The sequence below is a fragment of the Abramis brama genome, assembly GCF_963993115.1.
Source record: "Abramis brama genome assembly, chromosome: 8".
Classification (NCBI taxonomy): Eukaryota; Metazoa; Chordata; class Actinopteri; order Cypriniformes; family Leuciscidae; genus Abramis; species Abramis brama.
In genome coordinates this window covers 30,740,421-31,303,543 of record NC_139970.1, presented here as the reverse complement: position 1 = coordinate 31,303,543, position 563,123 = coordinate 30,740,421, and the positions used below count along the sequence as shown (strand labels likewise).

Sequence of the window (563,123 nt, the reverse complement as noted above, 5' to 3'; positions counted from 1 at the left end):
AAGAAGTCTCTTATGCTCACCAATGCTAAATTTATTTGATCAAAAATATAGTAATATTGTAAAACTGTATTACAATTTAAAATAACAGGTTTGCATTTTTTTAAATGTAACTTATTCCTATGATGGCAAAGCTGAATTTTCAGCAGCCATTACTCCAGTCTTCAGTGTCACATGATCCTTCAGATATCATTTTAATATGGTGTTAAAATAGTGATGGTGAATAAATAAAATGGTGATAGTGAATAAAATGGTGTTGTGCTGCTGAATATTTTTTAGGAAATGTGATAACTTTTTTTTTTCCAGGATACCTCCGTGAATAGAAAGAATAGCATTTACAATAGAAATCTTTTGTAACATTGTAAATGCCTTTACGGTCACTTTTGATCAGTTTAATGCATCCTATCTGAATAAAAGTAGTAATAAAAAAAAAAAAAAAAAAATCATACTGTCCCAAAACTTTTGAACGATATTAGCAGTAAGAGTAAAGTTTATAAAGACAGACACTTTAGCATATCTTAAGATGTACTCTTATTTGGTTGTCATGACTTATGAGTTATTTTATTCATTCATTTATTTTAAACTCTCTTTCTGTCTCTTTCTCAGCTCTTGTGTGGACAGGAGGAATGTGTTCAGTCCCTGTTGGAGCTGGAGGCATCAGTGGTACTGGGGGACTCCAGGGGTCGGACAGCGATCCACATGGCTGCAGCGAGGGGTCACGCATCCTGGTTGAGCGAATTGCTCAATATCGCATGTTCTGAGCCCCCATTGCCCCCATTGCGAGACAACCAGGGATACACACCCTTGCACTGGGCCTGTTACTATGGTTAGTTTTAACAGTCTCCATTATGAGTTTAACAATATGCTTTTAATTATGAGTAAACAGAATTCAATTTTTGAAGTATGGTGGACTAGCATTGTCTGTGTTATAGGTCACGAAGGCTGTGTGGAGGTCATACTCGAACAAAAAGACTTTCGTCAGTTTGATGGGAACCTCTTCACTCCGCTGCATTGCGCTGTGTATGTCTGCTGTGAGATTGTCTTCATCTCTGTCATCTGTTGCACTTTTCTTCTCCGTTTCAACTTGTCTGTCTCTGAATCCTCTGCCTTACAGGGTCAATGACCATGAGACTTGTGCCACCCTTTTATTAGAAGCCTTGGGATCAAAGATTGTAACTTGCAAAGACTCCAAGGGCAGGTTAGTAACAGAGATAATAGAATATAATAGAATTGTACCTACAGTGGCTCCAAAATTTGAACAGATATAATAAACATGAGCCAGTGGAAATTATTTTAAAGAAGAACTGTTGTCTCGGTTTATCAGGACACCTCTCCATGCTGCTGCATTCGCTGGGCACATTGACTGTGTTCAGCTGCTCCTGGCTCATAATGCATCTGTGGATGATGTTGACCAATCAGGGCACAGTGCACTGATTATGGCAGCAGAGAAAGGAAGAGTTGAGGTTGTAGGTATGTATTCTTCACCATGTTTTTCTTCTCCTCTTTTGCATTATGCCTCTGTTCATTTGTATAAAAGGGTTATGAAAATGAGCTCACTTATGCAAAGTGTGGCATGTGTTTTAACAGAAGCTCTGCTTACTGATGCCAATGTGAATCTCAGTCTGACTGACCAGAAGGGCAATACAGCACTTCATCTAGCCTGCAGTAATGTAAGTAGTCCCTATAATTTTATAGTTTACCCTATAGTTTCAGCAGTGGTGCAGTGATCTTTCATAATAATGTCATAATATGACATAAATCAAAACCCAGGCCTGGCATTATTGGTTTCATTATATGGCTGTCATTCTCAGGAAATGGTCCCATTTGTGCAAATTTATCTTAAGCTTTATTTGATGTTAAAATATATTTTAATGCAACTTTTACTATAGATTTTTCATGGAAAAAAAATTGTATATACACATCAAACATAAAAAAAATAATATTTTCATATTATCTATTCACTCCAAAATCATATTTAATTTGTATTTAATAATTTGGCCTTCTTAAAAACAGGAAAAAATGTTGAAATTTGTAATGTATGTATGACTGTTCTCATGGGGTTTCCATTAATAATACTAATATTTATTATTACTATGAAACAAAAAAATGATGCCAGATATGAAAACAAACAGTGCAGACATTATTTTTGAATGTTTTTATTAATCCATTACCTGATGTCTTCTAAAGATGATTTTCCTGTTCTGTCTGCTTTTTTCCAGGGAATGGAGGAATGTGCATTGCTCATTCTTGGAAAAATTCCAGAATCTGCCCTCGTTGCTACAAACGCTGCACTGCAAACGTGAGTTCCCTTCCACATTATGTTACATATTGTGTTTACATTTATGCATTTGGTAGATGCTTTTATCCAAAGCGACTTCCATTGCGTTGAAGGAATACATTTGATCAGTTCATGGATTCCCAGGGAATCGAACCTGTGACCTTGACGTTGCTAGCACCATGCTCTTATATATTAATAAAGAAGCAATTGATCCTCACTTGTTTCTCATTCACTCTCTCAGACCTCTCCATTTGGCTGCTCGCAGCGGGATGAAGCAGACAGTGCAAGAGCTGCTCTCTCGTGGGGCCAGCGTTCAAGTACTAGATGAGAATGGTGCGTCTGAAATCTCAGCAGATTTTGTTCATGCGTAGATTGTCAGTGTATGTGCATCTGTCTATGCCAGTCTTCTTTTATTAGTGCCGTAGAAGCTTTTGCCAAAGCAGTGGCTGTGTTTCAAAGCTTTGACGGTGTCATGCGTGTCGTGTCCCCTTTTGCCCCCCAACCATGTGTTTGGCTTCCTGACTAGCGAGGCACTAATGGAATGCCGCTTTCGTCAATCACCTCCCCACCACTGTCCTTTTGTTCCACTGCTCCGTCCCTCCCTTCACCTCTTTCTGCTATCCTGTCTCTTTCGCTCTTTGGCTGTCTTTCCACGCAGGTCTCACCCCTGCTCTGGCTTGCGCTCCCAGCAGGGAAGTGGCTGACTGCCTGGCTCTCATTCTGGCTACCATGATGCCTTTCTGCTCCCCTTGCAGCTCTGGAACTCCTTCCCCAGGCGCCCTGCTGAAATCTCTGCCCCGCCAGGCCAAGAGTCCCCAAGGCCCCCGCAGTCCAAGGGACCCCTCCGGTCCCTCCAGCGAGGGCACGACCACTGAAAACGACTCGGACTCCGAGACATTTTGACCCCGGCTCCTTCTAGAGGCGCCCTTCATAGTTATCAAAGCACATATTGTCATGAACCTTACAGAAGTTGTACAGATTTTTGATTATAGAGCACAGCCTCTATAACAAGAGATTATGAAACATGACAGTACACTTGGTACGCTTTTGTTTTGCCACACTTGTTTGCACAGGAGATTTTTTTCGAAAGCCATTTTAATCACTTTAACACAGGATGATTGAGATCGCCAAATTTTGACCGACTTCTCACGCTTGAAGTACGGTAATGTATAGTGTGGCGTGGTCTGTCTTAATCTGTGGACTTTTGAAAGCACAAACCCTGCACAAGGTTAGGTCACAGTCATTTCACTCCTGTTGTCACTGTGGGACCAATCAAGAACCAAGAAATCACATTTTTGAAACAACAGGGGAATTGCCATCACTGCATCAATGTCACTTAGTATTTATTTGTAAGAGCAAAGGCTGGAATACACTACATGACTTTGGCACAGATTTTTGCTGATTTAAGTCTGGAGAATTTGTCAAAAGTCAGAGCCAGTGTGCAGATTTGACTTGACAAAAAATCACATTGTATATGATGGGCACAGACAACTGACTTTATTGAGACACAAACAGACACGCTAATAAACAATATAGTACTAGTGTTTTACTATGGTTGAGGCGCTGAGCAGCCATATTGGATTCTGAAGTCAGGGTTGTTGCGGTTTCCCAGAGTTTCCCATTTGCAACTCTGACTTGAGGGGGCATTCCACTTAAAAGTTCCTACTTGGAACTTCCCTCTTAAATGGAATGCACCATAAGATTCCATCCACATTGTTTTCATTTGTCATTCATCTCCCAACAAGGCGCATGTGTCTTTATGAGTTTGTGTTCGGAGTGACTTTAAAATCTAGTAAGTGTGTGTGATCCTCATTTTGTGTATAATGCCCAGTGTTTCTCTGTAACCATCTACAAAGTCTGCAAGCGTATGACGCCTATGTTTTAAAATCTGTTTAGATTTGAAAAGTTGTGTAGTGTATTCCAGCCTTTTGACTGTAAGTCCATAAAACCCATTGTAATGTGATGAAAATCCAATGCAAGTTTTCCATTGTCCAGATCGTACACCAGTTGTACTTTACACATTGAATTTGACACATTGTGAATAGAAGGCTCTTGAGATTTATATTGTAAAGAAGAGCATTTTTATGCTATAGATATAAGTAGATTTCTAGGCCTTGATGGTCTAATCTTAAGTCTGACGCTTTTGGAGAGTGACACTTTGTCACTCAGTTCCTTCTCAGACATAGAGACAGTGTTCAAATAATACTTCTATTCAGGTTGAATTTTAGATTCTAGTGAGAGGACATGGCATGTTATGTGAACCAGGATGTTTTCAAGCCTGTACCAATATTTATTTACATTTAGATAACAAAGGTACTACAATTGTATGCACTTATGTATAGCAGTAAATGGGTGTTTAAAGGAATAGTTCATCCCTAAATAAAAATTCTGTCATTATTTACTCATGTTGTTAAAAACCTAAATGTGTCTCTTTCCATACATCAGCTCTGTAAAGCTCCAAAAATGACAGAAATACCTCCAAAAAGAACTATGTACTGTATTCCAAGTCTTCTGAATTCAAATGAAAGCTTTGTCTGAGAAACAGCTCCTCTTCAGTGAGCTGTTGGTACTGGATCATTGCGTTAGTGAATTAAACTCAAGAACTGAATCATGAAAACAAATCATTTAGTTTGTTTTGTGAATCAAATCAACCAATTCATTGAAAATAACCAGTTCAAAAGAATGATTTGTTCACTAATTGAACTGATCCGGTGACCTCACTGACTCACTGATAAAGTCACAAAAGTTATCAGTGAATAATGACTTAAATTTCAGTCTCTTCCTCTCTCAAGAGTGGGAGTAAATAATGACAGAAATTGCATTTTGGGGTTAACTATTAATTTAACATTGAATCCAGAACTATGAGTAACCTACCCTTTTTTCTTTCCTTTCTTTTGCACTGGTTGAAAATTAATCCTTTTAAAACAGATTTCTAACATGCTTTTGGGGGATCTCAGCAAGAGTGTTTATTTGCTTTCAAATTTGAATCCATTTTGCTTCAAAAGATAAAGAGCGAAAATTATGTTTTAAAATCTTGCTGGTCAGAAACTTTCCAGAAAATTCTAAATGAAAATGTAAACCACTGTTTATCTGTTTGCCTTTGTCCACAATGTGCCAGTTTCTCGGTGTCCAGTGCCTTGTTCTGCATTTTCAGAATTTTGTTAGATTACATCAGTGTGCATTTGTGTGTATGTATTAGAGTGTAATGAAAGAGTCTGAAGATGTGAAGATAAGTCTGGGACACACCTGCCAATAGTAAGCCAATGTTTTTTTTTTTTTTTTTTTTTTTTACCAAGTCCTGATGTTTGTGCCTACGAGTGTGTGATTTACAGTAGGAAATAAGTCTTTGTACATATCAGCTCATGGACATTATCATCACCAGAGCAAAAATTGCACACGACTGTCTAATTACAAAAGCACGTGGTTGATTTTCTTTTAATAAATTAGATTGATTATGATTGGAAGGATGCAGAGGAATGGTGTCAAACAGTATTATAACAGAAAAAAAGCTTTGAAATGTATGACAATCTAGATCGTGGTTTCCTCCATTCTGATTTTGAAGGTTCTTTGTCAGCTCAAGTTTTTTTAATAAATATATAAATTGTATGACTATTATATAAAATGTTTTAACAGAGTTTTGTGTAGTCTTTTTTATTATTATTATTTATCCATGAATATTAATTTCATTCAGTGAATTAACTCATAAGTAGGGACTTTTCATGCTTAAGTGAAATGCATTGTATTTAACCAGTTTCATATTGTAGTTTTTCAGCATGAACACTAGTTTTTAATACATATTACAATTATTTTGTGGTTGCTCAAAATGTGTCCCACATATTCGTCACCACCGTCAGATATTTATCAAAAGCAATAAATTCAGGCAACTACAAGGTCAACTTAATTCCTGGGGACCCCATCTTCAAACCTTCAACTCTTCTGCATGCTTCAAGATCACTCAAGCTCCTGTAAGTTTGCTAATTTCTCTTAGACTTGTTCATATTTTTGGACACTGCTACTGTCACAACCATAATATGTCAACACCGTCTCTTTTGTATAAAAAAATATTAGATTAGATTATGACATAAATGTATACTTTTTAAGAAGAGGTCTGAAGTAGCTAGCAACAGAGGGAAAAAAAGATGGCTAATGTGAACAACTCATGCATATCATGTGAAAGAGTAGATTTTGTCACCACCGTCATACGTCACCACCGTCAGGTTTTCTGTCTGACGGTGGTGACGTACAGTCTCACGGTGGTGACAAAAACCTCCAAATGGTCCTCAACGAAGGCTAGAATATAATTGTTGATCACAATAAATACCAATATGGCCTGTAATGTTTCATTAACCTGTTTTATATTTGTATTTATGTAATTCTCCCTATATTTCTTTCATACAGGCCTACACCGCATGCTACTATTAAGCAATATAGCACGAGTGAGAGTGAGGATGTTCGTGGATATCCATGAACATCCTCACGAGCACGAGTTTCTCTGAAACGCCTTTGGAGACTGCTTATTGTAGAGAAATTAACATTAAATTCACGGGAAACAGCTCTGCTGGACATTCCTGCAGTCAGCATGCCAATTGCACGCTCCCTCAAAACTTGCGACATCTGTTGGAATGTGCTGTGTGATGAAACTGCACATTTAAGAGTGGCCTTTTATTGTGGCCAGCCTAAGGCACACCTGTGCAATAATCATGCTGTCTAATCAGCATCTTGATATGCCACATCTGTGAGGTGGATGGATTATCTCGGCAAAGGAGAAGTGCTCACTAACACAGATTTAGACAGATTTGTGAACAATACTTGAGAGAAATAGGCTTTTTGTGTACATAGAAAAAGTCTGAGATCTTTGAGTTCAGCTCATAAAAAATGGGGGCAAAAACAAAAGTGTTGTGTTTATAATTTTGTTCAGTGTAATTAGACCGGACCTAACTGCGGTATAACCATTGGTAACCTTCCCTCTCTCTCAATTCACTATTATGCAATGTTCATTTGGCTTACGTCATTTGGGATGCACATATGGCGCTTTTCCACTGCATGGTACGGTACGGCTCGGTTCGGTACGGCACGCTTTGGCGCTTTTCCACTGCATGGTACGGTACGGCTCGGTTCGGTACGGCACGCTTTGGCGCTTTTCCACTGCATGGTACGGTACGGCTCGGTTCAGTACGGCTCACTTTTGGCGCATTTCCACTGCATGGTACGGTACGGTACGGCTCGCTTCGGCTCGCTTTAAATGGTACCACCTCTGTTGAGGTTCCAAGCGTACCGTACCGATACTAAAATGTGACGTGAAAACACTGCAGATCACTGCTTGGTCAGACAGAATCATCACTACCAGCGTCATTGTATTTACGACACGAGACACTAAAAACCCGCTAGATTTAAATAGCCAGTAGACAACAGCCAGCGCTGTAGCGCCTGTTTTAAAAGTATTTGCTTTAAAAAAAAAAAGAGTAAAAAAAAAAGAGTATAAACTTCAAAAAAAGAAATGGCTGAATCGTGGTCAGTGGACGAGGTGCAGAAGTTCCTCTCGTTGGTTGCCGAGAAGTGGATGGGGAAACACGGAATGAAAAATTCGCATTTAATATGATGATATCATGGCAGTAGAGACGGCAACTAGTCCCACCCACTTTGAAGCGGTACTAACTGCAGTGGAAAAGCAACCGAGCTAAAGCGAACCGAACCGTGCCGTACTGAGTCGAGTCATTACTTTAGGTCAACTTTGGAGGAGGAGAAGAAACAGGGAATATCAAAAGAAGCGGAGAGAGATAATACACAGTGAGGCAGAGTTAAAGCAGAACTCGGCAACTCTAGTAATTTCTTCGCTGATCTTCACTTTTGTTGTCGCGTGTTTTCTCAAAGAGCTCCCCCTACAGCTGTGGGCCGTATATTTCACAACACAGTCGTAAAAAAAAACTCACTTGAGGCACCCTCCTCCCCCTTTCTACCACTGCTGCTCATGTGCATATGTTATATCGTAGCAGGCCAACGTGTGGAGCTATGTCATCCGAGGTGGGTAATACATCATACACAGTATCATATGGCGTGTGTTTATGTCGAATTGCCGTAAAGCAGTTCGTGTTTCTCGCTTCTCGTTCTCGCTTCTCACAAGACTTCCAATTTCTATCTTGCCGGGACGGTAGTCCCCAAGTTGTTTTCCGCATGTGAACGCTGGGGGGAGCGGGGAAAGTCACCAATATCACCAGAACAGGTTGTTTAACCATCCAAATTATTTCTAGACAGTTTTATTAAGTTAAAAAAGTTGCCAAGCTCTCCTTTAAAGGAGGAATACTTCAGAACGGAAAGGCAAAGATGGAAGAAGAGGGTGGAGGAAGGGAAGCTAAAAAAAATAGCAATGACTTGAATGAAAGGGAAAAGAGAAGTCAGAGAAAGGCTTGGAAACATAGACAACAAGTATCAAGAGAACGTAAGAGAAAGGGCTCAGATCACCTAGAAACTCCCCCAAACAGTCCGGTGGATCAGGCCATACACGATCCAGCTCGGAGTAGGCAGGCTAAATGTTTATCACAGTGCTCAGGATTGTTATTTTTTGGACCAAATAGTTAAATAAAGTTGTTAAGCAAGTAGCCATTGACTTGAGTTGTATAAATTTTGAAATTGTATGTTGTAATGAGGCCACTGTCACCACCGTCAGTTCTAAAGTCACCACCGTCAGAGGGAGTTTTATTTGTTTTAAATGAATATGCTTACAATATGTTTCTTCAGTGCTGTTGAGTTATTAAAGTACTGGTATCTTTTAATACAAAAAATATGTTTGTTAAATAAAAAAACATAACTTTTTCTATTTAGGCTGAAAGTAAACGTTGTATGATGTTAGATCTTTTAAAGGAGTACACGTGAAACAGTATAAAACATGAAAAAAAGTGAATATTTAACACTTAACAGCAAATATGTGTACTAAGAATGCCAGATAATGATTTAAAAACTCTAAATACATATTAGACCAAATAAATAAAAAATTATTTGCTTTTTATTGTGTCTGACGGTGTTGACAAAAACAAAGTAATAACTGGAAAAACGCCTTTTTTATGAAAAAAATACAAAATGAGGAGGTTGCACCGATATATTGCTGAACAGCCAAGACCTTGGTCTATAATAATATATCTTCAGATTTTGTAATTTTACTAACTTTTTATTTTCAAAATTAAAACTGTTTTATCCAAATTCCCAAGAATCAGTGTATTAATAGAATGCAAAGCGCTCCCTCGCAAACACAATTGTATTCTCTCGCAAAACTTCGGACAAACACTTAATGTTTAATGTCCCGCTGGCAGTGTTTCAGACAGCTCCATACGTGAACAATGGAGCGGGTCATAGAGTTTTATTTTGAACTTGGACTTAAAGAAATATGGTCACTGCTTAGTTAAAGGAGTTCATTAAAAATGGCAATACATTCACAGACTTTAAAATAATTGAGTTGGGCCAACTTAATTTTGGAAATTATAAATTCTAAATATTAATTATTGAGTTGGGCCAACTTAATTTCGAACAATTTAAATTGAGTTGGGTCAACTTAATTTTGGGAAATTTAAATTCCAAATATTAATTATTGATTTGGGCCAACTTAATTTCGAACAATGTAAATTGAGTAGGGCCAACTTAATTTTTAACTATTTAAATTCCAAATATTAATTATTGAGTTGGGCCAACTTAACTTCGAACAATGTAAATTAAGTTGGGCCAACTTAATTTTGGAAAATTTAAATTCAAAATATTAATTATTGTGTTGGGTCAACTTAATTTTAGAAATTTAAAATACTAAATATTAGTTATTGAGTTAGGCCAACTTAATTTTTAACTATTTAAATTGAGTTGGGTCAACTTAATTTTGGAAAATTTAAATTCTAAATATTAATTATTGAGTTGGGCCAACTTAATTTTTAACTGTTTAAATTCCAAGTATTAATTATTGAGTTGGGCCAACTTAATTTTTTAACTGTTTAAATTCCAAGTATTAATTATTGAGTTGGGCCAACTTAATTTCGAACAATGTAAATTGAGTTGGGTCAACTTAATTTTGAACATTTTAAATTCTAAATATTAATTATTGAGTTGGACCAACTTAATTTTGAACAATTTAAATTGAGTTGGGCCAACTTAATTTTGAACAATTTAAATTCTAAATATTAATTATTGAGTTGGGCCAACTTAATTTTTTAACTATTTAAATTGAGTTGGGCCAACTTAATTTTGGACATTTTAAATTCTAAATATTAATTATTGAGTTGGACCAACTTAATTTAGAACAATTTAAGTTGAGTTGGGTCAACTTAATTTTGGAAAATTTAAATTCCAAATATTAATTATTGAGTTGGACCAACTTAATTTAGAACAATTTAAATTGAGTTGGGCCAACTTTATTTTGAACAATTTAAATTCTAAATATTAATTATTGAGTTGGGTCAACTTAATTTTGAACAATTTAAATTCTAAATATTAATTATTGAGTTGGGCCAACTTAACTTCGAACAATGTAAATTAAGTTGGGCCAACTTAATTTTGGAAAATTTAAATTCAAAATATTAATTATTGTGTTGGGTCAACTTAATTTTAGAAATTTAAAATACTAAATATTAGTTATTGAGTTAGGCCAACTTAATTTTTAACTATTTAAATTGAGTTGGGTCAACTTAATTTTGGAAAATTTAAATTCTAAATATTAATTATTGAGTTGGGCCAACTTAATTTTTAACTGTTTAAATTCCAAGTATTAATTATTGAGTTGGGCCAACTTAATTTTTTAACTGTTTAAATTCCAAGTATTAATTATTGAGTTGGGCCAACTTAATTTCGAACAATGTAAACTGAGTTGGGTCAACTTAATTTTGAACATTTTAAATTCTAAATATTAATTATTGAGTTGGACCAACTTAATTTTGAACAATTTAAATTGAGTTGGGCCAACTTAATTTTGAACAAATTAAATTCTAAATATTAATTATTGAGTTGGGCCAACTTAATTTTTTAACTATTTAAATTGAGTTGGGCCAACTTAATTTTGAACAAATTAAATTCTAAATATTAATTATTGAGTTGGGCCAACTTAATTTTTTAACTATTTAAATTGAGTTGGGCCAACTTAATTTTGGACATTTTAAATTCTAAATATTAATTATTGAGTTGGACCAACTTAATTTAGAACAATTTAAGTTGAGTTGGGTCAACTTAATTTTGGAAAATTTAAATTCCAAATATTAATTATTGAGTTGGACCAACTTAATTTAGAACAATTTAAATTGAGTTGGGCCAACTTTATTTTGAACAATTTAAATTCTAAATATTAATTATTGAGTTGGGTCAACTTAATTTTTAACAATTTAAATTGAGTTGGGCCAACTTAATTTTGGAAAATTTCAATTCTAAATATGAATTGAGTTGGGTCAACTTAATTTTGAACAATTTAAATTGAGTTGGGTCAACTTAATTTTGGACATTTTAAATTCTAAATGTTAATTATTGAGTTGGGCCAACTTAATTTTTAACTATTTAAATTCCAAGCATTAATTATTGAGTTGGGCCAACTTAATTTCGAATTATGTAAATTGAGTGGGGGAACGGATTTCGACAGCTGAACTTTTTGCCGTCGAATTCTGTTCCCCCTATGTTTATTACACAATAAGGTTCCAAAATGTATCTAATTGCAACATATAACTGTCCTCAATAGCCTAGTGGTCAGTGCCCTGACAATATTTTTTTTTTAGCTTTGGGCGACCTCAGTTCAAGTCCTGGTTCATCAAACTTTCTTGATACTATACTGTCCTATCATAATAAAAGGCAAAAAATATATATTCTTTAAACTGATGCAAGTTAAGCTCCATCCACAAACAAAAATAAAATCAGCATTTTTAAGCCATTACATCAACAACTCTCATAATGGGAGTGGGGGAACGGATTCCGACAGCTGTTTTTTTGCCGTCGGATTCTGTTCCCCCTATGTTTCTTACATAATGAGGTTCTAATATTTATCAAATTGCAGCATGTAACTGTCCTCAATAGCCTGGTGGTCAGTCCCCTAACAATGTTTTTTTTTTAGCTTTGGGCGACCCGAGTTCAAGTCCCGGTCCGTCAAACTTTCTTGATACTATACTGTCCTATCATAATAAAAGGCAAAAAAAATATATTCTTTAAACTGATGCAAGTTAAGCTCCATCCACACACAAAAATAAAATCAGCATTTTTTCAAGCCATTACAGTCCATCAACACCTCTCAAAATGGGTGGGGGAACTGATTCCGACAGCTGTTTTTTTGCCGTCGGATTCTGTTCCCCCTATATTTCTGACAAACTGAGGTTCTAATATTTATCAAATTAAAGCAAATTACTAGCCTCAGTAGCCTAGTAGGCAGTTCCATGACAAATTGTTTTTTTAGCTTTGGGCGACCCGAGTTCAAGTCCCGGTTCGTCAAACTTTCTTGATACTCTACTGTCCTATCATAATAAAAGGCAAAAACATATATTCTTTAAACTGATGCAAGTTAAGCTCCATCCACACACAAAAATAAAATCAGCATTTTTTCAAGCCATTACATCAACACCTCTCATAATGCGAGTGGGGGAACGGATTCCGACAGCTGTTTTTTTTGCCGTCGGATTCTGTTCCCCCCATATTTCTGACAAACTGAGGTTCTAATATTTATCAAATTGATGCTGTTTAAGCTCCATCCACACACAGAATAGAATAAGCATATTTTAAGCCAATACATCAACATCTCTCATCATTGGGGTGGGGGAACGGATTTCGACAGCTGAACTATTTGCCGTCGGAATCTGTTTCTTACATAATGAGGTTCTAATATTTATCACATTGCAGCTAATTGCTGAACCCAATAGCCTAGTGTTCAGTACTCTCTGCACAGACATTCATTGTTTTTCAGCTTATTACGACCCGAGTTCAAGTCCCGGTTTGTCAAACTTTCTTTATACTATACTGTCCTATCATAATAAAAGGCAAAAAATATATTCTTTAAACTGATGCAAGTTAAGCTCCATCCACACACAAAAATAAAATCAGCATTTTTTTAAGCCATTACATCAAAACCTCTCATAATGGGAGTGGGGGAACGGATTCCGACAGCTGTTTTTTTGCCGTCGGATTCTGTTCCCCCCATATTTCTGACAAACTGAGGTTCTAATATTTATCAAATTGATGCTGTTTAAGCTCCATCCACACACAGAATAGAATAAGCATATTTTAAGCCAATACATCAACATCTCTCATCATTGGGGTGGGGGAATGGATTTCGACAGCTGAACTATTTGCCGTCGGAATCTGTTTCTTACATAATGAGGTTCTAATATTTATCACATTGCAGCTAATTGCTGAACCCAATAGCCTAGTGTTCAGTACTCTCTGCACAGACATTCATTGTTTTTCAGCTTATTACGACCCGAGTTCAAGTCCCGGTTTGTCAAACTTTCTTTATACTATACTGTCCTATCATAATAAAAGGCAAAAAATATATTCTTTAAACTGATGCAAGTTAAGCTCCATCCACACACAAAAATAAAATCAGCATTTTTTTAAGCCATTACATCAAAACCTCTCATAATGGGAGTGGGGGAACGGATTCCGACAGCTGTTTTTTTGCCGTCGGATTCTGTTCCCCCCATATTTCTGACAAACTGAGGTTCTAATATTTATCAAATTGAAGCATAGTATTACCCTCAATAGCCCAGTGGTCGGTTCCGTGACAAATTTTTTTTTAGCTTTGGGCGACCAGAGTTCAAGTCCCGGTTCGTCAAACTTTCTTGATACTCTACTGTCCTATCATAATAAAAGGCAAAAAATATATTCTTTGAACTGATGCAAGTTAAGCTCCATCCACACACAAAAATAAAATCAGCATTTTTTAAGCCCTTACAGTACATCAACACCTCTCATAATGGGAGTGGGGGAACGGATTCCGACAGCTGTTTTTTTTGCCGTCGGATTCTGTTCCCCCCATATTTCTGACAAACTGAGGTTCTAATATTTATCAAATTGATGCTGTTTAAGCTCCATCCACACACAGAATAGAATAAGCATATTTTAAGCCGATACATCAACATCTCTCATCATTGGGGTGGGGGAACGGATTTCGACAGCTGAACTATTTGCCGTCGGAATCTGTTTCCCCTATGTTTCTTACATAATGAGGTTCTAATATTTATCACATTGCAGCTAATTGCTGAACCCAATAGCCTAGTGTTCAGTACCCTCTGCACAGACATTCATTGTTTTTCAGCTTATTACGACCCGAGTTCAAGTCCCGGTTCGTCAAACTTTCTTGATATTCTACTGTCCTATCACAATAAAAGGCAAAAAAATATATTCTTTAAACTGATGCAAGTTAAGCTCCATTCACACACAAAAATAAAATCAGCATTTTTTTAAGCCATTACATCAACACCTCTCATAATGGGAGTGGGGGAACGGATTCCGACAGCTGTTTTTTTGCCGTCGGACTCTGTTCCCCCTATGTTTCTTACATAATGAGGTTCTATTATTTATCACATTGCAGCTAGTTGTTTAACCCAATAGCCTAGTGGTCAGTACCCTCTACACAGACATTCATTGTTTTTCAGCTTATTACGACCCGAGTTCAAGTCCCGGTTCGTCAAACTTTCTTGATACTATACTGTCCTATCATAATAAAAGGCAAAAAAATATATTCTTTAAACTGATGCAAGTTAAGCTCCATCCACACACAAAAATAAAATCAGCATTTTTTTTAAGCCATTACATCAACACCTCTCATAATGGGTGGGGGGGAACGGATTCCGACAGCTGTTTTTTTGCCGTCGGATTCTGTTCACCCCCATATTTCTGACAAACTGAGGTTCTAATATTTATCAAATTGATGCTGTTTAAGCTCCATCCACACACAGAATAGAATAAGCATATTTTAAGCCGATACATCAACATCTCTCATCATTGGGGTGGGGGAACGGATTTCGACAGCTGAACTATTTGCCGTCGGAATCTGTTTCCCTATGTTTCTTACATAATGATGTTCTAATATTTATCACATTGCAGCTAATTGCTGAACCCAATAGCCTAGTGTTCAGTACCCTCTGCACAGACATTCATTGTTTTTTAGCTTATTACGACCCAAGTTCAAGTCCCGGTTCGTCAAACTTTCTTGATACTCTACTGTCCTATGATAATAAAAGGCAAAAAAATATATTCTTTAAACTGATGCAAGTTAAGCTCCATCCACACACAAAAATAAAATCAGCATTTTTTTAAGCCATTACATCAACACCTCTCATAAGGCGAGTGGGGGAACGGATTCCGACAGCTGTGTTTTTGCCGTCGGATTCTGTTCCCCCTATGTTTCTTATATAATGAGGTTCTAATATTTATCAAATTGCAGCATGTAACTGTCCTCAATAGCCTGGTGGTCAGTCCCCTAACAATGTTTTTTTTTTAGCTTTGGGCGACCCGAGTTCAAGTCCCGGTTCGTCAAACTTTCTTGATACTCTACTGTCCTATGATAATAAAAGGCAAAAAAATATATTCTTTAAACTGATGCAAGTTAAGCTCCATCCACACACAAAAATAAAATCAGCATTTTTTTTAAGCCATTACATCAACACCTCTCATAAGGGGAGTGGGGGAACGGATTCCGACAGCTGTTTTTTTGCTGTCGGATTCTGTTCCCCCCATATTTCTGACAAACTGAGGTTCTAATATTCATCAAATTGAAGCAAATTACTAGTCTCAATAGCCTAGTGGTCAGTTCCCTGACAAATTGTTTTTCAGCTTATCACGACCCGAGTTCAAGTCCCGGTTCATCAAACTTTTTTGATACTCTACTGTCCTATCATAATAAAAGGCAAAAAATATATTCTTTAAACTGATGCAAGTTAAGCTCCATCCACACACAAAAATAAAATCAGCATTTTTTTAAGCCATTACATCAACACCTCTCATAATGGGTGGGGGAACGGATTCCGACAGCTGTTATTTTGCCGTCGGATTCTGTTCCCCCCATATTTCTGACAAACTGAGGTTCTAATATTTACCAAATTGAAGCAAAGTACAAGCCTCAATAGCCCAGTGGTCAGTTCCCTGATACATTTTTTTTTTAGCTTTGGGCGACCCAAGTTCAAGTCCCGGTTCGTCAAAATTTCTTGATACTGTACTGTCCTATCATAATAAAAGGCAAAAAATATATATTCTTTAAACTGATGCAAGTTAAGCTCCATCCACAAACAAAAATAAAATCAGCATTTTTAAGCCATTACATCAACAACTCTCATAATGGGAGTGGGGGAACGGATTCCAACAGCTGTTTTTTTTGCCGTCGGATTCTGTTCCCCCCATATTTCTGACAAACTGAGGTTCTAATATTTATCAAATTGATGCTGTTTAAGCTCCATCCACACACAGAATAGAATAAGCATATTTTAAGCCGATACATCAACATCTCTCATCATTGGGGTGGGGGAACGAATTTTGACAGCTGAACTATTTGCCGTCGGAATCTGTTCCCCCTATGTTTCTTACATAATGAGGTTCTAATATTTAGCACATTGCAGCTAATTGCTGAACCCAATAGCCTAGTGTTCAATACCCTCTGCATAGACATTCATTGTTTTTCAGCTTATTACGACCCGAGTTCAAGTCCCGGTTCGTCAAACTTTCTTGATACTATACTGTCCTATCATAATAAAAGGAAAAAAAATATATTCTTTAAACTGATGCAAGTTAAGCTCCATCCACACACAAAAATAAAATCAGCATTTTTTTAAGCCATTACATCAACACCTCTCATAAGGCGAGTGGGGGAACGGATTCCGACAGCTGTTTTTTTTTGCTGTCGGATTCTGTTCCCCCCATATTTCTGACAAACTAAGGTTCTAATATTTATCAAATTGAAGCAAATTACTAGCCTCAATAGCCTAGTGGTCAGTTCCCTGACAAATTTTCATTTTAGCTTTGGGCGACCCGAGTTCAAGTCCCGGTTTGTCAAACTTTCTTTATACTATACTGTCCTATCATAATAAAAGGCAAAAAAATATATTCGTTAAACTGATGCAAGTTAAGCTCCATCCACACACAAAAATAAAATCAGCATTTTTTTAAGCCATTACATCAAAACCTCTCATAATGGGAGTGGGGGAACGGATTCCGACAGCTGTTGTTTTTTTGCCGTCGGATTCTGTTCACCCCCATATTTCTGACAAACTGAGGATCTAATATTTATCACATTAAGAAAAATTACTAGCCTCAATAGCCTAGTGGTCAGTTCCATGACAAATTGATTTTTTAGCTTTGGGCGACCCGAGTTCAAGTCCCGGTTCGTCAAACTTTCTTGATATTCTACTGTCCTATCACAATAAAAGGCAAAAAAATATATTCTTTAAACTGATGCAAGTTAAGCTCCATCCACACACAAAAATAAAATCAGCATTTTTTTAAGCCATTACATCAACACCTCTCATAATGGGTGGGGGAACGGATTCCGACAGCTGTTTTTTTGCCATCGGATTCTGTTCCCCCCATATTTCTGACAAACTGAGGTTCAACTATTTATCAAATTCGAGCAAATTACTAGCCTCAATAGCCAAGTGTTCAGTTACCTGACAATTATTTTTTTTTTAGCTATGGACAACCCGAGTTGAAGTCCCGGTTCGTCAAACTTTCTTGATACTCTACTGTCCTATCATAATAAAAGGCAAAAAAATATATTCTTTAAACTGATGCAAGTTAAGCTCCATCCACACACAAAAATAAAATCAGCATTTTTTAAGCCATTACAGTACATCAACACCTCTCATAATGGGAGTGGGGGAACGGATTCCGACAGCTGTTTTTTTGCCGTCGGATTCTGTTCCCCCTATGTTTCTTACATAATGAGGTTCTAATATTTATCAAATTGCAGCATGTAACTGTCCTCAATAGCCTGGTGGTCAGTCCCCTAACAATGTTTTTTTTTTAGCTTTGGGCGACCCGAGTTCAAGTCCCGGTCCGTCAAACTTTCTTGATACTATACTGTCCTATCATAATAAAAGGCAAACAAATATATTCTTTAAACTGATGCAAGTTAAGCTCCATCCACAAACAAAAATAAAATCAGCATTTTTAAGCCATCAACATCTCTCATAATGGGAGTGGGGGAACGGATTTCGACAGCTGAACTTTTTGCCGTCGGATTCTGTTCCCCCCATATTTCTGACACACTGAGGTTGTAATATTTATCAAATTGATGCTGTTTAAGCTCCATCCATCCACACACAGAACAGAATAAGCATATTTTAAGCCGATACATCAACATCTCTCATCATTGGGGTGGGGGAACGGATTTCGACAGATGAACTATTGGCCGTCGGATTCTGTTCCCCCTATGTTTCTAACACAACGAGGTTGTAATATTTATCACATTGTAGATAATTGCAGAACCCAATAGCCTAGTGGTCAGTACACTCTGCACTGGCATTCATTGTCTTTCAGCTTATTACGACACGAGTTCAAGTCCAGGTTCATCAAACTTTCTCGATACTATACTATCCTATCATCATAAAAAGCAAAACTATATATTCTTTAAACTGATGCAAGTTAAGCTCCATCCACACACAAAAATAAAATCAGCATTTTTTAAGCCATTACATCAACACCTCTCATAATGGTAGTGGGGGAACGGATTCCGACAGCTGTTTTTTTTTTTTTTTTTTTTCGTGGATTCTGTTCCCCCCATATTTCTGACACACTGAGGTTCTAATATTTATCAAATTGATGCTGTTTAAGCTCCATCCACACACAGAATAGAATAAGCATATTTTAAGCCGATACATCAACATCTCTCATCATTGGGGTGGGGGAACGGATTTCAACAGCTGAACTTTTTGCCGTCGGATTCTGTTCCCCCTATGTTTATTACACAATAAGGTTCCAAAATGTATCAAAATACAGCAAATAACTTTCCTCAATAGCCTAGTGGTCAGTGCCCAGACAATACTTTTTTTTTAGCTTTGGGCGACCCAAGTTCAAGTTCCGGTTCGTCAAACTTTCTTGATACTATACTGTCCTATCATAATAAAAGGCAAAAAAAAAAAAAAAAAAATCTTTAAACTGATGCAAGTTAAGCTCCATCCACAAACAAAAATAAAATCAGCATTTTTAAGCCATTACATCAACAACTCTCATAATGGGAGTTAGGCCAACTTAATTTTGGAAATTTTAAATACCAAATATTAATTATTGTGTTGGGTCTACTTAATTTTAGAAATTTTAAATACTAAATATTAGTTATTGAGTTAGGCCAACTTAATTTAGAACAATTTAAATTGAGTTGGGCCAACTTAATTTTTAACAATTTAAATTCTAAATATTAATTATTGAGTTGGGCCAACTTAATTTTTAACTATTTAAATTGAGTTGGGTCAACTTAATTTCGGAAAATTTAAATTCTAAATATTAATTATTGAGTTGGGCCAACTTAATTTTTAACTATTTAAATTCCAAGTATTAATTATTGAGTTGGGCCAACTTAATTTCGAACAATGTAAATTGAGTTGGGTCAACTTAATTTTTAACATTTTAAATTCTAAATATTAATTATTGAGTTGGACCAACTTAATTTTGAACAATTTAAATTGAGTTGGGCCAACTTAATTTTGAAAAATTTAAATTCTAAATATTAATTATTGAGTTGGGTCAACTTAATTTTTAACAATTTAAATTGAGTTGGGCCAACTTAATTTTGGAAAATTTCAATTCTAAATATGAATTATTGAGTTGGGTCAACTTAATTTTGAACAATTTAAATTGAGTTGGGTTAACTTAATTTTGGACATTTTAAATTCTAAATATTAATTATTGAGTTGGGCCAACTTAATTTTTAACTATTTAAATTCCAAGTATTAATTATTGAGTTGAGCCAACTTAATTTCGAATTATGTAAATTGAGTGGGGGAACGGATTTCGACAGCTGAACTTTTTGCCGTCGAATTCTGTTCCCCCTATGTTTATTACACAATAAGGTTCCAAAATGTATCTAATTGCAGAATGTAACTGTCCTCAATAGCCTGGTGGTCAGTCCCCTAACAATGTTTTTTTTTTAGCTTTGGGCGACCCGAGTTCAAGTCCCGGTCCGTCAAACTTTCTTGATACTATACTGTCCTATCATAATAAAAGGCAAAAAAAATATATTCTTTAAACTGATGCAAGTTAAGCTCCATCCACACACAAAAATAAAATCAGCATTTTTTCAAGCCATTACAGTCCATCAACACCTCTCAAAATGGGTGGGGGAACTGATTCCGACAGCTGTTTTTTTTGCCGTCGGATTCTGTTCCCCCCATATTTCTGACAAACTGAGGTTCTAATATTTATCGAATTGAAGTAAAGTACTATCCTCAATAGCCCAGTGGTCAGTTCCCTGGCAAATTTTTTTTTTAGCTTTGGGCGACCCGAGTTCAAGTCCCGGTTCGTCAAACTTTCTTGATACTCTACTGTCCTATCATAATAAAAGGCAAAAACATATATTCTTTAAACTGATGCAAGTTAAGCTCCATCCACACACAAAAATAAAATCAGCATTTTTTCAAGCCATTACATCAACACCTCTCATAATGGGAGTGGGGGAACGGATTCCGACAGCTGTTTTTTTTTGCTGTCGGATTCTGTTCCCCCAATATATTCTGACAAACTAAGGTTTTAATATTTATCAAATTGAAGCAAATTACAAGCCTCAATAGCCTAGTGGTCAGTTCCCTGACAAATTTTCTTTTTAGCTTTGGGCGACCCGAGTTCAAGTCCCGGTTCGTCAAACTTTCTTTATACTATACTGTCCTATCATAATAAAAGGCAAAAAAATATATTCGTTAAACTGATGCAAGTTAAGCTCCATCCACACACAAAAATAAAATCAGCATTTTTTTAAGCCATTACATCAAAACCTCTCATAATGGGAGTGGGGGAACGGATTCCGACAGCTGTTGTTTTTTTGCCGTCGGATTCTGTTCACCCCCATATTTCTGACAAACTGAGGATCTAATATTTATCACATTAAGAAAAATTACTAGCCTCAATAGCCTAGTGGTCAGTTCCATGACAAATTGATTTTTTAGCTTTGGGCGACCCGAGTTCAAGTCCCGGTTCGTCAAACTTTCTTGATATTCTACTGTCCTATCACAATAAAAGGCAAAAAAATATATTCTTTAAACTGATGCAAGTTAAGCTCCATCCACACACAAAAATAAAATCAGCATTTTTTTAAGCCATTACATCAACACCTCTCATAATGGGTGGGGGAACGGATTCCGACAGCTGTTTTTTTGCCATCGGATTCTGTTCCCCCCATATTTCTGACAAACTGAGGTTCAACTATTTATCAAATTCGAGCAAATTACTAGCCTCAATAGCCAAGTGTTCAGTTACCTGACAATTATTTTTTTTTTAGCTATGGACAACCCGAGTTGAAGTCCCGGTTCGTCAAACTTTCTTGATACTCTACTGTCCTATCATAATAAAAGGCAAAAAAATATATTCTTTAAACTGATGCAAGTTAAGCTCCATCCACACACAAAAATAAAATCAGCATTTTTTAAGCCATTACAGTACATCAACACCTCTCATAATGGGAGTGGGGGAACGGATTCCGACAGCTGTTTTTTTGCCGTCGGATTCTGTTCCCCCTATGTTTCTTACATAATGAGGTTCTAATATTTATCAAATTGCAGCATGTAACTGTCCTCAATAGCCTGGTGGTCAGTCCCCTAACAATGTTTTTTTTTTAGCTTTGGGCGACCCGAGTTCAAGTCCCGGTCCGTCAAACTTTCTTGATACTATACTGTCCTATCATAATAAAAGGCAAACAAATATATTCTTTAAACTGATGCAAGTTAAGCTCCATCCACAAACAAAAATAAAATCAGCATTTTTAAGCCATCAACATCTCTCATAATGGGAGTGGGGGAACGGATTTCGACAGCTGAACTTTTTGCCGTCGGATTCTGTTCCCCCCATATTTCTGACACACTGAGGTTGTAATATTTATCAAATTGATGCTGTTTAAGCTCCATCCATCCACACACAGAACAGAATAAGCATATTTTAAGCCGATACATCAACATCTCTCATCATTGGGGTGGGGGAACGGATTTCGACAGATGAACTATTGGCCGTCGGATTCTGTTCCCCCTATGTTTCTAACACAACGAGGTTGTAATATTTATCACATTGTAGATAATTGCAGAACCCAATAGCCTAGTGGTCAGTACACTCTGCACTGGCATTCATTGTCTTTCAGCTTATTACGACACGAGTTCAAGTCCAGGTTCATCAAACTTTCTCGATACTATACTATCCTATCATCATAAAAAGCAAAACTATATATTCTTTAAACTGATGCAAGTTAAGCTCCATCCACACACAAAAATAAAATCAGCATTTTTTAAGCCATTACATCAACACCTCTCATAATGGTAGTGGGGGAACGGATTCCGACAGCTGTTTTTTTTTTTTTTTTTTTTCGTGGATTCTGTTCCCCCCATATTTCTGACACACTGAGGTTCTAATATTTATCAAATTGATGCTGTTTAAGCTCCATCCACACACAGAATAGAATAAGCATATTTTAAGCCGATACATCAACATCTCTCATCATTGGGGTGGGGGAACGGATTTCAACAGCTGAACTTTTTGCCGTCGGATTCTGTTCCCCCTATGTTTATTACACAATAAGGTTCCAAAATGTATCAAAATACAGCAAATAACTTTCCTCAATAGCCTAGTGGTCAGTGCCCAGACAATACTTTTTTTTTAGCTTTGGGCGACCCAAGTTCAAGTTCCGGTTCGTCAAACTTTCTTGATACTATACTGTCCTATCATAATAAAAGGCAAAAAAAAAAAAAAAAAAATCTTTAAACTGATGCAAGTTAAGCTCCATCCACAAACAAAAATAAAATCAGCATTTTTAAGCCATTACATCAACAACTCTCATAATGGGAGTTAGGCCAACTTAATTTTGGAAATTTTAAATACCAAATATTAATTATTGTGTTGGGTCTACTTAATTTTAGAAATTTTAAATACTAAATATTAGTTATTGAGTTAGGCCAACTTAATTTAGAACAATTTAAATTGAGTTGGGCCAACTTAATTTTTAACAATTTAAATTCTAAATATTAATTATTGAGTTGGGCCAACTTAATTTTTAACTATTTAAATTGAGTTGGGTCAACTTAATTTCGGAAAATTTAAATTCTAAATATTAATTATTGAGTTGGGCCAACTTAATTTTTAACTATTTAAATTCCAAGTATTAATTATTGAGTTGGGCCAACTTAATTTCGAACAATGTAAATTGAGTTGGGTCAACTTAATTTTTAACATTTTAAATTCTAAATATTAATTATTGAGTTGGACCAACTTAATTTTGAACAATTTAAATTGAGTTGGGCCAACTTAATTTTGAAAAATTTAAATTCTAAATATTAATTATTGAGTTGGGTCAACTTAATTTTTAACAATTTAAATTGAGTTGGGCCAACTTAATTTTGGAAAATTTCAATTCTAAATATGAATTATTGAGTTGGGTCAACTTAATTTTGAACAATTTAAATTGAGTTGGGTTAACTTAATTTTGGACATTTTAAATTCTAAATATTAATTATTGAGTTGGGCCAACTTAATTTTTAACTATTTAAATTCCAAGTATTAATTATTGAGTTGAGCCAACTTAATTTCGAATTATGTAAATTGAGTGGGGGAACGGATTTCGACAGCTGAACTTTTTGCCGTCGAATTCTGTTCCCCCTATGTTTATTACACAATAAGGTTCCAAAATGTATCTAATTGCAGAATGTAACTGTCCTCAATAGCCTGGTGGTCAGTCCCCTAACAATGTTTTTTTTTTAGCTTTGGGCGACCCGAGTTCAAGTCCCGGTCCGTCAAACTTTCTTGATACTATACTGTCCTATCATAATAAAAGGCAAAAAAAATATATTCTTTAAACTGATGCAAGTTAAGCTCCATCCACACACAAAAATAAAATCAGCATTTTTTCAAGCCATTACAGTCCATCAACACCTCTCAAAATGGGTGGGGGAACTGATTCCGACAGCTGTTTTTTTTGCCGTCGGATTCTGTTCCCCCCATATTTCTGACAAACTGAGGTTCTAATATTTATCGAATTGAAGTAAAGTACTATCCTCAATAGCCCAGTGGTCAGTTCCCTGGCAAATTTTTTTTTTAGCTTTGGGCGACCCGAGTTCAAGTCCCGGTTCGTCAAACTTTCTTGATACTCTACTGTCCTATCATAATAAAAGGCAAAAACATATATTCTTTAAACTGATGCAAGTTAAGCTCCATCCACACACAAAAATAAAATCAGCATTTTTTAAGCCATTACAGTACATCAACACCTCTCATAATGGGAGTGGGGGAACGGATTCCGACAGCTGTTTTTTTGCCGTCGGATTCTGTTCCCCCTATGTTTCTTACATAATGAGGTTCTAATATTTATCAAATTGCAGCATGTAACTGTCCTCAATAGCCTGGTGGTCAGTCCCCTAACAATGTTTTTTTTTTAGCTTTGGGCGACCCGAGTTCAAGTTCCGGTCCGTCAAACTTTCTTGATACTATACTGTCCTATCATAATAAAAGGCAAACAAATATATTCTTTAAACTGATGCAAGTTAAGCTCCATCCACAAACAAAAATAAAATCAGCATTTTTAAGCCATCAACATCTCTCATAATGGGAGTGGGGGAACGGATTTCGACAGCTGAACTTTTTGCCGTCGGATTCTGTTCCCCCCATATTTCTGACACACTGAGGTTGTAATATTTATCAAATTGATGCTGTTTAAGCTCCATCCATCCACACACAGAACAGAATAAGCATATTTTAAGCCGATACATCAACATCTCTCATCATTGGGGTGGGGGAACGGATTTCGACAGATGAACTATTGGCCGTCGGATTCTGTTCCCCCTATGTTTCTAACACAACGAGGTTGTAATATTTATCACATTGTAGATAATTGCAGAACCCAATAGCCTAGTGGTCAGTACACTCTGCACTGGCATTCATTGTCTTTCAGCTTATTACGACACGAGTTCAAGTCCAGGTTCATCAAACTTTCTCGATACTATACTATCCTATCATCATAAAAAGCAAAACTATATATTCTTTAAACTGAAGCAAGTTAAGCTCCATCCACACACAAAAATAAAATCAGCATTTTTTAAGCCATTACATCAACACCTCTCATAATGGTAGTGGGGGAACGGATTCCGACAGCTGTTTTTTTTTTTTTTTTTTTTCGTGGATTCTGTTCCCCCCATATTTCTGACACACTGAGGTTCTAATATTTATCAAATTGATGCTGTTTAAGCTCCATCCACACACAGAATAGAATAAGCATATTTTAAGCCGATACATCAACATCTCTCATCATTGGGGTGGGGGAACGGATTTCAACAGCTGAACTTTTTGCCGTCGGATTCTGTTCCCCCTATGTTTATTACACAATAAGGTTCCAAAATGTATCAAAATACAGCAAATAACTTTCCTCAATAGCCTAGTGGTCAGTGCCCAGACAATACTTTTTTTTTAGCTTTGGGCGACCCAAGTTCAAGTTCCGGTTCGTCAAACTTTCTTGATACTATACTGTCCTATCATAATAAAAGGCAAAAAAAAAAAAAAAAAATCTTTAAACTGATGCAAGTTAAGCTCCATCCACAAACAAAAATAAAATCAGCATTTTTAAGCCATTACATCAACAACTCTCATAATGGGAGTTAGGCCAACTTAATTTTGGAAATTTTAAATACCAAATATTAATTATTGTGTTGGGTCTACTTAATTTTAGAAATTTTAAATACTAAATATTAGTTATTGAGTTAGGCCAACTTAATTTAGAACAATTTAAATTGAGTTGGGCCAACTTAATTTTTAACAATTTAAATTCTAAATATTAATTATTGAGTTGGGCCAACTTAATTTTTAACTATTTAAATTGAGTTGGGTCAACTTAATTTCGGAAAATTTAAATTCTAAATATTAATTATTGAGTTGGGCCAACTTAATTTTTAACTATTTAAATTCCAAGTATTAATTATTGAGTTGGGCCAACTTAATTTCGAACAATGTAAATTGAGTTGGGTCAACTTAATTTTTAACATTTTCAATTCTAAATATTAATTATTGAGTTGGACCAACTTAATTTTGAACAATTTAAATTGAGTTGGGCCAACTTAATTTTGAAAAATTTAAATTCTAAATATTAATTATTGAGTTGGGTCAACTTAATTTTTAACAATTTAAATTGAGTTGGGCCAACTTAATTTTGGAAAATTTCAATTCTAAATATGAATTATTGAGTTGGGTCAACTTAATTTTGAACAATTTAAATTGAGTTGGGTTAACTTAATTTTGGACATTTTAAATTCCAAGTATTAATTATTGAGTTGGGCCAACTTAATTTCGAATTATGTAAATTGAGTGGGGGAACGGATTTCGACAGCTGAACTTTTTGCCGTCGAATTCTGTTCCCCCTATGTTTATTACACAATAAGGTTCCAAAATGTATCTAATTGCAGCATGTAACTGTCCTCAATAGCCTGGTGGTCAGTCCCCTAACAATGTTTTTTTTTTAGCTTTGGGCGACCCGAGTTCAAGTCCCGGTCCGTCAAACTTTCTTGATACTATACTGTCCTATCATAATAAAAGGCAAAAAAAAATATATTCTTTAAACTGATGCAAGTTAAGCTCCATCCACACACAAAAATAAAATCAGCATTTTTTCAAGCCATTACAGTCCATCAACACCTCTCAAAATGGGTGGGGGAACTGATTCCGACAGCTGTTTTTTTGCCGTCGGATTCTGTTCCCCCCATATTTCTGACAAACTGAGGTTCTAATATTTATCAAATTGAAGCATAGTACTAGCCTCAATAGCCCAGTGGTCAGTTCCGTGACAAATTTTTTTTTTAGCTTTGGGCGACCCGAGTTCAAGTCCCGGTTCGTCAAACTTTCTTGATACTCTACTGTCCTATCATAATAAAAGGCAAAAACATATATTCTTTAAACTGATGCAAGTTAAGCTCCATCCACACACAAAAATAAAATCAGCATTTTTTCAAGCCATTACATCAACACCTCTCATAATGGGAGTGGGGGAACGGATTCCGACAGCTGTTTCTTTTTTGCTGTCGGATTCTGTTCCCCCCATATTTCTGACAAACTAAGGTTTTAATATTTATCAAATTGAAGCAAATTACTAGCCTCAATAGCCTAGTGGTCAGTTCCCTGATAATTTTTCTTTTTAGCTTTGGGCGACCAGAGTTCAAGTCCCGGTTTGTCAAACTTTCTTTATACTATACTGTCCTATCATAATAAAAGGCAAAAAATATATTCTTTAAACTGATGCAAGTTAAGCTCCATCCACACACAAAAATAAAATCAGCATTTTTTTAAGCCATTACATCAACACCTCTCATAATGGGAGTGGGGGAACGGATTCCGACAGCTGTTTTTTTGCCGTCGGATTCTGTTCCCCCCATATTTCTGACAAACTGAGGTTCTAATATTTATCAAATTGAAGCATAGTACTAGCCTCAATAGCCCAGTGGTCAGTTCCGTGACAAATTTTTTTTTTAGCTTTGGGCGACCAGAGTTCAAGTCCCGGTTCGTCAAACTTTCTTGATACTCTACTGTCCTATCATAATAAAAGGCAAAAAATATATTCTTTGAACTGATGCAAGCTAAGCTCCATCCACACACAAAAATAAAATCAGCATTTTTTAAGCCCTTACAGTACATCAACACCTCTCATAATGGGAGTGGGGGAACGGATTCCGACAGCTGTTTTTTTGCCGTCGGATTCTGTTCCCCCCATATTTCTGACAAACTGAGGTTCTAATATTTGTCAAATTGAAGTAAATTACTAGTCTCAATAGCCTAGTGGTCAGTTCCCTGACAAAATGTTTTTCAGCTTATCACGACCCGAGTTCAAGTCCCGGTTCGTCAAACTTTCTTGATACTATACTGTCCTATCATAATAAAAGGCAAAAAAATATAGTCTTTAAACTGATGCAAGTTAAGCTCCATCCACACACAAAAATAAAATCAGCATTTTTTTAAGCCATTACATCAACACCTCTCATAATGGGTGGGGGAACGGATTCCGACAGCTGTTTTTTTGCAGTCGGATTCTGTTCCCTCCATATTTCTGACAAACTAAGGTTCTAATATTTATCACACCGAAGCAAATTATTAGCCTCAATAGCCTAGTGGTCAGTTCCCTGACAATTTTTTTTTTTTAGCTTTGGGCGACCCGAGTTCAAGTCCCGGTTCATCAAACTTTTTTGATACTCTACTATCCTATCATAATAAAAGGCAAAAAATATATTCTTTAAACTGATGCAAGTTAAGCTCCATCCACACACAAAAATAAAATCAGCATTTTTTTAAGCCATTACATCAACACCTCTCATAATGGGTGGGGGAACGGATTCCGACAGCTGTTATTTTGCCGTCGGATTCTGTTCCCCCCATATTTCTGACAAACTGAGGTTCTAATATTTATCGAATTGAAGCAAAGTACAAGCCTCAATAGCCCAGTGGTCAGTTCCCTGATAAATTTTTTTTTTAGCTTTGGGCGACCCAAGTTCAAGTCCCGGTTCGTCAAAATTTCTTGATACTGTACTGTCCTATCATAATAAAAGGCAAAAAAAATATATTCTTTAAACTGATGCAAGTTAAGCTCCATCCACAAACAAAAATAAAATCAGCATTTTTAAGCCATTACATCAACAACTCTCATAAGGGGAGTGGGGGAACGGATTTCGACAGCTGAACTTTTTGCCGTCGAATTCTGTTCCCCCTATGTTTATTACACAATAAGGTTCTAAGATTTATCAAATTGCTGCAATTAACTGTCCTCAATAGCCTAGTGGTCAGTGCCCTGACAATGTATTTTTTTTTTTTAGCTTCGGGCGATCTAAGTTCAAGTCCCGGTTCGTCAAACTTTCTTGATACTATACTGTCCTATCATAATAAAAGGCAAACAAATATATTCTTTAAACTGATGCAAGTTAAGCTCCATCCACAAACAAAAATAAAATCAGCATTTTTAAGCCATCAACATCTCTCATAAGGGGAGTGGGGGAACGGATTTCGACAGCTGAACTTTTTGCCGTCGGATTCTGTTCCCCCCATATTTCTGACACACTGAGGTTGTAATATTTATCAAATTGATGCTGTTTAAGCTCCATCCATCCACACACAGAACAGAATAAGCATATTTTAAGCCGATACATCAACATCTCTCATCATTGGGGTGGGGGAACGGATTTCGACAGATGAACTATTTGCCGTCGGATTCTGTTCCCCCTATGTTTCTAACACAACGAGGTTGTAATATTTATCACATTGTAGATAATTGCAGAACCCAATAGCCTAGTGGTCAGTACACTCTGCACTGGCATTCATTGTCTTTCAGCTTATTACGACACGAGTCCAGGTTCAGGTTCATCAAACTTTCTCGATACTATACTATCCTATCATCATAAAAAGCAAAACTATATATTCTTTAAACTGATGCAAGTTAAGCTCCATCCACACACAAAAATAAAATCAGCATTTTTTAAGCCATTACATCAACACCTCTCATAATGGTAGTGGGGGAACGGATTCCGACAGCTGTTTTTTTTTTTTTTTTTTTGCCGTGGATTCTGTTCCCCCCATATTTCTGACACACTGAGGTTCTAATATTTATCAAATTGATGCTGTTTAAGCTCCATCCACACACAGAATAGAATAAGCATATTTTAAGCCGATACATCAACATCTCTCATCATTGGGGTGGGGGAACGGATTTCAACAGCTGAACTTTTTGCCGTCGGATTCTGTTCCCCCTATGTTTATTACACAATAAGGTTCCAAAATGTATCAAAATACAGCAAATAACTTTCCTCAATAGCCTAGTGGTCAGTGTCCAGACAATACTTTTTTTTTAGCTTTGGGCGACCCAAGTTCAAGTTCTGGTTCGTCAAACTTTCTTGATACTATACTGTCCTATCATAATAAAAGGCAAAAAAATAAATAAAAATCTTTAAACTGATGCAAGTTAAGCTCCATCCACAAACAAAAATAAAATCAGCATTTTTAAGCCATTACATCAACAACTCTCATAAGGGGAGTGGGGGAACGGATTTCGACAGCTGAACTTTTTGCCGTCGAATTCTGTTCCCCCTATGTTTATTACACAATAAGGTTCTAAGATTTATCAAATTGCTGCAAATAACTGTCCTCAAAAGCCTAGTGGTCAGTGCCCTGACAATGTATTTTTTTTTTTTAGCTTTGGGCGATCTAAGTTTAAGTCCCGGTAGAGCCCTGCACGGGCCTCAAATCTAGGCCCGAGCCCGGCCCTGGCCCGAGACGCTCAGGCCCTAGCCCGACCCGTGTCCGACAGCTCATCAGAATTATCAGCCCGAGTCCGACCCGAGCCCGTTTTTTTTTGTTTTGTTTTTACAGCGGCAGACTGCCATTAAAATATGTCTGTTTTGTTAGTTATGTTTCTTTTCTTTTCATTTCATTTCTTTATTAAGCTAATTTAGACAAATGTTTGAAGCATTTAAAAAAAAAAAATGACGGCCAAGCAAGCCGAGCCAACAGCGAGTAAAACATGTTTGATCAATTTAGCCTCTCAAATCAACGCTAATACTTTACTTAGCTACAATAAAATCCATAGATATAAAACACTACAAGCATATCACACAGACAGTTAGTTTAATGTTTATTTATTAAACCACAGTGAGTCATTTTTTTTGAAATAGCCTACTGAGGCAGGCTCAGGCTGCTCGCAACAGCGCTCGCAAACGAAATGAGCAATAGTCAATCTAAACAAATTAAATTAAATAAATCAAAAACAAACTTGCAGGTTATCTTACCTCAAAAATGCACCACAGAACATGGCCATTCTTTTTTCCAGTAGTTTCCAACAGTTAAACGAAAATAAAGTCCAATCGAACGAAAAACGAAAAACATCAGTAGTTTCCAACAGTTAAACGAAAATAAAGTCCAATCAAACGAAAAGTTAGAACAGTCTCTTACAGAGCATCGTGGAGAAAAAGAATAGCATCCACAGTGGAAGAGTTTAACCCAGTCCTCTCTTCTATCACTTGCGATTTTTCTCTTAATATTCTCCATTATTTGCACATGAGGTGAATCGTTGGTTCCGCTGACGGGAAACCTTCTGTGTGTGTGTGTGTGCGTGCGTGCGTGCGACTGTCATGTCAATCATATGTCAGTGTGTGTAATTATAAGATTATGAAAGTTATGAGGTTATTAAATGTCTTTCTATGTTTGTTTTTCTATCGTCGACGTCAACTTCTCATATTTTTTTTATTAATGTCTAAAAATATAAAAAGAAGGATAACTCAAAAGAGGCCCGAGGCCCGGCCCGCATGTGAACTATGACGTGAAAATTGGCCCGAAGCCCGGCCCTAGGGGCGTAAAAAAGTCGGGGCCCGTCGGGCTCGGGCTGAAATGCAGGGCTCTAAGTCCCGGTTCGTCAAACTTTCTTGATACTATACTGTCCTATCATAATAAAAGGCAAACAAATATATTCTTTAAACTGATGCAAGTTAAGCTCCATCCACAAACAAAAATAAAATCAGCATTTTTAAGCCATTACATCAACAACTCTCATAAGGGGAGTGGGGGAACGGATTTCGACAGCTGAACTTTTTGCCGTCGGATTCTGTTCCCCCCATATTTCTGACACACTGAGGTTCTAATATTTATCACATTGTAGATAACTGCAGAACCCTATAGCCTAGTGGTCAGTACACTCTGTACTGGCATTCATTGTCTTTCAGCTTATTACGACACGAGTTCAAGTCCAGGTTCAGGTTCATCAAACTTTCTCGATACTATACTATCCTATCATCATAAAAAGCAAAAATATATATTCTTTAAACTGATGCAAGTTAAGCTCCATCCACACACAAAAATAAAATCAGCATTTTTTAAGCCATTACATCAACACCTCTCATAATGGTAGTGGGGGAATGGATTCCGACAGCTGTTTTTTTTTTTTTTTTCCGTGGATTCTGTTCCCCCCATATTTCTGACACACTGAGGTTCTAATATTTATCAAATTGATGCTGTTTAAGCTCCATCCACACACAGAATAGAATAAGCATATTTTAAGCCGATACATCAACATCTCTCATCATTGGGGTGGGGGAACGGATTTCAACAGCTGAACTTTTTGCCGTCGGATTCTGTTCCCCCTATGTTTATTACACAATAAGGTTCCAAAATGTATCAAAATACAGCAAATAACTTTCCTCAATAGCCTAGTGGTCAGTGCCCAGACAAAACTTTTTTTTTAGCTTTGGGTGACCCAAGTTCAAGTTCCGGTTCGTCAAACTTTCTTGATACTATACTGTCCTATCATAATAAAAGGCAAAAAAAAAAAAAAAAAAATCTTTAAACTGATGCAAGTTAAGCTCCATCCACAAACAAAAATAAAATCAGCATTTTAAGCCATTACATCAACAACTCTCATAATGGGAGTTAGGCCAACTTAATTTTGGAAATTTTAAATACCAAATATTAATTATTGTGTTGGGTCAACTTAATTTTAGAAATTTTAAATACTAAATATTAGTTATTGAGTTAGGCCAACTTAATTTAGAACAATTTAAATTGAGTTGGGCCAACTTAATTTTTAACAATTTAAATTCTAAATATTAATTATTGAGTTGGGCCAACTTAATTTTTAACTATTTAAATTGAGTTGGGTCAACTTAATTTTGGAAAATTTAAATTCTAAATATTAATTATTGAGTTGGGCCAACTTAATTTTTAACTATTTAAATTCCAAGTATTAATTATTGAGTTGGGCCAACTTAATTTCGAACAATGTAAATTGAGTTGGGTCAACTTAATTTTTAACATTTTAAATTCTAAATATTAATTATTGAGTTGGACCAAGTTAATTTTGAACAATTTAAATTGAGTTGGGCCAACTTAATTTTGAAAAATTTAAATTCTAAATATTAATTATTGAGTTGGGTCAACTTAATTTTTAACAATTTAAATTGAGTTGGGCCAACTTAATTTTGGAAAATTTCAATTCTAAATATGAATTATTGAGTTGGGTCAACTTAATTTTGAACAATTTAAATTGAGTTGGGTCAACTTAATTTTGGACATTTTAAATTCTAAATATTAATTATTGAGTTGGACCAACTTATTTTAGAACAATTTAAATTGAGTTGGGCCAAATTAATTTTGAACAATTTAAATTCAAAATATTAATTATTGAGTTGGACCAACTTAATTTCGAACAATTTAAATTGAGTTGGGTCAACTTAATTTTAGAAAATTTCAATTCTAAATATTAATTATTGAGTTGGGCCAACTTAATTTTTAACTATTTAAATTGAGTTGGGTCAACTTAATTTTGGAAAATTTAAATTCTAAATATTAATTATTGAGTTGGGCCAACTTAATTTTTAACTATTTAAATTCCAAGTATTAATTATTGAGTTGGGCCAACTTAATTTCGAACAATGTAAATTGAGTTGGGTCAACTTAATTTTTAACATTTTAAATTCTAAATATTAATTATTGAGTTGGACCAAGTTAATTTTGAACAATTTAAATTGAGTTGGGCCAACTTAATTTTGAAAAATTTAAATTCTAAATATTAATTATTGAGTTGGGTCAACTTAATTTTTAACAATTTAAATTGAGTTGGGCCAACTTAATTTTGGAAAATTTCAATTCTAAATATGAATTATTGAGTTGGGTCAACTTAATTTTGAACAATTTAAATTGAGTTGGGTCAACTTAATTTTGGACATTTTAAATTCTAAATATTAATTATTGAGTTGGACCAACTTATTTTAGAACAATTTAAATTGAGTTGGGCCAAATTAATTTTGAACAATTTAAATTCAAAATATTAATTATTGAGTTGGACCAACTTAATTTCGAACAATTTAAATTGAGTTGGGTCAACTTAATTTTAGAAAATTTCAATTCTAAATATTAATTATTGAATTGGGTCAGCATAATTTAGAACAATTTAAATTGTGTTAGGCCAACTTAATTTTGAACAATTTAAATTCCAAATATTAATTATTGAGTTGGGCCAACTTAATTTCGAACAATGTAAATTCCAAATATTAATTATTGAGTTGGGCCAACTTAATTTAGAACAATGTAAATCGAGTTGGGCCAACTTAATTTTGAACAATGTAAATTGAGTTGGGCCAACTTAATTTTGGAAAATTTCAGTTCTAAATATTAATTATTGAGTTGGGTCAACTTAATTTTTAACAATTTAAATTGAGTTGGGCCAACTTAATTTTGGAAAATTTCAATTCTAAATATTAATTATTGAGTTGGGTCAACTTAATTTAGAACAATTTAAATTGAGTTGGGTCAACTTAATTTTGGAAAATTTTTATTCTTAATATTAATTATTGAGTTGGGCCAACTTAATTTCGAACAATGTAAATTGAGTTGGGCCATCTTCATTTTGAACTATTTAAATTGAATTAAACATTTTAATTGTAAATATTAGTAATTGAGTTAGGCTAACTTAATTTAATTGAGTTTAAATTGAGAAGACTAGAGTAATGATGTTGAAAATTCAGCTTTGCCATTACAGGAATATTTTTTTTTTTCTAATCAAATAAATAGCCTTGGTGATGTGCATAAGAGACATCTTACAAACTTTTGAACTGTTGTTTTTCATGGTACAATAGTCAATGCAATGTCTGCTTTGGAGCAGAACATATGGTCAGAGAAAGAAAACTTACTCCATCTAGATGTATATTACTTTCAGTTTTTTACCTTAATTCTACGTGTTAAGAGCTTTCAAGAGTCAGCAAGATCCAAATTGGCACTGCAAACAAGGGGCTTTCCTAAACCAACTCGAACTTTCCCTCTAAAAAAAAACCTCCACATTTTTAACACCATCTACCTATGAAATTTGGGCTAAATGTCTAGAAACATAACTTTTTAAGTAGCACAAAGTCAAACTAAACAGGCTAGTACTTTGTAGTGTATGAAGAAAGTTTTCAAAAATTAACACTTGTTTGTCATTGTATAGATTAAGGCCCAAGATATAGGCAGCATTTGTTGACCCCTGGAAAAATAAGTCGGTGTTCACAGTTAGAAGGGAAAAGAGTCAGAGAGGAAATACACTACGGACACATACACTACAGGAAAGGAAAAGGCTGTAGATGCACATCATTAGGGAAGAGAATTGTATCATGTCCTTTATTCATATACCTTTCTTTTTTTTTTGGAACACATAAGTTTGACATTTGGCCTAGTTTTTGTTTTGTATTCTGAGTTTTGTATTCTGAATTGTAAATTTTTTTGAAAAATTACTGCAATTTTATAATATGAATATTTACAGCTAATTTTACCTGTAAAAAATCAGAACAAAAAACAAACCCGTTTGAAAAAAATATAAAATACAGCACAATTTTCTTTTCATCATTTCTCATCTCAGAAAACAGACAGTCAGAAAACACCCAGAATACATTAGCAGTGTCCAAGCAAGCACATTTTAGCATGTGCTAAAGCACTGCTCATGTTTAACAATATTATTTTCCATTTTTTTATCCGGTAGGTTTGGAAACACAGGACAAAGCCAGGATTAATGTGAAAAGGAAGGAGATGGATTTCTTGAGCAACACTATTGCTGCTTATGCTCACATTAAAGGTCTGTGCTTTTCCCATTTTTAATATTTTTAACATGCAACTCAGGTTTAAAGAACAGCAAAATGATATGAAGATGTTGCAATTACTAAACCTGACTTGTTTCCCTCTCTATCCAGCAAATCCAGAGAGTTTCGGCCTTTACTTCGTCATCGCCGTCTGTTTTGGCCTGGTGCTCACTCTCTGCCTCCTGGTCATCCGGATTTCCTGCAAGCCTCGTGCCACTACGGCACCCTCCACACCAGAGAAAAAACAGCTGAAAGACAGTGAGGAGAAAGAGGAAGACGAGGAGAGCGATGATGATGAGGAGGAGGAAGATGCAGGAGGCCTGGAGTCCTCGGTCCAGCACAGCACCACAGAGATCCCCATGAGCAACCACCTCATCACACCAGATGGGACTCTGAGCAGGGACATGTTCACCTCAGCCGAGGAGCTGGAGGGGGCACAGCGATTGGAGGAAAGGGAGAGGATCATCAGGGAAATCTGGAGAAATGGACAGCCGGATATCCTGGGAACAGGCACGGGCACTATTGGAAGAGTGCACTACTTTTAATGCTCCCAGAGACTCATGGACATAAACTCAAGCCATTTGACTGCTTGAGTGCAGTACTTGTAAAGACTATTAATGGATGGTGTTTCCATTATATATTTTTTATATGTTGGACTGATGTTATTGTAATCCTACAGACTATGGGTACAGCTGTTTTGTATGCAACATTTGGACTGGGAAAGTTGCTATCAGTCCCCAAGTCATGGTGCTTATTGAAAAGTCATTCCGACTTTATTGTCTTAATTGTCTGAGTTGATGTTTAAAAAATATTTGTGAATTGTAGGTGATAATTAGAAGCTCACAGAAAGCAAATTCACTTTTGCACTATGCCATTTTTTTCTGCTATTTTTTATCATTAAAAAAAAAAAATCCCCCACGTAAGTCACATCAAGCCTTAACTCAAAGATTATAAAGCCACATATAGCAAAAGAATGCACAGATATTAAAATTCAACATCGACAAGATGATTATTTTCATGATTTATACTATTTTGTCTAAATAAAAAATAAATAAAACATTGTTTTAAATGCTATTGTTTTAATTGTTTTATTGTTTCTAACTTTTTTGTTCAAAATGAACTACATTTAAATAATGAGTCAAAACTACATCAATCCTTCCTCCAAAGTGTGTTTTTGACTTATGGTAAGCCTTTTGTAAGTGTTCATATTTTAGACATGTAGGAATGGTTTTCACAGGAAATTGTGAACATTGTAGGCTACTTTACATCACTCACCTGTGCGTGTCTCATATCTGTATAGGTAAAAGTTTGCTCTGGGTACTTTGACGCATGTATGGTGTTGAAGTGGCATAGGTTAGCTGTCACAATGAGCTAGAAAGGTTGACATGGACACGCTAAATCTTGAATCTCTGGAGAGTCACCTGTTTTTAAAAAAATGCGAAAAAAGAACGCGACGGAGCTTGTAATAAAACAAGAATCAACATCGGCTTGACTTCGGAGCTGGAGAGAACTGAGGGATTTGAAATGTAAAAGCGATGTTGAGATGATGGAGTTTTTATTACTAAACAGGTAAGGTATTTTATTGAACAGGTAAATTACAATATGTCACTCTAATTAATTATTCATTGTGAAAGTAATTTCATTATGGTTGTTGTGCTGAGCTGGAATTTATTTTCAATAAAGTCGATTAAGTGTCTATTAATGGATATAGCTTCAGTAAAATCTTCAACTCAGCTTGAGATCCTTTCCATCTAAATTGATTATATCTCTTAAGCCTATTAGTGAATGTTTTATGAGCAGTAGGATAACCATATTCATCCGCACGGTCACACAGAGCCGAAGCACAACCAAAACAATGTTCTTCCGCAAAAAAAGCATGAATTTTAACTGCTAGAGGAACAAAAGATTCATAAGTGTACCTTCAATGTTTGTAAATGATTGGCAAATGAGAATAAACAAATGAAACATCCAATGCAGACCAATATCAATACATTTTAAAAAATAATTCTAATATCAACTTTGTGCATTCCTAAATATAGCCAAAAAACATCCTGCTCAACATGGGTCATGCTCTCAGGATCTCAAGAAACAGGGTTATAGCAATGAGAAGATGCAGTTTAAAACAATCAAGGGTTCATTTTCCAATCAGTCATTCATCAGACTCAGTCAGACTCTCATATAGGCCTATATGAGTATATATGGGTAATACATATCAAATTGAATAATTGCACACCTGATTATTCAGATCTTCATATGTAATTACAATAAATTTCAGGGCTTCATTACCATCAGTCATCTACAAATAGCGCTTTTTATGTCATAAAAAAGTGCTAAATAGGCCAAAATCAATGTTTTATGGACATTGTGTCTTTCACGTTCAAGTTATATATTTGCTCACCAAGTGGCTGTTATTGTATTATTGTTTAATTTCCACTTCCAGTTCATTTTGATTTAAATATTGAGTTTTACATGCATCGAAACAAAACCCAAACAATTAAACCAAAGCGTAACTCGAGTGCTTACGAAGAACCGGATTCTATAATATTTCTAATGAAACAACTTCTGTTATTGTTTACATTTATGAAGTACATTCTGATATAAAGATGTTAAGAAGATATTTAAACTTGTGAACTGCTAATATGACACATTATATGTATAGAACCCATATAACATTAAGGACAAGCCCAAAAATACTCCACAGAACGTGACATGACGATGATTGGACTATATCCAGAGGCAGAACATACAGTGACGGCTAGCGTAACTCTGTGGTTGAATGAGATTGTGAATGTGATTAAAAAGTCCCTTTCACACTTTGGTGGTGCGTCGCCCAATCGCCCTAATGAAGAAACCGCCCCTGTCACAGCAACTGAACCTACAAACATACAGTATTTCTATTTGGAATTAGTCTGTCTGTCATTAAAAAATAGTCCATTCCTAATGATTAGTCAAACTATGAAGATCTAATGTATTCCATATGGTTTCCAGATGCTGTTTTCTGCCTGAAGGGACACTAAACCAGCCTCAGTCACATGCTAATTCTCCACAAAGGGAAATGGACTTTCAGATTCTCAAGGTCTATTCATGCCATTCACAAAGCAACTTTTAAATAGCATTTGCAATGTTATAAAATGTCAAAATTGACCTAGAGCCAATTGAAAAAGTCTACCAATAAAGTTAGAGCGACAGCACTACCAACGCCCACAAGCGACTTCACAGTATAGAGACTAGCGACATACAACAGCAAAATTGTTGGCTGTGTGAACGGGGCTTATGGGGCCACGTGGGTCACTCAATCAGCAGATATGTAACGTGCGATTAGAGTGACTGACAGATTCCCTGACAAGTTACAAAACAATATGACCTTTTCAGCTCATCATGAACCTGAACATGGGAGGCCCCTGAACTTGGGAGGCCCCTGGGCTTCAGCCCAGGTAAGCCTGTGCATTGATGCGGCCTTGGTTGTAGTATAACCATCAGGACAGCAGTGATGTGTGAACTGAATTTGGCAACAATACAGTGAATTACAGTGAAGTTATTGCATTTTTTCATAAAAAATATAAATTTACAATTGTATATACAATTTAAAATAGATTTTCCCAAAATAAGTGTTGTAGTATATCAGGACAGCAATGATGTGTAAACTGAATTTGGCAACAATACAGTGAATTACAGTGAAGTTATTGAATATTTTTCATAATAAAAATCATCAACGTGATACAGTGAAGTTGACTGTTTTCGTAGAAATGCCTTTCGGGTTTTGCATTTTGCAGACGCGTCCTTTCGGATCTGTCTCTCTGCCGCCAGAGATCAACTTGTCCACTGCGAGGGAAAGCTCGTTTTGAGGAAAATTTGAGTGTTATTTGTGTAGTAACAACGTTTAGAACATGCAGTGTATTAAAAACGAAGTCAGAAAATTTGCCTGCGATTTATTCTTTTGCAGTTTCAAAAATATTTTATTCAGTTTCAATTTATATTTCCATTAGTTTCTTGAAAAGTTACGTTCATTATTATTGACACAAAATAAATTCCATACATCCGTCCCTTGCAGAAGCGCGTCGGCGATGCTCTCCTCATTAAACCGCGGAGACGTTGCCTAATGCCTCAGAAAATCCGATCTGCCTGTTTACATGACAGTCGCATTGGCACATATCTGATTTATTTCCACAAATGAACGAGGCCTGAAACCGATCTCGAAATATCCGAATGCATGCGTTTTCCTGTTTACACGGTCATAGAACACATCCGATCTGTGTCACATATAAGCAAAAAATCGGAATTGGATCACCTTTCACTGACAGTGTAAACGAGGCCGCGATTAGTGTGCTTAAGATGTGCTCCCAATGGGGGGTTCCTTATGTTTCGCGTTTAAAGTTTCCCTACTGTATTCAGTGTCTGTTTTAGGTTTTACCTTGTGTTAAATGTTTTTTTTTTTTTTTTCTATTTCATTGTGCTGGTAATGCATTTGGCATGCATTTATGTAAACAACAACATGACATCATTCCGGTGTGGGCGGTCCTGAGCACTGTGATGATTGAACAAATAAAAAGCCTGGTATCATCTAATTTGAACATGATTTTTCTAAAAATTATGTACAAATAATCAAGTAAACCTAAGTTGCTTCTACAGCTCCTTTGAACACATGAACAGTTCTAAAGTCTATTGAAGTTTTCACAGAAATTCAAGTGTGTTTGTAGCTCTTGACCCCCGTCTGAAGTGTCAGTGGAAGAGGGTCAAAGATGTTTAGGTTCAAGAACTGTTGATTACTGAAGCCTTCACAGTCATCTCAAACCCCATTAAGACCAATAATATCAATATATGTGTAGCATAGTGGTTAACAATGCACATGTAGTCAGCAACGTACAGATATGCTTTACTGAGAAAATAAATGTCATGTACCTATACCTAATTTCTTATATTTGAGAGAACTTGTACCTAAAAAAAATACTGTACCTCTAATATCTTTTTTTTTTTTTTCAGGTTTGAAGAAACATCTCAGAATCCTCATAGAGATATACACCTTGACAGTGACACAAGGCTGACACTTTCATCAGTATTAATAATCTTTAATTATACATCTCTGTACATTTATAAAATTTTACATCGTCCACAGTTAAGATTAATAGGTTATAAACAAACACTACTGCAAATCAGGGTTCAATAAGTTATGCCATTTCAGTTCAGTCTCTTCCGTGGATCTTCAGGAAATGGGTCTTGGCACGTCAGTTTTGGTCAAACTGTACACAGCATAAAAAGAGAGGTTCAGTTTCACCCAGCTTCAGACACCACTGCAGATAATGGAGGGTTCACCTTTCCAATGAATCACTGCGAAGTACATAAGAGAGCAGCATATCCATTTCCAGCTGTAACGTTCTCTTCTTGCCCCATCAGCAGTTGAGCCCAAGACCCGTCCAGTGATCAGGGACCATGAGGAAGTATTTGTCCATGGCCTCACAGAAACGTGATCGGTACAGCTCTGGTGACACCACCGTGGGCATTTTACCTGTCAGGATTGAAAGATGATAACACATGTAAGAGTTTTAGCTTCTTCTGAGATTATCAGAGATATCTTTTTTCTTTTTTTTTAAACAGCATAACTGTACCTTGACCTCCAAGAATCCCAGTAGATTTGACCACCATCTCCAGCTTTTTATCCCATGTGAAAGTCCGAATATAATCTTCAAATAAACAAGTGTTTTTAGTGTTTTAACAACCACAAAAAAAACAAAAAAAACACTTGGATTTTACAATAACAACATTTTCTCACCTATGATCCCCACGACTAGCTCATCCGTGGCATCATCACGGCCGACCAGTAAGGAATAATCAATGATGAGGTGGCTGGACAGGAAGTGGGCGTCGCTGAGGATGGCAGCACGCAGAATGGCCTTGCAGTGGGAGCGAATATAAAGGGGATTGTCATGCACCAGTTTCAAAAGATTCTCATCTAGGAGCACCACCTCACAGCTCTCCTTTCCCTGATCCGTCTTCACGTTCCTGTTCCTCAGGGATCCCTTCAGGTCAAACACCTCCACAAAAACAGTTAAGAGGACCGTAAATGTGAGCATAAAAATACCCAAATTGTCTGACACAGTTTTTCTGAAACACCAATGTCAAATCAGTTACAAGCTGCAGATTTAAAGGCTTTTTTCTTTAAATGAATATACCTGTGCCATCTTTCTCCCATAAAAAAGGTTTTCCATCACCAACAGGTCCAGTTTCTTCTCTGTGTTGTTCTGAGAATTCTTGTAGCCGATACGGTACACTCCCAGAATCTTAGCAAGTGCTGTGGGCCGCTGTAAAACAGATGCAAAAACAATGAGTTTAGAAAGAAAAATGCTGCCTCATACAGAGCTATGACAAGACCTATACTGTATATACAGGTACGTACAGTATATGCTTACCTTTTGCTGAACTGATCCTGTGATGTAAGTAAAGTAGTGGGGTGCAAAGTCTAAGAAAGACTGGACCTCTAATCTGGGCATCTGCTTCAAAATAAAACGATCATCTGAGGAGAAACAGCAACTTTAGCTAAATACATCCAACAAGTCTTCACTTACGACAACTGCCTTCATGAAAAAAAAAACATTCAGTAAAGAATCCACTGTAAATCAAGATCAAGTCGCACCTTCAGTGGCGTAGAAAACTGCACCGGACTTCCCGCCACGAGCCTGCCAGTTGACACAGTGGGAGAGCGACCGCACAAATTCATCCTGTGAGCTCTCCATAATCACTTCCCGCATCTTATGAAACTCTTCGGCGTAGTAGATCCGGCAGTAAAACTTGGCATTGGCATCTGAGAACTCTGCATCAAAAGTATCATTTTCAGATTTAATATTAATTATGTTCTTATTTATACCAATTATTATTATTATAATTAAACAGATCATTTATTTATAAATCAAATCTGTGAAAACATTAAAGTGTCCCTATTATGATATTTTAAAGTTTCCTAATTTAGTTTTGGAGGTCTCCTACAATGGGTTTACATGAATCCAAGGTAAAAAACAAACAAACACATTTTCTTATAATATACACTGTAGCATCACCTATTTTCTCACAGTGTCTGAAACCATTCAATCAAGGATCCGGTCTCTCTAAACCCCTCCTCTGATTGGTCAGATGGCCCAATTTGTTGTGATTGTTACAGCACATCAAAAAAATGAAACGCCCATAACCAAATCTGAATTTCAGTTAATTTCAGCCAATAAACACCATAGTCTGAACAGGCAGTTCACAATCGGTCTGAATAACTTTTTTCCGAGCACTTTGCAGACCTTTTACATTCACAAACAACTATATTACACACTTCATGAAACGTGAGATCCAAAAAAAAGCATAACTTTTTTTTAGTTTGTGTGACGCACAATTATTTACTGTCGGAGGGGTCAATAATATTGACCTAAATATAAGGAATGTTTTCACCTGCCATTTGAGACTGATACTTACGCAGCTCAATGTGTGGGTTTCCGGTCTGCTTCTTCAGTTTGTCTCCACTTTCAGGATCCTCTGCAAAAGAGATCCCATAAACATTTAGTCTCATAAGCAATTATACATTACATGCTATTTGTAAGTGGCTACAGAGCTCAACACTAAGGATTGTTTTCTACTGGCCCGGTTCGGCCACTGGTTAAAATGTTTACTTGCCTAGCCAAAATTACTATCCCAACCACAAAAAAGTAATGAAATAAAATAGACCTTAATAAATCATTAATAAATAAAGTTATGACACCACAAACTACTTGCCTAACTCATGTAAATTCCAAATATTGTTAAAGACAAGTAAACTATTAGTAATAAAATAAGAACAAATAATCAAATTATGCGCAATAGCAAAGATAAATACAATAGAACAAACATACAAATGAATTAAACAGTGCTGTTCATGTTTTTCAGGTTGGTCTAACAACAATTTTCCGGTACAGAAATTAAATAATCAAATATAAAATAATTGCAATTATTTCTGGGCACATGCTTCGGAATGTGGGCGCGCATAAAACTTTCACACAGCACGCAAGTATTAAATAGAGTTCTCTTTCACGTTATTCTTGCGCTTGAATACTTAAATTAACCAGGCTTAAAAATGCAGCATTGGTCCGATCCAGCAAGTGACAGTTCCGTCTACTGTCCAGAGCGTCTTCCACGCTGTCCATCAGACAGTCGTTATTGTCGAGCCCTGGGCTAGTATTTGTTAAACTGTGGTTTGTCTTACTGAGTGGGTCAGCATCAATGCTACTGCGGTTCAGCTGTGACATGCTGCTGTCGCTAGGTTTGGCTGGGCTGTTCTTTGCTCTACTCTCTCCAGCACTATAGATTGCAAAAAAAGAAGAAGAAATTAGCTTGCTGTTTAACCAATATACACTGAGAAAATACAGCAAATAAGGGGAATGAGTGATTGATGTACCTTATGGCCTGAGATGTGTCGTCACCTCCGCTTTTCGTTGTAGTCTTTGTAAGCTCTTCAAGGGCAGTTTTATATTCTTTACAACTGGATGATGGGAATAGAAGAATTAGGATAATGTTTAAGAAACACCAGGGTACAATCAGTGAAACAAAACTGCAGTGACATTTCAGCTATACAATGAATATTTACAAAGTATTTAATATTATTTGTTGACAAAATTAAAATGAATCAATATCATAAATATCACAATGGATTTAACATGACTTTACATCCATGCCAGTAGGCCAGCTTAAGAACATTAAGAACATTAACACAATATTTTAATAGTGTCTCATTTAAAATGCTGATACTACTGAGAAGTTTGATTCATTTTCAGAAATCTGGAAGCAAGTCTGCTTCACTGAGTTGGTTAACACCAATGATTTACAGGATCTACTTGGCAAAAATGGCTGTTAAGTTAAAACAAAAATATATCATACAAAATTTAAAGAAATAATTAAAAAAATATATATACAATATTAATTTAAGCCATTTCTGAGCAATTACATAAATATTGAGATGCATCAAAAGGCTTAAAAATATCCATATCTCATTTTTAGTTATTTAGATTTCCCATTTAACCATTTAGCAGATGCTTCTATCCAAAGCGACTTACAAATATGGAGAACAATACAAGAGATCAAACCAACAAAGGACAACAATATGCAAGTGCTGACTATTCCCAGTTAGTCTAGCACAGTACATGTAGCAAGGTTTTTTTTTTTTTGATATAAGAATAGTAAGTGTTAGTCAAGTGTTAATAGTTATAAGTGTACAAAAGCTGTACCTGAGTGCAAAAGCAATGATGGAGCTGGGTTCTCGCTCACACACTGCTATAGGAACTCTCTCATGCTCATACATCAAATAGTGCTTGTCTGGGTCACTAACATACCAAGAAAAAAAGAAAGACCTTTATTAGATTGAGAAGAGCATTGGTTTGCCTTTTAGCATCCATAATATCATAACAGCCTTACAAAGGGAAAGGGACGGGATTGTAGCTGTTGCCCGGTAACAGGTTGGCCAAGATGGTTTTCATGGTGGACTTTTCCTTTACTTGACTTTCACTGGATCCAAGTAAGTGTCCATCAAACATGTCTAAACAAAAAAAGAAGTAGAGAGATGAAAAGAGAGAGAAAATCAGGTGGGATGTTTGTGTGTGATTTCAAACACAAGGAAGTGTTCAAAGTAAGTTTACCCTCTGGAATGCTGACAGAGTCCTGATCAGGAAAAGATGGTCCGCTCGTAATGGCATCTGAAGCTTGATCAGCCGGAGACGGTAACTGTAGTAACGATGAAGACCCTGAACTTGACGGAAATGTGTTGAGATGACGGTCCTCTGTGAGAAAAGGCTGTGAGTCGACTGTGCGCAACAATCAAGAAGAACTATTTTAAGATGAATAAAGGACCAATGAACTCACCTTTCTCTCCATCCATTTGGGATGAGTTACGAGGAGAGGACTCCAAAGCACTAGTCTATGAATCAAAAACAACAAATAAATGATCAAAAGTATGTAGATGCTTTTATTTCAAGTCCAGGAGGTGGCTTACTTAAGCACAGGGTTCAAACCCACTACATTTTGGTTACCTGCCCTAGATCCACCCAGTACAAGTTAGTACAAGGCCACCCAGTTGCCAACTAGTGGTCCAATAACTGAGTAATTGGGTAATGGATTTATCTAAAAAAAATTATCTTTTTTTAGCTTTATTATTTTTAGTACAGAATGCAGATGCTTTAAAGCAGGGTTCCTCAAACTCGGTCCTGGAGGGCTGCTGTCCTGCAGAGTTTAGCTCCAACACTGATCAAACACACCTGAGCAAGCTAATCAATGTCTTCAGGATCACTAGAAACTCACAGCTAGGTGTGTTTGATCAGGGTTGGAGCTAAACAGTGCAGAACAGTGTTTGAGGAACCCTGCTTTAAAGGGGATACATTTAGAGAAGCAACTTCTCAGAGAGGGTTTTAACATGCTAAATTAAAAAATACTAATAAACTAACTGGTGATTAATACATTATTTGCTAAATAAATGACTGACCTTGCTCTCATCTGATGTAGCTTGTCTGTGTCTGCCAGGACTGGGAGGAACAGATAGACGCTTTCTGCCTTTCTCTTGCTGGAACAAGTCCTGAAGTCTGAAGATGAGATAAAACATCAGTTCTGTTTTTCTGATGGCGGATGTTTAGTCTCCATCTCAATGGCTGAATGACTGCAGTCCTCACCTGTTGTTCCAAGATTGCAAGGTCTCACACAAGCCCTGCTTTTTGACCACCACTGACTCCAGAACAGCTTGTAGTTGTTGTGGCGAGTCCTTTGCACTGGTCTGCAGACGCATTTGTAGCTTCTCTATCCAACCGCGAAGCTCGGATTCCTCCATCTAAGACAGAAGAATATTCATTTAAAGTAACTGGACATTGGTTAATACTTTGGATGAAATAAGTAAAGTCATGAAAAGAAATCTACGTCTTTCTGTGCAAACATGTCCTCCATTTTTTCCTCTCTGGTCTTGCTGAAAGTGTCAGTTTTTAAAGAGGTGAGACGGTCATCTATGGCCAGGTACACCTGAGCCACCCTACAAACGATGGAGAAACGATTCATTTAGCTGACATCCGGAGGAGGTTAATGAGGCTGGGTGAGAGATAGGGAATCTTACTTCTGGGAGAAGTCTTTGAGATCCTGCTGCAAGTTGGCTTTAGAGGGTCCCTGGTTCCTGATGATGATCTTTGGAGACGGCAGACAGATCTCTAGTAGTCTCACTGAGATGTAGCTACAGGAGACAGAAGAGTACAAACACATTTGGATTACAAAGTTCATAAAAATGTACTCAGGTAGTCATTCTGCATACTCAAAGATATGAGATCTATACTATGAAGATGCACACCTGAAGGAAGCCACCATCTGGTTGTAGGAAAAGTACTGGTGATAATCTTTATGGATGGAGTGGCCACAAGGCTCGGCGTTGGCCCGACGGGTGTACTGGTGACCATAAAAACGGAGCTCTAGATACTTGGCGAAGGACATGGACCAGGAGTCATTAGACAAAGGGACCACAGGAGTCACCTGAAACAAAATGGGTAACAATTCACGTGAAACATACTGAAGCACAAAATAGCTTACTTTAGTTCCGTTTAAAAAAACAATATAATTCAAAGTCTCCCATTTACCTGTTTACAGACACGGCACCAAGAGTAGTTGAGGATCGTGTGCTGATATCCGGGTACAGGCGAGTCTAGCTCTTTCAGAACAATCTGGACACAGCCGCTACCGTGCACAAAGCGCCGGATGTGGTGCACCATGGGGGTCTCACAGTACATGCTGGGGCACTGGTAAGAGGGTCTGAATTACACCCATATAAAAACAAAATCAGAAAAGAATACAAAAATATTACAAAGACACATTCATATAAATAAAGGTGTGTTCATTTTTTGTTGTAGTATCAGAACTTCTGCACTGACAAATTTTGTTATTGTGTGACAACTCTAGGAATGACAAAAATAAATATGTGAATTAATAAATTACCTAAAACAGTATCTCTCCAGAAATACACCAAGAGTCAAGTCATTCTTGCCATAAAACTCCATTGTTACAATCCTGTAAATACAGAGCAGATACATTAAAAAAAACCTAGACATTTAACTTTTACATATTCAGAACACTGTCAGTAACAACACTCCGTCATGTTAATGTTAATACATCTTGAATTAATATGATAATAATGTAAGTGTACTGAGAGTTTACCATGGACTGACGCAGGGGTTTGGGGCATTATTAGATTGTGCTGATGAGCTACTGAACAGCACACAGAGCCTTTGATGGTTGATTGGATTTAAACAGTCCAACTGAAACAATTAAAAACAATTAATTGTAGTAAAAAATCTTTTTTAATCATAAACTAATTTAAGCCCCACATTTCGCATGCAATGACATTACAGAATGATTTTCTCTCACTACAAAAAAGTAACAATTTATTTGTTTAAAAAAAAAAAAATTAGAAAACAAATATTTTTCTGCAATATATAGTGGATACCTAGCTGGCCCCTAATGAGTAGCTAATTAATTTTAGCTACACTTCCTGTTATTTGTATACAAGTATAAATAAATAAATTAATAAATCAGGGTTCTACACTGCATTAAAACTTTTGGAAACAAGTTACAAAAACATAAAAACTCATAAAATTAAGAGATAATACAGCTTATATAATAATTACTTTGACCTTGATTTTTTCCTACGGTTAAGCATCTCCTTTTACTGACCAAAAACAATAGTTTAAAATTTCAGGTTTTGGGCCCTAATCATGCAAAGTGCCTCACACTATTCAGAATGTGGAATAAAGTAAAAGAATAAACATAATAGCTGATGAGAAACCCACCTTTGTAGCCCATGTCATTTCACTCGGTCCTGCCCCTTTATCATCTTCACTATCTGCCTTTATTGGTGCCTTTGTGGGCGGGGCTTCACGAAATTGCATTCCTTCTCTTTGCCGAATGCGTCCTCCCTGGGCACGGTAGTCAGCCAGCATGCGTGCCAGATTCTGACTGCTGCCTAGCTGGTCTGCTATACGGGCACTCGTGAGTTTGTGACAGGGCAAAATCTGGATGGTCCGTTGATGCGACACAGTACCGTTTGTCAGGCTGCCAGAACTCGGGCTAGACTCTTTCAGCAGCTGCCGCTTGCGGCGTCCGTCCAGCTCTTTCGAGTCCTTATTTAATAGAGGTGAGAGGTAAACCTGTTCTGGAAAATAATCCCGGCTAGGACAACGCAGTCCAGCCCCTGTGAGCAAAAACGGCTCCCGAAATGTAATAAAAGGTGAAATGCACAGGATAATGTCTTTTAGCTCCTGTTTAAATAAAGCTGAGATGGACTTGAGGCGGTCATCTGAGGAAGCTACATGCTCGGTCACAAACAGGCCTGTGTCGTCCTGTAAGGGATCCCTGAAGAGCCGGGCTGGTGGAAGGGAGGTCTCAGAGCTTGTGCTGTCCTGATGGACCAGATGCTCCTCCAGCTCTTTGTTCTTCTCCTCCTCAACTGGCCCCTTGTCTACTTCCTGTGGCATCTCTTTCAGGTCTGAATTCAGGAAAGGTGGTGACACCAGCTGGGGAAAGCTGGAAGAGAAGGAGGAAAGGGGTGTGGAGGTCTTTATAATGTCTTCCTCTCCTCCAGAGAAGGAAGCAACTGAACCATTTTTATTTATTCTGGGGCTTTCTCCATCTTTATAGGAAGATTCTGAGATGGAAGTCTCTCTACTGTGGAGTTTGATAATCTCCTGAAGTCCTGGCTCAAAGTCTGATTCTGAAAGAAGCGTGAGGCTAACGTCCCCCAGCGTGGACCCATCATTATCTTGGCTCTCCTTTTCTCCACCAGTCTCCTCCTCTTCCTCCAAAGTGGTGCTTTCCAGCAGACATGGGAAGGAGGAACTCTCAGCCAGGCTGGGAGGCATTGCAAACTCATCCATGAGGAAAGAGATCTCTAGCTGTAAGTGGTACGCCACACACACCATAAAAATTATGATTTCTTTCACCCGTGCCAGTTCATACTCTGAGGCACCGCGGAGCTTAATAGTGCAGCCCAGCTGAGGAGGACAGCCCTCAAAAAACATCAGGGTCTTCAATTCATCTGTAAACAGAGAGAGCAAGTGAATTTTACAAAGCTTTTTGAAAATTACCAATAAAAAACCAAAATATGCCAGACCTGAAAAATATAAATAAAACTAATTTGGTGAAAATCATAATTCTGATCTGTCCTTATCAAGACTTGAATTTAAGCATCACAACATTATATTGTACAGTGTGAAAAAGGGATGTTCATTTTCAGATTTGTTAAATATTACACTGAACATTGTTATTAAATTATTAGCGTTTTTAAAGATTAGCTTTTAGTGAGTGTTAGATGATGTCAAAGGAACAGATACTGATAAATGAATAGCCAATATGGTACTTATTGCATCCCTAAAGGGAACAACTTTTAGTAAAATGAGAAGCGAGTTAAAGCTCAAATTTTTAAAAACTAAATTTACTTCACTATATTACTATTAAATCCTAATCTAGTCATGACAAACTATATATCGTTGGAAAGGTCTAAGGCTCCTTAATAGATATTTCAGCACTGTTTTTTTGTTACAATTTATGCAGGAACATTAATAGATGAATTTATGACAAGAGCGCACCTCAAAAAAACTACATCATAACAAGAGTTCTGACCTTTGTCACAAAAAGTCGACGCACACACTTTTAATAATCGAAACTTTGGTTTTCATACTAAAAGTTCATAATAAAACATTTAATCTAGTATTTGTCAATAAAAAAATATAAAATAATATTATCTTCTAAAAAGTATAATATATATATTATCCTCTAAAATATAATATTATCTTTTTTATCGCCTTTTTTTATTACATTACATATTTTAGTAGTTATCATAAATTAGGTATCATTTGAAAGCTTACGATCTCAGAATTCATCCTGTGAAAAGTGTTTCGAAATTGGACATTGTGTTACCATAGAAACGGTACTCTAAATTATTGTATTAGGCTCCTCCCCTTTTGGGAATCATTATGTTTCATAATTTATTATCAAAATATTTTCTAATCTTGACAAAACACATATTGTCAGAAAGGTCTGAGTCTCAAGGTTCCATATTTTGTGACAGAAGTGATATTTGGACAGAAATTTATTAATTTGTAATGGTAGAATGCATACAGTTAAATTCAATGGAATTCAATGACACCCGGTGGCTATTTTTGGTAATTCGCCTAAACAAAATCTCATGGGAACTTCAATTTTTGTGATATCAACTTCAAATTTGGAACACAACTTGGTTAGATATATGGCTTTGATTTGATAGTAATTTTTTTGTAAAACATATTTTGTAAAATATATATTTTATATAAAATAAAAATATGAAATAAATTATATTTGATTCAATGTAAATTTAAACTTCCATAACTTTTTCATACTTTCACTTCAGCAATAATCTGCTATTTTTTCCCTTTAAAACAAGACCAAACTTAGGTCTATACTCCAAAGCATTCTTGAATTACAACCATTTAAGCTTGAATACTGCATTTTAATGTCCATTCTCAAAAAGGGGGGTGACAGTTAAAGGGTTAATAACATAAACAGTGACATACATCATAAATAGAGATAGAGATAGAGACTCACCATTTGGCAGCTGGAAGGAATGCAGGTAAAACTTGTGGCAGGTACCCAGACGAGGTTTCGTAAGGAGTTGATCCATTGAAATGACTAAATCTCCCTGAGTCATTCGACTTACACGATCCAGGACTTGCTGTGGCGATTAAAGAGAGCTATTACTTCCCAAACTAGACCAAAATAACTCTTCACAACTAATTATTAATATTCAATGTGGAAATAATGTTTAAACAGTGCCTTAAAGACGGTACTAACAGGTTTGACATTAATCACAAGGCTAATGCCGTGCTCCAGTAGCATGTCCTGAGCGATACGGGACACAGTCTTCTCCACCAACACTAGGTTTGGTCGGACATCAGCAATCCTCTGAACATAGTTCTTCAGAAACTCATGCTCCTGTAAAAAAGCAAATTGTAAATGAAATGGTTTTTCAGATTCTTGTATTTTTAGCATATTGTCTGGAGATAAAAAGTCTTGAAATCACATTTCAAGCATCACCTGCAACACAATTGGGTCAATGCAGGTGAACTTGGTCTCTTCTCTGTACAGATACTCAATGGAGCATTTGAGGAGAAGTATCTTGGGGTTTTTGATGTAAGGGTTCATCTGTTGAGAAATTCCCGACACCGTTAGCGCAAATATCATATGGCCTCCTCTGTGGCATAATGTTGAATCAATACAAACCTTTTTGTGTGCAATATTCTTTGTGCAGACGAAGCCATTCACTACAGCAGAGTCAAACTTCTTTCCCCCTGGAATCTACAAAATATCTAGTATTAGACAAATTTAACTGGCAAAACTAGATTCATTGATTTTGCATCCACTTGCGTTCCTCACTTTTTTGATGTGGACAAACTGACGGATATCCATGTCATCATCACAGCTGCGCACATCCGGTCGCACCGTCTGCACCACCTGCCTCACCACAGGTACGATGATGTCACGCCAGGAGAGAGACAGTGATTCGCTGTAGAGCAGCTGCTGCAGAAGCGCCATCATGTGGCTGTGATTAGCAGACCTGAAGAGGAAGTATTAATCATGATGTGTGCTTTCAAAAGTCCCTGGACTCATTTACATGTGATTTTTATGTGATGCTTGTGTGACCACACATTAGACACTTGTTTATATTTAGTATTTACTATATATTAGTACTTTACATGTTGATAAAAGTACAGCAGTGAAGTATTTTGCTCCTAATTGTTTATGAATACAAGTTACCAACCTAAAAATAACATCTTATATGTTGGAAAAAATTTACATTATATATATATTTTTTAAATCTTACAGTAAACGCTCCATCGCTTTCTTTTCCCCATTCTCTTCCCGCAGCTGGTCCAAGGAGCTGTGATGCCAGCCGAGAGGAGTGAAGAGCATTTCTTTAGCTTTCTCCTCAACCCTCCGATTAAACAAAGACTCTACAGAGGAGAAACCCATCAGCATAGGCAAGACAAGAGTTCATGTACACTACACTGTTTTTGAAAGAAATTAAGGATGCATTAAATTGGTAAAAATGCAGTAAAGACATTCATAATAACAAATGGCTTTTTCTATCTAATGCTGTTCTTCAAACTCTCTGTTAAATGACATCTGTGCAAAACGTATGCCTTCTAAGCAGTCAGTTTAAGAAGAAAATTAGGTGCAGTTTCATCCTATACTTTCTGTTGCACTTCCCATAGCTGTTTTTATGATGGAACCTTATGATTCCCACAACAGCTCAAACTTTGATTCATCTACTCATAATACTCTTTTATTGGCGTTTAAATTAAACTTTAAGCTTTCAAAAACATGTCTTAGTGATTCTAAACTTTTGAATGGAAGTATTGTGACGCTGCAATAAAAGATGCAAGAAAAAATTACCTTTAATGAAGGCATCACTGATGGATATATGCTGACCTCCATCTTCAGAGAGCAGGACTTCCACTGGTGTAGAGAGAGAGAGTGCATGTGAGACAGGACAGTCAAGAGTGGACATCGGAAGACACGTTGAATTATATGGATTTAAATGTTGCAATAAGGCGATGCCTTAGTCTAGTACATGACAATGAATTAGTTTCAACAAGTCTTTTTGAGGAAGTGGAAGTCAGTGCTACTGCTTTGTAACTGTGAGGCATGCATGACATAAGCAGCAAGCCATGCTTTTGAGGTAGTGTGACAAACTGGAAACGCGTTAATTTTAAATGTTGGACTGGGAAGGGAAATAATGTGAGGCTGGGAAGGAAGAAATCAGTCATGCAGGACTGTATGCTATAGTTAGGGCTGTTACTTCAATTGTTAATTATATTTTGGAGGGTCGGACTAGTATTGAGTGGTGGGTCTCAGATCAGCAAGACATTGGTTCTGTTCCAAACCCTAGTGAGCTGCCCACCTAGATAGGATTTTCAGGCATCACCACAATGCTCCTGATGCAAAAGCCTGACACATACATAATGCAGTAAAATTATTCTGTTTCATAAGATGCCTAATTTTAGCTTAGGTCTGAGGCAGTAGCACATGGATTATTTTAGGATAAAGCAATCCCAGACTGCATTATGGAGATCTATGTGTTTTTGTTTTGTTTTGTTTTTTAAATCTGAGATAGCATTTGTTAAAAAAAAAACAATTAAAAATGAATTTATTAAAATAAATATAAAAATTATTATAATAATTAAAATGTGTTTTGTGCTTATACATTTTTTTTAAAATAATTTCTTAGTTTTTTTCCTAAGGGGCACTTGAATTGTTAGTCAAGACTTTACACCCACTCTTTGACCCAGAATATTAAACTGCTGTGCCTCTGACAATTCATCAATAAGGTTTCTATGCCGTTAGGTTGTAGCTTTACAAGGTTGCTGCCTATGTAGACAGTATATAGTGAGGCCGCTCACTAGGGTTTGGAACAAAGCCAGTGAGTTAGTGCTGCTTTTGAAGCAGACAGAGGCAAACCAGGATGGCCAATGGGCCTCTCCGCCTCTCCTCACTTGGTGCATGGATGTCGGTTTCTGGGGTGAACGGGTCATGGGGCTCCATACTTTTTTGCTCGGCTTGGTAAGGAGGCACATGGGGGTACTTGGCCTGCTTCTTGATGTGGAAATTGACATTGTCCTGCTCCATGTTTAGGTTGATGGAGGCGGCTGAGTCACTGTCCACTGCAGAATGGAAACTGCTGACGGATGTTCTTTTGCTGGGGCTGGCCGAGTCTGGAAAATTGTGAGAGGGAGCCAGCAAGCTGGTAAAGGAAAGACATAATGACTGCTATAGGATATCAGCAGTCAATGGGATACTTACTTGGTGTGACAAAGTCATTTTCATCTGCTAGCTGCTCAGTGTCACTGTCGTCAAACTTGATGTCTTTAAACCATGACGGTTCAGAGTGTCCCTCCAGAGAATTCACACTGTCACTGTCTGGAGAGGGGGTTTCTGAGAACTCTGTGCTCTGAAAGTCAACAAACGCATTACTAATATGATGACAGAAGGAATCAAACCAATTCCATTTTATTTGTATAGTGCTCATTACAATAAACAATCAGATTTACAAAAATTCAGTTTCAGTTTGCATGCAACTAGCCTGCTCAGTTATATTAGTCATGTAATTTCAACAGAAACTTATACTTATCTTAAATTTATAGGGACAGTATGTAAGTTTCTCTGCTAAAGGTCGCTTATTTAAAACTATAACAAAGGCGTAGCATGATGACACTGTGAATGAGCATGGAATCATGAGAGTTGTCATCTACACCTCCACAAAAAATACATGCATATTTTATCTCATTCTACTGAAATAGCCACGAGTGCTGAATTACTACTGATACAGGTTACTTTATTTGACGAATTAAAATTGTGGGGTAATGCAGCACTGCAAAACAATACATTCGAGTGTGTTGAAAGTTATGTTAAAACGTTACTGTGCGTTCGCTCGGTGACTGGTATGAGACACTTGTTGCACACTGCAATAAGCTAGATCGTTATTAGAATATTATATTATAAAAGCTGGATGACTTTTGTGTTGCTAAATGGCATGCAGTTAATTATAAAATATATTAGATGGTCGAGAAAATGCTGATTATGCTATGTTAGCCACTTGAACAAAATAGTGTTGTCTCTGAGGTATGGTACAAACATGTTTCTCGCTGTAAATCAAGAAAACGTGATTCAAACAATAAGACCATAACAATGATTAAGTTATCTGTCGATAAAGGTATTCAAACAGTTGCTCAAAAGTCTAATAAAACACATAATATACTAAAACATCTTTGGTGTTTCCATGGTTTTTACGGAACTAGGACCGGAAATCTAGGGTAACGTGGATATGATGTCATTGACAGGCGACGCAATGACACGGGCCATTACACTGGCTAAAATTGGATTTAACTGGATTTAAACATAGTTGAAAACATTTGGGATAATGCAAGTACACAACTGAACAAAATATATAACACTGTGCTAGTGTTTTTTGGGGATATTTTAAAGCAAATATATTTCATATTGTGCCTTTAACATTATTATGGCACATATTTATACTTATACTAACCTGAAGAGGGCGATAGAGGGCATATTCATCACGGAAGATCTGATCATGATGGGTTACACAGTCAAGCCAGCGACCATCTACCAAAGCCTGCCCAATAGCTATGGCCTGAGCCCTGTGTCGGAATAATTGAAAGTTTAACAACATTAACATGTTATACAAGTTATTTCACTGTTTATTAATGTGAAGCTGCTTTGAAACAATCTGTATTGTATAAAGCACTATATAAATAGAACGCAAAGGAAACAAAACACTGTTATAGCTTAAATTAATATTTTAATGTCTGACCACACTTGAAGATGTAATGAACTAAGTTCTTACCTAGTTGAAATAGTGCCGTTTCGTAAGAGCCAGTTGACCAACTCTTTACCGACAATGCAGTTGGGGTAAGTACGCAGCCAATACCGATGGTCCTGAAACTCCATCCCTGTACTGTTGTGGCAAATCTTCTTCCATAGATCTTTAAGTTGAGAAGAATCCTACAAGATAATCAGCCATTATAATTATATAACAACATATATAACACATAATATAACAATGCAAAAGTTAAGGAAAGTTGAGGAGGAATCTGTGAAAGACAAGTTCGTACCAGAAGGATCTTTCGCTCCTCTTCGTTGTGGTCGGTCTTGGATACGGCCCGGCTGTTCTGTGGACTAACTGAACTCTCGTAGGCAGGAACCATGGCTGAGCCAGAACGGTCCAAAGACAGGTTGGTCACACTAGCTGACCTTAACACAAGCAATAAATGGATAACATTGTATTATAGTCTGTAAACATAAGCATTGAAATAAGTAAAGAATCTTTGGCCAAAATACACCATAATCACCTCTTCCTGGCCGGTGACTTGCCCATATCCTCTTGGACTGCTGTAAGTCTGGAACTGAGACCACTGCTCTGAGATTCTTGATGACTAGAGTGATCACACACATACACGCAAATGAACGTCAGCAACATCTTAATCGTTTCCCTTTGAAATACTATGTAAATAAATGACAGTCAAGCTTTGCATGAAACAGAGTCACACTCAAGAGCAGCAGCATGTCTTCTCTAGGAGGTCATGCAAAACAAAAGTAACACTAAAACTCACTTCTTCCTCATCCCAATGGAATTTTTTCTATGCATGGAAAGAGAAAGGAGAAAAGATGAGCATTGAGACAGACACACAACACAGAAGGAGCCAGCTGACTAAAAGGCGAGCAGAGAGGGTTGAAGTTCATTTGCATCATAATAGTCCTGTGACTACGTTTTATGTCATTTGCTATGTCGGGGGGTGGGGGAACTCCTAGAAGCTTTCTAGGAGTAACATGGTTCATAAACATTGGTTACAGTAGGGGAAACAAACAGCAAGGAGGTGTGACTTTGCTCAGAACATTATTTTGAATAACAATGCACACTGTCTAAAAACTGACTGCAAGTCCAAATTATTTGAAGACGCTAGCAAATTTAATCCCACAAAACATGTCCAGTTCATATTTCACTCCAAAAATAAAAAATAAATTATATTTTGGATGAAGAAAATGAAGCCTTTTGGGACAGTTAGGTTTTTTGCATGGTAAAATTACTTTCATGACAATTACGCAATAAATAGTTTACTTTTTTTTTATTCCAATTATTCTCAATGACTTTCTCAATTATTAAATCAACTCAATCATAAATGAAAGACTAAAATACTTAACAATTTAATTAATATATCATTGTTTATTACATCACAGTAATGAAAATTGTTCGCTAGCTTAATTGATATGATTATAATGTCTCAATGCAAAATATCTTACTGGTCCTAAACAAAGGCTTTATTTTCCTTTAAGGGCAATACAATGTATTATTCTCTTTTTTTATTTTTTAATGTGAAACATAACCCCAGACATGTTCTTGACAGGTTTCATGAGATTTACCCAGAAACATGTTTTACTCCATTTAAAATGATTTCAACAGCAAACAATTTTTAATGAAGATAAACTTCAAAGAAACAACATCTTAAGGTTCACTTTTCTTTGTACATCCCATGTTATTTGTTAACTACCAATTTGCTTCTATGCTTTAGATGAATCATAAATCATCAGGCGGATACTTGATTAGATGGACCTGGGAGGGCCAATCCTCCTACAATCCTCATGTGAAAGAGATAAACAGCGAGAGCAATGAGTATGGTAAGAAAGCAGTGTTAAAACAGAGCAGAGAAACACCATAGGGATAAGGTAAAGTGAGCAGGAACAATGGAATAGATAGTGATATGTCTTTATGCCCAGTCCCTTTTCTGTAGTTCTCACCTTTGCCAGGCTAGGTCCTCTTCCAGGAAGATGTTCCGGCTAGCCTTGCGGCCCCCCACAGGTGTGCGTGGTTCGGTGGGTTCCAGCACACACACGGAGAGGGCCGAATCTGACAGGGCGCTGAGATCTTCTCCGATGGAACTTGAGTCAGCTGAGTGAGCGTAGCTCAACACTATCTTACGACAGTACGTACACGCCCGTAAATCACCTACAGTTGGGGTGGGGGATATGAAACCAAAAGAGAAGTTAAGAGAACCAACCAAGGTTATTATCGCTAAAACTAAAACTATTAAAACATTTCTGTTAATTAAAATAAGCTGAAATAAAATAAATTATAAAATATTTGTTGAAAAACATAAACTAAAGGTAAATTAGAAATGTTGCCCTGGCAATAACTGAAATAAGTTTAAGTTAAGGCACTGAAATTATTAACTGGAAATAAATAAACAGTAAAACTAACTAAAACCGAAATAAAAATAAATTAAACTTAAATTTAATATTATTAACCAATATTTTTTTTAAACTAATAAAATGTCAAAAGCACATAATGAAATGACAAAAAATTAACATGAAAATTTAAAAATGAAAGCTAATTCAAAATATTGTTAAAACATATTGTCTAGGACTCTAGGTTACTAATGTAATCCATGAGCCAATGGACATTGGCCACTGAGATTTGCATGCCGAGTCACACCTATCCGTATGTACAGGTATAAATTTGACCGGCATTACTCACTACATTTATGTTTTGCGGAGGAGCCGAGACAGAGATCTCGGCCATTCAGTGGTGGTTCAGGGCTGTGGCAGGAGGACGTAACGTCTCTGTTCCCTCTTTCAGGGACCGAGGGTTACACTAGTAACCCAAACGTTCCCATTCAGTCAGTCACGATCAACGTTACGTTGGATTGACTTCATGAGGTCCCTATGGAAATCGTCATAGCCACTGAACTGTGTTACGAGTGTTGGAGATGCAGATGCTAGCAAGCTGCCACGTGCCCTTTTAATAATGAGGCTTTTTAAGTAAGTACTGATTCCTCCTAAAAGGTCAAAGTGCACAGACAAATTCTTACCTTTTTCAGAATCACACCCCAGTTAGTCCACAAAGTTCAAAATTCACACTACAACCCATTTAAATCAAAGGCCCAAAAAACCACTGCAAACACACGCAGCATGCTAGAGGTGCTCTTACTCTTAATCTGACATAGCTGCTCGTCTCCTTGTCGAAAGCCTCTTTAAAGAGGCTACGTCCACAAACCAGCGGTCAGAACGAGACCCTCGCTCCCCAAAGCGAACACCCCAACAACACTCACCCGTGTAGCCCATGAACTTGCCAGGAATTTCCTGGTTGCAGCATCGGCTGCAGAAGATTTGGCCACAGAGTCGACAATGGTGACGCCGTCGGAAGGTTGTGAACTTCTCATTGCAGTCGTAGCACTCTTTACACTGGCTGTCCGGCATCCAGTACTGTTTCAGATCACTGTCCTGGAACATAAAGACATGATTCACATCTCTTACATCCAACTGCAACAACAACAAAACAATACTGTTGTACTCTGTAGTGGATTCCATTCACATCTGAATCTTTGCCTCTTTAGTCTATAAGCTTTGAGTCATTTGTATGGAAATTTTCCCACTTAGTTCACTGGAAATCAATACCTGACTTTTCCCCTCCATGATCTCCTTGAGTCTCTTGAGGGCTGTGCGTAACTGGACAGCAGTTCGGGGATCGTGGTTGCCCAGAGGGGCTTCTGATTTCCGTCGACCCTCTATAAATGCAAAGAAACACACAAGCACCAGTAATGTACAAATTAAGATGTTAAACCTACTCTAAAGTACAATATGCAGGTGAAAATACATGGCACACATGCTCATTCAAAGCCAAAGCTTGCAGTGAAATATCCACCAGCACTCTTGATCCCGTCAATGCTTATTGAAATGCAACTGCTTATGTAAGCCGGCATAGGCCAGAGAGTATTCTTTTTTGTGGGATTATGACTCTCATGAATAGACGCATGTGAAATTACTAAGATCAACCACTAAATGTTCAGTTCACAGCACCAAAGGTGTCGAGCAAGAACTTCAGGCAGTCCGTTCGGCACACATGCAACAAATGTGGTTCATTTAAAACTATACACTGCAAAAACTATTTTCTTAATCAGTATCTTTGTATTATTTTCCAGTAAGCATATCTAAATATCATTAAAACAAGATACATTTACTTGAGAGTAAGATAAGATTCTAAGACTTGTTTTCAGATAAAACAAGTTTACCTTGACTTAATTGGCCAGTAGTTTAGCTATTTTGGTATTTTTTACGATTTTTAAAAAAAAAGAAAAATACACCTAATTAAAGATATAGTCTCTAAAAACAAGCCTTAGTATATTTGATTCTCAAGGACATTTATCTTATTTTAAAGATTTAAAGATTTTTTTCTAAAAAACAAAACAAAACAAAAACAAATTACTGATAAAGAAAATCCTTTTTTTTTCTTTTCTTTTTTTTTACAGTATACACATATACTCCAAATCAGTGCTGATTAATTCAAACAGATAATAATTTCAGGGATTTATTTCAGGGAAATAAAATAAAGAATCCTCACCTTCCCACTCCACTGTGAACAGAAAGGAACATAAACACAACTTTAGCCTAAAGGATTTCTGCACATGTGATAAGTTTATCGTTGTTAAATGCAATCAACACTCCCAAAATCATCTTGTTTGAAGCTTCCAAATAAGTGATGGTTCACCATACTCATTTCCCACTCAAATTCTTGCCATAACTCCAGAATGTAGTTTTACAGGTTTAGCGTTAGGTAGATTTCATGGATTTCCTGAATTTTCACTTACAGTGAATGTCCAGTGGCCCTCCTGAGAGTGGTATGGATCATTTGAGGTCAGAGTCTAGCCTTTGAATCAACTGTTATCTTCAATGATAAACCCTGTGAGAACCAGGCTGCAGTGACTAGTCATCAATCAAAGAGACCAATGATAGGCTTGCCTTTTCTAACTCTAGAAAGAGCATGTTTTAAAGAATTCAGAACGAAAGTTTTATCTACAGTAAAACACATGATTTTAGCATGGACTTCTATAGAAGAATAGGGTTACTGAATGTGACCGGGTCAATATTTCACCCAAAAATCAAAAGATGCAACGTAAACAATTCTAAAACCTGGATGTTACTTGTGGACAGATTAAAAGACAAATGGGTGCAAGTATATGTAAAATTGTGTTTTTGTACCTGAGGCAGTGGATGTTCTTCGGAGAAGCTCCGGATGTTTCCTGTGGGTTTCAGAGCCATGTATGGAATGGGAAGGACTTGACCAGTTGTGCCGTGGCCCCTGCGGTGATGATGAAGCCGATTGACTTTTCTCCGTCACTGAAGGAGGCCGTCCTTCCTCTGAATGATTGAAACCAACAGAAAAGCTTGGTCAGAAGGTAGAGATTCATGAGGAAATGGTGGATTTGGGTAGACATTTTGTGGTGATTGTCTGATTTTAAGAAAGAATTTGCATTGTGTTGACATTTCTTCTTTTCATTTTCTTATTCCGAAAACATTTTTCCCATTGATTAATTCTATACTTTTATTTACTTGCTTTACTTTCATTTCTGTACAAAAGCTAGACTTACCAAGCTTAGTAAGCTTTTTTGCTGGTGCAATGTTTGCACCTGTTTTTTCTAAAAGGAATGAAAGGGAGAGGTTAGAGAGTTGATCACTATAAATGTAGTTTGAATTTAAGATTTTACAGATAATCACACTGATTAACTGTAAATCAAGACTAATATTAAAAGAAATGTCATTTGAATTCCAGAAACTTCTCTTTTGTAGTACATCAGACTTTTCTTCCGCTCCAATGACTTGATGATCGAATATATTACCTAAAAATAATCATTAAATAACAATGTCCAACACAAATGCAACTTCGTTATAACAGAGCAAAAGAGAATCTGTGTGTTCCATACTTATAAAGGCTGACATATTGCTAAACCTGTTCGATTTTCTTCCTTTTCTTAATTAAGTACACAGTATAAAGTTTCACTACTCTAAAGTGTTCTTTAGAGAACATCATCTTTTCATAGTGAGCTTTTGTTTTACCCCTCAATTTAGGGTGTACTACTTCTTTAATAGAGAGCATTTATTCAATCATCTATTCCTGTCAGTCCTATGAACAGTTTGGAGTAAATTTCCTATGCTTTTATAACTTAATTTTAATAATTCCCTTTTCAGTCGTGTACTGCAATGCTTCTTGTAGGAATTGATACTATACATAGGGACAAAAAACAACAACAACAACATGTGATTAAGAGAAGTCGTCGAGTGGATTGCACACTGTGTTCTTGGCACATCACGAGCACTGTCACATGACTCTTCAATACAATTCCCTGCTCTGCCATTCTGGAATTTCAAGCAGAATCCTGTACTCTCTAAAAACAGAATGACTACTACATAACCTTGTCAAATCAAAATTTACTCGAAAGATAAAAATGATTGCGGTTAAGGTTTGATGTGTACAGCCATCAGGAATACAAAACACTGAGCATCCAAATAAGTGCTATCGATCCATTAAAAGGGACTACATTCAGATAATTGCATAAAGCAATGCAATGGAGGGGGATATCCATGAATCAGTGTTTGATGACAGAAAACAAACAACTTTTCTGCACATGCGATAAGTTTATCGTTGTTAAATGCAATCAACACGCCCAAAATCATCTTGTTTGAAGCTTCCAAATAAGTGATGGTTCACAATACTCATTTCCCACTCAAAGTCTTGCCATACATCAGTGTTTGATGACAGAAAACAAACTGTGAAACTTTGAAAACAAATGAATGATTTATAGACTTTAAAAAAGAAAAGAAATGCAGGTGCAGATGTTGAGTACGGCATAATGGCGAGAAATAAATCCGTTTCACCTTTGTTGAAGCGGAACAGACTGACGAAGGAGCTGTAAGCGGAGCGCAGGGGCGGCTCGTCCTGCTCGGGGGTCAGGGGTTTGAAGTGCGTTAGATGGGAGGGACTGGTGGGCGAGAGTGGCGGCTCAGAGCTCCAGTCCATCGCAGCCTTGTCTTCGGCAGCCATGTCACTGCCCCTGCGGGACAATTCAAACCAAACCAATTCCAAATACATTTATTTTATGTACATTTGATTATATTTAAATGCTGAGGTGGACAAATAAAGTTCCCAAAAAGTTTATTTTTATTTTTATTTTTTTAATCTTTTCAAAATTGAAGTAAAGCATATTTTGATTCAGGAACAATGTGTTTAAACATGTTTCAAATAACATTTCAAAGTGTTTAAATAATTTTTTTTACTTTTTTTTTTTTTGGTCATGTGGTAGGCAAAAATATCATATCATGATATTTTTCAGGAAAATCACAATTCACGATTTTATCACGATTCTCTTTCATGTTGGTTTTACTATTTTGCAAGTGACTGAGCATTACAGCCAAACTAATGTCCCTATTTTAAAAACAAAGCCTTACAAGGTAACAAAATATAAAATAAAAAATAATGGGAGACATTAAGGCAGGGTATATGCAGGAATCATATAGATGAATTTACTACCTTTTTTACCACCTTCACAATATTTTTTACTACCAACACGACATCAAGCAGCAGCCCTTTTTGGGGTGGGGGTGGGGGGGGGGGGGGGGGGGTGAGGGGTATGCAAAGCACCACTTACTACTTACTATAAGGTATAAGTGTGACACTGTCACACCCATCATACATATTAGGTACACTAATGTTTAATTGTGATCATTAAGTATTGTCATTGTCAATTATGTTTTTTTTGTAGTGTCGAGTTGAGTTTCAGTTGTCCTTATCTTAACCCTAGCCCTTGAGTTATCCTAACCATAGCCCTTAGCCCTAATAAGGTGAATAATAACCTTGGCACTTTGTCATTGCTATCAACTCCGACTCACAGTTTTTCAGGGCTCGACATTAAGCCTTTTCATGTGCTTGTCCTTTGGACAAGTAAATCTGTCATTCACTTGTCCGAGTAAAAAAGTTGCTTGTCCGGAATTTTTTTGGTGTGTTTCATTTATTCTGAAGAAATATCCTCATCTGTGTTCAATCAGCTCTGATAGATTTAAATCTGCATATTGTCATATCTGCACCTTTAAAGGGCATGATGTCGAGCCCGTCAGGTCCTGTTGTTAGCACCGTATATATTTTTAAATTATGCTAGATAAAGTTAAAATATGGAGACACAAATATTAAGCAAAAAAATGGAACTCATATATTGCGGTGGTGATGAAAAATTTACTACCAAGTCAAATTGCGTTTGTTACCTTTTACTACCTTTCAAGGGCCTTAATTTTGGTAGATTCTTTTTACTACCGCGCGGACACCCTGTAAGGCCAAAGTGGCGAAGATAAAAATCTTTGTCATTATTTTCTTTACATATAATATACAAATGAAATAAACAGTGCTTTATTTTTTCTGCTACAGTAGGTGCATTTAACAGAAGCATTCAAGAAAGAAATTAAATGAAATATAAAAATAAAACACTACATAGACATACATTTACAACATAAATTATACATTTATGTATAAACTATACATTGATACTTATTAAAGCTAGCCTACTATTAAAGTTCTCAGAGCAGTGAGTGATTGATTTTCTCTTAGTTTATTGTTGTTTTTATTAACATTAAAGGGATAGTTCCCCCAAAAATGAAAATTGTCATCATTTAACTCTCTCAAGTTGTTTTAAACCCAAATAAGTTTCTTTTTTCAGTTGAAAATAAAAGTTATTTTGAATAATGTGGCTAACCAAACAGTTGCTGTTCCCCAGTGACTTCCATAGTAGCAACTGTTTGGTTAGCCACATTCTTCCAAATATCTTCTTTTGTGTTCAGCACAAGAAAGAACTTAAGGTTTGGAACAACATTAGAGTGAGTAAGTAAGGACAGAATTTTCATTTTTGGATGAACTATCCCCGGCAGCATGTTTACTATTAGGCTACCGTCACTTTACCGGCACGGACACCGAAACGGATATGGGCACCGGTGTCATGTCGTTGTCCGTGTCGGTTTCCATGCCGGTCTCCATGTGTAAGTATACCCTATCGATTGCCATTTATAAAAACAAAGTCATGTTTTATATTGATAAAAAACAGAACCATGAAGCTTAAGTCAAAAATGCATTTATGAAATATACTCCTCTTGCAGCCGGATCATTTTTAATGCGCTCCCTGTCGTGCTTCTCAATCCCACTTTATATTAAGTGCGCCTTTAACTTTATATTTTTCTTTACTTGATATGATAGTGGCACCTAAAATTATTACAAAAAAATGTATCATGAAAATATTTGAATGTGTAAAACATCTTTAACTTAGATCTTTAACTAACTTAGAACAATAATTTTAAAAAAATACAATAATAATAGATAACCTTAGCTTAAATGTATTATTTATTTAGCTTAAATGAAGTTTGTTTTTTGTTTTTTTCATATAGGCCTAGGGACATTGTTGACTTTTGCAACTAATTTTACATTAAACGGGTTTCTACTTGGATGCCTGTATGAACTTTTGCCTATGGCAAGTTTATACATAGAATTTTTAAATACAATAACAGGTTTCCTAGTTTTACATTGGTTGTATCTAACATGTAAAGACATGTACATGTGACATGTATCTTACAACCTACCCATACTTAAAAAGTAGCTACTTTTATCAGTATTTAAAAGAAATCTATAAACCTTTTATCTCTGCCACAAGGATCAATTGGGGTCCTCTGGATGCTGCATTATCACACTCAGTCGCTTGACTCGCTTACTGTTATTATTTTGTCAATTCATAATTAATAAAAGACCAGTTGCGCCACCCTGACATTTGACAAATTGTCGGACAAAAGTTGTTCAACTGTCTCAACAGCTTTAAAACTACTTATATATATACATTTTGTTTATATGAAAGGTTTCAAACATAAAATTATGCCATAGTATTTTATTTAGAATTTTTTCTTATTATTAGTATTACATTCTGAATATGTTGCAAAAATAATTAACAAATATCCTTAAATAACCCCACAGAAATAAATGATGCACAATTTTGATTAAGAGGTATGTGTACGTTTGATAAAATGCTGCTGTTTCATGCTATTGATGTCTTTATGAATGATGAATCCGCAATGCATTCTAGACAAAACCTCTCTGATATCAAAGCAACTCTAGGTTAAAGCACAAGATTATGGGGAAGTCAGTCATGTGAACTACATAATGTTAACCTCACTTTAAAACACTATACAGTAAATGAGGACATGTGATTACAAAGGATTGCTGACTACAGAACAAAACTTGACAAAAATAAATAAATTCACAATGAAGACTAAGAGAAGTTGACCTTATAACAATAGGACTTCAGGACAATGTGTTATCAGTTCAAACACTCAGTCAATTAAGATTTATAAAATGATTCCTCTAGGCATGTCAGTGAGAAAGTAATAGCTAATCATTACATCATTTATCATCTATTATCCACTAATTTTAAAAACAGGATCGCCACTTTAAAGTAACTGTATGTGACCAAGTGATGTGTATAGAGTAATGGCTCAAAAAGGCCGGAAAACGAAAACATGAGTTTTAATATGTCATGTGATTCCCTGAGAATTGTACTATGGCGAAGGCCTACTCATGAATACTAATTATTTCATATTGACGTTAGCGGTAACAACATTCAATCAATCAACATTCTGCCCACCTGACTAATGCCAACATACTAACGTCTGCCTTTCACGCAATCAGGTAAGTGTACCAATGCTACCTTCACGTGCTATCGGAATTATCGTAAATAGGCCTACTTGTTTCTTGTAAAAAAAAAAAAAAAAACATGGACATGAATAGCCTCTCAAGTCAAAATTTGAATACGATAAGCTCGTAACCAGGACTTCAGAAGTGGGAAGTAGGAAATTTCCGATAGCACGCGAAGGCGTCATTCAGGAGTCGAGCCTTCGCCATAGTAGGACAAGTTCGCATTTCGTGGCGTTTTTTTTATACTTTTATCATATACCTTGACTGAGCTAACTTTACGACTGCTGCAGAGCGTTAACCCTATATGTGCATTACTGTATTACAAACACGGCAGGAAGAGTTTGAAACTCAAACCAAAAATCATGTGTGAAGTGGACGAGAATAACTATATAAATAGGTTTAGAGCATTGGAAAATGCACATTAGCGAACATGCCGACACATAATAGAAAGCTACAGAGCGAATAAATACAGATGAATATTGAGATGTGTCACATTTAAGCTGTGATGCTGCTGTAGATGCTGTTATCGGATAGTATTTCATTCATTTAATTTGCCAGGCTTATAATTTACACACATCAGATTTGCTTATTTTACATAATATATACAAAATATATTTAACACACACAATTATTTTCTGACAACAACGTCAAATTTCCTGTTTACATTTATCAAAGGCCCCCGGTAAAGTTAGCAAAGCTAACGTTAACGTTAGCTGTCTGATAAACTAATAACAGCATAACTGTATCATAGCATAGCATAAATCTTAGACGTACCTGTGCCGTCGTTTTTTACACCATGTCAATATCAGCTGTTTAGAGATGTCATTAATCCTTAATGCATTTAACCAAAAGACATTTTCAGTTAATTCCACCCTTGTGATGTTCGGCGACTTGATCAGACCCGCTTAGTCGATTCAGAAAATTCGTGTGGTGTTATGATAGCGCCTCTCGTGATCAGGCATAGCTAATCGATTAAAAATAGGCCTGCCATTTTTATACATTTAATTAAGCTTCTAATCAAGAATTTAACAGTTCATATAAACATGTGTAGATAAAATGTCTGAATCTCATGTCATGTTTGTTTCATTTATAGGAGTCATCATAGCCCATGTTCATATCTGGTCATATGTCAGACACATGGTCAGCCATGATTGGCTTAATGCTTTTATTTAGATTTAGAACTTGTACAGGGAATGTGTATATCGCACAGAGACAGTAAAAAAAAAAAAAAAAAAGAAGAAAAAAAAAAAGAATTATTTATTTATTTTTTGTTAGCCAAATAATTTAATTATAATTGAATTTAATAATTTCTCCAAAGCAGTAGCAAAGAACGTTTAATTCTAGCCTTATAGACATAGAAAACATCTTTACGAATTAACTTAGATTTTAACATAGATTTGCACTCTGTCTTGCAGAATTACGCTTCGTCTTCAGATGTAACTTTGTGTTCAGATTTCGTCTTCTCATCACATCCCTTCCTTTCATTCCTTATATTAGGCTAGCAGACCGTTCATCCTCATTTCTTGCAGTTTTCTTGTTCTCTACCTTTCAGTGTCTGTCAGCTGAGATGGGTGGCAAGGAAGATCTCTTTAATAGCACAGAATATGGAAAACTCAAGTCAGAGTATGCATAATTATGTATGCACGAACACGAATATGCATAAATAAAAATGCATATTAAGTATGCCTACGTAAAGACAAAATGGGAAATATCTGTACATTTTAGTAATAATTTGCCGACCTGTGCGGTGTACAGACGCGGATATCTCCCTATATTCTCCATGAGCTCGAGGTTTTTGAGCCACTGCTCGCGCCACACTTGGACGCTGTGATGTGGCCTGCATGTGGACAAACGCTGGAGGATACGCTGATTCTCTTTGGTGATGTGAAACAGCTCCTGCAGTCTTTTTTCTGAGCCAAGACTGAAACAGAAGCCATGAAGTGCAATATATTAGATATGAATGAATATCATGTAAATGATTAAATATGCAATATTATATTGTTGGATATTGTATACCTTTTCTTTACATAGTCATTTCTGCAGTCAACTCCCCCGGTGGTCTGCTTTATGTGGGCCATTTTATCTAGAAGCATCTGATTTTCTCTTTCGATTCTCGAAACCCGTTCTTCTTCAAGCTGGATATGATAGATAAGAGAAGGATAGGCCTATCTGACATTGATTTACTTACAAAGTTAAAGCATGTGTTTCCATGCTTTCCTTTATTATTTTTTTGAGAATTTTCCTTTGTTAATTATCAAGGGAAATGTCGGCATCTGGTGGTCATGAAACGATGTAGTTCAGTCGTCCTACCTGACTTTTCTTAAACTTGACAAGTAGATGGTCATAGGTTTTCGGGGAAGTAGTGTTGATAGTTGATTTTGCGGATTTAACCTTGAAATAATATGCATATGCTAACATATGTTATACAAAGAAGCACTTGGTGTATCTCAATAATTAAACTTTACATGTATATTTTTTGGCCATGTCATAGGCTATCCCGTACAAAAATGAAGGCCTACCATTGTACTTTGACAGATAACATGGTATCAACATGGTTCTCTATGATATTTCAAATAATGCCATTGAATAACCAAAAACATGTTACCATGGTAGGCTACTGTGTCCAAAATAAACCAGCAATTTGCCATTTTACCTTGTTCCTGTGCATCTCATAGCAGTTTTTGTCCCATCTGTATTGCAGATATTTATTAACACAGGGCAAAACAGGTTGGTAAGCTTGATGTTGCATTATTTTGCTTCGCTGTAGCCTGAATGCAGCTGCACCAGAAACCACAATGAACAGAGATATGAGTTCAGCTTGAGTTTTGAGCTAGTCATGTGGTTGTTGCCATGGCACCCATTCAGAAAGAAACAGCAGCTTAGTCTATGTTTATGAAATGATACTCTCTGAGACACTGTAAATGGGTCCCATTCATTCAGTTTGATGAACACTTATTTTCCTAAATGCATCCTAAATAGCTTTCCCTTTTGCCTCTTATCCAAACTTTCTTAAGAAGTTTAACCCAGCAGCACCATTGAGAGGGCACCCTCACCCATTTAAAGGATGGCCTACATAGTGTCCTTGTCCGATATGAATATTCTGTGCCCTGCAGGGCTCTGTTGTTTTAGCAGAGCAGCATGCATGGAAAAGCTGGAAGCCCTCTAATATACTGTGACCCCAACAGAATTTAAGCAACCTTAATGTAACCTTTTAAGAGGAAGCACATATATATGCGTGCGTCCATATGCAAGTAAAGGCTAATGTTAGATATTTTGTGTTTTCTATCCCAAGGACATTGAGTGCGGAGATTGTAGCTTTCATTGCCTCTGTGATTCATTTGACACGTATAGCTCAACAACACCTGAACCTGAGAGTAAGATATGGGCAATCATTTTAAATTAAAGTATATTTAATATAATTTAAATTAGCAAGTACCTATTATATACAACAAAAAATAATATCAACATTGATAATAATAATAATATGTTATTATAATACACACACACACACACACACACACACACACACACACACACACACACACACACACACACACACACACACACACACACACACACACACAAATATATATCCCCAGTATTGTGTCCTTTTTAGATGAATTTTAATTATTTGATGTTCAGTTAGCTGATTTGTTTACCTTTAAATTAAAGTATATTTAATATAATTTAAATTAGCAAGTACCTATTATATACAACAAAAAATAATATCAACATTGATAATAATAATAATATGTTATTATAATACACACACACACACACACACACACACACACACACACACACACACACACACACACACACACACACACACACACAAATATATATCCCCAGTATTGTGTCCTTTTTAGATGAATTTTAATTATTTGATGTTCAGTTAGCTGATTTGTTTACCTTATATAGTTGTATAAAGAGCAAAGATATTAACCTTTATTTACCTTATGTTAATATAATGCCTTTATTGTTATAGAGTTTAAAACCTGACAACAGTTGCTTAGTTACTTTGATGTCTCTGTTGTTCCAGTGTGGTTCATGTAAACGTAACCTCTACTGAACTGTACGCAGTCACTCCAAACAGCAGTGATTATGTTCATATAATGGTTATATGACTGCAAATTATTCTCTTGACTTTTGGTTTGTATCAGTGAGTCATCTCTTGGCCTTTTCTTCAGAAATGTCTTATTTGTGCAGGTTTATGAACTGTTACAGTATTGAGAGTGGGTAACATGCAGGGTGTGATGGTCTGAAGAGTGCAATATCACTTGTAGATGAACAGGAATCTCCATGCTTGAAGAAAGAATTTAAATAGAATTCTGTGTTGTAAAGTTTCATCGCCTTATTATTTCTGCTCGATATTACAGCTTCTCTGTTTAATACAAAATTCATAATTCTAACAAACATTAGTTATCTGATGTATAGGTACAGGGCTACTGTAGTTGTCACACTTCTTATTCCAGTGAAATTGAATGCCTGCCTGGCAGAGTTGCCTCACTACATTGGTTGGTTTCTTTTTTAGTATATGATGACGTCCTTTATTATTAGCCCCTCATTCTCAACTGAGGTCTGAGTTTATTGCCTTGAAAATTGCTTCATGAATTAATCACTGGCAATAAAATATTACGTGTCTAATTTGTACCGTAGCTGAGTAATGACACAGACTACTGCTAGCAGGATTACAAGATGGCGACACTCTCAGGAGACAGTGACGCCTAGATAGTGCTCTTTCTATTTAGCATTTTGTTAATAGTTAGTTAAACAAGTAATAAAAACTCGTTGAGTGTTTTAGCGCAATTTTCTGACCTCATGGGATCACAACACTAAGAGATAGTAAATCTTTTCCTGGATTTTTTTTTGTGCGTTCCCGAGATTAGACCTTCCTTAACATAATGCCGAAAACCCGAAGTCTCTAGGTGGTCTGGTTGAGGAGTAGATAGAAGTGCAAGATTGGTGCGCACAGACAGAACAGAAATCATGAGTTAACAATCGCAATTTTGTCCGGTGGAAAATTGCGCTAAAAACAGTTTTCCGAAGGATGCATGTTGTTCACTCGTATGAAATTAAATTATATGAACTACTTTTATAGTGTTTTTCTGTTCCATGGAAGAAAGAATTTCATACAGATTAGGAAATGAGAACAGAATATTCATTTTTGATTGACCTTTTCCTTTAAGATGTTCTTCCTTCAGATATAATCTTAGTGTGCCAGTTTTGTTTTTGCCAGGACATATTTGAAAATGATCAATCTTTCCCTTTCTTACCCTTTATGACCAATACAGACAAACGTCTTGCTTTATTTTACTGCGTTACACATATTGTTACTATGACAGCTTATCACATCAGATATATGAGATATCAGAGATGAGATTTATCATGTTTTTTTTCAGGTTCCAAACAGGCAAATTGACCTGCATTGTAATGAGTAATAATTAAAGAAAAGATTAATGCAGGGTATACGGGACAGAAATATGCAAAATATGCATAGTTAACCCCAAAGCAGTCTCATAACGGCCTTGTGATTTATCAGACAGTAACAAAGTGTGTACACTTTGTACAATTTGGCAGCGGTTAGAAATTTTGTGCCTAATTTATTGTCTGCCAGGTGAAAACAGCAAGTTTCTCGAGGCTGCCCCGTTGACAAGAAAAATCTCAAATGAGTTCTAATTAATGTCTCAGTTGTTTCTCTTAGAAAGCAATGAGACTGAAAGTCAATGGAGACTTATGCTTAAGTTCTTTCTCCAGCGCAATAGATTTTAGTAATCTTATGCTCCATGAGGACAAAAATGTCTCAAATTGTGCTCATATTGGCCAAGAAACAAAAATCATCAATCAAAAGTCAGACATTTCAGTTTGAAATCAAACATTTCTCATTCAGCTCTTCCATGACCAAACTATATGAGCTACATGAGTTTTCTATCATTTTCTATAATTGGCTTGTTTTTGTTTGATTTCTTAGTAATTTCAGGAGAAAAATCTGAAACTAAGTTAAGTTAATGTTTAAATAAAATATGACTGAGAGCTCCTTTAAATCTCTGGAGCTATGACAGAGCAACATTTCAGCAACTGAATTTGCTCTTGGCCTGTTTTAGTGTAAGGCTGTTAAACATAAAAGCAAGCTTTCTCTGCATTCCGTCATTACCATTATGTCCTGATTTAATATTAATAATGAAGAACAATTTTAGCCTGCTGTAGGATAAATCAGATTAGGATGAATCATCTTTTCTGATGACGTGACCTGGAAAGGATGCAGTCTTTTTGCCTGACATGCATTAGTTGCTTCCCTTCGTTATCCATGTCTTGAGAATCTGTATCCAAAGGGACGAAAGCTTGAAAAAGTCTCAGCGGTGGCGATGTTCCAGTAAATTAGCTCCAGGGAAACTCAGAAGGGAGCGGGCAAAGCCAGGCATCATTAGCAGAAAGCGTGTTTGGTAAGCTCCTTTCCCTAAAGATGATGCCCATGTGCAAAAATTCTCTCTTGCGCAATTGGACCTGTTGGTGTCTAATTATCAAGCACTGGTGTATGATCTATTCCTAGTCTTCTGCGAACTTCAAGTACTGTACCAAATGAACATCGGGCTGCAGGAACATACGCTATAATGATGCCCGATAGTGGTGTGATACAGCAAATTGCCCTTTACTGTTACGCTGCTGTGTATATAGCCAGCACCGGAGGGAAATTTACAGTACATTCTTTTGTGAAGGACTTATTTCCACTCATGTCAACATATGTGAGGAAGTAAAGAAAAAACAGTCAATGCTTGTTATTTGATTTTTTGTTTATGTCTGAATTTGAATTAGTATCATCAGCTGTCAGCTTAATACAAATATCATGGAAGTTGGAAGTTGGACATTCTCAAGACATTTCAACTAGCAACGTTGGCTGATACATACCCGTTGTTCCCTGTTGTTTTGCTGGGGAGCACTATAGTCTCTACTGAGAACGAAGAGCCAGACGTGCTCCTTTAGGAGCCTGTGAGATCGGTGTTTTTCTCTCACTGTGATGGAAAGTGATCAAGGCAACAAGTCTCAGGAGGGGTAACGTCTAGTGATGGTCACATCCTCAACAGGGTCTCTCGCTGCTGAGGAGACATGTTTGGGAAGTGTGCTCTTATTAAGAGTGCAACTGAAAACTCTCTGTCGTCTGATGCCCAGTATTTGTGGGTGTTTATGCCTAAAGTATCTGTGCCAGTTTAGCTGTTTACATGCGCATATCAGTAATGCAGCAGAGGACACCTTGAATAATAAATGCTTTTTTATTTATCCTAATCTCTAGGGCAAGCATCTCTATTATTATTGCTTACTTACAGATAACGATTTTAACTGTAACATGTAACATATCTCTTACTTTTGTGCAACAAAAATGGGTGGAATCTATTATAATATCATCAAGACTTGGGAGTGGATTTTTCTTTTTCTTTTTAAATTTAGGCCAGGAACGACTATAATATAAATTGTGACAGCAACATTTTTTTTAAGTTACAAATTTTCATTTGTGGTGGACAAATTTAGAGGGACATAAGACATGATATTTCCAGTATATGACACATTTTTGGGAGGAGAAAGAGTGTTATGAGAAACAAATAGCGGGAGATTGTTTGCCAGGAGCAATGGTTAAAGCAGGCATTATACAAAAATAAAAATCAAATATTTAATAAATGTTCAAGATTATACAAAAATATATTGAAAAATAGTCAAAATTAAGTATTCCAGACAGCCATGCAACAGTACTTCAGTAGCCCAAATTATTGTAAAGACTACAGTAAAAATATCAAATTATTGCCCCTTTTTTTAAGATGGCAGAGATGGTCTTGAAGTGTTTGAGTTCAGATATATTTATTTGAATGATTACTCTCTTAAAAAATGCTGGGTTGTTCCAACCCATGTTTGGGTCGAATATGGACATACAAACCAAACCGTTGGTTTACATTTTTTAGTTAAACTTTTAAGCCCAACGGTTGGGTTTGTGCATATTGGACCCAAACATGCGTTAACACAACCCAGCATTTTAGTTTTTATAAGTGGGGTATATGGGTTTTCCCAGAGATTTTTACATATGCATCATAGTATGTTTGGCACACTGAAAACATCAGCAAAGCAGCATGAGTAGCTGAGTGATGGGACATGTTGCTGCTTTCAGTTTGTGCTGGTTAGGATACTCCCTGAGAGATGATTATCATGGAGCGTGAGACTGTCTTGTGTTTAGAACAGCGTCATAAAATGGGGAAATATCCATGGGCACAGTCAAAGAACTGCATATGTCAAGTCATCCGATGGAAGGGGAAAAAGTGCATCAGCAGCTCTGGGACAGTAAAGACGATGGGCAAATATGCCCACTATATCCATTTCGGCTCAATCACTACTGTGCTTTTAAAGCAACTCTGACAGTAAAAGGTCTAACTTGCCCTAGGCTCTACCAAGGGACAGTTTTTTTTTTTTAACGTTTTATGTTTCGCTTGCATTACGCTCTCACTCTTGGGGACTTTTGGATAAATCACATATTTCTATAATCCAACAATCCTTTGTCCCTCATGCTACGCAACCTTGATTTTCAGTTGACCTGGACCAAATGCATTGCCAAAAGTACAGGAATCTGATTTTGGATGGGCTGACTAATTCAATCAGGGTTTTGTACTGTAAAGTTACATTTCATTTTCCTTATGAAACATTGCGCTCATGCAGAATTGCTCCAGATAGAGACTTTTAACATGCATGAGAGTGGCACAAATTGATATGAGCACAGAACCAAACCCAAAGACTATAAAAGCAGGCAAATGCCAGCAGTGAAGCCAATATGTCATTCTGATAAAACATCTCTAATTGACTGTTTGAAGAGGTGCTGCTTCACATGTGTGTGGGTTTAGTCAGGTTCACTACCGTTAGTCATACTGTGGAGGCACTTGCACTTTATTTGCCTTTATGAAAATGAACAAAACAGCATTTAAGATCTTATTTTCACCTAGTATCAAGGTGATTTTGTAAACATGGTCAACAAACTTTTTTTATTCTCAGAAATGCCTGGGTCAACCTTTTCGTTATTTGTAGAAAAGCGTTTTTACATGCACAGTCACGTAGTACTGGATTTGTATTTTATTTTTTGCTGGGAAGGTGAAGCCCTGATAAATGCGGTCGCCTAGGGTCCCGACATGCCCAACATTCATTCAAGTGAATTGTGCTGTGGTGTCATCCAGTGGCTAGTCATTAGTAAATGTGGAAGGGACAGACTGGAGGGTTTTGTACACATGAACAGGCAAGAGAGAATATTCGGACACTGTGCTCATCACATGGGATTCATATTAAAGCTTCATTTGCTGCCCATGCGCCTTTTCCATTGAAGGGGGAAGTTTTGGTACAAGCTGTGGGAGTTTAAGTAAAAAAACAAAAAACAAAAATTATATCTCTTACATAACTCATAAAAGTATGGGGTTATGAGTTATGTAAGGGATAAAATGCATTCAGAAAAATATTTAAAAATATGATTTTAAAGGGGTTTCTGTATGATAATGAGCATCTAACTGTACACTATCCCTTTTATTACATGGATACTTAATAATTTAAACCAATAAAGCTTTAAATATTTTATTTCTTATGAGTAAAAAGATGTGAAACACCAAACTAACACCGTGTAATTGACTGATTGCCAGGGACAATAGTCATTAAATCACATTCAACCACAATATCCTTCAAATGATCAGATTGAAGTCTTTCAGAGATGCATGTAATAAATTGTTTTTAGACTTCCATTTATGCTTGTTGCATTTTTGTGGTCATTTTAGCACATAGCAGAGGTGGTCTTGAGAAGCCTTTACCAGTTTCATTGATTTACTTTTTTACATTTTAAATGATTGATGCATATTAGAGTACACCAATAATAACACATCTTAACCCCCCAGCATGAGCAATTTACAGCTTAATCAAAAAGAAGTATAATAATGATGCCTGACAAAATTGTCAGAGGATCTTCCCTCGGGTGCAATGATGTTTTACTTTACATGAAACAGATCAATACTAGGTCTGGCAGTAAGAGCAGAGTAAACCTCAGTGCTGCATTATCCCTTACACAGACAGTCTCTGCAGACACTTATCTGCAAAATCAGGTCATAATGTCGAATTTCGAAAGTGCTGTTACCAAATTCCCTGTGTCCCAAAGATGTCACGCATGGTTCAAACGGTGACAGAGTACTATTGTGTTCAAATTTGATGCACTTTGCTCATCTTTTAAGGATTTACGGCAATGTGTTGTTGCTTTAATCAGGGAAGTGCCCCTTGCTTGGATGACTCATAGATTCGGGTTTTGTGATCATCTTGTAGTGGGAATGATTGGGCCGTGTCAGACTTTCTGTGGGGAATTTAGTCAAGAAACATTGAGCCTCAAAGGAGCCCACTTCCCTGAAGACCTAGACATCACAGAAGAGTGGCAAGTCTTGGGCTGAACAAAAGTAGGTCGTTAAAGTAGATTAATGCAGTAAATCAAAGCGTGGAGCTTCCTGTTAATTGAACACTGCTCTTTTGTTTTTCTTCAAGGAAAACAATTATACGTAAGATAGCATTATCAAAATTATAAGGAACCTGTTATGTAAGCAGGTTATATAGGCCTATCTTGTAACATTTGTAATGCCTTTAGAAGATGCATTTATATCATCAATGGAAAGTTTACTAGATTTTTAATAGTTGGCTGTATTGGAATAGATTTTTGGTGTGTCCTATAATAAACCAATTTTGCTCGTCAGATGCAAGTGATATAGGCTACAAACAGTATGCACAGTTTTATTTCTGCCTATAATCTTTTCTTACTCATTTTTTATTTGCCAGTTTATAGGCTATACAACATTTTTTTTGATTAAAACTTTGATTGATTGATTTATTTCTACATTGTACAATTCTTTACAAATAGGGTGAGCGGGACACAACCTAACAAGGGGCTAGTTGTAACACACATGGTTTAAAAATGTATACACATGCCAGCATGATGAAACTTGGAGTTGACTAGTTGCCATACCAACAATATATATAGAGAAAAAATTGCACCAATTTAAAAAGTCTTTGGAAGATATCACTGACATTTATTTAACCATAGCAAAAGTACATTTCTTACTTAAGTTCATTTTTAATTTCTGTTTTTGTGTGTGTGTGTGTGTGTGTGTGTGTGTGTTTATTTAAAATTAGGACAAATCTAATATTATTTTAATCTTATATCTGTTATTTAACAGTTGAGATAGTTCTTTAATAGTTCCTGATCTAACCAGCAGAAGACAGGGTTTGAATCCCAGTTGCGCAGGTGGGGCACGTTGTAACACTGTGCCCCTATTTGAACTGCTATTCTTTTATGAATTCTATTGAGAAACCATGAGAAAAAGGCGAATAAAGACTGAGAGTCAATGTTCAGAAATGATTAATTATTATTATGTTTTGAACTATGCTGTATAGCTGGGTTTTTTTTGCTGTGCTTGTTGTCAAACTAAAAAAATACTTTATTTTTAATTATTAAAAAATGCCATTATTTTATATAAAAAAGTTAATAATTGTGTTTTATTTACAAAATATTTCAGTTTATCTTGTTTATTTATTATTTATTAGATCAGATAACATTTTAAGCTGTCATTTCATGTTACAATGCCCCTCACATGTTACAACGTGCCCCACCTATGGGGCATATTGTCACATTTCACTTCCATTCTTTCGGGGTAAATCAAGAAAAAAGTATACACTGTATTAATGAAACAAAACCACATAATTGTACTAGACATGTGTGATATCAATGTGGGAAAAAATAAATACTCTGAACCCCAAGTGAATTTACACAAACTGAGAAAGTCAAAAATTGTAATGTTGTGCCAAGCTGTACCCTATCTACTTAATCGAAAACATAATAGTAGTTTAGGCAATTATTAATTTTATTGCAAAAGAGTGAAAGGTAAAATGCCGTGCCGGCGCGTGAAACACTTTTGAGCAAAAACAAACACTCAAACAGGTCTACTGAAACAATTGCCGTTCAAAGAAACCGATTCAATTTGTAAATCCTTGTAGGCTAGTATAAGTAGCCTATTTTTTTTTTAAAGAAGGACCTTCTGTAAACTGTAAGATCAGTGTTTTTTTCTTTTTCATTTCATCAAGCAGATTTGAACGTGAGAAAATTGTGTCTGTGTCTTGAGTTTCTTTTATGGTAGAATTTGGTTAGCTTTACACACACTTTTAGGCTGTAGCCTACTAAATACAGCAAACACCGAATTTAAACACCGAAAACATACTGATAACAGCCAAATATTAACTGAACTTTAGAAGAATGAAACCTAAAACGAGGAAGACTTTCTGAGTGGTGATTCAAACGAACCGCTCCATCGAAACGAGTAGTTCGAACGAACCGATTCGCTTAAATGCATCGGATTTCCCAACGCTACTCTATGTCGAAATGCCGAAAGCGTCAGTGATATGCCAGAGTCCAAACCACGTGTTTTACGTAATGGAAAGGCAATCTTTCAATTCAACCCCTCCTCCCTCTCGTCTATATCCAACACAGATCCAAGGCAAAGAGGGATACGTGCGAGATACTTTTCAGGAGGCAACTGGATCTGTGATGCACAGGTGAAACATCAAGCCGCACTCCAACCGCATCCTCAGCATCAGGATCAGTGCAGTGCTTTCACATTGATGAAAGCTCATGGATATTACTGACCAGCAGCAGCAGCAGCAGCAACAGACACAGCAGCAGCAGCAGCAGCAGCAGGTTTTAGGAAGACTTCCCTGAGAAACACTGAGCTCATGCTGGAAATGTGCGCTTTGCTCGGAGGTATCGCTGCTTTTAAATGGGATGCATCCCCTCCAGGCTTCTGATGCCGTGCACATCCATCCACCCTTCATCTGAGTGATGAACTAATAGGGAACGCAAAGATCCGCCGTGTCTTTCACGTTAGTTTATAACGGGCTGCACGTTCCCCCTCTGCAGCACATGCAATTTATAGAGTATCTATTTTTATGACCGACAAACCTTTATTACTAAGAAGAATACCTTTGTTTTGCCTGCTCTAAAGAGAATATTTTACCTCGTGCATGAAGACGCTTGGATAGTAATACATATTTTTCTATGTTACTACTGGAAAACTGAGCATCCCATTGTGTTCTTATTATTATGCAACCGCAGGGATCTGTTCTTTATCAGGGTGTCTAAGCTGTTGGATCGCTCCTCGCCCAAATCAATGTGGTTTCTTTGGAACATTTTCAGCAAAGGAACGCATATGCTGCAGTGTCTTTGTGGCAAGAGTCTTAAGAAGAACAAGAACCCAAGTGGTAAGAGCCATTGCGTCTTCTTCTTTCCCTCTATGTGTGCTGATCTGCAGTCAAATTTGTGCAGCAAGTCAGTGAATGCAGGCAAAGCTGAGGATAACTTGAGCTCTAGTGGTGAGACCAATCACAGATATCACAGCCGAAGGCTTTAACATTCAACTTTTTTCAACTAAATCCCACAGGTATGTAGTGTTAAGACAGCTTGAACAGTCTTACTTGGGCCGTACGTGGGAAGCACATTTTTCGGGGGTTCATTTCAGGGATGCTGCAGCATCCTTCTCAGTCCTGCATCACTTAAAGTGATGCTGCTCTCTGGCATTCGTGTGCAGCATTTATTCTTACGTGATTATGTGCAGTGCAAAGACCTCGTGTCGTTTGTCTCTTTCTATTAATCTGTTCATTAAGAGATCATTAGCTTGCAGTTTATTCCGGTCAAAGCATGTACAGCTACCCTGTTGTTCCACACAAATTCCCCCAAAAACAAATCACAACAAGGCGGTCCGCAGGGCACACTTGCGCAGTTTTATTTTAACAAAGCTGTTGACAAATATGGACACAAAGGAAAACTGTACAGAGCGTGCAGTCCTAAGTTGATGTTGACACCTTCTTTCCTAGACGTTGACACTGCAGCGTAGTAGATCATAGCAGTTTTCCCATGCTGACACGACACATTTCTTCATTGTAGTTTAATGGACGGTCTGTCATTCTTGACACTGTATTTGCCTTTATTTTAATTCTGTACCACTACCACTTCATTTTATATTCCAGAAGCATTTATGTGCATTGATAATGCTTATCGGACCATATGCATGCATTTGATGTCGCTCTACAAACTTTAAAGAACAATTTTTTCTTTTTGACAGAAAGGACCTGTAACATGATACTTATCTAAGTATATATAATAATACAATAATATACAATATAAACCTATTAAAATATATAAAATCACAAATATCGCACTTAAATGATTAGATTAAATCCTATAGACATTTTATTTACTGTTAAGCAAGTAAATAAGCAAGTCAATTTATTGGCAAATCTCTTTTTAAATGTATAGTTGTAACTGTGAAATACGGTTTAGGACCAAAGTTTAATTATAGCCAGCAGTGATTGTCTCTGTCTAGCAGTAATGTCCAGTGTGATGCATTCATAGTTAAATGAAACCATCATTTGTTTTACTCCGTCAGTGATTAGAAGTAGCAAAGCGTGAGGTTTTTGATTAGTTTACCATGGCTATTACGGTCTTAGCTGCATAAGATTAATAAAGAGAGAAGAGTGCTGCTGGGGCCTGCTGGTTATAGTCTATGCTGGCACATAGGCTGTATTTTTAGAAACACAACATCCAGCAGGGGCCGCATGAAGTATAATCACTTTAGTTTAGTTCTATCACTTAACACCTTCTTATATGTAACACTCCCTTGGTCCTGGTTCTTTTTTATTTTTTTAGGGTGAAGTCACAGGCGACGTTTTTCCAGAGTTTTAGAGAGTCGTTTCAATGGCTGTTCCAACAGATGGCACTTTCTGATAGCCTTGTGTTGGCTAATGTTTTCCTGGCAGGGACAAAGTCTTGCACTTGGCAATGTGGATTGCAATGATGGTTTGTGTTTGCTGATGCTGTAGGACCGAGGTAAACACTGGTTGGTTGTCAACCTGCTGGAATCTGCGTGGCGTGACAGAACTTTCTCCCTCTGGATGCAAGTGAATAGGGGCACTTACAGTATAACCTTTCATTCATGAAGTATAACAATGCCTGTAATGGCTGTGGCTTATTTTTTTATTTTATGTGAGTGTAAAAGACTCATTGGACTCTTTTTCACATAGACAATCTGTTCTCAGATGGCATTTATTTATAGAATAGTTTGTCATAACACTGTTAGATCAGTCCTCTGTGCAGAATTGGCAGACTGGATCCTGCAGTAACTTCTGGTGGTGAAAAAAATATTAAATATTAAGAACGCACACACACACACACACACACACACACACACACACACACACACACACACACACACACACACACACACACACACACACACACACACACACACACACACACACACAATCCATTCAGGCTGTACCAACTAGACTGTTTAAAGCATATTTTTTAAAGAAGGAACTATTTTTGTCCACATCTGACTTTAACTGTATGAGCACTGACACATTTAGCAGAATATCTTCTTTTGTGTTCCACAGAAGAAAGTAAGTCATAAACGTTTGGAATGACATAAGGGGAAGTAAATGATGAGTAAATGTTCATTTTTGGGTGAACTATCCCCTTAAGGGCAGCCCATTAGCTAAATTTACTACATATACTGGATCTCAACAGTAATTTGAATCGGTGTTGACATTTTTCTGTGGACACATCTGTTGTTTGTTCACGTCACAATTAACCATATCAGAAGCAAGACTGTTTGAGTTGTCTTTGATTACGCAAGAATAACTTGCAGCAAAATTCCATCAAAGCTCCTTTTTTGTTAAAAGAATGTGACATCCAGTTCCTGAATTAAACGATATGATACATTAGTCCATTTATCTGGCTGTTCCTTTAGTTTATAACTAGTTTATTTTGGGATGAATTATGTCTCATTGACTATCAGTACAGTCTGAGATAGCAGACCAGTCTTGCTGTAAACCATCCTTTATTTCTTTTTTGTTCTTTTGATCAAGGATTCCTCAAACCCTGCTTAAAAGCCCAAATTGCCTGCTATCTACTTATCCACTGTGGTCAAAACAGTGCCAGTAATAGCTCATAATGGAAATTTCATGTTTGTCAGTGCTGTTTCTTTCTCCATTTAAAATTTAAAACATGTGATCCATAGGGGAAACACAGGAGTTTATTATAAGATAAAAAATATTATAAGCACTATCTCTTCCACATGGGAAATGAGTAAATATTTTGCTTTAAGGTAAACAGTTAGCTTATCTCGTGCTGTATAGGCCTGAAGGATTATAATGGAAAATGGTTCTTATCTGTGCAAAATTCGGCTTTATGATTTTTAAGGTGTTGTGTGTGGCTATGTAGTTGCTCTGGATGATTTTTAGTATGTTGCTATGTGGTTACTAGGGTATTATGGGTGGTTTCGATGGCGTTGCTGCATGGTACAATAGTTTCAATAGCATACACCCAAGTTTCAGTGATACTGTTTCTTTTTCTTTCCTCAATGCAAGCCTACAGGATTTGTTGTTCACCCAGTTTTTTTTTAATACCCCAGGCAACAACCCGATTTTAGGTACACCTTTCAAAAGTTTGGGATTGGTAAGATTTTTAAATGTTTTTGAAAGAAGTCTCTGCTCACCAAGGCTGCATTTATTTTATACTGTAAAAATACAGTCAAAACAGTAATATTGTTAAACATAATTACTTATTTATTCCTGTGATGGCAAAGACAGTTTTTAGCATCACATGATCCTTCAGAAATCATTCTTATTTGCTGATTTGGTGTTAAAAATATTTTATTTTGAGCAGTGTTGAAAATATTTATGTTGCTTAATATTTTTGTGGAATCTTTTTTTTCAGGATTCTTTGGTGTATAGAACTTTCAAAAGAGCTGTATTTATAAATGTATACGTTATAAATGTCTTCACAGTCACTTTTGATCAATTTAATGTATCCTTACTGAATAAAAGTATTCATTAAAAAAAAAATCAGAAATCTTTCTGACCCCAAACTATTTAATGGTAGTGTATGAGTAGTATCTAATAATGGCATTGTAAAACTCTGTTCTTTCATCAGGACTGATGCAACAAGTTTTCAGGAGACAGTAATTTGTCTGTATTTGTCTAAGTGCACTGCACTGGCAATGAAACAATCAAATGAATAAATATTACACCATTTTAACATTAATACTGAGTGACTGAAACAATCTTTGTCATAGAATACACTTGTATTACAAATTGCAGGTTGTACATTTCTCATTCTTGTTCAATCAAAGAATTCTATATATTTTTTGTGGTGTGTGTGTACTTGTTTTTTAGCTTCCTAATTTATTTCCTTTGTGCTTCCCTCTCAACAGACTAACTACCTAACTACCTCTTACCTGTTCAGACAAGATTAAACAGTCTGCCTGTTCAGGGCCATTCACACCAACAGTGATTTACAGCAACAAAGTGACTAGAAGTCATTCATTTTCAATGACAGTTGGCGATTTGAGGCAACATATGTGACCACTGGCGACGCACCAAAGTTGAGCAGAGTTCAACTTTATGCAAATGCACAGCAATATGATGTCATCTAGCGATGTGAGTGGACAATATGCAACAGTTTGATACTGCAGTCGTGCAGGAATACTCATTAACAAACAACCAGTACAGCGGCATGCTAACAATACTAACCTAACTACATTTTTCACTAGTGTGACAGTAACAGCTGATTTCAGAATAGTTTGGTTTTATGTAATGTAGATGCTTTTTTTCTGACTAGCATGACAAATTCCTGCAATCACGTTTCATCACTGTGTATTGTACACAAGTGAGCTGAGGAAATACTCCACAACTATCTAGAATGTTCTCTCTCAAGTGGTGTTTTGATGTCTGATTCAAGTTTTTAATGTTGTTTATATGACTTTGTGGTGTTTTTAATATGCTTTAAGACAAACCATGTGCAAATTCATTAGTCAACACCATTGCTGAGTATTTTTCTCCTTAAAACTGCAGTGAACCAAAGACAGTCTCAAAAACGCGGTTTGAAATCGCTGGTGTTTCTTACTGTACGTCACAAACTACCTTGTAACCAATCACATCAATGTGTGTGTGTGCGGGCTTTAGCATATCATTAACTATGCTGCGAAGCAGGGGAGTCTCAAGAGAAGCCAGGTTATCCTGGTATAATTTTCTGTTGATATGAAAAATCGTGTACATTTAGCAGTATAGTGGGTGTATGATGTATATGATATTACGTTGTTATGATGAACTATATGCTTTTCTCCACTGACGTTCTAAGTTGTTCAAAGCGTTTATAAGGATGCTAATTTTCAGAAGGCAGCTTTCTGACTCTGAGATGACAAACGGGAACATGGTTTGTGTAATATTAGCAACACATCAGCTGTTTGATGACGTAGTCAAGCAAAAGGCTAATCATATTAATTACCGTTATGTGTCTGACGTTGTAGAGAGCGGTACCATTGTGCAGCTTTTAGAGTAAAGTTGACCGAGTGGATCTCTGAGCTAGTGTGAGTGAGTGGAGGCGGAGCTAATTTGCATATTTATGGGCCTGCGTACACTAAATGAAGCAAGGTTGTAGAGTTACATTCAAGCTATTTTCAAGAAGTTTTTTTCACATTAAATTATTTTTAAATATGTAATTTGGATAATCAAAGACAAGTTTTAAGGGATAAAATTACTGACTACAAGGGGACTTTAAGTGAACTGATCCGTTCATTTCTACTAAATGATAAAATAAACTTTTTTGAGTCACCAATCGTAATGTTTTAGTAAAAAGATAAAAATAAATTATTGCACAATTAATAGTAGTAGCTGCTTTACATAATGAATAAACATGTAGCTTGCCAAGCTAAAGCTTTAAAGAAGTTCTCTATAAACTCAGATCAGTTCAGTGGAATATGATGTAATAGGGACAGATCATTTAGTCCAATGAGATTTATTCATTTATTTATTTTATTTTTTGGTGGCAATATGTTGAAGATTTTAGACATGGGGTACTTGAGAGTGACTGAAGTGTCGTTAAGCAGGTCATGATCCGATCATGAGATGGAGAACTTTCATTTTTCAAGATTTCAAGTAGTCAAGTGCCTCTAAATGAAGAATCACCCAGGAAACATTGCAGACAGTGAGAATGCCATACTTGGTAAAGCACAGCTGGGTTTCTAAGGGACACAACGAATCGTGTTCTCCATGTTCATCACTTTCCCAATTGGCTCCTCTGTTTAAACCGTGTCTTTTTCTATTGTTCTTAGCCATGCCAGCATTGCTTTTCCATTAGTAAACTAGTGGTTTCCGCTATTTCAAATGTTTCGAAACATTCATCAGCATTTCCTCTCTGTTAGTGAATGTCTATCTTGCGCACTTTGCACTAATGGGTGACAAAGATCCTGCTGGGTCGTGTAATATCTGAATATTGCTGAAGTATATCTGCTTCATGCAATTCTCATGTTTGTGCAAAAGACATTATTGCTGTCAGAGTAATATAGGAAATACACTATATTGCAAAACATTCTAATTAGAACAGAGCTGAAAGGAGATTTTTATACAATCTCTCGTGGGTTTTTTGTCACGTCGACAACAGCAGTTTAATTCCGCTGTGTCAATGTACTGAAACTTTAGCTGTGGTTGTTGTACAACTAAAAGTCCTACTTTTTTTGAGCTAAAATAGCCCACAGTGTCTCAGTTGATGTAACCGACTGCTGCATTTGCAGCATGCTGCAGGGATAAAGAGTTGTTCTTAGTCTTTGAAAGTGCTTCTTGCACTCAAAGCTGTGTTTGTGTGATGCCGATAATATTCATGGCTTGTCTCATGTGTCTTTCTGGTCTCATTAATGGAATAAACTTTACATATAGAGCAGTCCAATTAAAACAAGGAAGGTCCACAGCCCCTCTGCAACACATTAGACGCAGTAGACATTTACATAAAGCTGCCATCAAGTTGCTCCTGTGGCTCCATGCTGCAGCGCCACATGGCACAGTGAAGCAGGTAGAGTTTATAGCTCTTGGCCGGCTTCCCTGGAAGGTGGCATTAGCCTTGATACCCTCAGAGGACAAAGTAAGTGCTCTCTGTACTTGCATCCATCAGCGAGAGAATTGGTTTGTGTTTATCCGTGTGTGTGTGGGTCTGCCATTATAACGTAAATGCAACATGTGGGACCGTAACTTCTAATGTCTTGCTTTCATGTTGATTCAGATACCAAAGATAGTTTTTTTCTCTCTCTCTTCAAATCTCTGTATTCAAATAAATAAATAAAAATTCAGATTTTAATACTTTTTTGTACATTTTACTGTACTGTAAAATAATTTACACAAATTACCAGCAGGGTTATTATAGTTAACTAAAACTAAAACCATAAAAAAACATTTTTAATTTAAATAAAATGAAATATAAAACATATTTTATTTCAGCTAGTTGCTAACATTTCTATATTAAAAAAACTATATTGACATATTTAAGAAAAAAGTTCTAAAAATGGCAAAGACAACAAAATTACTATGATAAAATGGAATACTAAAATGGAAAAGGAAAATATAAAAATCGAATTCAAAATATATTATTAAAACTATAATAGTAACTCAATGATACTAAAGTAATGCTGATTAACAGTGGATTTCTAAAGATCTGAAGTCTGAAAAAAGAAAAAAAAGCTGTTCAGAAAAGGCTGTTTACTTTTTTATTGTTAGACAGCATACAAAAAACCCACACAAATTGTACTTTTACAAGTGTACTGTTCTTGTGTAGAGCTACATTACAAATAGCTCTCGAGTTAAATGGTGCTAAAAAGCAGTAATTTATGACAATATTTACTTTATAAAGACGTGATTTAGTAAGGCTGTAATTCATGTTTATACTGCAGTTCCAAGTATCATTAATGTTTCCAGAAGACATAAATCTGTGTTGTACTTTTATTGAATGCGTTCAATTTGCTGTTACTTATCAGTCATAATATTTTCCCTTTAACTTTTAAGCTATCAAATTTATTTCATCAGCAGGTATTGCTCTAAAGTACAGTATAATTTCAAGGATAAATGATCTGTGAAAGACGCTCCTTCATTCTCTCTGCTGAGATGTGATGATGCATTTGTATCATATGCAGTGGGAATAAATCATCAGCACTGCATGCACATATAACCATATATCGCAACTATGACAATAGCAAAGGTGTGCGCAAGCTTTTTTTTTTAATGTGTTTTTTTCCCATGTTGTCAGTGATCCCCTCTGATTAAAGTGGATCATTCTCACATGGCTTGTAACAGCATGTTTCAGACTGCCTCAATAAATCATGTAGCAATTTGGAGGGTCCCAGGTTCCCAGTACTAGTGTTTCCGCAGTCTCCCATGTTCTGGGCTACTGTAGTTGGATGGGGAATTATCTAGTTGAACCTGTCTCTGTTTTACTCGCAACACATCTCAGCACTATCTCACAAGCTCTGGAGTCCAGGTCACATGACCGAGCGCGAGCTACAGTCATTATCTGGTACAGCGAACTGATGTTTGTGCACACCAAGCTTCTTCATTCTCCAGGACATGGATTCATACATGACAATATAGGCTTTCGCTGAGAGGAACACAGATCACACTTTATGGTTGAGAATCAAATCAGAATGAATGATATGAGCAAGAAATGTTTTTGTCACAAAATGTTGTTGCTCCGGTTTGGATCAGAGATGCTGCAGTAAGCAGGATTGTGCACCATTCAGAAATGAATTGAATTAATAAAATGAAAAAGAAAGGAGAACTGTGATTCAAATTTAAAGAAAAATAAAATGGAATAAAAATGGATTATTTAACAAAATAATAATTTCATTTTCAGTATAAATTACCTAAAAAGATTTGATCACTTAGGGTATTTCCAGGAATATTAGATGATATTATTTAATTGATATAATGATATTGTATTGGCCAGGATTTCAGAATCTGTGCATCCCTTCTTTATTTCCCATATTTCTCTCATTTACCACATTTTAAAGTCAATATTTATTTTTATAAACTTATCTGAAAACAACGTTGTTGACATTGTGGAGGTATGGGACTAAATAAAAAGAAAACGGTGTTAATTGTTTTGGACTAATTATTTTGATTATTATTTTTGAAAAAAAAAGTTGAATTGTTCTACATTTCAGGGAATAAATAGACATAATTTGCAAAATGAACGAAACTAGACTAGACTAATGAAATTCCTTTTCTGTTGAATTTCATTAAATTGCAATTCAATAATTTTTTCATCCTTTCATTCAAGTTAAAATTTATTTTGGGGTTGAAAGAGATTAAAGGGAGCCATTTCTTACATCATGAATTTTGTTCAACCCTGACAGTAACATAGAAATTGTCAGTTTTGAATAATCTGTTTTCAGAAAGGCAAAGACTAACCCATTAATTTCATGTGTCAAGTAGGACAACGATCAAATAACGTATGGAGTAATGCATACGATATGGGTGCCAGATCTTTCCACACAAACACAATAAACTGCCTGTATATTTTTATTGACTTGGCCAAAAGCCTATCAGATGCCTCATTAGAGCCCCCCCCCTCCTTTTTTTGCCGTGTCCTCATGCTGATGGTTTGGTACATCATTTCCTTTGAAATGTAATTTGCAGGAATCACACTGACTGACTGAATAGGTCCTGTTTATTTGTTACATCAGGCTTGTGTCTATTCAGGCCACATGATAATGGAGTTATTTAATAGCACATGAAGCTTGCACTTACATAACCTTCTTGAATATAGCACCTTTTATATTTTCATATAATTGAGCAAAGATGAGCTGTAGTAGTGGTGATGTCAACAGTCATGTGTGGGATTGATTTTTTTTCTACCAACTAAAATGCTGGAAATTGTAGAACCCAAATTGTCACAGCGTAGACCTATCCTCCTGAGAACCAGGGGAAAAAGTGTTTTGAATTTAGTACATTGTTTAGAGCATAAAAAACAAATAGATTTTTCTGTTGTTGAAAAAAAATATTTTGTTCATATGTTACTCTATGTGCACTGTGACCAGGACTGTTTAAAAGTTTGTTTAAAAAAAATAAATTGACATGAAATGACATGTATAGGGGGAAAAAATGGGCTTTTCTTTTCATTCATAAATACATTTTTAAGTTTCAGGATTTTTTTTAACCAAACTTTGTATAAAGATGATTCTCAACTATGTAATGAAAGATATAATGGAATTAAATGATCTACCATTTTACTCTATGCGAAATGTGGGTAAAATGGCCATAAATGGGTAGTGCCATTCAATACAATGTATCTATACACTATCTCTAATTTGCATATTAATGTGTTCTTGGGGCAACATGTAATGAAAAAAGAAGTGTTATAATGGGAGTAATAATTGGCAACATTTTTATAATAATATCTAATATTTCATAGGAATATATTCACTTTGTCGTGTCTCCCAAAATGCCTGATAAACATGCTTTAAGTCCTGGTGTCCTCTACAGAAAGTAATTTTTTTAATTGGACACCCCATAACATTTTCCTGAGATGTTGATTCATGACAAACAATTTGAAAATTAGTCTGTTTTAATTGATAGTTAAAAAAAATATGATCATATTTCCATAAGAGTGCTAAATTTGTCAGTAATTTTTAAAGACTGTGTTCTCTTCTTTTTTCTTTTTTTTCTATTCTATATCTATTTAAAAAAAAATACGTATACTGCTTTAGACTAAACTGGGAAGGGTCACAGCCAGGGGCGTAATTTGTGGGGGGGTTGGGGGGGAGATAACCCCCCCAATATTTAAATCTATGCATTGCAACCCCCCCCAATATTTATACCATGATCGCATGAAAAGGAGGCATCAGGAGGCATACCCAAACTTCAACCCCCCCAATGTTCAAACCAAATCTACGCCCTTGGTCACAGCACTTGCATACTGTTAGTTTAATTGTTTCTATTGCTCTCCTCATTTGTAAGTCGCTTTGGATAAAAGCGTTTGCTAAATGATTAAATGTAAATGTAAATGTTGTTGTCATGGTGAAACCTCCAAACATTTGGTATCTCTAAAAAGCCCTGAATGTGCTCTTTACAGGACATCCAGAACTGTGTTGTGTATGGTCTCAGAGAAATTCACTAAAATATAAGGTCCACTACAGTGCACAAAAGTATATTCCTGGGTCCCAGGAGGCTATAACAATAACTGCGCAACGCCAACAAAAAATATCTGTAGGTTGTATGATATTTGTGTGTGTAAGAGACCTTTTTTCCTTTTGTTGAAATGGATGCTGCACCCTGTTGAAATCAAACAACTCCTCTGCACCAGCCAGATCTTTTCATCTGTCAGAACTGCTTACAGAGTTTCCTGCGTCTCGGCAACCCGTCTGGGTTTCCTTATGTAGTCTTCAATGTGAATCACCCGCAAGTTGCTTGATGGTGACTCCTAACCACCATACACAACTCCTCTCGTGAAACGGCATTGATTTTAAAGTGCCCCTCCCCCACACTTCATGTATTTGGTGAATTTGCTCTCATTCTTAGGCCAGACACTCAAACGCAGATGTGAATATTTGAAAAACTGCCCAAAATGTTGCTGTGACAGTAGTTGACCTAAAAAAGAGAAAACCGACCATAGTTGCCTGCTGTGGTGTCTTACTTGTTTTGCGTAACCTGTATTAGAAAAGTGTATTATCGTGTGAAATCACATACTTGTGTAAAGTATGTTTTAGGCATTAAATACTGATACACCTAAAATTTCTACTAACTCGAGCATAGATCATAAAGTGCATCATAAATAGGTGATGAGATATATCTCAGTTTCATTGTTGTTTTCATGGATTTCAGGTTAATGTGTGACTGTGCTGAGAAAGTGCCTTGTTTTACTATCCGTTCATGCAAACAGAAGCTTGAAATGATGCAATCTCATTTTACCACATATTATTTTACATTGTTGTTTTCTTTCGCTGTTTATTGGATCCAGATTGCACAGATTTCCTTGATTTCACCAGTTGGGTACAGTATGGTTTCCTTTCTGCTTGTTTTAACAAAGGCAGTTTGCAGAGTTAACATTTAGCCGGCACTTTAATCACTTATATATATTATTACACACACATATATTACAGGTTTTGATTTTCGGAAATGGATTTATTATTAAATGACACAATGGTGATAGCTAATGGATAAAACCCTTGTTGGTTTAAGTCAAGTCAAGTCAAGTTTATTTATATAGCGCTTTTCACAATACAGATTGTATCAAAGCAGCTTCACAGTATTAAATTAAAATAATACATCAATGCTTGTTTCTAGTGGAAAATGTCCACGTTTGGTAATACTGATCAATAGTATTGTTGATTGATTAATTAAATTAAATATCCCAAATATCCCCAACTGAGCAAGCCAAAGGCAACAGTGGCAAGGAACCGAAAAACTCCATCAGGTGACCTAATGAATGCATGAACTAATTTTTCTGTATCAGAAACTGATAGCATGTTACGTAGCTTAGCAATGTTTCTAACGTGGAAAAAGGCTGTTCTTGTAACATATGAAATATGATTTTCAAAAGACAGGTTGCAGTCTAGTATAACACCTAGGTCTTTTACTGTAGAGGATAAAGTAACAGGACATCCTACTATGTTAAAGTTGTAGTGTGAGAGGTTTTGTGGGCGGTTTTTTAAACCGATGATTAGTACCTTTGTCTTGTCTGGATTTAATAAAAGAAAATTGTGCGTCATCCAATCTTTTATATCTTTAACACACTCTGTCAAATTGGATAATTTAGCGTTTTCACCTGGCCGTGATGAAATATAGATTTGAGTGTCATCAGCATAACAATGGAAACTAATTCCATGTTTCCTTATAATATTTCCAAGTGGCAGCATATATATTGAGAATAACAGAGGGCCTAACACAGATCGCTGCGGCACTCCATAGTTTACTGGAGTTATGATCGATTTTTCTCCATTTAAATAGACAAAATGGTAGCGGTCAGATAAGTATGATCTGAACCAACTTAATGCTTGTCCTTGAACACCAGTATAATTTTGTAGTCGATCTAAGAGTATTGTGTGATCTATAGTATCGAACGCAGCACTAAGATCAAGTAAAACTAGTATTGAGATACAGCCTTGGTCAGATGCTAAAAGTAAGTCATTTGTAATTTTAACTAGCGCAGTTTCAGTGCTATGGTGCGGTCTGAATCCAGACCGAAACTTTTCATAGATGTCATTTTCTTGCAAGAAAGAGCCCAGTTGAGCGGACACCACTTTTTCTAGTATTTTAGACATAAAAGGAAGATTTGAAATGGGTCTATAATTTGCTAGATTATGCGGGTCTAATTGTGGTTTCTTAATGAGAGGTTTTATAACTGCCAGTTTAAATGTTCTTGGAACATGACCTAAAGATAAAGATGAGTTAATAATATTGAGGAGAGGCTCTTCCACTATAGGTAACACTTTCAGTAGTTTAGTTGGTATAGGATCTAATAAACATGTTGTTGTTTTAGATGAAATGATAAGTTTATTTAACTCTTTTTGTTCTATAGTTGTAAAGCACTGTAATTGTTCTTGCGTCGTGATAATTGAGGCTGAATTATAAGGCGCGATTGAGGATTGAACGTTTACAATTGTGGTTCTGATGTTTTCTATTTTCTCAGTGAAGAACTTCATGAAATCATTACTACTAAACTGTAACGGAATATTTTGTTCAGGTGACATCTGTTTATTTGTTAGTCTAGCCACGGTGCTAAATAAAAACCTAGGATTGTTTTGGTTGTTTTCTATTAGTTTGCGGAGGTGCTCAGCCCTGGCCGCTTTAAGGGCCTTTTTATAATGTGACATACTGTCTTTCCATGCGATTCTAAAGACATCTAAATTAGTTTGTTTCCATTTACGCTCTAAATTACGGGTTTCTCTCTTTAGAACATGCGTAGTATTGTTGTACCATGGTGCTTTACTTTTCTCTCTGACCTTTTTTAATCTAATGGGTGCAACAATATCCAATGTTCCAGAGAGAATGGTGCTCATAATGCTAGTTAATTCCTCTAGTTCATCTGTTTGTTTGGGTTCACTGAGCAGCTGAGACAGATCAGATAAGCAATTTGAAAAATTACCTAAGGTGGATGGAAGGATTGTTCTGCCTGATCGATAACGCGCCGCAGCATGATATATTACAGGAGTACGTAATATGCAAGTTACCATGTAATGGTCAGTGACATCATCACTTTGTGGAATGATATCTATATCGGTTGGATCGGTTCCATGTGATATAATTAAATCGAGTGTATGATTAAAACGATGAGTTGGTCCGGTAACGTTTTGCTTGACCCCAAAGGAGTTTAATAAATTTGTAAACGCAGCCCCTAACGCATCATTTGGATTATCTACGTGTATGTTAAAATCTCCAACAATTAATGCTTTATCGACATTGACTAATAGGTCTGAGAGAAAATCTGCAAACTCTTTTAGGAAATCAGCGTAAGGCCCAGGCGGTCTATATACGGTAGCCAAGGCGAGAGATAATAGGGAAGTTTTTCTAACATCTAAGAGCGTAACATTTAGTACAAGTACTTCAAACGAAATAAACTTATAACCCGTTTTCTGACTAACATTGAGAATATCTCTATAGATTGTTGCAACACCGCCGCCACGACCAATCAGACGGGGCTCATGCTTATAGGAGTATCCTGCTTGGGTAGACTCATTTAGGCCGAAGTAATCATTTGGTTTAAGCCATGTTTCAGTAAGGCAAAGTACATCGAAGCTATTATCTGTGACTATTTAATTTACAATAACTGCCTTAGGTGTGAGTGATCTAATGTTTAGAAGACCTAGCTTTAGAAATTGTTTTTGTTTACTAATAGCAACATTTTCTGTTTTAATAACAATTAGATTTTTCCTAGATCCTGCAGTAAATTTATTATTTGATCTCACTAAACGAGGAATAGACACAGTTTCTATGCCATGTTCTACACTAGAATTTATATCAGTTAAATTGGTGCAGCAAAGACTATGATTTGGACTTTTGGTTACTAGTCAAAAGGTATTTAACATTTTGGTTTAAAACCATCAGTTTTTAAGTTACTAGCCTAAATCTTTTAATCACTTGGACTATTGCATGTTACACGTGGGCTTTTTTGAGCCGCTTCTTAGTACTAGGTTATGGAGGACGTAGCAGACTACCATGACCTGACATACTTTGCAGGGACTCTACAGCATCGCTTCATCACTGCAATCCAGGTTCACAATTTGGCTTTTTAAAATACAGCAAGTGGCAACACCAGAAGTCTTAATATATATGGCCAGCTATAATACTTCTTTATCACTGGATTGGCACAATCAATAGAAAATGAACACAAACACTTTTTTAAATTAAATTCCGCTTACAGCGGTAATACCTTAATGATGTCAGTGAATACATTTTAGTGTTGAGATGTCCTACTGTTTTCATGAATTCACCACTGTGTCAAAGCATGTGTGCCAACCGATAGGCTAATGCAAATTTTTCTTCTTTATAGTATTGGTTTATTAGTTTCTGGTTGTCAAAGTGCCTGAGCAGAATGCTTTTTATGTATAAGCTAGCTCAGCCTGTAGCTTGTGCTAGCTGATGGGTTTACAATGTGGGTAACTGTTTGGATTGCAAACAGTATGAATAACCTGTGAAAGCGAACAGTTGTCTCTCAGCTTGACTCTGTGTGTGTGTGTGTGTGAGTAGAAAATTCTCTCTCTCTCTCTCTCTCTCTCTCTCTCTCTCTCTCTCTCTCTCTCTCTCTCTCTCTCTCTCTCTCTCTCTCTCTCTCTTCTCTCTCTCTCTCTCTTTCTCTTTTTCCAGCAGTCTACTCAGGGATCTGAGCTACTGGAGGTTGTGCTGTTTAATTTTTGCTGCAGTGCAGCTGACAGTATTGTAACACCGCCTCTCGCAGAATATGTCTGCCTTTTTGCAGCACTGCTTCCAAGCTGTGGAGCACCTCCAAACTGCTTTGTTTAAGAAAAATTGCATTAGTCTCGTATTCATCCATCATCATTGACATCCCCTGTGCTTTGTAAACGGTTTATGCTGACCTTAAGGAAGTTATTATTCCCGGAATTATTGGATGTTCAACTTATTCCGCAATTCTTTTGCAGTGTTGAACTTTTACTATAGTAAGTTCCCTTGGCATTTTTTCTTGCGGTAATTGGTAATGATACCATTGCGAATGGCGTCATGGCACAGCTAATTGTAGGTTTATGGATAATTGCTATTATTTAGAGGACTGTTAGTGTTTACTCATCTGCCCTAGGGCTAATTGAATACATTCGCTAATAATGATGCTTTCAAACAGAGAGGGGACAATAGAGAGGAGGAGGAGACTTCCGGAGAGACAGCTGGAAAATGATTGAAGGTGACATTGAGCTTTTAAAGAACACCAACTTGAATGTTTTTCCATGTCAGAAGGCAAAAGACCATAGTAATTGAATAAGAAGGTGCAATGACAATTTGCAAGCAACAGGCTCCTAAAAATAGTGTGTAATTAGTCTAAATAATAAATCTCCTTGGTTTAAAGTGCCCCAATTATGCTTTATTTGGATATTACCTTTCCTGCAGTGTGTGATATAGCTGTTTGTTCATGTAAAAGGTCTGCAAAGTTTCTAAGATCAAAATGCACATGGATTTATTGTCTCCAAAATGAAAGAACAAACTCTGAACCGCCTGAAACGAGTCGTCAGGAAATCCAGTCTTACTTCCTGCACGGACCTACGTAGATTTGTAACAAATTTGCATAATGCCTTGCCTATAGTTTTCATTGGCTGCCTGCAAACAACGTCTACTTTGACCCACCCGCAAACACTGGAGTTTTTGTGTGGTTCGTGTTGTCGACATGCCGAGAAGACGCTGTTTTCTGCATGCATTGATGTGGTAAAAGCAATGCTATTATTACTGTTCGTAGTGCATACAAGTGCTGAAGAAGCCTCCAGAGCTGAAATTCAATAATAGGCGTTTTGTTTCCGAAACTGTACTGTAAGTGGTGACCAATCACAACAGACTGGGCCATCTGACCAATCAGAGCAGAGTAGGCTCTTGGAAAGAAGGGGTTTAGAGAGAGCAAATCCTTTATCAAACAGTGTCAGACACCGTGAGAAAAGAGGTGATGCTGCAATGTATGTTATGAGAAAGTTAAAGTTTTTTTTTTTAACTTGCATGTAAACCTGTTATAGGAGACCTCCAAAACAAACTTTTAAAATAGCCTAATAGGAGCACTTTAACTTCTGGTACTATCAGGAATTTTGAAACCGTAGTAGTAGAAGTAAATTAAAATGATTAAGATATAGGTTATTTTCTTAAGTTGTAAAATGGAATTTCTAACAAAATAGACCCCTATTTTTTTAGATACAGGAACAGCACAGAACAATGTTTAATCAATATATAAAACAGTGTTTTTCTAAGTGTGGACATATTTCAAATCAGGATATTATTGTGAGAAATTAATTTCATAATGATGTACTTCCCTCTCTGTCAGTATATTGACACCAAATGTTTCTCATTAAAAGCCAAAGGGTTATCGACCACATCGCTATAAAGATTCAGGCCTCTTTGGTGTCTGCATAGTGACTTGTAGGACTCTTATTCAAGCGGTAGTATTTGACGCATTGGGATTGAGAACGGGTTGAAGAATATTGTACTCAGAAGGTACAAGCTGACCTTGTCAATAAGAGATCTGCTGGGAACATGAAGGCCTCCTTCTGAAGCCTGTAACTTTTTGTTGAAACAGAGTTTTGTTGTAACTACAACGTTTAGGGACTTCTCAAAACAACACTAACATTTGTATATACAGCTCTCGTGTTTTGCAGCACTGTACATGCGTTATGTTTCCATGGTGAGACTGCTATTACTGGAAATTGGCATCATGGTCTGTCCTGACCTGTAAGAACAATATCAGGCACAACATAATATCTAAGTGATAGAGATGTGCTGTACTGGTAACACTTGACATTTCTCAAAGGTTATCATTATTCAACAGCATATCAGTGCTTCTAGTGGTAACCAGTGCCACACAGCATCTGCTTACCTCTGAAGAGGCCATAAGAGCTTGGGTAGCATTCACAAGTTCACTGCTGGCTGTTCAGCTCAATGGTGAAGGTTGGTTGATGTTGAGAAGCTAGAAAATGGAAACCTCAGGTTTAATCGAGATTTTTGAGAGACGCATACGCAGTGCAATCAAACTTGATGTGAAGGGTAAGTGCAAGCTGAAGTGCCTGATATTTTGTGTTGCTATACTGACAGCTCTGCTTCGTCTTTTAGTGCCCTCACTGTTACAAGTCATAATGCAATTTAGACTAGTCAAAATTTCAGTCCGATATCTGTTATAGAATTTGACATTGATATCAGTTATTGGGTTAATTATTAGCTACCAATTACATCTTCAACAGTGTAATTAGATTACTGAACTGATTACCCTCTCTAAAAAGTATAAGTATTGCAGTATTGCATTACTTATTTCTAATTGCTTTCTAAGTCCCATGTCAACCTCGACCAGAACAATTCTATACAAATAATTTTTTTTTTCTACAGCAAATAAAGTATTTAGTGCAATTTACAGAAAAATTACAGAAAAAATAAGAGTAATCCATTACTTTTACTCTTTCAAGTGTAGGGAAATTAAATTACAGTTATTAATTACTTATTAATGCATTACACCCAAGGCTGTCTATAATGCAATTTTAATGCCATAATTCCAGGTCAACAGATGCATTATTACATTTTGACTAGTAACAATTCCAGGCTCACATATCCAGAATTCAACACTAAAAAAATACCTGTTTTTAAGGTTTACGAATTTCTGTTTTTTATGTATATATCGAAAAGTAAAAATCAATGGAACTCATATGTAGGCATATTATTTGGAAAAATTCACTGACAAATATTTATATAATGATCCTTACATATTATTCAAAACATTTTTTATAAATCAAGGGAATGAACAATTTCAGTTCATATGATTTGTATTAATAAATTTAAACTTAGATAAATTTAAAAATAGATAGATATATAGCCTATACATACACACTTTTTTGTACATGTTTTTAAAAATATGTTTTTATTTGTAAAAAAATTAATTATTTAACTCTACAGTTGCAATTTTATTAAAATTAGGATATCTGCTACTCATTATCTGGTATCATAACTAGTAAAATCATAATTATGATAAAAAATTAGTTGTTTTATTAGTTGTTGCTCTTAGTAGTTTTTATCGTATAATAGTTTCTATTAATTTTTTTGGGTCAAAATTACGTTTTTAGTAGTAATATTGTGTATAATATAATATAGTGTTATATTTTATTAGTACATATTAAAAAACGAAAAAGGAAATTATTATGAATTGGTTTTCTTAGTAAATCTTCTTAGTGAACTTGCATTTTTACTTGTTGAAATAACATTTGAATTACGACAGAATGTTTTTAAAAAACAAAACAAATAAAGGTACAATACTGGACTTTTAAGGGAATGAAAAAACAAACAATATATAGTCAAATGAGCAACAGCCTTCAAAATACTGTAAAACTAATGTGGTCTAACTCTGCTCTTGAGAACTGCTTTAAGTCAGAGAGACAGTGTAATGTCTGCCGAATATCACACACCACAGCAGATATGCTGATCTTGCACGATTAAAATTTCAGAATCCGCAAACAAAATCTGCCACCCCCTCCTCTCTCTCTCTCTCTCTCTCTCTCTCTCTCTCTCTCTCTCTCTCTCTCACACACACACAAGGGCCAGGGACTGCGTGCAAAGGCATGAGTGATTTGAGCAGAACTCTCTTCATTTTCCTCTTCCTCTCACTGCATGGTTGTAAATAAACATTGAATCAAAGTGTAAATCATGTGCAGTCAGTCACATAAAAATATCGGGGAAGACAGCTATCTATAGCTATTGCCAGACAGATAAAACTAATCGCTGCATTGCAGATAATAAAACTGGAAGGTCAAGTTTGTATCTTATCATTACTTTTTTTTTTTTTTAGTAGGGGAAATGATTTGATTATGCATTCACGACATCTGGCATCCCCTCACATCCCCCTCACCTGTCTGGAGTGTGAGATGAGTGAGTCTCATTAGAGGAGCTGGTGAGAGAAGGGCAGACCCCGGTGCTGCAGGGCTGCAAGGCTGCCAGCTCTCTGGACACTCTTATCTCTGAACCTACTGTTACTCAGTCTGATCCAGTCATTGGCCGGTTTGCTGCTCTTCAAGGCCCTATACTCTCTGCAAAGTTGATGTTTGTTCTTTGGTCAGTTAAACAATTTGAAATAGCAGAGCTTTGATTTCCCTTATAGAAATATAAGAGACTTTAGTTTGGTTAAGTTATAGAAAAATATTGGATCCTTTAGGTTTATACTGTCACTCTGCAGCCTATCTTATAGTTTCATTCACACACTCACACGTGTCCCACAAATAACTCTCTTTATCCACAAGCATACATGTACATGCTTGACATGGGAATGTTTTTATAATCAGGTGGCACTCAACAGACTCGAGTCTCTCTCGCTGGGCACTTACTGTAGATGGCCATTCCAGAGGTCTGGATCACAGCATTGCAGTAATTCATCCAACCATTTAAATTTCAGCTTTCTCCGAGTCCCTCACACAATGTTGTCGCTTTAGAAGTCATTGAATATAGTTCATGAGTCCAATGGACCACATTTATGATGCTTTTAATGTGTTTTTGTCATTTTTAGAGCTTATTGACTGATTGTTCAAGCTACAGCCCCAAGCCTAACTCGAAAATCTATAGTTGTTCCAAATGTTGATGCAGAAAATATCCTATATTTTGCTAAATCATGTCCATGATTTCATTTCACATATCAGTCAGTATGTCACATTAACATCAAACGAGGAGGTGTTCTTCTCTGTCTGGACTACAAGAGCCCATGTATGTATGTACTGTAGCCCATGCAAGAACAGCCATAGCACTTGCTTATTAGTCCTTCTCTATTTAAAGTACCTTATTAAAGGAGAACTCGGCAACTCTAGGGAACTCTAGTCACTTCTTCGCTGATTTTCCCTTTTGTTGTCGCATGTTTTATCCACGAGCTCCCCCTACAGCTGTGGGGGGGCGTATATGTCACAACACGGTCGTAAAAAACTCACTTGCGGCGGCCTCCTCCCCCTCTCTACCGCTGCTCATGTGCGTTTGTTTTGATCGGAGCAAGCCAACTGAATCGTGTGGAGCTTTGTCTACCGAGGTGGGTAATCTGGTAATACATCATACATGCGTGTGTGTTTATGTTGAATTGCCGTAAAGCGATTCGTGTTTCGCGCTCGTTCTCGTTCTCGTTCCCGCTTCTCACGAGACTTCCAATTTCTATTTTGCCGGGACGGTAGTCCCCAAGTTGCAAGGTTGGTTTTCCGCCTGGGAACGCTGGGGGGAGCGGGGAAAGTCACCAGTATCACCAGAACAGGTTGTTTAACCATCCAAATGATTTCTAGACAGTTTTATTAAGTTAAAAAAGTTACCAAGTTCTCCTTTAAAGTCAAATTTACCCTATTTACTTAATGCACATTCCTGGTCTAATTCTGAATTATTCATTGGTGCTTGTGCTGCCAAAGGAAAAAAAAAATGTTTGCAGCTTTTTTAATCAAAATGTAATAACTTGTTCTTCCCTTGAAATGATTTCCCTTTTCAGCTCATGTCACATATAGGCCATGTGAGGTAATGTTAACTAATTGCCAAATAGCTATTTAGCAACCATTCTAACAAACTTAGCATTTGGTCTGGCTCCATTGTGGTACCTGTATGTAACACCCACTTTTCATTATCCAATCATTTAAAGGCACAGTATGGGATTTTTTCTCCTCTAGGGGTCGCTAACCTATTTACAATAACAAAGGCATAGTTTGATGACGCAACATTTGCTAAGAATTATGGAACTTGTCGTCAACGCCAAGCCGACCGATCTAATAATGTTTATGGATGACTGAATACATCTATGTTTTTATCATGACTGTGATATGAAGCAGTTCGGGATTGCTAAGAGACAGCTATCAGCTCCACAATACAAGCGACGCGAGTCCCGCGGATATAAAAGGAATATGGGCATTTCATTCTACCGAACTACACGCAGAATTACAACTCACAGGTCAGTTTATTAGACAAATTAAACTTGTGAGGTAACGCAGCGCTGTTTCACTTGGTCTAACATTACACTAGCACACTAAACTGCATTTGAATGTGTTGAAATTTATGTGTTAGTTTGTCTGTTTAAGACTAGCAGTAAGCTAGATCAACATTAGAATAACATACAGATCATATTCTAACATTTTATCATTGTTGAACTATATAAAATTGATTAGTTTTATGTAAATGTGCTCACCTGTTTAATAAAGTACATGTAGGAGCGGTCGAAGTCTCGGACGTGGAGCTCTCATTTATATACTGTCTATGGGAACTCTCGGCATCTCGAAAACACCGCGCTGATATTGATTCTCGTTTTAGTTCTCCTTTTTTATCCAAAGTCTGCTTGCCATGGTCCATAATGTTTGAACAAAACAACAACAGCGTGCAGATAGACATTGCGAACTCCAGTTGTCTGCTTCTGTCGCTTTGGTTAATCAGAGGGCTCTGCTCATAGCTCTGGTTACCATGGCAGTACGAGCGGAAACCATAGGCGGAAACCAGGGACAACGCGGATATGACGCCATTGATTGCGACATAACGGAAATAAAGACACGGTCCGTGTCTTCGAATTAAAATATTAATTTCTCTGGATTTAGAAGTTAATTGGAACTGTCGGGATAATGTAAATACACAACTTTAAAAAATATATAACATAGATATAGTGATTTTTTATATTTTTAAAGCAAAAAAAATACATATTGTGCCTTTAACCAACTATTCACATACAATCTCACATGGTATTATGTCCAATTCAATGTATACATTATTTGTAAAAAAGTTGCTGCCTTAAATTTTTAAGTAGAATCCACTTAGATGTTTAAGTCATTTCAAATTAAATTACATTAAACTTACTTTAAAAAAATGAGTTGAATCTTGTATAACTTATATAAAAAAAATAGCTTAAAGTCCTCCTGTGGTGAAAATCAAGCTTTTCATTGCTGAGTATTTTCTCCTTAAAACTGCAGTGAACCAAAAATGCGTTTTGAAATCGCTGGTGTTTCTGATGTCACAAACTACCTTGTAACCAATCACGTCAACGTGTGATCGTCAACGAGTGGGTCTCTGAGCTGGTGCAAGTGAGTGAAGGGGGGGCTAATTTGCATATTTATAGAACTGGGTATACTTAATGAGGCAAGGGTGTAGAGTTACATTCAAGCTATTTTAAGGAAGAATTTTTTTTAAGGAAAAAACTTTTAAATATGTCATTTTGGTGATTAAAGATGAGTTTTAAGGGATACAATTATTGACTACAGGGGGACTTTAACTTATTTTGATGAGTTAAATCATTGTAATTTTTTTTACAATGTATCTACTTGGTTCAAACTCTAGTTCAAACTCTAAACAAGTGCTGATGTGCTGAATGATGCTTTATGATTTAGAGCATGAAGGTCTCCTTAAACAAACATTGTCCTTACAACTGGAAATAGTTTTTAGGATCATGTTTAGGAGCATGTTAGTCCTCTCCCAAGACAATGGCACACATGAAAAGGGAAGTTAGAAAGTCAGATTGGCATTGCGCTGCGTAACGCACGTTTAACAAACATAAGATAGGTCGTCACACCTACACCTCCTCCATCTATCTTGGTCGTGATGTGTGAAAAGCCTCATAATAATGGCCATCTAAATATAGTTATCTCTTTCAGAGGTGGCATAGCAACAGAGTTGGGATCCGTTGTCTAAAGAAACTGAACTTCAGTACTGCCTTTTGAAATCTGTTTGAATAGAGTGATCTTGACTCACCGTCTTTGTCTTGTTTAGATGTTATATTATAAGGAGTTATGTAAAACGCTGGGAAAGAATGGATGCGTCTTTGTTTCTGTAAAGTTGATTGGTATATTGATAAAAGAAGACTGAATTTTGGACCCTATACCTCTCTTAAAGTCAACATGAAGTGGTAATCACAACCCATTGTAGGCTACTACTTTTATGTGGTCTTATGTGGTGTAACTGGGTGTTGAGCAAAAGATTTTAAAATGTGAATTCTAATGAAAAAGTTATAGATACAGAGACAGAGAATATAGGTGAAAAATATATAGACTAAAACTAACAAAACAAAGTAAACAGCTGCAACAGGTAAACAAACTTCATACAGTACGTACATCCCCACTAATAGTTTTCAGTATAACATATACTGTACTGCTGCCATTAAACTTAGGAAAATAACAGTTTTAACATTGTTTCTGCACTCTCACGCCTATAGAAAGTTAATTGGATACTTTTGACTGTTTATTTGTGCTGAAATTTACTTTGCTTTTGGCTTCCAGTCAGCAGTATTGTCTCAGATCTTCACTTTATTTCCCTCTTATCCCAAGTCACAATTGCTGTCTTTCTCACAGAGGAATCTGTGCACAATTAGTCACAACATTATAAGTTTGAAACGTCTCACCTTTAGTGTCTCATTTATAATGATGTATTATTCTAAATCAAGTCGCAGCAGTTAATGACATGTCACACTAGCCTCATGAGAGGGTCTGCTTCTATGGCAGGTAAAGGCGTTGTGCTGTACAACACGAAATATATATATTTTGAACTTTCTCAAGGGCTTTTGTCTTCTGTTAAAGGTTGGAGCTTTAAAACAGAGTAATTATCATCTTTGACATTCTCTCGCACAGGCATTTAACCTGTTGCACTGACTGACTTTCCCACTGGGGAACTGATGTAGAAATTGTTTTAATGTCTTCCATGAGTGGGCTAAGCTTCTGCTACATGATTCATCATTCATTTTAGGAACGGCAAGAAAAAGGCAAAGAGGAGGATAGTGAGGAATAATGTGGAAAAGATCAGTTTTGAACACTGATTTGATGAGACTGTCTATTTGCCGGTGCTGTGAGTTACTTCCTAATATGGGGTCACAGCTGACAACTGTCAAAGGGTCATCTTTTCAATCTTAGAGTTGGATATCAAAACCTGGTTCTTATTAAGAGAATAATTTTTAATAATATATATATATATTTTTTTTTTCAAGTACTGGATCCATCCATTAAAGGAATAGTTCACTTAAAAATGAATGTTCTGTCATCATTTACTCACCCTCAGATTGTCTCAAACCTGTATGAATTCCTTTCTTCTGCTGAACACAAAAGAAGATGTTTTGAAGAATGTCAGTGACCAAACAGTTGATGGACCCCATTGACTTCCATAGTATTTTTTTTCCTACTATGTAAGTCAATGGGGTACATGAACTGTCTGGTTACCAGCATTCTTCAAAATATCTTCCTTTGTGTTCAGCAGAAAAAAGAAATTCATACAGGTTTACTTGAGGGTGAGTAAATGATGACAGAATTTTATTTTTGAAGTTAATTATTCCTTTACGTTACATTAATGGTTCTTCCAAAATCAGTGTGATCCAATTCATGAAAGCATGACTATGACTCTTATGGACCTGTTCTTGAATCAGTCCAAAAGACTCACAAATCAGTGTCAGACTTGAGTAATCAGTTTGAATTGATCTGTCTCACTCATTCACTGAATCTAAACTCCAAATGTTTCTTCAAGTCAAAACGAACCAAACAACATTTTAACAGGAAATGAATATAATTCTTTTTTTCCCCCTCAATTTTCAAACAATATGAAGCTGAGATGATGATTGCAGAATTGGGTTAACTATCCCTTTAAACATTTAACACCAGTCATTTCAGTGCCACTTTATGCCAAATTCTGTATCTCAAAGTAATGTGCACTATACATAGCTATCAGTTAGAGGGAGAGAGTGAGACAGACAGAGTGACGTTATGTCAACTGATGGGTCAGTGTTTGAAAGAGAAAGAGGTATCTAACAGATAAAAGAATGACATGAAAAAGAAGACAGAGGGGGGTTTTGTTCAAAGTTCCGGATCAATGAACCAGGCTGCAACATTTTCACCACTAATGTCTTTATAGCTCAGAGGACTGGTAGCCCTAAATGTGCAAAAACGTAAAATGTCACTGATATATCCAGGGTGAGATTCCTATAAAAAAGCCTGACTTAACCAAAGTCTTATGCAATATTCACATAACCCTGCGGGTAATGTGAAAGTAAGGAACCATTCATTTGTGAAATGACTGTAAAGGCTAATAAATTACCTCTATAAGTTATCCGCTATTATTACTGTAATTCACTGATTTCATTTATACAAAGGAAGCCAGCTGGTCTCACGGGACTGTGGGCAGTGCTTTAAGTTGCCGCATCCATTATTCCCCTCTGGAGATTCAAAAGTGACCGTTTTACCCAACGCAGCAGCATTTCCTATAGAAGTCTCAAGTAAGGGGTCTGAAAGTAATTAAGTTACCAGTCTGGACATTGTTAGGTTGACTAAGCACATGCTGAAACAGCAGCTCCCATTGCACCAAGATTTCCCACCAAAAAGTGGCATTACATTTCTTTAACTTTACATAGGCTGCACTTTTCGAAAGTTTAGTTCACAAGACTCATTAATTATTAGTTGTGCTCTGCTTTCTAGCAAGTGTCACCATCGTTCATACTTGGGGTTATGAGTTTATCGAATTGAGAATTGTTATTATGACCTCAAATTGATTCATGCTGTTTGTTTTCAGTTTTCACCTGGAGGACAACAAAAAAATACCTACACTGTAAAAAAGTATTGTTGGATTAACTTAAAAAGTTAGTAACCTGGTTGCCTTAAAATTTTGAGTTCATTGAAATTGAAGGAGATTGGTTTAATCAACATAAACTCAAAATATTATGTTATCTGAACCACATAAACTAAGTTGATTTAACAATTTTTTTTTTATAATAAATCAGGAAATAAAAAAATTCTTATATGTGACACCTTTAATATTCCCCCCAACAGGGTATAGCGTACAGGGTTTAGTTCATCACTGCCTCATAATTGTGCCTCAAAAACACTTTAGTAACCCCATAGCAATGCCCTGGCAACCAACTATCATCATGGAGCTTTGTAGTGATTTTCAAATATAATGGTCAGTTAACTGTGAAAAATAATATTTATATATGTATATTTTTTTAATCTGGAAAATATTTACTTTTTATTACAGTTTTTCTGAAGTGGGTTAGGGTTAGGGTTAGGGTCTGAATTGCTAAAACACGTTTCTTGAAACCATCACTCACTTTCTCAAAACCTTAAACACAAAACCAAATTTTCAAACCACATTCACAGAACCTCTGGCTCTTCTGGCAAAATCAAACTATTGCCTCAAAATCATTTTATCTGTGCTCAAATTCAAACAATGCCTTCAGATCATACACACAGCGAGTCAAAATTCTAAACACTACAGATCATTCATTAGACACTACATAAAAAAAATGGAGAACACAGAATCCAAAGCATGCAGTTACAGAAAAAAAGTATATTGTAACAAAGTAAACAAATTTTGCAATTACATTAAAAAGTATAGTAATGACAACTTACAGTAGTAAGGTGAATAAATTGTATACTGTATCCACTGAAAGGATAGTATTGTACTGAAAATTAAATAGTAGGCCTATCGAATGTCTGTATATTCACCACTTGCATACTGTGAAAATACAGTGATCCAACTGCAAAAGCCAAAAAGGTTACAGTAAAAAACTCTAAATGAAAAGCATGTTACAGTAAAGTACACTCAGAAGAGTTGTGCAACTGCAGAATCAAGGTCAATGAGAGAGATTGATTCTGCTTCAGCATCATGTCTTCATGTTGGTCCGGCCGGAGGAGTTTCTCCACATCACAGACAATGTCATCTCTGCAGGCAAAGGGAAAAACCCTAAAGCAGATCCAGCCTTGACAACATTCTCCACACCTGCTCTTCCTCACCCTCATCCTCTTCCTCCTTGTTCACCTCTTTACTCATCCTCTTCCTTCTCTCCCTCTTCCTTCTCTCCCTCTTATATTGTTTCCATTCATTGTTGGTATCAACATTCAGTGCAACATTTTAAGTAAATTTTGGGACTCTGAACTGACTTGTATTATGTACAGTTGGTTTGGTCACATCATTAGAAATAAGTGTGAACAATTTTGAGTCGTTGTGTGTAAACGATGACAACTGTGTTGCAGTTGTGTTTAACTTTCGTTAAGCATTTTGAAACATAAGTGCATCACAGTGCAAAATGTGTTTAAGTGAGTGAGAATGTGTTTAGAGTTTTGAAAAAAGAGTGCATGAGATTTGCAAACAGTGTTTTAACTACATGAACTTATTTAATGTTTTACAGAAAGAGTGATTTATTCAACATATCGGTTTAGACTATTGAGAATTTGGTTCAGAGAGTGGGGTTTAGTGTTTTAGCAATTCAGAAAAACTGTAAATTGACACTTAATCTATTCCTACCTGATTTACAATCAGTATTTAGAAAGCATAAATTTTAACTTTATTTATTGTTATTTTATACATTTTGTTTTCTCAGATTGAAACCCCCCTGCCCTACAGGATTTTTATATTTTTATATTAGCTCGCATTGTGTGTCTGGTGATTTACACTTACAGATCAGCGAAAACATTTTTCACGCATATGAAATGAAACCTGAGCTAAATGTGCTGTGGGATACTCCTCAGAAGAATGGTGATTCAGTGATACAGATTGAATTTATTTATTGAATGTGTCCATTACTTTAAACACTTTTATTTACATGTGGTAGCTGGTAAAGCCCACAAGCACACACAGCACTATTCACTGTGGTGTAATATTCCCGTGTCAAATGTCAGCGTATTTACAGAGGACTGCTCTAGTGGCTTTAAAAGAGGGGGAAATCTGTTTGTGGCTAGATGTGCTTCCTCTCAATCTATCGGCCTGTATCAATTTTCCCTGCCAGTGCAACATCTCAGCTCTGGACCGGCCCGGAAAGGCAGGTGTCAGTAGAACCCGATCCCCTCGGGGAGTATAGACCCGTGATTCTGCGTGCCAGTGTGTTGTTGAATCTCTTAAGATGACCTCTCTCTGTCCTTCAGCAGCTCTGAGTGGATAGAAAGTTGAGGGAATGAGACAAGAAGGGGGAAAAAAACTCTTATCGCTCAGAAACCGAATCCTTTGATGACACTGACAAATGGATGTTAGGGGTATGCATGGATCTCTGGCAAAGGGAAGAGGAAGGGAAAGTTTTGCAAAAAGGATGGACAAGTCAGACAGCGTTATTGATCGATCTTGAAGTCAAGTTAAGCTCAATGGACAGCATTTGTGATATAATTTCCGAAAAGTTTCAGAAAAAAAGTTAGAGGTTACAGCGCAAATTTTTGGACGATTTAACAGCAGAAATGTGAACCATGTAATTTTATTAAAGCACTTACATTAATTCTTCTGTTAAAATGTCTTCTGTGTTATTTGAGCTGTAATAACATTCTGTTCTTGTCATTTGATATATTTAGGTGCTACATTGTCATGGCAATAAAGTTGTACAATTAAATATAACTTTAAAAAGAAAATGTTAATTTAGTTAGCCTATTTAAATCATGTTAACACTGTACATGCTTTAATTATAAAATTGAAAATTTTAATGTTTATGAATTGACCTCATTCAGTTCCATTGAAAGTTCCTCACTGTAACCCAGAATTTTTTATTATTATTATTTTTGTTGTTGTTGTGGTAATTAACATTATACCACAAGTGCTGTTGATTGAGCTTAACATGTATAAACCATAAAAATGTATATAAAGGCACAGCATGCCCGTTAAAAAAAAACTGAATTATGAATATTTTGGCATAAGAATACCTGACTAACATAATAAGTATACCTCAATGGAAAACAAAACAAAGAAAAAAGTATATGATGTGACAAAAGTATTGTTCCGTGCATCTGTTTCAAAAATTGAAATCCTAAGATTTGCGTAATTGGAATGTGGGACTGCTATTAGAATGCTGTTTGTGTATGAACACTGTCTAATTATGGAGAAACTCCAGTGTGTCCTTGAAGTACATGACTGCTGAGGTGGCTGTAGTTTGCTGCAGTGGTGACTTAAGAGGAGATCAGGGGTCAGTTTTGTTGTTGGATTCCTTGATTCACGCAGCCTCTTATTTGATTACCCTCCTGAAGCCAGGCAGGAGTGTTGATGGTGCAAACAGGTAAGGGTAACAGGCAAGGACACTTACCTGGGGACTATGAAACAAATACTTATTTCAAATATTTTTTTCAAGATGCATTTTGTTCTACAGCTTTATTTAAAACATGTAGTCATAAAAGAAATAACCACCTTGGTTTCTTTTTTTCTTTTTTGAGTAATGTGATTGCTCATGTAGATTAATAAATATGATTCTAGGATTTGGCAAAGTTTGTGTTGGAAATTGAGAAACTAGGTCAACAGTATTTTAACAGTAGTAGGCCTAAGTAGTGTTCTATTTGCGGTTCTTTGAAAAATGTTTTAATGTTAGCAAGAGAAAGAGGACACAATCACCCTAATGGTTTTTTAGATACCTCTGTTGGTGCAACATCTTTTAAAAAAACATATCAACAATGAATAAGTCCCCAGTATGCAAACATGCGTTAGATGTCCCATCTGGAAAGCATTGAAAGTGTTTTTTTTGTGTACAACAATCTCATAAATATCTTAAAGTGCCCCTTTTTCAAATAGTATATTTAATGTAGTGTGTAATATAGCTGTTTGTGACTGCAAGATCTGCAAAGTTTTAAAGATCGAAGTGCACGACAAATTAAGTTATTGTATCCTAAAAGAAAAGAACTGCCTAAACGAGTTTTCAGCTCTTCCTGTTACTTCCTGGAGGAGTTTGGTCTGTGCTGTCGACATGTCAAGAAGACGCTGTTTTCAGCGCCACGAATCCACTTTGCATGCGTTTCAAAAGGATGAGGTCTCGCGCTGGAATTGAAACAAGAAAACAGACGCCATTGTTACCGTTCGTATCACTGTGTATCAAGCACTTATGAAGCCTCCGGAGCTGAAATTCAGATATAGTAAAGGGCGTTTGGTTGCTGACATGCCCTGTAAGCGGTAGACCAATCACAACAGACTGAGCCGTCTGACCAATCAGAGCAGAGTATGCTCTAGGGTAGAAAGGGTTTAGAGAGACTGAATCTTCGAACAAACTGTTTTCAGACTCTTTGAGAAATTAGGTGATGTGCAATGTATATTATGAGAAAATAATATTAATCTGTTGTAGGAGACTAAATTCAGGAGCCTTTAAAACAGCATAAATAATAGGAATTTAAAGAATACATTTTTAAATCATAAACATAAAAAAAAAAAAAAGATCTGGTGAATGTCAATCTTAACATCTTTCTGCACATTCTGTAGCAGATTTCTCTGCTATTAGGAGATATATACTGTATGAAAGCTAATAAACAAACCTCATTGGAAGATGTTATGGCACCTGTGTACGCAAGCATGATATACAGTGAGGAAAATAAGTATTTGAACACCCTGCTATTTTGCAAGTTCTCCCACTTAGAAATCATGGAGGGGTCTGAAATTGTCATCGTAGGTGCATGTCCACTGTGAGAGACATAATCTAAAAAAAAAAAATCCAGAAATCACAATGTATGATTTTTTAACTATTTATTTGTATGATACAGCTGCAAATAAGTATTTGAACACCTGAGAAAATCAATGTTAATATTTGGTACAGTAGCCTTTGTTTGCAATTACAGAGGTCAAACGTTTCCTGTAGTTTTTCACCAGGTTTGCACACACTGCAGGAGGGATTTTGGCCCACTCCTCCACACAGATCTTCTCTAGATCAGTCAGGTTTCTGGGCTGTCGCTGAGAAACACGGAGTTTGAGCTCCCTCCAAAGATTCTCTATTGGGTTTAGGTCTGGAGACTGGCTAGGCCACGCCAGAACCTTGATATGCTTCTTACAGAGACACTCCTTGGTTATCCTGGCTGTGTGCTTCGGGTCATTGTCATGTTGGAAGACCCAGCCTCGACCCATCTTCAATGCTCTAACTGAGGGAAGGAGGTTGTTCCCCAAAATCTCGCAATACATGGCCCCGGTCATCCTCTCCTTAATACAGTGCAGTCGCCCTGTCCCATGTGCAGAAAAACACCCCCAAAGCATGATGCTTCACAGTAGGGATGGTGTTCTTGGGATGGTACTCATCATTCTTCTTCCTCCAAACACATTTAGTGGAATTATGACCAAAAAGTTCTATTTTGGTCTCATCTGACCACATGACTTTCTCCCATGACTCCTCTGGATCATCCAAATGGTCATTGGCAAACTTAAGACGGGCCTTGACGTGCTGGTTTAAGCAGGGGAACCTTCCGTGCCATGCATGATTTCAAACCAATCTCAAATCTAAGTGTATTACCAACAGTAACCTTGGAAACGGTGGTCCCAGCTCTTTTCAGGTCATTGACCAGCTCCTCCCGTGTAGTTCTGGGCTGATTTCTCACCTTTCTTAGGATCATTGAGACCCCACGAGGTGAGATCTTGCATGGAGCCCCAGTCCGAGGGAGATTGACAGTCATGTTTAGCTTCTTCCATTTTCTAATGATTCCTCCAACAGTGGACCTTTTTTCACCAAGCTGCTTGGCAATTTCCCCGTAGCCCTTTCCAGCCTTGTGGAGGTGTACAATTTTGTCTCTAGTGTCTTTGGACAGCTCTTTGGTCTTGGCCATGTTAGTAGTTGGATTCTTACTGATTGTCTGGGGTGGACAGGTGTCTTTATGCAGCTAACGACCTCAAACAGGTGCATCTAATTTAGGATAATAAATGGAGTGGAGGTGGACATTTTAAAGGCAGACTAACAGGTCTTTGAGGGTCAGAATTCTAGCTGATAGACAGGTGTTCAAATACTTATTTGCAGCTGTATCATACAAATAAATAGTTAAAAAATCATATATTGTGATTTCTGGATTTTTTTTTAGATTATGTCTCTCACAGTGGACATGCACCTACGATGACAATTTCAGACCCCTCCATGATTTCCAAGTGGGAGAACTTGCAAAATAGCAGGGTGTTCAAATACTTATTTTCCTCACTGTATCCAAGCAAGGTCACATATGTCACATCGAGAGTTAATGATTGTAATGATGGGATTGCTACTCAGCCTTACTCATTTCAGTGAGTCAGTCACTTCTAGGTTCAGCCACGTGTGTGTGTGTGTGTCTGCAGAGCACTGGGACTGTGTTTTTGATTGTGCCTTAACTGCATTATGAATCCATAAATGTCATATCCCTCCAGCAGCATGGTCTGTGTTGGTTATTGAGAACTAGGTTCTTCCTTCTTTCATATCTGTAAGATTTTCATGGCCAGGAGATGTGTTCCTTCTGTATGGATAGATATTATAGCAAGAGAAATGGTTCTTTAAACTATAAATCATTTTATAATGCAGTAAGTTGGGTAAGAAGAATAAATGAGTTAGCAGTGCTCAGTCTTCACTGTTCAGTCTTCAGTAACATTCCAGTCTGTATTCATAATATTTTCTTCAGTAAAAAGCTACTGTAGTGTTCTTTTCTACAAGTAGCATTATAGCATGACAAAATGCTAGTAATGTTAAGATGTTTGGTCGCGTTATGTTCGGCACAAAATTGTTGAGGCAATAATTAAATGTTTTCATCTCATTTTTGTTATTGCACTGGAAAGTCCAATTCGTTTTAGTTGAATCCTTTGCATGAGTCATGTAAATAAACAAATTCAAAAATAAATTGGAATATCTGAGATCCTTCAAAAGCATTTAGCAGAGCATTTAGATAAACACTGCTATGTTGTTTCTGTTGTTGTAATGTATCTGTTCATGTACAGAGAAAGTAGAGAGAAGTAATATTCTGATTAAATTATAAATTATATGATCTGAATTAGTAAACTGTTATAGTAATATGTTTCCTCTGAAACAAGATCATGTGCAATGATTATCTGTTACCTTCTCCAAACATAAATCTATGAATTTTAAATAGGACTGGACTGCATTAAATGAGTCTTTTTAAATGCAGTAAAAAAAAAAGTCTATAAAAAGGCCACAACATTAACAATTCATTGACTCGTTTTAAAAAAGTAGTATTTGTGTAATTCATGACAGATTTGTTTTAGCAGAAATGATATTACTTATTCATACTTTGGATGTCATGGAAATTCAGCACTGGCAATTACAGTTTGCTTAAAAAATGCCTCGAAATGCTCCTAACCAGCAGCTTTTCAGAGTTTTGGCTCCGGTGTAGTGCTGCATCCCACGTTCAGGGTTTGGCTTCCTGGATGGATCAAGTGAATGCTCATGTAAGCAATCTTTTGGCCAGGAACGCTGCATTCATTTTTAAGGGTTATTTTCGATTACTCTGAGACTTCGGCTGCCGCCCGATCCACTATGCACCGGCCCCTTACGGTCCCTCTTGCAGGTGGTGAGCCCACGAGAGGGCGGCCCCACGTCACTCCTTCGGGCTGAGCCCGGCCGGGCACCATGGGGGGAGGCCCGGCCAACAGGCGCTCGCATGCGAACCCCAACCCCGGGCCTGGCTCCAGGGTGGGGCCCCGGCTGCGCCATGCCTAGGACACGCTGGAGGGATTATGTCTCCCGGCTGGCCTGGGAACACTTCGGTATTCCCCCGGAACAGCTGGAGGAAGTGTCGAGGGAGAGGTAAGTCTGGGTGTCTCTGCTTAGACTGCTGCCCCCGCGACCCGGCCCCGGATAAGCGGAAGAAGATGGATGGATAGACTCTGAGACTTTGATTGTTTTTGGTGCCAACAGCTCTTCTTTATTATTTATTCATTCATTTGCACTGTAATAGAACTGTGCAGTGCTGACCTCTAAAAGGCTTTACTATATATCTATAAATAATATAATTGTTAAAAATACATAATAATATTTATTTAAATATATTTATTGATAATTTATTATTATGTTTTTTTTTTTACATTACACATTTTTTTTATTGCCTTTAGCATCACTAATATTATGCTGTTTTCAAGTCAAGTCACCAAAAGTATAGACACGCCCCCACAGCCTGACCAAGGGCCGATGCTAGTTAACATGTTAATATAGCGCTTTATACAATACGGATTGTTTCAAAGCAGCTTTACAGTGATAACAGGAAAATTACGCATTTCGGCTGTTATTAAGCTGAAGTCAGTTCAGTGTTGATTCAGTTCTGTTGTAAATGTCATCAATTATTAAATGAGTTAATTTCATCTATCAGTTCTTCATCATCAGGGCAGTTCTTCTCTGGCCAACGAACAAATACAGTGTGATTATATGATTCAGGCTGCGTCACAAGTCTGAATTCAGATTGGGATTGTTAGCATTAAAATAGTCATCCAGTTGGTTCTTGTAGTCTTTGCTAACATCCAGGGCTGCGTTTTGGTCATGTGTAGGTGCAGGTCCACCATCTGATCTGGATAGGGACTGGATCCGGCTGACTACGGTAACCTCGAGATAAGGAAGAGACAGACAGACTAATATTAGCGTAGATGCCAAGTACGTCATCGGGTGTTATAGGAAGGGTTCCTGGTTCTGGTTGATCAATTTATGCAGCCTAACATTCATTTAACTGATCTGAATAATATGCACACATAGATGTTTTTCAGTCTAGATTTAAACTGAGAGAGTGTGTCTGCCTCCCGAACAATGCTAGGAAGACTATATAGTTTGGGTGCTAAATAGGAACACAGCAAATATGAATGATGCTATTCATATTTTAAATGAAAGCAACCAGCTTTGGTTTTCCTGGGGAAAAAACAAAACCGTAGCACAGGGAGAACATGTCCTCCTGCTTGATGCCAACTTTTCCCAAACGTTATCCAAATGAGGCATTAGGACTATCAGTACTATTATCTCCTGCATGCATATAAGCGCTTATCTCCCCGGTTCATCTCTCTGCTGTAGCCCATGGGTAGTACTTGGCATGGTATGCATCATGTGTGGCCGCTGTAGAAATGCTGACTTGCTGGAAATGTCTGGCTGTGATAGATGGCTCTTTGAGATATGTGCGCAGGCCAAATCCCTGAGAGAACAGCTTCATACCTTTGCCATGCTCTACAGGCGGCCATGCTGGTGTTGATCTCCACTGGCCCACAGCTGAGGGCCTCACTCTCCACAGCACACTGATAATTGGCTCTTTAATTGTCTTCAACCTGGCAAGTCCAGGCATGTTGTACGCACATGCTGGTGAAATAGAGCTGTTATTTTAACCTCATTCAAATCTTTCAAAGAGGTGAGAAAGATGAATATTGAATATAACTGATATGATGAACTGTTGCTCCAGAATTGTAAATAATTATTCATGCAACGCTTACATTGAATTGAATTTTGTTATCCATCCATCCATCCATACTTTTTAGTTTGGCACCATTTACTTTCATTGTATGAAAACAAATATTGTCATTCTGCTCAACAGAAAAATAAAAAAGACAAGAGGGTGAGAAAATAAACAGATTTTTTTTTTTTTGGTGAACTTTCCCTTTTAAAAGCAGAATAGCATTTGAGCAATGAAGTGATTTTTCAAGTTTTATTGTCTATAAATAGCTGGTCAGCATGTGTTTTTATTGCACTACTGACAGCTTGTGATTTAAATATGTAATCAAGGATTGCTGTAGAAGGTTTTACAATGTAGTGTGAAGGCTGACTTGAAAATATCATTCAAGTTATTAATTAATTTTTAAGTCGCTCAGGCCAAAAGCAACTGGTCAAAATCTTTATAAGAAAAAGAAAATCATATATTGGTATATTCAGAGAAACATGCTCCCTGAGTATGCCAGTGATCATCTGCTCTCTCTTTTTTTTTCACCAGCCTGTGAACAGCTAGTGCATTGCAGATAGTATTCAGAAATCAATGCTTCTTTTAATTAGTAAGGCTCTTTGAGAGTGTCTGTGTGCTTATGGGATAGAACTCGAGTTGTTTTGTTATATAATCTTCACATTAAGTAATAGCTTTTCTCTTAAAGGGTGACAGAGAGACTGTATCACCCACCTGAGTCTGTTCAGCTGCCTAATTACATTTATTTCTGTTCAGAGTAGGCGGAGCCTGTGTTCAGCTGAAGTCAGAACAATGGTGATTGTTGCGTAGTAGCTGAACGTCAAAAGGCTGATCAATAACATTCAGCTTTAGCATACAGTCTGCAACACATTAGCTATGTCATTGAAGCTGCTTCATTTCAGTAAATAAACCATTTCATTCCAAAGTCATAAAGAAATTACAACAATTTACGCTTCGGAGGGCGCATGCTTCGAAAGGAGAGACAGTGGGGGCGTGGTTTTAGCATGAGGGGAAAACAAATCATGGTTACCATGGTTACTCATTCATTTTAATGAGGAAACTGAACATTACCAAAATGTAACATTTTGCAACATCCTTTAAAATTGTGACACCAATGAAATTACATTAGTACAGAGCCACCAAAGGGACATGGTGAAGGAAAAGAATATGACATGGGAGGAAAAATGATATGTCAATGCTTTTGCGTTCTCTTGCAAACAGGGCATAAAATTAACAATCGACAAGTGCCAAAATGACAAGTGCCAAATGCGAGTAAAAATAGTAAAATAGTATATGAAACGGTGTTACTCGCCAGCTGGCCAGTTAACATTTTCATAAATTCTAACAATGCATAAACGTGAATACATGTGAACGACGCTCACAACAGTTGACGGGCCAGTGCTTCATTGTAACGAAGGTTTAAGCTTTGACAAGAAGACTCGAAAGGGAGCTCATTTCGTTAGTTGCGCACACATCTGAAGCGCTCTCCCAAACAGTCGCTTCAGACAGCGTGAGAATACTAAACTGAGCTCTCTTTCATGTCTTCTTGGACAAATTCACACAAAATTGTAAAAAAATTGCGAGTGTCCTTAAACATAGTCGGTTATGTCTTAAGTGAACGTTAACAGTTGAGAAAGTAAACGTGTACAGTGCACAGTATCAGTATAATGGATCTGTGCATTTGCTCTTAAAGTGACAGTAGCCTAGTCCTGCTGCTGTCTGTGTTTTTAATGTTAATCAAACAACAAAGGACAAAGAAAAATCACTTGACTGAATAACTTTTGTTACTTTAATAAGGATTAATTAATAATGATGTTTAATTTATACAGTGAAGACTATGCAGTGTTATATTACATTTGCTTACTTTATTACATTTCTGTCCCTGAAAACTGCTGTCAGACCTAATGAAAAATATTTGAAATACATTGTTTATTTCATCTGCATTTTTGTTACATTGTATTTATTTATGCTTTTGCTTGTAATTTGATTATTTGTTCTTATTTTACTACTGACTGTTTACTTGTCTTTAATAATGTTTTAAATTGACATTAGTAAGGCTTGTAAATTTAGCTGTCGTATCGAAATTGGAATAGAGAATTGTGAATTTTCACTGCTATCTAAAATTCTGGTGTCATTACTGCCTGTTTTAGCAAAAATTTCATGGCCGGTAAAAAATATTTATGGCTAGCCGGCAAAAAGTTATTAGGAAATGGAAATGTTCGCCCGCAGAACTTTCCACTCCCATTGGTGCTTTTATGGGATTTGCCATGTTTAGTAAATCTAGCCCTATATGTATTTCAATGAAAAATACATAAGTAACATGCAGACAGCAAAATAATACCAGAGAGGAAAATAAATGATACCTTGCACCTGGAATGAGTGAAGATGAATGGATAACTATGGTAACCAAGATGGCATTCTTGCCTACTGTATTATATTCAAAAGATACGTAACTGTTGAGTAACAGATTCCCCAGTATGCTGGGAATTCAGTGAAAGCAGGCTTTGGTTAATTTCCATTGTGTTCCTGTTTGATATTGCTATATTTCCGAAGTTCACACGCCGGAACGGTGACCAGCGCGTTCCCCACCTTTGTGTAATGAAGTCTGCTCAGGTCAGGTGGCTCAGGAAGTGTGGAAGGACGTCAGCAGAATTTGACCCAGATAGCTTTCCTCCACTTTGAGTGCTCCACACATCAAACCAATTTATCCCCCTCCTGTTAGTGTCAGAGTGTATTAGCAGTGACTGCGTGACTGTGAGTCCGACTGATGCGGTTCAGTAACGTCCTACAGGGTCACACGCTTATCGCAGAGAATGTGACTGTGAGTTTGTTCCTACATAGGGTGTGAACATAGAGTCAGCCAGACATAATGATGTCTAATGGCTCTGCCAAACATACGAGATACAAAACCCTCAAGATGCAGAAAGCAGGAGATTGTGTAAATATTTGGCACTTTGGAGGGCCAGCTGTCACCAGGTGTGAAATATCACTGCCTTCAAACCCTCCAGAGAAGTTCCTAATTATGAGTTCAGAAATTGTGATTTAAAGTGATTTTAATTGGTGTTGGCGAATTTCATATTTCTTTTATGTCTTTTTCACTTCCAGACAAGGATAGGAAGTGCAAATAATATGGACTACTTGTGTAATTGATGTTTATGTATGTGTCATTATCTTGCAGCCACAGAGAATTATGGGAAATGTACTGTAGTTTTGTTGCACAGGCCTACTAATTGAGCAGAATATAATTCTTCCTTCCTTCCTTCCTTCCTTCCTTCCTTCCTTCCTTCCTTCCTTCCTTCCTTCCTTCCTTCCTTCCTTCCTTTCTTTCTTTCTTTCTTTCTTTCTTTCTTTCTTTCTTTCTTTCTTTCTTTCTTTCTTTCTTTCTTTCTTCTTACATACCCACCGTTCTTCCTTCCTTCCTTCCTTCCTTCCTTCCTTTCTTTCTTTCTTTCTTTCTTTCTTTCTTTCTTTCTTTCTTTCTTTCTTTCTTTCTTTCTTTCTTTCTTTCTTTCTTTTTTCTTTCTTTCTTCTTACATACACACTGTTCTTCCTTCATTCCTACCTACCTACCTACCTACCTTTCTTTCTTTCTTTCTTTCTTTCTTTCCTTCCTTCCTTCCTTCCTTCCTTCCTTCCCTCCTTCCTTCCTTCCTTCCTTCCTTCCTTCCTTCCTTCCTTCCTTCCTTCCTTCCTTTCTTTCTTTCTTTCTTTCTTTCTTTCTTTCTTTCTTTCCTTCCTTCCTTCCTTCCTTCCTTCCTTCCTTCCTTCCTTCCTTCCTTCCTTCCTACATTTCTTTCTTTCTTTCTTTCTTTCTTTCTTTCTTTCTTTCCTTTCTTCTTCCTTCCTTCCTTCTTTCCTTCCTACATTTCTTTCTTTCTTTCTTTCTTTTCTTTCTTCTTTCTTTCTTTCTTTCTTTCTTTCTTTTCTTTCTTTCTTTCTTTCTTTCTTTCTTCTTACATACCCACCGTTCTTCCTTCCTTCCTTCCTTCCTTCTTCCTTCCTTCCTTCCTTCCTTCCTTTCTTCTTTCTTTCTTTCTTTCTTTCTTTCTTTCTTTCTTTCTTTCTTTCTTTCTTTCTTTCTTTCTTTCTTTCTTTCTTTCTTTCTTTCTTTCTTTTTTTCTTTCTTTCTTCTTACATACACACTGTTCTTCCTTCATTCCTACCTACCTTTCTTTCTTTCTTTCTTTCTTTCTTTCTTTCTTTCTTTCTTTCTTTCTTTCTTTCTTTCTTTCTTTTCTTTCTTTCTTTTTCTAGCTAAAGAGCTAAAGGACACAGTATTTACTCTAACTGGGCGACTCAGAAAACCACTTGTTTGTGTAGGATAAACAGAGAGTGAAGAGGCGGCCCCACTCACAGTTCATCAGTGCACAGCATCTACTATCATTCAGTAGTGAGTGAACAAAAGGGAGAGGATGATGATAAGAGTAGACAGAAGCGGAGGTATTAGTGTAGTTACGCTACCTACACTAGTGCACTACCTACACCACCTACACTTTGCATCAATATGGTGGACTTTTGTGTCCTATTATTTAGATATTATTTATGTACTATAAAAATTATAAAAAAAAATTTATTATTGCACAATTTCATAATATAGGTAATATATAAAATACTTTTTACAAGATTTTCATTTGACAAAAATTACTTTTAGCACTAATATCAATTCAGTTTATTGTATTAAAAATATGACTGTTTTTTATTTATTTTAATTGGATACATTTGTGAAGCTCAAGACCTCTGAGGTGGGACAGGCTTTAAAGGTACTTTTCATGTTCATTATTGATTCATTATTTATCTTTATTTCTTTTTTTTCTTCTTTTTTTACATTTTGTCTATTTAATTTTTATGTTTATGTAATGTTTGTTGATTTAAATTGTATTTAGACAACAGGTTTGCTAAACTAGCAAACTTCACATAAAATGAATGGAAAATAAAACCGCTCATACAATATTTGTTGGACTATTAGGTTTAACAATCAGATTTTTAATTTTAAGCTGCCTATTTTGAATGTTATTTGGGGAAAGAGTCTGTAAATAATGAGTGATCTTCGCCACTGCTCTGGTTCCTGACAGAGATCTGCTCACTTTAACTAGATCAGAGAGACAGCACAGGTGACGTCAGCCCTGCAGATAGAGAGTGCAGTCCAGTGCACAGATTGCTGTCACATGCTCTCACACATTTACACAGCGTATTAACATTTCCTTACAGCCTTTAATGAGGCTGTAAGTGCATGTCACATGCAGGTGTGCGCGCAAATGACCAAAGTCAAGATTATAACAGTCATGGTTTTGAGCGCCAGTGTCCTGTGGGCACCTGCTCTGGGTGTGCTGTTTCTCCGCATGCTGAATGGAAACTCCAAGAATAGGCATGTCACCTGATGGGTCTGATAACACACTATTGATGCCTCAGTGGCGCTGAGTGAGACTTGAGGGTGCAGAGTCCCGGGTGTGAATCACTCCGCTGTTAACACCCTCACATAATAACCCTGCTCTTACACATACACAAACACACACTTTTAAACCAGACATCAAAATTCTGTAATATCACTAGTGTTTCTCTTTTGTTGTTGGAATGTTGCAATCAGATGTTCTTATATCCCTTCGTTTTGTGGTTCATCTGTTATGAAAAAGGAGTTCATCTCCTAAATATTGTTAATCCAATCCAAGCCCCATTTGCCGGACATAATCCAGAGCCATTAGATGGAACAAGAGTGTATTATTATGACCTGGACTGACTGTTCCACACACACCTGCCCATCTCAGCTCTATTCAAGCCAATATGTTTCATTTGAATATTTGTTAGGAATGTTACTCTAAAAATAACATACTATATTATACTTAATTGTAAAAAAGTAACTGTTACTTTTATGTAGTTTGTTACTTTAAATTATTGTTACTTGTAAAAAAAGTAACTGTTACTTTTACATCATTAAAACATAAAAAAATATAAAGTAATATTCTAAAAAAGGAAATCCACTTGTTCTTACTGTCAGCTGTCTGAGGCATGGTTTATTTTTTATTTTGGGTAACTGAAAAATCACACAGCATTTTTACAGACAGTGTGTAGATGTTGCCTTGCTTGCAGAAAAGATAACTTTGTTCACCACTCGTTTGCTGTGTAGACATGGTGATGTGTTGTTCATAGACCTGCGTGACTATGTTGTGAGGGATAGGAAAATGTTTTAAATTGTATTTGGTGCAAAATGAGATAAATAGAAGGTTGTGGCTCAGACTGTGTCTATACTGGACGTTTACATCGAGTCACAACAAAACTAGATTGGTCTCATTATAACCAACAGAGCTATCTGGTGTTGATGTGATCCACATTTACTTTAGCCACTTTATTTTACCTGTTTTCTGTTTGAAATAGAGGGATTTTTTAATCTATTTTTGATTTTTGAGTTGATTGCTAGGAAATTTATGTGGAATATATTTAAATAACCTGAAATGAAAAATATTTTATTGACCCTGAGGGGAAATTTGTCTCAGAGCCATGGTGCTGTGCACAGACTTAAAACACTGTTGCTGTTTTCAAATCATTATATGTGACCCTGGATCACAAAACCAGTCTTGCACGGGGATATATGTGGCAATAGCCAACAAAACATTGTATGGGTCAAAATTATAGATTTTTCTTTTATGCCAAAAATCATTAGGATATTAAGTGAAGATCATGTTCCATGAAGATATTTTGTAAATTTCCCACCTTAAATATATAAAACATTTATTTTTGTGAATGGATGCAGCACTATCGCCAATAGAAATGGACAACTTTAAAGGCGATTTTCTCAATATTTCGGTTTTTCTGTACCCTCAGATTCCAGATTTTCAAATAATTGTATCTCGGCCAAATATTGTCCTATCCTAACAAACCATACATCAAAGATTATGTATTCAGCTTTCAGATGATGTATAAATCTCAATTTAAAAAAAATTACCCATAAGACTGGTTTTGTGGTCCAGGGTCACATATAAACTCAGCTCATTATGTTTCTGGTTTCTGGCTACTTATTTTAATCATCTTGGTTTTAAACCAAATCTCTCCACCTGATTTTTCAATGCAGAAGTAAGCTATTTCCTGTGAATGTGTGAGGCTTCTGATTCAGTAGCTGCTATAGGTAAATAATTAAGAAAGTGCAATAAACGTCGGCGCCAGTGGCCTTGTGGTCAGCACGCTGACATGTAGCGCCTTTGCGCTCGGGCGGCCCGAGTTTCGAGTCCCGGCTCGTGGACCTTTCCCGATCCCGTTCCCCGTCTCTTACCCACCTCGCTTCCTGTCAACTCTCTACTGTCCTGTCAAAATAAAAGGAAAAAATCACCAAAAAAAAAACAATATACAAGAAAGTGCAATAAACTATTTGCACGACAAACCACTGCAGTGTGTTTATGATTACAATTATGAATTAAAACAGTAATACCAACATAATAGACAAGCTTAAATAACAGGAAGTGGATGACATCAGAAGCCTTGCACATTTAAAAGAAAAATGTCTGTGCCCCCTTTTATGTTAAAAATGAGGTGGATACGCAATATTAGCAATACTTACATTATGTGTTACTTACTTGATGAATTGTAAAATAGTTGGTATAGATACAAAAATAATATTTTAATATTATTGTAAATATTTGATATTAATATTAAAATACAAATGACATTTTATTACCTAAACATGGGTTGAAACAACACAGCATTTTTTTAAGGGAAGTATTGATTTTCTATCCCCAACAATGATACTTGTTCATTCATGAGCACTGACATGCTGGCCAAGCTATATGAAAACCACAGATCTGGAGTAATGTTAAGATCTGTGCGGAATCCAATTACGAATGTCATTATTGTAGCACCTCAGCTTCCATATCTTCTCTCAATAATAGCCATCTCTAACAGCCACAAATGCACCTGTCAGCAAAGATCTCAGCATGCACTGCCCCAAGACATGTTCAGAATGGATTTACAGTCAGCAGAAAGAGCACAACGTGAAATTCTAATCCCTTCTGTTTGTTTTTTTATGACCATTGTTATACCTTTGTTTATAAGAGTAATGGAGTTGTTCAGCAGGACATTTTCTGCCAGTCTGTGTCTACCTAAGATAAGGTGAAAAAACAATGTAATTTCTGGTGGAAAAATGTATTTGTCACACGTTTTACAGTAGCAGAAGTTACATGTCGGTTAATTGCAGTCTGATGCTGTTTTCATTTTCAGTTCGCTAATGATAAGTGACTGCAAGGGAATTACAAACCTCTTATTACTGAATTCATGACTTATTCATGACTCTCCAACATGACAATTCCAAGTGATGCATGCTTAGTTTAGTCAGTATACACAGGGGACTGCATTATTTTCAATTGCTTGTGCAGATGTGTGTTTGGTTTAAGAGTGAGGTGCATACATTTTTAGCTTTTGGAGTTTTAGATAATTCTGTGTTTTTGGAGTAGCACTTAAACTTGCCCCTGTGTTTGGAGTCTCTAAAACATTTTATGGTTCAAAACAGCACTGCCAATGCAATTAATGAGAACATGAAATGACAAATGTGGGCTAATATGAAATATTAAATTATTCAGCATTTGGGTTGGGAATCAAAAACCTTTTCCATTAAGAAAAATATTCATGATCATTCATCTGTTCAGGGTCTGCATTGTCTAGCCGATGCAAAAGGAACACTGTCTTAAAATACGCTGACATTTTTTCCTGCACCAATATTCAGCTGCTACTTAATCTACAGCTGCACAGCAAAAGATATGATGAGTTGTGATATTGAGACAAACAGGGTGATTGTGAGTGTCTTTGCTTTTATACATCAGGTCAATAAACAATAGGTTTATACTGATTACAACATTTTATGCGAAGTGTTAATACAAGTGGGCATGAAGACCTCATGTGTGTAGATCATTTGATTAGTGTTGTAAAAATGCAAAAGTTTTTACAGAGCTTTATCACATTTTGATTTTCAATTCTTTGCGCTTTGAACTTCTATATGTCTATTCAGTAATCCCTATATGTAACATGATACAATTGAATTATGGTGCTTCTATTTAGGTGATGCAAAGCAGTTGCAAAAGTTTTGTACAACACTTTACTTTTTACTCCAAAATTATAATAATTGAACTTGCACTAGAAAGTTTTCCTCAACATCTCACGATTTCGGGGTACGTGAGCTCCTGAACATGATGAATGATGCGATAGGCTAAGCCTTAAATACTGCTCCGAAGTGGTGGATTTAGTGTGCCTTAAAGGGTTAGTTCACCCAAAAATGAAAATGATCCCATAATTTCCTTACCCTCAAGTCATGTGTATATGACTTTCTTCTTTCAGCCAAACACAATTGGAGTTGTATCAAAAAATATCCTGGCTCTTCCAAGATTTAATGGGAGTGAATGGTACCCTAGATTTGGAAGCCAAAAAAAGCGCATCCATCCATCATAAAAGTAATTCATACGGCTCCAGGGGGATAATAAAGGCCTTCTGGAGTGAAGTGATGCGTTTTTGTTAGAAAAATATCCATATTCATAACTTTAAAATTTATAAACACTGGTAATGGCTGTATGCAAGTCGAGTTCTGGGTGAAATCAAGCTTTATAAGGACGGCTTGAGGGTGAGTAAAATATTGGGATAATTTTCATTTTTGGGTGAACTAACCCTATAAGGGCACAGAGCCATTTCTTAATGAATCAACATTTTTGAACGAATCATTTGAAAGTGATTCAGTCAGTGACTCTTTCATATAAACAGTGGCTTAATATGGCACTATAGTAAGAATGGTATGGAAGTATGCTATTCTGAATTCAGTCAGACTTGTTTCCTTTCTGAATAAATACGTTTTAAACTAATCTGTGATTGATGAGGCCTGTTCACATCAAGAGCAGTAACTATAAAAATAACTGTAACGATAACTATATTAGCATCCACACCGACGCACAATATCATTCTGTTTATTATAAGCGCGCTACAGTTTTGTTGTCTGCTGCTAAATGCTCAAGCTCTTTAAAGCAGGATGGATGGATTCTTTTACATTTAGAAGGATTTTTATCGTTATATCTTTATCGTTATTGTCTTTGGTCTGAATGGACCTCTACACTCACGGTCACTTGTTTAATTTCTGAATGAATCTACATATTTTGATGAATGAATAGTTCAAACACTCACTTACAAAGACAATCACTTATTTGAACCTACTGGTTTAGTGATGCAACTTGCAAAAAGATGGTTACTCTTGGACTATTGATTGCATCATGAGGGTTTTGGTACATATCATGGTATTAAATTACTTGATGATAATTAGATGTACATTATTTACAATTGGATTCAGCGATAAAGATCAGTCTAAGTATATGTCTATGATCATGCACTGCTTAAGAAGACATGCATGCTGACTTGAATTTAGCAGATGAATGCTACATCTAAAATGGTTTTAGCTGGACTATTTTTAATATCTTATGGTCTTTACTCAACTTTATGTTCATATCGGTATTGCTGCGAATAGCTCCCTGAAAATGTCACATGCAGAACTTTATGGGAGTACATCATATCCCAGTGGAGGATATTCTGCTGTTCTTGCTGTGCCACACAGTGACTCATGTACAATGAGTCAATGATGGGATAAGTAGACTCTTTTATGTTATTTCGGGCCATTGAGAGAGAATATACCTCACCTGTACCTACATTAACCGCAGAACCACAGCTCCACAGGACTCTGTTTTAACAGCATCCCTCTCACGTTCCCTTTCTCATCAACACTTACTTAAATAATTTCACCCTGTTTTGCACATTCTGAAAATACACCAAAAGTGCTACATTTCCATTTTTCCCTCTTGCATGTTCATAATCTGAATAATAATCTGCAACATAATGACTAAAACAGAGAAATGGTGCAGATGTTATTTCTCTTTTGTTCCCATAACAGTGCATACGTGTGTTATGTTCCCAAAAGGTGTGATGAAATCCTCACGGGATATGCACACCACACATAATGCCCTCGTCACAACACTACGTGTACTCTGAATTACATATGAACACATTTAGTCACACCATCAGACACACATTAGATGCAGATGAACAGATTGCGTTATGCACATGATTTATTTTTAATGCTTGTTGAAGATGCTGAGCTGAGGAAAGAGGTGGTGCACGTATCTTCTCACCTCTGAGCTTTAGTTAAAGATCTGTTTCCACAGTGAGGGCGACACCGAATCTCCTGTGTGGAGCTTTGAGGAATGAAGATGTTTAGTGTGGGAGAGTTGTATATGTTTTTGTTTGCTCTGAATTCCCTGTCAACCCCAGGCGTAATGAGCGTTTTACGGAAGTGTGAATTGTAACTCCTTTCTTACAGTTAAGAACAGATGCCACTATTTCCTTTAAGACAGAAAAAAGTAAGAAACCCCATATTAAATATGACACTTGACATGAGGAGCAGTTATCACTCACTAAAAAGCTGTGCTGATAATTTATGAATGTTGAGAGAGTTGTTGTCACATGGACAAATCATTTCTAAAATGTTTTTCTCTTGAAGTTTCATTGAGCATTGGCTTTGATGTTTATGAGGTAGTTTGGCTTTATTGCAGCATAGATCTCTGTGAATTACATATGCAGTCATTCTGTCATTCAGCTGAATTTATTTGCAGCAGCTGTGTGTGTAATTTCTGACCACTAGATGCACAAACAGAATTACAAACGAATGAATTTCAAACATTTGCAACAGGCTCCAAAGGAAAGTCCCGCCCCAAACTCATGTCATTGGTTGAGCAAAAGATGCTGTGTCATGCCTCTCAAACAAACATAGCAAAGTCAGTGCCACACGGCCACAGTGTTTACAGTATTTGGGAAATTAACCTATATATGGCTTATGGTTTATATTGTGTCTGTACTTTAAACTAGAATGTAAGTATTACAAAAAATCACACCGCAGCTTTGAGTAGTCTATCTCATTTAAATAATGAATATTAATGAGTGCGTATGAATGGACAAATTGGATTCTAATTATTTCCTTTGATTTGTTTGTTGTTGCAGCCATTTTGTGGTGCACAAAGCTTTAATGACTTAACATTTATAAAGTAGGCTATGCATTTTTCTAATTTAGATTTAATTGTATTTATCAGTGTGTTGTGGTGCAGGTTCTCCCCTTTCCCCATTTAAATTTTGAGCTGAATTTTAATTCAGGTATCAAGTAGAATGCAGAATTGCAATTCAAAATAAAAAGTCAACTGTAATATGGGTTTTGTATGAAGTTAATGGTGTATAGCCAGAAAATGTGCCTGCAGTAACAATGATCATCCCTCAATGAGAATGGACAAGTGAAGTTAGATTATGCAGTGCTGCTGAGCCAGAAACATAGATGTGACTCAAACAATGCCTATAGCTACTCATTGCATCATAAGTGAGACATCCCAACATGCAATAGGGGCATAGAAAGCACATGTGCATCTGTGCACGTGCTTGCTCCTGTGCATCGTGGCGCTGTGACACAATGAGTGTTCCAGGATCAGCATCTTTTGTTGCTCTTAGAACAACATTCCCATCAAACAGAATCCTAACCCTATCACTAACCTGTACCCTAACTTTTAAAGGGCTAGTTCACCCAAAAATTAAATTTCTGTCATTAATTACTCACCCTCATGTCGTTCCAAACCCTTAAGACCTTTGTTCATCTTTGGAGCACAAATCAAGTTATTTTTGGTATCTTGATATTTTCAAGGCCCAGAAAGGCAGTAAAGACATTGTTAAAATAGTCCATGTAACTAAAGTGGTTCAACCTCTGTGGGTCAACCCCACTCGGATTACATCAAAAATATCTTCATTTGTGTTCCGAAGATGAACAAAGGTCTTACGGGTTTGGAACAACATGAGGGTGAGTAATTAATGACAGACATTTCATTTTTGGGTGAACTAACCGTTTAAGTAGTGATATTCCATTAACAGAAATATGGTTCCAAGACCAAGAAAAAAAAAATTGCCCTACTTGGCAAAATCATAAGCTGTGTTTCGATTCACAGGGTCCCTGCACAGTGTTGACTGCTCCCTACACACTCAGCAGGGGATATCTGTAGAAGCGCATCTCAAATTTTGTTCATTTGGAATCGACTCCAACATCATCAAACAGACAACACTGCTCAGACTGGTTTTGAGTAGGATGTCATCATATGCTTGTGTAAAAAGAAGTGTAAATGTTATGAAAATAAATATTGATATATAATAAGAATTGTATACACTATACCGGCCAAAAATTTGTAATAATTACGATTTTTTTTATGTTTTTGAAAAAAATTTCTTATGCTCACCAAATAATTTATTTGATCAAAAATACAGTAATATTGTGAAATATTATAACAACAGTTATCTTTTTTATATTTTTAAAATGTAATTTATTCCTTTGATGAATTTTCAAGCATTATTACTCCAGTCTTCAGTGTCACGTGATCTTTCAGAAATCATTCTAATATTCTGATTTGGTGCTCAAGAAACATTTCTTAGAAAAACTGCTGCTGCGGCAGAGCAAGTACGAGACTTGCTATCGCCAATACATGCACGACACTCTGCTGTGAGCAAGTAAGGCGTGCTGCTGCTGTACAATTTAGCGTACATGAATTACCCGTAGCAGCTCTATACAGGTGGAGCTGGGGAAGGGCTGCTGTCCTGCAGAGTTTAGCTCCAACCCCAATTAAACACACCTGAACCAGCTAATCAAGGTCTCACTAGGCATACTAGAAACTTTCAAACAGGTGTGTTGGAGCTGGTTGGAGCTAAACTCTGCAGGGACAGCGGCCCTCCAGGACCGAGATTGGTGAACCCTGGTGTAGGGTTTCTAAAAACATGCTGTACTGCTAAGGCAAATGCTACCCAAGTATTTGAAGGTTGAGCAGCGAGCTCATTGGCTACTGATACGGCAGGAACCAATCAGCTGCGCCCTATAGATAACGATGTGATTATGAACAGGTGAGTAAAAGGAACTATTAGCCTGCACCATAGAGAGTTTCATGCCAGAACTTTGTATTTATTGAATTAAATTGATCAAAAGTGACAGTGAAGACATTTGTAATGTTACAAAAGATTTATGTTTCAAATAAATGCTTTTCATTAAGCTTTCTATTCAGAGAAGAATTCTGAAAAAAGGTATCACGGTTTCCACAAAATATTATGCAGCAAAAACTGTTTTCAAACCATTATTAATAAATGAGCACCAATAATAATAATAATAATAATAATAATAATAATAATAATAATAATAATAATAATTGAGATTTCTGAAGGATCATATGACACTGATGACTGGAGTAATGGCTGCTAGAAATTCAGCTTTGCTATCTCAGGAATAAATTACACTTCAAAATATATTAAATTAGTAATTTTAAATAGTAATAATATTTCACAATATTGCCGTTTTTACTATTTTGATAAATGCAACCTCGGTGAGCGTAAAAGACTTCTTCCAAAAACATTAAAAAAATCTGAATTATTCCAAATATCTGACAGGTAGTGTACTGTATATGCAATTATTATGCAAGTACACTTCACAGAGCTATTGGTAAATATGTACTCAGATACATACCGCCATTCTACAGCAGAGCTCAATGTCCAGTTATGATTTACATTCGCTGTGTGTTTGGAAAAGTAATCCTGATAAATGTGGAGATCTTAATCACTCTATACTCTGCCTAGCAAATGTGAATGAGCTGTATTACTAAGCATCATACAGCTTTAAGTGGGCATAAAAACCAGAGGTAATTTGCTCTCAAACATGCCTGCAGAAGTGCACTTCGAAGTGCAGGAAACAATGTGACTGCTGCTCTGTAAATGAGGGGATGTTCATCGCTTAATGGAAGCCGTGTATGATCTTTATGCCACCTGTTACGCACCGTACTTCTCTCGAATAGCATATTACACCCTAATGCGCAACAGTGACTCTGTGTGGAGTGCGTACTATTTTCCGAATGAGTGGATCACTCAGCAGACTCTCATGGATCAGATCATTTCAGTGCTTTTTGTAGGATCATTTGTACTCTGCCATAGTGCATGCAAATAGGTTTTTCATGGAGCTTGTACTGGCAGGCGGCAGCTGAGCAAAAGCACTAGTGCCATTATGTTTAATTAAACAATTGTGCCATTTATCGTTTATCAGACATTTGTATTAACTGTTGTTTAGACGGGGTTTGGGATGCGCCTATATTATTGATAAGCTAAGTTAAGAATCAGTTTTATGTCACAGCCAATAGCTGATAAATTCACAGTGAATTCCTTGCTTGTAAAATCTATTTAATAAATAAAAAATAAAATACTAAAACCAGTTTTTTTATTTTATTTTAAAGTATATTTTGAAATATTAAGAAATATTTTGGTAACACTTTTCAATAAGGCTTCATTAGTTAACAGTAGTTAACATGAACTAATAATGTACTGCACTTCTACAGCATTTAATAATATTTGTTAATGTTAATTTCAACAATACATTATTAAATTCAATTGTATTTGTTAACATTAGTTAATGCACTGTGAAGTAACATGAACAGCTGTACAATGTTAACAAGGATGAACAAATACATTAACAAATGTATTGCTCATGGTTAGTTCATGTTTGTTAATACATTAACGAATGTTAACAAATGAAACCTTATTGTAAAGTGTTACCAGTTTTTTCTTATCAGTTATGTACATTTATGATATGCTGTTGATATATATTGTGCATCCCTAACAGAAAACATATGAAAAAGTAAATGGAAAATGTATATAGACTAGTACGAATTTTTGTCTGTCATAAAATAATGATGTGCCTTTATTCCCTGAAGTTGTGTAAAGTCATCCAATCAGATTATAGCTTTCCAGATTGAGAACTTGCATTCCTTTTTTTTGTAAGCAATATGCATCAGATGGTCAGTGAGCGGACTGTGGGCTGCTGGTGCTGCTTTGCTTGATTTGCTTGCCGAGTCACCTTAGCGCTTTTAGACCCATGTTAAACATTTGGCGTTTAGGTGGTGGCTATACTGCGTTTGATGAGACTGGCCTTATTTGATTTCCTGAAATCATTGATCCCAGGCAGCGATACTGAACTTAATCAGTCCTGGTGCCAGTTCAGTGCAGTCAGCATGACCCAGCCCACACCACCCCCACATCTCTGGCTTCTCATCAGTCCAGACTGCACCAAAGAGCGCTCTATCTATCTATCTATCTATCTATCTATCTATCTATCTATCTATCTATCTATCTATCTATCTATCTATCTATCTATCTATCTATCTATCTATCTATCTATCTATCTATCTATCTATCTATCTATCTCAGAAGTATTGAATAAATACATTTGTGAACATAGTTTCTGTTTCTCCTATGCTCTTGCTGTCTATTGTAAGAACTGTGTGGAGAACTTGGAGTCTCTTTGGCTCTGAAAAACAATGAAGTCCATAAATCTTGTTTTTCCCAGTGACATACGTAGAGTAACTGTGTGACCATGCTGTGTAACATGCCTAGTTCTATGGGCCATCCTCTAAATAGCAGCATTGAATGAAGCTGTATGGGCTGATTATGCTGCCGTTATCCTTTTGTTCTGCCCTAGTATGAAGCGACTTTTTTCCCAATGTGTTTCAAGTATTTAACCTAATTTTCTGCTGCAGGATTCAGTGACCAGCAAGAAGGATGTAATGTAGATGAATGTTAGAAGAACTGTATATCTCTGCAGGCCTTTTTACTTATTGGAGCTGTCCAAGGTGCTGAATTCGAAAACAGAAAATAGTAAAATGTGCTTCCTCAATGTTATCTCATTAGGGATATTTTGTGTGTGTTTCTAGCTCAGATACATTGTTTTATATTTGGATAAACACTGACGTACATTTTCAACAAACTGGCCACATCTAAAGCATTACGATTATGAATACCTAGGAAAAGTAATGAGATCACTGTAATTTCCCCAGGAGGGGTTAATATGAGTCCCACAGTTGAAAACCCAGCACTCCTCCTGATATAGTTGGAATAAAGAGATGCCCCACTGCTCCGTCCTCAGCAGTCTGACCCGCTTGGCAGTGCCATGACCCAATGTCCCTCACCACTGCTAATCCCTGTGAGTCCTGCAGGCTCTTCCGGCAACTCCTCTCAGCTTACTCAGTCTGTCTCAGTGGCTTCTGCCTGTCACCAACTCTCTAAAGCCCAGAGCTGCTTTATACAAGTGGGGGGAGAGAATGAGGGGACAGAAAGAGTGCAATATGAGAGTGGGCGGCATGACAAAAATCTTATATCACAGTATTTTTATCACAGATTCATTTTGTATCACAGTTATAGCATAATTTATATAATGAAGTAAACTACATTTACATTTATTTAAGGTCACCGATGTCACTGTAAAGAAAGTGTAACAAACCTTCCACAATATAGAATAGAATAGAATAGAATAGAATAGAATAGAATAGAATAGAATAGAATAGAATCCAGGCTTCCATTACACTGTAGAAGCAACATAATTTCTATGGTTTTCTGTGATTCTGTGACCTCTTGGTTCTTTACCCCTGGTTTAGTTGTAGGTTTGATTATTAATATATTTAGATATGGTCTCCAATCTCATTCACTTCATATAAATATATTAAATGGTATTGGAGATGCTAATTTAAATAACGAGCTTGTAGCTTGACAAGATTACAGTATATATTTTAATATTTTAAATATTTTAATAATTTATATATATTTATGTACATTTTGGAACTTTCAAGTTTTATTGGTGGTATTTAGTATTTAGTAATCAGAAAAGTATTTTCTGGCACATAACCAAACTAGAAAAAACATTTATTTATGTAACTCAGAAGAAGAATTGTGAAGAACAGCAGAATTTAACCAAAAACATATTATAATTTGCAAGCATCTGCATAGGGACTCAAACGAACTGGTGAATCATATTTGAACCAGTTAATTTAAATGAATTGGTCTGAATAAAGTGATTTACTTTAGTGGACATTTGGCAAATTTTATTGACAATGACAATAAAGATCTATTCTATTCTTGTTCTATTCTATTCTATTCTATTCTATTCTATTCTATTCTATTCTATTCTATTCTATTCTATTCTATTCTATTCTACCTCACTTCACTCACCTACAGTATACAGTTCAGCGTCAAGTCACGACCCTATAAAGGACAAAAATTGTTTGTGTGGAATTCCTGGCGCTTTTTTGACTCCTTTATGCATGTTATAAGCTCTTCACGAGCAGGTAAAAATACCATCATATGTACACACATACAGAGAGCACATTTAGACCAGCACACTGCATTGTTTTGGATGTTCTGTAAGTTCTGTCACAAAATATATGTCATAAAAAAGTGTTTATTTATTTATTTATTGTTTGTTTTGTTTTTTATCTTTAGGTTTGGTCTTAAAAATGAATTTGTGAACAATAAGCGAACCAAGGGTTTGTTCACACTTAGTAGGTTTGAACTTAAAATGAACTCTGGTGCGATTGTTCCGTTAGTGCAGTTCATTTGAATAAGTCTGAACGCTGCCATTCGAACCCTGGTGCGCACTAAACAAGTGAACCGAGACCTCTGAAAAGATGGGTCTCATTTTGTTTTTTTGGTCCAGACCAAAAGAACCAAGAGAACATGTGTGAACAACACCCCCTTAATGTATCATTTTCTGTTTTGGTACGGGCCAAGTGTGCCGCACAATTCCTGAAAAGTGAAGCCAAAGCATTTCGATTGCGCCCTGATGGCTTAAACCCCGCCCTCTCGATGTAAACAAATGGGACATGAGTCAAACTAAAAAAAATCCAATAATTCTTCATTTTAATTTTCCCTTAGTTAATGACTTCCCAACATTGACATTAACGCAGTGGAGAATCTCAGCAGGGCCTTATACATTTAACAGCATCTCTGCTTCATAAATAATGGCAACTGTTGATGCTTTTACCAGCCTGATGATCAAAACCACTCACTTTGGCATTTTTTTAGTGAGCTAAGATGCTAAGAGCTCTTCTTTAGAAGGTACTGTCCTGGATGCAGGGGATATGATGTGACAGGTGCATGCTGGAAGTTATGGGATGGCTCAATGTTGTTTCCAACAGGTCAGTGCGTTCTATGCTACCCATAGTAACACTTAGCCTGCTGCCCACATGCATTCCAGCTCAGCGTGCCACCCACTTCAGAGGCTGCGGGTGCAGGTGGAGGCTTGATGGTCCCAGGAGAGCTTGCTAGGAGGTTAAACGAGGTGACGTCTCTCTCTCTCTCTCCTTAGTTCTCTTCATCTCCGCCGCTCTGAAACCCAGAGCTCAGCTTATGATTTAATGCCCTATTCACTCCCCACTCCTTCCCCTTAGAACTCTGCTAGTGCACTAAATCAGCATCTGGCGCCACATATCAGGCAGACGATTCTCCCTGTGGCGTAGTCGTTGTTTTGCAGGATCACCTGCTCGGTAGCTGAGCTTCGCTGGAGTACGCATAGCTAAGGACGTACGAGCGCGAGTGCCATAGATAAAAGAGGCAGGTCTCTTAACGCTGGCCTCCTGAGGGTTTCAGGGTGCGGAGAGAGCTGTCTTTAAGCAGATGGGTCGAGACCTGGAAGTGAGCACCGCTCAGAATGCTTCCCTCATCTCCTTACTGTATCTTTAAAGGCCTCTGGGGTTTAATAGAGCAGTTGTTGAATAATTGAAGAAGCTCAATAAAGCCTAAGTTAATTAATTAATTAATTTATTTATCTTTTCGGCTCGGGCTGCAGAGATGTATTGATTTGTTCACGGATGCTGAGTTCTGTTATATTTCAAGATGAATTATGATGAATGAAGTGGCATGGAGAAGAGTGCTTATGAATCATTTTCCTTCTCTGAATTCAGCTCGCCTACTGCGGCCCGACCGGGATGATATCATGCCTTATATCATATGCTTTGTTCCATTATGCCCTTTTCTCCCCACCACTTCAGAGAAAAGTCGGAGTCATTTGCGGCCACTGTGTGACTTGATAAATGAACGTCCCTGTCTAGGTGCCAGACGGTTACAGGTAAGGTTGCAGAATTGACCTTAACTGTTGCCGCACATACAGCTCATTCTTGCAAATCATATTATAGTTCTTTGTGGCCTAGTTCTAACCATAGAGATAATGATTTTTATACTGTACAAACTGTATTATATCCCCTACCCCTAAACCTACCAATCACAGAAAACTTTCTGCATTTTTACATTTTCAAAAAACATCACTTAGTATGATTTATAAGCTGTTTTCCTCATGGGGACCAAATAAATGTCCCCACAAGGACAAGGATTTAGGATATTGCCATCTTTGTGGGGAGATTTTGTCCCGATAACGAAAGGTTTATCGGGACCACACACATGCACACAATGCACATCTTTAAGGGAGTATTACAGGTTATTCTTAAAGGTATAGTTCAGCTGAAAATGAAATTATTATTATTCACCCTCATGTCGTTCCCAAAACTGCATGACTTCTGTTTCTTCCGTGAACACAAAAGAAGGCATTTTGAAGGATGTTTTTTTCCATACGATGAAAGTCCAAACCAGATTATTCATTGTATAGACAAAAAAGAAAAAAAGAAAAAAAACGACAAAAGTTTGTCATATAATGACATGAGGGTGGGTAATTATTGACAGAATTTTCAGGTGAGCTATTTCTTTAAGATCCATCGAAAGCTTCTTTTATAGGCATAGGAAAAAGTAACTTGCCCCTGATTGAAAAAATAAAGGAAAACATGTAGAGAAGTAATACACTTCCAAGTTCCAGTGGACGTCTGTGGGGTCAATGCAGTTTTAAATGACTCTTTGGATGTAGTGTATAATTGCATGTAGATTATTTTGAAACAATGATTTTTTTTATTTGTATTTCATTCTAATGGTGATTCATTTGTAAATATTGCTTGTGTGATTTATAGAAAACCGAAAAGCAGCCGACTGCCAAAAAAGACATGAATTTGATAAGTTTTAATTGATAAATACATTACCACATTAAACTCATATGGCAATACAAGGTTTTTTTTAGTGGTGTAAAGTAAACAAACTAGGGCAGGAGTTTTCAAATACCAGGGTCCTCAAAATATAATATGTTATATACAGTATAATATAATATAATATGTTAGGGTCTCTTGTCCTAAAATGTGAAGGCATATATTTTCATGTATAAAAATGAGAAAAATAGTTAACATGATATTAAAACAAAAGGTTGTTATAATTTCCCAAATGCAAAATAATCTGTTCATGTCAAAATATATTTATTTATAAATATTATAGAATTGGAAATGTGAACGTCCATTACCATTGGTTTAGCCAATATTGCTGTACTGGGCTTGTAAGGATGCTGAAAAAAAAACAAAAAACAGAGCAATGTTTTGATAGTGCCACAGAATCACAGTGTTTAACACAAAAGTAAAGCCTTCTGCAGTCTTTGGAATTTGATTTTCATCAAAGCTCAACATCGCCTTTCTCCAGGGACTTCACATAAATGGCCCCTGTGATAAGTCCTGCTGAATTTAAACATCATCCATCTTATACAGTCCCACAGCACACTGAGACCACCCTGGATCACTTCCTATTTCTATAGGATAATGTAGATTGCCTGTAATTGGTGGCTTCATTACATTTACATGAATTCGTTTATCAGACCTTTTCTACCAAAGTGACAACTGAATAACTCAAAGGCTAGCGCATATCACAAAAATGAAAATTAATCTAGAGATAGCTCTCATTATGTCTGTGTAATTTGTGTCATAGGATTTACTATGTGTCTTTGTCAAAGAGCAATCGTCTCCCCTTACGTCAGTGCAAGCCTGTTTCTTCGATCGCTATGAGAAAGGAGTTTGATCTGGCACCACCTGTCCTAGACTGATAAATCATTAATATTATTATCATTAATAGTCTGCCCATAAAGCAAACTGAGGCTGTCGTTGTTTTATTATCAGGGTGCCAGTTTCGCTTGGACCAGACTTGTAACCTCCCACAATGACAGATTAGAGTAGACAATCTTTGATCAGCTATTTGGTGTAAATACATCAGACCGATGGATCAATAACTGCTCTCTTCTGATAAATCTCATTTGTCTGTGGGGATTGTACACTTTCACTAGCTGATGAACATTTATTGAAAAGATACAGTACATTGAAGAAAATAATGTTTTGGAAAACAAACAAAAAACGTATTTTTTTAGTGCACTTTTTACTTACCATCTTTTTTTTATTTACTTTTTACCATTTTGCTTAAAATTATTAATAATGTTACATATAAAAAAAAAAAAATGCTTTAAATGTGGATTGATAAAATGTAAATTTTGACATGACATTATGAAATAAAACTATTGGTAATTTAATTACAGGGTTTACAATAAATAAAATAGCATTTCTTCTTTAGATTACCTTTAAACAAATGCTTAAAACTGGATTAGAAAATATTTACTCTCATATTTACAATGCTGTTTAAACGTTTGGGATTAGTACGATTTTTTTCTTTAGAAATGAATACTTTTATTCTGGAAAGATGCATTAAATGCAATTATGCATTAAAAGTAAATGCTACAAAGAAATTATATTTCAAATAAATGCTGTAATTAAGCAGCACAACTGTTTTCAACATTGATAATAATAAGAAAAGAAAGCACCAAGTCGTCATATTAGAATGATTTCAGGATCTGACACTGAAAACTGGAGTAATGGCTGCTGAACATTCAGCTTTGCCATCACAAGAATAAATTACATTTTAAAATATATTCAAATAGAAAGCAGATATTTAAAAACGTAATAATATTTCACAATATTTTTAAATAAATCCAGTCATGGTGAGCATAAGAGACTTCTATTAAAAATAATAAAAAAATCGGTGGTCTGTTTAAATAAACATTTGTTTGAATACTAGTTAATTTGTTGTGTTCAGGTTTGCATGTTGTGTGGTTACAATGGTCCTATAATTTTTCTCCTGTGAAATCTGTGTGATCTGTTCACAGATGCCACTGTTTAGTGGTTTGCGTTTTGTAAAGTATCCTGACCGCGAATAAACACATTTTGGACTGGACCGCAACTGGATAGCGCAATTTCATTTTTTTTATTTTATTGTATTTTGGCTTATTTGCCATCATTAGACAGGACAGAGAAGAATCAGCAGGACAGTAAGGAGAGAGAGGGCCAACCAATCTAGTTCTGTCCCGTTCCTCATGAATAAAAACAGACTATTATTTTGAGAGTGTTTGGTAGGAGCGATCCTTCTTGACAGCTCTCAGATTGTTGGACCTATACTGTAACACTTTGATGAGTTACTTTAATTGAATGTGCGCTTTAAGATGCGCACATACACACACACACACCGAGATTGATCCATCCACTCTCTTATATCACTCTCCGGCTTATTGGCACTTACCATCAGTGGATCTGATGCAATCATTCATTTAGCTGTGTAAACTGTGCCAGAATGCTAAAACTACCAAAATAGGAGCCTTCTGGATAGATGCTTTTGTACAGTACAACGATAATACTACACCCCAATACAGGCACAAAGAAAAAGGTAGTGGACAGATGGCTTCCTTGATTGTGTTTTCTTTGATCTATTACAACATCGCTAGAATCTTTAAGGTATTTAATCATCTGATGGCAGTTTGGTGCAATATGTCCTGATTGAGTAATGCTAGCAGAAATATTGCAGTTTGATCCTCCCCAGTGGCTGAACCTGGACATTCATTCAAAGGAGGTCAAGCCCACTGGACACAAGGTTTTATATTATGGCGTTCTAAGTAGTCAAGGGACTCATCCCAGAGCCATATTGCCTCTGCCTGACTGAATCGGTCATGATCAGATTAATATTTTATAAGAATTTACAGGGGACGTTTTCTCTGCTGCCGCTCTGTAGATTGAAAAAAACAAAGATTATTGAAGTAAACAAGAAAATACTAGTTCAGTTTTTCTACTTTAAATGTGCTAGCAATTTCTGAGTGAAAATGTCTTTTTCAGTGTGTGAATTGTCTGAAGCCCGTCATAGAGAGCAGAGCTCCCACCAAACGCACAGGCATTTGCACCTTCTCTTTTACTCCAGCTCTGCTTGACAGCTTTCTGCATGAGGAAGTGTTACATTGGCTGCGTTAGTATTTTTTGTCGACTTCTTAGAAATGCCTCAGAGCAGACATAGTAGATGGAGAGTGTCATAAATAGCGGGGTTCTAGGAATAGCAGTCTGAGGTTTATAGCATTTGACCTTTACTGATGTATTACGGGTAAACAGTGAGTGAATGCTTGCAGGCATCTAGAGTGCAGACGCCCCACTGGACAGTTTGTGTGTGGCTGCGCGCGTGCGTTTGAGCGTGTTGACGCAGTATGGATGCACCTGTGGAGTGATATAGTCATAAACACGTGCCTTTAGGGAGCTTCCAGGCTGTTACCTAACAACGGTGGTCTCCCAACGCATCGAGCCTTTCACCTTTATATTGTAAAAGGATGAGAGAGAAAGAAAGAAGAGGGAGAGAGTGGGCGGAGGAAAGTCGGGCAGAGGGAACGTGTCGAGAATCAGTAAACTGGGGAATCCCAGATCTGTTGTCGTCTGTCGCTCACATTCAGACTTCCATCTGACCGCTCTAGAGCTGCTGTAGACTTGAGAGCCTTTTTCAGCTGAAACCCCATCCTTACATTCAGCTCTCTCAAGCCACAACCACTACACCAACCAGATTTTTACTGGGGTTTTTTTTGTACATGCACAAGTCATCGCCACTAGGGTGTTAGGAGCAGGAATTTGATGGTTCCGGTTCTACTCCCTCTTAAAGATTTCGGTTACTTAGTGGTTTTATTTAGTATTTTTTTTAAATCCTTTTAGTACTTTAAGGAAATAAATATTTTATGCAAAATGATTATAATGATGAATTGTATTCATTGTATTAATGTATTCATTACTTCATTGAGCTCATTGTTTCTGCATTAAATTATTACATTGTTTAAATTAATACATTTTTAGCTAACTGTGATTTTGTATATGTAAATTTCTGAAATACGTAACTTAGACAGTTACCTCTGATAACAGATCACTCTAAATTGTAATATGGACTATTTACTTTCTGTAAAGCTGTTTTGAAATGATGTATTAACGTGAATTGAATTGAATGAATAAATTTAAAACAATAATATATTAAAAACAACTTTTGTCCCCCTCCCCTCCTGCAAAAAAGAAAAAAAAGAAAAAAGAAAAGACAAGATAAATCTGTGCCAGTAATTGGCCTTAATGGGATAAATTAAAATTCTGTCTTTATTTACTCACCCTTAATGATTTTTAATGTCCATTCTGGGTCTATGACTGACCTCGCTGCCACCCTGCTTTTTTAAGCTCTCATTTTGAAGACGTTTCTCACATTTATACACTCTTACCACTTATTCTGCTGTCAATCCTAAAGTCCCCAGCACAAGCCTGCCACCCATAAAGAATGAATTGGCAACACTCGCTCATCTCTGCTCACCACGCGCTAGTGGACACGCAGGGTGAGGGGTTTGTTTAAATCCCTAACCCCAAATCTGAGCAATAATAATAGTGATACTAAAAAAAGATAGAGCCACTATTGTACCATCCCTCTTTTAAATGTATGTGATAAAGATGGCTCCTTTGTCTTTCGGGACTATCAGGTATCTAGTGATTTATGGAACATTTTTAAAAAGGATCTGTATGAAAAAAGACGTCTACGGAAAGCGCCGGATGTCAGCTGATGGGTTAGCGCTGTAAATCACAGCCTGATGGGCATCATGTAGCTGTGGCTAAAGAAGAGAGCCAATGGATCTTTACTTAAGATAGATGAGGGGAAGCAATCTCATTAAAGCCTGTCAATAAGACTTGCTTTCGCTAGAATTGGCCACGTCAAAGAGACCTGGGCAGAAGAGGTGGGGAAAGAAATGGAGAGGACAAATCCTGCCCCCCCCCACCCCCAGCTTGGGCTATATTTAGCTAGTGCTAAAAGGTCACATACCTAGTGGAGTAGACAACATGAGCGCTGCTACATTTGTCTTTCTTTGTTTCTTTCTTTCTCTCTCTTTCTGCCTGTCTATCTGTCTCCTGTGAAATGGATGTATCCTGTCATGCTCCATTACCACTCTTTCTCCAGCCTGAAAGATGTCCTCCAATCTCTAAATTGAACTTCTGAGACGTCTACTCTTTTCATTATATTAACCCTGTAGCTTGTAGCTCTTCAGAATGGAAAACCATAGATTCTCAGAGTCAAGATAATTTAGCTTTTTTCCAGAATTCAGTGAGCTGCCTTGCAAAAAAAAACAAAAAACTCCTAAGTGACTGATTCGGAACACTGTAGGTAGCAACTCTTCACACCACACAAATAGTTATTTGCATGGATGATGCAACTTTCACCTTATTTCATTAGAGTTTGGTGATGGCATGTTGCTAGACTAATACTGTGAGTCACTAAAACAAATATAAATTCCCTGGCAATCACCCACAACATCCTAGCATTATAGCTGCAGGTCTTGTATGAGTACACGTACACACATTTACCGGTGAGCTGCGAAATTTTGCGGGGTAAATCCAGTCAATTCAATAGGAATCTACACAATCTGGAATTTTGCATGAGGGCGAAAGATTTCCCCATGCAGATTTCACAATGGGTTCAAGTTGGTCATGCATTGATTTAAGCTGCTAAAGCTGCTTGGTTTATAAGTAACTATAGGCTATGTGTTAGCTGTGCTTCATACATCGCTAAATTATGGACAGTAGACCTTTTTTGCCTGCAAAATGTAATCGCACTTAAAGTATCACTTCAAAAATCGTTTTTGTTCTCTATAATTACACTTACTGGAACCTTAATTAGATGGACTGTGGTAACTTGCAGCAAAATATCAAAATGACTAGGTTTGAATGGCTAGGTGACCTTGTCAATATGGGAATGATCACGGGACACATGCGTGACAGGATGATAAACCCATTAACTACATGATTTGAAGGTGCATGGATTAAACATGCAGTGCCTATCGATGGATCAATTAAAAATGCTGATGTGTTTAATGAATGACATGATTAACAGATAGTTCTCTGAATTCCCAACTTGCAGTGGGCGCAAGCTGTCCTTCTCACCTTCATACAAAGCATTTAAATCTCTCACGGTCTGTGTGAGAGTGTTGCACAGTATGTATAATTTGGGCCAACACACACACACACACACAGACACACACACACACGCACGCACTTGCACTCCTATCGGATCGCTTTTGGCTTCGGGCTGTAATCCATGCTGTGGGGTTCAGAGCAGTGAGAAACTACAGAGAGCCATCTGTATTACGTAACTTTTGGAAGTGAAATAATACACTTCCTAATGACATGCACCAAAAGATCTTCTTTCTGATGATGTCATAGCAGGGTGAGAGCAGGCCAATAGATCAATCTGCATTTCACTGCACAACGCTCTGTCGGCCAGGACACAGAGCCGTAATGATTTTGAATGTGAGTAATGGCGCCTGCAGCAGTTCACAGGAAGCATGTCATCCAGCTCCGTACCAGATGTTTCCTGTTCATGAAAGTGCCAGTGTTTGTTGCTTTTGATGACATTTAATATGCATGAATACCTGACTTCTCTTTTGTTTATTTGCAAAGAGTATGTGTGTTTAAATTGTGGCTAAATTCGTTCACAGGTCAATGCTGTGGCTGTGTTTTGTGCTGTGATTAAATCGGTGAGGAACAGTTTGTAGTCTCTGCAGTGATCCCCCCCCCACCAACCCCCTCTGACTTCAATCTTGAAGTAGCCCAATCTGACCACTTGAGGGCATCTTTGCTGTCTGAAACGTGTACATAAAGGCCCTTTCTTATTTTGCTATCTGTCTTCTTATCCTGCCTTTTTTATTCACTAGTATGGTCATTTTCATTTTGCAGCACGTTAGTAAATAAGACACATAAGCTACAGAAATAGCATTTCTAGACAAGTTGCCTTATTGGTTTAACTAGGATGACCTCATCATGGAGCCTACGTCAAGAGGCTAAATATTGTGTTCAGGATGTTATGGTGAGTGTTGCGTTATATTCACAATTCAGCTGAAAGTCTGAAAGAGTCATTACAGTATGACATAACGGATAATGGCTGTCATGAGGGATTGTTTAGTCACATTTTGCAGTTTGTGTCTGATAATGATATCACTGAGTTGTTCTCTGCTGCGCTCTTGACCTCCCTCTTGTGGTTTTATAACAGCATAGCATAAAACAAACATTCACCTACGAAAACAAACATTTTCAAGCACTTACTGTTCACATCTGAATACTGTTATTTTTCTTGCTATTTAAATTGATCTTTTTTGTGGGGGTGGGTGCTCCCATTTACCAAAAAGGACTTTTCAACTGAATTTGTCTTCTAATATCCTATTTTTTCAGTATTGCTTTACACAAATGTTAGTAACTACCTTTTTTTATATTTTTTATATGGAGCTCAATAAATACATTCTTTGGATTTCAGTAATTTGCAATTTAGCTGATCTGACTGTAAGAACTATAAATCATTGTTTGCAGGTGATTAAGCCCCTAATCACATAAACCCTTTATATAATTTGTGTCATTGCTTATACATTGGTCTTGTGTCTGCTCTCACAGGTCCCTTTGATTACTTACACTATTTTATTTAAAAATAAATGATTTACTTATTGTCATATTTTACCCAAACCTGTATGACTTTCCTCCATCCGTCAAACATAAAATGTGAATTTTTAAAGATTATCCTGGCTGCTCTTTTTTTTAGACGAAACATCTTCTGAAGCTGTTTGATAACTTTGGTATGAGGAGCAGACTGAAATATAAGTTATATAAAAATCTTGGCAAAAGCCCTCTTTTAGATATGTTTATGAGACCTTGTGATGAAGTAACAATGTCTGATTTGTGAATAAATATTTTCTATGAAACCGTTTGTTCTTTCACATCTCAGAATGATTCACAAATCAGATTGATGTGGTTCAACTCACTGACTCAAAAATCTTTTTTATGATTTCAGAAGACTTGGAATACAGTGCAAGTCATATGGACCATTTTTATAGTGCTTTTTTGAAGGTCCAGTCCTTATTCATGGTGTGCAAAACAACACAGAGCACCAGCATTATTGGGTGAACTATCCCAGTACAAACCATGTTGAAAAAAAAAAGAGGTTAAAAAAGGTTTAACTTTTACTTATTTTATTCTAATTTTTCCCCCTAAAATTGCCATGGACAAATAAACAATCTCTGCAGCTATTCTCTCTCTCTCTCCAGGGAAGTGGGGATTGTGGGATATGGATCTCAGAGCTGCTTCGGATATCCACTGTTGCGCTGTGTCTGTTATGGGAATGACATTTAAATGTGTGTTTTCCTTCAAGGGAGAATCTGTTTGCTGTAAATATGTCAGAGAGAGTTTATCATTGGTGCATAATGGCTGGTTTGTGTTTGCAGTGGTTGTATACACACTGTAAACAAGCAGTGTGTTGAGCAGTGTGTGGCGAGGTTATCGCACGCTTTCTGGAGGTACGTACACAGTCAACACTTCCACAGTTAGTATCTCAGTTCACACCTGCTATGATCACTAACAGTATTAAGTGCACTTCTGCCTGCTGTTGGCCAGATGCTAGACAGCTAATCTCTTTTCCTGGCCGATGAGAAGTGTCCAGGGCTGGTCTTCGTCTCTGTGCTCTCTGCAGCTGACCTTCCCTTGGCTTTTAGCACCTGGTCAGCAGTTTTTCAAGGCTCTGCAGGATTTAAGGTTCCTCTGCAGAGATGAAAAAGCATTAAACCTTCTTACTATTGAGGACATAATTGGAGACTTAGATACGATTGTAATGTATTGTATAAATGGTGTAACTATAGGATTATGCAACATTAGCACAGATACTGTGATGCAAGATTGAGGAAATGTTCATGACTAACTTGTGACTTGTAAGATGTAAGTGACGTAAGACTACTGTACATGTCACTGACTTGCTGAAGTAGAATCACTTTTTTTCTGAAAAAAAAAAAAAAAAAAAAACCTGCTGTGTTAAAGTAAGGGCTTTTAACCAGGGGCGCTGTGAAGAGGATATACAGTATAAAACATACTGTAGAATTTTTGGAAACACTTTACAATAAGGTATTTGTTAACATCAGTTAATGCAATAGCTAACATGAACTAACAATGTGCAGCATTTATTCATCTTTGATAATATAATTATCAAAGAGTAATAAATGCTTTAAAAGTATTGTTAATTGTTAATTGATGTTACAGTAAGTAATATTAACAAATTAAACCTTATTTTAAAGTGTCAAAGTGCCATTTCTAACTATGATTAATTCATTTCTAACTTTCTAACTGATGATCCGTTAGGTATAACATAACATAGTAATATTCGTTAATATTCTTAATGAAATTCGATATTTCGATAGTCCACTTTAGACATTCTACTAACTATAAGTAACTTTGCAAGTACATATCAACTTATTCTACTAACCCTCACCCTGACCTAACAGTCTACTAATACTCTGAGAGTTAGTTGAAATGTAGTTGCAAAATTACTAAAAGCTAGTTAGTAAAATGTATAAAGTGGACTATCGAAATAAAATATAACCTAAAATGTGTAAAGTGAAATTATAAAGGATGATTACTGCTGTATTAAATAAATAGTCAACCTAATTCTGTAATAATTTTCGGTAACACTTTATTTTACAATGTCCTTGTACATGTTACATGTACTTACTGTAGTAATAAGAGTAAATTATGCATAATTACATGCAATTAACCCTAAACCAAAACCTAATCCTATCCTAACCCTATAGCAAGTACATGTTGTTAATTATTATTACTCAGTACTTAAATATATAATTACACTGTAACAATGACACCTTAAAATAAAGTGTAACCCAACACACAAAAAAAGAATTTTTAAAGGATGTTCACTCTTCTCTTTCTTACACAAACTACTGCTTTAACACAACCTGACTCCAATGGTACATGTTGACACTCACAGCCTGCGCTAGGTTTTTGTTGACGTAGCTTAAGCTTTCTCATTGTTTGGTATTCCAGATCAGTTTTCATGGGAAGCGATATTTAAGTCTTCAACAAAAGGTACAGTTCCTATTGATCTGTGGTTTTGCTCATTTTAAATTGAGTTTCACTTAGGTATAAAATTACACCACTGTGATTTAATTAAGACCTTATTAATATTTCAAGCTGGTTCCAGGTCAGTTGAAAGGATCTCAGCACTGATAAGCCCTGTGTGTGTATGTGCGTTTAGAGTTACTTCTGTGCTGCTCTGCATGGGGACACATTGACAAATGGATCAAGGCCTGTTACAGGCTGTTCATGAGAGATTTATAAACCTTCCTCAGAGAAATATTGACACTAACACATTTCTAACACATTGTAATCTACCCCTGTCATTCAAAATAGCTGACATAGACATATCACTATAACAAATGTATGTTGTCAGTGTGCGAATTCATTATGCATTCCATTTCAGCCAAGAGAACAAATCCTTCGGAGCAAGCTAGGTAAACAAAATCATCCGTCCAGTGGGAAAAAATGCACTGAGCTATAGTAAGTTGACCAACAGGGATTTTCCATGTAACTGCTGAAACAGGCAGTCCAGAGAAAAAGGTTCAGATTAGGGATGGGCATTAGACTAAGCAGCTTGCTTGGTATTAGCATTCAGTGGATGTACCTAATAGAAATCCCATTTATCTCATGAATTGTAGGGGGTAGTGATGCGTCTCTTTCTCCCTCCAGCTTTCATGCTTATTTTGTCACAGTCTCTCTTTCTCACTTTTGTCAGACTTCTCATTTTAAATAATGTGTGTGTTTTGTATGTAGGGGTTTGTGTGGGTGCCCTGCACGCCTTTGTTAGGATTTTTAGGTGGGTGTGTTCTTCTTACTTGATGTTATTTGGTTCAGACCAGCTCAAGAAACAGGCCACAGCATGTGGTGTGTGGGAGCAAATACACTGTGGACGATATACTGAAGGGACGTTCTCTGTGTGCCAACATCTCCTTTAGATGTTTCCTGCTCTCACACTCTTACTGAGATTCTGTCATCATGTTTGAATAGCTCAAATGTCACTGCAGACTCTAGATAGGCTACATTTTTCCCTTGGGCTCCAGTTTGAGATGAAATGCATTTGATGTGTATCAGAGAGAATGATGGGGAAATAGTGGTTCAACATAACATGACCGTTAATGTCATCCAGGGTTATTCCTGCACTTCTTTTCAGCAGTAAAGTCAGTCCTCCATGGCAGAGTACTGTCAAATAATAACGTCTTCTGCGCTCAAGCACAACATACTGTACAGTTTGACTCTTATGATCTGGTTCTTATTGTGAATCAACAACATACAGCATGAGCAGCATAGTCCGATTCACAAACAATTAGTCTGATTCATGAACAAATGACTTATGATCCGTTTTGTAAAATGAAAAACACAGCGTGAGTAGTGTAAACCGATTCATAAACAAATGACTCTTATTATCTGGTTCTTTTTGTGAATCAAAATCATTCAGCACAAGGAGTGCAGTCCAATTCACAAACAAATGACTCTTATTATCTGATTCTTTTTGTGAATCAGAAACATACAGCAAGAGCATTGTAGTCCAATTCACAAACAAATAGTCTGATTCATGAACAACTTTTATGATCCGTTTTGTAAAATGAAAAACACAGTGTGAGTAGTGTAAACCGATTCATAAGCAAATTACTTATGATCCAGTTCATTTTGTGAATCAAAAACATACAGTATGATCAGTGTAGTCTCATTCATGAATGAATGTTACTTACGAGCTGGGTCTTTTACAGAGCAGTTAAGACTAAAGAGAGACAATTTACTGGGATGAATCCTTCACTTAATTTAATCAACCAGAGCGAATGAATCACTTATTAAACTGCAAGTTATCATTATATTTAGTGATGTCTGTATCATTTATTATTTATATGTATTTCTATAATGAGCATCTCCCTGCTGCAAAAACAGATTGTAGGAAACCCTGATGTCAGCTAACGGTGACTGTGCACTGGACCCCGATGTTCCATAAAACTGAAATGAGAGCATTTGATATAGTGTGGATCTTTATAGCAGTGCTTTAACTTCAGCTGAACTGAACATGATTATCATTCCAGGGGTTTCTCAAGGCTATACGCTCTTGGCCCATTTTTGTATGCTTGGAGGTCCCTTGGGTTTCCACTGGGAGATTACTTTGCAGAGTCCTTCCCTATTCTCTCTCACAGACCAGAAAAAAGAGGGCTTTCCAGGCAGAGAATCAACTCATTTAAATTCACAGTGTCTGCCCAGGCTTTCTCGGATGAGCTTCTTTTTTTTTTTGCTCCAGTGCTGACAGGACACTTTTGAGTGTTGCATACTTAAAAACCGGATCAAAGGACACGCAGAGATGTGAGCTGAATTTTTAACTCTTGTTCAGGGAGCAGCTCTGTCTATATCCATCTCTTTGTAGCTTATCCCAGCATTTCCCACCCCCTGGTGGGAGTAACGGCGTGTGATGCGTTGTGTTCTTCTCTGTCATTTAGACTACACTCTCTCACAGAGAAATTCACTCTGCTCTCACTGTTCAGAGGCCAGTGATGAGCCAAAAGCTGTGAATATCACTGAGCACTGCTCTTCTCAGTACAATATGGAACACGTCAACAGTGACTAAAAACCAACACCCCCATACACACACACCACACACAATTTCAGTAATGTCATGAAACCTTTTACCACTCTCAGATTTTCTCATATTCTTTCCGGTCAGTGAGAAAACACAACTAAAAATGACATTAGGAAATCACAATTCCATTTTACACATCCAAAGGTGTCGCGAAGTATACAGAATTCCCATAGTTCACACATACTGAACATTTTAGACAGGTGCCATGTGCCAGTAATAGAAGAAAGCTAAATTTGTCAATTTTAGAAGTAAAATATGTGTGGTGCTTCGCCATGCAAAACTCTTTGGGTCTTTGTCATTACCAGGGTTGTGGCAATTGCTGTGCAGTTGTTAAGCTGTTTTAGTGGTTACTACAGTGTTTATTATTTAGATTGTATGTCCAATCACTAAGAAACGTAACAGCATACCTCTGAAGTTGTCATATTATGTTAAACCAGTAGTATGAGCAATTATGAAGCACCAATAATTATTAATAAAAAGTAAATAATAACAGTTAATGTAAAATAATGTATTTAGTTATAGTTAATTTTATTCTATGTTATTTATGTAGCACATTTAATAAAGGGAAAAGGCGACAAAAGTGCTGCACAGGCAATTAAATTAAAATAATAGCAATAAAAACAGGCACTGTAACGCAAAACAAGACAGTCACAACAATAAAATTACACATAACAATAAATAATACAAGCCTTATATTTTGATCTCAACAGTGCCAGAATCAGTTACTCTAATATAATATAATTAATATACAATAATGTATTTTGATTGCTTATTGTTAGGCTAATTTGGTTTTTGGCCCCTGATAAAATGTCTGTAGTTTGAAGGATATGTATAGTTGTTTACAGGAAAGTGTCCTTCCTCATTTTACTACATTACTGACATTCTCACCTCTGTAATGAGATCTGTTGTTGATATTTAAATGTCAAGCTTAATGGCAAAACCCTCAAGCTCAAACAGACTTGTATTGATTTGCTGGATACTTTTTGTACTTGTCTCATTAATCTACAATTTGATTTAACACAGGTGCTCGTCTTATAAGCTTTTAGCTTGATTTAGAGACTCGTCACATTTATTTTTTCAATGCGCAGAATAACTCTGGCATGCACATGCAGCCTATGCAAATCAGTTTCTGAATTGTTTTTTTTACTTAAAGTGAGAGAATCATGTATGATGTATTCTTTGCAATGCAGTCAAGATAGAGCTTGTTGTATATTTTACAGTGTAGCCTACTGCATACAATTTATTATAGAAGAATATGCACAGATTAAAAATATAGAAACAATATGCACCAATACATGTTTTATTTTTTAACAACAATACATTTCTAACAAATTTAACACAGGATCTTCCCTCTTTCTACATTTAAATTAGCTGGTCATGTCCAGTTAACATCTTGGAAAGAAAATATGGCTATTTTGCATTTTTAATGCAATTCTGTGTAAACATAACTTCACTTTTAGCAGTCTGATTAAATAACTAAAAAGTTATTAAAAATGGAAGGTGAATCTGAGTGCATTGCATTATGGGATACATAATCCCACGCAGTGTCCTTTGCTTGTGTACTGCATATTTTGCCAAAACATTTGCAATGTCCACATAATATACATATTGCATATAAAATAATATGAGAAATATGCTAATATGTCATTCAGAATATACACATGGTGTTTAGACCTTATATTGTCAATTATAAGTACTTATTTTGAAGTTATCTGGTTCTATAACAAAATGACACTTTGCTGCTATTGTAGATTGCAGACAGAGAATATGACCTTTTGATAGCCATTTTGGTTTAATACTGTATTGTATATATCTTTAATGCTGAAACAGCCTATCAATATAACCAGAATTACAGTAATATTGCTTTAATGTTGTTTATAAGACTCGGAATTGCTGTCTAGATTTTTTTTTGTTAGTTGTATCAGAAAAAAACCCATCGAAAATGAGAGAACAAGACGTTTTATATCTCCTCCAGTAATTCCCTCAAAATGAGAGAGTTAATCTCCGCCACTTAAACAGAAAACTCATTTCTCATTTTCCTTTTAATCCTTTGATTTGTTACTCCCAAATCAAGTCTGCTATATTAGCTAAAGCCATTGAAGTAGACGTTGGTGAGATTTCTGTTCAAAACACTACATTCGCTTCCACGTTCAAAGTCTTAGAGCCTCAGTGTCTTCAGCTTCTCAGAACGGTGACATTTCACAGAGCCGATTAAACCCCGATGTCAACAACACTAACCAAAAATCATTACTTTCTCCTCAATTAAATTAAACTCCCTTTCCCACCCCAACAGTGTGAAACAATCTGATTTAAACAAAGCACTAAATCTCCTGTTTTCCTCTCGTCTCAGCGCGTACAACGTTAAGTCCAATTTACAACTGCTGTCATCACGACAGCTAATAAAAGCCAGGTGACCCTAAAGGCTTCCATAGTGATACAAAGTATCGACTTGTTTATTTGGTGTCTCTGTCTGCTGTGACATTTCTTGAAGTAAGATTTAATTCTCCTGTTCTCGTCGCTCCACTGGGCTTTGGTGAATTTGAAGTTCTTATTCCCTTCCACCTCTATATCTCATCCATCTCTCTTTCCCTTTTATTATTTGGACAGCTTCAGAGCACTGCACATTTGTATAGAACAAAAGTTGCAGTCATCTCATGTTTTTTTTTTTTTTAAAGACTAGCTGTCCATTCTCTTTGATTTCATGTGGTATTGTATCGTATGGCATTTCCTAGAATGACCATGTTTCATTCATCTCGTCAGCTAATGTTCATAAAAGACCAGGTGGAGGACAGCGTGGGAGGCTGGAGTTGGCTCACATTTATATAGCAGTTAATTAGTTCTTCATCAAAAGTGCTTCTCTTGAATTACACATCTGTTCTCTCATGATCTTTGAGCTGTGCTGTTCGCATGGGTGCCTCTACATTAAACTCTAGGTAAAACTGAGCAAAATACAGAACACTTCAGCTCATCATAATTAAAAGTTCAAAGTGGAACATTGTTATTTAAGATTTTGCCGCTGAAGCCTTGGAGGAGATGGTCTCAGCCGGCTGAACGGCAATTGTTTGGGGCAGATCTTACTAATAATGTTATCTGTGAGTATAGACCCTATAAATGGGGCCATGTCATTGACAGCCAGGCAGAGAAATGCGCTGTTACCTCGGTTGAATGTGCAAATGGGTTCACTATGGAGTCTCATACATTCAGAAGGAGAAAGCATGTAGGTATGTGCACAATCTCATATTCATGACAATGCAGTTGTCTTTCTTGTCTTTTCTTTTCTTTTCTTTTCTTTTCTTTTCTTTTCTTTTCTTTCTTTCTTTCTTTCTTTTTTTTTGGAAATATAGTAATCTCTCATGCGTGCAAGTTGATTCAGAATTGAAATGCTTGTTCCCTATTTGGTCTCTTTTTGTCATGGGGTTTGCTGTGTAGTCCATTTGCCATCTGATTGCTTCCTTTTATTTTGAGTAAACGCTTCTGAAGCGTAAAGTTTCCTGCCATACACTAAAGATGAAATTGGAGAGGAATAGGTAAAAGATCCAATTCTGTATTCATGAGACTCAGAATAGAAGAACTAAGAAAATGCCACAGGCATGTTCTTTCATTCCTCGTTTCATGGTTTACCGCAGTCGCGTTGATTACTGACTTTTTTTTTGCATAATCTCTTGTTCTTTTTCTGTGCACAAAGTCATGTTGTCAGACTATAAAACAAGACTGTTGTGGTTTTTTTTGCATTTACTATATAAATGTTAAGCAGCTATTTATAACAGCTGCATAATTTGAATGTATAAGTTATTAGCCATAATTATTGCATTATATAATGCTTTATATCATCCGTTAATGTAATACATTAAATAAGGCATTTGGATTTATATATTTTCAAATATATTTACATTTGAATGTCCATGAAGTACAGATGTGTGAATGTTAATGGCTTATTCATGAAGCCTAGTGATCTGTCTGTGCTATTGTAAATAAATGGAGTCATAGTTAAGCTGACAGTGTCCGCTGCTGGCGGCTGCTCAAACTGCAGTGGCTGCTTCACCGGCAATGATGCAGACCGTTTAAGCTCTCATTATTTTAGCAGTCTGGTATTTCTGTGCTCATATGATTTGTATGCTTATAAGGTCAGGTTTTTATTTTTATTTTTATTTTAATGCAATAAGAAGAATGTCTATGAATGTGTATATTATTAGATTTAATTGCATGTTCCATATATTTTTATATTTTCTCTGCAATCTGCTCAAGCAGTGACCGGTGTGGAAATACCATACCAGAGTTACATTGTCAGTCTGGTAAAAGGGGTTGAAAAACATCAGGGGGGATGAAAGACTGAATATTTCATTGCAGCGACAAACAGCAGATGGCCCTCTTGAGTTTTTCTTTTTCTTTATTTTTTCTTTTTTTTTTTTTTAAATTCATTCTCTGTGATTGTGTTTCACTGGTGATATTAATCTAAATGAGAAAATACTGCGTGTTATTGGGGCATGATATTAAATTGGCACTCAGCCCTTATCGCAACACTCATTACCATATGATTAAAGAAACAGACGACAGATATATGTAGGCCTATGTAAACACAGACACTCATCCGCACAATGCTTTACAGTACATAGGTTTGTTTGTCTAAAGCACTGGGGGTCTCAATAGCACCTCAGGTGTGTTGTAGTCCTGGTTCATTTTGCACTCGTGCAGCGTGTCGGTGGGGTTGAGTGAAATTAATTTCTCAGGCTTTCTGTGTCATAAACATAACAAATTGTGTTTGATAGTTCCTAATATAAGCAATTCAGTGAAAAATAGGCTACATGTTTTTTTTGTTTTTTTGCGTCTGAGATCTGTTAGATAGAACATGGCATCTGATTAAATATTAGAATTAAATATTTTTTGGCGCATGTTAACTGCTTATAGCTTATATAAACAGTGAATTATATCAGACGATGTGATAAGATGAATTAGCCTTTTTTATGCCATCGTCGGGTTTGAATCTTATTATCAGCCCGTGCACACAGAGAACAATCCTTCCGTGCACATACATACGGACATTAAGTGAAGGGTGGGTTTTTCTCGTCTTTGAAATGATGGCAAAGGAGGAGTTTGTCGTTAAGACTTGTTGATGACCCGTGAGGCTGAGGCGGGAAGCGCGTGGTCGTTAAGACTTGTTGATGCCGTTGATCTATGAGACTGAGGCGGGAAGCGCGTGCGCCTCAGTCGCTCCAAACGGTTGGAGACCGAGTTGGAGGATGAAGAGGAGCATTTCTTGAATATGTTTTCTTTCCTGGCTAACGTTAGCACTTATGCTGCACATTTGTGTACTTCCGCTTCTGCCAAAGACTTTTTTATTTGAGTTTATTTATTTGTTCCTTCCCGTCACACCGGGTAGACGTCATTCTCACCGGAGCCGCTCGGTGTTACTTACATTTTTTTCTCTCTCAAGACATGCTGCTTTAGAAAAGGAACAAACGCACATCGTTATTGAATAACCACGCGACCTAGAATATGGGACTGAATGGGGAGTGATCGTCTGAGGAGATCCCTTATCAACACCTTCGTTCAAACTTCAAGTCACCGTCGTTGCGCCGTCGGTTATTCTCAAGATGAGTGAACGTTTGAACAGAACCGGCGTGGATATCTGCTAAACTTGGTGAATATGTGAGACATGAATATGTGTAGTCGCAGGGCTCCACCTGGGAGACGAAGGTGGTCGCGTTTCTCCGCTTGACAGCTCAGAACGAAAAACGCTTTGTTTGTTCAGACTCCGGGAGTGGACGTCGCTGGCCAGGGTGCTGAATTTCATCAGGACCGGGTCAGAAATAAAGGAAGGAAAGTGACGGATCGGAGAGACTCTCAAGCGTGACGTGAATATATTTTCATATTCTATATTTTGGAGCAGCCGGGCAACTCATGTCAGAATCATATTCCGAAAACCATTGTGAAATAAGGAATGAAAAGTAACCTGCGTGACTTCGAAATGAAAATCGGAGAACATGTGAAATACGGACAGTTGAGTAATACTTCACCTTTGTATTCATTATGCTAATTCAGTGTCTTATTTCGCCGTTCGTGATGTGTGGATATCTTTGATCATCATCCGTGCATTTCAGAGGGCAGAGCACACAAACAGTCGCAAAAATGGGACAATAATTGAGACAGATCGGGCGGTTTGTTGTTGTTGTCTGTGCTTTGTGTGTAAGGAGTTCAACAGCCCTGTTTTTGAGACATGGCAGCGGCGATTGCCAGCGGTTTGATCCGCCAGAAGAGACAGGCACGGGAGCAGCATATAGACCGACCATCCACCAACAGGAGGAGAAAAAGCCCCAATAAGAATAAAGGGCTTTGCAATGGCAACCTGGTCGACATCTTCTCCAAAGTGCGAATCTTCGGCCTCAGGAAACGCAGACTACGACGACAAGGTGTGGGAAGTTCCGTACACAAACCATAATTGTGCATATAAGAAGTCTATGCTATGTCTAATGCCTTGAGATAATACGCCCACATTTCATTTTCACATCCAGCTTTGACAACAAGGGACCTACGGCATTGAGATGCTGTTTATCTCGACGAGAATAGCTTATAGAGTTTGTATAGACTTGTGTTGTGTCTTGACAGATTTCTTTGACAGACAGTTTTATTTCCATCAGTCTGCAAATCTGTCATTATTTTTCAACACAAATTGTTAAGTCAGTAATAAGACCACGCATTCAACTCAAACCTATGTACGTCATACTTTCAAAATAATACTCAGTATTGTCTCCTGTTTTTAAGGCCACATAGCCTGTATTAGAGCTAAATAATGATTTTTTATACTAAGCTAGATATATTGTTTGAAATAATCTGAGATTTGGCCATCTCTCTCCCATTTGCTATACCCTTGAGAGGTGTTGTTGATGTGGAATTATTGGCACGTTTCATGAATGCAAGTAAAGCAGCAGGTGCCCAACGTGTTGCAGGAAAAAAAAAAATTCTATCACTGTATCACACCATCAGTAAACAACATCCAATGACAGCTTATCTTAATGGAAATGCCAGTGACACAATATTCAGTTTAGGTAAGATTAAAATTAAATTAGATTCCTGTCACCCCCAGAGTAATAGAGACCTGTTCAGGTGAAAAAAATAATAATAAAAAAAATTACATGACTTAAATATTTATTCTTATAAATGTAAGTATTTATATTAACAAATACAATACTACATTTTATTCATTCAGCACTTTAATATAGCAATTTTATTTATATAGAGAATACATTTATATAATCAGAAAATAAGCAGTTTTTCAGGACACAAACAATTTATCTTATAAATTGACAGTCAGCTCAGGACAGTCATATATCATAGAGTTATGTTGTAATGTTGTAGTATATGTTAACGTGTATAATCACAGCCCGGGTGTTAAATACTAATTTTTTAGAACCAGAAAATATTTGTGTGTGTATTGTGTGTACATTTGTGTGTGTATTGTGCCTGCATGCAGAAATAATAAATAAAAAAAAACATTTTTTTTTTTTTAAATTTTCCAATAGATGAGCTACAGTCTGATAAAACTATAATAGAGGTGGCGATTTGGTATTCTGTATATCATGGTACCTGTCAGAAATGTCCAGAGAGGAATCTTGCACAAAATAAGTAGTGAGTAAAAGATGTAGCTGTTGCCAGGAGAAACTGAGAGTGATGAATTAGCCCTGCAACGTCTCGGCTAACGTGCACCTGTGACGGCCATCTTATTACAGATGGCGAACAGTTCATGGCCTCCTCTTACACTCCTAGGTTTAACTTTTTTGGAAAGCTGCTTCTTACAAGGCTTGTAGGTTAAGCTTACCCATGATGTCACTATGTACAATTACACGTGGAGAATCGAAAACATTAAAATAAGGTGTCTTTAAGCATTAGCTGTTTAAGATGACTACCAGTGCTCACAGCTGCTTAGACAGCCTCTTTTGAGTCCTTCTGCCTGTTGCGTTGTTGCCCGAGTTACTTTTGACGGAGCACCCCCTGGGATTTACCTCATTAATTTCCCATTGCAGCTAGATTTACAAAATCTTCAGTGAGCATTTTCACAGCCTTGAGGGCTCACCAGGGGCTCCCTGAAGCTGAGCGTTAGCCTGCCCACCCTCCCAGGCTCTTTCACATGTAGCCTGTGTGCTCAGGAGAAATCATAGTTAGCTTAGTGGTGGTAATTTAGTAGTGGTCACAAAAAGGACACTTTGAGCATAGCTTTTGAGCATAGCCTCCCATCATACGAGGCAGAGATGCTACATTCGTCTCCATTTTAACTCTGACTTTTAGGTCGTGACATACAGACAATAGGAATATATCCCCAGAGTATGGAAAAGCATCTACAGACCATGAACTAAGACATTTTGCCTTGTGGCAGTGTAGTAACAGAAATCATAGAAGACAGTAGTTAAAAAAAAATTCCTCAAGCGTATTTTCAGTGTCCTTTCGGTTTGTCAAATGTCTGCCGAATGAACGTTGATAATAATGGCAATATCAGTTTGCCAAAAGAGAGGTACAATTTTTTTACCTCCTGCATTTGGAGTACTGCTGTGGACCTCAGTCTTGTGATTTCAGGTTTGGTCAGCGCCCCATTCAAAAACATTAAACAAGAAGCAGTCCTGATATACTGTTTAAATGTGACTTTCTTGACTCTCAAGCAAAATGCTATTATTGATTGGTTTGACCAGATTATTACAGAGATAGCCTATGTGTCTTGTTGCATTGATCCATTATCATTGAACATTATCATGCTGTTTTTTTCCCAGACTTTTATAAATGTGTTAGCACTAGTAAGCGCACAAGAAAAGTTTTAATTTGGGTTCTTGCTCAATTTTTGCCATGATTGTCATCTAAAACAAATTTCGGGGATCAAAAAATATTTCTTTGCTCATAGGGCAAAATTGAGTGAAGAATCAATAGTAACACAGTAGTTAATAAGAAAACCTAAATATCTCAGTATTTTCAAGCAAAGCTTTTCCAACATTGGCACAAGGTCTTGCTTTGGTTTGTAAGGTACCATTTTGATTTAAGATGTCAGAACGGATCAAATGCCCAGTCAATGCTGTCAGTTGTTACCAAAGTCTTAGATAAATGTATATTATACAGTCTGATAGTTGTATGTTTTAGCTTTTACCTAGGATTTCACTGGGGTCACAACAATGTTGTAAAATTGGAAATGACTTTAGGCTGGCTTAGGTATTTTAGAATAAAGGTTGATTAAGGCTCACTATAGGTCAGATATTGAAATTGACCAACTGTTGGCATATTTATTCTTTTGATGCTGCACCTTTATGCCATTTAAAGCCATCCATGTCTAATATATTAATGGCTCCACAATTCTAATAATATGAGGTGGTTGAGCTGTTTGTAAATGTCTGACTTCAGAAAAAATCTGAGAAACGGCTCCAGACATGAAAGGTCCCCGTCAAGCCGGTAAAAACAAGTACATCTTTCATTTATTTAAAATCTCTTTGTTCAAAGCGGAGAGGTTATCTTTTTGATTGTATCCCTGAGTGCAATTTTTATCCTTTTTAGTCCACAGGACATTTTTTGTCTCATGGCCATGAAAAAATAAACATTGTTGTGAAGTGACTGCTTACTAAAATGCCCTGTGGCAAATTCAATTTATAAATTTAGTTGTTGGAAGGTTGAACAAGTTCTTTTATAGCAAACTGTATAACTCTAACCTTGTATTCAAGTTTTGCTAAAAGCATGTAGGAAGGGTGCAGAAAACATCTGTATCAATTAACTGTCCCAAAATTAGATAGTTTTGTGGTATTTATTGTCATTTTGTGCTTCTGCATTTATCCACTGTGAAAGTTCAGTGCTCTGATGCTTATTATCTGGATAAGTGATAAATATGACAGAGATTCTTCACTGCAAGACATGGTTCAACACGCTTTTTGGACGTTACGTGTTGCGTCCAATTAGAATGCTCAATGGAATGGAAGACCACCAGTGGAGACTAGCTTTTAATCTCTCTCTATGCTAAGTCTCATTAAAAAGTCTGATGAATCTTGCATACACTCAATTAGTCCTGAATGAAAGTGCACTGCGCCTTCTTTAGTCTTGAGTGTAAGGTGGTGCTTGTTCTTGCACTGTGTAAATTACTGAGCTTGATGTCAGTTCGCCTGTAATGACTAAATTACTCTCCGGTTTTACACGTTTAATTCATTTCCGCCATGTTCCACAATGTTATGGCTGTAACAATGATATTCATTGTTATTTATAGAGGTGATATATATATATATATATATATATATATATATATATATATATATATATATATATATATACACACATATACATTAGTGCTGTCAAATCGATTAATCGAGTTTTTATATGTGTGTGTGTGTGTGTGTGTGTATGTATATATATATATTTATACAGTATACACACATATATATTATATATTATAATAGGACTGAGAAAGACCCGCAAAAAACGCGAAAAATTAATCGCGATTAATTGATTTGACAGCACAAATCAATTAATTGCGATTTATTTTTCACGTTTTTTTGCACATTTTTTTATTCTTCCCATGTCTTTTTCATAAAATCATATGAGTTAGGCCTACATCAATATTTGGGAAGAGAGTATGAATCTCATATTGCTAGTAGTTCCAAGATTTTATGTAATGGCGGGTCTTTCTCAGTCCTTCCTGTGACCATGAATAGTGCGGGTGTGCTTACGAAAGCTGGAAAAGCCCTTCTTCTGTTCCTGAAGGTCTATAGTGGGTCAATCATATGTGGTTAAGTCTGCAGCTGGCACTGTGTGCAGTGAGACATGCCCCCCATCCCTGTCTGTCTGATGATAGCTGCCTCCACCTGTCTGTCTCCTTCTGTCTCTCTATCCACCACACACACACAAAACCATGCACCTGCTGCTAACCTTTTATAAGGATGAATGTTATGAACATCAATCATCTTTAAAAAATAGATATATTTCCAGAATTTTCAGATGTCACAATGCCTGATTCTTTATTCTCGGTGTGACAATAAAGCAGTTTGTAAAGGTAGTTTGAGGTATATGATTATGATGGATAATCCACCCAAAAATGAAAATTCTGTCAACATTTTCTCACCCTTATGTCAATCCAAATCGATGAATTTCTTTCGTCTGTGGAATACAAAAGTGGAATATTTTGAACAACATTGGAGCCCATCGACTTCCATTTCATTTACGAAAACAAACAAACATATATTTCTCAAAATATCTTCTTTCATGTTACACAGAAGAAAGAAAGTCATATAGTTTTGGAACAACATTAGTAAATGATGACAGACTGTTTTATTTTTGGGTGAACTATCACTTTAAGCTATTTTTTATGGAAAGGAGTGAGAGATGTATGTTCTGTATGTTGATTACATGGATGTCATTTATTTACATTGATTTTGCTAACATAAGCTTCGTTATGATTTTTTGATGTGTAGAGCTAATGTTTCAAAACTCATTTTGCACCATTTGTGCTGCAGGCATGAATTATACCTCACATTGGATGGCTTGTCGAAGAGAATTGTGCTATGGTTTTTCCCTGATAGGTGATAAATCAGTTGAAAAAAACTGCCATTCATCCATCCATCCATCTTCTTCCACTTATCCGGGGCCGGGTCGCGGGGGCAGCAGTCTAAGCAGAGACGCCCAGACTTCCCTATCCCTAGACACTTTCTCCAGCTCTTCCGGGGGAATACCGAGGCATTCCAAGGCCAGCCGGGAAATATAATCCCTCCAGCGTGTCCTAGGTCTTCCCCGGGGTCTCCTCCCGGTGGGACGTGCCCTGAACACCACACCGGAAAGGCGTCCAGGAGGCATCCGGAACAGATGCCCGAGCCACCTCAGCTGGCTCCTCTCGACTACTCTGAGCTCCTCCTGAGTGACCGAGCTCCTCACCCTATCTCTAAGGGAGCGCCCAGCCACCCTGTGGAGGAAGCTCATTTTGTCCGCCTGTATCCGGGATCTTGTCCTTTCGGTCATGACCCACAGCTCATGACCATAGGTGAGAGTAGGAACGTAGATCGACTGGTAAACCGAGAGCTTCGCCTTACAGCTCAGCTCCTTCTTCACCATGACAGACCGGTACATTGACCGCATTACTGCAGAAGCTGCACCGATCCATCTGTCAATCTCCCATTCCATCCTTCCCTCACTCGTGAACAAGACCCCGAGATACTTGAAATCCTCCACTTGAGGCAGGAACTCTACACCAACCTGAAGCGGACAAGCCACCCTTTTCCGACTGAGAACCATGGCCTTGGACTGATTCTCATCCCAGCCGCTTCACGCTCGGCTGCAAACCGCCCCAGTGAATGCTGGAGGTCCTGGTTTGATGAAGCCAACATGACAACATCATCCGCAAAAAGCAGAGACGAAATTGTGTGCTCCCCAAACTGGACACTATCCGGCCCCTGGCTGCACTTCGAAATTCTGTCCATAAAAATTATGAACAGAACCGGTGACAAAGGGCAGCCCTGCCAGAGTCCAACATGCACCGGGAACAAGTCTGACTTGCTGCCGGCAATGCGAACCAAGCTCCTGCTCCGGTCGTACAGGGACCGGGCAGGCCTTAGCAGAGGGCTCCTGACCCCATAATCCCAGAGCACCCTCCACAGGACGCCACAAGGGACACAGTCGAATGCCTTCTCAAAATCCACAAAGCACATGGATTGGTTGGGCAAACTCCCATGAACTCTCCAGCACCCTGGAGAGGGTGTAGAGCTGGTCCAGTGTTCCATGGCCGGGACGAAAACCACACTGTTCCTCCTGAATCCGAGGTTCCACTATTGGCTGAATTCTCCTCTCCAGTACCCTGGCATAGACTTTCCCGGGGAGGCTGAGGAGTGTGATCCCCCTGTAGTTGGAACACACCCTCCGGTCCCCCTTCTTGAAAAGAGGGACCACCACCCCGGTCTGCCAGTCCAGAGGTACTGTCCCCGACCGCCATGCGATGTTGCAGAGGCATGTCAGCCAAGACAGCCCCACAACATCCAGAGACTCAGGGCGGATCTCATCCACCCCCGGTGCCTTGCCACCGAGGAGCTTTTTCTTAACTACCTTGGTGACTTTAGCTTGGGTGATAGACGAGTCCACCTCCGAGCCCTTGGCCTCTGCTCCCTCAATGGGAGACGTGTCGGTGGGATTGAGGAGATCCTCGAAGTATTCCTTCCACCGTCCGACGATATCCCCAGTTGAGGTCAACAGCTGCCCACCACCACTGTAAACAGTGTTGGTAGGGCACTGCTTCCCTCTCCTGAGGCGCCGGACGGTTTGCCAGAATCTCTTCGAAGCCAACTGTCCTTCTCCATGGCCTCACCGAATTCCTCCCAGGCCCGATTTTTTGCCCCCACAACTACCCGGGCTGCAGTCCGCTTGGCCTGCCGGTACCCATCAGCTGCCTCAAGAGTCCCACAAGCCAGCCAGGCCTGATAGGACTCCTTCTTCAGCTTGACGGCATCCCTTACTTCCAGTGTCCGCCACCGGGTTTGGGGATTGCCGCTTCAACAGGCACCGGAGACCTTACGGCCACAGCTCCGAGCGGCCGCGGCGACAATGGAGGTGGAGAGCATGGTCCACTCGGACTCAATATCTCGGACTCCCTCAGGATCCGGTCGAAGCTCCGCCAGAGGAGGAAGTTGAAGATCTCTCTGACAGGGGACTCGGCCAAACATTCCCAACAGACCCTCACAGTATGTTTGGGTCTGCTGAGTCTGTCCAGCTTCCTCCCCGGCCATCGGCTCCAACTCACCACCAGGTGGTGATCAGTTGACAGCGCCGCCCCTCTCTTCACCCGAGTGTCCAAGACATACGGCCGGAGGTCGGATAAAACGACCACAAAGTCAATCATCGATCTCCGGTCTAGGGTGTCCTGGTGCCACGTGCACTGATGGACACCCTTATGCTTGAACATGGTGTTCATTATGGACAAGCTGTGACTAGCACAGAAGTCCAATAACAGAACACCGCTCGGGTTCAGATCAGGGGGGCCGTTCCTCCCAATCACGCCCCTCCAGGTGTCACTGTCACTGCCTATGTGTCCCCCAGTAGAACGGTCCCCAGTCAGAGCACTTTACCAGCACCCCTCCCAGAGACTCCAAGAGGGCCGGGTACTTTGCACTGCCGTTCGGCACGTAGGCACACACGACAGTGAGAGACCGATCCCCAACCCGAAGGCGCAAGGAAGCGACCCTGTCGTTCACCGGGGTGTACTCTAACACATGACGACTGAGCTGGGGGGCTATAAGCAAACGCACACCAGCCCGCCGCCTTTCACCATGGGCAACTCCAGAGTGGTAGAGAGTCCAGCCTCTCTCAAGGAGTGTTTTGCATGAGCAAGCACCACATTTTCTTCAGAAAATGTGGAAATGTCGTCCTTACATCCTCTCAATATTGCATCCGTTAGTTTGGGCATGCAAATGGAACCATAGCTCATGCCCATCTCTTTGATTGTTCTTTGTTTTTTTTCCTCATAGTGCCCGTCTAAGTAAATTCTGAGGATATCTTTGCTGTCTTTAAGCGTCTCAGGATGCTGTCTCAGCGTTATCTCTGTGTAGGGGGAGGCAGATATCATAAAGCACCACTGTGATTAGCATTCTTTGTATCTCTCTTTCCCTTTAAACTCGCCCTCTCCTTCCTTCCTTTGTTCTTTTCTCTCGCCCGCTCTTTCTTTTTCTCTCTCCACCTTTGATGTGGCAGTTTCTTCAGCCCTGCCCTAGCGTAACACAGGCAAATCCAGGGCAGCAGGCCAACTGTAAACAGCAGCATTGTACCTACATCAATATGACAAGGTAGTTATTTGTTTACCAGCGTGGAGTTAAGCACAACAAGGCTGGTTAAGTGTATCACAAGAGACCCTTATAACCAAATGAGACTAAAGCATTTCATGCTGTTAAAAATCCTTTGGTTTTTCCCTTCCTGTCTCTTGAAATTGGTGTCACTCGCATCTATTTATGTGATTACCCCCCGAGCAGGTTTGTTGCTAAAGCACAACACAGCCTCCCCAGACATCCAAAGGTAGTGTTTTTGTTGTTGTTTCACACTATCGTTTTACAATCCTCACATACTGCATTTACAATTTTAATGGAATAGTTCATCAAAAAAGTATTTTACTCTTTCTCATGTCATTCTAAACCCGTATGACTGCAAATTTAGCTGATGTCCACATATTAAAACGTGGGACATCACGATTGATTTGAAGACACAATTATTGAAGTCAAACCTGGAGAAACGCGTCTCCCTTTGTAATTCTTCAGAAGTCTTGGAATGAGATAATTTGATGTGAATGCTTGTTGCTGCTTTTGAACGCTCCTCCACCACATGTCTACTGTATTTAGATGAGTTCCAACAGTGCAAACTGCTGTTCTGTGTCTTTCTGAATTAGCACTGTCTAGTATGCACACGTCCGGTATTCCCTTTGCGATACTTCAGAGCAGATGCATCTTAAAACAGCGTAGCTGTAATGTGTGTATTAACTCTGAAGTTAAGAATGTTTTGATTGAACCTTCTTTGGTCTGTTAGTTCCTTTAGATTTCCACTCTCATATGACAAAACAATCTGTTCCTCTTACTGTTCTAAGCAAGAAACCAGGACAAACACAGGAGCAAATTCATACAGAATCAGTTATTTACAGTATACAGTATGATAAGAGGCATTCTTAATCATGAAACATTTTCCTTCTGTTTATAAATCAGATTACAGTGCTACCCAAACTGTTCATGTGAACAGCGACTCAGCGATCTCACTTGCCTGGTTACCTCAGTGATTTGTCTGATAAACTGACTGTTGATATCAAATTATAATTGTCTTTGTTTCTTCAGCTATTCTGCTTTACAGTTATCACATTATAGTAACAATATCATTTTATTATTATTATTATTAAGAAAGAATGTATTCCTGTATGGCAGGGCCGTAACCACCATAGACATTGAGGGGGACAGGCCCCTCCCCCCCAATAATTAGAAATGGACAAATTGCCCCAAAACATTTAATATTCTTGATGCTTGCTCTGCTGCCTTCCATTACGCTCTGCTTTGAATGTTGTTAAGATGACAAAAAGTTTTAAAAGTTACATTTTTAGGCTGATCTGCCTCATCAATGTCAAAATGACTGAGATGACCAATCAGATCAAAGAAGGCAGGCCTTACTGCTCACAGAAGATGAGTGCGAATTCCAACATGATGCTTTAGTTTTAATGGTGGAAGTGTGCGTGGTAAGATATCCAAAATAAATGTTTAGCTACTTACAACGGTTTTATGATGGAAATGTTAAACGACTGACAGTAATATCTAGTAATGCAAACTACTTAACTTGTTTATTATGAGATTTTGAAAATATACTATAATTTATGTGATTCATGTAATTCAGAACTGAATGTGAGAAATGTTTAGTATTTTTGACATATTAAACATGAATAAGAGTGAATGTGTGTATATTTTAAAATAAAATAGTATTTGCAAATAGTTGATTACTTAATAATTAGACCTAAAACTTTTTTTGCCTTTCTTATTTGTTTTTTATTTGCTTAAATCCCTTTTAATCCTGTAATGATTTAATTATTTTAAATAAAAAATACCAATACATGGTTAATACATGTTCAAGACATGGTACGGCCTTGCTGTATGGTACTTCAACACTAGAAGGTCAAGAAAAATCTTTATCAGGCCCAGCTAAAGAGGGCGCTACTGAGTCTACTTCATATTAAAATCACTTCACAGCACAAAATTCCTCATAGTTAATCCAGGACAGATTTTCTTTATATCTTCTCCTTAACATTTAGCTATCTTTTTGCATAATCATGCTCACCCAAAAATAAAAATGTTGTCATCATTTACTCACGTGCATGTCGTTACAAAACTGTGTAATTTCTTTCTTCTGTGGAACATAAAATATTTTGAGAAATGTCTGTTTTTTTTTTTCATACAATGGCAGTCAATGGGCTCCAGTGTTATTTGGTTCCCAGTGTTCTTCAAAATATCTTTATTTTGTGTTCCACAAAAGAAAAAAATACAGAGTTTAAATTACACGAAATGAGGGTGAGTAAATCATGACAGAATTTTAATTTGTGGGTGGACTATTTCTTTACATTGTTATTGTGATTCATTGATAGATTACATAAACTTCCTTTTGAGTGTGTGTAGACTCCATAGTTCAAAAACTGTTGTTTTCTGTCTTTCTCCACAGATCCCCAGCTCAAGGGTATAGTGACCAGGTTATATTGCAGGCAGGGATACTACTTGCAGATGAACCCAGATGGATCTCTTGACGGGACCAAGGATGACAGTAGTAATTCTTGTGAGTTCCCTCTGTTTCATAATCATTGCACATACTAAATAATCAAAACATGGACATGTTTCAAAAGGAATGACTCCTGCTTGATATTTCTGGTGGGGAAAATGCTACACTTAAAAGGTAAAGTGTGCACAAATGCATATCATTACTTTTACTGCACACACTTTTGAAATCCCTGTTACTGATTCATTTTCTGTGGTTATCACTGTTGCTGATATGGCAGTAGGCTGGTCCTTGGGGAGACTTGTGTGTGCATGTGAGATGATAACTCAGGAGGCAGAGGTGTATTATTAGGCTCTGCTGGGCCTGCTTTTCAAATGCTTCAGGCCAGCTGCTTAATTTGATTTTAATATGTAGCTGTACCGACAGAGTGACACACAGAGGGCTCTCTGTCAGTCACACACTCCGAGAGAAGATGACGCTTGACAGTTGTGACACCTACAAAAATTTCCAAAAACAATATAAAAACACATTGATTATTAATTTTTTTACATATAATAAAAGTAGTTACCTTAGCTTAAGGTTATAGCAGTAACTAGATTTTCCTTTCCTAAAGGAAACAGAAGTGCTTACAAGGAAGAAAACGAACTCTTTTAATTTTAGGTAAAATTATATATTTTTTATTTATATAAATTATATTTATATAGTTGTATATATATTTTATATAATGTATAATTTTATATAAAATATTTATATAAGTTGCAAACCCAAATATGTATTTATATTTGGAACCCCAGATGTATTTGGATAGTTTCAGACACTTAAGCCACAATTGGATGTAATTTAATTGCAAAAAATTAAAACATTTAATTGCATTAGATAACAAAATCCCAAACAAAGAGTGATCTGCAAACAAATAATTCTACACCTTTTCTCTGAAATAAAGTTTTTGCCATCTTTGCATTGATTTTTAACCATTTTGTCTAAAAAAAAATCATTAATTTATTGTTTGATAATTAGATTTTCTGTGAAAATGCTTGTTATGTTAAAAATAAATTCCACTTTACTTTTTTTTTCATTTTTAGTAAAATAATAATATTAATATGGGTTATTTATATAAATTCTATAAGCTGCAAACCCATATGTAGATTGAGATAGAGGGAGAGAGAAAAGGAGGAAAAGGAAAATAATGAAATGGCATAAGAGATTTCAATATCATGCTTGCTTTGGAAGACTAGGATGCAAAGTCCATTTTGGTGCCCTTGTAAGAATCCATTCCAATGTGCTCGTGGAGCACTTCCAGAAACTTTCTTTGATGTAACTGTCCCACTCTTATTTTGCCACACCAGAGTCTTCCAGAACAGGGCTTTTCTGAAATCATTTTCTAGCACCCCGGGAGCTCTGCCAATTAACAGGGAGTTGAAGTCAGTTCATTACACTTTAGGTTTAAATCACCCCTTTGGATGCACTTAGTGTCACCAGCTAGGCTGTTACTTCCCTCCAGTACAAACAAAGGCCGTTACCTAACAAAAGCGAAGAGCTGCTCCAACAACAAAAGATCCATTAAATCTGCCACGCACTACTACTGTCTCCAATCACTAGACTTCTATGCTCCAGCTTGTAGCGCCAGGCTTCTGTTGTTGCCCACTGGGCATAAAAACAATTATTTTACATAATATGAGGCCTCCATTCAATTTCTGTGTATCAGTTTTTATGCACCACACTTGTTTATGCACGCTGTAAAGTGCGGCTCATGTTCAGTTTATGGGTTCAGATTTGAAGCCCAATGTTTATCATTCTAATTCTACAGTATTTTAGTGACGTTATTATGCTATTATTTGCTATTATTTTTGGGGTTAGCGGTTTGTTCCAGAGTCCTGCACGGGTCCTGTTTGGTAAACCTGCACCCGCCCCGAACCCGCAGTACTTAACAGAACACCTGACCCATTATCCGACAGCAGCACTAATTTAATCATTTATTTTCTCATGTAACACAAGCAATAAAACCAGCATGGCATTCTGAATTGATGCATTTAAGGAAAATAGACACGCGGCAACACATGGTGATAATTAACAGAAAAAAGATGAGAAAGTGCATCCGTTGTGTAAACAAAACTTTTTCCTATATGTGAGCAATATGCCCATGCAGGCTATTTTGAACAAATGTGCAGAAATAGGCCATATACTGATGCTTAGAGCTCTCCATAAATTAGTAGAATATGGCCAAATGAGCCTATATTGTCATAATAGGTATTAGATCAGGGATATTTGACCGGATTCACTCTGCATTTAAATGCGGTTGTCTCTCCTGAAACTCTGCAGTGTATACATGGACATTGGTCCTCTTAGCAGCATAAAAAATAAAACTTTTATTCAAATTGAGAATAGATTGTAGGCTATACAGAAAGCGGGCAAAGAGCGCTCTCTTAATGACTGAAGCTATCAATCACTTAAGTTGCAGGCAGCGCGCAAACGTTGCTGTGCTCAACGCTAATCCACGTTGAAACATTGTAACATTTGGCGGTCTTCAGACTATAGAGCGCAAACACAAATAAGCAGCTGCCTATCAGTGGGTACCAAATTCAGTCAAAATTGTCTCTTGGCTATTGGACCCGCAGTCCGCCCGTGCCTATTGATTCCCGACCCGCACTCGCAATGTTACATCAAAATTAGCTGTTCACCCATCCGCGTGCAGGACTGTGGTTTGTTCTACATCATAATCACTCTGAGAACTGCATAGCAACATTCAAAAGCACTTTACTGTACTCAAATTTTCTTCATTTTCAAATTTGACAGTAATTCCACAATTCCACACTTCTTATTTCAGATATTATTTGTTGAAATTTGAATTCATGGGAAATTCGCATTTGTTAACCCCTGTATTGTTTTACAGCGTTGTTCAACCTCATTCCTGTGGGCCTTCGGGTCGTTGCTATTCAGTCTGTGAAGACGGGCTTGTACATTGCCATGAATGGAGAAGGCCATCTGTACACATCAGTGAGTACACAGTGTTTGTGAAGAATTCAGGTCTTACAGATGGCAGTTTGTTCAAGATTCTGTTGCTCTGTACCAGAATCCCCTTCTAATTAGGTATCCTAGCTGAAACTACTGATTGATTGTACATGGGAGAAGTGATACACAACTGATTCCAATGAAGTTTTTCTGTTAGCATATTGCTAAGCTATATATGCTAATCTTTAATAGCCACAAAATACTTAGCACATACAAATAATGGGTAATATTTCCAATTGAGTATGTTTCAAGGAAGCTCCCTTGGTTCTGGAACAGGGTTTGGTTGGATAGTTTAACTATGAAATGTCATGTTTTTGTGGCCTTGGACACATCTGCACATACAAAATTGCCCACTCTCACTCTCAGTATCAGTCATTTGCCCTCTCTCAGATGTCGGCATGGCCATTTCATTTACAATAACACATCAGCTCAGGCTCAAAGCTGATTCCCTCTTTGCTACTCCGTTATACCTCTAGAGCACAAACTCATGAAAAAATATTCTCACTGCAGGTAAAAGATGAGTCATTGTGACTACTGCAAAATTTAAGACTGGACATCTTGTGATCTATTATTTAATTCTGTATAAACAAATATTGCACTAATAAACAGATGTGGGACAATATATGTCCCGATAGGTACACAGGTAGCTGACAGAAGTTACATATAAATGTCTTTTACACGGCAGAAATCATTATGGAGCTATAATACATAATAGCTCATAATGTCTCTATTATGGTTTTAGTTTTAAATGCACACCACAGTTATGCACACCCACATAAGCATCAGTAGTTTTATCAAGAAGATCTGTTGCTGAAACACTGCTACTGTTACCATTCCTCTCTGGGGGTAATGAATTGGTTGTTGTATTTGTAAGTCAGTGTGGGTAAAAGTGTCTACTGAACTAATCAATCTAAATTTAAATCTAATGTGTCACATCATACAAATAACTTTGCATACTGAAACAGGCAGGTGTGAGACATCCCCCCAAAAGTATTTAGACAATTTTGGACACTTAAGCCACACTTACAATTAATGGATTGGAACGTATGATTCTTTTCACTGAACAAACTTGTTTTTACAATGACCAGATGGTCTAAAGATTTTCATTCATCAGTTGTTTCATAATTTGAACGTTTTTGTGATTTTTGTTTTCTTTTTTTGCTTGAAAAGTATCTTTAATATAAATTAAACTTGCTTTGATATTTTTTATTGTTGTCATATATTTTTGGTGTTTAAATGTTTTCAGCAGAAGATCATTTGTAACTACACTTTTTTATGCAAACAAATAAAACTTACATCCTAACAAATATGCATGAGAAAAAAAAAAATCCAACCCCACCTAAAATCTCAACCCAAAGGTGCCGTCCAGTGGTAAAAGCAGGTGATGAAGGCATAGTAAACATTAATCACTTGCTTGCAGAAAAGAAATAAAAGGGACCACATTTTTTCAAATAACAAAATCTTGTTTTTTAGAGCACACCTAATTCTTTCTAAATGTAGTGTACCAGTCAACTCTGTCAGCCATAGTTTAAGCATTGGAACTTCCTTTTTCTTCCAAAACAAAAGAATACGTTTTTTTTAGCAGAAATTAAACCATACGAAACAAAATGTTGTTGTACCAGTGTAAGTTTCAAAAACTCTTCAGAAACTCCAAATATAATTATGACCGCCGCTAGCATAGCTAGCGAAAGCGGTCATATAGGGATTGTCAAAGTTTTTTTTTTTTTTTTTTTTTGTCATCTACTGAATTTTTTCGTCAACGATACCAGGGACACCGAAACACCGGGGAACATGAAATTTGGTGGGCATGTAGCCCCACTAGACTTTTATGGAAAAATTTCGTTTGGTCCCCGGGGGCCACTCCCCCCCCGCGCTGGGCCCCCCCCAAACCCAAAAAATGCAGTTTTTCCTAAATAACTACCTGAACCGTGGCACCGAGGATGAAGAATTTTTTATGGTATGTTGGTCTACTAGACTTTTACGGAAAAATTTCGTTTGGTCCCCGGGGGCCACTTACCCCCCCGCGCTGGGGCCCCCGTGAATTTTTCGTCAACGATACCAGGGACACCGAAACACCGGGGAACATGAAATTTGGAGGGCATGTAGCCCCACTAGACTTTTACGGAAAAATTTCGTTTGGTCCCCGGGGGCCACTCCCCCCCCGCGCTGGGCCCCCCCAAACCCAAAAAATGCAGTTTTTCCTAAATAACTACCTGAACCGTGGCACCGAGGATGAAGAATTTTTTATGGTATGTTGGTCTACTAGACTTTTACGGAAAAATTTCGTTTGGTCCCCGGGGGCCACTTCCCCCCCCGCGCTGGGGCCCCCGTGAATTTTTCGTCAACGATACCAGGGACACCGAAACACCGGGGAACATGAAATTTGGTGGGCATGTAGCCCCACTAGACTTTTACGGAAAAATTTCGTTTGGTCCCCGGGGGCCACTCCCCCCCCCCACGCTGGGCCCCCCCAAACCCAAAAAATGCAGTTTTTCCTAAATAACTACCTGAACCGTGGCACCGAGGATGAAGAAATTTTTATGGTATGTTGCTCTTAAGGGCCCACATCAACCTAGCCCATAATCACTCATTTGTGATTTGCGCCCCTCCCATAAAAAATGAAAATGCAATATTATTCTGCTTTAATCGCCCCTATCTTCAGTTGAGATGTTCAGAACTGCACCATATTTCATGTGTATGATTAACTTGACATCCTCTGGGGGTATGCTAAGTTTCGTAGAATTTCATCCATGGGGGGGTATAAAATAAATTCATTTATGTGCACATTTAGTGACTGTACACTCATCGGCCTGTAGATGGTGGTGTTGAGCGAAGGGTTGCTGGTTTAGGATGATACTGTCACTAAGGTTGCCAACTGTCCCGAATTAGGCGGGACGTCCCGCATTTTGGGCCTAATTTATTTGTCCCTTGCGTGACCTCCCGTGTCCCGTTTTTTGACAAGCTGATAAACCACTGACTGATACAACAGCAACAGCAGCAGTGCTGACCACGACACTTGAGAATGATCACCGACACCTGTCATCATCCAATCACAGCTTTTTTTAATCACTGTTTTGAGACAAATCATTGTTTGATTTGCGAACATCCTCTGCCGTCTGGTCGCTTCCGCTTCAAGCCGGACTCGTCTCGCGCTTTCACTGTCCACGTTTTGATTTCGGCTAATCAATTTTGGCGAATGCAAACAACGTGATTATTGTTCATGAGTCTAACATCCAGCCACGCAAGAAAACATGTAATCTACCTGAGGGAATAATATGCTCAAAAAACATTTCTGATTATTATTAATGTTTTAAAGCTTTTAGAAAGTACATAGAAAGCTTTTATAACATTATCTTAACTGTCACTTTTGATTAATGTAATGCATCCTTGCTGAATAAAAGTAGGCAATTACTTTATTTTTTTTCCCAAAAAATAATCTTACTAACCCCAAACTTTTGAACTGTAAGCCTAGTGTATAATGTTAAAAAAGCTTTCTATTTTAGATAAATGCTGTTATTTTGAACTATGGTTTGTTTGTAATGTGACTTTTTTCATGTATGACATTAAAATTATTTTTAGAATTAAATACATAAATAGGTTAAGCAATACAAATGTGTTTATGTCTGATAACCTTTTAAACACAAACTTAACTGCAGACACTGAAATGACGTACACTGTGTGATACAGTACAAATATTTTGAGTGTCCCTCATTTTCCTAACCACGATTGTCCCGCATTTTCCTTTTCTGAAGTTGGCAACCCTAACTGTCACACACACACATGCAGGAATACAAACAAACGCAAGCATGCACACACACTGACATCCACACGCACAGACACACACACACATACAAATCCACATGCACAGACACACACACAAACACACACGCGCACACACATGTACGCACGCATACATACACGCACAGACACACACACACAGACACACACATACACAAACACACACACATACACACACACACAGACAGACATGCACATACTACTACTTCTTTTAGGTATATACATAAACACGCAATACAGCCAAATTGCTCCACGTCATTTCTTTTTGTGGAAAGCCAGTGCAGGCCTGAGCGGCGGTCATATTTTGTACCGCCATGCGGTACATCTAGTTAATATAGGATCTAGTTCAAAACTTATGTCCAATGTATCTGAAAAATGTATCTGGAAAATCTTATTCCAGACATTTTGTAATTTTGAACACATAACATAGCAATGAGACAGGCTGGCATCTAAAATTTGACATTTGTTACATAATAGAGAAATATTTTGTTCAGTTTACACTTGGAATAATGAAGCCTATGAAGCACTTTAAACTGAATAAGACAATGTCTTGCATTAAAGGGATAGTTCACCCAAAAATGAGAATTCTGTCATCATTTACTCACCCTCAAGTTGTTCCAAACCTGTATGAGTTTCTTTGTTCTGCTGAACACAAAGGAAGATATTTTGAAGAATGTTTGTAACCAAACAGATCTTGGTCCCCATTGACTACCATAGTATTTTTTTTTCCTACTATGGAAGTCAATGGGGACCGAGATCTGTTTGATTACAAACATTCTTCCAAATATCTTCCTTTGTGTTCAGCAGAACAAAGAAACTCATACAGGTTTGGAACAACTTGAGGGTGAGTAAATGATGACAGAATTTTCATTTTTGGGTGAACTATCCCTTTAACCCTCTGAGGTCTGAGCTGTTTTCTGGGCCCTGGAGGTGTTCTGACATGCTCTGACATTTCTGGTTATTTCTGTTACTTGTGACATTTTCATGGCTAAAGTCTAATTACACTGTATTCAGCACAAACTCTGCTACAATAATATATCAACAGCATGTATGTAAAAGTTTGTAGTTTTGAGATAATGACATTTATGCGTGGTTTGTGAAAATACAAAAAAAAAATTCTCACTGAAATAAGGCTATGAAACCCATACTGATTATTTCTTCACAAGACTTTTGAAAATTGTATCACGTAGCCTAGAATATTTGCTCTAAAACTATGTGAAAATCACCCTGATTGCTCATTCAGATAAGACAATATATTGATTTAAAAATTTTACGACGTGTTTTGTGTGAAAAAGCCTTATGCGAGAGGTCATTAATATGTAAGCTTTTCTCACCTGAGAAAGACAAAGACCCTCCCCTAACGGCCCTATTAGGAGCTATCAGGCCCTGTCATTCTGAGCAACCTTGCACAATACTGTAAATGAGGAGATTTAAAAAAAGAATGGCTTTTAAATTGTTTGGATTTATTTACAACACAACATAGTCCAAAGATACACACAACAAATGCCAAAAAAGCACTTATTGAAAACAATGATCCAAAGACAGAGACCTTTGTGCCCATTCCTAAAAACATTGTACATACCTTTCATTTCCAAGGTGTTTGATTTTCACTTTACCATGTTCATGTTCACTGAAGTCCTCAGTGGCATCTGGGCCCTGAAAAAAAAAAAAAGAACATACTGATATCAAGAGAAAGGCCTGCACGATTTTGGGAATAAATTTTAAATTTTTCTGGTTAAAATTGCTTTTTAAAATTCACAGAATACACACACACACAAATGTTTCCAACAATATATAATATAATGAACAGTGAACACCAGGTTTGTTGTGCCTTGTAGGCATAAGCTATGCGCAGTGCTGGATAAAATATGATACATTCAAACGTGATCACGATCCAAAATATGATACATTCAAACGCGATCGCGCTCAAATATAAAACATTATGGTTACCATATACATATCTACGTTTGAGCAGATATCCACAAACACAGTAACAGTAAACACGGGTCTAAATATTATAATATTCACCATATAACTAGCAACAGTTCAACTGCAATGTGAAATGTATGCAACAATAGCAAACTAATATGTAAGTATATCATTTCTTACCTTATCTTTCTTGTCTTCAAATTGGGTTCTTCTTCTTCTGATGTAAATCCAATGTAAGCTCAGGCACGTCTTTCAAACTCGACGAAAAGTGAAGTGAAGTGTTTTGTTGTTGAGGTAATGAGCGCGATCGCGTTCCATGTGGAGATTTGCATGTGAATATCTTTTGCGCGAGTGGGCGTGGTAAATTAAAAAATAATTAGGAAGCGTTTGAGAAGCTGGACATCTTGTTGGTTTTATACAAATTACTTAAACAGAGAATATTTGTTTTCGTTTTGAATCCGATCATTTAAAAGTACACACTTAAATGTTTATAAAGGTGTATGGCTCATAAATGTGTGACAAGTATTCGCTGAGTTTTGTTTCAGTTTATAGACGTGCTCAAGAAAAAAAAGTTCACCGCGACGGAGAGGCAGAACGCACACCCTGTCTATTTTCTTTATTTTACAAAAGCACAATGTTTTGATTTGATTGTAAGTGGACACATACAAAAGTAGAAATATCACAGATTCTTTTTTTATATTTCTTTTTTCAGTATGACCATAAATGACGAAGAAATTTAAGTTTATAGTGCTACAATGTGGAGAAAATCCAGCAAAACGCGCCCGCGCGTTTGTCGACCTCAGAGGGTTAATGGACCTGTGGACAAGTTCAAGTCTGCGTTCCCACATTTCACTAGGAATTTCTACTGCAAGTTCCTCTTCCCAGGCAGATTTAATTTTCTCCATCGAAGGACTTTTCACCTGTTCTAAAGCCTTGTACAGAAAGGAGATGGTATTACCATCTCTATGATGTCTTTCCAAGAATGCATCTAGATACATAGGTGTGGCAGTGACATAATTAGGAATGTAAGACTTCACAAAGTCTCTAATTTGAAGGTACCTAAAGAAATTATTTGAAGGAATATTATATTTCTTACACAGCTGTTGAAATGTTCCAATCATATATAAATCCCCTATATTTCATAACCCTAAATTTTTCCAAATCTCAAATGCACTGTCTAACATCGAAGGGCAAAAGGAGGGGTTAGCTGAGATAGAGAGCAAAAACGACATCTAGATTAATTTAAAATGCGTCTTTAACTGTTTCCAAATACGAATAGAATTATGAATAACAGGGTTGTGATTATAAAGTGAACTAGCTATACCTGTGGGTGATGGAAGCATTGTGTTAATGGAATATGGGAGGCATTCCTCCTGTTCCAGCATCAGCCAGCTCTCCCCTATCATAGTAGAATCTATCCATGAAGTCAGAACCCTCAGGTTTGCCGCCCAAAAGTAATAAAGGAAATTAGGTAGGGCAAGCCCACCCTGTTTTTTGGGTTTATTTAAGGTGCTGCTTAGAAATTCTATGGGCTTTATAGTGCCAGACAAAAGGAACCAGAATAGAGTCCAATTTTTTGAAAAAAAGATTTGGGCAGAAATACGGGAATGTTCTGCACCAAAAATTGTGAGAGAAATATCATCTTAACTGCATTTACCCTACCCAGAAGAGAAATAGGAAACATTCTCCAGAACTTGATCATGGATTTAAGTTTAAACAACAGTGGTTGAAAATTAGCCTTAACTAAATTGGAAAACTTTTTTGTCACCTCTATTCCTAGATATGTGAATTGTTCTGAAGCAACCTTAAAGGAAGGGCAAGTGATGAAGCCAAGACGAATCTTTGATAGTGACTGATTAATTAATTAATTTCCGATACCTCTAATTCAACCCTACTACTTTTTCTTTGAGATGCTTGATAGGAGATAATACAACCCCTAATGTATGCTTTAAATGTGTCCCATATCACCCCTATAGACATGTCAGGCTTGTCAGTGAACTCGAAAAAGGGTTTTATCTCCTGTTTTAAGTAATTGATAAAGACTTCATTTATTATCTTAGTAAATGAGAATTAAGCCTCCAATTTCTTTGTGGTTTCTCCATATTACTATTTTAATAGAAAAAGTCACTGGACTATGATCGGAGATAACAATATTATGATATTTAGCCGTACAGACCTGTTTACCATCCAGAATAAATTAATCTATTCGGGTGTTGACATTATGGACTTGAGAATGAAAAGAGTATTCCCTATCCGTCAGATAGAGAATTCTCCACACATCAAACATTAGAATTGCTTATATATGCATTCAAAAATGTACTGGAATTGGAACTAACTATTTTTGTGGAGGAGGATTTGTCCAAATACGGGTCTAGGACACAGTTAAAATCGCCCCCAATTATTAGATTTGTCTAATCACGAAGTTGAAGGCAAGAAAAACGCAAACTAAAAAATAAAACGTAGAAAAGAAAAGCCCACCTCCGCATATTACCTTTCAAAGACTTCACAATGATCCAGCATCGAAACTTCCAACAAAACAACAGGAATTCTCAAGTTATTGTTCAACATCTACTTTACTGCCCCAAACTGTTCGCCTGCAAATTTCCATGCCTCATTCGCATCGGTGAAAAGTCCCTCGCTGTACGTCACCCGCAGCCTCGCAGGATACAGAATGCCAAACTTCACACCGGGTTTATCCTGAAGGATCTGTAGTACTCTGGCAAAGGCTGCGCGACGTTTGACCACAGCCGAAGGGTAGTCTCTGAAGATCTGGATGGAGTGACCGTTAAAGGTTAGCTTTCTTTGTGATGACACTTTGCACATGATGTTTTCCATGATATGGCCATGATGTACTCGAGCGATGAATTGGCGCGGCGGGTCACTGTCCTCAGGCCAGGAGCGAAGAGCTCGGTGCGCTCGGTCCAGAACAGGAAGTTCATCTAGTCCAAGCACCTCCATGAGCAGCTTAGCTACAAATTCTCTGGCACCTTGACCGCTTTCCAATCCTTCTCGGACTCCCGCTATTCTTAGATTTTGCCTTAGATGCATTTCTCCGTTAGTTCTGACACCTCCTCGGACAGACTTTTAACATTGGCTTGTAGTTTCGTAACAGCATCTGATGAGGCATTAGCGGTCTGTTCAAGGTAGTCGAGAGTTCGGTGGTCATTTATGATTAACTGCATTGCATCAAACTTCGCATCAATTTTCCTCTCCAGCGTCGCAATGTCTCCTTTCAAGCTCTCTGTAATATCAGTTTTAACCTTGCCCAAATCCACTCGGAGTGATTCAATTGCAAGTAGCACCGGGTCGTTACTCGCGGTTGAGCAGGCCTCTTCCAGCGAGCCCGCGGTCTCTACCAGACTTTCTCCCTCAGCAGCATCTTTCTTCCCTTGTTTCTTCGACGGCATTTAAAAAAGCAAGTTGCAAATGATACTGAACGTATGCAACACTATAAAGGCTTCGAGATCACTAGCGAACTTTATGCTTTCTTGTTTTAATGAAATTTGAGTGAAAGTCAGCAGAGCTCCAAAAAACACGTCTTACTCCATCCTTAACCCGGAAGTCTCCCTTGTCATATATTTTTAAGAGTGTCTAAAGTGCCTCTGTATATGGCCCATACATGTTTTCAATAATACAGGTATTTTTAGTGCTAGACATTAGTTTTAGAATAATGGTTTTATGGATTAAACATGTTGAAATGCAGAAGCTATTTTTTCCAGGTAACAAAGCTTAAACTTCCAATATTCAGCCACAGCTGACCCCGCATACTTCACTGTGGAGTCCTACACAATGAAAATCTTTCTTGTTCCTAATGGGCTTACTAATCAACTCTATGGATGCACCCGTGCTCTCTCTCAGCTTTCTATCACTGCTTCTTTTCTCCTCTCTCTGTTCCTGTTTGAATGACTCAGGTAATGGCAGAGAAAGCTCCTCTCCTTTTCTCCGGTTTGTAGATTCATTTGTCATTATTCCTCTTTCTATGAGAGCGTGCAGTTATTACCTGACCCTCCATCCATTAAGGGCCATTTTTATTATTATTTTTTATTAGAAAATACATTTTAATCCTAGCACTACGGCAAACTTGACTTTAACCATTTTCAAAGAGCTTCGTACTTTATATACTCAAGAGTTTTTGCTAAATGAATTGAACAAAAATGATGGAATTAATAGTATGCTGCATTTTGGCATAGACCGCTAAGCAGGAAAATAGACCAGAATGAGATTTATTACTATTCTAACGAAAACCACAGGCCACTAAAACTGGTCTGCCCTGGCTAAAATGAGTTTTGAAATTATTTTGTGTCCGTTTCTATCATTCCAACATTTTATTGTATTTCAGATTAATGACATTTTATAGTGCACAATCAGTCGTTACTCATTTACCTGCATCAGTCAAACACAAATGAAGGCACGCTGACAGCCCACTTTGATTAGTTGTTCTCTATTCTATCTTAGAGTCAGGCTGAAAGAATACAATAGTCCTGTTGAATAGAGCAGAATTCCATTAAGAAGCTCTAGCACTGCATCCTGGTCTTTTGTCTGTCAGGCCTTTTTTTGTACTGTGCAGGAGTACAAGTGACCTGATAGTATCAAAATGTCTTGGAGTCTCGGCACAATGGACTCATGCCTGGGAGAAAAGAAAGACTTCAATAATCTTCCATTTTTCAATCCCTCTCTTTTATTCAAAGGGTTCAAACTCTGCTTTCCTCTCTGCTTCTGATGTTCATAGGCTGATTCATCCTTTGGAATAATAATCAAGCTCCTTTTCTTGGTGGCTGCAGGTGTGACAGTTACGCAGTTATATAAATACAAAACAGAGTATTGGTCTGAAAAGCAAACATACTTGTCTGCTTGAGTGAATGAGAAATGTGTATGTAACTATTAAAACAAATGGCAAAGAACATTAAAAAAACTAATCGTATATTCATTCAAGTCACTGCTATATGGCTGAGTGATTTGGCCTTTTGTGGCTCTCTGGGTCTTTTCAAAGCCATTTGTTCTTCTCTATGCATTGAAGAGAGACAGGTCTATAGCTTTATCGCCCTGCCACAGTTGTTAGAGCTACCTTTCATGAGTGTTAGATTGACTCTTCACATCAGTAGACTGGCCCCTGTAGACTTGCATCCCTTTGGTGCTTGTGTTTGAACTATTGCTACCAGAGGTTGCTTACAAAGCTCTTTTCACTGTATAGAGCCAGTTTTCACTTGTTAAGTATTTAATTTACTTTCTGAACACCTACTAAACAATGCAGCCACAACACATTGCAGTAATGGATAAATCTTATTATGGATCTTTTTGGCATATTTCTGAGTGATAGAGATTTTAGCTCCATGATTTAAAGTAATCACATCTGTCATCTTCTGACATAATGACAACATTTCCGCTCACTTGATGTTTTTCTACAGTACTTGTAATCTCATTCAATGGGGGTGTACAATTGGGGTTATAACAACAATCGAATCTTTCCATAATTTCCTGCAATGAGTTGGCTGGTTGCCAGGATTTCTTGTAGGGTAGACATATATGTTGGTTAAAGATAAGAAGTTGTCTTCTTACAGCATATTTTTGAACAGTAATCTCATATCTAACCAGAGGTTTCACATAACCTATCCAGTCAGAGATAAGCACCATCCTATCCCTGCCCTCCCGCTGGTGGTCACTGCCTGACGTTTGGAAGATTATCTGTTCTGTTAAAACAAATAAAATACCTTCCTTCACCTTTTTAGACATATTTATTCCTGTTATAAGGGGCATGCTTCTCCAATGGGCAAGAAACCGCAGCCCAAAAACAACCTGAGGATATAAGCTATAATAGATAAGATATGAGCGAGTTCATCCCATGGCATTTCTCACTGATGGCAGATGGCTCAGGCTGATTATATTCTCAAGTGTTTATTATTCTCACCCTCACGTCTAAATCTTCCTACACATTTTTTTGTTTGTTTTGTTTGAGCAAGCAACCGGAATCACAGAGCATAACATTTTTTGATGAAACACCTTATTAAATGGAATATGCTAAAATGCTTTAGCTTTTATTATTTGAGTTAAATTGGCATCTTGAATGCAAATCGTCATGAGGACCTGTGTTTTTTTTTTTTTTTAAATAAGCTTCAACTTGTGCTACCTGAATACAGAGACAGCAGAGGGAGGAACTAGGGACTGGTGAGAAGCCATCTTCATGCATTAATGAACAATAAGGTCAAAGCTACAAGCTGGCTTGGAAAATAGAATCAGGGGACAAGTCGTTTATAAATAGGCCATGTTTTTCATTCTGCTTAGCTGAATAATACCACACTTACTTTTATGTCTTTTTCAATTATTATCATTTGGCCTATATATAGTTATAACTATAGTCAAAACTGTACCTAACCCAAGTACTATGTCAATTCAATTTTGAATAGTCTGTCACTAAGCTTAAGCACTTTTGCAACACATAGCCCAAGGGTCACGACTTGACAAAATGTCCATGCTTTTTCATTGATTTTACTGGCATTGGTATAGAGAGCAGGCTCGCTCACTTAGAATTCAATGCAGTCATTTAAAGGAGGATGGAGGATTAGGAGGAAGGTGTCGCGTGAAAGCCCAGTCGCAGAGTTAATGGAAGCCCTACCAGTGAGATGGAGCTTGGCGCGCTGATAAAGTTTCCCTGTGCCAGCTTGTGTGGCAGAAAGCAGGTCTTATTTGGAAATACATAGGCAAAACCAGGTCAGGTGACTAATGGAGGCGAAAGCAATTTCACTGTCAGACTATATCTAAATAGAATACTTTGCTTGCTCCCCGACATTGACCTTACAGCCATGCCAGTTTGGTCTCTTTTTGTCTGGCCATATCTTCAGGCAAGTTTGGCCATGTTTTCAACATGATTTTTTTGTCATCTGTTTTCAGCCATGTAATGACTTTATGAGCTTTGGAATACAAGCTGTGAACCAAAAAATTAAGCTTATGGTTATCTGCTTGTGCAATATTTATAACTCTCTGTTTATAACGTACCTTGGTTCTCATTAAGTTTTACTGTGGGCCTGAAACATCCCACTGGAAAAAGTCATAAAGTCATGGTTGTCCTATACGTCCCTCTTTATATATTCACCTGTACTGCTCAGTCAAGAATACAGTCAGCATCCTTGTGTTATACACTACCTTTCAAAAGTTTGGGGTTGGTAAGATTTATTATTGTTTTTGAAAATGCTTACCAAGGCTGCATTTCTTTGATAAAAAATACAGTAAGACAGTAATGTTGTGAATATTGTAATATTAGCCAATACTTCAGCAGCCATTACTAATAAAATCCTTCAAAAATCATTCTGATATGCTTATTTGGTGCTCAAGAATTTCTTATTATTATCAATTTTGGAAACAGTTAGCTTAACATTTTTGTTGGAAATGCAATCTTTTTTTTGGGGGGGGGGGGGGGGGGGGGGGGGGGATTTGATAAGTAGAAAGTTCAAAAGAGCAGCTTTTATTTAAAATAGAAAACTAATCTGAATAGAATAATAATCTGAAAGCTGAATAAATAAGCTTTCCATTGATGTATGGTTTGTTAGGATAGGACAATATTTGGCCGAGATGCAACTATTTGAAAATCTGGAATCTGAGGGTGCAAAAAATCGAAACATTGAGAAAACAGCTTTTAAAGTTGTTCATTTATGTTCACGATTTTGCTGCATCCACTCATAAAAATATATTTTTTTATATATTTACGGTAGGAAATTTACAAAATATTTTCATGGAACATGATCTTTACTTAATATCCTAATGATTTTTGACATAAAAGAAAAATCGATCATTTTGACCCATACAATGCATTGTTGGTTATTGCCACAAATATACCCGTGCGACTTGTGACTGGTTTTGTGATCCAGGGTCACATATTATAGATGTCTTTATAGTCATTTTTAATCAATTTAATTAGACACCATTCACAAATCAGTGAAAGGCCATCATCTACAAAAGACGACCAGTATCACTAGTTATTTGGTGGGTACAACTGGCCTTGTATTTATTGACATGAAGGTGTAGTAAGTTTACTGCCATTTTAACCATAAAGCTTTGGAGCTGTCTTCTCAAAACAGAAGCAGGACAATTTATTCTCCAGTTTTCCTCCTCGGAAGGGCCGTACAACCATGATGATTTACACTGATCCTCAAATGAAAGGGTTGGGGGGTTGTTTCAGGTAAAATGACTTTGTAAAATCTGCCTATGTCTTCATAAAAAAGGATGTTGCAAAAAAAAGAGATGACCTACTTTTGGAGCTGTGCATTATGTGTATCTGACAGATAATCTGAGCACAACAGAGTGGAAAGTACGCAGTATCGATTAGAGAGCAGGAGACAGTCTGAAAGGTGGAGGATCTTCTTGATGGCACAGGAGAAAAAAGCTTTGGGTATGTCGGAGGATTTTTATATTGTTACGAGCAGTCAGAGAGCTTCTCTTAAGACAATGTTTACTGTAGCCCTTGTGGATTATGCATTCGTACAAAACATTTTCTGTTTTCCTGACTGAGGTTGTTTGAGTCATAGACAGGCTGTTTGAGACAGAAAAATTTAGTCATGATAGATTATGAATAGAATCATTGTATTGGATAGAGCTGTCCATGTAGGAAGAAAGACAGTGTGTTTTAATTTTATGGAATCAAAATCTTTACCAACTGCCAAGTGAAGTGTCTATAATGGAATAAGTGATAATAAGTTATCCCTAATGGAATGAGTGATATTTATTTGATCAATAATTGATACTTTGCATCTGCAACTAAACAATTGACAACCTCCCTTAAAAATAATAGCAGGTGTTTATTAGAGTTTTTAATATAATATTGGCAGATACTGTATGATACATAACTGTGTTAAACAGCTGGGAGCGGCGTTACTGATCGCACATTTTACAAGATATTTGTCAATGATGCTCAGAATCTGTTGCACACAATATCCTCCACCATTAGGCCCTGATTACACAGAATGCGTTTTTTGCAGTGAGAGGCGCCTTTTTTAAATTGTTTTCTATTGGCAGTGAGCGTTTTGCACCCCGGGCACCTCGCGTTTTAACTGCCTGCTGGGCCTCGTGTTTTTGTAGGATCGCTATGAGCGCCTAAAATTGAAAAAAAATCAACTCAGCAAAAAAAGCACCCGATGTCATTGCGTTTTCCCCCCACTGTCCAATCGAATGAATGGATGTTGGAGTGCCGAACGTTTACCATTGCTTTGAACGTCCGGAGAGGGAGGAGAAACTTGTGGTGGCTGTCGCAGGTTACCCCGTGCTGTATGACTTCACGAACCACAACTACCAAGTCAAGTCACATTTATTTATATAGCGCTTTTTACAATACAGATTGTTTCAAAGCAGCTTTACAGAGATAACAGGAAAATAATGCAAAAAAGTTTGTTTCCAGAAGAAAATAGCGTCACAGTCCAGCTCAGTGATGTTCAGCTCAAGTAAGTTCAGTGATTTCTTTTTTTGTTTTAAAAAAAAAGTTATTAATTTAGTTAATTTATATATATATTATTGTTGAATATTAAATTAAATGTTAAATTTAATGTCCCCAACTAAGCAAGCCAAGCCAATGGCAACAAAGGTGGTAAAAGGCGACAGTGGCAAGGAACCAAAACTCCATCAGGTGGCAGAATGGAGAAAAAAAACCTTGGGAGAACCCAGGCTCAGTCAGGGGCCAGTTCTCCTCTGGCCAATGAACGAACAGTGTATGATTATGATTCAGGCGCACAATGTTAATGATTATGATTCAGATACCACAATGTTAACAAAAAGTAAATAAAGTTAATAAAATGTTAATATGACAATTTACTTGACAGTAAACCAAAGATTCTAGAGCGCTCGCGCTATAATCCTTGATTAGACTGACAGGACAGCTGTTTTGGTGGTTGCTTAGCAACATGCAGCGTACTGCTCTTTTCTAAATGATAAAAAGTCAACAAAAAAAGGCAGTGCGGTGTGTCTTGCATTTTCAGATCTGAAAACCGCATTCTGTGTGATCGGGCCTTATCCTGTCAATCTTCTCGCCTTACTCTCGTTACGTAATAAGTTAAATCTGACTCCTGCTGAACTGTGCTGCGAACCTGCAGCTCGTGCTGTATGGAGCAGAGCAGACGGTTTCAGTTTATAATTGTAGCGTCCTTTGTCAGGCTAAACTAAACTTTTATTTCTATAAAAAAGCAAAACGACAGTGGGGGCGGTGCGGTGCCATATTGGCCAAGTAATGTAATCTGTGTACGGCCAAACACTGTGTAACACAGGACTACCGCAGGAAGCCTAATTTGCAGGTCGCACACGTGTGACTAGTTGTGAAAGGTGCTCGCACTCTCTCACAAAAATAAAGGTGCAAAATGTGACCATTTGGTCGCAGTCTGGAGCCCTGCACACTGATAAAAGGACACTCCCTATGACTGAATCATTGGATGAATCAGAAAAATTTACTGTTTTTGTTTCAAGCATTCTCTTTAATTTTCTCTCCGTGCACACACAAGAGGATCTCTGTATTCCCTGTTCATTGGGGGACAGCTGAAGAGCCCGCAGTATTTGCTGGACAAGTGCACACTAGTATAAACCATAACTATTTGCATTCACTCTGTTAGAACTGATTCATTAGTTAAATGGCATTGACTTATAATCAATGTCAATATTGTAATCCGCAACCGTTGTGATTACACTTTAAAGAGTGTAAGAAGAATTCTGTGAAATGAACACGGCCCCTTAAGTTAAGGAAAAGGTCGTGGGTGGGCTTACGTTTCCATGACACGCGGGACAACAACGGGACGGTTGGGTTTAGGAAAAGAAGAACATGACGGTTGGGTTTAGGAAAAGAAGAACGGGACGGTTGGGTTTAATCACAGCATTTAGTGGTTTAGTTATTGTGTAAGATCGTATCGTGGCTTTAATTACATTACTTGCACAGTCTAAATGAATAGCTTACCAATGCCTCAGACTTTGGTGGTTTCCAAGCATTTAGACCCCAGATTAGTTTCTCATTGTCATGTAAGTGCCACATTCATAACTGTCAGGTCTGTAACAGAGTGCCTACAACAGTGTTTTTTCCCCTAATTTCTTATTTTCTGATTTTGAAGATAAAAATGTAGTTTTCTACTATTGTGCATTCTTTTTAGCTCCTACAAAGTGTACTGCATTCCAAATCCATTTTTTTTCTTGTCTGTAACATAAGAACATTTCCCGATCTAAAATAGAAAAAGAAAAGAAAAGAACAAAAAAAACTTGTCTAGATTACATATTGCTGATGGACTCAGCAGGAGTTTGGGATTATACATACAAATGGTTTAATATACTGGTATTTAGCACTTTTTCTGAGGAGTTACGTTTAATTTTTTCACAGAAAATGATTATATGCCTCAGAAATAACTTATGAGTGCAACGCAAACATTTCAACAGAAACTATTTCTGACTTTTGTTAGCTCACTTGTACTGAGAAAATGACATTGAAGTCGATTTACAGTAGATAATGAAGGTTTCCATGCATTCTTACCTCACAATGCCATGCATGGTGGACATTTGTAATAATAATGCTTAAAACAACCTAAAATGCGAGTCTTTTTAGCTGCTCCACATTGAATGCTGCATTACCTTGATGTATATTCATTAGATTTTGGTATCAGAAGGATCCTGATGTTACTGGGTCCTCCATGAATCTTCTTCACACATGATAAATTGAGTTCACAAGACAAGAGATCCAGTACCCACAGGACAAGCTTCATAGAGTGGCCATTGTCTCTACTTTTACTTTCCATATATTACTTAATAATGCAAGCCAAAGCCATAAAACATGTTCACATGTGAAAAGACTTATGACCCTTGAAGAAATAGTTCCTTTAATTTGTCTTTCTAATTGTGGAATATGTCAAAGCATAGTGCAGCCTGTTGCTTTCCGAACATGAAACATGCAAATGAGCCCACGGAAGGATAAAAGAGACGCTACAATGGCAAAATTGACCAGGACATTAAGTGAAAAGATGTAATTAGTTGTGTCTTAGCTGAACAGCCTGATAACACTGATTTGCGTATAGTCGTAGCAACTGTCAGAGTGCACTTGGAGGACCTGTAATTAGCTTAGCATCTTATTTATTTTCAGAGAAGATTTGATGGTGATCGTGGGTGGTGTGTTCTGTGGATTGAATCCCAGCCTTGTCCACCCTCAGTTTTACAGGCGTGCTTTGGATGAATGTTTCATAAAAGCATCACAAACTCTTGCCTTTGCTTTATGCTGTGCTAGATAGCAATGTTAGAGCCATCAAGCTGGCAACTCTACAGACAAATACATTCAGCGATTAACAGAGTTTGAAACTGCAGCTTGCCAAGCTCCAAGCTACTCAAATAGCATCAGCCTTAGGCTGCCCTTTTGAAAAAGTTGCTAGCAACACTATAATCTGATAACAAAACTTCATTTGGGGGAATTGTTTTCTTAATTTTATAACTATTATATTATTATACAATACATACTGTATATATATGGGGTCAGTAAGATTCTTTTTAAGTCGCCCAATACGCTTTCTAGCGTGGGTGGAGAAGAAGAAGATTTTCGCTGGTGTGACCACCACAACATTGCCCAAAATCAAATGGCAAATGTAATGAAAGCGGAACAAAACTGCACTACTCATTTGTGCTTCTGCTTCATGGACCGTTTATCAGTTTGGATCAATGTCAGTGCAGCGCGAGCCAATCTCACTGTTCGATCACTGTTACTACACAGCGCTAAGAAATCCAGTAAAGAAAGCATTTAAATTCACCACAGAAGTAATAACATCGCTGCGAGATCTAGTGAGAAGCGTTGAAATTTCTCCGTTATTAACGGTAGAACTCTATTAGATCAAACAACGCTGACAGGGAAACCAGGAGAAACATTTTACCATGAATGAACTAGTTATAGGCTTTAAGTCCACATATCAGAAACATTCACCATGGATTTAATGTAGTAACACTAACTGTAACCATGGAAGTTTGGCAGGAATAGTAAAATGCTTTCAAGTACGTCACACATCTTATTCCAGCACTTCAAAACTCAAATATTATCATATTTAAATGTTATTTTAATGTGATGACCAAAAGATTATTTGTTCATCCTTCAAAGATTACCCCCATTTATAAAACTAAAAGTTTCAAGATAAATTACATTAAATTACCATTGTAACCACTACCAAATATTAATTTTTTTAATCATTTTGCTTTTGAATTATTATTTCAACATTATGAATAAAAATGCTGCCCTCAAATGTTAATTTCTTTGTATTTGTTTATAACTATTACAATATTACATTTCATTTTTTTACAAGGAGCTGTTTTTGTTTTATATGCCGCTAGGAAGACACCCCAGAAGATGGGTCAAGTATAGCTCCAACATTGTTCAAAGTAAAAAAAGATCATACTTTATGATGTTAGTTTTAATAAAAATAAAAAAATCAAAAAAAATCATGGAAATTTCTCTGGTATTTCTTTCTTTTTGCAGTATCAAAAACGTACCGAACCGTGACACCACTGTGTCGTATCGAACCGAACCGTGAATTTTGTGAACCGTTACACCCATAATATATAGATATAGATATAATAGAAATCTTTTGTAACATTATGAATGTCTTTACGGTCACATAGTATTAATTGTTTTTGAAAAAAATAACCCCAAACTTTTGAACGATAGTGTAGATGATACAATTTATTAGAAAAATCAGAGCAGTATTCATCATTTGTATATAAGGTAAACATTAAGATCTTAATTAAAATGACAGACTTTAATGCAAAAAATAACATATACATTTTTATGTTTTCTTAAAAAAATATGAGTGATGTCTAAAAAAAAAAGTGAGGGTGTTCTGGGTGGTTGCCAATCTGTTGCTATGCAGTTGTGTTAAAATGGTTGCCAGGGTGGTAGTTTACTGGACCACTCTTAAGTTTCTATGGCATTCTGACTTAGGTATTCTGTAAGTCAATGAGATTTTTCCAACAGTCTGTTTTATTTATTGCTTGTAAGAACAATAATAAGTATGAGCAATAGTTTAAAAAAACCTTAATATTTAAGGGACTTCAGTGAACACTTTTCAGGGATGATGACTTGTAAATTGTTTAGCCAACTGAACCAATTGGCTGAAATGAATCCCATTTCCCAGCAGTACTTGAGAAAGGGAGGACATTCTAGTGAAGTGTGTTTGATTTTTCCATCAGCTTGCTTGGTTGTAAGGCTGTCATACAATCTCACTATACAGACCTTGAATAATCACCTCTCTAGAGATGTCCCTGTCATGGTTTCCTTCATCTTTTTATCTCACTCTTTTCCACCATTCACACTTGTCTAGAGAACAAAGTGCAGCCTATTTTTCATTACGCAGTGTTTTTGGGCTGCTTGTGAAAGTGTAATGAGCACCATTGCAAGCTCAATAGCTGTTTCCATGCCAGCTCCTCGGGCCACAAGAGTACAGACAGCTTCCCACAGATCTGTTCTATAAGTCTGTCGTTGCACCAGGCAGTCACAGAGATGAAGCTGTGCTCAGAACATGTAAAGAACACAGCACTCCTTCACCCCTTGCAGCAAACGGTACACTCACACAGACCCTAGAGCACTAGAGTGTCTTTTATTTCCTCTCAAAATGAAAGCATTTCATATGAAGCGTTATACAGAAATCAATAGGGAAAGCTAGTACCGAAAGGCATTCAGATTCATTTTACATCACAAACCACACAAGAAAGCCATGGCAGAAAATGTACCAATATTGACTTCTGTTGCTTGATGTCATAACTACATGTTGTCATTTTTTGTTTATGTTGTGAATTCATGTTAGTAATTTTTGTTATTGTTGCAGAAAACTAAATCAAGGGGGTTTAAAAGCCATGAAGTGAAAGAACTTTCTGAGATGCAATAACACAATATTCATCTGTTCCATTCCAAGCTGTCTGTAGGAATATTCCGGCTATCATACTGTCATACTATCATAGTGTCTATTAACAGAGAAAATAATTTGAATCCTCTCTCACTGGTCAAAAATTACATTTACAATAATGCACTTGCAATGAAAGTCACAGGTCAAGACAAACATTTAATTATTCCTTCCAAAATTTTGTTGTGTTTGAGCTGCAAAGCTCTTTAAATTGTCTAAACGTGTTAGGCCAGGGCTCAATTTTTGGCGCGGGTTTGCGGGTATTGCGCATAATTCTAATCATTCCCGCAGGTCTCCCACTTATAATGCGGGAAATTCCCGCAATCATTGATTCACTTTAGCATGTAGGTTGTATTAGTAAATTAATCCACACAGATTATAAAATCAAATCAGTCTTTTAAAAACTATCTGCGAGACTCAATTTCACAAACAGCGTGAGTGATTCAACAGTGCTGCCGCGTCTTCTATCTCTCTGTCTCTCAAAATGGGTTGCACAAGTCAATCGCGCTGCATGCGGCAATACTAGACTATCGCGTTTCGGGAGTCGGGACATGACGGAATATTCACTTGCACAATCAGGCCAGCAGTGCATCGTGACTGACGAAATCTTGTATTCTAATGTTTATTTAAGGTTATTGACTTTCATTGTAAGCGCATTGTCGAAAATAATTTTGTTGACAGCATGCTGTAGATTTGTAACTTGTACCTATTATGCCGCTTTATACAATATGTAATATACGTCTCAGGTGTCCCCAGAATGTGTATGTGAAGTTTCAGCTCAAAATACCCTACAAATCATTTATTAAACTATGCTGCAAATGCCCTTTTTGACTGTAAGCAAAAACATGCTGTTTTCGTGTATCTCTTTAAATTCAAATGAGCTGACAACATGCTCTCTGCCGGCTTTCCAAAAGAGGGCGGAGCCTTTACAGCTTGTGTTTCGGATACTACGGCAACAACAAATCTGGTGAATCAATATCAGACAGTCCCTCCTGTCGACCCAGGATGAGGTATAGGATTGTGAAAGCTTTGGGGTTGTTGATGGACTCGATCTACTCCATCTGTGTTTTGATCATCATTCTGAATCTGATCTGGATGTAGTCTTTGACAAAAACGCGTTTTTCTCAGCTTTTTGCCCAAAATGTTTTTTTTTTTTTTATTAAACTTACCCACATTATGGTGTTGATGCATTAAAGAATGCATTAAGTTAGAATAAAGCTAGAAATAAGCTTGTTTTGTTTAAAAGAAGAGGGTCTGTACTTTCCTTTGATATTGAATGGTCAGATATTCATACAAATGATGCTGGGGGCCATGAAAATTTAGTGTGGCTGGCAACTTAAAAAACAAAACAAAATGCTGGTGTGGAAAGAGTTACGTATTCCGGCCATAATTTGAGACTAATGCTTGTATGTGAACTTTGACAGGGGTAGGTCATAAATAACAAACACACACTAAAGAAAAAGAAATCGTGTAAACAACAGCTGCTGTTGTATCAGGGTGAGGTGCACAGAGGATGAAATGGCATGACAGTTACAGTGTTTCCCACAGATTAGAAAGCAATTTGTGGTGGTGGTGGTTGCGGGGCGGGGGGTGTGGTGGTGGGGGGGGGGGGGTGTTGTTCCATTGTTCCTTCGTTAATAATTTGTTACTCACACCTTCACAAAATCCAAACATTCAGTGTAAAAGTAAAAAAATTACATAACATTATTTATAGTAAGTTTATTTGATTCAGTTTATTTAGAGTTTTGACCTCGACAACCCAACTGCATTTACCGCAAACAGTCTAAACTAAAAGATTGTTTTGGTAATTGTTCTACACATTGTCACACTGTAAAAAAAAAATTACATCCCCAAGTCAAAAATTTAAAGTGACCGATAACATCTAAATTTTTCAATTAGTCTGACGTATTATTTCTCATTGAGCCAATGTTAACAGACTATTGCAACAAGAATTTCACTTGGGCCAATTGAAAAATTTAGATGTTTTTTGACTGTAAGCAAAAACATGCTGTTTTCGTGTATCTCTTTAAATTCAAATGAGCTGACAACATGCTCTCTGCCGGCTTTCCAAAAGAGGGCGGAGCCTTTACAGCTTGTGCTTCGGATACTATGGCAACAACAAATCTGGTGAATCAATATCAGACAGTCCCTCCTGTCGACCCAGGATGAGGTATAGGATTGTCACACTGTAAAAAGAAATTACATCCCCAAGTCAAAAATTTAAAGTGACCGATAACATCTAAATTTTTCAATTAGTCTGACGTATTATTTCTCATTGAGCCAATGTTAACAGACTATTGCAACAAGAATTTCACTTGGGCCAATTGAAAAATTTAGATGTTATCGGCCACTTGAAATTTTTGATTTGGGAGGGTTAGAATTTTTTTTACAGTGCATATAAATAACCTGAAAATACAGTAGTTTATTAAGGTTATTAAGGTTTATCTTGCTAACCACTCTTACTAAAAAAATGGGGTAAGCACACTTACATTCTCATTTTAAGAGGTGTTAAATGTGGTTTGATTTGTTTAGATTAATGTATTAGGCTAACTAACATGAACCACGAGCAATACATTTGTTACTGTATTTATTAATCTTTGTTAATATTAGTTGAACAAACAATGAACAGCTGTATTTTTATTATGTTACTTCACACAGTGCATTAGGCTAACTAATGTTAATAAATACAACTTTTGATTTAAATAATGTAGGCTACTAGTAAATAGTGAATTTAACATTAATAAAGATTAATAAACGCTGTAGAAGTGCAGTTTATTAATAGTTGTGTTAATTGATGTAGTTAACTATAATAAAGGGAACCTTATTGTAAAGTGTTACCGATTTGTTATACACCGAATCATACATGTTGTGAGTTCAGTGTTGGACAGATCAGTTGTTTTAACCATTCATTAAATGGAATCGGTTCAAAGGAGTCATTAGTTTGCAAATCGGACGTGTAATTAGTGGACTTGTACGTGTTGTGTGATTATCCCGGGAGTTAGGACTTCGCACAAGATTTGTCAATACAGAAAACATTTCATCATTGGATAGGTTTTGTTTTGTTTATTGAAAGTGTTTTTTATGTCAGCTGAATGGGTGGAACGCTTTTCAGAGAAGACAAGGCAACGGAAAAAAAATCTCCGAATGCTCCACGTCAAACTTCGGTCTTCCGATCTTTTACCATCGTGTCAATTCTCAATTGATTTTGATTAATATGCAGGAGAGAGCAAGACAGTTTGAAGACGCGCACGCATGACCGGGGCTCTCTCTCTGCTCGTTCTTTCAGTAACATGCGCCCTATCGCAAGCGCTGCAGTCATCTACATCACTCACCGTTCAAATAAGGCTTTGGCGAGACAAAAAATCGCTTGTGAGAGAGACGCGTGAGTGACAGAGAGACGGAGGGAGAGCAGGGAAAGGAAATGCAGCTGAATGAATACGCTGCGTGTTTTAAATAGTGTAAAAACATTTTTTTTATAACGAAACGCAATATGTGGCGGCCGGTGTTGATTCTGTGGCGCACTGCCATGAATTATTAATGTGTGGGAAACACTGAGTTAGCGATTTAAAAAGACAAGGTCACGTTTTCATTGGAGCGCCCATATAAAAGTAGATGACAGCTTAATCTCACTACATTTTAAGAGGTTATTATTAGCTAATGTAAAACATCGACAGATAATGTACATCTGTTGCCATAAATGTGTATTATGTCCTGCATGCTTGCATTTATACTTTATTAATTTATCTAGAGTGACTTTTATATTTGCTAGCTTAGCTGCGGAAACAAAGTTTCTTAAAATCAAAACCAGTTGGCCTTTTTAATCTGTTATGGTCTATATATGTCACAGCTATAACGGTGGATTGGAGTGTCTGAATGTGTTTCTTAGCTCTCAGCACAAGCCGTGGCATTTCTGCATGCACCCGCTATGAGATGAAAAGCGAGATACGCCGTCTCCAGTTGTTTCTCAGAAGATATCTCTGAGGCCCAGATGGTTTTGTTCAGTAACGCTCCGCACAGCACAGACTCTCAACCCACACGCTACCTTTAACAGCGCGCCTCATCCCCGCTGCCAGGCGGGGAGATATTTTCAACCATTCGGGATCCCTCCACAGTCTTGTTTAATAAACATACACGAACACCCACTCTCTTTCTCACATACACGTCTGCTCTGACAGCTCTGGCAGCTTCACTCTTCTGAGCTTTAGATGGTTTGTGTGTGTGCGATGGGGGGTGGCAGCTCTCAGTTCTCTATAAACAAATATAGACCCCCCAACATAATCACTTCTCTCTTCTACCACACAGTACATTTGGACTGTGCTGCATGCCTGGCTTATATCTGCTCAAATTTGGCTCCACGGGATCTGCAAAACTATTGAACAGATGAGTGTAGGGATGAAAGACCGCAGGCTTGGTTTGCAAACCATGTTCGAGAGAGCAGAGATCCAACCTTAGGCTTCCCTTTTGAAGTACTCCTCCATCAACTTGTATTCGTTAGCAGGATCTATTTGAATTATGTTTGGAGTATTGAAATATCTATGGCCTTTTCGATACATTGCATGCCAAAACATTGTGTTGACAACATTACTGTAATTTTGTGGCAGTGTTATTTGGCAGAATGCACTGAGATTTTTTTCTCAGTTTAATGGGTGTCCTATTAAATGATCACATCATAATAAACTCTGCAAACAAGCGCACATGCTAACGTGTGTCAGTAAACAAAGTCCAAATGCTCTGTCGGGAGTCGTAACTCCTGCATGACAGCCAGGGTTGTTGACTGTAGATCTCAATTACTTTTTTTATAATGTGTAATGATGCTGCTGTTGTGCGAAGTGAGCCCCTCCTTTAGCAGACGTCTCCCATTTCATTTAATGGGTTACATGATTAATCAAAGCACCTGAAACATCTAGGGATGCAGCTAGTGACTAGGAGCACAGGGGCAATTTAAACCTTTCCAACTGACTAAGAAGTTCCCAATCCTCACTGTTCTGATTGGACACTTGTTTATAATGCAGTAGTGACTAAATCCAACAATCAAACATTAGTAGCAAATGTTTCACTTTGATTTGTCTCTAATATCTTTTTTTTTTAGCGTAAACCCCATTGCTGCTAATCTCATAGCTTCCTGTGAGGGCACTATGTCTGATTAATTTAAACAGTTGCATTGAATTTCCTTAATGTAGGCTATGGGTTAGTTTAGGATTAAATTATGTTCCAGAGATGATACTGATGCATTATTGCTTTGCAGGTCATGGAATAAAGCCCTATTTAAGATTAATTCATGCTTATAATTACTTGGATTCACATAAGTATAACCTGTCTTTAATCAAAGGACAAAGCATGTCATTGTATGTAAGCTGCATTTTACAGAGATCTCTTAATGGAAAGCCCCATACAAACACCCCAAACATCTAAGAATTTAATGCAAGTGCTAAAGGACATTGTGTATTTTTTATGTATTTATATGTTTGCTTTCCATTTAATTTTACTGCTATAGGAGAAGCAGCTGTGATTTTAAAGATATCTAATTTTTCTTTCTTTGGGGATACTAATTATTACTTATTTACTCATCATTACCTCATGTTGTTTTAAACCTGTTTGACTTAGGCTACTTTCTTCTGTTGATCACAAAAGAGAAAATATCTTTGTTTGGGTTCCACAGAAAGAAAAAAAAAGATATGAGGGTAAGTAAATGAAGTCAAAATGTGAACTATCCCTTTAGTTTTCGCCTTGTCACAATTTTAATGTGAAGACTGAACAGCAAAATAATATCTATTATCTTTGTACCTGTAGCATGACTTCAGTTAATTTACATTTAAATTTACAAGTTTTCCTCAGGGCTTCAGAGATGTCACCCCGATGGGGCTTCTTTAACTGCCAGATAATGTTATTCCCATGCTTGTGGAGATGGATGGTTTAAATATGCCCCATGGTGCAGTTCATATTCCTCTGTGTAGAGGGTTTGACAGATTTCTGTGAGCAATGCTCTGGACCAGTGAAAGGCAAAGTCTGCCTCCCTGGGTGTGTGCAAGAGCCCAATTTGAAACAACAAAGAGAAACGATATCTCCTATTGGAGTCTCTAACTGAAGATCAGCCATATCACTCAGATTCCATCTGTGTTATCTGGGGATAACAAAAGGTTTCAACAGATTTGTTATATTGTGGAATAAAGCTTGATCTTTTCCTTGATCAAGATGTGCTATTTGTCTCCTCATTAGGGATATGTGGAATTAAAGTGTTTCTTTATTTCCTTAGCATTAAAGTGGGAGATCTTCATGTCCTTCCTGTATTTTTGGCTATGTAAAATGAAATGTAGGTCTTCAAAGAGTACGGCCCTGCAAATGTCATCCTAGATTTTCATCCGTGATAAAGTACATATCTCCAACCAGACTGCACTTACCAAATCCGCCAAACAGGCATATCAAGGGATTAGAGGAAACAGCAAATACTTCAATGAATATTCTGGCTAGCAGTTCAAAACAGATATTGGATGGAAGAGAGGAAATAATAATTTCCACTTTTTCTCACACATACACACACACAGACAATATCTCCCACACTGACACAAGCTGTGAATGTGAGGTGGAAGGTGACTCACTATGCTCGCTGGCAGACAGGAATTCCTGCTGGAGGAAAATCCTGTCTACGAGGGAGACACATGTATGCATGCATAAGTTTAAACAACCCTGCTCTACCGATATTTTTAGCTTGAAGCTGTAGCCCACCAGAGTTTTTCAGAGGACTCTTAAAAGCGTGAAATGAACTTTTCCCCGTTTACTGCCTTTGACATCACAGCTCATGCTCTGGCAGCATAGTCACTAGATGGGCTGTGCGTCCAAGCCAAACAACGGCCTGAAATGCTAACAGACAGATATCTCCAGGTATTACAGGTCTTCTTGAGTCACATATTTATTCTATATTGGGCATGTTACACTCTTATTGTGGCCTCCACGTTGAAATTGAGTCTAGGGCTGTCACTAACGATTATTTTGGTTATCAAGTAATTGGTCGATTATTTTGATGATTAATCGAGTAATCTGATATTTTTTTGTGGTAATAAAAATAGACCTAAGCAAACAATAGCCTTTAAAATGACTTAAAATACATACAGTATAATAATGAGGCAATCATTTTTGGTTAAAATAAAGTATCAAAAGCAAGTAACCATATGGTTTTATAGAATAACACTGTAGTATATATATATATATATATATATATATATATATATATATATATATATATATATATTAGTGCTGTCAATTGATTAAAAAAATAACTAATTAATCACACATTTTTCTATAATTAATGACGATTAATCGCGATTAAAACATATTTTTTTTATTCACGTTTTTTATATTTTTATATTGTAATAATTTCACAGTTACTCTCCAAAATAGAAACAAATTAAAGGCCAGTATCACTGATGCTAATACTGATGGATCTATGAAATAGATTTTTTATTTTATTAATTATAGACATTCAACATTACAGTATAATTGAAAGCCATCATTTCCAACATTTATTAGGCTTTTAAAAAAATAGGCCAGCTTTTAATTTAAGTGAACTTAAAACAATCTTTATATAAACCCATTATAATAAATGTCATAGTTACCATTTTACAGGTAGGCAATATACAGAAATTGAATAAAGTTATCAAATACTTTACAGTTTTAACTGCAAAAATTATAAATTAAATATAGATTAATCATTATTAAAGCTACTATTTCTCAATTTCTGTTACATTTGTTCATTGATTAACATTAATGACAGACATCACAGCAACTGGTTTATTAGGCTGCTGTCACTTTAAGATCTGCCTCTGTGCGGCCACTCTCATGACGCGGAGCTGATGCGCAACTCATTTTCTCACAATTGTTTAAGTTCATTTAAAAGTTATTTAACTAATTTAAGACTGCTCTTATGAGAATACTCAACAAAACAAGCATTTTAGCATTATTATGTGTGTTATTGTTTGTTCAAGCGCGAAAGAGAACTTGATTCTGGCGCGCTGTCTGTCCGCACGATACTGCCGCTCATCTTTCTGTGTGTCGTTTATGACATATCTGATGAAATGGCACATATTGCATTCTCAGATGAACGTTATAAGCAACCCAAGATCACAGCATAAGCAGAGATGGATTTTGAGATGCGCTCCATGCATGTAAATGAGTGAAACAGTTCATGTGGAGCAGCATTTACTGTGAGCAGAGCTGCTGAGACGCACGTAACCTAGACGCATGTAAATAATTAAAGAGCATATAGTATATATTAAACCCGCAGGCCGTATATTTATTTAGATGAATTGCAGCCTTTGTGAAATTACAATAGCTCTATGCTATAGTATGGTTTTTAAATGGTTTTAATACAGTATATTGTGCAGCCTTAGAAAACGGTCTAGTAATGTGGTTCTCGTCTGTGGAATGCGCCACATCTAGTAATTTGCCAGTTAATCGACACGGGTAAATTGTAGTCGAGGATTTTTTTAAATCGAGTACTCAGATTTAATAGAGGAATCGTGACAGCCCTATCTGAGTCATTAGAATCTTTCACACATTAAACCCGGTAAATTATCGTAAAATTACCAGATGGACTTTTTCGGTAAATACACAAATGTGCTGTTTGCACAAGCAACATCGCTCTGTCATTTTACTGGTAAGATAGCATTCACACCCAAAATACCGGTGAACTCTGTGATATCAATCATTGGAAATTACCTTTAAATGCTTATTTAATTTTTTAATAAGCTTCTTTAATAAGCATTAAAATGCTTTACATTTTTTTCATCCACCTAGATGAGGAGAGGTGCTTTAGTTTCACTATCTGTCTAATTTAAGGGGATGATCACACACAGAAAATGTTTTTGCTCTTAATAGAGACATAATAGTTACTATAGTACGCAAAAGTAACTGCAGAGCTGCAGCGCTTATGAATGAAAAAAAGGTGGGGTGTCTTCTCATTACAGAAAATTGCCAGAACTGATTTACCGGGATTTTTGAATGATTTCTAAATGGTAATTTAACAGTAATTTAATAGTAAAGACTAGGGATGTGTGCAACCGCCCCCCGGAGTCTGTATATGTGATCCATTTGAAATAGACTACTTAATCTATGAACTCTCAAATCCCATACTGAATGCCATTAAAAATACAGTGAGGAAAATAAGTATTTGAACACCCTGCTATTTTGCAAGTTCTCCCACAAATCATGGAGGGGTCTGAAATTGTCATCGTAGGTGCATGTCCACTGTGAGAGACATAATCTAAAAACAAAAATCCAGAAATCACAATGTATGATTTTTTAACTATTTATTTGTATGATACAGCTGCAAATAAGTATTTGAACACCTGAGAAAATCAATGTTAATATTTGGTACAGTAGCCTTTATTTGCAATTACAGAGGTCAAACGTTTTTTTTCATTATTATAGTAACTATTGCGTACTATAGTAACTATTCTCACCTTTCTTAGGATCATTGAGACCCCACGAGGTGAGATCTTGCATGGAGCCCCAGTCCGAGGGAGATTGACAGTCATGTTTAGCTTCTTCCATTTTCTAATGATTGCTCCAGCAGTGGACCTTTTTTCACCAAGCTGCTTGGCAATTTCCCCGTAGCCCTTTCCAGCCTTGTGGAGGTGTACAATTTTGTCTCTAGTGTCTTTGGACAGCTCTTTGGTCTTGGCCATGTTAGTAGTTGGATTCTTACTGATTGTATGGGGTGGACAGGTGTCTTTATGCAGCTAACGACCTCAAACAGGTGCATCTAATTTAGGATAATGAAGGATAATGAAGGATATGAAGGATAATAAATGGAGTGGAGGTGGACATTTTAAAGGCAGACTAACAGGTCTTTGAGGGTCAGAATTCTAGCTGATAGACAGGTGTTCAAATACTTATTTGCAGCTGTATCATACAAATAAATAGTTAAAAAATCATACATTGTGATTTCTGGATTTTTTTTAAAGATTATGTCTCTCACAGTGGACATGCACCTACGATAACAATTTCAGACCCCTCCATGATTTCCAAGTGGGAGAACTTGCAAAATAGCAGGGTGTTCAAATACTTATTTTCCTCACTGTAGGTCAGATACATGCGATGTGCTTGCCTTCCATTATGATCATTATATATTAAACTTAAGTGTTCTCTTAAGTAGAATCAAGAGGCAGCACAGGACCAATAAGTTAAAACCTAATAGCCTTTTATAAGCAGATTTCCTCAAATAAAAGTAAGTCCACATAAGTCAGCACATTAAGGTATTGTTCATTACCATGGCAACCACTTGCATGTCTGGGTTTGAATGCGATTCTCGTGTATGAAAAGTATCTGTACACATGACGGGCTGCAAAATCACAAGAAAAGCTTGATATGTACTGACAACTATACTTTATTTAATATTTAGTATGCTGACATAACAACTGTTCAAGTGTCAAGTTTCATTCATAATGCTTCTCCTTTAATACGATATAAAATTTCATACCATATTATCCCTCATAACCGGTAGTATAACAAGCCAAAGGCAAGATTAATTGTTATCTACCTATAATTTGACATGACATGACGACATGTTTTCTGCCCCAGATATGCACTTTTGTTACAATGTTACATTAACATGATGGTAATTTAAACGTTGCCTTTGTAACAATATAAAGCAAAACATTAAATGTGCAAAAAAAGTAACTTGTATTTCCAAGTGGAGTAGCAGCAGAAGCAGGCCTATCGTTTAATCGACTAGTCGACTAGTCTCACACCTCCCTATTAAAGACTGTGTGTGTGTGAAAGGGGCTATTGAGAGTTTACAGGCAAACACTTTAATATGCATCCATGGCAATAAGTGCCAGTACAAAGCCCAAGATCAGTCATATTGGTTGTTTAGGAATAATACTGTATTTTGTATGTTTTATGGAGAACATGTGAGTGGCTGGCTGTGCAAACCTTGCTGCCACAATATTTTCAATGATTTTCAATATTTAATGCTAGGATATTTTAAGTGATTGTTATGCAAATACTATGGTGTTCTTGATAGGTTGTTGCTAGGTTGTTTTAGCAGGTTTCTAGGTTGTTGCTAGACTGTTCTAGAAGGTTGCTATGTGGTTGCTAAGAGGCTGCTAACTGACCAAATCAAAGATTTCCACCCCCAAGTTGATATAACTCTGGTCACCCTCCTTCAATGTGAGTCTATGGATTTTTTTGTGCCTGTTTCAGAATTTGAAGTATTATTTATGTGCATGGAATAAGTTATACAGGACAAGTTGCACACTGCATAATATTTAGGGTTTCCTCAAGATGACAAAATACCGTTGTTTACCGCACAGATATTTGATGCATTTTTCGAATCAATCCCATGATGCAGCTGAAAGCCTAAAGGCAAAATCCATGTTTCTTTCTTAGGGCATTGGACTGTGTGTCATCTACATCTCTGTCAGGCTGACAGCTAGGGAATTGTGCGCCGTGTGACTCTGCCACAGCCCCGAGTACTGCCTTCTTGCAGTCTGTCAGCTTGTTAGAGAGACCTCACATCTCCTGGCTAGTCAATAATGACTGCTGGATTACTCCTTTAAGACCAGACTGGCCTCAATTTAAAGATCAACAGCTCTTTGGTGGCAAGTGCTGGCTCGAAGGAAGTTTATCTGTTGAGATCTCCCTCAAGGTCGAGCACTGTGTGGAGTTCCTAGACTGACTTGCGGCTGGGTCATTCACAGGAAACTGTGCCATTTATGTTACAACATTTCAGGATTTTTTTTTTTTTTCATTTGAGTCATTTGAAAAGGTTACTGTCGAACTTTAGGGAAATAATATTTTCCCACCTCAGAACGGACCGTAACCGCCATGGACATTGAGGGACCACCACAAGGCAATGTGTTTCCCCAAATAACAAAAGTAATTTTATTTATTTATTTATTAACAGTCTGTAGTTTTGTACAATTATGCTACCATTCAAAAGTTTGAGGTCGGTTAGGTTTTTAAAAAAATGTTTTTGGAAGAAGTCTCTTAAGCTCACCAAGGCTGCATGTATTTCACATTTAGTGATCAAAAACAGCAAAAATAGCAATATTGTGAAATATTATTACAATTTACAATAATTGTGTTCTATTTTAATAGATTTTAAGATGTCATTTATTCTTGCCATTTTTATATATATATATATATATATTGGAACAATGTACTGTAAATGTCTTTACTGTCACTTTTGATCAATTGAATGCCCCATAGGCCAATATAAGTAAATAAAATGAAATAATGATAAAGACTCTAAAAGAAACATGTCTCTGTTTCAATAATTATTTTTAAATGGGGGAAAGCATTTTTGAAAAAAAGAGGTTTGTATATATATAAATGTAGAACATATACATTTAAAAGTATAATTTCGATGAAAGCTAAAAAAAAAATGTATTCTATATAATCTAGAGTCCTATGAAATCCATTTTATTTTTTACAAATTCCGTTTTATTTTTTCTGGATTCTGTTTTTTTTTTTGTCCTTTTTAAATGTTTTGGACTCAGTCAAAAATCATGTCTTCTAATTGAAATCATGAAACTTATAAAAACATGTTTAACAAAAATTGCATGTTTGGGTCCCTATGAAATACATTTTAATATTTTTCCTCAAAATCCGTTCTATTTTGACCAAATTCTGTGTTTTCAAGATTTCTGGATTTCAATTTTAATGGTTTAATTCAATTTAAATCATTCATGTCCTCATATAGTGAGACGGCAGAGGCTGAAAACACCACGAGCGTTATACTTACTTCAGTGTGTGTGTGCTAAATGAATTACACGTGCCTCAGTGTGTGTGTGGTAAATGAAACTGCGTCTGCGGTGCAGAACATGCAGGATTTATATTTAAATAGTATTTTTGAAGTTTAATATTCACAGACACTAGTCTATATCGTGATTTGATTGAAGTGTACTGACCTTCTTTTTATTTATTCATCAAAAATTTGACAAATTCTGTGAAACTCCACGTTATACAGTAAATTCCATTTTTATGACTAGATTCTGCGATTCTGTCCTTGTTTTCAACATCACGGAAATCATAGGGCCCTATATAGTCCTTTTAATTACAATGGTGATAAATGGGGACATGCAAATTGGCTGATATTCTGATGAAAAGCAAACATTAAAAATAAAATTGTTCTTATGTGTAAATAGTGTAAATAATGTGAATAAGTTCAGCATCCTGTTAAATATTTCAGTAGTAAATCACAGGGACACGTGGTATTCAAATGGCACTGTTTTTAGAGAATGACCTTGCTACAGTAAGGGCGTCCTCTCCAGCCCTCGGATCCAGCCTGTGCCAGTGTGAACTGGACCACAACCAGCCATTCAATTCAGTCTTGAGAGCTTTATGCATGATGCATCACTCAGACAAGAGTGGCATAAATACTGCAGACACTGAGATATCCTCAACTGAGAAGTAATTTGTTTGTTTTTACCTATACTTTAGTTGATTTGGGATTTTTGATCCTCTCATCTGGTATGCATTTAGGATTTAGGTTCTACAGTACAGAATATGCTGTAGGGGTTCAATTTTTTTTTTCTTTACCCGGTTTCTGAGTAAACACACAGGAGATGAAGCAGAGACACTTAAAAGTGCACTCAAAATCTAGGGACATTGCCTTTCATAGAGCTGGTGTTAAAAATATACCACACAGCCGAAAGGTCACTCTCTTCAGGGAGGATGAACTGAGAGTTTTAAGTGCTTGCGGTTAGACTGCTCTTCAAAAGGCAATGGGCTCTTAGCTATTCATCATGGGAAAAAATCACTCCATAATCAACAAGGAGATGAATGACAGTGAGATGGGATTAATAGTAGCACTTAAAAAAAAAAGTGTTTGAATTGGTAATCTATGGCATGTTCAGCAGTGCAAGTCACTGGATATACAGACTGGCTTCCACAGGCTTGATATTATGCCAAAGAGCTGGCAAAAGTAGAATAATATGCAAAAATGAATATTATTAAGGCAGAAATTAATGGTGTGAATGCAGATGTCTGCAACTGTAGAGAATGAACCGTAACACATAAAGTGCCATGGTTGAGGCTCCGCCCTCATCTCCAGTTTGAACAGGAACAAGTACGTTTCTCTGATATGCCTCCTTTTGTTTGGACTGCGTTTTAGACTGATTACATGTGCACAAAACCGCCAATAAGCCTCTTGTGGCCCTATCGTATCATTCCTCATATCAAGATGCACACGTTGCCAAGAGGCTCATCAGAGCCTGCCGATACAATACATATTTATGTACCATCCATATTTAACAGCATCCTTTCTATAGTGTTTAGCTGGTTGAGGAAATTCAGTGAACTCACATTATATGATTCTCTTTTGATGTTTTAACATGAAGAGAGATGTAAGGGGAGCTCAGTCTCTTCAATATTAATATTCAATAGACTTAATTCAAACGTTAACCTTAAACAATTAAAAAAAATTCTCTGTTAAGTTAGAAATCTTTGGCAGCCCAGCACGTTTTTTTGCAAGTCTCACTCGCTTTCTCGTGCTCTGTCTCCCCTTGTTTATTTTTAATTTTTTGTATTCCTAGTTCAGCCCAGACTACCTTAAGCTTTCTTTTCTCTCACTTCTATATTTTCAATTCTTCACTCTCCCTCTCTTTCACCCATCCCCCCATCTCTGTCTGCTCTCAGAGAGGGATGAGGTTGATTATCTGTGTCTAAAGTAAACTGCCCTTTCTGGCACCAGCCAAGGTCAATTACGGCCACACATTCAAAGCAGAATGAACATAAGTGGTGAAACGCAGGTGCAGTAGATGGGCTGTTTCTTCCAAGCAGCTTTTCTTCCCCTTTCCATTATTAAGATCTCTTCCATATCTCTTCAACTTACATTTTTCTGTCATTTCATTGGTTTGGAATATTAAAATAGTAAATACACTGTCCAGCCAAAATAAATAAATAATAATAATCGCTGATTGGATTTAAATAGGCAAATGCTTAAGAGTTTATGACTGGATCATTATTGCTGTGATTATTATGTTTCTAGCATGTTATATGTTTGGCAACAGTTCTTTTAGCCCTAATTGATGAAGTGTGTAGCTTTTCATTTGTTAAACAACCATGTAGGAAGACACATCATGGCCATATTCCAGGATGACAATGTCAAGAAGAATCATTTTCGCACATGAAATGGCACCTCTGAGTCCAGACCTTAAATTCATTGAAAATCTTTGGGATGTGCTGGAGTAGACTTTACACAGTGCTTGACTCTTGCATTATCAATACAAGATCTTGACCAAAAATCGATACACCTCTTGCACCAATTGATGGAAATAACATCACATGTATTTCTATGATGTGTCTTCCTACATTTAGCATTTAGGGTTGAAAGAACTGTTACCAAACATATAACATGCTAGAAACATAATAATCACAGCAATAATGATCCAATTATAGATTCTTAATCATTTGCCTATTTAAATACAAACAGTGCCTTTTTTTTGTTGTTTTTTTTGTGGCCGGGCAGTATAAGAAGCATTTGTACATTCGTAGGAGATTGGTTGTTCTATGATAGCCTAGTGAAATACCAAAGGAGATATATTTAAGTTACAGTCTTTAATTACTTGATAGTAATTAAGTTCTCAGCATGCTTCTACTGAGATCACCAACTCTTCCATGATGCATTGTTTCACACAGTTACTCTTGAAACACGAACAAAAGACTTCATGTATATGCATATTCGAACACTAAAAATACTGATGTCTCCCTTCAAAAAAATAAAAAGGAAAGAAGGGGGAAAAAAACCTTAATTGCTAGGCAGGAGCCTTTCAAGCGTTACCATGGTTACGCGATAGAAAGGTATGTGCTGTTTTAATAGCAGGCTGTGAAATGGAAGAGCTGTCAAGAAAAGAGCATCAGGCAGAAGGCGGTTGAAAGCATGGATTGCCTATTCCTCATACTGTTTGCTGCCAGAGATCAAAGTTAGACCGTGTGGCACATATCACCTGTCTAATTTGTTGGCTAGGATGCAAAATTAGATAAAGCTTTCATTGTATAGCCCGCCAGCTCTCTTTGTGCCGACCCATGGGAGACATTTGCAGTCAGCAATCAAGTTTAGCAAGCAAGGGAGGCTCAGCCTGCTCAAAAATGTCTTCTAAATAAATATAACACTAAAACGGTACAATTAACTGTTGTGTATAACAATCAATTTTGTGTATAAATCGGCCTTGTTTGTTTCTGGCTAAAATGCAACAGAAATATAAATGCAGCCTTCCATATAAGATCGCTAGTGGGGTGAAAGGTGGTGACAATTATAGGGGCCCCCGCTGCCCAGGGGGCCCCACAAAATCCAGCAGTTATACTATATAGGCCCCTGTTGCATAAATAATTCTAATATTTATATTAGTTGTATGCCTGAGATTTAAATGATAACCACAAAAACATGCAATTTGGTTAAATATTTTTTCCAAATATTCTCTTACCTCCCTAGAAATGGTTTAGTCTGATCTAAAGTATTTATTAATTATTCAGTCAGTGACAAACATCAGATGGACCCAATACAATTGTAAGTCCCACCCCAGCTCGTGAACAGAACCAATCAGAGTTGAGGCGGCAGTGCCTGAAGTTAACGATGAACTTGGTGGAAGAGCAGGAGATTGACTGACAAAATGTCGGGGAAAAGAAAACATAAATCAGGGTACCAGAAACGCTATGAAAAGAATGAGAGGGAGGCCAGGGGAGTTGTTGTATCTCAGTCAATCAAGACGTTCTTAAAGACAGGTTGTACTGTTATTTCGCTGGGAATAAGAAACTACTGTCTACAGCCTGCCGGGTAGGCTACTGTCACTCTTCATTATCGGTGCGCACCACAATCGACCGAATGATTATTCCTGTCTTTTTACACTATTGTAAATAGAGTTAAAAAAAACTTGACACGAGTCACGACGCATTGCATTATGCACCTGACCTGCTGGCTGATGATGTATTACATCAATAAAACACGGATACACACTGCACTTGAATGAATACATTTTAGCTTTATTTAATAATATTATCTTTATTAAAATATAAGACAATAAATGACTTTATTTTTTAAATTTGACTGCATTCTTGTCAATTTATAAATGTTTACTTTTTGATTTATGAATTATAACTGACTGATGGGGAAAAAAACATTATTTTGCTGTTAAAAAGTTTGCCTTTTAAAAATTGGTTTTATTATTATTTAACGATTTCTTTTTATTAGTTGTAATTTTTATCTAAATTTAACTTTTAAAATAAAGGTTTTACAACAACATCACCTTCTTCTGTTATATGTTACAGTATATGATATTGGTGGAGGGTGGTGGGGGCCCACATCAGTATTTTTTCAGGGGGCCCCGAATCCTCTAGCTACGGCCCTGAAGATAGCCAATCATTATCAGTGCGAACCTTTCAAACCAATTAGCTGTCAGTATCCCTTTAGTGTGTCTATAGTCTGCTTCTGGTTAACACAACAGGTGGAGAGAGACAAAAACAAGAATTAAATAAATAACAGATTTTGAGAGACTTCAAATTTATCTGAAATCCAGTCCGCATTATTAAAGGATCTCAAAACAACTGAATGACTGCACATCTCTGTGATTCAGAGTTTTGCATATTAATTATTAAAATATATATATTTTTTAAACTAAACTGGACTCAGTTTGTGGTTTGTTGTTGTGTTTAATTGTGTGCAAGCAGTCTGTGTGTACCTCTCTCTATCGCTTTTATTTATTTATACTTATTTTAAATTCATTATTAAGTTCAGTCGGTTATAGTTTAGTGTAGCTTTTATCATACTCAATACTTCTAAGAGTGACATCAAAGAATGACAGGCTTTGTTTTAAGACAAGTCTGTGAATCAGAGACTTTGTAGATTCTCTACATCGCAATAATCAATTTCAAAAGGAAAGTTGCAAAGTTGCTAAGATAAAACAAAATTTGAAAGACATTCTAAACAGTTCTAAACATCATTACAAATATATTCTTACATTTTACATTTTTAGTTTATGAGCATCATTAAGAAGTGACTAATTATATTCTGGTCTTAATGATTCTTCTCTATCTAATAAAAATGTACTTTATATAACCATTTGCATTGTTTCTTTTTGGCAATAGGAGCATGCTTAGTTTTGGCAAAATAAATGAAACATTTATAGTTGAATGTATTATATTACATTCAACTATTATAATAATAAAAAAATTGTGATATATTGACATTCTATGAGAAAAAGAACCTTTAAGGCTCCATTTGAGAAGTTCTGTTATAGGGAGTAAGGCTGAACTGGCAAATTAGTTTGCTGTTGTTGTCAGATGTGGTTAACATTTTGTAGTGTCCTCTATTGCTAACTAATTTAACCTTACAGTAAACATTTATATGATTGTCTTTGGTCATTTCTGTTGAATGAAGCACATTGCACACACTTTTTAAGCCTTACTTGTGCGTTCTGAATTAAAGGGATAGTTCGCCCAAAAATGATATTTAAGCCATGATTTACCCCATGAACGCGCGCCGACCGCCACCGGAAGCCAGTTATTTTCGTTTATAAAGTTTTAAATATGTATATTTTTACGACAAAACTGCACGGATTACCCTCAGAAGGCCTTCGTTTATCCCCCTGGAGCCGGATGGATTATTTTTGTGAAGGATGCATGCACATTTTGCGACTTGAATCAGCTGGACCCCATTGCTTCACATTATAACCACTGGAAGATCTAAGACATTTTCTAAAATAACTGAAAATGTGTTCGTCTGAAAAAAGATTGACATATGCATCTCGAACGGCTTGAGGGTGAGTAAATCATGGCTTAAATATCATTTTTGGGCGAACTATCCCTTTAAAGGCACACTCGACTAAGCTCTTTTGTGTTATAAAAGTGGCTTATAAAATGACTCATCAATTGAACTTTCACCTTTCAATATGCCTGAAAGCACATGTCTTTGGGAAGGTTTGATCACCAGTTGGTAGGATCTGGTTTGTGTTAAAGCCCTTGGTTAGCATGCAGTCAATGAAGTCAGCTGTTAGTGTTTAATCAAGGGTGCAAGAGAGCCCTCCAAAACACATCCGAGTTCAACTCCCTTACATAATGCAATTTCATCCCATTTGTTCTGCAATTGCATCTGACTAACATGTCACTTAGTTCCTGTCTCCACTTCTTTTCTAACCAAGTAAGAAACAATTTAGCACAGAAATAACAGGCAGGAATAAGGTCTGTGGAAATGCCTTTCCTTTAGCTGAAAAAAACAAAACACACTCAAACCCCAATAGTTTTCAAAAATGTAGCTGTCACATTAGGGTGGCTGCAATGAGCGCACAACATTGGAGAATAAACAGTAAGTCTTTATTTCACAATCTAATAATGAACACACAGGAGAATCACAGAAAAACACAACCACTTCCAACATCAACTATACCGGAGAAGGAACAAACAGAACTCAGGGTTTAAATAGACAGGGAGAGATAATTAAAATAACTAGGAACAGGTGTGGGATTAATTAACAACCAAGGAAACTAACTAGGGACACAGAACACAGTGAAAACGAAACCAAGACAGAACATACGCGTTACAGTAGCACCTGTGTATAATATTTTTAAGACCAATTCTATTGATGGTTATTAACATCTTTTAAAAAGAGACTAGGAGAAAGTAGTTTTAACTTTCATCATAATGTATTATAGGGATTTCTATTTGTGATTAACTGACCTTTTAAAATATGTGATGTATAATCTCATATTCATCAGTTTTATTTTCACAAGGAAGTATTTAGGAAGTGTTTTACTGTAAAATCTTTATTTGCCAATTAGAAGAGACTTTTAGAAGATATGCATATTTATGCATTTAGATTTTGCTTTCTTATTCAGATGTGAGGTCTTTAATGTGCAGTTTAATGATGAGTGTTAATGGAACGTGTAGGTTTACAAATGATAGTTTTGGTGCTATTTACCAATAGAGAGAAGTGCTCCTTTGGATTATTGAAGTGGTGAAGATATTGAATCGACATAGCAAGCCTGGAAGCTTTTAATCAATGCAATAATTTGCAGGGTAATGCAACATACACACAGTGTTTACAGATGGCACCAAATAATGGATCATACAGAGGAGATGAATGGCTTTCACTGGCTAAATAATGTCATTTTGAAGACGACCATACACAGCAATATTTTAAAATCACTTGATCAGTCAGGATGATATATGAGTTAAAATCTGTTAAGGGTTAATTAATTGTAACAAATAATTAAAAAAAGTTTTAAGCAGCATTTTGATCCAACTTCGATAATTGCCGTAATCTTTTAAAGAACTTAGAAGATAGTGATCAAACTAAATTTTATAAAAATCACTCATCAAGTTTATAATATATATTACTTCAGCATATGAGAGTCAAATTGGACAACTACAGGGACTCATCTCAAGATCAATAATTTAACAGTTCATCTATTGCCAAAACTATGCAAAAATGATCAGTCAAGAACAGACAATTATTGAAAATATTCAAATTAAGAATGTCAGATTCAGAATGCATGGTTTGTGCATAGAAAATGTCCGTCAAAACCAACACATGATAAATTCTACTGTGTATTGTGCATGTTATTATCTGACAGACATCGATGTTGTGATGTGGATTCAAAAACTGATGGATCAATGTTTTTATTTCTAATATTCCAACCAACAGGCAAACAAATTTTTGACATATTGTGCATGAGGGGTGAATTATGTTTAATTATAAAGTATATATATAATAAAGTGCTGGAGAAAACATTCAAAATGCTTTTTGCGTAGTTCATTATACTTATCTTACGGAATTAAGTTTATTTCGTGGCCTAAATAAATGTCATGTTACTCAGGTGATGTAACACTAAAGATGTTATATTCAGCTGTTGCAAATTCATTGACTTTTGAAAATCAAGTTGTTTTGTTTTGTTTGTTTTTTACCAGGAAAGGAGTGGTTTTGATGCACCACTTATTTAAAAACAAATGGACCGAATCATTATTGAAATGTGCAGAGCCACACTACTGAATTACAACTTCAATTACCTTCATTCTTTAAGACCTTTGCATCACAACACCGTGTGACAGTTGTGCTGTTTTTACTTTCTTTTATTAAAACATCTGATGCAGTTTTATGTTCAGGATAAGAAGGTGTGAGATGTTTATGAAAATAAGGAATTTTAATCAGATTCATGGCTTAAGTTTCTGTAGAGAGAGAGAGAAAAAAACATGTTCCTTTAAACTTCTCGTTTTGAGAAATTATTTTTAGATTCAATATTTACAGATAATGTTAACTGCTTCTGCTAGATTCACAGTCTGGCATCCTAAACTTTTCAAATGAACTACAAAATCAAATTTTGTGGAGCCAAATGAAGTGTGAGAGGACAGTATGCCCATAATTTACCTTGTACTTTTTGTCAAATGCTCTGAGGGGTGGAATCAGTTGTAGTGAAAAGATGGTGAAGAAGAGTTTGGAATGCCGTTGCTAAAGTGTAGATTGTGCAATTGGTATGGATATTTGAACAAAATAATAGACTTAGCCTGGCTGAGGATGGCACCTGGAGTGAAGGTGAAAGTAGAGATTAATTTGTCATGAGCGAATATCACATTTTGTCTTGGGGCCAATTATTTTGTCTGTATGCTCGTTCAGGTATCAGCAGACAGACCTGCAGTGTCTGCCTACAAATTAGACCTCAGGCATATCACCATGCATACAGAGAGAGTAATAGGAAAACGTACGGGAATTTTAATGTTATTCTGGGAAGTCTGTGTTCTGATACCAAGTTTGCTATTTCTATTCTGTTGATTACAAAAACTGAAACTCCACAAACTGATTAATTGTCTGTTCAATTGTCTGTATTAACATATTCATAGATGTTATTCAGAGTGGCCGGCATATTTAATGGATGAATGGAAACAAGGATGTGAGGGACAGAAGTACAATCTGTTCTATATGTCGTATAGCTGTTGTGATTTTCCTCTCTGCCCAAATAAATATGGAACTTAATGTTTCTTAAATGAAATGAATGTTGAAATTAGGGTTTCCCAACTCTGTGTTTGCAAACCCTTAGGGATTTTTGATGGAAGTGCAGGGGGTTGTGAGATGAGATAGAAACGGCAATGCTAAAATAATAATAATAATAAATATTATTATTTAGAAATATTATATATATATATTTTTTTTAATCAAATATTACCAAGTCAAACTGATACAAAAATATTAAAATTATAAATGATTATTTGTGATATCAACTTGTGAGGATTTGTGTATTGGTACGTCAGGTTCATGGGGTTCAGCAGACAAAAGACAAAATTATCTTTTCTAAATCCCACACAAAATTTCCCACAGCTCTCGTGTGACTCCGTTCTTTTTCGTCTCTCTTTTTTGCAGGAACTGTTTACGCCGGAATGCAAGTTTAAAGAGTCTGTGTTTGAAAACTACTATGTGATCTACTCATCCATGCTGTATAGGCAGCAGGAGTCGGGGAGAGCATGGTTCCTTGGCTTGAATAAAGATGGCCAGGCCATGAAGGGGAACCGGGTGAAGAAAACTAAACCAGCTGCTCACTTCCTGCCCAAGCCATTAGAAGGTAAAGCATGCTCTGAAAACCTCAAGAGAACAGTTAACATCCAGGTCACTGTGACACTAGCAGAGTGGTAATGAAGAGCATGAGTCCCTGAGAGATATGCTTTTGCCTGATGCCTTTTTACAGTTTTTTTCTCAACTGGTTTTACACATTTCTTCAAATTAAGGTCAAGGTTTTCAAAACAAGGAACACAGGCATCTGAACACTTTTCCAAAAACACTTTCCATTTTCATTGCGTTAATACAAATGACAACATGCATCATTTTTTTGTGAAAAAAAAAAAAAAAAACACTCGCAAAATCTCCAGTCCATGGTTCAAGCTTTCAAAACATTTAATACAAGCAACTACAGAGATGGAGGAGGTAGAGAACAATAAGAAAGAATAGAAAGAAAAGATAAAGATGAGAGAGTGAGTGGAGGAGGAAGACAGATGATGGAAGAGAAATAGGAATGCATGTAGGATGAGGAGAGGAGAGGACATCGAAAGAGTTGAGGAAAGAGCAAGAGGAGACGAAGTAAGAAGAGGTGAGAAGAGAAGGAAGGGGACAGTCTCAAATGAAATGAGAGCCAGTCTAACTGACAGTGAATCAAGGTTTCTTGATAGAGGCCAGACTGAGTTTAGGCTAATGTGAGCAGTTCAAGAAAACCAAGGGAAGACCCAACATCACCATCTGTGCCGTGCTCTCGTGGGGCCGTATAAGATGTGCCAGGTGTGAATTGAACATCTACACCATTCTTTCCTTAGATACAAAGTTTGAATTGATGTGGAGGAAATTCTCACAAATGAGAGGCTTGATTATATATTTAGTGGCAGCAAAATTTTTTGTACATACACATTTTTTTGTACATGTGCCATATATAGAAAAGCATACAGATTTTTTTTATAACTACATGCTTATGATTAACATAACCTGAATATGAGGTGCAGTCAATAGAAAACACAACTGTTATGATATCATTTGCTTTTGTTAAATGTGTTACCTGAAAATAATGCAGCACTCACTATAAAGTGAAAATAAACTGTTTTGCTGAATTAAATAGAACTATTTGTTTTGAAAGCACTGACTTTAGAGATGTGTAAAATAAGTTGAGAAACACTGTAATCAGCAAAAGAGGTCTTATCAGTGATGTTACTGTGTTCTGGGAAAAATTGTGGGTAAAAACCCTATTGATGTTCAAATGCTGTATGATTTTGGTGGAACACAACAGGATATCCAGACTGCTCTTTTACATTAAAGTGAATCCTAAAAAGACAAAAAATATTAGCATAAAAATGTGTTATATTGCAAGTCTTCTAAACTCATATGCTAACTGTGAAATGAACACATTTTTGTTTGTAGAGCTAAAATATTAAAATGTGTGTTAAAAAGCATCTGTACAGAGCAAGCACAGGTCACAGGAACTGACGAATTTCAGATTTAGGGTATGAGGATCATGAGGATGTAAAATGCACATTTTATCTTGATAATAAGCTCTTCACCAAGGGTTCGACCAGAAACATTGGCTTTATATTTCCATTATTTAATTACGTAATGATTTATGACTCAAACATTATTTCAACGCACTACATATCCAAGACCCACCTTCATACCATAATGATGGACAACCTGTCCTTCCCAATATTCCTTACAGCTCCTTTATGGCCACATTGTAAAATGTGTCTGGCTAGCGTGAGATTGATGCTTTATGTACGGTTTGAGGTGTAATTTGCAATGATGTGTGACCTGTTCCTGTCTGTGCGATGCTTTATTGCTGTGTACAGATGCTCACATTTTAAACCAGTCTCTCATCCTGTTGTGTGTTCATTATATTTTCCGCTAACACCTAAACACCAGCCAGCAACCCGTAGTGGCCATCTTCTGATGACAGCTTGCCCGCAATTTGACAAACTCACACATGTCCTGTCAGAGTTGCCCTAATGAATGTCGTCTTTTTATCCAAGTTTCAGGTTTTGAAATGAAAATGAGTTGGGAGAAAGTTTTCTACACATAATTATTCACAGATTTCAGTCATATTCCTGGCCGGCCTCAAAAATCCTTTCCAATAAGAGAGACAGATGTGGTGACCTGACTGACTCTTTCCTTCTCTAATGTCTTTTGCAGTCGCTATGTACCGAGAACCATCATTGCATGATGTGGGGGAGACAGTGCCCAAACCTGCCGTGCCTCCCAGTAAAAGCACAGAGCCGGCCGTCATGAACGGAGGCAAACCTGTCAGCAAGGAAACCAAGCCCACCACATAGCCAGATCCCAGCTCGACCATGCTCAACCCCCGAGAGCCGTGCTCCTTTTGTCAGACTCTCCATGTTTGTGGATCAGATCCAGGCGTCCTCTGCTCTCTCCTCGCCATTCCCTCCATTCCCCCTTCACTCCTCTGACTGTTCCGATTTAATTCGACGATGGACTGGCTCCGGAAGAGTGGTCAGCTGTGCACTAGGAGGATGCAACTGGATAAACCAGCTAAACTTTCACCATGGAATGCCCTAACTGATAATGGAATGCCTTTTGACATACAATAAAGCCGATGTTTTTTCTGTAATCGAGACAATCCACGAGAATGAAATTGTGTACCGCAGGCGCTTGAGTGGCGGTTCTTTTGCCTGCTAACAGTCGCCCGTTATAACCCTTTTCTTGAACCCTGTCGCAGCAGAGACCGTACATTTCAGATCTATTTTCTATATACGCAGTAACACCAGCCACTCTGGGGTAATACTGTAAAGATATACATATATGGATTGCAGTCCACAACTTTTGTGTTTTTTGTTTTTTTTAAATCAAGTATGCTCCTGTGTCTTTCTTTCTAGGTGTCCCCCACTCAAAGCTCGAATTACCAAATCTTTCCCTTTTGTGGGTTACTTACGAAATTTGTTGTCGGGGCAGTGTGCGATGCGTTTTGGTGTGCAGTTATTCAAACACGATGATGGATTTCCGTAAACCCATCCTTAAAGTCCTTTCACGACTTCAGTAGTCAAGAGACGTTGATCAAGTGGACGGAGCCTCCTAAACAGAATCAAACTCATTATCCAAGGTTCAGCGCTCATGTCTTCTCATTCTCGTAATGTCTAGAAAGGGACACAAGTATACTTCGACAGCAAATGCCAGCGAGGGCATTAGTCACGCCCGCTGCAGTCAAACACAAGAGCTGGAGAAGGTGTATAGAGTACATATCACTATCTAGTATGGTGCAGACAGGTTTCAACTCCAGTAACTAGGTGAATTTACACTTTTCTTTGCTCTTAATTTAGAGCGTGGGCTCTAGGAATATCTATAGGCCTTGTAGGCCTCTGGTCAAGGCCCCTCTTTGACATGCTGACTTCTCTGAACTATGGGCTAGTTCTGGCGAGCACATTACATGTGACGAGAGTGGCAGCCGTAGAAAAATACAGTCTACTTCAGACTTGTGCGGTAAAACGGCTCAATGTAAGTAAGCACCATTACTACTGGCTGCACACCCATTTTGTTCAGCAAAGGCATGGGCAAGGTTAGTATTACATTCTGTTCTTGCAACGCTGACGCAGTGCAAGAAATGGCTTCTATAACGATGTTTTCACTGTATACAAATAAAACAAAAATCTTAAAAAAAGAGAGAGAAGTAAATAAGTAAATAAATAGATTTTTAACTACCAGATATTATGATTCTGAAATGAGAGGGTTTTTTCCTAGCTCAGCATGCAGAGTCCAGTACTGCTCATCATGTGCCTGTGATGACCTCTAACCCAGCATGCAAAAACATGTACCCAGTCTGTGCTGGGTTAAAGGTGCCTCATGCCCCAGACACACGCATACACACACACACACAGATTCAGTAGCAACTTAATCCACAAACACATAAAAGTCGATTGTTACCAAAGTCCGTAAACACGAGAATCCAGCCGAACAATTTCAATTACTCAGAGGACGGTGGTCCTCTTCAGTTTTTGTCCTCACTGTGACTAGAGTTCATCACAAAGAACAATTGTCTCTACTTTTTAATCGTCTCGATTCAAATTTGAAGAGATTCCAAATGATGTCCTTTACTTCAATTGTTCATTTAGCACAAGACCGGGGTACCTATTACTAATCACCTGCATGCGTTTTCTTAAGGACCAAAGTATGGGACAGCTAGAAATGTCTAAAGCTAGTTTGAGGTGTAGGGCTACACTGAATGGGCATGATTATATAAGGCTCTCTCATACTCTGGATTGAGACTATTGCACTTTGCGTTTGAAATCGTCATCTACTCACATCTACTTAGGATTTTAACGACTAGTCAATTATCAGCCAAGTTGACAAAGCCTGTCTTGCTTTAACAGTTTTCATAGTTTGAATGATGAATACCGTTTAGAATGTTATGAAGTAGACCGAGGCTATGCTGCTAAATACAAATATATTCTACACTTCATTTGAAGACCTATATTTTCATTTATTGGGATTTTGAGCTAGTTTCATATTAGGAGATGTTCAAGCACATTAGTTAGACTTAATAGATATTTGTCTGTACAAAGCCGAATTTAATGCTAGAAGGAGATGCAGTACTATACAGGAAAAGTAGCTTCATATTTGAAATCAGTTGTTCGAGGCTGGTGTCCCACTTCCACACCAAACAAATCACTCACTCCAATGAGCTCTACATGCTGGGCTACAGCTGCCCTGCAGACCAGTGAACTGGTTTTACGAAGGTTAAATTTATTTTTGTAAGTGACTGGTGAGTACGTGTGCATTTTGTTAGTATGTTCGTTTGTTTCTTCCTCTTTCAGAAGTCCGTGTTTGTTTCGTTCCATTCAGGTCGTGCGTGACGTCGTTTATCGTAATGAGGAGTAATCGCTGAACAATTGATCATTTCTGTGTTTTCTCCGTATTTCTGATTTTCAGTGGTGAAGGAAGGTCTCCATTGTCTGTTGATTGGTTTTGAACATTGATTTGACAGTTACTTCATCTGTTGCATGGGAAGAGGGTGGCATATATGAACTGCATGTCGTAGGCTATGTGTATCATGGACTGTTGGTATGTTCTGCTAATTTTACATACATATATGCAAAGAGTTTGTCTGCACTGTACAGTTTGTGTTTGTTGTATACACAGATACAACATATTGAATAAAATATTTATATAAAGGTACTGAAATCTCTCCAACCAATTCAATGTGATATTTCTGCAATACATATATTATTGAATCCTTGTTTTCATTTTTCATTTATGGTAATAATGTCAGTATTGTTTACCTTCGACCCGGGCACAATTTCTTTCAACATTTTCATTAAGTGAAAGAACAGTATGAAATGTTAGTCATGCAGGCCCCAAATATCACAGCTAATAATACAAATCATAAAAATATGACAGGAAATAATATGATTTATACAAGAGTAAAATTATTAATAGCTTACATATGCAGATTGCAAAAAAGAGCTTTTTCATTCTCATGACATCTCAGAGCAGGTTACATTTATTGGCATCAGGCTGTTTATAACTTTTGTCACATGAAACTTGCTGTAAATATAAGAGGGTCAAATCTTTTCACACAAGCAGCGCTCTGAAAAACAGCAACCTGAAAAATAATAAAATGCTCTTATTTATCTGTTTGCCATTTCCATGGATTTTCTCCTTTTACTTGTGCTTATGTGTCAGTCAATAGTCTATGTAAGCATTATTATACACAATTTTCTCATATATATATATATATATGGAAAACTATAGAGGATTATAGAAGTCCCACAGCTGTTTTATATGCTTATAATGAATTTGAAACCACATCGCTTTAAGAAAATGAAGGCTGATATATTGCACAGATTTCTAAAATCAATTTTCCCTTGTTTGCTGTTGATGTAGCCACTCTTTTCTTGACTGACAACAGAAACAGTCTTTAAGTGTCCACCAGGGGTTAATACTCTTCTCCAACCCAGATTTCACAGGCGTTTCCTGTCCAGCCTTCCCAGCAGTCACAATTTCCGCAGTTGCACACGCCGTTCCCTGGAACAGAAGTTGAGAGAAGAGACAGAACTGAGAAACCCAGATCACCACTCTCCAAGTCTCGACATGCTTTCTCTCTTCACACCCCCTCCAAGTTTTGGAGCCAATATCTCTGGGGTCCCATCTATTCAGTTCAAACTCAGTCCATGTGGCGGCACTGGTATGATTACATAGTGTTATTAGTCCTTTTAATTCAGCGTTTGTAAGTGAACATTGTAATCTGGTGTACACAAAAATCATTATCTGTGGAAGTTTACTGAGATAATTCAAGTGTGTAATTTGTATATTCAAACTCCATATTGATCTATACCGAGTGTCTAATATTTTCTACAGCTACTTAAAAAGTGTCTTGGGAATTCACATAATTTGCGGTACATATAGCTACATAGATCGGGTCAATGAAATCGCCTGCTACTTGTAAATCAGCTGAAGTGAGGTTTACATATGCCGTTAGAAAAGCTCTATGTGACAGCAGCTTTCTTTCAGAAGAAAGCTTGAGAGCCGTTTATTGTATCAATACCAAAACAGTTGGAATTCGCATCTGCTGTGCATGAAATTAAGCCCTGGCTTTCCCTAATACATTGAATTTTCCACAGCGCTCATCAATTGTGGGTGTAATGAGAATATCTTACTGAAGAAGCCATGAAGATTATTATTTAGAAACTGGCAGGCACATTTTTGCATGATTATAATTATAAAGGCTGAGTGCATTACTGTTACCCAAGGTAAGGGAAAGAATTGGCTGATTGTTTGCATTTGCATTTCATCTAAAGAGAAAAGAAGGTTTATCCCTGAGCAACATGAGAAAATAGTTTTAATAATACTTATGAATATGGAAATTATGACATATGCCCTAATCGTTAATATGCTAATCAGTGACATTTAACAGACACATTTATGCATTCCTTTTGTCAATTGTTTTTCATCTCGTTTTGTAATGAATTTCGCATCTCTGCGCGAGGAACTGTATAATTGGTTGAATGGCACGACAACTGATAACTAAGTCATTAGACCAATAAGTAAACAGTTTCTATATAGAGCTGTCCAAGCATCCTCAAGCCCTATTGCGCTATTGTGATAGCAAATATTTATTGTGCTTTTTATTACCACTGACTGGCCAACTCTTCAGGGATTTAAAGGAAAACCTTGTCTCTCTTCGGAGCATCTTTCCAACAACATCTTTCGGAACAACACAGCAGGAGCCCACTGATTGGAGTCGCACAGAGCTTCTCTAATCAAACGGCAGCCACATCAGAGAACCTCAATAACCGTCACAAAGAGCTCTGTCAGCGTACGAGTGGGTGTTTGGAGGAGCGGTGCTGCATCTGAACACATACCTGTGCAAACCAGGCCGTCATGTTTGTCGCACTCCCTGTCGTCGCACTCGCAGAATTCCCCTGAAATGTACCACTCCTGTGGTGAGCAGATACAGCGACCACAGTGACAAGAGCCTGCAAGAACAAATTAGCCTTCAGTCACACAACCATTGGAGATCCATTAGTCTTCCCTTATTCTCCTGTGCTATTTCACGCGATTATAAAACACTTAAAGCTGTGATACGGTTCCTAATTGGAATTTAAATAGGGTAAATTGTTTTTCTAAATGTGTGAAATAGCTGTTGTTTGCAAGGTCCAATTTCATGTTCCTACTGAGTCAGTAACAGTCCAATATACAAGCTAGGCCAGTCGATAGGCTGATATTTGGCCATTTGGAAATAATCTGCATTGGTCGATAATACAGCTGCACCATTAATACAATTCAAGCAAATGCCGATAAGCCAATAGTTATTTGTTTTGGACAATTACAGATTATAAATTTGATTTGTGAAAAAAAATATAAAAAATAATCTAAACTAAAATAAATGTATTCAATTTGCGAATGTGGAATTTTACTGTGCATTAAAAAAACTTATTCTGATATCTTTACATGTGCACAGTGACTTAATCTGACATAATCAGATTTTTTAAATCTTACAATAGGGGGAAACTATTTAAATATCTAATATCAGATCATTTAAAAAAAAAAAAATATTACTGGATAACAGTTATGGTGGAAATATGCTTCCTAGTTGATAACCTTGTCTGATTGGCTGATTAACAGGCCAAGTGTTATCTCCCTCTCTGAGTGAATAATATGTAAAATAAGTGCTAATTTAATTTCGTTATTTGTGTGGGCATTGCATTTGCTGTCTTCAATTTGTACTGACCACCCTGGGTTGCGTTTCCCCAATGCATCATAAGCCTAAATATTGTTAGACTTACAATGCTTTGGGGAGACCCTGGTCTCTAGATGTTAGTCAACATGACTGCACAAAACAAGTCTTATAAACTGGGATTCTCATATTATTACACATAGGAACCAAGATCACAAGAAATTAAGCAAGCCAGAACCCAATGTGGCTTTTAACCACTATGCCACAGCTCTTATGAAGATGCAATCTCATTCCCTCTCTATCAATTAAATGTGACACAAACCCTCCCCAAATAACAATTGATAGTTGTGTGTGCCATCCATCTCATTAGAGAAGCATATGTGGGGAATCAATTTAATTGTCCAACAAACAAATGAGGGAACCCACTTTAATTTTTAAGAGATTTTTTAAGGTGACGCTCGAAGCATCGTCCCACCTTTTCCAGAGCACATGATGCCGTCGGCTGTCTCGCACAGGCTCTTGCTTTGCTCGTCCGTCATGTCGCAGCTGCGGGGGAACTGGCAGTGCTTCCCAAACCATCCATCACTGCAGATACAGCGGCCACACGAGCAGAAGCCGTGGCCTGGGGGAGACACACAGCGCACATGTACGTGCGCGTGCACACACAATCACTTTCTCTCCTTACCAAAGAAAACCGCCATTTGTATCTGCCAAAACAAAGCAACGGTCTGATTGATCCAGGCAAAAATAATTGGTTCAAACAGACAGGGATTCGTTTCCAGACTGGCTAATGGTGTTGCGTTAGCTATACGGCTCTTATCACTTATGGACCCCGTGGGATGAAACATTCTTTAGCCTCTCGGATAGCTTTGGATGGGGTTGAGGTTTGGTTTCATCATTTGTAACGAGCGGTCTACATTGTACTCAGTCAAATCCTTTGTTTCAGCTGGCATGAAAAAAATACTATTATCTATAGCCTAGATCTTGATTTAAGCTTGATACATAGACTTAGACTTAGATTAGAGCAGTTTTCAAACTTGTAGATCCCATGGACCCCCTAAATATGATAATGATCATCCGATATTATATGAAAAATATTAAGCGTAGCGTCAGTTCTGGCAGGTCACGTTAGTCAAGCTCGCATCAGCTGTCTCTCAGCTGATCCATGTCTACGTATAGGAATACGACGCCTATCACTGTATACATATATAATCTCCTTCAGTATTATCAGCAGCTATCCAGTTTCTCAAGATCTAATTACCCCCCTCCATCCCCAGCTCCACCTCTCGTCCAGTGGCAGTCTGATTCGCCTTGAATCAGAATAAATTCTCGATTTTATGTTGTAACATTACTTTAAAATCTTGAATTAATGATACCTGCAATACATTCATGTTGGTTCGGTTTACCCTAAGGGGGGTTATTGCTGCTCTCCCTGCTCTTATCCATGCTAGGCTGGAGTTCTTGCCCAGAACAGAACCATACCGCCAATCCAAACTGTATGCAATTGCCAATCGTATTTGACGATAGTGGTCCTGACAGAATTATATGTTGTATTACCATGGTCTGAGTGAATACTCGATTCTGATTGGCTGCAGGGTGTCCATTAAAAAGTGATAGAGGACACCTAGTAAATAAACCGTCAGGCGTAACCAGGGAAACCAAGTTATTGTTTGTAAAAACTTTAGATTTCGATTTTGTAAAACTAATTAAAATATAAACTAATGTTTTAAAAATGTGTTATTTGGCAAGTGACCATAGTATAAGTGGGTTAATGCCCTTCGAGGTGTCCATTGTCAGGTATTAATGGACTTCGGCGGAGGCAACCGTCCGCCGCCGTCCATTAATACCTGACAATGGACACCTCGTCGGGCATTAACCCTTACATAACAAATCGGTAACACTTTACAATAAGGTTCCATTTATTAAACTTTAGTTAACTAGATCAGTTAACATTAACTATTAATAAACTGCACTTCTACAGCATTTATCAGTCTAATGTTAATTTCACCATTTACTAGTAGCCTACATTATTTAAATCAAAAGTTGTATTTATTAACATTAGTTAGCCTAATGCACTGTGTGAACATAATAAAAATACAGCTGTTCATTGTTCAACTAAGATTAACAAAGATTAATAAATACAGTAACAAATGTATTGCTCGTGGTTCATGTTAGTTAGCCTATACATTAACTAATGTAAACAAATCAAACCACATTTAACACCTCTTAAAATGAGAATGTAAGTGTGCTTACCCCATTTTTTTAGTAAGAGTGGTTAGCAAGATAAACCTTAACCTTAATAAACTATTGTATTTTCAGGTTATTTATATGACAGTGTAGAACAATTACCAAAACAATCTTTTAGTTTAGACTGTTTGCGGTAAATGCAGTTGGGTTGTCGAGGTCAAAACTCTAAATAAGCTGTGAATCAAATAAACTTACTAAATAATGTTATGTCATTCTTTTACTCTTATACTGAATGTTTGGATTTTGTGAAGGTGTGAATCATTTTTGATGAATATTTAATATAATAAAGTTCTGTGTAACAAATTATTAACGAATTATTAATCGCTACAATCTAACATGCTCTTTAAGGTCACAAAACTCAGAACTTTTGGTAATACCTATCTAAGTCCACCAAAGGAGAGAAATCGTTTTCACATTTTACTTCTAAGCTCTGGAATAGCCTTCCTGATAATGTTGGCTCAGACACACTCTCCCAGTTTAAACCTAGATTAAAGACACATCTCTTTAGCCAAGCATTCACATAATACACCTCATAACCTTGTACTCCAGCTATATCAGATCAGAAGCACATGATTTTGCTTGAGAAGTTATGAACAGATTTTCTATTTCTACCTCAGGATGCCCATTTTCTAAATATTATGAAATCATTGCTTTAACATGCTCATTTTTTTTGCTTAAATTACTACATAATGTTGGCTAACTGCATGATCTGTATAGTTTAGAACTGTACATTTCTGCAATATGGACATTACTTTGACACAGTCACGTGATAGCAGATTACTCTTAATTGTAATGTAGAAACATGCATTTTCTGTAAAGCTGCTTTGAAAGGATATAGAAAGAGTTGGTCACCAACTTCCAAGGGGGTACCAGGGCACCATCTCACCTCCCTGGGTGCAACAAAGTGCGATTTTAACCGTTGTTGACAAGTTCCACACAGTCTGTGCATTAGTGGTAGAGATTTTCAACGATTCTTTCCACAGGTTACATTGTTATGCCTGTTGGTGGCGACAAGTGACTGTCTTTAAGAATGAGTCATTCAACCATTTATTTAACCGATTCGTTCATAACACTGAATTGTCCAGGAACGAATCGAGTGAGCCATTGACTAATTCACTGAAGATTTGTTCAAAACCACAGATTCATTTTGGAACTCCACTACAGTCTGTTGCTCAACTTTGTTTGGATGTTCACTGGCTGAGAAAAATAGACAGTATGTAAGTACAATATTGTGTATATAATGTAAGTTACTCAATATAAACTTTGTGTTTATTGAACTGTAAAACAGTATCACAGTTGCAGTCATGTTTGTATAAGCATTAAGAACAAAAGGCACTCATGATAATGTTAAAATCCAAAAAACTGTAGCCTATACATAGGTGACGATAGCTAAACAAGCCTGCATGCATTACTACTCCAACCACTTTATGGTAGTAAGTCGTCAACATGTTTATAGCTATTTAACTAATAACACACATATCCCTGAGCTTCCCAGTGGTAAATTGAACTTGAGAGGCTGTTCATGTCCAATTTTTAAAGGGAAAGTTGCTTGAAATGAGTTGAAAATCTGTAGTGTTTACATACTTACTTTAGCTATGAACAGGTTGATAATAAAAAGTGGTTGGAGACGAGTCATAATTTATAAAGTTTATAAAGTTGTCATTTTAATTGTCCTCATCACTTATGGAGCGGGTTATTTGGCATTTACAAGAGCGTCACTTCGGGAGATTTGTGCATGGGCGTTATTTCACGTAGGCTGCAAAGAAACCAAATGTTCACTGAAGCTGAACTGTGTTTTTTCCCTTAATCTTTAAAGAGCAGTTGGTGACTCACTGTGATACACTGAGCTATAGAACAACTCCTAAACCCATTGACTTACTTACTTTCTGGAACAGTGCTTGGTAAAGAAAAAAACAAGGGATTCCCATAGCCTAGACTACATCTGGCAAGGCAGAAATGTGTTCTAAAACCGAACAAAAGAATGTGCCTAAAAATGAAAAGATAGACAATATTGAACATTCTCTTCAGTGCTCAGTATGTTTACTGAATGTCTGACGCATATTATGCTACCTTCACATGCTATTGTATTGTTTCCTAGTTAAAAATTGATACCCAAGATCCCGAGTTGGGTGTGCCATAAACTTTAAACATGGCGGAGGGGAGAACGATTGCTGCTGTGACTGGTATTCTTTTAAATGTTTTCCCCAATAGCTAATGCATTGTCTTGTCGTTAAAGTAGTGCATATTTACATATATGAATATTCATTTAAAGCGTATTGTAAGTTTTATACACAGCAAAAAAAGACTGAAATTATCACAGTGAATTTATAAATGGTTGTCAATGAATGGGACGCTATATAGGCTTTAACAAGATTTTCCCAATAAATAGACAAGAATAAACCTGGTGTCCTCCATGATACTTGTTCTTTCCGACAACAATGCACTTGAATGTGACAAGCTCGTAATTATGACTTAAGGTTTAGGTTAGGTTTTAAGTAGTTAAGTAGGAAATTTCCGATAACATGTGAAGGCAGCATTAGTCATGATATGGACTTCTATGAACAAGCTCTGCTGTATTTAATACATTTTAAAAATGCTATTCTTTATAAATGTGTGTGTGTGTGTGTGTGTGTGTGTGTGTGTGTGTGTGTGTGTTTCATTTTGTGCAAGGTGATTTTAACCAAATTGGAACACCAAATCAAAATAGGAAGGAAAGTACCCAATTTAAAAGTTTATTTTCTACAGTTGGGAGGAAATACATTTGTTGCGGAGGATGTGCAAAGTGGGCCAAATCACAACAGAGATTCATTTGTGAAATATGCTTGTACTACACACTGAGTTCTTATAAAATACTTATTTAGGAGGTTATGAAATGGCAAATTGGTTAAATAAACAGAACAGGCACTGTAGTGACTATTTAGAATAAATGGATGGAGTGGCAGTGTATTCCGACTGTACCTTACAATAACTGCAAGAAAATAATTTTGTGTGTGGCTCTTTTGTCTTTCTCTCTCTAACTCGTTTATTTTGTGGGTGTATGGTATACAGGCTTGAAGTTTGATGCACTCTTGGTAGCTACATGCTTGACTGCTTCAATCAGCCAGCCTACGAGAGCATTTAATTGCTTTGGTGAGTGGCACCCCAGTCCTTTCAATTAAAGCACACCTGCGATTCCCCATTATCCCGCCTGTAAATGCAATTCGAGTGTGGGCATGTTTGAATTCACGGTGCTTCTCACACCTATCTTTGGAAGGATATTTTCCAAAGAATGTAGCCTAGTCCTAAACTCTCAGGCAAGTGCCTCATAAAATTATATAAATCCAATCTGAAATATTGATGATCCTGCATTTCAGTAAAACACTTTCATGTTAATACAGCTGGAATGGCTTCTCAAGAGCTAAAGATCCCATGATAGGCAAGGCGTATCTGAAGGCTGCCCTTCATTTGAACACCAATTCAGTCCTGCAGGACCATCTATGCAATTAGCTGAGATGAACATTTCATCAGTGTGTGTGACGGCTGTCTCTCCGAGCTGAGAGCTGGAGGGACGGCGTGTTTCCACTCTTCACTTCTGTTAGCAGACTCTCATCTGTCTGACTGTGACTCGGGCAGTCACAGTCCCGAGCCCTATACATATTTAAACATCTCCTAGGGCTGGCCCACACAAGGGCAGCCGGCCGAGCTGTGGCGGCTGGTCGCTTAGTGACACAACACAGTAGGCATTCAGAAAGAAGCAGCATTAAATTTGTATCCCCACCAAAAGAGGAGTAATGTCGTTCTTAAAGGCCCCCTGAAATCAAAATGTAATTTTTTTAGCTTTTAGTATGAATATGTTAGCCTTAAGTTTATGAAAAAGCTGGTGTGTTCCAAAACAATGACAAAATTCACATTTAGGAGATTCAAACTTATGGTCTCTCACTTCCGCTAAAATGGATCACGGATGACATCACCGTGGATTTCAGCTTCTCATCACATCTTCTGTCCAATCAAATGCTCTCTAGAATCTGAAGCATCCCGCCCCCATACTATAAATACCACCTGGCCAAAGCAACCGGCGATGACACGTCACAGAGCAAAATAGGTTAGAGATGTATGTTCGGTCACTCAAATGCTCGAGTTTTATTCCATTTTCCAACTGTACGTTGGTTAAGAATGAAATGGCTTGAATTTATTCACACCTCTACTATTGAATCCAACGTATCATCTGCGCTCGGATTCGCTTCCATGGTGCTGTCAAGTACGACTTGCAGTCTGTGAGGTCAACTAAGCGCTATTGGCTATTTGAAAAGGGGGAGGAGCCATTCAATATGCCCCGCCTTAGCTTCGTGTTTCAGTGGAAATGACATCAACACAGCATACAAAGCTGCGCGTTCCAAGGCACTTCAGTGGGCCTTTAATATACAGACGTGTACCATGGTTGAAATTGCTGTGCTCATCTATCATCACATTTTCACAGGGGAGTTTCTCAAATGGCACTGCTATAGAATAGATAACAGTTTGACATAAACATTTATATTGGTGGCAGATATATATTATTTGCTGATAACTGGGAAAATTATGCTGTACATATAGTAATGTGTAACTACGTCACCTTGACCAGTCCTTTGTAACAGCACATGAATAATTAAAAACAGATGTGCACAGATAAAAGATTTATAATAAATACTGCAATATTCCATAAAAAACAAGAATTGTCAATTTTGATTTTATGGTGAGATTGGTGACTTAAACAAATGTCTTTTTCATACAGTAGAAGTCAACAGTAACCAAAACCTTTATTTATTTTATTTTTTGGTTTAACCAACTTTTATTTGGTTAAACAATTCTTCAAAATATGTTCTTTTATGTTCCACAGAAGAAACTTTTACAGGTTTGGACAGAGATGAGCCTGAGTAAATGATGGCAGATTTTTCATTTTTGGGAGAACTATCCCTTTAAGTGTACAAATACATTGTAGTAGTTTTTTATAATAAATTAATAAAAAAGTATTTTGTGTCAGGTATTAGCACTGTATATGGCTGAAATCCCGAAAGTAAGTATAGAGAAGAAATAGAAAGCAATAGTCTTTTTAATAAGTGAAAGTCGTGGCAACATATCTCAGCTATGTGGCCTCAGGGACAATGTTGTCTGGACAAGCACTCATGAAACACTCGTATACATGCACAAAAACAGACGTGCTCACTGCTCAGGTATGACCGGACAACCCCAGCAGGAGGGCATGAAAATCATCTAGTTTAGTATTGCTTTCTAGCCAATAATGTAATTACTAGAATCTGCAAAGTCTGTTTCTATGTCAGCAAATTCTAAGAATACACAAGTCTGTCAATAATTTCCAGTGTCAATATTCCTGTGGTGTATTCATCTTAAAGTACAGTACATACTGTGATCTACATGATTCAAGCTGCTGTTCAAAAGCAAATAGTCTTAGAAAATGTAAATTAAAATGAAATGACTAAATTGGCCTCGGCAAAACCTTTCCCTAAGTCAACGCTCTGTGCCTAGATGCCTTCAAATAAGAGTGCAAACTTCTCAGAGAAGTAGGATTAAATAAAAAAAGTAAAAAAAAGTGAAATATGAGATGAAATAGTAAGTATATACCGGTAATACAAAACTATTTCTAAAAGTAACAATGTCCAAAAGCAACACCAGTAAATAAAGTTTCAAATTGATTTGATTTAGCTCATTGCATTCTCATAGAGGTCTTAAAGTGTGGCAAAATACATGTGACAAATCACGTGAGCACTATGATTTGCTATTTGCACGGTTCACCTGTCATTTATGGAACTGGTTTGCAAATTTGCCTAAATGGGTCAAAGTAAAAGTTTGAGGATGGTTAACAACTCAACCTCACATCCAAATTCAATTATAGCCTACTGAAAACATGTGACTTGAGTTATTTTTTTTTTTTTAACTCTGTTAAATAAAAGGTGCACCTCTGTACCTGTATTGAACCAATCTACAATGTGTATGTTCTGAGAGTGGCCATGAAAGGCAGGATGGATGCTGATTCTCTATTAATTACCTACTTGCCCTTGGCAGAACCATATGTATAACATGATTAGTTCCCTAGTGTTTATTATCAATATCCCTAAAGTCAGATGGTGTGAGTGTATGTTACATTCCATCGTAATGCATAAAAATATAGACCTAATATGTCAATGCCCTCGGTCGATTGAATGATGTGTTGATCAGTCAGCTGAGTCTTTATAGGTTAATGTTTAAACCCACAAGCTTGTACATGATTATGATTATAGAAAAAACACATACGTTGCGGTGGGACAAGAGTTTTGCTGGAAGCCCCAATGATGGATTGCATTACTATGGTCAATTCCCATTCAGTTTTTCATAAGATTTTCATAGACCAGCACCATAGAGATATCAAACAATGGCACCATTATGCTTATCTGTCCTGCTGTGTGTGTTTGTGTGTGTTACCTCCACAGATCTCTCCGTTCAGGTCCTCACACTGCCTGTTGTCACACTCACAGTTCTTGCCATAAACGCGTTTATCTCCGGGTGGGTGGCAAGTGCACTGGCCACACAAACACTGCCCTGAAACACACAAATACTCTGTGACTGGCCAGAAAGCAAAAAATGAGAATGAAACTCAATCCAATCTAACATGTGGCTATTTTTGCCATTTTATTATCAACATATTGTATGGAGGTAGTTAAAAACTACATTTCACCTTGAATTTGGCTTATCAAGGTCAACTGAAAAGCTCATTGCATTGAAAAGCACAGAGTGCCTCAGTCTATGCTTATCATAGAGCACATTAGTCTGCTAAAGTGGCACTGTCGTTGTTTGACATTGACAGCCGTTACAACTCCAGCTCCGTGCATGCGAGGAGAACAACAAAGCAACGCCCTGTCTGACAACCTCTCAGCCTGCCATGCAGATAAAAGCTGCGTACTGCCGTTGCCACGGTAACTGGTGATGTCAAAACACTTTTCCTTTATCGATTAGCATGAGTGACGTCATTCCCTTAAGCTTGCATGCTAAGCTGCAAGAGAGTGTTCAGAGCATGTAAAAAAAACCATTTAATGACTAACCACCTGTCTTTTCGGTCTTATTCCTTCCATTTTCACTTCTCTAATAGCGTTTTCCATCACCTAGTACCAAATTATGCAGAACTGTTTGCAACAAGTGGAGCTCAATGAGTTAAAATGTACAAGTTATCATACAAACTAAATTGATTCTGCACATTATTCAATACCTTTATACAGAAAATATGAAACACATGATGCACTAAACAGAGAAAGCGTATATTTTCCATATGCTTTCACAGTGGCTGGTAGCATTATGTGTGCATAAATGGAGAAAGCAGCGCTGGCAGCTTCAGTGTGATTAATGGCTCCCTCGCTGATCATGTACTGAGCTTTGGTCCGAATCGAAACATTTAATTCCTTCACAATATTTGAGAGACAGCCATCCGGCAAGTTCAATTCTCTAGAGAGCCGTGCCTTTGCAGATGCCAAGACAAAAGCCCCGTTGCTCTAAATTGTTAAACATCATAATGGTTCAGCATCATCAATTTCCAATAATTCGACCCCTAATTCATCTCTAAGAGTTACATTATTATAAATGTATGACCATGGTGCTTAAATCCTGGGATGGGCATTTAGAGTAAACGCTGTACAGGGAGCAGCACCAGCTGTTCTGTGTTAGACTGGGACTTCTATCATATTATCTCTGTTAAGCAGTTTTCAGTAGATACTGGTTATGTCACAATTTACAGACTTATTTTGCATCTGAAAGGGCAACTTCAACAATTGCATATGCAATTAGGTCAGCAGCAAAAATAACCCTGTCCACACCTTTTCAGCACAAATTTTTCACTGCATGTCTTTAGTAAATCCTGACAGTAGTTTTTTTTTATGCCAAAAGAGGGTTTGCGCTGGCGCCCTAAAACTCAGGGGCTCAAGGTTTTGTGCGTGATATTATAGCCAAAAAATATTCATATACAGTACTTAAAAATAAAGGTTCCAAAAGGTTTCTTTCTTTCTTTTTTTTTCACAGCAATGCCATTCAAATAACATGTTGGGTTCCCCAAAGAACCTTTCAAGAAACAGTTCTTAAAATAAAAAAAGTTCATTTTAAATAATCTGAAGAACTCTTTTCCATTATAAAGAAACTTTTGTGCAATGAAAATGTTCCATGGATGTTTACGGTTCTTCATGGAACCATAGATGCCAAATCCACCTTTGGAATGCTTATTTTCAATGTAGGACACACTAATTCTAATCTCCTATACTTATTATGACAAATGAGAATTGGGACACAGCCATTTTGAAGTTATTCTCTGGCATATCTGGAAAGAATGTTGATGATGAATGCCAAGACTCTATCATTCTTGTACCACAAACTTGACAAGGACAATCAGGCTTGTAAAGACACCAGTGTTTAGCTGCACAGACCACTGCCAGCTCTGACATTAAATGACAAGCGTGCTGGAGTCGTGCTGAGTGTATCCTGATGTGTCCTGTGAAGCATGAACCTGCCAAATACTGAGGTTCATGCAAATGAGACTCCGAGGGTGCTAAAGGGGGTCAAGAGTTTTTTCACTGTCTGATTTTTAAAGTGCAATACAGAAATGTCAAAAGCCACATAGAACCAGAGGTGGACCTTTTCACAGTAGGTTTTTAGATGCAAATGCATGTAGGTTTGTATATATGAATATAAAATGAAAGTCTGATGAAAATGAAAGTACACTGAAGTAAGAATAAAAATATAATATAATATAATATAATATAATAGAACATAATATAATATAACATAATATAATAATTTGACTCATTTATTCAACCGATTCTTTCAAAAACACTGATTCATTCAGGTGTGAGAGAGTTTTTAGGTTTTTATGAGTGAGTCAATAAATAATTTACGCAAACAATTCATGATTAACTGATTTGCATACCAGATCTTTTGCTGTGATTTGCATATCAGATCCTTTGTTGGCTCCATTTGGAACTATTTTTGTTTAGAAAATAAAGTCAAATACTCTACGATCCAAGTTACTACATACACATTTTACACATTTTAAGAGGCATTAATATTTCATGTGTTCCTAATGCACCACTTCTCATCATTTGCTGATTCTGAATATAGAGCAATCTGGGGAGAAGTACTAGATTTACCACTTTTTCTTTTGCAATATTTCACTTCTGTCAGACAATTTTGAAACATAGCATTTGGAAGCCTTTCAATCAGAAGAGGGAATGAAAGGTCAGGGAGGACAGTGTGAGTTGTGTTAAGATGTGACATTTAAAGGCATCTCGAGTCCACTTTTCAGGTGCTGCCCACTAGCAGCCATAAGGACCACCACAATGACACAGCACTCTGCATGCAACACATTCATAAACCAATAACTATAAGTCACTTATATAACATATTTGTTTTGAAAATTTCATTTCTATAGCACAAGGTATTTTTGTCATGCATTTATATTCATTTATTTTTTACTTGACTTGAAAGTTCAACCCACAATTCAACAGCATGCATATAAATATAAATAAGCATATCCATACTAATTGGACACATTCAGAAAGTACACTCTTTCTCAATGCAGAGCACCACTTGGTTCTTGTGCACCAGAGAAGGCCACCATTATTAAACTCAGAGGAAGTGATTGCAATCAGCCCTAATTCTGCTGATTTGCTTTAAAGATCGCTCATCACACCAAGCAGTTCCTACAACACACTGGATATCAGTCAACATCTGCGTGGCAAATTAGGCCTCTTTTCCCTCTCCTGTAAGATGGCTGGGAATGTTGAATGATTGCTGCTGTGCATGTTTAATCAAGATGCATTCTTTGCATACAGGCTCTGCACGGTAATCTATAGAGTGCATTAGTAAGCTAATGAATAGTGTAAAAACCAACACTTAGTAACTTCCGTGCTATAAAAAAAATAAAATAATTGCAATCACTCATTTGTTGCTTCTCAAATGGCGGGATATACAACCATACAGTAAATATCTTTCAGATATCATTGAAATGCCAAATGTTAGACCTAAAGATCACATACAATGGAACTGCTGACAAATTCACAAAATAATTCTCTACAGTTGAAATTGGTTTTCCAGCCTCAGCAGAAACACTCTCAGAACAGGTGTTTCCTGGAGGATATTCCAGGCTTAAGAGAACGTGAAATCTTCCCAATTTTCACCGCCTAAACTGGCTCTTTGTTTCCTCTCAAAACCATTTACAAGCTTTTCTACTGAATCCTGCTTTCTCTGTGTCCATTTGCTACAAGTCACTGGCAGTGATGATGGCCATCATTCTTAACAAGGAAAAACTAAATGAGGCAAGCACAAGCCTGATTTAAAACATCGAGATATCTATTTTTAGTCGGAGACTTCATGAATCCCAAGCAAACTGCCATGTGGCATGGGAATCCCTCATATGGGGCTTCTCCATGTCACTGTGTAAATGTTGAATTGATTCAGCCAGGATGACAGCCCTTCTTAATTGTGGGAATGGAATTCAGAACAGAGGAAACCTTGATTATTACCTGCTGTCAGGATAATGGATGCAGCAAGCAGACCTATAGCTGCAATCATGGGTGAAATTCTATGTAAACAGATGTATAAATCATCATTTGCTGGCCACGTCTCAAAGCACTTGCTCACTGTACGAAGGGACAGTGAATCTATGGATTATTGATGCTGAATTAATAAAGTAAAGTCACAGAACGGCAGTACCACTTCAACATAAAGACAGTTTCACAGGGGACGCGGAAAGTGCAGGGCTGGGGCTGGTCTTGGGCAATAAAATCTCAGACTGAAAATGGTCCAGAAGTATACACAGTTTTAAGATTTTGAGCCAAAAACCTGAGCTGTAAATGCCATGTAAATAAAAGACCCTGGAGCTGCAGGAAAATGATGGCATTGCAGTGCTGATTGGCTGGTGCCACAGTTCCAAGCTCTTCATTAGCAACAATCTTGAGCTGTGTGGGAAAAAAAAAATCCATTTCAAACTTTTAAAAGCCCTTTAAAAAAAAAGAATCAGGCACTGGTCTATATAAAGAAATATTAATGATTTATACACTTTATTTTTATGTATAATATAATACAAATACTTGATTATTAATAATTAAATCAAGAATAATTATTTATATAATATATAAACTAGTATTTAATCCTGTAAAGCCTGACATATGAAATAATAGTTGACGAGTTTATTGCACCTTTAGACAAAATATATATTTTTATATATAAGATTTTAATCTAAAAAAGTTTATATGTGTGTTTTTGTTGAGAAACATATTTTATATATCAGGCTCGTTTTTGGCTATGATATAGTGACAATATGAATGATATAGTGACAATATGGAGTTCATACTCGAAATATGCAATTTGGTTCAGTTGCTGATATTTAAATGGCCAAAAAGTACGATGAAATTCTGATCGCATGTAATATAAATCAATGTGATCTCTATAAAATTATAACAGACTACTTATAAAAAATGCATATAAACATCAGTTGTCACTCTATAACTCCCAATAATACATCTTAGTAAGATGATGTTTGAATTATTAGTTTTTATAAACAAAGCTCTGTAGTTTTAATTGCGTGCGGTAAAACATATACAGTAATGCAATACAATTATTATTGAGAGATGTACAAATAAATGTTCCTCAAAAGCTGCAGTATCATATTTGAAAAAATGTGCTTAAAGGATAATCAAGCAAACCTAAGTTGCTTCAGTCCAGTAAGTGTTTATCTAGTTTTACAAAACAATATAACAATTTTACAGTAAAAAGACATGTGTGCCACAACCTGAAAGGAGAAGTTTTTGGAATTACACTAACATGCATTTTACTTACCACAAAAGCAAAAACCATAAATCAGACAACAGAAGGCATGTAGTATATTGTGTACCGTATTGATAATTTTTAGAAGAAACCTTTTAGAAATGTAGAAATGTGGGCATCACATATAATACAGCAGGCTTTATAGGGTTAATCAGAATTGCCTACATAGTGGTATACCTTATAAAATTGACTTCAGTCAGTGCTGCAATAAATTAAATAAATAACTGGCTTCCTTCCAGGAAATCTTTCATTTTTATTTTCCTGCCAATTAATTATTGTGCTTGTGCACAATTTAACCCACCATTTGGTTGAAGCAGATTTTAGATGTTTTAAAGGTACAGCTAAAAGGATTCAAGCTAGGCTAATTAATTTTAGTGACATTGTTACAATTTAATCATTTCTTTTTTATTAGAGAGACAGAATTCACATCATACTCTCTATGTTCCTCTAAAGACCAGAACAATACAATGCATCTGGTTCACTTAAAGACTTGTTTCTAAGTTTCACCGCAAGACTTGCTGCCAGATTCAGTGTTATTTCAGGTGCTTCAGAGAGAGAACATGCCAAGCTAAAGCCTTGAGGGATGAAGCACAAAAGCGACTATGTATCTGATTCTTCCAGACTGCATTTTTTACATTTGTATTTCTTAGGTACGCTGGATGTAATCATCATTGACATTGTCTAAAACAAGTCTAGCTTTCAGTATTTACTGTAGCACTATAAAACAAACAGCTTGTGTACTGAATTATGTGTACTCTTTTTCAACCCAGCCATAACAGCAAAAGCCATTTAATTTTTTACTTTTAAAATGAGTCAAGTTATATTATCTGCTCTATGTCGCTAGAGTATAAAAAAAGAGCATAGGGGTGGAAGTCCTTTGAAAAACAAGTGCACAGAACGCAGGCTCCATTAAAGTTAAATTATCACCTCACTCAGTGAAACAGGACTATTATTATCGCCCTTCACTTTCTTATGCAGGGGGAACTACGGAAATAGCATCGTCTCAGAACAATCATACAAGTTCTGATTCATCTACTCTGACTTATTTTTTCTTTCTAAAAAGACTCATGCAAAGACAGTATGTACAGACCAGCACTACCACCTAAAGCAAACTATAAGTTCACAATACCTATTACAAAAAGTACCATTGTAACCACATATTCATATGAGACTGTAATTCAGATGATTGTGGCAATTTGTTTTAAAAATATATATTAAATGTGTTAGCATTGTAAGGTGCCTGCCAAATGCCACTGTTACTACAAATCATGTTACTACTATAAAACCATATTAAATTAATATGGGGTCTCCAACAGTGGCAGAATCTTTTTATCGTAACCCCAATTACTGTAACTTTTTTTCAGGTAAACTACCATTGCATTTCATGTGGTAACATCGAAATATGCTGGTCAAAAATGTATATTTAATGTGACTGAATGAACCTGACTACAGTACATTAGGCTACACTAACAAAAGTCATTTTAAGGGTCAGATCAAGTACAAATAGCTTTTTTAAAGTGTGGTTCACCATAGCCAAATGTTTTGAAATGTAATAATCTGAAATAAATCAAACAATGTATCCAAAGAAGTACAAATCAATGACTCACACAGCTCTATCAAAATCCATTGTTTGTCAGAAATCATCCTGCATCTGTTTTGAGTATTTGTATCATTTCTGAGATTAGCGGTAAACTACCACATTGAGATGTTTGGTTTCTTATAATCATTGCTGAAACACAGTTTCCAATTAAACTGCAGGCTTTGAAGAATGACGCATACAGCCACAACATTATGTATGTAACAACATGTTTAATTCAAAACTATTAAGACTGGCATGCTAATTGACGGTATTGCTAATTTTAGCATTGAACTTTCCGCTCAAGCTTTGCATCATGCCATGTCAGAGTGACTAATCAGGAGAGCCGAAAATTACATACTTCACCTTTAAGAGTCCTCCGGCCTACCATGCGACCAACAAATTTAACACCTCAGATCTGTGAAACGCTGCTGACAGAACCCACTTTGGCACAGATGAATAGACACTAGACTTAATTACCTCTGCCAAAGCAAGGCAGGCTGGAGGTTCCCCGACACTTCTTCTGACTGGCTTCCACAGACAGCGAACAGGAGAGAGGATGATCACATTTCTTTCCAGCCCAGCCTTCCTTGCAGTCACACCTGCCACAGTTACACTGGCCGTGACCTTCAAACAGACACATAGCAGGATTTAGAGTCCTCTAATGGATGAACGATCGGCTGAAGCTCTACCTGAAGCTGTCCTAGATACAGGCAAAGATTATACATCGGTGGTGTATGTGTGTCGGTTTATGGATTAGAAGTTAAAGGGCACAGCTCACAGATCTGGCTGACCATGAATGTAAAAATGAATTGTGTACACACCCCTCTGAGACAAACATAAGATTGAAGCGACCCTCGCATATGGCCGCAGAGTCATTCCTCAAACATTAAAACAGATGTTGAAATGTTTCTGAAATGCATCTGTTGTTCTTCAACTCAGGATAATCCATGTGGCCTGTGTTTATGCAAGATCACAGATAGGTGGAGTGAACGGATATCAAACAGTTCCACCCTGTCCTCTTTTTCAGCAACGTCAGTATTTTCACTGCTAGATTTTGGAATGTGAACCATTTCCTTTTGAGGGGGTTTGATGAAGCCAAAACTGAACATTTCAACCGCTTTTCTTTGGAAACACACTGCCAGAGTGACATGTGGTTACAAATTTAATATATGGTTACAAATGTAATACTAAAAACGAGAAGTTTGACAGAAATGTTTCAAATAGTGCTTCACCTGAACAGAAATCATCCGAGTATCTGTCGTACATGGCATGGCAACTTCTCTCGTCACACTCGCAGGTGTCTCCATGGATGTCACCCCAATCTCCTGAGGGATCCACGTCATAGCAGGTGCACTCGCCACAGACACATGTGCCTACAAAGACAGGGTGAAATAATAGTAAAGTATTTTCTATTACAGTATATTCACATAGTCAAACATTGACAGTCATTCATGCAGTCAAACATTGACAATCATATTTACTAACAGGTGTGACTCTTGAAATGTTCATATAACCGTTTACAGGAACTGAAAAATCTCAAACAATTTAATATAAAAATCTATCACAACTAATGCAACATTTATTTCACTTTTTTAAAACTTTTTTTCTTTTTCAAATCTTTCAAACAAGCTTTTCTCAAGTCAACATTTCCAAATAAAAATTATACTTACTGAATATACCATAGTTTTTAAGATTTTATGTTTTTGAAAGAAGTATCTTATGCTCACCAAGGCTGCATGTATTTAATCAAAAATACAGTAAAAACAGTAATCTTGTGAAATATTATTATAATTTAAAATAACTGTATTCTATTTGAATATATTTTAAAATGTAATTTATTCCTGTGATGGCAAAGCTGAATTTTAATTCAGCAGCCATTACTCCAGTCTTCAGTGTCTCCTGATCCTTCATTCTAATATGCTGATTTGCTGCTCAAGAAACAGGTCTTATTTTGATCAATGTTGAAAATGGTTGTGCTGTTTAATATTTTTCAGAATTGTTTGATGAATAGAAAGTTCAAAAGAACATTTTTCCATTTTCAGCGTACAGACGACACCATTGTCAAAACGATCCCCATTCACACGGATCCACGAAAATGACTAAAAACACTGTATTCTGCTGCCAGGTCATTAGATGGCGATGAAACATAATAGACTGAACACGTAATACACGTGATTCACGGAGACCGTTTTCAAAATCTTGCACGTTGAAACCGGTTGAAACCCGTTTTCAAAACTTTGCGTTTTCAGGGACGCAAAACGCTGTTGTCGTGTAAAGAAACGGCCAAACTGCATAAAAAGTTTTACGTTTTTAGTTAAAAACGGTGTAGTGTAAACAGCCCCTTATTCTTCAGTCGTTTCCCTATGTTTCAGTTAGTTTCCTTGATTACTCATTGTTTGATTAAGTTGTCTCAGCTGTCTCAGTTCTTTGATGGTTCGTCTGTCTATTTAAGCCTTGTTTATTCTGTTCATTATGTGATCTCGCCTTTATGTGACAGTTGTTCTGATTGCGTTCTCTTCGAAGTATTGTTTTGAGTTTGTTTAAAGTTTCACTGCATGCGATTAGATCCAGCTCTTTATTTATTTTTTACGCAACCAATGCTGACATCAATAGTATTACTTTCTTTCAAAGAAAAAATAACTTTTGAACTATATTTCTGTCACGGTCGGTTGGCTGTAATGAAGCAAACGACGAAGGAGATAATTTATATAATAATAACAACCACGAACACTCTCATACACATGCGTATTACGTGTTCAGTTTATAGTGTTTCATTGCCATCTAATGGACTAGCAGCAGAATACAGCGTTTTTAGTCGTTTTCGCGGATTCGTGTGAATGGGGATCGTTTTGACAATGGTGTCGTCTATACGCGGAACTCTGAAAAAAGGGAAAACGTCTCAGTTTTAAGCATATCGTTGTCGTGTAAATGTACCCTAAGACAGAAAACCAAGACATGAAAAAGGGGTCTGTGCCAGGTAAGGCCGTTTCGTTGGAATATGGGTTCAAACTGTTTTGTCTGTGTTAGAGGGATTAGAGCTCAGTGAAACAGTTAGCTGCACACAGCACTATAATTGAAGTGATGTTGAAAAGGAAAGCCAAATTTCTCCTGGGGGCCAAATCCTCCAGAGCCCAGCTGACAATAAAGGGACCATGCATGGCAAGGATTGATGAGGATGCTTACTCCAAGTTCCAGCTAATCTATTGCTGGGGCGACAGTCATGGCAACAGAGCTGCGGGAAACACCTCAACTCTGATGAATCCTAGCCAGAGCAGTTGCAGCACAACTGGAAATCCTGTTTTCTCTTATCTGTGTGGAGAAAGCACCATGGGAACCGAGCCAGCTGGCGCCCTGAGAGCAGGAGGCTAGACCACTGTTGCTGCCATCATTCAAATTCTTCTCATGAATATAGACCTTACTTTCATTGCGCTTGATTTGCTTTATGCAACCTTCGGTGAATGCTTAAATGAATGGCATGAGCTTTATTATTAGTCATGCATGTAAAAGTATATTGTTGCTTACTGTAAGAACCTACAATGAAATAAAGCAAATACAATGATAGTAGCCCACTCTTCCATAACACCTTATCACTAACTTGGTTGGGCTTGTTTACATTTGGCTAAGAGTCAGTGGGAATCCATTAAGAGAAGGCAGAAACTATAAAAAAATCAGGGATGCATACAATATCGGTTATCAGCCAATATTTGATGGTTTTAAATCCATAATTAAATTGACCATATTGGTCAATATAGGATATGCACTATCGTTCTGGGTCAGTCCTTTTTTTTAATGAAAGACATTAATTCAGCAAGAACACATTAAATTGATCAAAAGTGACGGTAAAGACATGTATAATGTTACAAAAGATTTCTGTTTGAAATAAATGCTATTCATTTGAACTGTAGCCTATATACATCAAAGAAAAATAAATTATCACCATTTCCACAAAAATATTAAGCAACTACAGAATGTATCTAGAGCTCCAAATCAGCATATAAGAATGATTTCTGGAGGATCATGTGGCACTGAAGACTGGAGTAATGGCTGCTAAAAAATAGGAATAAATTACATTTTAAATTTATTAAAAAAGAAAATTGTTGTAAAATTTTTTCACAATACTACTGTTTTTCCTATATTTTCGATCAAATAAATGCAGCCTTGGTGAGCATAAGATATTTTTTCTTTATAAAAATCTTACCGACCCCACTCTATTGAATGGTAGTTTATATCAGGCCTTTTTCTCTCTCTAGAATTTAGTGAATATAACAACTCTTCACATGCTGGTCTGCCTGCATCTGCCATTTGACCCCTTGAACTGATTTAAAATTCTGCAGAACTGTGGTTAACAAGGGAAACCTTTTTAGGCCTCTTTTTGGCATCCTATACTTGCCAGAATCACATTTAAGAGCCTCTGCCAATAAGATTTTTGCACATGTTGTCCTAAATAGGGTAATTCATGAGTCTGATTTTAAAAGTATAGCTTGCGATAGCAAAAGCATTTTGCTTCATTTATACTTTTTTCTGTTTGTTTGTTTTTACTGAAAAGGTTATTAAATGTAGCATATAACTTTGCATGGGTGTATTTCACAGTGAAGGGCAAGCTATTTCATGCATTGAGAGGTTGAATGACTAAAAGAAGCTGTCATTTCACACAATAGCAGCGATCCACTGAGACCTGCCATTCACAGGGCAGAACGTATAATTGAAGGGTATAAACAGAATATAAAATAGGGAAAATGAGGATGGATAGCTTAAAAGTGGAAAAAATAATGGATATCTTTCACCATGTGCACTGGAACAAACAAGTGCACTTTTTTTGGAGCAAAAGTATCCTAATTCCTGTTAGAGACCGAGGACAGACTTCCTTCAAACAGAACACAATACTGCTGATGAAAATACACATGTAGTCAAATATATGGATAAGAATGCCAATGGCATTAAGAGATTGTATTTGTTCTATTGGAAAGTGTAACTGCTGCTAAAATGCTGTTGTTTTTAGAAACAAATGCTGTGTGCCCACCTTTTGATGCAGAAAACCAGCGTGGTTGCTTGTGATGAGTGGATACGGTTTGTGGGCAGATTACTTAACCACAGACAGTGGTTCAGATGTGAGGTTGAGTTTATACTGTGTACCACTTCACCCTTTTGCTGTAATCAATTTCAGAAAAGCTCCCTGGAGGTTCACCGGCAATATGAGAGCCAAAGCTTTTTTGGCAGCCTGATGTATCTTAATGGAGAATACATTGTCCCACTCTCATTTGTGCTTATCGGGTGAAATTACTTATGCTGTATACAGCAGATATGGGACAATTAGGCATATTTTGTTACAGATTCTGTGTGGAAACCAATCAAATAAAATTATAATTTGATTTAGATGCCCCAGCAGTAGCATTAAGGATAACCTTAATTCATTTATTATTAGTTAAAGGGTGATGGGAAACATTGGTTATGTCCGAGTAAGGTAAATGCTTGCACAAAGACAGACCTCTGTTGCTGCAGATCTTGCCATCTGGAGATGTGCATCTCCGCTTACTCTCCCATGGGCTGATGTCACACTGGAATTCACATTTATCTCCATGCCAACCAGCCGAGCAGTAACAGTTTCCACAGTAACACTTTCCATGGCCTGCAACCACGAACAGGGAGAGGGAAGAGAGAAATTCCGTTTCAGAGTTTTTAGATTTTTTTTTCTCATCTTTGTAGACAACATGCAGGTATAGCAAAGGCATCATGTAAATTAGGGTTTCATTTCATTAAAACCATGCTATTGATCATCTACAATTTAACTACAACGTACTTCTGTAAGTTACAGGAAAAGGACACAAGTCTTGCTTTTAGAGAAATCTAACTAATATTTTAACTTTAATTAACTTGATATATATTTGTTTGAAACTGGGTCAATCATTTTGAAACACCCTCTATATTAAGATTTTTATAAATACATTATTTTTTACAGGCTAGCCATCTAATGTGCATGAATGTTCCTAATGCCACCATTTTGAGTGTTTCAGCAAAAATGAGTAAGGAAAACAAAGCAGGTGCCACTTGATTTAATAAGGTGTTATCTAATAGAATAAAATTAATACAAATGTGTCCAAATATTTTTTTTGGGACCGCTGTAGATGAATCTAGAAGCACTGGTCACATTGTGGTCATACCTCCACACACTTCTCCAGAGTCTTCATCCAAACACTCGCTGTCATCACACTCGCAGTAGCGTCCGCTGATCAGGCCCTTCCCATCGGGATTATGGCACATGCAGCTGCCGCATTTACAGGTGCCTGTCCGCCAGAAGATACATCGATGTCAAAATCCACAGATTTCATGCTGTCACTCATCAACCACACTTCTACATATGAAGACACTCACAGACTCACACAACAACACCCGACCTAAGGCTATAAACACCATAGAATTGCATGCTATTCAGAATTAAACTGAGCATTCTTTTTCTTATTTTTATTTTTCAGTAGGCCTACCCATAAACATGTTATCATAAACACGTTATCATAAACACAGCATAGCTATATAATATAGCTATATAAAATTCAATATAATAATAATAATTTCAATAATACATTTTATGTTGATCAGTTGAGAAAAAAAAATTTCTACGTATCTCGGAATAAATAAACGTATTACATTTTGAAAATCAATCCTGATGCACAGCACTTTCATGTACACACACCCTGACATGGTGACAAATATCTGCAAACCAGCTGGGTCCCCAGTTAACAACATACAGACACATCAACAAAAGTTAATGTTCAGGTCAGTGTAAGGGTTAAGTACAGGGTTTGGGGCAAGGTGTGAAATACAAGCAGGCTGTTATTTTCTAGGCCACCCAGAAAGAATGTTTGGACAACTGCACGCCATATATCTTGACCTTTAGTTCTATTATCTTTATGCCCTCATGCAATAAAAAATATCAAATATCTTACCTGCATTGGAGCAAACTACACCCTGGGCATTGCGGCAGAGGTCTTTACTGGTTTTGCTGGAGAGAGAACATTGCTCCTGGTACTGACAGGATTCCCCAAACCAGCTTTCATCACAGAAACACTTTCCACAGTTGCATATCCCATGATCTGTAGTGGACACATATGCAGATTACAATTATTGATTGTTTTGAGTAACATGCAGTCATGACACAAAACCACAGCGTAAAAGTAAATGGGTTGATAACAAATGATATTATGTCGGAGGAGCCAAAGAGCTCCCTTTGAGATTGATTTTGTGATTAGTAAGGTGTTTGGAGAGAGGTGAAGGGCAGGGTGATGTGCAAGACATTAACACTTTCCACGCATGCATGCTTAGGAAACCCTGAGAGAGGAGGATATGAATTGTGTGTGTTTCACATATGTGTGCTTTTCACAGCTAAAAAGGTGTTGAAGATTTCTTATGGTCTACTTCCGCACAATATAAAATTGCACAGCCATATACACTAGAGGTCTGCTCCTGAACAGTGTAAAAGTATTTCATTTTTACAACTCATTAAAATAAAAAATTGCTCAGGTCAGGTCAGGGTCTCGCTCGAACAGGTCAAGTTCAGGCTTTAATGCCTGTGAAGACCTCTACTATACACTTTGTTACACTATTTGCTGAATGATGCGGTAGCTATTTAATTGCTCATAGTTAAAGCAAAACGTTTTCCCATTTGTTTTGTTGCTGACTTCAACGACTGTGTTCAAATTCTATTGTATTTTGGTCCAAATTCATGTGTGATATGGTAGAAGCTAGCCAAATGAGATAGATGCCAAGTTTGCCAATATTAATAGGTTGCTTGACATCCTCTTGAAACTATGAAAACATCTGAAATTAAAATACAAAATGAAAGGCCAAAAATCTTAAAGGAAAGCTTAGGTCAGGGCTATTCAATTCCATTCCTAGAGGGCCATGACTTGCGGAGTTTAGTTCCAAGCCTAATCACACCTGCAAGTAATGCTGAAGACGATGACTGCTTCCGAAATCGCATATACTCTCCTGAGTAATTACTTATTTTGAATAAGTATTACTTCACAATCACTAAAATAGTATGTTCTATATAGTATAAATGTAATCCGGACATACTACATTCGCCATGTTGTCATTGTCATGTGACCTACCAGCGTCAGTTCCGTTGTTTCACTGCCATTCACAAATCCTCTCCCGTAGCCTCATGGGATAGTAAAGTTTCCATCGTATACACACTAAAGAATTTCGCCGGAAGTAGTAGGTTGTCCGGTACTTTCTGCATTTTATGAGTACAGTAAATTCAGACATAGGCCTACTTATGTCACATACTGTATTGTTTTTTGTCTACTAGGCCTATATAGTAGGAAAGTTTGCCTTTGATTAGCTGGCTCTGATGTGTTAAATTAGGTTTGGAACCAAACTCTCTGGGTTGTGGCCCTCCAGGAATGGAATTGAATATAGACCTGGCTTAGGTTAGTTATGACGTTCTACGGGTGCTGTGCAACCAAAATATCAGGGTCAGTATACTTAACTTTAATGCTTCTCACACCATCGATTTCTTGTTGGACAGAAATGGATTTAATACCATGTAATCAAAGTCTGTCCTGCAGCCTCAAAGCACTTATTTATACAGCACTTTACATTCTACACATTACAAATACTGAAATAGCATTTTTCATTCATTTTTCACCAATCTCCTTCTAGTCTCTTCTTTCAATCTTCCTCTTCAATCTGCATGCAAGAGTACCAGGGTGATACAAGAAAAAAAAAAAAATCTATATCAGACCATTGTTATGATCGCCTATCATTATTCTTGACTCCATGGATGAAAGTGCATTTGTGCACAAAAAAGGCAGACAAAATATGCTATAAATACATCCTGTTATTGTAAATTCAGCTCCTTTAGCCACATCCTGAAGTGTCATTCTCAATCACTCCCTGCACTAATCCATCATGTAAATTTGATGTCGTCTTCAAGGGCCATCCATCAGTCCTTAACAATAGCCTTGTTCTGCTCCTGTACTCATTACCAGAGAGTCTTGGCTGCTTGTCACAAACATTCAGTGTTTTGTAGCCAATCTGGGAGGGAAAGGCAAGATTTATGCAAATACCAAATGGAGGATACATCTATATTGTGCCCTATAGTTTAAAAGCAAATTGATATTGGAAATGTTAAGCTATGAACCGAACAATGTTTATAAAAATAATATGCGGTGAAAGTGAAACGGTTAGAGTGTTGATGCTGGGGGAATATCGCACGGCTTTCAGCAAATCAGACTGGAGAACCAGAAAGAACTGTTGTATGTATAAATAAATAAACATATATACATACATACACATATACATTATTTGTATGTGGTCTTTTAAAAAGGCATTCCTCATTACTGAATCAGGTTGTTAGCAGTGGGGCAACAATATTTTGTACAGTGTGATCAGACATTACAAATGTTAACATGTTTGCACTTTAAAAAGTGCCTTCTTCCTCTGAACTTTTTCAGAGGATCCAGCTTTGACCTTTAATGTATTTTCAAATAACTTGTTTTGAACACCAATGAATGACATTAAGTAAAGGGACAAATGTTAAACCTAGCAATAATGTTTAACCTGGGGAAAGAAATAAAAAATAATATGGATATGGTGCCTTTTTTAATGTTTCCCCCCCATAATTTGAGAATTACCTAGCAACTACTGAATATAATATAAAATAAAATAAAAACATTATTAACCACCTCAAGCTGACTAACTTAGCTAAGGCTCTCTAAGTTCTACCCAGACAGGTCATTTGAACAATCACCTAAACAGTCACCTAAACCAGCTTGTTGTAAACCAGCAGTACAGATGATTCTAAAAACAGGAACAAAGTAAAAATACAATTTTATTTTCAATTCCATTTAATATGTTCTTAAAGGGGTACTTCACTGCTGGCAAAATGGGCTTTCAATAAAACTTGGCTGCCTTATAGTAGAAAAGCGATTTTTTTTATTTAAACCAGTGCTACCTGACTGAGGTCAAACAGAGAAAAAAGGCTATGGATTTCCCGTGATGTTATACTCAGAGCGGTTCACGTCATCAGAGTCAAGTTTATGAGTTTCTATGCCAACACTATCAACATCGAAATGAATCTGCAGCAGTCAGGTGATACAAGTCAACGATCTTTAAGTTGTTTATGTTCATCATTATTGTAATGTTAATGTTATGTGCTTTGAGACATGATGTAATTTGACACTGTCTCTCGTGACGATTTGCAGACTCAGTTTGGCTGTGCGAGTTCATGTGTTTTGGAGGAAGTGTGGCTTTGTAGAGCGCTCTGAAGGGAGGGATCTATGCTTTTAAAGCTAGCTTGCTATTGCTAGCCTCTCCGAAATTGCCTACCCTACCTTTAATTACCCTCTGTCAATCAAACTGTCTGTGGCAAGGGATACAACAATGTGGAAGTATAATCTGTAGTTTTCACAAAAGCCCTGAAGTTGTCAAATATACGTGAATTTCTTGGTCCAGATAACACCGGTAATCAGTATACATTGTTCAACGCTAAAATTACTAGTCATGTTTGTTTCGAAAGACGTTTGATGCCAGAGTTTAATCCTATATGCAGACATAAATACTTTGACATTAACTACCACCCACCCATATGTGGGAGGAAGAGTTTGGTCCTTGCTGTCCACTGTGTCCCTGCTTCTGTGCCACCAGGGGCATCATTTACCCCCTCCCTGCTGATGGGCCAAGACGGTCGTGTAGCCACCCTGTATGACTCAGTCAAAACAGCTGTGAACAGTATTAATAGATGGTGTGTCCTCATCAGATAAATTGTAGACGGTGAGCAGATTAATGAGTCATCAGATCCATGAAATCAGTGCCTGATAGTGCCTTCAAAGACAGCAATTACCCCTATGATTGGACAGTGAGTATAATAGCTTGTTCCAATTAGTACACAAAAATTAAAGACACTAAATCATCCAAGCGAACATAAACGAAAGCATTGTATTCTATACATTCTAGAACAAAGGTTGCTCCTTTGTTTTGCTTTTGCCTTCTATTTTTATTTTCATTTCAGTCAATGCTTGCGCCTCCTTAAATCGCTAAACATAAGGAAACTGTAACAAACGGATGGCTCACAAGAAGAAACTTTTGAACCTAAATGCAGCTCTTTTAAACAATACAATCAGCACCATTTGGACGTACCATGAAATTAATCTAACAAGTTTAACACAAGTGAAAAGACAGGGAAATGCCAAAAGAAAATTCAGTTAACAGTTAATGCATTAACTAACATGAAATAACAATAAACAGTATATTGCAGCATTTATTTGTTTTAGTTAATACAAATGTTCATGTTCATGTTATTTCACATTAACTAACAGATACAACGTTTGATCTTACAAATGTATTAGTAAATGCTGCATTAACATTAGCTATAATTATAAATGTTGTAGAAGTATTGTTCATTGTTAGTTCATGTTAACTAATGTAAACAAATTAATCCTTATTGTAAAATTTTACCGAAAATTTTTTAAGGAACAACCACAAAAACTGACAAGATTTTTTATGCATTTCAAAAGATGCAGTCCCCAGCAGACTCTTTGTTAATCTGCATGCTATGAAGTTTGCACATGTTTTTTATCCACACAAACCTTTAGTAAGCCAGGGCCTTTATGTGGTAGCTTGATCTTGAAGATTTTTTTTCCACTTAGCCTGTTAAACAGCAGCTTTGTATAAAACAAGACAGTGAGGTAATTATTTCCCCTAGTTGTTCTCCTGCTTTGCGTTGTAGAGCGTGAAATGATTATGTGCTAGGCTGGGTTGGGTGTGAGGGAGACATCTGTCCTGGCTAATAATGCTGCATACCTACAGCAGACCCGCAGCGATGAAGACAGACCAAATCATCTAAAGAATGAGGGTCACTGTGTGTAATAAGTTTATAGACAATCTATGATTTATGGCACTTGTCAGAGCTGCAGTCTAGCATTTCAAGCTGTAGTGCTCAGATGGGAGATGTGTGTTCATGTCCGGCCCATGTCATGTTCATCTTTTGCCTATTTCCTCTCACCTGACATTTGATTGTGTGTTACTAATTGGATGAAAGACCATAGAGGAAATTAAAGTGTCATTTTGGCCTCATCATTCATATTTGCAGTGAAATGACACAGTGGACACAATTTCCTCTTCTACTGTATACCCAAGCACACTGACCTGGAAGGCATGTGACCTTTTCGTAATTTGAAGTATATATCAGACCTGCTGCCAGAGCTAGAACCAACACCATATGTTGACAGAAGCTGGATAGAATGCATATGTTAGTTCACCTAAACCATAAACGCTGCTGTCATGCCCATCATATATGTAGAAAACTATCATCACATTTCATTTAAGCATTTGAAAACTATTATTGGTAACTCATAGGGCCCTATTTTAACAATCTGAAACGCAAGTATCAAACGCGAAACGCAAGTAACTTTGTGGGCGGATCTTGACGCAAATCTAAAATGGTTTGGTCTGAAGTAGCTACATTACTCTTTAGGCGTAATGTGCAATAAACCAATCAGAGCGTCATCTCACATTCCCTTTAAAAGCAGGCACGCTTGTTCCATGGTGGATTGCTATTATAATGGCGGATTTGCCAGGCGCACACCAGGAGCGGTTCACAGTCGAGGAGACCGACGTTCTCGTCAGGGCTGTAAAATACACTTTGTCAGGTGTCCTTATATACCTATGTGTCTTGCCACTATTGGTCAAACAGGTTTGATCTGTCATTACTACAATTAGCCTGAATAATTTGGGTAAATGTGTAAGCTAGATTCATAAGCCTATTTTTTCACATCTTCATGGACACCACAATGATTTCCCTCGTGTGGTAATATTTTTCCTTGTAATTATGTATGGTTTGCAAAAATGGCAACTGCTGCGTCTGTGTAGATGAGAGAAGCAAAGTGTATGCGCGTTGTGCACACGCTACATTATGGCCAAGCATGCACCCTTAAAATAGCATCTGAATAACGCGCCACTGACTTTAGACTAGGATTTTCCTGGTCTGTGGCGGAATTGTTTTCTGAAACTGCAAAATAGTACCAGGGAACGTTTGCGTTCATTCACTAATTTACCGATGTGCGTCTGTGGAGGGAAAAGTCCGCTGTGCGCCGGGTGCAAAATAGGAATGATACATGCATCGGATGGAAATGGAAACCTAAACCTGATATTTCATCAGCAATTATAATTTTAAAGTAACTTTCCAAAGCATACTGTTCAGACCAGAAGAAACATCCAGGTTATATAATATTCCTTCTTTTGAACACTCATTTCCCCATCAGGGTGTTCTAAGGAAGAACAGAAGTCAAACAACAAAAAGATTGTGGATTGTGGAAAAGCTCTTGGACAGAGTTCCACTGGGACCTGAAAACATGAAATCTCACTCTTCTGACATGCTCACTCAAGCACATAAAAAAAAAGGAACTCGAGGGTATCATAAATCACAGGCATCTCAACTGATGTGTGTATATATATATGGAGAGGAAGGGTCTCTAGATGGCAACACTTGTTTGATAAAAGGGGCCAAAAATGAAGGTCGTACCAAGTAGCAGTCACAAGTGCCTGTATATAGTATGTAGTATATAGTAACAGAGGAGTGAGGGTGGTGGTTTCGGAGGAGGACGAGGAACGGGAATGGGACGAAAACAGTCAGGGGCAGGAAAAACAGTCCATGGGGAAGTGGAAGGAGGGAGGAGCCAGGAGCAGAGGGAGCCAGGCCACAGCCAGCGAAATGTTCCATGGCTGAGTCGCAGGAGGGGCGAGCCATGGTGGAGACCTCGGATGAGAGACCAGGGATGTGATCTCCTGCAACAGAGCAGGCTGTGGTGAAAACCCAGACAGAGCCGAGGAGACACGGAGCCAGGGTGTCACTGCAGGTGTGGAGGACCAAGGTGGAGCTGATGGCTCATGGGGCCGAGGCGGTGGCTGGTATCCGGAATACCGCTGTGGAGCTGCTGCAACAGAGATGTAGATGCCTTACCAAGGTGGATATAAGGGGACGAGGGAGTCCGGCAGAACTGTTGGGATGACGGGCCACAGTGGATATGTGGGAGCATGGAGCCAAGGCGAAGCCGATGGGTCGGAGAACCGAGGTGGAGTTCGGTGCTCATGGTTGGAGGCGGATCCTCATGCCTAAGCAGAGCTGGGGGCTGGAAAAGCCGAGTTTGGTAGAGGAGGTGGGAGAGGGAGGCTGGGAGAGATCTCTGTAGATTTTGAGAACCTGGGGGGACGCAGTGAAATGTGAGCTGGGCGGAACCAGCGGGGATACAGGAAACGCTGAATACAGGAAACTTTGAGCTGGGCAGAACCAGCAGGGATACAGGAAACTCTGAGCTGGGCGGGACCAGTGGGAAAACAGGAAACTCGGAGCTGGGCAGAACCAGTGGGGAAACAGGAGACTCAGGGCTGGGTGGAACCAGCGGGAAAGGGAGAATCATGTGAATAATCCCCAAAACTCCCTTGGGGTAGGGCACCTTGTTGCCAGCTTGTGCACCTAGTCAGACATGTCCTTGGGCTCAGCAATTTTTGGAGAGGCTAGCAATAGCGAGTTAGCTTTAAAAGCATAAGATCCCACCCTCCCTTCATAGTGCTCTCCAAAGCCACGCCTCCTCCAAAACACATGAGCGCATACAGCAGGGAGCAAACAAAAGTGTCATGAGAGACGGCGTTAAACTACCTCATGTTTCAAAGCACATAACATTACAATAATAATGAACAAAAAACAACCTAAAGAGCACTGATCTGTACCATCTGACTGCTGCAGATTAATTTTGATAGTGTTGCCATTGAAATGCATAAATCTGAGTCACAAACCACTCAGAGTATAACATCACGGGTTTCCATCTCTTTCAAATTACAGTAGTTATGGTGTGAACGCAGCATAAGCTCATTGTTTTGGATCAGGAGGAATTGTAAAGCTGAGGTCTGTCTAACTCTGCATAGCATGAAACGCGCTGATGACGTGTGATGTCTATGTGAGCAGGGTGCGCGGAGGCAGTGGTGGATAAAGTACCTAAAAGCCACACTTGGACTTTGGTAGAAGTTAAAGTCACTGTTTAGAATATTACTTGAGTAAAATTTTGAAAGTATGTGAGATATATATATATATATATATATATATATATATATATATATATACACACAGTACATATAACAGAAGCATGACCCTTACAGTACCTGACAGTAGTAGAAAACTATAATTTCTACAGATGGAAAAAAGCTACAGAGGGAAAAGTTGAGCCACCACTGTGCCAAATCTTTCACGTGGCTCCTTGAAAACCCAATTAACTTGTTTTGGGAGAGGGAAAAATGAGTAAGAAAAGTGGAAAGGAACTGCCACGTTGAGATCTGTCCCCATAAACTAGAAGAAAAAAGCAAAACCAGTTCACATAAAAAAGGAATAAAACTGTAATTGTGCTCCATTTTTCCCAGTCTGTATAAACAATTAAAATCCCATGGCAATTCTTGCACATTTGGATTTTCGTAGTATTTGCTGACAACAAATGAAAAGGAAATATTCACATATGTTAGACATGTAGCCTGTTGAAACACCAGAGATGCGAGTGAACTAAAAAAAATTAAATCACACACAGATGGTGACCAGCTGTCAGGTAAAACATTTTGTAGTTATATGCACCCCAATTTTTACTGAGTCCTGGTTTGCAGTCCTATTGCTGGGTCAAGCCGTGTTGTCGTGTATCTGCTTGTCAGTGAACAAAAACAGGTGTTTCAAAGGAAAATGATTTATGGAGTCTCCCTGAACAAATACAAATCTCCAGAGACCAAGACAGGTTTTTCTTCTTAAGTCAGAAATTTCTCATTAAATGCTCCACTTATCATGCAGATCTTGTAATAAGAAATTAAATTATTAAAAAAGGAAAGAAAGAAAAAAAGGAAGGCTGACAATAAGAAATTATGCTTACTGTCAGGGAATACTACGAGTTATGGTTATAAAACTGGAGCACATAAATAAGACCTTAAATGCCCTGTGTGCTAATTGAAATGACGAGACAAAGTTTCAAAGTAATATACAAACAATCCTGCTCAGCTTGCACATCTATCTTTGTGTAATGGTCAAAATGACTGAACAGAAGTCAAAAGGAAAGCACAGCCTTTCTCACTATATTTGTGGTTAAAATTCCACCTGATGCTGTTCTAAAACTTCAATTACAGTGAAGTGAAGGGATGTGAACAATGGCACAACATCAGAATCCTTTTACAGGTCTAGAATATCCAAAACTGCCACGAACAAGCTCTGAAAACCAGCTTATAGTTAAAGAGATGTGGGGTATTTTGACAGAGATGCACAGTAAATAGCCTTGATGTTAGTAAGAAAAAACTGTTGGTCCATATTTGACCTCCATTTTCAGAATACATGGCCTTGAGAGAAACCCTATTATCAGCTATATGGCCCAAAGCTAATGAGCTCTTCACTGGCTCGCAACATGCCCTCACAAATAAATTTTCTTTCTTTCCAGCTTCACATATGTCCATTAGTGGTCCTCAACATCTCATGTCTACAGATCAAAACTGAATGTGGAACCGAAATAGATGAGTGTTTTTGTTCAAAGTCTGTCGGGTGGATTGCTGTTTTCAAGAGTATAAAAATCAGTACAGAAAATCAACACACTACAGCTATAGAGAGCAACTGCAGAAAAGTAAATAAAAAGTCCATTCATGTTATTCATGGAAAATTAGATTGTAATGTAAAAAACATTTCAAGAGAGACATATGATTATCTCTGAGGTTATTAAGTGATGATATATGATTAGAAGTCAAAGCGAGTTCAACTTCCTTTACAACAGTGTTGATTTTCGAATTACTCAGAAAAACTACACTACCCATAAAAATATTATATAATATTTCAAATTAAAAATATATAAATACATATAAAAACAATTATTTATAATTTTGACTCATCCGTTTTATTTAAAAAATGGTTTAAAGTGTGACATGTAAGTTTTATTTTATAAAAGTTTAATTAAATTAAAGTTTCTGTCAATATCTGTATTACTTGAACTGCTTTAGTTCATGGCTTTGACCTCTTTATTTAAGTCAATGGAGTAAATTAATGAGGATGATACTTCCAGCACCAAGGCAGTTTGAAAAGTGGACAGTCACTCAATGGAGTGTAAGATTTATAAGTATCTTACACTAGCACCACGATTGTGTTCTTATAATTATATAAGATGTATAAGATGTTTCAAAGCCATCAGCAGGTCATGGAGCTGTCAGTTGAGGGTTTGGATGTCAGGTTATTCAAGAGTCTTTGCTAATGGATTTCTGTGGGCTTACAATAAATTTTGCACACACTCACCATCCAGTGGAAACTACTGAAATGACATTTGACACAGTAAAGGAAGTGTCTGTGAAAATTATCCTTTGAAGTAGTGTCTGAAAAATATATAAAAATAAAAAAAGAGGGTTGCTACAGAACAACATGGCACCTAAACAGGCTCCTTTGAAACTGCCTGTGTTTGTCTGAATAGAAGCAATGTGAAATTCAAATGAGACCTTGAAGCTAATGACACAATATTGGATGGAACATCAAAGGCCTTCACAAGCTGGATGTGTGTCTTGCACACGTCTACAAAGCCTTTTTTATTTTTTATTTAAACAAGACACCGGATATTGAAACCTGTTCACAAGTAACTGGTAACTGAAGCACTTAGTGGGAATGGTGTTTTGAGAGAGTCTGAGACATCTCTTACCTCCACAGGTCTTCCCATCATATGTCGGACAGACCCAGTCATGGCATTCACATCGCGGCCCATAGAATGTTCCAGGTTCCGTGACCTGGCATATGCAAATCCCGCAATCGCACTCGCCTCTTCCACTACAGATCAACCCGTCGGAGGTCCGACAGCGCCTCAGTGATGATTCAGAGGAGATCTTACACTCTCCACCCACCTGCCTGCAAGACACAAGAGCTTTCAGTCACACCTGTGACCTTTGCCTTCAACATCAGACCTCTGTTCTTCCCATGTAGGTGAACATATGCCAGATGTTGGATGGGTGGGTGGTGGTTTGCAATCCTCCTTTTTACCAGTAATGACAACCAGACTCCCTCTCGCTTTCTGAAGGAAAAAAACCTTTCTGAGGATAGGTAGTGCAATGTATCAGATTTTGACAGATTTCCTGTCTGTATCTTCTTATAAGCTTGCAAGCTAATATTTAAAGATTACAAATAGCCCTAGGAGATAAGTAATACAATAACTATAAAGGTTATGTGGAAATTACTGCTTAAGAAGATATGATTCTGCTAGAGGATTCAGTCTACATTCAGAGAACAACAAACTCATGTCTAGACACTGTGAATGCAAATGTTTCTGCTAGAAGATCTGAATTTGTAAGAAATAAAAAAATAATAAAAAAAAAAAAAAAAAACTTACTAATAAAAAATAAAAAGGTGACTCATGTTTCTGTACAATTGAGGACACCAATATAATATAATATAATATAATATAATATAATATAATATAATATAATATAATATAATATAATATAATATAATATATCAAAGAGTCCACAGCCGGTAAAGGGTCTCAAGAATTTCATTACAAACCTACTGAAAATAAACGGCAGACAGTATTCCACTGTTTATTATTTTCCAACCCAAGTTTCCCTGTGAAAAATATTTCATTTGGTTGTGTTCTTACATAGCCTACCTCTCCTGCTTCTCGTCTCTGGAGTTGGCCTTTCTCACATTACAGGGTAATAAAAATACTTTTTTTTTTTTTTTTTTAAAGCAAACACTATTCAGGGGCTAGGTATAATATGGCTGCACTTACATGGAACAAGTCTGTCAGCCACAACAGCACATTCACTCTCTGATTCCAGAATCTGTCTCTGATTAAGTGCAATGCAGCGAGCGCATACAGTAAACATGCAATGTGGTACAGAACTGATAGTATTGTGGTGAATGTGCACCTGCTATGTTTAAACCACTTAAGTAATTTGCAAAATTACAGTCACGCAATTGTGGACTTTTACCAAAACCATAGGAAGAGATCAAAAAGGTGCATATGTTGCTGATTTTAAGGAAATACTTCATGCTCTATTAGGTGAAAGCTGGCTTGAAGCAGAACCAAGTAAAACAAATAAATCATTGCTGGCACATTCTTATAGCTGAGAATCAAAAAAGAAAGAAAAGTAAATAGCTTAAGATATATTGCTACAAGCCATGGACTAGTTCTGTAGCTGTAACTACACAACAGAAACTTTTCTGTCTGTAAAAATCCAGTCTGTCAGCAAAACGTGGTTGCACAGTGGAAAAGTCAAACTGATTGGAAAAACAACACAGCTAAACTCACCTTAGTGACTGCTGTAAACTTCCTTGAACGGCAGAGAGCAAAATTAGAAGCAAAGAAACAAAGACGGAGTTCACCAAAGTCTCTGCATGCATGTTTAGATCCCCACCAGAAACCTGAAGTGAAGTGCCTTCAGGAATTTCCACTTTCCAAAACAGAGGGAGAACGGGCTGGCCAAATCTAGCTTGAACGCTTCAGAGGCCAACAGCGCTCATATGAATGCCTTTGATTAGTTGTGACTCTCGGTACAAAGGCAGGAGAAAGAGATAAAATGGCAAAAAAGAAAACTTGGTCACCATAATTCAAAACATTCATACAGATTATTCAGAATTTTACTTTCCATATCCCTGCAGTGCTGTCCTTTTCTCCTATATCTCATAATTGAAATGTTATCTTTAGTTGCTTGCATGTATTGTAAAAGCTGATTTGCTATAACCTCAATTATATAGATGCAGAACGGGATATGAAATGGAGAAAGATGGTCATTACATTAAGAATCTCTTTCAAGTCTATTTTAATGAGTTGGGTTCTCTTTCACTATAATGACTTAAATTATTCTATCTATTTATATAATGTCTATTTAACAACAAACCTGTTGTGCTTAAAATATACTGTAGTTGTATGTCTGCAATCCACTTTCCATACATGAATAATTACATTAAATAAATGTAAATATGAAACAAAATACAAATATATAGTAGCTACAGACACCAAGAAAGCAATATAGCCCACACTGTATAACATATATTGTCTTCAAGCATAATTTGAAGAATCAAGGGACAGTAGGTTATTAAGATTACTACTGAACTTATGATAATGCTATATACTATTTATAATTTTTTTAATCAATTTCATAAAGAACATTAGAGCAAAAATAAGCACATAGGTTCATTTTAATTGACAAAATGACTGAAAAAATACAAAAATTAAAACGCTGTCATTAATTACTCACCCTCATCTCTTTCCAATCCCGTAAGACTTCTGTTCATCTTCGGAACACAAATAAAGATCTTTTTGATAAAATCTGAAAGCTTTCTGTCCCTCCATTGACTATGCTATGCAACTACCACTTTGACACTTCAAAGAGTTTATAAAGAGATTGTACAACTAGCCTAATCCATACGAATTGAGCGGTTAAGTGCAAATTTTTCACATAAACACTGATCAATGAACAAAACAGAAGCTCAGCCAAACCTCTTGCAGAAGCTCAAACGAGAATGAACCTCATTGGTTCTTGCACTTCAAGCAAACATGCATGTGCTTCCTTATAAAATGGATAGTTCCAGTCCTTGATTCTGATTGGTTGAGCCACGTTCGAAGCCGTTGTAAATTACTCAACAAACATACACATATGACCGCATTACATTAGTATTATTGCGCAACTGCTGTTTGTGATTCTTTGTTGCTGCATGTGTTGATTGGCAACCTCTTTGGAACTACATTGCTTGGCGGAGGAATACATGTGTTATAACGTTAGATTTTTTGTTGCTAGTCTTTATTTTATAAATAAAATAAATATTAAAATGAATATTTTTATGGAGTAACCGTTTTATAAAAGCAATAAGCCCCTTGAAGGCTCCGCGTCGTGCCTTACAACGCCCCTTAAGCTGTTCTAAATTCACTGTAAAACACGGCTTCGCAGGGATTATTGCTTTAATTTACCACAACTGATGTGCAAGTTGATGAATATTATGTGAATAAATGCCTAAACCCAATCTGTTCTTTATATTAAGCAACCGAGTCTCTTTAGAAAATTTGCACTAAACCGCTCAATTCATATGGAACTTTTTGAAGAGTCAAATTCAACATCAAAAAGATCTTTGTTTGTGTTCCGAAGATGAACGAAAGTCTTACAGGTTTGGAACGACATAAGGGTGAGTAATTAATGAAAGAATTTTCCTTTTTGGGTGAACTAACGTTATCCCGTTTAGCCTACAGCTAAATACAATTTATCATGCCTCGGCTGGGCACTCGCCTGATCTCGGTTGGAAGACACACAGTTCCTCATGGAATGGAAACGATCAACATTCTACAACCGAATCTCCTTCCACAAATTAGAAAATCACAAAGATAGCCTACGTGTTTTCACGTGTTCACATCCTGTTGATTTAGCTCTGTGATCTTGGGGGAATCCATACATTACACTGAGAACAACGTTCTCTTTCCTTGACAGCAACAGTTTAATGAGCATAAACAAAACAAAACAAACACTCCGCCCGCCCCTGTAGAGTGCAGTTCAGATGATACATCTACAATCCTATGTTACATCGACCAAAAACAGCTTTGGCATCTATGTTTAAATCAAGGTAATTTATACGGGCTAAACAGTTGTAGGCTAATCCATGTTTACAGCTGTGGGAGGTCAAAAATTTGGTTACCACGTTGTCAGTCATCATCGCTATTTCAGGACTCTTCTTCTCAGGTAGTAGGCTACTCACGTGGAAAGAGGATAATTTAGTGGATATATTAATTAACAGATTTAAATGAGGTTACAAAATGTTACGCTGTCTGTGCGGGCATAGTTTCAGTATGGGAAAATTCAAAGCCTTAGATGTAGCTAAGTTATGTTGAATGTGGAACTAATTTGTGGCTTTTAAATAACATTTAAAGAATCAAATAATTATTGAGACGCATTAGCTAATTTGCTAAAAGTATACAGAAATATCAAACACTTGTTTTTGCCCTAATTTTTTTAAAATCTATGAAAATCTTATAAAAGTCTAAATTTAATACACGTGACAACGTGCCCGTCACATCTAAATAACCTTCAGTCAAATAGTAGGCTAGTTTAACCAGGGGCGCAACTGCACATTTGCTGAGGGGTATGCAAGATAATTGGCTTCCCCCACTAATTACAGCTGCATTAAAGGGCACCTATTATGACTCTTTTCACAAGATGTAAAATAAGTCTCTGGTGTCCCCAGAGTGTGTATGTGAAGTTTTAGCTCAAAATACCCAACAGATATTTTTTTTACAGCATGTTTAAATTGTCATTTTTTTGGGGCTCAGAAAAACGCACTGTTTTAGTGTGTGTCCTTTAAATGCAAATAAGCTGCTGCTGCACGGCACAGGGGGCGGAGCCTCACGAGCTTGTGCTCAGAGCCAGGACAATCTCATCTGATAATATCAGAACAGAAACTCTCTCAGTGTAGGTCTATGCTCAAACTGTAGTGTCAATCAACAGTCGTGGGAGGGGCCTGTGCAAAGTGTCGTCACATTGCCCCGAATCTGAGAACAGCTTGTTCTGATACAGTGCTTATGATTTATGGGGATTAAAAAAAGCACTGGGTGGATTTTTATCATTATAGGGTGGTTCTGTACACACACTGCCAACTGCCAACACACATTTATGTTCGAACACCATGTAAAAGTGAATTTTGCATAATAGGTGCCCTTTAAAGCAGTGAGTGATTTTCCCTTTGTCTTTTTAGTTGTTTGATTAACATTTTGCTGTCACTTTAAGGCCTCATGCACGAATTGACCAAATCCGATTTCTCAGCTTTTCAAAAATGTACAATTTGCAATAAATAGCCTAATGTTATGAGATTAATGTTTTAAATAAATGTTTGAATTCACAAGTAAGAAAAATATGCAATGAGACTTTTAAACACGAAACTAAACCACCAATAGGTGGCGGCAAATGACCGTCTTAATAAGCGAGTCATTGAGTCGTTCATTCAAACGATTCGTAATGCTGAATCATTTCAGTAACAAAACAGTGATGTGTTGCTTTCCTTTAGAACTACAGTATTTTCGTCGGTGAAGTAAAACAAAAACAGTCAATAATGTGTCTAAAAAGTAAGTAAACGTAATATTAACTACATGTTTATTGAACTATAAAATGAATGCAACATTTGGAATCATTATAATATTCAGCAAAGCAGCCCTTGGTCGTATGCTGTAGGCTACATAGGCTATGCACTCAAGTCTCTCACAAAGAGACAGTAGTGCGAGCTTCAACAGCGCCACCTTACTACACTATCCGTTTACAATCGCTGTTTACACTGAATGTAGCTAATAAAATCAGAATCATTCTCCCGTTTCGATGCTTCCTTCAAGTGATTTTTTTTTAATCACTTAAGTTATGTTGTAAGCTACTTGCAGTCTCTTTCACTTGCCCCTTCAAAAAACACGTTCTGGACAAGCAGACAAGCATTAGACGTGTCTGGTCCACAGACAGATTAAAGTAGGGTGATCGGTTGATATTGATATAATAATAATAATAAAAAAATCATTTAAAATGTTAAACAAAAGTTAAAATAAAAAAAAACGTTTCCTTTCATCATTTAAAATAAAGATTTTTTAAAACAAATCATTTTTGTATTTTTAAAAAATAAAGTTTTTGAATGTCTTGAATGATTTGGAGGTTTTCAAAGAATGGGGCACAATGGCGCCTCCCTCCCGTCCGGCGCCCCTATGAACTGCAAACCCCATTTTTGTGCCACTGAGTTCCTTGACACCTGTCATTTCAAATGATGACAAATGAGAATTAATATTAGGCCTATTTGTACTATTATTTGTTGTTTTGCTATTATTATCATTATTGATTTTGTTTGTTGTTTTAATAGCAAAAAAGCATTTGGGTAATTGGTCTTTTCACTCAAACACTTTCCATTCAGCCTAGTAGATAGCCCTTGTGACAATTATCCCCGGTGTTATCTACATTATTATTTATTATTTCCAATGATAATTTTAGGATAGGTTGTTGTATTGAATTTTAATCAATATTTGTTCTTCCTGTTATTTAGTATTCAAAACTACTGTCTATTCAATAACGTTTAACAGTGACTAAAAATTCGATTTCAAATTCTTTTTTTCTTTTCTTTTTTTTTTCTCAATTCACCAGCATTTCATCTGCATTCAACATTAATAAAAAAATGCCAAACTTTTTTTTATATCAATACTGATATTATACATTTCAAGGCCTGCGGGATCTCATCCTGCGAGCTGTGCTGTAGCGGGTCACGCGCGTCTGATGCGCATCTGTCGCGCGGCTGCTGTGACTGTGAAGCTCGAGCTCAGTACGAGACATGGACTATACATCGCGTTAACGGCCAAACTTCAATAACCAGTAAGTCAAAGAGCGTTTTTCTGTCGTTTCGGCGTGTGAGTTCGATTAGAGTGTCGCATAAGAGATGTATTTTGTTTTATTAGGCTTGTATGCATGCCTAACGTTACCAGGAAGTGTGTGGACCGACTGCGCAGCCAAAAGGCCTTTGTTAAAAAAACAGCACTGCCAAAGATTAAAAACCTTTTTTGGATACGCTTATGACAAATTTAGACAATAATTTAAGCAATGTCCTAATCGACATGCCTTTATATTTTGTGTAATTCGTGTGTTTTTGCTTAAGAGGTTATTTAGCTAGAGCTATCGGCAGCAGCCCTGCTCTCATCTGTTGCTATGGTAACCGTGTGGCAGCGGGAGGAATCTCCCTGCATAATAGCTGATGTCACTGTTCCGGTGTGCCACAAGTATAGACCTTATTCAGAGCAGGGCCATGACAGTTATGAAAGTGAGGCTGTGAGGGATATACTTACAGTGTTTTCAATGGCCTCCACTTTAAAAAGCTGCATAAAGCTCCTAGATCACATCCAATTTTCCACAGCTCATGTTGTCTGGAGTTTTTTGTCTACTGAAATTTCTTGGAAAGATATTTTGCAGTGTTTCGTCAGCAGAACAATCCAAAAACACATTAAATAACAAAACAACCCACTGAAGAGATGTATGTCCATCCACAGCCTCGCTTTCACTCAATGATGGCGCTGCCATGAATAAGGTATATACTGACATGATCTCGAGTCAGTCTGATTTGCATGTTTTGTGCATGTGATAAATCTTTGAAGACAGGTGGCTTTTGGCACTGGCCTGTAAAAATGGAGGTCTTGCATTAAATAGGCCTATCTCTGTAGGTCAAACAGATGCTGGGTGTTTAATAATCATACAGTGTTATTTGGATCAACCTAAGATTAATGATTCGGATTCTGTGGATTTTGAAAATGTCCAGGTGATTGTTTGTAAAAACACAGGGCTGAGAGGCTAAACATGGAGAGAGACAGATAGAGAAAGATAAATACTTTATTGATTTAATTTTAGGGAGTCCCCACCAGGAATTATGTTGCACCAGTGTCATAAACAACATTTGCCCCCTGGGAATTTTTTTGAAATTACAAAAGTAACTTTAAAAAATAAGATATCTCAACACAAAACAGATGCTTTGCTAGAATTCATTTAAAAAAAATGTCACGCTCTCTACATTTCATTGTATTCTGAACTGTCACAGTATTGTTTGATGTAATTGCTGTTACAGAGTTGGTTGGGAGTGTGTAATTTCATGATCAGTGTTTTAAGAGCTTATTATATATTTTTTCTTTCTCTCCATGAAAAAAAATCATATTAGCTTCAAATACAGACAGTTACAGTAATATTATTATTTTGGTTATTAGGCCTATTGCTGTACACATTAATAAAATGGATACATTTGATGCATATTGCTGTTTTTGCTTACAGTCATAGCCAGAATTAAATTGGTAAAAAAATATGCACCCTTGGTAAATAATTATGATCACAGATGTCTGTAAAAAATAAATCTGCATTGTTTATCCTTTTGATCTTTCATTAAAAAATGTCTATACATTTCATATCTAACTAAATATCTAACCTTTCACTGAAGTAAAATAATTTAAAGTGGGGTGAAAATCTCTTTATGATTTTTTTTTCTCCATTACACATTGGCCACAATTATTGGCTCCCTTTTATAAAATACTTTTTGCAACCTTATTTTGCCAAGATAACAGCTCAGAGTCTTCTCCTATAATGCCCGATGAGTTTGGAGAACACCTGACAAGAGATCAGAAACCATTCCTCCATACAGAAGCTTTCCTTCAGATTCCCAGGTCCATGTTGGCGCGTCTTCTCTTCAGTTCACTCCACTCATTTTCTACAGGGTTCAGGTCAGGGGGCTGGGATGGTCATGGCAGAAGCTTCATTTTGTGCTCATTGACACATTTTTGTGGTTATTTTGATTTTTGTTTTGGATCACTGATGGAATATCTGACCACGCGGCCCATTATAAGATTTCTAGCAGAGGCCGTCAGGTTTAGACTTTTTTTTATCTTTTGGTATTTGATAGGGATGTGCGCTTCGACTAATTTGACAATCGGAAGTTTTGTAACTGACTAGTCTAAAAGTAAGAAACCCTCTAAAAACTTGTATGATCTATTTGAGCACCTAATATATGAATCAAACAGTCAAATCCATTAATAAATGCCCCTAAACGCCACAGACTTGGCAAATAAAGCTCATTCTGATTCTAATTCTGAAGCTCAGTTATTTTTGTCGGAGTTGAAGTGATTATGCGATGGGCATTTGCTTGCTTTGGCTATCACACCTACGTGCATGTCCTGAATATGGTTATGCATGGCTCTAGTAGAATTATGCTAGTTAGAAATGGTGCAGCTTACTTAAAACTTTTGTGTTTTGTTTCTAATTCAAAATACCCACATCTCATTTGTCTTTTGAGCGGCTATTTCTGTGCACTCTGTGACTGACACGAAGAAAACACATCTGAGGTAAAATAAAAAGATATGGCCCTACCTCTTAAGGTATTATTTTCCCAAGAAGTGTTTTATTTTAATATGCTATTTAAAATGCTTTTAAATGTCTCAAAGTTCAAGGCACAGGGAAGAAGGGGGAACTGGTGGATGGTAAACCGAAGTTTTAAAATAAATAAAATGAAAGTAAACGACTGGTGCTTAGTGTTGTCAAAAGCACCGACTTCGGTACCAAGTCAGTATTGAAATTTAAAAAATGTGACAATACCAGGATTTCCCTCTAGCATTTTGAGCGCAGTTGAACGGATTCTTAAACACCTCTGATTGGCCATTGCGTTCACGCGCTCAACATATATGTCTCTGATTGGCCATTGTGTTCACACGCTTAACATATATGTCTGTGATTAATTTGCTTTCAAACGCTCCCATGTGTATCTGTGTAAGCGCTCGGTGAAGACAACATGTTTTTGAAACGTTGATCATTGTAGCCAATCAATCACAGACATATATATTGAACGCGTGAACACAGTGGCCAATGAGATATGTTGAGCTTGTGAACACAATTGCCAATCATAGGTGTTTAAGAAATTCCTTCAACAGCGCTCAAAATGCTGGGAAATGAAAGGCTAGATTTTTGAATGAAAGATCAAAAGGATAAACAATGCAGATTTATTTTTCAGCCATCTTTGATCATATTTATCAAGGGTGCCAACAATTCTGGCCATGATTTGTAATTTTAATGGTGATAGCTGTTTTGCATAATTTTAATGGTGAAAAATGTGTTGATATTATTCATTCATTTGGAGTTGCTTCATTCCTATACATAACTTGGATCAATCATAGTACAATGAAGTGGGAATTGGATAATAAATCTAGAGCAGTACATAGTTGCATATCTGACTATATTCTGTAGAAAAATTTTAAAAACAAAAAAAGCCTTTGGGGGAATAATTATCCTTTCTCATTGCCTTTACAATCTAATCTAAAACACAAAACATTTATGTAACAAGCCAGCCTAAAAAAAACAGCACCAGCCACCATTAAAATGTTTAGTGATTGCATCCTGCCTTTAGGCAAATAGTCCTTTCTGGAGAAGTGAGAGTAATTGTAGTCTTCTGCAACTTACTCCTACATTAATGCACTTACACCCTGTAATTTAGTTTTCACTTGTCTTCAAACCTCTATCTATCAACATATGCTAACTGTAGCAATTACTTCACAAATTGCTTGTGACTACGTGGAAGCTGTTCTTAGCAGACCACTATGTTCTTTAGAACTTTTAAGATTCAACTTTCCTTTGTAGACTTCACATTTTTATCATACGCACACTTTTTGTGCATCTTGCCATTGATCCAAATTGACATTCGAACGACCTTGACCATGTATTTTGTGTTACATCTGACTTCATCATGTTAGCCTATACGATTTTTTACGCACAAAACCTGCCTGACCTTACTGGGCATGACAGTTGCGTGGAGTTGATTTGTTGCTTTTGTGTTGATATCACATGTAAAGGTCAAGCTTTCAGCTGTAATGTGATGCAGCATGAGCATTCATTGACTGGACTCCTTTATAAATAAGAATAAAAGGCTAATGATGTTCTTGCAGGACAGGCCTCAACTCCACCGATCAGCTGTCTTTCGTACTGAATTAATTTCCTCTCTATGCCGGGGATGAATGCACCAATGAGGAGCCTGACCGTGAGTAACCTGGTCCCACAATCCCATCCGTCCATGACTCCGCCACTCAGTGTTGCATATATTCCTTGTCTGATGTGGTGGACATTATTTGTCGATATAATTGTACCCATTTGGTACACCATATGCCATGTTGACTAACTGTTGTGTGTTATTTACAGGGTATGCCTGATCGCATGTTATGTGCAGTGCTGGAGCAATTTCAGCTTTACTTTTCCCGTTGGTATGTGCGCTTTGTTTCAGTGAGTGTGTGATATCCATGTTTTATTATTGGCCTCGGTAAGAATAGCTCTAGTGCCAATATTATGCAGTCTCATTATCGGTCGCCTGTCGTTTGTGTTACGCTGAAGATCCAGTGTGATCTTTGCAGAAGGTAAGTCAGCATTTCTTTGTAAAGTCAACAGTCTGTGTTTTATGTACATCATGTGCTTGATTGTGTTTAACGGTGACTGTGCAACACTACAATACATACTGTCTAGTACCATACTGAGCTGTGTCCTCATGTCCTACTGTACAGCCACAATGAATACATTGCTCAAATCTGTTTGCATGCCACTGTAGTTACTTTGCTTAGGACTTTTGATATGACACTTCCTCTCTGTGCTTTTTATACCACATAATTATAGTAATAAGCATTTAGCCTATTGCTAAATTGCAAAAACTGTTTCTAAATTTTGCTAAACTAAATAGATTTCATTTTCTAATATTTCATTTTGTAATATAATTGCTTAGAACACATATACAATCGAGTTAGCATCCAATAAAGAATAAATCTCATGGCTACAAACAGAATTTGAGCTTTGCCTGATGTGTCGTTTAAGTTAGCATTTGTGGTCGATGTGCTTTTGTCTTTCAGATCCACTCTCTCTATAGCACAGCGAGCCCAAGCATGCTGAAGAGGAAGCAGAGCTCTCGGGTCGAGGCCCAGCCCATGACTGACTTTGGGCCAGATGAAACTCTGACAGACAGTGCTGACATTCTTTGGATCAACAAACCAGTATGTGAACAAATCTCTGATATCTGATCAATAATGTTTGACCCACATACCCCCAAAAAGAGATACCTGATAAGCTCAAACTTTTTCCCAACTAGGTGCAATGTCATACGCAATTTCCTGTGAATGTGTAAGATTTCCGATTCATTAGCCGCTTTAGATAGATAACTAGAAGAAAAAGAATGTACAGTAAATGGTAAATATGTTTGCACCACAAACCAAAGTGTTTATGACAAATGAAAAATACATGACAAATATCAAGCAGCATAACATGCTTTTTTGTACAGCTAAGATAGCTGTAAGTGGCTGAACACAAAAGGAGATTCAGAATAATGTTCATGCTGCTCTTTTTTTACACTGTATAACAAAAGTGACCAGGGACTTTCAAACTTCATAAATAAAGAAATGGTGCATAAAGATGATAAATAAAGATGATAAATGTAGCCCATCTTGTGTGCTATATTCCAAGTCTTCTAAAACCATTCAATAGCTTTTTGTGAGGAGCAGCTTGAAATTTAACTTGCTATTCATTGAAAATCCTCTACTGTATAACAGAGGCCAATATTTTCAGTGAATAATTGTTTGACATAAGAAAACTTATCAACTTAACAAATTATAGTGCACAAATCATTTTTTGTTTTTTGTCACTTTGGATGGTGAATAGTGAATTTTAATTTTCAGGTAAATTATTTCTTTAAACTAATTCCTTTTGCTTAGTGTATAGTGGACAGACACAGCCCCTCTCAGGACAGGGTGCAAAACTGAAACCCTGTGTATGTGCCACACTCTAAAACAGATTGTGTTCTTTGTCTTCAGTGGGTTCATTCTCTCCTGCGGGCTTGCGCTATAATCAGTGTCATTTCGGTCTGTATGAATACACCTAAGACCTTTGAGCATTACCCGCCTCTGCAGTATGTCACCTTCACCCTGGACACACTACTGATGTTCCTCTACACTGCAGAGATGATCGCCAAAATGCATATCAGGGGCATTATCAAGGTAACACACTCAATCAGCATTGTCATGATTTATAGCGGAAATAGAATGAGGAAAATGTCCTTTGGAAGTGAATAAAAAAGACAGGTGGCTGAATAATGTGTGGTCAGTTTAATTGGTGAATCAGGAATAACAACCCCATAGAGAAAAATTGAATAGTGAGTAATTTACCTTCTGAACCAGCCACAAGATGCGTTCATGATTTTCTTTATCTTTCCTCTGGCATGGAAAGCAGGAAGGTGTATGTAGAAGATAGAGTAATTAATTTGTTTGTTTTTTAGCCCTGAGATCGTATGAGGACAGGGTGATTAACCTTGCAGCAATTATATGCTAAGTTAACACATGCATTTTAATTTTATTGAAGGAGAGGAACTCACATCATTATTATACAGTGACCTCAACTCAGTTAATTAGGCCAGTATATTTGTTTTGTATTTCAATCTTTGGAGTGATTATGATCTGTGAAAATCAGACTTGTGTTTTTCTTTATCACTGTTAGCAGGTATATTTTTGGTCATTAGGTATATTCTGTACTCGGACACAGCATTATGAACAGTTACTAATGCAGTAGTCTAATCGTTGATTTAATGTAAATAATTAATTATTTGTTGTGAATTAGGCCATTTTCATTTTCGTTTAAGTAACTCATTATTAAGCATTAACTATTTCAAATTCAGTCTCAGTTGCCATCAATAAAGTCAGTCAGACCTTCACACAAAAATCATGTTTGTGGCCTACTAATACAGTGTGAGATCTGAGCACTGGAGCTAATCAGAGGCTCTGAAATCCCAGGGGATTTCTGGGCAGATGTCTTGGGAGAACAAGTGTTTCATCCACTGAAGTATCTGTCTCTCAATCAAAGAAAAGCCACTGGAGCGTGAAGGCAGTATTCACTCAAACAAACAAACCTGAGCACGTCACACCTCTGATGTCATTTCCTGTGCACCAGCTCCATGTGTGAATAGGTAGTTGACATGATAAACCCTGTGGTGTCACATGCTGTGTGACATGCTGCAGTCTACTTGAAACAAACCCTTTCTGGCCTCATATTTATTGAAAGACTATATGGAATATATGTACTTTCAAAAAATATATATTATATGCCACTGGGGTCAGTAAGATTTTTTAAAATGTTTTCTAAAGAAGTTTTTAATGCTCACCTCTGCTGCATTTATTTGATCAAATATACAGTAAACCTAATGAGAAAATACACTCTTTTATATTTTTATATATTTTAAAATGTAATTTATTCCTGTGAATTTTCAGCAGCTATTACTCCAGTCATCAGTCATACGATCCTTCAAAAATCATTCTAATAAGATAATTTACTTCTTAAGAAACAATTCTAATTAATACCAATTTTGAAAACAGTTTTTTCTGCTTAATATTTTTATATTAATTCACATTATTAATTAACATTTATGTATGCATTTATTTATATATGTCTGTCTTTACTGTTATTTCTTCAACCAGAAATTTTCAGTCTCAACAGGACTATTTAAAATAAACTAGTCAACGCTTAAAAATAAATGCTTAAAAGAAACCAGTTACATGAACGGAAATATACAGTTAACTTTTTATATAGTTATTTTTTATGGGCATGTTATGCTTCTACCTGAATATTTACTCTACCACTAGAGACATAGTTTGATTGTTCTCATTAACTATATATTTTTTGTGCCATGTTTACTTTTTCTAGGTACTTGTTAGGCAATGTCTGGCAGGATTAATACTCTGAAGTGCTCACATTGCAGAATTTGGCTGGCTCTGTTGTTAACAGCTGCCACAATCTTTCATTAGACCGGTAGACCAGCTGCCACTCACCTGTGGACTTTCATTTACAGCCTGTGTCTTATCACCTGCCTCTGTTTCCAGGGAGAGAACTCCTATGTTAAAGACCGCTGGTGCATGTTTGATGGCTTCATGGTGGTCTTCCTCTGGGTCTCTCTTGTGCTTCAGGTATTAAAATTGTGTTTAGTGTTATTTCCAAATTGAATTGTTTCTTTCAAATTAAAAAGGAGTGAGCTTCATAGGTAACTCCACTCATCCGCTTGTTCGTCTGAATGGTCTCAAGGTGTTTGAAATAGCAGAGATAGTGGACCAAATGTCACCCTGGGGAATGATACGCATACCGAGGGCCCTCATTATGATCCGAGCCTTCCGAATCTACTTCCGATTTGAACTGCCGCGCACCCGGATAACCAACATTCTCAAGTAAGAAGCCCCACAAGTGCAAAGAATGTGAGAAATGTAATCTTGTTAACATATCCACCAGTTAAAATTCACTTCCTTTCAGGCGGTCGGGGGAACAGATCTGGAGTGTGACCATATTTTTGCTGTTTTTCCTGCTCCTGTATGGAATCCTGGGGGTTCAGATGTTTGGCACCTTCAATTTTCACTGTGTCATCAATGGTACTCAGAGATAGTAAGAAAGTTTCATCATCATTATTCTCTCAACTGTTCTCTTTAAATCCAATAAAATAATTTAACCTAATAGCCCAAGAAATCAAGAACTTCTCTTTGTGTGGTGAGTTTTATCATACTCCTTGTGGTTATTATCCCTGGGATGAATCAAGGGGATTTAACATAATACTGAAGTTTTTCCTGGCATCAGAGCAAGATAAGAAGTATGCGTCTGTTGTTGTAGACCTCCCACACACATCTGTTCTTTGGAATACAAATCCCATTAGCAGCTGTAAATGGAATTAATAACAGATCATAATTTTCATCATGTGATGTTACAGCCTCATAAACACTCAAGTAAGAACAGCCACATTATATGATATGTTTGTCTGAATTTCTCATTCATATCTAATCACATGGAGGCGCTTGAAAAGCCAACAGAAATTCATGTCTAAAAATGAACAGTAAATCTTGCTGGAACACTCGCACACATCCCAACTTGAGGGCGTGACAAAAGCAGGGTTGAGCGCAGTCTTAATGCAGCGTGTGTATGGAGCTGTGGAGGTGGTTCTCTTTTAAAACCCAGGCCTATTTAAAATTCCGTTGCAGATGTGTGGCGTGTCAGAGCCACTAAAACAAAGAACCTAAACCATCAGCAACAGAAGAGTGTGCTGAGCACTAATCACAATAATTAATGTTTCCTTTGTTGCCTGGGCATCATGCACATGCTCGCCTCTTTTCGGCTGCTTGGCCTCAATCCGTCTATATGTGCATGAGAGAAAAGTGCTCTTATATTGTGAGATATCTCACTGCACTGACATTCAACATATTATTATTCAAAAGGTGTCATAGTCATAGGTTAAAAAATATTGTCTGCCATGTAATGTATGTAGACAGGCAGTATTTTTATGCGTCATGGAAGTGTATTTCAGAAAAACTCTGTGTTGATCATCATGCAGAACTACAATACGTGTCCTTGGCTAGTCACTATCTGAATTACACATGGATTTAATTGGATAAATGTGCTAGGGAGTTTGCCAGACTTGTCTATTGGGGATATATTTTTAGATTTGATGTCACAACGTTTTATATTTTGGGTGCTTAAAATATGAATGAGCACAGGCCTTGTGACCTTGCCAATCATAAACTATCACCTTGTTTAGAAAATGTCCCACACATTTCTCTCAATTACAGGCATCAAGTTATGACAGGTGATCAATATGATACAATCTCTGTTTCCGTCTGTATTTTCTAGCATTTTATATCCATTTAAGTGTACAATACTTATAAAATGGATAATTTTATGATGTTATCAGTATCTTTTGACTAGTGATTGTTATCAGTTTCTTCAAAGGGATGATCTCTTTGGTGGATTATTTATCACTGAATAATTAAAGCTATTTTGATTCGCCGCTGTGCCTCTGATTGGCCTTTGTGATACTGCAATCAATGATCCCTACTCATTTCAGAGTCTTTAATAAACAATTTGAAAGTATGTCTGGCAAGGCAATTTGAAAGCATTAATTTTCATTAGAGACATCAAGTGCCTCCTGAAGTAACACCTGTGGTCCAATCTAAAGCGGTCTGCATATGCATGTGTGTTAGAATAGGTATATCTTTTATCACCTTTCAGGGACATTAAGGTCGTAAGTTTTATTTAGAGTGCTAAATACAGTTTAGTTATGCAATAGAGCTAATACAGTCTATAAGCTAAGCAACATCTAAACATGAAAATCTGAGAGAATGAAAGTAGCATGTGTGTGTGTGTGTAAAGAAAAACAGGAAAACACAGATTGTGTGATTTACACAACAAAATTGTGTTTTCCTTCTAAACTTGATTTCTTTGCTTTTGATTAATGTAATTCTCTAAAATATGCAATATAATAGATTCAGTTATGTAGGTTGAATGTAGTAAGTACTCGAAAATGATTTTTGCTGTTGACATTACTGAAACTTGACTCCTAGCATGCTTTTCATGGGACTTACTGTAATGTAAAGAGTAAAAATGTCATTATTTTATATGTTTTTGAGCAAGATGAGAAAAGAAAAAAACTTAGTGCTATAGTGTTTAATGTTCAATTATGTTGGTATTTAGAACCATTTCAATTACACTGGGTTACCATTGTGGTGAAGTGCTTTTGCTTAGCCTGATGATGAATACATATGAAGACAGATGTATATAATGTATGCATTTATTCTCCTTTAAAACTCCTATCTCATGTACAGGGCAATTAGAGTCACACCTGTTAGTAAATATGGTTGTCAGTCCCAAATGCTGACTTTATATGTTGCCAAAGAGCACCAAGATAACACTGCTAGTCTGTGAAAACACCAGATGGCCTGTTACAATATAGTGGTTGATTTGATAAGATATAACATTTGATAATAATTCTTTGAAAACTCACTCTGTTTTTTTTTCCAGTAATGTGACATGGAACAGCCTTGCGATTCCTGATACACACTGCTCTCCAAACGGGGAGGGTTATCAGTGTCCAGCGGGGTTTGAGTGTATGGATCTGGAAGAATTGGGACTTAGCAGACAGGAACTCGGATATAGTGGCTTCAATGAGCTTGGTGAGTCATTGCGGCACTTACATGATAAAATGATGTTTGTAATTTTGTTTCTTCTCTGTTAATTTTCATCCACTCTGTTCTCTGAAGAATATATGAGTAGTGCTTGCCAAATTCAGCTCACATCTTCTTTCAAACATAAAACCCCTAACCTAACTAACATATTTACATATTACTGTAGTAATAATTTATATCAGTTAATAATAGCTACCAAGCATATAATAATATGACATAGAATGTGCATTAATGTAAAATAGTTCTGAGCACAGCTCATCCAATCAGAACTATCTGCCATATATTTCACTTTTTTTTGGTATGTCTCCAATTTGCTCTTGGTCAATTTGTCCTGCTGTTGCTAAAAATATTAATTATATTATGAATATTATTTTTCTTCTACTTCAATAAAACATTGTCTCTCGCCTTTTTTACCAGGAAATATAAGCCTGATTGGTCTAGTTTTAATTGTCTGTGGAAAATTATTCCATCTCTGCCCTTTGTAATTATGTACAGTGATTAAGAACAATTATGTCTTTTTTGACAAAGTGTGATTAATTGTTGCATTTTTAGCTGAAGCGTTTTGAGTTGATCTATGCATTATGTGCAAGCAAACATTAACAGATAAATGCCCTCTCTCTCTGCATTTTGGAAATGTAATATTTTCAGCAAAGCTTATATTTCAAAGCATTGTGAAGGCAGCTTCACAAATAGACCAGTTTATTTAAGCACCTTGATCTGTACGGAGCAGCATGCCATATTTTTATCGTTTTCATTTGAGATAAATCCACTAGAAAGGTGCACAGAGCAGTGCCACTAATCTCCAAATAGCCATGAAGGGAGGCTTTTCCCTAGAAAAACAGTTGTGGCTTTGAACCGTTGACTTACAGAACATTGAGATCTGCGAAAGGGCCCTTCTCAGTCTTCTTTATAGAGTTCAGTACACCGATAAGTCATGTGTAAGTCAACCAGAACCGCTCCTGCATCAGTGATCTGTCGTCCATTCATCCGTGTTCACAGTGCGGATTGCAGCCTCAACAACAATGGCTTATTTTGGCTTCCAAGATTCAGGGAGGCAGAAACATAAAGTATGATTGGAAAAAGGTCCCATATCAGGGTTAATATATGTTTTTTGCAGATCCAGTTGGACTTCCAACGTTTTCACTGACCCCACCACAATGTTTTCTTCAAAAACATTTATATCATAGATCACATTTTTAGATCAAGTTTATAATTGTATTCATTATTTTAATGTATTTGTTTTATTTAAATTAAATCTCTATTTTTTTGTTTAATTTTAAACTTTGTTGTAGGAACACAGTCAAGGCTTTTGGAATAATATTGTCTTTTTTTAGTCTTGATACCCCTTGGTCTTTAGTCTTGATACCTTCTTAGGCCATCCAGTAAGAAATGTGAAAAGGGTTTCCTTTGCTAGGCATCTCTGGAGACAATGATTTATCCCTAAGTGATTTTTAATGGAAGTCTTTAGTTTGCCAAGTGCATTTCCCTCTAATTCATCCAGGGAAAGACTCTGTTACTGTTTATACTAAAGCATGTACTTAATCTAATGCGAATTACATATTGATTTAACAGTTTTTTGAAAAAGCCAAGTGAAATGGTGTATTTCATCAACATGTCCCTGTAAAAGATATGTGTATGGTTGGTGATGAAGCTAACCTTTACAGGGCCCTGCCAGTGTCCTTGGCCCATTCTGCCCTCGGACCTGGTGGGAAATGGCAGGAAGCAGAACTGAGTGGCATGCTTCCTGCTGGCCTTTGGCAGCCATATCGCAGCACGCCATCATGGGTCACTGTGAGTGCAGAGATAACATCATTGAGGGCTTGGAACTAGAGAGCACATCATACACCATGTATATGAAATAAGTCATTTGTTTATCATGTATTTTAATATTACTTATATACTATTGCAGTATTTATTTATATTTTGAATCTTTTTTTTGGTGTATATTTTCTGTTTTCTTTTTAATTTCATGCTGCGTCCCAATTAACCTACTTATACTATGCCCTTAAAGTATGTATTGTTTTTGTGAAGAAAAAGTACATACTTTTTGAGTTTTGAGCAGAAGATTAGGCAAGCTTTGGGACATACTACTTTGTCATAATTGTGTCTTTTACAGACCGCTTTGCCGCTTAGTTACGTGCATCCTGTCACCGTTTAAACTGCCTTGTCAATCATCTTGTCACATTTAAAATCTTCCACATTCAATTTATTTTACTTTCCTATCGTATCATAGAGAAATGGGTCTTTCGTGGGTCTTTCATGCGGAGACTCTCCTTATGTCTTTGAAATCTGCATAATGATGCATTTAAAAAATAATGACCAAATGTATCTTTATAAAATTTCACAATGCTGTTTTTAATCTGTGTTTGTAGTTCTAATCGCATCCTCGTCCAACGCACAATGGGTTGTGAGCAATATTAGCTGTTAGAGTGTGCATGGATCTGCACTTTGAATTCTAACTGGAAATAGTAGACCATCCAGGTATATTTGGAATTCTCATTTCAACATACTATGATTTGGGACACACCAATACTAATTACGAATACTAGCCTATTTAGGATGAATAGCATGCGAATTGGGACCCAGTCCCAATGGTTTTAGTAACAAACTAAACCCATTAGTTTGTTTTAGTCATTTTGTTATGTGCTTGTGTTATTTGTATTATTTTTTTAAAAGTTGTCAAGGCCAAAACCATTACATTTTATTTTGAATTGGCAAAGAATAGATCTTTGATCAGAAACATTTACTCTACAGTACTTCCGGTGAAGGAGGTAATTCCTTGAAAGCGCTGTCCGCTTTGGCATTCCCAGAAAAAATGCTTTGTGCCATAATGACGTTTATCCCCATTAATTTTTTTATTTTATGGAAAAGGCAATGAAATACTCTACTAAACATCTCCCTTTGTGTAAAACAGGGTTTGGAACAGTGTGAGGGTGGCTAAATAACATAATTAATACTGAAGATAACAAGACTATTCATATAAGTTCCTTGAGGATTTGTCCTCTTTCCTTTCATCTTTTATGAAATCACACTTGTATGATCAAAAAGACATAAAATACATAATCATAAGCAAAAAGACATAATAGCCATGAATGCAATCTGTCCTTGAGTATGTAGTTCTTCATAGCCTAGTTCCTTTGATATACTGATACTTTTACACTCCGGCACAACATGGAACCAAAGAGTACTTCAGAAGTGCGGATAACCATCTCATTCAGTTGTTTGGAGACAGAAACACATAGCTGGGTAATAGGAAGCACCTGACAAGGTTCACTAATGCCAAGACTGTGTTTATGTCTGAATTTTTGTCTCAGTGCCCAGTCAGACCACTCTGGGGGCACAGGAACATCTCAAACATGAGCTTCTCCCCCTCCTCTGTCCTCTCTTGTCCCCGTCATGACCCTTCTTGTCATCTCCTCTTGCAGGCACCAGTATTTTCACAGTATATGAGGCCGCGTCTCAGGAGGGATGGGTCTTCATCATGTATCGAGCCATCGACAGCTTCCCACGCTGGCGCTCATATTTCTACTTCATCACGCTCATCTTCTTCCTCGCCTGGCTGGTCAAGGTGGAAAAAGCCTTTTCTTCTCACACCAGTGATCTGCAAAAACATAGTGATAACCGGCACATGGGTCCTCCTTCATTTCTAGTCATAGAAAAGTCATGGTTATTCGGGATCTCTGTTATGCTCTCTCTTATGCATTTAATTGTTAACAGTAATAATATAATAAATATTATTATAATATTAAAATAACTTTTCTACTTTGATATATTTTAAAATTATTTCTGTGATGGCATTGCTGAATTTTCTGCATCATTTAATATATCATTTCTATATAATTTATCTCATCAATTATGGACATTCATTCATTTTGTTTGCTTGTGTTCCCAGAATGTGTTCATCGCTGTAATTATAGAAACTTTTGCTGAGATCAGAGTGCAGTTTCAGCAAATGTGGGGATCCCGGAGCAGCACCACGTCAACAGCTACTACACAGGTAAATGCAAACACACTTACGCACATCTGCACAGAAAGCAAGCAAGCTTTGGTGTGTGATTAATTTTCCACACTTGTTAATCTCTTTGATCATCCCTCTTTTCAAAATATATATGGGCAGATGTAATTAAACCAACCAAAGCAAAAATATCAAAATCAGCATGTATGATTATTAAGCACAGACTGATGCACACCAACACAGACATCTGAAGGAATTCTTCCCATAATTCCCTGGAGGCTGTGAGTCTGGCTTCCCTGGCGTTCAGCAGGCAGGATACACCCAACAGCAAGCTGTTTTTTAAATAAATTTGGCTGCTTGTCAGGTGGGGGCCCCGAACGGCACAGAGAGATCTGATTGGGCGGCTGGCAGACTCAAGGGTGAGTCATAGAGGAACGTGGCTGAATGCGCAACAGACCAAAAGAAAGGAAAAGACAGAAAATGTGCCATTCAGCTTGGATTTGATGTGACTGATCGAGATGATCAATTAACCCTAAATGCTCTTGCTTTCCTGCCTGCAAAGCTCTCCTGTGGGGAAACCTGTCCTGTTGATTTTATACAACCATCACCTACCTAATGTTTAGTGAGAAATTCACACTAACCAAGCTAATGGTGCAAATGCACAGAAAATCTGGAGTGGGGGTGTGGTGTGAAAAGTTGTGTGTGTAATTGTGTGAACTGAGGCATAGTGTATCCCTGACTGCGCCAGTCACAGTGCCAGAGCCAGTCCTGGAGCAAAGCCTTGGAGGTTGGCATGAGTGGAGCTGGAAGCTTTTTTTTTGGCAGCACAGGAGTGACCTGACCACCGTTATTCAAGTCTTATGGTTGTAGAAGTGCACTCTGGAAAAATAACGGCTATAGCACACAACATTTATTCCAGCACTGCTTTAGTGGGGTAAATCTCATGAAGAAATGTCTGATGCATATGTCATCTCAAAATGAAACAAACAAAAATAACAAATCATGAAGAAAACCAAATTCTCATTACTATAATCCAAAACAAATCTTATTCTTGTTACTGGAATACATGAATGAGAATGGTCATGTCTTATACAACCCTAAATCCATAAAAGTTGGGACATTTTGTAATATCCAATAAAATCAAGAATCTGTGATTTGTTAATTCTCTTGAACCTTTATATAACTGACAAAAGTACAAAGAAAAGATTTTCACTGGTTTTCACTGACCAAGTGTATTTTGTAAATATAAACAAATTTTGACTTTGATGACTGCAACACACTCCAAAAATGTTGGAACAGAGGCATGTTTACCGCTGTGTCACATCACTTTTCCTTTTAATTACACTTTTTAAATGTTTGGGAATTTAGGATTCTAATTGTGGAATTTTTATCCAATCTTGCCTGATAAGCTGCTCAACAGTCTGTGATCATCGTTGTCTGATTCTCCTTTTCATGATGTGCCATACATTTTCAATAAGAGACAGTCAAGCACATCCCTTCTATGATGTACAGTGTCTAGAAACCACTCTGTTTTAGCATGTGCAAAATGAGGCATGGTCATTGCCTCGCTCCCCAGGAAAGATGTCATCTTGATGGCATTAAATGTCTCTGTACAATACCAATATATGCCTCCACATGAGTGGTACCTTCACACACATGCAAGTGAATCCTGATGCACCCCATACCATGGCAGATGTTTGCTTTTATACCTGTGTAACAGACAAGTGGCAATTTCTTGTGGCATTTCTTTATGCAGTAGCAGACTGTTAAGTTCTTTTCCAAAGAAACTGAGCCCATATGGATGTATTTAAGAGTAGCATGACGGTTTCTCATGCAATGCCTTCTGAGGGCTCAAAGGTCACGCACCTTCAACAGAGGTTTCCTGCCTTGCCTTACATGTGCTGAGATTCCCTGAATCTTCACAATATTATGTATGGTAGAAGGTGAAAGACCTAATTTTTTTTTTTTTTTTTTTTTTTTGCAATCTTGCATTTACAAATGTGATTTTTGAATTGTTTGACAATTCTCTCATGATAAGACTCTTGATTTATTGCATTTTACAAAAAGTCCCAACTTTTCTGGATTTGGGTTTGTTTTTTTCAGAATATAAATAATGTTATGATGTATAAATACTTTTATAATTTCATTTAAATATATATTTTAATAATAATATATATTTATTGTTTTTGTTAAAAAATAGAAGCTTTATATACACTACTGTTCAAAAGTTGGGGTCAGCTTGTTTTTTGAAAAAAGTCTCAAGTAAAAACAGCAATATTGTGAAAATGTTTTGCTGCTTAATAAATACTTTTAAACTTTTATTTTAGGACTATTTGATGAATATAAAGTCCGAAAGAACAGCATTTATTAAAAAAAAAAAAAAAAAAATTGTATGTAAAAGTCTTCACTGTCAATTATTTTAATCAATTTGATGCATCCATGCTGAAAAAAATAAAATAAATCTTTCTGACCCTAAACTTTTGAATGGTAGTGACATGTACATGTTCTTGACAGATTTCACAAGACTCTACTCTACCAAAGAATACCATACTACCATGAAATAAATGATTAAGAAATGAGAAAAGAATGGCCACAGGTTTAAAAATGAAATACAGTTCTGTTGCAATCTGCAGTAAAGCCTTCCAAAAGCAATAAGGCAAATCTCATTCTGAGGGACACAAAGTTGAATTGTCTTCAGTAAAATATAGTTTTCTAAGTCCATTTCCATTTACGAAACTTTGAATCGATTCCTTATCTTTAATGTCGGCAGCGAAAACAGTATAATGTAGTCTTTTGCTCTTGGTCTAGGTAAGGCTATTTGGGTGTCTAAAATTTCACAGGTAGAAATAGCTTAGGAATGTGTGAGAATCTTGGTTGGCTATTTCCTGTCATGAAATATTGGGCAAGAAACATCAGCTTACTGATACCGTTTTAGTTAATTCATGTTGTCTTTTTTATCCATTTGTAATAAGAAAGCAGATTCATGCAATCAATTTATTTACATTGGTACTGTGATTGTAACGTTTGTATACAATTTTGGACATGCGTTTATTAAAGCAGTAACATTAACAATAACATTGTGACCTCATAAATATGCAAATTAGAATGATAACAAAGGGTTTATAAATGTTAAGTGTGAAAACACTAACCCCTGACTAACCAGAATTAAAAAATGGCCCTGAGTTAACAAATTTAACTGTTGTGACCTTGAAAACAAATAGCCTTTCTGTGTCTTAATTTTAATTACGCTGAAATGTCTTATTGAAGAAAAATCTCTTAGGGTACACAAAACCTTGGTTTATTGAGTGTTAGACAATACGACTCGGAATGATGCCTTTAATCTGAAAGAAATAAAAAAGAATAAGGTTCTCCTGGGGCCTGATGATACTCTTTTGGCAAGATTTGCACCATCCCTTTTGTGACTGTCTTATAAAAAGTAATATAATTCAATAAGGTCCCTTAAGAAGATTACCACATGAATTGCAAAGTTATAATTACCAGACTGTGAGGGGAAACTTTTTAAATATCTATTTATGTAGTAACCTTTTTAATCTGTCAGAGCTGAAGGGGCATTGTGAGCTTAATGACTGTCATTTCTTGTGGGTTTAATTGGTTATCTATTCTTCTGAACTGATAAAAGACAGACATAAGTGGAACAGCAGCAGTGCACATTAGGAACAGCCATAGGCAGATTCTCACTTTTGTGCTTAGGATGGGAATGCAAACAGTGGGAGGGGGCACAAAGTGTCTGAAGCTCAATATATATTTCTTAAAATGTACGGCAACATTTAATGTGGCACATAGACGAGCATCTAATCCCACACCTTTTGTGTTATGGAAATTAATAATATCAAATGATGTGGTTTGTTGAACAGTGGTGGGCTATTATTTTTCTAAACAATCCATTTATTTCGATTTTCACTAGGCAGATGATAAAAAGGCTTCAAGTACAGAGCCGTCTGATAGTTCTGGGCTGTGTACATATGGATATGAGTAGCCTCTGTTGTTTGCCAGATTCAAGGTGCCTGCTGTAGCATCGCCTCCCTACTCTAGTCCTTGCTGTCTCCGCCGCTGTCTCCTCGTATCTGTCATAGTGAAGTCATGGTGCATTTAGATTCTGAAATGTGAATAGATGCTCGCTGGATCATGAAGTCAATTTCTTGTGACCTTGCCTGTGTTTATAAAATGGTTATGATGTTGGTGAAGAATTATAATATAATTGCCAATTGTTTTTGAGATTGCCAATTGTCTTTGTAGCCAACTTTTTTGCTTATTTTCTCCCAATTTATTTGCTACATATGTGTTATCAAAAATGCATTTTCATGGCATTTAAAATTATTTTTTATTTATTTAACTTTGCATGTTAACTGACAAACCTCCAGTCATTCACACTTGTTAACAATTGGCCCTCCCTTTCTTCTTCATTCTTTCCCTCTCTCTCCATCTCTCCTCCTGGTGGCAGATGTTTCACGAGGACGCGTCTGGAGGATGGCAGCTCGTGGCGGTGGACGTGAATAAACCACATGGCCGGGCGCCTGCTTGCCTCCAGGTACCAGACATGCGATTTAATGGCACTGACGCCCCCGACCGTCAGCACACCCTCAGTATTGCCTGACTGCCACATTTAATGCCACACTGCTGTGTGGGAGTGTAAGAAATGTGCTGCAGGCGGCCTGAACGCAATAGCCACATTTAGATTTCGCTCAAACTAGCTGGTATGAATTTGACAGAGAATGAATAGACCGTGGAATGAACACAGCAAAGTTTGCCTTCCTCCCTTTTGTGAGCCCAATTTAGCACATGCACAATATATACATCAGTATGCTTTCTACATAACTCAGATAATATACTTAATATCTTTGCATAAGCCCAAGATTTTTACACTTTCGTCCTATTTTACTTTAAATCAGTGAATATTAGTTTTGAAGTCAAAATTAAATCAATACTGACCACATTTACTTTCAAGTTACCATGTTCCTTGTCTTATTCTGCTTGATTTATCAGTACATGTTTTTTAAAAGAAAAAAAGGACTGCTAATACCATTTTTGTTTGACTTTAATGGACAAAAAGATAAATGGCTTATTATTGTAGTACTGTACTGCAGAGAAATTATGAATTGGGTTTGAATGGTTATAAAATAGAGTGGGCTTTTGATGGTTGATAATACGATAATAACAGAAAAGACAGCATCTGGAGAGAGTCTAATGGCACTTACCTTTAAAAAACAGTCCTGACTTTTACATCTGCCTACACAGAGGGAGAGAGATCATCAGTTAAAATAGGCCCTCAGCAGAGTCACATAGAATTTAATATCCAGAAATACATTTTAATGCATCACACTATTTGGGTTAAGATTCGACAGTCTAATCCTGGTGAAAAGCTTTTCAATTGTTCCCATGGTAGAGAGCATTTGAAAATATTCAGTGCAAAAAAAAAAGAGAGAAAGAAACAAGACCAAAGACTGGCATTTAATGACATTTCTGGGGCCAGGTTTCCATGATGCGATCCTATCAGGTAAAGGAAGGCTTTTGTATTTCCTCAGAGAGGGGCAAAGTTTACAGGGGGTAGGATGGGGTGAACGAAAGAGAGAGAACTCAGCAAGTACTGTAGGTGGAGGGTGTAGTTCATCATAGACTTCAATCACAATGGCTTTCTGTTCAATATTGTGAACTGTTATTGAAGAGTCGTGCCACAAATGGCAGACAAATGAACACTAACCTTGACAGAAATTAAAGGAAAAGATTCCTGAGTGAACCTCACAAAAAAATGTCTGTCATGTTTCACTCCAAAATAAAACAAAAAAGAGAGAAAGAAAATTATTTTTCATAAACAAAATGAAGCAACATTTTTGGACCATTACCTTACTATTTTCATGATGTAGCAAATTAGCTCTAAAGAAATATTAATAATCAATCATAACTTGTTATAATTGATTATGAATATTTGGATCAGTTAATAGAATTAACTTAATGTAGTAAAATTAATATTACAATTAATCCACCTGTTCGTCCCATGAACACTTAGTGTAAATTGTTTATTAATTCAAGAAATGTTAATTTCCTGGTGAGGGAAATGTCTTTCTTACTGTACAGTAGGGCTGGGTATTGACACAAATTTCACAATTCAATTCGATTTCGATTCACAAGCTTGTAATTCGATTCGATTTCGATTACGATTCGATTCAATATTGATTATTTTGGATATCAGGTACAATACATTGCAAATTTTCTCAAGGAAAACAAATCTCTTAACTATTATTGTAAACTATGGGAGTCAGTTGTAGCCTATAGGCTTCATTAGCCTACTATAATATTGAAGGTAAAAATGAACTGATTTGTATACAAACACTTAAAATACACTTTTATTTATTTTTATAATAATAAAGTTATATGAAATTATATACAAATTTAAATGGTGGCTGTCATAAAAAACTTTCCAGATTTATTCAAACATGCATTAAATATTGAAGAACATTAAAAATTATAATGAATATGTAATATGGTGCATATATTTAACAAAATGCTCCTCTCTAGAGTTAATTTTTCTAGCTGACTAACGAGTTTATGGTCACTGGATATGTTTTTTCTGAGGTAAATGTGACGTTACATGACATTGTTTACATGACATTGTCTTTCCACGGTTGAAACACTGATTGAGCGATTCCATGTGACATGATACTTACTTCGATAAGTTGTACTCTATCTTTTAACACACTTTCAGATGGTCATTCATGTTTATTTCGCACTGTAACTGGTATTATTAAGGCGGAAGAGAAGGTCATGTGCGCTCCGCGCTGCTGCTTCTCTTAAAGGTCCTGTATTGTGCCCCTTGTCACAAGATGTAAAATAAGTCTCTGATGTCCCCAGAGTGTGTATGTGAAGTTTTAGCTCAAAATACCCAACAGATAATTTTTTACAGCATGTTTAAATTGTCATTTTTTGGGGCTCAGAAAAACGCGCTGTTTTAGTGTGTGCCCTTTAAATGCAAATAAGCTGCTGCTGCACGGCACAGGGGGCGGAGCTTCATGAGCTGGCGCTCAGTCTCTCAGGACAATTTCATCTCACGGAATGATGATAATATCAGAAACTCTCAGTAACGGTGTTCATTTTGACCCGGAGTCGGACAATAATGCCTACAGAGTCAGAGTGCTGTATAGAGATGGAACAGGTATAGTTTAGTAGTTTAATTATGGTTATAACGTATTTGTCATCTGCTTGTATGTATCCATTATTAATAGCCTACAAGTCTGCTGTTTCGGATCAGGTCCGAATGATGATCAAACATATACTGATGAGTTTAATAAAGTTTATTGTACATCACACAAAAGATGAAGTGTCAGTTTTACTTCAGAAAATCACCGTAAGAGCTGAGTAAACACAGTAAGGTATAAGAAGTGCGCAAGAATTTCGGTAGAGTTGAGGGAGCATTTTCTTTAAAAACAAAATAATTCCACCTCGTCTTCAGCGGCTGCCTCAGATTTCGGGAGTAAATAGAGAGAGCTATGTGGATTAATACATCCAGCCACACAACACCTACAACGCTTGGGAGACATTCTCGTCAGTGCAGCAGCTGTGAACTCGATCAGGGCGGGTCTATGTTGAAACGGCAATGTCTGTCAACACTCGTGGGCGGGGCCTGTGCTTAGTGACGTCACTAAAACAGCATTCTGAAAACAGGTCGTTGGGAGACACTGCTGATGATTTATGGGGATTAATAAAAAAGGAGTGAGTGGATTTTTATCACTATTGGCTGGTTGTGTACACACACTGCCAACACACATTTATGTCCAAACAGCATGCAAAAGTGAATTTTGCATAATAGGGGACCTTTAAGCTGAGCTGCGCCAGAGCGATCTCACGCCACAGCGCCAAAACGGTAATTGGGCGTTTCTTCAACTAGGGGCACTTTTAGGCTTGTGAAGTTGAATTAAAAAAACTTGTTCAAAAGTCACGTAACACAGTCTCATAAGTTTAAATAATTTGTCTAGTTTTAAGGTCTGTAAGAGGACAAACTTAGATTACAAGAGAAATTGTTAATATTTTACATTTTTTCCGACCTGCAATGAACAAATGTCATTTCCACCACATCTCAATATATAGCTGTTATTTAAAAACAGAATAACTTATGCCACTCAAGAATTGTCTAAGATCATTTTTGTAACTAGTCTTATCAGTTTTTCCACAATGTACAATAATTATACATTTGTCAATGAGATAAATGAACTGCCCTAAGGACCAAATGGTGAACTGTAAACCTGTCACACTCTGAAATTTAATATTGGTTTGGGCAAGAGCTTATTAGAAAATAAATAACTTGAATTTTTATATTAAGTAGAGCATGATCTCGTAAATTGTGGATACATTTTTAATGTGTGATGAGAACTTTTTAAATATTTTTTAAAAATGTGTGTGGTGATGGAAATGACAGGGTAGTGGTGGAAATGACAATGAATTAATGTGAATGTAGAGAAACAGTGATATTTATTAGAAAAACTCTTAAACTCATCACACTCAGAAAACTCAATTCACAAAGTCATTAAACATAACAACTGTTTTTAGTGTAGTGCTGAGTTTGATGTATACAACTGATTTGTCTCACAGATGAACGGTTACAGTGCATAGGCCTACTGTAAATAACTGACACAACTGATGGCAAGGCAAAAATATAAGCAATAAATGATGCAACAAAATTTAATTTTCATTCATCTAAATGAAATCAATTAATATAAAAGTCTAATTTAGAAATAAAAATAATATCATAATATAAATATAAATATAAAAAGTATTGTAATTTATTATAATATTATAATATAAAAAGTATGACACAAATCTACTCTTGCAATCCATATCAATTGTACTTTGTAACCATAAATCTCATTTGCATCACATGCTGTCATTTCCACCATGAGGGCAGTGTGGTGGAAATGACATTTCTGTAGTTTTTTGTGAAAAAATGGAAGATAGCTTCACTGATTAGCTTTGAATTAATACTTAGCATTTCATGTATGCAAAATACTCTTATTTAACTTATTTTTTTTTACTTTTTAAAAACACCCTTGAAGGTACAGCATGTTTGGAAATGACGTAGAATAAATATATTAACTGATCAAGCAATATTTACCTTGATTTTTCTTCTTTTGTGCTTGATGAAAATTTAAAATTGCCTCCATGTCCAACATGTGCTCTGATGTCTCTGAACATTTCCATAGAAACCACCTAAACAATCTTTCACACATATTTTTTAAAGGGACATTACAGTGTTGTGGTGGAAATGACACCAGTACTGTGGGACAGCTATATTTTGTATAAAAAGTCATATTGATGGTGGTCTCACATTAAATACTATAATGTATTTTAATTATTTTACTAGTGCTTAATTTAGGTATATTAATAGTTACCAGATAAGTCATATTTGTAAACTGTATTTTCATTGTTGAAGTTAAAAAGTCTGGGTGTGGGACAAGGAGAAAACAGTGATTTTGACACCTATAAGGAGGTTGAAAATTATGAAAAAAATCATAATAGAAAGGTAGTAAAAAGTTTTTAAAGAGGTTTTATTGTTAATTTGAAAAAAAGAGGAATTTGTCCAAAATTATATGTATTTTTAAAAATATGACCAAAGTACATAAAAGTGCTCATAGTCTAAGAATCACCCATTTATGTTTATGAATTTCGTAAGAAAATGGACGTAATTTGAAATCTGAGACTTTGTTTCATATCAATAATAAAGCACAAAGATTATTGCGATTTATTGGATGGGATGCGCGCAACAATGTTCCATTCATTCATCAACTGAAAACAGGATGACTAATCGATTCTTGGGATTTAAGAATCGATATCGTTTCGTAAAATTGAGAATCGATTAAAATCGAGAAATTAATATTTTTTTTACCCAGCCCTACTGTACAGTACAGTACTACTAAGAGCATGTAGTCAAAATCTAAATCGTAAAATAAACTTTGTTGCAAGCAGAGAATCAGAACCAAGTATGTATTGTGCTCAAGTTTTATTAACTAAATCACAAACATAACTAAACTAAACAAATGGTAAAATGGTAAGTGACAGAATGAAACCGGAAGCAGGAAATGGAACTATGGAAAAGATCCATTTAACTATGAAAAGAACCATCAGCTTATCATTTTCAGAGCACCTCATTAAATGTATACTTGCATGGCCTTTGCAGTGAAACATATCGTGAAGTTCCTGAAGAAGGATTTTGATGGTCCCATGAGTCTCAATCGAATTCTTCGGCGTTGACTGAAGAATTGGTGACTTCTGTTCTGGTTGAGAGAGTCCTCTCTCTCCTGAATGAGCACATAGCTGGTTGTGGGTCAAGGCCTGCTGCCCTGGGGCCTAGTGTGGCCACGCAGGACAGCTATGCGAAAGTACCGAGAAGGCCAAGAGAGGGAAGGGCTTGTGTAGAGGCCATTTAAAGTCTGAGAAAGGTCCCACCTCTCAGGGTAGGCTCGACCAATAAGAAAGGGGGAATTTCCAAGCGGGAAATTTCGGTGTTGGGAGGATTTATGGCTCTGTCTCAAGTGTGGTTAGACATAGGCCTTGCTGTTTTTGTCCATTTATACTCAGATAGATATAACAAACACACACTGCATTCTATGAGAAGTGTGAGTCATTAAATGAGGATTAATTAGATAGGAGACACGATACAGGTGGGGTTACATTGACCATTGGTTCTATCATAAAATACATAGTATCAAAAACATAATAGTATAATAAAATAGTACATAAAAGACACTACACAAGACAGTAAATCATTCACACAGTGTCCTGGGGTTTATGTTCATTTACAGATCGGTTCGTCCATAAATTAATCTTGTAAAGTCTGTTTTAAGGGCTGTGGGTCTTTCCTATGGCCTCTGCTTTTTCCACGTGACCACATTTTTAACAGCAATAAAACCAACTGATCGTAGTCATGGTAACCAAGACCCTTTTTGCCCTTGTTGGGGGGATGGGACCATAGATCCCAGAGTGAGTTTTAAAGATTATTTGTTAAATATAACAAATAATTGTGTCTGATTTGTCTTAGTCGTTACAATGAAAAGTGTGGTCCTTCTAATTGTAATATAATTATATAAGGGGGATTATATATCTCTATTCTAAATATATAAAATAATAAGTCTAATTTCTGTAAATAAATTATGCATTGCCAGCATCTAAAATGAAGTGGATTTCAACACAAAATAGTTTTTATAAAAATGAATGGGAAACAGTACAGTAATACACTTTGAAAACAAAAAGCTAATAAAAATAATAAAATCTGCAGCAGATACATTTTCAGCTGTCATTATGTGCAATCAGTCTTTATGTCATAACTCAGCATAGACTAACATTTGTATGTTTCTGTTGTGGGCAGACACTAGCTTCTTCTTTCTCATATATATTAAAACTGGAAGCAGTGGCTATTCTGTATTTGGTTGTGTTTTATTATATGGTTAAGGTTAATGAGGTCTGCTTGATCTCTTCTCCAAAGGCCAGCTTGATGTTAATTAGGCCTTTGCATTCCCCTATATGTTATAATTGCACTACAGCTATTCTAATGGATTTTTTTAAGCAAGTTTCTCAAGTAAAAGATTTCTTGTCTAGAGTTTTGCAAAAACTTTTGATTAGTTTCAATTCAGACTCTAGATATAAATCTCTCAAAAATAATAAATGTTTCATTCACAGTTTAAATCCTGACCTTTACAATAGTGGATTTGCAATTTTACTAATAGCATAAAAATCAGTTGAGTCTGCTTATTACTTTACATATTTTACATATTTTTTTGTTTCAGACTGTGACTTCTTGGTAGGACCATTTTCTGTTGTACTTTGAGATCAAGGGCCCTATCTTGCACCCAGCGCAATTGACTTTGTACACCGACGCATGTATCATTCCTATTTTGCACCTGACGCACAGCGGACTTTTCCTTCCACAGACGCACGTCGGTAAATTAGGGAATGAACTTGTGCTCCCGGGGGTGGTTCAGTGAAAAGAGGTGGTGTGTTCCGGCGCAAACGTTCCCTGGTGCTATTTTGCAGTTCCAGAAAACAATTCCGCCACAGACCTAGTCTAAAGTCAGTGGCGCGTTATTCAGATGCTATTTTAAGGGCGCATGCTTGGCCATAATGTAGCGTGTGCACAACGCGCATACACTTTGCTTCTCTAATCTACACAGATGCAGCAGTTGCCATTTTTACAAACCATACATAATTACAAGGAAAAATATTCCACATGAGGGAAAACATTGTGGTGTCCATGAAGATGTGAAAAAATAGGCATAAATCTAGCTTACACATATGCCTGTTTAACTGAAGCTAATTTGGGTGAGTTTCTCCCATCCCCATACAATGTCACTTCTCTGTCTTTTACGGCCCTGACGAGAACGTCGGTCTCCTCGGCTGTGAACCGTTCCTGGCGTGCGCCTGGCAGAGCGTGCCTGCTTTTAAAGGGAATGTGAGATGACGCTCTGATTGGTTTATTTCACGTTACGCCCTAACCACACCTGTGAGTAATGTAGCTACTTCAGACCAACCCATTTTAGATTTGCGCAAGAGTCATTTATCCCGCCGGCACAATAGCAACAGCACTCGAGATCCGCCCACAAAGTTACTTGTGTTTCGCGTTTGATACTTGCGTTTCAGATCGTTAAAATAGGGCCCCAAATGTATTGGGACTATGTTTATAAGATAATGTGTTGTTGCATGTTGCTTGTGACGTTCATTACTGGTTAAGACAAAAAACAAAAATTAACACAAAAATAATGTATCTCTTGACATTGTACCATGTTGTGCCTGTTCAAAACAGTGTAAATTTGCCTCTTTTATGCTATGCAGTTGGTATTTGTTAATGATTAATGTGTGAGATGTTATTTATGAGTAAGACTTGTGTAATTATATTGTACTGAGTAATACTATTTACCTACATGTACTTACTATAGGGTTACTATAGGTTAGGATTAGGGTTAGTTGAATGAAATTATGCATTGTTTATAGTTATTACTATAGTAACTACATGTAACAAGGACACTAAAATAAAAATAAAGTGTTTAATATAAATAAATAAAACAAATTATTTTTGGGTGAATTGTCCTTTTAATGTGACAGCAAAATGTACAGTAGTTGGCCATTAACATCTTGGACTAAACTTAGATAAAACTCAACACAGTTGGTTAGTCATTTAGAATTACAATACAGTTCAATGAAGAGCAGTTCCCTGATCGTTCGGTATCTTTCCCGCTCAGCCTCTCTGTGTTGTAAACCCTGGACGTCATGATTGATAACCCTGTTAAACTGAAGGTGTTGCCCATAGAGGGAACACCTTGGCCCCACTCCCACACCAAGGTTATTTATATAAAGGAAACCCTCCATTACTCCAACTCTGACCTTACAACACTTATTTCTCCCAAGGGACCTATTTCTCCCAGCCATCAGTGTGCCTAATCAACAACTGCAACCGTGACACTCACGACCCAGCCCGTCTGCATCCCTAACCTGGTCTTGAATGGTGGCTGGAGAATTCTAGAGGACAGTCAGCTTTAATTAACCAGCAGGTCCCAGACAGAGCATGAATCACCTCACTGCAGTAATAACTTTGATAAGCAGTGGGATTTGAACACTGCAGGTCTCCCATCAGCTATTTTTGTTCCTGTTTTCTAATTAAACAATGGAGCGAATGGAGCGGGGTATGCCTATGGAGTTCACAAAAAGTGCATTTGTAGCACTCAGTTTGCTGATGACTTAAATTTGGTGTGTTAGATGTACAGTACTATAAGATGCTTCATTGGTCTTTGCTGATGCTTGTTGACAGACAGAACTCTCAAACAGTCAGTGTGCAGTTGTCCTGAAAAAAAAAAAAGATTTGTTTTAAAGAATAACCTTTATCTACTTCATCTTTTTGTTCTTCATTCTCCTCCATTTAATTGGAATAACATAAAATCTGGACTTTTTGCTTTAAATTCATTTAAGCTTAAATTGATAGTTTACCTCAAAAATTAAATTTTATCATAATTTACTCAACTTTGCATAGTTCAGAACCTGTATAGTTCAGAACCTGAATGTTGTCCCCCTCTGTGAAACATATAAGGAGATGTTTGGCAGGATGTTAATACTGCTTATTTTCATTCCATGAAAATGTACGTAAAAGAGCAATATGAAAGTGGTGCAAATGAAATTCTGAAGACAAGCACATGTTTTTTTTTTTTTTTTCATGCAATGACAATGAATGGTAACTAGCGTTCAAACTTCAAAAAGGAAAAAAAAGGAAAAAGTGTAAAAAATATATTTTTTTTACAATTTGGTAATACTTTTATGTTTTGGCATCCTTTTGAAACTTGAAAGCGTCAGTAGTCCCCATTTATTGTAATGGTATGTAAAAGAGTGACCAGCATAGTCTTCAGACTTTCTTCTTCACAGAAAAAATAAGTTCACATGTATATATAGAATGACGTTGGTGAGTAAAAATTTTGGGGGCAACTATTCCATTAGGAATCAGTAAATGTTTGGTCAAATGCCGCTGACGTACGCTGAATGATAAAGAAATGTTCTTCCCTTTGAGTTGTTGCTGTCTTTGATTCTGGCACATAACTGATGGAGCATGACAGGCACCTTACTGTAAAGAACACTAATTGTGTGTCAGCTGACAGGTGTAAAACCTGAAGTTTCAAACATACAAGGAGGAGCAGTAACAAGATGCTCTGAATTGTCTGTTTGGAGGAAGATTTGGAACATACAAATTGGGCTGCATCAAATGCAATGAAATGGAGAGAGCGAGAGAGGTGCATCCCGCCCTCACAAAGGTTGCTTTTTATTTGATTGCGACAGCTCGGCTAGGTATTCATGTGGCACCAGCAACATCAGAAGAAGTAGGCCACCACACCTTCAGTACATTGACAGTGCTGTTTTTATGTTCTCCATACAAGAGAAATAGGCATCACATCACAGACAAGTCTTGAAGTAGACAATGGATGAATTGCACAAGCAAGCTTTCAAACCCTGCTATAAAAGCAAGTTTCAGAAAGCCAGGAACATTTTTAGATGAAGTCAAGGGCCCTGAGAAAATGGAGTCACCTCTTAGTCCCCCTTCAGCCGAAACACCCGAGGGAAAACCAACATCGAGAAGCTGAAAATGTCAGACTGCTTTTTCATGTCCCATATTAGTCATAGAGGCTTCTCAGTGAATTCTGAGCTGTGATCCCAGACCAGCAGACAGACCAGACTGCCACTGTCCTTCTTTCACCTTTCTCCCTCGAGATATACTGTAAGACACTAAGGACATTTCCTGGAGCTCTACAAGTCCTGTATGACTACAGACTACAGATTTCCAGTTTTGACAGACAATTTTCAATTCATTAGCATCTTGAAGGTGTGTATAGTTTGAATCGGTAAAAGGAATATTCTGGGTTATTTTGTGTATAAACAGCAAGATGCTGTTTTTTACCATTTTTAATCAGTAATGGGAAATGCATTCTTTTTTAAAGAAATTGGTACTTTTATTCTGCGAGGTTGCATTAAATTGATGTATTAAATTGGCAGGAAATACTTTTACATAGTTTACATAAATGCTGTTTTTTTTTTTTTACTTTCTATTCAAAGAATCTTGTGGGGAAAGTTATCATGTTTTCCTCAAAAATATTAAGCAGCACAACCGTTTTCAAAACTGATTATAATAAGAAATATTTCTTGAGCACCAAGTCAGCATATTAAAATGATTTCTGAAGGATCACGTGACACTGAAGACTGGAGTAATGATGCTGAAAATTCAGCTTTGCCATTGCAGGAATAAATTACATTTGAAAATATATTAAAATAGAAAAGTTAAAAGTTTCACTTTATTTTGATGGTCAATTTAACACATTCTGTTGACTATTAGTAACGTTGCATTTACATGTCTACTAACTCTCAGAGCGTTAGCAGATTATTAGTAGACTGTTAGGCTTAAGGTTAGAATAAGTTGACATGTTGCAAAGTTACTTTAGTAGAATGTCTGTTGGAGAAGCATCACAATAAAGAGTTAGCAGATATTAAGCAGACAGTCTACTAATACTCTAATGATAGTTAGTTGACATGTAGTTAAAAAGTTATTTTTAGTCAATAGAATGTTCTAAAGGGACCATCAAAATAAAGTGTTACCAACTTAAATGTTATCTTAAATTATACAAATATTTCACCATATTAGTGTTTTAACTGTATTTTTGATCAAATAAATACAGCCTTGGTAAGCATGAGAGACTTCTCTTTAAAACAATAAGAAACAACCCCCAACCAAAGTGGTAGTGTACAAGGAAAGCCTCACAGTCAAGGAAGACAGCAAAAACGTCTCGGTTACGTATGTAACCCTCTTTCCCTGAAGGAGGGAACGGAGACATTGCGTCAGAGACTGACAAATGGGGGTTTAGCTAGAGAGCCCTATCACCTTCGAGTTATTAGAAAACAAGCCAATGTTATGAAAATACCATGGGTCTGCAGAATTTGCATCGCAAACTCCACCCCACCGCATGCGTTTAAAAGGAGTCGTGAGTGCAATCTCGCATTATCATATTATGGCAGTGGCATGGGGACGTAACGTCTCCGTTCTCTCCTTCAGGGAACAAGGGTTACATACCTAACCGAGACGTTCCCTTTCAAGCTCCAGCTCCTTGTCGTGAGAATAGCACGAGTGAAGGGCCAGGCTAACGCAAGAATACACTTGGTAGCATATCCCAGATGGAATATGTGACACAGCGCCTACCCGCAGGGAGGACTTAAAATACACATATTACCCGAGTACGGGATGCATATGGAAAGCTCAGAGGTATCCAGCCCGCAGGGTGGAATTGCCCAACCGGGGAACCATGCACATGGAGGCACCTAACCGATCACGAGGGCTGACCAACCGGGCATGTATTCTGGTGATGGCATCAACAGTGCAGGAGGAACTCAGGATCTATGGAGAACTCATCTGAGTAAAATAGCACACGTATCCAGTCCATGGAGTGGAATGGCGCAGCAAGCAATGACACAGAGCAGGTCCTACTTACTGGCTACTGGGAGCGAGTACACGAGAGGACACTGGCTCTACACGGAGATTGTAGAATCTCACGAAAGTGTTAGGTGTCGCCCAGCCTGCAGCTCTACAGATGTCTGTTAGCGAGGCGTCATGCGCTAGAGCCCAGGAGGAAGCCACACTCCCTAGGGGGCATGGCAGGTCCTGCGCCTGTTAAGCCAAGACAATGGCGTCCACTATCCAGTGAGACAACCTCTGCTTGGAGAGAGCCTTTCCCTTCAGCTTCCCACCATAACAAAGAGCTGGTCTGAGGTCCTGAAACACTGCGTTCTGTCTACGTAAGCACGAAGGGCGCGTACTGGTCAGAGCAGTGCCAAGACTGGGTCTGCCTCCTCCGAGGGCAGTGCTTGCAGGTTCACCACCTGATCCCTGAAAGGAGTGGTGGGAACCTTGGGCACATATCCAGGCCGGGGTCTCAAGATGATGTGAGAGTTAGCCAGCCCGATTTCCAGGCACGCTTTGTTAACCGAAAATGCCTGCAGGTCCCCTACCCTCTTGATGGAGGCCAAAGCAACCAGGAGCGCCGTCCCCGCGGCCAGCTGTGTGCTAGTGCATCCAAGCCGAGGGTCCCCTCAGTCAGGGAGTAAAACAAGCGGCAGTGGGAAGTGTCTGGGGAGGCAAACAGATCTACCTGTGCGTCGCCAAACTGTTCCCAAATAAGCTGAACCTTCTGGGGATGGAGTCTCCATTCCCCACGATAAAGCCATAGTCGTGAGAGCTCGTCGGCTGCACGATTCAGGTCTCCCGGGATGTGAATGGCTCAAAGCGACCTCAGATGCTTCTGACTCCATAGGAGGTGTAAGAAAAAATGATGTCGACGTCGAAGATCTCAAAAATTAAGTTTATTACACCCGGAACTTTTATTGACTAGGGGAGTCAGTTCTTTCTTTAACAGTTTTAGGGTGCCGCCCACCGTGAGGCCAGCGGCTGGGGAAGGAGAACAAAAGATTCTCCCCCGGCCCTACAGTGGTCCTGCTACCAGCTCCTGGGAAGAACTGCGCCCTTGCTCCGAGCTGCCTGTCTCAGGAGTGCTGCTTAGCCTGGCTTTGGCAGGTTTAGGGGCGGAGACGGGCTGTGCCGCCTTCCTACGACAACCTTCCTGCAACCACCTCCTTGCTTCGGCCCGGGTGTACTTCAGCCTCCCGCATATCGGCCAGGTTAAGCCACAGATGATGTTCCTGAACCACACCGATGGATATCACCTGACCCAGGGATCGCGCAGTGACCTTCGTCGGTGGCAGTGCGCAGCTCTTGCATGAGCCCCGGGTCAGCCCTTCCCTCGTGCATGTCCCTGATGGACCTGAAGGATGGCCATGGCATGCAGGACGGAGGCGGCCTGTCACGCAGCTCTATAGGCTTTGGCCACGAAAGTGGACTAAACCTACAGGCCTTGGAGGGGTGTTTCAGGTGGAGGCACTCTGGGGACACAATTGCATCGCCACAGCACACTCCACCAGGGGGGACCCCAGTGTACCTGTTGGCCGCCGCGCCATCGAGGGAAGAAAAGGCAGAGGACCTCCACGACCTGGTGACCTCCTGATGCACTTCCGAGAAGAAAGGTACTGGGGGTGGATGCTAGCGGGTGCCAGTACGCGCCATCCACCGGAGCCCCGAATGAAACACTGGGTCCCCGAGAGGAACCAGGCTCCTCCGGAAGCTCCACGGCTTGCGATGTGCAGGGGGGTGTGGCCCGAGGAAGATTCGTCGGGTTGTTCCACACCGTAGCCCTCAGATCACCCAGGCCACCAGCCAAAGTATCCCCTATCGAGGAGATAAATTGTGGTGTGGCAGAGGGGACTCTACCTCCACGGAGGTCATTGAGTCTCGATTTTAACACCGCAATGGTCATGTTCCTGCAATGAGAACACAAGTCATCCACGAGCGCTGTCTGAGCGTCATTAAAGCCCAAACACGCTAGACATCGCTCGTGAGCGTCAGGTGGATGGTCCATGCGCCCACATCCAGAAACACACTGGCGAGACATCTTTAAATGTCTCTTTTAAAGACATCTTTTAAATCTGTGATGCAAATTCCGCAGACCCATTACCATTGGCTCGTTTTCTAATAACTCGAATGTGATAGGGCTCTCTAGCGAAACCCCTATTCGTCAGTCTCTGACTTAACTCGTAGTGACTAACTGAAAGGGAACTGAAAATACAGTAGAGGGGATTTTTATGTATAAAGACTTAAATCATGAATTTCTTGAAAACGACTTTGTTTACTTTTCATATTAGTGTTCCTCCTTTTAATAAATAAAAAAATCCATCCATCCATCCATCTTCTACCACTTATCTGGGACCGGGTCGCGGGGGCAGCAGTCTAAGCAGGGATGCCCAGACTTCCCTCTCCCTAGACACTTCCTCCAGCTCTTCCGGGGGGACACCGAGGCGTTCCCAGGCCAGCCGGGAGACATAGTCTCTCCAGCGTGTCCTAGGTCTTCCCCGGGGTCTCCTCCTGGTGGGACATGCCCGGAACACCTTCCCGGGAAGGCGTCCAGGAGGCATCCGGAAAAGATGCCCGAGCCACCTCAACTGACCCCTCTCGATGTGGAGGAGGACCGAGCTTCTCACCCTATCTCTAAGGGATCGCCCAGCCACCCTGCGGAGAAAGCTCATTTCGGCCACTTGTATCCGGGATCTTGTCCTTTCGGTCATGACCCACAGCTCATGACCATAGGTGAGAGTAGGAACGTAGATTGACTGGTAAATCGAGAGCTTCGCCTTGCGGCTCAGCTCCTTCTTCACCACGACAGACCGGTACAGGGACCGCATTACTGCAGAAGCTGCACCGATCAGCCTGTCAATCTCCCGTTCCATCCTTCCCTCACTCGTGAATAAGACCCCAAGATACTTGAACTCCTCCACTTGAGGCAGGAGCTCTCCACCAACCTGAAGCGGGCAAACCACCCTTTTCCGACTGAGAACCATGGCCTCGGATTTGGAGGTGCTGATTCTCATCCCAGCCGCTTCACACTCGGCTGCAAAACGTCCCAGTGCATGCTGGAGGTCCTGGTTTGATGAGGCCAGCACGACAACATCATCCGCAAAGAGCAGAGATGATATCGTGTGGTCCCCAAACCTGACCCCCTCCGGCCCCTGGCTGCGCCTAGAAATTCTGTCCATAAAAATTATGAACAGAACCGGCGACAAAGGGCAGCCCTGCCGGAGTCCAACATGCACCGGGAACAAGTCTGACTTACTGCCGGCAATGCGAACCAAGCTCCTGCTCCGGTCGTACAGGGACCGGATAGCCCTTAGCAAAGGGCCCCGAACCCCATACTCCCAGAGCAAATAAAAAATATATAAATATCAATTAATGTATTAGAGAAGCATTAGTGATAAAGTGATTTATTAGTCGCTCGGTATTGTCAATGGGTGGTTAACCATTTTTGCTTTCAGTCTATTTTGTGTGTGTATGTACCTAATTCACCATATTTTGTGGACAAATTTGGGCCAAGTGACCTGACAAAATCTCCCATGACATACTCATTTGTAAAAATGCTATAAAATTAATGTAAAGAAAGGTTTTTTTTTTTTTTAAGCGTAAAATGCAGAAAGTTTTGCTGGGTTACATGTGGCAGGTTAGAAATCTATGGTATAATGGGGATTTAATAGTGTACAAGCCATTGGCTTTTTTAAATGACTTTACGGCAATCCAAACAGAGCCCTAGCAGGGTTAAGGACGGTTTTATTGCCAATTACAAAAACTGTTACCTTCTATTTACAACATACACAAGTCTAAGGAACCGTTGTCGATATATATCTCTCTGGGCAGATGAACAGCCTCTGGACACACAGAAAAAGAGAAAATCTGTTCTCAGATAATCTCTTCTTGTATGCCTTTTTGCCATTGTCTTTCCAAAGGCAAGCTTTATTTTGAAGATTGTATGTGGCACGGGGCCACATTGTTCCACATGTGGCCGTCTGGCTGTCAAACCCGGAGGGAGAGTGTCTCTTTTTTATGTCTCTGCCCATGAACCCTGCCACATAATCTTTCAGTCTTTCACCTCTCTACTTAATAGACCATTTCCTATTTTATTTCTTCTTACTCTCTTTTGCTTTCAGCGATATGACTAGTTGACTAGTGTGAAAAACGTGGTCTGTAAGGAAGGCAAAAAACAGATTTTGTAACAAGGGGATATTCTTGGCCTACCCTAAATGCTTTAGCTGTATTTAATGTGATAAAATATTACTACATTTTACTTTTATTAGATACATGTATCAGATATATCAGTTTAATGCTGTTGTAGACTGGTTCCGCTCCCTCTAACTTTATTAAAGAGGAGTTTAATCGCTTTTACATAATTGTTATTGACTATTTGACTATTTGACTTGACTATTTGGCTGCTCCAAAAGATGTGGGATTCTTTCTGTTGGTCTTCCAAAAGGTCCTTCCTCTGTTCTCATTTTCTCTCCCCTCTTCCTAATTTTTTCCTCTCGTTTCCATTTCCTCTCTCTCCAGATTTTTTTCCAGTTTGAGATTTTCCACCCACCCACAAGCTGTGTTCATGTATTTGGACTGTCGACTGCACTTTGCATTTTATCTACATCTCTTTGGTGTGTCTTCTCATTGTTTTATAACACATAAATGCACCCAAGCAGTGAGTGCTTATACAAGTCTTGACACTGCAATTAAAGAGAAATTGGCCCTCTGTCATTAGTCAAGTTGGGTATTTCATCTGTGTGTGTATTGCTAATAAATTAGAGTTAAAGGTGCAGCATGTACTTTTTGTGGCATTAGGGGCATCAAATTTAATTGAAAAAAATAATTATTTCTTCCAAATATGTTTCCCTAAACACTGACTCCACCCTGCCCTGTGTCTTCAACTACTCTCACTGCTCTTCCACTACAGTCTTATTATTGTATATTTGATTTTTATTGCAAACTATTCAGATGTATATAAATATATGTTGTTTCAGAGTGTAAAGAGACTATACTCAGTTACATCATTTGCAATGCTTCTTGGAAGTGGGTGGTCACTGTTGAGCACTATTCCCATGATTCCTGTTTCCATGGTAACAGTTACTTCTCTGGTTGGTGGATCTCCTTCAGGATTGTGGGTAGCGTAGTTTTACCAGGAATTCCACAATAATACGTATTTATTTATTTAGTTGACCTAAAGCGTGTTATCACACAACCTCGCTTGAACTTCCCCTTGTTTTCTGCAGAGTAATTGATTGGGTTTTCTTTTTCTTTTAAATTATAGAACAAAAATATGGGTATAAAACTGGTGTGGACCCATCTTATAATACAAATGTAACTCGCTAAACAGCAGACAACTCAATAGGCAATACATATTTCACTCATCTTAATAAAAAATGCAGGTTATTATACAAATTTCACTTGCTTTTATTCGCTTTTAGTGAGAGGGTGTTTTGAGAAAATATCAGTGTATTGAAAATAATATACATTTATTGTAGCAAAGCTGTTTCTAATAAAATCATGCTAGGCAGGTGTAGTATAAATATATATTAATAAACACATTCTCATTTTGTCAGTGGGTTATTTTCATATTCTGTTTGCTTGCTTATTTGTTACTGCCATGGCTTTAATATGTTGTATTTTGTACTCAGAGTCCAATGATATCAGCTCCACTGACAACTGTTTATCTAGAATGCTGTCTTCCAGACAAATGACCCAAACGATTATGTCTTATTATTAGTCAGTGTTTCACTGGAAGAAACTTAGCTGTGTCGGATTAAGAGTAAAGAGGCTTTTGAAACCTTTCAGTGCTATTTATCAGTAATATGATTTAATTTGATCTTTAAAATAAGAGAAAAAAAATACAGTTACAGTATTCCAGATATCATGCTTTTTGGTAGGAAAACTTCTTTATAATGAAGTTTGGATTTAATGAGGTTGTTCGTCATATCAAATACCTACATTATAATTCATCCAGTGTTGCAGCTTTATAAGAAAAAAACACCTACAGTACCACAGTCTCAAATATAGACAGATTTCAAGGGCAGCAGTCAGGTGTCTCAATCTGGGTTTAAATTAAGTTATTTTTCCTGCCTCATGTTCCTGGGTCTGTAATGGGCCTGAGATGTGTTAATTTGGCCTGCTGAGGGCTCAGGGAGTGAGGGTCCATTTTTGACTCAGTCCTTACTACTGTGATTAAAAGCTTCCATCATACAAAAGTGGAGAATCAAGTGGAAAATAATGTTCTTCCAGCAACTACACTCAGTATGAGGATGTGGTCAGCCTGCTTGTTCATAATGGAGGATATACATCCAGAGACATTAAAAGGGAGAGGAGATGGACCACACATATAAAAATGAATGGCAGAAATCGTAATGCTCAGCATGGCGACTCTAGGAATGGAAGAAAAAGTTGACTGCACTGACTGAAAGTCTCATATGGACTTTGTTTGCATGTGGCTAAGCTAACAACAACAACACTGTGTTTGCTCTGTCTCACTAAATGCATCTGATCTTTTCTCTCATCTCTGCAGAAACTGATGCGATCTTCAGTTTTCCACATGTTCATCCTCAGTATGGTGGCGGTTGACGTGATTGTAGCTGCTAGCAATTACCACAAGGGCGAGGACCATAAACTCACCAATGACGAGTTCTACCTGGCTGAGGTGAGACCTGTCAAAACTGGCACTTAGAAATGGCCCTGGACCTTATTTTCTTTTATGTATTTAAAAAAAAAAATGTTTATGTGTTGTGTACAGCAATGAGATTGCACTGAAAAGTAATTATTGTTGATTATTAAATATTTTAATAATATATGGAATAAAAAATAAATGTATTTTTTCACTAGGGAGTATTTATCTGATTCCTAAAATGGATGCCCCAGATGTTACTAGTCACACCCTGATCACTTTTCATGCTAGGTGCTACGAATGCTGCATAATTTGAATCCCACTGTGAAAGTCTTCACGGCTTTTACAGATATTCATTGGAGTGTCAAGATGCTACTTGATAATGAACATTTGAAAATGATACATTTCTTGTCATATTTTGCATTCTAGGGTTGGTTTTCTGCTCTTTCTTTGTCTTGGCAATGTGTATTAGTTTTAAAAGACACAATTTTACACTGTTATGTCATCTGTTGTGAGATGGGCAAAATAACCATATTGTTATTGCACTCAAATGCGTCAGCAGATAAGACTTTTGCTGAAAGCTCATATAAACATATCCTCATCATTTTCTGTCGCCTTAAAAACCCTGAGATTAAATCAACTGAGTGACAACGTGGGCGCAAACAGCTTGTGGGCAACACTCCATTTTAACTAGTGCCGGGTAGGTACGTATGTGTGTGTGTGTGTGTGTGTGTGTGTGTATATATGTGTCCTGTTTGCCACGCACTGCCTCTGCAATCAGTATGCAGGTGGCACAGTGGCCACCCGCCCACTCCAAGCTGAAAGACGGAGATAAGGAGGAAAAGGCACCCCGTATATTCACAGGCCGATCCATCTCATCATTAATCCACACTGCTCTTTATTTGGATCAGACCAAATGGGGGAAAACTGGGGAACACTAGTTTTGTGTTCTGTCTTCTGTTGACATTCCTGTGCCTAAATGCATCTCACTATGATTGCATTCCTACAGTATATACTGTATCTTCTAAATGAAAAGCAAAGTTATTGTGAATGGAATTGGTTCTTCAGCCTTCTTTGTTTGAATGTCCATGTATTCACATACAGTACATATTCCCTTTGCAAAAACCAAGGACTCTAGGGACACTTAAAATGCAATCACTAAGAAATGGGGCACACAAGGAACAGCTCTCCATTATCATACTTCCTGCCTCTTTCTGCTGTTTTCAGGTCGCCTTCACTGTGCTGTTTGATTTGGAGGCTCTGCTGAAAATCTGGTGTTTGGGATTCAATGGCTACATCAGTTCCTCTCTACACAAGTTTGAGTCACTGCTTGTAGTGGGAACCACCCTGCACATCTATCCTGATCTTTACCACTCACAGTTCACCTACTTCCAGGTTAGAGACAGTTATTGATCCAAAGATCATATAGAAGTAGTCATTGCTGAAATTTATCATGCAAGTATTCAAGCAAACCTGCATACATGTTGCCTAATACTGCCTAAATTAATCTATGGTGTAGCGTTGGAAGCTTAGGATGTGAAACCAATAAAAACACTGGTCATTTGAGAGTAGAAACTCATGTTGACTTGATTTAGTTAAATTTTTCATCAGTACTGTCATCTACCAACATGTCAACATGCTGAATTAAGACAAAACTGCAGTGTTTGTAAATCAATAAGCTCTCTATCATCTTTCGATAGCACCCTATCTTTTATGTCTCATGTTAATAATGTTACCTGGTCTGCTTACTACCATCTTCGAAACATCAACCGTCTGCATCCCTTCCTCACGCCTCACTCCACTGCCATTCTTGTTCATAGTTTAGTCACTTCTCGTTTAGATTACTGCAATTCCCTTTTGTTTGGCCTCCCGCATAAAACCCTCCATAAACTTCAACTGGTCCAAAACTCAGCTGCTCATATTATCACTCGTACCCCGTCTATTAATCACATCACTCCTATCTTACAACAGCTCCACTGGCTCCCCATCATTTACCGTATCAACTATAAAATACTTCTCCTAACTTTTAAAGTCATTCATAATCTTGCCTCTTCATATCTTTTTGACCTCCTCCATATACCCACACCTGCTCATACTCTTAGATCCTCTTCTTCCATCCATTTTACTGTTCCCCGTGTACGCCTTGTTACTATGGGGAGCAGAGTTTTCAGCTTCTCTGCTCCTCAGCTCTGGAACTCACTTCCACCGGATCTCCGTAATATTGATTCCCTCTCACATTTTAAATCCAAACTCAAAACCCATCTGTTTAGAACAGCTTACTCCCTCTGATCACAACTGCATTGTCTTTTTTTAATTGTATTGCATTTCATTGTTTTTACTTAAATATTGTTATTGTCTTGTTGATGATGTATGGTGACCTTGAGTGTCAAGAAAGGCGCCTATAAATAAAATGCATAATAATAATAATAATAATCTTTCAAACTGCTCAGATTAATTTTCAGATATAATTGACTCTGATAGCAGTGTTTTGAGAAATTACGCACAGAAAAGTTTATTTTTTATTTTAGTGAGACCATGACATGTGTAGCCAGAGCATTTGTAAAAGGCTCCTTACATGAGTGCAGCACCTGCTAGATTCTGAGATGCTAATCATGCACTAATGCAGGGTAATAATAATGCATACTGGTGGCCATGGCGGAGCTGTTTTCATACATCTCCAGGCAGCTGCAGGGAATGGGAATGGATGAGACCCGCTCATGTTGACAAGCCTCATTAATGACACAACCTGCGCTCTCCCTCCAGTTTTCTCTCGGCAGGAGGGGTGGAGCTCCAACTGTGAATATTCATATCTGGGCTGATTATGAAGCTGCCATGAAAAAAAAAAACCCCACATGATTCACCATGAGCAGTCACCATGTTAAATTTGATTTGGAAATGGCATTCTATATTTTTCCATCATTAGTGAAATGAATCATTGTCGCAAATAGAAATGTCTGTCTTCAAACTCCTATTCTAAAACTTTTTGAACATAATTACTTCTTTGTATTATTGAATATTCTGTAATCTGTTTTTACATCTTATATTTACATTTTCATTTATGTAATTTATGTATATTGTAGACATTCATTTCCCGAAGAAATTGTATTAGCCCCATTGTATTAGCGGCACATAACTGAATTGAGCTGAGGTCATAAGTTTACATACAGTACACCTTGCAAAATATGCAAAAAGTTAATCATTTAATAAGCAGTTTTAAAGACTGTTCAAGCTCCTTACTAGAAAGACCAGTCATGTAGTCATCCCTTAAGTGTAAAGGTCAAACTAAGCCTTTGAGTTTTGGTTTGCCATATACAATAAGTTACATTTATGTTTCTAGAGTGCCTAATTAGTACCTGATTTCCATTGGTTCTTAAACTACACAGTAAGAAATCTCTTGTACATTAAACAAAGTGTCCCTGAATTAAGTTCATCACCTTCCTTGGGAGAATTTTGTGTATTCCCTGGGAATCAAATTTACTAGCACAATACTTAAAAAATTCTGTGATTTGAAATAATTCAGAAAAAAAATCAAGATTATAACTGTCGCTCAACACCATTAGATATTCACTGTGACTTTAAGTCTCTCAAGTAACAAAACCCAAAAGAAGCACATTTGTTGATGGATTTATACGAGCGTATGGGACGCTCAAGGGGTTCAGGAGTAATGCAGTCAAGATGGTGGTGTGTGTCTAACAGGTGTTGTGCCGAATTCCGACCCCCTACCAAATTATTACCCCCCTAGTTGAAGTCAGTACCTGATTGCCTAATCTGAACCCCGCCCCTAATCCTAATCCTAACCCCTCCCCCACAACTAATCCTAAACCTACCAATGCTAGGGGGGTAATAATTTGGCGGGGGTCGAAATTCGGCACAACACCTGTTAGAGAAACACGAGAGGGAATCCCAGTTTAACTTGTTTATTAAAAGGAGTTTTGTACATGTTACTTCACAAATGTGTGGTCTATAATAAACAGAATAGAAACAAAGAAAACAGTTCTAAATATATCAGTAAATGATACAAACATTCAGTTATTAAGTAATATATAAATTTACATACATGGGTTAACTGCGTGCTGATTATATTAATAAAATAATAAAGTAAACAATGATACGCAGATTGCACGATCGTTGCGTATGCTCAATATTACAGCAGCAAACATACATCAAATTCAACATTTTCACACAATATTGAACAAACCGGGTGATCTGTAACTAGGAAGTGACTATAATATCTTATAATCTAATATAACTACAATCAGATTTTGAGCTTGAAAATTATATGAAAATGCTTTGGTTTCACTTTGTGACGCAGTTTAAAATGCGTTCATTTTATGAGCAAATCTCGACATTCAGAACAATAATATCAATTACAAAGGCGAAATATTGAAGCAAATGGATCGATATCCATTCTCTGTTCTTGATCAAAACTCAACCTAGCATCAATGCATCATTGGTCGAATTTGTTGTCACCTAGAGTAATTAAGTAATAGCTAGAGCAACTATGCAATTTGTTACAAAGTTACTCTTGGAAGATTCCAATATCAACATTTGCTCATTCAATATCAATGAAACAAACACCACTATGCTCCGTAGCCCTTCTTCTTGTGATAGTTTTCATGATGGTATTTGTGCCAAAATTGTGTAATGAGATGTTTCGGTGGATATATTGGTTAGTTAGTGCTTTGAAAATTTTATTTATCATTTCAAGATGCATTTTAAGCAAATATTAAGTAGGAAATACCTCAAATTAAATCCTTCCTTCTTTCCTGCAGGTTTTGCGAGTGGTCCGTCTAATAAAGATCTCCCCAGCACTAGAGGATTTTGTGTATAAAATCTTCGGTCCAGGGAAGAAACTCGGCAGTCTAGTGGTGTTCACTGCCAGTCTGCTCATAGTGATGTCTGCCATCAGTCTGCAGATGTTCTGCTTTGTAGAGGACTTGGATCGTTTCACAACATTTCCACGGGTAAAGCTCCCTCTTTCTTGATACACTGAATGTAGTTGTGGATCAAAAGATGAAATGCTAAAACAATTTGGTCTTGGAGGAACACAATTAAGTTCTTGAAATCTGTGACATTTGATTGGAGATTGTGGTATTCTAACAATCTTTTGTGTGATTTAAATAGACGAGATGTTAAAATACTTCGAAAACACAGAAAAACACAGGTTAAATCTAGAGATTTCAGAAACCAGTGTGGACCAAAATATCTCTAAATATATTATAATACCTAATTTGTCAGTAGATGCAAGACTCTCTTCCAAGTTTTTTGATACTATGTGCTCATGAGAGGGGTTCTCATTAGTGGTGTCTTTTTATCCTCCGTTATTAGTGGGACTCCACTGATCCCAATGCGTACTGGGATTTGGAGGGGCTCACATAAACAGATGCCGCTCATTTCCAAGGCGGGTGGCACGATAACCATTGAAGATAATGATGTTTACCCAGCTCCCTTGTCAATAGACCTGTTGTAAAATTATCTTCATCTGCAGTCACTCAGAGACAGTGTGACTGTAACCAGGCTTGAGACCAGCTGAGTTTAGACCTTCATTTGACTTCCATGGAAAAACGACCATGAAAATGTGGTCTCAATACTCTGTAGGAGTCTGAGACCTGGGGCGCACTGTTTTTTTTTTTTGCATCCATTTCAGTGAATGTTGTACTCTGCCTTGTCTTATTTTTGTCGCTGCATTGTTAGTCAAAAATCCTTGTATATACATGAGAATATATTTAGGAAAAGCAACAAAGGCAAAATTGTTACTCTGCTTTGTTAGTTTTCAAATTTACATTTTGTTTGGGTGACACTTTTCAGAGACAGGACAATTGATGTCATCTGTCAAATTCATGAATGTCATTTGTTATGCCTATTAACTATTAAAGGAGTCATGACCTGTAATTTTCACTTTTCCACGAGAAAAAATGTATGTTATGATTGCCTAACGATTATACACTGGCCGGGAAGCCGATATTTAAAAGTGAAGCGTTTGTTTACCCCTGGGTTCGTCAACCAGCCCACGTGCACACGCACTCAAATACGTGATGTTAATTTCTGCGCCGACTTGACGTCAAGTCGGCGCAGGATATACCATATATGGACACCGCAGACCTATGCTGCAGGAAGCCCGCCCTGCCCCTCTCCCCCTCATATTCAGTCGTGCGCCGCCATTACTGAATTCCGATTCGAAGTACACACTCGACCGTGAAAGATGCAGAAACATTCACAACTTGCGCCATGATGTCATTTTGGAATGATATGCTGAAGCGTTACCTGCGGTGTCAACCCCCCTCCTTCCTGCCACCAATCAACACGCCCCTCATTTGCATTATTGCAATGACCGTCCACGACAGCCAAAATATCGCATCAGATCTCGCGAGACAATAATGCCTTCAGAAATAATGGTCAGAGGAGCTCTGTGTTTATTTTTTTTCCACTTTTTTCCCCACTTTTCTTTTTTAGAAGGGCCTGAAAGACTATAATAGAGCGTGGGTATCCAAGGTAATACTAGGTTATGACTCCTTTAAAAGTCTAGTTCAACTAGAAATAAAGTTTTTTTTTTCTCCTTCATGTTGTTCTAATGGCATACGAATTTCAGAATATCCAGACTGACTGGGGCTGCTATAAGTTGTCTGACTCGTATGAAGCCATAGCATATTTAAATTTAACTGAGTTATTTGACTAAGTATTTATAAGGAAGGACGTATTGTTGATCTCTGATAAAAGAGAAATAATAAAAGAATACAGGCTGATCATTTCTCTGTTTCTATCCTGTAGGCATTTATGTCCATGTTCCAGATTCTTACTCAGGAGGGTTGGGTGGATGTCATGGACCAAACGCTGGTGGCAGTGGGACAGATGTGGGCTCCAATCGTGGCCATATACTTCATTCTCTACCACCTCTTTGCCACACTGGTAAATATGATTTGTTGTGCTTTTTCTGTAAGATAAAACAAAAGGGCTTCGATAGAGTGCTGCAATGATGACGTATTTTTGTTGGCCAACCCGGAAGTTAGCATCACTCTTGTTCTCTCGACAAAAGCCCAATATGATTTTTCCATTGGCTTTTCGAATATTGACAAAAGTTTATGATACTTTTATTCATCATAATAATCTTCACAAATGAACTTTTATATATTTTGAAGCCTAAATACAATTGCCATCTAACGTAACGTATCTATAAATGACTATAAACTAACTGCACTACATTGACATTACTTCATCTCCACCATTAAGCTTCCAACAACTTGTTTGAGTTAGAATAGTTTGCAAGAGCACGATTATAAACAATGAGGCTGTGAAAGTGGACTAGCGAGTTCGCCGTCATGATGTTTGATGTGCCCGAAACCTCTGTAGTCCAATTTAGCCACTTGTTAGCAACAGTATAGACTTTAAAAAATCACCGATGTATTTTATGTTGTAGAATAAAATGTGAGAATATCTTGAGCTTGTGTTAACCACAGACCTTATTTCAGCCATTTAACCAAAAACCCATTGGCATCAGGACAAAAGTCTAAAATACTAACTTGTTTCCAGGTTTTGGCCTACAAAAATATGTCACCCCTTCAGTACTCTATTGCACTGTGTTATCAAAATATAATTTTATTTGAATTATCTACTTTGGAGCAACTACACTGACCCATACTATATAATGGTGGTACAGACATACTGTATGATATAATGGTGATGTACAATGGGGTCTGAGACCACAATGAAAATCTGGGTTTTAAAATGTAATTCTGGAAACTAATCTAAAATAAAATTAAATAAAATGACAGGTGACGTATCAGCTCACAATTGTTGCTCTGGCATCTAATTCTGGAAACTAATCTAAAATGAAATAAAATAAAATAAAATGACATGTGACGTATCAGCTCAGAGTTGTTGCTCTGGCATCTTTGGTGCAAGGTAAAACTATGAGAGCATGTGGTCATGGGATTTACACAGGGTTTACATTTACAAGATAGCTGGCAGTGTGTGATGGAACATGTCTGAAGCCTGTTCTTCCTCATCACTTTTGCCATTCATTTTTGGCTTCTTGTAAAGGTCCCCAGTTCTATGTTTTCAGGGACACAGTAGCAAAGCAAATGCATCTAAAATTAAGACAGCTTGTGTTTGTGCCGGTGGGAGCCAACCAGACTATTAGAAAATGAATCATCCTTCATCCTTCTTTCCTTCTCTTGATCTTCTGGCTTACCTAGCCATCAAGAGAACATATTCAGAGATCCTGCAGCAGGTTGAATGTTAGTGAGAGCAGTTTTCCAGCCTCTAATGGTCAGTTTTGTGGGGTTTGAAAAGATGTGGCACTCTAGCTGCTGTCTAAAGTACTCAGGTACTTAGTGAGTGTGAATAAAGGCGATCAGTCTGTGTGTAGGACTTTCTGTAGAACAGAAATTGAGAACTGCCTGCTATGTTAAGCAGAGACTATAAGGACCTCAAGGGGGAAATCCTGGTTTGTTTTGTGACTATCAGACTGCTTGTAGCCTGAAAAACTGCCTGATTCAAGTAGTGTATGGAGTGGACATGGTTAAATTCCTGTGCTGCCTCCCAGCCATCAACAGAAAGAAGAGGAACAATACTTGCTTAGGAAATATGACAGTGAAGTGCCTCTAAAAACATCCTAACACACATGTATTTTCCAGTTGTCACACCTGACATCACACACTCCCTTCACCCATATTTTTATCTTTAAAAAACACGTCTTTGGGGCTTTTCACAGCCACATCACGGCCCCTGTCATTCCCCATTACAGATATTACAGGCAAACATTTAGCCATTGGTGACTTGTTGTTGATGTTTTTTTGTTGTGGTTGTTGTTGTTTATTGAACCAACCATTGGAGCAGTTTATTGACATGATAAAGCTTCACAATGTAATGCACATGTACTCTGCGAAGATAATGAAATATTTGCACATGAAGTACTATAGATCCGTGTTTACCATTTCTTGGAAATGTCCTCTGTGGAGAACAAAATGTACTCTGGTCTTTTGACAAGTTTGAGTGAGTGAGTGAGGAGCAGCCATTTAAATTTGACATTTGAATGAGAGCGCTCACTAATGACAGAACAGATCGAGCATGTAATCAAGACACGGCTGAATCATTTATTCATTTCCTGTCATGGAAAAAAAGAAAATATGATGAAAAGAAAAGAAGCAATGCCTAATGCATTTGAGGACAGCTTTAATTTGTCATTTAATATCAAAGCACTGATGACATCTAAGTCACAGTCAGCTGTGAATCCATTATTGATCTACTACTGTAAATCATTATTTCGTTGTTGTCCTGAGCATACATATACCTCTTGTATAGTATGCTGTTCATGGTGACACCTTTTTTTTTCTCTCTCTGACATGGCATGGCCACTACGACATATTCTTTTATCAAACATTATTTTTATTGTTGGATTCAGAACTACATCTTGGACAGAACTCACGTTTGCACGACAGTTTATTTGTCAACATCACCCTGTCAGCACAATACACCTATAAACAATGTATGACTGAGAATATTGAAGCCACATCACCATGTTTATGTCTTAAAATTGCTGGGACCTTCAAATGTTCAATTAAGATGCGTGTCTGATAAAAAAGAATGGTCTTTTCCTGTTTGAGCTTTTCCTGTAGCTCAAACAGTAGAGCGTTGGCGCTAGCAACGCCAAGGTCATGGGTTTGATTCCCAGGGAAAGCAAGAACTGACAAAATGTAAAATGTGTACCTTGAATGCAATGTAAGTCGCTTTGGATAAAAGCGTCTGCCAAATGCATAAATGTAAATGTCTTAAATGTCTTCAAATGGTTTATTTGCTTTGTCCCGCCAGCAATCTAAATTCAATATGCTCTTGTGTTTTAGATCCTTCTGAGCCTTTTTGTGGCCGTTATTTTGGACAATCTTGAGTTGGATGAAGACCTGAAAAAGTTAAAACAGGTAAGACATTGTTCTATTTATTTTGCTTATATTATACACTACCGTTCATAAGTTTGGGGTCGGTAAGATTTTGTAATGTTTTTGAGAGAAGGCTGCCTTTATTTGATCAAAAATACAGTAAAAGCAGTGTAATATTGTGGAATATTACTCCAGTCTTCAGTGTTACATGATCCTTCAGAAATGATTCTAATATGCTGATTTGGTAACATAAGAACTTAACATTTCTCATTATTAATGGTTAATATTGCTTATTATGTGCAGCATAATATTTTTCAGGATTCAGGAGGATGAATATAAATTTCAAAAGAACAGCATTTATTTGGAAAAATATGTTGTAACAATGTAAAAGTCTTTACTGGCACTTTTGATCAATTTAATACACCCGTGCTGAATAAAAGTATAATTCTTTTTTTCTTTTTTTTATATTACTGATCCTTTTGAATGGTAGTGCCTGTATTTTTATTTTATTTCGTAGCAGTTGGTAACATTTAAACCTGTCCTCCTTTTCTGGGGGAATGACTCTGGGACAGGACAATTAGCAAAGCTGAATTAAAACAACTTGTTAAATCCCTCCATTCGCTGTCAGACCTACCCTAACTAATAAGATCAAGTTCAAAACTAAATTAGCTTATAATGCTTTGACAATGTGCTTTCTAGAGTTGCTGAACCATGGAATCAAAATATATCCAAAAACATTCGTCAACAAGCAAAAATAATAGCCTTAAAAAAGTTTGGTGTGTCTTTTCTGCATTTGAGGAAATCAGCAAACAGGGTGAGCCTGCCATGTTAATTAGTACAGTTCTCTATCTTGTTCTATGTCTATTTTTACTTTTTTTATGGTGCCATGATGCGCAGGTAATGATGACTCATAAGATAATTGGTGTGAGAAAGCGTGACCTGTTTGGCAAGCGCACTGCAAATGAACTTCTGCTGCGGCCAAGTATCATAGGAAATGGCTTTTGAAAGCAATTAGAGGTTGCATGTCTCTGTGGATAACAGCATGTCACCTCTCCTTGAGCACATCAGCAACATAGTTCAGCATTGTTGAAAATGTTGAGAGAGTGAAAGAGAAAAACATTAAAAAAACAAATCACAATTTGCATGATTACTTTTGCAATTTGTCATAACAATCTGCTGTGTTACAAAATATGCTAGGACAAATTGTTAAAGTAAAAGTGTAAATTGAAAGGCAAAAGCCACTGGTTTCCTGTGATTTCTCTTTTTCTCAGTGCTTTTTTCATTCCGAGTAAATGACATGAGCTGTGTGGTCCTTCAATCCACCCGGCTGTCAAGCTCCAGGCATCTTCACATGCCCAGATCGGTTATCCCTCAGACACAGACACAGACACAGCTGACTGATTCACGGTTCCACCTGTAAAATTGCCTATTTTATAGGTGCTTCAAGCACAGATGGGGGCAATCCAAAAATAGACTAGATTGTGATTGCTCTCCAAGTATACAGGTGGCTTTTATAAAGCACAATTCAACAGCTGACCTTAATTGAAGGAAAACCATTTCTAGCTGATGTGGAAAAAATAACAACTGGACGTGTTTTTGTTCTTTCCCTCACAGTGGCTTTATAACAGCTCTCCTACAGTATAGGTTGTTTTTTCTTTCCATAGGATTTTCCGTTGCTGCCTCAGAACCTCTGTCACCTTGTAATAAAGTCATCAGTAACTGTCTCCTAAAAAGTTTGTCCGACTGCTAGATTGAAAGATTTCTGAAAATGCACATTAATCAAGACAGTATATTTAACCTTCAATCTCTTACATCCTCACAGACAATTTTATTTATTGCAAAGCTTGGCAGGAAATTGTTTGTCTGTTTGGTTAGGCTTAGCTTTGTGTCATTTTAGCACATCCATACTGAAATCATTATATTAGAAGGATTTTTGAAAGATCATGTGACATGTACTGAAGTAATGGATGCTGAAAATAATATATGAAAATAGAAAATAGTTATTTTAAATTATAATAATATTTATCTGTGTGTGTGTGTGTGTGTGTGTGTGTGTGTGTGTGTGCGCGCTTGTTTATATGATTTATGAGGAAATTTGTGTAATGACATGGGGTAATTACACTGGTATTACCATATAAACTTGGTTTATGAGGACATTTCCTGAGTCCTCGTAATTATAATGGCTTTAAAACATACTAAACATTGTTTTATAAAAAATGTGAAAATACAGAAAGTTATCTGTGATGAGTAGGTTTAGGGGTAGGGTTAGTTTAGGGCAGAGCAGGGGTGTCCAATCCTGTTCCTGGAGGGCCACTGTCCTGCAGAGTTCAGCTCCAAGCCCAATTAAACGCATCTGAACCAGCTAATCAAGGTCTTACTAGGCATACTAGAAACTTCCAGGCAGGTGTGTTGAGGCAAGTTGGAGCTAAACTCTGCAGGACATTGGCCCTCCAGGATCGAGTTTGGACACCCCTGGTGTAGGGGGGTAGAATATACGAAGAGTTCAGATGCAAAAGCCTCTAAGTGCCATCTGAAATTTTCTTCTAGAATGATAATTTTTATCAAGCTTGTATATTTAAGTTCAATAATTTCACTTAAATGACAATTCACAGGTAATTTTCATTGCCATTTAAGTGAAATTACTGAACTTAAATATACAAGCTTGATAAAAATGATCATTCTAGAAGAAATTTTCAGATGGCACTTAGAGGCTTTTGCATCTGAACTCTTCATACAGTTTGTACAGTATGAAAAGTGTGTGTGCGTATCTGTGTGTGTGTGTGTGTGTGTGTGTGTGTGTGTGTGTGTACTATATTGTATTGTATATAATTTTTTTTTTAATGTAAACCAAAGTAGACATGAGGTTGAGGGCTATATGCATGTATATAGCTAGTTTGTGGTCAGGATGTTTTTTTGTTTTTTTTGTTTGTTTGTTTTTTTCATCTTGTTTCATCAAGATATTTCATCTCATTTCATGCTATAAATGTCAGACATGACATCTCTAGGGACAGTAACAGCATCTCACTTTGATTGATGGTAAAGCCCTGGACAAATTTAGAGAATTCTAATCTAGAGAATGTATCAGCTGGGTGGTTTTAAGGGTGTTTTTTTTTGTTTTTGTTGTTGAATAGTTTATTTAGATTCCACAAATAGACCTGGTGGTTCCATTTCACACTCACTGCAGGACAGGGTAGTGTTGAAATGAGTCTGACCCTGATCTATCCTCCCACACTAATATTTTTGCCAGCTACAAAAGTAACAGAACAAATATTTGTCAAGTAATTTTACCTTTCTATTTTTCCAATTTATTTTAGTTTATGATCGTGTGTAGCAAAATTACAAACTTGGAACTGTTTGAGTCAAGAGGAAGGACTGTTAGACTGTGTGCTATCAAAACATGACACGTTTCCTGTGAGGAAATATGCTGTACAACAACCCAATCAAAGCCAATCAGAACATATTTGGTGTACAATATATGTGTATATATGGTTTTGTTGTTGTTGGAGATTTCACAGTTGGCAGAGCTACTCGGCACAGAACACCACAGAAGAAGTTTGTAGCCACATAATAAAAAAAATAGATAATCAGTTTAGTGTGACCAGTTGTGCTTTAAAATGCTTTCCGAGATCCCATACAATGAGCAATGGTGGCATATTTATTTTCCATAAGAACTGAACAGCCTGTTACTGTATCCCTCTTTCATTCTCTCAGAGAATATAACTGTTTCACTGTGAAACAGTTCACATGTATTCAGTCAGAAGGACCTAGTGTGGCACTCCATGATGTTATTTGTTACTGTGGTTGCTGAAGGCTGCGTAAGAGCTATTCATGACTCAGGATATGCTTGTAGTGTGGCTTGTTGGACTCATTTATTCAGAGCTTTGAATGAGCCATATCTGTTTTCATTGATATTGATTTTGATAACTGATATTTTTGGCATACAGTAGCTGGCAGCTAAGAATGCAAATGTTCAAACCTAAAGTTTGCACATATATTATTAGAGAACTTGCTCTGAGGAGTTGGAGGACTGAGATGATGACTCATAATTTGTTGGAACATCATATAGATTAATTTTGGTAGCACTCCAGATGAGGGTAGTCAGTATTCCTGCTTCTGTGTACCCTTCAAAGACTAGCTGGTAAAAGCAGGCATTTAAGGTGAATATGCATTTTAGAAATGCATTAGTGTAGAACATTAGGTTTAAATAGCTGCTATATCTTTTATAAACTAAATGACTAATTTAAAAAAGAAAAGAAAACACAGAATTTGGCTAAAATTGACCTGCTTTCACTTCACAAAAGTTCTTCAAACAGAAAACAATGCCATTATTTTTCAAATTTCAAATGATTTTTTTTAGATTTGCTCAGAATAATTTCAACAAGGTTTGCCCTCTGTGCCATCAAAGGTGTTGAAAAACACTCCAACAGAAATGGTATTTACCAAACAACGAGATAATTAATCCCTTTTTCCCATGGTGACATTCGTCATCATTTGCTGATTGCAATAAATGGGATTCATGAAAATGGCTTGCATCTGTCAATACTGGCAGATGATTTGTCTTTATTTGAAGTACATTTCAAAGCCACAGACACAAATGGCTTGGACATTTGTGGATTTGCAGGCATTGATGGATAGACACGGGTTAGTTCTTGCTTTATGGCCCCAGGAGGGCCATTTTGACTCTGTCCACAATCTCGACTCACAATTTCGTCAGACACTGGTTCCCTCATCAACAGTACAGGTCACAGATGCTTAGTGTTTTAGCCATAACTCCACATCATATCCTCATCTGTGGTTTGCAATAGGGATGCTCCGATCAGCATTTTTTGCCTCCGATACCGTTTCCGATATCTGGGATTCAGTATCGGCCGATACCGATCACTGATCCGATACTAAAATAAAAACAGTGCTGAATTACCTAATAAACAGTATGCCTCACTGTGTGGAAGAGACTGGGATCATTCTTTTGTGAAAGGCATCAGGCAGGCTTGACTTAAACATTACTTTCTTAACTTTGTAAAACAAATTAAGAAACAGAGACAAATGTAGTGAATTATTTTATAAAATAGATAATTGTGCAACAAATGCAGTAGAATAAACCAATAGCTTCACTAGCTTTGTAAAACATGTAAAAAAAAAAAAAAAACAGAAACAAAAACTCTTTATAATAATTTTGTTAGTGCAAACATGCATTTTAAATCCAATGTACAGTACAATAAACAAAGGAGCTGAAACTGACAAAAAAGATTCACAGCTTAGTACACATTCAAAATAAACATGAGCCAGCTGTCTTTGTAATGTTCTTTAGAATGACATCTCTGGAGATGTCTGATTAAGTTGGTTGTGTTATAATTTGAAGCTTTATCACCACCCCTTGGAACATTGACATTGCATATATTGCAAACTGCTGTCAAACTTTTTGGCATAGCTAGCGTGAAATAACTCCAAATATGTGATCGCTCCATGCTGTTAACTGCTCTGTGCACGTTAGCTTATTTGAATTGGAAACTGTTTACCTGCCGCCTGCGTGCTGCGCATGTTGCTAGCGCGTGATGTCACACACTTGCGCACAGCATAGAGACCGAGTGCATTTAGGCCACGCCCACACCGGGGGGGAAAACAATCCAACCGTCTCCATTGACTTTGCATTGCGAGAGGCTGCCTCCTTGTCATTTCTTGCTTCTAACAAAAGACAGAAAAATGCCTAAAAGCTGCTGTGTGACAAGGTGTACAGCAAACAAGCTAAAAAACCCAGAAATAAGTTTTTATTAGAAAGCTTGTAAGAGTGTTTCTTAGCTTGCTCTTAGCTCTTAGTTTCTTAGCTTGTTTGCTGTACACCTTGTCACATAGCAGCTTTTAGGCATTATTCTGTCTTTTGTTAGAAGCAAGAAATGACAAGGAGGCAGCCTCTCGCAATGCAAAGTCAATGGAGACGGTTGGATTGTTTTCCCCCTTGGTGGGCGTGGTCTTCAGATTATGACGCGTATATGCTCTGTCTCTATAGAATTACCGCGAGAGCGTTTAGAGTGCTGGCTGCTTTGTAAGCTTTCGAATCGCTCTCGCTTTAATTTGATGCCGATACCCATTGTTACCGATACCCGATCTACAATTTTATTCCATATCGGAGCCGATACCCGATACAAATCAGTGTTTCCTCTAGTATTTTTTCCAGCTGTGGTGGCAGGCCCATTTCCCCAGGGGGAAATGGCACTTGAAGCAACGCGAAGTCACAGCATGCAGCGCTTCGCATTTAAAAGTTCAAAGCACAAAGCGAAGAGATATTTGATGTTTAGTGTTATATATATATATATGCAACAGTTTATTGAGCCTTTTCTTTTAACAGTTTTAAATTTCAGTTACAATGTGCATGAAGATCAATTCATAGTGCTCTCTACTCCAGTGCTGTAATCTAACAGAAACCCGGGAGAAAGGAATATGATTTATAAAGCGCAATGAACTCCAGCAAGATAAAGTCATTTTATGCAAACCATAGACCTGGCCTACAAATAAAGTATAATAATGGGAACATTGATCTTGGAGAGAGTGTCATCGTGTTACTGTTGTAACCGAACGTGACGCACTGTTTGAATGCTGAATGGAGAATGACTGAGGAGAGATGAGTTTCCATTAACTTTAACTTAACGACTTAAATATAAATTTTTACCTCACATTATGCTATCAAATGACTTTAGAAGTCTTGGAATATAGTGCACGAAAACTTAATGGTGCTTTACAATGTTTTTTATTGTACAATAACAATAGTATGCACAATATCGGACCTCAGGGGCTGTTTACACCTGGCCACTTCATGCATTTTCTGTGATCGGATAGCTATCCGATCGTGAGAAGACCTGGTGTAAATGCCCTCCGGAACGGATTTGAATCCGATCGCTCAAACCACTTCAGAAGGTGGTCTGGGCTTGTTGAGGCTCTCTGACATAGATATCCATATAAAGGCTAGATGGCTTAAGGCGGAGTCACTTCCGGCATCACCGGCGGCCATTCTTTCATATGGAAGTCCATTGTTATAATTATTCATATGTATGCAGTATCATAACTACATCTCTGACGTTTATAACAAACCAAACCTTTTGAATATCGGTAGAAAATTGAGCAAGTTACGGTTATTTAAAAGTACATGCACCATGTTACGAGTGAGCGAGCACCCTGTGGTAAGATGGCCGCCGTGTGCGGAGGTCGACCTCCATTGGCCAGCAGCGCGCACGAGACATCTAGCCTTTATTATATGATATCTTTGCTCTCTGATAGCAGTATCTGCAGGCTAATGTAAACTGGAAGTTCTTTACCGGCTTGTTCTACGTTGCCATAGCGATCATGGGAAAGGTCAGAGTTCGGGAAAGTTGTGAATAGGCTATATGTAATGTTATAGCCAGATATGACAACGCTACTGCAGCACACATCACTGCAGATGAGAAGCTGAGCATCTATTCATTAAGCCAATGTGCAAACTATCGGAAATCAAAGTGAAAGTAAGTCGCAGACGCTTAACACACAATCATCATCATTAAAAGTAAAGAAACGAAATGATCTTACCAGGGCTGTTGCCGCTCTCTCTTATTGTGGTCTTTTATTTAGAAATTTTAGCTGATGATCAATAAAATGCAGCTCATATCTGTTGCTTTCGGTGACGTGCACTCCATTTAAATATGCATATGGTACCATATCATCTCGTATAGATCGTATTTACGAGTTGAACGCACTTGAACGCCACCACAATGTCGTAAATACCAGTCGGGATTTTCTCTAATCCCCAATCTTTACGAGTTGGGGGTGTGTCACTGAGAAACATGGCGGAATACCACAATACTTAAAGGTATTTAGCAGTGATATTGTCAGGCTTTTCTATTTACAACGCAGTAAGCTAATTGCCGGCACAGAATATGAAGGCATTATAATATAACATAAAGTTGGCAGTGGCTTCATAAATTAATTAAAAACATAAAAAAACAAAGTACACCTGGTGCACGTTTCTTTGTTCTTCATTTTCTAGAACAAGAGTTTAAGAACCTTACTGTATTTTTGTGTAATTAATTAAGAGAAAGTACTCTGTCATTTTACTCTGACGAAAGTGACTTGAACGCACATGCTGTCGTAAACACGACTTCCCACCTCGTATGTACGAACTTCCCAGGAGGACTTGAACGCACCAATAGCGCGGAAATTGAAGATTGCATTTATACCCGTTTTTCAAAAACACATTCATGTGACCAGGTGTAAATGGAATCGTTTTAATAAATCAGATAGCTATCCGATCAGAGAAAACGCATGAAATGGCCAGGTGTAAACAGCCCCTCACTGAGAAGCTGCAGACGTGGCGGGATGATTTTTAGTGTGGCGGACCACCACGACAGAATGAATGTAGCGGAAACACTGCAAATATCGGATCGTAGCATCCCTAGTTTGCAACAAACAGGTACAGGATCAGGAAGGAGATACTATAAGCAACCACCACTGGGGTTAAGTAAAGACCTCGCAAATTGCACACACCCCTCTACAGAAGTCTCCTTTTTGTGAGCGTAGATTCAATTTGTCAGGCATCGTGGCAGGCACCTGCAAAAGCACACAGAAAGGATCATTAGTAATTAAACCCGACAGGATAAGAGGAGGGAGAGCTAATGAATATCCAGTGTGTTCCACACGTTGCAGATCAGCCAGTGATAAGAGGAAGTGTATAATGAGCTTCCCTCTTCCCTGTCAGAACTTGTCCATACCTGCTCATGCTGCACTCTTCTCCCATTAGCACGGATTGAAATCATGCATTTATTCCATCAATTTTTTTTATAATTTTTAATGAATTGTTCAAACAGCTTTGCTTATGAGGTAGGGCTGGGTAAAAAATATTGATTTCTCGATTTTAATCGATTCTCATTTTTACGAACCGATATTGATTCTTAAATCCCAAGAATTGATAAGTCATCCTGTTTTCAGTTGATGAATGAATGGAACATTGTAGCGCGCATCCCATCCAATAAATCGCAATAATCTTTGTGCTTTGTTACTATTGATATGAAACAAAGTCTCAGATTTCAAATTACGTCCATTTTCTTACGAAATTCAAAAGCATAAATACCGTTTTGGCGCTGTGGCGTGAGATCGTTCTGGCGCAGCTCAGATCAAGAGAAGCAGCAGCGAGAAGCGCACATGATCTTCTCTTCCGCCTTAATAATACCAGTTACAGTGCGAAATAAACATGAATGAGCATCTGCAAGTGTGTTAAAAGATAGAGTACAACTTATCGAAATCCGTATCATGTCACATGGAATCGCTCAATCAGTGTTTCAACCGTGGAAAGACGTCAGTAAAACAGCTTGTAAACAATGTCATGTAACGTCACATTTACCTCAGAAAAAAAATATCCAGTGAGTGACCATAAACTCGTTAATCATCTAGAAAAATTAACTCTAGAGAGGAGCATTTTGCTAAATATATGCAGCATATTTCATATTCATTATAATTTTTAATGTTCTTCAAAATTTAATGCATGTTTGAATAAATCTGGCAAGTTTTTATGACAGCCACCATTTAAATGTTTATATTTCATATAACTTTATTATTATAAAAATAAATAAAAGTGTAATTTAAGTGTTTGTATACAAATCAGTTAATTTTTACCTTCAATATTATAGTTGTCACGGAATACACACGGGAAAAGGGTAGATCCAAGTGCAGTATTTATTAAAGGGCAATCCAATTCGTAGTCATCCAGGCAGGGGTCAAAATCCATTTAGCAATCCAAAAACAAGCAACACAAACAAGAACAGGCACGAACAAAGAAAGTGTGATGACACTTCAGAAGTGTGGTGACATCAAACAACGACTCCGTGACAAACACTGAAACAAACAGGAATATATACACACAGATACTGACAAGGTGACGGGAGACAGCTGTGTGCAATGAATCAATGAGTGACAGATCAGGATGTTGGGAAATGTAGTTCATGAAGTAATGGTGACAGTATGGGAAAGAGACCTCTAGTGGTTACCCAGGGAAACACAAACCAGACACTGTGACATAACCCCCCCTCTATGGAGCGGCTACCAGACGCTCCAAGACCCACAAAAACAAACAAAATTAAAGCTGCAAGCAGCATTTATCGGGGTTCAAGCAGTTAAGGCCTTTAAGCACACAAGCATCAAAAGACATTACGTTTTATTTAGCAAGCATTTAACAACTGCCATCATAGATGAAAAAGTCAATTTACAGCCAATACATGCAGTTTGCCATAGGAAATATATGGTTTTAAAGCGTTTTTAAAGTTATAGCACCTTTTTGCTTCTTACAGTCTTGCCTGATCTCCACCACTTTTATTAGTAGTACTCAAAGTGTGCCTATATATATGTGGCAAATTTGTTGTAAATATGTAATTTTGATGAGTTTAGACAATTATATTCAGTGGCGTAACGAGCCAACACCGGGCACTTAAGTAGGATTATCAAGGCGGGCCCATTGATGACGCAATTGATGACATTGATGACGCAATGTCCGCGAGTAGGCTACCATGAATAGGGCAGGATATGATCATACACAGCATATAAGAGATGAGATGACTAACAAAATCAGGAGGAGCCTACGCTCACCAAAAAAAAACAAAAAAAAAAAACACTGGTGACAGTTGTGACATTGTTAGGCCTAGGTCCAAATACATAAAAAAGATGCTCTCTTACATTATAGCGGGATTTTCCGGGCTTTCCTATGTGCAACTGCAAAGTTGTCGATTAGATCAGGATTGTGCACACGGGCATTCTCAATTGACCCTTCGCAGGGAGTTTGATTGACAGGTGATCTGACTAATCATAATCCGCCATTTTGTCCCACAAAGCAGTCAGGAGAGTTAGTAGATTAACTTTGGAGGATTTAAATTTGAAAAACAAAGTGTACTGACGTCTTAGCACTTTAAAACAACATTCCTTTTATGTTCATTCATGTTTATTTTAATGCTATAAATTAACTAGAAGGAAGAGATGATCGGTTCACGAGCAGCTTTAACTGAGCCTTGAGTCTACAGCGATCTGTCAGACACATTAAAGAGTCACAAAACGGTATTTATTGTTTAAATGTCTCTAAAAAATGACTACATTTGAAAGGTAAGACTTTTGGCGCTTTTCCATTACCAGTACCAGCTCAACTCAACTTGACTCGACTCGGCTCGCTTTTCGCTCCGTTTTCCATTGCAGATAGTACCTCCACAATAGTACCTGGTCGTCATAGCGACGCCGCAGGAAACTGCCGTGACTTAATCTTCTACGCGAGATACATCCGCTGCCACACACAATGGACAATGGAGGAAATCGAGTGTATGCTGTTTTTGGATGTTTTTGTTTTTGCTGTTTTTTATTCAGGATACTCCGTCTGGCGCGTGCAATGATGACGCAGTGAATAGTGACGATTCTCTCTGACCAATCAGCAGTCTGACATGTTTTCACATCACATTTTAGTATTGCCTCAGCTTGCCCCAGCTCACTTAGAACCTCGCCGGAGGTGGTACGAAAAAAAGTACCTGGAAGCAGGTACAGGTACAACTTTCACACAGTGGAAAACCAAACAAAGCCGAGTCAAGTCGAGCCGAGCCGAGCCGAGCTGGCTGTAGTTTGTTTCATATCAAAAGTACTTGTCTGTCAGCGCGCAGTCTCCTCTCTGATCCGCAATGTATTTTTCACTGCGTGAGAACTTGGTGTGGTGTGAGAGTGGCGTCGCTTGTCAGACATAGCAACGGTAACTAAAGTGGGCGGGTCTTTGCGAATGGTCATTGACAGTATGGACGGGGATTCGCCAGTCCCAATTCAAAACAAATTTCATGACAATCCATCATTGTTTGTTTCAAACATGTGAGAGCATCAAAATGATCCATGGGTGAAATTGACATTTTTTTGTCAGTTCCTATCATAATTTTAACATTTTGGCGTTATTGTTTAGCTATTTACCTATGTTTTCAAATTTCCTGTGTTTTTTTGTTGTTGTCTCGATCAGACTAACGGCTTTGAAGATAAACACAATTTTTTAAAGCTCTAAATGACACTTACAAAAACCATAAGGCGAAACCTGGCATGTTTGGTATTGTTGGACTCTGCAAGGATTCAGGAGTCTTAGGAGGTCACTCCTGTGAAAAAACACTGGCTTGAAACTTCTAAGGCTCCTTCAAGGCATTGTGCCAATGACGTATACTGAGTTTTTTGAGATACACCAATGTTCTCATAGACTATCATGGCACCCTGGACAAAGACACTGCGTGCCAATTTTCAGTAGACTAACAGTTGGGTGCGCTTATAGCTATTTTCATGATTTTTTTCACTGTTATAGCGCCACCAAGTGGCCAATTGTCACGATTTTTTTCATGTCAACTCAGATTGAGCTTATGAACATGTGTGCCAAGTTTAGCGAAAATATCTTTCCGCTCACAAGTTATAACCATTTTATAGTGCCACCAAGTGGCCAATTGTCATGATTTTTTTTCACGTGACCTCAGAATGAGCTCATGAACATGTGTCCCAAGTTTTGCGAAAATATCTCTTTCCGTTCACAAGTTATAACCGTTTTATAGTGCCACCAAGTGGCCAATTGTTGCGATTTTTTTCAAGTGATCTCAGGTTGAGCTCAGGAAGATGTATCCCAAGTTTAGAAAAAAATCTCTTTCCGTTCACAATTTATAACCGTTTTAGTAAAAGTGGCCCTGGTGCCATCAAATATTTTGGTTCCCCTTATCGACCGTTAATTGAAATTTTGAATTTTTTGGATGATTATTGATTGTCAGACTCCAGAGAATATTCTTTCAGTGGTTTGGTTCCGATCGGGCCAAAAACCTAGGAGAAGTTTGCAAAAATAGGTTTTTCAAAAAAATGCAATTTACTCGAAATTGGCGCCTGAAGGGCGAGCAAATCGGAGATAGCCATTTTGTCCGACTTGAGCCAAGGATTCTAACGATACAAAGACACTTGATCCTGGGACAAACGGTCTAAGAGTTATGAGCGATTTTGAACTTTTGGTTGCTGTAGCGCCACCTATGGGCCAATCGGGGTCATACTCTGATAGGTTGTCCCCAAATTGAGGCCTACCATCTGGCCAGGTTTCAGGTCTCTAGGCCTTACGGTTTGTCCTGCACGATGCGTTTTACGAATCCTTACAATTACAATAGGGTTTCAGCATTTCATGCTTGAACCCCTAATAAGAATGAAGGCTTTTTGCCAGTTATAGCGCCACCTATGGTCCGATCTCCATGAAACTCTGCATGCCTCCTCACCATGTTCTGACACATATGCTCATCAATTTGTGTGAAGTTCTGAGTTTTCCTTTGGGATTTATAGGCTTTTGAGTGTATTTTGCCACGCCCCTTTTCTAAATGACCCTGTTACAGCCACCCAAATGCCAAAGTTCAACTTTTTTTTTGATAATTATTGATCTAGAGAGTCCAGAGAATTGTCCTAGACTGGTTTGGTTCCGATCGGGCGAAAAACCAGGGACTAGTTCGCAAAAGTAGGTTTTGGACAAAATTCGACATAGCAGAACATTTTCCCTGCCTACATCCAAATCGGAGATAGCCATTTTGTCCGCCTCAAGCCAAGGATTCCAACGATATAAGACACTTGATCCTGGGACAACCGGTCTAAGAGTTATGAGCGATTTTGAACTTTTGGTTGCTGTAGCGCCACCTATGGGCCAATCGGGGTCATACTCTGATAGGTTGTCCCCAAATTGAGGCCTACCATCTGGCCAGGTTTCAAGTCTCTAGGCCTTACAGTTTGTCCTGCACGATGCGTTTTACGAATCCTTACAATTACAGTAGGGTTTCAGCATTTCATGCTTGAACCCCTAACAAGAGTCCAGGAGGGAGGTGGAACGGTGGAGGATCAGGGGGAGGGATGGGGGGCCAGGTCCATGGAAGGGAACAGAAACAGGGGGTGATGGTTTAGCCGATGGCCAGGGCGAAGCTGACGACCCATCGGGCGGCCAGGGCGGACACTTTCCCTCAGGCGGTCAGGGCGGAGCAGATAGTCCATCGGGCGGCCACGGCAGAGACCTCCCCTCAGGCGGCCAGGGCGGAGCAGACAGTCCATCGGGTGGCCAGGGCAGAGACGACCCTTCAGGTGGCCAGGGCGGAGCAGACAGTCCATCTGGCGGCCAGGGCGGAGACGTCCCTTCAGGCGGCCAGGGCGGAGCAAACAGTCCATCGGGTGGCCAGGGAGGAGACGACCCTTCGGGTGGCCATGGTGGAGACGACCCCTCAGGCGGCCATGGCGGAGACGACCCTTCGGGCGGCCACGGAACAAGCATTTTGTCCCACAAAGCAGTCAGGAGAGTTAGTAGATTAACTTTGGAGGATTTAAATTTGAAAAACAAAGTGTACTGACGTCTTAGCACTTTAAAACAACATTCCTTTTATGTTCATTCATGTTTATTTTAATGCTATAAATTAACTAGAAGGAAGAGATGATCGGTTCACGAGCAGCTTTAACTGAGCCTTGAGTCTACAGCGATCTGTCAGACACATTAAAGAGTCACAAAACGGTATTTATTGTTTAAATGTCTCTAAAAAATGACTACATTTGAAAGGTAAGACTTTTGGCGCTTTTCCATTACCAGTACCAGCTCAACTCAACTTGACTCGACTCGGCTCGCTTTTCGCTCCGTTTTCCATTGCAGATAGTACCTCCACAATAGTACCTGGTCGTCATAGCGACGCCGCAGGAAACTGCCGTGACTTAATCTTCTACGCGAGATACATCCGCTGCCACACACAATGGACAATGGAGGAAATCGAGTGTATGCTGTTTTTGGATGTTTTTGTTTTTGCTGTTTTTTATTCAGGATACTCCGTCTGGCGCGTGCAATGATGACGCAGTGAATAGTGACGATTCTCTCTGACCAATCAGCAGTCTGACATGTTTTCACATCACATTTTAGTATTGCCTCAGCTTGCCCCAGCTCACTTAGAACCTCGCCGGAGGTGGTACGAAAAAAAGTACCTGGAAGCAGGTACAGGTACAACTTTCACACAGTGGAAAACCAAACAAAGCCGAGTCAAGTCGAGCCGAGCCGAGCCGAGCTGGCTGTAGTTTGTTTCATATCAAAAGTACTTGTCTGTCAGCGCGCAGTCTCCTCTCTGATCCGCAATGTATTTTTCACTGCGTGAGAACTTGGTGTGGTGTGAGAGTGGCGTCGCTTGTCAGACATAGCAACGGTAACTAAAGTGGGCGGGTCTTTGCGAATGGTCATTGACAGTATGGACGGGGATTCGCCAGTCCCAATTCAAAACAAATTTCATGACAATCCATCATTGTTTGTTTCAAACATGTGAGAGCATCAAAATGATCCATGGGTGAAATTGACATTTTTTTGTCAGTTCCTATCATAATTTTAACATTTTGGCGTTATTGTTTAGCTATTTACCTATGTTTTCAAATTTCCTGTGTTTTTTTGTTGTTGTCTCGATCAGACTAACGGCTTTGAAGATAAACACAATTTTTTAAAGCTCTAAATGACACTTACAAAAACCATAAGGCGAAACCTGGCATGTTTGGTATTGTTGGACTCTGCAAGGATTCAGGAGTCTTAGGAGGTCACTCCTGTGAAAAAACACTGGCTTGAAACTTCTAAGGCTCCTTCAAGGCATTGTGCCAATGACGTATACTGAGTTTTTTGAGATACACCAATGTTCTCATAGACTATCATGGCACCCTGGACAAAGACACTGCGTGCCAATTTTCAGTAGACTAACAGTTGGGTGCGCTTATAGCTATTTTCATGATTTTTTTCACTGTTATAGCGCCACCAAGTGGCCAATTGTCACGATTTTTTTCATGTCAACTCAGATTGAGCTTATGAACATGTGTGCCAAGTTTAGCGAAAATATCTTTCCGCTCACAAGTTATAACCATTTTATAGTGCCACCAAGTGGCCAATTGTCATGATTTTTTTTCACGTGACCTCAGAATGAGCTCATGAACATGTGTCCCAAGTTTTGCGAAAATATCTCTTTCCGTTCACAAGTTATAACCGTTTTATAGTGCCACCAAGTGGCCAATTGTTGCGATTTTTTTCAAGTGATCTCAGGTTGAGCTCAGGAAGATGTATCCCAAGTTTAGAAAAAAATCTCTTTCCGTTCACAATTTATAACCGTTTTAGTAAAAGTGGCCCTGGTGCCATCAAATATTTTGGTTCCCCTTATCGACCGTTAATTGAAATTTTGAATTTTTTGGATGATTATTGATTGTCAGACTCCAGAGAATATTCTTTCAGTGGTTTGGTTCCGATCGGGCCAAAAACCTAGGAGAAGTTTGCAAAAATAGGTTTTTCAAAAAAATGCAATTTACTCGAAATTGGCGCCTGAAGGGCGAGCAAATCGGAGATAGCCATTTTGTCCGACTTGAGCCAAGGATTCTAACGATACAAAGACACTTGATCCTGGGACAAACGGTCTAAGAGTTATGAGCGATTTTGAACTTTTGGTTGCTGTAGCGCCACCTATGGGCCAATCGGGGTCATACTCTGATAGGTTGTCCCCAAATTGAGGCCTACCATCTGGCCAGGTTTCAGGTCTCTAGGCCTTACGGTTTGTCCTGCACGATGCGTTTTACGAATCCTTACAATTACAATAGGGTTTCAGCATTTCATGCTTGAACCCCTAATAAGAATGAAGGCTTTTTGCCAGTTATAGCGCCACCTATGGTCCGATCTCCATGAAACTCTGCATGCCTCCTCACCATGTTCTGACACATATGCTCATCAATTTGTGTGAAGTTCTGAGTTTTCCTTTGGGATTTATAGGCTTTTGAGTGTATTTTGCCACGCCCCTTTTCTAAATGACCCTGTTACAGCCACCCAAATGCCAAAGTTCAACTTTTTTTTTGATAATTATTGATCTAGAGAGTCCAGAGAATTGTCCTAGACTGGTTTGGTTCCGATCGGGCGAAAAACCAGGGACTAGTTCGCAAAAGTAGGTTTTGGACAAAATTCGACATAGCAGAACATTTTCCCTGCCTACATCCAAATCGGAGATAGCCATTTTGTCCGCCTCAAGCCAAGGATTCCAACGATATAAGACACTTGATCCTGGGACAACCGGTCTAAGAGTTATGAGCGATTTTGAACTTTTGGTTGCTGTAGCGCCACCTATGGGCCAATCGGGGTCATACTCTGATAGGTTGTCCCCAAATTGAGGCCTACCATCTGGCCAGGTTTCAAGTCTCTAGGCCTTACAGTTTGTCCTGCACGATGCGTTTTACGAATCCTTACAATTACAGTAGGGTTTCAGCATTTCATGCTTGAACCCCTAACAAGAGTCCAGGAGGGAGGTGGAACGGTGGAGGATCAGGGGGAGGGATGGGGGGCCAGGTCCATGGAAGGGAACAGAAACAGGGGGTGATGGTTTAGCCGATGGCCAGGGCGAAGCTGACGACCCATCGGGCGGCCAGGGCGGACACTTTCCCTCAGGCGGTCAGGGCGGAGCAGATAGTCCATCGGGCGGCCACGGCAGAGACCTCCCCTCAGGCGGCCAGGGCGGAGCAGACAGTCCATCGGGTGGCCAGGGCAGAGACGACCCTTCAGGTGGCCAGGGCGGAGCAGACAGTCCATCTGGCGGCCAGGGCGGAGACGTCCCTTCAGGCGGCCAGGGCGGAGCAAACAGTCCATCGGGTGGCCAGGGAGGAGACGACCCTTCGGGTGGCCATGGTGGAGACGACCCCTCAGGCGGCCATGGCGGAGACGACCCTTCGGGCGGCCACGGAACAAGCACCGGCTCAGGAACAGGAACAAACACCGGCTCAGGAACAGACACAGGAACAGGAACAGACACAGACACCGGCTCAGGAACAGGAACAGACACAGACACCGGCTCAGGAACAGACACACACACAGACACAGACACCGGCTCAGGAATAGACACACACACCGGCTCAGGAACAGGAACAGACACCGGCTCAGGAACAGGAACAGACACCGGCTCAGGAACAGACACCGGCTCAGGAACAGGAACAGACACCTGCCCAGGAACAGACACACACACAGACACAGACACCGGCTCAGGAACAGGAACAGACACCGGCTCAGGGACAGGAACAGACACCGGCTCAGGGACAGGAACAGACACCGGCTCAGGAACAGTCACAGGCTCATCGGTGGCCATCTTGTCCGGAGACACTGGCTCGGCAGCGGCCATCTTGTCCGGAGACACTGGCTTATGAACAGGAACAGACACCAGCTCAGGAACAGACACAGGCTCATCGGTGGCCATCTTGTCCGGAGACACTGGCTCGGCGGCGGCCATCTTGTCCGGAGACACTGGCTCGGCGGCGGCCATCTTGTCCGGAGACACTGGCTCGGCGGCGGCCATCTTGTCCGGAGACACTGGCTCATTAACAGGAACAGTCTCTGGATCGGCAGACGTGACCTGAACAGTCTCTGGATTGGCAGACGTGACGTGAACAGTCTCTGCATCGGCAGACGTGACCTGAACAGTCTCTGGATCGGCAGACGGGACCTGAACAGTCTCTGGATCGGCAGACGGGACCTGAACAGTCTCTGGATAGGCAGACGTGACCTGAACAGTCTCTGGATCGGCAGACATGCTGTGTCTCCTCCATGCATGTAGTACTGCCACTGCATAAAAGAGGAAGACAGCCCTCTTTGCCGTGGCAGGACTGATGGTGGGCAGCTCCGAGACGATCTCCGAGATGACAGCGGGCTGCACGGGAATGACCTCCGGGATGACAGCGGGCTGCACGGGGACGACCTCCGGGATGACAGCGGGCTGCACGGGGACGACCTCCGGGATGACAGTGGGCTGCACGGGAATGACCTCTGGGACGACAGCGGGTTGCACGGGGACGATCTCCGGGACTTTAGGGAGACGGGAAGTCTTCCTCCTCCTCCGCCGTTTCTTATGGTGAGGTGCAGGCTCCGGGCTGGACACGACCAGCGGCGAAGGGAGCTCTGGGCTGAGCATCACCGGACCATGGTCGAAGAAAGACCGAAGTGGAGAGTGGTTCCGGGGCTCACCTCTAGCACCTCCTCCCCTGCGGCCTCCACGAGTCCCCGAAAACTTGGCCAGACGGGTTCCCCTAAAAGATTCTCTCTCATCGGTGGAAGGGTGCTCATGGGAATTGGCTGCCATGGCCTCCTCAGTCTGGCAGGCCCATAATGCAAGGCACTGAAAAATTTTCATACGGGGGGGAATCTCTTCCACCTGCAAATTCCCCCTCTGCTGCCTTCTCTCCTTCTTGGCGGTTGGGGAAGATCCACGAAAGTCCATACTGCTGGATCTATTTGTTGACGGAGTCGTTCTGTCACGGAACACACACGGGAAAAGGGTAGATCCAAGTGCAGTATTTATTAAAGGGCAATCCAATTCGTAGTCATCCAGGCAGGGGTCAAAATCCATAATACCCGGTTTGTCAATACCCAGCCCTAATATGAGGTGATTTGTGATGATTGAGAAGGAGATGCCCAGAGAGTTGTTTTATATAAAGGGTTTTCAAACATTTTGATGCCAAGGACCACTAAATATGATTTTATACACTAAGATTAAGATTAAGGTAATTTTTTAATGTCTCTTCTGCTCACTAACTCTTTTCTATTCAAACCTTTCTATTTTAATATAGTTTAAAATGTAATTTATACATTAAATTTGGCAAAGCTGAATTTATAGCAAGCTTTATTCCAGTCTTCGGTGTCTCATCACATCCTTCATCATTCTAATATGCTGATTTGGTGCTTAAGAAACATTTCTTTTTATTATGTTAAAATCAGTTGTGCAGCTTAATATTTTTGTAGAAACCATGGTACTGTTTTTTTCATGATTCTTTGCTGAATAAAATTTGTTAAATTTTAAATAAAATAGCATTTTTTAACAATGTAAAACTCTTTAATGTAATTTTTGATCAATTTAATGCATCCTTGCTGAATAAAAGTATTTCTTTAACACCTATCGAATTGTAGGCTATGACCAAGTAATTATAGAATAATAAAACGTCATCAGCATGCGCTCATGGTAAACAATAGAGCAAGATTAATCGCACTTTGGTAATTGTGTTTTTTATGTGCGCTTAAAAAAAGAGGAAGCAAAAGAGGAGCCACGACCACAGAAACCACCAAGATTGGTCATCTTTAGTCTAGGACAGCCCAAAATCGTGCAATATGTACCGGGGATTAAATACACAGGGGAACTATAATGAGTTAATTAATTGAAGGACAGGTCAACGGAATCATTAATCAAACACACTAGGAAACTAGGTCAAATGACAGGGCATAAACAGGAACAGAACCAAAACACAATGAAACTAAGCCAAAACAGAGCATACATATAACAGAGAGATTAACACTTAGTTTTAGTTTTATTTGCACAAAACTATATACACAGTTGTTTTTATAGCTGCCAGTAGAAAAATAATTGCAATTAATCACATGATTTATGACCAGTCATTAAAGCACAACGAAAAAGTAATATTAGAAAATTTGGTATGTAAACATATTTTATTAAGTCGATTAACCGAATTGTTGCAAAGTATAGATTACATTTTGTAAATACTTTTTTCAGCCTAATTTATACTGTGCACAGTTGAGTCAAATGTGCAAAAGTGGTTAGTGGAATTTCAAATGTTGAAAGAAAAGTCTAGTAGTACAAATCATGACCTGAATAATCCGGTCTCCCTCGTGACACCTGACCACCATTTGTTACACATAACCTTTTGTGCCACATCTCCTGATGCAGTCTGTTCATTTGGCCGGTCACAAGCTATTTCCCTCTCTGACGGCAGAGATTGATGGTTGTTAGCGGCTCAAGAAATCATTACTTTCCTCCGGTTAAATGGCAATGAGTAGTGTCTAGAGCTGATAGGGGAAATGTTTATCTTTTTATTGACAGAAATCAAAGGGAGGACTTTCCCTAAGGGAAGGAGAGGGAGGGTTTGGTGGTGGGACCATGGTTGGTTTGTTAACTGAGGTCCTGTACTCTTTCAAGAAGTGCATACGACATGCTTCAAATCAAAACCTTCTAGCGTGTCAAAGTTCAAACAGTTTAGTACTTGTTGACAATAAAAGGCCACTATTTTTTTTTTTCTTTTTTTTTTACATTGCCTTAAGACAACCACCACAATTTTTCCAAAACCCCTAACCCCAAGTATGAGCAATACTATATTTTGACAAGAAACACTAGTTAATAGATACACTCATTGCGAGTCATATTGCGGAGTAGAAGCATCCATTCATGAATACTTTTTCTACAAAGGAATGGTCCTGTTACCTGAAGGCAGTAAGGTTGTCTTATTTCCTAGCTGGTTGAATGGAATGTTTTTGTATGACATTAAAGAACCATCTAAAGATTGAACTTAAGAAAAGGTCACAGTGTCAACTACTGTATACGTGCTTGGTGTCAAATGTTCTTTTGGGTCTTACCACACTGCCATCTAGTGCCTATAGCTCCCACTCCTTATGGAATACGTTCTCTGGGTTAATCCCACAAAGAATCATATCAATCAATTTTTTATATATATATTTATTTGCATTGGGAAACATTTTTTTAATTCCCATTGAAAAAAAAATCTCATTCTCTTTTTAATGTACTACAGTAATCAAATTCATCCTGTATGGACGCAATGATATTTATTATTTAATTGTTTATTTTTTTATTAAATACATTTCAGAAAATAACGGAATGATGTATACTACTTTTTTATAATATATTTCAAATATTTAAATAGTATATCATTATTTTTATGCACAATAACTGGATTGTGTGGGTATCTTTAATTACCATGAATATAATGTAACAAATCTCAATGGTCCTAAAAATAGATTTAATATGACTATGATTTTAGATTCTTAACAGTTTTCTTCACCCTTCTAACAGAAGTGTGTGCCTGTGCGACTGATATTTTAACTTGACTGCCTGGCTTCTTGGAGTCAATTTACAGTAAATGTCACAATGAGTCCAAAATTTGCGTCCGAAATTTCAGCACGTTAAAAAATAAATACGACCTCACGTTTTGTCAATCACGCTTACACACTGCCTCCGAAACTCTCGTCCGTCATAAAAATATCGGGTTCGATTTTCTGCGTTTTTCGCATCCGTAGCAAGCATGAATGGTGTTTTGAGCCACCAAATGACGAATACGAAAAAGCGCATGCGAAAATTTCGGACTCAGTGTGCAAGGACCTTAAGTGTGTAAGAAGCAGCTCCAGAGTGGGCCAAACTCAGTTTGGTAGTATACAGCAAGGTCTAGTAACAGATAAAGAAGTCGAGTATGAAATTATTGCTGCGTTTGTGGATGAAACAAAGATAAACTGCAGGAATTTATAAAAAATAAATACAAATTCTGAGGGTATTAAATTGCTTCCAGCAGCTGAAGCACACAATGTGTTCTTTTCACGAGACAAAATAATATTTTCTTTCGTTTTTTGTTTTGTTTTCTGTTAATTTTCTATCTCTTGCACTCATCTGCACAAAGCACATCTGGTCCTGCTCAGAAATTCCTAACAAAAATTGCAACGGGACTCAGATGTACTAACACACATACAGTGTATATACACACACACACACACACACACATTTGTATATCATCACACCCAAACTAAAAAGTGTGGCGTCAACAATTTGTCACACAGGCACACAAACACACATGCTGGTTCCCTCTGGCTGCGATAGACAGAAAGGACCCTCAGTCACAGCCCTGTCCATAAAATGCCTTCCAGTGCATCAGTTCCACACCTACCCTCACTGCTGCACCTGATCCAGATGTCTGCTGCCCCAGACACTGTGTTTGTGTGTGTGTTCCATCTTCAACATAGACCCGTTTTCATCCTTTCAGCAGCCCACTTTTTTATGACGGGGTTTCAACATAAAATCAAAATTGACCTTATTTACCTTGAGACTTTGCTGGTCTTATAATGCATGATTCATCAGTTTGCGTTATTCCAAAGAAATGTAATTGTTACATTTCTTTGTAATTGTAATTGTGTCTACTAGGTTGCACCGACCAGTATTTGGTCATATTCCAACACACTTTAATGACATTTTGTAAGTATTTTACAATTTACTGCATTGGTGGTTGTGGCAAGCAGGGCGGGGCCGAGAGCCATGGGAATGCAGTGAGGCGGGTGACGTGAGTGCTAATGAGCGGCCACCGGCCTCGCTCCATGAAAACCGGTCTCGAGTCTCATGGAGGAGCTCCGGAGGGATAAAATGAGGAGTGAAGACAGTGCAAGACGAGTGAGGACCAGGCCTGGCCTTTATGTTTTTGTTTTGTTTTAATTTATGCCTCAGTCATCAGTTAGGGGCTGCTGCTTTACTTTCGTTTTGTTGTTTGTTTATTTTGGAAATAAAGTTTGTTGATCGTTCGCCAGTTCCAGCCTCCTCGTTCCCTGAGCCTTTAACATTGTTACAGTGGCAAATTCATATGAATTTTCTTGGACAATATTATTTGTACGTTTTTGATCTGCTTAAACTGGGGCCTTAAGAAATGCTTAAGAAATCATAGATTTAACCGTTTTGCTCCTCTAGTGTGTGGAGTGCTGCGATGTGACCAGGAAAGCACACCACACACTAACAGATTCCATTCACGAACAACAGAGTCCCGCCTGTAACACGGGAAATCTTGCAAAATCTCTCACATCGAACGTGATTTTATAGTAAACAAACATGGCGGACGACCGGCAAGAAGAAATGACGCTTATAGTGTATGGACAGCTTTTTACATAAAATTTGTGGGGGGGAAAACATTTTTTTTTTTAGATTAAGTCGTGGAGATGGTGTGAACATGGACTTTACATGTTACAGCACGAGCTGGAGGTGAGTCTTCCGTCAGCTCGCTTTCTGATTGGGTATTGTTTTGTTTCACGTGATAATCTCCAGATCGTGCGCCCGTTTGTCCTCTGGGTTCCCCCCACACAACAGGATTTCTGATTGTAAATATTCAACATGTTGAATATTTACGATTCGAGATCAGGGCGGCTCCGTCGTTCTTCCGAGCAGATTCAGTCACTCTCTCACACCACAGGAAAATCTGATAAAATAATCTATAGAACCATCAAGATAATCGGGACTCTACCTAGGATTGTTAGAAGGGGAGAAATCAGTCCAAAATCACCCCAAATATCTTGTAGTGTGTGCCCAGTATTACACCCCACTAAATGTTAGATTTTTGCATGTAAACTTGGCAAACATATATGGCCAAATACTGTACCTATCTTTCTAAATTGCTGTGATTTTACTGATGGTTAAAGGTTATGGCAATAATAGCAAAAAAAAGTGATAGATTTAAAAAAAAAAAATAATAATTCCGGGAAGTAAAATGGTTTGTCAATGCCTTTAAATGTTTTCTTTATAGGACCATGACTTCATGTCATATTTATTTGCAGACATTTCTGTTAGTCCTTGAATGCCATAATTAGTTACACTGGAGGGAGCAAAGATCAAATCCAGCTGTGTTCATCATGAATGAAACTCCAGTGGGGGATATGTCATGAGAACTGCCCAAATATACACACAGAGTTTTTGGAGGAACATCAGACAGTTTGCCTTGCCATGCTGCACTACTCTCGCCATGCTAAGTATTCAGCCAGTCAGTCTCTCTGGTGGCAAAGGTGTGCCTCTAAGAGGTCTGGGAGTTTATAGCCTATGCAGCACCATGCCTCATTAGATACTAAATGAGAAGGAGAGAATGACCCCTTTACCCCTGAGCTGCTTATGGAAGTTCACCAAGTCTGGAGCAGAGTAGAGCGCCATGCGTAATGCATGTTTATCATGCATGCTAGAACTAAATCAGCAGCCTAACTGAAATGGAACCTGAAAAGTGAACCTGAGAACCTTGCTCTCTACTCAGGGGTCATTTACACAGGATGTGTTCTACTGGTCTGGAGCATTTTTAAAACTTTACCACCTTCTTAGCTTGTTTTAACTTTAACACAGCATGTTAAAAATGCAGAACTAAATGGCACATGATGTGTCTCGTGCATGTTTACGTAGACCCACAATTTATTATTTTCCTGCACTAGACCATTTACTCATCTTCGTGTCATTCTAAACTTTTTTTTTTTATGAAAAAAATGTTTTTGCTCATACAATGAAAGTCAATGGGGTCCAATGTTGTTTTAGGCCCCATTGATTATGAATGGACAAAAACAGTTTCATTCTTCAAAATATCTTCTATTTTGCTCCACAGAAAGAAAGTCATGCAAGTTTAAAAACGACATGAGTTTTTATTTGTGTGAACTATATCACTTTTATTGCTGCTATAGTTTTGCCAATTTAACACCGAAGACCTTTAAGCCTATATTATAATATTCTTAGTTGTACAAGTACACACAGACACACACACACCATTAGACATTATTACCTGTGTCTACATAAATTCTCCACTGTATTATGGTGACCTAACTGGAGCATAAATGTGCCTAATGGCCTGTAGAGTAAATTTGTTGGATGGTGACATACAGATTTGTAGACCGACCAATCACTCATGATGCTGGGAGCACAACACACTGTTACAGGCTCCTTTGTTAATGTGCCACAGACCAAGCAGCAATTGGTCAATAACCGAGACCCTTGTCTTCTAGAAAGGCAGGGGACTTGGAGAATAGTCTAGTACGGTTCACCTGAGCCTGAAATTGGAAAGAATGTGTGAATAGGAGTGAATGGATCACCCTAATGTGTCCCAAGGCCAACACACTTATTTTAGATGCATGGCTCTCACTGCTATGATTTATGTAAAATGCTGCATATGATTCATTATTATGAAGAGCTGCGGCCATACGCCATTCTTACAAAAAAATATGCACTACACGCAGACTTTTCACTATCCATTGGGAATATAAGACATGCAGCTAGCAGTCATGTAAAGATGCAAATCGGCCTATTTTATATTGATCTGTTTATTGATCTGTGGATTTCACTTTCTAGCTGTGCTGATTTGATGTGTCTTTACTTTCCTCTTCAGCACTCCATCACATGTACTTACCACATCTTGAAAATGAAAATTCTGTCATAATTTACTCACCCATGTGGATCCAAAACAGATATGTATAAACTGCGAATGTGAGTGTAAGAATAAATGCAAATATATATTACAAGTTTATGTCTGTCATTGTATTTCTGTGAATGGCATTTTACACATTTGTGACTACTTGTCTGCAGCTTCAAATTCAGAATACAGGTTTGTGACTATTGTCTGTGAGTGCAAATTTCAACATTCAACTTCAGATTTTTATTGTACAGGTTTTCACATTGGATCTGTGGGTGTAAATGTTCCCGTACAAGTACGAATATTTATTGTACAAGTTCTCAAATTCACATCTACGTGCTCTCGAGTTTTGCTATTAATATTTTTTTGAGTATTAATATTTTTGATTTTTCTTGAATTTATTTTATTGTTAGTTTATGAAGGTAAAAGAGTAGCAAAACTCGAGAGCACGTAGATGTGAATTTTTTTGAGAACTTGTACAATAAATAACTCTCTCGCCCCCTTTCTCTCTCGCCGCCACAAAACTAACAGAGATTTTTATTTTACAGGTTTTCACATTGGAGCTGTGAGTGTAAATGTTCACGTACAATTACGAATATTTATTGTACAAGTTCTCAAATTCAAATCTATGTGCTCTCAAGTTTTGCTACTCTTTACCTTCATATTAGTTCCCTTTCAAATGGGAACATGCAATGTGTCCTAGGACGCTAATGGAGAACGCCTCTGACATGACCGGTGTCTGAAGGACGTGTCAAAACACAACAATGACATTGGCCAGCGACAGCCTATGATGTCACTACTGGTGCGACCAAAGTATAAATTGGGCGCCTGTAGTACACGTCATCCTCTTTCTTGTCTTCAGGAGTCTTTTGTTTGTGACGTGTTGAAGGCAGTTATGGCAGTGAAATTTAGGAAGTGAGTGTGCAGTGCTGTCAGACATCTGATGATACACACGATCTGTGCGTGACAGCTTGGGCGAGGAGTTTCTCTATGAAGAAACTCCGCTCTCGTTTGTCTCTTTTCTCGAGGTAATTGGGACAATCATCTATGCTCTGCGAATCGGGACCTGCTGCAGCTGAGGCGAGGATGAAACTGAGATCGTGGGGCTCTCAGATGGAGCTTGCCTAGGAATTTGAGAACGGTATGGCAATTTCTTATTCTTCGGTAGCTGACGAGGGCGAGCTGCTAGATGAGGATGTGTTATTGCTCACATCCTCTGATCTGGCAGTGAGTGCACCCCTGGCTTCAAGCCAAGAAGAACAGGATGTGGCTGTTGAGGACGATGTAGTTTCTGAATTCTCACAGCCTGCCTGCCACTCGTACGACGAGTTGCTTGGATGTTGTGTCTTGCGCCACAGAGTGATTAGATCTGCCATCTGCCTCCTCGGCTATCTGTTCTTATATGGTTGTTCATATGTGACTTTGCCACATTCTTCATAACAACCATCAGCGGCCAATTTTCCACTCCACAAATCGACACGCACATCTTAACTGCTAACACACACATTCTCCCTTCCTTCTCTCCACTCTCGGAGACAGAAGTCTCCAAACTCAACCTTTCCAATCACCTTACTACCTGTTCACTTGATCCTATACCCACTCATCTCCTTCAAGCCATTTCTTCTTCAGATGTACCCACACTCACTCACATCATCAACACCTCTCTTCACACTGGTACATTTCCCACAGCATTTAAGTAGGCTCAGATAACCCCTCTACTTAAGAAACCCACTCTAAGTCCAGCACTTCTAGGAAATTACAGACCGGTATCGCTTCTTCCATTCGCTGCTAAAACACTTGAACGAGTCGTGTTCAACCAAGTCTCTACCTTTCTTGCACAGAACAACCTCCTGGACAACTATCAGTCTGGTTTCGAAAGCGGACACTCAACTGAGACTGCCCTGCTCTTGGTTATTGAGGCTCTGAGACTGGCAAAAGCAGCTTCCAAATCCTCAGTACTCATCTTGCTGGATCAAGATGGCTCATCTTCTTTTGACACAGTTAACCACCAGATCGTCCTGTCAACCCTTAAAGTGAAAGACATCTCTGGAACAGCACTCCAATGGTTCAAGTCTTGCCTCTCAGGTAGGTCCTTCAGGGTGTCATTTAGGGGTGAGCTGTCTACGACGCAACGTCTAACTACTGGGGTGCCTCAAGGCTCGGGGGTTGGATCACTTCTCTTCTCCATCTACATGTCATCACTAGGATCTATCATTCAGAAACATGGTTTTTCCTATCACTGCTATGCTGATAAAACAACTCTACCTCTCATTCCAACCAGACGATCCGATGGTAGATGCTCACATTTCGGCTTGCCTGACAGACATTTCTTGCTGGATGAAGGACCACCAACTCAGCCTTACAAAGACAGAGCTGCTTTTGGTCTCGACGACCAAAGCTGCTTTTGATGAAGCACTTCATCACAACTTCTCCATTCAGCTGGGTTCGTCAACCATAACTCCATCCAGGACAGCCAGGAACCTTGGAGTTGTGATTGGTGATCAGTTGAACTTCACAGATCACATTGCTAGAACTGCCCAGTCCTGCAGATTTGTCTTATACAACATTAGGGGATCAGGCCCTTCCTATCGGAGTATGCTACACAACTCCTTGTCCAAGCTCTTGTTCTATCCAGACTGGACTATTGTAATGCTCTCTTGGCAGGCCTTCCAGCTTCAACTGTCAAACCTCTACAACTGATCCAGAATGCTGCTGCAAGAGTGGTCTTTAAATAGCCAAAAAGAGCACTCGTCACACCTCTCCTCATAAACTTTCATGGGTTGCCAATTGCCACTCGCATTAAATTCAAGGCACTGATGTTTGCCTACAAAACAACCACTGGCCCTTCACTCCTATATCTAGGGATAGGGATAGTTCACCCAAAAATGAAAATTAGCCCATGATTTACTAGGTGTATATGACATTCTTCTTTCAGACGAATACAGTCGGAGTTATATTAAAAAATGTCCTGGCTCTTCCAAGCTTGATAATGAGAGTGAATGGCTGTTTGACTTTGGAAGTCCATTAAAGCACATCTATTCATGATTAGAGTGTTTGACACGGATCTGCGGGGGTTAATAAAGGTCTTCTGAAGTGAAGTGAAGTGATGCGTTCGTGTAAGAAAAATATCCATATTTAAAACTTTATCGACTAAAATTACTAGCTTCCGGCAGACAGCCGTATGCATCAATTTACGGCAAAAGAATAACCCTTGAACTTGACACACAACATAATGACACAATTGATGCCTCTCGAGGTTCAAACAAACAGGACTGGGCAACCGCATTCGTCATTACATTGTGTGTCAAGTTCAAGTGCTTATAAAGTGCGTAAATCGATGTGTACGACCGTCTGCCGGAAGCTAGTTGTTTTAGTCAATAAAGTTTTAAATATGGATATTTTTCTTATACGAACGCATCGCTTCACTTCAGAATACCTTTATTAACCCCCGCAGATCCGTGTCGAGCACTCTAATCATGAATAGATGCGCTTTAATGTACTTCCAAAGTCAAACAGCCATTCACTCTCATTATTAAGCTTGGAAGAGCCAGGACATTTTAATATAACTCCGATTGTATTTGTCTGAAAGAAGAATGTCATATACACCAAGATGGCTTCAGGGTGAGTAAATCATGGGCTAATTTTCATTTTTGGGTGAACTATCCCTTTTAACTCATCACTTCAGACATACGTACCATCCAGAAACTTGCGTGTTGCAAGTGAACGACCTTGTGGTACCATTGGTGGTGGTTGAGGAATCCATCTTCAAGAATCTACTAAAGACGCATCTCTTTCACCAACATTTGACTCAATAATACGAACACTTACTATTCTATATCTATTATATAAAAAAATCCTTGCTACATGAGCTGCACTGTTCTAGCTGAGACTAGTCACAACATTTGCATATTGTTTCCCTATTGTTGATTTGACTGCTTCTATTGCTCTCTTAATTTGTAAGTTTCTTTGGATAAAAGTGTCTGCTAAATGATCAAATGTAAATGTAAAGTGGAGTGTGATTAGGTCTCCTCCCGTTTTAGAGAGTTGTCTTGCTGAGGCCTCCACTGCCTAGGGCTCCGCCTGGATAGCAGTATTGAACTGTTAAGCTCTCTTTTCGAGCCTCTTTGGTAAGTGGTCTTTAGCGTAGAATGTAGCTAGGCTTCCTTTCATTTTAGAGAGTCGTTTTGCTGAGGCCTCTATTAATAGAGCCGGGGTGGTCGTGCCAGGTTGTATGGCTCTCAGTGAGCCTCCTTGGTGGAACCACCCTTAGGGGATCGTTGCTAGGTTTCTACTCTACTCTTTTTTTATTTTATATAAAGAGTCGTCATGCTGAAAGCTCCGCTCCCCAGAGCTTCGCATTAGATAACATATCCAAGTGGTCTTTTAGCATAAAGCGTAGTAAGGTTTCCTCTCGCTTTAGAGGTTCGTTATGCTGAAGCTTTCACTCTGAGAGCTCCATGGAGGCACTAGACTGGGTCATAGGCTCTTTCTCGAGACTCCCTGGTTATCTGTCTTTAAAGTGGGCATTGCTAGGCTTCTTCTCAATTAGAGAGTTGTCTTGCTGAGGTTTCCATTCTTAGAGCTCAGTTGGGGTGGCTACGCTGGGTTGAATGGCTCTCTGTAAGCCTCCCTGGTGTAACCACCCTAGGAAAACGTTGTTAGGCTTCCTCTCAATTTAGAGCGCTCCCCAGAGCTCCGCATTAGATAACCAGTCCAAGTTGTGTTGTTCTCTGTTAACCTCCTTAGTGAGGTGGTCTTTTAGCCTAGAGCATAGTTCTGTCAGGACCACTACCGTCAAATACGATTGACAATTAGCATACAGTTTGGATTGGCGGTATGGTGGCGGTATGGTTCCGTTCTGGGCGAGAACTCCCTGCGCATCCATGCAGCCTAGTATGGATAAGAGCAGGGAGAGCAGCAGTAACCCCCCTTGGGGTAAACGGAACAGAACCAACATGAAAGTTTGCAAATATATTTAATTCAAGATTTTAAAGTACAACATAATCGAGAATTTATTCTGATTCAAGGGGAATCAGAATGCCAAATCCTGACTGGGAAAGAGGAGGAGCTGGGGATGGAGGAGGGTAATTAGCTCCTGAGAAACGCGATAGCTGCTGATAATACTGAAGGAGCTTATATATGTATACGGTGATCGGCGTCGTATTCCTATAGGTAGATGTGGATCAGCTGAGGCGAGCTGGACTAACGTGACCTGCCAGAACTAACGCTATGCTTGATTTAGGTTTCCTCTCGCTATAGAGGGTCGTTATGCTGAAGCCTCCCTGGTTAACTGTCTTCAAGGTGGCGTTGCTAGAGTTCCTCTCGCTTTAGAGAGTCGTCCTGCTGAGGCATCCGCCACCAGAGCTCCGCCTGGATAGCAGTATTGAGTGTTTAGCCTCCTTTTAGCATTTAGCCTCCTTGATAAGCAGTCCTTTGCGTAGAACTTAGCTGGCCTCCTTTCGCTTTAGAGCGTCATCTTGGTGAGGCCTCCACTTTTAGAGCTCCCCTGAGTATTGCTAGGTCTCCCCTTGTGGGACCTCCACGCTGTCGCCAGCCAATGTTATTGTCGTGTTTTAACACATGCTTTAGACACCTGTCATGTTGGAGGCATTCACCATTAGCGTCCTAGGACGCAGTGTCTTGCACCCTTAGTTAATGTTGAAATAATGTTGAGATTTCAACCAAAAATCAGCGTAATAGTATTGATTCAGCATTACAAAGTGATATTTTATCAACATCACTTTTGCACCCTCAGTTAATGTTGAAACTATGTTGAACAAAAAATCAATGGTAATGCTATTGAATCAACATTACACTATGATAGATTCTACTTCACCGATGCTGAATCAATATTGAAATTAACAAAAATAATCAATGGTAATATTGTTGAATCAACGTTACACTATGATGTTGAATCTACATCACTGCTGTTGAATCAACACTGAAATTAACAGTAATAATCAATGGTAGTTGAATCAATGTTAGACTATGATGTTGAATCTACATCACTACTGTTGAATCAACTCTGAAATTAACAAAAATAATCAATGATAATATTGTCGAATCAACATTACACTATGATGTTGAATCTACATCACTGCTGTTGAATCAACTCTGAAATTAACAAAAATAATCTTTGGTAATGTGGTTTGATCAATGTAATGTGATGTTGATTCAAAATACATTTTGTTGAAACACTGAAAATACAACTGAAAAGGAATGTCAAACAATGTTGCCATCTGATGTACAAGTTAATGTTGAAACAACATTAATATTTCAACTACACTTCAATGGTGCATCAACAAATTCCTGACCATTTAAAAATTTGGCGAAAACCTTTAAAAATATAAATGACAATTTCCAGCAATTTATTTTATTCAATCAATGACAAAAATATATTAAACGATCATTCTTTAAAAAAGAAAGGGGGAGAAATAGGACAAAAGCATTTCAACCTTTAAAAATAAAATTGGCTTCAGAAGTCTGATGTCATAACTACAGGTGGTCCAACGGTTCAGGTTTTTAAAAATCTGTCTTACATCAGACTACTGCCTCTTTTCCTTTGGGTTCTCTGAAATCTGAAAAATAAAGCATGATGTTACTCAAGAACAAGTCAATTCAGTTGTCATACATACAGTCACATTCAAGAATGTTTATGTACTAAACACAATATGATTCACTTTAAAAAAAAAAAATCCTGAACACAAAATATTCTAATTACGATTATAGTATCGTTAAATTCAGTTTATTTAATTTATTTTATTAAAATCTATTAATGCTTCAATTTAAAAAAAGCACTATGGCAGGGGTGTCCAATTTTATCTCCAGCCCTAATTAAACACACCTGAGGCAGCTAATCAATGTCATTAGGATCAATGAAACCTTCCAGGCAGGTGTGTTGGAGCTAGTGATGTGAAGTTCGGATCATTTTACTGACTCTCATAAATAATTACTTTACCTTCCGAGTCTTTCGTTCATGTGTCACGTGACAGACGCAATGAACGAATCGTTCATGAATGACCCATCACTAGTTGGAGCTAAACTCTTCATAAAGAGGAACAAACACCTCTGAGCTATAGCCATTAACTATATCTCAGTTCATTTTCTGTGAAACTATACATAGCATTCAAGTAACAAGTTTATCTTGTAGAATAAAAGAGCTTAGGTTTTTTCAATGAAAATTTCTTTAAAGGAAAACAAAATAAGATATTTTAAAGAATGTTGGTAACCAGAAAGTTGATGGTGACCATTGATTTCCATAGTAGGAAATAAATACCATGGAAGTCAATGGCTACCATCAACTCTCTGGTTACCAACATTCTTCACTCTATCTTCTTTTGTGTGCAGCAGAAGAAATTCATACATGTTTGGAACAACTTGAGGGTGAATAAATCATGACATGATTTTCATTTTGGGCTGAACTTTCCCTTTGAAGCTGCAGATTCACCTTATGTAGACCTTAATCTCTTTAAATATCACAGCATAGCCATGTCAGTCATTTTCTTAATAAGCACAAAATGTTTTTTGTTATTGTTTCAGTGGAAACAAGCTAAACTGAATAGAAATCATTTACATTTCTCAAATTGAATGCAGATTCAGGAATATGAATCATTACCTGATTAAGCAGTGATAAGGCACAGGATATCATCAAGTCCCAGGTCAGGTTATTATGCTGTCGACAACAACTCAGTGTATAATCAATGTCAGCATTATCGGAAGGGTGCTTCTCTTTTTTTTTTATTGTCCATCTTCATCTGCCTTCACTCCTTCTAAAGGAGCAATTTGCTCTGCATGCAAGCACTGGTGGATGCAAGACATGGGCTATGTTTGCAGTGTAACATTCTTGCTCATGTTCATGTCTCCTGCACTTCAAGAAATCTGTTAAATGACATTAGAACTTTATTCAGGAAATTCCTAATAAACTTTACTAAAGCAAGGTGCATTTTTTAAGATGGAGAAAAATAGATGCTTTATTCAGACACTTTAACAACTTTTTAATCTATCTAATTACAGTGAGTAACAACACAAATCAAACGCAAATAAGCACGAAAAACAAAGGAACAGAGAAATAAGGTAGATGCACCATTGTTTGAAACTGTGCTAGAGAATTCATGCCAATATGTCAGGTGCTTCAACAAACAAGACTTCTGTATAGAATGCACCTATGTTTTTTCTCTAATGAGGAAGCATTAGACTACTGAGAAGTGCACATGCAAAACCAAAATGGGTGTTTACCAATCAGTGGCCGATTTCAAACTACAATAAATGTTTTTCAACCATTTTTCAACAGACTTGCTAAAATCATGAAGGCCCACCCCTAAACCAGACCCCCAGTGGATTAGAGCAAATCGGGTAAAGCGGTTGAAAATGGCCATTGTGGTTTGAACACGCCCCACTGATTGAGAAACACCCACTAGTGTTCTGCAGAGATACATGCCTGAATTATCTTGTGCTCATCAACTACAAATCACTGTTAGTTCAATGTCACTGTCTCCACCCATGTGTGCTGTTGGCTTTCATCAAAATTTCAATGCTGATCCAACACACTTTAAACATTGAAATGTCAATCTCAACCAAAATGATGGTTTGGATCAAAACTCAACATTCTATCAATGTCACCATGCTATCTGGGTACTTATACTTGAGGGATGTCAATTGGGTTGGTATTACTTAGAAGCACCTGTTCTCTCCGCAGTGCTCCGTGTCGTGTGTCTTTGTGTGAGAGCTAATCAGAGGCTGTTGCCGAGTAAAACGCAGAGTTGAAGCCACCCTGTGGAGTGCAGAGCTATTGATTGGAGCCTTTGGGACTTGTGAGATTTCAAACACACACTCTTACAATAAAGTTGCCCGGAAACAGATGTAGACTTTGTTTTGGATAGGAGACAGGGAAATCTAAATTTGCTCCTGTGCAGACTAAACCGGTTTTTATGTTTTCCACCAAGCAGCCAAGAATATGAAAGCACAGCAAGCGGTCGGTTTCCCAATGCATTCTTCCTCCCTTAAAGGGATACTCCACTTTTTTTGGAAATAGGCTCATTTTACAACTCCCCCAGAGTTAAACAGTTGAGTCTTACCGTTTTCGAATCCATTCAGCCGATCTCCGGGTCTGGCGGTACCACTTTTAGCATAGCTTAGCATAGATCATTGAATCGGACAAGACCATTAGCATCTCTCTCAAAAAAAATGTCTCTCGATATTTTTCCTATTTAAAACTTGACTCTTCTGTAGTTACATCGTGTACTAAGACCAACGGAAAATGTAAAGTTGCGATTTTCTAGGCTGATATGGCTAGGAACTATACTCTCATTCCTGCATAATAATCAAGAAACTTTGCTGCCGTACCATGAGTGCAGCAGGCATAATGATATGACGCAGCGCCTGAAAATAGGTCTAATAGGTTAGACAAACTTAGTCCCGGGTCACGTTGGAAGTTACCGAGCTGGGGACTATTTTCAGGCGCTGCGTCATAACATTACGCCTGCTGAACTCATGGTACGGCAGCAAAGTTTCTTGATTATTATGCAGAGTCAAGTTTTAAATAGGAAAAATATTGAAACTCTTTGGTCAATTTTTTGAGAGAGATGCTAATGGTCTTGTCCGATTCAATGATCTATGCTAAGCTATGCTAAAAGTGGTACCGCCAGACCTGGAGTTCGGCTGAATGGATTCGAAAATGGTAAAACTCAACTGTTTAACTCTGAGGGAGTTGTAAAATGAGCCTATTTCCAAAAAAAGTGGAGTATCCCTTTAAGGGAGGAAGAATGCATTGGGAAAGCTTTTGGTTACATTGCACAACCCAGCATGTTGGTGGCGGTAAAGCTATTTCTTAACACAGGCATGCCACATTTGGTTTGAGTATGCGATTACTCTCATCTGAAAACACTGAAAACATCAAGATCCATGTTGAGCACATTTCCTCTTGGCTCAAGCATCCAACAGCATTGTCCTCACTGTAGGCTTTCAGCAACATTAGCACAACCTCTTCAAAGTAGTGCTTCCCTTCCAGCCCAGAACATGACCTGCTGTCTGTAACTCTATGAAAGAACAGCATGTGTGGTGCACTGCTAATGTCTGAATGTACGGACAATTCAAGTGATGAATGAAAAAATTCATGAGTCATAATACAATAATATAATGCAATGACATTTTTAGCTTTTCTCTCTTTTTGTCGGTTCCTCTTGCCAAATTCTTTTAATTTTCTGAAGGGTCCAGGTCACCTGCTTATTTCTAAAGATAAGCAGTCATCAGAGAACCTAATTTTGGTGTTTCTCACTCTTAATCAGAAATGCATCCTATTTATCTACAGGCGCTCAGATGCTTTCAGTTAAAGAATTTCAATGTTTCCTTTCATATGTAATTAAATTAAATTAATTGCCCTCCGTTATTCATGACATTTTTGTTTGTTTGACCAGTTTTAGCCTGCTTGTGTGAATGTGTCCTCATTTTGGTTTTGTTTTGCTTCCCTAATAGGCACTATGTTGGTAGATAGTGAACCAAAAATGGTTTGTGGGTCTATTTTGAGGGTCCTTGTGAGAAAATAAAATAAAACTAACCATGAAATCATGCCTAGATAACAAAATAAATAGGCATATCTAACTCTATGGTATTTTGGCACAAATTTATGTCACAAGGTAGAAGCTAGATAAATTAGAAAGATGCCGGCATAGACATGTTGCATCATCAATACCATATAAACAAACCTACACAATATACTGTAAAAAAATAGAGTTTCACTTGCTAGGAGGATAAACATAGTTTGTGCCAATCACTGTTTTGTGCCATTTTATCTTAAAAAAACAAACAAACAAAAAACATTTAAACATTATGTTATAATGACATATTTGTTTGATTTATTTTTGCATGGTAAACAGTGTTGGAGCTGTATTGGGTTTCTACTTGATGTCTATGTAAAATCTGGGTCCTGAAGCAAAACTAGTTGACAGCCATTGTTGTAATGGATGGATAACTGCGTTGAGGCTGTGCGCTGCTGCCATCTTTGGACAGCCTAGCAGAACAGCACTCTGTTAACATAATGTTTTGCTTTTAAATCCTGGCAAACGAACATCTAATTCTCTAAAAAAAAATATTAATTAACAAATGTTGTTATGGTTAGGGTTTTGTTAGCATGAGTGTTACTGTTTTAGTGAATAAAATTGTAGTTACATGTTTTTTGTTTGTTTGTTTTTTATATCAATAGAGCATTCTGTAGATGTTTTTAATGTGCATTCATATGTATGTTTAGAAAATATGAATCAATCTGTCATCTTGGTTTTATCTTATTCACTTTAATGTATGCATCTCTTCTGACAGGAGAATGAGAAGTGGTCCTCTAGTGTGCTCCGGCCTAATCATCCGAGGCCTTTATGTTGCTTGATAGACATGGGGAAAGATAAAAGGTTGTGGCACATGAAGTCAGTTAAGCCTCAGAGGAGCACATTAATTCAGAGCGTTGCACCATACAGGCTAACCCTTTCCTCTCTCACCAGCAGAAGTGAGGAACTGAATTTAAAATACACTCTTTGCATTCTACTTGAAGACTAGCTGAGTTTTCAAAAGGGGTAATCAGGAGTAGAGATGGATAACTTATGTCAATTTTGGACTGTCTACCAAATGTTTTGAGGGCTATGTGTGAAAACACAATGTGGCCTATCAGTGTCTTTCGGTTGAGTCACAGAATGTAACATTTGTTTCAAGTGAGTCTCCTGGCTTCTCTCCACAGCTGAAACAGAGCGAAGCCAATGCTGATACGAAAGAGAAACTTCCTCTGCGATTACGGATCTTTGAGAAGTTCCCCAATCGACCACAGATGGTGAAAATCTCCAAGCTGCCTTCAGACTTCACTGTGCCCAGAATCAGGTACTATGTGCACTGAATGATACCTCATATCTAGTGAATTGTTGAAAATAGGTGTGCTATTACTTTTCAAAGTGATCAGACTTTTTCATTTGATGGATGATAAAACATGCAAAAAAACTTACATTACAGGAGGCTCCCAATTTATATATATATATGAGCCAGAGTATCATTGGGCTTTCTTGGTGGTGTCTTCGATTAGTAAGCAACTAGATCTGGATTTTCAACCGGCTACTGTGGCTATATGCTAAAAGCCTTTTTAGAATGCCTTGTCAACTGCATAGCAATACCATGGGAGCCATCAATCATATCCTTGTCAGAAAATGAAAAACAAATTTAAACAAGATTTTTCATGAAAGATTCATTCTTCTAAAAACAAACCTGCATGCTTGCAAATATACTTATTCCTTTACACTGAATGCCTACTTCGTCCTCAAGAATCCTCTGAAAACATGAAGTCCCTTGTGTGTTTGCGTGTGTCTGTTTCGCTATGCGTGTGCCCGTGGGCGTGTGCCACAGGGAAAGCTTCATGAAGCAGTTCATCGACCGACAGCAGCAGGACCCCAGCTGTCTGTTCCGTCGCCTTCCCTCAGCATCGTCCTCATCCTGCGACCATTCCAAGAGGTCTGCCATTGAGGATAATAAATACATAGATCAGAAGGTACCACACTCCATAACTCCCACAGTCTGCCCCCTCAGCACACACAGGGACTAAACAATAAGCTTATGAATGCTCGGAAAGGAACAGATCTATTTCCCACGCAACAAGACCTAAATAACCAGCAGTTATATAACAATATTTTGTTGATTATATTGGGATGCTTTTATTTGCTGATATAAAATTTAGCTTTACCCACATAATAATACAGTAGTTGTTTGTAAATGTATATGTCTGAATTATATTGCGTATTGATCTGTGTGCATCTTACTGTGTAAACCTCTTTTTCTTCCTAGCTCCGAAAGTCAGTATTTAGCATCCGAGCCCGTAACCTCATAGAGAAGGAAACCACTGTCAACAAAATTCTGCGGTGAGATTTCTGACTTTCAGCAAATTGATGTTTATCACTTTATTTTATTACATTTTTTTATTTTTTTATTTTACTATTTCAGTGGCTGAGATTGATATTATGATATTATGCTTAGCATTATCCTGGCAGGGCTAGAAAATGAATACCATATATTCATTTAAAAAAGTCCAAATTAATCAATCTGTAATAAGGGCAATTTTATTTACACTATGAAGTAATGATTTTTGTCATTTTAATGTGTAGATATGTGCATGTAGATATATGCATACAGACATTTAGTGAATGAGACCCAGTGGTTTTTCCATCAAGCAGAAATATTGAAATGAATTTGGATTAGAATATTTATTCATATTATAGATAATGAAATTCTCTGTGATTTGAAATTAACAGCATTGCTTTTCTCTGGCTGCCATAGGCAACAACAATTAATTCCTATACAGGGTAAATGTGTTTTCATTTCAACCCTCCATTTCCATGATTTTGACTCCATGTTTGTCGTCCAGCCAGCCCAGCAGTCAAAGCAGATAATGCCGTCTCCATATCAATGTAACTGTTAGTGGGTCACCTGTGAGTGTGAATATTCATATTTAAAAATCTGGCAGCGATGCAGCCAGATATTCCCACACTTTCCTTCAACCGTTCTCGTCTCTGTCGTTAAGTTTCAGGTCACGTCGATGCCGTCCCCCCACCTCCCTTGTGTTACACACACTCATACACCTCACCTTGTCCACCCCTCCTCCTGCTGCTAAGCAGACAGACGGCACATCAGTAGCCATCCCACGTCGTCTGTGCCGTCTGGGGCATTCGGTCTGTCTGCATACACACATGCACACACACACTCTTCATCAGCCAGGCACTCATCACTCTGAGTGGCCATAAATAAGGGCGACATGTTCTCTTGAAGCTGAAATTGTCATTAGCTGTGTTCTGGTACATGACTCTGCAATTAATGGACAATAGAGAGGCGGTGGAGAGCAGCAGGCTTTTTAAAGCATACATAGATCAGCACTGATTCAGAGCATAAACAGCCAATGGGATCTCAGCGGCGGAACAATCTCCCAATACCAATTATAGCAATAGTCTCACCAGTTACATTTCATTTCAACATATCTTTAAAATATTTGCTTTTAATAAACCATCAGAAAACACCACAAGGTACTGCAGTACAGAGGGTTTTTTCTTTTGTTTATTCAAAGACTTATTCTGCATGTTTTGTTACCTGTTTAAGCAGTTGTCACAAACACAAAATATGGGTCTTCAAAAAATGGTGCAGTCTGTGTGAGAAATTTTTCTTCTTCAGAAAATGCATAAATAATTTTAGAAAAACAACTAGCTACATAGTATTTTAAATAAAAAAAAAGTAAAATTTAGGTTAGTTATTTTTTATTTCATGAAACCAGTGTTGCCAACGAGTTGATTTAGCAACTTTTCAGACCCCTCTAGCGACTTTTTTCCAAAAAAACGCTTAGCAACAGATCTTGGACAAGCCTTATCTAGATTCCGAGACTCGCCGGTACTGCCGCACGAGCGTGAGGTTTTGATTTCCCACCGCGCACACACCTCTCTCTTTGTCTACTCTGTTCAGCGAGTGGCTGAGCCTGAGAGGAACAGCGCATTCAGTTAAAATAGATATTATGTTGCTTCTAACCTAACCATAGCCGAAATCACAGCACAAACATTGTCTTTATCTTACGTGTATGGTGAATTTGTCAGACGATGTCTCAATTATAAATCAGGATTTTAGTGCAGATTAACAGTTTGGAAGGAAGAGCTAGTTAACATGTAGTCTTAATGGGCTGCATTTCATTCACTATTTCATATTCATCCCGTTGTCTGACAACCGTGTAAGAATTTCCTGCAGGGGTTCAGGCTGCAAGACTGCCGAATGACTAAAGAAACGTTGTCAGCAAGATGGTAGAAAACTGTACATTTCTTGTCTGTTACCACCCACTGCTACTTATACGAACGACGGAAATAAGCGCAGTTACAATAGCTTAATATGTGGGAGAGTGTTGCTATATAGAGTGACGACATTGTATTGCAATAAGTAGCACTCCAAAGTCAATAGCAAATCAAAACTAGTAAGCACATTATTTGTAATTGAAAGGGATTAATGACAATATATGGTTATGGTTACACTTAAAATAGTTACAAAATAGATGTAGGAGATGATAATAACTTATACCATTAATTGTACCCAGCATATATGTAAAATGTTACGAGAGAGAGAGAGAGAGAGAGAGAGACAAAGAAAGGCAAAGGGAGAGAGCCCCAAGAAAGGGACCCAGAGAATAAGAATAGAGCCAGAGCATAAAAGAGACAGAGCAACAGTTACAATCTTCTTTTATCCTTTCCCTGACCATGTGATTTTAACCCAAATGTGAGACGTTCAAACTGACCAATCAGATAATTACAGCTTCCCCCATTGTACTAAAGGTGTGACAATTCATCGACCGCCGAAGTACACACATATTGGCCTACAGGCCTTGATCATTATCAGCCCCTCTGTGCCTTTAGGAACTCCAAAATGATCATTGGGGAAAGGGGGTGGAAAATAGTAAAGCAAATGTTTTTGTTCATTTCAAATATCTTGGATTATTTTCAATCTTACAACCGAAACAATCAAAACAGTTTTATTGGAAATTTGGCTGTATTAAAATACAGTAGGCTATGTGTACACAGAGAGAAGAGATAAGCAAACAAATTAATCTAAGTAATTTAGTATGCTGTTAAATTAATCAGTATAAACTAATGGAAAATACAAATGGGGTGCTTTCCTGTGTATGACCCATATGCATACTGAATGTTATTTTTTGTTATTTTATTTTTATTTTGTCAGAACTGGAACTTGAGCCTAGTAGATATGTAACCTTGTTTTGCCTGGAGATGAATTCCCTCCTACTGCTTCAACTTCACTGTTAGCCTGAAATTTTAGTGCACCACAGGTCACATTTAACCCCTCTGAAAAAAGGATTAGTTTCCTTTGTAATGATTGCACAATGATAGAGAATAGTCTTTATTTTAGATTCACAAGGAAAATCGGGAGATAAACAGAGAAAACACAACCACTAAATACAGACAAGATCAGACAAAAAGGGTCTGTTTACACAACACCGCTTTCAATTAAAATCCAACGTAAAACTTTTTATGCGTTTTGGCCGTTCGTTTACACGACAACAGTACCAACAGTCGGTACCTGAAAACGCAAACTTTTGAAGATGGGTTTCAAAGGGCAAGTTTTTGAAAACGCTCTCTGTGTAAACAACAAAAACGCAAATCTCTGAAGACGATGACCTCCTCATGCACATGCGTATTACGTGTTCAGTCTATAGAGTTTCATCGCCATCTAATGTCCTGGCAGCAGAATACAGGGTTTTAGTCGTTTTCGCGGATTCGTGTGAATGGGGATCGTTTTGACATTGGTGTCGTCTATACGTGGAAAACTCAAAGGAAAAACGTCTCCGTTTTAAGCATATCTTTGTCGTGTAAACGTACCCTAAAAAAACAGACTAAACGAGAGAACTAATGAGGTAATTAACAACAGGTGAACAGAAGGCACAAACATGGAGATTAGGACAACTTAAGGCAGGCGTACATGGTGCGAGTTCGGACACTTGGGAGGTCGTGAGATATTGCACACGTTACGAATCGTGTCAAAGCAACTGGTACACGGCACGATTGTCCTGCATGAATTTTATCTCGAGTCGGCGTGAGCAATCACGTGAGCTTTCGCGCTAAACACAGAGACCGGAGCTTTCAATGTTTCAGGCAACTATAGCTTCAGATAGAAAAATGACAGAAATGTGTGTGCAAATGATTTGTTGAAAAGCAGAGAACAGTAGCCATTCCTTTCAACATAGAGAGAGAGAGAGAGAGATTTTTTTTCTTTTAGATTTTAGAAAAACTTTACTAGCCTATACAATAATCATTCACAGAAATTTTACACATTATTTCATCTCAATTCATCAGAAAATAGTAAAGCATTGTTTTCAACTTCACAAAGTACATCTCCATAAGTCCAGATCTTTTCAAAATCCAATAAATTTTTCATATGTAAATAAAAAGAAAAATCATGCTTAATTCTCGCTTTTACAAGCCCTTTAAACACACTCACTATATTACATTCATTTCCATATTCAATTTTCTGTTTTCTACTTACATAAATAGACATTTTTGCTTGACCAATAATGAAATTGAGCAAACGCCCCATTTTTCTCTTTGTTTTTGAATCCTTAAAACCATAAATAAAAACATTTATACTAAATATTTCACCAAAATCATAAAAAATTACTGTCAACAGTTCAAACAGAGGCTTCAACCTCTCACAATGTACAAAACAATGAAATATTGTTTCCCTCTGTTCACAAAAAGCACAATTTTCTTTTACAAGCGGATTAAGAATAGAAATAAAAGCATTAACGGCAATAATGCCATGCATGATTCGCCATTGCAAGTAAACTTTGTCAATGGTGGCTTGTATAACGTACCCCACATTGGCTTAAAACTAGATTCCACACTTAAGTGACATCGCCAAGGATTGTCAGAACGATGCATCAATTGTTCTTTATTCAACACTTTTACACACATTTTATAAAAACTCTTTCCACCAATACACATCATATTTCGGTCCTTCCAAACTTTTGACATTGTTAAAGGACAATTAGTATCTGTATCTGGCAAGTCTGGAGAAAACCTCATTACTGGAAACAAGTCCTCAGCATTTGACTCACTTTTTAATGTTGAAAAGTTATAGAGAAGCGTCCATTCCTCTTCAGATAATGAGTCTCAACATTTTTTCAACATCTGTCCAACTATTCTTTCGGACCGAAGTCTTAGGGCCCTATTTTAACGATCTGAAACGCAAGTGTCAAAGCGCAAGTAACTTTGTGGGCGGGTCTCGGCGCTGTTGCTATTTTCCCGGCGGGATAAATGGCTCTTGCGCCCGGCGCAAATCTAAAAGGGGTTGATCTGAAGTAGCTTCATTATTCATAGGTGTGGTTTGGGCGTAATGTGAAATAAACCAATCAGAGCGTCATCTCACATTCCCTTTAAGAGCAGACGCGCTTTTTCCTTGGCGTATTGCTATTATAACGGCGGATTTGCCAGGCGCGCGCCAGGAGCGGTTCACAGCCGAGGAGAGCAACGCTCTCGTCACGGCCGTAAAAGAGAGAGAAGTGACATTGGGGATGGAGAAACACACCCAAATTAAACAGGCATATAATAATGTGGGTAAATGTGTAAGCTAGATGTATGCTTTTATAATAAATTGTCTATCTATCTATCTATCTATCTATCTATCGTTTGTAATAATATGATTTGCAAAAATGAAAACTGCTGCTTCTGTGTAGATTAGAGAATCAAAGTGTATGCGCGTTGTGCACGCTATACATTATAGTGCGACGCGCCACTGACTTTAGACTAGGTTTTTTCTGGCCAGTGGCGCAATTGTTTTATGGAACAGTAAAATAGCACCAGGGATTGTTTGCGCCGGGACACGCCTCCTTTTTTGCGCTGAACCGCCCAGGGAGCGCAAGTTCATTCCCTAGTTTAGCGACGTGCTTTTGTGGAGGGAAAAGCGCGCTTTGCGCGGGTGCAAAATAGGAATGAAACATGCGTCGGTGTACAAAGTCAATTGCGCTGGGTGCAAGATAGGGCCCTTAGTCTTTGAGTCAATGCAACAGAGTTACTTAAATTCCATCCAGTCACTTCCACCAAGTCCTTCATTGTTATAATCTTCTCATTCTTCAATCTTTGTTCAAACCATGGTACTATTTCACAGGACAAATTCAAACGAGATCCATTGATCAATGGTTCTAGCATTAACCAATGCAAAGATTTTCCATCAGTGGACCTTGTTATTTTCATCAAACTCCATGATTTTCGAACACCTTCATAAAAACAGGATATTTCTTTCAAACCCATTTTTGAAGAATTTGTCCAAAATAATTCTCTCTTTAATCCAAACTTTCCAACCACACTTAGAAGCTTAAAAGCTATATTTGTCCAAGACAGTTTCTGATACAATAGTTTTTTAACAAACTGCAGTCTAAAAGCGGCTTTCCGGCTTGCAAGGTGTATTAAACCTTGTCCTCCCTCCTCTACAGGAAGGTACACAACACTCTTTGGAAGCCAATGCAATTTGTCCCAGAAGAAATTGACAAGAGAGGTTTGAATCTTCTCCAGCAAGCCCACTGGGGGTTCTAATACTGCCAAGCGATGCCATAACATAGATGCCACTAAATTGTTGATTACAAGAATTCTCCTCCAAATGACATTTTTCTCAAAAGCCATTTCCACCTCCCCAGTCTTCCTTGAACTCTTTCTAAAACATTTTCCCAATTCTTTTGCATTGTGGTCTCATCACCCAAAAATACTCCCAAATACTTAAAACCTCTATTTGCCCATACCATTCCACCAGGCAAAATTTGTTTGCATCGGGTTTTCAGCCTTCCAATCACCCATTAAAAATGCTGAACTCTTTGACCAGTTAACTTTTGAAGAGGAAATTTTACCAACATTTTCAACAATTTCTTTTAGTCTGTTAATGTCTTGTTGATCATTAACTAAAACTATTACATCATCAGCATATGCTGACATTTTTACAGTTAAAGCACTATCATATTTGAAACCACAAATACTCTCCCTTATTTGACTTAACATAGGTTCCAAAGCAATTGAATACAACATGCCAGACATTGAACATCCTTGTCTGATTCCTCTTCCTACCTTAAACGGAGCACTCAAGCCACCATTGATCTTCAGTATGCTTTCAGTGTCCTCATAAAGGACCTTTATCATGTCTATAAAACCAGGAGGAAAACCAAAAGCTTTAAAAGTATCCCATAAGTAAAAATGTTCCACCCGGTCAAAAGCTTTTTCCTGGTCCAGTGAAATCAGACCGCACTTTAGGCCAAAAAGCCTAAAACCTCTAAAACATCTCTAATTAGTGAGATGTTATCCACAATCGATCTTTCAGGTATACAATATGACTGATCTGTGTGTACTATCATTCCCATCACTTCTTTTAGCCGGTTAGCCAAGGTCTTAGATAAGATTTTATAATCAGCACACAACAATGCCACCGGTCTCCAATTTTTAATTTCCTTTAAGTCACCTTTTTTTGGGAGCATGGTTAAAACTGCCCTTCTACAGCTCTGTGGCAGCTTGCCTCCATTTAAGCTTTCATTCAAAACTTCAAGCAAATCTTCTCCCAAAAACTCCCAATAGGCCTTAAAAAAATCAACAGGCAAACCATCAATTCCTGGTGCCTTGCCATTTTTTAGGCTTTGTAAGGAAACATATAACTCCTCCCTTGACAAAGGTTTCACTAATTCTTCAAAAGCGTTTTTAGGCACCCGAGGAAGATCTTTATAAAATTGTTGTGCCATTAAATTATCTTCTTTATGCTCACTGGCATAGAGCTCTTCATAGAACTTAGTTGCTCTTCTGCGTATATCAGCAGTTTTCCTTAGTTCCTTTCCATCCTCAGATCTTAAACAGTGCATTAACCGACTTTGGCCATTCTTTCTTTCCAAGCTAAAAAAGAATCTGGATGGGGCATCCATTTCAAATATATTCTGAAACCTTGATCTCACCAGCGCCCCCTGTGCTCTAACTCCAAGCAGATCAGCCAAAATTGTTTTTTTATTTTTCAGTGCCTTAAAGTTATCTTGATTACCTATGGACCCACATAAATTTTGAAGCTCCAAAACTTGAAAAGCATATTGATTACAAAACTGTTCGATTTGAAGCTTTCCAGCATCCCATCATTGTTGCAGTGAAATAAAATTTTCTTTTTGTAATCTCCATTTTTCCCAAAGATACCCAAGACATTTCTTAAAATTAGAATCTTCAATAAATGCACAATTAAAATGCCAATAAGCACTTGTAATTTTTATAGAATTAATATAAACAGAAGTAATCACCATAGAATGATCTGAAAAACCTACTGGACATATGTGACAACTTTTATAGCATTGAGACTGAAACTTATAACAGTAAAATCTGTCCAACCTTGCCAAAGCAATGTGATTTTCTCTTACATGTGTCCAAGTGTATTGTCTTATATCGTCATGCAAGTTCCTCCAGACATCACAAAGTTCGTTTGATTCAATAACTTGCAACAATCGCCGTCTTGAAGCACTGTGAGGCTCTAAATGATTTCTATCGATGTCATTGGCGGTACAGTTAAAATCTCCACCAAGTATCAAATAATGCTCTTCACATTGATGAATTGTATTAGCAAGTGTGTTTAAAAAAATCATTCTTTCAGATGCATTGACTGGAACATAAACATTATTCAATTCCAAAATAATCTTGTCATATTTTGCTGTAACTTTTAATAACCTTCCTTTCACTATCTCTTCTACATTATAGGAATCTGGCAAGAATTTTTTGGAAAATAAAATTCCAACTCCTGCACTAAAAACACTGTTATGACTTAGAAGGATCTGGCCATCCCATTCTTTTTGCCATTCTACAGCATTTTCTTGTGTGCTATGAGTTTCCTGTACAAATGCAATATCTATTCCTTTAATTTTCAAAACATCATATAGTTGTGCTCTCTTAACAGCGTCTCTCGCTCCATTTAAATTAATGGATGAAATTTTAAAATTACTCATTAGGAGAGAGCAAAACAAAAGGCACAACACATACACATTAATATTACTCCACCATTTGATCACTTTCATTTTGCATTATTTGAGAACTCAATCTTTGCACAATTTTCTTCAGCCGATACACATCTGGATTTGACAGACAATTTTCCCCTCTTCGCCTCATCGCCACTCTGGCTGACTCAATAAACATCGTCTGATCAGAAAAATGGTCAATCACTTCAACATTTCGCTTCCCCTTAGTGGATTGTAGAAAATGTCTTATTCGCTCCAAACTGTAACCACTAAAGTCTTCCGGATTTGTATTAATGAGAGAATCGACAGTTTATCTTTCACTGTCTGATTCTGAAACCTCATCTGCACTACATGACTCCCCACTAACTCCATCATCAGTGGCAACACCGTCCTGCATTTTTTTTCTTAGATTTAGGCACAACTTACCATTGATTTGTTTTTCTTTTAACTGTTGGAACTTTGAAAATTGTCTCATCATCTCGAAAAAGATCTGCTTGTAGCTCAATCAGATTTACTTCATCACTTCCCTGCGTTTCCTTTATATTCTCCTCTACATTTCCATTCACCTCTACCTCGTCCACATTTTTTCCTTTTTCACCAGCTACAAGCACCTGTTCTATTTTATTGCTCTCCTGATTCTTTTCCTCCGAATCTCCTCCCACAGTGCTATTTTTCTGCGTTTCTTTCTCGGTGCATGAACGCATTAAGTGGCCTTCCTTACCACATCCAAAGCACTTCAAACTTTCAGTTGTCGCAAAAATAACGTAGTCAAAACCGTCAATCCTAAACTTCAGAACAATATTCAAATTCTCTATATCGCTCTTCAGCACCATATATACTTGTCTCCTGAAAGAAACAACATGTTTCAATAATGGAGACTTACAACCTAAAGGAATCTTCCTTATGGTTGAGACAATCTGACCATGTCTTGAAAGTTCCCTCTCTAAAGTTTCGTCCTTAATGAAAGGGGGCACATTCGAAAGCATAACTTTCTTCGCTGGATTAACCAGAGGAAAAACTTTCACAAAGCTATCATTCAGCGTTATTCCTTTCTCAACAACCTCATTCACTTTTTCAATCTTATCCAAAAACAGGACAACAGCACCGTTCATCCTAGATGCAGACCGTATACTGTTATATCCAACAATTTTTCCGATCGCTATACTAACCTCCTCCACTGAGCTCTCAATGCCAACCGGCACTTTAATTCCATGCCGCCGGGTGAGCTGGGCAAAACCCGCTCCTCCCGAACTCTCCATGGCCGCCAGTTTTAAAAACTGGCTAACCCTCCCCTATCCCACTCTCCCCCTACAAACACACACGATACCAATTCAGCAAGATATAACAGAAGAGAAAGAACATAACAGACCGTAAAAGTTGAGAAGAAACTTCAGCCACGCTCCGAATCACCCTCCACTCGCTCAACAGACGCTCACGCATGCGCAAACACACACACAGAGAGAGAGAGAGAGAGAGAATGAATGACAGAACCAAACACAATAAACAGAACAGAATCCTGATATCCTCTCTTTGGGCACCCCATTGCTTAGAACTGTTTCCACCTGCACAACACAGTATAAGCTAATAAGAGCCATCTGCTGTGTCGGACGTACAAAAGAGTACATGACAGTCGATAGTGCCATAGCTTACAGGGTGTTCACTGATGATCATTACATAAGCTTGTACATTCAAAGTCAAGTCAAGTCACCTTTATTTATATAGCGCTTTTTACAATACAGATTGTATCAAAGCAGCTTCACAGTGATGACATGAAAATAATACAGAGTTTATTTATAGAAGAAAATTGCATCATCGTCCACCTTAAGTAAGGCAGATCAATAATATTGTTGAATATTAAATGTCCCCAACTAAGCAAACCAAAAGCCAAGGCAACAGTGGCAAGGAACCAAAACTCCATCAGGTGACAGAATGGAGAAAAAAACCTTGGGAGAACCCAGGCTCAGTCGGGGGCCAGTTCTCCTCTGGCCAATGAACGAACAGTGTATGATTATGATTCAGGCAGCATTACAGGTCAGAAGTCAGACTGGATCAGAACATTCAGAATATTATCCAGTTCCATCTGGTTGGAAGTCGGAGTCATCACGCTGGTATGGAGACGAGTTTGTTGAGGATCAGTGCCGATGGCTGTTGTGTCGATGAGGCCTTCACAGGGCTGATGAGGCTGGCACCTCAGGGATGCGTCATGGATGGGTCCAGGCGCAGGTCCACCATCTGATCTGGATACGGCCCGGATCCGGCTGACTTCAGTAAACCTCGGAATAAACAGAAAGACTAACATTAGCGTAGAAGCCATTCTTCTTATGATGTAACGAGTACATCAGGTGTTATGGGAAGTGTCCCCCGGTTCCGGCTAACCTAATCTATGCAGCCTAATAATCAATTAACTGATTTGAATAATAGAAATGTAATGTTCTATATAAATGCCAGGTAAAAGAGATGCGTTTTTAGTCTAGATTTTAAACTGACAGAGTGTGTCTGCTTCCTGGACAATGTTAGGAAGACTGTTCCAAAGTTTAGGTGCTAAATAGGAGAAGGGTCTACCGCCAGCAGTTGATTTTGATATTCTAGGTATTGTCAACTGGCCAGAATTTTGAGATCGCAGTAGACATGAAGGACCTGTAATGCATTAAGAGCTCGCTCAAGTACTGGGGAGCTAAACCATTTAGTGCTTTGTAAGTAGTCAGCAATATTTAAAAATGTATATGATGTTTAATAGGGAGCCAATGCAGTGTTGACAGAACGGGGCTAATATGGTCATATTTCCTGGTTCTAGTAAGAACTCTAGCTGCTGTGTTTTGGACCAACTGGACTTTGTTTATTATGCGTGCAGGGCAACCACCCAGTAGAGCATTACAATAATCTAGCCTTGAGGTCATGAACGCATGAACTAACTGTTCCGCATTTTTCATTGAAAGCATATGTCGTAATTTAGATATATTTTTAAGATGGAAGAATGCGGTTTTACAGATGCTAGAAACGTGTCTTTCAAATGAAAGATTGGTATCAAAGAGCACACCCAGGTTCCTAACCGATGACGAAGACTTGACAGAGCAGCCATCAAGTGTTAGACAGTATTCTGGGTTAATACGTGCAGAGGTTTTTTGCCCAATAATTAGAAACTCTGTTTGTTTTTTTTCAGAATTAAGTAGTAGGAAATAACTAGTCATCCAAATTTCATCAGCTATGCATTCCGTTAATTTTGTGAATTGGTGCGTTTCGTCGGGGTGCGAAGAAATATAGAGCTGAGTATCATCAGCATAACAGTGAAAACTAAAACCATGCTTCCTAATTATATCTCCTAAGGGTAGCATGTACAGAGTGAACAGCAACGGTCCTAGTACTGAGCCTTGTGGTACTCCATATTGAACTTTTGATCTATATGACATCTCTTCATTTACTGCTACAAACTGATAATGGTCAGATAAGTATGATTTAAACCATGCTAGTGCAATTCCACTAATGGCAAAATTTTTTCGAGTCTATTTAAAAGAATGTTGTGGTCGATAGTATCAAATGCAGCACTAAGATCCAGTAACACTAATAGAGAGATACAACCACGATCGGATGATAAGAGCAAATCATTTGTGACTCTAATGAGAGCAGTCTCAGTACTATGGTACGGTCTAAATCCTGACTGAAAATCCGCACAGATACCATTTCTTTTTAAAAAAGGAAAATAGTTGTGAGGATACTGCTTTTCTAGTATCTTTGACAGAAAAGGTAAATTCAAGATCGGCCTGTAATTGACTAATTCTGTAGGATCAAGTTGTGTTTTTTAATAAGAGGTTCAATAATAGCCAGCTTAAAAGTTTTCGGTACGTATCCTAGTGGCAAAGATGAATTAATGATATTAAGAAGAGGATCTATGACCTCTGGAAGCATCTCTTTCAATAGCTTAGTCGGTATAGGGTCTAACATACATGTTGTTGATTTAGATGATTTAATGAGTTTAGACAATTATTCCTCTCCTATATCAATGAATGAATAAAATTTTTCCTCAGGGAGACTACAATGCACTGTCTGATGCGATACTGTAGTAGACGGTTGCATAGTTATAATTTTCTCTCTAATATTATCAATCTTGTAAGTAAAGAAGTTCATAAAGTCATTACTGCTGTGCTGTTTGGAAACGTCCGGTGTTGAAGCTTTATTTTTTGTTATTTTAGCCACTGTTTCGAATACCTAGGGTTGTGTTTGTTTTCTTCTAAAAGTGTTGAAAAATAAGCAGATCTAGCAGTTTTTAAGGCCTTTCTGTACGCAATCGTGCTCTCTCTCCACAAAATGCGAAAAACTTCTAATTTGTAAAACTAAAAGTATGTAAAACTCTTTCAGCAGGGAGAGTACTGTACCCAAACAAATGCATTAGTTTAGAAACGACATGAGCTTTTGTAATGTGACTTATTTTTGAGTGAAACAGAATAAACAGCGAAAATAATTTAGGATGAGACTTCTAAATGGAGATAGTTAATAGATTTTGATGATGAAAACTTTTTACATGTTCTAATGAATCATATGCAGTATAACTACACATTTAAATTAGAAGTTAGTTAACATTTAAAGTTATCTTAATATTGTCTGGACAGCCAGACAAGTCTCATGATTGCATTTTAAAAAAAATTAAAGAATACCAGTCATAATTTATTAATTTGCTCTTGACCTAATTATGGTTTGTCTGGGTTTTTCTTTCAGAGCCTGCACCAGACAACGTATGCTGAGTGGTTCCTTTGAGGGTCAGCCAACTAAAGAGAGATCCATACTCAGTGTCCAGCATCACATCCGTCAAGAGCGCCGGTTTGGAAAGCACATTAACATGCTTTCACATACTCATCTGTTTAATTTATTAAAGGAGCACTGGATGGATGCATATTAATAAAGTGCACTACAATATGCTAGTGTGCACTGCATTAACCCCCTGTTTTTGGCACAGGTCCCTTAGACATGGCTCTACCAGCCAGAGAATCAGCAGAGGGAAATCCCTGGAAACACTCACTCAGGATGTGAGTTCACACACACTCAGATATCATTGAGTAATAGCTGACAGTGCTATCTGTGTCTATCTGTGATCTCTGACATGCGTGTGAACTCTGCAGCACTCCAGCACAGTCCGTTACCGTAACGCTCAGCGTGAGGACAGTGAAATCAAGATGATACAAGAGAAAAAGGAGCAGGCTGAGATGAAACGGTATTTCTGCCACTCCATACACTTGCCTTGGCATGTGGTCAGTTGAACAGATTTTATCTCCTCTCCCCCTCTCCCCAAACAAAACATGCCATGTGGGAGTTATTGCACCTTATCGTTCTCTTGTACTGTATGCTGATGGTGGCATAGTGCCATTGATATATGACATCAAGACATATTGCACAGAAGCAAAGCTTTTGTTTCTGGTTGGCTGTATTTTTTTGCCATGTTCAGAGGGACTAGAAAAGTGAAAATTTTTTAGCTGATTTACAGATACAGAATGGTTTAAGAACTTATAAGGTCCCTTCTGTGCACCCAAGATCTTTTTGATAAAATCAGTGTTTGCAGCAGATGAGATTTCAAATGGATTTATTGATACGTCTCTGATGGTTTTTTTTTTTTTTTTTTTTTCACAGAAAAGTCCAAGAGGAGGAACTTCGGGAAAACCATCCATACTTTGACAAGCCACTATTCATCGTTGGTAGAGAGCACCGCTTCCGAAACTTTTGCCGAATGATTGTGCGGGCACGTTTCAATGTGTAAGACCAAAGCTAATACAAATCCATTGCATTATATTATTAGTTACAGTAGCATTTTCATCCGCATCAATGAGATCAATGACTAATCCCTTTGTACCATAATCACAGAAAATAATGCCATGTTGTTTCACAAACTGTTGTGTGTATGTGTTTTCCATTTCTTTGCTGACACTGTGTTAATGGGCTTTTTATGAATAGGTCTAAAACGGATCCCAATACAGGCGCAGTGAACAGCACAAAATACCATCAATTATAGTAAGTCTGTAAATGTTTAGGGCCTTTGCACTATGATAGCCTGATAATATACACAACGTATTTTGGTCTTCATATTTAAAGGAAAGGGTAGTGAAATTCAGAATAAAAAATTATAGCAGCATACACTTGCATTTATACTTACATACACTTGCATTACTTAAATGTAATGCAAATGAAATAATACATTATATAATTGTAAAATATTAATACATTCTGGTAGAATTTATTTTGAAATAGTGAAAAATTACAACAACAAAAAAGTACAAAAAAACTCAAAAGTTAAACAGCATATGGAAGCATTACATTAATGAGAATATGGAGGAGAAATGTGCGTACTTGTCATGAAAATAATGTCAAAATAATGGTTGCATTTCTTTTTTTTCACATTTTTGGGGTCGTAAAGCTTTCCTTATGATTCCTTAATTAATATGTCTAATTTGATTCTAGAAATGCAATATGAGAATTGGCTTTGTAAAGTTTTGCCAGGGTGAGTTAGTGTGGGATTAGATGAGAACTTTTTGGCTGCATTGTCCTAGAAGGACTTCACCAGTTCCAAAGATCTGCAAAATTAAGACATTTTACACAGCAAAACAAATTAAGACAAAATTTACACAAACTGTAGGAAAAATGCAGAGTAGAAAAAACATGTTTTGGCACATTCAACCTGCACTAAACCTTGCATGTGTGTGTGTGTGTCTGTGTGTTCTCCAGTGATTTGCTGGGCTTGGTAACCTATCTGGACTGGGTGATGATCGTGGTCACCATCTGCTCTTGTATTTCCATGATGTTTGAGTCCCCTTTTACTAGGGTCATGCATGTCCCTACCCTGCAGGTATTCTAAACCCAACCAGCCACCATTCTATCCCACACAAAACATCCAACTAACTTTTTTAACCTGCAAATATTCCTCATCTCTTTCCTGAAGGCTGGTCATCATGTCTCATTTCTCTTGCAGTCCAGCACTTTTGATTGCCACTCCCAACTAATTTTGCGATTTTACTTTTGAGCACATTTTGTTATGATCCCCACTGATTTAGGCTACTTTGGAATTCACCTATGTTGACTTTGAATGTGAATGTTTATAGGGTGCCTCTGTTTCAAATATGTTGTGTTTTCATTTATGATACAGAAAGATTTAACTGATTGACCTGCTGCTCTTGAAAGTCTTCTGTCTTTTGTATGCTGGCCGCAGTTCTGTGTCCCGACACTCCCACTTTTAAAACCTGGCCAACAAACAAGGAAATGTTATGACCTATAGTTACAGTATTTTTGTTATGAGGAAATATTATTGACATTGCTGGCTACAAATTGAATGTAGAGCTTGTTTGTTCCCCAAAATCATGTCAATAGTACTAGTATGTGTCATTTACACTTTCGCATAGAAACTCACTTTAATAGTCATTGATTTGTAGGTAAAAAATAATTACAAAATAGTTTGCTCAGAATCGAAATTCTGATTGGATGATTTCTGTTCATTGCCTTAGTATAATACAGATAAAAAATGTGACTGCTAACTCAGTGTCTATAAAATACAGATAAACACACACCTGTGATCATATGCTCTTTATTAATGCTGCTACATTGCTTAGCTTACTATATATAGCTTACCGTTAGACTGATTAACTAATATTACTTTGTAGAAGAATTGTTGATAAATTGCCAATAAATGTAACTTTAAAAGAAATAAGCCACTCAAAGCTCTATATTGCTGGAATTTACCACAGGCTTTTGGCATTTCGTCTTGCGTTGTGCCTAAGAACACCACATACCTGTGGTAAAATCACTGAAATGCATGAAACAGCACTAATTTCATTGTATGCTATTGTATACTAAACAACACCTTTCCCTGCAGATCGGAGAATATGTCTTCGTCATCTTCATGAGCATTGAGCTGAACCTGAAGATCATGGCAGATGGTCTGTTCTTCACTCCCACTGCAGTCATCCGAGACTTTGGTGGCGTCATGGACATCTTCATCTACTTAGTAAAACTCCAATCTCATCCGCTCTCCTGTGAAAAACCCACTTTCCGATGCATGTGAATGGCAGCCTTTGATCTGATTACTCACTTCTCTAATGAGGCTCTGAAGATCCCTTTTTTATTACCCTAAACAGTACTTTACTTAAATGACCCAGTCACATCAATTTCATCCTGTTTACTCATTTTAAAAGAATTCGGACAGTTTCACATAAACATTGTTTGCATTTAATAGAACAGCCTATGCTGCCAATGCTGACTATTTCATAAGGAATACTTATTGCATTTATATTAATAAAGCAATATAAATGAGCCATCGCAAAATCATCTGCAGTTAGTGATTTCACATTCAAGATCTAGAATCAGGGAAGAGCTGTGCCCTTTAAGGTGATCTTTCTGCCCACTCTGTAGGTCAGTCTGATCTTTTTATGCTGGCTACCAAACAATGTGCCCCCTGAGTCTGGTGCCCAGCTCCTCATGATGCTACGCTGCCTACGCCCACTGCGTATCTTTAAGCTGGTGCCGCAAATGAGGAAAGTGGTTCGAGAAGTCCTCAAGGGTTTCAAAGAGATATTCCTGGTGAGTAAGCAAACAGGTCCACTTCCTGCCTTTAGTCGCTCAGTAAAAAGAAAGCAGAGATGACTGGTTATTTGATTGTTAATTCTGCTAAGATATATATTGGTTGTGCTAACATTTTTGCGTAAAGTGGTCATATTATGTTCTTTTAACATTTACTTTTTAGCATTATAGTTTTACATACGTTTTACATATCTTTTGTTGTAGCATTGTTTCAGTAGATGAAATTTTTGGACAAAAAGGTTTGCATTCTGAATCGTAGTGTATGTTTACATAGTACATCAAACACTTTTATTTTAAATTCATCGTGATATGTCCCCTTTAATTGCAAGGCAAGAAGCTCTCTTCTTTGCAGTAGTGGAATATAATAGATTAACTTGGCAGTATTTGTCCTGGAGATTTTTTTATGGACCTTCTTCATTAAAGCTTTGCTCCCCTCGGGTACTTTTCTGTGAGCTTATTATAGTGTTACTGTATATGAAAGTAATGCACTGACCAGATTTTGTGGGAAAGCCATTTTGCCGTAGACTGGATTATTGATTTCCCAAACAGGTCTCTATTCTTCTTCTGACACTAATGCTGGTGTTTGCAACCTTTGGGGTGCAACTCTTTGCTGGAAAACTTGCCAAATGTAATGATCCCCATATCTCCAGTAAGGTACAAGGCAATTCTTGCAACTTTTCAAATTTTGTTCAGAGTGGAGGCTCTTCTGTACTTCACTAAAATGTTGTGCATTGTGGACTTTTTAGGAAGACTGCCACGGCATCTTTAGAATCAATGTGAGCATTTCAAAAAACCTGAATTTAAAGCTTGGGCCAGGGGAGAAGAAACCAGGATTCTGGGTGCCAAGAGTTTGGTATGAAACAGAACAAGAATGTTCTGTCTCTCTCTCTCTCTCTCTCTCTCTCTCTCTCTCTTTATATATATATATATGTATATATACAGGGGGACTTTAAGATTACTCCATCCTGAATACGAACATTAATGATACCTCAGACTGTGACTTGTTGAGATGTGTTATTATTTTCTAAGCAGTTTTTTTTTATTGTGTCTGTCCAATGATAAAACAGGCATACAAACCAATAGAAGCACATTGAATAGGGGAGTCAAGTCATATTTAGGGACCAGAATATCATCAAGTCTAGTAAGGGCCAGTATACAACCACTTACACTCTAGAAACTCCTCAGAACAAAATAGCAAACACATTGTTACACCCTTGCAACCACTCAGAATACTCTAACTACTCGTCAGAAGAAAATAGTGACTCCACAGCAATAAAGCTACATACTTTAGCAATAACTTAGAACACCTTAGCAACTGCACAGCAATGCCCTGACAACCACTCAGAACACTTTAGCAACTCCTCAGAACAAATAACCACATAGGAATGCTCTGGCTACCAGTGACTTTTGTATGGGCGCCATTCAAATTACCTTTAAAAACTTTTCAAATTTATATAATTCATCCAATTAAAGCAAAATAAAAATGGTCTTTTTGATATCAACTTCACTAATGAAATTAGAACATTTAAAGAGAAAAATTGTTTGGTCATAATTTTTTTGCTTTTCACAAACAAACCAAATTCTATTTCTTTTAAAAGCACTGAATAATTCAACACAAATTGAACCTGTCACACCTTCAGTATTGAGGTGTTTTTGAGAAATCCCTGTAGTAACATCTCATCTGTGACAGCACACACCAGTATGATGAATGCTCTCATCGCATAAACAGCACCACATTTTCATCATCTTTCATATTCATTTTCCCCATAAGCAATAGCCAGTGTTGCAGTACAGTTGTACGGTTTGTCGTGGGCGCATAGCAGGGGGCTGATATATCTTTCCCTCAGGCATAAACACAAACAACACACAATCATACACCCACGCACCAATGAGTCTGTTATTGCTCTAGAGTTTGTGGCAAAACAATGGCAAATTATTTGTAAGACATTAAATAATGAAGACCACCAAAACACACAAATGGGTCCATAGCACTTCTAGAATGAGAGAGAATGAGAGAGAGAGAGAGAGAGAGAGAATGAGAGAGAGAGAGAATGAGAGAGAGAGAGAGAGATTTTGACTTAAGTTCTTTAATTTACAATAAATAATCTACTGAATCATGAACAGAAACACAACAACATTCTTCTTAAACAAACATAGATCTCACAAAGTCTTTAAATATAAAAAAAAAAAACACAATTTAAACATACAAATTTAAAAGATCATCATAAGTAACCTCACAAATACAATTATTAAAAGCCCATTTGAACTGAAACCTTTCTGTATATCTCAATAAATGGATCTCTTTCTTATATATAGTCCTAAATATCAATCTAATAAAAACAATTGTAAACACTTGTCCCATTCTATGACAAGCAATAAATCAGGTGGATGTAATCAGTACAATTATGTATGATTAGTCCAGGCAATGGGAAATTTAGTTCATGGTGAGATAAAGGAGACTAAAGGATTGCCCTCTGGTGGAGATCATGAGCACTCCAGCTAGTGGTTGTGACACAGCCCATCTGAACATCCCCACGGCGGAGCAGAAGACCACCACAACAGAGCAGACGGGTCAAAGAACACAGAGGTTAGGGTTGTCCTCTGGGGCCGTGTCAAAACAGTCAGGAAGTTCAGTAAATGGCCTCCGTGGCCCTAACAGGGTAGGCAGGGCGTTCCAGATTGACCTCCGTGGTCATGACATGACAGACTGAGAGTTCATAGGCGACCTCTGTGGTCGTGACAGGACAGACAGGGAGTTCAGGGATGACCTCCATGGTCATTTCTAGGCAGACAGGGAGTTCACAGACAACCACTGTGGTTGTAACTGGACAGCCAGGAAGTTCTCAGACGGACAGTGAAGTAGAGAGTTCATCAGTGGTCTCCTTGGCCATAGCAGGACATACCAAGAGTTCAAGAACAGTAGCTGCCACCTTAGATAAACTAGGTCAGGTGCCTCGGGTTTCTCCTCGGGAGAAACTGAAGATGTATGACACATAGAATGACTATGTTCCCAGACACATAGAATGACCATTGCCGTAACTGGAAGTGCAATCAAACGTGGGAGAACCTCTGAGACCCCCAGACTCGATACCACCGGACTCGAAGATGATGTCAGGTCCACTGAGATGCCAGCTGCTCGCACCGACATCAACGGCAAAAAAATGTTTTGGGGAAGCGTTTTCCTCTACCTGCCCCACAGTGAAGGGAGAACCGCTTAATGGGAATGTGTAGTCCAGGAACTCGCTCAGCAATCCTGGAGGACCATCACGGATCATCGTGGATTGTAATGGGTTGTTGAATCCATAGCAGAAGAAATCAATAAGAGCAAAGTCTGGGAGATCATTGAAATTAGCAATGTCCAGAAAGTCCTTAATGTGGTCCTCGATTGAGCATGTTTCTTGGCAAAGGCAGACTAGGGTGATTGCTGGATCCATATTGTGGTCTGGATTTCAATCGGATGCTGGATCTGTATATGGCGAAATCTTTCATTACATAGTGCTCTGAGACTTGGGTCGGAGATCCAAACGCAGCTTTATTAAGGGTTATCCACAATTGTAATCCATATAACGGGCATAGGTTTCAAACACCACTGGGCAAACAATCCAGATAAGTCTAAGACACAGACTTCAATCCAGATAAGTCTGAAGCGGGTCGCACACCGGACGCGCAGCTCAGCGCCGCGCCGCGCCACGTCTAGGACAACTCTCACCTGAAAATCCGATAACATCAGCAATTTTCTGATTTCTGTAAATAAATATAAAACTAAATGTATATTGCAGCACAGGGTGAAGTCCGTATATACATTAACTACGATTTGAGACACATAAATGTAAATTTAATATAAAACTATGTAAATGGCGCTCTGTGGCGCGGCAGGATTTTGAACACGGTCCTGAGCCGTTGCTGGGCGCCGCGGACAGACGCCGCCGGTGTGTGTACTCTCATAGAGAATAATGTGTTCGAATTTAAAAGACGTGGTGCTGCGCGGCGCGGCGCTGAGCTGCGCATCCGGTGTGCGACCCGCTTAAGACACAGACACACTTTCAAAAAGAGAAATCCTGGGAGACAGGCAGAGGATCAAAATTATGACACGAAAAACCAAAAATAGTGCTCAGAAATGCAGTGTAACACATACAAGACTTTGCAAAGAATGAGTGAATACACAGGGCTTAAATAGGCAGGGGTAAAAGAGATAATAACACACAGGTGGCAGGGGTAAAAGAGATAATAACACACAGGTGGAAGTAATCAGAACATGATTAGTCCAGGCAGTGGGTTATGGGAAATGTAGTTCATGGTGGGATAAAGGAGATGGAAGGAGTGGATCCTCTGGTGGATATCATGGGCACTCCAGCTGGTGTCTTAAAAAGTGGGATCAAACATTCACAATTTAAATATAAAAGTTTCTTATTGCCTACAAAAAGGGCACTACAATACCATGCACAACCCACCACTGTAGAATCACCAGTTCTTTTTTCAATGGGGGCTTATACAAGGTCCTCCAGCTTCCTTTCGGGAAAGGATCTGACACAAGCACTTCATTTTGAATCTTTAAGGATTTCAAGAGATAAAAGATGTAACACATTTACACACAGTTTTCTTACTGGTATCACTGAACAATTCTAGCTGAGGTGTTTTAAAGGTAAGCAGACTTCCTTTTACTTCCTGCCATGTCCTACTGTAACTGCAGCTGAAATTTTAAACTCTGGAAAAGCCGAGATAATGTATGCTCTTCTTAAAAAAGACTTTCAGGAGAAAAAAAAATATAATTCTGTAGAAAAAATCTTTAACTTTGTTCAACAGCTTTTGCCCCAATTGGACTGACTTTATATAGGTCTTTAAAGCTAAGTTTTCTGCTGACAACCATCCATTTATTACATTTCCAACTTTGGTTATGTCTGCATTCCACAAGCTTTATAGATGGTAAAAGGTCCACATCTATTGCAGGATTGCACAAAAGAGGCTATTCTCTCAGCCACAAGCCTTGAACACTACTTAGTTCTCTTTAAAAACTTGAACACTTTCCATGCATTCAATATTGATCTATAGAAAGTTGTCAATTCTGTTAGATTAAGATTCTCAATGTCCATGAGAAATAGGTGATGATCTAGTGCCATGCTGCCTGCACTTCTCAGTAGTGCACAGGCTATTTCAAACCAACACATGTTGTCACCATACAGTAGTCGCTGGGCTGTCTGAAGTCTAAAGGCTTTTATCCTTGACTTTATTTCCACTAAACACTGACCTCCTCCTTGCCTGGGCAAAAACAATACCGTTGCTTTCACCAATATTGTCCACACCAAAAAAAGTCTATTAAAGACTTTTTTTTATTTTTTTTGTACAATATCTTATGAACTTATTTTTTGTTCAAGTATGGTCATCTTATGCCACCAGGTTATTACAAATTAGGATCCTTCCCCCATACGACAACAGGGGAAGCAGCCACTCTAACTCTTTACAATCCACTCTTATGTCATTTCCATATATATTGTGGAATGAGAAACATATTGTTGACAGAACCCTTTAATATGTATCTTCCCAATCTCCCACCACTGCATAATGTTCTTGAATCTTTCTTTTTTCCAAGTTACCCAAAAGTTTTGAAAAATGTCACAACTTTTATTCAAGAGTTTCACATTGAAACGGCAATAGCAGCTCTTATAAGCTCACTTTTCCAAACTGCAGTCAACTGTAATAAACTTGTAATCAGAAAAAGCTTTAGAAAAATTGTACTACGCAAAAGTATATTTTTCATTTTATCTGATACATAAAAACAATCTAAACGTGCAGCATAGACTATATTGCTAAATTTCACCCAAGTATATGGTTGTTTGCCTATATTTTTCACTCACATTTCAGAAAAAATCAACTCAAACACTTCAACTCACACTTTTCCTTTAGTCTCATCCAGAAATCTATTAATTTGATCAACAGTATACAACTCCTTAACATCTATTCTTGCCACATCCAAACCATCTAACCATTGCTCATCACTTGAGCACATTGAGAAGATACTTTCGATTGTTTTGTTCTGATGGTGGCAGCAGCTAATCATTAATTTCGTGTTTATGCGGACAAGAAAGGTGTTTGTGTCCCAAATCTCTGCAATCAAAGCACCATAGATTATTGATGCGTGCATAGACCACATACAAACTCTCACCGTGATTAACACGGAAAGAGATTTCCAATGATTTCTCTGTTGTGGTCAAAAACATATACACCTGTCTTCTAAAGGACAAAACATGATTCAGCATACTGTTTTTACATCCTAAAGGAATTGATCTCATCGGCCTCGCGGTCTTTCCAAATCTTATGAGTGCTTTCGTAATTACTTCCGATAACGGGGTCACAGAAATAAATATTTTCTTCACCTGAATTCCATTCACAGTTAACTCATTAACCAGCTCTTCACTTCAGAAACACCACTACCGCTTTATTCATACGTGACGCAGAGACAATTTTATCAAATCCTATTTGTTCTACTACCAAAACCACATTTTCAACATTTACACCAGGTTCAGGTACACACCTGCACCCATTCTGGAGTGATAATGGTGGTGTTCCCTGTACTGGAGGAGACGCCATACCAGCAAACCACACCACATGGCTGGTTTTCACCAACAAAGTCATCTTTCCTTACTTTACAATCCACTAGCTAACAGGAAGGGGAAAACAGAAAAGCCCGAAAAAAGGCACAGGCGCTATCACATGTGCAATCTCACGCAACAACCCACTCCCGCGAGAGAGAGACAGAGAAAGAGAAAGAAAGAAAGAAAAGTTGTCGCACTTTTATCTTTGAGCACTTTGCGTGGTAACAGGAAAATAACAAGGCATTTGTTTCACTAGGTATTGTGTTTGTGTTCAGCCCATAGAGCAACATGTCCTCTCTCTCAGACACACACAGAGACAGGCAGACAGACATTTTGGTGCATGTTTCTTGACCTTAACCAACTCAGATGAACAGTTGACAAAAATACATTGTTTGTAAGAGACACATTTTAAAAATGCCTTTTGAACACATTGCTTGGTTACATGTTATTGCTTAAGGAATATAACAAATAAATGTTTCATCTTTCACCCAAATAAAATTTTGTGCTGCTGCTTTTAGGGCAAACCCTCGAAACTTCAATTTCGATAATGTGGGCAATGCCATGCTGGCTCTGTTTGAGGTGCTGTCACTGAAGGGTTGGGTGGAGGTGAGAGACGTCATCATACACAGAGTGGGACCGGTAAGTTACTTTTTTAACAGTGGCCTCTATACTACTAAACTGATTAATCTGGACTGGACTGGACTGATCATGACCTTTGATTGTCTCAGATTCATGGCATCTATATCCACGTCTTTGTGTTCCTGGGCTGTATGATTGGGCTCACCCTTTTTGTTGGTGTTGTCATAGCCAACTTTAATGAAAATAAGGTAGGGCAGTTTTCTTACTGTTAGTTTATTAGTAGCTATGTTTGTTGGCTGTTCCCTGATCATATGTGTTAAATGTGTTTGTTTAGGGCACAGCTCTTTTGACTGTGGATCAGAGGAGATGGGAAGATTTGAAAAGTCGTCTGAAGATTGCTCAGCCACTCCACCTCCCCCCTCGCCCAGGTAAGTGCTCACTGGAGGTCTCCACAATTAAAATGTCGATTTGTGCATCACCATAATGTTGCCTTTTGGACACCATCATGTGTTTGAGCAACAGGGATATATAAGTAGCAAGAATAATACTTTATTTGAATTGCTTTAAAGTATAAACTACATCACACTGTTTGATATTTTGACCAAAAATGGTCAGTCAGCCACAAAGAGACATTTTGGTGGTGCGCAGATAAACATCACCAGTGCAGCGAGTGTATTATAATTTCAGCAGCAACCTCTCAGTCTCTCATCTCTTTCTTTCCCTTTTTTTCCTTCCCTTCATCTTCCCTTCTTCCGCTAATGAGCCATCCCTGCTTTGCATGTGTTTCCTGAAGCATTTAATCAGCTCTCTTCTGCCATAGTAGAGAACAAACTAAATTTAAGCTTTCAGCGGTGGGTACACCCCCAAGGCAATCACACACTTGATAATAACCACTCCACTTCTGAGTCAGAAGTTATAGCTGCCTGTAGTATGAATGACTTTGGGCTCTGTGGGCACCTTAGAGCCAAAGAGAGAAGAGCGATTCTCCCTGTGTCTCCCGTAGATTGACTGACTGATTGATTTGGCAGTCGCAGGCTCTGCAGTGACGGTGGTAGCTCGTTGTGTTTTTATGTTTGACTGCCGTTGACTCGCCTGGAAACAGACACTTCAAAGACATGTTTCATAACAGCAGGAAAGAATAAACACAATTATCATAGTAGGCAATTATCCAGGCATATTTAATGTGGCAATTAGACACAAAAAATGCTCCAATCTACTGACATGTTTGATTGATATGTTTTGAACCAAACTCCAAAGGCTGCAATGGACAGATTTTCAGTACTTTTCTTTTCTAGTCATTAAGTACGTCTGACTTGTTCAATTATCATTTTAACCAATAGAAAAAATGCGGAAGTTCTTTGTAAATTACAAAAGAATTGTTCATCTATGCCGCCTTTGTAAACAATGGACTGAACCAATGGCTTTTCACTATCAGCATGGAGGCAGCATGCTCTTCCTCCAATACTGATAACTGAAATCTAATTTTGTTCAAAGAAACAAAATGCATTTTGTAAGCCACACTGCAAGTTACACAGCCTCCCCACTTAAATAAAATTTCAATCAAACCATGATCAACTGTGAATAGTTGTTTACTTCCTTTCTTTTTACTTTTTCTACCACTATCAAGCATAATTAACATCCACATATTCAGCTGGTCTTAGCAGTCTCAAAAAGCAAACATCCTTACTATTATTACTACTACTACTAATAATAATATTTAGGGGTCCAAGCATCGAAGGTCATTCTTCTTTATTTTTCTGCCCTAAACGTGTATGGGCGTCAGAGACCTTAAATCATGATAAATGTTATAATAGTATGTAAATAATACTAAAATAATACTACTGCAATAATTTTCAGTGCATGCCGTATAAGAACTAAAATAAGGGATAGATATAGAGAGCTGTAGACGGCATTAGGCGGAGCTTCCTTTGTGCTTCCTGCCAGGTAGTCTGCACACTGGAATAACAGAAAAATCAATACCTTAGTCAGCACTCGGCAGAGTAACCACATCAATTCCAACTCTATTGAAACCAGCTTCAAATAATCTGTCTGCATTCTGTGGCTGTTGAAATGAACTTGTGATTACAGTGCATGATGAATGACACTCAGACCTTGTGACCAGCTAAAAGACAGCAAAACGATGATGTGGCGGATCTGTAAAAGCAAGGCCAAGGGTAAAGCTCTTACCGAGTGCATTGAATGAACAGTTGAGACGATTTTCTCTCAGTGAGTCCTTTAAATGATGATAAAAGAGAGCACAGAAATTATTCTGAAGGTCAGGGAATTTTGACCAGGTCTTTGTTTTATAACCACAGTACCGGTTCATGCTGAAAAGCCCTAATTTTCTGTTCTTTCAAAACTGAAATTCCTTCTCTTGCATTTGCAGAAAACGGTGGATTCCGTGCAAAAATGTACGACATCACCCAGCATCCTTTTTTCAAGCGAGGTATCGCAGTGCTGGTGTTAGCACAGTCTGTCCTTCTGTCTGTTAAGGTGAGGAGGGTTACAGCAACAAAACACATTTTTGTTGTATCTTAGCACTTACATAACAAATTAATTAGTGTGTATGTGTTACAGTGGGATGTACTTGACCCGGTTACTTTTCCCTTGGCCACAATGTCTGTGGTTTTCACTTTCATTTTTGTTCTGGAGGTAAATATGTTACAGTACATTTTAAATTCCGTTTCCTGTTCTTTCATGAGTTCTTCCTCTTTTTTTACTGCCACAAAAAAAAGTTTAAAAATTCACCAGAGGCTTTGCAGTTCATGAGGTCTTTTGGAAGTATTGCACGGTCATGACAGAATGAATTCCTCTGCTGCAGGTGACTATGAAGCTGATAGCTATGTCACCAGCCGGATACTGGCAGAGCAGGAGAAACAGATATGACCTACTCGTCACATCCCTGGGAGTCATATGGATCATTTTGCACTTTGCTTTACTGGTACACACTAAAATGTCATGCATTTTCATCAATGCGATTTTATTTGTACCTTTTATCTTAATGATTTGAGTTCCTTTTTTCTTTTTTAATTTCTTGCACAATTACAATTAGGCAATACAAAAACAAATAAAAGCACTACACAAAAATGTTTTTCAGATGAACAAAATAATTAAGGAAAACAGCTTATATATTGGGGTCTTCTGATGAATCACATGTCTTAAAGGAAACAATCTTCCTCTACTTTTTTAATTTTTGTACATCTTCAATTGTTATACAAAAGGTTAAATCATTTCTAGTAAACTCCAGTACCAAAATTTAAACTTGAGGCCTATCATGCGTGTCAGACCGAAAATGCACTGCTTTTTAAACAGTAGAAAAACCAATGATCTGATCTGTTGTTTCAATTCAGATTCACAAAAGCTACAATTATTATGATTTAAATGTAACATTCATGGTTTTGTTTTGTGATGTACAGTACAGCACTTTGACTCAACATGTGTTGACTTTAAATGTACGTTATATTACAAAGAAATGATTTGAATTTCTCTTTCTTTAGAATGCTTACACATACATGATGGGCACATGTGTGATAGTATTCAGGTTTTTCACCATATGTGGGAAGCATGTGAGTATGCATAAATGATTATGCTTGTAAAAATATTCAACATAACATGAAAATAATTTTTCCTTGTCCACTTCAAACCCTATAGTGCATTTCCTCCCCCACTGAGCTGTCTTGTATTTACAGGTGACGTTAAAGATGCTTTTGCTAACTGTGGTCGTCAGCATGTACAAGAGTTTCTTTATTATCGTGGGCATGTTCTTGCTGTTGCTGTGCTACGCTTTTGCTGGCGTCGTCCTTTTCGGCACTGTCAAATACGGCGAGAACATTAACAGGTGAGCCGTCTTATGACACACAGAAGCAATGATTTGACTGTGTCAGCGTACCAGAGGCAAGATTTTTAACACACTTACTACTACCCACAGCGCTGATATAATTGGTGTTGTCTAAACGTTTTGCTTGAAGGCCCTACTTGTATTTGGGAGAATCAGTTTTCAGGTGAAGCTGACAGCATGAGAGGAAGTGACTCTGCTTGAGCTGTTACCTTTTCCTCTCTCACCAACAGGCACGCAAACTTCTCGACCGCGGGGAAAGCCATCACTGTACTGTTTCGAATAGTCACAGGTGAAGACTGGAATAAGATCATGCATGACTGCATGGTAAGAGATTGGATGGCAGCTCCATTTTGCCCGCAAGCAAGTGTCCTTGCTGTGAAAATCATTAAAAAAAAACAGTAAACAAATCATTTAAATGTATCAAATAGAATTGCAAATATAACTGAACAGCATCTTTTTTTCATTCGACATACTTCTGAATGATTTATTTAAATCAAAACACATCAGCTGCGAGCCCCATGTGTTGATTATGTTTGTTTGTCTGCCTTGTTCCCCAGGTGCAGCCGCCATTCTGCACTCCGGACAAACATCGCTACTGGGAGACAGACTGTGGAAACTATGCTGGCGCCCTCATTTACTTTTGCTCTTTCTATGTCATCATTGCTTACATCATGCTCAACCTGCTCGTAGGTAAGCGCCTCTTTCCCCTGACTGCAGGCACAATATCCTGTTCCATCTCCCAGGGTCCCATCTAATTTCCTCCCGCTTTAGACGCTAGCTAAACTAGCTCATAAAATACAATATCACTGCTCATTATTCTTCCTGACGTCCTTCCATGTTTATTATCCCTTTTTTCCCAGAACAGAGAGGTTCCTCCCTCTGAAAGTCTTTCTCTCGTACTTTTATTTAGCAAGGAGTGATTCAATTGTTCAAAAATTACAGAAAACACTTTTCTATATCAAATAAATGTTGTTCTTTTGAACTTTCTGTTATTAAAGAATCCTGAAAAAAAAATGTATCACAGTTTTCAAAATATTAAGCAGCACAACCATTGTGATAATACTAAGAAATTTCAATGTATTCAATGTAAAAGGTTAGTATATTAGAATGATTTTCTGAAGGATCATGTGACACTGAAGACTGTAGTAATAATGCTGAAAATTACAGGAATAAATTAAATTTTAAAATACATTTGTAATCAAAAGTATTCAACCCCCATTGCAAATTGCTCAAGCACAACAAATATTTCAAGTGATTTCCACAAATTCAATTGAAAATGCAACTTTTAATGACTTCTATAAAATTATTCAACCCCCTGAATAAAGTCCCTCACAACAGCACAAATCTGTAAAACGGGTATTGTCTCAAGCACACCTGATGCAACCAATCAAGGAATTCATTAGTTGCACCAGGTGTGCTTGAACAAGAACACATGAAAAACCTAAACTGTTTTTTTGAGTGTCACGTTTGACGCGAATGTTAGAAATATGGTTAAGTCAAAAGAATGGTCCAAAAAAGATAAGAGAAGATATCATCGCCCTTCACAAACAAGGAACAGGATACAAAAGATAGCAAAGGCACTAAATGTTCCTAGAGACACCGTTGGAAAGCATAGTTTGCAAAGTTAAATGAACAGTGGTTACACTACCTGGACAGGGCAAAATAAGGAAGCTATCGATGGCTGCAACTAGATTTCGGAGAAACCTCAGGTTCAGAAAAACTCTTGAGTGACTGCAAAAGACCTTCAGCAAGACTTGGTGGCAACAGGCACTGAGGTTTCAGCTTGCACAAAAACGCATGCGGTTTCCATGCCAGAAATCCAAGATGTACACCACTACTGACCCAAAAGCTCAAGAAAAGTCGGCTCCAATTTGCTCAAAATCATATAAATAAGCCACAGACGTTTTGGGATTCTGTTCTGTGGAGCAATGAAACAAAACTGGAACTTTTCGGCCCTGTGGATCAGCGGTATGTCTGGAGGAAGAAGAATGAAGCATATGCTGAAAAAAACACTCTGCCTAAGTTAAGCATGATGGTGGCTCGGTGATGCTCTGGGGCTGCATTGCATCCTCTGGCACTGGAAACCTGCAGCGTGTGGAAGGCAAGATTGATTCATTTTTGTATATCAGGAAATCCTAGGAGGAAAACGTCATGCCGTCAGTGAGGAAACTGAAGCTTGGCCGTCATTGGACCTTCCAACAGGACAATAATCCCAAGCATACCTCAAATTCCACCAAGGCTTGGTTGCAGAAGAAGTCCTGGAAGATTCTACAGTGGCCATCAGTCATCTGACTTGAACCCCATAGAAAATCTCTGGTGGGATTTGAAGAAGGCGGTTGCAGCACACAAACCAGAGAATATTACTGAACTGGAGGCCATTGCTTATGAGGAATTGAATTTTGGGAAACCATTTGAAACATTTGTTGTGTTGAACTATTTCAGTTACTTTTGTTTGATTTGTTAATTGCAAACAGCTGAAAGTCTGTAAATTATGCCCAAAATTCTGTATATGAAAAAACTGTATATTCAAATATAAAACAGTTTAAATTGTAAGATTTTACAATATAAATTTTTGTACTGTATTTTTTTATCAAATAAATACAACCTTTGTGAGAAGAGACTTTTCAAAAAAATAAAATAAAAATATTACCAGCCCCAAACTTTTGAACGCTATTGTAATTAAAATTTTATTTTGCCCATTCCTGCTAGCAAGATTTCCATGGTTATTGTGATCCACTTGCTAGACCAACTCCAAACCTGCAATAACCAGCTTAAACCAGCAAAATCATAATAATCTCAGCTAGTCTTTTCAGTAGAGTGAGGCCCGAAACACTCTCTGCACAGTGATTGTATGAGTCAAATTTATGCTCTGAAATGTTACTCAATGCATTATGCGTTGCATTCCCATCATTGCCACAAGGGGTGCTATAGTGGGCATTAGCATTAACTGTCAACAGCTTGACATTTTAATAGAGGTATTTGAAGGTACTGAAAAGCCCAAAGTATACTTTGGTCATCTGTGTCCGCACACCATCCGTGTGATGTAATTTTTGTCATCAGGAGGGTCCACGGATGCGGTGTGCGGACAACAGTGCATTGCTGCCAAATTTTTTGTGACCGCGCTGACGGAGCTGATTGCATAAAATGAAGTATACCCAGGCATTAGAGATGCGCGGATGGGCTATTATTTCATCCGCAACCACAACACAAAACTCATCATCCGTCCGCCATCCATCCGCACCAACGTTTTTGACCAATTTTCAAAACCGCACCCACCCGCCATCCGCTGATTGGTGTATACATATATTTTTCATTTGATTGGTTCAACCGCCCGCCACCCGCCCGAATTTAATTAAAATATTATTTTTCATCACGTCATCCGCCCGATCCGTGGTTTATCCGTGGAGTCCGCGGCTATAACCGCCAACCGCGCATCTCTACCAGGCATTTACTCTATCACCCCCTTGAGGTTTTTTACCACCACAGAAATGCAAGAACACAAAGTGTGTACAACAGGACCATGTCCTTGCAATGCATCAGCCAAGTATGCATTCGCACACTTATTTAGAGTGTTTTCAACCTTACACTCAAGCACTGAGAGCCTAGCTGAAAGCTAACCCAACCCTAATCACTTTATCTCCCCCTCAGCTATCATTGTGGAGAATTTCTCTTTGTTCTACTCTACCGAGGAGGACCAGTTGCTAAGCTACAACGACCTGCGTCACTTCCAGATCATTTGGAACATGGTGGATGACAAGCGGGAGGTGAGGAGGAGGGGACGTGCCTGTGATCAGCGGCTGTCAGTGGGGATGATTTTGAGTTAATACCCATGTGTGCTCTCCGCACTAGCTCTGAAGCTGCAAATGAATGAATCACACGCATCGACATTCTCACCTCCAGAGTAATTGGAGGTTATTACTGCCTGTCACAGATAGTGAGAGGTGTTGAGCTGCCATCTTCATTAGGTGGAAACAGCCTTATTGAGAGCAGCAGAGAGAAGTACGTGCAGATTTGACCTCCCCCCGTAGGATTAGTAATATCTGCTCATGTATATGAGTTAAATGAGGCACACCAGTCATTTTCTGGCCTTAATGAGTCAAGCTGGGATCAGCTAGAAACACTTGAAACCATAAGACTGTAACAGCTGAGCACAGGAAGGAATAGGTCCATAATTAGAGACATGAGCTCTGATCCAAAATCCAGTGATCTGCTTCGGAATCATCCTGACTGTGATGGAACCTCTCAAAGCTGATTTGTACTTCTGCATAGGCAAACTGAAACCAAAAATAATGTCTTGTTCTCTTGTGATAAATTGAACCATAGTAAAGTTCTTCGACAACAAGCTGCCCGCCTCTCGATATTTCAGCCAAACAGATTTTACATTATTGCTACTCTAGCATCCTTTTTGGTCATGGTCAAATGTCTGACATGTTTACCTGCTGTAGCACACTGACACTGAAACAGTGAAAACGCATCATCAGAGAAGTACTACTAATTAAATGTCACTGTTTCGGCCAGTGATTTTGGTCCTCCAAAGCTATTTTGGACGAAACCAAAAGTATATATAATTTTTTTTTTTGACTGTTTAATTTATAATGAATATTGCTATTTCTATTTCACCATTCATAATTTATCACAAAGCATTCTGGGATTGCCAGTCTAAGGATACATATGATATATGAAGTTTTCTGAAACCAACATCAGCAATAGGTCTGGATGATTTTGATATAGGGAGTGATTCCAACCTCTCGGGTGAAGTTTCTGCTCCGTCTGCTGAGAGGTCGTCTGGAAGTTGACCTGGACAAAGATAAGCTTCTCTTCAAACACATGTGCTACGAGATGGAGCGTCTGCACAATGGAGGAGATGTCACCTTCCATGATGTACTGAGGTTAGAAAGAACTGTGGTATTTATTAGAGCACATTTTCATATTATGATAAATCAAAATGTCCTATTTTGTAATAGAGTTACTATCAAAACTCTAATCTTCTTCCCCAGGCCAAAGAGAACAAAACCTGAAAGGGTCAATCAGTTGCTATTATGTTGTTCATATTGGTCCCTAAGCTTGTTCTGTAGTCTGTTTAAAGTCGTTGATCGTGTATGTTTCAGCATGTTGTCATACCGCTCGGTTGATATCCGGAAGAGTCTTCAGCTGGAGGAGCTGTTGGCGCGAGAGCAGCTTGAATACACTATAGAGGAGGAGGTGGCCAAACAAACCATCCGCATGTGGTTAAAGAAGTGCCTGAAACGCATACGAGCCGTGAGTCCACACAAACACAAACACCATGGCTCTCACACTCCTGAGAGTCATGACATTTACCCGACTTAACTGAAAACAGTTCAGCAGTTTGACAATGACTCCATTCACTCTACATATCAACGTGGCCCAAATCTGATTTCACATTGAATCTGACATTGCCAATTTAAATTTGGCCCACTTTAATATGTGGAAATAAATCTGATATGCAGTGGGATCAGTCAGTTTGAGAATTCATGCAATATTTATGTAAATCTAACACCACACCTTGACATTAATGTAACTTTTATCAGTAAAACTCGCCCAGACAACTTTTTCCAGCTTGTGCAGCTGTAAATATCACCAAAGACTGAATATGTACCAATACTGTTCATTCATATTACTCTGAATGGGATAAAGTGAAATTTGTAATACGGCAGAATAAGTCCCATCTTCTAAATAAAAGAGCCAATCGTGTCACTGCAAATGTTGTTAGAAACAATCAGTGTCCTGAGCTTGGAACTGCACATGCACATTGGCTGGACCAATCTGAGATATTTGTTACACTATCTGAGCATAAGAAACAACATTAATTGGGACAGATTTTGTTGCAAATTTAAAATGTTATTAAAATGTGAGTTTGTCGAGCAGTTTTTTGAGATTACTACAAAGTCCTTTACTCAATCTGGTTGCAGTCACATCATTCTCTATAGAGCACAGCTAATTGGTTCCTGCTGTATCAGTAGCCAATGAGCTCGCTGCTCAACCTTCAAATATTCAGACAGCATTTGATGTAGCAGTGCAGCACGCTTTCAGAAACCCTCCACCTTCCCCAACTCCACCGGTATAGATCTGCTATGGGTTATACATGTATGCTATATTGTATGTTAGCAGCATGTGTTCTATGCTTACAGCTGTGTGTCGTGTATGTATTGGCAGTAGAAAGTCCCATAAATGCAGAAGCAGCGTAGCAGATCTTTTCCGCCAAGACCAAACATATCAACGTATCCATTACCATGTCAAACTCACTGTTGTAAGAATTGCATGCCCATAATAGCTGCCTGGAGGCATTGCATATATAGCCACAGAGTGAACTGACTTTTCTTGAAAATAACTTTGATATCTCTTCTCGAAAAGAAATCTGATTTGAGTAGGAAATGAACATGGCCAGAGTCAAGGCTATAAAACTCACACAGATCCACTGATAGGATCACTGATGGCATATTCAGCTCAATTTCCTTTATTGTCATTGTGCAATAGAATTAGTCCCATATCGGCATACTGGCACTGCAATATATCCTGATATTAGACATGCAGGATGAACTGAATGAAAACACTGACATCACCTTCCTTCGTCAGAAACAGCAGCAGTCATGTAGCATCATTCTCAGTCTGAGAGAGAGCCAACAGCAGGATCTCCGCCGCCTGCTCAACCCTCCCAGCATTGAGACCACCGTCCCCAGTGAGGACACCAACGCACATAACCATGACAATCCCACTCAGCCAGAGGTAACCTTACCAGTGTCTATTCTTGAAATATTTTGTGTGTCATTGAGTCTTCATTCTAATGAAATGATTTAAAATGATTTTCCTGGTCCTGACCCAGCAGAACAGTGGCCTTCAAACCTTACTGAGCCCCACCCTGTCAGACCGCAGCGGCTACCGACAGGACTCCGCCGACCGACCCCAGAGGAAGCTGGGACAGTGGCGACTGCCTGCAGGTCTATACCAAACTTTATATACTTTTACTATTACACATGCTTGTTAAATTTGCAAAATTATTGATTTTATCCTAAGCAGCTTACAAATGAGAAAAAATAACATGATAATAAAAAAATAATTGCAGACATTATGGCAACACAGTTAATGTAACCATAGTATATGTCTATATGACAGAGACTTTCCCAGATGTTTAGGTATTATAAAAAATATGCATAAGTTATAAGATATGATATATTGAAATAACATACTTGATATATTTTGTAAAAATGAAAATTGCGGCAAAATTTAAATATTTAAAATTGTAAAATATATGTTCAAAATGTAAAAATAAAAATTATTATATTTTAAATATACATTATAAGTTATTACAAATGATTTAATGTAAATATATAACCATGAAAATTGCAGCACATATAAAATATATTTGTTTGTTTATACCAAATTGTTTTGGCATAAACAATTTATCAAATGTCTTCCTATCAGGGCCTAAAATTAACACACGCCAAGCACCAAATGCGAGTAAAAATCCGGTGTTGGCGAGTTAATGAAACGGTGTCAATCGCTGGTAACATTTTTATGAATACTAACAATGCAATGTTGTGAGAACATGAACAAACGTGAACAACACTCGGGACAGAAGAAAGTGCGAGAAGACACTAAAGGGAACTCAATTTGTTTCTCTGTGTGAGAAGTTGTGTGTGTTCAGACAGCACATGAATAATGAATTGAGCTCTCTTTCACGTCTTCTTACGTTTGAACAGACATGTTGGCAAGAATCCTTGTAAACAGTCAGTTATGTCTTAAGTGAACATAAACAGCTGAGAGAGAAAACGTGTATCAGCATATTGGATCTGTGCATTCGCTCTTAAAGTAACAGAAGCCTAATATTCCTGCTGCTGTCTGTGTTTTTAATTTGATTAAAAGAAAAAAATCTGTTTCATGGCAGGTAAAAAACATTTATTCAGTGGCAGGTTTGGCAAAAAGTTTGTTTTAGGCCCTGCTTCCCATGTTTCTTTGAAAGGGGTTGGTAAACAAAGACGTTTATCGTTTAATATTCCATGTAATTAGTATTCTGCAAATTGCCGTGTGTGTGTGGCTGGTTAACCCGTGACTCACATCACAGTCCTGTGTTTCTCCCGCAGGCCGCACAAGTGTGAAGTCCATGGTGTGTAAGATGAACCCTGTGAGTGACGAGGCCTCCTCGGGGTCTGAAGTCAAAAAGTGGTGGACTCGTCAACTGACAGTGGAAAGTGATGAAAGCGGTGATGACCTCATTGATATTTGAAGCAAAACTGCTGACTAATATTCCAGATTTTCCGCTTAAGAAAGGATCATTCGGCTAAATCTTTTGTATTCACTTCTAAGCCGCGATCCTTTGTATTGGCTTCACGTAGGTGTTTCTATGCCGCTTAAAGCGCCACCTGCACCCGTTCGAGCCACCTTTTGCTCATTCAAAAACATACATACCGGTTTAAACCATGTTAATGATCACTCTACTGTGTGGAAAATTTTCAATGAGCATTATTTGGTCAATGGGAAATATGTATGATGAAAGAGCAGCTGAAATGTGTCCTCAGGAAGTTTACGTAATGTAATATAAGAGGCTAATAATCTAGATGTAATGGTTAGGCAAATGCAAATGCTTAATGTGATGCACCTAACCAAAGCCATAGCGTTCTCTTTGTTAGTCTTTGTGCCACCATAATTCATCTTCATTACATAGTTTGTAAGGTCCACAATTATCTTGTGTTGTAAATCTATGGGTTTACGGATTACAAAATGCAAACATTGTTGCGAGACATTTAATGTTACCATATTATATGTGTCTATGTGACTGTGACTCAGTTTAAGTATTATAATAAAGATACGTATGTAAGTTATAAGAATAATTCAAATAATATATTGAAATAATGTACTTAATATATTTTGTAAAAATGAGAATTTCAGCAAGTTTTTGCGTGCTTTTAAATTTAAAGTCACTGTGATATTACCTGAAGTGGTTGTGTTGTTATTTTAAGCATTTTTGCCTGCATTTTCAGGAACAAATGAAAAGAACTATGCACTCATAAAGAAATAATCTGGAAGAACAAAGTTAATTATTTACAACAGCTGCAGTGTCCATGTATATTTCATTAAAAGAGTTCAGTTATAAACCTGCAAGGACAAGGGACAAATATACAGCAGAAGAATGAAGGTTTATGTACACTAAGACTTCACAGCAACATGTAAAGCTAGCGTCTATGGATAGCTCAGAGGTAGTTTCCGCTCTACAAATGTATGCATGCTACTGACAGCACATATAGCATCATTAGATGACAAGCGTCAAAAGAGAGGGCAGCCATTACAGTTTCCAGGGTTCCCACGGGTCATGGAATTTCTGGAATGTCATGGAATTTTAAAAGGTCTATTCCAGACATTGAAAGTCAGGGAATTTTATATATTTTTTGTCCAAGTCATGGAATATCAGGGAATTTAGTTTGTTGCTTTAAATTTTAGTTTCCATTTATCAAAATGTAATTTTTCTATACCGATTTTTTTATCGCGCTGTTTCACACATCTTTCTACGGAGCCCCTGAGGGGACCTTTGCAAAAAAATAATAATATGGACTTTCACGTGCACACGAGAAACTTTTGCGTGCGCACGAGAAACTTTTGTGTGCGCACGCGTTACAATTTCCGGTTTGGTTATAGTGTCATTACTACAACTGTGGGAAAAGGGATGAGATGAGAGTGTGCTTGGAGCATGCCTCCAGAGATTTGTCTTATTATAGGGAGGTTGTTTGTGGACTGTGCTTTACTGTAAGAAAAAAAGCATGAATATCACATAGGCTAAATGAATATCAGGTCCCACATCATGGATTACATAATCAGAGAGTAGCCTATTTCTTTTCGTTTTGAATTGTTTCGTTTAAAGACATTCCAAGCTATCTTCAGATGTATTTCTCATGTATGTGAGGCATACACCGAGTTTCGGTTAATTTATGATGAGATGCGCTCCAGTTCACGTGCAATGCAAGTGATCGCGGCACGCCTCCATGATTATATTGTCTGCTATATATTTGCTTCTCATTTATTAAATACAGGCAACTGGTTGATGAAAAATGTATTAAAATTAAGATACAATTTATACAAAACGAAATTCACTTTAAAGAAAGGCTTTCTACAAAACAAAACAGCTCGGTGCTCCGCAAAACAGCAGCCTGTTTTGCCGTTCATTATAGGTCATGGAAATTCATCTTTTTAGTCAGTGAAAGTCAGGGAAAAGTCAGGGAATTTGACATTTGGTTTAGAGTGGGAACCCTGAGTTTCAAAGAGTCTATGTCCACAGCTCGATGGGCATCATTCCCTCTTTAGAGTTGAAGGAAGGGAAAAGGTTCTCCTCAGAGAGGAAATACAAGGGAAATTGGACCAGAAAGCCTCGTATCTTCTTCAGTTCAGTGCAGGCCTGTGCAGGGTCCTCGGCAGCCATGCATGGGCGTGACATGTAGTCCTTCAGAATCTTATAGTTTAGGACTGCATCAGTGGGCAAACATCTGAAGACCTGCACAGAGAGGCAGTGAGGTTATACGCCTACTGTATATTATAGCTTAAGCATATTTATCTAATATTGGATTGTTGAAGCATTTCAATGACAAGGGAAAAAGGCAGAATCAGACCACAAGTAAACATCCGGCTCTATTGACTGAGCCGGTTAATCAAATATCTAAGATCAGTCTTTTCTAAAAATAAATCGAGGGTTATTTAGAGCGTTCGGTGAGGAAGGTCAGTGCTGTGCTCTTACCTTTTCTGAGTGACTTATTTACCTTGTCATACACACTGGCGTTCTTGGCTGCTGTCACCATCCAGATTTCCTTGTAGAATCGGTCACTGATGGGATCACTGATGTCTATGTTGTCTCCCAGCAAGCCAAGAACAAGCCTAAAACGAGAGATTGTTTTCAGACTCCAAATTAAAGCTTTTGTAATGTAATGGGGCACAAAATATTAATACATTTAAATTGGTTGAATTATGCTGTATTTAATCTTTCACCTTAAAAAAAAACAACAACTTTTATTTAACCCGATTTTAGGACAAATATTTACGATTTGAATTTTTTTTAATCTGTATTATTTTCATTAGAATTGAGAACATTTCTCCCATGCACAAAATGCAAAAATTAACATTTTTATAATTTAAACATAGTGCTGATTTAGTGTGTAAATTTGCTGATTTAATTTAATGTCTATATATGTTAGTATGTTTATATATTTTTTTCTTTGTGAGATTCATCCAATAAATATCAACAATGTATGTCACAGGACTGTAAAACCTCCCACTGCAAATAAAAATCCTGTTGCCATGTTGCTCACGTGTAACAGAAAAGCAGACCTGAAGCATTCCTCCCGTAGAGACAGGGCGAATCTGCCAGCCTGATAACTCCCTCCATCCATGACAGAGGGCTGGAATTCTGTGTCTTCAACAACCACAGCCATTTCACTGTCTCTCTTTCCCAGCATGCTCCTGTCATTGATGTTTGCTGAGCCTAAGCAGATCACAGATACCTATCAGACACTTTTCCTTTTCCTACTATCATAGTTAATGCCTATGGGGAGTGTAGGATGCGTGTTCTGGATCTGTATTTGGGTGTGACCTCTACTGAGAGCCTCAAGGACACATCAGTGAAAAACAGTGGTTTCTTGTTTTTCTTCTTCAAAGCCTATTCATAAGGATAAGAGGATAATTGGAATTGATAAAGACAGACTTTGAGCGACGGATTTGAGCGACGTTAATGGGATTTTAATAATGCATTTGTGTGGATTGAGGAGACAGGCGTGACTTCGCTTTTCATAAACATCTGTTGGTGTTTGTTATTCTGCTCATGTCCACACGAGATGTGTTTTGTATGAATGCAGTGCCCCCTAGTGGCGTATAATAGTTTTACAGTTTAAAGATTTCAAACAACATGACCAGGTGCGTTTATATATATATGCATATATGCGTATAGCATATATATATATATATATATATATATATATATATATATGCTGTCTTTCCAAATATATCTTAGTAGTCAGTATCAGCCAGTAAAAAAACTCATATGTGTCAACCACTAATCTGAATATCAAGCAAGTCACCTCCACCTATGTTTCAATTATAGCATTGCTTCATTGAGCCTAAAACGTGGGAAAATATTGTGTCTTAAATTGTGTCTGAAATGAATTCATGAAATTTTCTGGCACAAATTATACCATTTCCTGAGAACGACCCAATTTTATTTTTCTATATGTGTGAGAGGGGAGATTGGCTGACCAATAATGACAGTGCAATCATCCACGATCATGAGCTTGCTGTGCACGTAAATGAGTTCAGTGACCAGACGCCCATCCAGGTCAGCGTGAGTGCGCAGACCGCAGAATGAGATGTACTTGATCCAGCAATCTGCCACTGCACAGACAAATACATACACACACACACACACTTTCTTCATCCTGATCCTGTTATAATACATTAAAATGATGCAATCCACATTTGATGGGCATGATTTTTGCAAATGTGACAGCTATAGTCTAAATTTATATTTCTGCATACTAGTCTACTTACTCACACATTTGAGCCTCTCAATAATGGAGCGCTCCCCTCTGCACATTGTCCTGTAATGGAGAAAAAAAGGTTTCATTTCATCTACTGTCTGTCTTGACTTGCACCAATCGTGTGTCTTAATTCTCCTTCACCCGACCAATCACATCGCTCGCTGAACCCCAGTTACCACAGCATCCTCTCTACTCCCCTTATCTAGCCTAGTGTTGAGCCTCCAAGCTGGGGCTGTAATCGTCTTTTGCTTCTCTCTAGTGAGTAGCGGGGACCGTTGTTTCCACATTACACACGTGTAATTTGCTGCATTTTTGCCCTTAATTGTGGCAATTTGGTGATTACAGAAGACGCATGTTTGGAGGGTTATTACCTGTAATTAAAGTACATGATTGCTTTGATGGCTTGCCCCCCCCCTGAGGAGATGTCACCTTCAAAGCCGGGCAGCAGGGGCATCACCACATAGACCCGAAATTTTTTCCTCTCCCTGTGGCCAAGTCACAAACGGAAATGAAAAGGAGTTAGGTTTGCCCATTGATGTTTTTGTGTTCAAATTCATATACAAGTGTATCTATTGTCATGATGCACCTGTATGCCCGCAGGATTCTCTCCGTGAGCGCATCTCCAATGCTGTTGTGGATGGATTTGTCAGCACAACTGATGAAGAACTGGTTCTGAGAGATAAAGAGACAAAAGGGAGAAGAGAAAGATGAAAAACAGAAAATACGGCACAGGAACTGCATCTGAAGCATTATGCAAGAATCACAATCTCATAAAACAGGGTTCCGGATCAGTTGTTTATTTATTTTTTTTTATTTTTTTGTAGTTTCTTTTTAATACATATTTATTTATTAAATATATAAATATGATATATTTATATCATGTTCAGAGTCTGTAAGATTTGTCTTATGGTCACCAAGGCTGCATTTATTTGATCAAAATCTGTTTTCTATTTTAATATGTTTTATAGAATAGAAAGTTCAAAAGAATAGCACTTATTTGAAATATAATTCTTTTGTAAAAACATAAATGTCTTTGCTTGTTTAACATTTTTGGAAGGCTTTTTATTTATTTATTTTTTTACATATGAAATAAAAATAATATACTTTAAATGAATAACTGGGTAAATAAATTACTGTGCCCCTAAAAATAAAATGAAAACCTTTTATTCTGCACTCATGACCAGGCATAGACCCTATCCCAAATTGTGCAGCTGATGTATACTTGTTTCAGTGTTCAGTGTTACTATATTGTGTTACTCCCTTAAAAAAGTAACTAATTACATTACTTAGTTACTTTTTCTGAAAATGAATGTAAAGACCCTTTAACACCAACAGTGAAATGAATAAGCCTAGGCTGAAGGAAATGCAAATTCACACCGGTACAGTAGTGTATTTAGTATTTATTTATTGTATTTTATGTGTATTGTATTTTTTTTCCATACTCCGGAAGTCAATGGGGTACATCAACTGTTTGGTTACCTATATTCTTCAAAATATCTTCTTTTGTGTTCAGCAGAAGAAATAAATTCATATAGATTTGGAGCAACTTGAGGGCGAATAAATGATGGCAGAATTGTTTTTGGTTGAACTATCCCTTTAACTAAAGTCATTTTTGCTTTAGGTCAGCAGCAAAGACATTGGTTAATAAAGTGAGATAATAATAATAATAATACAGACATAAAGTATATTTAATGTATTATTTCACATATTTAATTATTTCAGGTTTGCGTAATATTCTGAGTTTGCATTGCACTGTTTTTATTCAATTTGAGGAATACTGAATCTGGTTTTGTGCAAGTGAGATGAGTAAATGCATTCTCACATTTAGTCTAGAACGCCTCTGCATCTCACTCCTGATTTTTATTTCAACATGGGGACAGGAGAGGTGTAAATGAATAAATGTAAAAGTAACTGTAGTAAGTTTAGTAAAGTTACTTGAAAAATGTAATCTGATTACGCAACACTGCTTGTGGTTATGTATTTTACCTCTATATATATGAAATGTTTGCTGTTCTGGATGGCTGATACGTAGGCCAAATGAATGGACTCCTCATGGACCTTTGACCCAATAGACCACTGGCACACAGATCTCAAAACCTTGTTTTAGTTTGTTTGGGGGGGAAATGAATAGAATCGCAAGGAATGACTTATCACAAAACACACATTTCTCTAAAAAATGATGGATAACTTAATATTGCCAGTACAAAGCAGGAACTCATGTAATTTGGTGTTGAAATCTCACCTGAACGTTAGCTTGTGTGGATTTGCCGTGGTACTCAGCTGGCACCATGGGTGCGGAGAGAGACTTGGGCATGAGGCAGGGGTAGCACGTCACCCCCGACCGCTTCTTCACCAGCTAGCAAATAAAAGAAGAGTTGATTGGGATCAGACAGAATGCCCGACGCAGACTCCAAAATCACACCCCTAAAGAGCACTAATTACTGTGCCACATCCAGATAGCCTGTTGGGCTGACCATCAACCCCTGCCTGCTACCTCCACTCCCCAGAGATAGAGAGCACTTGTTTGAGGCTGAATAAAAGTCTCTTCTGTTTAGTCTTAGACAGTGCCGCTGATTACAGTAAATTGATGGCCGTGTGTGTGAAGGGTTTCCGAAACTAGGTTTTTAATGGCTATTGTCCTAACTAGACTACACTCAGACTGTTTTCAACTGGGCCCGGCACATGGTTCAAAGGTTCTTTGAACACGAGACAAGCTTTGTTTCCTGGGAAACAAAGGAAAATGATGTTGCCACTTCCTACCAATTATCTACATATGGGAGAAACAATATTTTTTTCAATATTCGTCACATTAAAGACGAATGTGTTCTTCGTTCATCTAGACTTTCTGTTCTGTTCTGTAACAGTGTTATTAAAACAAAGCGAGAAAAAAGGATTTGTTCGCTTAAGTTTGAGTTTCTTTGGAAGTTTTATTTTACTTGACGTTTTCACCCCTCTTGAAGGAAGTGCTCATGGTGCAAATTAGCAAGCTGTACGCCATGTCAGCTTACACTGTGGGCAAGCGGTAATCTGGGCCGTGTGGTTATAAACAGATGGTTCTCAGGCAATTAACAACTGGCATAATGTGTTGATTAAAATCCATTGAGCCCTGATGAGGGAGAACTAACATTAACTCTGCTCACGGGCTGTTGGCAGCTGCCCAAGCGATACTTATAACTCCAGTGACCTTGATAGTGAATCACATGTCTGAATCACCACACTTCTAAAAAAAAGCTTGACTTAAACTAATTCTTTTTTTTTTTTTTTTTTTTTTTTTATTACAGGTGCAGATCATAAAACACTGATCATATGGTTGGAGATGGAAAGTTCTGTGATAACAGTAGATAATAGCAAGTTAGATTAGCACAGGTGTACAAAAGCATTATTCATAAATAAAGGGCAAATAAAACTCAGATGTTATATTTAATAAAAGTTCAGATGATAAGATACTGCAGGATAATGTATTTTACAATGTAAATTGATCTGTTTATACAAGTTTAATTCAGAGCTCATGCAAATATTGTTATTATTACAGTATACTGTATAATACCGTAAGTTTTTGGTCAGTAAGCTTAATACTTTTTAATTCATAATACTTTTATTCAGCAAGGACGCATTAAATAGATCAAAATATCAAAAGTGACAGTAAAGACACTTATGCTTCAAAAGATTTCTATTTCAAATAAATAAACAGTTTTCAACATTCGTAACAATATGATTTTTTTCTTGAGCAGCAAATCGTTATATAAGAATGATTTCTGAAGGATCATGTGACCCTAAAGACTGGAGTAATGATGCTGAAAATTTACATTACATTACATACTAAATTACATTTTAAAATATATTCAAATAAGAAAATAGTTACTTGCTTAAGAGACTTGTTACCCAAAGTTTTGATATATACACTATCTATGTTTGAAAAGTCCTGTAATATACCTCATAATGCCATCCACACAAATCACTGACAGGATTGTTCCCACTTTGAAATACTTTCTTTGTTGTGAATGTGACAAGTGGTGTTCCCTAATCAACAGCAAAAGATATAAATGAGACTGGTCTGTCTTTGAGCCGTAAATTCTCATTTCCACTAAACACCTCATCAGAGGCATTCAACTTTCTTTTGTTTGTCCTCGTCTGCCGCACACACACCTGGCTTCCTCTCCTTTAATTATTCACCAGCAGAGTGTCTGATCGGTAGCCAAGCCTGAAATATGACTGGCATAATCCAAAGGAAATCATACAGGCCTCAAACCAATTCAATTACTGAACAATCAAAGTAAAAAGGCCTCTAATTGCTCTAAAAGGGGGCTGAGAGTACGGGCGGCCATTGAATGCTGACTGCATTCAGAACAGGACACAATGAGCAACTGCAGGGGGTGCTAAGCTCAAGCTAATAAAGATGGTTATTCAAACACACTTGAGAGAGGGTGGAAACCTCGGCTTCATGCATGCGCTCTGATCTTCAGTTCTTACAATTAGTTTTCTGAATGGAGGTGGTATTTGTGCACCTTCTAAGCATTTAGGAAAGTGATTTTTCTGGACATTTAAGTGGATATGCTTTATAGTCATAATTTATAGCAAACGATACAATATGTGGCCAATACACTTTGCAACACTCTTATAATAGATATGCTTTCAAATGTAAAACTCCCCCAGATGAAAATGATGTTGCTCATAGGTTGTTCTTTCAGCTCAGCAAGGTTCTCATTTCTGATGTTTTACTCAGAGGTTTCTTCCAAAGTTGTTTAAAAAGAGTAATTTAGGTAGAGTAAGAGTAGAGTTATGAAATAAACTTAGATCTTACAGGTCAGAACATCTGATCTTGAATTAATCTGATGCAAATATCTTGACATTTGATATCTTGACAATTCTGAGCACAGTTTGGGACACAATTTTCTGAAACTCAATCTTTGACTGAAAAGAGACTAAAAAGAGAAAGAGGACTAACGCTGCGTCCGAAATCGAATACGTCCCTACTATATAGCATGTGAAAAACAGTGCACCAACAGAGTAGTATGTCTGAATACACATTATTTAAAAAACAGCAGGCGAAAAGTCCCCGGATGACCTACTTCCGGCGAGATTCTCAAGTGCGCATTCGATGGACACTTTACTATCCCATGAGGCCACAGGAGAGGATTTATGAATGGAAGTGAAGCGACGCAACTAACGCTGGTAGGTCACATGATAATGACAACATGGTGGACGTAGTTTGGGCGGATTACATTCATACTACACACATACTTACTATATAAAATGTACTTTTTTAATGGTTGTGAAGTAAGTTCAAATTCAAATGTAGTGCCTACTCAGACCGTACGCGATTTCGGACGCACCGTAAGATAGCCAAGAACATATCTAATACCTCCTACCTTTGTAAAGTTCCACCTCTGAATGAAATGTCGTGCAATATCTCTTGCAGCCTTCCCATGAACCACCACCCCAATATCATGCCAGGGCATCCGAGGTGTCTTATACCTGTCAATGAAGTCTTAACCAGAAAAATAAACAACAAACAGCTGCTATAATGCATAATAACATTAACCAAACCATTATATATATATATATATATATATATATTTTTTTTTACATTTATTTAACCTTTATTCAACCAGGAGAGAACCTCACTGAGATTAAAATCTCTTTTACAGGAGTGTCCTGGCCAATACATCCCAGGTTATACAGAGATGACAGACAGGCCTTTTGAAGGCATCCCAGTGTGGTCTTTCTCTTTCACCGTCTTTGACAATGCACAACCATCTTAGAGTATTTCACTACATTCATCAGACTCCTCAATTCTCCTGTTGTGTCCTAGCCAGTTGGCACTATGTGCAAAACCAGGACTTCACATTTACAAAGCAGAAATGCAAAAATAAAGTTATCTCCCTCTGGCAAGAGAATAGAGCTGGGAAAATAACCCCATACTGACTACAGAATGGGATTGTTGGAAACGACTTCTGTGTCTTCTTTCCCTCATTCCTGTGTTGGAGAGATTGCTTCAATTGATGAATTTGACTTAAGATATCAAATAATGTGTAGTGTCGTTGTCATTTTTGTCTCTTCTGCTAGTTTTTTGTCTTAAGGCCTAAAGATTCACTGTTTCGGGAAACACAGAAATATGAATGTGTCCTGATATTTTTGTAATGCAAAATAAATCAGCTGAGGTCTACATTTACATTTTTTTGGCTGTGGTTGTGATATTACAGATGTGCACCAGTCGTGTTTAATTCAGCTGTTCCGTACCATCAAAAGGCTTGTTGAGTTTGACCCAGTCTTTGAGGATGAAGTTGCAGTAGTCTTTGCCGTGCCAGAAGCGAGTCTCTCCACAGAGTTCAGTACTGCCTATGTAACTTCTCAGGGAACTGGTCTCTAAAACAGGTCGACATTACACAGATGTAGCAATCCATATATTTATAAACTTAAAGATTGATTAGTTCTCATAGCTGTGTCATTCAACGTCAGCTTCAGTGAATGAATAATAAGGTTTAGTTGTGTATGAATACTGGATTTATGTGTCAATATATGCATGTCATACAGATGTGTTTGGTTTTAATGCTTGTGTACTAACCATAAGGCAAAGGGAGAGAGTGATGAAGGCCGAGATAGTATGAATCGCTGGAATGCAGAGACAAGCTCTTGGTGTAACATTCCCGAGTGAGAGGGGTCCTGGAATTAAGACTATTCCTACAGTGATGTTCTACACACAGAACACAAACACAGTCTCTGTTATGTAATTAATTGCACCACAATCGGCACCAAAAAGAATAGCAAAATAAACAAGAAAAAAATAAGCTTTATAAATGTATAGATAAAATAAAATAAAATACAAACAGTATTTAAAATATAACCATATCTATATAACAATTTATTTTGTTGAATTTCTCTTACTGGACTCTGTTCCATCAGAGCTGTGGCGACTTTTCTCTGATGGCGTTCTTAGCAGTCTTCCTTTGTTGTTTTCTCCCTGTTCCTCCTCTATGGGCAAAGCGAAGCTCACACAGATCTCACCTGGATCCTCCACTGAGCCTGAATCTCCTCCTTCTCCAGTCTGAATTTCTTCAACTATCAAATTAATCTTCATCTCTTCGCCCTCCTCCACCATGGCAACTGACTGCTACAGAACAAAAATGAACATGTATAAAACACAGATAAGACAGAAAAGACAGAAATATGTTTTGCTATTTAATAAGCTCATTCCTGCATCCCAATAAATATTGTATGCACCAAAAATATGTACATGGCTGGTGATCAAAAATGTATTAGTAAAAATTATACTATTAGGTTCATATATTTTATAACTGCTGTGGGAAACAATTTCTTAAAAAAGTAGACATGAAATTGACACAAACTGCTCTTGTTCAATGGTGCAAAGTGTTGTGGGCAATATTAGCCCCCCAAAAATGCATGGATCAGGCATCCCACACCTTTTGACAAATGAATTTGCATGAATAAAAATATAAATATAATAAATATGATAATAATAAGCTGCAGTCCGTAACTTTTTCAAAATGTACAAACTGTACGTATTAAGCAAGTATATCATGAATCCATTTTCCAACCCGTGTGTATGTCTTATCCTGAATCCCAACGGTACACCTATAATAAGTGTTCATATTCGGACTATGTTAGACTGGTTTGGGTCGCACCGCTGCGGAGTAGCCCAGTACCTGTGTGACTCATCATAGACATTAACAAAGAGAAGTAGCTCAGGCTACAGTGTTCTTCCGCAAGACACATGCAGTTCTGTTTATTAAGCGCTATAGCGCCAAAAGTTGCGGACGAAAGCTTTACATTTCTATTTAAAAAGAGAACATTTTAAATGTATAGAAATTGCACTCACACAAGAAGAGTAATAACTATCCATTAAATTATTAAGCATAAAAGGATAGTTCACCCTAAAATAAAAATTCTGTTATCATTTACCCCATGCCGTTCCAAACCTGAATGACAGGAGATATTTTGAGAAATGTCTGTAATTTGTTCATACAATGGAAGTCAATGGTCACCAAAAATATTTTGTTAGCATCATTCTTCAAAATAACTTCACTTGTGATACACAGAGGAAAGAAAGTCAGGTGAGGGTGAGTAAATTATGACAGAATTAAAATTTTTGGGTAAACTATCCCTTTAACTTAACTAGAACATTTCATTTCATTTTGGAAATATATTACTTTTTTTTACCATGACTTCTCCATTAAAAATGTTGTTTTTCGATTATTGTGAGAACACTTATGCTCCACCACAAACATTATTCCATTACTATTTTCAAAATCTCACATGTATGCAATGTCTGGGCTGTCTGCCTGACTTGATTCTATCTACAATGTTTAGTATTATTTAAAAAAAAAAAACAAAACTGGTGCACAACAGAGGGCCAAAGAACCAAGACCATCTTTTTCTTCACACATTCTGAAAAATTCAACAGTGAAAACGTCCATGTTATCTATATGTGGCTGATATATCGGGCTAGCTGTCAGCCTGCAGTATGTAGAGAGTGGTAATGGCCACCCGTGCGGCATCAGCCCAGGGAAGCTATGACTTAAACGATAGTGTAAGTGACTCCAGTCTGCTGAGCGGAGTCTGAACGAGGGTAAAATGCCCTCTGATGTGTGCGAGTTAATGGCTCATGGGGGATCATAGTGCCCTCGACTTGACAAATGGCAAATGTCAGAGCACTATTCTCCTGGTGGGCATAATTTTATTAAGTGCAAATATCACTGTGCTCCTTAGGAGACGTTTTGAAAGGTTAGACCAACAGCTGTAACAGTTTCATGTATATTAGCAAAGATTTTACAGCTGAGGAGCCCCGCATTGATAGATACAGTCACTCAAGCATGCAAAGAGAAGCCCCTTAGTAAATGCAATAAGTGCCTTCATCTGAAGGGTTCAAATCATGTTTATTTAAAAGCTCAGACCCATATTTAATGACACAACGGCAGGCAGGTAGGCAGCAGGCTGGGAGAGGTGGCATAAAGACGAAAATCAAGCTCCCATTTAGTGGCCCCAGTCATTTGTTGACTCACTCATCCATGCAGGGCCTTTATGTTTAATGCAGCTCTCTGGGGGGAAGGAAAGGCCCGGCGAGAAGGACTGGAATTATCAACCGCAGGCCCTTCAAGGGTGCCCCAGATGCTCCGTAATTGCAATTTTACGTTTGCTCGTTGGGAAAAGAAAAGAATAAGAAGGCAGAGGCCCTGAATCACCAGCCGCAAAATCAATCCCAGTAAGCATACAACTGAAATGCAGTCTGGACCAGTCCTTTATGATCACCATTGTTAGAACAGCTATACAAAATAGAAATCACTACAATTGTAATTCAGGTTAGCTGTCAATGCTTTCAAGTATAAATCACAAATCAATATATAACATAACAAAGATAAATACATAATGGTCCTACAAATAATTTTACATGACATTTTGTTAATGAGCAGTTTTAAATTTAGTTTTTTTATGTATTGCGAAAAGCACTATATACAAATAAAATTGAATTGAATTGGCGCATTAGTCCACATGTTTAGAGGAGGCTTTAGCAGACGTTTGTCAGGTGTGTGTCGACTTCCCCCATTGAGTTCTTTGACAGATATCAGAAACACCCAGCTGGCAATAGCATGGCATGTTGACAAACACTGCAAAGCCACTGTGGGCTACCACTCGCAATGGGTCACATTTACAAGTTTATTCCTGTCCAATTCACTTTTGCCTCTGTGAAGAATTGATATCATCTATTTCTGATATATGTATATAAATCCATATAGGGAATAACAAGGATTATGTTTACATAGGTCACAGAATGTGGTGTAACACTGCTAATCACTCCCTGTACTGTAAAAAAATAGTTGCCACATTACCTACACAAACACTGGGATGCACAATGTTTATATTTACACTGGTTACGCAGGTAAACAACGTGTAGCAGCAGTACGTCACCGTTCGTTTCTAAAACCTGTGGAAACATGCAGACGGTTTGCAACAGTCTTCAGTTTGCCTGGCTAAGAACTGGCCAAGAATGGGCTCTGGCTCCAGAACGTTAACCATTCTGGTATAAAAGAGGTATTACCGGCCTCAAAATGCACTGTAAGAATACATGGGATTGTTTTTCCTGTTTTATTATCCACCAGATGAAAATATCAAGTGATAATAGTCAGGTAAAAGTCCAGTCCTACAAAGTCAAGTCCTTCAAAGGTTTGGGGTCAGTAATAATATAATAAATGTTTCTTGAGCACCAAATCAGCATATTAGAATAATTTCTGAAGGATAATGTGACACTGAAAATTCAGCTTTGCCATCACATAAATAAATATTTTAACCAGTTATTTTACATTGTAATAATATTTCACAATATTACTATTTTACTATATTTTTGATCAAATAAATGCTTTTGTGAGCATAGTTTAATTTTTTTTTCTTACTGACCACAAACTTCTGAACTGTAGTGTATTACAGGTGAAGAATGGGTTATGAGATATAACTGTATGTAGAATAGTAATAGTGATTTTTGCCTCAGAAAGTACCACTAATAATAGTGGTGGTCTTACATGAGTGAGGCTGGGGGAGAGACCAGGACTGTGCTGGGGGCTTCTTCTCACACTCCCCACATCAGTCAGTCGGTGTTGGGAATCATCCCATCTTCCGTAGGCCAGGTCAATCCCTCCCAGGAAGGCCAGTGACTGGTCAATCACCACCGACTTCTCATGGTGAGCCCAGAGCAAAACAGTGGAGGGCATGTGATCAGGGTGTCGGATGACCTGTCAATCAGTAGAGATGGACAGCTTGTCAGGTTCATTTTCTCAAATCCACAAGGCATTGGGAAATTCTTTATTAAAGAAGAAAAAAGACTGAGGGTGTGTTCAGAATACTACAATTCTGCTCAGTCATTTCTTGTATGTTTGTTATGCACAACACTTAAATACTATTTACACATTCACAAATGTTCAAAAGTTTAGGGTCAGTACATCTTTTTTTCAACAAGGAACATTTAATTGATCAAACGTGACAGTAAAAAAATTCTAATGTTACAAAATATTTCTATTTAAAAAAAATGCTGTTCTTTTGAACTTTCTATTCATTAAAGAATCATGAAAAAATGTATTAGGGTTATATTTAGCAGCACAAGTGTTTTCAGTGTTAATAATAATAAGTGTTTCTTGAGCACCAAATCAGCATATAAGAATGATTTCTGAAGGATAATGAGACTGGAGTAATGGCTGATGAAAATTCAGCTATGCCGTCACAGAAATAAATTACACTTTAAAATATATTAAACTAGAAAACAGTTTAAATTGTAATAATATTTCACAATGTTAATGTTTTCACTGTATTTTTTGTCAAATAATTGCAACCTCGGTGAGCATAAAATCTTTCAAAAAAATAAAAAAAATCTTACCAACCCCACACTTTTGAACGGTACATGAAATACAAGTACTTCTGAATATGTGCCAAAATATACAATATTCAATCAGAACATATATGAATGTGTGGATTGCCAGAAAGTTCTTTGAATCAATCATTCAATCATACAGATTTTACAAGACACAAACTGATAAACACGCACTCTAAAAAGTAATTCAGGGGACCTGTTACCACAACTTAAATAAATGCATGGTTGCAAGGTAAAAATTCTAATTTATTGATTTAATTAAACAATTTTGTCGGCATAATAATGTTGATCATTACATTAACTTAATATTGTGTGTAATATAAATATATTTAAATATATATTTATATATATAAATATATATTTTTGCTTTAATTGTTGTTGTTTTTTTTATTAAGTTGGAGTAACTTAATGAAATTGTCTTTGAAACTTGGGTAGTGGATTTCTAGTTCCCAGCATGCTTTGCATTATACTGTATAAGGAGAATAAATGTTGAAATTAAGGGTTTTTATGTGTTTTTTAGTGAATGGAAAGACCTGTTAGTGTTTAATGCAGTTATGTTTGACATTTAAAAGAGTTTCTGTAATGCTGAAATTTTTGTGGTTACCATTTGATAGAAGAGTTTATGAAATGAAGTAAACACTACATTGACTCTATAAGCAATGACTGCGCTAATGCCAGTGACAAGTAATTTATTACATTATATTACATTACATTACATTACACATTAACTTTATAAATAAGTTACATTTAGTATGTGCTATAATAACGTGGATTTAACTGAAATAGATCAGATAAATTGGTTCCAGAGCTACAAATCAAGTAGTTGGAGTGACTACATTTTTTGAGTTTGAAAAGATTTGCGTACATGTTACAAGTTCCTCTAACTCAGTATAGTTTGTTGGTTTAACATAATTTCATTCAAGTTGTCATAACAACAAAACATTTTTTTTTAGAGTTTAACTTTTGTCGATTGACCAAATTTCCTAAATATGAGCTAAAGAAATACAGCAGGCTCTCAGCCAAAAATAACACCACAATGTAGATGGTGTCAACTTTTGTGCGAAGCAGCTGCGTCTCCACCAGCTTTGGCAGAGCCTCCAGAGGACGCCGCCCCTGGCAGGTGTTTCTACACCAGCAGGGCCCAGGAATACCTCCATCCAGCTGCTTTGCCGCACACGTCCTTGGGGTGTGGATCCCAAGCCACTTCCCAGTGTCACTCCTCTGTCCAGACTCAACCAGCGCTCCAATAAGATAATGTGACGGCATGTCAATCACACACAGGCCTGGGGTGCTACGGTGATGAATACCACAGCACTATGGTGCCATAGAAGCTCTGTGGCACCAGGGGAGGAAGCAGACTTGCAGCCCCAGGCTCTTATAAAGACAATCGGCAAGGGAGAACCTGACCATCTTCAGACACAATCCGTAGGGTTCCCAACAGAGTGATCCCCGTCATTCTACTAGAGAGTATTTTGGCAATGTCCAAACACGATCTAAGTAACATGCTACTCCTGTGTCTGGAGGGGAAGCAGTGGGCACACTAGGTGTTCTCATGCTTTCTATGATTTGATTTGATCGAGCCTTAGTTCTTGGAGAGATATGGGTAAACGTAAGAGTGGGAAGCTGATTCGGAGGGACGGGTCTCCTCTGTAATACTGTCATTTCTGGGCATAATTCTGCTTTTGACAATGTTTGACATACTGATCGACTCACCCTGATGTTAGAGTGAAGTCCCATCAGGGTCTTCTTTGTGTACTCGCTGTTGAGACCCATCACTACCTCGACTTCTTTGTAGAGCAGGACAAAGATCTTCACTCCTTGTTGCTGAGTTGACAAAAGACAAAATGTTGTTAAAACTGGGAAAACCAAAGAGAACTGGGTGAACTGTGAGGTGCAACACAATATATGGATGTGTGAGAAGTAAAATTAAACTGGCTGAAGTCCAGATTTGAGCAGGTGTTCAGACTCACTGCTTTTCGCTTGAGGACATGGTCTAATCTCCACATGTTCCCATCTACTACAGGTCGTTTGAGGAAGATTTCTGGGCTTAACCTGAGGACCATATCAAAACCAATTTAAAAACCTTTAACAATTTCCACACAAGTTTCATTCTTTATTTCTGTGACATTTAAGGCATAATTCCCCCCAAAATATTTTTTTTGTTAGCACCTATTCAGCCTCACATTGTCCCAAACATTCATGGGTTCCTTTAATCTATCAAAGACAATAGGTGAATTTGTTTAAGAACGTCCTGGCCAAGAATGTGTTTTGGTTTGAACACTGGGGAGGTGAACCATTTTAGCGGGGTCCCAGGGCATGCTCCCTTTGTTTGTTTGTTCATTTATTTATTTTTGCAAAATGGTCTTTTGTGGTATCTTACACTCATGCAAAGTTGGTTGACAACATAACTGCAATAAAGTAATTGCCTAGTTAACAATTACTTGTTTACTTAAATATTATTTAAGCATCATCTGGACCCTTATCAGTTTGACAGAATTTTCTTCTTTAAAATACCATGGGAAGTCATACTATTTTTACTTAACATTTTCTTATATTGATTTTTTTATTTCCTTCTCCTTAACAGTTCCTCAGGCTCTTAATGATTTTGGCTCTTGGAGTATCTGAAAGCTAAGTTTTTCCTAATATTAGTCATCATTACACATTTTACACATGGGGGAAACTGATTGTTTGGTCAATAATTCAAGAAGGTCCAGACTTTAAAGCTTTGATTCTACCTAGTACTTGTCTTTATGAAAATGTTCTTGTAATTATTTTACAGTAACATTTGTAATATAAAGTTATAATAACAGATGAGACCATTAATGGATCCTCATTAGGCCAATGTTGACATATTAGGCCAATAAAACATGATAAATTCTAGTATTGGTGGTAATAGTTTAAAAACCTCTTTTTGGTAACACTTCATTTTGATGATCATTTTTTAACATTCTGTTGACTAGAAGTAAATTTGCAACTACATGTCAACTAACTCTCATTAGAGTATTACAGTAGTAGTCTGTCTGCTTAATATCTGCTAACTCTTTATTGTGATGCTCCTCCAACAGACATTCTACTGAAGTAACTTTGCAACTACATGCCAACTTATTCTAACCATAACCCTACCAGTCTACTAATACTCTACTAACACTCTAATGAGAGTCAGTAGACAAGTAGGTGCGACGTTACTAATAGTCAACAGAATGTGCTAAAGGGACCATCAAAATAAAGTGAAACATCATGTTTGACTGTCTGGGTTTCACATTTTATCATCGCCGTAGCGTCAAAATTGTGCTGATAATTGGTCCATTCAGTTCAGGCGGGAACTTAGCGCGCATAAAAGCTCTGAACGCACAATGTATATAATTAATTAATAGCTTAATTCATTTTAATTAACCATGGTATAAACATTGGAAGGGTTGTACTTGCCAGTTCTGGTTAGCTACTGGTTATTGGCTACCACTGGCCTACATTAAGCAGTGCGACATTGCTCATTTAATTGTAAAAGCTAGGACCATGGGAAGTAATTGATGCTGATTCTAATCTGTACCACCAGGCTGTGATGAAGATCTCCTCCTTTGCTCCTTCCAGGGCATCAGCTAGGGCATCAAAGTATCCAGCTGCGTTGACAAACCTTCAAAAGGAGCACAGGGTGCCTCATTTAAGAACTGTGTCAGGGTACTTCACAGAGATTTGAGAGAAAATGTTCTGGTAAGTGTTGCTCACATGTTGACATAAAAAGAACAAAGAATAAGGGACTAGTTGAACTTCTGAGATTAATGTAATATTTTAAATTAAATTAAATAATGCACATTCAAATTTATTAAGAAAGAATGCACTGTGTCCTCTATAGTTTTAACTGGAGTATTGTATTTAAGTAATTATTGTGCATGCATAATTCATCACCATTTTGAAGTAGTGTTTTCTCTAACAGGTGTGAAAGACCCATGGCGGTTTTCCCTCAGAAAGTCCTGTCCAAACATTTGAGAAAACTCGTCTATGGAGTGCCCCCACCAACGAGCCTGCCTATATGTGGAGCATTTGATAGTAAGTGCCCTGTCAATAAAAAACAAAACAAAAAACAACCTTTTAAACAACACAAATGTACAATTATCTTACAATTTGATTAAGATAAGACTTGTTTATAGAGAATACTGAAAATGCTGAAATAAGTTTAGCTTTACCCCACTGGAAAAATGTTTTTCATTGTAAAAAAAAAAAAAAAAAAAAAAAAAAAGATATATATAATAACTTATTTAACAGTTCATACACACACACACACAGAGAGAGAGAGATAATTTTGAAAGCATGTTATCTAACAATTACTGCATGATGAATTATCTGCCGTATAAAACATATTTATCTCAACCTGCCTGCAAAGATTCTCAATAGTGACTCCGTGCCTGACTCCGGTCTCCCGGGTCCCAATTTTGATGTGAAATCCCTTATCGTATAGAATCACGGTGCCTACTTGGCCATCCTCTGGCCTCATGTAGAGAACAAAGGAGTCTTTTACCACCAGCCATCTGAAACATGAAGCAGCCACCACATGAGAGCTAAAACAAGGGGGAGAGCCATTCTATCAGCTGTGGGAAAACATCATAATAACCTAAATAAGTAAACAACCGCAACAGAAGACATGCCACGACCCAAAGGCTCAGCAAGGCCGCAATCCGAGGAGCAAAATTCAATTGGGGCAGAGTCTTCTAGTGTTTGCTTTTAAGAGCTATGTGAATTATGTAAGTGTAATGTTACTGTAGTTGCTTGTCAAAGAAAAAACAATAACAACCCCGTCTGCACAGATGAAGTTCAACAACAGCATCTGTTATTCACCAGTATTCATTTCAGGGCTTGGTGTTCTTACTTATGAAACCAAGAGACGGAGATCACACACTACTGATTGAAGTGTTTTTCTCAGAAAGATAGTATGTTCTGTCCTCACGATGTGAACAAAGGTGAAAACTAAAAAAGGTTGGTTTTCGACACAGTATTATGATTTCCTAAGAAACATGATTTCCTGAGTAAATGAATGTAGAAGAGCTCTCACCTTTTGGACCACCGGTAACAAACGCTGTTGGACCCGCACCAGTAACATACAGGGAATGTGTTTCCTCCTGATTTCTTTAAGATCAGACCTTCACTTTTGTCAAGGCAAATAAACATATGAATGAACAAACACTAATCAAGCCAAGGATTGTTTTATTGTATTTTATGTTACTATGTACATTCTTACATTCCTTTTGGTCCCAGATCCTGAATAAATGAGATTTGACTCACTTCCAAAAATTCAAGCTGAAATAAAATGCAGTTAGCATTATTAGCATCAATAAGCCTCAAAGCAGCTTTATGGTAAATGTATATAAGTCACACACCAGTTACTTTAAAATTTGCTTATCATTATTTCAGTTAAGCATGGTTCTTTGAATCATTTCAGTTATGGTGTCTAAAATGAACCACAAATTGGCTTCTGCTTTGTAAAGTTCAGTTCTGCCTTAATAATTAGTCAGGGCAGTGTGAGGTGAAAATTGAAGCAGGGGAAAATGTTTCTGGGTACAGGTACTCTTTAATTAGCCCTGCAAACTATTGCTAATTATGTGACTGTCAGAGAATTAGCCTGTGAAGCACTGAGCAAAGTGTGGAATCACCTCTCAGAGGCGTCCTCGACAAAATAGCCTGTTTTAATGAGTGGGGACACAGCAGGTAGAGTTCCTTCCAGAACCTTCATTCTGCCATCATGTGACACAATGGTAATGGAACCATTATTTTTTTATGCTGGGGCTATTGGCAGACAATGGTACTGCACATAGATGATATGAGTAAAGTTTTATTCATTCTTTGATCATTCAGTATCATTATATATCATGACAATGACATTGTATTACCATCAAATGGTGCTGCCACAGTACTTTTTCGTAGGGGCAAATACAAGGAAAAAAGCTTGAGCTGTGACGTACCGTTGTAGGATGTGTCCTGTATAAAGGCCTTTTCAATATATTCCTCAGGTAGTCCTCAAGTTGCAACTGTAAGAACAAAACAAAGACTCAAACACCAGAAAGAAAAATAAATATAGAAGTGTTTAAATATAATTATAAATATTCCCAGCATTAATTATGCCTTTTAACTTTTTACTCAATATATTGTGAATATATACTTTTTATTTTATTTTGGACCTTTAGTTTGTATAAAGGGTTGATTGATATTCTATGGCACACTTATGCATGCCAAGGTCAATTTAAGTTGTTCAAACAATAGTTAAAATAAATAATTTAACTTTTCTACTGATGAGCTGTTCCTCTTTGACAAGAGCATCAGGTCTTCGTGGTAATGTTGGTATGTGTCCTCCGTGAAACCGTTTGCAGCCTTTGAATGACCTCCTTTTGACTGAGTGTCTGTCAAAAACAGGAAATCTGACTGTCAATATTTGACAAGATTTGGGTTGCGTGTCCGTGAAAGCGCCTCTGATTTGATTAACCGAGAGGTAACAGTGCAGTGAGGCTGAGAAAAGGGTTTTTCGTAGGGTTTAGGGGCGCTAACAAGAATACATCTGGGACAAATTGAGTACACCCAACTGAAAAATGAAAACACTTAGCAGCTCAAAAAGCAATGAAGCGAGTTTGTTTTTTAAGACTTGTGGTTTGTTTGTGAGAGAGCGTACTGTATGCATATAAAGATGAAATGAATACAGTGCATCTTACATTCTGGTTGGCAGGGGGATTTTTAAGAGGGCCTTGAATTTGAGCAGTTCCTGATGAAGTGCCTGGAAGTGCTTGAAACGACGCTTGATTTTCCACTTGAAGTTTCCGTGGCTCAGCTCTATAGTATACAGGTTGGGATTCAGCACCTTTGAGTGGATAATTTCGAGAAACAAGAACTAACTAATTATGTTTTTGTACTAATCTAATCATGATACATGGTACAAATGTATAGATATTTTTTTTAAATACTACATAGTATTATTTTACTTTTGTTCTTTAGCAAATAATCCTGTTATAAAAAATAGCATCATAGTTCAAAAATTGTTTCATAACCTTTTTAGTGTTGAAGAAATGTGTAAGTGATTCACTTGTAGTGTTTTAATTTGTATTACCCTTGTAGATGTGAATCGCTCCACCTCTGTCACCTGCACCAGGATTGGCACTTCTTCAAGAAATATAACACCATCCAGGGACTTGAATGGAAGAAAGTTGTATATTGCTTGAAATGATATGTTCCTTGATTCTGAAAGTAATCATAATATTGAAATGAGTCATTTTGTAGTGATTTTTTCTCAACATAATCATATGAGCTATTGAGATCAATAAGAAAACATTGACACACACCTATGTTATGGTAATCATTCTGATTCATGCTGGCCTTGTATTTTAAACTGCTGATAACATCTTAGCAATCAAAAAGTACAGCTACTTTAGAAATAGTTTGTTTGGCTTTTTATCTTTTGAAGTTGTGCAGTAATGGCATGTAGAGGCTCCATTTGATTGTCAGCAGGATAGCGATTGAAGACTCCGGCTGGAGGTGTATAGTATGCTGTGTGCTCTGGAGTTTCTCAAGGCTAAATCTGCTCTGAATCAGATAATGATTTTAGTAAGCTTTTACCTGCTGAAATATTGTTCCTGGAAATATTAATGAACATGCACTGATTTAGAAGTGAGCATAAACAGCACTTTATACGGTAAAAAATAGTGCCAAAAAAACGTTTTCAACAAATGGTCAGTGAGGTGCTTAACATTCAGGAAAAAAATTGATCGTCATCCTCAGGAGATCAAAATAAATATTATATGAGCTGGATTTTCTATTTATTTTATATGAGGTTTGCAATTGTTGCAACACTGTTACCAAAATATGTGACATGTCTAAATAAATACAGTATACAAAACTTGGATTTGTCTAGCAAGAAACGTTAAATAAATATTGAAATTCAATAAACTAAATTTATCAACCAAAAAAAAAAAAAGTCAGGATGCATTACGTTGAGTGCGATTTCACCAAGTGCAACATGTCCCTGGATCAACAACTTTGTTGATCCTGCACAACATTCCAATCAACCAATCAGATTTGAGGGACAAGTTTCCAGTTTTTGTCAAGTTTAGGCTTACAACCAGTTACAGTAGGTGCTTCTACATCAGTGTTATTCATCTATCATTTCCTGATTTTAGGGATGTTATGGGTAGAGTTAGGTTATATGGTTAGGACTAAATTTTCATGATCAACAAAATAAGTTGATCCAGGAACATGTCTTGCTCAGCAAAATCATGGTAACCAATTAACTTTACATTGATTAAATTTACATTTACTTTGAAAATTGATGTTATTATATTATATTAAATTATATATTATTATATATATTATTATATTAAAGTTTTTTAACAATAACTTTTGAATGTCTTTTGGGTGTCACAATTTTAAGAAATATGACAGTTTTTATATGGGGGGAAAGTCAAAAATGTTGGTAATTAAATTCAGATAATAATTAAAAGTAGCATTTAAATGAATATTTGAGAGCAAAAATATGTGAACAGTTTTTCTAAGCTTGCTGCATTGTGCTGCATTCTGCTGTCGGGAGTATGTTTGGTTCATTGTGTTCTGGTTTGGTTCTGTTCTGTTCCCGTTTGCCTGTGTTCCCTTTGCTTGTTTCACGATTTCGTTTGCCCATACAATCTTTAATCTATTAAGGTGTAACTTATTTGGCTTGCTGTCCACAGTGGAATGGCTCGAGGAAGCAGCCTGAACTCGAGCTTAGATATACCCCCAGTGAGACTAATAATGGTTGGAAGTTGAGTCTGGTAGCAATTATGTTGGTGGAGTTCACTCCTCCAGAAATTACATTTAGGAACTTCACTTGTTTCCCTGGTATCTGATTAGTTACGCACCTGTTTCTGTTCCATTTATTTAGCTCACTCTGGGTTTATATAGCCCTCATTTTCATCCCTGTCTGTTCTCATTTCAATTTTAAGTTGGTTGTCTAATATCTTGTTCTCCTGCATTTATCCAGTGCTCCTGCATTTCTGTTATTTCATTTTAATTGTTAAATAAAGGGACTGCTGAATTAGATCCTGCTTCTTAACTCTCCTTGTTGCCACCAGCGTGACACCTGCATTTATGCTTGCATTATGTAAATCATATTCCTTACATTAGATTCAGTATCAGCTGTGCAGAGACCATGTTTCTATTGCACTATACATGCTGCTCCAAAAAGTCCAATATAGAATCGTACAACTCACTCTCCTTCTGACATAATGAAAGCAGTATGCTGAGAGGTCAGCTGTCATGAGGTCACCGATAGACGCAAAGACACACTGAAGCAGCAGTTTACCGCCACAGAGGTCAGTATGGCCACTTGAGTCAAGCTCCTCTGGGTCGTCTTGTAGATCATCTTGGTCCAAGCTGCCAGAGAACCGGCTCATAACCGACTCCAGTCGCTCCAGTTTAGGAGGTCTCTGACAGCCCCTCAGAGACATTTTCTCTTAACGGCTTTTGTCTACAAAAACAAAGAAATTTTATTTTTATTCAACAAAGGATATACAAATACAAGACCAATGTATGAAGAATTATATAGTGCTTTTGTGACGATGCAATACTTTATGCAATATTTTTTGAAGAAACATTTTTTAAGTTGTTTTTTTTATTTCATTAGTTAAAGATATTTGCTCAGTTTTGAAACAGCAGTACCATATTGCAGTTGTGTTTTTGTATGTAAAAAAAAAAAAAAATCAAACAATTGGTATTTGTTCCTATTACCATCTACTTAATGCAGACACCCCTTCAAATCATTTAGCTGCATTTCTGTGTTTTTGTCTGCTAAATATGCATAAATACCTCATGTTCAGATTTTTTTTCGGTCACTGATAATTGCCCCCATATGCGAAATGCATGAAATATGGATTTAATATCAGTTGGCTGGTTGCAGCACTTTGATATTTATATGAGGGGGAAATCTGTTAATGAGGGGCTCCTCCCCTCTCTCCTGACCGGCTCCAGAGCCAATGGCCCAAATGCAAAGTGACAGACAAGTCATCAAAGAACATGGGGATGTAATGTCTTGTGATCCCAGAAAGGGTGACAGACATTGATTTTTTTGCAATCTGACGGTACATGTAATGATAAAAGAAAGGAAAGGTCAGGGTCAAATGGCATGAAAGTGAGGAAATGGCAGGATATCACGCAATGTCACGGGCCACAAACCTTTTCCGCAACTAAACAATGCAAGAAACGCATTTTATTAACTTTATGACGTAAAAACTGCATTATGTGAGGGTATGTTCATTTATATTAAAAACGTAGTTAATAAATAATATTGCCAGTACTAATTTTAAATTATTTGAATATGCATACTGCAACAAATGTGTTACTTTTGTTGCATGTTTATAGCTTTTAATTCATCCATTCAATTTCTCTCTCAAATAAAAAATAAATAAATCCAAGGTGAGATGTTAAAAAGTATAACAAGCCAGTAATAATAAGAGAATATTTTGTCTTTTCACTGGACTTATTTTATGCCTGTTTCACATTTTTACTTATGAATATTTATACTTTTCATTCCAATTTGTGTCAAAGCGAGAGAGAAAGCAAAAAAGAAACACAGAGAGTATTTTGTGCTTCATTTCACCTGTCATTGCTCCAGTAAGACTGAGAATCTTCCTAATGGCCACGGCAAGGGGCCAACGGCTGCAAGGAGGGGGCAGAGTCAAACACACTTGTGATTTCCTTTCCCAACAGGACTGTGGGCAGCGGGCAAAGGTGTTACTCCTTTAGCTAGAACAGGCAGAACAGACAAATCACTAAACTTATCTTGACATGAGCCTTATGAGCCTACTATTAAAATATGCTAATGTTACATATTAAATAAATCTTTATTAATAAACATTTTGTTCCAATGCAATTATTGTTATTATTCAAATTATCATAATATATTTTGTAATAAAAATGTTGTATTAAGAAGAAAAAGATTGTAGCTGTATATATAAAATGCTCCACAAACATAGGCCTACTGTAGTTGACTTTAGTTATTTGTTATACTTCTATCACTGATTTAAACATTATTTAGTCTGATAAATCCTCAGTAACAACAGCTAAAAATTATTTTGTTAAAATGTGTTATTGTCTGCACAAATGCCAAGTTAAAAGAAAGTAGTTCCATTACATCAACTTTATCTGTATAATTGTGGTCATTCAGGTAATATAACAGATTTACTGCATATGCAATACTCTTGATATGAGAAACACACAGGACAAAGAGTTTACAGATTGGATCTGTGGGGGATCCAAATTCATACATTTATTTAGGCCACAAATTGTTCATGATAATAATCGCATGTGTGACAACCGCAATGTAAATAAGGTTATTAGTTTGTGGTGTAATTAGACAGGATGTGAGTCTCCATTCTATGACAGTACAAACGGGACAGAGGCAATTCATTAAGCAGGTAATAGAGCACATTATTGTGCAAATGTTCTGCTTCAGACTAAATCAATCACCACTATAACTGCACATTCGTTCATTAAAGTGAATTACAATGCTGAAAGAGGGGAGAAGACCAGAGCTTGGAACAGCAGGAAGGCAAACTAAAGAAAATATCTAAGTTCTTACCTAATTTTGAAGCCAGTGGAAGAGGAACACTTCTTCTGATTCTCGAGATTACAACAGGTTGTAACTTCTCTGCTTACTCAGTCTTAATCTCTGTGGCAATTCAAATAACTGGTTTCTGTTAACTTGAGGAGTTTCAGTGCTGTTACCCTCTTTGAATTATGTTAGCAGTATGACTGGACAGTTCCATTCACAGCTCTTACAATGTATCATTGCACCATAGGGGAACAAGGGAATGGTTTCACTGCATGCTCAAAGCCTCTATTGATAGTGAAAGCTCTGCCACTGGTGTGAGTGTTTGTGTTTGAAATGTTTGTACCAGGAATCAGAGAGTTACAGCTAATCTCTGTGATGTCATCCCTCATGAGATGGGGACTGGCGTGGCGGAGCTTACTGGCCGCAGTGGTATTTGTGTTGCTGACTGATTAGTGATGTGTCAGCGGTTCAAGAGGATAGTAGGACAATCATTATTACAACATGTTGGCACCATTCTGAAATCTTAAATACTGTATCTCACAAGGTAAACACTAGCCTTCACAATGATCCATAAGAATAGGTTTTTTTTAAATTGCAAGTCTAGATTAATGCTAATTTTTTCTGGCCTTTATCCAATTATAAAGCCAAACAGGGAAATACAAATTACACAGTGACAGAACATGTTTAGATATAGGCTACAAAAACACAATTTTAATAGGTTTGAATTTTGATTAGTCACAAGTTGTGGCCCAAATAATGCACCACACACATATACTATTACGGTGACCGGGAGGGAACATGTTTGGTTCACTTAGTTTTGTCGTGGCCACAACATATAAACTCGTGGGAACGTCAAAATATCTCGTGGGCACGAGATCGTATGTTGAGCGAACAACATCCGTTTCTTGTGGCCACGACTTAATATGTTGAGGGACAGGCATCCGTTTCTCGTGGCCACGACTTAATATGTTGAGGGAACACATCCGTTTCTCGTGGCCACGACTTAATATGTTGAGGGAACGACATCCGTTTCTCGTGGCCACGACTTAATATGTTGAGGGAACGACATCCGTTTCTCGTGGCCACGACTTAATATGTTGAGGGAACAACATCCGTTTCTCGTGGCTATCCGTTTTATAACGGGTGGGAACCGAATCTTCACACGCGATACAGGCTCCTCTTTTTACCTCGGTCATAATTAACGGTTAATTTGTTAATTTAAGTTTGTCATAATTTGTTTTTGTTTTTTTGTTTTGTTTGTTTATTGTGATTTTATTGCGATTTTCACATAAAACTAAATGTTACTCTTCTGTTTTATGACAAACTGCGACTTTCTTGACTTTCATAATTATATTTTTTAAATTGACAAACATCATATAATTCAGGGCACAGTTCAGACGGAATAAAAAGATAAGTTGTCTCTCACCATTGACTACCATACATATTTTTTCCGAAATAAGGTCCCATGAGCCGGAAGCGGAGGGGAGGGACTTAGGCTCTCTATTATGTACCCATGTCTTAATGCCAGAGACCGCACTATATCTCTATATGACATTCCTAATTCAAAGTAAAATGTTATTTCATCAGTCATCTCCATCTCCGACTGCTATGGTTATTGACCGGTGTGGTAGCCTACCCTCAACATAACTCGTGGCCACGAGAAATAAATGTCATTCTCTCAAAATATGAAGTCGTGGTCACAAGAAAAATATATCGTTCCCTCAACATATGATCTCGAGGCCACGACTTTACGACTTTCATAATGATCTCATGGCCACGATTTATTATCACATTCCCCTTTATATGTTGTGGCCACGACAAACTAAGTGAACCGAACCCGATCACCGTATATATGCACTACGTAAATTTTGTAATGTTATTTTCTCACTAAACATCGGAGTCTGATCCAATCAAACTGATGTTGTTGACTCGCTCCATTGTTAAGTTGTGTCTTCAGTTAGGCTACATTGCGTTTGTTTTTATATTGTTAAGTACTTTTATGTTATGCTTTGAAAAATATCTATATGTAACATATAATTAGCATTATTATGGGATTCATTGTAGCCTCTGATAATTGCAAAATGGCGGCGCCAGGGGGAATAGACTTTAAAAAGGGGGCACTTTATACAATAAAGATCCTTTTATAGAAAACTAATTTGATATTAATATAATATGTATAAATATATTCTAATGATATTTGTCAAAAATGGCAACAACAAAAAAAGAAAGAAAGAAAGAAAAAAGACTGCAGCTAATGCTGGCATCATATCGGAAATGTCCTAACGTTACTTCCCACTTCTGATTTCGTGATTACTTATCGCGTTCAGATTTTGACTTGAGAGGACGTTCAAAACGTTAGAAAACTAGCATAATTCCGATAGCACGTGAAGGCATGCATGCAGGCAGCCATAGTTCATTTAGGACATGTTGTTTAAAAAGTTTAGATAAAGTATACCACATCGCACTGCTGTCGCTTAACATTTCATGTGATGTAGCCATTACTGTGAATTATTTTTCATTTGTTTGTATGAGTCCTCACATTATTTCCACTTGGCTGGCTCAGGTCACGTGACGTCACAGTCTATTCTTCTCCGCGCGCTAGCAGGAAGTACAGCGAGAGAGGCTCATTCAGGGATCAGCCATCGTCTAGCCACGTATTAAGCATTTGTTTTCACATTCGTGGGGTTTCGCGATATGTGCATCGTATTTATGTGACACAAGTGATTTAAAGCCTGTATTGCTCGTCTCCTACAGATTGCACATCGTCTTCTTCGGCGGGCAGACAGTTATTGACGTCAGTGCACGTTTATACTATTAATATTTGTGAATCATGTTTTGACGATTGTCATTCGCGCGCGAGCAGAATATATGTGTAGAAAACGTAGAAAGTGTGAATGGTTTAGTATCCTTTGCTCGCCGTGACAGCCGGTTGCTATGCATTGCATGCATCTGTGTATACAACCATGCAGCAGCATAGCATGCAACTGTGCTGAGATGTCACACTGCCTTTTCTAACAGATCTCTTTAGTATACAGTAGGTATGTTTCCAGTATGTTCACCCTTCTTGTAAAATGTTTTGATTTTGGAAGTCTTTTTTGGGGTGTTAGTTTGCTATTTAAACCTCCAACCTGCTTTCTTTGTTCTGCAAGACAGTGGTGGGTCAGAATGAACAGAGACCTCATGAAAGATGGTGCTTTCTGAGCCTTACTGGGATCATCACATCCCCCTGCCAAAACTGGGACCCTTGCACTCCAGGCTGGTCACTGCCTTTGTTGCCCTGATCTGTTTCATAAACAGCCATGATGGGGACTTTGTCTTTGATGATTCAGAAGCCATCATCAATAACAAGGTATTAACCCCTCCCTAAACCCTGGTTACTTAAATATTTATTCAGATGTTTATTATGAAAGGAATAGTTTATCTAAAAATCTAAATTCTGATATCGTTTATTTGCCCTCATGTTGTTCCAAACCCAATTCATTGGAGTTGACAATGGATGGTGACCAAGTATTGGCCATTCATTTCAACTGTATGAAAAAACAGCTTTGCCATTCTGTTTTGAGTAATTTAATTTTTACATTTTGGGGAAAGCCCCCCTTTAAATTTTCTTCAATTGTGATCTCAACATACATATATTTGCAGACTTTTACATTACATTCTCAACCAATTTCTCCTGTATAGTCTTAAGTTTTGTTGATTGGCTGTTATCTCAAGTCTACTGGATTGCATTATTTTGTGTGTATATATCTAATACTTTTGTAATATTTGCATAATATTTATGCAAAATATTTAAAGAAATGATTATATTTTCTTCCATATGATAATAAATAAATGTAAGTATTTTTGTATGGCAAGCCATTGCGATTTCTACACTTTGTAGGATTTGAATCCTGGCACTCCTCTGAGTAACATCTGGAAAAATGACTTTTGGGGAAGTAACTTAAGTAGTAACTCCAGTCACAAATCCTACCGGCCGCTGACTGTCCTGACCTTCAGGTACGTTACCACAAAGACAAAAGTGTCTTTCAATTACTGCTGTGTGACTGATGATTAACACAAGGTAATAGGGCAATTTGCTTATAGTGAATATTGTCAAACCTCTTTGCATGCATTAGATGTGTGGACTTGTAATTTTATTCTCAGTGGGAAATCAAAAGAGGTCCCTCAAGTGCTTCCTCACCAAACGCCACAATAATTGACATTAAAATTGGATGCATATATTGCTTTTTTTTCAAACTCATTTCAGAATTGTCTTTGGCATTTGACTGCTTACTGTGAGGAAACTATATAGGGGGCGTAATTCATGTCCTGCATGCTGCTAATGAGAATGACATCGTTTTGCATCAGTAATGGCCCGTTATCCCAACTCAACCATAAAAGTTAGTCTATAATGCTGCTATGTCTGTATGCCATCATATCTCTGCTTGTTTGTGTTTCAGAAATACAAAACTTTTGTGATCACAGTAGTCAAAGTTGGTTTTAATTATTCTGGATGTTATTTATTTTCCCAGGATCAACTACCTCTTGGCCGGTGGATTGCATCCAATCGGCTTCCACACGCTCAACGTTGCCCTCCACTGTGTTATTTCGATGTTAATGATCGATGTGTTTGCAATATTAATTGGCGGCCTGGTTCACGATGGAAGAGGGGCGAAACTCAATCTCTCTCCGAAAGCTTCCTTGCTGGCTGCGCTCTTCTTTGCTGCACATCCAGTTCACACGGAAAGTGTAAGTAGAGTGGGAAGACGTGATTCAGCAGGCTGTCTCTGCCCGGTAAACAATCTTTGTCTACAATGCTCCACATCACAATGTTCATTGATGTTGCATGAAATATACATTACAAGGCCTATGGAGAAGAAAGCTTCACGCAGCTGGTGTGCATCACATAGGTGGGCTCTACAGTCAGCCGTGGCTATTAACAGTTACGAACGCTCGCTCTGACCTGCCACGGATGCGTCCGAGCACGGCAGAGACTGGCAATGCTCCGGTATCTGCTCTTTAATCAGGTTCAGAAAGACCGGCCCTGGACCTGGAGGGGGTGAGGTTCAGAAAGACCACTGACTTAGGGCCTACGGGATGTATCAAAGAAGGTGGCCCCAGGACTCCAGCCAGGGCCGACTGCAGTTCTGTAATGAGTGCTGCCTCCTGCCTCCACCGTTAATTTGACACTGCCAGAAATACAGGCAATTTCACAGACGAAAGGATGGCGAAGGATGTTTTTATGCTGCCCATTTTTGTCTTTAATGTACAAGCAGGATTTCATTAGTTTAGGTGTAGATGCAGAATGCGTAGATGCTATTAGAACGAATGCCCCCGGGGGGGATTTCACAGCCGTGACCTGCTTGATGACGGATGATGCTTGATGTAACAATGTCCTTTAGCTCTCTAAAGTATATAGTTGATCTTATGAATAATCATTTTTGTTGGCTCTTTGTCTTGTAGGTGGCTGGCATTGTTGGCAGAGCAGATTTGTTGTGTGCCCTCTTTTTTCAACTCTCTTTTCTGGTTTACTGCAGAGCGTTTCAAGGTCAGTTGATAAACTGAAGCACTAGTCTTTGTTACAGTTATTATGGCAATTTTATTATGTTAAATTACAGCAATAAAATTTGAAAGGAATAATTTTTTTTTATTTTTTTTATTCGGTCATCATTTACTCTGCTGTTCTAAACTTTATTGTATCTGTGGAACATCGTCCTTCTGGTGAGGCGTTAAACCAAGGTCCTGACTCTCTGTGGTCATTAAAAATCCCAGGATGTCCTTCGAAAAAAGAGTAGGGGTTTAACCCCGTCATCCTGGCCAAATTTGCCCTTTGGCCTCTGTCCATCATGGCCTCCTATTCATCCCCATATATACTGATTGGCTTCATCACTCTGTCTCCTCTCCACCAATAAGGTGGTGTTCGTTGCAGTTCTGGTGCACCATGGCTGCCGTTGCATCATCCAGGTGGACATGTAATGCACTTTGAGTGCTGAGAAAAGCACTATATAAATGTAACGAATAAAAGGAAAAATTTCAAAAATTGCACTGGTTGCTCTTTTCCATGAAGTTGGTCTCTGATTTTGACTTCAGGTTTTCAGGATTCAAAAAAGACACAAGCAGCATAAAAGCATCACAAAAGTAGTCCATTTAACTTGTGTACTGTATTGTAAATCTTCTGATGTCTTACGTTTGATTTTTTCAATGACAATTTAACCTCTTCAAAAAGATGGGATCATACAGGTTTTGTGAACTTGATCCACTGAGAAAAGATCAGAGTTATTTGTTCATGAACTCTATATACCTCTTTAAGGATACTTTTATAGTGCTTTTATGTGCTATTTGAAGATTTAAAGCGTAATTCCTCATTCATTGTAATTGTATAAAAAAGAAAGCAAGTCATACAAGTTTGAACAGTGGAGAAATAATGACTGCATTTACATTTTTGGGTGAATTAATCCTTTAATTTACAGACACTGCATGTTGGAATATTGCTGAAAAAATGTCTTTCTTTGTACCAAGCATACTGTTTTATTTAGTTGCTCTTGAATTTTTCTCTGTAGGTGGTGATAGAAAGTTCTCTGTGTTGTGGATATTTGGCAGCATTCTTCTTTGTGCAGTAGCCATGCTGTGCAAGGAGCAAGGCATTACGGTTTTGGTGAGTGAAAATGTATACATTTGAGATCTGCAGATCAAATACAGTATATGGTATTAGCATATAAATATTAGATAATCCCACATCTATTTTTACAATACATATCCTTGATCATCTATAAAATATTCTTGTTCTTTTCTTCCGTGTCTGAAGGGGGTGAATGCTGCTTATGATATTCTCATGGTCTGTAATCTGAACATATATGAACTCGCTCACCGGCTGCTGTCCAGGAGAAAATCAGCTGATGTAAGTGTCTTACTCACAGTCGCTCTTTAGACCCAAACAAACTTTGGATTGATATATATTTTCTCTTTTACACCCAGGTTGGTGGGTTAGTGCAGAGCGGTTTGCTTATGAGGTTGGCTCTTCTCTTTCTTGGTGGTTCCTTTCTTTTGTATGCAAGATGGAGGATCATGGGAACTGGGCCTCCATCTTTCACTGAGGTGGATAACCCAGCATCCTTTGCTGAAAATGTTATCTTAAGGGTAAGCAGTCCTTTCAGTTTGGGTTTTTGAACGGCACTTTTGATTGGGCTGCACGATATTGAAGAAAAATGTGATAACTCTTTAAATAATGCAATTCAATATGTGATACGATAATGTTATTAAACAACAGAAACTGAATAATCAAATGTAAAAATAAAACACTGCTTAGTCTTCACTGTATGAATCAAATACAGTATATACTGATGCCTATTAAAGCTGCTGTCACTTTAAGAGCTGTATGGATCCAAGATATTGTTACGTGTGCTTTCTTTCTCAACTTTTTACTCCACTTAAAGGTAGGGTAGGTAGGATTTTTATAAAAAACTTTTTTTCAAATTTGTTTAAACTGTCTTTATATACCAATACATAATTAAAATGTAAGTGCTCTGAAAAAGAGAGTTTAAAAATCGAGTGACTGTAGACCTTTTAATCTGCAATAAACACAGCTCATTATTTCTATTCGGGACGAAACAATTGATTGGTTTGGGCGACTGTCACTCACTCTCGCAACCATGGCTACCACCACTGTTGCTAGATCTGCCCATATGCGCGCGCACCCGTTTGATTTGAGGGGAGTGCAAGAGAGGCGCGGAACCTACGAAGAGTAAAATTATGGCAGAGAAAGAGCATTCAAAATTCAAAGCACCTGCATATGCAGTCAGCGAAGGCAAACAAGGCAAAAACTACTTCCTCGGACCCTGGTTGCCCGCACTCTTGAACGACCTCCTCTGCTTCGCCCTCGACCCCGGACCTGTCCTTGAACCGACGATGCGGTACTTGTCACCGGAGTGTAACGTTAGTCCTCATCAGAGTCAACAATGTTTTCATCATGTAAACTCTTACATGCAAAACACCGTATATGTTATGACTCTTACACGAAATTCACCTTCATCACAGTTTAAGTGATGGTAATGGAAAAACGTGCATCAATGCAACCTGTTTTTAGCTTTGCCTTATAAATATAGCTCGTTACCTATAGCCTAAATATAGCTCGTTACCGAATCAAACAAAATATTTTTAACTTTACCCGTATCGATATGCTAGCTTGATAGTGAGTACTAAAAGCCATCTTATTTGTTTATATTTATAGTGATAAAGTTAGGTATTTTATTACATGTGATTATGACATGATGTCACTGCATGCACTGGGCTCCTTCCTCTCCACTCGTCTCAGGTAAATAAATGCATCTTCATGAGCATTTGGCGTTGCGCGTTCATGTGTTTTGGGGGCGTGTCTTTGGAAGGAGCCCAGAAGGGAGGGGGTGGAGTAAATGGAAATAATTAGCTGTGTTTACAACAGTCGTGAGAGGTCTACAGACACTCGATTTTTATACTCTCTTTTTCAGAGTACTTATATTTTAATTATGTATTGGTATATAAGGACAGTTTAAACAAATTTGGAATGTCTACCTACCCTACCTTTAAGACATAAATGACTTGTTTACATGAATACTCACAAAGTTTGGCAATTTGCATAATTTGTGTGTTTTTGGCCATATAAGCTGCGGAAGAGAACTGAAATCGTAATTATGTGCTGTCCTAGTGACTACTTCCTGTGCACATGAGTACTTCGCTTTATTGCGCCTAATAACATTAAGCATGTCACATGTATGTATATGTCTAGTCTATTTGCTGCTGTCTGTGTCAACCTAAAACTTAGACTTTTCATAATCTTTTAGAATATCATAAGCCATTTGCAATATTCCGATAATTTCTATATATTATGCAGCCCTATCTTTTGAAGTTTTTTTTTATAATATTCTTGTGATACTGTTAATATGTATTTTTACTATACATTTTATATCAATGTATTTTTGTAGTTAAAAATTGTATTTAGAAGAAAAAAGGACTTGTTTACATGACACTGTTTTCACTGTATATATATACATATGTATATTAATAATTATAAAAATAATTAGTAATATAATAATCATTTTAAAATGTATTCATAAACTGTACTCTTTAATATAACTTCTTAGTCATTTTCCCCATGCAGACTGTGTTTTCACATGTTCCTCTTCTCTGCTCTCCTTCAATCTTCAGATTGTGAACTATAATTACTACTACTCCTTGAATGCCTGGCTGCTGCTGTGTCCCTGGTGGTTGTGTTTTGATTGGTCAATGGGCTGTGTGCCTCTGATCAAATCAGCCACTGATTGGAGGATTGTCTGGCCTCTTGTGTTATGGTGCTGTCTGATGGGCTTGGTAAGCCAAGCCCTGTGCTCACAGGACAGCAATAAAAGAAGGTAAGCACTGTATCAAAACAAGACATGCTTTGTGTAGTGATGATTTGAAGAAGACAGCCTAGTTGTTGTTACCTGAACATTTATTTCTATACAGTTGTCATACTGTAATACTACTTTAAGACTTATTTTAATGGATAGATCACATATATTACTTGTATCATTTAAATCCAATCCTGTTTTCTTTGGGTTTTTTTCCCCCTGAAACACAAAATACAAAAATACTCCTTATTCAAATTCTCCTTATGGAAAAGTAATGGCAACTAAAATTATTGGCAACTATTTCTTCTATGTTTAATACATTAAGTTTGGGCTGTGATAATACAATCACATTTTTGTCTTAAAATATTGCATCAATATATGTATTTTATATAAATATAAACACTACGGTTTAAAGGTTTGGGGACAGTAAGATGTCTTAAATGTTTTATAATGTTTTCTTATACTCTCCAAGGCTGAATTTATTTGAGCAAAAATACAGTAAAATCAGTATTGTAAAATATCAGTACAATTTAAAATGTTACTATTTTTATTCATTTGTCACATGATCCTTCAGAAATCATTCTAATATTTTAATTTGGTGTTTAAGAAACATTTCTTATTATCAATGTAGCCCTGCAATACACAATAATCACAAAATTAATCCAGCTTATCAAGCAGTTTTTGCACCTCAGTTCTCTTTGCTGTATGACAACAAAAAATATTCATCCTGAGTTATGAACACCCAGCATTTATGGAAATGTGAGGTCCTTGGAGGCACAGAATTTTAAAGTTATTGTTTTGTTGGGTACCAGGGCATTGTGGAATTTCAGGAAATGATCTAGCTGATGCTGTGAGTAAGGAAGCTTGATCTTCAGAGCTCAAAAAATGCCCAATTCCACCTTCAGAACTCAAACATATCATAAACACTTATATCCGCAAGAAATGGCAAGCTGAATGGCATCAGTGTATAACAAACAAACTTTACAAAATCAATTCTGTTGTTGGTGTAAAACATTGTGTCCAATTAGAAAATTGCTGGGATTATATTACCTACACATGCTGTCGAATAGGGCACTCCAGACTAACTCTAATGTTTCTGTTAATGGGTGAAGATCCAAATGAACAGCATTTATTTGAAAACTTCTTTACTGTCACTCTTGATCAATTTAATGTGTCCTGTTTAGGACTCTGACGTTTGGCTTGGTACTGCTGGTCATTCCATTCTTGCCAGCCAGTAATCTGTTCTTCAGGGTGGGGTTTGTGATAGCAGAGCGGGTGCTGTACCTCTCCTCAGCGGGCTACTGCCTCATTCTTGCCTACGCTGTGGGCTACTGTTGCTGCCACTGGAGGAAACACAAGGTATGTGACCTGTTCTACTTCCTGTTCAACCTGTTCAATTTCCCACTTATCACCTCCTAATATTCACCATCAGACCATAATTCACTGTAACTAATGTTCCGTTGAGTTTGTGTTCACGTCTCGTGTCTGTGGGATGACCGCAGAGGCTGCTGAGAGCGGCCACGTTGACGCTGCTGTGTGTGAACGTGGCTCGCTCTGCACAGCGCAGTCAGCAGTGGAGGTCTGAACAGAGTCTCTTCACCAGCGCCCTGTCTGTCTGCCCGCTCAACGCCAAGGTGAGACTGCACACCTTCCCCTTCATACTGCAGTTTAACTCAACTCCATTGGTGAAATCCATTATGGTAACTTCAGCTTACCCATCAACACCCAAAATGCCTTGAGGAAGAGACTGAACTGAACCTGTAATAAGTGTTCTGTGAGTCAGTCTGGATTTGAAGCATCAAGCTAAAAAAATAAATAAAAATAAAATAAATAAAATATTTGTTCTCAATTGTATTCAGTCCAGTTTTGCACACCAGTGAGTTCATTAGCTTGATGAGCTCTCTAACTTTCTCCTTCCTTGCACAGGTGCATTATAATGTTGGCAAAAGCCTTGCTGACAGAGGCAACCAGAGTGCTGCTGTCAAGTACTACAGGGAGGCAGTGAGGTAAAAAAAAAAAAAGAAGTCATGACTGCATCATATTCGGTTTGGCAAACACTCAAAACTTTCCACTTTCAACAGTGCAGTGTAGTGTCTATTATGCGACATATAAATTAGTTCACCTTATTTCCATATATGCTTTTTCTGTTTGTTGTTGGTACAGATTACACCCCAAGTACGTTCATGCTATGAACAACCTTGGCAATATATTAAAGGAAAGAAACGAGTTAAGGGAAGCCGAAGAGCTCCTGTCAGCTGCGGTTTACATCCAGTGAGTAAAGATTTTGAGTTCAAATATATCAGTGCTGTTGTTATGAAGCCTTAATTCATCCTTGTAAATCATTCTGCTGTGTTTCTTTGATTTGGTTTAGGCCTGATTTTGCTGCAGCTTGGATGAATTTGGGTATTGTTCAAAACAGTCTGAAAAAGTTTGACAAGGCTGAACAGAGCTATCGGAATGCCATTCGATTCAGGAAAAAGTACCCGGACTGTTATTATAATTTGGGACGTCTGGTAAGCGATTAGTTTTCTCTGTAATTTGCATACAGCCTTCAATGCATTTAAAGCATGTTTTCTTTCTTATGATAGACATTTCCCCATATTCTCCATAAACATCAATTTCATTAATCTGAACAGCATGGATTTTTATTATGTCTAGTGTGCTTTTGGTCCTTAGCTATTATATTCACTCTTCCTGTATGAGTACAAACCAACATGGTGCAATTTATTATCAATTATGGCAAGAAATTGGCTATTCCGCTCTAAATATTGCCAATTTGATGTGTAATGACATGCTATTTTTGTGTTAATGAAGATTTGATTCCTGTACTCTATGAATTATCAACTTCAGAGCAGTTTTATCTAGGGGTGTAACGATACACTCATGTCACAATTCGATAAAAATTGCGATACTGAGCTCACGATACAATACTATCGTGATATTTCAAGCCAAAATAAAGGAGAGGTTTTTATTATTATATTTACTTTATTATTATCATTAAAATAATAATAATATTATTATTATTTTATAATTATCAGGACCCACAAATATTCCCCCCATTGCATTATTATACATTATATTCAACATTATATATAGTAGTTTAATGGAGTAATTTCAATGAAATGCCGTAAACTTCCAATGCAGGCATTTGTTGGATTTGCACAGACTTTCCCGGAGCTTGCTTTGTTCCGCTTCTCCTGCTATTAATGCACAATACATATAAGAAACCATCAGAAACGTTTTGAATAATCATAATTCTAAAACTAAATGTGAGATGGTGATTAAAATTATGTTTGTGCTTTCACTTTGAGGAGTGTTTAGTGCCTTCAGATGATTGATGCAATCAATCACAGTTCTAATCGCAAGAAAGCTTGTCAAAATGACTATTCCCAAACTGTCAATGGTTAGTACATACAAAAATTTTAGTTCTGCTTTTATTCTTTCTCATGTTGTTTTTGCGTGTCACGCAAGCATTTGAATGTCCGTGTTTACTACAGTATGCGCATTGTTGTAAATCTGTTCATAAAGCCATCGTGTCTCTTCAAAATACTTGCACTGCGTCCGAAATCAAATACTTCCATATTATATATCAACACAAGTTAGTTCAAATAATAATGTAGTACCTACTCAGACTGTATGTGATTTCAGATGCACCGTTGGATTTGGATTAGACCACTCGATTGATTATTTTTACGATGCCATTATGATTTTTTTTTGTAGATCTTTTAAGTTTTAAAGGAATGGACTTTAAATGGAGGGACAGAAATATCTCAGGTTTCATAAAAAATATCTTCGTTTGTGCTTGGAAGTTAAATGAAAATCTTATAGGTTTGAAACAACATGGGGGTGAGTACATGATGACAGAATCTACATTTTTGGGTGGATTACTTTATAAATACAGTAAGCTGAGACTATCACGAATCATATCGTTTACATCAACAATACATGTCGTCGCGTTTTCACATCTCGATATAACGATGTATTGTTACACCCTTAGTTTTATCAAAGATGTGGACTAGTGGTTAATCAACACGCTTCAGAGTCGTGTTGAGCTTTGTTGCTCATGCAGGAAATGCTAGTTTGAATCCCACCTAAATCATTTCATTGCCCTTTCCCCCCTTTTTTCCTCCTAGAATAAAATTATTTAAAAAATGACAGTGTAAAGCATAAGACTTTTTTGGGTGCTTGTTTGTTTTATCTCTAGTATGCAGACCTGAACCGCAGCATTGACGCGCTAAATGCCTGGAGGAACGCCACCATGCTGAAGCCTGACCACAGCCTGGCCTGGAACAACATGGTCATACTGTTGGACAACACTGGTAAGGTGGAGTTGGAATTTATTGGGTTTGATTAAAAGGTCAGTTCATCCTGTCACAAAAAGGGAAAATTAGTATACTTGTTGCTGATGTACTACATGTAGTCTGGAATACTTGATTCTGATTGGTCTGTTGCTGCATTCCATGGTCAATTATTTTATTTAATGACTGCTAATTATTTAATTATACATTGTCCCTACATAGCAACATAGCGTCTTATATTACTCTGCAGTCTCTTTCTTCTCACATACTAAGGGGCTGTTTACACCTGGCCACTTCATGCGTTTTCTGTGATCGGATAGCTATCCGATCATGAAAAGACCAGGTGTAAATGCCCTCCGAAACGCATTCGAGACGGATTTGAATCCGATCGCTCAAATCACTTCAGGAGGAGGTCTGGGCCGTATTCCGGACGAAAGTGGACAAGTGTAAATGCATCTGGTTGTTGAAACCACATATGTAAATTTTACTCCTCCCAAAAATGCTAAAAAATAAACGTGTGAGAGCATGTTATAGGCTGTGTCATGTTATAGCCAGATATGATGACGCTACTGCAACACGCATCATCGCAGATGTGCAGCTGAGCATGTATTCATTAAGCCAATGTGCAAACTATCGCAAATCAAAGTGAGAGTAAGTTGCAGACTCTTAACACACAATCATCATCATTAAAAGTAAAGAAACGAAATGATCTTACCAAGGCTGTTGCCGCTCTCTCTTTGATTTTGAAATTTTAGCTGATGATCAATAAAATGCAGCTCATATCTGATGCTTTCGGTGACGTGCACTCCATTAAATCTGCATATAGCGCGGGAATTGAAGATCGGATTTATATCCATTTTGCAAAAACACATTTATGTGACCAGGTGTAAATGGAAACGTTTTGATAAATCAGATAGCTATCCGATCTGAGAAAACGCATGAAGTGGCCAGGTGTAAACAACCCCTAAAATAATTGTAACTTATTTCAATATTTCATGTTTATTTGTTTGTTTAATTGGTGTATATATGTGCGATAGTGAGCCTTACATTGGGGTCCTTATCGGAGTTCAGTTTGTGGACTGTACATAGTCTTTTGCATGTATCACAGTTTAACAATGCAGTATAGATTCGTATTGTTAAGTACAGACAGGGCCAGTCATGTATGTATAAGCTGAGTGAATGTTCTCATTAAACATGACCTTGACCCTGCCCTTGGGGGTAAACAGATGATCTTGGCTTCCTCCCAATTCTTCCCGCCTTGTCGTTTTCGTCTGGTGTGTCCCAAGTATAGCCGTGGCTCATAGCTGTGTGTGTGATAGAAGGAGAGAGAGAGGTGTGAACTTCCATTCTGCAGATGCTGAGCGTCAGGTGCACGCTGCCACATGGGGCCATGCTGCATAATTAGTTCACCCTTTACAACAATTAACTCCTGCACCCCATCTTCACCCCCTCTTCTCGTCACAGACCCTACACGGATACCTTAGCAACTTAGTTTCTATTAGAATTGTCCGGTAACCTTTTAATGTTTTGTCTTTGTTTGATATAATTAGCACGTTGAGTAATATAGTTGGGCAAGTTTAACATACTTTGGGATGTGTTACAATTTACAGTCAGAACCATAACTTCAAACAAAAGTAGAATTCAGAATAATAAATGTTTAACTCAAACAGTAGAAACGTAGTTAAAAATAATCACGTCATCAGTTCAGAAGAACTGATTCACAGAAACGAATCAAACTTACCACTTTTGGCATTTTTCGATTCATGAAAGTTTTGAAAGTAGTCTAATGACAGCCTTTGGAAAAAGTAATTGTCAATCAAGAAACATTAAAATGTTATTTACTGTGTTTCTTGAATTTGTATCACCAGCAAAAATGATTGCAGATATATCTTGAATTTTGTTTATTGACCAGCCCTACTAAAAAAAATTTAATTTTTTTTATATATTTAGTTCATTTAACCATATTGATATGCATATATTTCTGTGCCTGTGTTTTTATTATTATGAGGGAACAATTTCCCCAAAAATAGCCGTTTTGACGAGATATTACAGGATTAACAGAGGATGTCTTTTCCGGGAAATGCCGGCATAAGAACCCAACATGATTAGACCGGAAGAGCAAGAATCAACAATGCTTGAAATTTATGTATTAAAAGCCTTGTGTGTTGTTTTAAAGCCACTCTTCCCTGCCGTGTGGAGAATGGCGCGATTCCCTGACAGAAGCCGTTTATTCAAACGCGTCTCCCAGGCAGGTTGGCCCTCCCTGGAGAGTCTTGGCACGGCCCATTTTCCTTGCCAAAAAAACAACAAAAAAACAACCTGGCACCAGCATCTTCACCCTCTGCATTTTCCAGTCCCAATTGATCCCCAAACCCCTCCCAAAAATAAGTCAATTATTGCAACCAGGAAATTGGAGTTTTCTCCTGCTATTGTTTTTCATTGTAAGATTAAACTGAAAAAGTATCAAGAAAGTGTGCGAACATAAAACATGAGTCATATTTAGGTTTCAACAGTGAGGAATAATCCTCAGCAGCTCATGAATTTGTTAAGGGCCAGCCAGTGAGAGAAGATCTATCTGAGCCTGTGGTCAGAGGAAGTTTTGACATCCAGATCAATAAGTCAGTAGCCCTTGTGTTGCCCTCTAATTAGGAAGCTAAAAGAATCAGCCATGTGTGGAGTGGAAAAACTCTCTTCTGGAGGCTGCTGACACACCAGAGCAATCCGCTCTGCAAAGTCAACAGAAATTACAGAAGGACGGTATACAATTCTCTGTTTGTGACATTTTGAACTATATATAAGAATGTAATCAATTTTCTCCTCATCATTCCTTAGGTTTTTAATTGGCCAATTTTATTGCTGTAAATGGTTTAATACACAACTAACGCTTTTTTTCTGTGAAAAAGATTCAAAAGTCTGGCACTAAACACTAATTAAATGTTCTTTATTTTAAATGGCTAGATTTTTACATTTTATAAAGAAAATGTGAGTGGTTTACCTGTGCAAAAATCCATACTAGGCTGTTCCAAATGATAGCCAGAGCATGATGTGCAACTGCTAAGGCGTTCTATGTGATCTTAGCACGTTGCTAGGGTTCTGAGTGGTTGCTAGGTGGTTACTTACACTGTGTAAGTTAGTAGTCACTGAAATTCTGGTCCCTAGATATTGCTTGAGGTTCGTCCTTCAGTGTAACAGACGCTATGCATGATTCTGCCTTTAGGCTTGGTGGCCGCAGCAACTTCTGGTGCGGCACAGTTTATGAAAATTAAGATTAAATTTTCTCACAAAAAACTGTCCCAAAACAGGTCGAAGCAATATTTATATTATCTACCTTCATGCTAAAGGTATTTAAAGCTTCTGAAGTTCATTACTAAGAAGTTGTTTTAATATAATATACTAAAATGTTATATGTAATATGATTGTTAGTTATTATAAATATGGGAGAATACTATACAAGAAGCTCATGTAGCACTGAGGTTTAAGCAAAATACGTAAGCATTTTGTATGTCCATTATTTTTATTTTTTTTATCACCAACCAAAAATCATTATGCCTAATCTTTTGGAAAAGTAAATGCCCAGTGGGTTAAGCAAGTTAACTATTTAATGTTTTGTCTTTTCATGAAAGGCAATCTGGCTCAGGCTGAGCTGATTGGAAAGGAAGCATTAAAGATATTGCCAAAAGATCACACCATCATGTTCTCCCTCGCCAATGTCCTTGGGAAACAGGAAAAATACAAGGTTAATACAAACTTTTTTCCATGTAGTGTTGCTTCCTCTGTGAAAATGTTACTCAAACTATTTCTTTGACAGAGAAGGAACTTTATAATAACCAATGTTCTTTTTACTCACAGGAGTCGGAAGGATTCTTTCTTAATGCTCTGAAGATCAACCCAAACGTTGCCAGTTGCCATGGTAATCTTGGTAAGTCTCCCAGGATCCCGCTGGCACTTCAGTATTGTCACAAAAACAGTTGTGCAAGTTTTGACTCCTGCAATGTTACACGATACAGGGATAAATCGGTGCGATTGAATCAATAAACAAAGCGAAGTGGCTATGATTCGTCTCCCATTCACTGGGGACCGATGCTGAGTTACTGTACAGTCCCTTGATTTAAGTGACAGGTCTTTTTTGTGTTCCTGCAGCTGTTCTTTATCACCGTTGGGGAAAACTAGACTTGGCAAAGCGGCACTATGAACTGTCTCTTCGACTGGATCCCAGCGCCCCAGGGACCAAGGAAAACTACAACATGCTGAAACGCAAAATAGAACAGAGGCAAAGGACTTTTGGATAACACTGTTTTTTGATAACTGCATGCCACAGAAGTCTTTGTACGGTCTCTACATAACTAAATAAATAAATTAATCTAATTAATGTTCACTTTTGTCTGTTATGAATATTCCCTCCTCACATGGTTGCTTCAATTCTGGCCACATTATAGTCTTTTTTTAAGGTCAAGACTATGGTTTCTTAACCGGCTCAAATGAGTTTGTCACGTGTAACTGTAGTCTCAAGACATATGGAACATATCCACTATCTTGACTTTCATCTTTGACCTCATGTTATGTCAGCTGGGCCTCTATTTATTAGTCTGTTACACTTTGTAATTGCAAAGTATGTTACTCTTGGCTATTCACCAAGAACGTACCCCACTGTGGACATTGCAACAAATTGCGTTTTAAAATGTTGAGTTACCATGAGTTGCACACACCGCTATAGGCCAATGGTTTTTGTTAGCATGTTTGTTTACACGCCTTCCGTGGTATCTGACATATGTGTCTCGAGGACTGGATCATGGCCTATTGTTCCTCCGAGTCCTCTGTAGTTAATGTCGGAAAGGTGTTTTGCGAGTCGCTGTTCTGATGTGCCGAGGCTGGGGCCGTAGGGTCACCCGAAGTAGGAAGCCGGCAGCCATGACAGCAAAGAAAACAGTGAAGCTCAGAATGGGGGCTTCAAAGGAGATGGAACGCAGTCCCTAGGGGCATCTCACACATGCTGGCTGCTCTTGAAAGTTAGTGAGCTGAGCGAGGGCTGACCTCGAGACAACTTCAGTCAACAAGTCTCCTTCTTAGTTTAAAGTGCATCGTGCTTTTATTTTTTCACCTGCTTCCTCGAGCCAACGGGACACTTTTGAAGACCAAGGATCGCAAAGATGATGCTGCTAAGATGACAGGGTTGTTGGTTCTAACGATACCATCCTTAGATCTGAAATATCAGCCTGCAGATATAATATATAGACAAAGGTATTACTAGAATCACTCTTTTGAACAACAAAAAAAGCTTTGAATTATAGTGGTAACCACTGTCTGTCTGTATTTTCATGCTATTCTTCTACTTCCCTTCACACTGCTGAAATTGAACCAACAAGGGTGGACCGGTGTCTTTCCACCTTTGCTTGAATTTCACACGTGTTGTACCCGCAATATTTTCATAGTGTTGCATAGAAGGATTACTGTGTCCAGTTGTGTTTTTACACATTACTGAGTTTAAAAGTGTGGAATCCATTGGATCTCTGCCTAGCCTCAGAGAAAGTGAACAGTTGTACTAAAATGCATGGATAGGAGGTCCATTGGTTTTTGAAAAATACAGCAAGTTAACAACAACAACAAAAAACACAGGGCTATACAGTATGCATTTGAACATTTTTGGATCATGGAGGTTCGATAAAGGATGATCAAAGTGCAGGTATTCCGGGGACAAAGGAACCTGTACAGTAATGATTATGTTCAATACATGGTGTTATATCAAGTGTAATTACATAATTCACAAGCTGGAGAGACAAATTAATGTGGCAGAGAACATCTACCTGTCAAGTTTACCTTGAAGGTCAGGGCCACTTTAATGTAAAGTCACCAAGGCTGCATTTATTTAATCACAAATTCTATAAAAACTGTAATACTGTTGTATAAGTGTTTTCTATTTGAATGTGTTTCAAAATGCAATTTATTCCCGTGTTGGCAAAGCTGAATTTTCAGCGTCATTACTCCAGTCTTCATTGTCACATGATCCTTCAGAAATATGAAGGATATGCTTCAGAATATGCTGATTTGGTGCTCAAGAAACATTTCTTATCATCAATGTTGGAAACAGCTGTGCTGCTTGATTTTTTTTTTTTTTTTTTTTTTTTTAATAACCTTTAAAACACATTCAGGTGAAAAATCTAGAGCAGAACAGTATCTTTGATTCTCTCTAGCAATGAACTTATGAAGCGTGCTAATTTTAACCTAAACTCAAAAGTATGTGGACTATGTTGCTATATAGGAATATCACAGCATGACAATTCATGCATTATTGCATTAGGTGCTTTATAAAATGGCTCTAGTATGATTTAAGTGGGCTAAATTAGATAGAAAACATGTAAAAAATTTAATATTTTCCATGTTAAAATCAAACCATTATGAACCAATTTCAGTTGAGACCCCCTCTCCAGTTCAAACCAGTAACAATCGTCGTTTCCACACCAGCAGTTCTAGGAGTTGTCTCTGATCCTTTGAATCCAAGAGTCTGTTGAGAGCAAACAAGTAAAATCCTTTTTTTTTTTTTTTTTTTTTTTTTTTTTTTTACAGTCAGTGACCTGAGGTTTATTTAAGCTTCAGCACTTTGGCTAGCTCGTAGTATAGTGTAGCACTTGACACGTGCCGCTTTGTGAACGCCGCTTGGCCCCACTGCATGTTTAGATGAACAAGCCCTGAATCACATTTTACAGCTCAGAGCTCCTCTGACAGACTGCTAATCAATCTGACAGGATGTTGTCAATGTTGCTCTTCTAACATGCTCCCTGGCCCACCCTGCAGTCCTTTAAACAAAACTAATGGGTTGTGATGTCGGCTCTCCGACTTCCAGTCTAATTGATGTACATTTTGCAGATCTTCCCAGAACGGTAGCCGCCATCCGGCACGGTAGCCTACATCCGCTCCTCTGACACCGGGTCAGGATTCACGCATACGTGTGATTATTAGGATGGCACTCATTAGGGAGCATCTTGCCTGACACTGTCGTTGCCCCGCTCTGAGGAGCATTCCACGAATTACTGCGATACACTGCCTAGCATTTTAAAAAGGACTGATTGTCACACGCGATGCCGCCGCCACCACCAGTCCCTGCGTCCACCTCTGCCCTACTGTGATTAATTGTTCGCGATGGGGAAGTAGAGGCCATTGATGCCAGCTGCTGGTCTGTGTTTGTTGAATTAATATCATGGACATTTTCTGCCAACACTGCCCTGTCATTCACAAGTCCTTGAGACATGAAACAAGTTTAGACATGCTTGTGTATTTTTTTTTATATTTTCTGATTCCTTATGTATTTATTTGATTCAAATAAAACCAATTAAATGTTGAAAAAAATACAAATTTGAAAGCATAAATAGAAAAATTTGTTTAAAATATGTGCCAAGTTTTTAGAAATGTACTTTTTTAACCAGAACTAGTATTGCCTTGTCATAAAAAGGTTAAAATAACTAATATTTTAAGAGACTTCTTGACCTTGACATGCAGTCATGTGGGTCTGCAGGGCCCTTTAGTTTCCTTTTTTTAATGTTCATACTTATATGACTTGTATTGATAAGTAGTTTTGCTAAAATAGTTTTTTCTAAGAAATAATAATAAAATATTATGCCAAACCCCTTAAGTATTTTAATCAGGCTTTGTTATAAAATCATTAATATATATATATATATATATAATATATAACAAATAGCCCCCAAACTATCCAAGTGGCTCAAAAAACAGACTGAAATAGTATTTTCTAGAAAAACATACTTTTGACTTGTATTGATAAGCATTTTTACTAAAAAAAAAATTTCTAAGAAATAATAATCAAAGTTTGTAATTCAAATCAAAGAAATCATTATTTTTCTATATTTTTTGGGAGCCTAAGCCCCCAAATATCTAAATCAATTTTAAAACAGAATTTAGGTAGCCTATATTCAAGTAACTATTATTGCATTTGATGTATTTCTAGATAAATACACTGAAAAAAAATGGATCAGAAATTGTTAGTAAATTTCATACTTTTACAACTTTGAAAAATACTTTTTTACAGTGAGATAGAACAAAAAAAAACGAGGGTGGTGATCTAGTTGACAACTTAATACCATAAAACAAAAAACGCCAGTATAAAAGCCAGTCTGGTTGTTTAAAAGGGTGCCCTCTCAGCTGTTTTGCACAACAAAATTAGATGCTCTGGATCTTACTGAAAAAAAAAAAAATGGTGCACTGAGATGGAAATGTATTAACTGGCACCAGTTAATGTGTGCATTATTCATTTCTGGTAAGCATGAAAAATGATTTAAAGAGGTTTGAAATTGCAGCTGCAAAGGCTGACTGCACCGAGCCAAACTTGTTCATTTGATCCTTTAGAGGTGCAGAGGGGTGTGATCTGCTCTCTGGACAGGGTTTACAGTAACAGCTGTGCTCCTCTCACAAGGGGGCGGCCACTCGGCCGGGCGGTGGGCCGCTCTGAACAGATGGAAAAATACATCAGAGCTCTCTCACTGTTATTAAAAACACAATATCCTCTGCTTTTTAGGCTTTAAGGCGGGTGGGGGTGAATAGGGCGGGACGGGATCGAATGGAATGGCTGTTGGGTAATTTCTTATCATCTTGTTTTCCAGAAATCAGAGAAAGGTATTTGTCTCATGTCAGTGGCGGAGGGCTTCTTACGTTCTTTGTGTCTGTGTGTTTTTCTTGGTCTCTCTCTCAGCACCACCCCTCTTTAGCTCAGCGAGGGCAACGAGGAGGAAACGGTGCCAGTGGCATATGGCTTGCCACTGCGCTAAACATCCATACTACAGACAGGTCCATCAGTCACAGCTCTGGCCGTGTGAGAGGAGAGTATGGGTGCCTGATAGATGGTGTTTAGAGCTTACCTGCTGTTACGACATCACCACTGAAACACTGGGCTCCCCCCAAAAGCCCACGCCGACACTGGAAACCGCAAAGCGTGAAATACCACGTCTGGAAGTGCCTACCGAGTCGGCCGAGTTACAACAAATAATAGATAAGCTATTTAAACCCACAGTTAGGGACCCTGGGTCAGAGCCGCGCACATGCCAATTAATACGCAACATCTGCCATAGAGGGAATGTATATGAGGAGCCTCGGTTCGATTCTGGTAATTTCAGGCCAAATGTTTTCGTTGCAAGAGAGGGCACCAAATTGGTTGGAAGATTGGGTCAAATTGGACCATTCTTCTCAAAGCCTTTCCCTATTCTATGTGGAAAGGTTTGTCTTTGTTCCTACTTGGGCCCGGTGTTTTTCTGCCAAATTTAACAGAAGGCTCTGAGGGTAAAGGGGGTCCACCCCACTATTACCTTCTGCTGCTGAGCAACTACCCAGCAAAGACAATCGCTCAGAACCCTGCTGCCTGCACCACAAAGTGAAAATCCTTTAATTGGACCTTTATTTTCTTCCATCTTATAGATTCTCGGTCAGAGTTGCTGTATTATGAATAAGCATTTAGACTTTTAAGTTTAAAGTAGAATTATTTTTCTCCATATATAACATTATGTAAAAAATTGTAAAATATCAAAACTCACTTTTAATAGTAAAACATAACATTTCTTTAATGTTTTAAGGAATGTATTCATTACGACACTTTTTAATTAATGAAATACTAGATCTATATTAATGAAACTATGCTTGATTTGTATAAAAAAATAAAAAAAATCAGGCTACAGAGAATTAATAAAGGCCAACAAAATACTACTACTACTTTCTACTAAACAAGTCTGCAATTCCAGAACTGAACACTGGGGGCAGTGCTGTCCAAGAAACTACTTGCACAATCTCTTCTAAAAAAAAAAAAAAAAAAAAAAAGGCAAAACCTCACAAAAAATATCTCTTCTGTGAAATAAGATGTCTTGCTACTTATTAAAACAAGCCAGCAAACAAATATCTACAAAAATATAAGAATTAGACAAATTCTGAAATGCTTTTTAAAATGTCTATGTCTAAAGATAAAAAATAAATAAAATAGCCTATCAGAATATGTATTTATTTAAAATAACTGGTTAGGCAAGGACGGAAAAAAAAAATGTTTAACTGTCTGTCTAAAAAATGAATGACCACCCAAACTGCGAAACTCAATCAAAAAATTTGACAATATTATTTCAGAAAAAAACTGTAATGACATGAAATAATAATAATAATACTACTACTACTAATAATAATAAAACAATCACAATCTTGTATTCTGTTCAAAATCATTAACAAACGACACTGACTGAAAACTTTCATGAGCATATCGAAAAGGAAGAGTACAAGGGGAGGAAGTGTTAAATAATTAACACATATCTAAACAAATAAACAGTCAAACTGGAGCCAAGGAGGCCCTGTTTTCTGTGTTAATGCACTATTTGATTCCCAAACATTTAAATGGGTCTAATTAATGTCTCACTCACTGTGTTCTTATTACTAAAAAGGCTAATTATGCAGATGGATAACATCAGAGCCAGAGCATTTACATGTAAAATCAGAAAGCCATTTACTAAATGAGCATTCTTTCCATCTGTTGGTGGAATATTATAATTCTGTGCCTCTGCATGTTTGAAGATATAACATGAAATGATGTTTCTGGAATGAGCTCTGAATTCTGAAGTATTCCAATTTGAATTCATAATGTTAGATAATATAACATAGTAAGGGTAAAATTAGTGCTCACATTACCTTACATCCAACACTGATATATATATATATATATATATATATATGATACTTTGTACACATATTTTATACATATACATCACTAAATGTTTTTTTACATTTTTTTTTTAAAATAAAATAATTAAAAGCCTACCATTTCAATCCAGTCTTAATTGCTTTGCTTTATTTGCTTAAATGCGTTCAGTCATTTGTTCTTCATAACCCTGTGAAAGAGTTACATGTTTATTTCTCTGTTCACTTCACTGGCTAATCTCTTCATTAATAAGTCATAATTGCAGGCATTAGATAACCACAACAGATTCCCCTCCGACTGAATGCTAAGCATTGCTAGCCAAGCGCTTAACTACTTCATATCTGTCCCTGTTCCACCCGGTGGAATCCATAGATTGTAAATTAGGTCTGATGATATACTCCACACGGGCCTGGGCCCCTGCGTCAGGGCAGGGAGAGGCCATGGGCCACATTGTCCTCTTGACTCTCCGTGCACCCTTTGTTTTTTTCTTTTCTCTCAACAAAGCAATCAAGTGGCATATCGCACATGACAGGATGTAAAATACATTCATTTGCATGAATTTAGAGACTGCTTTGACTTTGCTTTATGTGTGTGACTGACCGACGACTCCATAAAATTCACTTTAGCAGCGGGGGTTCCGAGACCTCGCTAAATACTACGGCAATACTCCTGTCAACAGCCTGTCAATCATCAGAGGGCAAATGAGGCTGATACGAGCTGCAGTCATATAGAAACGGAAAGGCATTTTAATAACAATGATTAAAAGCTGAACCAATACACTCTAAAAACTGCTGGGTTGTGTTAACCCAATATTGGGTCAAATATGGTCTCACCCAACGTTGGGTTAAAAAATGCAATTTAAAAATGGACAAATTGCATTTTGGACAAAATCAAAAATGGACAAAAATGCAATTTAAAAATGGACAAATTGCATTGGTTACATTAAAAATGTAAATCAACGGCTGGGTTTGTCCATTTTTAAATTGAATTTTTAACCCAACGTTGGGTGAGACCATATTTGACCCAAAATTGGGTTAACACAACCCAGCAGTTTTTAGAGTGTATAAATAAGAAAATAAGTTAATGTTAAGAGTGTGAATAAACATTCAAAACGCATTACAATGTTCACTTTACATGAAAGAGTATAAAAGAGTTAATGATGGGTGGTCTCAGGGATAAGTCATGGACCAGATAAATTACTCAATCTTTCCAAAAAGACAAGAAAAAAGAAGAAGTGTAACCTGTTTTACAATACAAAAACGGATCAGTGTCACTCCTCCTCACTTGTCTTGCTTTCACAGACCATTAAATGATTAACAACAGAAGGCAAACACAAAGGTTCACAGAAAAGGAAGGAATAAACAGCAATCAAATCAAGGCTTTCTGAAAGAATTTGAGGGGCCCGACAGACTTCAGTGCGACAGCTGAATTTTCTGCTTAAAAAGCAGATCTGATGAGATGCAGCATTCATCGAACAATAATTCAGCCCACATGTGCATGCTACTGTTACCTACTAAATACAAGGGATTTTGTCAGACAATTGGGATTCAAATCTAAAGCTTCTTCATACAATGCAATGCAAAAATAACAGTGTTTTACTCTGCTGAGTCCTTGAATCTGAAGTCCTAAAATGGACAGAAAAATGGATAAATGAGAGGACGATTATATGGTTTTCTGAACCTATATAAATCATTTAGTTATTAGTGGGCAAAAACACCCTGTACTTTAGGGGTCTTCAACTTGAAAGCTTAAGAATTGAAGCTATTGAATTAAAAAAATAAAATAAAATGTAAACAATTTAATAACAGAAAGGTTGAATATGATAGAAAATTAGTTTAGCATATTTTTATTATTCGATTCAGAATTTGTCAGTCCTAAACATCTATTTAAAACCGAATCTCCTATCACAGAAAACTGATATGAAACTGAACATGAAAGTAAAATATTTAAAGTAGCAAAAATCTTGACTGTAATTGCCATTAATATTGTTGTATTATTATTTAAATGTGATAGCCTATATAATAGATTATAATTTATTATAATGGATCTCTTTCATAATGGAGGATTATTAAAAGAGTTTCATTGTAGTATTGAATGTCATTTGTTTCAGTGGCTCTGGGGACTGAATTTGGGTAGGCTACTTGCTGAACACTTCGGTTAAGCTTTTTTTAGAATACTACGTTCTTTACAGTTCTACCAATTTTTTTGTAGCTACAATATAAAATATCTACAACTACACAGTCAAATCCTTCACAGACTAAATTTTTATTTTTATTTTTAAATAAAATTATTTCTGTTCAGTTCTCTGTGTAATCTATTGATGGGTAAAATTATGAAAACAATGACAATGTTCACACCTTGAGAAAATGAGGCCTCTCTCCCCCCCCCTGGCTTGGATAGGAGGAAAACATATTTTTGAGGCGCCAAGGTGCCCTGCTCGCCTGGCAGCCCAGTCAGACACGAGTGAGCAGGGCCAGAGGGGTTGTGTTCTCCCTGCGTCTCCCAGCCCGACGGACACCACCACCACAGTGCTGAACGCAGGACGCCAGCGCTGTCTTCTGGCACTTCCCGGGGCCAGTGCCGACTCAGCGTGGTCACAGACTTACTCAGCAGCCACACCTTCACACCAGACTCAGTCGCACAGAACACACTCACACACGCACACGCTCCGAGATCCTGGCCTGCTCCTCTTGTCACCGGCTGACGGCTGACTCCAGCGCGAGCGATGCTAATTAAAGTCCACCCACAGCATGATTCACCGAGCGGTGAGGTAACGGGTGGAGATACACTGTTACACAGCGACATATTACTGACACTGTATCTCCATCCTCCGTTTGGCTCTCTTAATATCAATATTTCAAGATAAATACTCACCTCGCTTGTCAAAACATTAATTAGCCTACAGCACAGGTCAGGTGCAGGAAACGACAGAAACATACTTTGCAGGTCTGGTGAAGTTTTGCAGAAAATCCAGAAGATGGCAACCTATCTCTGATGCACATCACACTTGTTTAGGTATTTATCAAAGCGTTCTGTATTTTATGGCGATACTGGAGGGTGATGCTCTGGTAATTGTTGCTAATAATGCATGCTACAGCCTCAGCTAGCCATATAATAAATATTTTTTATTGACTTTTTTTGCAAAGGCTCACAGAAACGACAGTGCACTGAAATCGTCCTCCACACATGTTCAAATGTTAAATAAGCTTTAGGATTTACTTTATAATATCAAGATAGATTTATAAAAATGAATACAATTGAATGCTAAAGCAGTTTGTTTATTTCTCAGCCTCTCTGTGTAGCCACATATAAAACCACTGCAATTCAATGTCACTTAAAGAAGCCTTACAGATTTGGCATGGTAAACAACTTAATATTTGATATCAAAAGAGATCTGCCTGCTCATTTTTTTTCTTATTCCATGAGCGGAGTGAGCACGCAATGATACAGTGTTGGCTGTCCAGGAAATTGAGAGATTACTGGCCAGATACAACTGGAAGCATCGAATGAAAGACCGCCACCAGTCACTTCTCTACTGAATCATTTCCAAATCAGACTCTCCAGCTTTAATATGAAGAGATTGAAATTGTGTATAATTATGCTAGATTGGGCCATTTATGGTATTCGGGTTCACATAACTAACATTCGCTTTCAAAATAGGCATTATAAGGTATTTACTATACAGTTTGACAAAAGGAATGATCTCTTCATGATCATCCTCAGAGGAAAAGACATGGAACATTGAGGTAAGAGAGTGTTTTGAAACGCGACACCATGAGACTTGACCAATTAGAATGAAGCTTTACTCTGCTGGACTGTCTCTGCATCAAGACACTCTGGATTAAAAGCACGCTGGAGACGCAGCCCACCAAGGACGGACTGCTTATTGAAAAGCAGAGCTCATTCAAATACACTCAAGGAGGATGAGATTGAGTGGAAGGTGAAGGAATGAGGAATAGATGGTGCTGGTAAAAAAAAAAAAAAAAAATCAAGTCGTCCTCAGACTAGCTCAGTATTCCAATGCCTTTCTAGGCTGGTTTATGCTGGTGAACCAGAAAAGCCATTCTGTTATTCAGTTAAATGTTCAAAAATATACAGACTGTCCCATTTTTCATACTTCTGCACTACTCTTTACATTATATCAAGTAGTTCACACAAAAGAGAAACAAGACAATGTACCGTGAGGAAAAATGTGGTGGACATACATTTCACTATATAGTGTAAGCTTGACCAAAAATGTATCTACGAATGTTCTGTGAACAGAAGGCCACTGAGGGAAGAAAAATGTTTTTGTCTTATTTTCCTGGTAAAATATCTAAAAATGTATGCATTTACTTGAGAAGCAATACATCTAAGCAATATATTGTATAATATTAAGACTTGTTTTCAGATAATGTATTTGTAATGATTACTTGCTGCGCCCCAATTCGCCTACTTATGCTATGCCCTAAGCGTACATACTCTCTTTGTGAAGAAAAAGTACATACTTTTGAGTGTTTAGCAGAAGAGTTGACAAGCTTTGGGACATACCATCACGCCATAAAAATATGTCTTTAAATGGACACTGTCGCTTAGTCACTAGCATCTTGCTCCCGTAAACTGGCCTGTCAATCACAGTTAACATCCTCCACATTTCATTTAATTTCCTACCATATTGGAGAGAAAAGAAGTAACATATTGATCTATGGATCTTTCATGAGGAGAACTCTCCTCATATTTTTGCATAATGATGAATTTAAAAGTCAATGGCCAAACGGAGCTTTATACATGGAGTTCACATTGTTATTGCAGATTAAATATAACATTTAATATAGTTTTTAATCAGGTTCAATATTAGTTACTCAAACCCCTTTATCTAAACCTCTCTACTTACCTCTCGGTTGTGCACATCCGCCATGTTTGTTTTTAACACTTTTTATTCGTATTTGTAGTTCTGAACCGAATCCTCCTTCAAAGCGCAATGGGTTGTGGGCAATATTAGCTGTAAGAGTGTTAGTCATACTCTTTTCAACATAATATGCTTTAAGAGACACTATATTTGCACTAAATTGCCCTTCACTCAAAATGCATACACTAGATAACCAAGTATTTAGAGTATAGCATAAGGAAAAATCGTTTTATGTTTGTATTTCTGGTGATACTAGTTGATCATGTAAAACCTCACATAATACTTTGTTCTTTGCCAGTGCATGACTTTAAATCAAAAGTGGCAGACCACTGTTTAGAGACAAGAGATGACAACTGATGGTGTCTGGGATCAAAGACCTGAACAAAACATGCCATTGTACGTCAGATCCAACAGAGCCGATCATGCGCGTTTAGAAAAGTGTACAGGACTTCCAGTTGATCAGCCATTCTGATGAGATGAAATGTTCTCATCAAAGCTGGAACACCTAATGGGGGAATCACAGTCTCAGTACAAACAGTACCATTATCTCCAGGGCATCTGTACACATTTGTGTCCACAGCTCAGAGCGAGCGTCCCGGCCTGGTCCGTAGGTTCATGCAGGGGTCTGACCCGTGCTACCACCCTCCCGAGTGTCATGTTTGATGCTCGTGGTAGGATCCATCATGTGGTTGGCAGGTTGGGATATTATGTGTATGTGTGTGTAGGCTCTCAACAGCTGGGTGGAGGAGCTGAAGAGTGGTGGAGCTTGCAGATGTGAATCTGGAAGCGACAGAAGGTATCGGCGTACACATGTTTGTTTTTCCACCTCTCCTGGAGGAAAAAGGAGGCCCTTGATCTAGTGCTGAGCAAAACAGTTAGCTTTTGTTTCAAGAGATGAAAACCAGTGTCGCAGTGAGGAGGGGCCAGAAAATGAAAGAAAGAAGAAAAAGGGGGGTCGCTTGAAGTCCGGAAACTGAACGAAGAGACTGGGTGGTCACTCGCAGGCTGCCGTGACCCTTGAACTGGTGTACGCATGATCAAGAGACTCTCTCTAAACACTACACAGCCAACAGTTAACATGAAAGACACCGGATCACATGTACCAAAAGGGTCTCTCACCTTGTTCATTGATTTCTGTCTTTATCCCTAGTTTCTCTGTAACCGCTGGACTAGGTGACTTCTGAGCGGGAGACTGATGTAGAAGCCTTCCAGGGTGTACAGGAGGCCCCTGCAGTCCATGCTGTGCAGGGGGCCTGCTAACAGCGTTATGAGTCAGTTATAATAGGACTTCAATTTGCATATCTAGAGCTGTTTCTACACTACATAAAAGCCTATATACTGTACATTTATTCAGACTTTTTATGCTGACTGTATTTACACATGCATCAATGTATTTCACAAACGCCAGAATGACATGAATTAACAATAAACAACATTATTCACGAATTTATTAATCTATGTTAATGTTAATTTATAACATTATATTTTTTATGAATGAACATGAATTAAAAAAGAACATTATGTAGCTCTATATTAATGACATACATATACATTTTTGTATATGAATTTAATTAATACATATACACAGAATTTTTTTTTTAATTTGCAGATTTAGTTTTTTATTATTAATAACCTGAATTTAAAAATACTGTAAAGTATTGCTGTCTCTTAGTTTATGTCCAAATCATTATTTATTTGCATTAATTTGAACTTCATTGTAAAGCATTACCAAGTCCCTATTAACATCGCTATATTGAAAGTCCTTGATTAAAAACCATCAAGACCTCTTGTGTATGACATCACTACTTGTGGTTGGGGCCCTGTCTCATGGGTCACAGGAGGGCCCAGAGAATTGTAGAATGCCACTACTGTATTAAGCTTTGCTTTTCAATCTGCTTTTTATGTTCCTGTGAAATAAAGAGTTTCATATGCTTTCAAAATCCTTCATGAAGGTTATTTGAACAGTGGCAGGATTCTCTCATGGGAACCCAAAGCATCTCTCTTAATTCATTTAAGCACTTTGGTTGAGGCACCAGTAACCTGCATATACATCAATAAATCCCTATTATTATTTTCATTACATGTCAGATTTACATAAAGATAATAGAAATACTGCTCCCCTGCTGCAAACACCAACAACACACCAGGAAAAAAAATCCTCCCAAGATCATAGTTGCTTAAAGCAACCAATATCATTTACTCACCCTCATGTCATTCAAGTACCTATATGACTTGTTCAAACACAATGGAAGATAAGTTTTGCATGGACACAAAGAGTTCTGCTTTTGTGATCTGCAGAAGAAATAAAGACATAATTGGTTTTGGAATGACACGAGGGTTAGAAAGCCCTTACGAAAAGGTAAAGAGCATGAGCATTTTTTAGCATGGTACGGAATGAACACCATGCTATTTTTAATTGGTTGCTCTTTAATTGGTGGAGCAGTTTTCATTTGTTAACTTTGGCACATACACCCCAATAACCTTCAAATATATATTGTGTGATTATACATGCCCACGAGTGCTTTTGTTCAAAGCGCTGTGTGGTGAGGGTGTGTGTGTGTGTTAGCAGGCGGAGTGGTGGCAGCCTGTTAGCATTCTGCCTTGACGACTCCATCAGCCCAGTCTCAAGGTAGCTGTCAATCAGAATGCATCATTTAATTCAACAGCACTCCAAGGACTTTTCCTCCTGCAATGCCCATGACAGCACAGCTACGGCTCTATTCACTGATGTGCACAGTTGTATTTGCAATGTTCTAATAATTAGAGCGAGTGAGAGAGAGGATGTGGAGAGGTGCAGGAAAAAAAACAGCAACAAGTCTCAGTACGCACACTGAAGACGGTTCATTTTCGAGAGAGGCGCTGGAAGCGGCACGGTGGCACAGCGCTAAATAACAGTGACAACGCTGCATTCATTCTCTTTGGAGGGACGTGAATTCATTCTCAGCTCGCTCTAATTAGATTAATGGTGTTGTGGCATACAAATTGGGCCTACTTCACATTAGATAGTGTACGAATGAAGACAAACACTTATTTCAATTCCAGGCAGAGAAAAGCAGTGGCCAGGGTAGTTAGCATAGCCCTTTATGGTGCAATGAGATGTTAATTGTCTGCCATTACCTCTAAACTGCTTGCTTGTTGTATTAATCACAGCGCTAATTGATGCAGAGATAGAAACGTAGCCACGGGCGAGAACATGGAGGAGAGAGAGTTGTAGATGGTAGATAGAGGATTTATCGTATGAACCATATGGAGATGACATGGCTTTCAATACTCCTCAACATGCCTAGCGCTACTTTCCTTGATAAGTTCTACAGTGCGGGATTTTTATTAATTTTTTACTAACATTTTTTAATTTAAAAGAAAGTCACTTCAAAAGGGTGGTGAAGCATGAATACCAGATGTAATGTGTGTGTGTCCATATGTACTCAACACAGTGATGAACAACAGAGACGTGAAAGAAACAAAGGGTCTACAGTTATTAGAAATAACCTCCTTTCTTAGGAAATATGCACACAGATAGCCATTAAATGTTAAGCAGTGACTTAAACTTATATTTTAAACAAAAATTGTTTCTTGTATAATTATACATGTGATTTTTATAACATCACATTCATTTACTACACTGAACATTTGTACACCATAGGGAAACCGTGAACCGCAAAAAGCTGAAAAGTCATTAAAATAGTGACAAACTTAAAAGAAAGGGCCACTAACACCCAATAACTAAATAACTTTTGACAGATTTTCAAAACAGATTTGATTCATGTGATCCGTAAATTATGTCAACCATGAACACAGAGGCATGTGTTCAAATCTCAAGATTATTTTAGGATTAAAAAAAAAAAGCCTAAAATGTGGCCAAAATCACTTGCATCCTTACACTGAAAATTGTGTCACTCAAAATGTCTATGACTTTTCCTTTAGAACAGAATATCAAATTAATATCAAAACATAAAAACTGCTCTTTTTCATAACAATACATAGTTATCATTCTTTCAGTTGTCTTTTGCTCACCAATGCTGTATGTATGTGCAGAAATACAGTAAAAACAGTAACAATTTAAAATAAGTGTTTCTCTTTTATTATATATTTTGAAATCATTTTAATACACCAATTTGGTTCTCAAGAAACATTTCTTATTATTATTAATGTTAAAAACAGCTACATATTTTTTTTTTTTTTTAGGATACTGTGATTCATGATTCTGTATTTATAATCTTACATACCCAAAATATGTTTTAATGCACCTCTGTGTACAGTCAAAGGTAAACAAGAGTTAGTTCAATGGACACAAGGCTTAAAACCCCATTACTGTAGCAATCAGGGTATCTCATGTACCACTTCACAGACAAACAAATGGAACAGAAGAGAGGAGGGACAGAGAGAACAGAAGCAGCGAGGAAATACAGAGGGAGAAGATGGCTTTGTCATATGGAAGGGAGGAACAGTGAAAACAGATGAAAGGACCATGGAGTGAAGAAAGTGTTTAAACAAGGCTGTGCACACCTCAGGGGGCACCAGCGACCACCTGCGTGGGGGACGTGGGGTCCAACACCCCCCGTGACTCCCTCCCTGCAGTAACCAACACCTGATTTGAAGGTACGATTCGCAGCCTTAAATTTATGCTTGAACAATGGCATATTCACATACAAAACATTAGCTAATAAGCTTTATTTTTTTATGCTGGACAAATCTGAACTCCTTATGCATATTCATTTGTTAGGCTTTGGACTTGATCAGATCAGATGATCAGAAAAAAAAGAATTCAGCAAGGTTGATTTGGTGCCCTTGAATTTCATTCTATGACTAACCCCAAGTTTCTCAGACAAGGTTTAAGCCTTACAGACTAAAATGCATGTTTGTACCGTTTTAACCGAAAGCAACTTGCCATTGATTTGTCTCAAGATGCACCAGTAATGTTTTTTTTTCACAGTTTCACAGACAGGATTAGGCCTCAGTACAATCAGGGCATTTAAATAGCTTTTATAAACATGCATTGAAAAATGTACATTACTGGTGTGCATCTTGAGATAAAACAATGGCACTGACATATTTTAAGATGCAAACTTTCAGTTGAAACAGCTCAAACATGCATTTTAGTCTGGGACTAGGCTTAAGCCTTTTCTGTGAAACCGGGGGTAAATGTCCTAATTGAACTAAGGCTTAATCCTGGCTTAATCTAAGCCCTGTCTGTGAAACCAGGCCTAAATATTCTCAAACGGGCCACCTAAACACATTGCTGCCTCGTACTTTCATGAAAGAAACCAATTTTAAATGCATATGTCGTATGCATATGCATAAATGTCGGATTCAATTTTTAAGTACCTAAAAGAGTCATGCCTAATCCTAGACACAAGAATTAGAGTGCATTCACAAGGTCATGTTTTTAAAGCAACCTGATCCAGCTAAGCTGAGACTAACTACCTCAAACACGCACAAAGCTTCACTTATGTTCTTACAAATACACCATGTAACCAGCGAGATCCAGTCAACTTAGAAAAAAACAACTAGCTTATCTTACTATTATTATTCTTTTTTTAAATACTGAAACAAATGAGTTTAAAATCCCTCCAGCACACAGGACATGTTGTTTGTCCACAGTGTCGCTGTTCAGCCACGCAGGTGTCTGGAGTTTCCTGGACTTGTCTTTAATATGTCTTTTTGTCCCTGTCAAATCACCCTGAATTCACTGCTGTTGATGATAATAATAGTGTTGGGTATCCATTGATTTGCCGTGGCCCCTTATTGTGAGCTAACGCCAGAAGACTCTCATCTCCCCCTTTAATTAGGCCCTGGACCAGTTTCTTTTTTTGATGTAGTTACTATGTGGATACAGACAGCCAATGCCTTTGTTAGCGCCCTTGGCTTTGGCCTTTGAAAAGACAGGTTCTGACAACTTATTTGCAAAGGAGACTAAAGGAAATGAAATGCCTTACAAAAAGGATCTGAAAGGCGTTTTACAGTGCTTTTGCTCATTATCCACTTTGTAAAGTCATGGAAAACAACTTCTCTCTTTGGTTAATCGCCAGGTAAGGACATCTGAAAATGCTACTTAACACTGATACTGGAAATCTGTATCAAAACACGCCAAAAAATAACTGATACACAAAATACAAAACTAAAACAGCAAACACACACAAAAAGGAAGGTAAAGTCATCCAGTAAAGAAAAAAAAAATAGTGTGTGGCCAGTGCACAGTGTCTTCATGAGTTCCCAGTCATTTTTTTTTCCTTATCCACGGGAGTCTAATTACCTAAGCACTGCTGTCCGCTTTCAATCAGAGTTAGTGAAAATGACATACTCCTTTGTTCCTTTCTCATATCACACATGATGCACTGTCATTCTTCTCGCCACTGAGCCTAGAGTAGTATCTTTCCCAGGCTGCCATCTGTCTCTGGCGTGGCCCATTTATGTGGGAGACCATAATTCTCCCCCGTCATGGGGGCTGCACATATTTCATGCTTGCTCCTGGCTTTCTTTATGCCAACTATTAGCAGCTTTGAGGACTTTTGGTCAGCTTAATAATCATTTAAAGGTTTGTTAGGCACTGACCCTGCAAAATGGCCCCACCCAAATTGAAAAGTTGTTAACCATGTCCTTCATCGAGTGTATCTTCTCGGCACCTTTGTTCTCAAAATAGAACTTTTCATCAGGGTTTTTCTTTTTTCAAAGATGCTATCAGTTTTGGGATGCTCAAAATAAATCTTAACATGTTAAGCAGTGGTAAAGCTGTTATTGCATTGTTACATTTAATTTGGGCACCATAATCAATAAATCTAATCCTTTTGAATAATTATGCCTTGTAAAAACAACTAGTCTCTGTGCATCATGACAGTTATTAGTGTTTGGCAGATGCACTGTAATACAATTAGGTGTTCACAGAAGTTAAAAATAAATAAATGTTACAGTTTGCATGTAATTTTCTTAACTGAACTTAATGGTTACTGAACTTAAGATGCCAAGTTGCTCCGCCAAATGAAAACTGTCATCATTTACTTACCCTCACGTTTTTCAAAACCTGAATGTTTATTAATTATTGTTTAAGGAACATAAAAGACGATAAAAAAAATTAAAAAAAATCTGGTTATCTCAGACTATTGTCAACATCCCATGGATATACTACCAAAACATTACATGACAAAAACACTCATAAATACATTAAAAGACTTTGTACATGAAACAAAAGGGAAATAAACAGATCATTACAATAGAGGGACACACATCCTGACATCACAAGACAAGTGCTTGTTGGGAAAAGTGGTGAATAGGAATACATTACTAATATATATATATATATTTTTAATATAGGCCTATTTGAACTCAAAAAGCACAAAACAAAAACAATTACCTGCTGTGCTTCTTGTCTCAACTTAAAAACAACAACTGCATAACAGATAAGCTGTATCGAGTTACATTACTTGTGTTCCTGAAAGGAATCAACAAGAATCAAGTATCTCTATGGTGATTTTTCAGCATTATTGACATGAACTCACACAATACAGAAAATTTACAATCAATAGTTTCAATAGAAATCCACCAAGGGTTGGCAGCCTGATGCATGTGAACCATAGATGGCTTTGTTTGTGTCTGCATGACTGGGTGAAAGTCATGGTCTTATCATAATTCATATTTAATGCAAGGAAGAGTGAGAGTTCAGACCATGTCCTCATTACATGGCCCTCATGAACTTTAGCATGTTGCCCATCACTCTTGGACATTGCATCATCTTCCCCAGCTGTCCGACTGTTGTATATATAGCTGGTGTGGACACCCTTCACACAATTCAGGAGAAGACTAGGAAGTTCCACCATAAAACCAATCAGGGAAACCACACTAGGAACCGTAAATCACAGATTTTTGGGGAGCACTTGAAGGTCTGGGAAGTGCACATTTCCCCATTATACTTCACAGGAAGCCTCACATTCTCCTCCTGAACCCAGGTCGCATGGGGTCAGAACCTTGGGAAGGCTATTGTACATATGTAACCATAGCAACCACGCCATAAGAAACACAACAGAGTCCCCCCATCCACACCATCCAACATAGGTTAAGTAAAAGGAACTGGTTTAGATATATAATGTGGACTAATTCAGCTGTAAATCAGAAAACGGTAAGATTATGTCCTCCGATAGCTGCTTTTACAGGCTTTACAACTATATACAAGTCATAAAACTGTATGAGAGCTACAGTATACAACACTGAATTAAAGTGTTACCTTCTAAAAGTCTATATTTAATTTGTAAAATTTTTGGATGATAAAAAGCTCTTGAAGAACTAGCTCTGCAATTAAGAGCAGGGAGTTAAAGCAACCCAATATACGTACTGCAAATTCCGTTCTTCGCTTAAGGGTAAAAATAAGTTTATTTGCAGACAGATAACTGTAAACTTGTCCCTCAAAATCTGATTGCAATTTTGCTCCAGGATCAACAATGTTGATCCAGGAAAATGTAGGCCTACTTGGTAAAATCACATTCACCATATTTTTACACCAGCTCTGCAATTCGGCACTCCAATTAAGTTGTGGCACATTATTTATATTATTACTAACAAAAGCTTTACAGTATTAAAAAACAGTGTCGCTTTCAATTAGAAGTACAACTTCAATTTCTATAAAGCAGCTCTCCAGTGTGTTCATGTTCACCCGTGTCTGACCTCGACAGACTGAATAGAAGAGAAGATTTCCATGCCAAAGAAGGCAGAGCCTCAGAGCCACACCTACTTAATATGTAATCTCCACGTACCAATAGATATTAACAAGCTGGAGCAAACTTTTTCAGAAAGTTTGCTTTGGCTAGCTGTTTTGAACTACTGAAATGAACTCCAAATGAACTGTTCTTTGTTTTTGTTTTTTCTTTTTGTTTTTTTTTAACCTGATTTAGTTCAAAAGTATGTCACATGTGTTGATTAAATAACATATAACTAAATTGAGCTAAATTACACTATTATCTTCTTCTAACTGCTTTACAGCTGAAATTCAATTTGTTTCATAATTGATTAATTTTACAACATTAACAATTATTTAATCAATTATTAATGTGAAGCTACTTTGACACAATCTCTATTGTATAATTCTGTGACTTGACTGTAACTGTTCAGCATGACATAGTCTCAAATTCAGGAAAGCAGCAAGGATCCCAAAACCACGACAGGGCCAGACTGACAGGTACGTTTCTGTAAGGCTGTACAAGCGGCAACAAACACAACAGGGTTGACAAGACTCGCAGTCTCATTCGATATCCAACCTAAGACGTCTCACATCACCGACTCTGGACAGCTTTTGCATTGCTTCTATGGCAGCTGGGCATGGTGCCACTGTTATACCAGGTAAACATGTCACAACACTGGCCTCAAAAACAAGTCTTTTTGGCTTTTCTATTTGAGACTCGTGAACATCAAGCGTAGCGTCAGTTCTGGCATGTCACGTTAGTCAAGCTCGCATCAGCTGACTCTCAGCTGATCCACGTCTACGTATAGGAATACGACGCCTATCACTGTATACATATATAAGCTCCTTCAGTATTATCAGCAGCTATCGCGTTTCTCAGGAGCTAATTACCTGCAATGATACCTGCAATACATTCATGTTGGTTCTGTTTACCCTAAGGGGTTTTTTATTGCTGCTCTCCCTGCTCTTATCCATGCTAGGCTGCATGGATGCGCAGACAGTTCTCGCCCCGAAACGGAACCATACTGTCAATCCAAACTTGACCTATGGCTAAGCCACGCCCCCAAACGCGATGAGCCAATCACAGTGCGCATAGCTAACCCAATACACTCGGACATTCTCTGCTTCCACGTCATTTTCATTCGTTTTTATCTGTTTTTTCTTGTCATTTTAAGTTTAAAATGGTCAAACGGTGTGCATGGGGTACATTCAACTCCAACACTAGGTATCCTGAGAGGCTGTGTGACGGTGTGTATTTTTTACCCTTTCCCAAACCACATCTCAACCGAGAAGTGTCTGCTCTGGATTAATTTATGCAGTAACTTAGACCACAACACCAACTAAACGTGGATAAATTAAACAAGGATGTCTACATCTGTTCTAAGGTAAGTCAACAACGTATTTGAACGTTATCTTTAACACCTCTAAAGTAAGATTAGCCTAGCTTCTAGCTGCGTTGCAGTTTGACAAGAGTACAGTTTGACAAAAGCACATTGTAGGCTATAATATAAGTAGGCTAAACACTTTGCAGTTTTAATGATGTCCTGTATGAACAAAATTGAGTATGTTTTTATGTTTCCACTGTTCGATCGCGATCGCGCCCGCGCCTCTCTCTCTCTGACACACACACACATTCCAGCATTGCAATCTTGACATCGCAGCCTGTTCATTATGCTGCGTTCACACCAAACGCGAATAGAGCGTCAAATTCGCGCGTATAAAGCGAGCGTTTGAAGCGAAATAGCACCAAACTATAATGTTTACACACTGACCTGTAACGTTAAATCTTTGTCTGGAGCTGAAGCATTTCATCGACCTTCTCAAAATAAAATGATTAATATAACCCTCCAATGCATAGTTAAGGCCCTTTTGGTGACTTTGAGATGATATATAATCTTTCTGTCTCCAAAAATCATCAATTGCCTCCTGTGAAATGTCTCCAACTGTGACAGCTGCCACAGCGCCTGTCACCGAATGTTGACTGTTTGTCCGAGTGAGTGGAGGGGGCGTGGCTTAGCCATAGGTCAATTGTCAATCGTATTTGACGATAGTGGTCCTGACAGAAATGATGATCACAGCAGGCTGATTAAAATGAGAATAGTGGAAAACAGAGTGTAGGTCAGACAGGTAGTGCTGTAATTTCATGACCAGCTATTTAGTAGACGCGTACAGTAGCAAGTACAGTGGCGTACAGCACACTAATGGCAGGCATAGTCTCCCTAGAACAACTTAGTGTTGTGTTCCTTGCTCGAGGGTGAAATTATGATATGGTTAATGGGGTCACCCTGGACTGAACCTAATATCTTTGATTTAGCAGCACAGAGGCTCAGACAGTAGGCCGTAAGAACTATGTGTGGTCAAACAAAAAACATATGAATATTGTGAAATATTATAACATTACATATAACATTTCATTTTAAAATTTAATTTATTTCTGTGAAAGTCTCTTAATCTCACCAAGGCTGCATTTATTTGATCATAAATATAGTAACAAGCTGAATTTTCAGCAGCCATTACTCTAGTACATTACTTTAGTGTCACATGATCTTTCAGAAATCATTCTAATATGCTGATTTGGTGCTAAAGAAGATTTTTCCCCCTAGGATTCTTTGATGAATAGAAAGTTCAAAATAACAGCATTTATTATAAATATAACTTTTTTTTGTCATATTTATTAATTTAATAAATGTCTTTTTTTGAACAATTGAATGTGCCTTTGCTAAATAAAAGTATATTATTTTACTTAAGTATCTTATTTACCCAAAACCTTTGAATGGCAGCGTATCATGATTTCCAAAAACTAAAGCAGCTAAAATTGTTTTCAACATTAATAATAATTAGAAATGATCTTAGAATGATTTCTGAAGGATAATGTGACACTGAAGACTGAAGTAATGGCTGCTGAGAATTAATTGTTTTCCATTCCAGGAATAAATTACATTTTAAAATATATTACAACAGAAATCAGTTAATTTAAATTGTAATAACATTTCACAGTATTACTGTTTTTATTGTATTTTTGATCAAATAAATGCACCCATGGTGAGATTAAGAGACTTTCAAAAGCATTAAAAAACCTTAATGTTTCCAATTTTTTTCACCGGTAGTGTAAATTGTTTCTATATATAATGGTTTTATGTTGACTATATGTTTTTTAACCTTTTGTATATCTCTTTTAATTGATCCATTCCTCTTTAAATACATATGTATCCAAAGACATGGTATCAAAAGTAGCTTTTATGACTTCTGTTCCAGTTTGACAGGCTAACACCCATGGAGGCCATGCCAAATGTGCCTAGAAATAACACCGGGCCTCCCTACTGTCTCTGAGATTGCCCGCCTAGGAGCCTGGCACACACCACGGCGCACGCAAAAACCCAGTGGGTTATCCTCATGTAGCATATTTCATAATGCAATGCAGACTCCCAGCTTTACTCCTCTATCTGCCCTCATTGTCGGGCAGGCGCAAATAATTGCTGTGGCTGCTTCTGTGCCCCACCTCATCTGATCCAGACGGGTATATCCGAAACACAAGTCATTAATAACAATGACACAAAGCGTTACTACATAAACACTTAGTGAATGGCGGGCGCTGCGCGCCACACACCTCCACCACTCTCCTGTTCCCCTGTAATCAGAGCAGTGAGGTAATGAAGGTGGAAGATAACCCCTCCGTTGGGCGGAAGGGGAGATAAAGTCTAAAGTGATTAAGAAGAGGCGGGTGGTGAAGAGAAGGTGGTTGGAGACGCTGCTATGGGGTCCTGACAAAAGGTGCAGGTGTAGCAGTACATTCTGGACAGGAGCTGGTCTGACAGGTGACCACAAAACTATACCGAACAAGCAGGTAATTACCCAACCAAGGTAATTTACTGGACTAAGTGCCACTTTTGCCACCCTGTTGGTGTGACTGTGTGCAATTATGCACAGAGGTCCAACAATGGAACATGTGTGCCATTCATGAGGTGGGCTGAGCCGATTGGCCCGAGACCACCAAAGAAACACATGCGCCGCGTCAACCATGGACACAAAGAATGACAGTGGTAAATAAAGCCTCAAAATGAAAGGTAAGTGTCGACTGACTTTAAACATTACTTTAAGCTGGCATAAGCAAGCAGTAGTATATTATTTCGATATCTATAACGATGCCAATTTCAAAATAAGAAAACTGGCTGATGTAAATGCAGTCTACTTTAATTTTATTTATTTTCCCCCCTATTGACCTGACATGAGACATAGTGAGCATTCATCCCCTATTTGTGCTTCTTGGTTTCATTTATACATCTCATTATTTATAAGACACTTTTAGGCCTTATTTATGACAAAAATACAAACTTAAATGAATATTTACATATTTTCTCTTTTTAAGTGTCAATCCGATAATTCATTGAAATTACAGGTGATTCTAGGTCCTATATTTACATGCTCATTTATTTATAAGACCCCTGTCTTTCATCTCAGCCCCTAAAAATCTGTGATTGACAGCTGATAGCACCCTTTAAAGAAACTGATTATGTAATGTATGTAAAGTAATCCACACACATTATATATATATATATATATATATATATATATATATATATATATATATATATATATATATATATATATATATATATATATATATATAAAGCTGCATCTTTTGCTGGATATATGTGCATGTTCTTCAAATACAACTTTTTTTCCCCCGTCCACTTTTTAAATAGCAATCAGGATACAATCAAGATATTTTCTTTAAAACCTACATTAATTTCTGCTTGATGTCAATGATTCAAATAATACATTTTAAATCATATCCAACAGCACAGTGAGTGCAAATGATAAAAGCTTGTGTGAAATAACGCACCTCCCTGCCCATACAATCATTTCAGCAATAACGTAATATTGAGAAATAAAAGGCCCTAATAAATGAGTTGGAGTTGTCCGCTTCCTGACGCAGTCTCTACCCTGTGCGCGAAGACATCATTATGCAGAGACAAATGAGTGTGCGTATGTGTACACGGGTAGGCTACGTGTGTATGTGTGCGCACAAGCATGTTTGTGTGGATGGAAGTCTTAAGAGCTCACTCAGAATTCACATCCATCTAGACAAGCGGCGGGCTGATAATAAACGCCCCTCAGCCTGATGATGGCTTAATTACCAGTGTAAAGAAAGTGTTTAATCTCTGACCCGTTTCATGTTCTCGCCACTCTCTTTCTCCGGGAGTGTGTGTGTGCGTGTAAAAGACACTGCTGCGTCCCACTCGTAGAGAGACCCCTGCCGTCTGCCAGGGGCCTGTAGGGTGCAATTAGAAACCACTAAATGAAGTTGACTATACGGTTTCATTTTTCGCTTTCTCTTTCTCCACCCCCTCCTCCTCTTCAGCCTGCGTAATTAACATGGAAAACTATGTGTTATGCCGGAGACAAAAGTGTAGAATCTCAAGACTGCTGTTGGTAAGGAAAAATGGTTTTGTTTCCATGTTCATATATAAGTACATTATCATCATTTCATTTCATATTTTATTACTATTCAGTACCACTGTGCAGTACATTTCATGTACTACACAATAGTACTAAATAGTGCTAAAATATACCTTTAGGGGTACAACTGCTAGTCACTGGGGCAGTACCTACAAAAGGTAGCCTACTAATATGTACCCTTAAAGAGATAGTTAGGCCAAATATCACACTAAATAATCATTTACTTACCCTCATGTTGTTCCAAACCAGCCTGTCCTTTTTTTCTTAAGGAACACAAAAGAAGATATTTTAAAGACAGTGGGGTCCAACCAACATTGGACCTAGCTGACTTTGATTGTACGGGCAAGGACAACCAAAAGACATTTTTCAAAATATTTAAAATGTACACTACAGGTTTGGAACAACATGAGGGCGAGTAAATGATCACAGAATTTGGGTGAACTAGACCGTTGAAGTACTAATATGCACCCCTCATGTGTAGATAAGGTGTACCTTCTGAGGGTACCGGCCCAGTGACCCCAGCTGTTGTACCCCTAAAGGTGCTATTTTACACACTTACATGCCTTTAAAAAATCACTCAACCAGACTATCAAGGGCAGGATATACTTCAAGCGAGATCAAAAAGCAAACTGGTGTGACATAAGTTCGGTCCATCTGGAAAACACCTCTGAACTACCATTGGACCATGGCGATTATGTAATGGGTAGGAGTGCTATTATTACGCAATAGGTTAACAGTATATTGCTGCTCAGGTATTTCAAACTTCTCTTCAAGTGAAGAACGAAAAAGAACTTGGCCGTGAGTGGCCTTCAGTTGTCCAGTTCCAGAGTGATAAATGACACAGCACTAGCAAACTGAACAGCTCCATTAACAGAAGTCTGAAGGCACCAAGGACCACTAAATCCCTGCGTCTCAGCTACACAAACAAAGTCAATCCACCTGAGACGGCAGGGGACAGGATGCCGGGCTACTTATAGCAACCTGAGAGCCGTAAACAAGAATGGCAGGAAAGCTGCTCGGGACAAGATGCTTTGAAGTGCCCTAGCGCTAAACTAGTCCGATCGGACAGGCCAGCATCTTTTGAAGGCAGGTTATCCTCAACAGCCGCGTGTCCTGTTGTGAACGAATTGTTTCCTCTTTCAATTTGTCTTCATTTTTTAGTTGAAATTGACACTTTGCAATTGTTCTACTGGGTGAGGCCGGGTTCTCCTAAATGCAAGGCTCTACCGGTGACTGTTCAGTATTTTCTAGTAGGGAGTCAGGTGCCGGGTCAGAAGTAGCGAATCAGTGCAGGTGACACTACTGTGACACTCCAAAGGCATCTCCTGTGGGGTGACCTCCCACTAACTGGCCATTTCCTCTATCCACTGGGTCATGACCTTTTCTGCATCGGCCAAGTGAAACCATTAGTCATGGGAGTGAGGTCATTCTACAGGAACACCATACATCACTCCATATATTAGAGAGGCTATGAGATGTCAGCATTAATCTTTCTAATCTCTGTGGTTTTAATGTTGGCCTTTGACTCTGACAAACTCACAGTTCAAAAGCGTACAGGAACTGTCTCTGTAGGATATGATTTGAAAGAGTTTCAGAGTTTTGCTCACCAAATGCGATTACAAACTTTGAGAGCTCAGGAAACGTGTGACAGGGCTAAAGCGGTTTTCCAGTAAATGCAAAAGTGCGGGTGTATAAAACGGCAAAGGAAGACATGCTCTGGTTGTTGAGAGCGCAACGTGACCCCTTGTGTGTGCAATCAAAAGCATGATTTTTTTTATAATTCACATTTACAGAGTACTCCGAGTAGACACATCATAACACACACAAACAACTGTCCTCTAATGCTGATAAGATTTGCAAAGCGTCACCTGTGTAATCTGAGAGCAAGGAACAGGAAGTTCTCAGATAATCCTCAAATCAGAACATTCATTGAGCTTAAAACTCTTTTGATACAGTACGCCTACTGCTAACTTTGACTCAACCAAAACACAGAACAAAAATATATTTAGAAAGTACATTGAGTCGGCCGTGGCACTGATAAGCAGGTTTTGTGATAACCAATAAGAAATAGGGCAGGATTGGCCCTTTATTCGGTCTCTGGATTTGCTTAAGAAGGATTTGTGCAGCTTCTCTCTGTGTATCCTATTACCAACTTGAATTTTGATATAAATCATATTTGTTTTATTACCTCAGCCAATGAAATCAAGGCTCAAACCATCATTGTGATTAATGAAAGCAGCACCCTTTTCCTGTGGGCAAAGAGAGGGCAACCTCATCCAACTGGCCCATCCTTACTTTCCTTTTCCAAATAAACACAGCAATGTCAACCGTCGAAGCACATTTAGTTTTGACCCGAGGGCCGCGAGATATTCTTAGCTCACTGATCGTGCTCCAAGCACTCACTGAAAGCGCTCTTTCGCTGGGGCAGGGAACGAGTGCGGAGCTGCACGTTGGCCTACCCCGAACAGGAAATTCCACAGCTCTCCCTAGCCTCTGAACACAATACTACTCAAAACACACAAGATGAAGGCAGAGAGCGGGAGCAGGCCAGAAAGTTGTTCTGTCTCTGTAGATATCCCTCTTTCAACCTCTAATCATCCCTCTCAAATAGGGTACGAATATGCATTATGTAACTGAGACAGGAAAGGAAAGCCAAAACACACAGAAACAAAGTGTAAAGAACAATCAAGCTTTGATACAGGTCGCGGAGATTCGTTTTGCGGGCTGAGTCAGCATGAAAGGGCCGCAGAAAGAGTTTAGCCTCTGGGTTGACCGCAGATAAGAGCATTTAATGGGATTTGAGAAAATTATAATCCCGTCCGTGACCTTTCTCTTTCAACGCACTCTCAAGAGGGGACAGGCTCACCTTTAAAAGTTAACATTTACAAATACAGTACATTTCCTGCTGTAAGTGCCGGCAAATCAGTTCAATCAATTAATTAATCTGAGAACCCTGTGCAGGGAATGACAGTAGTCTCACAACAGGATATGCGGCTGAATAGGATTAATGGGTCGCTGTTCCTCGTCATTCGGTTCAACTAGTATGCATCCGGTCAAATTAATGTGAATTTGGGTGTCCATTAACCAGTCTCATGATGCTCACGAACCCTCTTTTCGTGTATTGACCTAAACGCACAGCGTGTTATAGTACAGTGAAAGGAGAATGGGCGGGCAAGCCAAATGAACAGAGAAGCCTTCATATTCTGCACTTTTATCAAAGAGTTACTGCTGTGCTCAAGTCAATAGAAAAAGCCCCAAGACTTTTTGCACGGGGTCTACCGCACTTTTAGGTAGCGATCGAATGTAATACGTACAATTACTTGTGTCTTCTGAACGGAGTATTTCAGCAGGCCAGAATTCCCCAGCTCCCCCCCATTTGATTTTCCTCAATTTTAGCACGTCCTCCATTTTCCTGGAATTAACTAACACGTCCATAGACTGCGAGCGGTCAATCAATACTTGTCATTCACAATGTCAGAAAGGGGTATAAATCTGGTGACAACTTGCAAAGAAGATCTATATAAAAATGCCTGAATGACAGAACTTGTATGGAGAGGGTCTCCTTTAGATACAAAATTATTCATGAAATGTTCTTACCCCTGAGGTGCCAATGTCAGGTGACGATTGTGGTTGCATCCATACACATCTGGACTAGGGAAGCACACCCATATTCCCACACAAATTATTGTGTTGGAATATGGGTGGTCACAATTATGCACACACCCTTTAACACTAAATGTTATTCAATGTATAGATAATATATGTTAAAATATATACATTTTGTATATTATTTAGTTACTTTAAGCAAAAAAAAAAAACAAAACAAACAAAAAAAAAAAAAACACCAATTGGACCTATGTGGAAAAAGTAAAGGCTGTTCTGTAAAATTAGAAATTTTCCACATCTCTGTAAAGGAATTTTGGAAGCCCACAAACCCTTCAAAGGTGCTAAATTATTCTGCAAAGAGTGGGCCAAAATTTCTCCACAGCGATATGACAGACTTATCTGCTTACGAGTGGAAAAAGTGGTTATGTTCAGGGTGCAATTACTTTTTCACCCAGGCAACATTATTACAATTATTTCAAAATGTAATTTTATTTTTACCATTAAAAACAATAATATGGTATACCTTTACCAAATTACTTTTTGTATGAAGATCTGACTAGCTGCCTTGGGAGAATATTTCAATTGAATATTTCACAATGAAACAGTACAAACCGTTGATGGTTAATGACCACAGAGCATGTCTGAAACATAGGTGATGTCTTCACCGATACAGACTTAAAAGGACTCAAAAATTGTGAGCCACCTGCTTTGCTATGGCCGAGACAAAGGCATTAGCAAAACACTGTGGGTTTGAAGACTGAGTGTCACCTTTCATAGCATTGTTACAGCTCCTCCACAGGCTCATGTCAGGTATATATATATATATATATTCTGTGTGCACTTCCTTCTCCCCTCATCTTTCCAGAAGCATGGTATATCTAACAACGATTCATTTGGCAACTTCTGACAGGTTTTGTGGTTTTTCATTTACATATAATTACACTTTAATAGGAGAGTGACAAGTGCAGGGACTGTTAAGTGGCAGACAGCACACAGGCTGTACGGGACCCCCTAAGATACAAGATGACAAGACGCAGCACTGGCTGCATCTCCCGCTAATTAAATGAATCAATTAAGAGACTATTGTTGCAACTGTGTAACTGATGTTCTATAGTGGCAATAACAGTCCCACTGGGAGCCCCTTCACTGCATTAAAACACTGTCCTCTACAACTCCATTTGATATCATTAGAAACACTTATTTGCGTCTTGCAGTCATGGCAGGGGAACCTGTGAATTATGGAAATGTAGGTTGACCACGACAGGGCCCAGTGTGAGACGGGATAGGTTTGCTTCCTGGACTCCAAGGAGGACTTGCACTCCTAAACTCGGAAGTTCCTCAAAGTTCTCTGATGAAAACAGATCCCAGCATCAGCGCATCTGCCGATTAGTCACTAGGTAAGGGTCAGTCATTTGCATAGCTTCCCTGCTATGTGACTCTGCTTTATGCGGATCAATTATCATATTAAATTTACCCTCCTCAGTTAAACTGATTAAGTTCCAAATTGTTTCCAATGGCTGTCATTAATCCTTAACACGGGCTAAATGGTTTTGCTACAAATTTGATTGGGCTTGTGTATCAAGGGCCAATTTTTTGCATAATAATTCTGAACCCTGTTTAATTTCCAGTGTCAGGATGCGGTATGAACATACACAATCCAATTGCCATTAAGTTAATGTACAATTTAAAATTCTCAGGATGATAATTGGGGTCGGAAGCGATGGCAGATGTGTGAGGTGACATCCATTCGCACAGAATGAGGGCTAATTTTCTTCAGAATAGCTTGGAACTTTGCAAAAAAAGAGAGAGTAACAAAGTCATTCAACCTAGATGGAATTGTATAGTAATTCACTGCAAAATGAAATCCTTTATGAATGTGATTTTGGTTTCTAACAAAGGTTTATTTTCGCAATTATTTTGCTCTTCCACCACAGAATGGAAGTAAAATTGCATCACTACATACCCACAATCCACAAACATCATTTCAGCAAAGGGGGTAAAGGACAGTACTCAACTAACACGTAGCATTCAGACCCATACTGAGCCAGGCAAAATGTGCAGATTGGTGTCCGTCGAAAGCCTTTGAAAGCCTAAACTGTTTATCTAAACGGTTGAAGCCTGGCAGGACATGAGTGGGCCGCTCTGTCATGGCGTCTGGCCTGGCTGAACTCAGGTAGCCAACGGCAACATAGTAACACTGTCTCAGATCAGTGGATGACTGGAGACTGTTGTCAGTCTTGAGGAGTGAAACCTGACGACGGGAGTCAGATCGCTACACAAACACAGCAGGGCTGCTGACCACAGCAACTGGCCTGAAAATAATAGTCATTTAGCACACACATACCCAAAGAGATTTACAGTACACTTACCATAACTCATTGGATAATGTGTATATATGAATATACGTGTATTTTTATTGTAATTTTTTACTTCAATATTTTAGTAATACATTAGACATTTATATCTGACAGTTATATATGTATATCAGAGGTATCCTTAACCAAACATTTTTCGTCATTGACAAAGTATTTTTAGCAGTGACGGAAAAATCTGAAAGCCTCCTGTTGTATTGAATCGAGGCTGATGTATTGTAACTTGTAACTGTAATTCTCCCCCCTGTCCACTTGGTGGCGAGTGCGCTCTTGCTGACTATGTCTATGACTAAGTCGACGAATGGCTTTGTTTACCAGCTGTTTTATTGATGTCTTTCTTCTGTTGAAACACTGATTGAGCTATTACATGAGATGAGAGACATGATACGGATTTCGGTAAGTTGGACTATCTTTCAACATATTTTCTGATGTGCATTCATGTTTATTTAGTTCTGTAAGGTAGAAGAAGATATGATGGCGTTCACTCGCGCTTCACTTCGCTTGAATGGAGGCGCTACAGTGATCTCGCGCGTCACATTAAAGAGCGCCAAAATGAACAGAATTTGAAAGCTGAGACTTTGTTTCAAAAGTAACAAAGCACAAAGCGTATTGCAATTTATTGGACAAACCTTCATGATGGAAATCTGAAAAGTGGCGCACAGTAAATAAATGAATGCATAATCTAGCAAATGCTTGTCCTGTAAGTTTGTAAATAAAAATGAAAATGTGAACAAAAACAGAGCCTATTAAACGACTTATCATTAAAATATGAAAATTAAAATGACAGGTAATAATAGATTGTGTGTATTGTAATACTATAAATAAATCTCAAAATGAATATCAATTTTTCATACTGTAAAATTTATATACTTTCATACACACGGATATTCATTTGAGATTTCCTAAAGACTACATTGATAATCGATGTGGGATATTATATACATAGCTATATAAACAGAAAATTAGCAGAAAAGCTGAATATATAAATAATATTTTTAAAAGGTTTCTTCTGCACATAATGTCTATTGTTCATTTTTTTCCATACTGTGCCCACACAAACACAAATCACTTTTTGCACCTTATGAATTCTAATTAAGTTGCTCTGCTGCATCTATGGGACTTGATCCCCAGCTGTGTAGCTTGGCTTTGGATATTACCCGACGTCCTTCATGAAAACGCTCAGAAGCGCTCTCTCTCTCTCTGTCTCTCTACCTATCTTTATCTCTGCTTCCTGTGCATTCTTGTGCCCACTTGTCAGATGGCGAGGCTAACCTCTGTTTCTGCACCCGCCAACTCACGCTATCCAGTGTCAGAGAATCAAATGAACCATTTCCACAGCACTGATGCCCCCGTGACAGACAGGCCGAGGAGGCTAGGCACATCAGCTCGGATGGCTCAACGGCTGACAGCAAGGTCAGGAGAGTTACATCTCCACTCAGCCCAGGATGGGCAGCATTTGGTCGAGCTAGCGGCCTCAAAGATCTCTATGATTTACCTGCACAAATACCTGCAGTAGACTATATTACAATGAAACTTAATGGGTCTGTCCAAATACCCACACTTGCGGTCTTTGCGTTTGACCACTTGTCTACTTGCACAACGTATTTCCTGTATCTGGCCACAAAGGTGTTTAGAACATTTGATTACCCGATGGGAAACACTTATAACCTTGCAAAAAGTGCAAGTGTTTACAGAGTTTTATTTTGATTTTCAATACTTTGCATTTTAAATAAACTTCTAAATGTCTTTTCAGAAGCCCCTATGTAACAGAAGACACTATTGAAAAATTGAGGTGCTTCTAATTAAGTGATAAAAAGCAGTTGCAAATGCAACACTTTATGTTTTACTACCAAATTATTAGTGGTGTAACGGTTCACAAAATTACACACAGCAACCTACGGAAGACAACCCAAACCCATAAATAAATAAATAAATAAATAAATAAACACATACACACAGTGGGGAGAACAAGTATTTGATACACTGCCGATTTTGCAGGTTTTCCCACTTACAAAGCATGTAGAAGTCTGTAATTTTTATCATAGGTACTCTTCAACTGTGAGTGACGGAATGTAAAACAAAAATCCAGAAAATCACATTGTATGATTTTTAAGTAATTAATTTGCATTTTATTGCATGACATAAGTATTTGATACATCAGAAAAGCAGAACTTAAAGGAGAAGTTCACTTTTAAAATGAAAATTCTGTCATCATATAATCACCCTCATGTTGTTTCAAACCTGTATGAATTTATTTCTTCTGCTGAACAGAAAGGAAGATATTTAGAAGAATGTCAGTAACCAGACAGTTTTTGGGTCCCATTGACTTCCATAGTATATTTTTTTCCTACTATGGAAGTCAATGGGACCCAAAAACTGCCTGGTTACTGATATTCTTCTAAATATCTTCCTTTCTGTTCAGCAGAAGAAAGAAATTCATACAGGTTTGAAACAACATGAGGGTGATTATATGATGACGGATTTTTCATTTTAAAAGTGAACTTCTCCTTTAATATTTGGTACGGAAACCTTTGTTTGCACTTACAGAGATCATACGTTTCCTGTAGTTCTTGACCAGGTTTGCACACACTGCAGCAGGGATTTTGGCCCACTCCTCCATACAGACCTTCTCCAGATCCTTCAGGTTTCGGGGCTGTCGCTGGGCAATGCGGACTTTCGGCTCCCTCCAAAGATTTTCTATTGGGTTCAGGTCTGGAGACTGGCTAGGCCACTCCAGGACCTTGAGATGCTTCTTACGGAGCCACTCCTTAGTTGCCCTGGCTGTGTGTTTCGGGTCGTTGTCATGCTGGAAGACCCAGCCACGAAAGAATGATGTTTCCACCTCTATGCTTCACGGTTGGGATGGTGTTCTTCGGGTTGTACTCATCCTTCTTCCTCCAAACACAGCGAGTGGAGTTTAGACCAAAAAGCTCAATTTTTGTCTCATCAGACCACATGACCTTCTCCCATTCCTCCTCTGGATCATCCAGATGGTCACTGGCAAACTTCAGACGGGCCTGGACATGCGCTGGCTTGAGCAGGGGGACCTTGCGTGTGCTGCAGGATTTTAATCCATGACAGAGTAGTATGTTACTAATGGTTTTCTTTGAGACTGTGGTCCCAGCTCTCTTCAGGTCATTGACCAGGTCCTGCTGTGTAGTTCTGGGCTGATCCCTCACCTTCCTCATGATCATTGATGCCCCACGAGGTGAGATCTTGCATGGTGCCCCAGACCGAGGGATTGACCGTCATCTTGAACTTCTTCCATTTTATAATAATTGCGCCAACAGTTGTTGCCTTCTCACCAAGCTGCTTGCCTATTGTCCTGTAGCCCATCCCAGCCTTGTGCAGGTCTACAATTTTATCCCTGATGTCCTTACACAGCTCTCTGGTCTTGGCCATTGTGGAGAGGTTGGACTCTGTTTGATTGAGTGTGTGGACAGGTGTCTTTTATACAGGTAATGAGTTCAAACAGGTGCAGTTAATACAGGTAATGAGTGGAGGCCAGGAGGGCTTCTTAAAGAAAAACTAATAGGTCTGTGAGAGCCAGAATTCTTACTGGTTGGTAGGTGATCAAATACTTATGTCATGCAATAAAAAGCAAATTAATTATTTAAAAATCATACAATGTGATTTTCTGGATTTTACATTCTGTCTCTCAAAGTTGAAGTGTACCTATGATAAAAATTACAGACCTCTACATGCTTTGTAAGTAGGAAAACCTGCAAAATTGGCAGTGTATCAAATACTTGTTCTCCCCACTGTACATATATACATATATACATATACATATACATATACACACATATATATATATATATATATATATTTATATATTTATATATATATATATATATATATATATATATATATATATATATATATATGTATACACACACACATATTATACACACATATATATATATATATATATATATATATATATATATATATATATATATACACACACATATATATATACACACACACATATATATATATATATATATATATATATATATATATACACCTTGGTTTGGAATGACATGACATGACAGAACTTTCATTTTTGGGTGAACTATCCCTTTGAAATTTAATTTGTTTTTGTTTTGTGTATATATACTGTATATGTATATATATATATATATATATATATATATATATATAGGGTTCGATGTTTTGGCTTTCAGTCTTCAGACAAAATATTCTTCAAAATATCTTCTCTTGCATTCCACACAAGAAAAAGCCATACAAATTTGGACTGACATGAGGGTGAGTAAATGATGAAATATTTTTTTATTTTTGAGTAAACTATTCTGGGTAGATCATAAATATACAGCAATGAGAAAAAAAGAAAAGACATGGAAAACCCACAGATCCACGGACCCGACCTCTAAATTCCCTCTTCCTCTCCATGTCCTAACATTGAAATTTTCGAGCAGGAGACAGAGAGGGATGTGAACTGAAAGAGATGGCTTCTGAGTGTGCAGTTGCTTATTCCTGCAGTGATTATGAAGGTTGCAGAAAGTGCTCTAAAGCTGCATGGGTATGGATCAATGCAATGCCTTGTGCAGGAGAGCTTTGGCTCACTGCCCAATCAACGTCTTCCCGCTGACCCCTTCTTCCCCAAACACAGTGAGATTCCCATCAGCCCCTGCTACAGACATGTGTATCTGACACCACCCCATCATCTGCTCGGCTGTGTGACTTTCTCAACAAGCTGTTTGTGATTGGGCTGCAATCTGGAAGGCATGATGTGGCGGTGAAAAATAAAATGTGATGTTACAGTGTTGATGGATCAATTACCATCTCTACCGTTATTATGCACATAAGAATAAAGCAGAAATTATAGAAAGGAATCCCAACACATCAGGGTATGTTGTAAAAAAAAAAAAAAACCTGCAGGGTTCAAAAGCATTAACAAATTTGAAGGAGAGTGCAATTTAAAATATATATATTTTTTCTTTTCTTTTTTTCCTGTTTTGGAATCTACATAAATTATAAGATAAGATTTAAATACTTAATACATTTAAAGTCCCCCTGTAGTCAATAATGTTATCCCTTAAAACTCATCTTTGATCACCAAAATGACGTTTAAAAGTTTTTTCCTGTGAAAAAAATTATTCATGCCTTAAAATAGCTTGAATGTAACTCCACACCCTTGCTGCATTTAGTAAACATAGATCTATGAATATGCAAATTAGCCCCGCCTCCACTCATTCACACCAGCTCAGAGATCCACTCGGTCAACTTTACTGTAGTAAACACTGCACAATGGCAAGTGGAAATACTGGTTAAATTTAGCCATATATGTTTGAACCAGATACTGATTCAGAATAAGAATTGGAAGAGTGAATTATACAGGCTCATATTCAAGTCGATGTATCAGAATGGTAATGCATTCATGTAAGCATCATTTACCCACTATATTGCTAAATGTACCCAATTTTTCATATCAACAGAAAAATATACCTGGATAACCTGGCTTCTCTTGAGACCCCCTGCTTGGCATCATAGTGATATGCTAAAGCCCGCCCACACGTTGACGTGATTGGGTGATGTAGAGAACACTGGCAGTTTCAAACCGTGTTTTTGAGACTGTCTTTTTTCACTGCAGTTTTAAGGAGAAAATACTCAGCAATGGTGTTGAATTTGCACATTTTGCACATGGTTTGTCTTAAAGCATATTAAAAACACAACATAGACATAAACATTAAACAACATTAAAAACTTCACCATAGGGGGTCTTTAAATACTTTTTTTTTCTCCAGATATTAGGGACATTAAAATAATTTATTAGTCCAGTATTTAGAGAGCTTGTATAATTTGGAATTGTGTTCTGGTGTGTCCCTTGTTATGTGGGTGATGGTCTATTGGAGTATAGAAAAGATTATTTGAGAATGAATTGCACCCACTTATAGTGCTGTAAAGTGTGCCATTTATTACTACACTACAATTGAAACTGAATTTGAATGGAGGTAGCATACAGGATGCCAATTCAAATTTGAATGTAAAAAAAAAGAAAAAAGAAAGTACAACAGACAGACGGACATACAGACAGTCCCCACAACCACACACCATCTCTATTGACACCATCAGAAAATAAAGCTGTCGTAGATGTGTCTTTCTAAGCCAAAGGAAGACAGACGGAGCTCTCTCAAGAGAAGCCTCAAAAGTTTGAGATGCATTATAGGTTAATTCTTTTCAAAACAATGCCTTTGGGCCAGAGCCCAGTAAGTCAAGCGCAGACTCTCTCAAGATTTTATTGCTGTGACATAAATCTTTTAATCTCTTCAGAGGGCCACGGCTCTGCCGAGGAGGGGCTGGGGGCAAGCCCTGGGACGTGGGCCGCACCGCAGAGCACCAGTAGTGCATCGGGTAACTACTGCCACCGCCGCCACTTCTGAAGGACTCTGAAGTGAAAAGAGCAAAAGGGTTCGGCCAGCAAAGGGATGTGGCAGCTTACCTGAATGCATATTTATGAGCCAGTCACGGCGGGGAAAAGAGAACGGGGATGAGGTTTGCGCTTGTTCAGTCACCCTTCCCTCTGTTGCCACAGCACCGTCTCACTACCGTGCACAGATCACACGCACATTACCACGCCTTTTTAACTCATCTGTGTTTTCCGTGTCTCAGCGAGCCCCGAATCAGATGTGGACCAAAGCAGCTGGAGCGAAGAGACATGACCATATCCAAAAACTGAAAAAGAATACCCAATGTTTATTTATAATTGTGCACTCAAGTGACCGTTCTGTTCATGGCATGTTATCTATTCTCTCTCCAAAATAAATCTCCTCGTGTCCGATCGCTGCATTATCTAAGACGCAATCTGGGAGTCGGGTCTTTGAAGAACAGGCAGGGAGAGAGAACAGACTGGGATGGTTTTAATCTGCTGGGTTCTCCCTCTTTTTTTCTGGCTTGTGAGTTTCCTTAAAAGCCCAAAGACTTTATTAGCCTAATCCTGCGGGACATGTTTACGGACAAGGACACATTTTGCCTTCATAATAATCATAATATGGTAATAGATAGATAAGTATATAGATAGACAGATAAATACATCAAATGACATACAGAACGATATATAAAATGATTGATAGAACGATAGATAGATAGATACCTTGACCTACCCATGACAGGAGAAGGGCTTAATTCCGGAGGAATTGGGCTATCCCTGTACCTGCACCCTGCCTAAAACTTATTCTGTGCAGGAGATTGAGCCATAGAGGATACCCAGAGAAAAGTCAGAATAGGATCAGAGAAATAGAATTGATGCGATGGAAAAAGTTTTTTTCCAAAACGAGAACCAAGGGAATGGTGTGTTGAAAGGAAGGGAGCATTTGAAGAACAGCGAAAGGAGTGGAACAGTCCCATCAAAAACATGCGCTGGCCAGTGCACTCCTGCGTCTTCCCTAATCCAAACTGGACAGCCCATAGTGGCTGTCTGGGGGGAAGGCGTTGTCTTCCCCTAAACCTAACAAATGTACATAAATGTACATACTTTACGTATGTCCATTTATAACACTATAATTCGTATTATTTTACCTTGGCATCAAATTAAAAAAATAAATGCTGGGGGAGTGATAGTAAATTGTATATCTTTCTTCTGACCAACACAATCAATTTCCTTTTTAAAGTCTTGGAAACACTGTCGTGTTTTTTACTTGTGCTATTTGAGCGAATGGGAATGCAAAAATAATATTTGCTGTAGTCTCCTGATCACGGCTTTATAAGTTTATCTAACTATAACGTGGACAATTCCATTTAAATTCATACTCCTGAATTGAAAGGGAACCAATTCTTCAATTCTAAATTTGCACAATTCTGTCTGACATGACTTCTATTCTCAGTCAAAGGTTAAGTCCTTGAGAAGATGCTGGCCGAGAGGCAGTTGCAGCTTATTTTGTCCTCTTTGTTCAAAGATATTCTAGGTGTACAGTGGGTCAGGTATTGACTGGCAGAAGTAGTGTGGTTACAGGAGGACTATTTTGTCTCCTTCACCCAGTTCTTCAAGGATTTCTTTAATCTCTCTCTGACGAAAGGCAGGTCTTTGATGTGTCAATGCCCCTCCTCAATACACTCAATATTTGATCTAGGCCTCATGCAGCTAAATCTAGCTGAAGTCCTTTCACATGTTCACTGATTTACAAACGTCATCACATCTGTATTGATTTAAAGAAGTCAACAGCCATGAGATGCAGCTTTGCATACTACATGACATCACATGAATCTCATTAGATAGATAAACAGTTATGTAATTATTGCCTGGTGGCTGACATATACTTGAAAATTCAAGGGCAAGACGTGGCTGAAATTTCACAGCTAAAGGTGTAACACATAACCACACACTGTATGTCTAGAGGTCCTCCCTCTTGACTACAGGTGAAAGATAACCAATCATTGCAATTAAAGTGCCATAAGTCAGTTCTGATTTCCAACATCCATGCTTAGCCAACTTTACCAAAATTTGTCAGATGTCTCTAAATTATCTTTATTTCAGGGTTGTTTTTTTCCAGCAAATGTTAATATGTACGGAGCCCCTAAAGGGACATGGTGGTGAAAAAAAAAAAGAGATGCAGGTAAAATTATTTGTCAATGCTTTTGCGTTCTCTCTCCAATGTTTTGTGTTCCCCCAAGAAACTTTGCGTTTGTTCGCAAAATGTTTGCATTCCCCCGAGAAACTTTGCGTTCACTCACAAAAAAAAACAAAATGTCTGCAAGCGAACGCAAAGGTTCATGTTCCTACAATTATAAATAAATTTGTTTACAATTAGATTAATGCATCTAATTGAATTGGGTTCATCAGCATATCATGAAATGAATTTGATTAAAATTTTAGAATTGATTGACAATTTTAGAATTGATTGACAATTTTAGAATTGATTAATTATGCTTATATCCCCTTGATGGCTCATGAAAGGGTACATCACTGCACATTTGAAGATACTGTTTACATTCTATTGTGTGAGAAACATTTGTGCTGGCATTTTTAATTTGAAAAGTTATGGGTGGTTTTTTTTTTTGGCTTTGTGTTGTAATTCTCATCTCAGTTTTTGTCAGTGCCCTTATGTTTGTGGTGCATCAGACAACAACCAGATGGTAGAGCCTTCTGTATTGAAAGGTAGTGCTTAATTAGAGCTTCACAACTGTAATGGTCCCATTCAAAACAGACAGAGGCGGAAATTAATCTGAAGGAAAAAAGCTTAAGTATTCATGACCCATGAATAAACACCCTCAACTTTGAACAGGGTCAGTGCATGAATATTCAGTCTATATTATGCTAAGTGTTGCGGGTAACGTTTATAATGATTTAGGAAAATAAACAAACAGCTTCAATTTTGCCTCGTTTGATAAATGAATCTAACAAACTTTGTTCTCTAATGATATAAATGTATCTAATGAAACAGTTTTTTATTTTATTTTATTATTGTGAATATTTAATTTTAAAAAAATAAAGTATTACAAACATTGTAATTCTTGAATATCAGCTTTAACTACATGGCATTAAGCATGATCACATTCCACGCTTGGCTTAGACAGACATGTTCTCCTGCTTAACACTAATCAAGTATTCCTCATTATATCCCAGTGGCTTCATGTGACACAATGCCCAGTCACTCCACACTTCTGTGCCAAATTAGTTCCACCTAGTTGGCTACCAATGACCTATTCAATGTAAATGGAATGGGTGGAGAAAACAGACCCTGCTACAGGTTCAAAACTGTATGTTTAGGGACACAAATACAATGAAAGAGTGTTATAATGTTACAAATGAGTAGAAAAACGGGATATTCTTTATACTGGTAGAAAAATATCAGCGTATAAAGCCAGGGATTTCCATCTGGGAGTCTGTGGAGATTCTGCAAAGGGTCTGTAGAAAAACAGACTTTTCCCAGAATTTTGAATGAACTACTGACCTGTTAAGCATTACAGTATTTATGTTGTCTGTTTTATGTTGGCAAACTGTAAATGTTATCATCAGATAAGTTTATCACTGGTGCTTTAAAATGAAGTGGTGATCTACCACCAAAGGAGACCAATCTTATTAGAAAAGATGTCAAATACGCAATGTGTTCCTAGTCAGAAGAGGACTGAAAACAAACATCGGGGGGTCAACGGATGGTCAGTAATTCATCAAAACATTGTCATGTGAATGTTTAATGCATATGACTTGCAGTAGGTTTTTTTTTGACATATGATTCGCTGCGTAAAATCTTAATTTCAAATGCTTAAATCTTTGGGGAAAATGATTTAGTTGCTACAAAACTGACAGCCACAGAATGTTCTGGCAACTCCGATCAATCTGTCAGAAACCGAAGAGCTGTGAAGAGCTTTTTTTCCCCGTTTACATGCATGTGCATTTGTGTGAATTCGTGGGTGCGTACAGTGTTGACGGGCATTCAAGCAGACGCCAGGTTCCACTGGCTGGACACATCCACGCCTCCCCCGTCAAACGTCCACCTGCAGAGATGTGAAGACAAGACTGTTAGCACGGAGACAGACACAAACCAGCTCTCAAGTTCATCTCCCTGTTACCATGCGGCAGCCATTTTAAACAGATGGTACCCAAACAGCCTGTCATGTTTACTGCTGCCGCCATAAAAGACAAGAGTCCAACAACACGGTCCTGCAGAGGCCCCAAGGGAGCAGCCAGGGCCCCGCAAACAGCTGCCTGGGGGAGCGAAGGGGCCTCAGCCCAGGCTGTACCCCCTCCTTCACAGGCCCTCAAAACTCTTTTACCTATGCGGACATGCTACATTTACTACAATTAAACAAGCACGCCATTTGAATACTTGGTGACACCTCGCAACCTGCTCAACGGGGCCTGCATATAATCGTGTCCCCATGGAGCCAAGAAGAAATTGTCCGTGTCACTATTAATGAAGGAATTTGCATTGTGATCTTAATTAAGGGTGGAATAATGAAGCTGACTTCTGAATTAGTTAATCGGCAAAAACTTGTACTAATACGTTTGCGTGGCCTACAGTATAGGAATGGCCCTGCGGATGATATATATATTCCACCAGAGGTTGGCGGAGGTTACGTCAACTGAAGGTGGCACAGTGCTAATAAGGCAGGTGCCGCTGGGCTTCGCTTCTCTTCATCGAGTGAGCAAGATGGTGGCCTGACCCCCGTGCAGCCTCCTGGCACTCACCGACTGTCTTTCCCCGACATATCAAATAAGTTCTTGGGCACAGTGGTCCAGGTGTTCCACTTCATTACTTTCTCAAAGACCAGGTTCAGTCAATTCAGGCTCTGCAGCCTCCTAGATGTACAGGACTCACCACGATCAGCTTCTAACAGTGAGCGCCAGCATGTTTTCACACTACAAACAACCCAAAAGGCCATCAAAGTGCTTATGGTGGTTCAAGAGTCTCAAGTGTCCAACAAATTATTTATAGGCCCTAAAATGGACGGAGCAGAGAATTATTACACAATAGGTTGTGAAGTAGACCCACACACCATATAGTGACATCCAAATAAGCTTGAGTCTTAAAGACAGTACTAGGAGGAGGAGGAGGAGGAGGAGAAACAGAATGATCAATTTTGAGGAGGCACTCTTGGGATTCCCAGAAACATCTTGAGCAACTGACAGACAGAGTAGCAGGAAAATGAAACATGCATTTTGGCATCTCTGTTTCTTCTTGAGAACATGTTTTTAATTTGTCTAAGGCTTTAGGTAGGTGTTACAAAAAATGGCTGAAAACAAAACAATTTTAAATGTGTCAGTAGTTGTGGCTACCTGTGAGACAGTCTAATTCAATCTGAACTGTAATCCCACTCACTGTACCAACAAATTAGGCATAATTAAAGTTGCTTACATGAGATTCAGATTTCTCTTGCACATTTGTCAATGGCTAATCTCCTTGCCTTATGCTGTGTGTTGATTCAGGGCTTGTGCTGAATTTATAACGTTAGAAGGAGCAGCTATATATATTCCCCACACAAGTAAACACTCAGTAAGTTATATATTAAATATTTGTTGTCTTGTTCAAAACCCTTGAAAATCCTAAAAACAAAATATTATAATTCCAATATTTCGATATTGTACATGTAAATAGACTACATAAACTAGTCAAAATGTGAAAAGAGTTTTTCCAAAATGTTCACATGATCAAAACGCACATTATCGATGAAGAAAATCGCCCTGTAGAAACAAGCTCTGTGTCTCACTCATTACTCCATTCCAAGGAAAGCCAGAAAGTTATTACCAATTACTTGTATACTGGCCAGTGACACTGAACTTGCCAGAGGTCCCAAAGGCCAGATCTAATGCAGAAGTTAAAACGGAGGATAAATGTCTCAAAATCAAGTTTGCAAGAGCTTTCAGCTAAAGAGACCTCAATCTGACGGCAGCATTATTTACAGATGAAGACAGAAGAACCAGGGGGAGATGAGTTCCATGCCAAGCCAGTTGTGTAAACACAAGCTCCCGCTTGGACAAAGAGGAACTCTGACTTCAAAACAACAGTAAAACTGTGAACCTTACAAAACCTTTGGGGACTGGACCGTTTGAAGTCTTGGCAATTCTGGGTACGGGTGAGTGGAGTATGAATTATATTGCTACAAACCATCATCAGGCCCATATGATTCCCTGATTAAGACCATGTGTCAGAAGGCTGTTGGATTATTGTTCCTGCTGAGTGTCTAGTGGAGCAGTGATTGGTCCAAAGCTAGGGGCACACGTGTCAAAACAAGATGAGGATTGGACTCTTTGGTCCAGCATGTTCAAATATCTTAAAGGAAGCATCAGGTGTCAACTGCTTCAGGATCCAAACACATAAAAGAATTCTAATCGACTAACAATTCAAGTCAATGTAATGACTTCTATTCACTTCAGTTCCATTTAGAGTGTAAACCAAGTTTAAACTTATACAAAATATAATTTTCAACAGCCATTACTCCAGTCTTTAGTGTCACATGATCCTTCAGAAATCATTCTAATATGTTGATTTGACACAGATTTCAAGATTCTTTAATAAATAGAAAGTTCAAAGGCACAGCTTTTCTTTTCTTTCTTTTTTTACCAGTAATATTTTTTTTTTGTCCAAAAGTTTTTTTTGTTTGTTTTTTTTTTGTAAAAAATGTTGTTCTTTTGAACTTTCTATTTATTAAAGAATAGACCCCTTTTCACTAAAAGGACAGAAAAAAAAAACACATTTCTTTTTTTATAGACATGTTAGCGACAGCGTATAACACCACTGGACCCTTTAAATTATTCTACTTGGGCTGCTTTGATGCAACATGACAACAAAGCAAGGGTTTTACATTAAAGGTCAGGCCTTACAGACCAGCCATCCAAATACACTACAACAGATCAGTGCTCATTATCAATCCATAAAATAAAGAAGTGTGTTTTCATGAAACTATTCCTGTCTACCACACAAAGGTTACAAAGGTTAGTCAATCCAAACAAAAATCTAAGTTTAAAAGCCAAAAACATATCTGCTTTACAATGAAAACTACATACACCACTGGAAATGGAGAGATGGGTTATGTCAGGACCTTTGAGAAGAGAGGAGGCCAGGCCTGGTGGGCAGTGAAAGGGCAGAGGATTCCACGAATACATATGCGATTTTCTTTTAACATGTTAAAATTGTATTGGCAGTAATCAAGGCAGATTCAGGGAGAGAGGGGTCACGGAGCTGAAGTGATTGGAAGAGGTAGGATGAGGTAGATCAAAGGGTTTGGTGCGGGGGCTTCTCAGGGGGGATTAGACCCCCTCCCCGTTTGCATTTTCCTGCTGTTTTGCTAGCAACCCTGCACACGCCGCCTTGCCGAGATCAACCTTGGCTTGTTATGACAACGGGAACAACAAACAGAATAGCAGAATACAGCTAAATCCACCAGATACCACTCCACCGTGACTTTGTAATGAACTTTTGTTCAGATGGCAGGTGATGGATGTCCTATTGGCCAGGTACCCTGAGCTCCGTTGCACCCCAGACAGGTGCAGCTCAGAATATTGACGAGCCAATAAAACATGAGCAGCACAGGATGTGGCAGCCTTTCTGGTTCCTTTCTCTTCACTTTGTAAATGCAAACTGGACGTTTGACAGCCGAAACCTTTGGGAAATCACAGATATTCATTCTCTATCAAACAGAAATCAAAGGGAAGAGTCTACAGCATCCATACCTTGAAGAATCACAAGCCGTTGTCTGCACTGTAGAAATATTTAGTACTCTGGTTATAAACATGCAGCTTTTTACCTACTGAAAAATGTCTTATTTGAAAACCAAAACACAAAAGACTATTTGTAACATTTGGAAAGACAGTGACAATGTTAAAATCTCTTCAAATTCTGACTGCCTTGAGCTTCCTCCTCTTTGTAATGTATATCAAGCAAGCAAACGCATGTAGATCTAGAACTTTTATCAGAAAAAGCGACTTTTAATTGAGCTAAATGACTTCATAATGCTCGCACAAAGCGCATTTGGTCAAGAGCGCTTGTAATTAAACAAGTTTTAATGAGTTTTGTAATGAGATGTAAGACATGTAATACACTGTGTACATGTTCTGTATTTCCTCCAACATGTATCCAACACAGCGCTCTTGTTTGATTAATTCTAATCCACTTAATTAGAAACCATAAGATTTCCCTGAAGGATTTAATTCACAAGGCTGCATTCGCTGATATTAAGCCGTAGGTTTATCACCGTGTTGCCTAGTACAACATCGAGAGCACCAAGAGCAATATAACGCTAAGGACATAATGTCAAAATTCCTATGTCCCCCAGCCAAATTTCGATAATTTCTCACAACGTGACACTTTTACACCATTACACAATTTCGCCAAGAAAGTGCATGCTGGGATCACTGGTGCACAGTTGTATAAAAACAAGACAAGGGGATGAAACACTCTCAGAATGAAATGTTTCAACACCAAACACCATAAAACCAGTGAGTGTGTGATGTGGGTCCAAAAAGATTTTACTGCTCTGTGGGGTGAGGCATAAAACCTTGTGTATCCCACCCCCACACTGATGTTAGTGTCAAAGCAGAGAAACATGGGCATCTGTGCCAGCACAGAGGTGAATAGGCATCTCTTGGACACAGCTTTCATGTTAATTCTAATTTTGTGCCAATAAATTGGTGAAAACACCACCAGTGAATTGCATCTTTACAAGTTGTTTAGATTTAATTTCTTAGGTCTGAAAGTTTCATGACAGACTAGCCAGTAAGTAGCCATGTATCTGTTTGTGTATCTGCCAGTTAGATTATCTTAATTGTCGCTGTTACACAACCCCTCCAAAATGTAATAAACGGCATTAAAATGGACCCTTTTCACATTTTTCGGGGTTCTCAGAATCGGAAGTTGTCATTGTTGGGTAAACTTCTATCATTTGCAATGATGATTATTTTGGAAAAGCATCATCATAGCCTGTGATAAGGTTCCATTATATGACTGGCATTCACAGATAAAATGACTGTTTGCAGACAGATTTCCACAGCTATACAAACAGGCTTTTCGCCTTCTGCATGCATTGATCGGAGTCCATGGCTTAGGTTTACTGATAGGGATGCACACAGATTAAAATTATGGCTGATACAGATAAGCCAATATTAAACGTGTACTATATATATATTTGAAAAAAAAAAAAAAATCAAATCAAATATCAGAAACTTTGACTGAAAAAACAAACACCAGCTGATGATGGTATCTTATTGAAGAGCCCGTGTTTGGGCCTCGTTTACACTGTTAGTGAAATGTGACCCAATTCCAATTTTTTGCTCATATGTGACACAGATCGTATGTGTTCTATGACCGTGTAAACAGGAAAAAAAACGCATGCATTTGGATATTTCGAGATCGGTTTCAGGCCTCATTCATATGTGGAAATAAATCAGATATAAATCAGATATGTGCCAATGCGACTCATGTAAACAGGCAGATCGGATTTTCTGAGGCATTAGGCAATTTCTCTGCTGTTTAATGACGAGAGAAACCCCGACGCGCATCTGCAAAGGGACGGATGGCCAGACGAAACGTTGTGTCGTCGTAGGTGAGTAATGTGGACAAACGTTGACACAACATATCAAAGGTTGGTTTGCTCATTCTAAAATTTCGGACCCACTGCTCCTCGTTAAAGCCAATTTTTAAACACAATAAGCTCCCACCAGTCCTGAGATCTCTCTCACACACAATAACTGAAGCATATGCGCAGGCTGCAATGATGGCACTTTTCGTCGTCCTCCGCCTCAAAATCATGGTGATGTTTTCAGAGCTAGCATCAAGCATATTTCACGTTCGTCCATCTGTGCAAGAGAAGTTAACCCTTTAAAGGGGACATATCATGCCAAATGCACTTTTTTAGCCCTTAAATGCATTTTGTTGTATATTTGGAGTGTTTAGAAGTACAGAAAATATGAAATTATTCTCTTCAGGTGCTTCGTTGATATCTTTATATTCTGTTTTGGTCATATTTTTCAACCTGTTCCGATTTTTCTGTTATCTATGACGTTTTTTGGAACTATTACATCACAGTATTTGCAGCGGAACTGCCAAATAAGGACATTGACTTCCGGCCCAACACTTCGAGCAATCCGCCATTTTTATTTCTCGCTGCAATTTTGTAGTCCAAGCTAAAGGATGCAGAAGTTACGAGAGGGTAAGTTAAAATGTTCGGTTGTTGGATGTAGTAACCCACACGCTTCATTACACCGTCTAATGTAGATGAACTGCCGCGCATGACAGGGCGCATGTTTAACTGAAAGAACGAGCAGAGAGAGAGACCCGGTCGCGCGCGCACGCGCTCACTCTCTCTCTTCAGAGCCAGGCGAAAGTGTAAACAAGACATCACTGTCTCCAAACTAGACGCTGTCTTGCTCTCTCTCCCTCGCACATATTAATCAAAATAAATCGACACGGTGGTAAAAGGTCGGAAGACCAAAGTTTCATGTGTAAATACAGTACACACCATTGCAATACATCCATATGAAGACGTTGTTCTACAGGTTCGTCGTCTTCATTTTCATCTCGCTCCGGCTCCGACTCTGGCTCGAACATGTAAGGCTGGCTGGACAAGTCTTCCGTTGTTGACATTTTGTTAATAACGTGTGAATAAAAAGTTTCTGTGCCGCTAGATAATCGTATCTCTGCTATCAAACTACAAAAATGGCCGAACGGGGTGGAGTTGAACCGCTGCAACATGGAGAGGGGGCGGGGTATGAAGTGTCTCAATTGTATTTAAAGAGACCGCACCAAAACGAGTTGCTCTCAGACGCACATCAGAAAAGGGGTAGAAAAGGGGTAGAAAAGGGGCCTGTGGAGCTATAATAATGAGGAATTCAGACCCAAGCATTGCAGTTCCGCTTTATAGAGACTACAAATGTATGATTTATATGTAAAAAGGATCAATTTAAAAGCATGATATGTCTCCTTTAAGCATGCACGATGTTTAAGATAGTAGCCTATGGCAAGTGTAAACACATGAATCGGATATAGTTCACAGTTGAAAGAATGTGTAAACGGACAAAAAACAAAACAAAAAAAATCGGATAAAGGGAACAAATCAGAATTGGGTATCAAGACCTGATCCAAAATCCAGCACAGTCTCACTGAAGACTAGAGATATAGGCTTGTATAACAGTCAACATTCTAATGTGATTGCAAATACTAAATATGCACAAACTATTGAAATACAGATTGTAAATATCAATCTGAGATATTTTAAAGACATGGTGCTACAGTATGTTTTGCGTATCACAAGAGTGTGTTAAAAAAGCAAAAATCCCTGTTTGGAATTAAGTTTGAACAGTGTTGTTCAATATTACATTGAACAACACTGGCATATTCTTTTTACTATAAATTAAATCAACAGAAGTCAGTTAGCGTAAATCACTTAATTAAATTGCTTAATATTATAACATGAATGGAACTATCAAATACTCATAACAATTGATTTATGTTCTCTGAACCACTAGGCCCATCATTTTCTATTTTAGTGAAGAATTTTCATTTCAGTGCATCACTCAATTGAATGGCTGTTGAAGCAGGGAATAAACAACAATGAATATGTCTGATATATAGAATGATCTAGAATAGTTGGAGGCAGGAGGGTAGCAGGGGGTTGTCTGTATAGGATCTGAAGGTTGATGTGAAGTGCAGTCAGACCCCTGTCCACCAGGATGGCTTGCTATTCCCACAACCTCCCCCTGTCCTCCTGCTGAGACATGGCGACTGGGTGAAACAATACTTCCATTATCCACTGTCCCTCCCCAGCATCCAAAGAGTAACGTGTACTGAGTCTCAGTCGATTAAACCCAACACTTTTCTCATTTATCACTCACCCTTAAATGTAGGCTGGACTGTGGAGCACACACAACAAAAGAGGTGCTGAGTCGGACAAAGGTACGTCCTCGGCGCAGTCACATCAGACTGCCGTTTGCCTTAAATATCCTTGAAATTTGCTTATCTTCTGATGCAGATGTACAGATGCTTGTCCTTAATTCTGAAATATTGCTTGGGTTTATTAAAAAACACAAACATGATCCATTACAGCTCCCTTTGCTACCCTCGTGCACCCACATACGTAAAGCAAACGCATTAGGAACCGACAGCCATTTGTTTGCATCCACTTTACAAGCTTCTGGGAGGTTCCACTTGGTATCGGGTTCCGTCAAAATTTGTAATAACTTAATGTGACCTAAACTAGGTCACGGGCATATTTGGAGTTAGCTCAAAGATGCAAAGCAAACAAGAAAGAAACATGAAAACAACAGCGAATGAAAACTATTTTAATTTATATTGGAGTACTTTGAAGTCTACTTGAACTACGAAAATCCTCAAACAACTATAACAGAATGTCTGTCATGAGTATGTCTTGTCTCATCAGTCAAAGCAACACAAATACTGGTTTATCTAACATATGGTGTGTCTTTGATGACAATGACTACAGTTATGGACTCTAAAAGGCCCAAATTTGGTAAAACATTTATGTTTGAAACACAGTCAGTTAAAAGTAATTATTTCAAACCAGCTATCATCCCGATTTTTGTCACCAATGTTCCTTTAACATTCCACCATTCATTCATTCAACAATACTGCATTAAATGCACTTGGAAGTGAGACGCTTTGAGTTCAGTGAGCTCCTTGTCCACCGTGAGGGTTTTCTCTAATGCTTAGCTGGCTTCCGGCCTACAACGGTGATTGTAGGCTGGCCTGATTCCAGTTCCTGTACCCTGCCCAGGAGAAAAAGACACGACACAGCATCCTCCTCTTCCTCTGCCCGGCTTCTTCCAGACACAATGCTGGCGCCCTGACAATATCCATTTGATCAAGACAACTCTGTCACTCAGCAACCACCACACTACAAATGAATGGCAATATGTTTTAATATTTTATACATTTGTGGCAGTAGATCTGTTGTTCTGTTTCTCATCAAACAAGAACACCTGATTTGAAGACTGAAAAGAAGAATACTAGAGAAACAAAACATTTAAAATCAATTACACAACTGCATTACCAGGCACAGACATTCCATTCAGAATACAATACCTTGGCTTCACTCTCACTTACCATCCGTTCCTCTGCTCTGTTTAGTTAATAAAAAGCTTTGACTGTTATTTTTAAACCTTTTGCTTACTGAAAATAGACTAGACTAAAACCCTTTCCAGATTGTCTGTGTTGGCACTTGCCCAGGCTATTGTGAGGGGCAGATTGTGACACCAGCCGCTAAGCGCCGCATCCCCAGTCTGCTTACTGTGCAATCAGCTAGATGAGCGCTTTAAGACGAGCAGCCACTGAGAAACACCACAGCTCTGTCTTCCCGAGATGACCTGTGTGGTGCCTCTGTGAAAATACTGTCTTTGGCAGTCTGCCATGGGATTCAGGCAAAAGCAACCTCGCAGACGACCACGGGTCATTATCATTTGAGGTGTGCCGTTTAAACAGCGCAAACATGCATCGAGGTGATGCAGCTAACGCCCGTGTGGGATGCTGGGAATTCAGAGCGTGGCACAAGCACCGTATTTGGCTGTGATTTGACTGACTGGAACATTCCTGCATTAGTGTCTGTGACATCCTGATTCCATAACGGTAGTTACAGTACAAAGCAACAATCTCCTCCCATCTGTAAATGACAGTCATGTAAAACATTTTGAATGTAGTTTGCACAGTACATAATGTGTAATGCTTGCTAAGGCAAACATCACTTATCTATTGCACTTATACACACACGCACGTTTACATACTATAGCTGTCTAAATGGGGAAATTACATAGACGTAATGGTTTTTATACTGTACAAACTGTATATTTTATCCCGTTACACTAACCCTACCCCTAAACCTACCCATCACAGAAAGCTTTCTGCATTTTTACATTTTTCTTTATACCAGATTTACAAATGAGGAGGTTTTTGGAGATTTTGTCAGGTTTTGGTGACTTCTGGGTACAAATGTGTCCCCAAAATATAGTTAAGTAGGCGCACACACACACACCCCAATAAAGCCTACAAAAAATAAATGATGATCCACTATTAAACCATTATGAGGCTGGTAGTAGAGACATAAGCCATGAGAACCTCTACTCAGCTATAAGTCTGACCCAGTTGCATTAAACACACCATTTTTAACATTTATTGGCCTATAGAGGGAAAACTAAAAGAGACATATTGACTTAAAACATTGTTAATAGTCAAAGTGTCATTAAGGGATCCTTCTTTATAACTCACACAGCAGGGCGTCTGAAAATGATCTGGAGTGATGTACTGTGCTTTGTGGCCACAGCAGTGATTTTCTGCATACAAATCATCCACAACGAAGGACACAACGCAAAGGATAAGAGAGTGAGGGAGGGTGTGAGAGGGTGTAAAGAGAGAAAAAAGCTTCAGAAAGTTGGGCCATTCATGTGAACAGAGTTCAGAGAATTTGTAGGCAGAGTGAAAAAGATATTTTATGCAGGCACATAGCTGTATTCAGTGGGGGTAGGCCGAAACGGCTACATGGAGACTACAAAGCGTGGCTCCCATGGCTCATGAATAAGTCGAGGAAATGATCAGAAAAAAGGAGGAAAAAATTGAGAGATGTTTAGACAGATGGGCACTTAAAGCAACTAGGAAGTGGCAAAAAAAAAAAAACCCTCTAATGCAACTTCAAATTCACCTAATAATTGATCTTTATTCTCTCTTTCTATCCACCAAGAAAGGTTAGATCAAATCTGATGTGTTATGAGAGCCTGTCAAAGAAACATCAAAGGACATAGCTGCTTGGAGCCCCCTAGATTAAATTAAATTGCTATCAAGAGAATCGGTTAAAGAGAGAAAGAGAGGGAGTCGTGGAATCAAATAAAGGACTTTCAAAAAAGACTGGGGCACAAAAAGAAAATAAATAGCAAGGGGAATTTGTTGTCTCTTTTGGACCCAAAAAAAAAAAAAAGAGAGAAAAAGTGCATCATATATTTGAGTGAAGCATGTTCCGCAGTATTTTTAGAAATATGATTTGATGAGATTCTGGCAAAAAAAATAAAAAATTCCTCAAGGCCTTTAATGTAATATCAAATGTTGCCTTACTGGGGACAAGATGATATTATGAATTTAGAGAACATGATTTATTAATGCCAAGCTCTGTATCAAATGCGCGAGTAATTACTCAGGAAAAAAAATCCAGGATATTAAATAGTAAGATTAAATCCAATAAGTGATTTCATTTGCCTTTACCAAGCATCACAAACAGCGACCTATTTTTAAATGTGTTAAAAAAAAAATGCATTTCAGATCAAAGTTGAGAAGTCGCTACTGTCTTTAGACTGAGGAGTATGGTGCTGGCTGCTCTACCAAACCTCATTCATCACATTCGCCATATCACAGTCTCTCTGTAGTGATCATAATCCATTTCCACAGCTAGCGTCCCCTACGGCCAGGCTTCTCTCCACAGGACCAACAAACAGAGGTTAGGGGAAGCCAACCTTCTGCTTAACTGTTTTTCACACTATAAACCAATGCTTTGGTTCACGCCCTCGCCCCTGTGCCAGTCATACGCTCACATGTGAGCTAGTAAAAGCACTAATAGAATAAAAATCCATCAAATATCTATAGAATGAATTGGGTTTAGGTGGAGAATTTACCAGTGTTGCGCCATTAACCCCTTTTAAATCCACCCACGGCCCCTCCACAGCCCGTTGTGACCCAAAGGCGTTCTGCTTGGCTAGTTGAGGGCGAAAAACTGCGACTCCTGAGAAAATTAGTTTGTTGCAAATCAAATTAGTAAGATCTTGTGTTCCTCACCACAGAGAAATGAAAACAAAATTTGGTAGACAGACCTCGACTTCTAATCAAATTCGTCAGCAGATGCAGCCCACCACAGCTGAATCTACTCTTCCAAAGGAAGCATCACTTAAAATAACCTGAATAAAGACGACTGGAATACTAGTTACTAAACCAACAGCCATTGTTATTCTTCATTACAATAATAAAGTACCTGTAGTACTGTATAAAGAGAGTGTAATTTAGCAATGATTGATTTACGGGGGGCTTTGTGATGACATTTAGTGCCTTCATTACTTATTCTATAACAATCAGGTGTGCACCTTGCTTAAAACTTGTGAAATACAAAAAGTTGCAGTGTGCAGAAAAAACTCAGTACAGTGATTACATAAAGCTGTATGTAATTTTCTCTGAACTGTTGTGTTCATGTGACCACCAATTGCCATTTCTCATTTATAGAATTATCTGTAGCTGTTAGGTACTGCTTGAAATCACAGCAGCACAACAAAGAACTGCACTGCAAGATAAACATGCTACCGTTTGACCTTTGGGGGGGGGGGTGTGATTGTGCCAGCATCGCCATTAACGTAAACACCTGTGTTACAGGCAGGGGTTGGCAGCACCAGCTCAATAGATCAACATTGATTTCCACTTAAGCTCAATACAGCTACTGTGCACCTCTGTCTCAGTACTGGCAATATTTATTCAGGGGCCAACAGGGGACATCCTATTGTGGTGAGGACAGAAGAACAAAGGAAGCCACAATGGCTAAGAATCATCCCACCTGTTGACACCAAGCTTGTTCCCCAGCTTATTCATCCAGGCTCCTCAGGGGAGCTTTGTCTGGCTACTTTTTGTCCATCCTTGGTCTCCCCGATCTTTTTTTCTTGATCTGACTTAAAGCACTTCAAGGTAGAGAAATACTCTCAATTGTCATGTCATATTCATTCAAGTGGATTCAGAATGGATGAACAACCAGGAAGGATGGAAATTGATTCACTGGTTGGATTTGAACTAAATTAAAATACTCTATAGAAGACTCAATATAAGATGGTGACACAAATTTATCTAGAATTTATATTAATTTATATATATATATATAGACACACACATACATATACATATATACTGTACATATATATATATATATATATATATATATATATATATATATATATATATATACATACATACATACATACATACACACATACACACACACACACACACACACACACATACACACACACCCACACACATACATACATACATACATATATACATACAACATTTTTTTTTTTTTTTTTTATAAATGTATAATCTTATAAGGGGTTAAGGTTAATTTTAGAATATAAATAAAATCTATGTCAAATAATGCCCATTTATATTTTGTTTTAAACCACTAGTATTTAAAACACTGGGGTCAGTGTGATTTTTGCTTTGTTTGTAAAATGAATTAATACCATTTATTCAGCAAGGATGCAATAAAGTGGATTTAAAAATATTTAGAACTTTAAAATAAATGCTGTTCTTTTGAACTTTGTATTCAAAGAATCATGGGAAAAAAACATATTTGTGTCTACAAAAATATTAAGCAGCACAAACATATTCAACATTGATATTGATAAAATGTGTTTCTTGAGAATCGAATCAACATTTTAGAATGATTTAGACACTTGAAGACTGGAGTAATGGCTGCTGAAAATTCTGTTTTGCCATCACAGGAATAAATTAAATTTTAAAAGATATTTAAAAAGTAATATTTTGAAGTATTATTAATTTAAATAACATATTTTACTTTATTTTGTTGATCAAATAAATGCAACCTTGGTTAGCATTAGAGATACATTTTTACCAACACCAAACTTTTGAAAAGTAGTGCAGTGTAACCTTGAAATTCAAGACATCATGGATTCTATTGTGTAGAGTCAGAACAAGTGTGGCCCAGTATCTGTGACCAGCAGCCTTTTCTGCAGGGTGATGGATGTATCAGGACTTAGAGGAGACCAGAATCTCTCCAGGTGGGCAATGGTAACCTGGTGACCTTTGTAAAGGAATTTCTCGAGCAAAGGTCAAGCGGCAGGAGCGAGGTAGCATGACATGTGTCTGGGCTTAACACACTACAGATTAATGCATGCCTCCTCTGTCCCAAAATGAATTTACCAGCCCAGACACCACAGGGAGCACCATACCACAGGAGGGCACTCTGAAAATGTAATCAATAGCAAAACAAAGATCAGAACTGGAGATATTTGCAGCAAGAGTCCTCCCTATTTTTCTGCTCATCGTGAATCCTAAATAAGTAGATTCACAACCATGACAACTGCTGAGACAGTGGGGGTAGGATGCTGTTATCCAGGTAGCCAATAGAAACGCATCTTGGTCACAGCCCCAGCCAATTGAAATGGACACGACAATGGAGAGACAACTTAATGGCCTAAAATCTCAAATTACCATGCAGTGCTGATCAATTTATTCAGTCAGAACTAAAGGGATAGAGTCAAATAACTGCAAAAAAGCATAAGAAATGGAAAATGGTCACTCCACAGGCATTTGCCCAATAACTTTTTCTTTTTTTTTCAAAAGAAACATCAACCATTCCATGCACCTCTAAACATGCATACATAGTTAAGGCTGAGGCAAAACTGGGTTGCAAACAATGGCATTACGCTGTGAAAAAAAATTAACATGAATTGCAGCATTAGCTATTTTAAATGACAAACTGAGAAAGCAGCCAAAAACATTGAGTTCACAGTCATACATCACAATAATAACCCAAATATAACTTCAATAACTTCAAATGCATATCTCCAATTCTGGGACTTCATTAACAGTGTGTAACCAATAGCCAGAAGCAAGGGTCATCATTTGACCATCTACTCATGGATAAAATAACCAAACATGGATTCCAAAATCAATTCTTCACTTAAACATGCAATGTTAACAAAAATGGATGGGAAAATGTGATAAATACAATAAATGATTTGTAAGGATGTCAGATCTATTCAGAAGATGTTCTATATTCAGATGTCTTGAGGTTTTATCAGATTGTCCAAATTTTCTATAGTGGTGCTTTCCTTCCATGTTGCAAGGATGTGGCTGATTGCTCTGCTAAACCAATAACAGTCATGTATACAATGGCATCTGTGAGCTGTTACGATATAGCCACTCGCAGACCTCCTGGTAGGCACTTCAAAGATGTGCCACTTAAATCTATTAACATACAGAAACAAAATCAGACACCACAAAGAACGCCCCACCACCCACCCCAACAAACACACGCCCAAACACACGGTAAACTCCATATCCCCTGATATGGCTGAACCGCACAACAAAGAAAACATCCAAAGCATTGTGAAAACATACAGGAACAAGCACTGAATAAAACAGCATATCATATAGAGTCTGCTATCCTTTGTCCTTGGCATAATACCAGCCTTAAATCATCTTCTGTCCATTTGAACATCATTACAAACATCAGACGTCAGGAAGAAGAAAAACACTCATCATCTGAGAGATTAACGACACAATTAGATCTGGAATTTTGTAATGATTAAGGCAACAAACCGTTTAGTCAATGTTATGCCTGATCCACTTAGTGAAAGAGATCGAATCAGAGGAAGATAACGAGGGATGGAGATGAGAAGCATAGAAAATCTTATTGTTATCAAGATGGGAATTATGATTCATCCTAACTTTTTCAGTAGGGCTCTATGAAATTTCTCAACTCTATTTAATTTTTGCCTAAATTCTGTTTATTTTCTGCAAAATTTGTTTTCCATATAAATTTTTCTGGATTCTATTTTAACGGCTTAATTAAATTTGAAATATAAAGGATTTCTAATCAATTGAATTCAAAGATCTTCAACAAATTAACATTTTTCAAAAAATAAATTGTCTGTTTAAATTGGATTCTGTTTTATGATTTAACAAAAATTTATTATTATCAACTGTGGTAATTTAAAGAATGAATAAAACTCCAACAACTTAATTAATCATTTAAAATCAAATGAAAATTTTATATTTACCTGCTTTCATCTTTCTGCAAACAAAGTACTGCACAACAGAGGCTTACTATTCAAATTAAAACATGGAAGATTTATGATATTCCTTAACAAAATGTTTTAATAAACTGGATTATTATTACATTGAAAATTCTACTGTACAATAGTAATATATTTAAAATATCATATCAACATTTTAGAATGATTTCGACACTTGAAGACTGGAGTAATGGCTGTTGAAAATTCAGTTTTAACAAAACAGGAATAAATTACATTTTAAAAGATATTTAAAAATATCATAATCTATGTGTATCTAAAACAGTTTGGAGTGTCCTCGTATAATAAGATGGCAGATGCTGAAAACACAAGAGTCACACGTGCTTGAGTATGATAAAACTGCACAGCTGACACAAAGAAATGCGGAGCATGTGGACTTCATGTTTAAATTTCATTTTGTGGACTCTAGACTCTAGTCCAGGGCTATTCAACTGGCGGCCCGCGGGCCAAATGCGGCCCGCCAATCATCTCCATGCGGCCCGACGGCACCAACCTCCCTCCTCCTCTTTTCCCCAAGATACTCGCTCCGATTGACCTGAGAAACTTTATACGAATATTTCAGCAGTTATTATATGTGTCCCGAATTTATGTCGACTGAACCAGCGATACCAATCATTCGTGAATGAATCATTATTTTGGTTCGATTCTAAACGCGCTTGCATAACGGTCTAAAACTATTCGGATTCATTCGGACCGCTCCGTCACTGAATCATCTGAAGCGGTTTCTCGTTCAGTACAGTATAACAACAAATAGCGCTGTTTTCAGTTGTTTCACTAGTTGTTTCAACACGGCCCAGCACGGAGCTGCGTTTACTCCCGGTCCCGGACACTATATTAAACAGCGTTGCGACAACCAGTGGGAAGTGTTTCAGTTCGACAGAAACCTCTCTGTTACAAACCACAAATCACTCGATGATTTAATTAGTATTAAATCGGATGAAACAGCCTCAACATTCCCAATAAGACTGATGAGGAAAGCAGGAGAAACACTGTGGCATGAACGAAATTAGAAGACTTTAAATCCCCTAATCACCCTTACAAACATTTACCATGAATTTACTGTAGTAATTTACCATGGTTGGGCAGAAATGTGCAATATTTATATTGAATACTATGTAGTAATACATAAATATAGTATATATATATATATACACTATAATATTATATAGTATAATAGTAAATATAGTGATTTATATTGCATTAGTTTTATTAGGTGGGTAGAGGAATATATAATTAATGCTTGTTATGAAATTATGTTGGTTTCTTTGTAAAGGTGCGTATAGTTTTTAACTTGTGTTTAGGCATTTTTTATACATTGGGAGTGAGTAGCCTGTGGTTAACAAGTCTCACTGTCAGAATAATTTCATTTAAGCATAACAATTATAAATAAAATAATTATTATTTCTCACCAACAGCTATAAGTTTGTATAAATAATGTATTTGTTCCAAGGAAAATAGTTGTACACAGCTGTAAATTATCAAGTTTTTTATTTATTATGGTTTTATATATTTCCATAGGCTACTGTTGGGTACCACATTTCCAAGTAAATACCATACTTTTTTAGGGTTACTTTAACTTATTTATTGAAACTGTTATGTTTCAATAAATAAGATAAACCCCCAAACCAACCCACCGGCCCACCTCAACTTTTCGATTTGATAATGCGGCCCTCGAATGAAACTAATTGAATATCCCTGCTCTAGTCCATAACATGGATACAAATTCACTCATTCCGTAATCTGACCACTAGTTGTGATGTATATTTTTGTCACTAAAAAGAAGTTCATAAGAGTCATTTGTTTGGGAATCGGACCACACTGATTGTGCTATATGTTTTTTAACCACTAAAAAGAACTGGATCATAGGAGTAATTTATTCAGGAATCAGACAACATTAGTTGGCAGAAGAATGCAAGAAGCTTTAACAGAACTGAACGTCATTTAGTTCTGGTATTTTTCCCAGTTCCAAAGCCCATCAAGGTGTTGATCTGATAGGGATATCAGACAATGGAAGAAGGCATGGAATTAATATTATCATGTGAAGCAGATGCAGGATAAATACAAAGCTCTGTTATGAATCTCTAGATGGCGCAGGCTAATGGGTTCTTAACTCAACCTGCTTGCATTCACATCATTCTCTAAATCAATCAGCTGTGCCCTTTAGACTCTATAGGGCACAGCTGATTGGTTCCTGCTGTATCAGTAGCCAATGAGCTTGCATGCTCAACTTTCAAATACTTGGTCTGCATTTTCTGTAGCAGTGCAGCAAGTTTTCAGAAACCCTCCACCTTCCCCAGCTCCACAGATCTGCTGGGGACAATTCATTTACACAATAATGTTCAGCAGCAGCATGTCTTAGCAGCAGCGTGTCGTGTATGTATTGGCAGTAGCAAGTCCCGTACTTGCTCTGCAGCAGCAATAACCAACAGCAGCTTAGCAGATCTATTCCACCAAGACCAAATATATCAACATTGTCATACCCATTACCATGCCAAACACTCCGAGAGTTGTCATGACACAACAATAATACTGATGAAGTTGACGTGCTTTCAGAGGCATTGTTTGAAAAAACCCTTGAACAAAAGGTTTTACAAATGCCCACTAATTAAGAGTTCACTAATTAAGAGAATGAAAATTAGCAGCAGCTGGATCCAGTGCCAAACAGTCAACTTTATCAGCAAAAGAGAAGAAACGCCTATAATTTGTTTCCAGTGAGAAAACATGTACAGTTCAATCCTTCATGCATAAAGTTGGTCCTAGCATCGGTACCATGCTCTACTTGACAGGTCAAATGACACCTAACACTTCCGTAAACATAACATAACAGGCTGCCTCTTCAATTTGATGCTACCTGCACACAAGCACAGAGGGCAACTGGAGATTTAAAAAAAGAGGCAAGGAAAAGGAAGGAGAGAAAGGTACATGTCCCATCATCTATTTTTATGCTTCTTTTAATTTACATTTCCCTGCCCAGCTGATAAAAGCGGACAGGGAACACAAGGACGCTGACACCTGGATATCTGGCGGGCGGCAGAGGTCAGCTTTTAACCTGTCAAAAGCGCAGTACTTATTAGAATAAATCTCCAGACTCACCAAAGGGCAGCACTGGCCCCTGGTTCTGGCTGACCCAGGGTGGGGCAGAGGGCCTATGCTCTGATGTGCAGATATGAACTGAATGTCCATAATGAAACGCATGTTCAATGAGGGAGGAAAAAAGAAGGGAGAGGGCTGGAAAGATGTAAGGGTTGAGGGACAGCACAAACATAAAGCCAAGGTAACAGGGATCATCACTTCTTTTAGACACCTTTCTGTGGTGTCTGTAGCTTAAAAAAAAAAAAAAAAAACCTGACATTGCCCAGTTGAGGTCAGGGCACCATTTTCAATTAGGAAAGTATGTCAGAGGAAAAACAAACGCACCCAAACCCTATAAAATTTTGATATGGATACTGGAAAATATCCTGAATAGTCATCAAACTTTGGATCGTTTTAAGATTATTGTGTGTGTTTATGTATGTTTATGTAAGATTAAGTGTTTATGTATTTTTTATATATATATATATATATATATATATATATATATATATATATATATATATATATATATATATATATATATATGTGTGTGTATGTATGTGTATACATATTTGTGTGTATATACATACATACACACATGTGTGCGTGTGTGTGTGTGTATAAATAAATAAAATATCACTTATAAAAGGAAAAATCAATCCAATCAACTTCTAATTTTGTCAAATTATGCAAAAAGTGTGAAAATATTTAATTGTGTTGTCAATACAGTCTCAACCATACCATTCCGAAAGTATTTAAAATGTTATTTCCAAAAAAGAAAAGAAGAAAATGCATCCATGTCCACCCTTGGTCAAATGATGACCCTTGCTTCTGGCTATTGGTTACACATTGTTAATGAAGTCCCAGAATTGGAGATATTCATTTGAAGTTAATGAAGTTATATTTGGGTTATATTTTGGGTTAAAGTTTTTGGCTGCTTTCTCAGTTTAACACACACACCCAAAGTGAAATGGCAGAGAATAGAGAGACAACTCTCTACCAAATGTAGATCATTGCCCTGAAAATACTGATGACCTCTGACCCCACCAAAGAGGATGAAAGCAAGAGATCGTCATAAACGATAGAATGGAAAAATCAGCCAGCCCGCAAAGACAAACACCACACAGGAAGAGCTGGAGGCAATCGCTCGGCACTGAATCAACACCGCGTCAGTGCCCTCCCGAGAGAAACCGCATTACCGCCACACCTGAGGATTGCTCTCTGAATCGCCTATAACACAGCCAGAGGGAAATGACGCCTGTGACAGGCTGCGTGTCTGAGCTGACCCTTGAACAAATCCAAAGCTTTAATTGTGCTGCTTCTGCTCTGGGTGTGGGGAAAAATGAGGTCAGATCCGATGGATTGGACTAGAGCATAAATAGGGAAAAGTTAAACAAAATGGTGGCATAGGTTGAACAATGCAGCCATCATCAATCACTTCGAGAAGTTTCCTGCAGGAAGCACACTCACTCTGCTTCCCTACACGCTGGTGCGGCCGTAGGGTCTGGTCAACCAGGTGACCCCCAGCGGCCCTTTGCTATGACATCAGAGGCCCCTGATGCTTTGCTGGCAGGCACTGAGAGGAAGCCCCTGGAGGTGGCATTTGCCACAGGGCCCTGGAGTGCAGCCCATCCTACTCAACAGGAAGCAGAAGCATATCAAATAGTAACAGGGCATTTTGCGCAGAACTGCATGAAGATAAAACTCAAAACTCTAAAGCCCAGACACACCAAACTGACGCCAAAGAACTAGCGCTGATGAAAGCCGACTGTGTTGTCGCCTGCGTCGGGGGGAAAAAGCTGCACTTGAACACACCGAGAGAACTACAGCCGACTGTCAGCTAGAATGCGCGTTCTGCGCCTGCGTGTAAATGAGACAACTGTCTATTTCTGAAGATATATTCATCTTTATTCGTCATTCAAAAAGGGAAACCCACGCTGCAGATACACAAACCATAAACAAAGCAGTGCGTGCTTAGCGGTTTGAATATCAATCCTGCTAAACACTTTCTTTATTCCACTCCACTCATGTTAATATTTAAATATTCACCAAGGAACACTCAGATAAGATGACGTAACATTAGAACAGCCTTCTATCTGTACCGTTTTGACTTCTTTGCTTCGTGCACTGACTCGTTCACTAAGCTGAACAGCCGATCAGAGTTCTCTCTCTCACCGACGGCCCAACGCCGATTCAACATGTCGAATCGGCCGAAAAAAAGCAGACGAAGACCAATTTCAGCCGACTGTGCTGAACCGTGCAGAACACACTGAGAAAACTTAGTTGGCCAACGCACAAAAACTGCCCGACGGCCGACCGTCGGCTTGGTGTGTCCCGGGCTTAACACCCAACGCAAAGACTGTGAATCATGCCTTGAGACCTGCATGTTTAGATCCAGCGATGCTGAGAAGACTTCCACATCATGAGAGTCTGGCCGTTGATTTAGTAGGAAGTCTCCAGCTTTAATGAACGTGTTTTTCGATCATTTTGAAGCTATGGACCCAAAAATATAATGACCTTCTGCCTAAAATATAAAGGCAGCCATAAGTTTTTGGTATACTACCGATCAAAAGTTTGGGGTTGGTAAGATTTTTTTAATGTTTTAGAAAGAAGTCTCTTATACTCACCAAGGCTGCATTTATTTGATCAAAAATAAAAACAGCAATATTGTGAAATATTATTGCAATTAAAAATAGCCGTTAATATATAATTTATTCCTGTGATGGCAAAGCTGAATTTTCAGCACTTTGTGTCACATGATCCTTCAGAAATCATTCTAATATGCTGATTTGGTGCTCAAGAAAAGTATATATTTTTATTATCATCAAGGTTGACAGCAGTTGTGCTGCTTTATATTTTTATGAAAACAGTCATACATTTTTTTTTTTTTCAGGATTCTGAAATGCATTTATTTAAATTATAAATCTTTAGTAACATTATTAATGCCTTTTCTGATCAATGTCACACTTCTGATCAATGTAATGTATCCTTGCTGAACAAAATATTAATATTTTTATTTAAAACAAAACAATAACACTTACTGACCCTAAACTTTTGAACAGTAGAGTTTAACAATAAACAACAACAAAAATTCACCATCAGAATACTTTTAGATGCATCATGCCAAGGAGATACAAAACTATTACTGTCAATATAACAAAATAATTACCCAAGGATCCCAGTTTGAAAATCCCTGCCCTAAGTATTTTCTTCCCCAAGTAGAAGTACTCTGAAATTATTTAGTAAAGGTTAACACCTTCAATTTTGTGGCCTCTAATTAATTGAACATTTTCAAATAACTTGAAGAGCTGTCACTTTTAGACAACAGCACAATTACATCAGTATAAGTTATAGAAAGAGGACAGGAACACTTAAAGTGAAGATGCTGCAGGAAAGACAGAATGTTGCTGCTTCCTTCCCCTCAATGAGTGAGCCATGAGCTACAACCACTGATCCTGAAAGCAAAAAACTGCTCTTTAAGCTTCTTCTGATAAAAATGACTACTTACTCAGTAACGGACCAAAAAACAAAAGCAAATACTTTGGCAAATCCATCCTCAGTCAATCAAACACACGTGGCTTTGTCACTGAAGTTGACACCACTGGAGAAGATCAGAAAAAAGTCTCTTTTGATCTCCTGACCTGCTTCCTCTTCAGAGGAACACAGCATGACCTGAGCTCACCCCTGCTTTGGACAGAGAGAAGATCCCCTGTCTGAAGCTTTCAGGGCTGTTCGTCATTAGTTGCTTAAAGACAGCCCTCAGTGCCTAAAAAAAAAGAAGACTACTTCAGAACTTTCTGGTTCAGCCCTCTCTTTACGATTCTGACACAGGTTCACAACGGCTAATTCAATTTCACCCTGCTGCCCTGGCCGCCAGGCTGCAGAGACGTGCATCTACAAGATACGGCCTTGCAGCCACCGCTGGAGATCCGGGAGGATTTTGGAAGCCCTCGGGCGGCCTCGAATGTAATAGACACAGTTAACGAGATTGTAGAGGGGGCAGAGGAGGATGAGGCGCAGGTACAGCATGCCATAGGCTTCCTTCGCACCGGTGTGGTGAATGTACGGGCTAGACCACCCACGTGGAGAATGAAGACTCTCACTCGGCAAACTTTTATCAGGTGGAGGCCGAAGTGTGTGCGACTCTCTCAAGGAGATTTGGAAGACTTAGAGGGGAAAGTAGCGGGGGCAACATCTGTGTGGTGCACCATCGGCTTCGGTTCACTTATCGGAGCGCTCGCTCCTTGCACCAGATGTGACTCGGAGGTGGGCGTGTGTCGTGGCGAACGGCGGCGCAGCAGCGGGCAGCCCCCCTCTTCTCCTCTCAATACCTGACAGCTGCTGACCCGGAGGAGCAGAGGAAGAAGAGAAAATTAAAGTCAGACGGAGAAGAAAAGGAAAGAAATCACACTTTATAATGCATTTCAGTTCCTGGAGGGCCACTGATAAGATGTGTCATTCCACAGGTCTAAGTGTGGCCAGTTGCTGGAGCACAGTAAGTTGGTTACTGCCAACTCATTTACATCTGGATCTGGAACCTCAAAATGAGGTCACGTTGGTTATTATAATAAATGCATAAACTTAATGAATAATGAGCACTAATTAGCTGACTTTTGGTTAGCTCATTTAAAGCACACTGATCGCTTCAAATGAAAATAAGGGATGAGTACAAGATTCATCTATTTTTAGCAATATTCTCTCTATTTTTATCTACAAACACCACCCCTCCCACTTCAAGCTTTGACGAACAATCACACAATTAGACAAACAATCTGATGTGATGATGAAGAGACGAGATTGGAGGAGAAAAGAGAGAAGAAAGTCTTGCTGTGCTGAAACACACCCCTTCAGATGCTAGTGTATAGACCCTCAGCAGGAAACACTGCTGACTCCTGGAGAGAAGTGTGGGTGAACAATGCCCAGCGCAGAGAGGGAGTGTGTCACTGAAACCACAGGAATCAAAGGGACACTTATAGTTACCCCACACGTCCACTATAACAAACACTTCCTGCCCTGTTTGCACAAACATGCTGAGAGCTTCCCATGTAAATGTAGCAGTCGATATGAATGTGTGGAGGTGCACAACTCAATCTACATTCAATCTGTATAGGCCTCTATCTCAATCATTATACACAGATAGACACAAAACAAAGCAGGACTCTGGAAGAGGTAAAAGAGACCCAGTATTCGCCGGAATTAAACCATGCACGCACCTCATTGAGTGGTTTTTGCATTTACAGCATAAAACTGTGGCAGTACAATATGATACAATACAACATTCAATAAAATGTCAAATTTTGAAAAGAACTAAAGTAATTTAGACCAACTTTGACTTAAAGTGCTACTGTATATATCAGGCAATTTATGGTTGACAAAATTATGTCATAAGTATATTTTTTATATAAAAAAGGCCCAAAAATGGCTCATTCAGAATTTAGTTACTATGTGTTTTATAAATGTCTCTAAACAACCATGATGGAAACATGAGATGACAGACAGCCAGACACATCAAAAACACATGCAACTGAGAGGTAGCTAAGTAAGTGCACAAAACCTGCAGGTGCTATACAATGTGGCCAAGTGATTCACATTCTACCTCGATTCCACAGAGAGAGAGAGAGATGCGCTGTTATCCACTTTTAATAAATATTTAAAGCCAAGCCCGCAGTTTAAGTGCACCAGAATCTCATCTGAGTATCAGGGCAGCATGACTAAATATCAACAGACAAGATCAAATGTCCCCCAAGTTGTCACGCCCTTATACACTCAATTGTGGCCAGGTGGAGCCACCTTCAAACACAAAAAATGGATTCTGGATCGGAAATACAGGTGTATGTCAGATATCTAATTGGGTAACAGACTCTACAAGTTTTAGGACTATAGTTAGATCAGTTATAACCACTGCCAATAACTTCACAATTCTCTGGTGCTGGTGATAGCCATGTAATCTGCTAAATTATGTCTACTAAAGCCAACTTCATCACATCTAGTTAACAGACAACATGTCATTGATACCTGCAGGCACAAGCCAAAAGGCAAACCAGTGAGATACGGTTGACACACATGGACAGTTTCTGGAGATACTGCCATGTTATAAATTATCTAGAGATCATTCCATCTACTGTTTGTGAAGCTAAACACTGTTCTGAAGTCAGCTGAGAGACAAACATCATGAAAGCAGAGAGGTTTGAGCCTCCAGCTCTGTCCTTACCACCTTCTGTGAGCAGACGCCTGATGAAAGACTGGCGACTTCACTCAAGCAATTGATCACATCAACAGACCTTACATCAAATGAGGTATGAAGTAAGCCTAATGCCCAGCCTGAACTAGATACTCGGTCATTACAAAACGAAGAAGGGACCACCCTGTAGAAAAAAAAAAAAGAAATACGGAAAAGAGGTCAGCTACACGGTGGGCATACAAACTGTCAAGAATCATACTGCTTAAAATCGTACAATGATGATGGCAGTACGAATGAATGTGTGTCATTAACTCAACTCAAAAGGATCAAAAGGATACTATGAAGTCCACTGCTTTGTGCCTACTGCTCAGTCTGATTTACTATTGACCAAAAAAAAAAAACCTTTTTAACCTTCCATTGGCCAATTACAAGATATTCAGTCCATCACATGACATAATCAGCACAGTGAGGTTAAACTTTCAGCTTGTCTTTGATGTGAAACAAGAACACTAACAAGCTCATGGATAGCCAAAACAGTAGTACTTCCTCAGAGAAAATAAGACTACTAAAATACTAAAATTATGAAAAAAACATAAATAAACTTTTATATTATAACAACTAAATTCATAAAATCAGTAAACAAATTATTTTAATATTACATTATATTATGCCTAAAGGAATCAAATGTATAGAGTTCTCTTTGTTTATTTCATTTCTCGTGTTAAGATGCTTTTGTTAATGTAGCTTTTCCACAGACAGTCAGAGGCACCCCGCCAAAACTCAAATATAGCATGTAAAAAAGCCATAAAAGGCTTTATCAAACCTGTCTAGAACGAGCTGGACTATTGCCAAAATGTCTACCCACCCCCCAAAAAACAATGCTTTCCGAGCAACAAATGACATTTTGTATAAAAACTATATACATAAAGGCCCCTTTAACTTCAAAATGTCCAGTATCAAAAGAGTGTAACATGTAAAAGGTGCTATTTAAGGCTAATCAATAATAATCTCACTGTAGGAAAACAAAACCTTCACATACAAAACCCTTACAGGGTTGTGTTTTTCTCTCAAATCTGTCCAAAGATCATTCCCTTCAATAAACCCAACCAAAACAGAAATTTATAAAGTAATAGTTTCAAAATGACCTCTGTCAAAGTTCAAAGGTCTCCATCTGTGTATGAATTACAGTGACACAAAAGAGTGATGACCCTAGAACAGCTTCCCTGTGACTACCTGCTGCTTGAAAAACACTGGCCAGACATTAAACCCGAGCGTACTGAAAGGATCAAATGGGGCCAGCAAATACTCCTGATCTCAGACAAAATGGAAGACCGGGCGAAGGAGACCCTCCTTCAGGACGCTTCAGACCAGATGCAAGAAGAGAAATAGTCAGGCCAAAGAGAGGAGAAAGAGACAAAGGGCAAAAATGGTGATTTTAATGAAACACAGTTAGACTGATAGTTGATAATAACATTTCATATTTAACATTAAACAGACCCTGTTTTGCTCTGATAAGAAAAACTGGCCCATGTGCAGACTATTAGTCTCATAGAATTATCTCATAGAAAATAATGCAAACTCTTAAAAGGATCATCATGACTGACTGACTTCTGTGGAACAAAGATATTTTGAGAAATGTTTAAACTATTACCAACATTCTACACAATATCTTCTATCATGTTCCACTGCACATAAGAAAAAAAAAAATCATACAGGTTTGTAACAACATGAGGATGAGTAAATGACAGAATTGTTTTTATTTATGGGTGAAATATCTCTTTAAGCTACAAATTTACACTCCTATATCCACTCATTATAAATGACTGATACAAATGCACACTCATGGCATCAGGACACGCTTACATTATCTCTGTTTATATTACACTCTGCTATAATACACACGCAAACACGCACAACAGCTGATCATCTGTGGTAAAGAGCTGACGGGGCCGTGAAATGTCCAGAATAGATCCTTCCTCCTTTCATTCATCCATTACCGCACGGACGAGAGCAGAAGGACAAAGAGGTACGGAGAAAGATGAGCTGAGAAGCTCATGATTCAGATGTGTGATATATAGGAGTGCAGAATGAGGCAGAACGGCCACAGGGGCTGCTCTAGGAGCAACATCAAATGCTCCTAATCTTAACCGTAGAGATAATCTAAACTGTAGATTAAAATATAGTATTACACAGTGATACGGCACTGGTTACGTAAAGCTTTTAAACTTGGAAGCTTGCACAAATCAAAAGACTAACCATTACAGCTATCTTTGCCAGTCGTGTCATTGAGGTGATCTAACATCCGGAGGAAGCACTCCAAATCAATAGTTTTATGTTTAGTTAAGTCTCATGATATCAAGATATGTTATTAAGAAGCTTTCCTGACCCGATTCTGTAAATGCATCGGCCACATTTACAATTAACACTGTACACACGAACACCAAGATGTTCTGCAATCTCACAAAAGAGCGATGCACAGACATTGAAAGTCACAATGAAACCAAAGCAGCAACAAACCTTTTCTTTCGTGAAAAAAAATAAAAAGAAGACTTGGTTTTATCCATCGGTTGTCGATTGGATGGACTATGGAGGCAGATCTGAGTGCAAGTTTGCAGGTAAAGGGACAGCGTTTTTAAGCAAACTAAATGAATGGAGAAATCTGGCATAAATCACCAGAAAGAAGTCTTCGTCATTTCACTGGAAGGTTATGACATTTTGATTAAAAATAATGAACTAAAAAATGTTTTCGAAGAAAATTCAACATATGCATGGATTAATCGCTTACAAAAAGATTAATAAAATGGAATTAGATGAATTTCCACTTCATGCTGACTTTAAAATTCTGAACAAACAATAAATGTTAGATATAGATATAAATAGATAGATATTATAAATAGGCTATACTTCTTTGTTAACAAAAAGAAAATGAAAACACCCCAAAAAATAGGTTGTATGCTACAAGTACATTTAGCCATTAAAACATTATAATGTGCAGTAACGAAGATGGATAGATATCCCTTTTGACATATCAATACCGTTTAAATTGTAAAAAGTCTCTTTTCAGGAAAGATTTTTGAAAATTCTTGGTAAGATAATCCTTAAAAATCTAGATAAAAGAGGCCAGAGGGTGATAAATTAATTTAAATTATAAGTTAACATAAAGAAAAAGTACTTTAAGAGATAATGCTCTTATTGGGTTAGTTATTTTATAAAGATAAAAAAAAAAAACTTGGTGCCAATATATTGAGCTTTACTGTCAAAAAAGGGCTAAAATTCAGTTTTACATATAGACTCATTGTTTAGATACAAACATACTTATTCCTGCAACAAACATGCACAAACACACCACACCCACATGTGCCTTAACCAAATATAAAAAAATAAGCCATTTTTGTAATATTTTTGTGTAAATGTAAGTCTTTGGGCTTTCAATAAAGCAATGTGTGATATAAACATTATCTTTTTCTAAAAAGAGATGAGCACAAAAGCAGATCTTCACTAACCCAACAACTTCATCAAGCAAGAATTTCTAATTTAGAAGCCTGTTACCGGTGTTGTGTTCCTGTGTAAATCTCAGAGCTGGAGGAGACACCTGGCTCGATGCTTTCCTCTCCCCCTGACACTGCAGCTATCTCACTGTAAGCATCATTAATGCAAGCCTGTGTCCCACCTGCTGGAGGTGTGAGATTGACCTCTCCCCTTGGCCGGCAGGACTGCTGACACAGGCACCTGCCATGGCGCCCTGCCCCACGCTGCAGTTCCCTGCGCTGGGCCGAACTTACTCCAACCTGCCCTGGCCAGCCCGGAAGTCAGATCCCACAGTACTTCATTATCTTAGCAGTTAAAGGACAACGTCTCCCCTCATCGGCTCTGTTTACTGAAAGCTGTTACAGGGAAATGAGTCATTCCAGATGACCTGAAATGGATCCCAAAGATTAGGGTTGAACGCTGAATGCGATCAGTAAATTATTTAAAAGCATGCGAGAGAACATAATAATAACGCACCACAACATAATAATAATCATATTGGAAATGAACAGATATGGAAAATGTCACCATAATCACATAACTGTGGGGGCAACTGATAGCATTTGGCAAGAATGATAAAAGCACTTGTGAAAACCCTATAATTTGGTAAGATGTGGATTCTTTTCTCTGTAGCTTTTTACTTTGTACTTTCATATCAGGGTAAGTGGTGCTAAATTCTCCTGTTTTCTTGCTTTCAAAAATCAAACAGTAAGAGATATCATTTCCATTCATGCAAATAAATGCAAGTCTTTACACATTCCAATTAGTTGTTAATCGACTAAATCATATTCAATTTATTAGTTAGAACCTGTTCCAGCCAATTCGTCCTAATTTCCACCAGCCCTTCACACCGGGAATTTGGACCACTAACCGACAGTGATATAATTGTTTTGTGCCAAAGTCGTTTCTGAAACTCCACATATGGTGCCAGGTATCTCATCTATTTGACTCAAATCTATCAGTACTAAGAATTCCTTAGCAGCTCATTTTCATTCAGTTATGCTTCAGTTGTATTCCAACGTGACAAAAAAAAAAAAAAAAAAAAATCAATTTGATTCGAGCTGGTTTCAATCATGATGCCATGTTTAGAGGCCTCACCATGTCTAAATGTCATTGCATGCCTTGTTTAAAACAGAACTATGTTACTTTAGCAGTCACATTTCAGGCTTACCTTGGTTTAGAGAATCCCTGGAGGGTTTTTCACACACCTCATCCAAGTTTATGTTCAGTGAAATTCTTTTACACGTTATAGTATATTCAAACACTACAAAGGTCTGCTCTATGAATTCAGAATGAGCAGCTCAGCCACATTATCTCTTGGTCAATTCAAAAACAACGTTTCAGAATAAGCAATGTACACTACAGCAAGGAACCCACACTGGATGTACTTCATATGCACAACACTTCTCAGTAAGGAGTAAGTAGTAGGTTTAAAGAGCAAGTAAACAAACTTCTACAATTTTAAATGATTAAGGCAGGACAATTATGAAACCATAATTGCTAAGAAAATTCAGATGCATGTCATTACAGCTCACTTCAGAAAACAATATTTGTCAAATGAAAAATGTATAAGCTTAAATTGTCATTGTGGTTTCTTGACTATAAAACTATAGATACACACTATAGATGTTTCAAAACAAAGTGAGTAGCAACCTTTTAGACATTAAAATCATGAAATGGTTTGACAAACATGTTTTCTTTCCTGTGTGTGTTCACACATTTCCTATTGAAACAGGAAGTTGGGGCAGGACATATCACAGAACTTTTTTGGTCAATTCTTCTGGTTGAAGGGATAGTTCACCAAAGAATTCTGTACTCACACATGTCTTTCCAAACCAATATGACTTTTTTTTTTTTTTTTTGTGGAACAAGAAAGATATTTTGAGGAATGTCTTTTTATTTTTTTTATTTTTTTATCATACAATGGAAGTCAATGGGCACCACAAGTATTTGGCTAACATTCCTCAAAATATATTTTGTGCTCCGCAGAAGACAGAAAATCATGCATTATATATATCGCCAAAATTATATATGTGACTATGTCACAGAGCAGATGGATGGTCACTCAAGTTTGCACTTTACTGGGCATGGCACAAACAAAACTGGGATAAACATGTAAGATCAAAACCAGAAGCTGGTTAGTACACAGTGCATCAATGTTGCTCAGAAGTCAGCAGCGAGAGATGTGAGACTGCTGATGACGTTGCTCCGCCCACAATATCATGTATGCATCAGCCAATGGCAAGTTTTCCCAATTTATGCATGAATTTAACAGCATTATTTAAACTCAGTTACACACACACACATTATGTATGTATGTATGTATGTATGTATGATTAATGTGAAGCATTTAAGTTGTTACTTGAAAAAACAATTAAAATTTGTCTAAACTTTTTTACTATATGCTGATGAACAGTAGCCTACTTCTAAAAGACAAATAAAAGTTGAGTTGGAAGTTGGGGCAGGACATATCACAGAACTTTTTTGGTCAATTTTCTTATAAGAAAAACTACATCTAATATATATATTAGATGTAGTTTTTCTTATAAGAAAATTAAGGTTTTTGTGTACTGTATAATACAGCCTGAACTGTCTCTCTCACTGCAAGACAAAACATACTCCTCCTGTCCTACTAAATGTCTGGCATGTTTTCCAGAAGCATGTGGAGGGAATGTCTATGTCTCTTCTCGCAAAATGGGCACAAGCACAACCATTACAGTCAAAACTGTGCTCCTGGTAGAGAGAGCCAGGGTAAATGGCAAGAAAAAGTAAAGGATTCACTATTGATCTGCAAAGACTGGCCTCACCCCAAGGAGGAAGGGTTATCTCTGGGCTGTCCATCAAACATACATTCCTTTGAGACTCACCCAAGTGTAAAGGCAACACTGCAATCACACCCCCCCCCCCCCCCCCCCCCCAAAAAAAAAAAGACATACAGCGCTAATCTATATCACTTGATATTTCAGTCATTAGTTGGTATACTGTATACATCCATTGCACACAAAGAAAAAAATGCACCTAACCCATGTTAACAATAGAACTGGGCTCCACATTTCCTTTAACAAAATATAAAATAGCCTGGTTTCTTGTATATTCCACAAGGCCAGAAAAAGACTGTAGACAGCATGAACGGCTCACAGTGATGCTCAGAGGCAGGCTGCTGGAGGAAATTATCCCTTTGATACTGTATTAAAGAAGCCAGACTTGGCTCACCACAAACCGTAGATCTAGTCTCATTAGCAGTCCATGGACTTGCACCTCAGACATTCTGCTTCCTGTTCACTGCAACAAAGAGAAAGACAGAGGCAAAGGAGTTCAGATAAATAACCACACAGCATCACCAACAATCCAAATGCTTAAGACGCATCTGTGAAATATAGATGACTGGCTGAAAATGTAAAAGCCATCTGTACATATGGCCTTTGTTAGAAGTTGTTACCAAAGAGGAAGCTCACAGTTAGAATAAAAAAAATCATTGCACAGCATTTTGTGATCATGCAGAAATATTACGAGCTGTACAAATAATAGCATGTGCACATTAGAGTAAAACCAGGCTTATCACTGATAATGAAAAACACCATACAAAGGCACAGTGGGCGACTGTCTTTTTTGGGATTTCAGGAAGTGCATAAATAAGGGGGCTATAAATGAATCCAATCCAAAAGCACTCTACAACAATGCGTTTATGTTTTCCTTTTTCCCTAAATATGAATTAGCAAGCCATAAAAAGCAAAGAAAAACACCACTGATGCACAGGCTTTCATCTTACACATTAAAGGACACGGGGGCGCAATAAAAACAAGCCTCCTTCCTGTTGGGGCACTAAGAAGGTTATGAGGGTCTCTATTCACATCTTCAGCCCACGCCTTGTAATGTGTTGGACGTGTCATGATGTCCGTATCCAATTTAGTGTTCTTTTGAGTTAGTGCTTTCAGAATATTGTCTGACTGAGTACATGGACCTTGGTTATTATCAACCTGACACTGTAAACTTCCATCTTATAAATGCGCTGGAATGTAAAGTCACGATGAAACAGAAATAGCGACAGACAATTTTTCTTCCATTTTGTGACATGCATCCAAGTGAAACAAATGAACATAGGCTAAAAAATCCATTGGTCATTGACTGGAGGCAGATCGGATGAACGTGAGCTTGCAGTTGATTGAGCAGGGCTGGGGTCTAAATGTTTGGTGAAATACGTTGCCAGAGACCTTTGATATTTTAATTTAAAAAGGCAAGGTCAAAAACACTTTTAAAAATAAAACGTATGCAAGGATGAATCATTCACAAAAGGATATAAAAACATGCCTTTAGAAAATAGATTGAGTTGAATTAATTTTTATTTCATGCTGACTTTAAGGTTTCTTAAAAAGAAAAATTGTCATTATTTACACATCCTCATGTCTTTTTGTGGCTTACTTTCTTTTCTGAAACCTAGCAAGAGAAATACGATGAATCTACACATTACAATGAATGGGACTGAGGCTTTCAGTTTCAAGGATCAAAAAGGACCATAATCAAAAGTATCAGACAACTGTATTCCATGTCTTCTGAAGCTATACAAAACTTTGTGTGAGAAACATACCATAATGTAAGACTATTCACAGAAAACTGACATCCACAGTTGCACTCCTTCATGGGAGTTCAGGAGAAAAGAGGATATTCATGAACAAATTATTCTTAAGTTGGATCTTTTCAATGAATGAGTTTGCAAAACAAGTCTTAATGATTCATTCTTGAATCAGACTCATGTATTTCTCCACTTCAACCCACTGACTCAATTGTTTAAGGTAAAAGCTTATAACACATAATATAATGTATTTATTATATAATATTATAATCACATAACCTCAGTGGACATGGACTTCAGTGCTAAAGTCAAACCACTTTTATGATACCTTTACAGTGTTGCAGAGAGAGAACGACCAATTGAAGAAAGTCGTAGAGATTTGGAATGACATGAGGGTAGGTAAAGGACAGAATTCTATATTTTGTGTGGCTAAACCATTCCCTTAACAAAATGCAGAACTACTTTCATGCTCATGCACAGTATGCGTTGCTTAAACTAATACTTAGAGCCGGGAGAAGAGAGCCATGCATTTTTTGTTAGGTGAAAGAGGGTGCCTCTCCTCTGCTTGGCTCTTCTCTTTCAGAGATGCCCCTCTTTGAGAGTCACATAAGACAGCTTACAACCAAACCGGCCTGTGGAGGAGATGCATGTAATTAAGCATTCTTTGCCGTTTTAGGCACAAGTGGTGAGACAGACTAGAGACGCCCCACACATACACACAAACACACTCCCACAAAACGCACACGATGCCCCAACCAGCCGCCATCCACCTGACAAGTGACAGCACAATCTGATTAAATGCCAGAGGAGGAGGAGCCAGCCTGGCGACCACGACAGGCCAAAAGTGATCACCATGGAGATACATAATTACAGCTGTCAACGCGTCCACCGTCCTGCTGGCATCACCCTGATTGCTCACAGCAATAATGATAGACAAAGCTTTGCATGCTCTCGTCCACCTCAAAACACAATATAAGCATCCAGCTAACATGCGACAGTCACATGAGCGCACAACAGTGGCATTTTAATTAGTTTTTTTTTTTTACCCTACTTACTTTCTCTCTCTTTCCACACCACCTATACCCTCCCTCTTTCACGTGGACAGGCCACAAGCGCAAGTGTTATTACATGAAGCTCCCGCTGTAGCATTAATTGAAGAAAGATATGGTGGGACAGAGGCAGTAGGGGGTAGAGCGCGTCCATTATCACTTGTGCCTTCAACAGGTCTCACGTTTGAAAACTGCAAATTGCAAAAACTTGCAAGGGCAAAATTTTTGACATTACTTGATCTGCAACCATATGGTGAAAACCTCCCTAAGAAGAAGAGAAGAAAATAAATGAATAAATATAGGAGGGGGAGGAAGGGTGGGAGAAGATGAGGGACAAACAAATCCAGGAAATAATTATTTAAATGGTGTAATTAAGGGGTTTTTTTTTACTTCAGAGGGGGGAATGTCAAGTGCTCTCTTCTTTTGGCCTCTCCTTTGTGGATGTCCTTGCTTCCTATGCTATATGTGACAGTGACAATAAACATACTAAAGACGTTAAAACTACCTCCTGCGGGACGCTTAGGGGCGAGACAAGTTCACGCTGGGTGTACACACTTCTCTTTTTTTCTTGCTGAAGGTTGATTTGAGTTTGTTTCTTTAATTAAGTTGGACTCACATACATATTGGGGAATTAGTTCATCCATTTATTTATTTTTCTGTGCAATTAACAAAGCTCTGTCACCTTATGGTTGCTCTCTTTGGAAGTGAATGTGACCTCAGGTGACAGAACGCATCAAGACGCCTTTGCCTGTGCCCTTTAAAAACACCAACATTTGCAGAAAACAAAAGTGTCACATTTCTTCTGTCTTTACTTACTTAAATTATTGTTCAGGTATATTTAGTATTGACATTGAAACTTAAGTATACTGTATCTCAACGTTTTCGTTCTCATCATATTCAGCCTCTCCTTGGTGTCCTTTAAAAACGATGCACATATCAGAGGTCATGAAAACATTGTTTCTTAAAATATATTTTTCCTGGCAATTCTCTGAATCATCTGCTAAGAAAAAAGAACAAACAGTTTCATAGAGGTCTTTGTGGATGCTGTAAACTTGGCTGTAAAGGGGACAGCGTATGGAAAATTTTAGAAAAGGATGTTATTGCAGCTGCTCCCATGCTTGATGCTGAAATGTCTGCTATTAATTACATATTTACTTAGAGCTGCTCAAAGGTTTAAAAGACAAGATAAGAAAGGAGTAGGAAGGGACACCGACCATTTCAGGCCTTGTTATCTCAAAACTCAGCATTGTATCATGCTGTTTTGTGTTTATGAAGAAGGGTCTTTGTATTGTTGTGTTAGAGGAAAAACAAGTTAGTTTTCCTTCCTCTAATATCATTTAGTGGCAAGATATTTACAATCCAAAAACTGTAGACATTCTAATAGTTCACCCTGAACTCATTAGCATGGTACGAAATGTTTACACATACATTTTTGTATGTTTGGTTATTGCTGAAATGTAAAAATTGGGCATATTGACAGCATCTAAAATGCAAGTATTTATGCACAGCTATGAACTGTTGATTTTCCTTTTAAAAAAAGATTTGTATTGTAATATTTTACAATTATATTGATTTTTTTGAGCCCCTATCTGTGCTACATTCTAAAACTAAACACTTCTTGATATAAAATGCACAGTTACAATCATTTTAATTACAAAACACTATTATATTGATATTTTTATGTTATGAGACTAAATGTTCACTCATTTTAACATTTTAAAGTTTATAATTGTGTAATCCTTCAAAACGTGTTTAATACGACATCATAAATCACACAGAACAGAATGAAACCGTTATAAAAAGGGATATTAATCGATTCTCATTTTGATGAACCGTTATCGATTCTTAAATCCCAAGAATCTATGTAGTCTCTGTTGTTTTCAGTTGATGCGTGAACAAAACTAAAATTATTTGTAGCACGCCTGCAATCCAATAAATCACAATAAGCTCTGTTACTTTTGATATGAAACAAAGCCTCAGATTTCAAATTCTGTCAATTATAGTAGCTGCCTTGTTTCAAGCAAAGCATGCAGTACACATGACATGAACCGATCATCTCTTCATCTTTACTACTAGTTACAGCATGAAATAAACGTGAATAAACATCAGAAGGTATGTTGAAAGATACATGAAATGTATCATGTCTAAAGTAATCGCTCAATCGGTGTTTCAACAGCAGAAAAAATATAATATAACTCGATAGTTAGCAACAACAACAAAAAAACTCTAGAAATTAGCATTTTGCTAAATATATGAATTATGACATATTACATTTCTACTTGTTCTTCAATATTTAAAGGGCCCTTATTATGGATTTTTGCAAATGACCTTTCATGTAGTGTGTAACAGCTCTAAGTGAATGAAAACATCCTGCAAAGTTTTAAATCTGAAAGTGCACCATATATAAAGTTATTGTCTTTCAAAAGTAAGAGTCGACTCTGAGTCAATGAAATAAATCGTTTTTCAAACGAGTCATTAGCCGTTTCGTTGTGACGTCAAGACGAAACATTAGCATATTGCCCACCAACTTATTGCGTGCGCAGACACCAGGGAAAACTTGAACACTGCAGCTGATTCCTGTGAATACTGGATAGCATCATGTCGAGAAGATGCTATGCTCTACAATGTGAAGGTAAAGACAGTTTTTTTTTACTGCCCAAGGACGAGCATGTGAAGAACCAGTGGTTAAAATTCATCTTTACCATGATATCACAGCAGTATAATCCTAAACTTTTGCTGTGTTTCCTTTATTTTACTAACGACTGCTTCTAAAATCTCGGAGTTCGCAAACCGCTTGCTCTTGAAAGATGGTATTTAAAATATTTAGTTTTATACTTAATACTGAGTTTTATACTGTGTAGGTCTCCTGCTAACTGGTCAACTCACATTTTTACTGTCTTACTGAAATACTTCTGCAATACTTAAGCATGGAGCAAGATTTGTTTTACCAATGTTTATGTTTCATCAGTCATTCCCGCTAGAGCTTGGCTAATGTATTGCATATATGGACTGTTATTGATGTGTTCATGTGTTCACCGCAATATTACAAAAATACTTAATAATAAATTAGCACAAGTAAAATAATCGGTTTGTTGATGGACATACTCTTGTTAATGCTGATGGTGAGGAATTACAGTTGCAACATCTCATAATGTACCTCAAACTGAGTAGTGTATCACTGAGAAACGTCCTGCTCGAGTTGTCCTTGCGATGGAGGCTCGGGTTGAATAACTAGTTCTTCCAATGTTTCATCATCGGACTCACGCTAGGATTGATATGGTAAAATCAACGTCATTGTTCGTTACTGTGTTTAGTTTACGGTGAAGGAAGCCTCAGGACACGCAGAGCTGACGTTGTTATGGCAATGGGCATTTTCAAAGGTAAAAAAAAAAAATAATTTCCTCATAAGACACATTTGCACATCACCTCATTTTCAATGATTCTCAAAGGACTCGTCAGATGAATCAATCTCTCTAAATCCCTCCTTTCCGCAAGCTACTCTGCTCTGATTGGCTTACTGCGTACAGCAGCGCGCGGAAAGGAGGGATTTAGAGAGATTGATTCATCTGACGAGTCGTTTGAGAATCGACTTATGAGGTCTTATGAATGTTACAAATGTGTCTTATGAGGATTTTTTTTTTTTTTTTTGATGCATGTAAACCTATTGTAGGAGACTACAAAACAACATTAGGGAACTTTAAAATGGCATAATAGGGGCACTTAAATGTTTGAACAGGCCTAAATCCACCATAAAAACAAATTTAATGACAGCCACCGTTTAAATGTTTATATTTCAATGTGCAATTTAAATGTTGGTATAAAAATCAGCTGTTAATTTTAACCTTTCATATTATAGTTATGTACAGGGTTCCCTAAGCAGTTTACAGCATTAGTCATGTCATGTACCTGATATATCCAAATTAAATCAAGCAAAACCTGGTGAATATGTTAAATAAATGTCACAGCATTTAAATGATTTATTTAACATTTAATAATACCCACTAATTAAAACAATTCATATACATTTGTATGGCTCTAAAGTGGTTTTATATTTCAATACTTTAATAATGTATATTTCGGTATTTATGCAAATGTACAAATGCTATACAAATACCTATGATTGCATATTTCATAGTTCCACAGGAGGGTAAAATTGACCAGATTAGCTCAAGACTTATGACTTAATGTAATATCAGATGAGTTCAGGTAGGGCCGTATGAAGTCACTCAAAAGAAATTTGCACATACCAATGGATAACAGTCTGTGCATGTTCCAAAGCGAGGTGGCAATGCCATTAACTAGCAGAACCCTGTGTCCCTTTCAGGCAGGCCTCCTGACACTCAGGGAACAGGGCTGGCACATTTGCTGAGATCCTGAGAGGAAGCAGAAAATGGAGGAAACATTAACTGTTAAATAAAACACAGGAAGCAGGGTTAACTGCCACTCCTTAAAGCTAAAGCCATTGGCGGTGTCTATTTTTTTGCCCAATTATCCTTGGTTAACAGGATTAATTACAGCTAACACTTTTCTTTTTCGTTCCCTCTCAGTCAGCGTCTAATAAATCTACAAACTAGCTCTCACAGACTGAAAAGGCCATCATAATTAGCATAACAAGTCACAAAATCATTACAGGCCTAAATTGCTTACAGAGAAAATCAACATCTTATGGCTTACAGGATGTTGTATGGATGATTTTTGGGGTGGGGGGACTGTTTAATTGAATAAAAATGTTGTGGTGGTCCTAACAGCTAAACCACATAAGGAGGTGGGGCAAGGGGACTGACTGACACAGAGACTTCAGTCGTCAGCCACACCCACTTCAGACAAGAGGCTGCATTAGCAGCAGATGGAGTGTGTATGAGAGAGTGAGAGAAACAGAGTTTGTGTGTGTGTGTGTGTGAACATTCATTCCTCTGCCAAATTATTTGTCATTTTACTCAAATACAAATGCTAGATTGCAGTTTTGTCATCTGTTCTTTCATTTCCAATGAAGCCGAAAAGTAATTGTGACATGACAAAAGCCTTCTTAAAAATGAAATGCGATGTTTGCATAAATATTACAGTCTTTGTGGTAAATATGTACCAGTGATTTTGGGTCATTCATCCAGTGTCTACTGCTACTTTATTCAGATGATGTGCAGTCCCTGAAATGCCACCAACGTACGTCACTACAGGTACAGCATTCATTTGTATACATTAATATGCACTATACGTACTGAGGTAAATTCCAGAGTTCGGCATTGAGAACACAGTCGGAAATTAGTCCTATTCATCCTATTGCTTTGAATAAAAAAGCTGTACAAATATCATTTCTAAATGCAATTGTCTAACATCATACCAGGCCTGCATGAGGACTTAATATGGATGACTGGTTCACAATTCTGATGCTACTGAATTTTGTTACTACTTCAAAGTGATCATCGGTCTCTTTGAAGCTTCTTCCATAAGTCTCTTTGTTTCAGACAAAGGTTTAGAGACAACCTTTCCTAGACAGTGCCTGGGTGGTTTTATTCACTTCCTCTTAAAACAATGCCCACTGGGACTTTCAAACACTTTAGTTTTGGTTTTGTAGTCGTTTATGCAACTGTTTTGGGGTTTCTCCATAATTTTGAAGGACAGTGAAAATGAAGCTTAAAAACGTTCGATATTTTCCAAAAAATGATGCCGCACAAGTAGACACAACATTGTTCCTGTTTTTGCTTGATCTCCATCTGTACAAACCCAAAAGCTCCTGCAACCCAATAATAAAGAAACTTCTGAACGGCATATTTATTAGCGTTTTTTATTATTATTTTTAACAACTATTTCTACAATGCTATTAAAAGCATGTTTTATGTGCGTTTAGAACTGAAAATTACCGAATTAATAGGATAATTTATTAAAAAGAAAGCATTTTCAAGGATGCTGCTTCCTCAAAAAAATAATCTGTTTACTTTTTACATTATTTAGAATTAACAGAACAGATAACTCATGACCTTAAGGGATGAATGCAATAATTATAAATGGCTGCTTGATTACATTTTCCCCATCTGCTTAATTATAAACACTGAAAAATATTCAAGCTAATTTATTCTTTTAAAAAAATAATACTTTGTAATCAATTTATTTGTATTACCTTTAAAATGTTTATTAAGAAAGAGAATCAATAGAAAGAAGACAATGGTATTACTGGATATTTAAATATCAGAAAATGTGGTTGATTGTTGAGCCTGTTGAGAGGTTTGCTTCTAATCACGTATGTACCCTGTGGTACATGTACAGCTGTCTGTTTGACAGCTTCCATCATATTGTACAGACCAGCCCCATGTTTGCCCATTAAAATTTACAGCTCTATTAAGAGTCCAAGTAAGCTAGTCAGATGCCCATTAATTTCCCTCATAATATTTTCATAGCAAATAAAAATGTGTTGAAATCTCATGAGGCCAAGGAATTCGGCTGAGTAAGTAGCTAACTATCGAAAAACAAGTAAATAAATATACAAAAGCTTTTATACAAAAGAATAAACATGTTTGTATTGCATAACTACTGCTTTAAATGTCTTTACATTACTTTGCCCAATTTAAATTTCTTAATATTTTAATATTCCCATTTGTCTTTCAGAAAAGATTTAAACGAACATATTTAACTATGGGTTCTTGAGTACACTTTAGTTGAAAAACTCCTTAACTCTTCAAATTTTGAAAGTTTTATGGCTCATATTATAATCATGTTTTCTGAAAATAACAACTTGCATCTGTGAAAAAAACATCTCCTGAGTCTGGCATGTATACATTTATGCATCTAAAAAAATAGTGTTTGTTCTTAAACGAGTCTGTTCGAGCCCTCTCCATCAGCACTGGTATTTCTTTGGTGACAGACTGGCTGGTCTGTGGCCGATCTGACTACAGGCGGCCCGTGCCAAATCTAGCACTATCGAGTCTGGGAGACGGGACACAGCGCAGCCAGCAGCTGACAACCAGTTAAGCTCTAGCCTCCTCCATTCGCCTGCTTTCACTAACCTGTCCTGACAAGTAACCAGATTAGCGTAGTCTTCCATCAGTGCAGGGGAGCAGAAAGAACAGATGGATCTTTCTGTATCGCTCCCCCCTCGGCTCCGAGCTCACCACCGCAGTGCTTAGCTCGCACAATGGCTGGGGCCCGGCCCCGTCGCAATCGATGTGCTATGAGTTAATTGTTGCTAACAGCTTTGCATAATGCTGTTCGGGGAATACCGATCTCCGTCTTCATATTCCCCTATCCTCCCGTCTTCTCCCCACAAACCACGAGCGCCTCAAAAAACGGAGGAAATTGGCAGACCCGTTTAGCGAACGCCCACCTCTGAGGGAAATCGGAGACCTGGATGATTAGGAAAAGCTAGACAGATTCAGATCATTGAATTAAAGCCATTTATAGGCATACCCATTGCTTGTGCGTACACAATGGCACAACAATGATACATGTACAGCAAACAAGACAAGGCAATGGCAAGGAAATAATTGAATGAATAATGTCAGAGGTGGAAAAACGGAGGAAAAGAGAGCAGACGGAGAAAACAAACTGCAATTTATAACACTTGTCATCTGCCGGGGGAAAAACTGAGCTTGTCTTTTTACAGTTTCTCTGGTATGTATCACTAAGTTTGCTCTAGTGAGCAGATGGGCGCGCTAATTAGCTCAGTTCATGCCGCAAGTTTGTTTATAAAGAGAGAATGGGAATCAGACATTTTGACACATTTTATTAACATATCATACCTTAAAGCTCTGCCTCCTGATACCCAGAAGGTGTTTTCCATCTATGCATACACACACACACACACACAGATGGCCACAACACCAAACATACATATGCACACACACTATATGCACACAGGTCTTGCAGCTATATACTTTAGGCTATGGCAGCTTAAAAATTTAACACATAAGTGCATCCCACTGTTAACTATTTACACTTATGAATCCAAACAACAATTTGACTTTATAGCGACTTTAAGTGTGCTTAAATGTTCCCTGGCAAACAAAACCTTAACATTGGTGTTGCTGCTAGCGCTATGCTTAGTTGTGCAGCTGTTGTCCTGAATGGTGTGACATATTTCTGTCACCTGACAATCGTCCCTCATCCCTCCCCGCTCTGTATGCGCACATGGAAGAGATGATGTCACTAACAGAGTTGCGGAGAGGGAAGCATAGTGTGTCTCTCTGCAAGGCTTGGGGATTCCTGCATGCTGTCATATCTGTGTCACCCAGAATCCCCACTGCGTCTCACTTGCACAGTCTTGCTCTGACCAGTCTGCTCTGACTGAACAGACAAAATAGTTTAGTAGTTTCTCACTCCTAGAGGTTTGTAGGTGTGTTAATTTAAAATGAATTTTGTTTAAAAAATATATAATAATTAAAAAGTGTATACATAGACCAACGATGAAAAAAAAAAAAGGGCGACAACACATCATGGGCCCTATCTTGCACCCAGCGCAATTGACTTTGTACACCGACGCATATATCATTCCTATTTTGCACCCGCGCAAAGCGGACATTTCCCTCCACAGACGCACGTCGGTTAACTAAGAAATACACTTGTGCTCCTGGGGGCGGTTCAGCGTAAAGAGGAGGCGTGTTCCGGCGCATGCTATTTTACAGGTTTAGAAAACAATTCCGCCACTGACCGAAAAAAAACAGTTTAAAGTCAGTGGCGCGTTGCGCATATTATTCATATGCTATTTTAAGGGCGCATGCTTGGCTTTAATCAATGTAGCGTGTGCTTTAAGTGTCACAAGCATACACTTTGATTCTCTCATCTACACACATACGCAGCAGTTATCATTTTTGCAAATCATTATAAAAGCATACATCTAGCTTACACATTTACCCAAATTATCATACGCCTGTTTAACCGAAGTTAATTTGGGTGTGTTTCTCCATCCCCAACGTCCCTGACGAGAACGTCGGTCTCCTCGGCTGTGAATATGGAACGCCAAAAGGGTCAAATTTCGCCACTAACGAAGCGCCTTTCATTCTCAAAACGGCGTTTAAGACGAAAAGACGCCGCAAAGTACGGCGTTCTGTGGTACAAACACCGCAAATTATTCATTATCGCCGTTTTTTGATCCAGTCAACAACGCCGTTTCTGACGCCGCAGGCCATCCATAATGCGCCGTAATTTGCGGCGCTTCTGTCTGACAAAGACGCCATAAAAAGCGGCGTTTTGTATAATATTATAATCAGCCCCTCCCTTTTCTTCAAAGTTCAGCCCATCTAATGAAGCAAATGGAAAGACATATGTAGTAGATTGTCGATCTGAATGATAGGGTTCTGTTTTTCTAACGTTGTTAGGACTAGTGTTTGGACTTTTATCGTGTCATATTTTTTATTTCTTCATTAGGCGCGTGTATCCCCCTTTTTCCTTTATCATATGTGGGCTGATTTTAGCCTCTGTTTACATTCATGTCTGTGAAATACATTAGATTTCCCAGCAAACTTACTACCTTCAATAGGGCATTGGTCTGCGTGCACGGGCAGTAATGTCGTTTTGCTCTTAGTGACAGGGGTTCGAATCCAAGGTCCGACCGTATTATTTTTTCGTTTCTTTTGTATTGGTCTGTTGCTGTATGTCTTTTAAATTTTGGAAGACTACCCGGTAGCTGACAACTGATTGAATAGCAGGCGGTATATGCTACTTTTTACGGAAATGACAGCTGGTAGCCTATAATAATGCTTTAATGCGTGTAGCAACTGTTACTGTATGCCTGCTTTGTGGGTCTGTTTGTATTGCTGATTATAATGATTTAGATAGGCCTAGATGCTTCACGATATAGTCCATCTCGCTTTTTAAGATCATAAAATGCGCAACTTTTTTAAGCCTTCTTACAGTGGCCGTTGTGGGTCCGTTTCTATTGCTGATTATAATGATTTGGAATGGATAGGCCTAGGTAGATGCTTCACGATATAGTCCATCTTAGAGCTTAGATCGGGCCCAAAAAATCAAGCCCGAGTGCCCGACCCCACCCGAGCCCGTGCACGTTGTGTCCGAGCCCTGCCAGGCCCGACACAAAACTGTAATTATGAGCCCGAGACCGATTTAAACTCGACCATTTTATAACCAGGGGCGGCGCCGGAAAATTTTTAACGTGCTGAGGGGGTGCTAGATATATTAGGCTATATAATACTATTAATAAATGAGCAAACATTGGCCACTTAATATTTAATATTCAATTATTTTAATGATCACAATTATTAAATTGAACAGGCACAACATTCAGCATTCAATCAAATATTCTTAAAGATTTATTATTAATAATGTTATTTCAACATAATATATCGTTATTTCAACTTAATATGTGTGCGTGAAATAAACAAGATGTGCATATGTAAATCCGTTGACACGCATGCATTGATTTTTATTAATAGTGTTTTCTGTCAGTGGCTGCAAAGATGAAGTTAACGATCGCCATCTCTGAACGCGGCTAGAGAGAAATGCACATAATTGATTACATGATCAGAGATTTCTTTTCGTTTTGAATTGTGTCTTTTAAAGACATTTCAAACTTTTTTTTTTTTTGATATATTTCTCATGTCTGTATGGGCATACTAGAGCCCGACCGATAAAGGATTTTTAAGGCCGATACCGATACAAATATTTGGTGATTTAAAAATCTGATATTCCGATATATCGGCCGATATATATATATATATATATATATATATATATATATTATATATATACAGTGCAATGCATAAGTGAATACACCCATGCTAAAGTTGACTAAAAAGAGGAATAAAAAATCATATTTTGGAAATTGAACTTAATGCCTTAATTAAAAAAATTAGGAAAAATCCAACCTTTAAGGACACCAATTTTCTTTGTGAATGAATAATGTATCGTAAATAAATAAATGTTCTTCCTTAAAATACATGGTGCATAAGTGAGTACACCCCTATGTTAAATTCCCATAGAGGCAGGCAGATTTTTATTTTTAAGTATTTTTTTTTATTTTTTTTTAGGATACTATGCATCCTGATAAAGTTCCCTTGGCCTTTGGAATTAAAATAGCCCCACATCATCACATAGCCTTCACCATACCTAGAGATTGGCATGATTTTATTTCAGTTAGCCTAAAAGCTAGTTTGATTTGCATTGAGAGATGATCTTATGGAAAGTACCCCATGCCAATCTCTAGGTATGGTGAATGCTATGTGATGATGTGGGGCTATTTTAATTCCAAAGGCCAAGGGAACTTTATCAGGATGCATAGTATCCTAAATTTTTTTTTTTTTAAATACTTAAAAATAAAAATCTGCCTGCCTCTATGGGAATTTAACATAGGGGTGTACTCACTTATGCACCATGTATTTTAAGGAAGAACATTTATTTATTTACGATACATTATTCATTCACAAAGAAAATTGGTGTCCTTAAAGGTTGGATTTTTCCTAATTTTTTAAATTAAGGCATTAAGTTCAATTTCCAAAATATGATTTTTTATTCCTCTTTTTAGTCAACTTTAGCATGGGTGTATTCACTTATGCATTGCACTGTATATATATATATATATATATATTTTTTTTTTATTTATTTTTTTTTTTAATCCAGAAACGCGTAACAAAACATGAACAGATTTCCCTAACATTAGTTATTTGTAGTTATTTAAGAGTCCTCAGCCTTACTAAAATAATATGATAATGCAGTTTAAAAATAAACTTGTTTGTTTTATTGTCAGAACAGAATATAAGAATATAAGTTCTGATAAATATAGTGTGTGTGTGTGTGTGTGTGTGTGTGTGTGTGTGTGTGTGTGTGTGTGTGTGTGTGTGTGTGTGTGTGTGTGTGTGTGTGTGTGTGTGTGTGTGTGTGTGTGTGTGTGTGTGTGTGTGTGTGTGTGTGTGTGTGTGTGTGTGTGTGTGTGTGTGTGTGTGTGTGAGACAGTTAGTCCCTATTGCCTTTCCATTAGCTCAAACAGTAGAGCGTTGGTCATGGGTTCAAAGCAAGAACTGATAAGATTGTAAATGTGTGTACCTTGAAATGCAATGTAAGTCACTTTTGATAAAAGCGTCTGCCAAATGTCAATGTTATAAGCTACCTTATAATTACAATGTCAACTTGCTTATCCCTTTACCTGCACTCTTTTATCTTTCTATCCATCTATTCCATCAAGCTACAACAAACCATTTTCAATCATCATTTGCTGCCTGCCTTCTAAAATCTACTACTTAGTGATGCACTAAATACATTATGTGACTCGCTAATGCTGCGGCTAAACGAAGTCAGCAACGCACACTTGGATTTCACACACGTGTAAAAGAAAAGCTAACTTTTATGCACAGGTTATGTTTGATACTTTTTCTCTATGTCTAAATGTTCACTCCTCGCGTGCCTAACTTACGTTTTACAACGCAGGGACTGGAACTACAGATATGCTAGTTATAAATACAGTAGTCATTACTTTATTTAGGCAGAATAAGTTCGTTGTGATTTCCATGCTCATTGATGTTAGCGGTCTTCCTTGTAGAGTGCCCTCTGGTGGACAAACTATGTAGCGCCAACACTCATAACATGGTTGAAGGGTGTTTCGTCCGCTTTTGTTTTATTTTTGAAATATTCATTTATCGGCCATTATAAATGCCGATACCGATAGTTTGGAAAATGCCTAATATCGGCCGATAATATCGGCCCACCGATATATCGGTCGGGCTCTAGGGCATACACTGAGTTTCGGTTAATTTATATGATGAGATGAGCTCCAGTTCACGTGCAGTGCAATGACCGCGCCGGCGCCTCAGTCAGGATTATACTGACTGCTATATTTGAAATGCTTCTTATTTATTAAATACAGGCAATTGGTTAATGAAAAATTTATTAAAATTAAGATACAATTTATACAAAACGAAATTCACTTTAAAGAAATGCTTTCTGCAAAACAAAACTTAATGGTCAAAATCATGTCTGACCCACTCTATGTCTCCCGATATATTCCGCATCATATTTTGGTCGTGCTGTTCACTTTTCATAATCAACATAGATGGAAAAAAATAACATTATAATATTTTAACAAATATGAAACTAAACGCGCTAATTGAATGGCTATAGTAGGCCTACATACTCAATTTGTACAAATTGCTGCACATTCATTTACTTCTGAATTTTGCACACATAAGTTGAAAGGCATTTGTTTGTGCATAGTAAAACATATCTGCAACATTTATCAAGTTCACGGATAAATGTGCGTGCATTTATTAATTATTATCTTAATGAATAATGCAACAAGGACGAAGCATGTAAACTGCTTTGTTTATTCAGAATGGAATGTATTGCAAATGGATCCGAATAAAGAAAACAATGCAGAACAATGCAGAAAATGAACAAGAATGAACTTTGAATGGCCGGAGTAGGCCGGCTACTCTAATATAATTCAACAAGGTTTTAGAATAGAATATTTTTTAAACAAAATAAATATTTTTAAAGCCTAGTATCCCGCCCCGGTGTGATGCGTGCTAGTGGAGGAGATGCTGCGCATGACACATGACGTGTTGCATTTTGTAACAATTCTTGATCAAGGGCCCGGCCCGGCCAGAGGATAGTGGCGAGAAATATCCAGTAGACCTGGCCTTTATGTTTCTGCATCGGGATGCCCGTCGAGATCCATCCTCTTATGAAGACTGTAGATGAACCATTACCAGTGAGATAACGCCAACCCAAGCAAGGACTACCGCTGCTCTTGACCATCATACAAGACTGTAAAATATTTCACATATAAATGATTTATTATTACGCTGCCATTGCCTTAAAATGGACATTAATATTGCTATTGCCTAGCCTACTTCGTAAAAACGAGGAACAAAAACTTTAAATTCCTCCAACAACACAATGATAAAAACAATACATACCAAATAGCAATAACATATGTAGCCTACATCTGTAGTATATTGATGTGTAACAATTTTTTTTTTTTTTCGGCTATTCTCCAAGTGATAGTCATATAAATATAATAATGTTTCAAGTTTCGTTTTGTGTAATAAAGCATTAGATATGAATTTTCTGATATGCGGAGGGTGAACCAAGACACGCTTCCTATTTAAAAAACAAGTTTCAAGTTACTTTTCACCGTGACTCTCTGCTCAATATCCGCTCTTTGCCAGCGCACTATACACTCAATCGCTCATGGCCCAAGAGATCACTCCACTTTTATTTAGTTTCATATTTATGTTTAAATATTTTTATAGGCTATTGTTATTTTATTTCATTTATTATGTTGATTATGAATAGTGTGCATTAGGAGTTTGTTTTTTGAAAGACTTTCTTTAAAGTGAATTTCGTTCTGTATAATTTGTATCTTAATTTTATTCAATGTTTCATCAACCAATGGCCTGGATTTAATAAATAAGCAAACCAAGAAGATCAGGTTTGGATTAAAGTAGGCCTGTAACAAACGAACCATGTTTCCGGGGCCTTAGTTTGAGGCCGAATCAATAGCATTTGTCTTTCAGATTTTATTGAATTTCTTGCATGTCTCAATTATTGTCAGCCTAGGAAGTTATGATATTTGTGGCTTTAAAGCAATATGATGTATTGTATAAAGTGGTATAAATAAACGTGGTGCGACTTGACTAGGCTATAGAGTGCTGAACTGCAGAGATGGTCCACATCACTATATGACCAGACAGACTTTTTTTATTTTTGTATGGCTTGAACTGGACGTCCGCAGATCCCGCTGCTTCAAGGTATTTAAATAATAGCCAAAAAAAAAAAAAGAAAATTTGTAATTGCTCCAGTAAATAGGCAATTCCAAATGTGCTGAGTTCAAGTTTGACTGAAACAAATTCAAGATTTTATTTTAGAAAAATACAATACAATTTTTTTTTTTTAAATACACATTTAAAAGAAAAACCTAATACAAGCATTAGCTATTATGGAAATACAGACATCGCACAACTCTTTATTTTTACAGTCCATAAAAATAGGGCATGTATTAGGCTATAATACGAGAAGATATTTCTTACAGTTTTCCCATGTATTTTTACTGAGGCATTGTATTGTGTTGTGTTTTAAGGTTAATGGAAAATTCTGTAAAATTACTGAATAAAGTCTTGGCAAAAAATGACCATTACATTTTCCATCTCTAGCCCCTTTTTCCACAATGGTCCCCTAAAAATAACGCCAGAAATTCTGATTCTGATTCTACAGAAAACGAATAATTTATTGTTAGGCCTACAAAAAAAGCCACAAAAAAAAAACAGCCTTAATCATTATATTATATGACATCAGAATGAACCGTTAAAGGTACAAAATATATTATTCAATGTTAGCAATATTAATGTCCATTTTAAGGCAATGGCAGCGTGATAATAAATCATTTATATGTGAAATATATTAGTCTTGTATGATGGTCAAGAGAGCATCGGTATAGTCCTCGCTTGGGCTGGCGTCATCTCTTGTTTTAATAGTTCAATCGTTTAGGAAGGCTCTTCCTCCTTTCGTGGACTTAGCTATCCTGGGAACTGCTAAAAGTCCAGAGCTTTATGATCTTAAAAAGCGTTTCTACAAAACAGTTGAGCTTAAAATGAGCTTAAAGTATGAGTTTAAAACAGTTGCTACACCTAAAGTCTTTGTACAAGCTGTCATTTCCGTAATAAGTAGCCTACCGCCTGCTATTCAATCAGTTGTCAGCTATCGGGTAGTCTTCCGAAATTTAAAAGACATACACCAACAGACCAATACAAAAGAAACGAAACGGAAAGAAAATAATACGGTCGGACCTTGGATTTGAACCCCTGTCACTAAGAGCAAAACGACACCACTGCCCGTGCACGCAGACCAATGCCCTATTGAAGGTAGCAAGTTTGCTGGGAAATCTAATGTATTTCACAGACATGAATAAAACAGAGGCTAAAATCAGCCCACATATGATAAAGGAAAAAGGGGGATACACGCGCCTAATGAAGAAATAAAAAATATGACACGATAAAAGTCCAAACACTAGTCCTAACAACGTTAGAAAAACAGAACCCTATCATTCAGATCGACAATCTACTACATATGTCTTTCCATTTGCTTCATTAGATGGGCTGAACTTTGAAGAAAAGGGAGGGGCTGATTATAATATTATACAAAACGCCGCTTTTTACGGCGTCTTTGTCAGACAGAAGCGCCGCAAATTACGGCGCATTGTGGATGGCCTGCGGTGTCAGAAACGGCGTTGTTGACTGGATCAAAAAAACGGCGATAATGACGGCGATTTTGCTTTGCAAACGCCGTAATTTGCGGCGCTTGTACCACAGAACGCCGTACTTTGCGGCGTCTTTTCGTCTTAAACGCCGTAAACACCGGCGTTTTGAGAATGAAAGGCGTTTCGTTAGTGCCGAAATTTGACCCTTTTGGCGTTCCATATGTGAACCGCTCCTCGCGTGCGCCTGGCAAATCCGCCGTTACAATAGGAATCCGCTTTAGAACAAGTGCGCCTGCTCTTAAAGGGAATGTGAGATGACGCTCTGATTGGTTTATTTCACGTTACGCCCAAACCACACCTATGAATAGTGAAGCTACTTCAGACCAACCCATTTTAGATTTGCGTCGGGCGCAAGAGTCATTTATCCCGCCGGTATAATAGCAACAGCGCCCAAGACCCGCCCACAAAGTTACTTGCGTTTTGCGCTTGATACTTGCGTTTCAGATCGTTAAAATAGGGCCCCATGTGTGAATGGCCGCTCCCAGAGGAAAAATGTATTGCTTAGTGGGTTGCTTTTGCTAAGCTCAGGAGATTTAGTTGTGATTCTCATATTCAGATTCAGATGTTTCTCCTAAAATGGAGATGATGGATGTTGTTGAGATATCTTCTGAAACTTAGGAGTCAAATATGAGACCCCTGGATTCTTTAGTTTAGGACAGTGGTTCTCAATTCCAGTCCTCGTGACCCACTGCTCTGCACATTTTGTATGTCTCCCTTATTTAACACACCTGAACCAGATCATCAGCTCATTAGGAGAGACTCCATGAACTGAAATGAGTGTGTCAGATAAGAGAGACATACAAAATGTGCAGAGCAGTGGGTCACGAGGACTGGAATTGAGAACCACTGGTTTAGGAGAAAAATCTGAGCACAGTTTGTGATGTTGTTGAGATCTCTTCTAATACTTTTTTGTGTTAGAGTTTGTCTCAGGAGACAAGTGTGAGAAGCAAGAAGCATCTCAATTTGATGTAAAAGTGACCACATTTTTGTCAAGGAGAAACATTTGACATATTAAATCTCATTTTTGATTTTTCTTTCCTCTGGGCTAAATCGACATTAGGTTGACAAACTGGATTGTAAAATAAATTGCTATGGACTGTTGGCCATTAATGACAAGGAAATAAACAAAACAACATATTGACTTCACTTTTGGTAATGTCTACTCAATGCAAGGCCATAACCATGTATTGAACATGGGGGGTGGGGACCAATATTTTTTTTTTATTGATCCGTTTATTTAAAGAAATTAAAGAATTAAAAGGGATTTAAGGGAACAAAGAAAAATAAATAAGAACGGTAAAAAATGTCTAATTGTGAAGTAATCCATTTAAAACTAATAATGTTTTATTTAAAAATATTTTATTTAAATATAATATTCACTCTTATTCATATATCTAATATGTCAAAAATGCGAAATGTTTCTTGTCTCGTCACACTCGGTTATGAATGACAAATCATGTAAATGATAGTATATTTTTTTGTAATTCAAAACATTGAAATTTCATTAACAAGTTGATTGGCCATCTCAGTCATTTTGCTGAGGCAGACCAGCCTAAAAATTTTACTTTTAAAACATTGTCATCCTAACAACAAACAGAGCTGCACATAATGTGGTTTAGCAGAGCAGCATATCAAATATTGTGGGGGGTAACTTTTTTGTAATAACTTTTAATGAGGCTTTTCTCAGCGATTTAATTATAATTTTTATTAATAGCATATGTAATTACTTTTTAAAGAACAACAATTAAAAATAAATATCTATTAAATCAATTACATTTATAAAATTAATTTAATGTGAATAGATTTATTTTCCTTAATCGCCATTAGAGGGCTTGTTGCCTCTGCTGCATTTGTTAGTCCCTTACAACCATGACACTTAAATGCTGACCAATCACAGTGGCATAATCATAATTGTGCTGAGAGAGGTGAAGTCAGGGTCGTAGGTATATATCAACCCGTTTCATCATCCTCTGTTTTGAATCACACCCCTGTTCCTTTGTTTAAGTAGGATGAGGAAAGACTGAGCTTACTTGTATTGCTTACAGGCTACTAAACAGCAGGGGCATTAAAACAATTTCCAACGATAAACGATAGTGGGTAACAGAAAAGTCATATCATGAAACGTCTAGTTTTGATCTAGATCTTTTTAAATAAAAGTTTCCTTTTCTGTGAAAACATTCTGTAACTTTCTGAACTCAAAGTTAACACCCTGTCCAAAAAGACCATTTCAACTATAAGCTCACAAAATGATTTTACACATTTATACTCCAACTGTTTAGTGACTTTTAGTGAACTAATAAAAAGTAAGTAGTATAGTAACTTATGTGTTGTTATTTATGTTGCATGAGCACAGTGCGTTTAAATAGAGGGTTTAAAAGTACAACAGATAAAATACCTAGGCTATTTAATTCTAAGGGTCAGAGAAAGCATGAAAACCTCAGGAAACCACTTTGAAGTATGAATATTGATTATTTCCCAAAAATCTAAGGGAAAAACAAAATAAACGTGACATGCTACTCTGTTAAACAAGATGTAACATGCTACGCCTCTGCCAAACATGATGTAACTACATGCAATGTCAGTGTTGCTAAGGAGGAAAGTCAAGGTTTTCTAATCACAGTTAAAAACTGTATTGCCAAAAAATTATATATATATATATATATATATGTGTGTGTGTGTGTGTGTGTGTGTGTGTATATATGTGTATATATGCATGTATGTATGTATGTATATATATATATATATATATACACACACATATAAGATTTTGGTAAAAGCCAAAAAGCCAAGTTATTTATCCTAATACCATCTAAATGACTGTAATAATGGCAAATGCCTTGTGTGATAAAAACACAAGGTTACTCTAATTATGAACAATCATGTTAATCTCAGTATTTTGTTCACATGAGATCAAATATAATCACAGTAATGCATTAATCACATTTTAAGGGTGAATGTAAATTTAATTTAGTTTTAATAATGGAAAAATACAAGGTTTCTGCAAGGTTTCTATATACATTAAATCAATGGCCATTTCTTAATATGCGGTCTTAAGCGATCTTGAACTTTGTCATCAAAAACAGTCAAAGTCCGGTTCCAATACTCAAGAATGCAAGCACAGAGAACACATGAAAGTACCCGGATGTGTTCTTGATATTGAGAGGATGCATTAAGTGCAGACGTGAGAGAAATGACGTACGGAGGCCTGTAAGCTTGTTCTCTCTCAAGAAATCTTCCGCTGAAAGCTCGCAAATACGTGACTTATGAAAGTAAACGTGTTGTTTTATTTGGCATCATTTATTAAAGTTTTAAAAAGAATGCCTGTTGTACTTTTTAATTGGCATATTTAAAAGAATCTTAAAGTTGACAAAGCGCAAGATTAAATATACTACACAAATATCATAAAATAAAAAGATATCAAATAATAACAATAATGTAAGTACATATTTTAATAAGTTATGACATCTGTGATGTTATGTTTTAGTTATTGTGCATTGAATGGTACTGTGCCATTACCTACAATATGTGCTGAACAATGAATATGCAAATTCAATGAATATGCAAATTAGCCCTGCCTCCACTCAGAAATCCACTTGGTCAACTTTACTGTAGTAAACGCTATGGCAAGAGGAAATTCTGGTTTAATTCAGCCATTTATGTTTGAACCAGATACTGATTAAGAAGTGGAAGAGTGAACTCTATGTATCAGAATGGTAATGCATTTTATGTACCGCTCTCTACAACGTTGCACACATAACGGTAATTAATATGATTAGCCTTTTGCTTGACTGTGTTATCAAACAGCTGATGTGTTGGTAATGTTACACAAACCATGTTCCCGTTTGTCATCTCAGAGTCAGAAAGCTGCCTTCTAAAAATCAGTATACTTAGAAACGCTTGAATGTCAGTGGAGAAAGGCATATAGTTCATCATAACATCGTAATATATCATATACATAATTCACCCGCTATATTGCTAAATGTACATGATTTTTCATATCAACAGAAAAATATAACGGGGTAACCTGGCTGTCTTCTCTTGAGACTCTTTAAGTTTTCAAGCAAATATCTGCTTTAGTGTGATACAAGTGAGTTATTACACACAGGGTTTGACAAATTTTCAAATTAAACCTACATGGTTACTTCTCCCCTCGCATTTCTCGCCTTTCATTTCTCTTTCATTCAGCCTGTCAGAGCTATTCAGGGAAAGAAATTATCAAAATGGCCATCTGAAAATGTATCGACTATATCTCTCCTGCTCATGTACAGTTTGGAAAAAATGTAATCACAGGGTTTAAAATTCCCATGAATATGTCAAGGAACAATGACAGACATGTACTTGTCAAATTGCGATGACACAGACTTGAATAAGGAAAACTGTGATCATTGCCATGGTTACAGGGGGTGGGTGTACAAGATATGCTTTGTGCACTATTGTAGTTTTTTGGTTTTGAGAGCAACAACTGTAAAGGTTTTAAAATGGTAATTGAATGAAAATGAAAAAAAAAAGGAAATTTGAAAATTAAACACATTTGATTTATTCTTAATGTTGTTGAATGTGTAGCACGAGTTTGTGTTTTGACCTTGCTAAGCTGCATTTATCTTTTATTCAATACATTTTATTTAGAATTGTATTCCATACATCCAATTTTACATAAACTGTTACAGAGTCGATTTCAAACTCACCTGTTAAGGATTATAAATGCAGTCGTACACAAACATCTGTGGTGAGTCATGTCTTCCTTTCAGCTGCTCATTTGCTTTGAGCTCAACAAGTTTAGCTGATTTTCATCTTTCAGCAGAGAAGGCTTTACATGAAGTGATTATAGCTTCGATGATGGTGAAGAGTAAAGATTTAGAGACATGAATCTGAACATTACTGGACATTAATGAGATATGAGAAAAGGGCTGAGTGGGTGAATCTTTCGCACTCATGTGCAATTGACGTTCGCAAAGACCCGCTCCCTTTGTTGATATGTCCGACAAGCCATGTCGCTCTCATGCCACACACCATGTTCTCAAGCAGTGAAAAATACATTGCGGAGCAAATATAGACAGGACAGACCAGGTTACTTTTGATATGAAACAAAGTCTCAACTTTTCAATTTTAAACTATAAATACCATTTTATGGCTCTTTAATGTCTCTGACAGATCGCTGTAGAGCCTGCTCGTGAACCGATCATCTCTTCCTTCCAGTTAATTTATAGCATCAAATAAACATGAAAGAAAATAAGAAGGATGTTTTAACCGCAGAAAGACGTCAGTACATCGTTTTTCAAGTTCAAATCCTCCAACGTTAATCTACTAACTCTCCTGACTGCTTTGTCGGACAAAAATGGCGGATGGCGGATTATGATTGGTCAGATCGCCTGTCAATCAAACTCCCTGCGAAGGGTCAATTCCCAATCGCCTGGATTCCTATTGAAATTACATGATTTCCCCTGTGAAAATTTACCAAACAACAATAAATATAGACAAAGCTCCATTAACTATCCATCAGTTATATCTCTAACACTTAGTGTACAAATATGTACTGGAGTGACAAGCTGGACCTGAAAGTTACCAGGTCTGCATATTCTGCAACATTTGAAATAGGTTCAATTGAAACATTTGAAACATATAAAAAAGGTTCAACACAGTTGATAGATCAACAATCACACTTCAGTTGAACTAGATATTCTCTAAGATTACTAAACTAACACTAAAGCTGCACGATTCTGGGTAAATTGAGAATCACATTTTATTTTTTTTAATTTTTTTTCAAATAGAGATAATGATTCTCCCACGATTCTGAACAGACAAGAGACCACTAAACAAAATAACATGTAACTTAAAAGAGTTCATGACAACATGTTAATTGCTGCAGTCTATTTAAAATGTAACATTTAATTTGAATGAATAATAAAAAATAAAATAAAAATCGGTTTGAATGACTGATTCAATGACTCATTCATAAATATTTGTTTTATTACTGAATGTATCAATGTTTTTGAACAAATTTCTTGAATGAATGATTCAATGGCATACATTTTTAAGTCACGTCAACACCTAGTGGCGTATTTGAAACGCCGAGTTACTTACAAAAGGATTTGCTTTTTCATTCTAACCCTTTTATCCCAGTACTTCTGTGATATTTAGAATATTTGTAACACAGAAATAATGATACTGTGTGGTTGAAAAGACTGTTTGTGAAGCCGTTTCATACCTATACATGACTGCTTTCTCTGGATCGGTGGCAGCACCAACACAGATTTGAATGTTCTTCTGTGATTTTGGCAAAGTTTAAAGGACAGCCAAATCGTTGTCATTTAGGAATGAGATCGCGTGACTGTTTGAATCGAGATCATGATCTTTTAATGATTAATCAGGCAGCTCTACCCTAAACCCACTAGCCTTAAATTATTCTAAACAATATGTATTCAGAATCCAGCAGCCTCCATAAACAAGGCTCAGTTGGTTCAAAACCCAGCAGCTAGAGTTACCAGAGTCCAAAAATCAATTATAAAATTGATATATCGATTATAAAATACTGCTACTTCCATATAAAGCTAAAAGCGATCTACCTCCGCAGTACTCTCAAAATCTCAGGATTTAAAATTCTAAAAGGAAAGTGTTAAAGTGTGATTACAGAAAGCTTTGAGTGGAAATCGCTGTCGCTCCACTTAGACTATTACTGTAGGACACCCATAATGAGGTTCACTAGATCCTGTGCTAGATCCAGCTCCATATCCCACCTCATCTGTGCTGCTGAGCCATGCCTATGCCAGCTACAGTCTTTACCAGGCACTCAGGAACACTTCACTGACTGCTGACCTGAATTTACTTTTGCTACCAAAGTTTGTTTTCATTTTGCTTGATCAATAAAATCTATGCTCTTGTTTCCTTAAAGAGAAAATAAATCCAGAAATGTGTAAACAAGTCTAAACAGTTAAATATTTTACAAGTTCCAGACAAGAATATTTTTTGAAACAATCAATAAAAAGAAAATAATATTTGTTAACATTTTTGCATAGTCTATTGGTAAAAAAGCAGCAGTCTATACTTTTTCAGTGTTAGGGATTAAGTAAATTCCTAGTAGCACTACAATTTAGCCGTTTTCAAAATAATGTACATTTTACAGTAACAAAGCTACATTATACATCCAGTAGCATTGCAATGTGAACAATTACAGCTTTTTTTTTAACACAGTCAAATATTCTAAAGCAACAATTAATCAATCTCTTACTATGTCCTCTTTCTCCCTGTCATATTTAGCATTGAATGCCTGAGTAATTTGACTGATTTGGTTCATTCAGACAAAACTGTTGTTTTCCCTGCAAAAAAGTCTCTTTGCAGCATTTTTGAAACTAGTAAATAGTTAATATTGCTGTTTGTCAATATATTTTAGACTTGCATAAAAAAATTAGTTTTTATTTTTATTTGTATTAGTCAAAATCAATTATTAGTTTTTCTATTGCAATTATTATTAGTGCATCTACACTACCGATCAAAAGTTTAGAGTCTGTAAGATTAATGTTTTTGGAAAGTTTTTGAAAAGGAGTCTCTTATGTTCACCAAGGCTGCATTTATTTGATAAAAAAAATACAGTAAAACCTATTTGTAAAATATTACTACAAATTAAAACAGTTTTCTATTTTAATATATTGTAAGTTCTTATTTATTCCTGTAATAGCAAAGCAGAATTTTCAGCAGTCTTCAGTGTCACATGATCCTTAAAAAAAATGGAGCTTGAGAAACATTTATTTTAATCACAGTTGAAAATGGCTGTACTGCTTAATATTTGTGCTGCAGAAACAGTGATTCAACATAATTTTTTCTAAATATTAATCTTTGATTAATAGAAAGTTCAAAAGAACAGCATTTATTTTAAAAAAATTGCAACAATGCAAAAGTCTCTACTGTCACTTTTGACCAATTTAATGCATCCATATGAATAAAAGTATTCATTTCTTTAAAAGAAATCATACTGACCCCAAACTTTGGAATGGCAGTGTACATTTGTAATATAATAATAATAATAATAAAAAATCCTAAAACAGATAAATACTGCTCTGATTGTAAAAAATAAATAGTATCACATAGTATAGGCTAGATTTTAAGGTACACTGCCAACTTAAATAGCATCAATATACTTCAAAAAGCATCAGAAATGTCTCTTGACTAGCTTGGAATACAACACTGTAGTATTTATTGCATGATGTGTGAATGAAGAAGTCGAGCTTTATTAACCAGATCTCTCGGCATTGTCTCTTTCTGCACTCCTTCCTACATTCCTCCAATGTTGGACATTCCTCTGGTGGAGCAAGAGAGACTGAGAAAAAGAAAGGAAAAGAGGGCTGGGGAGAGGCCAGCCGCACCAACCCTGCAGGCATGGCGCTGGTCCAAACCCTACACTGCTTAAGTGTGAACTCTGCTGGGGGTGGAGAAACCCACGATTCAAGCCTTCCCTTCACGTGCCAAAGCTATCTCACAAATATGATTACATATTTCCTCTTCCAACCACCATCATGGATTACATTAGATCTTAAATGGTCCAAATGCACACCACACTTGAAACATACTGAAACACACATATGCGCGCACACACAAATTCAGGGCTCTTTAGCGTCCCCCTGCTGTGCCCCTCCCCTTCAAAGCTAGAGGGGATTCACATGAACCAAAAATGCTGATCCTTCACAAAAGCACCGGGCAGAGGGAAAGGTCATCCACAACAGGCCGGGAAAATGCATGCCATCCTGGCTTTCCCTCTAATACCTTAAAACCCCTTCACATTCCAGCCTAACCTACCTTTCCTCTAATGTACAGATTCTTCCGTGTGAGATTGCCAGCTCTCTGGACATCAGCCAATAGGAGCACAGGATGTGTGTTATCAGTGCCCTTCAGGCGATGCCACTTTGAAGAGTGTGTGACCGAGCGCTTGGGACGACGAGCTAAGCCGTTAACCACACCTTTGACCACTGTCGTTCCCCACGAGTCAACGGTACAGGCGAGATGGCCGATAATGTTTTCACAGGGAAAATCTAAACACAAAACACAACAAAAGACTATGTTTAGAGAGTATTCAAACATGTCACAGCTTTTGACCCATCACTGCCCTCAAGGATATCTGGTACAATACTGGTATAAAATATATAGGCCTATATATTTTAGGGGTGTAACGATACCCTTATGTCACGATTCGATACATATCACGATACTGAACTCAAGATACGATATTATTGAGATACTCCAAGACATATGGTAAAAGGTTAACAAAAAATGTACTGTTAATTAAAATGCAAAATTTGATATTACATTATGGGTGTAAATGAAGGCTTGGACTTGGTGCTGGTAACCCAATGCACAGGACAATGGTGACACCAGAATAAAAAGTCTGCACTCTGTCACTGACTAGATACATTTAAAATAATGTAGGCCACTTTGTACTGGTAACATAGGACATTTGGCATTATCAGGACCCACAAATATCGGGTCGGGTCGGGTAGCCTACGGACTAAAATTTGTGTTTCTGTCGGATATCGGGTCGGTTGTTCTGTTAAAGCGTAACTCTCACCAAAATGCAACCTATGGTCTTTTTGTGAATCTACCCGAGGCAAACTTTCGTTTAAAAGCATAGGCTAATTAGGATGGAAACCCACTTTTAAGATTGACCGTTCGTTTTCGGTCAAATTGCCTTTTGAATGGGAGTGCAAGGGGCAGACTATGATAGCATCAAAATCACTATTTTTAAAACACTAAAGCTACGTTCACACTACACGCGACCAAGCGACACGATACCATTCATTTTCAATGGGGAGCGGGCGACTTCCGGCGACACGCCCGGTCGCGACCGTTGGCGACTGGATGGGGCGTGTCTGGCGACGCGACAAAGTTGAGAAATGTTTAACTTTATGCAAATGAAGAGCGACTTTCGCGAGCGACAACCAATAGGAGTCAGTGGAGCACACGTGATCCGTCACTCTTCAGTGCAGTCTGACCGAGGCAAAATGAATGAGAAGTTTATTTTAGCAGTCAGAAACTGTCCAATAATTTATGATATGTCTCCGTGTACATACAGTGGTACTCGCCGTGCTGACTCCGAGCCCGAATGGTTTCGTGAACTCAGAAAGACCAGTATTTGCCCATTTTCTGCAGTTAAATAGCCGCAATAGCACAGGGCACTCGCTGTTTCTCATTCATCTTTAATATTATGCATTTTATGTACTGATTCCATTTATATTTAGACTTTTCCTTCCAAAATGTTAGCTTGTAGCGGCAAGAAAACAGATTTGTTGTCTACAACACGGAGTAACATCCGTGAATGTCACTCACAAACATTACTAGGCAACCAGTAGTGAGAACGCCCACTAACGACCTCACCGCCTGCCACTGGCGACATGCAGCGATAAAGTCGCTTGTAGTGTGAACAGGGCTTAAGGCGGCTCGACACAACATGAAACTTTGCTCGAAGTATCACCAGAGGCTCTACACATTAACTCGAGCATTGAGAACATTGATTTTGCAGGTTTGGTTTACATTATTCCATTATTTTTGTTCTTTGAGTCATAAAGTAACTCATTTCGTCTCATCTATTGAGAAGATAAGCCGCTCGACAACATGCTGCACATGAGTGTGCTCGCCAGAATGATACAGTGAATTGCGAACCGATTCAGACTGATATGCTATCATGCTACCCATTTTAACGATTTTTAATACGGTTACGCTCACATACAGCACCGTTATTTAAAGGGATACTCTACCGTTTTTTCATATTAAACTGGCACAGTAAGTCACGCCTGATCCTCTTCCCACTATTGACAGAAGTGAGAGGAAGAGGATCCGGCGTGACTTTTTACTGCGCCAGTCGAAGTACTTCCAAAAGTGCTATTACGCCATACATCATAGTTATCCTTTTTAACCCGCTTAGAAAAGCGCCACGTTTTATTTTGTGTCACCATACTTGGTCTTATAACTACTCGTGTAACTGTTTTTAAATAGGGAAAACGTTGATGTGTTTGGTCACTTCTAAATTCATTGCTGCTAGATACCACTGAATATACTGGGCTAAGCTAAGTGCTTTCAAAGTGTCACCGCGCGCTAGAGCGATTAAGTTTAATATGAAAAAACGGTAGAGTATCCCTTTAAGGGAAGAGAACCGCATTCCATAAACCGAACTCATACCCGTAAATTTCCAGGACTCACAATCGCATTCTCGGAAAATTCGTGTGTGAACGGAACCACAGTTTCCGGACTGGACAGTTAGTTTGTCTGTCACGTCACACAGTGTGAGAGAGCCGCTTTGCTAGGTGATTTGTGTGTGGTTTTGCTTTCGGTAACTTACAGCGAGTTATGTGCTGTGTATCATCTGAAAGTTCTTGATCCAGTCACTGTTCTCCGCCGGAGCGGTTCCCGTCAGTTTTGTGGTCTTTCCGCGACTCAAATGACGTGTCATGCGCGAGACGCTACGAAGGACGTAAGAAGCGAGTGCAGCGGTTAAATGTGTCCAGCTAGGGCCTGTTCACATCAAAGTTTTGTTCATAAAAAGAAGATTTTGAACTTGCGGCTCAGTTGGACTCTGTCATGTCAAAAATGATTAGACTTTTCAGTTTAATGGACCTCGCCATCATTGATAATAGTAATACATTTTTGAGCGCTCAAAATGCTACAGGGAAATGCTTGTATCATCACATTTTTTAAATTTCAGTACTGACTTGGTACATACTTTTGACAACACTAGTTGGAATGATAAATCACCTCCCTCCCAAAGGTGGCGGCTATAGGCGGCCGCCTATGTAGTAGGCCTACATGTGTGTTAGGTCAGTCCTGATTGTGAATAATATTGCATTTAAATGTTTTATTTTAAGGACATTTCCATTCAACTGTAGATAATAACTTTGGTGGTAGACACTTGGTGTGCTCACATCGAAATCTTTTCTCTTTTGGTTTTACACACATATTTAGTCCTGTAAAAACAAACATATGTAAAATAGAGGAATACAAGTTTATCCCGCCCTCCAGCTCAGATCCCACCCAGAGAAAAGACTTTACAAACGTGTGTTAATAATCTCTGCAGAAACAACATTTCACATCATGTGTGAAAGCCGCATCGTCCCAGGCTGGGGCTTTGGAAAAATAAATCAATAAAAAACAAAATAAAGGAGGAAGAGAGGGTAGAGAATGAGAAAGTGGGAAAAAGAGAGGTGTAGAAGAAAGAGAGAAAATGGACGGACCGCTGTTCTACAAATATTTGGAGATGTGGTGATGTTTTCATTGCTGACATCAACATAAATTTGTGCAACGGGGCCCAATATGCTCAGCAGGTGTCACTTTCTGTGAAAGGGTAGAAGTAGAAAGAGAAGTAGAAGATGGCAAGAGAGGTTTTGAGAGTGGGAATGGAATGAGAGAGGTGGAAGACAATGACCTTTGCATCTTTGAACTGGGCTTTCTCTCCCTCAGAGAAGTGTAGGTCATCCGCTCTCAACCCTCGGCCTTACCACCTCACACGCCTTCCTTCTGTAGCCATCTCATCTGCCAAACCTACAAACTCCACTTTAAACCACAGTCCTGACCACAGCACACACAGGCAGAAAGAAACACACACACACACACACACACACACACACACACACACACACAAACTCCACAGGAGGCAGAGGTTCTCTTTCTAAGAGGCTCTAACAACACATTTACATTGCAAAAAGAAAAAGAACAAAATATGAATGGCATCAAGTGCAGTGTTTAAAGAGAATATGAATAGACATGGCACTTTTTAATTGGTGAACATGTTAAGCAGTAGTCAATTATAACATGCCCTTGTATTGATTGATTCGAGTGCTTCCACACACATATACTGTTTACATTATATATATATAGTGTGTGTGTGTGTGTTTTGCATACATTTTATTGGTCTTATTCCTTTTATTAATTTCTCATCTTTATGAATCTTATTAATCTTTTTTAATACATTTGAGGTACTTTTTATGCCTTATGTTACATGATTATTCTTTTACATGTCATTGATTCCTTTTTTCATTTACATATATTCTTCTATATGCTCTGATATGTTTGATTATTTCCAAATGTAAGATCTTTTGTGTCTCTTCTGCGCTGTAAGATCGGTGTATTTTCCATCAGCATTGATTACACAATGTACCAAGGTATCAAAATATGTCTGTTTCTATTTTTTTATTATCAATGTGCTGCTTAAGTGATACATTTTGATGAATAGAAGTTTCAAAAGAACAGCATTTATTTGAAACATGAAATATTTGTAACAATGAAAAATTATTTGCTGTCACTTTTGATCAATGCTTCCTTGTTGCGAAAAATATGAATTTCTTTTAAAAAGAGTCTTACCCCAAACTTTTGAACGGTAGTATACTGTATACAACAATAACTATTTTACAAAACATTTTTGTACAGAATAATCATGGTATATGTTGCATGAAATAAACTTGTTTTGACATTCCATAACATTTTTAATGTAACATCATCATAAACCTAAGATTAGAATTAATAGCAGAATATCTCCCACAAGTCTGGGTATCGACCAGACCTGTTGATTCATTGCTTCTAACATTGCTTTCACACACATTATTTATTCAGCCATCTTGTCCAAGTCCCTGGACACTTCCTGGGTCAGGACTTCCTGGGCAGCAGCGCTGAGTCAGCAGCCAATCAGACAGCCCCTCTGGGGCTTGCCATGTCCAGAGGTATGCTTCCTGTTTTTGTCAGAACTTGTCAGGAGCCACCTGGCCAGTGCTGACCAAAGAGGGTCAGTTTGCTCGGGGGTCCGTCCCTGAAGGGAGTTCAGGGGGTCAAGGGAGCGGGTAAAAGCGACCCAGAATGACACACAGCATTGCCACAATGCCACGCATGAAGCGTGACCTGTTTAGCTGCAGAATAGCAAAGGCAATGAGGCTTAATCCAGTTAGTTCCAACAATCCCTGGGTCACTTTTTCAATGACAATTGATATACACAATCGAGGCTTAGTATACCATGTACATGCTCAAAATAGCCAAAATAGAAAGGAATCAGGCCTCCATTCACAGCTGCATCAGTCAAACCCTCACAAAGCCACAATTTCACCACATAAAAGATCATTGTGCAAAAGTGCAGGAGCAACAGTGCAGTAAATAACACAGCAATTAGCACAGGTTGCAGCAGCGATTAATAACTGTCCTGGCTCTGGGTCACGCCTGCTCCTCTGTGCAAGCGCAGAATGGGGGTTCGGGTTCCTGCTGCCCACAGCAGTCTGGACCTTTCCACTTCACCTCCTCCTAAAAGATGCCCCACAATGGCCTCCGTCTCTAATGAGTTGGCTTTTTGCGTGGACACTAGCACGCCGAACAGGTGCGACTGGGACTGGAGCCGTGGGGAGAATGGGAAGAGGTTTCTGTTTGTCCCTCCAGTGTCTGCCGGATAAACAGACCGACCAGCAGAGCAACCTTAAATTCTTTCAGGGAATAGGTGAAAGACTCTACAGCTGGAGGGCTTGAATGGACCCTGCCACACTTCACCAAACTCTCTAATGAGCAAAAGCTTGGCACAGGCTATTCGAAAGGACAAAACAAAAAGCCACTGTGGAGATAAAATGAGAAAGAAAGAAAGACATACCACACGGGTCATTATAGGGACATTCTGAAGGTTGAAGTGAAGACATTGGGATGGGTAGTTCAGGATGTGCGGATGCCAACACGGCTTGTCGTAATTAAAAAGCTTTTTGAGAGGTTTTCTGGGAGAAAAGTCTATTCCTGATCACTCAACCACTGAGAAGCATCATGTGAGTCTAAACCGAAGTCAAGAGACAATGGGCATCAATGAATAGAAAGGGTGCTTATTTTCAGTGAACTCTCTAATGCAATTTAGATGAGTGTATGTTTGGAGTAGCAGACGTGACAGGGTGGTCATTGTGTCTCTTTAGTAGTAGTGGGTGGCGGAAGCTTTAAAATAATGCAATTAAACACTGACCTCTTGGATACGCTAACACACCCATCTGGGTAGGCCTTGTCAATCAAGTATGACAAGAGAGTGTTCATTGTTGTATTCTGAGTTTTAAATGTAATACTTCAGCCAAAAAAATCTAACTTCCGCTGTTATTTATTCCCCTTAACGTTGTTCAAACCCATCTGATTTCTTTTTTCCATGGCATACAAATTGGGAAGTTTTACTGGTCGAAAGAATATCCATACGACTCATGCACTATATTCCATGTCTTCGCCCACATAGCAAAATAAATAAATAAAGCCGTCACTTAAATTGAATGCATCCTTGCTGAATAAAAGTAGCATTTTATTTTATTTTTTATGTTTTACATCTTACTGACCCAAAACTTTTTGTATATTTAAAAAATATATTAAAACATTCAAAACTATTTGGCTAATAGCTGTAATCGGAGTTATTCAACTCCCATTGCAAATCAGGTTTATTGGCAAAATGTACAGAATTTCAGCTCTTTGCAATGAACAAAACAAAAGTAATTGAAATAGCTCAACACAACAAATGTTTCAAGTGGTTTCCCCAAATTCAACTGAAAATGCTACTTTTAAGGACTTCTGCAGTCTCAAAATCATTCAACCCCTTCATGGCAAGCATCTTTAGTACTTAATAGAACACCCTATTGCTGTTATGACCTGCTGCAAACGAGATGTATAACCAGACAGCAGCCTCTGGCAGCGTTTCTGAGGAATCTTAGCCCATTCCTCATGAGCAATGGCCTCCAGTTCAGTAATATTCTCAGGTTTGTGTGCTGTAACCGCCTGCTTCAAATACCACCAGAGATTTCCTATGGGGTTCAAGTCGGTTGACTGTGATGGCCACTGGACTTCTTCCAGGACTTCTTCTGCAACCAAGCCTTGGTGGAATTTGAGGTATGCTTGGGATTATTGTCCTGTTGGAAAGTCCAATGACGCCCAAGCTTCAGTTTCCTCACTGATGGCATGACGCTTTCTCCTAGGATTTCCTGATATACAAAAATGAATCAATCTTGCCTTCCACATGCTGCAGGTTTCCAGTGCCAGAGGATGCAATGCAGCCCCAGAGCATCACCGAGCCACCATCATGCTTAACTTAAGGCAGAGTGTTTTTCTGCTTCCTCCAGACATACCGCTGATCCACAGGGCCGAAAAGTTCCAATTTGTTTTATTGCTCCACAGAACAGAATCCCAAAACTTTTGTGGCTTATTTAAATGATTTGAAGCATTTTACTTGTGCTTTTGGGTCAGTAGTGGTGTACGTCTTGGAGTTCTAGCATGGAAACCACATGCGTTTAGCACGCGCCTTACTGTGCAAGCTGAAACCTCAGTGCCTGTTGCCACCAAGTCTTGCTGCAGGTCTTTTGCAGTCACTCAAGAGTTTTTCTGAATCTTCTCAGAAATCTGGTTGCAGCCGTTGATAGCTTTCTTTTTCTGCCCCGTCCAGTGTAACCACTGTTCCTTTAACTTTGAACTTGCGAATTATGCTTCCAATGGTGTCTCTAGGAACATTTAATGTCTTTGCTGTCTTTTTTATCCTGTTTCTTGTTTGTGAAGAGAGATATCTTCTCTTAACTTTTTGGACAGTTCTTTTGACTTAGCCATATTTCTACACTCTAAAAACTGCTGGGTTAAAAAATAACCCAACCTTAACCACACGGCTGGGTCACTATTGGACAGAACACGCGCTGGGTTGGTTTGACCCAAGTGCTGGGTTTTACCATTTAACCCATATTTCTGGGTCATTCATTTGACCCAACCAGTGGGTGAAATTAACCCTCTTGCTGGGTTAAGTCTTACTCATGTGCTGGGTTATTTCTTGTCTCATTGCCTTAATAAAATTAGAAACAAATATTTGTTATATTATGAATGTAAAATAATTATTATCTCTATAATACAATAAACCAGAGAGGCCACTGTATGATTTAAATCTCATTTTTTTTATTTTATACATTTCTTTAATACTTTTCTTTATCGAATACAAATGTTAATCAATGTCAAAGGTCTGACATGTCCCCCTCATTTCATCCCTGAGGCACAGAATGTGCAGCAATTCTCCAGTCATCTCATTTTGTAAATATTCAACCATGTTGGTCCTCACCTGTTGATTACACAAGTCAAGTCATCTTTATTTATATAGCGCTTTTTACAATACAGATTGTATCAAAGCAGCTTCATAGTGATACTGTAACATGAATATAATACAACAAAGTTTGTTTCTAGAAGAATATTGCATCATCATCCACCTTAAGTAAGGGAGATCAATAATATTGTTGAATATTAAATGTCCCCAACTAGCAAGCCAAAAGCCAAGGCAACAGTGGCAAGGAACCAAAACTCCATCAGTGACAGAATGGAGAAAAAACCTTGGGAGAACCCAGTCTCAGTCGCTCAGTTCTCCTCTGGCCAACGAGCGAACAGTGTATGATTATGATCCATGCAGCATTACAGGTCAGAGGTCAGATTGAATAAGAACATTCAGAATATTTATCCAGTTTCATCTGGTTGGAAGTTGGAGTCATCACACCGGTATGGAGACGAGTTTGTTGAGGATCAGTCATGTCGATGAGGCCTTCACAGGGCTGATTAGGCTGGCCCTTCAGGGATGCGTCATGGATGGGTCCAGGCGCAGGTCCACCTTCTGATCTGGATACGGCCTGGATCCGGCTGACTTCAGTAAACTTCAGTAAACAGAAAGACAAACATTAGCATAGATGCCATTCTTCTTATTAAATAATGAGTACATCAGGAGTTATAGGAAAGCATCCCTGGTTTCAGCTGACCTATGTTAAATGTTGACCTATGTCAAGTTAAGCTTTTTTTGTGGAAGTATCAATTTATTATTGAATATGCAATTAAAATTATTGCAAACATTACCAAATGTGAAAAACAAACAAAATGTGTATTCAGCATTTGCAAACTGAATTATAGTAATAGTAATAAAATAGTAATTTGGACAAATATTATCAACATTAAGGCATTAAAATAAAACATTATTTTATTAAAAGTAAAATATTACTGTAATGTTGAAAGTGTCTTTAACATTAAAACTCACAAACCCACAAAGCTGCTCGTTAATCTCCTGACTGGCAGCGCTGATGATCGCCTCGTTTAGATGTTAACTTACACACAATAAAATGAAAGATGACATGCATTATGGTAGGGTAGGCTATCATGTAAGTTTACATTTTTTTAAGTTTTAAATATTGACGATCATTCGTTCAACTAAACGGGTATACTTTTCTTCTCAAAACTGGCGCCTGTCCATTTATTTCTCCTTTCCTCAGTCGATGGAGATTGCAAGTCATACATTTACTAAAAAAAAAAAAAACTAGGCTATATCAAGCTCTTGAAAGCCTTTTTTTTTTGTCAGAAACGATGGTTCGAGACATTACAGAAGACACACGCAGACTGCTGGAACTTACCTCAGTCATTTCTTCTGACGAGTATTTCTAAAACTACGCCAGCAGACTTTTCACTCACAACTCACTAGCTAGCCTACATTAAAGACTCATTTCCCGCTGATTTTACGTGCGAGCCCTGTGAGGGAAACTGCGCGTGTGGATTTCATACAAAACGCTTTTCTCACTTTTAAATACAACGTCCACAATGAATAGGCCTACGATAATTACATGATGAATTTAGAATTTAAACTACATATTTCAAAAAGGCTGCTGATATAGCTGGTTTAAATTCAAGGATTTAACGATGCGGCATATTGTCAAAAATTCTAACCGGCTAGCTGTGGTTAATTAATGTTTCACAGAATAAATACGTTACCCCTCACACTTCCATATCAAAGACTGTATGTTGAACAGTGAAATTAGCTTGCTGCTACCACCACAACTTATTAAAAATATAGGTAAACATCATATTAACTTACCATAAAACACTGCCTGCTCCGAGTGGCGTGCTCCTCGAGTCAGGTCAGAAGTGAAGAATCCAGAAAGTTCCGCAAAGAATGAAAAAAGTAACCAGTTGCTGGGTCAAAATAACCCAACCAGCGGTTTATTTGCGAATGACCCCCTTACAACTCATTTGACCCAGCATGAGCAACCCAATAATGTGTTTACAGTACCCAAAACAACCCAACTTTTTGACCCAGCACAATCAACCCAACAATTTGTTTACAGAAACAACCCAGCATTTTTTTGAGTGTAACATTCAGTCAAATGTGACATTAGCCAGTTCAGATATTTTATGTGTTCTAGCTCAAGCACACCTGGTGCAACTAATGAAGTCCCTGATTAGTTGCATCAGGTGTGCTTGAGACAACACCTGTTTTGCAGATTTGTGCTGTTGTGAGGGACTCCTATCAGGGGGTTGAATAATTTTGATACTGCAGAAGTCAATAAAAGTTGCATTTTCAGTTGATTTCGGGGAAACTACTTAAAATATTTGTTGTGTTGAGCTATTTCTATTACTTTTGTTTGATTTGTTCATTGCAAATAGCTAAAAGTTAATGTAAATTTTGCCAATAAACCAGATTTGTAAAGGGGGTTGAATAATTTATATTACAACTGTATAGATTTTAAAATATATTAAGACAAATATATATTTTGATAAGTTACATGAAATTACATTTCCTTTATATTTATACAGGTATTTGACTATCAAATATATTTAAATAAATTTATATTTTTAAAAATACATTGTAATATTTATATATTTATATAATATTTCTATTTTTATTCAAGACTGGAAATATATTTTCTTGCACCTTGAAATACATTTTGTAATTTATTTCGACATTTGAAGGTTAAAACAGAACCATTTTTCATTTTGAAAACTGCACTGTTCTTTTTAAATGCTTTATTTAGTTAAACTCCCACAACCGCTGTCATACAGCAGTCAGAACAAAGTCCCCCAAAATATTTTTGTCCAATGTTGCAGGTGGAAGTATCTCTCTCCACCTCACAAAGACCTCCAGAGCAGCTGAAGACTAAACAGTACATTAGCATTATGCTAACATAGCCCAGGATTAAGGAACATAAAAGGCAGTAAAGCCTTGGTAAGACTGTCTTCAGCAGTTGGCAGCAGGAGAAATCAATGTCAGAAAGACAAGCAAGGCAAGTCTACTTGAGTCACTCTAACAGGAAGAAGAATAGCTGGGCCACACAGAAAGAGAACCTCCTTTTCTTAAAACACTACATTGCACTTGCATAGTAGAATCTCCATAAAATACATCCAAAAAGTGTGTAGTTCAGCCTCGATGAATCAATAAATATCATCATAAATGCACAATTAGGGAGAAATTTAAGCAAACGTTTAAAAAAATCTCAGGGATTGGCTGCCATTCAGTGCTTTTCACCTGTCAAATTGACACTTTTTATTTTTTTGACGCTCTCACTGCTTTTCTCCACTCCACAATCCTCTACGGATGTTTCTACTGCAGCCTCTATAGGGAAAGAATTGAAAACACTTATTTCTGCTGAGTATTTTATTTTATTAAATTTTATTTGATGGAATGCTAAAAAGAAGGTTTTCGAAAGTGATGTGAAAGTGTCTTGAGATCACACACATCTCTGAAAAAAAAACAAAAAACAGATGAGTGTGCTTTCTGACACAGCGACATGGCCTGGCTGCAATATTGAGACAAGTGCACGGCATATGAATGCGGATCACCCACTGAAACGCCTACAGCACAAAACATTCCTGCACCTTCCTACCCGTCTAAACAAAATAAATCAATCATGTTAAAAACCCACACAGAAACACGCCATGTCAACACTAGGCCTGATATAAGATGGATCGTAATTTTCTAAGTAGATTTTCATGTTACATCCTTGGCCATTACAACAGAACACAAATACAGTGGTGAGCTTTGATCACAGCATGGTGAAAAATTTATGAAGAACAAGATGGCTAAGGGATACCAGATCGAGGTATCAGTAGGCAGGACAGAAGGTTCTTGGATGTGAACAAAAATGTGCCGTCACACTTGTCTGCTGCCAAGAGAGAGACGAAGAGCTTCCAAAAAAACCTTTAAATCACAAGCTGTAGGAACAAGACACATTTGAGACATTAAATACCTTAACACAATCTGGACGTTAGGTTTTTGCAGCTCAGTAAATTCATGTTCCATTTGTTTATATTTAAAATGTGTGTGTGTGTATATATATATATAGTGTCCTCAAACATTTTTTTACGTGGCCGCATAAATAATTTTTTTTTTTTTCGCATCTATTTTCTGATTCCCATTCTAATATGGGTGGCAGTAAGCACAAGTATATGCATTTAAAATGAGTTTTAGGAATGGAAGTGTTTCATATCCTTACATACTTTTAAATTTGGGTTTTGGGTCAGACAAAAACAAACAACAAAAAAGGTTATTGGAGATTTTGAGTTGATGAGCAGCCCTCATGCATTCAGTTCCACTTGGTTCCACACAGATAAGACAGGAATTTTAACACACTCAAGCGTGGACTAATTAAAACCCCACACTCTGTGTTGCCAGAACAGGAATCAATATGCTTATTTAATTAATCTATACATCACACAGGCACACACAAGATCAGCCCCAAAACAGCTCACTTGGCTAAAAAAAAAAAAAAAAAAAGAGAGAGAAAAAAGACAAACATTCGCTCTCCATTGTGCTTGAAGATAACATTGAATGTTTGAAACTGCTAAAAGTTTGTTCCTTGAGGGCTTACAAAGTCAATTACATACAGAAACACGTATACTGTGCACGCTATATCACAAACACGGGCCCTTTTCACTAATTGAATCGAGTTCAACGGCATTAACAAAAGAATCTCATTATCTATCCTTCTCCAAATGCTTTGCCCTCTGGAACTCTTTCACACTTTCAGGCTGCTCAGAAAACTCGGCTCCGTAAAGCAGGTCCCAGGCCTGTGAGAAGTGCTAATTTGTAAACGTGCCTGTGAAAGAGAACAGAAGGTTATTAATAATTCCCTTGACCTTGTTCAAATCAGATATCACAATGAAGGGTAATGTTCAATAATTGATTTACTCAGGCTCAGTTGTCTCTTTAAGAATGATGATTTTTAAACATGTTGACACTTTCGCTATAGTTAAGGAAACTGTCTTATTAAGGGATACTGGCAAAAACTGCTTGAGATTTAAAACCGAATGTGGGCTTACTTTTCTTGAGGCCTGGATTTTATATTCTAATGCGCAGTTTCTGGCAAATTGCACTGAAACCCCTGAAGGGGTCTTGAGGGGGTGTTCTAAATTCTGTCATTTGAAATGCAAAAGGTTTCAGTTATATATAAAGCACAGAAAACATCGAAAGCTGATGTACTAATAAACTTTAGACAAAACTGCAGCAGTGATTTAGAGTGCATCTCTTCATATGCCTCAGAGAGTTCCTTTGTAAATGATGAGATGCTAATTTTTTTACATTTATTTAAAAAGCAATTCAGAAATCGAAGAATTAAAAGAATACAATTCTTGAAAAGAAAACCATTAAGCAGTTTGGGAGGAAATTAAAATGGTAAATAACAAATTGAGTTCAGACATACAATGTCATGCAGTGAACGTAAATATTTCACATATATTTGAAAAGATTTATGTAAAAATTTAAGTAAAAAAAAAATTCAAAACCGCATAAAACAAACAAGAAAAGAGTACATTTCTAAACGTTTTAAAGAATATTTTTTCATTCTTTTAAAAGATGTCATAGACCCTCCTACATTGGCTTTGACCTCAAACGAGGATCTCGACCACATATTTTCTCTCTCCTCAGCTGAGACTACAGTTCACTCCCCTTTCACTTTCTCAATTCAGTCTTACCCTCTGTTATCTAACCCTCGTTTCTTTTATTTCTCCTTTTGTTTTTGGCCTCAAAATCCAATTAGGCTTCATCTGAAACACCAGCAGTGTGGGAACTTTATCCATTCATGAGGGGAGATAACTAAACTAATTAAGCCTAGGTTCCTCTCTGAAGCTCGCTTGAATGTGCAAATTAAAAATGAAGACACAGCCTAGATTAGATTAGATAGGCCATGTAAATAAGAGGAGGACGTTATCTTTAAATGCCACTAAATTGTTTTCTGCTCCCTCTCGGCACCCGTTTTTTACACCTCCTCTCACAGACACTTTTAATGACGCCACGGTGCAGGGAGGGAGGGGAGAGGGCAGAAACAGTGAGAGATCTGGAAAGCGGGGCCATCTGGGCACACTGGCTGGGTGTTAGTAGTGCCAAACAGGAGTGAATGAAGGTTGGGGTGATTTTCAGCAACATGTGAAGAAACGCTGGCTGTTTGCTCTAATGGCCTCCTCTCCAGCAGAGTAAACACAAACACTAAGCCTGCTGAGTCCTGTTTACTCCAGTTAGCTGCCCTCTCTAGCCCACAGGACCACCCTGTGCTCTCTAACACACCCATACGTTGCAGCCAGGCCCAAATAAGCTTCCTCTTGGGGCTTATGGCGCGTCCAATCAATGGACGGGGGACTGGACAGAATGCTTCTGTTTGAGAGAATGAAAGGTTGATTAGGAGAAGATCCAACATTGTCGGGCACAATGTGTTCATCAGTCAGTATGTTAACATGCACTGTACAACACGACACAATGCGCCATTTAATATTTGAAGGATTAAATTACCAGGCATTACCTCCAATCCACCAACTGTAGTCTGATTAACAGTGCATACATTGCCATTCAAAAGTTTGGGGTTAGAAAGATTTTGTTTTTGAAAGACGTCTCTTATGCTCACCAAGGCTGTCTTTATTTGAACTAACATACAGCAAAAACAGTAATATTGTGAAATATTATTACAATAATAATTTTTTTTTTCTGTTTTAATATACTTTAAAATGTAATTCAATCCTGTGTTGGCAAAGCTGATTTTTCAGCATCATTACTCCATTCTTCAGTGTGATTCTAATATGCTGATTTGGTGCTCAAGAAACATTTCTCATGATTGCCAATGATGAAATAGCTTAGCTGCTTAATGTTTTTATGGAAACCATGATCATTTTTTTCAGGATTTTTCGATTAATAGAAAGTTCAAAAGAACATAATTTAAAAAACAAATTTTATATATATTTTTTTGTAACATTACATGGGTCTTAACTGTCACTTTTGATCAATTTAATGCATCCTTGCTGAATAAAATAATTTAGACAATCACATTAGCTAAGTCTATTAGTGCAGCTTCACAAAAATCAGACTGGTATGATCTGCAAACGACAATTTTAAAAAGACAAATTATTACTTTTAAACCGCATGTAAAAGATTCTTAATGTGAACAGACACGCAGGACCAAGTGTGAAGTCAAACTGTGAAAATGTTAACGCGAGCTTTATATCTATTCAAAATCTTTAGAACTACATTATATTCTTGTTTTTCAGCCCTGTTTGCTAGGAAATTCTGGGAAAATTCTAATTAATTGCTTTAGAAATTTCCCTTTCACACAATCAAAACATGCACTGAAAGCAAAGCCTACCAGCAGAGAGCAACTTAATTTGAAGCTTTGATCAAGTAAAATTAAGAGTATGACGACTGACCATGTTTAATATTACATGGGATCCGTACTATCACAGTGAAGAGGCCTAAAAAAAACCCATTTACAGCTCTAAAGCATGATCAGATGAACACAGAGTAACATGAAGACCCAGTAGGATGTCAAACACGAAAATCGTGCGTTTCAGAGGCGGATGATTGAGTTCAACGGGACTTGATGACAAGATGATTACAGTTATTATGTTGGCACGCAGAAACATTTCGAACAGGAGATTCAATTAAGCAAGCGTCATACTTGTAAATTTAACCCACAAACGCAGCACTACAGAGCCGGAAAACAGCAGCTGTATTCGTAGGAACGAGCCTACGAGGCTTCTTTTCTCTCTCGCTAGCCTTACAGGCCTCCTTGATAGTCCTCTGCTCATGTCAGCCACTGTCAAACGAGTATCATCAGGATCATCCTGACTGTTTCACTGCAGAGAGAAAGAGAGGAAATGTGAAGGGTGATGTGCCAACGGAAGGGGTGAGGGAAGAGGAAGTTGTAGCATGAGATAGGCAGCAGGGGGAGCAGCTCTTCTATTGATTGGAGGTAGTGATAGAGGAGGCTTCAAACCTGCTGTGGGGCGGCCGGGCGAGACCGGCCAAAACACCCAACTACGGCTTCACTTCAGCGGGCTCTGGAGGGGCCGTCTACACAATCCTCCTCTGTCTCCCCACTGCTCTTATGTGGAAATCATTGGCTTTGTTGCTAAGCAGGGAACAGATGACGGGTGTAAATAAACTTCATCCTGTATCGCCGTCTTCTAAAATGACAATTTTAGTCAAAAATGGATGCTAGAATTGTGAAAAGAAATTCAAAGACAATTAGCCAATATTTTGACAATTCAAAAGCTGTAATGACTAAAATGGATGTGCATGTGAGTGAGATAAAAACTACATTTCACTGTAAGAAATTAAACAGACTGCAATTGAGTATTGGACAGCATAGCAACGGAGATATAAATGAGACCATCTGACCACAATTAATACCTGACTCATTCAATTCCTGGAAAGATTTATCTGTTTATTTAGTATAAAGTAAAAGTATTTGTCATTTTAAATTGTGAAGTAAAAGGCACCTGAATGGAAGGGGGAAATTGGCAGAAAAGGTAATTTCCTTTCATTAACTCGTCTGCTCTGGTAAGTGCTTGTTAAATTTAGGGTTCACCAGATCACACTGAGGTGTGTGTGTGTTGTGGCCAAAAACATCTGCTAATGAGAGATTCCTGATGGAAAATTGGCTGGCGGACAGAACTAGGCGCAGCTAAAATCTCAAAATTTCTCGGTGGGAAATTTTCTCTTGGCATGTTTAATTCGGTCACTATGGATTTTAAATATATATTTGCATGCATGTGTATGTGTGTGTGTTCTGCATCTAGGCCTTTCCTATCCCCATTCATTTTTAGCTATGCAAGGGCATTCAGGCGAGGCCACTCAAGTCAGGAAGTGTTAAACTTGCCAAATACAGACAATTAAGAGCTTTTGACACAAAACCGAGAACTGAGAATCTGCAGAGCTGCTATTGAACGAGGTTTAATACTCTTTCATACTTTCAGAATTACACACACATACACATACCGCAGGGTTGTTCACCTCCTCATCTTTGTGTTAGCCTCTAACCCCAATATTTTAACAACAGGAACGCAAGACTTAAATTGGGTGAAACAATTTTTCCACAGCCGCTAACCATATTAAATCACGGCCCCCGGAAGAGGCTTTGCTTTTGCAGCAGCATCATTAGGGCTTTAAATGTTTTCAAAACATCCCTCATTAGCAACGGCCCTTCCACCACACACACACACACGTACATCCAAAAACAGTGAGTTCCTGGATCTCATTTCATGGTAGGTAAGAATTTGCAACAGCGGCAACGTATCAAAAAAGGCCTAATCTGTTATTCCCAGAGCTGACAGCTAACTGACAACACCTAGTCTTTATAAACACACACATCAGTGCCGATGACTCTGTGACGGAATGACAGACGTGAGATGAGTCATTTGAGGTGGCTGGAAGAATAGACGTGTGTTGGTGTGTGTGTGAAACTCTCCTCACCTTGACCAGCCCACGCGCATGGGGGCACGACACTGACCTTGGCATCTTGGCGATTAATTTGCCCCTGATCTTGTCTCCCATGGTTTGAGTAGCATGTGTGTCAGGTCCGATGAAGGTGACACCTTCTGCTGCCTGCCGAGATAATAAAGGCTTTACCTTTACAGCTCAAGCATATCAGGTAGAAGCAGAGCATGTTCACTCGCGTGTAAATATGCGTGTGTGAGTGTAGGTGGGCAAAGAAATTCCACTATATATGCTCATTCCTACCCATTTTCTTCAGAGCAGCTCATCGTCATGCGAACAAAGCTGGAGATATTAGCTGGCAGACTTCCGGGCCCATCTAGATCAGAGAACAGTGGTAGTGAAGGGAATGGTTAATTACAGCCTGACGCCTCGAAGAGACTCTGAGCGGAGCAGGAAGGCAGGCAGGCCGGTGGAAATGTGATCTGCACACTGAAGATGAAACTGTGGAGAACACAATGTCTGCCTGCTAATTTCTGCTTGGATGATCCTGCACTCGGACATCCCCACTGCATTTCAGAGGTCATACGGACTGAGAGGAAGTTATACTGTAAATATAAAAACTGACATTACAAGATTACCAAATTACAAAATTATGGCCCGGTTCCACAGACAGGGCTTAGATTAAGCCAGGATTAGGCCTTAGTTCGATTAGGGTATTTAAGTAGCTTTTATAAATGTGACAGAAAAAAAACATTACTGTTGTGCATCTTGAGACAAAACAATGGCACTGACATATTTTAAGATATATCAGTGCAAGTTGCTTTCAGTTAAAACAGCTCAAACATGCATTTTAGTTTGGGACTAGGCTTAAGCCTTGTCTGTGAAACTGGGGGTAAATACAAGGAATATTTATTTATTTGATTTGTTTACTTAACAGGGAATGCAGAATAATATTGCTACAATTTCAAGCAGCCGATGCTATATATAGAGGCTTCTAGCCAAAGGCTTATTTGCAGCCCCAGTCCCTGGTGAGGCTTTAAAAAAAATAATAATAACAAGAAGCTGAGACTATCTGCAACCATCAATGTTCACAAACCTGGTTTTGTATGAAACTTTTCTTTTTTTTCTTTTTTTTGGAAAACTGCTCAACTCTGTTTGCATTTTCAGTTCAACTGGCAAACTGTTCCAAAGCAGTGCACATTTAACTAAAATAAGGACTGTGCAAATTTAGTTTTTCTCTTCAATACAATGCAATTCTGATTAAATGCACCTCTTGTAGTGATCCCCTTATTACTCTGTTTGGATATTAATTGGCATATGATATCTGGAGCGAGATTGTTTATATTAAAAACATTTTAATAAGAGACTGATTTATAACATTTTCAAAACTAACAAACTATATTTTTGTCAAATATTACAATGATGCCATCTAATTTATTTCTTGTCCAAAAAGTTAAGTGTTTGTTTATAAAAAGATCCAACAGGTTTAATAGTCAATTAATACCAGATTATTTTTGTATTGTTGACGACAGGAGTGATTTCAAAACTTACTGTGTTTTATATTATAAAGAAATATTATCCAGAAACTATTACACACAGTAAGAAATTAATACAGTATATATTTTTTTCTATGATGATGATGATTTTTATTATTGATCATATTCATTATAAATTAATAAATATCATTATTAATATTATTTACACATAATATTATTTTATATTTTATATTAGTTACAGTATATATATATATATATATATATATATATAAATAAATAACACACATTTTATATTTATATTATTTTTAACATTCCCAGAGGAACAATTTCTTCTGCTTCCCACAACAGCGCAGACTTTAGCCAACCGTGATGTTGTGACATCTTACAAATTAACCACAATTAAAAGTTCATGCTCTCCAAAATGTCACTCACTTTCCCTTCACAGGTCTCTATTTACTTAAAACAAACCAGAGAGGGGCTGGAGGGGGTGACAGGAGCTGTTCTTCCACTGAAAACAGGTGTTTTACTGCCAATGACTGTGAACAACCACATTGCAGCACACTTTGGCATTTGTGTGTCAGTGTGTGTGTGTAAACTGTGTCCAATACCACTGTTATCATGCCATTGAGGCCCTGCAGAGGAGGATACGTGCCCCCTCCCCAACACACAACCTTTACTTTAACTCACTTTTCCCTCATCCCCATTTACTACAGACTCGTAACATAATAAAGGGAACCTGGAGAAGTAATCCTCAGAAATCTGCTTTCCTCTCTCGACTGCTCCTTCAGGCAATACAGCACGAGAAAACACTTCATTTGAATTCTTAAACTGTACAAACTGTGAATGAGCTCCTTTTAGCTGCAAATGTCATTACATCTCCATTTCCAGGGGAGAGCAGTAGGGGAAAAGAGGCTCTCTCACATTCATGACAAACCCTTTTAAATAGGGCACAATGGGGCAAGGGGGCTGATGAACCCCCCACCCTCAAAAGGCAGGGGCCATAATATCAAATGTATTTACCTGGCACTTATGTTGCAAATGGGGTTCTTTGCTCTTACTCCACAAAACAAATACACACTCTCGAGTGGCGCTGACCCTTTTGAGTGCACTTGTATCGCTGTCTCTTAAGAATTTAAAAGGATGAAAAATGAAAATTTGGTCATAATTTACTGACCACCATGTTGCTCCAAAAATGTATGAATTTCTTTCTTCTATAGAACATAAGATATTTTGAGAAAGTGTTTTATATTATGGAAGTCAATGGTTGCCAAAATGTTTGGGTTACCAACATTCTTCAAAACATGTTTTTTTTTTTTTTTTGAAGAAAGAAAGTCATACAGGTTTGAATCAACATGAGGGTGATTAAATGACGACAAATTTTTCATTTGGGGTGAACTAAACCTTTAAACCATGAATTGTGTCATGTTTAAAATAAATAACAAAAGTAGAAACTCTCTGTGATCATGTTTTTTTTTTTTCACTGCTGAAAATCTTTATTCTTAAGAAACGGTCGGGAAATCCATTCAAGACTGGTGTGTGCTTGTCACAATGACATGTGAGGTGTCCGTCCATATTCACAAACAGCAGTGAGAAACATTAAACATGACATGAGAGAAATCTTGACAATCCTAAAAGCCGCAAAACACAAGCACAACATCTTGCGGGAAACCAGCCAAACCAAACATGGCATATGGCAGCCATTAAAGTGATCCGGCATCAGAGCCGACTTCAGCCATTAAAAAAGCCACACACAGTATTTCTGCTTGATCATGTCACTTTAGCAGATCTAATTGGCTACGTTCTGTCCATGTTTCACAGCAACAGTAAACCACACTTCCCAGCCGGTCCCTTTCATCTCAGCAGAATTACATTAGCGCAGCTGTGTTCGACAGAGGCCGCAACACATCACGACAGCTAAGAACACTCGGAATGATTAGAAAAGCAATAAATCCCAGCTTTCACGAGCTGTGCATTAGCACGTTATGATATTTAAAATCACAGCCTCATCACTGTCAGCCGTCAGATGGCATTTGAACGTAAGTCTAGGTATTTTGAAAATTATGAAATGTGAAATTTGAGGTTCAGGTTTTCAGATAGCCCATTTTCTGAGCTACGTTGTGAATTAGCACATGCTAGCAGGCAGTCAGGGGCTGAGACGATTAGCGATGCATTGATATTCCCTGAGTGTACGTCCATTCACGACTTCACTCTGTTCACCCTGGTAGCGATCGGATCAAAGGAAACTTTCCTCGAAGCACATCTGATCAAACTCCGCCGTGCTTCAATCATACACAGCCACATTTGTATTCCAACAGTCATTCTACTCAAAGATGCTATTTACAATACTATACTTGTAAACCAGCACAACTGTAGGACTTAAAATGTATTTAAAATCACAAGTTCTATATATTCTATATATATAGTCGTTTCTAGATGGAAATCGCCAAATAGCCAGTCATTCAGTGAATCTGAATAGGGCAACACACATACACACACTCACACATGTTTGACTACCACTGAGCCTGGCACAAAAAAGGAGAAAAAAATGGCAAAGATTAACTTATTGAGGTCTCCATTGCCATAGCAACACAGAATAGTTTTGATGCGTCTCCCTTCACAGTCAATGAGGTTTGAACGTCTCACGGAGCAGATAGCTTTTCCGTGGCTTGTTACTAAGGGGGCTATTTAATGCAGATACTGCTGTGCGTCTGAGCACAGATGGCTGAATACTCGAGCATGGCCACTTTGAAGAGAGCTCCCGTCCACATTTTCAGGGGGCCGCTTTGCAACACTGATCTGAAAGGGGGGAATGGTTGTTAATAATGAATAAATCAACAATGGGGAGAATAGCCCAGGCAGAAGCAGTTAAAATGGAATAGCGTATGACTCTGGAGTGATGCAGCGGATTAAAACATGATGGTTGTCATCGCTCGCTGTATGATCGGGCCGTAGTGATATGACACACCAGAATCAAGTAAATATGGGTTTGGGAGAGATTCTAATCAAGCGGACGTCATCTTAATTGAGCTGTCTGTCAAACTGAATACTGTTGTTCTGTTTTTTGTCACGGCATATTACCGTATTACTCGTAGATGCATGCTCTTACTGGACAGCGTAACGGCTTCGTTTAGTCGCTCTGGTGTGGAGGAACATGCTGTGGGTTTGGCCCATTCAAAATCGTGCTCGCTAGCTGTCATGGAATCGTAGTTGAATATTTTATTTCCTCTTTTTGCAGTTTATTTTTGAATATTGTATGAGCAGGGAGAAATATAAGAGAACAAAAATCTCCCTCACATTTTTTGAGTAAACAACGTGCTCATTAACATGCTAATTTTCTCACCAGGAATATGAAAAGTTGTGCAAAATACACTCCATTTGCAAAAACACTTCCGTCCTCACAAAAGAATTTAATTACGCCGTAGGACACGAGCCATTTAGTGCGCACCGGCAGCACTGAGACAAAACAGACACACACCAAGCATATATCCAAAACATAGCAAACACCTGCCCTCACTGAAAATCCCCACACCTGTGAATGTTGCTGTGTGAACATCCATGTTTGACACGTTTTCCGCGGTTGTTCATACACGCACCTGAAGATATTGTTGACCCTGTGGCAGTGCCGCCACCCCTTTCCCGTCGCTCGGGCCTATCCCCCCGACGCTGAAGGACGTGGCCGACAGGTGAGTGTAAACAATTCATCACTACTGTGACACCTCCACATCTGCCAGGCACAACAGGGCCAGGGAAGCTGTCAGTCACCTCAGCCAGCCTGACTCCCCTCAGCCTCGCTGGAGCAGGACCACTATTACAAGCAGATGTTTCCTTTTATGAAAGCCGCATGCAAGACTTTCAGACCCCTTGGAGACCTATAGGAGATCATAATAAATATCATTATTGCATAGATTTGCCAAATATCTACACAAATATAAAGTAACACATTATAATACATAATATGTTTTGCTTGAATATACCGTTTCTGATAGTAGATTTAACTTTTTTTTTTTTTGGCAGTTTGTAGATATGAAAAACACAGAAAGTTTAAAATCATGTATAAAGGGACCACAAATTCAAGAAGCACAAGCTATCAAATATATGCAATAATAATAATAACACCATCAAAATATGATTATTATTATTCATTAGCTGTTGTTAAAATTATTGTAATTATTATTATTATTATGTAATTTCTTAGGTACAGTTGTTCAGATTCTATAGCATTAATAAAATAATACAATCAACAAACATATACATTTGTCCTATTGTATTTATTTTATTAATATTACAGTATTTTTTTTTTGCTGAACTATACCTACATAATCATATTCTAAAAATATTGAAATAATAATAAGTGAAACTCATCAAGTAACATCTAGTTTGTCTATAACTTTAGTAGGTCAGTCGGCGGCTGAATGTATTCTATCTCTGAAAGACATCGACCTCTGCTTGATATGAAAAGCTCTCAATTACAAGTGTCACTTTGTGATGGCCACCATTGTCTAAATACACAGAGGCCTGAAGGAAAAAGCACCTACAGTGCTGGAACTGTGGCAGGGTAGTATTTTCATACGAATGAGGCTGACTAACAGGTGATGAGTGTCAGACCCACAAGTGGCCCATTGTCACACAGAACAAGGACAATATGAAGCCGAGTTGTTCCATGCCCTCTCCAGCAGGGGCTGGGATCATGTGCGACCACAGCCATCCATCACCCAGGCTTTAACAATAACCCAGAGCTATGTCTCCCCATGTACATGTACTGACCCCCAAACCCCCTTAAATACACAATGATATAGTAAGCAAACGAATACAATTACAGGACATTCCAGATACACACCCTCCGTCGTACGCCAACCTCACAATGCACCTTATTCTTACTGTGGCTTTTTTTATCAATTTTGATGTAAATCAACCCCACATGGTGGTACAACTCAAACTAGATCACGTACTTAAGTACTATACGACAGATTAACAAAACCATTGGCATCAAGGTCTTACAGGTTGAGAAACTCAAGAGCAAATACTCACAAGGGACTCAATAACAATGCTGGGGTCCTGGTGGGCCACAAAGCCCATCGAGGCCTTTTGTTTCCAGAGGAGGTCTTGCATGACAATTACAGACTGACAAGCAGAGCAGGGGGTCAGAGGAACCTGGGACAAGGCCGTATTGTTCCTCTCCCTGTGCACAAGGTGCACCTCCTTCTTACCGACAGGAAACAGAGAGCCGACTAAGAATAATCTGGGCAGGCCAGAGGGTTTTCAAACAAAATTAAAACTAAAAAAGGCCTTCATTTAACAGTAGAGCTTACCTGTTTTGGTTTGGGGTGGAGAGTGGAGGAAGGAGAGAATGAGGCAGGGAGTAAGGGAGAAAGAGACAAAAAAGATAGAGAAAGCCACTGTGTGAATTAACCCGCCATTTTCCTACTCTTTAAAAGGTAATAATTATGGAAGCAGCTGGAAACTTTTGCAGCTAGAATGAAAAGCTAAAAGCATAGCTCCCATTTGATTTTTGTTTGTTCTGCCTTGAATGGCCATTGGCTGGCCAGCAGAGGGGTTTCATGGTTGCAGGGGGACTGCTCTTCTTTTAGGGTTTTTTTTTTTTCATGCCTCAATTTTTTTTCTTATCTAACACATACAAATTGAAGCAAAAGGAAAGACATGTAAATGTTGTGACATACAGAGGGGACTGCGAGTAAACAGAGGTAGGTGAAAATTGGGCAGGGTGGGGTAAAATCCCCTCAGGTAACAGAGGCAAAGATACCCCTCCCCTTTTTTGGAGATTCGCCCCCTTTTCAACAAGCTCGTCAAAATAGCGAATGCGCATACGAAAAGCTGGCATAGATGGTGAGTGTCTGATTATTAACATAAAAGCCAGATATAACAAGTTAACAACCATGGCCAGGAAACACAAAAGAGCCTCTATTAACTGGATGTTTATAGTTATTTACTGCTACAGAGAGTCCTTTCCTCCTGCTTTTCTCTGGACAATAGATGAAAATGGCCTTTTTAACATATGTCAAGAGCAGTGGTGAGGATTTCCACTACTAAACTGCTGAGGGCTTGACCTGAGTCCAGGTTCCCTTTAGACTGCTGGGAGGTTGGACGGCATACTTGGTTAAGATGTGAGAAGCCAGACCAAATTAACCTAGAAGTCGGGCCATCGGCCAAAGATTGCAGCTGCAGACAACAGGTGTCTCCATCAGGGTTGTGTACCATTCAGAACTAAATTGAGAATGGCTTTTAAAGTCAATCTCTGAATTTGAATTGAGCTAGCAAATAGGATGTAAAATTGCATAGAATTAGAAAGTAAAATTATAATAGATAGATAGATAGATAGATAGATATTGAACAACTCTAGATAGATAGATATTGAACAACTCTGAAGTGGAAACATATCTTCAATTTGATAAGATTAGTTTCAAAGCTGCACTTGACAGAACAATCCATGCATTTACCATGAAAGTATACTCATGCATTAAATATAAAAATATAAACATAATTAGTGTATCAGACTCAATATCATGATATTTTGTGGCAGACAAAAATCTGGCAGTCGTTTGTAACTGCTAGGCCTTTAGGAAAAATCCTTTCATTATATGAATAACTTTTTAAGATGGTGATTTTCCATATTGAAATACTTTCCATTGTACTCACAGTTTGACAAACTCCAGTTTCAAAAGCTGTGCTTGCCTCATTTCATACAACGTTTGCCATAATGCTAATCTCACTTGTTGAACTAGGAAGCAAAAACCGAGCCAAGTATTCTAACATTTATGTCATTTTACGCTCCAAAAAAAATATTTGAGTATTTGAAAAAAAGTAAATGAGAGTGCTTGGCCTCAGGGAGTTTTTTTTAATTTTTTTTATCTTAACTAACAATTAACGATTTCCGATGCCTGAAAGAATCAACTTGTTCGACTTGAACCGGGGCTGCACAGACCGATCGGTGAATGACATCAAAGTACAGGGTTGCCAACTCTCACGCATCTGGCGTGACAGTCACGCATTCAGCCTCAATCTCACGCTCTCACGCTTAACAAAGAAATCTCACGCTAAATTATTATTTTTCTGTGCTGTATTTTTTTTTTCACTCGTGTGCACTAAATTTCAGAATTACTATAAACAATTCAGGCTCTTAACTACTGGATGGACCACTATTTGGCGCAAATTAGTTAAAATCTCCCGGAATCTAGAGCGAGCACGCATGCGAGACAGAGACTAACGGTACGTTCACACGGGTCGTCAGCGTCAACGCTTGACGGAAGGCGTGGCTGAAGTTTGGCACTGACGCCATGGTCATAGCAGCGTCAGCCAATGAAATTAGACAGGAACTCAACAACAAGCTTCATTGTCATTCAATGGTCATAAAGGACCGGGTGATTGCCCACCGCAATAATTAGTTTCTCCTCCATTTTAAAATTTATCCTGTTTGCTGCTCTTGAACAGGATGAACGTGATTGGCTGCCGCCTGGCTACTGTATTTGCATAGAGCGATCTGATTGGCTGACGCTTCCGTCGGCGGCGCTTCACTGGCGTTGCTCGCGGCAGAAGTTGAAAAATTCTCAACTTCTGCCGCGAGCAACGCCAGTGAAGCGCCGCCGACGGATCCACAATTCTTTTCGGCAACGCTTGACGTCACCCATTCAAAGTCAATGGGAAGCGTTGACGCTGACGCCCCGTGTGAACGTACCGTGAACCGTAGCGCACGCACGGCGTACGGCAGCGTTGAGCATTGTAGCCAATCACTGACATGTCTGTTGAACGCATTGGCCAATCAGAGGCGTTTAAATGAGTCGCTGTCCTGAAGATGTGTTTTGCGCGAGCTCACCGAGTTCTACACTTTCGCAAACCTGTCATTATTATTGCCTATAAACTTAAGATGCAAATAAAAGATTCACTGCAATGTATTTGATATTCTTGATGCTGTTCTGATGCGCTCCATTACGCACCGCTCTGTTTGGTGTTAGGATGACTAAAAGTTCAGCGGTCTAGCTCTTCAATGTCAGAATGATTAAATAAGTGAACGAATGCCTGGCAAAATGTAAGTGGAAAACATTTAATATTTGACTGTTTTACAATAGAAATGTTCAACTACCGACAGTATCCGGTAACGCGAATTACTCAACTTTTTTTATTTACAAAATTTAGCCTTTTTGAATTGAAAATATGCTATAATTTCTTTGATTAATTTAGAGAGAATGCATGCATAATTAAAAATTAAATATTATTTGCAAATAGTTACAATTATTTCACTAATACAATAAGCTTTTTTTCTTTATTCCCTTAAATCGCTTTTATAATTAATTCCTTTAAATAAAAATACCCCAAAAAATTTTGGGTTGGAATCCCCCCCCCCGTTGGAGAAGTCTCACTCCGAGCTAAACTCAAAAGTTGGCAACCCTGAAAGTACCACGAGAACATTAGAGCAGACGGCTCCATAATGCTTTTGAATCGCTCTCGCGGTACTTTGATATCATAAATCGATCGGTCTGTGCAGCGCAGATTCAAGTCGAGCAAGCCTTCACTCTTTTGAGTCGAATTGGAATAGCATAACGATATGAATCGGTTCGCGATTCAGTCTGAGTAATTCAAACAGTGACGTTCTGAAATCTTTGGAGTGCTTTCTCACTTTTGGACACAAAGAGATGGCAGGATTAACTATTTACCTACAATTATTTAGCCTACCTGATATAATTGGCTAGTTGCACGCTGCCGCCATGTTTGATTTCTGATCAGCGAGTGTGCCGATAGACACTTCCGGTTTCGCATACGCCTCCGGAGAAAGCCGAAAATGATCTCTTATAGTTGTTTATAGAATCAGTTATATCACTTAAAATACTACCAAGATCCATGTTACTATCACACGAGCCAATGGCAATTAAATGCACGGATGCATAGTCAGATTAATGAATGAAATACAACTGTTCACGGACAGAAGATTGTAACGTTATTGGACTCATTCTGCATACGCAATTACAAGTAACTTATGCCTACTGTAAATATAGAGTTACCATTCACACGTTGCCCTGTGATAGGCTACAATTTATCTCTATAAATATTATTTTCTCAATTCTGTGCATATATTTTATACTTACATAAATTGCTTGATCAATATTATCATAACATATTTTACATTTTTAACTGTAGTTACCACAAACAATTTAATATAGCTAAGTTTGTGTATATTTTACACGTAGTAAAATACTGTATGTGCAGCTTATAAACACCAGACAGATAATGATTTATGAAACAGATGCTCTTTACTCATCTCACTTGCACAAAATAAATGCAGTAATAGAAAGCATAGAAACGCACAGGTGAAATACACGGAAAATTATATGCAGAAGTCATCCCTCCGGATCTTCTGCATCCACTCATCCGTACCGCAGCGTCAACGGGGAATGCATGAATGCTGACTTCTTTGTTGTAACGTGACGAAACGGTACATAACGGCACACAACAATGAAGTGCTGAAGCTGTCACCCTCTGAAAGTCAAGTCGCTTCTCTTGAATCCTAAAAACACTCATTGTGAAAAATTATCTCTCTGGTAATGGAACTCGGTCGCTGTTGTCTCTCGCTCTCGCTGTCAGATCACCGGAAGTTTTCACCGGAAGTACTGGCCCACACACTCTTGTGCACGAAGCGAATTGCTTCTCCGTGCATTCTGTCAGCGACGAAGAAGGTTCGACACTTCTACGTGCAGCTTGTTAACGCCCATGTGCTGCAGGTAAGGCTACATTTTCCTACCATAGAGTATAGTAGGCCTATACCAAAACACTAAACGTTACACCATTACCATGTTTGTTGGTTGCGTGCACTCTATTTGATAAGTTGTAACTTTGTTTATTATCCGTCGCATTAACTTACTCGCATAAGTTGTGCTTTATACTTAAAGGAAGACACCGACTTTTTGGGACTTTTGCTTATTCACCGTATCCCCCAGAGTTAGTCCATACATACCCTTTTCATCTCTGTGTACCGTAACTCTGTCTGAGGCACCCACCGCTAGCCTAGCTTAGCACAAAGACTGGAGGTAAACGGCTCCAGCAAGCACTGCTCCCAATAAGTGACAAAAAAAATAACGCCAACATTTTCCTATTTACATGTGATTTGTATAGTCACAGCGTGTACAAATAACAAGGTCACATGAGACACAGCCATCTGATCTTCTAACCATATACATATTGGGAACTATATTCTCAGAAGGCGAAGCACTGCTACTTGAGTGATTTGCTCGCAGCACCTGAGAAGCCCTGTGGTGAGGAGCAGAGTTCACTCAGAGTTGGAGTAAATCACTCCGCAGAAGTAGTGGTGCTTCGCCTTCTGAGAATATAGTTCCCAGTATACGGTTAGAAGATGGCTGTGTCATGTGACTTTGTTATTTGTACACGCAGTGACTATACAAATCACAACATGGAAATAGGAAAATGGTGGCGTTATTTTTTCACTTATTGGGAGCAGTATGCTAGCTGGAGCCGTTTACCTCCAGTCTTTGTGCTAAGCTAGTCTAGCGGTGGGTGCGTCAGACAGAGTTACGGCACACACGGAGATGAAAAGGGTATGTATGGACTTATCTAACTCTGGGGGATACGGTGAATAAGCTAAAGTCCCAAAAAGTCGGTGTTTTCCTTTAAGTATAAAGCACAACTTATGCGAGTAATGTGACGGACTGCTGATATTTACTATGCCCTGATGCACACTACACCACATCTAACGTCATAAATTTTGTCAATTTCGTAAATAGTATGGCCATTTGGCCGGAAGCTAGAATTTGACTTTGTAACATGTTAAAAATGTATATTTTTCTTACACAAACTCATCATTTTGCTTCAGAAGGCCTTTATTAACCCACAGGAGCCATTTGGAGTTCGTTTACGATGGATGGATGCCTGTTGGTTGCAATCTACTGCCATTATAAACTTGGAAGAGCCAGAATATTTTTTGATATAACTCCCATTGTATTCGTCTGAAAGAAGAAAGTCATATACACCTAGGATGGCTTGAGGGTGAGTAAATCATGGGCTAATTTTCATTTTAAAGTGAACTAATCCTTTAATGTGCATGTAGGATTTTCCAAATTTTGTGGTCAGACCTTTTTTTTTAACTCAATGGTTGATTGATTGATATCTGTGATGTTTGCTATATTTAAGTTAACATAAAATGGAAGTTGCAAAGGTCTTTTCTTCACTATTGTGATGTGTATCTGAGTGAAATGGCTTTTCAAACAAAACAAAATGTAGGGCAGGCCTCAGGACTGTATTTTGTCCATCAGGAATTAATTGTATTGTTGTCAGCCATTTGGATTGTTGTGGTTTGCTATTGCTGTGATCTCATGTGATTGACAGTTTGTCTTTCTCTCGTGTTGAAAAACACATCACAAGAGAAGAGATGTCATTGCAAGAGGAAGGGGGTGATATGTTAATTCCATAGTGTTTTCAATAGGAAAATACAAGCTTCAAATGTGGTTTGAGTTTCAGATAACAAATGTTTTGGACCCCATTTACACCTTTAGAGCTGACCACTTGAGATTGGATCACCCAAGACGGATGATAATACAATATGTAAATGGACCTAAACCACTAGTTTTTTGTTCCTAACCTATTAACCAACAGTTGAAGGCAAACCTTGGGCAGCCTTACCACCATAATAGTGCTTGTGGTTTGAACAACACAGCATGTACTCCATTAGGAAAAGATTTGCCTCTTGTTAGTAGGATTGTGTAGCAAGCAAGTGACCTTGTATTTGACTAGGACTATTGTCATTGCAATTGTCTTATGATTGGCGTTACCAGTCAGGCCATTGACTTCATTAACACAAGAATTGATCAGCCATTTTTGTTTTGTAAGTGCAGTTTATTGGGTATAACCACAGCTAAATGTTAAACAGAATGACTCATGGGAAAGCATACAAATAGAGCCTCTACTCCTTTGCTACTCCACATCTTCAGGTCATCGGATGAAAGAAGCACCGGTGAGCTCTGAGATAAAAGATAAAGATGACAGAGCTCTTTAGTGCCCTGTTAAAAAGAAAAGAGAACAAGACGCCACTCATCCTCACCAGGCCAGCTTCATTTGCTTAATGGCACACAGCTTGACTAGGACCAGCTCCCCTAATAATGCTCTAACAGTGCAACAAGGCGAGAACTAAGATATGGAAAAATTGAAATTCATATAGGCAGGCTGAAAGCATCTCAGCATTGATCTAGCCTCAGCATGGGTAAAAAGCTGTGCTCCTTTAATCAGGGCAGGCCAGGAGCCTTTGGCTGCACAGAGGTCCCTCTCAAGATAAGCCTGTCCTACTGTACAGCTAGCTGAGATGAGGAAGAGAGAGAGTGAAGCCTGGGGGCCTGAGCAGAGAGGAGAACCAGGACTGAATCTCAAATCAACTCATTATTCCCTACCTGCTGCACCTTTGTCGTGCATGGAGTGTGCATCTGTATTCAAGCACCATTGCAGGACCACAGTCATTTTTTTTTTTCTAACCAGGGAACAAATGTGATGTTCCTTTTGTTTTGGGCTAAAGGCATGGCACTAATATTCTTTTTGTTGTCTATTCACTTATTAAAAATGAATTTTCCATGTATACAATGACTTGAATACACCTCTTCTAAGATTTAGATTATTATTTTTTTATTTAAATAAATTGTAATATTTTTTGGTGCAAGTCAAAATGTCAAGGTGATACAACTTTTCTGATATAATAATGAAAAAAAAAAAACTTTATTAATAGGTTCTGGTTGTAAAATGTCATGTTGTGTGACT

General features: G+C 37.8%; 9 protein-coding genes and 2 long non-coding RNA genes across 36 annotated transcripts in view; 5 read left to right on the top strand and 6 right to left on the bottom strand.

Moving 5' to 3' along the window:
• The window catches only part of ankrd44 (ankyrin repeat domain 44), a 26,009-nt gene extending 20,100 nt beyond the window's left edge, over window positions 1-5,909 (top strand). For 2 of the 4 annotated variants that reach the window (XM_084121631.1, XM_084121630.1), the window contains exons 21-28: window positions 604-823; window positions 930-1,017; window positions 1,112-1,195; window positions 1,322-1,467; window positions 1,585-1,667; window positions 2,217-2,296; window positions 2,517-2,608; window positions 2,934-5,909. In XM_084121631.1, the coding sequence (XP_083977757.1) occupies window positions 604-823; window positions 930-1,017; window positions 1,112-1,195; window positions 1,322-1,467; window positions 1,585-1,667; window positions 2,217-2,296; window positions 2,517-2,608; window positions 2,934-3,178 (1,038 nt within the window). In that variant the 3' untranslated portion in view covers window positions 3,179-5,909. The remainder of the gene's footprint in view (window positions 1-603; window positions 824-929; window positions 1,018-1,111; window positions 1,196-1,321; window positions 1,468-1,584; window positions 1,668-2,216; window positions 2,297-2,516; window positions 2,609-2,933) is intronic. The other 2 variants (XM_084121633.1, XM_084121632.1) reach the window with 2 other exon arrangements.
• Window positions 5,910-8,211: 2,302 nt separating this feature from the next.
• Window positions 8,212-36,899, top strand: LOC311088014 (protein eva-1 homolog B-like). 2 transcript variants are annotated; one of them, XM_084121628.1, is made up of 3 exons: window positions 8,212-8,296; window positions 35,904-35,996; window positions 36,112-36,899. In XM_084121628.1, the coding sequence occupies exons 2-3, from the start codon at window positions 35,951-35,953 to the stop codon at window positions 36,543-36,545; spliced, it is 480 nt and encodes a 159-aa protein (XP_083977754.1). In that variant the 5' UTR covers window positions 8,212-8,296; window positions 35,904-35,950; the 3' UTR covers window positions 36,546-36,899. The 2 variants fall into 2 exon arrangements, with proteins under 2 accessions (XP_083977754.1, XP_083977755.1); XM_084121629.1 differs by lacking the exon at window positions 8,212-8,296 and having other exon boundaries at window positions 35,873-35,996; window positions 36,112-36,693.
• Window positions 36,900-41,045: 4,146 nt separating this feature from the next.
• Window positions 41,046-68,046, bottom strand: pikfyve (phosphoinositide kinase, FYVE finger containing). Of its 8 annotated transcripts, XR_014607410.1 has the most exons (44): window positions 67,889-68,043; window positions 63,274-63,449; window positions 61,989-62,036; window positions 61,600-61,758; window positions 60,019-60,128; window positions 59,673-59,844; window positions 58,363-58,570; window positions 57,180-57,206; window positions 56,919-57,002; window positions 56,682-56,820; window positions 56,414-56,571; window positions 56,096-56,207; window positions 54,853-55,000; window positions 54,546-54,764; window positions 53,446-53,508; window positions 52,874-53,003; window positions 52,426-52,606; window positions 52,273-52,347; window positions 52,087-52,194; window positions 51,844-51,984; window positions 51,598-51,724; window positions 48,810-50,053; window positions 48,178-48,278; window positions 47,959-48,030; window positions 47,604-47,775; window positions 47,321-47,499; window positions 47,093-47,206; window positions 46,903-47,011; window positions 46,662-46,816; window positions 46,478-46,574; window positions 45,862-45,916; window positions 45,639-45,779; window positions 45,418-45,538; window positions 45,231-45,326; window positions 44,405-44,488; window positions 44,213-44,307; window positions 43,450-43,509; window positions 42,629-42,805; window positions 42,405-42,508; window positions 42,168-42,296; window positions 41,768-42,029; window positions 41,604-41,678; window positions 41,311-41,503; window positions 41,046-41,237 (listed from the first exon to the last, which is right to left on the bottom strand). XR_014607410.1 is itself a non-coding variant. In XM_084121526.1 (43 exons), exons 2-43 carry the CDS (start codon window positions 63,437-63,439, stop codon window positions 41,388-41,390), a joined length of 6,333 nt encoding a protein of 2,110 aa, XP_083977652.1. In that variant the 5' UTR covers window positions 63,440-63,449; window positions 67,889-68,043; the 3' UTR covers window positions 41,046-41,387. The 8 variants fall into 8 exon arrangements, 7 of the variants coding, with proteins under 7 accessions (XP_083977652.1, XP_083977655.1, XP_083977656.1 ...); XM_084121526.1 differs by having other exon boundaries at window positions 41,046-41,503; XM_084121529.1 differs by having other exon boundaries at window positions 41,046-41,503; window positions 54,597-54,764.
• Window positions 68,047-68,267: 221 nt separating this feature from the next.
• cfap97d2 (CFAP97 domain containing 2) lies at window positions 68,268-69,915 on the bottom strand. The gene is made up of 5 exons (XM_084121533.1): window positions 69,768-69,915; window positions 69,425-69,505; window positions 69,131-69,249; window positions 68,855-69,035; window positions 68,268-68,701 (listed from the first exon to the last, which is right to left on the bottom strand). Exons 1-5 carry the CDS (start codon window positions 69,861-69,863, stop codon window positions 68,663-68,665), a joined length of 516 nt encoding a protein of 171 aa, XP_083977659.1. The 5' UTR covers window positions 69,864-69,915; the 3' UTR covers window positions 68,268-68,662.
• Window positions 69,916-79,639: 9,724 nt separating this feature from the next.
• fgf14 (fibroblast growth factor 14) lies at window positions 79,640-218,217 on the top strand. Of its 3 annotated transcripts, none has more exons than XM_084122971.1 (5): window positions 79,640-80,410; window positions 166,921-167,031; window positions 169,862-169,965; window positions 212,926-213,124; window positions 215,224-216,678. In XM_084122971.1, exons 1-5 carry the CDS (start codon window positions 80,320-80,322, stop codon window positions 215,361-215,363), a joined length of 645 nt encoding a protein of 214 aa, XP_083979097.1. In that variant the 5' UTR covers window positions 79,640-80,319; the 3' UTR covers window positions 215,364-216,678. The 3 variants fall into 3 exon arrangements, with proteins under 3 accessions (XP_083979097.1, XP_083979096.1, XP_083979095.1); XM_084122970.1 differs by lacking the exon at window positions 79,640-80,410 and adding an exon at window positions 98,088-98,212 and having other exon boundaries at window positions 215,224-218,217; XM_084122969.1 differs by lacking the exon at window positions 79,640-80,410 and adding an exon at window positions 154,919-156,164 and having other exon boundaries at window positions 215,224-218,217.
• Window positions 218,195-256,393, bottom strand: itgbl1 (integrin, beta-like 1). Its single transcript, XM_084122968.1, has 11 exons — window positions 256,148-256,393; window positions 254,546-254,748; window positions 243,800-243,946; window positions 243,017-243,139; window positions 242,344-242,484; window positions 238,091-238,231; window positions 237,336-237,482; window positions 229,901-230,017; window positions 221,694-221,840; window positions 220,404-220,517; window positions 218,195-219,066 (listed from the first exon to the last, which is right to left on the bottom strand). The coding sequence occupies exons 1-11, from the start codon at window positions 256,237-256,239 to the stop codon at window positions 218,978-218,980; spliced, it is 1,461 nt and encodes a 486-aa protein (XP_083979094.1). The 5' UTR covers window positions 256,240-256,393; the 3' UTR covers window positions 218,195-218,977.
• A 4,715-nt stretch (window positions 256,394-261,108) lies between these two features.
• Window positions 261,109-390,104, top strand: nalcn (sodium leak channel, non-selective). 5 transcript variants are annotated; one of them, XM_084121522.1, is made up of 47 exons: window positions 261,109-261,215; window positions 265,304-265,395; window positions 265,554-265,615; window positions 266,249-266,389; window positions 267,203-267,385; window positions 269,258-269,341; window positions 269,457-269,596; window positions 269,679-269,807; window positions 272,208-272,359; window positions 275,797-275,939; window positions 276,264-276,368; window positions 280,789-280,875; window positions 299,819-299,950; window positions 301,142-301,309; window positions 304,687-304,878; window positions 306,683-306,820; window positions 309,754-309,828; window positions 347,471-347,607; window positions 348,124-348,265; window positions 348,559-348,632; window positions 361,973-362,074; window positions 362,211-362,280; window positions 362,374-362,465; window positions 362,879-363,001; window positions 363,200-363,256; window positions 363,968-364,088; window positions 365,109-365,240; window positions 365,645-365,812; window positions 366,362-366,466; window positions 366,559-366,665; window positions 372,921-373,041; window positions 373,131-373,229; window positions 373,316-373,409; window positions 375,368-375,474; window positions 375,559-375,633; window positions 375,803-375,922; window positions 376,479-376,547; window positions 376,671-376,819; window positions 377,050-377,143; window positions 377,377-377,509; window positions 380,468-380,583; window positions 381,551-381,708; window positions 381,928-382,078; window positions 383,414-383,563; window positions 383,661-383,775; window positions 384,919-385,038; window positions 389,947-390,104. In XM_084121522.1, the coding sequence occupies exons 3-47, from the start codon at window positions 265,574-265,576 to the stop codon at window positions 389,958-389,960; spliced, it is 5,226 nt and encodes a 1,741-aa protein (XP_083977648.1). In that variant the 5' UTR covers window positions 261,109-261,215; window positions 265,304-265,395; window positions 265,554-265,573; the 3' UTR covers window positions 389,961-390,104. The 5 variants fall into 5 exon arrangements, with proteins under 5 accessions (XP_083977648.1, XP_083977645.1, XP_083977644.1 ...); XM_084121519.1 differs by lacking the exon at window positions 389,947-390,104 and having other exon boundaries at window positions 383,664-383,775; window positions 384,919-385,766; XM_084121518.1 differs by lacking the exon at window positions 389,947-390,104 and having other exon boundaries at window positions 384,919-385,766.
• Window positions 385,851-412,448, bottom strand: LOC311087971 (phospholipase D1). Of its 3 annotated transcripts, none has more exons than XM_084121523.1 (28): window positions 412,302-412,448; window positions 411,321-411,466; window positions 410,028-410,192; window positions 407,805-407,935; window positions 407,413-407,558; window positions 406,989-407,106; window positions 406,672-406,737; window positions 405,951-406,009; window positions 405,765-405,857; window positions 405,091-405,243; window positions 404,624-404,773; window positions 404,268-404,351; window positions 402,691-402,772; window positions 402,434-402,544; window positions 399,879-400,088; window positions 396,232-396,457; window positions 395,912-396,040; window positions 395,587-395,712; window positions 394,716-394,834; window positions 391,589-391,702; window positions 391,333-391,443; window positions 389,933-390,018; window positions 389,718-389,831; window positions 389,357-389,406; window positions 389,066-389,200; window positions 388,145-388,298; window positions 387,580-387,694; window positions 385,851-387,317 (listed from the first exon to the last, which is right to left on the bottom strand). In XM_084121523.1, exons 3-28 carry the CDS (start codon window positions 410,170-410,172, stop codon window positions 387,093-387,095), a joined length of 3,252 nt encoding a protein of 1,083 aa, XP_083977649.1. In that variant the 5' UTR covers window positions 410,173-410,192; window positions 411,321-411,466; window positions 412,302-412,448; the 3' UTR covers window positions 385,851-387,092. The 3 variants fall into 3 exon arrangements, with proteins under 3 accessions (XP_083977649.1, XP_083977650.1, XP_083977651.1); XM_084121524.1 differs by having other exon boundaries at window positions 396,232-396,454; XM_084121525.1 differs by lacking the exons at window positions 385,851-387,317; window positions 387,580-387,694 and having other exon boundaries at window positions 388,160-388,298; window positions 389,361-389,406.
• Window positions 412,449-414,857: 2,409 nt separating this feature from the next.
• tmtc4 (transmembrane O-mannosyltransferase targeting cadherins 4) lies at window positions 414,858-430,288 on the top strand. 4 transcript variants are annotated; one of them, XM_084122843.1, is made up of 18 exons: window positions 414,858-415,312; window positions 415,424-415,623; window positions 416,155-416,270; window positions 416,786-417,002; window positions 417,717-417,801; window positions 418,814-418,908; window positions 419,059-419,151; window positions 419,229-419,390; window positions 421,434-421,636; window positions 422,800-422,974; window positions 423,118-423,249; window positions 423,542-423,621; window positions 423,779-423,886; window positions 423,987-424,128; window positions 425,820-425,934; window positions 429,537-429,649; window positions 429,763-429,832; window positions 430,054-430,288. In XM_084122843.1, exons 2-18 carry the CDS (start codon window positions 415,462-415,464, stop codon window positions 430,200-430,202), a joined length of 2,217 nt encoding a protein of 738 aa, XP_083978969.1. In that variant the 5' UTR covers window positions 414,858-415,312; window positions 415,424-415,461; the 3' UTR covers window positions 430,203-430,288. The 4 variants fall into 4 exon arrangements, with proteins under 4 accessions (XP_083978969.1, XP_083978970.1, XP_083978971.1 ...); XM_084122844.1 differs by having other exon boundaries at window positions 414,868-415,068; window positions 415,428-415,623; XM_084122845.1 differs by having other exon boundaries at window positions 414,868-415,068.
• Window positions 430,289-470,590: 40,302 nt separating this feature from the next.
• Window positions 470,591-535,276, bottom strand: LOC311088341. The gene is made up of 5 exons (XR_014607492.1): window positions 534,832-535,276; window positions 531,219-531,451; window positions 510,487-510,612; window positions 503,834-503,902; window positions 470,591-472,034 (listed from the first exon to the last, which is right to left on the bottom strand). It is a non-coding gene; the product is annotated as an uncharacterized lncRNA (long non-coding RNA).
• Window positions 535,277-542,024: 6,748 nt separating this feature from the next.
• Window positions 542,025-563,123, bottom strand: part of LOC311088340 — a 48,550-nt gene continuing 27,451 nt past the window's right edge. Inside the window, exons 2-4 of one of the 4 annotated variants that reach the window (XR_014607488.1) lie at window positions 549,169-549,241; window positions 547,424-549,033; window positions 542,025-547,283 (exon numbers count right to left, since the gene is read on the bottom strand). This is a non-coding gene — a long non-coding RNA (uncharacterized lncRNA). Of the gene's footprint in view, window positions 549,034-549,168; window positions 549,242-563,123 lie in introns of all 4 variants that reach the window. The other 3 variants (XR_014607489.1, XR_014607490.1, XR_014607491.1) reach the window with 3 other exon arrangements.

Bases quoted from the DNA above. Each gene is read 5' to 3' on its own strand.
- pikfyve (XM_084121526.1), bottom strand. From the start codon at position 63,439: ATGGCTGCCGAAGACAAGGCTGCGATGGACTGGAGCTCTGAGCCGCCA. The intron at 51,985-52,086 runs GTGATGCTTGAA...GCTTTTTTACAG, and splicing joins TTGACCCAATTGTGTTGCAG to GAGCATGAGTTTCTGAAGAA. The intron at 47,012-47,092 runs GTAAGATTCCCT...CATCGTTTGTAG, and splicing joins CTCAAAGACTTCTCCCAGAA to GGTGGCTCAGGTGTACCTGG.
- tmtc4 (XM_084122843.1), top strand. From the start codon at position 415,462: ATGGTGCTTTCTGAGCCTTACTGGGATCATCACATCCCCCTGCCAAAA. The intron at 422,975-423,117 runs GTATGTGACCTG...GGATGACCGCAG, and splicing joins GCCACTGGAGGAAACACAAG to AGGCTGCTGAGAGCGGCCAC. The intron at 429,650-429,762 runs GTTAATACAAAC...TTTTACTCACAG, and splicing joins GGAAACAGGAAAAATACAAG to GAGTCGGAAGGATTCTTTCT.
- cfap97d2 (XM_084121533.1), bottom strand. From the start codon at position 69,863: ATGCAACATCAAGCTTACCAACCTGTTTTGCCCTGTGTTAATAAATAT. The intron at 69,506-69,767 runs GTAAAATGGCAA...TATTATTTCAAG, and splicing joins ATGAGATGCACAGGAACAAG to GTTAAATCCGCAAAATCAAC. The intron at 68,702-68,854 runs GTCGGCAAATTA...GTGCTATTAAAG, and splicing joins CGCGTCTGTACACCGCACAG to AGATCTTCCTTGCCACCCAT.
- fgf14 (XM_084122969.1), top strand. From the start codon at position 155,972: ATGGCAGCGGCGATTGCCAGCGGTTTGATCCGCCAGAAGAGACAGGCA. The intron at 156,165-166,920 runs GTGTGGGAAGTT...CTTTCTCCACAG, and splicing joins ACGCAGACTACGACGACAAG to ATCCCCAGCTCAAGGGTATA. The intron at 167,032-169,861 runs GTGAGTTCCCTC...ATTGTTTTACAG, and splicing joins GGATGACAGTAGTAATTCTT to CGTTGTTCAACCTCATTCCT.
- LOC311087971 (XM_084121523.1), bottom strand. From the start codon at position 410,172: ATGTCTCTGAGGGGCTGTCAGAGACCTCCTAAACTGGAGCGACTGGAG. The intron at 406,010-406,671 runs GTACGTCACAGC...ATTTTATTTCAG, and splicing joins ACAGGACACATCCTACAACG to CTTGAATTTTTGGAAGTGAG. The intron at 389,201-389,356 runs GTAAGTAGACTA...TTGTCTGTGCAG, and splicing joins TGAGAGGCTCAAATGTGTGA to TGGCAGATTGCTGGATCAAG.
- itgbl1 (XM_084122968.1), bottom strand. From the start codon at position 256,239: ATGCATGCAGAGACTTTGGTGAACTCCGTCTTTGTTTCTTTGCTTCTA. The intron at 242,485-243,016 runs GTATGACCACAA...TCGTGGTTGCAG, and splicing joins CTCTGGAGAAGTGTGTGGAG to GCCATGGAAAGTGTTACTGT. The intron at 220,518-221,693 runs GTGGGACGATGC...TTGTTCTTGCAG, and splicing joins CATCATGTGCTCTGGAAAAG to GCTCTTGTCACTGTGGTCGC.
- LOC311088014 (XM_084121628.1), top strand. From the start codon at position 35,951: ATGGATTTCTTGAGCAACACTATTGCTGCTTATGCTCACATTAAAG. The intron at 35,997-36,111 runs GTCTGTGCTTTT...CTCTCTATCCAG, and splicing joins TGCTTATGCTCACATTAAAG to CAAATCCAGAGAGTTTCGGC.
- nalcn (XM_084121518.1), top strand. From the start codon at position 265,574: ATGTGCAGTGCTGGAGCAATTTCAGCTTTACTTTTCCCGTTG. The intron at 362,281-362,373 runs GTGAGTTCACAC...TGAACTCTGCAG, and splicing joins TGGAAACACTCACTCAGGAT to CACTCCAGCACAGTCCGTTA. The intron at 380,584-381,550 runs GTGAGGAGGAGG...ATTTTGATATAG, and splicing joins TGGTGGATGACAAGCGGGAG to GGAGTGATTCCAACCTCTCG.